Source organism: Schistocerca cancellata, chromosome 4 (genome assembly GCF_023864275.1).
Source record: "Schistocerca cancellata isolate TAMUIC-IGC-003103 chromosome 4, iqSchCanc2.1, whole genome shotgun sequence".
NCBI classification, from domain to species: Eukaryota; Metazoa; Arthropoda; class Insecta; order Orthoptera; family Acrididae; genus Schistocerca; species Schistocerca cancellata.
This window is the reverse complement of record NC_064629.1, coordinates 190,338,885-190,915,600: the sequence shown is the minus strand read 5'-3', so window position 1 is coordinate 190,915,600 and position 576,716 is coordinate 190,338,885. Positions and strand designations below refer to the sequence as shown.

General features: G+C 44.7%; 1 protein-coding gene, 1 non-coding gene and 1 pseudogene across 2 annotated transcripts; 2 read left to right on the top strand and 1 right to left on the bottom strand.

The window, feature by feature from the left end:
• The first annotated feature begins 174,593 nt into the window (after window positions 1–174,593).
• Window positions 174,594–174,711, top strand: LOC126185616 (5S ribosomal RNA; annotated as a pseudogene).
• An 18,227-nt stretch (window positions 174,712–192,938) lies between these two features.
• LOC126183988 (calcium/calmodulin-dependent protein kinase type 1-like) lies at window positions 192,939–569,494 on the bottom strand. The gene is made up of 3 exons (XM_049926340.1): window positions 569,202–569,494; window positions 193,074–193,208; window positions 192,939–192,969 (listed from the first exon to the last, which is right to left on the bottom strand). The coding sequence occupies exons 1-3, from the start codon at window positions 569,303–569,305 to the stop codon at window positions 192,939–192,941; spliced, it is 270 nt and encodes an 89-aa protein (XP_049782297.1). The 5' UTR covers window positions 569,306–569,494.
• Trnat-ugu (transfer RNA threonine (anticodon UGU)) lies at window positions 489,549–489,622 on the top strand. The gene has a single exon. It is a non-coding gene; the product is annotated as a tRNA-Thr (tRNA).
• Window positions 569,495–576,716: the final 7,222 nt, after the last annotated feature.

Genomic DNA, 576,716 nt, shown 5'->3' with positions numbered 1-576,716 from the left:
TATTTTTGAATATAGCAACTTTTCTTTATGTTCAACCCATGTGGGGTGTACTTTGTGAGACCAGTACCACGTGCTTATACAATTGTTTTATCCATCAGGTCAATAGTAAGACGACAGTAACCAGTTCGAGGTTTTTCTTTTGTAAATTGCGTTTCGATGTACTTTATTTTAATTATCAAAATTATTGTGGAGTTACATTCTTTGTGTAAACCAAGTTGACCACGTGAAGCATGTGGTGTAAGCATCAAAGTAGCCCTCAGCTATTCTTTTCGGGAAGATTTCACAGAGAGTTAGTATGAATTTAGTATACCAGTGTGTGGTAATTTAATGACGGACACGACTGCGCTACGAACGTAAATTCTTTGGGTGAAAATTTAATCGGTTGGTTGTGGTTAATTTTCTCTTGGATATGTTTCAACGTTCTTCGTGTGTTATTTTATGAATGCAGTGTTGTATGTAGTCTCCCAATCTTGGCTCCCTATTTGATGTGTTCCGTAAGAAAACAAACTCACATTTACACAATCCTAAATAAGGCACCAGTTTAATTATGAATCAAGTTTGATATGCTGAAATTTTAAGGGAACAATGATCAAGGTTAAAATAAATGTCCAAATATAAACTGATTTATTTCTTTTTATTTAAATTGTCTTTATATATATATATATATATCACCGGTTATCGTAAGATGAGTACTAAAAGATTATAATTAATGTTAGTCTGGTTGGGAATTTGCTAAGATAGACTGGATACCTGGTGAAACAGTTGCGCAGTAATGCAAGGTTAACTTCCTCAGAGCTCACAGCTTTTAACCCGCTTTTATTGTCTATCAGCACCACTTTCAGAACAAATTAAAGCAACAACATTACAAAGATGATAGATACGGAATCCACTGGAACGTTGCGAGGAGAGGACGAGGCCAATCGGCTGATAACCCGAGAAGATTTCATAGCTGAAATATGTACAGAAAGCCTATAATCAAACAGACCGAGAGTCCTGTTATGTATATTAACGATAGACTGGCTCTAGAAACTATTTTACTAATTTTGCGATTGGACAAATAAAACAAAATTAGTTGGCATCTTAACATTTTACGATTCTCATTATGTTTAAGCATTTATACCCACTTTTGCGTTAGAGCTCGGTAGAAACGGAGAAGAAACCAACATAGAAGTAGAGCCATTGCGACGGAAGGGGGCGGGAGGGGGAGGAGGGGGAGGGGGAGGGGAGGAGGAGGAGGAGATGGGAGGGGAAAGGGGAGGAGCAGGGAGAAGGGGGGACGAACAGGGGGAAGGGAGGACGAGCAGGGGGAGGGGGGACGAGCAGGGGGAGGGGGGACGAGCAGGGGGAGGGGGGACGAGCAGGGGGAGGGGGGACGAGCAGGGGGAGGGGGGACGAGCAGGGGAGGGGGGAGGAGCAGGGGGAGGGGGGGAAGTGTGGAAGTACTGCAGTTTCGTATGTAAACCGCATGCAGCATCATTGTGCGTCTTCATATACTGAGTGGTCCATTGATCATAACCGAGCCAAATATCTCACGAAATAAGCGTCAAACGAAAAAAGTACAAAGAACGAAACTTGTCTAGCTTGAAGGGGAAAACCAGATGGCGCTATGGTTGGCCCGCTAGATGGTGCTGCCATAGGTCACACGGATATCAACTGAGTTTTTTTTAAATAGGAACCCCCATTTTTATTACATGTTCGTGTGGTATGTAAAGAAATATGAATGTTTTAGTTAGATGGCGCTGTAATTTTCACAAACATATGGCTCACAACTACAGACGAACAGTTGGTAACAGGTAGGTTTTTTAAATTAAAATACGGAACGTATCCAATGTGATGCACGTACCTTTGTGAACTTACCATTTCTGAGAACGCATGCTGTTACAAAATGATTACTTGTAAATACCACATTAATGCAATACTCAACAGCGAGTAGTTCGCCTTCCGTAATGTTCGCACATGCATTGATAATGCGCTGACGCATGTTAACAGGCGTTGTCGGTGGATCACGATAGCAAATATCCTTCAACTTTCCCCACAGAAGGAAATCCGGGGACGTCAGATCCGGTGAACGTGCGGGCCATGGTATGCTGCTTCGGCGACCAATCCACCTGTCATGAAATATGCTATTCAATACCGCTTCAACTGGACGCGAGCTATGTGCCGGACATCGATCATGCTGGAAATACATCGCTATTCTGTCATGCAGTGAAACATCTTGTAGTAACATCGGTAGAACATTACGTAGGAAATCAGCATACATTGCATCATTTAGATTGCCATCGATAAAATGGGGGCCAATTATCCTTCCTCCCATAATGCCACACCATACATTAACTCACCAAGGTCGCTGATGTTCCACTTGTCGCAGCCATCGTGGATTTTCCGATGCCCAGTAGTGGATATTATGCCGGTTTACGTTACCGCTGTTGGTGAATGACGCTTCGTCGCTAAATAGAACGCGTGCAAATAATCTGTCATCGTCCCGTAATTTCTCTTGTGCCAAGTGGCAGAACTGTACACGGCGTTCAAAGTCGTCGCCATGCAATTCCTGGTGCACAGAAATATAGTACGGGTGCAATCGATGTTGATGTAGCATTCTCAACACCGACGTTTTTGAGATTCCCGATTCTCGCCCAATTTGTCTGCTTCTGATGTGCGGATTAGCCGCGACAGCAGGTAAAACACCTACTTGGGCATCATCATTTGTTGCAGGTCGTGGTTGACGTTTCACATGTGGCTGAACACTTCCTGTTTCCTTAAGTAACGTAACTATCCGGCGAACGGTCCGGACACTTGGATGATGTCGTCCAGGATACCGAGCAGCATACATAGCACACGCCCGTTGGGCATTTTGATCACAATAGCCATACATCAACACGATATCGACCTTTTCCGCAATTGGTAAACGGTCCATTTTAACACGGGTAATGTATCACGAAGCAAATACCGTCCGCACTGGCGGAATGTTACGTGATACCACGTACTTACACGTTTGTGACTATTACAGCGCCATCTATCACAAAGCGAAAAAAGTGGTCCAACTAAAATATTCATATTTCTTTACGTACTACACGAATTTGTGATAAAAAATGGGGGTTCCTATTTAAAAAAAAAACGCAGTTGATATCCGTTTGACCTATGGCAGCGCCATCTAGCGGGCCAACCATAGTGCCATCTGGTTTCCCCCTTCAAGCTAGACGAGTTTCTTTCTTGGTAGTTTTTTTGTTTGACGCTTATTTCGTGAGATATTTGGCCCGGTCACGATCAATGGACCACCCTGTATATATTGTGGCAGACGATATTTCGAACTTTCATTCCCCTGTTTGCTGTGACAGTGTTATAATTATTTATGTACTGTTACGTATTTAACCACTGGTATGAAGTTCTATACTGTCACATGCTGTTCCTCGTGATACAATGAAACAAAAACAACGATGTTAAACATGAATTTCATCCGTAACCACCTTGTTCTCTCAAAACTGAACGTATGCGCGTGATTTCAGCAGAAAATATTAGGGAGCGTACTAGTCTTTCGAGGTACAACCGTTGATACTGATGTCTGGTAATTAAGAAATTAACGGTGGATAGAAGAGAACTCACAATTATTTCCAGCTCCCAAAGTAGAGACAACGGATGTGACGACCGTATGTAACATTCTTTGCATCGGCCAAGTCACAAAGACGAGGGAGAATCTTACATGACTTTTTCTAATTTTTTAAATTGTTAGTAATGCTCACTGACTGTGGCATGAATTGTTTTCCTCTGGTCGCTGGCTGGTGATATCAAAGCGTTAGAGAGAGATGCATGTGTCCAAATATAAACTGATTTATTTCTTTTTATTTAAATTGTCTTTTTATATATATATATATATATATATATATATATATATATATATATATATATATATCACCGGTTATCGTAAGATGAGTACTAAAAGATTATAATTAATGTTAGTCTGGTTGGGAATTTGCTAAGATAGACTGGATACCTGGTGAAACAGTTGCGCAGTAATGCAAGGTTAACTTCCTCAGAGCTCACAGCTTTTAACCCGCTTTTATTGTCTATCAGCACCACTTTCAGAACAAATTAAAGCAACAACATTACAAAGATGATAGATACGGAATCCACTGGAACGTTGCGAGGAGAGGACGAGGCCAATCGGCTGATAACCCGAGAAGATTTCATAGCTGAAATATGTACAGAAAGCCTATAATCAAACAGACCGAGAGTCCTGTTATGTATATTAACGATAGACTGGCTCTAGAAACTATTTTACTAATTTTGCGATTGGACAAATAAAACAAAATTAGTTGGCATCTTAACATTTTACGATTCTCATTATGTTTAAGCATTTATACCCACTTTTGCGTTAGAGCTCGGTAGAAACGGAGAAGAAACCAACATAGAAGTAGAGCCATTGCGACGGAAGGGGGCGGGAGGGGGAGGAGGGGGAGGGGGAGGGGAGGAGGAGGAGGAGATGGGAGGGGAAAGGGGAGGAGCAGGGAGAAGGGGGGACGAACAGGGGGAAGGGAGGACGAGCAGGGGGAGGGGGGACGAGCAGGGGGAGGGGGGACGAGCAGGGGGAGGGGGGACGAGCAGGGGGAGGGGGGACGAGCAGGGGGAGGGGGGACGAGCAGGGGAGGGGGGAGGAGCAGGGGGAGGGGGGGAAGTGTGGAAGTACTGCAGTTTCGTATGTAAACCGCATGCAGCATCATTGTGCGTCTTCATATACTGAGTGGTCCATTGATCATAACCGAGCCAAATATCTCACGAAATAAGCGTCAAACGAAAAAAGTACAAAGAACGAAACTTGTCTAGCTTGAAGGGGAAAACCAGATGGCGCTATGGTTGGCCCGCTAGATGGTGCTGCCATAGGTCACACGGATATCAACTGAGTTTTTTTTAAATAGGAACCCCCATTTTTATTACATGTTCGTGTGGTATGTAAAGAAATATGAATGTTTTAGTTAGATGGCGCTGTAATTTTCACAAACATATGGCTCACAACTACAGACGAACAGTTGGTAACAGGTAGGTTTTTTAAATTAAAATACGGAACGTATCCAATGTGATGCACGTACCTTTGTGAACTTACCATTTCTGAGAACGCATGCTGTTACAAAATGATTACTTGTAAATACCACATTAATGCAATACTCAACAGCGAGTAGTTCGCCTTCCGTAATGTTCGCACATGCATTGATAATGCGCTGACGCATGTTAACAGGCGTTGTCGGTGGATCACGATAGCAAATATCCTTCAACTTTCCCCACAGAAGGAAATCCGGGGACGTCAGATCCGGTGAACGTGCGGGCCATGGTATGCTGCTTCGGCGACCAATCCACCTGTCATGAAATATGCTATTCAATACCGCTTCAACTGGACGCGAGCTATGTGCCGGACATCGATCATGCTGGAAATACATCGCTATTCTGTCATGCAGTGAAACATCTTGTAGTAACATCGGTAGAACATTACGTAGGAAATCAGCATACATTGCATCATTTAGATTGCCATCGATAAAATGGGGGCCAATTATCCTTCCTCCCATAATGCCACACCATACATTAACTCACCAAGGTCGCTGATGTTCCACTTGTCGCAGCCATCGTGGATTTTCCGATGCCCAGTAGTGGATATTATGCCGGTTTACGTTACCGCTGTTGGTGAATGACGCTTCGTCGCTAAATAGAACGCGTGCAAAAAATCTGTCATCGTCCCGTAATTTCTCTTGTGCCAAGTGGCAGAACTGTACACGGCGTTCAAAGTCGTCGCCATGCAATTCCTGGTGCACAGAAATATAGTACGGGTGCAATCGATGTTGATGTAGCATTCTCAACACCGACGTTTTTGAGATTCCCGATTCTCGCCCAATTTGTCTGCTTCTGATGTGCGGATTAGCCGCGACAGCAGGTAAAACACCTACTTGGGCATCATCATTTGTTGCAGGTCTTGGTTGACGTTTCACATGTGGCTGAACACTTCCTGTTTCCTTAAGTAACGTAACTATCCGGCGAACGGTCCGGACACTTGGATGATGTCGTCCAGGATACCGAGCAGCATACATAGCACACGCCCGTTGGGCATTTTGATCACAATAGCCATACATCAACACGATATCGACCTTTTCCGCAATTGGTAAACGGTCCATTTTAACACGGGTAATGTATCACGAAGCAAATACCGTCCGCACTGGCGGAATGTTACGTGATACCACGTACTTACACGTTTGTGACTATTACAGCGCCATCTATCACAAAGCGAAAAAAGTGGTCCAACTAAAATATTCATATTTCTTTACGTACTACACGAATTTGTGATAAAAAATGGGGGTTCCTATTTAAAAAAAAAACGCAGTTGATATCCGTTTGACCTATGGCAGCGCCATCTAGCGGGCCAACCATAGTGCCATCTGGTTTCCCCCTTCAAGCTAGACGAGTTTCTTTCTTGGTAGTTTTTTTGTTTGACGCTTATTTCGTGAGATATTTGGCCCGGTCACGATCAATGGACCACCCTGTATATATTGTGGCAGACGATATTTCGAACTTTCATTCCCCTGTTTGCTGTGACAGTGTTATAATTATTTATGTACTGTTACGTATTTAACCACTGGTATGAAGTTCTATACTGTCACATGCTGTTCCTCGTGATACAATGAAACAAAAACAACGATGTTAAACATGAATTTCATCCGTAACCACCTTGTTCTCTCAAAACTGAACGTATGCGCGTGATTTCAGCAGAAAATATTAGGGAGCGTACTAGTCTTTCGAGGTACAACCGTTGATACTGATGTCTGGTAATTAAGAAATTAACGGTGGATAGAAGAGAACTCACAATTATTTCCAGCTCCCAAAGTAGAGACAACGGATGTGACGACCGTATGTAACATTCTTTGCATCGGCCAAGTCACAAAGACGAGGGAGAATCTTACATGACTTTTTCTAATTTTTTAAATTGTTAGTAATGCTCACTGACTGTGGCATGAATTGTTTTCCTCTGGTCGCTGGCTGGTGATATCAAAGCGTTAGAGAGAGATGCATGTGTCGGCGGCGAGGCGGCCGCGGCTGCAGCACAGGAACGCCAGCACATAGCCGTGTTCATTATTGGAAATCGCTCGGCTGTAAGAATACTTGCTGCGTTACGAGTCTACCGGCAGCCGAGTGTGAAGCCCACGGCCAGCATATTGTGTGCAGTTCCAAACAACACGTCGCAGCGCTACCGCAAAAGCTTCGCTCCCTTGCTTTCAGAAATATGAGATTCTGGCCAGCTGAGTGACGCGGAAATAGTTTAAACGTTTTCAGAAATAATTGCATCCAGTGGCCTTTTCGGTGGTTCAATTTTTATTATACCATGACCGGTTGCAAAGATTGTTTGCAGCAGTTTACTTTCAAGCATTATATTCCACCGACTCGAGAAACTGCATTACACGCCCAATGCTAAAGCACATGCTGTAACAGGTTCATAGAATGCAGAGAGATACTAGTTTTCGCTACGTCTACTACCTTCGGAAATGAAGTTATTTCGTCAGCCTACTACACTACTGGCCATTAAAATTGCTACACCAAGAAGAAATGTAGAAGATAAACGGGTATTCACTGGACAAATATATTTTACTAGAACTGACATGTGATTACATTTTCACGCAATTTGGGTGCATAGATCCTGAGAAACCAGTACCCAGAAGAACCACCTCTGGCCGTAATAACGGCCTTGATACGCCTGGGCCTTAAGTCAAACAGAGCTTGGGTGGCGTGTACAGGTACAGGTGCCCATGCAGCTTCAACACGATACCACAGTTCATCAAGAGTAGTGACTGGAGTATTGTGACGGGCCAGTTGCTCGGCCACCATTGACCAGACGTTTTCAATTGGTGACAGATCTGGAGAATTTGCTGGCAAGAGCAGCAGTCGAACATTTTCTGTATCCAGAAAGGCCCGTACAGGACCTGCAATATGCGGTCGTGCATTATCCTGCTGAAATGTAGGGTTTCGCAGGGATCGAATGAAGGGTACAGCAACGAGTCGTAACACATCTGAAATGACGAATACACGCTTCCAATGTGCGTTCACCGCGTTGTCGGCAAACACGGATGCGACCATCATGATGCTGTAAACAGAACCTGGATTCATCCGAAAAAACGACGTTTTGCCATTCGCGCACCCAGGTTCGTCGTTGAGTACACCATCGCAGGTGCTCCTGTCTGTGATGCAGCGTCAAGGGTAACCGCAGCCATGCTATCCGAGCTGATAGTCCATGCTGCTGCAAACGTCGTCGAACTGTTCGTGCAGATGGTTGTTGTCATGCAAACGTCCCCATCTGTTGACTCAGGGATCGAGACGTGGCTGCACAATCCGTTACAGCCATGCGGATAAGATGCCTGTCATCTCGACTGCTAATGATACGAGGCCGTTGGGATCCAGCTCGGCGTTCCGTATTACCCTCCAGAACCTACCGATTCCATATTCTGCCAACAGTCATTGGATCTCGACCAACGCGAGCAGCAATGTCGCGATACGATAAACCGCAATCGCGATACGATAAACCACAATTGTGATGGTACGCATTACTCCTCCTTACACGAGGCATCACTACAACGTTTTATCAGGTAACGCCGGTCAACTGCTGTTTGTGTATTACAAATCGGTTGGAAACTTTCCTCATGTCAGCACGTTGTAGGTATCGCCACCGGCGCCAACCTCGTGTGATTGCTCTGCAAAGCTAATCATTTGCATATCACAGCATCTTCTTCCTGGTGTGTGTGTGGTTTGAGGTTTTCGGGCGCTAAACAGCGTGGTCATCAGCGCCCAATCTTCTTCCTGTCGGTTAAATTTCGTGTCTGTAGCACGTGATGTTCGTGGTGTAGCCATTTTAATGGCCTGTAGTGTAGTTCCCGGAGTAAAACTAAGGTACGGTAGATGTCAAAGTACCGGCAACATTGAAGTCCTAAGATACCTATAATGAGGGGACAAAAGTCATCGGACAACCATATGCACACATACAGATGGCGGTAGTATCGAGTACAGAAGGTATAAAAGGGCAGTGCATTGGTGGAGCTGTCATTTGTACTCAAGTGATTCATGTGAAGACGTTTTCGCACGCCAGGAATTAACTGACCTTGAATGCAGAACGGTAGTTGGAGCTAGAGGCATGGGACATCCATTTTGTAAATCATTAGGGAATGCAAAATTCCAAGATCTACAGTGACAAGAGCGTGGAGATGATACCAAATTTCATCACTACCTCTGACCACAGAAAACGCAGTGCCCGACGACCTTCACTTAACGACCGAGAGCAGCGGCGTTTGCGTAGAGTTGTACGTGCTAACATATAAGTAATAGTGCGTGGAGTAATCGCGCCGGCCGATGTCGCCGAGCGGTTCTAGGCGCTTCAGTCCGGAACTGCGCTGCTGCTACGGTCGCAGGTTCGAATCCTGCCTCGGGCATGGATGTGAGTGATGTCCTTAGGTTAGTTAGGTTTAAGTCGTTCAAAGTCTAGGGAATCTCAGTGTTAAGTCCCATAGTGCTTAGAGCCATTTGAACCATTTTTTGTAAAAATAATGGCAGAAATAAGTGAGGGGTGTCCATTAGGACAGTGCTGGCGTTAATGGACTATGGCAGCAGACGACCAACATGAGTTCCTCTGCTAACAGGACGACATCGCTTGCACCGCGTCTCCTGCACTCGTGACCACTTGGGTTGGAGCCTAGACGGCTGGGAAACAGTGGCCTGGTCAGATCATTCCCGATTTCAGTTGGCAAAAGCTGATGGTAGGGGCCGAGCGTGGTGCAGATCCCAGGAAGCCATCGACCCAAGTTGGCAACAACGCACTGTGCAAACTGGTGGTATCTGCTTAATAGTGTGGGCTGTGTTTACATGGATGGACTCGGTCCTCTGAACTAACTGAAGAGATCATTGACTGGAAATGGTTATGCCCGTCTACTTGGAGACCTCATGCGGCCATTCGTGAACTTCATGTTCCCGAACAATAATGTCTTGTTACTAGGCTAGAATTGCTCACGATTGGTTCGAAGAACATTCCGGACATTTCGAGTGAATTATTTAGGCACCCTGATCGCCCGACATGAATTATATCGAGCATTTGTGGCATATAATCGAGAGGTCAGTTCGTGCACAACATTCTGCACCAGCAACGCTTTCGTAATTATGGACGGCTGCAGATGCAGCATGACTCGTTACTACAAGGGACTTCCAACGATTTTTGAGCCAATGCCAAGTCAAGCTGCTGCATTACGCTGGGCAAGAGGATGTCCGACACTACATTAAGAGCTGTCTCATGACTTGTCGCCAACATGTATGGTACGAGAGCTTCCGACTGCAGAAGAATGTACAGAATTGTAGGAGGGTCACTCCAAAAGAAATGCACACTATTTTTTTAAAATCCATTTTTTATTCTACATATTTGAAAGTTTTACAGTGTGTAGATACATCCTTTAGGAACAATATTTTCATTTCTCCATATAATTTCCATCCCTCTCAACTGCCTTACGCCATCTTGGCACCAGCGCCTGTATACCTACACGGTAAAATTCTGGACCAACCTGTTGGAGCCACTGTTTGGCAACGTGCACAAGGGAGTCATCATCTTCAAACCTTGTTCCACGAAGAGAGTCTTTCAGTTTCCCAAAGAAATGATAGTCACATGGAGCCAGGTCAGGACTGTAAGGCTGGTGTTTCAGTGTTGTCCATCCGACTTTTGTGATCGCTTCCATGGTTTTTTGACTGACATGTGGCCGTGCATTGACGTGCAACAGCAAAACATCCTGCTTTTGCCGATGTGGTCAAACACGACTCACTCGAGCTTGAAGTTTCTTCAGTGTCGTCACATATGCATCCGAATTTATGGTGGTTCCACTTGGCATGATGTCCACAACCAAGAATCCTTCGGAATCGAAAAACATCGTAGCCATAACTTTTCCAGCAGAAGGTGTGGTTTTGAAATCTTTTTTCTTGGGTGAATTTGCATGACGCCACTCCATTGATTGCCTCTTCGTCTCTGGTGAAAAATGATGGAGCCATGTTTCATCACCTGTCACAATTCTTCCAAGAAATTCATCTCCACCATTGTCGTAATGTTCCAAAAGTTCGTTGCATACCGTTTTTCTTGTTTCTTTGTGAGCCACTGTTAACATCCTGGGAACCCACCTGGCACAAACCTTTTTTAACGCCAACACTTTCAGTATTCTGCAAACACTTCCTTCCCCTATTTCAACGTAGCGTGACAATTCGTTCACTGGTATGCGTCTGCCAGCAGTCACCAATTCGTTAACTCTCTGCACATTGTCTGGAGTGTGTGCAGTACGAGGCCTGTCGCTGTGAGAACAATCCTCAATATTGCCATGCCCGCTTTCATCATGTAACCTGCTTGCCTATCAACTAATTGTACTGCGATCGACAGCAGCATCTCCAAACACCTTTTTCAACCTCTTGTGGATGTTTTCCACTGTCTCGTTTTCACAGCACAGGAATTCGATGACGCACGTTGCTTCTGACGAACGACGAGTGTAGCAGCCATCTTGAAGACATGCTGTGACGGCGCCACTCACGGGAACAGGTTGAACTAAGTTTGAAAACAAGTGGGAAGGATGTATCTACACACTGTAAAACTTTCACACATGCAGAATGAAAATTGTATTTTTACAAAAATAGTGTGCAGTTCTTTTGGAGTGACCTTCGTACCACACGCACCATTAATACAAAAATGGCTGTGAAAATTACACATGCCAATTGACAGATTATTAGGATTTCGAAACTGAACACGATATCTAACTATGGAAATTTACTATCGTATGAAATCCGTATGCACTAGACTACACGCATTTGACAGTCGTGGCATAGGCAATCGCTATGTTCCTAGGGAATCCACCACCACGCAGTTTGTATGCGAGTTCACATTGGATTAACAGTAGCCGCATGAAGCATTAGTAGCCGCCGTCCTTCCAAGAGCATCGCATGAGGGCATGCATTATAGTGCCAAGGTATGGCACGAAGAGTAACCTGAATGAATGGCAGTGCATCAGACCTATCTGATGTAACGGTCGCAGATCAGACTACCCTGAACAGGAAAGGTGCCGATATCGCTCTTTGCGTAGAACGGCGCCGCAAACCGTCACAGTGTTTGCCGCACAGCAGAACAGGCTGTCCGATCGTGGCCAAGAAGGTAGTTACAAAAACGGATTGGACACAAGCATCGAAACATCATGAGAAACGCATGCTTGAATGCAGATGCTACCCAAGCCTGCGGATTGCGCTCTTTTATTTGATCACGAATTGCATCTGTACGATGTCCGCAATACGTTCTAAGTGTCCGGTGTATTCAGAACACTGCGTACTTTTGAGTTCATTATGTCGGAGCTAAGATGCCAGAAAGATAAGTCTATCGCAAGTTACCTAACAGGAAAATCGCAGTCAGTCTCAGAAGTCTTAGATCTCTCATAATCTGATAATCGATACTCTGATTTTGTCCATATTAGGTACTGCGGCTAATGCTATCTCTCTCTCTCTCTCTCTCTCCATGTTATATGGCAGTCCTATACAGGGTGTTACAAAAAGGTACGGCCAGACTTTCAGGAAACATTCCTCACACACAAATAAAGAAAAGATGTTATGTGGACATGTGTCCGGAAACGCTTAATTTCCATGTTAGAGCTCATTTTAGTTTCGTCAGTATGTACTGTACTTCGTCGATTCACCGCCAGTTGGCCCAATTGAAGGAAGGTAATGTTGACTTCGGTGCTTGTGTTGACATGCGACTCATTGCTCTACAGTACTAGCATCAAGCACATCAGTACGTAGCATCAACAGGTTAGTGTTCATCACGAACGTGGTTTTGCAGTCAGTGCAATGTTTACAAATGCGGAGTTGGCAGATGCCCATTTGATGTATGGATTAGCACGGGGCAATAGCCGTGGCGCGGTACGTTTGTATCGAGACAGATTTCCAGAAAGAAAGTGTCCCGACAGGAAGACGTTCGAAGCAATTGATCGGCGTCTTAGGGAGCACGGAACATTCCAGCCTATGACTCGCGACTGGGGAAGGCATCGAACGACGAGGACACCTGCAATGGACGAGGGCAATTGTTCGTGCAGCTGACGATAACCCTAATGTCAGCGTCAGAGAAGTTGCTGCTGTACAAGGTAACGTTGACCACGTCATTGTATGGAGAGTGCTACGGGAGAACCAGTTGTTTCCGTACCTTGTACAGCGTGTGCAGGCACTATCAGCAGCTGATTGGCCTCCACGGGTACACTTCTGCGAATGGTTCATCCAACAATGTGTCAATCCTAATTTCAGTGCAAATGTTTACGGACGACGCTTCATTCCAACGTGATCAAATTGTAAATTTTCATTATTAAAATGTGTGGGCTGACGAGAATCCGCACGCAATTGTGCAATCACGTCATCAACACAGATTTTCTAACAACGTTTGGGCAGGCATTGTTGGTGATGTCTTGATTGGGCCCCATGTTCTTCCACCTACGCTCAATGGAGCACGTTATCATGATTTCATACGGGATGCTCTACCTGTGCTGCTATAGCATGTGCCTTTACAATTACGACACAACATGTGGTTCATGCACGGTGGAGCTCCTGCACATTTCAGTCGAAGTGTTCGAACGCTTTTCAACAACAGATTCGGTGACCGATGGATTGGTAGAGGCGGACCAATTCCATGGCCTCCACGCTCTCCTGACCTCAACCCTCTTGACTTTCATTTATGGGGGCATTTGAAAGCTCTTGTCTACGCAACCCCGGTACCAAATGTAGAGACTCTTCGTGCTCGTATAGTGGACGGCTGTGATACAATACGCCATTCTCCAGGGCTGCATCAGCTCATCAGGGATTCCATGCGACGGAGGGTGGATGCATGTATCCTCGCTAACGGAGAACATTTTGAACATTTCCTGTAACAAAGTTTTTGAAGTCACGCTGATGCGTTCTTTTGCTGTGTGTTTCCATTCCATGATTAATGTGATTTGAAGAGAAGTAATAAAATGAGCTCTAACATGGAAAGTAAGCGTTTCCGGACACATGTCCACGTAACATATTTTCTTTCTTTGTGTGTGAGGAATGTTTCCTGAAAGTTTGGCCGTACCTTTCTGTAACACCCTGTATGTAGGTCGATACTCCCGTAGTGGCCTTTCATGATACAGAAATCGTGCATGCTGTAAGAATATGGCCCGGGTTCCCGGGTTCGATTCCCGGCGGGGTCAGGGATTTTCTCTGCCTCGTGATGATTGGGTGTTGTGTGCTGTCCTTAGGTTAGTTAGGTTTAAGTAGTTCTAAGTTCTAGAGGACTGATGACCATAGATGTTAAGTCCCATAGTGCTCAGAGCCATTTGAACCATTTTTTTGTAAGAATATGGACCGTCTAATCTGTACATTTTTTCAGTATTAGTTTACATCTATCCAGCTAGCCGACAGTATCTGGGATGCACACATGCGATTTTTACATTAGGCAACTCTTCATCCAGTCCAGATAATAACTGCCATTGGAGACTGAATTATCACTGTAAGAGCTAAAGGAAAAGAAAAACGTCAGTATGGTTCCATTGGAAGGGCACGGCCGATTTCTTTCCCCAAATTTCTATAATCTCAGCTTGTGTTCCATCTCTAATGACTATGTTGTCAACGGGGTGCTGAATCCTAATCTTTCTTCCTTTCATTCCAATCAAGTAGCAGTATGTTTCCATGCCTTAACTCTTTGCTTGCTATTCTTCTACATCTACATCTACATACATACTCCGAAATCCACCATACGGCGCGTGGCAGAGGGTACCTCGCACCACAACTAGCATCTTCTCTCCCTGTTCCACTTCCAAACTTAATCTCTCTTATCTTATCTTTGTGATCTTTCCGCGAAGTTGGCAGCAGTAAAATTGTATTGCAGTCAGCCTCAAATGCTGGTTCTCTAAATTTTCTCAGTAGCGATTCACGAAAAGAACGCCTCCTTTCCTCTAGAGACTCCCACCCGAGTTCCTGAAACATTTCCGTAACACTTCCGTGATGATCAAACCTACCAGTAACAAATCTAGCAGCCCGCCTCTGTATTTCTTCTATGTCTTCCCTGTATCCGACCTGATAGGGATCCCAAACGCTTCAGCAGTACTCAAGAATAGGTCGTATTAGTGTTTTATAAGCGGTCTCCTTCACAGATGAACCACATCTTCCCAAAATTCTACCAATGAACCGAAGACGACTATCCGTCTTCCCCACAACTGCCATTGCATGCTTGTCCCACTTCATATCGCTCTGCAATGTTACGCCCAAATATTTAATCGAAGTGACTGTGTCAAGCGCTACACTACTAATGGAGTATTCAAACATTACGGGATTCTTCTTTTTGCTATTCATTTGCATTAATTTACATTTATCTATATTTAGAGTTAGCTGCCATTCTTTACACCAATCACAAATCCTGTCCAAGTCATCTTGTATCCTCCTACAGTCACTCAACGATGACACCTTCTCGTCATCAGTCCCCTAGAACAAAGAACTACTTAAACCCAACTAACCTAAGGACACCACACACATCCATGCCCGAGGCAGCATTCGAACCTGCGACCGTAGCAGTCGCGCGGTTCCGGACTGAAGCGCCTAGAACCGCTCGGCCACCGCGGCTGGCTAATGTGAATACCTCGCTGTTCTTGTAATACGAGGTCGTGTTGGAATGTTATGCCTCCGAATTTGTGTGGAAATCGTAAAGCTTTTTGAGTAAAATAAGCGTTATTAACTTTCTACGTCTTTATTCTTCATGTCTTATATTTGCAGCCCTTTGCCACAATAGGGCTCCTAGTTGTATCGTGTAACACGGCTGTGTTTAATGTAGCTATGTCAACGCGGGAGAAACAGTGTGCTGTAATCGAGTTTCGAATTCGAGAAGCAGCACCTTTTCCTTCAACATGACAAAGCCGGATCACACACAAGCGCTGGGACACCTGCAACAATCCGTAGCCTTGGGTTTACTGTCATTGTTCGTCCTCCATACAGTCCCGACTTGGCCTCGTCCAGTTATCATCCGTTTCCAAACCTTAAAGAACACCTTCGAGGCTTTCACTTTGATAGTGATGAAGCAGAGTTAAGATTGTGGCTCCGTAAACGAAGTTAAACCTTCTATAGTGACGTTATCAACAAACTGCTCTGTCGTCGAGAAATAGGTATCTGTCGCCAGATTGACTGTTGCATAATAAATGCGTAGACGTAAAGAACAAAGCTGTAGAATGCATGTAAGTTTTGTTTATTTATAAAGCCTTAAGAGTTTTCGCATAAATGTGAAGCCATTATTTTGCAGCACGCTGTAGTATTATTAGAAATACTTACTCTGTTTCTTTATCATATTAAAAAAAAAGGTTCAAATTGCTCTGAGCACTATGGGACTTAACTTCTGAGGTCATCAGTCCCCTAGAACTTAGAACTACTTAAACCTAACTAACCTAAGGGCATCACATACATCAATGCCCGAGGCACGATTCGAACCTGCGACCGTAGCAGTCGCGCGGTTCCGGACTGAAGCACCTAGAACCGCTCGGCCACCGCGGCTGGCTTCTAATATTTCGCACAATGGCTTCGTAGAACACTGAAGTTCAATCCAGGCAGAAAGCTGTACACCAGTGTGGAGGCAAAGGATTAACAATTTCTATATTCTCCGTCTTAAGAAAGGAAAACGTTGCAATGAACATTTGAGGCAAGTTAAAATTCCTTGGCGAGCATGAAGGTGTGAACGGCAAGTCGAAGCTTTCTGCCTGCCTGTGAAGCTTGTTTGGATGGCACAGGGGTTAACGAATGTTCACAGGTAATATAGGAATGCAGAGTTAAGTCCTGGGTCGAAACACAGTTTCAATTTTTGCAAACTGTTTGCAGTTATCAATTTTAAGTTTCGCATATGTATTAATAGTTCCTAAGCCGGCCGAAGTGGCCGCGCGGTTCTGGCGTTGCAGTCTGGAACCGCGAGACCGCTACGGTCGCAGGTTCGAATCCTGCCTCGGGCATGGATGTGTGTGATGTCCTTAGGTTAGTTAGGTTTAACTAGTTCTAAGTTCTAGGGGACTAATGACCTCAGCAGTTGAGTCCCATAGTGCTCAGAGCCATTTGAACCATTTTTTAATAGTTCCTATACCGCGATGTAATAATCTGAAAAACTTTTTACAACAGCAACACTGAACTGCTACCACAGATGTCTGCGTAATACAGAGTGACTTACATATGAAGGGCTTATTTAAATAGTGGTACAAGTCCATTACCTCTACTTTTCTGTCTGTCATGCTTCTGAAATTAATGAGCCAAACAAACTGAAAGAACGATTCATCTCTAGCAAGAAGACATATGCTTGAATATTTCAGGTATCTCAACTACAGATTTTTCAGCGCTCATTTAACTGAAGGATTCTGTATTTCAATATGAACGAAAATGGACTCTTACCACTATTGAAACAAGCCTTTCATATAAGGAATAAGACTGTGATATAGCGGAAGGTAAGACAATACCTTCCATTGTGCTGACCCAGATCAAGGAAATGAGCTTACTGTTACAGCTTACTGTTAACTGCAAGACCTACAGATAATAATGGTTCCTTCTCCGAAGATGAACGGGTGCGGGTGGAAATTGTTTCAATTCATTCTGTTTCCAGGGTCTTGTCTGGTCGCTGCCTCGGTTGGGCGAGGTTAAGCTGATTACCGGTCGCCTCTGAAACGGGAACTAAGCCGCAAGCGTCGATAATGAAGGCCTCATTTGGGGAGATCTAGTCCGAATTGCGAATTTAACGCCAATTCGATAGGAGAGCAGCTCCAAATTCGGATCCCAGTGTAATGGATCTGTTTCGAAAGTTACGGAAACCTAATAAATATGGCACAAGCGGGACAGTGCGGACTCTAATGCGTTATTTGTAAAGACATAGCTTTAGCTCATACCTGAGGACGTATTAATGAACTGCTTGACAATGTGATTTAATTCCTGTTTATGTGTAGCGGTTTCTCAGTAATTCGAAAGCAACATACACGTGAATCAGAGAGCTTTGAAAGAATACACATTCTCATAAATATTAATTTTCGATCGAAGTGAAAACTAACATTATCCAGTGGAATGGCAAATTGTCACGTTCATTATCAGATGCAATTTGGAACATTATATAAATTAATGTTAATACACACTGACATGGGATAGCGATAACCACATATCCAGATGGCGGTAGTACCGCATACACAAGGTATAAAACGGGACTGCATTGGCGGTGCTGTTATGAATGCTCAGATGATTCATGTGACAAGGTTACCAACGGGATTATGGCCGCACGAAAGAAATTAAAAGACTTCGAACGCGAAATGATACACTACTGGCCATTAAAATTGCTACACCACGGAGATGACGTGCTACAGACGCGAAATTTAACCGACAGGAAGAAGACGCTGTGATATGCAAATGATTCGCTTTTCAGACCATTCACATAAGGTTAGCGCCAGTGGCGACACCTACAACGTGCTGACATGATGAAAGCTCCAACCGATTACTCATACAAAAACAGCAGTTGACCGGCGTTGCCTGGTGAAATGCTGTTGTGATGCCTCGTGTAAGGAGGAGAAATGCGTACCATCACGTTTCCGACTTTGATAAAGGTCGGATTGTAGCCTATCGCGATTGCGGTTTAACGGATCGCGACATTGCTGCTCGCGTTGGTCGAGATCCAATGACTGTTGGCAGAATATGGAATTGGTTGGTTCAGGAGGGTAATACGGAACGCCGAGGTGGATCCCAACGGCCTCGTATCACTAGCAGTCGAGATGACAGGCATCTTATCCGCATGGCTGAAACGGATCGTTCAGCGACGTCTCGATCCCTGAGTCAACAGATGGGGCCATTTGCAAGACAACAACCATCTGCACGAACAGTTGGACGACGTTTGCAACAGCATGGACTATCAGCTCTGACACCATGGCTGCGGTTACCCTTGACGCTGCATCACAGACAGGAGCGCCTGCGATGGTGTACTCAACGACGAACCTGGGTGCACGAATGGCAAAACGTCATTTTTTCGAATGAATCCAGGTTCTGTTTACAGCATCACGATGGTCACATCCGTGTTTGGCGACATAGCGGTGAACGCACATTGGAAGCGTGTATTCGTCATCGATTTCTGGCCTATCACCCGGCGTGATGATATGGTGTGCCATTGGTTACACGTCTCGGTCACCTCTTGTTCGCATTGACGGCACTTTGAACAATGGACGTTACCTTTCAGATGTGTTACGACCCGTGGCTCTACCATTCATTCGATCCCTGCGAAACCCTACATTTCAGCAGGATAATGCACGACCGCATGTTGCAGGTCCTGTACGGGCCTTTCTGGATACAGAAAATGTTCGACTGCTGCCCTGTCCAGCACATTCTCCAGATCTCTCACCAATTGAAAACGTCTGGTCAATGGTGGCCGAGCAACTGGCTCGTTACAATACACATCTTGATGAACTGTGGTATCGTGCATGGGCAGCTATACATGTACACGCCATTCAAGCTCCGTTTGACTCAATGCCCAGGCGTGTCAAGGGCGTTATTACGGCCAGAGGTGGTTGTTCTGCGTACTGATCTCTCAGGATCCATGCACCCAAATTGCGTGAAAATGTAATCAAATGTCAGTTCTAGTATAATATATTTGTCCAGTGAATACCCGTTTATCGTCTGCATTTCTTCTTGGTGTAGCAATTTTATTCGCCAGTAGTGTAGTTGGAACTAAACGTGTAGGACATTCCATTTCGGAATTCGTTACGGAACTCCTGATTTCAAGATCCAAAGTGTCAAGAGGTTGTGGAGAATACCAAATTTCAGGCATTATCTCTCGAAATGTACAAAGCAGTGGCCAACAGCTTGCAGTTAACGACCTAATGCAGCGCCGTTTTCGTAGAGTTGCCACTGCTAACAGACGAGCAACACTGCGTAAAATAACCATACAAATCAATATGGTTCGTGTGATGGACAGTGCGGCGGAATTTGGCGTTAACTGGCTATGGCAGCAGATGACCGATGCGAGTGCCTTTGCTAACAGCACGACATCGCCTGCAACGCCTCCCGTGTGGTCGTGACCGTATCGGTTGGACTCTAGATCACTGAAGAACCGTGGCCTTGTCAAATGAGTCCCGATTTCAATTGGTAAGAGCTGATGGTACGGTTCGAGTGTGGTGGAGATCCAACGAAGCCATGAACCCAAGCTGTTAACAAGGCACCGTGCAATCTGGTGGCGGCTCCATAATGGTGTGGGCTGTGTTCACATGGAATGGACTTGGTCTTCTGCACCAACTGGAGAGATCACTGACTGATAATGGTTAAATTCAGCTACTTGGAGACCATCTGCAGCCATTCAAGGACGCCATGTTCCCAAACATGATGAAATTCTAATGGATGACTCTGCGCCATTGGTTTATTCGCAACTGGTCTGAAGAACATTCTCAACATTTCGAGCGAATGATTTGGTCACCCAGGTCATCCGACACGAATCCCATCGAACATTTACAGGACTTAAACGAGAGGTCAGTCCGTGCACAAAATCCTGCACCAGCAACGCCTTCGCCATTATGGATAGCTATAGAAACAGCATGGCTCAGTATCTCTGTAGGTGACTTCTAACGACTTGATGAGTTCACTGGCACGTCGAGTTGCTGCTCTGCGCCGTGCAAAACGAGGTGCGACACGATATTAAGAGGTATTCCGTGATTTTTGTCCCCTCAGTGTATGAGGGCAAGGTGAAATGTTATCTGACTGGCAGTGGAAAGCTGATATCTACGTCTAAACTGTACGTATATTTTGACCTAGTCCTATTTAAGCCACTAAATGTCGTTTAAGTATGGGTAAATGTGGCAACAATATGGCACTAAGCATTCTGCGGTTAATTTTTCGAGTAATGTGTACCACCACCACCACCACCACCACCACCACCCTCTTTACTCTTATTTGCCTGTTGTTTCCGCCTGCTTAGCCGGGTGGTAACGCGCTCGCCTCCCATGCAAGCGGGCCCGTGTTCGATTCCCGGCCGTACTGGAGATTTTCTCCGCCCGTAGACTGGGTGTTGTGCTGTCATCATCATTTCATACTCATCACCTGTGCGCAAGTCGCCCAATGTGACGTCGACTGAAATAAGACTTGCACTTGGCGGCCGAACTTCCCCGAACGGGGCCTCCCGGCCAACGATGCCATACGCTCATTTCCATTTTTTTTTTTTTTTGCGTCTTGTGTCAGCTGTTTTACATACCTTTAAGGGGAGACGGAAGGCAATTTTTATCCCTATTCTGCCAATGCTATTTTACCCTTTGAATACGTACAGTTCTCAAAAGAACTGTAAGTGATGAAGCAATAAAATTTTTACGCCTCAGTTTACAGGTAATATGAACATAATACCTCTTATGGTTTTGAAGAAAAAATATTTATTCTTTCACTAGCATTAATTATTATAAAACATTTTCTGATTAGTGGTTTTCAATTTACTTGTTATAACTTATTACCATCTGCAGTACAAATTGACCAAATTTCATGTTTCTAACCCCATTACTTTATCAAATAATGGTGCCTGAAAGTAAAAAAAGAATGTAGTTTTGAGAAAAAGCCATTTGAAGTTTAATATTGCAATTGTAGTATACTTATTGATGAGAATTACTTACCACTAATATTTTCCTGCACCATACTGAGCATCACCTGAATCATACTGATCTTTTCTTCTCTTGGTCCCTCTTGTTTCCTGTCTGGCTTCTTTTGTGCATTTTAAATTAGCAGTATCTCATTTGCGGATTCTCTCTTTACCTATTTGCACCACGGATTTTGCAGTATTTCCACCAGATTTTATGCCCAATAATTCCAAAACATCCAGTTTTCTAATTAAACCATCATTCAAGCATAATATAGCATCATGAACACCAAATTTCAGGGTTGTAAGCTGAACAAATACAGTTTTCGGTGACTGGTTCCAAATGACACAATTCACACAGTCATTTAAATTTCCCATGAAGACATTTCTTCAAAAAGGTATCTTTGCAAAGGTCTCTAAATATGGGTTTAATTTCATTCATTACTGATGCAGGTAAAGAATGTTTGTGGTCATATCTGGCACTTGTCCTGTACCTGCACTAAGTGTCAGGATCATTCGGGCAAAGACCGTGCGTCAGTAAAACCATCATATCTCTTGTTTTACGCAGGAAAGACTAGGCACTTCAAATATGCTAAAATCTACAAATCGAATTTTTGATGCCCACTTGCCTTCCGTCTCCCCTTAATGATTTATCTTTTTTTACCATACTGCGCAATTTCTAAATATTTTATCGTGTGTTCACGCTTTTGGATTGTCCATCACGCTGATAATCTTCAGGGAAGCCTTAGGCTCACTTACTGATTGTACGTAGGACTAGAATTTTCTCAGGTTCTCAGCCAGAAATTTTGCAGAGGTGCCACAATGGCGGTAGTTGTAAGCCTCGAGCATACATCTGTCCACAGACGCACGAACCTCTACCAACCTTTCGTGTCATTCGTGAGTTCCCTTTTGAAACGAGAGTGCAACGGCCTCTGCTTTCTCAGCATCTTCTCAGTTTCGTTATTAAACCATGGTAAGTCTTTTCCATCCTTTATCCACGCCCTACAGACATCACACTCTTGGCGACGACTTACAATTTGCTTAAACTTTGCCCATAGGTCCTCTGCATCCATCTTACTGGAACTAAGAGATGTCAGTTCACTGTTTGCGTGAGATGCCAACCACTGATTATCTGCTCTATCTAGCAGAAACACTCTCTTAACCTTCTTGACTGATTTATTAACTTTTGTAAACATAGTTGCTATAATGACACGATCGCTAGTCCCCATTTCTATACCGACATAGTCGGCAATGTCCGGCCTATTTCTGGCCACACAATCTAAGACATTTCCACTGCTTGTGGGCTGCCGAGCTAGCTACTCAAGACAGTTTTCAGGAAACGTGTTCAAAAATACTATGTATGGCTGTGTGTCTGTACCCACACAATGAATCTGTCGACATGAACCTATACTCGGCAGGTTAAATTCGCCTCCAACTATCACTGCATGATCTAGGTATTTCAGAGCTACTGACCATGGACTTTCTTTGAATGACTCTAGAACTCTCACACCGGATTCGGTGTGCCGGTAAAAATGGAAATGTCGTGTGGCTAGTGCCTCTACCTCTACATCTACATCTACATTTATACTCCGCAAGCCACCCAACGGTTTGTGGCGGAGGGCACTTTACGTGCCACTGTCATTACCTCCCTTTCCTGTTCCAGTCGGGTACGGTTCACGGGAAGAACGACTGTCTGAAAGCCTCCGTGCGCGCTCTAATCTCTCTAATTTTACATTCGTGATCTCCTCGGGAGGTATAAGTAGGGGGAAGCAATATATTCGATACCTCATACAGAAACGAACCCTCTAGAAACCTGGCGAGCAAGCTACACCGCGATGCAGAGCGCCTCTCTTGCAGAGTCTGCCACTTGAGTTTGTTCAACATCTCCGTAACGCTATCACGGTTACCAACCGTCGGGTAGACCGTTCGCCTGGTGCAGGTCTTTCGATTTGACGCCACTTCGGCGACCTGCGGGTCGATGGGGATGAAATGATGATGATTAGGACAACACAACACCCAGTCCCTGAACAGAGAAAATCTACGACCCAGCCGGGAATCGAACCCGGGCCCTTAGGATTGACAGCCTGTCACGCTGACCACTCAGCTACCGGGGCGGACGGTGTGCCGGTAGAAACATCCAAAAACTGACTTGGCTTCACCAACACCCATTATATGCGACCAGACGACTTCACTGTCTCACTCAACTTCGACCTCAGTAGAGACAATTTTTTTGTCAACTGGAAACGATCTTGCCGCAGTGCCTACACTGGTTCTCGTGATATTGCCGAAGCTAAGCGCTGTCGGGCGTGGTCGGCACTTGGATGGGTGACCATCCAGGCCGCCATGCTCTGTTGCCATTTTTCGGGGTGCACTCAGCCTCGTGATGCCAATTGAGGAGCTACTCGACCGAATAGTTGCGGCATCGGTCAAGAATACCATCATAACGACCGGGAGAGCGGTGTGCTGACCCCACCCCTCCTATCCACATCCTCCACTGAGGACGACATGGCGGTAGGATGGTCCCTGTAGGCCACTCGTGGCCTGACGACGGAGTGCAATGAACACCACCTTCATATGGCGTATAATCTGTTCAAAAATGGTTCAAATGGCTCTGAGCACTATGGGACTTAACTGCTGAGGTCATCAGTCCCCTAGAACTTTGAACTACTTAAACCTAACTAACCTAAGGACATCACACACACCCATGCCCGAGGCAGGACTCGAACCTGCAACCGTAGCGGTCGCGCGCTTCCAGACTGAAACGCCTGGAATCGCTCGGCCACACCGGCCGGTACTACAATCTGTGTTTCTGATAACACGTACCACGATTCGCTAAATATCTCAGAGCTTTCCACTTCGGGTGTCGGCCAGCTCTCGGTCCCGAGAATAATCTGAGTGCGGAAGGCAGTAAATTCGGTAACTTTATAACGAATACTTCGACAGTTTACTGATAAAATTTTGACAGTCTAGGTGTCTTTACTCTGAACGCCGCCTGACTTACTGTGTATCGACTGGCGATGTTCGAGCATCTCAGATCACCATATAGCCTAAAAGACCCTCAAGTGCACTACACAGGTACTCTGCTACTCGAGTAGCTGCTTCCTTTGTGTAGTGCACCCCTGACCTATCAAGTGGAGTTCTACAAATTTTCATGCGACAATCGATGTCGAGAAATCTGCAGCCAAGACCGTCACAGAGTCTGCGAAGCCTTTGGTTGAGACCCTCGACTCAGCTTCAAACCAAAGGACCCCGTTCAACTCTGCAAACAAGGCTGCAAATTGCGAGCTTTGCTTGAATCCTGCACAGGAGGCCACCAGTCTTCAGGCGTCGTTGGTGCCGACGTAAGCCACAGCTTGCAGACGACTGCACCCCTGCACGGTCGATACCCACAGGCAAGGCTGCTTCCACATCTCGGATGAGGCCTCGCAGCAGACATACCGAGGGTATACTGGCTTTCTTTCCAGCTTGAACGCTATCTGCCTACAGGGCTCCATAAAGCGTCTAGCGTCGGAGATCTCGGTGACTACACTACTGGCCATTAAAATTGCTACACCAAGAAGAACTGCAGATGATAAACGGGTATTCATTGGACAAATATATTATACTAGAACTGACATGTGATTACATTTTCACACGATTTGGGTGCATAGATCCTGAGAAATCAGTACTCAGAACAACCACCTCTGGCCGTAATAATGGCCTTGATACGCCTGGGCATTGAGTCACAGAGAGCTTGGATGGCGTGTACAGGTATAGCTGCCCATGCACGATACCACAGTTCATCAAGATGTGTATTGTAGCGAGCCAATTGCTCGGCCACCATTGACCAGACGTTTTCAGTTGGTGAGAGATCTGGAGAATGTGATGGCCAGGGCAGCAGTCGAACATTTTATGTATCCAGAAAGGCCCGTACAGGACCTGCAACATGCGGTCGTGTATTATCCTGCTGAAATGTAGGATTTCGCACGGATCGAATGAAGGGTAGAGCCACGGGTCGTAACACATCTGAAATGTAATGTCCACTGTTCAAAGTGCCGTCAATGCGAACAAGAGGTGACCGAGACGTGTAACCATTGGCACCCCATACCATGACGGCGGGTGATTCGCCAGTATGGGGATGACGAATACACACTTCCAATGTGCGTTCACCGCGCTGTCACCAAACACGGATGCGACCATCATGATTCTGTAAACAGAACCTGGATTCATCCGAAAAAATGACGTTTTGCCATTCGTGCACCCAGGTTCGTCGTTGAGTACACCATCGCAGGCGCTCCTATCTGTGATGGAGCGTCAAGGGTAAACGCAGCCATGGTCTCTGAGTTGATAGTCGGTGCTGCTGCAAATGCCGTCGAACTGTTCGTGCAGACGGTTGTCGTCTTGCAAACGTCCCCATCTGTTGACTCAGGGAGCGAGACGTGGCTGCACGATCCGTTACAGCCATGCGGATAAGATGCCTGTCATTTCGACTGCAAGTGATACGAGGCCGTTGGGATCCATCACGGCGTTCCGTATTACCCTCCTGAACCCACCGATTCCATATTCTGGTAACAGTCATTGGATCTCGACCAACGCAAGCAGCAATGTTGCGATACGATAAACCGAAATCGCAATAGGCTACCATCCGACCTTTATCAAAGTCGGAAACGTGATGGTACGCATTTCTCCTCCTTACACGAGGCATCACAACAACGTTTCACCAGGCAACGCCGGCCAACTGCTGTTTGTGTATGAGAAATCGGTTGGAAACTTTCCTCATGTCAGCACGTCGTAGGTGTCGCCACCGGCGCCAACCTTATGTGAATGCTCTGAAAAGCTAATCTTTTACATATCACAGAATCTTCTTCCTGTCGGTTAAATTTCGCGTCTGTAGCACGTCATCTTCGTGGTGTAGCAATTTTAATGGCCAGTAGTGTAGTAAACCCCTCGCCACATATGCTTGTTGGACCTGCTGAAGCAGCGGCCACCTGTCCACTCTCAGAGTGAATCGGTGAGGCCAGCGGCCAGCCTCCACAGTGGCCCTCCGCCTCGATCGACGCGAACGTGTTACCAATCGCTATTCACCCTTATTTGAGGGCGGATCCATCGTGTCTGATGGTTTAGGTGTTGCCTCGGAAGCAGACACCATTGGCAAAACAAGCGACACCTGAGGTGTCCCATGTGACGCGCCAGAATCTCCGACACTGCTGTACTCGGAGGCAGCAGCCTGAAAGTGACCGACAGTAATCAAAAGCGCATTCAGCTGTTTACGAACTGCAGCCTACTCCTGCTGCATCCGCACACAGCATGCACACATTCTAATCATCCTAGGAAGACTAACTGCGAAAGTAAACCGTGGAAGCAGACGTAATCCTAGATGTGCAACTTGCTACCCTCCTGATGTGTCACGAACGGACGCTGATGCGTTTATGAGCTATGTAGCTGGCTGTTCAGTGACCAGCCATTGTGCTACAGATTGAATGAGGTCACGCTCGAAGAAACGCGATGCCTGTTGCGCTTGGTCGGTCAATACATGCTATTTGTGGATGTCGATAGAGTTGTAGTCCGGTGTTGTCCCATAAGTGTTCGATTGGAGACAGATCTGATAATAGAGCAGGTCAAGGCAACATGTTTACACTGTCTAGAGCAGGGGTTCCCAACAAAATTTTCTCGAGGACCCCCTCATCAAGCATGATTGGTACCTTGTCATATCACAGTATCAAATACCTAAATAAGCCAAATTAAGCGTCTTTTTATACGTTTTCTATTTTTGGTACTTAGAATAAACATTGACATATTTTTTATTGGATAACTATTGAGCGGACAAAACAAAAAATCTGTTATCATACGAAATATATTTAATAAATTTTTTATTCTAATAGCATCTTGCGGACGCCCCTGGCGTAGCTCGCGGACCCTTGGAGGTCCGCGGACCACCTAATGGGAACAACTGGTCTAGAGGATGTTGGGTTACAGCAGCGGTGATTGGGCGAGCGTTATCGTGTTGGAAAGTACGCCCTGGAATGCTGTTCATGAATAGGAGCGAAAAAGGTCTAGTCACCAGATTGGTGTACAAATTTGCAGTCAGGGTGTGTAGTGTAACCACGAGAGTGCTGCTGCTTCTGTCATACGAAATCGCGCCCCAGACCCTTACTTTAAGTGTAGGTCCAGTACGTCTAGAACACAGGCAGGTTGGCTGTAAATCATCAAGTAGCCTCCTCGCAACCAACACACGGTCATCACTGGCCTCAAGGCAGATCCAACTTTCATCAGAAAAGACAACAAAACATCCCGCCCTCCAGTGAACTCTCGCTTCACACCACTGAGGTCCCAAATGGCGGTGGTTTGGGGTCGGTGGAATGCACGCTACAAGGCGTCTGATTCGGAGCTGACCTTGAAATAACCGATTTTTAACAGTTTCTTGTGTCATTGTGGTGCCAACTGCTGTTCAAATTGCTGATAGAGAGTTAGTACGATACGCCATATCCATATGCCGAGGAGATGGCCTTCCTGCTCGGTGGCCTGCAAAGACTTTCTGCAGGATCGCAGAGATCCGCCCAGCTTTTCGTATTCATATTACACGACCTCATTCAAACTCAATGAGGTGCTGATTATGTCCCCTCTGTCACCTTAAAGGCATTCTTGACTAACATCTCAAAGGTACCTGGTGTCCACGACCATTGCAAGGTGTATTTAAAGCGAACCTCATTTGCATCCTCATAGAGACGCTGCTAGCGCCACTGGCGCGAGATCTCAATAGACGTATCTTTCAGATGTAGAAACACTCTTACCAACTTCCGGCCGGCCGTTGTGCCAAGTGGTTCTAAGTTCTAGCGAACTGATGACCTCAGATGTTAAGTCCCATAGTGCTCAGAGGCATTTGAGCCATTTGAGCGTATGTTAAATCAGGTGCTGGAAGCTTTCTTGGGGAATGGCAGCCCATTCTTCACGGAGTGCTGCACTGAGGAGAGGTAATGATGTCGGTCGGTGAGGACTGGCAAGAAGTCGGCGTTCCAAAATATCCCGAATGTGTTTTGTAGGATTCAGGTCAGGACTCTGTGCAGGATGACAGTCCATTACAGGGATGTTATTGTCGTGTAACCACTCCACCACAGGCCGTTCATTATGAACAGGTGCTCGATTGTGTTGAAAGATGCAATCGCCATCCCCGAATTGCCCGTCAACAGTGGGAAGCAAAGAGGTGCCTAAAGCATCAATGTAGGCATGTGCTGTGATAGTGCCACGGTAAGCAACAAGGAGTGCAAACCCCTCTCCACGAAAAACACGACCACACCAAAATACCACCGCCCCAGAATTTTACTGTTGGCACTACACGCTCTGGCAGGTGACGTTCACCGGGCATTCGCCATACCCACACCCTGCCATCGGTTCGCCACATTGTGTACCGTGATTCGTCACTCCACACAACGTTTTTCCACTGTTCAATCGTCCAATGTTTACGATACTTACACCAAGCGAGGCGTTGTTTGGTATTTTCCGGCGCGATGTGTGGATTAAGAGCAGCCGCTCGTCCATGAAATTCAACTTTTCTCACCTCCCGCCTAACTGTCATAGTACTTGCCGGGGATCCTGATGCAGTTTTGAATTCCTGAAAGGTGTGGATAGGTGTCTGCCTATTACACATTACGACCCTTGTCAACTGTCGGCGGTCTCTGTCAGTCAACAGACGAGGTTGGCCTGTACGCTTTTGTGCTGTACGTGTCCCTTCACGTTTCCACTTCACTATTACATGGGAAACAGTGGACCTAGGGAAGTTTGGGAGTGTGGACATACTACGAGTGACACCCAATCACTGACCACTTTCGAAGTCAGCGAGTTCCACGGAGCGCCCCATTCTGCTCTCTCACGATGTCTAATGGGTACTGAGGTCGTTGATATGGAGTACCTGGCAGTAGGTGTCAGCACAATGCACCTAATATGAAAAATGTATGTTTTTGTGGTGTCCAGATACTTTTGATCACGTAGTGTATCTACACCTTATATTTCACGAAGCGTTACGCCACCTTAGCAGTGTGTGAAATCAGCATAGAAAATAAAACCGTTGCTAACCAACCATATGGTGGCCAAGCTTGATAGGAGGAGTTTATATTAATACCAAACATCAACATACTGAAAATTTAGCTATGCTAGTAAGTGGAACTTTTAAGTTTTTTCTCTTACATACCGACTGAAGTATGGCTACTGCGTTGTACATACCTGCAAAAAGAAACAAAAGTCGTCATTAATCATCTTGAGGGACAGTACAATATTTGAGCCTTAAAGTAAGTTGCTGGCTCAAGGATATTTAAAAGAATATCGATTTTTACGTGGAACAGTTTGTCCAAAGATAATTTTCAATTATGGTCATTCATAAACTGGGGAGTGTTCACGGCTCAGTGTGAGTACGTGAGCACTAAATCCACTTGATGTGGTGGAAGTAGTGGCCTCTGCTTTACCTTGCTGGTTCAGAAAAAATATCAGCATTACAGCTCCTACTGCAAGGGATAGTAACCTGTAACAAAAAAAGAGCCACGGCGTTTATAGTTTCGACAAAATTCTTTTTGTTATTCGTTTTGTGTTAGCAGAAGACCGAACACCGTGTCACGAGTGGAGACCGAAATGCACGCGAGGAGGGAAGAACTATACTGACGTGAGGTCTGGAACATGACAAGGAATGAGAATTCAGAAAGTGGACGTAATTAAAAAATGGTTCAAATGGCTCTGAGCACTATGGGACTTAACATCTATGGTCATCGGTCCCCTAGAACTTAGAACTACTTAAACCTAACTAACCTAAGGACAGCACACAACACCCAGTCATCACGAGGCAGAGAAAGTCCCTGACCCCGCAGGGAATCGAACCCGGGAACCCGGGCGCGGGAAGGACGTAATTAGTTTGATACTTAACTTTAATCCATTAATGATGACCGAGCGAGGTGGCGCAGTGGTTAGACACTGGACTCGCATTCGGAAGGACGTCGGTTCAATCCCACGTCCGACCATCCTGATTTAGGTTTTCCGTGATTTCCCTAAATCACTCCAGGCAAATGCCGGGATGGTTCCTCTGAAAGGGCACGGCCGACTTCCTTCCCCATCCTTCCCTAATCCGATGAGACCGATGACCACGCTGTCTGGTCTCCTTCCCCAAACCAACCAACCAACCATTAATGATGAACGTAGCTCTTGACGGTACATGATTCACAATATTATCTGTTCAGAATAGATTCGTAGTAACTGAATATGACGCCTTGCTAGGTCGTAGCAAATGACGTAGCTGAAGGCTATGCTTAACTGTCGTCCCTGCAAATGAGAGCGTATGTAGACAGCGAACCATCGCTAGCAAAGTCGGTTGTGCAGCTGGGGCGAGTGCTAGGGAGTCTCTCTAGACTAGACCTGCCGTGTGGCGGCGCTCGGTCTGCAATCACTGATAGTGGCGACACGCGGGTCCGACGTATACTTACGGACCGCGGCCGATTTAAAGGCTACCAGATAGCAAGTGTGTTGTCTGGCGGTGACACCAAAATTCGTTTGTCCGCATAGGCGCAGTGTCGGTATGGTTATTAACGGATTTGGTATGGCTGTTTTAATGTGTGGCCAGATACCTTTCCTGCCAGCAATATCGTTACCCACCCGGGACATAATGTGTGTTCCCAAACTGACTGTGTGTAGGGTTACGTATTGTGAAAGTAACAGAATTTTCTAAATGTATGTGAATCGTTTAACTGAGGCAGGACTTTGGTACGAGACCAGTACTGATATAGTGGGATGTTGGGTATACCTAGAATCCAAATCCCAGCTTATTGCCGCACCGACCCTCGTCATTAAGCCATTGGGCAGATTCGATACAGAGCTGTCACATGTTGCCGTCCCGGAAGTGATGATTCAACAAGCACTGCTATCCTGGTGGATGACGCGCTTTCATTTAACAAAATACATATTTCCTACAGAAATCCTCCAAAAACTTCGGAAGGATGTTATGGTATCAGTGCAATCAGGCCGGGGAGGGGGGTGGGGGTTGGGTGAATAGAGGGAGGCCGTGGGGTGGGGGGTGGGGGTTGGATAGAGGGAGTGTCCAAGGTAAAAAAATTCGCTTTCTCCAGGTTTCAGTGACCAGTACAATGCATACGTAACTGTAGTGTAGTTATAGAAAATTTCCAATAACTAAATATGTTAATAGATGATGCCCAGGGAGTGCCAAATCTGGCGAATAAGATGGGATTCGACAAAAACCTATACTTAAAATGCCGCTATGTTGCCTTTCCAAATGTTCAAATGTGTGTGAAATCTTATGGGACTTAACTGCTAAGGTCATCAGTCCCTAAGCTTACACACTACTTAACCTTAATTATCCTAAGGACACACACACACACACACACACACACACACACACACACACACACACACACATATATATGCCCGAGGGAGATCTCGAACCTCCGCCGGGACCAGCCGTACAGTCCATGATGTTGCCTTTTCCAAAGACTCGTTGTGTGCCGGTATAGTATTGTCGTGATGCATTTTTCTCGTTGAATCCAGTACATAACGTAATTTTTTCATCCTGCTGGTCCAGCTGACTCGCGTTGTATTCGTAATCTGTTTTTAAACCATTTGCAAGTTACTCAGTAAGAGTAATTCCATTTATATCTGAGAAAGCACTGGACGCAAACTTACCTGCGGATAAAGTCGGCCACGTACGGTTTACCGCAAAAGGGAAATGTATTCAAACCTTCAAGTATTGAAGGAAGACTGCTTGTTCGTTTTCAGTTTTAAGGACTGTGCGTCTCAATTCAAAAGCGTTTGTCGAACTGTGAAGGAAAGAAAATGCAGTAACGAATGTCTGAACCATTTTTAAAAAGAAACGAACAGTTTTATTGACCCAATTTATTACTGTCGATAAGAAGGCTCGTTATATCCCACTAAAAACGAAACATCAGGGAAAGCAGGGCATGCATTCGAAACCAGCTATACAGTTTTCTTATGATGGAATGGTTAGAGCCAGTCTTCTTTTACCATCCGAGAGAGAGAGACTTCTTATTCATTGCACTGCAAATGGTCTTTCGGAAATCTGCATAAAAATATATCCGAGAAATTACCTCGACTGCAAATGAAGGAAAAAAATCAGCTTCTTCTAACGACACATAATGTACCTATAAACGAGATTACATAATTGAAAACTGAAGGACATGAAGTGAGATTAGTTTGATATCATCCATTGACAAATAAGGCATCCTCTGACTCCCACGTTTCCTACATATCTACAGATAAACACAGTTTTAGTTGAACAGCTAAAACTAAACTCCGTCCGAACAGGCCATGAAGGCGAAACGGCACTGACCGGCCGCCGTCTCACCCTTAGCCCACAGGTGCCTCTGCATGCGGATATGGAGGAACATGTGCTCAGCACACCGCTCTCCCGGCCTTATGTCATTGAACGGGACCGGATTAGTAGAATGACACGGTCCGTAAAAAGGTTAGGGAAGCAACAGCAGGGTTTTAAACTCCTACCAAAACGATCATGCCACATTTATTATCTTCTACTATTCCACACTATACTGTCCTTTAGAGAATGTGACGAAGTGTCTGTTTCGTTTTAATATCATTGTGAAATGGTTTTGTTCAGGATCTGGGATGACGTGCGAAATTAAAGTGATCACTCGCACTCTATTGGGAGTAAAAAAGCTGCTCTTTATTTTTTGACGCTTGTTACGCCAACAGCAAGAATGAAATCACATGATGTCTCACTATCGCCTGTCTGGAACCATTTCGAATAAACGTGTTCACAGTGAAACTTCATCTCGTCCCAATTTCCTGACTAATTAATCTGATACTGAATATGCCATATGAAACAATACTTAGTGGTATCATGTGATACAATTACGATACACATGTCGGCGCGCCTACATTTGAGCAGACTGCTAACTCGCTACTCAAACCTGCCAATTACGACTTTCCGCTGCTGCTGCTACTCCTCTCCCTCTCTCTCTCTCTCTCTCTCTCTCTCTCTCTAAAACACACACGCACGCAAGCACGCACGCGCACACACACACACACACACACACACACACACACCTTAACCAACAGTATTGTACGATTACTGATGCATCGAGGTACACGTAGCAAGAGGAAATAATAAAAATATTTCAAAACGTAACAGGTACGACGTGCGAGGATATATGAGCCTCAGAAGGCAGGCGTTTCATATTCGCACGTTCAGGGATGTTATCTACTCACAGGATCGTTGTTGATACAAAGACGAATGGTAATTTCATTTATTACTAAAAACAGTTTTTCACTGACTGCGAGAAAAATTCGCTTCATCCCTGTGTTTTTAAACATAGGTGGAATCGTAAAATTACCGTGGGCTACCGTAGACTATTATTTGTAAGTATAGACTACGGTAGTTTTCCTAGTAGCCCTGTTCAGTTAAGCCCATAACAGCATTACGTGTATGGTAGGTGTGTTGCATACTTTCCAGGCGTAACCTCATTCCGATCCATTTGTTTAGGTATGCGCTCAGTGTATTAACCGATTACCCTAGATAGCGCAAGCGGTGAACCATCTAGAAACTGGGGGCGACAAGCTAAGTACCGCTTAACCTACGGAACATTTTTTTTCCCAAATAGTGATCCTCCAGTCTGTTACTTAAAAATAAACAGCTTATACAAAACGTGTTCCTGTTACTCATAGCCGCGCGGGATTAGCCGAGCGGTCTGAGGCGCTGCAGTCGTTGACTGTGCGCCTGGTTCCGGCGGAGGTTCGAGTCCTCCCTCGGGCATGGGTGTGTGTGTGTTTTTCCTTAGGATAATTTAGGTTAAGTAATGTGTAAGCTTAGGGGCTGATGGCCTTAGCAGTTAAGTCCCATAAGATTTCACACACATTTGAACATTTGTTATTCATAGGCCGGCCGCGGTGGCCAGGCGGTTCTAGGCGCTTCAGTCCGGAACCGCGCGACTACTACGGTCGCAGGTTCGAATCCTACCTCGGGCATGGATGTGTGTGATGTCAGGTTAGTTAGGTTTAAGTAGTTCTAAGCTCCAGGGGACTGATGAGCTCAGATGTTAAGTCCCATAGTGCTCACAGCCATTTGAACCATTTGTTTTTGTTATTCGTAAACAACTTTCGTACTTATCAATAAAAACAGGGAACTCTTGCCTGTGATCATGTTGAAGAATGTTATACTGAGTACACAAAACGACAGGAATTATACAGATTTTTTGTTTTTGTGCATGTAAACTATACCTGCGTCAAAAGTAGCTACTTTGGTTTCATAAATGCGCAGAAGTGATGCGATAAACTAATTTTTATTGCCTGTAGAAGCCAATTTAAATTTTGTAAGGACAGAAAATAGATAATGGACTAACAGTGAACGATGTACGATTCTAATTAACTGCAAAACAAATAAAAAACAATGAAGTCGTCGGCTCCCAGTTTATCTCTAAGACACTCATTTATATTTCTTTCCCCACCAATGTGACTGGTAATTCTACCATTTACTATGCCACTTGTGTACGGTACCAGAACTACCGAACCGTAGTTTCGGTAGAGCGCAACTCTAACACAGGCGTTTGCTGTTTATTGATATTCATCGGAATGCCTGAATAACATTCGCTGATGAACTGTGTCCACTCAACCAATTAATTGGACGTTCCGGCCAGAATGGTTATTTCGCATTTAAGTCGTCAGTCGTCCCTCAGTCGGGCAAACGAGCAAATGTGGCCTTTGGCGGCGTGTTGCGTGCGCAGGCGACTCGAGAGAGACAAAGGTTATTGGACGTGTGCTCGTGAGCGGTGAAACTCGGACGCAATTAACAGTCCGGCACAGCAGCAGCATTCCAAGTGTTCCCATTTCAATGCGCCGGCCTTGTTGTTTGAACTGGCTGCCGCCATGTATGGTAGGACGCGGGAGCAACATTCTGCCCAATCGGGACCCACAGAGGCCAGGGACGCCTCCTTCCACAGCCCCGGTGGTGAGAGGAAATTGCCCCGTGTGCCGGCCAGGTGTTTTGTAGCGAAACTGCTTAAAATAGCCGTAAACACAAACACCAATGCTACAACATCGACTTGTGGATCGGCTGTCATTACGTCACGCAGGTAAAGCAGATCGCACAGTTTTCGTTCTTTTTCTCGCGAAAACATTTCTAAAATCGTTTCAATAGAAGTATCGACAAAGTTAGAAGTACGCCTATATTAAACGGGCTTCGTTTTCGTTGTAATTTATATAAATTCAACGTACTGGCCTATCTAGCAATAATATACCATCGGCAGCTTCTCTCCATGTGGATCTCGCCTTGTTATCTTACCCTCCCACACATCACTATTAAAATTCTCTGTCTTAGTGTCTTCATTAGTTTCGAAAGTCTCGAGAGGCGTAAGATATACAAAAGAAAACCTTTTTACTCGTCTTCATTATCTAACTACTGCCTCTCAGTATATTTACTCCTTCATGAAATTTGTCCTAAATAATATATCTTTTTTTTCCAACAAACAGCTCAGTTCATACATACAATACCAGGAACAAAAATGATGTGCAAAAGAACTTAAAAGCACTTTCTTTAGTTCAAAAAGGGGTCCACTACTCAGAAACACTCATCTTCAATAATTTGCCAGCAAACATAAAAAATATAGTTACAAATAAAGATCAGTTTAAAAGGAGCCTGAAAGACTTACTAGTGGCCAACTCCTTCTACTCCATTGACGAATTTTTTAATAGAAACAAATGATGTATTGTATATATTCATACTATTAGTATTGTTATTTCAGCTTTAAAAAAAAAAATCTCGACATGTTCTACATCCACGAGGATCTCCTCAGCACGGATCTATGGAACGAAAAACTAATCTAATCAAATCTAATCTAATCTATGGTTGTTGGCTCCACTTTTTGTGAGTAGGGGTACATTCTTGCTGCTAAAGTTCGATTTAATGTTGTGGGTTCTTGATGACTAAATAACTAATGAAGATTTGCCTGTACATTTCTTGAATTTTATTGTTTGTCACATTTTTCCATATCTCACCGTCTTTACAATTTCCGCTTAATATTCCAAATTACATTGTTATTGTCGATCCTTAAAAAAAAAAAAAAATGTATATCTCTCTCCATCAGAGGCGTGCCCACAACTCCTTACATTCTGCGATACAATATTCCAAAGAGTTTACAAAGCAAAAGAGTTTACAAAGCAAAAGAGTTTACAAAGCAAAAGAGTTTACAAAGCAAAAGAGTTTACAAAGCAAAAGAGTTTACAAAGCAAAAGAGTTTACAAAGCAAAAGAGTTTACAAAGCAAAAGAGTTTACAAAGCAAAAGAGTTTACAAAGCAAAAGAGTTTACAAAGCAAAAGAGTTTACAAAGCAAAAGAGTTTACAAAGCAAAAGAGTTTACAAAGCAAAAGAGTTTACAAAGCAAAAGAGTTTACAAAGCAAAAGAGTTTACAAAGCAAAAGAGTTTACAAAGCAAAAGAGTTTACAAAGCAAAAGAGTTTACAAAGCAAAAGAGTTTACAAAGCAAAAGAGTTTACAAAGCAAAAGAGTTTACAAAGCAAAAGAGTTTACAAAGCAAAAGAGTTTACAAAGCAAAAGAGTTTACAAAGCAAAAGAGCTTACAAAGCAAAAGAGCTTACAAAGCAAAAGAGCTTACAAAGCAAAAGAGCTTACAAAGCAAAAGAGCTTACAAAGCAAAAGAGCTTACAAAGCAAAAGAGCTTACAAAGCAAAAGAGCTTACAAAGCAAAAGAGCTTACAAAGCAAAAGAGCTTACAAAGCAAAAGAGCTTACAAAGCAAAAGAGTTTACAAAGCAAAAGAGTTTACAAAGCAAAAGAGTTTACAAAGCAAAAGAGCTTACAAAGCAAAAGAGCTTACAAAGCAAAAGAGTTTACAAAGCAAAAGAGTTTACAAAGCAAAAGAGTTTACAAAGCAAAAGAGCTTACAAAGCAAAAGAGCTTACAAAGCAAAAGAGCTTACAAAGCAAAAGAGCTTACAAACTTTTTTGTCAAAATAAGAATTATCACGAAGATATAACATTATTTTATAAATGAATCCAGAAATAAATTTGATAATTAGCGTTTGGTTGTGCAATTAATAATATGAATTTTAAGTATGCCAGATATTTCTAAAAGAAGAAGAATTTTAACACTACATACAGAGTGTAACAAAATTATATTAAATTCTTTTAGCGGAACAGCCGAGGTAATGTTCACCTATACGACATTCGAGATTAATCTTGGTATCGGCTACTTCTATATATAAAAAAGGTAATGCTAGAGGAGGGTGGCCCATTACAGCCTGCTACTGCGGTTACAAATGGCTAATGGCTCTGAGCACTATGGGACTTAACTTCTAAGGTCATCAGTCCCCTAGAACTTAGAACTACTTAAACCTAACTAACCTAAGGACATCACACACATCCATGCCCGAGGCAGGATTCGAACCTGCGACCGTAGCGGCCATGCGGTTCCAGACTGTAGCGCCTTTAACCGCTTGGCCACCACGGCCGGCTCTGAGGTTACACCGAGCTGACAAAGGCACTCCATAAAATCATGTCGGATCTCTTTTTACTACGCGTAGTGCAGCAACTCAACGTGGGAAATCCCCTGCAGAAATATTGTATCATGCTGCCTCTATAGCCGTTCAGAATTGCGAAAGGGATGTCGGTGCAGGATTTTATGCACTAACTGACCTCTCGATAATAAGCCCCATAAATGTTCGATGGGATTTATATCGGGCGATCTGGATAACTAAATCATTCGCTCTAATCGTCCAGAATGTTCTTCGAACCAACCGAGAATAGTTGTGGCCCGGTGACATTACGCATTGTCATCCGTAAAGATTCCAACGTTGTTTGGAACCTTAAGTCCATGAATGACTGCAAATTCTCAGTGATCGGTTCAGTTGGACCAGCGGACTCAGTCCATTCCATATAAACACAGTCCACACCACTATGATGCCAAATCAACTTGCACGGTGTCTTGTTGACAACTTGGATCCACGACTTCGTGGGGCTTGCGCCACACTGCAACTCCACCATAGGATCAACTGAAATCGGGACTCATTTGACCAGGCAACGGTTTTCCAGTCGTCTAGGGTCCAACCGAGGTAGTCACGATCCCCGGGGAGGCGCTGTAAGCGATGTCGAGCTGTTAGCAAAGGCGTCGTCGTCGTCTGCTTCCATAGGCCATTAACCCTCCAATGGATATATTCTCCGCACGTCCGATATTTATTTCTGCGGTTATTTCATGAGGTGCTGCTTATCTGTCAGCACTGACAACTCAACGCAAACGTCGCTGTCCTCGGTCGTTAAGCGAAGTACCGTCGGCCGCTGCTTTTTTTTCACCCTATGTAACTTAACATCTGAGGTCATCAGTCCCCAAGAACTTAGAACTATTTAAACCTAACTAACCTAAGAACACACGCCCATGCCCGAGGCAGGATTCGAACCTGCGACCGTAGCGGTCGTGCGGTTCCAGACTGAAGCGCCTAGAACCACTCGGCCACTCCGGCCGGCTGACAGGTAACGCCTAAAATTTGGTATTCTCGGCACAGTCTTGACATTGTGGATCTCGGAATATGGAATTACCCAACGATTGCCGAAATGAAAAGTCCGTTGCATCTAGATCCAACTATCAATCCATGTTTAAAGAGTTTCAGTTCCCGTCGTGAGGCGATGGTCACGTCGGAAAACTTTTTACGTAAATCACCTGAGTACAAATGACAACTCCGCCCATGCACTCCCCTTTTCTTCCTTCTGTACGCGATACTACCGCCATCTGTATATGTGCACAAGGTTACTCCATGACTTATGTCACATTAGTGCAGGTCATAGAGTAGGGACCTGCACGGTTGACCTCGGGGAATGATGGGAATTAGTATTCGCTGAAAGGTTTGGTTTAGCGACGAAGCCCACTTTCATATGGATGGGTTCGTCAATCAGCAAAATTGGAGCATCTGCGTCTGAAATCCGCATTTCGCGATCGAGAAGTCTCTTCACCCTCAAAGTGTGACTGTGTTTTGTGCAATGTCCAGTCATGGAATAACCGGTGCGATATTCCTTGATAGCACAGTGACTACCGAGCGGTAGTGTTAAAGTTCTGATGACTCCTACGTTCCTTGTAGTATCTGCTGTGTCAAAAAGTGGACTTTAATAACCAATATGTAATAAAGAAAATTATGAATTTCACAGTAGACTACATTTTCGCTCTCAAGTCTCAAATACTTCTTCCCATTCCTATGATTCACTAACGCGCCATATGATGCACTCTTCATCGCTACCTTCGTGGGAACAAGCTTCCTTGTCACTGCCATCGTATTCTGCAGCACTGCCTCAGGCAGTGAATTACTTCTGTTATCGGCTAAGTTTTAGGAAACGTAAAATTTAGAAAATCAAATACGTTCCGAAAAAACGAGAAACACAGAGAACCTAACATAATCGTTGGAGTACCATCCTTTCAAATAGTTTCCTCAGCATATTGGTGAAACTAATTGGTCGATATACTTCAGTCTATGTTAGGCGATTGCCTAGATTAAGAGTTGGTACGATGATACTATCTCGTAATTGTTAAGCTAAAACGCCTTCAGCCGGCCGGTGTGGCCGAGCGGTTCTAGGCGCTACAGTCTGGAACCGCGCGGCCGCTACGGTCGCAGGTTCGAATCCTGCCTGGGGCATGGGTGTGTGTGGTGTCCTTAGGTTAGTTAGGTTTAAGTAGTTCTAAGTTCTAGGGGACTGATGACCTCAGAAGGTAAGTCCCACAGTGCTCAGAGCCATTTAAACCAATCTAAAACGCCTTCTAGCCAAATACACACATCAAAAAAAGTTTTGCATCTCTCCAGTTCTCAGAATTCCTTAAGATAGACGTTGACTGTGGATACTCTATCACAGACACAGTCCCTTTGACTGTTCAGATATGTCACTAAAACCACCCAAAGATCTAAGCAACCATGCATATATATATATATATATATATATATATATATAGTCGTGTGACTAGGGCCTCTCGTCGGGTAGACCGTCCGCCGGATGCAAGTCTTTCGATTTGACGCCACTTCGGCGACTTGCGCGTCGATGAGGATGAAATAATGATGACTAGGCAACACAACACCCAGTCCCTGAGAGGAGAAAATCTCCGACGCAGCCGGGAATCGAACCCGGACCCTTACGATTGACATTCTGTCGCGCTGACCACTCAGCTACCGGAGGCGGACAACAAGCATGTATGAGCAGCGCCTATTAGACGGAGGGGGTCCGATAGCCGTTCAGTTCCGGTCATTCCATCAGGAAGGAGGTACGCGCCTCGTATTGTTCAACCATGCCTAGACGATAATACCACCGTTCGATCGCTTCCGGATTGTTACTTCGTGCCAGGAAGGGAAGTATCCAGGCGTCCCGGAGTCAACCAAATGCGTCATAAAAACGGGAAAGGACTAGAGAAAACAAACTAATCAAACAAGTTATGTAAACTGAAGGGGGATGGGAAGGAGAGGGTAGGAACTAATCATATGAGCTGCATCGGAATTTTGTGCAGCATCAGCGGCGACGAGTGAAAATGTGTGGCGGCTAGGGACTCGAACCCACGATCTCTTGCTTACTGGGCAGTTGCGTTAACGACTGCGCCACCGGGACAGTGTTTTTCAAAAATGCACGGACTATCTCGGCACTTTGACTCACGCTCCCACACAACGCCACCTATCCGCATTCCAAGTCCATGTCTTCCATGCTCGCTTATTTGAGAATCCCGCTGGAGGTGGAATGTAAATGTGCATCCCCACTGAAGATTGTGGATTCATTGTCCATCGAGGGTCTAACAATACCACCACTTGCAAAGTAGGTTAGAAATCAGATTAATAATGTTGCGCACGCAGCATATGTTCGCTTTATCGGCCAACAACAAAGTTATTGACTGTGGATGGTATCGTCGGAATGGAAATAATGAAGTCACTGTAAAAAAGTCATTAATTTTGGCACTTATCTTGAATGGATTCCCACGTAGATTTCGTCGAAGTTGTTATGGCTCATCTTGTTGATTCAAGGGTGATTCCACTTTGACTGTTAGAAGGTCCAGATCTGTATTTTAGCAACATTCGAAGACCTGACAAATGAGTTTTTCAGGAAATTCTTAATGATCAAACAATCCCAGATCAGAACAATGGTATGGTAGAAATAATTTCTGACTTGGTGTTCACGATTCACAATTTTATTAAACTTCTTGTAAATTCACATGTACTTCTTCTTAATTGTCACATCATCAAGAAAACAGTTTTGTATCAATTTTCATATATTTAATTTCCACTTTAACCAAACACAAGACTTGACTGTTCTTTTACAAAACGAAATAACAACTTAACTTCTCCAAAGTGAAACAAAGACTGCTCTGTGCGCATTCGCGCCAAAACGGTTACAAGTAAGTCAAAGCTTAAAACAGTCTGACAGAAATGAATACACACAAGAACCGTATCAAATGGTTCAAATGGCTCTGAGCACTATGGGACTTAACATCTATAGTCAGAGGCAGAGAAAATCCCTGACCCCGACGGGAATCGAACCCGGGAACAGAACCGTATAACTGTAATATATCGATACATCGGAGTATCTATACATTAATAAAACCAAATGTGAATATTGTCACAAAAATATGTCTGTTACTTCGCAGAAAAGTAGTTCGATATTACTGGTATCGAGAACTGGGGTGGAGTGCCGTAATAGTCACGTAAATGAAGAACCATTACAAGGGGAATCAGAAATATGAATGCATGGTGTCTGTTCTTCAGACGTGTCAGAAAGAACAGACACCACGCATTAATATAATAAAACAACGCTAAGATCACGACTGTGGAGGTAATGAGAAAGTTAGAGAGAGCAACGCAGCTGAGGCATCGATTGCGGCGAGCGTGTGAGCTGAGGTCGCGTCTGCTACACTTAGTAAGGCAGCGCAGCAGATGGATACCGACACGTGTAGCGAACAGTTCGGTAATGAGGAGTAGAGTTTAACGTCTCGTCGAAATGAGTTCATTAGAGTCCGAGCACAAGTTCAATGAGAAAAGTTGGGGAATACTATCGGCTGTGTCCTTTTCAATGGAACCACACGACATTTACCTTAGGCGATCCAGGGAAGCGACATAAAAGCAACGCCCGAATGACCGGACGGAGATCTGGGCCACGAACCTTGTGTTGTAACTGGACATCAGACGCTCAGATGAAAGCTATAGCGGCTGTGCGCGTATGCAAGATACACTCGAGATCTGTTTAATAAATTAATACTTTGCGCCACTGTGAGCGAATGCAAAGCTACCTACCTACTATTTAGAGTAATACCGTAGCTAATACGATCAGATGTAGTTATGATCACTTTGTAACGTTAAGTAAACTACTCAGGAATCAGGGATGGATATATTTTCTTCACGTAATTTTTTGTAATAATTCTGAAACCAAGCCAGATGATAGGTTAAAAGGAGGGAAAGAAAAGGAGGGCGGAGGAGGAGGGGGGAGGAGGGAGGGAGGGAGGGAGGGAGGGAGGGACAGAGAGAGAGAGAGAGAGAGAGAGAGACTAGGTGGCACTTAATTTTTGAGTTGGATACAGCTTACCCTGAGCGAAAAGCCACTAAGCTCTTTTCAAAATTTATTTCAACACCAAAGCAAACAGTACATACATTGGTCCTGGATCAATTCAGGAAAAGACATATAATTAAAAACATTTCCTTCCAATAAAACACAGAGCATATATTATTAATTCCAGAGAACAGTACAATTTGAGCTCTAGCATTAAAAAATGCGATTTCAGTTAAATCTATGCTTGTATTAAATTTCTTGACAACCGAATACTGGACAGTTACTCTGTTCTTAAAAGAATTTACGTCCACTAATTCCAGGGAGCAGTTTCAATTCTATCTCTCTGTAACCTTGCAAATTACTTTGTTAGAATTCTTTATCACAGACGACTGTGACTGAACCAGTGAAACAGTTCAGTTAAATTACAGATTAAGAGGAAAGAGCACATACTTTATTAAGCCTGAACGACCGGGACAAAAACAAAAAAGAAAGAAAACTGGATATTGAGGAATAATATCACAGCATAAAGCAAACGGCCGTGACTGACCAATAAAATAGATTAAATATTTAAAGCAAATAACACAGCACTAAGCAGGCGCCCCTTGTTAAACAACAGCTGAACTACTTACACAATACAAGGCGCACTTTTAACGAGACAACGCCCATGAGCAATCGGCAGTACGAGTATACGAACAAGCAAATATTCTTTAAGCAAGAACGGCCGTAACTGACCAGTTACAGACACAATTAGATTAAATATTCAAAAGCAAAATAACACAGCATCAAACAATCGGGCAATATCAATCAACAGTTAAACCACTTGGACAATACCAGGAGTAACTTTACTGCGAGAACGCTTGTGACCAGTTAGTAGTAGGTATATGTGAATATGCCAGTTTTCATAAACAAGGACGCTCGTAATTGACCAGTAAAAAAACAGTTACGTCCGAGCTCTATAACACATGTAACACAGTATTAACCAAGCGACCGTCTTTTAACCAACAGCTAAGCAGTCCAATTTTAAAACGTGAAACGGTTCTGATTGGGCAGTAGAACCACCAAGCTACTTAAGGGAATTGAGACTGCAGTATTCTTTACGCAACAAGAACGGCAGCAATAAGTCACGGGAATACATTAACATTTAAAAATTCACATTCTTTCAACAACACAGCTATGCATAATTAGTGGAAAACGGTAACCACACAGACGCAATTTTCTGAATTCTCATTAAACAAAGAACAACAGACTTCAAAACATAAGACAACCTCAAGAAAAGACATACGAGCTTTTCTAGCATTTACCCAAAGGGGCTCATACATCGCACACCAAACTTTTTATCGGCTTCCACAAAGAGAACGGTGCCGTTTTTAGTGACCTTTTCCAACTGCCAATGCCTCACCACACTGTGTAAAGTAATTTCAGGAGATGGCCATATCATACAAAACAATACAGTGACGTGACGAAGTCCGCAGCTCGTGGTCGTGCGGTAGCGTTCTCGCTTCCCACGCCCGGGTTCGATTCCCGGCGGGTTCAGGGATTTTCTCTGCCTCGTGATGACTGGGTGTTGTGTGCTGTCCTTAGGTTAGTTAGGTTTAAGCAGTTCTAAGTTCTAGGGGACTCATGATCATAGATGTTAAGTCCCATAGTGCTCAGAGCCATTTTGACGTGACGAAAGTCACAGGGTCGAGGTATACACACATACAGATGGCTGTGGTATCGCGTACATAAGGTACGAAACAGCAGTGCAATTGTCGGAGCTGTCATATATATGCTTAGGTGATACAGCCGGCCGATGTGGCCGAGCGGTTCTATGCGCTTCAGTCTGGAACCGCGCGACCGCTTCGGTCGCAGGTTCGAATCCTGCCTCGGGCATGGATGTGTGTGAAGTTCTAGGGGACTGATGACCTCAAATGTTAAGTCCCACAGTGCTCACAAGGGAACCTCCCCATCGCACCCCCCTCAGATTTAGTTATAAGTTGGCACAGTGGATAGACCTTAAAAAACTGAACACAGATCAATCGAGAAAACAGAAGAAGTTGTGTGCAACTATGAAAAAAATAAGTAAAATATACAAACTGAGTAGTCCATGCGCAAGATAGGCAACATCAAGGCTAATGTGAGCTCAGGAGTGCCGTGGTCTCGTGGTTAGCGTGAGCAGCTGCGGAACGAGAGGTACTGGGTACAAATCTTCCCTCGAGTTAAAGTTTACTTTTTTTATTTTCGCAAAGTTATGATCTGTCCGTTCGTTCAATGACGTCTCTGTTCACTGTAATTAGTTTAGTGTCTGGTTTTTGCGACCGCACCGCAAAACCGTGCGATTAGTAGACGAAAGGACGTGCCTCTCCAATGGGAACCGAAAACATTTGATCGCACGGTCATAGGTCAACCGAGCCCTCCACAGGAAAACACGTCTGATGTATTCTATTCGACACTGGTGACGGCATGTGCGTCACATGACAGGAATATGTTGTCGACCCACCTAACTTGTACACTTGGCAAATGGGTAAAAAAATTCTTCTACCTTGCCCGATTTAGGTTTTCTTGTGGACGTGATAATCAATCCCAAAAGAAGTGATCGCATCGTACGGACAGATAATGATTGTCTGAAAATAAAAAAATTAAATTTTTCACTCGAGGAAAGACTTGAACCAAGGACCTCTCGTTCGGCAGCTGCTCACGCTAAACACGGGACCACCGCGCTCATGAGCGAAAGTTGGCCTTGGTTTTGCCTGTCCAGTGCATGAACTACTCAGTTTCTATATTTTGCTTTTTTTTCATAGTTCCACTCAACTTCTTCCTGTTTTCTCGATTGGTCTGTATTTATTTTTTCAAGGCCTGTCCACTGTGCCAACTTATAACTAAATCTGGGGGGGGGGGGGGAGGGGGTGCGATGGGGAGGTTCCCTTGTCAGAACCATTTGAACCAGGTGATAGATGTGAAAAGGTTTCTGACGTGGTTATGGCCGCGCGAAGGAAATCAACAAACTTTGAACGCGGAATGGTAGTTGGAGCTAGACGCATGGGACAAATGGTTCAAATGGCTCTGAGCACTATGGGACTTAACATCTTTGGTCATCAGTCCCCTAGAACTTAGAACTACTTAAACCTAACTAACCTAAAGACATCACACATATCCATGCCCACGGCAGGATTCGAACCTGCGACCGTAGCGGTCGCGCGGTTCCGGACTGAGCGCCTAGAACCGCTAGACCACCGCGGCCGGCCACGCATGGGACATTCCATTCCGGTAATCGTTAGGGAATTCAATATTCTGACATCCACAGTGTCGAGAGTGAGACGAGAATAACAAATTTTAGGCATTATCTCTCACCACAGAGAACGCAGAGGCCGACTGTCTTCTCTTAACGACCATGAGCAGCTGCATTTGCACGCAGTTGTCAGTGTTGACAGACGATTAACACTGCGTGAAGTAGCCACAGACATCAATGTGGGACGTACGACTAACGTATCTGTTAGGACAGTGTGGCGAAATTTGGCGTTAATGGGCTATGGCAGTAGACGACTCACGCGAGTTCCTCTGCTAACAGCAGGAAATTGCTCGCAGGCGCCTCTCCTGGGCTCGTGACCATCTCGGGTGGACGCTAGACGAATGGAAAACCGATGCCTGGTCACACGAGTCCCTATTACAGTTGTCAAGAACTGACAGTAGGGTTGGAATGTGGCGCAGACCTCACGAAGCCATGCGCAGAAGTTGACAAGGTACTGGGCAGGTTGGTGATGGCTCCATAATGGTATGGACTGTGTTTAACATAGTATCGACTGGGCCCTCTCGTCAAAATGAACCGATCATTGACTAGAAATGTTTATGTTCGGCTACTTGGAGATCGTTTGCTTCCCAACAACGATGGATTTTTGTTATGGATGATAATGCGCCATGTCACGCGGCCACAATGGTTCGCAATTGGTTTGAAGAACATTGTGGACAAATGGAGTGAGTGATCCGGCCATCCAAATCGCCCGATATGAGTGACATCGAACATTTATGGGACATGGTCGTTTCGTGCACAAAATTCTGCACCAACAAGACTTCCTTCATTATGTTCGACTACACACGCTGGACGGCTCAGTAATAGTTTGTGGGGAAAAGTTTGTGGGGAAAAGTTTGTGGCGATAAGTTTGTGGCGATAAGTTTGTGGCGATAAGTTTGTGGCGATAAGTTTGTGGCGATAAGTTTGTGGCGATAAGTTTGTGGCGATAAGTTTGTGGCGATAAGTTTGTGGCGATAAGTTTGTTTTTTTAAATGAGAAGCTATAGTTTGGTACATATTTTCAGACGAATCCACTGGTGTGTAACAGTAAGGTCTTTGAAGGTCAACGAAGGTCACAAAGGTGGCATGAACGTCCATTTACAGAATGTGGTGTCACAGCCAGACACCACACTTGCTAGGTGGTAGCCTTTAAATCGGCCGCGGTCCGTTAGTATACGTCGGACCCGCGTGTCGCCACTATCAGTGATTGCAGACCGAGCGCCGCCACACGGCAGGTCTAGTCTTGAGAGACTTCCTAGCACTCAACCAGTGGTACAACCGACTTTGCTAGCGATGGTTCACTGACAAAATACGCTCTCATTTGCCGAGACGATAGTTAGCATAGCCTTCAGCTACGTCATTTGCTACGACCTAGCAAGGCGCCATTACCAGTTACTATTGATGCTGTTAAACATGTACCGTCAAGAGCGATGTTCACCATTTATGGGTTAAAGTTAAGTATTCCAGCAGCTACGTACGTTTTTTGCTAAAGTCTAGTTTCCTTGTCCTGTTCCAGACCTCACGCCAGCCTGCGTGAGCTAAAACGCGTGCCTTTCGGCTTCCTCTCAACACCGCTGTTGGCTCTCCTGCCAACCCACAACACAGAACGTGTTCGATGTGATGATCACTGGTATTAATGCAGTGCTGCAATCTTCTTATCATGGATTGAGTGGTATTCCATATCACTTCGGCACTTATGGAAGCACATGCTTTGACAATTCTCTGTCGCGTGTCTTCAGGTGTAGTTGAACGTCTTTATGAACAATGTCTTTTACGAATCCCCACAAGAAAAAATCCAGAGGCGTCTAGTCTGGCTACCAAGCTGGCCAGGACACATCTCCTCTGCGTCCAATCCAACGATTTGGGTATCATTTCTGCAACTCATTTCTAGTCATCAGCGAGAAATGTGCCGAACACCCATAGTGTTGATACCAAACTCTGTTCCATGTTCCTAAAGGTATTTCTTGCACTAACAGACCTTATGTAAATTGTAAATATGTGGTAAGATCTTATGAGACCAAACTGCTTAGGTCATCGATCCCTAAGCTTACACACTACTCAATCTAACTTACGTTATGGCCGTTTTCAAGAAGGGACGTCGATGTGCAGAACTATAGACCTATATCTCTAACCGATCAGTTGTAGAATTTTGGAACACGTATTATGTTCGAGTATAATGACTTTTCTGGAGACTAGAAATCTACTCTGTAGGAATCAGCATGGGTTCCGACAAAGACGATCGTGTGAAACCCAGCTCGCGGTATTCGTCCACGAGACTCAGTGAGCTATGGACACGAGTTCCCTGACAGATGCCGTGTTTCTTGACTTCCGCAAGGCGTTTGATACAGTTCCCCACAGTTGTTTAATGAAGAAAGTAAGAGCATATGGACTATAAGACAACTGTGTGATTGGATTGAAGGGTTCCTAGATAATAGAATGCAGCATGTCATTCTCAATGGAGAGAAGTCTTCCGAAGTAAGAGTGATTTCAGGTGTGCCGTAGCGGAGTGTCGTAGGACCGTTGCTATTCACAATATATATAAATGACCTTATGGATAACATCGGAAGTTCACTGAGGCCTTTTGCGGATGATGCTGTAGTTTATCGAGAGCTTGTAACAATGGAAAATTGCACAGAAATGCAGGAGCATCTGCAACGTATTGATGCATGGTGCAGGGCAACACTTGTTCGCCCATTGCTTGAATACTGCTCACCGGTGTGGGATCCGTACCAGATAGGGTTGACAGAAAAGATAGAGAAGATCCAAAGGAGAGCTGCGCGCTTCGTTACAGGATCATTTAGTAATTGCGAAAGCGTTACGGAGATGATAGATAAACTCCAGTGGAAGATTCTGCAAGAGAGACGCTCAGTAGCTCAGTACAAGCTTTAGTTGAAGTTTCGAGAAAATACCTTCACCGAGTAGTCAAGCAGTATATTGCTCCCTCCTACGTATATCTCGCGAAGATACCATGAGGATAAAATCAGAGAGATTAGAGCCCACACAGAGGCATACCGACAATCTTTCTTTCCACTAACAACTGAATAGAAGGGAGAACCTATAGAGGTACTCAAAGTACCCTCCGTCACACACACCCATGCCCGAGGGAGGACTCGGGCCTCGGACGGGGGGCGCCCAGACCTAATGTTTCTTGCAGGAATGTGGTGTACTTCCTACCATTAATATTTCCTTCGATGAAACAGGGGCCTATAATTCTGTCCTCCAGAATTCCACACCATACATTCACGGACCACGAGTTTTGGTATGCAACTTACCGCAGCCAACATGGATTTTCAGTTGCCCAGTAATGCATGTTATGCAAATTAGCATTTCCTCGGTTCGTGAACGTAGTCTCGTCAGTAACTAATATCAAATTAATAAATGTGTCATCCCTCTGAATCTGAAGTTGAGCTCATCGGCAGCATTCAATGCGACGCATACAATCCGTACCAGTTAATTCTGGGTGGAGACTGATATGGTAAGGATCACATTTATGGCGATGCAGAATACGAACAACACTGCTTTGGCTCATGCCAGGTTCTCTTGCGTTTTGACACGAGCTCACACAAGGATCTTGAACCACAGTGGCAAGAGTACCAATTTCCGTTTCCTCGTTAGTAACTTTCCTTTGCAGGATGTGTTTCCGATGCGTTAAAGATTCAGTAGTTCTCAATTTATCATACACATATTTAAATGTACGACGTATAGGGTGAGTACATTGAGGATATCTTTCAGCGTAGAAGTCTCTAGCTCTCACTGAATTTCGTCGGTATTTTCCGTAAATGAGAAGCATATAGACTTGTTCTTAAAAGGACTACATCATTCACATTCGCTTCATTCGACAATACTAGTTTTACCGTTCCTATTAGTGTCGTATTGCGAAACCGTTTGTAACAACAACGACGCTGTACTTTTGTACATATAAAAAATAATTTTTTTCTTCTGATTTTTCGATAAATTAGTGTAATCGATGTTCTGATTTCATTTCTTTTTTGTTTCATGTCATTGTGTTAAGAAAACTGTAAACAAATTTCAATGTGAATATTAATGTTTATGTCAAATGTCAAACAATATTGTAACAGAATTGAAGTGTAAGGAACGTTGAAACTATTGTAAGATGTTTAAAATTGTAACTGTGCGTCTGGTCCATACGTAGGCAATGTATTAGGATATGTAGAATGCAAAACTTCGGGTGAATACCCTGTCTGTAAGGGAGCGGTAAAAGGTGGATGGCAGGCGAGCGCGGGAAAATGCACACGGGCGCTGCACGGCATAACGGGCTCAGCAGTAGTAGTCGGAGTTGGGCATTGGTCTGAGCAACACGTTCTGGATCGAGGAGGCTCTCCTGGAAGACGCAGTTTCATTGAGCCTCGGATATGCCGTTCCAACGCCCATACAGCATTGCAAAATTCCATAGGCACTAAATGGAAAAGTATTGCGACGCTATGAAGAAATAAAGTGCCGATACATCAAGAGCCATAGCTGTGGTTGTATGTGTGCTCTGTGCCTCGCCATCTCGCCGCCTGCCAACCGCCACATCGATACAAACAGGTTGAAACTTTTAGTACTGTATTCGTATGGACTAGTGTTACTTTTGTTCCATACTGTTCAATAACAACTTAAATTTTACCAGAACTGTCCGATCATTTAATTATCCTCACAACTAACCTAGACAGGGTCCTTTCCAAATGCTGTGCAATCCGAGTGTCCCGAAATGAAAAATTAAAGTTTGTGTTAATAATAATTACCTGCAGACCTAGCTATGTTAGAATGGTGTTTAAAGAACTGTCTTGTTAATGAACTAGTTGATGAATAACGAAGGTCTGACAAAGTTGGAAGATAATTTTGATATTGATTTAGTAATAAAGTTTAATTACTTCGAGACAGATATAATGGTATTTAAATGAGCAGGAAATAAGATGAAAGGAGTAGTAACTCATATATAGGAAATCTTGAGCACATAATGATTTCAGTAATCAATTTTTTTTAGATAGTGATCATAACAGTTTCAGGGTCCCCCCCCTTTTTTTTATTCATTTGAATTCTGATGTGTTCTAAACTGATTTGACCAGCAAAGTTAAAGTCAATATAAAAAACCAAAATTTTTCAGTGTTTTATCTTTATCAAAATTGACATTGTGTGTGTGATTCGAAAGTGCTATTTCTAGGGTGACCTATGCCCGATTTTAATCAGATCAATAGACAGTACGAAGTTTTGTAGTAAACATTATAGTGTAGTGTTATGTACTTATGGTTTATCCATATCAGTACAGAAAGTGAAATTATCAGTTCAATAGATTTTCTGGTTCTAAAATTTACCATATTATGCAGTGTTACTACGTGTTGTTTTGCTTGAACGTACATCAACTTGTACAGGGAAGAAACTCAGTTAATGCCTAATTAGGCTGGCGACCGTATTATTAACAAATTGGTAGCATCTGCTGTGTTGCTTTTTGTCCGTCCTAACGTGTAGTTGCATTTCAGACATATTTGACGTATCATTGTTATTACAGAGTGGGTGTAAGTCTGATTTTGCCACCATTCAGGTACACGCGGTCAATATATATACGAAAATCCTTTCTCATAAGGTGAAGCCCGTCAACTTACCATAGTACAGGCTTTAATGAGTATCGTGTGCCCCACGCGCACGTTACACGTTGAATGATGTTTATATGTCAAAGGCACGTTAGTTGGATACGCCGTATTCGGCTAATATTTACTACAGTAATATCAGAAATTGAGTCCGCCTTGATGCAAAACACCTTGTTATTCGCTTATTTCCTTATTATCCCAAACTAGTTTCGGCGACAAATATCACCATCACCAGCGGGGTTTTTAAATCTAAAACATACAGAAAACAGCATGGTTACACAAACACAGTAAACATTATTACATTTTTGCTATTCGTCTAATTAAAGAAATAAACGAATAACAAGGTGTTTTGCATCAAGGCGGACTCAATTTCTGATATTATTGTTTTCTTATGCAAACACGGACCAAATGGAAGAGTTCCAAGCCAAAAGCATTGAATATTTACTATTTGCACGGTATACGAGAGATATTTGTCACAGCATGTACTTCGGTAAGTGCCGAAGTGATAAGGAATACGACTCAATACATTTTAAGAAGATTGCAGCACTGCATTGATACCAATGGTCATCACTTCGAACACCTGTAAATGGACGTTCATGCCACCTTTCTAACATTCGCTGACCTTCGGAGACCTTACTGTTACATAGCATTCGATTCACCTCGATAGCCGCTATCAGAAAATATGCACCAAACTATAGCATGTCATTAAAAAAAAAAAAAGTTGATCTTCATATCTCTGAAGCGTCCCCACCCACCAACAAAAAACCAACGTCGTATTGTATTGTACTGTATGTTAACTGGGGACCTAGACACGACGGAGAGGCTCCGTCCCCGCCGCAGCCGCAGTGGTCCACAACCCCACACGGCTACCGCAGTCCACTTCACCCCTCCGCCGCCCCACACCGAACCCAGGGTTATTGTGCGGTTCGGCCCCCGGTGGACCCCCCCAGGGAACGTCTCACACCAGACGAGTGTTCAAATGGTGCAAATGGCTCTGAGCACTATGGGATTTAACATCTGAGGTCATCAGTCCCCTAGAACTAAGGACAACTTAAACCTAACTAACCTAAGGACATCACACACATCCATGCCCAAGGCAGGATTCGAACCTGCGCCGTAGCGGTCGCGCGGTTCCAGACTGTAGCGCCTAGAACCGCTCGGCCACATCGGCCGGCCAGACGAGTGTAACCCCTAGTTTTGCGTGGTAGAGTAATGGTGGTGTACGCGTACGTGGAGAACTCGTTTGCGCAGCAATCGCCGACATAGTGTAACTGAGACGGAATGAGGGGAACCAGCCCGCATTCGCCGAGGCAGATGGAAAGCCGCCTAAAAATCATCCACAGACTGGCCAACCGGGCGGGTTAACGTCATATTACGGCCCCCGTTGTCCCATACAACTTTTTCCCACAAACTTTTCAGCTGCTGTCTTTGTTTTGGAGTTATTCTACATGGCAATAGTTAGTGACTTACCATTTATAGTAAATGCCTTTCAGAGTTTCAATGCTTACTTCAGTGTGGGGAAACAAAACTCGCACACGGCTGCGTGCTCCTCCTACTCTCCCTACCTCAGCCCCTCCCCTCAAGGAAACAGACCTTGAAATCTAAACACACAGCGAAGCTGCTGTGAGCAGGACGAAAGTCAAGCAACGCGTTTACAAAGCTGAGGAATGGTCACCGTAGTGCCACAGGCAAGGCGTACTCTAAGCCGGACGGCAGCCTCCATTACAACTCTGCTCCAAACCTGTGTGTCACGGCCACAAACCGAGCGCCAACAGACTCCTGCACTCTGCTTCAGTTGACTGCAGCGACCCGTCTCTGCTCACGCTGTACTGCCGCTACGGGCGTGTACACAACACCGATGCCAAAGCTGGCCCCCCCTTTGCAGCGTCCTCTCCGTTGACTCAGCCTGCTGCCTCTGTAGCTCTCACTTCAAACTCTCTACTCTCTGCTGTGGACCGCGCCCTCGCCCGGAGCCACACGTCAATATCTTTGCCTGTCTCAATCGACCGTGGAGCAAAATCGATGGGCACGCAGCAAATTCATCGTAACTATTACCGTGTGAGCGTTAATTTCGAGGTTATAAACGGTACCCTATTCTCTGTAAAGGAGAGAATGAATATAAATGTTTTGAGTTGATGTATCACGAGGAAGCGGGAACTTACATAGTACATTTTCACTGCTGGAGAATACACTACTGGCCATTAAAATTGCTACACCACGAAGATGACGTGCTACAGACGTGAAACTTAACCGATCGGAAGAAGATGCTGTGATATGCAAATGATTAGCTTTTCAGAGCATTCACACAAGGTTGGTGCCGGTGGCGACATCTACAACGCGCTGACATGAGGAAAGTTTACAACAGATTTCTCATACACAGCAGTTGACCGGCGTTGCCTGGTGAAACGTTGTTGTGATGCCTCGTGTAAGGACGAGAAATGCGGACCATCACGCTTCCGACTTTGATAAATGTCGTATGGTAGCCTATCGCGATTGTGGTTTATCGTATCGCGACATTGCTGCTCGCGTTGGTCGAGATCCAATGACTGTTAGCAGAACATGGAATCGGTGGGTTCAGGAGGGTAATACGGAACGCCGTGCTGGATCCCAACGGCCTCGTATCACTAGCAGTCGCCCGCATCTCGTGGTCGTTCGGTAGCGTTCTCGCTTCCCACGCCCGGGTTCCCGGGTTAGATTCCCGGCGGGGTCAGGGATTTTCTCTGCCTCGTGATGGCTGGGTGTTGTGTGCTGTCCTTAGGTTAGTTAGGTTTAAGTAGTTCTAAGTTCTAGGGGACTTATGACCACAGCAGTTGAGTCCCATAGTGCTCAGAGCCATTTGAACCATTTTGAACTAGCAGTCGAGATGACAGGCATCTTATCCGCATGGCTGTAACGGATCGTGCAGCCACGTCTCGGTCCCTGGGTCAACAGATGGGGACGTTTGCAAGACAACAACCATCTGCACGAACAGTTCGACGACGTTTGCAGCAGCATGGACTATCAGCTCGGAGAACATGGCTGCGGTTACCCTTGACGCTGCATCACAGACAGGAGCGCCTGCGATGGTGTACTCGACGGCCGGGGTGGCCAAGCGGTTCTAGGCACTACAGTCTGGAACGGCGCGACCGTTACGGTCGCAGGTTCGAATCCTGCCTCGGGCATGGATATGTGTGATGTCTGTAGGTTAGTTAGGTTTAAGTAGTTCTAAGTTCTAGGGGATTTATGACCTCAGAAATTAAGTCCCATAGTGCTCAGAGCCATTTGAACCAATTTTTTGATGGTGTAGTCAACGACGAACCTGGGTGCACGAATGGCAAAACGTAATTTTTTTCGGATGAACCCAGGTTCCGTTTACAGCATCACAATGGTCGCATACGTGTTTGGCGACATCGCGGTGAACGCACATTGGAAGCGTGTATTCGTCATCGCCAAACTGGCGTATCACCCGGCGTGATGGTATGGGGTGCCACTGGTTACACGTCTCGGTCACCTCTGTTCCCATTGACGGCACTTTGAACAGTGGACGTTACATTTCAGATGTGTTACGACCCGTGGCTCTACCCTTCATTCGATCCCTGCGAAACCCTACACTTCAGCAGGATAATGCACGACCGCATGTTGCAGGTCCTGTACGGGCCTTTCTGGATACAGAGAATGTTCAACTGCTGCCCTGGCCAGCACATTCTCCAGATCTATCACCAACTGAAAACGCCTGCTCAATGGTAGCCGAGCAACTGGCTCGTCACAATACGCCAGTCACTCGTCACAATACGCCAGTCACTACTCTTGATGAACTGTGGAATCGTGTTGAAGCTGCATGGGCAGCTGTACATGGACACGCCATCCGAGCTCTGTTTCACTCAATGCCCAGGCGTATCAAGGCCGTTCTGGGTACTGATTTCTCAGGATCTATGCACCCAAATTGCGTGAAAATGTAATCACATGTCAGTTCTAGTTTAATATATTTTTCCAATGAATACCCGTTTATCATCTGCATTTCTTCTCGGTGTAGCGATTTTAATGGCCAGTAGTGTAGAAAGATGTACTTTGGGAATTTTGGAGCGGACGAAATTTGTGTTTGTAATGAATTTACACGGTGTGAAGATATTTTCTACTTGCACAGCAAGGGTTGACATCTTAACTCTCAGTAGCCGTAGCGCTAGTAGCCCCTCTTATAGGTTAGAAATTTAATAGCTAAAACCCTTTTGTTATAACATCGGAGTATCATCGCAGGCGAAAGAATGCCGATATTTCCATACCTATTTGGTACATCTTTTGTGCTATCAATGCAACAGAGCCTATGTGCCGAGCATTGCTGATGTCGGACGGTAATCGGCAGAATTAAAACCTGTCTGTTTTCTTCGGCCACTTGGAATACCATCCCCATACTTCAGAAGATGGATTGCGAAACCCTTGAAAGGCTTAGAGAAAGATCGGAAAAATTTCTGGAGTCCTCTGGATGAGTAATATCTTAATAGAGGTATGTTGCGAAATCGATAACCTGAAGTCACTGAATGGAAATCACGAGTTGTGAAGTACTGAAAACTTCATGATCTGATGGAATTACAATTTCCTTGAGACACATGGGTCTCAATTTTATCTTCGATAAAGACAGAAGCTAAAGAAACGAATTAATATTTATGTCACAACTGATACTTGAAGTTTCTGTTAGGGAGGGCACTGGACTAGGGCAATCTTTGCAGCTGTGTAAGCCGTACTGCTACACTATGAGATCTAAAGTATCCGGACACCTGGCTGAAAATGACTTACAAGTTCGTAGCGCCCTCCATCGGCAATGCCGAAATTCAATATGGTGGTGGCCCACCCTTAGCCTTGATGACAGCTTCCACTCTCGCAGGCATACGTTCAATCAGATGCTGGAACTTTTCTTGCGGAATGGCAGCCCATTCTTCAGAGTGCTACACTGAGGAGAGGTATCGACTTCGGTCCATGAGGACTGGCACGAAGTCGGCTTTCCAAAACATCCCAGAGGTGTTCTGTAGGCTTCAGGTCAGGACTCTGTGCAGCCCAGTCCATTACATGATGTTATTATCGTGTAACCACTCCGCCACAGGCCGTGCATTGTGAACAGGTGCTCGATCGTGTTGAAAGATGCAATCGCCACCCCCGAATTGCTCGTCAACAGTGGAAAGCAAGAAGGTCCTTAAAACATCAATGTAGGCCTGTGCTGTGATAGCGCCAAGCAATACAAGAAGGGGTGCAAGCCCCCTCCATGGAAAACAAGACCACACCATAACACCACCACCCCAGAATTTTACTGTTGGTGGACCCGTGGGGGCTGTAATTCGTTAATGTTGGCTCGATTAACGCTGGAAAAAATTAGTTCAAATTTTGGCCACCATGTGCAAATCTGGCGCTATATAGCATGTCGTCGACTTCTTCAGTGCTCATACTGAACAAAATGTGTCAGCGTCGGCTAATAATAAAAGCAGCACTACGCCATTCACTACTGTTTGATCTGTTCTGCCCATGTCCCGTTCCGAAACCATCACGTATGGAAACATTTTTATACTTTTTTCGTGCACCTGATGGCCAAAACTGGAACTAAATATTTCACAGCATAAATCGGTTCCACATTAAGGCACGTTGTTTGAAGCTACAACCTGAGAATCTGGAGTTTCTGGGTGTAACTGATACGGCAGTCTTTTTGGAAAGTTTGGAAATTTGTGGTAGAGTCTTATGGGACCACAGCGCTGAGGTCGCCGGATCCTAAGCTTACGCACTACGTAACCTAACTTACACTAAATTACACTAATAACACCACACACACACACACACACACACACACACACACACACACACACACACACACACACATGCCAGAAGGAAGGATTCGAACCTCCGACGGAGGGGGGGGGGGGGGGGGGGGGCACGCGGACCGTGACAATGCGCCCCAGACCGCGCGGCAGTCAGTCTTTTTGTACAAGAGTTGTACTGGAATCAGTTAAATGGTTCAAATGGCTCTGAGCACTATGGGAGGTCATCAGTCCCCTACAAATCAGAACTACTTAAACCTAACTAACCTAAGGACATCGGACACATCCATGCCCGAGGCAGGATTCGAACCTGCGGCCGTAGAGGTCGCGAGGTTCCAGACTGAAGCGCCTAGGACCCCTCGGTCACAACGGCCGGCAACCAGTTACGTGAGTGGCAGCATTCAAAAATCTCCTTGTTTCTTCCTCATATCGTCTGCAGAGTTCTGTTTCACATGACAAGTGAGAAACATATCTATTAATTTGTTCTGTTATGGCAACTAACTGTAATTGCTAAATAACCTTTGGAATGAATTCGAGAAGTTCTCCCACACAAGGGGTACCTCTCGTTCAGCGAGCGAACGCCATACCACACTCGAACCCTGTGACATCTGCAACAATCCGTCGGCATGGGTTCACTGGCGTCGATCCATCCTCCATACAGTCCCAACTTGGTCCCATCCGATTATCATCTGTCTCCAAAAATTAAACAACGTCTTCGAGAAAGTAGTGAAAGAGGTTACCCTGTGGCTCCGTCAACAAAGTGGAACATCCTATAGTGACGGCATCAACGAACCTGTCTGTCGTTGGGAGCACTGTGTTCGTCGCCATGATGATTACCTTGAGAAATAAATAAGTAGACACGAAGAATAAACATATAGACTTTTAATAACGTCTGTTATACTTTAAAATCTTCAAGAGTTTGCGCATTAACATATCGGTGCATTACTTTTCAGCACGTCCTCGTTTTTGAAAAATATATAATTTTAATCAATGGATTCCTTCCCACTTCCCTGAAAACAACCGTCACTTATTTGACATCTGCAGACAATTTCCCAGCGATTAATATTTGACGAACTAATGTGAATAAACAAAAGATGTCTCTGAATACTACCTTATATACTTCTGTGTCATTCAATTACTTTTGTGAAACTGAAAAATCATGTTTCAGCGTATCATTACGAGTGAAAATACGAATAACCAAACTATAAAAAGGAAATTTCAGGTGTATATGACCTCCTGTTGCCGGTAACGAAGAAACTTTAAATATGCGAGTAATTCAAGTAATCCATCTGAACTGATTACACGTGAGTTGGTGAATCCGAGGATAGTTTTTCGGTATTCAGTGTCATTTGTGGGCAGCGGAAGCTTGCATGTAACCTTATCATCATACATCAAAATTCACTGTAAGAGACACTAGTGTAATGGTAAATCTGAACCCAAAAAGAATATGTCACCTTAATACTTATGTTGTCGCCTTGCACGTTTCGTGACTGACTCACAGAGTATGTTGCGCCGTATGGGCAGATATTATTTGAATTGTAATAAATGTATGTACAAAGTGATATATGCACCCGCCTGCAGTGTGTTTGGTATAAAAATTACTGTGGAGTAGATAGAAAGTAACCAACTTGACAGATAAGATAGTTAAAATTTTGTCTAGACCAAAAATTGTATGCTTGTGCTAAGCTATTTGCTCTCTACAGATACGAATCAGCGATATCGGGACGAAAGTATCGAAAAATAATAGCTAGTATGAACGACGTTATCCGTAACCACAAAATAGATCATCAGTGCTCTTACGGTGTTGCCCGTAAGCTCTACTACCACACAAATGGTGCTTTACCGTAAGTGGACAAGCAACATTCTCCACGAGAGTCAGAAACATATGGCGAAGGGAAGTTGCATCAGAATTTCTTTGTTTAACATCAGAATTTCTTTGTTTAAAATGGCTCTGAGCACTATGCGACTTAACATCTGTGGTCATCAGTCGCCTAGAACTTAGAACTAATTAAACCTAACTAACCTAAGGACATCACACACATCCATGCCCGAGGCAGGATTCGAACCTGCGACCGTAGCGGGCGCTCGGCTCCAAACTGTAGCGCCTAGAACCTCACGGCAGAATTTCTTTGTAATTACTACTAAACGCACTTCTGTTTATTGTCAAAGCGACGGAAAGCGCTCTCTATGTACTTTACGTTATCGAGGAAAACTGAAGCGGAATGCATCATTACTTGCCCGCCATGTAATTTGATCTGAAGCTAACGAGCAGGGAAGAGAACAATGACTTTCCTGAAGAGCTTTTCCAAGTATTTCTTGGGGATGTAACGGATAACCAAATTGACATCGTTAAGGAGATTAGCGTAATATAATATTTTTCTTTTTTGCACTTCGCTGAGCTAAAGTTTAGCAGTACACTAGCAAAGAATGGTATGGAAACGCTACCAGTCTTAACAACTTCTTCAGAAGGAATTACGTCTTCCAGGCGATAAAATGTAACTGCAAACTATATGATCTACACTTCCACATTATTCTGCTCACCATTTTCTATGACTTCCTTCACGTTTGCTTTAAGACATTTCCTTTACGTCGTGCTTTAAACGATACTTACGGCTTTCATTTTGTAAGTGATGAGGACGAAAACCACTTCATGGTTATAGAATCCCATGATTTGAAATCTTCCACTCCAATGTTCAAATTGCTTGTACATTCATGCTTAGCATTCTTTGCCTCACGTAATTATGGATAACGAAGTGTGTGAGTATACCGAATCACGAAAACATAATGTTTCGTATTTTCATGAAGTGCGGTATTCCAGGTTGTATCACAACTAATAGCGAAATCTGACAAAGATGTAAGTATACAACAATAGAAGCAGAAACGTTCCAGATATCACATGCCCCAAACAGGCCGTTTGTGAGATAACTTCGAATGTTTGGTTACGAGCTGCAATTGACTTCACAGTTTCACGCGTGATCTATGGTTGGCGCAATGTGCTACATTAATGATGAAGCAGCGCAACATTTTGCTGCTGATATTAGATGATATACAATGTGCCGTTAGGATCCAAGATGTACACTGAGGTAACGGAAGTTATGCGATACCTCCTAATATCAAATGGTTCAAATGGCTCTGAGCACTATGGGACATAACACCTGTGGTCATCAGTTGAAAAATGGTTCAAATGGCTCTGAGCACTATGGGACTCAACATCTTAGGTCATAAGTCCCCTAGAACTTAGAACTACTTAAACCTAACTAACCTAAGGACATCACACACATCCATGCCCGAGGCAGGATTCGAACCTGCGACCGAACCCTCCTAATACCGTGTCGGACCTCATTTTGCCCGACGTATCGCAGCAACTCCACGTGACACGCACTCAACTAGTCGTCCCCTGCAAAAATAATTAGCCACGCTGCCTCTACAGCCGTCCATAATTACGAAGGTGCTTCCGCTGCAGGATTTTTTGCACGAAATGACATCTCAATTATGTCCCATATATGTTCGATGGGATTCATGTCGGGCGATTTGGATGGTCAAACCATTCGCTCCAATTGCCAGAACATTCTTCGCCCTGTGAAATGGCGCATCGTCATCCATAAGAATTGCATCGTTGTCTGGCAACAGTAAGTCTATGAATGGCTGTAAGTGATCACCAAATCGCCAAAAATAACCATTTACACTCAATGTTTGGTTGAGTTAGACCAGAGCACCAAGGTCCTTTCATGTAAATACAGCCCACACCATTATGAAGATTCCACCAGCTTGCACAGTGCTTTGTTGATAGTTCTGATTGATGGCGTCGTGGGGTTGTGCCAGGCTCTAATCCTATAATCAGCCCTTACCAACTGAAATCGGGGCTCATCTGACCAGGCCACCCCACCGTTTTTCAGTCGTCTACGGTCCAACCGAAATGGTCACGAGCCCCAGAGAGGCGGTGCAGGCCATGTCGTCCTGTTGGAAAAGGCATTCGCGTCGGTTGTCTGCTGTCATAGCCCATTAACGTCAAATTTCGCCGCAATGTCCTAACGGATACGTTCGTCGTTCGTCCCACATTGATTTCTGCCGTTAATTCACGCAGTGCTGCTTGTCTTTTAGCATTGATAACTCTACACAAACGGTGCTGCTCTCGGTCGTTAAGTGAAAGCCTTCGGCCACAGCCTTGTCCGTGGTGAGGTGATGACTGAAATTTGTATAGTCGGCGTGATGGTATGGGGTGCCATTGCTTACACGTCTCGCGCACCTCTTGTTCGCATTGACGGCACTTTTGGACGTTACATTTCAGAGGTGTTATGACCCGTGGTTCTACTCTCCATTCGATCCCTGTGAAACCCTACATTTCAGCAGGATAATGCACGACCGCATGTTGCACGTTCTGTACGGGCCTTTCTGGATACAGAAAATGTTCGACTGCTGCCATGGCCTGCACATTCTCTAGATCCCTCTGTGGTGTCACCGCCAGACACCAGACTTGCTAGGTGGTAGCCTTTAAATCGGCCGCGGTCCGTTAGTATACGTATCACTATCAGTGATTGCAGACCGAGCGCCGCCACACGGCAGGTCTAGAGAGACTTCCTAGCACTCGCCCCAGTTGTACAACCGACTTTGCTAGCGATGGTTCACTGACAAAATACGCTCTCATTTGCCGAGACGATAGTTAGCATAGCCTTCAGCTACGTCATTTGCTACGACCTAGCAAGGTGCCATTACCAGTTACTATTGAGATTATGAATAATGTACCGTCAAGAGAGATGTTCACCATTTATGGATTAAAGTTAAGTATTCCACCAGCTACGTCCGTTTTTTCTAAAGTCTAATTTCCTTGTCCTGTTCCAGACCTCACGCCAGCCTGCGTGAGCTAAAACGCGTGCCTTTCGGCTTCCTCTAATATCACGGTGTTGGCTCTCCTGCCAACCCACAACACCCTCAGCAACTGAAAACGTCTGGTCAATGGTGGCCGAGCAGCTGGTTCGTCACAATACGCCAGTCACTACTCTTGATGAACTGTAGTACCGTGTTGAACCAAGTTCTGTTTGACTCAATGCCCAGGCGTATCAAGGGCGTTATTACGGCCAGAGTTGGTTATTCTGGGTACTGATTTCTCAGGATCTATGCACACAAATTGCGTGAAAATGTGATCACATGTCAGTTCTAGTATAATATATTTGTCCAATGAATACCCATTTATCATCTGCATTTCTTCTTGGTCTTTGCAATATTAATGGTCAGTAGTGTAGATATGTAAGATAAGGTACTTCGTCGTTAGTACTTCTACTTCCGTGTAACATTTTGAATTGTCCCATAACATCCTCAAATACCATCTGTCGAAAAATAGACAGTTTTCAACTCGACTTACATCAACTTATGTAAATTATATCACCCATCTCCAGTGGTAATCGGGGTTAATTCGAAGTGGGACTCATCACTGAAGACAATTCTGCTCCAGTCAATGAGATTCCATGCTTGAGACGTGTCTGGAGACGCTCCAGACAGCGGTGAGATACCAACCCGAATGTCGCCCGCTACACATTCCGACAACCTGGAGTAATGGTTTGGAACGCCATTTCATTTCATAGCAGGGCCGCTTTGCTTGTCATGCGCGGTACCCTTACACCGCAGCGATACGTCGACTATATTCTACGCCCCGTTTTGTTGCCCTTCATGGCAAGCCATCCCGGACTTTTATTTCAGCAAGATCATGCGCTTCCGCACACGGTGAGAGTTTTTCTGCTTGTCTCCGTGCTTGCCAAACCCTTCCTCGGCCAGCAAGGTCACCAACTCTCACCCCAATTGAGAACGTTTGGAGCATTATGGGCAGAGCCCGTCAACAAGCTCGGCATTTTGCCGATCTAACGTGCCACTTGGACAGAATTTGGCGCTATATCTCTCAGGACATACAACAAGTATCAACCAGCGCCAATCCGAGTAAGTGCTTGCGCGAAGGCCAGAGGTGGACGAACACGTTATTCACTTGCTCAGTTTGTGAGTCTCTTTCTCCTGAATGAAACGTCAATTTTTTCTGAAATTATAATCATTTGACTGTCTGCACAGGTATCACATCTACCGTTTTATGTCCTATTTGGATAATTCCTGCGTGGTGCTTCTCTTTTGTGTTTTGTCTTAGAGTGTACTCTTGCTATTGTGTTCTTAAGACCTGTTCACAGTCTTAAAGGTACTGCTCTAGCAAATGAAGACATGTAGCTAAACTGATATATCCTGGAAACCATAGGTAGTATATGTCTTGCGCATCCATGCGCAGAGAACCGGGATTAGACATTATTTTTATATATATATATACCCAGCATCTATCTCTGGTTCACTTCCTTATGAATATATTTGAAACTACTCACTAATGTATCTAACGCAAGCGGGTCATTTGCTGATATACACAATGTGATCATAATTATCCGGACACATCGCTGACAGTGACCTACAAGTTCGTGACACCCTCCATCGGTAATGCTGTAATTCAGTATGGTGTTGGCCCACCCTTAGCCTTGATGACAGCTTCCACTCTCGCAGGCATACGTTCAATCAGGTACTGTAAGGTTTCTTGGGGAATGGAAGTCCATTCTTCACGGAGTGCTACACTGAGGAGAGGTATCCATGTCGGTCGGTGAGGCCTGGCACGAAGTCGGCTTTCCAAAACATCCCAGAGGTGTTCTATAGGATTCAGGTCAGGACTCCGTGCAGGCTAGTCCATTACAGGGATGTTATTATCGTGTAACCACTCCGCCACAGGCCGTGCATTATGAACACGTGCCCGATCGTGTTGAAAGATGCAATCACCATTCCCGAATTGCTCTTCAACAGTGAAAAGCAAAAAGGTGCTTAAAACATCAATGTAGGCCTGTGCTGTGATAGTGACACGCAAAACAACAAAGCGTGCAAGCGCCCTTCATGAAAAACACGACCACACCATAACACCACCGCCTCCGAATTTTATTGTTGGTACTACATACGATGGCAAATGACGTTCACCAAGCATTCGCCATACCCATACACTGCCATCAGATCGCCACATTGTATACAGTGATTCGTCACTCCACACAGCGTTTTTCCTCTGTTCAATCGTCCAATGTTTACGCTCCTTACAGCAAGCGAAGCGTCGTTTGCTATTTACCAGCGTAATGTGTGGCTTATGAAATCCAAGTTTTCTCACCTCCCGCCTACCTGTCATAGTACTTGCAGTGGATCCTGATGCAGTTTGGAATTCCTGTGTGATTGTCTGGATAGATATCTGCCTATTACACATTACGATCGTCTTCCAATGTCGGCGGTCTCTGTCAGTCAACAGACGAGGTCGGCCTCAAAAATGTTCAAATGTGTGTGAAATCTTATGGGACTTAACTGCTACGGTCATCAGTCCCTAAGATTACACACTACGTAACCTAAATTATCCTAAGGACAAACACACACACCCATGGGAGGACTCGAACCTCCGCCGGGACCAACCGCACAGTCCATGACTGCAGCGCCTTAGGACGCTCGGCGGTCGCCCTGTACGCCTTTGTGCTGTACGTGTCCCTTCACGTTTCCACTTCACTATCACATCGGAAACAGTGGACCTAGGGATGTTTAGGAGTCTGGAAATTTCGCGTACGGAACTACGACACGTGACACCCAATCACTGACCACGCTCGAAGTCCGTGAGTTCCGCGGAGCGGCCCCTTCTGCTCTCTCACGATGTCTAACGACTACTGAGGTCGCTGATATGGAGTACCTAGCAGTAGGTGGCAGCACAATGCACCTAATATGAAAAACGTATGTTTTTGGGGGTGTCTGAATACTCTTGATCACATAGTGTATCTACACCTTATATTTTACGAAGCGTTACGGGGTTGTAGCCTCTCCCCCTATGTTATTCAATCTGTATATCGAGCAAGCAGTAAAGGAAACAAAAGAAAAATTCGGAGTAGGTATTAAAATCCATGGAGAAGAAATAAAAACTTTGAGGTTCGCCGATGACATTGTAATTCTGTCAGAGACAGCAAAGGACTTGGAAGAGCAGTTGAATGGAATGGATGGTGTCTTGAAGGGAGGATATAAGATGAACATCAACAAAAGCAAAACGAGGATAATGGAATGTAGTCGAATTAAGTCGGGTGATGTTGAGGGTGTTAGATTAGGAAATGAGACACTTAAAGCAGTAAAGGAGTTTTGCTATTTGGGGAGCAAAATAACTGATGATGGTCGAAGTAGAGAGGATATAAAATGTAGACTGGCAATGGCAAGGAAAGCGTTTCTGAAGAAGAGAAATTTGTTAACATCGAGTATAGATTTAAGTGTCAGGAAGTCATTTCTGAAAGTATTTGTATGGAGTGTAGCCTTGTATGGAAGTGAAACATGGACGGTAAATAGTTTGGACAAGAAGAGAATAGAATCTTTCGAAATGTGGTGCTACAGAAGAATGCTGAAGATTAGATGGGTAGATCACATAACTAATGAGGAAGTATTGAATAGGATTGGGGAGAAGAGAAGTTTGTGGCACAACTTGACCAGAAGAAGGGATCGGTTGGTAGGACATGTTCTGAGGCATCAAGGGATCACCAGTTTAGTATTGGAGGGCAGCGTGGAGGGTAAAAATCGTAGGGGGAGACCAATAGATGAATACACTAAGCAGATTCAGAAGGATGTAGGTTGCAGTAGGTACTGGGAGATGAAGCAGCTTGCACAGGATAGAGTAGCATGGAGAGCTGCATCAAACCAGTCTCAGGACTGAAGACCACAACAACAACATACGCCACCTTAGTAGTGTGTAAAATCAGCACAGTAAATAAAATCGTTGCTAAGCAACCACGTGGTGGCTGATGTCTAAGCTTGATAGGAAGAGTTGATATTAATACCAAACATCACCATACTGAAAATTTAGCTATGCTAGTAAGCGGAACTTATAAGTTTTTTCTCTTACATACCGACTGAAGTATGAGTACTGCATTGTACATACCTGCAAAAAGAAAGAAAATTGGTTAGTAATCATCTTGAGGGACAGTAAAATATTTCTGTCTTAAAGTAACGTGCTGGCTCAAGGATACTTGAAAGAATATCGAATGTTATGTGAAGCTGTTTTTCCAAAGGTAAGAAATAAAACAGAAAAAAATGACGCACCTTGGAAGGATTCTCGAAATTATGGACAGGAGGTGCGACTGAAGAATCTGTAGGGTGGTTATAATTATAATTTCGCTACTTGAGAGGGTAATCGTGTGATCATAGCGCAATGAAGCTTTGTGTAAACATTTGTAAAGAGATGCGGAAGACAAATAACGAATAAACCGTTGGAAGAGGCACATTTTAATATCTACATGGGGGAGGGGACATTTGTTAATCGCATACCATGTTTATGCTCACTGTAACAAACGCTGTTCAATGTGACGACCATCTGTGTTGATGAGTAATGTGAATTTGGTGCGGATTCATTTCACAGTTGTTTGCGCGACTTTTCGCCGTACCAGTACCGACACCTAACGGCAAGTCGTGACACAACACTACTAACAACGCAAATTCTGCACCGTACAGTCTGAACATCATTCCTGTAAAGTTGGGTACACAGACGGTGAATAGTTTCCCTCTACACTGGCTTAAGTAGCGAAAGTTTAATTATAACCACCCTATACATAACCCACCAGACAAATATCCTCCAGTTTTCTTTAAAATTTCAAGATTCCAGGTTAAAAACTGAACTTTTAAAATCGCCATAGGCACCGAAATTGCTATACATGGTTTCGTGCATAATTCAAAAACGCACCAAATGTTTCTGTAACCTCTTTGATTTTTACTGTTAGATAACTTATTTCATAAAACATTTGGCCGTTTTCTTTATTTTCATAATTTTTTTTCTGGCAATGAAGTATTACGCGCAAAATAGCTAGACATTGAAAAGATTAAAAATTCGGCACTTAATTTACATAGTTACCAACAGTTTTTAGTGAAATATTTCAAGGGAGAGGTGGACACAGAGACGGGAGTAGAGGAGATGCGTGCAATGTGTGTGTCGAACTCACGAGCACGCAAAGGCGCGAGGGAAAGGCTAGTTATTAATAATAAACAGTTAGTGAAATAGCTTTACTTAGGCCACCAAAGTAAGCTGCTTAGTTGAAAATGTTCAAATGTGTGTGAATTCGTAAGGGACCGAAATGCAGAGGTCATCGGTCCCTAGACTTAAACACAACTTAAACTAACTTATGCTAAGAACACACACACACACACACACACACACACACACACACACACACACACACACACACACACACACCCTTTCCCGAGGGAGGAATCGAACCTCCGGCGGAAGCGGCCGCGCTATCTGTTCATGGCGTCTCTAACAGCGCGGCCACTCCGTGCGACCTGTTTATTTCTCGGTGGGGTAAATAAAAAATTCGTAGATTTGACGTAATTTTTTTTCTTCTCGTCCTTGGCATGACTTTCGCCAGTGAGATTTGGTTTTTATTTGATACGTGTCAATTTCCACTATATGAAACAGTCCATGTGAATTTGTAAATCTGGTTGAGGCAATTCACACGTTAAGTAAAGATAAGGACATACCATCACCTTGCTTAGTACAATGCCGTGCAGCTCGAATCATTCTTCAGTTACACATTTCTACAAAGATCAATTTGGGAAATAGCAACAGCACTGGCGAAAGAAATATTTTTGGTAGCCTACACTTTTCGTAGTCTCCAACCGGACAGCAAGAGCAATAAAACTCAGAGCACAGCCTCTTAAGATTACCAGGGTTGCAGTCGTATGTACAGAGCGAGAAAAATTTAACCAGAAAGCTCAATAAATCTTTAAAGATCTACTCTGTTGTTTGTAAAATTGTTCATAGGGAGAAATGTAAAATGTTTGAATGTGGATAGGAGACCTCCGTGTTATGATTACAATATTTCACACACTACGTAAGCCGAACAAGTGAAGTCACTTTAAAATTCAAGAAGTTGATCGGCCGATAGCTGGAAGTATGCTATTGCTTTCCGATCTATAGTTCTGACGCAAGTGCTAGTTCTCTCTCTTGGAATGAGTTAATGTATGCATCGACCTATGAATTTAGAAGAGAGTTTTTCTACTGCTTGACGGTGGTCTGTTTCATATTTAATGTTCTCTAACAGTGAAATCGTTAGAAACGACCCGTTTTTTTCAGTTTTGATGAAAAGCTTTACGTAGAAAGCCAAACTACACTAGTGCGCGAAACTTAAGGACGAAAGTAACCGCCCGAAGATGTGTCAATGCCAAGTATCACAGCTCGAAGAAATCTGGGCCTCACACAGACTACTACAGTATAGTACAGAAGGCAACTGAAAGAAATACGCAGTGAGATGAAAGAGAAATAACGCTCTTATTCGGAAACAAAAATTATTATCAAGTCATCGCGATTTATAATGGTGCCACGGACATTACTAAAGGCGGGACATGGTTCTTGTCAGGGAGTGTGATCACAACGCACGTCACCAATGCTTTACTCTGCAGCATGCTTCCATGCCGACAACATGGTTGGTAAGGAGTTGCTGTGGTAGGGCGTTCCATTACCCCCCCCCCCCCCCCCGCTCAGTGTGCGATTGACAACTGCCACATGGCATGGTGCATGCGTACGGCTCGATGGATTTAAGTCGGGAGAGCGTGCAAGCCAGTGAATTCGCCGAATATCCTCTCATTTCAATACTTCTCTCACCTGCGTTGTTCGATGCGGTGGCCCACCGCCATCCACAAAAAAAATGAAGACAAGGGCTGAATGCACGCCTGAATAAACGAACATGGAGCAGGAGTACAATGCAACAACAACGTTGCTTGGTCAGTGTACCGTGATCAAAGATTTGGAGGTCAGTACACCCATGCAATATTATGCCTTCCCAACCGTAACACATGGCCCATCAAAACGTTCATGTTGAACAACATTCCTGGGTTTATTACGTGCTCCCACATCTCGCCGAATGAGGGTACGTCCAGAATCACTGCTTATACTGAATCTGCTCTCATCCGAAAAGGGCACGCGAAGCCGCTCTTTCATGGCCCAGTCTGTATGCTCTTGGCACCATCGCAAACACTACTGCCGATGTTCGGGTTTCAACGGACTATAACGGATAGGGCTTCGGGCATGAAGACCACCCCCATACAGTCGCCATGCTACTGTGGAGAGTGAGATTGCGTGCCTTGTAATCGTGTTTAATGTGGTTGCAACTGCACCCGCTGTTTAATATGGGTCCCTTCTTGCCTGTTGCACAATGTAGCAGTTATCTGCTGCTGTAGTTGATGATGGTTAATCACGTCCACTCCTTCAGACCGCAGTGCCTGTGGTTCGGAACGCTCTCCATGCACCTCAACCAATGCCGTGAGCAATTCCAAACTCCTGCGCTGATTCTTCAGCGTGTGAACTTGTAAGGTGGTCCCCTTATTTTGATTTTGGTATGTCATCGAAGTGCACGTCAGAGAGAGAGAGAGAGAGAGAGAGAGAGAGAGAGAGAGAGAGAGAGAGAGAGAGAGAGAGCAATTTACGTAGTAACTGTTAAACAATCTTTGGTCTTTTCGTGGCACAGTCATATCCTCTGCCCAGTCTGATTTATTCTTAGTCGAAGTGCGGTAGGTGATGGACGTATTCAGCAGTGCTGTGCTGACTTTTCATGGTATATGTTAGATTAAGAACGATTGATTGTAAAGGACCGCAAGGATGAGTAACATGAATACATTAGAAAGCGAAGAGAACATATATATTGAATAATATTATTTTTGAAGAGAAGAAGTTCGAGGTAAGACTACCGCACTGCGCAGCGAGGAATGCTTATTGTCAGCTAGTTAACTTGCTCAGAGTTGAGACAAAGACCACCCTTAGTTCCCTGAGAAATGCATTAACATACACTACTGGCCATTAAAATTGCTACACCACGAAGATGACGTGCTACAGACGCGAAATTTAACCGACAGGAAGAACATGCTGTGATATGCAAATGATTAGCTTTTCAGAGTATTCACACAAGGTTGGGCGCCGGTGGCGACACCTACAACGTGTTGACATGAGGAAAGTTTCCAACCGATTTCTCATTCACAAACAGTGGTTGACCAGCGTTGTCTGGTGAAACGTTGTTGTGATGCCTCGTGTAAGGAGGAGAAATGCGTACCATCACGTTTCCGACTTTGATGAAGGTCCGATTGTAGCCTATCGCGATTGCGATTTATCGTGTCGCGACGTTGCTGCTCGCGTTGGTCGATATACAATGACTGTTAGCATAATATGGAATCGGTGGGTTCAGGAGGGTAATACGGAACGCCGTGCTGGATCCCAACGGCATCGTATCGGCATGGCAGTAACGGATCGTGCAGCCACGTCTCGATCCCTGAGTCAACAGATGGGGCCGTTTGCAAGATAACAACCATCTGCACGACGTTTGCAGCAGCATGGACTATCAGCTCGGAGACCATGGCTGCGGTTACTCTTGACGCTGCACCACAGACATGAGCGCCTGCGATGGTGTATTCAACGACGAACCTGGGTGCACGAATGGCGAAACGTCATTTTTTCGGATGAATCCAGGTTCTGCCAGTCACTACTCTTCATGAACTGTGGTATCGTGTTGAAGCTACATGGGCAGCTGTACCTGTACTCGCCATCCAAGCTCTGTTTGACTCAATGCCCAGGCGTATCAAGGCCGTTATTACGGCCAGAGGTGGTTGTTGTGGGTACTGATTTCTCAGGATCTATGCACCCAAATTGCATGAAAATGTAATCACGTCTCAGTTCTAGTATAATATGTCCAATGAATACCCGTTTATCATCTGCATTTCTTCTTGGTGTAGCAATTTTAATGGCCAGTAGTGTACAACTGATTAAGCTGTTTCATTTTTACATAAATTCTCTGTTAACAGTCTACACTTTTTAAATCACTGTTCACTTTGTTAAGCATAGTATTGCTCAGACCATTGTTATTTGTGAATATCACACGAAGTTTTACTCTTTTCAATACATACTTCATCCTAAAATCGTTGTCATGGGATATCATTTCACAGGAATAGTTACTCTTCCCACCCCGCAGTTTATCATTACGCATTCGCACGTGCAACAGTTCGAATATGTATTTAGAAACAGAAATCTAGCTTAGCCACTGCCTGTTTGTTGTGCTTTCTAGAAATCTGCAACAATGTTGTCACGACACGTGGTAATTACAAATTCTGATTAGGGCCAGATAATTGTTTTACTTCAGTTACTCATTTAATATAAAGACATGCTGCATTCAGATTAGTTACAGTTCAGCTCAAATTATTTTCTGTTTAATCAAAGGTTAGCATACGAGTTTAAGTTGGATAACAGTTTGAGAGTACATAGTTTTGCTAGTGCGTAGACTCAAAGAGTGGGAAGTAAATTTGGGCTAAATTTCATACAGAAACAAATATAGTGGGGAGGTTACAAATTGTTCCGAATGTTGTGGCCGGGCCATTTTGTACTGAATAACATCACCATAGTGCATTGCAACAACTCGCCGACTGTCGCACAGTGTCGTTTCTCCATTTCTTCAGCGGCCTCGTGTTGCAGGGCAAGTCTCATTTGGTGATACAGTCACGCCATATGACGTCCAACATGTGATGTGCGACTGAGAGACCTGCTCTTTCATTTCCACTAAGTACTTAATATTTTATGTTGCGCTCACGAATGGCAAAATGTCATTTTTTTCGGGTGAATCCAGGTTCTGCTTACAGCATCACGATGGTCGCATCCGTGTTTGGCGACATCGCGGTGAACGCACATTAGAACCGTGTATTCGTCATCGCCATACTGGCGTATCACCCGACGTGATGGTATGGGGTGCCATTGGTTACACATCTCGGTCACCACTTGTTCGCATTGACGGCACTTTGAACAGTGGATGTTAAATTTCGGATGTGCTACGACTCGTGGCTCTACCCTTCATTCGATCCCTGCGAAACCCTACATTTCAGCAGGATAATGCACGACCGCATGTTGCAGGTCCTGTACGGGCCTTTCTGGATACAGAAAGTGTTCGACTGCTGCCCTGGCCAGCACATTCTCCAGATCTCTCAGCAATTGAAAACGTCTGGTCAATGGTTACCGTGCAACTGGCTCGTCACAATACGCCAGTCACTACTCTTGATGAACTGTGGTATCGTGTTGAAGCTGCATGGGCAGCTGTACCTGTACACGCCGTCCAAGCTCTGTTTGACTCAATGCCCAGGCGTATCAAGGCCGTCATTACGGCCAGAGGCGGTTGTTCTGGGTACTGATTTCTCAGGATCTATGCACACAAATTGCGTGAAAATGTAATGACATGTCAGTTCTAGTATAATATATTTGTCCAATAAATGCTCGTTTATCATCTGCATTTCTTCTTGGTGTAGCAATTTTAATGGCCAGTAGTGTAGTTCAAGTTAGATTAAGTAGTGTGTAAGCCTAGGTACCGATGACCGCAGCAGTTTGGTCCCATAGGAACTTACCATAAATTTCCAAATTTTCTTTGTAAGATGGTGGAACATATGGTGTGTCTGCGGTTGGGATGGATCCGGGAGTCACGTGGCCTACTGGCTCCATGTCAGGGTGGCTTCCGCCAGCGTCACTCTACCACTGACGCTGATGTTGAGCGCCCATAAGCCCCTCTACCACCGATAACCTTGTGTCCCTCGAGTCTGCGATCCGAACAGCCTTTTCCAGACACCAACATCTGGTTGCCGTCTTTTTTAACCTACGTAAAGCATATGACATGAACTGGTGAGCGGGCCGTTGGTGGCCGAGCGGTTCTAGGCGCTTCAGTCTGGAACCGCGCGACCGCTACGGTCGCAGGTTCGAATCCTGCCTCGGGCATGGGTGTGTGTGACGTCCTTAGGATAGATAGGTTTAAGTAGTTATAAGTTCTAGGGGACTGATGACCTCAGATGGTAAGTCCCATAGTGCTCAGAGCCATTTGAACCATTTTTTTGCTCTCTCTACCTCGTCCTTAAGTTTTGCAGAGCAGTGTAATATCTCATTTATGACTTTTGTGAATCATTTGTCATATTTGACTGTTACGAGGAATGATTTCTTCAGTGACTTGGACTTCAAGTTTGTTAACCTTCAAACATAAATTGTACACAAAAAATGGTTCAAATGGCTCTGAGCACTATGGGACTTAACTTCTACGATCATCAGTCCCCTATAACTTAGAACTACTTAAACCTAACTAACCTAAGGACATCACACACATCCATGCCCGAGGCAGGATTCGAACCTGCGACCGTAGCGGTCGCGCGGTTCCAGACTGTAGCGCCTAGAACCGCCCTGCCACCCCGGCCGGCAATTGTGCACAAATGCAAAGTTTTACACAAATGATTTTGGTGATTGTTGGAAGAGGAAACTCCGTTTTCAAAACCATTTTGATTCGATTTCAGCCGTTAGAGTTTCGGTACTTCGCTTCTCATATTCAGCTAGTAATAGTAGCCACGAACTCACAAATACAATACAGTAAAGAGACGTACATCACTAGGTTTGATGAGTGGCAGCTCTCCTTAAATGTGGATAAAAGTAAGATAATGCCTATAACAAGGAGAAGGAAAGGTTTAGTATCTGATTACAAGATCAGTGGTCAACTTCTTGAACACGTTGCATCGTCTAAGTTTCAAAATCCCACTTGTGTGACGGTAAAATTTAACTGAATCTGAACGACGAATCAGGTACACCCTTGAGATTCAATGTTGAATTTAGCGTACGCATCGGATTTCCTACCGTTATTTATTTAGGCCCTATTAGTGAATCTGAAATAGGGGAACTGACATAATATTTATCATTGAACGTGATTTAATGCCGTAATACACTCAAGATTTAAGTGTACCCCATAGTTTATTTAAAAAGACAATTTTCGTTACAGAGAATTAAAAACCAATTATGTTAATTCAAACTTTCCGATGAAAACTGCAAACTAAAATTATGAGTTGGCAAAGTTAGTAAGTGAGGTAGAGTTGCTCAATACTCTCGTACTTAACTCCCTGAACTCATTCGCAACCTATGATGAATATGGTGACTGACTGTCTGCAACAAGAACGTAAGAATCCCCAAGAGCTGAAGAAGCACTGACGAATAAGAGAAAATAAAACCTATCTTGAATCTGAGCTACAATACTCTCACGTGTACGTAGTGTCAGAGCTGTAACCGACACTCACCGTAGTTTTCAATGTAATGTGAGCAGAACTCACACCATGGCCCCCTGGCCCGATGTTCAGCGCTACGATCGGGCAGCTGATACCTCGAACATTGGACCCCTGGCAACACCGCAGCCGTAGCTCATGCCACTGCCTCCTGTCCGCGACTTGTGCGCATCTGATTTTTCGAAGTATCTTAAAAGTAGCTTGCTCCTTTCTTCCGGCCAACAAATTGCGTCCACCGATTCCCTCCGAAGTTACTACAGCCCACCAATAGGACAAATGTTTCCTTGACAAAATACCGCAAAAAGAAACTGAGGAACGACGACAAGCCAAGTAACTTAATTTCCTCCCTTATTTTCTAAAAAACTTCCTGCGAAGTGTTACACCCTCCTGATGTCACTTCCAACTCACCAGGCAGATTTCGTTCAGCCACCAGCTAGCCTCGCATTACAGGCCCTGTAAAAATGTGGAAAAACAGTCGAGGAGGCTAGTCGTCGAGTTCGCTGCAAATTCTGAACGTTGAGAACGTAATAGCCGTTTTACCATGTTTTTAGGAAAGCCAAGAAATACTTATCTACTGAAGTACCTCTCTTAACAAGCTCCTAGCATCTAAATCCACCACCGAGCGAGGTGGCGCAGTGGTTAGCACACTGGACTCGCATTCGGGAGGACGACGGTTCAATCCCGTCTCCGGCCATCCTGATTTAGGTTTTCCGTGATTTCCCTAAATCGTTTCAGGCAAATGCCGAGATGGTTCCTTTGAAAGGGCACGGCCGATTTCCTTCCACATCCTTCCATAACCCGAGCTTGCGCTCCGTCTCTAATGACCTCGTTGTCGACGGGACGTTAAACACTAATCACCACCACCTCTACATCCACCGACAAAGTTCTGTCTTCTGGAACGAAGGCTTTGTATTTCGGCTGCCCTGCAGACCTACAGACCGTGCTACAAAAGTAACAATGGCCTCTGCACCTGCTCACCATTCGGCAAAGATATTTTATCTCCCCTCCCCCCCCCCCCCTCCCTCATTCCCTATATAGCGAGGACGCTATACCTGCACTTGACCCTATGTTTCCGCGAAGGCCGGTATCTCCACAACACCACCTGGCGCGTTTCTCTGGGGCTTGATCCAAGTTACCTGTCACATTTTCACAGCATTTCTCACTTCCAAAGCTGGCTCATGAATCTTGCAATAGTTTTCATTGTTTGCAAATTATTATCATCATTTATTGCCCATAATTAATTAATTATTATAGATATGAAGATTTTGAGCAGCGAAATGTGTAGATCGCTATAGACTACGTCTAAAAACAGTGCTATATGCAGTTATATGTTAAAACTTTGCAGCACAGATGTCAACAAACAAATTTGCGCTAAGTGGCGAAATTTTGCAAAAACTAAAACTTGATTTACGGACGATCGAATAATCCTAGAAATTAATGTAAAATAGTAAATAGGACGTACTCTTTAGCGCGGTTCCGGTGGTGTACTTATTTCTGTTGAGGGATGTATGTATCAAAACTTATCTTACCTTAACTGGTGAGACTGGTACTTGCATAACGAGGGGGTTGATGTCCGAGCCTATATAAGCGAGCGGCCATCTTGGTCAGGGGTCAGCCGTTGGTCAGTCGTTATGGAGGGTGGGTACCGAGCAAGCCCCACTTGACGGTGGCCCATGTGGTCGTTTGAGAATTCTTTTTCGCGCCGATTTATTTCGACAAAGAGTATTGTTTAATAGTGGAAGTGTGCAAGCACATATTTTGTAAACTGGAAGTGCTACGATTATTTGTGTGAGTGCGATTTACGAGATATACATCGTCATAAATGAACATGTGGCGAACTGTGATTTCGCGCCAAAACTGTTAGAACAAAGACGACAGTGGGACTTGGGGTTCTGAACTGTAAACCGTCTCACCAGTGATAATTTCATTGTGTGAAAGAAAAGGACAACGTCAATAAATAGTGATTGAACTGTGTCGTGAAAAACTGATTTTAATACAATAATCGCCTAATTGTCGTTCCCTAGCATAAACTGTACTTAAGTCTGAGTGAATAATTAATTCAAAACTATAACAAATGCGCGGGTGTAGAAGTGTACTAATGCACCAAGTGTGGAAATCGTCCCCTGAGACTCACGTGAGAGCCAAAATTTGCAATACCACTTTTTTTACCAACATTTGTATATGCACATACGTGTGAACTCTCTGCAACCGTCCGCAGCTCGTGGTCGTGCGGTAGCGTTCTTGCTTCTCACGCCAGGGTGCCCGGGTTCGATTCCCAGCGGGGTCAGGGATTTTCCCTGCCTCGTGATGACTGGGTGTTGTGTGCTGTCCTTAGGTTAGTTAGGTTTAAGTAGTTCTAAGTTCTAGGGGACTGATGACCGTAGATGTTAAGCCCCATAGTGCTCAGAGCCATTTTTTTTTCTCTGCAACCGCACTTCTTTATATTTACCGCCCCGTCGCATTCATGAAGCAAAATGATACACAAAGCACAGAACGTTAAGAACAGCAAGTGAATTCAGCTCACACAATCATTGTGATATCATGACTCCCATTAAATTAATTTAACTCCCCTCCAGTTGCCCACTTAAAGGAGAATAAACGGAAGGAGGCGAGTGGAAGGGCTTTCCACCTTCCAAAGTATTTAAAGGTAATAGTAAGAAGCAGTAGCCCGTCCTCCTAGCCGTGCGTTCTAACGCACTGCTTCCCGATCGGGAAGGCGTGACTGTTCCCGGTACGATCCGCCCCCAGCCTGTGGATGGTTTTTAAGGCGGTTTCCTATCTGCCTTGGCGAATGCGGGTTGGTTCCCCTTATTCCGCCTCAATTACACTATGTTGGCGATTTCTGCGCAAACACTGTCTCCACGTCCGCGTACACCATAATTACTCTACCACGCAAACAACGGGGCTACACTTGTCTGAAATGAGAGGTTCCCGGGGAGGGGGTCCACTGGGGGCCGAACCGCACAATGACCCTGGGTTCGGTGTGGGGCGGCGGTGGGGTGAGTGGACTGCTGTAGCCTGTTGTGCGGTTGTGCACCACCGAGGGCTACGGCGGGGACGAAGCCTCTCCGTCGGTTTTAGGTCCCCAGTTCATAAATACATGTAAGAAGCAGTATGAAAAGGGGACCATCATGTAAAATCAGAATTAGGGAAGTGAATGGAAGATAAAGATTTGTTGCAGTGTTTCTGGGAAAGTACGACCCATCTGTAAAGGAAATCGCATACAAGACAGAAGTGCAACCAGTTCTCGAATACTGTTGCAGTGTTTGTAGTCTTTAGCAAGTATGCATGAAAACAGACGTCGAACGAATTCAAAGACGTGCTGCTGGATCGTGAAGGGTCGGTATAGCACATACGAACGCGTAGCAGAAATGTGCGGGGAACTTACACGGGAGTCTTGCAGGAAAGACGATATACATTTCTTGTGAAAACCTGTTGAGTAAATTTCGAGTGTCTGTAATCGAAGATCACTCTGTGACAGTTATGCTGCCACAGAAGTATACCTCATGTAGAAACCATGAGAAAATGGTTCAAATGGCTCTGAGCACTATGGGACTCAACATCTTAGGTCATAAGTCCCCTAGAACTTAGAACTACTTAAACCTAACTAACCTAAGGACATCACACACATCCATGCCCGAGGCAGGATTCGAACCTGCGACCGTAGCAGCACCGCGGTTCCGGACTGAAGCGCCTAGAACCGCTCGGCCACAGCGGCCGGCACTAATTTCTCAAGCAGATTTTGCGTCTCCCTTCATTATAAGCCAGATCATGAAAACAATGCCATGTTTCACTTTCCGTAGGCGCCATTGAGTTTGCTGATTCAGTAAATCTTGCACGTACAGTGTTATGAACAACAATATCGTAACAGACAACTAAGCCAAATCGTGGAAACAAGAGGATTCCAAGTTAACCAACTGCAAACGAACCATTGGCTAGGTTAGCAAAGACAGACGAACGTTTTCGTACACTATCGTTCACAGGACCCCCTCGTTTCAGTTGTTGGCTCGTTGATGCGCGCACGTTCAGTTCTTGGATCTAAGTCATGCAGTTAAAATTCTCAGGAAACAATAAAACTGTATGAAGTCATAACTACGATCATTCGATACGATACCTGCTATGAAGTACTGATATGAGTAAAAGTATCATTTGGAAAGTATTGAGTAAAATGTACCGGTATCGAGATGAATGCACTCGAGACCATCATGTATCGATACATTTTCCGTGTCCATGCTCAATAAGTGAATGGAATAGGGAAAATGCTAATATTAGTACTATGTACCCTCCGCCACGCACTGTACGGTAGTTTGCATAGTATTTCTTTTTTGCCGGCCGCTGTGGCCGAGCGGTTCTAGGCGTTTCAGTCCGGAACCGCGTTGCTGCTACGGTCACGGGTTCAAATCCTGCCTCGGGCATGGATGTGTGTGACGTCCTTGGGTTAGTTAGGTTTAAGTAGTTCTAAGTCTAGGGGACTGATGACCTCAGGTATTAAGTCCCATAGTGCTGGGAGCCATTTGAAGTATTTCTTTAGATGCCTATGTAAAGTTTCATACAGTCAATCTCTAAGTGCATCTCGTAATGCACAGCTATATTAACTGTTTTTATTATGGTATTTGACCGCGTTGCGTATACCTGTACATGGGGCATTAAGAAAGTGCGTAATATGTTTATGTATTGACATAGGTCCAGCTAGAGCAGGAAAGCTCTTTATGCCAGTCACTCATATCTCTACGTTACATAGGCTGTAACCGTACACCGTGTACACTGCAGCAGATCGTGTCCGAAAGTGGTAACGGTGTAGGTAGCAAGGCGAACTCCTAATAATATACTGCAAACTCGAAAATACCCTCTGGTATATTGTACTTTATATTTAATAACTGTTAGTTGTACGTTTGGCCAGAAATAATTATCGATCATTAATTACTGAATCAGTAAGTTCAGAATATTTTTTGCGAACAGTACTGAAGTAAAGTTTACGACTACTGGCGTCGTAATGTCGGTCAATATGTTGATAAACAAAAAGCACATTTCAGTTTAGTAATGATAATAAAGTTTCTCAGTGACGTAGTCACAAATATCTTGGTGATAATCCATGTTCGCGAGTACATGAAAATTGTGTGTGAACAACACTTTCCATTCCAGAATGAGATTTTCACTCTGCAGCGGAGTGTGCGCTGATATGAAACTTCCTGGCAGATTAAAACTTGCCGGACCAGCGCACACTCCGCTGCAGAGTGAAAATCTCATTCTGGAAACATCCCCCAGGCTGTGGCTAAGCAATGTCTCCGCAATATCTTTTATTTCAGGAGTGCTAGTTCTACAAGGTTCGCAGGAGAGCTTCTGTAAAGTTTGGAAGGTAGGAGACAAGGTACTGGCAGAAGTAAAGCTGTGAGGACGGGGCGTGAGTCGTTCTTGGGTAGCTCAGTTGGTAGAGCACTTGCCCGCGAAAGGCAAAGGTCCCGAGTTAGAGTCTCGGTCCGGCGCAGAGTTTTAATCTGCCAGGAAGTTTCATCACTTTCCATTTGCTACAAAATACATTGCCCTTCCATAAAAATACTTTCGTCCGTGTCTTCACAGCATTCAAACAACATAGCAGTGAAGTATCAGCAGAAATATTAACTTTCCGCACAACACGTATTACTTTACGATACGGCACTGTCCAGCTCAGGCATTTCCAAACAGCACTCCATGGACGCGGCCGCTTCGACCAGGATCCTGGGTAGTGCTTCCAACGCAGCGGTGACGTGGAAGAGGAGAGCGAAGGCTACAACCGGACGCCACTAGAGGAAAGCATTCGCCCTGTAACACGCTACGCTTTTTGGTAGCGATACCAGTTGCCTTAGATCAGATTTACGTTCTGCATTACGAATACTGTGACGTATACGCACTTGTATAAAAAAGGAAAAATGGAAACGCAACATCGTTCAATACCGAACGGAAATTTCCTTATCTCTCTTATCATTTGAAGGCTATGCAAACTACTAAATCGCACTGTTCAGAGCTGGAGAAAAGCTTACTGTAACGTCACTACAAGACCAGCAACAAAGACTACATGATGCTCCTGTCCTCTGACGAACGAAAGTGAATGGTGACGCCATTGAAGATAGCCATTAAAAAAAAAACTGAGTTAAAGAGAAGTAGAGTGGTGACGAAATCCTTTATTGTCGACATTATCAATTATTTGAATTCAGAAAGTGTCTTAATGCAAGGGGAGGGTCATTTGGTAACAGATGTGGCGGGAAAGATTGATGCTATCAAACAAAGTTATCCTATGGAAAAATAAACTTCGAGTTCGTGACACAGAAAATTTCCCGTAACGCAGGGTAATTATTTGTGGAGCTGACAGAGTGACTATGTTTCAGTAATTGACAAATTTCCTCACGATTTCTCGAAGATATTTCAAGACACTGCAGGACTGAAGACGGATTTCGGATTATTTGCCAGATCCTTCTCGCCTTTGGCTGCTGAAGTATCTCATTATTTCCAACCTGAGCTGACATTCATGACGTGTGGGAACCAGCTCAGCGACCTGTTTGTCAAATCTAGGGTATTTCAAATGGATCTAAGCACTATTGGACTTAACGTCTGAGGTCATCAGTCCCCTAGACTTAGAACTACTTAAACCTAACTAACCAAAGGACATCACACACATCCATGCCCGAGGCAGGATTCGAACCTACGACCGTAGCAGGCAGCGTGGTTTCGGACTGAAGCGCCTAGAACCGCTCGGCCTGTCATATCTAGGAATTTACTTGACTTTTATGAAATGCTACGCCAACAGCAATATCTTCGGCTGGACAGAAAAGCCATAAAAGTTATATCAATGTTTGGTTCAACAATTGTGTGCGAACGTTTTTTTCTGTAATGAAACTGACGAAGTCCCGCCAATAGGTACTGATCTACATTCTACATTTATACTCCGCAAGCTACCCAACGGTGTGTGGCGGAGGGTAGAGATGGGGGATCCGCTCTTGAACTAATTCATAGAGTTCAATCTTTCAAAGGAGTGAACAATCAGTGATTCAGAAAAAAAGAACGGTAGCTCCAAACGTTTCCCACGGCAGAGAGAGAGAGAGAGAGAGAGAGAGAGACGGAGCATATCAGCAGCGCCTCTGCTGGTCACAGCACAGTGCACGCCACACAACACAGCCAGCGCCGGCCTCTGCCCTGCTTCTACCTTGGCTGCCTGCATTGTGCAGTGCCCCATTGGATTTTGTGTTTCACATATGCCGTGGGGTCTCTGTGCGTCGTCTGCCGCGCAGTGTAACTTCGCATCGCACTCTGTCGGCGATCGTTTCAGTCGCACGTCCTGCCCTCTGGGCAGTTGATGCGAGCAACAGGACAGAGAGCCACCTAGCGGATAACATAGGAACTACTTGCAAAAACCCGCTCGCAAGGGAACGAACTATTTGTCTCGGAGCGGGTGAGTTCACCGCTACCCCCTCCCTCGGAACTCGCCCGCTCAACGCTCGCCCCACCGTCTCGACTCTAGCCAGAGCGTCGAGCAAAGCGACTCAGGTGTCACTGTGGTCTCTGCGGTCTCAGCTCACGCAGTAATACAGCCCGCGGCTCGACCTGCTCGACTCAGCGCCTCTGCATCGGAGTTCGTCCCCACTGGATATTGTTCTTCGTAGTAATGTCGCTATGTATATTACATTATTATGTTATGTATACATCAATTGTTTTTATTTTATTTTTATTTGTTTAAACTGATTAGATTAGGTTCCTGATGACTCCTCTTACTATAGGATTTTTATTATAGACACTCGAATTTACGCTTTAATTACGAGCGAACCGATAAACGTATCGCAAAATGTGATACACCAATATTTTCCTTGTTTTATTCTGCGTAAGGCTATATGCAGCACTTTCGTTTTACAGTCAAATTTATATTTTTTTTCTTATTCTGGTACGGATTTTGCGATTTTAGGCGTCTTCGAAAGGAAACGTTCACTTTAAAAATATATGGCTTGCGATGTATTTGTATAAGGTTAATGAAATTTTAATATGTTATAGCCAAATATATTGTTAATGTAAATCTCAAGTTACAACATTTTCCGATCACCCAAAAAACCACGATAGTGCAAAATAAATCAATAATCAAAAACTTTGTCATATCGTGGAAATTTCAATAAACAATACAAAATTCTTACTCATTATCTGTGTTACTTCAAAATAGGATCAAATAAGATCAAAATACAGGTATAGTACTGGAATAAACCAAGTTTAAAGGGCAATGTGCCTTCCATTTATTTTATATTGTAAATGAGTGGTGAGTCATGAAAAAGAGCTAATTCATTTCAGGGAGTGAACAGTTCTGATCCAATCTCTGAAAAGAACAGTTTTGCCCATCTCTAGCGGAGGGCCCTTTACGTGCCACTGTCATTACTTCCCGTTTCTGTTCCAGTCGCGTATGGTTCGCGGGAAGAACGACTGTCTGAAAGCCTCCGTGCGCGCTCAAATCTCTCTAATTTTACATTCGTGATCTCCTCGTGAGGTGTAAGTAGGGGTAAGCAATATATTCGATATCTCATCCAGAAACGCACCCTCTCGAAACCTGGCGAGCAAGCTACACCGCGATGCAGAGCGCCTCTCTTGCAGAGTCTGCCACTTGAGTTTGCTAAACATCTCCGTAACGCTATCACGGTTACCAAATAACCCTGTGACGAAATAAAGCGAGTTGGGTCTCTCACGATCGCTGTTTCCGGAATCCATGTTGATTCCTACAGAGTAGATTCTGGGTTTCCAAAAACGACATGATACTCGAGCAAAAATCATGTTCTAAAATTCTACAAGAGATCGACTTCAGAGATATAGGTCTATAGTTTTGCGCATCTGCTCGACGACCCTTCTTGAAGACTGGGACTACCTGTGCTCTTTTCCAATCATTTGGAACCTTCTGTTCCTCTAGACACTTGCAGTACAAGGCTGTTAGAAGGGGGGCAAGTTCTTTCGCGTACTCTGTGTAAAATCGAATTGGTATCCCGTCAGGTCCAGTGGACTTTCCTCTGTTGAGTGATTCCAGTTGCTTTTCTATTCCTTGGACACTTATTTCGATGTCAGCCATTTTTTCGTTTGTGCGAGGATTTAGAGAAGGAACTGCCGTGCGGTGTTCCTCTGTGAAACAGATTTGGAAAAAGGTGTTTAGTATTTCAGCTTTACGCTTGTCATCCTCTGTTTCAATGCCATCATCATCCCGGAGTGTCTGGATGTGCTGTTTCGAGCCACTTACTGATTTAACGTAAGACCAGAACTTCCTAGGATTTTCTGTCAAGTCGGTACATAGAATTTTACTTTCGAATTCACTGAACGCTTCACGCATAGCCCTCCTTACGCTAACTTTGACATCGTTTAGCTTCTGTTTGTCTGAGAGGTTTCGGCTGCGTTTAAACTTGGAGTGAAGCTCTCTTTGCTTTCGCAGTAGTTTCCTAACTTTCTTGTTGAACCACTGTGGGGTTTTCCCGTCCCTCACAGTTTTACTCGGCACGTACCTGTCTAAAACGCATTTTACGACTGCCTTGAACTTTTTCCATAAACACTCAACATTGTCAGTGTCGGAACAGAAATTTTCGTTTTGATCTGTTAGGTAGTCTGAACTCTGCCTTCTATTACTCTTGCTAAACAGATAAACCTAACTCCCTTTTTTATATTCGTATTAACTTCCATATTCAGGGATGCTGCAACGGCCTTATGATCACTGATTCGCTGTTCTGCACTTACAGAGTCGAAAAGTTAGGGTCTGTTTGTTATCAGTAGGTCAAGTATCTCCACGAGTCGGTTCTCTGTTTAATTGCTCGAGGTAATTTTCGGATAGTGCACTCAGAATAATGTCACTCGATCCCTGTCCCTACAACCCGTCCTAAACATCTGAGTGTCCCAGTCTATATCTGGTAAATTGAAATCTCCACCTAAGACTATAACATGCTGAGAAAATTTATGTGAAATGTATCCCAAATTTTCTCTCAGTTGTTCTGCCACTAATGGTGCTGAGTCGGGAGGTCGGTAAAAGGAGCCAACTATTAACCTAGCTCGGTTGTTGAGTGTAACCTCCACCCATAATAATTCGCAGGAACTATCCACTTCTACTTCAGTTCAGGATAAACTACTACTAACAGCGACAAACACGCCACCACCGGTTGCATGCAATCTGTCCTATCTAAACACCGTCTGTGCCTTTGTAAAAATTTCGGCAGAATTTATCTTTGGCTTCAGCCAGCTTTCTGTACCTATAACGATTTCAGCTTCAGTGCTTTCTATCAGTGCTTGAAGTTCCGGCACTTTACCAATGCAGCTTCGCCAGTTTACAATTACAATACCGATTGCTGCTTGGTCCCCGCATGTCCTGACTTTGCCCCGCACCCTTTGAGGCTTTGAGGCCTTTCTCTACTTGCCCGAGGCCATCTAACCTAAAAATCCGCCCAGTCCATGCCACACAACCCCTGCTACCCGTGTAGCCGCTTGCTGCGTGTAGTGGACTCCTGACCTATCCAGCGCAACCCGAAACCCCACCACCCTACGGCGCAAGTCGAGGAATCTGCAGCCCACACGGTCGCAGAACCGTCTCAGCCTCTGATTCAGAACCTCCACTCGGCTCTGTACCAAAGGTCCGCAGTCAGTCCTGTCGACGATGCTGCAGATGGTGAGCTCTGCTTTCATCCCGCTAGCGAGACTGGCAGTCTTCACCAAATCAGATAGCCGCCAGAAGCCAGAGAGGATTTCCTCAGATCCATAGCGACACACATCATCGGTGCCGACATGAACGACTACTTGCAGATGGGTGCACCCTGTACCCTTCATGGTATCCGGAAGGACCCTTTCCACATCTGGAATGACTCCCCCCGGTATGCACACGGAGTGCACATTGGTTTTCTTCCCCTCTCTTGCTGCCATATCCCTAAGGGGCCCCATTACGCGCCTGACGTTGGAGCTCCCAACTACCAGTAAACCCACCCTCTGCGACCGCCCGGACCTTGCAGACTGAGGGGCTACCTCTCGAACAGGACAAGCAGCCATGTCCGTCCGAAGATCAGTATCAGCCTGAGACAGAGCCTGAAACCGGTTCGTCAGACAAACTGGAGAGGCCTTCCGTTCAGCCCTCCAGAATGTCTTTCGCCCCCTGCCACACCTCGAGACGACATCCCACTCTACCACAGGTGAGGGATCAGCCTCAATGTGGGCAGTATCCCGGGCAGCCACAGTCGTAGTCCGATCGGGGGATGCGTGGGACGAGCTGGCCGTCCTCAACAAACCCCCATCCGGACCCCCTCAGTGATGCCCATTGGCAACAGCCTCAAGCTGTGTGACCGAAGCCAACACTGCCTGAAGCTGGGAGCGAAGGGATGCCAACTCAGCCTGCATCCGAACACAGCAGGTGCAGTTCTTATCCATGCGAAAAACTGTTGTGCAAAGAACGTCTGAACTAATCTACAGAGAGTACAAACAATTCGCCACAAAATTTAAACGGTTATTAAAATACAAGGTTGCCTAATAGATGCAGTAATGCTGCTACTTGCGCACTGCTGACACACTGCTCGGCGGCGGAAGGAGACTACGCGATTTTACACTACTCAGGTACTAAAACGCGATGCTACACTCTCAAATACTATAATACGCCCGAAATTTATTAAACAAATGACAAACGGATTTTCATTGGACAAATATATTATACTAGAACTGACATGTGATTACATTTTCACGCAATTTGGGTGCATAGATCATGAGAAATAAGTACCCAGAACAACCACCTATGGCCGTAATAACGGCCTTGATACGCCTGCGCATTGAGTCAAACAGAGCTTGGATGGCGTGTACAGGCATAGCTGCCCATGGAGCTTCAACACGATACCACAGTTCATCAAGAGTAATGACTGGCGTATTGTGACGAGCCAGTTGCTCGGCCACCATTGACCAGACGTTTTCAGTTGGTGAGAGATCTGGAGAATGTGCTGGCCAGGGCAGCAATCGAACATTTTCTGTATCCAGAAAGGCCCGTACAGGACCTGCAACATGCGCTCGTGCATTATCCTGCTGAAATGTAGGGTGTCGCAGGGATCGAATGAAGGGTAGAGCCACGGGTCGTAACACATCTGGAATGTAACGTGCACTGTTCAAAGTGCCATCAATGCGAACAAGAGGTGACCGAGACGTGTAACCAATGTCACCCCATACCATCACGCCGGGTGATACGCCAGTATGGGGATAACGAATACACGCTTCCAATGTGCGTTCACCGTGATGTCGCCAAACACGGATGCAACCATCATGATGCTGTAAATAGAACCTGGATTCATCCGAAAAAATGAAGTTTTGCCATTCGTGCACCCAGGTTCGTCGTTGAGTACACCATCGCAGGCGCTCCTGTCTCTGATGCAGCGTCAAGGGTAACCGCAGCCATGGTCTCCGAGCTGATAGTGCATGCTGCTGCAAACCTCGTAGAACTGTTGGTGCAGATGGTTGTTGTGTTGCAAACGTCCCCACCTGTTGACTCAGAGATCGAGACGTGGCTGCACGATCCGTTACAGCCATGCGGGGAAGATGCCTGTCATCTCGACTGCTAGTGATACGCGGCTGTTGGGATCCAGCACGGCGTTCCGTATTACCTTCCTGAAAGCACTGATTCCATATTCTGCTAACAGTCATTTGATCTCGACCAACGGGAGCAGTAATGTCGCGATACGATAAACCGCAATCGCGATAGGCTACCATCCGACCTTTATCAAAGTCGGAAACGTTATAGTACGCATTTCTCCACAACGTTTCACCAGGCAACGCCGGTCAACTGCTGTTTGTGTATGAGAAATCGGTTGGAAACGTTTCTCATATCAGCACGTTGTAGGTGTCGCCACAGGCGCCAACGTTGTGTGAATGCTCTGAAAAGCTAATGATTTGCCTATCACAGCATCTTGTTCCTGTCGGTTAAATTTCGCGTCTGTAGCACTTCATCTTCGTGGTGTAGCAATTTTAATGGCCAGTAGTGTATTTAATCAAGTAATAACAGTTACTGCTTTGGCAAAAAAATGGAAAGTTGAAATTAAACATATGTGATAAAATCCTGCTACAGCATTTGCCTCTTAGGAGTGCAGTAATCACGCTGTGTTGCGAACAGGTCTTCGTGAGTTCCCCGCGTGAGCAGTCGTCTCACGCACGCACCCGCCCGGAATAGCTCATTGGTGCAGCAAAGCCTCTCTGATTAATTGGTGTCCGTGCTGGCGACAAAGACAACCTCCGTCGACACTGCCTCAATCCTCATTACGAGGGCTGCCGCGCTACTCAAATGATCAAATATTGTGTAAGGTGGGATGACAGTACACTCGCATTGCTCATTTTCGTTGGCGCAGTCGGCACCCGAGCGAGACGGAAAGTGATAACGGACAGTGAGCGGTAGAATTCTTGCAGCAGGCGTCTTTGCGCCGGTGGACAGCGGGGCATTGATCGCTGCCGGGAAATAACGCGCTACCTCCGGTGGTCAGGCGACGCGCCCCTAGGGCTTAGCTGCGCTCCTGGTAAAAACATCCCGCCAGCCGGGCAGCCGCACTTCATTCATCATCTTCCCCGGCGGTCTGACGGCACGACACAGCTATCTTCCTTCCGCACGGCGCTGTTGACCTGCTGCGGACTGCGCGCGCCGCACATTATTCCTCGGCCACCACTGTGCCCTGCTTCCTTTAAATTAAAATGCGACGTCAGCGTATGAATACAGATGAGGCTGTCGCTCGCGCTGAAACTGTGCCAATAAAGTCGACGAACGGTTTTATATGACCAGCTGTCCACAGTTGCGTCGTCATGATTGAATACCGCAACAAGTGCGCAGAGTCCATATCGCTGGTTGAACAGCGAACGGCCGTATTATTAGGTTGGTTCGTTCAGTTTTCCCGTAACTTTAATAAACACAACAGATAAACAATAATATACAGAAGCACAAATAACTGCTACAGGCATACGTATTCACATACAGAGGGTATGTAAATAGGTAGAATACGGCGCTGCGGTCTGCAACACCTATATAAGACAAGTGTCTGACGCAGTTAGATCGGTTACGGCTGCTACAATGGCAGGTGTGGCGAAATATATAAAAAAAATTAAATTTATAGATTTTTGAAAAGAGAAATTAAGGATATGGAACTTTAGAATTTTTGAAAGGCTTCTTTACGGACTGTATTGACCCGCTTGAATGCGGACAAATTCTGTGCTGCGTCAAATTTGCCTGTAATATAATTTACAATTCCGATTAATAACATTTTTGAATTCTACGTCATTGTTGATTTAATCAGAGTTCTCACCTTAGCCGGCCGGGGTAGCCGAACGGTTCTAGGCGCTACAGTCTGGAACCGCGCGACCGCTACGGTCGCAGGTTCGAATCCTGCCTCGGGCATGGAAGTGTGTGATGTCCTTAGGTTAGCTAGGTTTAAGTAGTTCTAAGTTCTAGGGGACTGATGACTTCATAAGTTAAGTCCCGTAGTGCTCAGAGTCATTTGAACCATTTTCTCACCTTAGACGTAGAATTAGTCCTTCTGCCACAATATTAATTCATTAGTCGCCATCGATGTTCGTCTCTTTGTTGGCCGTGTGTACCTTCCTAAGTCGGCAACGCATTGCTTCACGAAGACGGTGGAAACAAAGGGATACAATGCTACGTCACTTTAAATAATTCTCGTAAAACTTAGATACATTTCACTATTTTTGATTCACAAGACAACAAGTCTTGCTCTGCTCGTCGCACAAACCATAAATACTAACAAGATGGCTGCCTTTCTGCACACACCAAAAATTACGTCCATCCCTTACATCTACATCCATACTCCGCAAGCCACCTGACGGTGTGTGGCGGAGGGTACCTTGAGTACCTCTATCGGTTCTCCCTTCTATTCCAGTCTTTTACTGTTCGTAGAAAGAAGGATTGTCGGTATGCCTCTGTGTCGGCTCTAATATCTCTGATTTTATCCTCATGGTCTCTTCGCGAGGTATACGTAGGAGGGAGCAATATACTGCTTGACTCCTCTGTGAAGGTATGTTCTCGAATCTTCAACAAAAGCCTGTACCGAGCTACTGAGCGTCTATCCTGCAGAGTCTTCCACTGGAGTTTATCATCTCCGTAACGCTTTCGCGATTACTATATGATCCTGTAACGAAGCGCGCTGCTCTCCGTTGGAACTTCTTTATCTCTTCTATCAACCCTGTCTGGTACGGATCCCACAATGCTGAGCAGTATTCAAGCAGTGGGCGAACAAGCGTACTGTAACCTACTTCCTTTGTTTTCGGATTGCATTTCTTTAGTATTCTTCCAATGAATCTCAGTCTGGCATCTGCTTTACCGACGATCATCTTTATATGATCATTCCATTTTAAATCACTCCTAATGCGTACTCCCAGATAATTTATGGAATTAACTGCTTCCAGTTGCTGACTTGCTATATTGTAGCTAAATGATAAGGGATCTTTCGTTCTATGTATTCGCAGCACGTTACACTTGTCTACATTGAGATTCAATTGCCATTCCCTGCACCATGCGTCGAGGTAACAATCTAAAGTGTAGCGTAACTCCTTATTGGAATATGAAACAAGAGAATCCAAAATCAACATTACAGAGATTATATTCTACATTCCTCTCAATTTCATCTTTGGCGCAGACTTTAAAGTATTTTATCTCTCTGCGTCGGAATGTGTCATTACACAGGCTATCAAGCGTTAAGTGAGTTTGATCGTGGTGTTAAAGCGGGCGCACAAGCGATGGGACACAACATCTCCGAGGTAGCGATGAAGTGGGGATTTTCCCGTGCGACCATTTCACGAGTGTACCGTGAATATCGAAAATCCGGTAAAACATCGACCCTCCGACATCGCTGCGGCCGGAATGAGATCCTGCAAGAACGGGACCAACGACGCTTGAAGAGACTCGTTCAGCGTGACGGAAGTGCAACGCTTCCACAAATTGCTGCAGATTTCAATGCTGGGCTATCAACAAGTGTCAGCGTGCGAACCATTCAACGAAACAACATCGATATGGACTTTCGTAGCCGAAAGCTTACTCGTGTACCCTTGATAATTGCACTACACAAAGCTTCACGCCTCGCCTGTGCCCGTCAACACCGACGATGGACTGTCGGTGACTGGAAACATGTCGCTTGGTCGGACGAGTCTCGTTTCAAATTGAATCGGGTGGATGGACGTGTACGGGTGTGGAGACAACCTCATGAATCCACGAACCCTTCATGTCAGCAGAGGACTGTTCAAACTGGTGGAGGCTCTGTAATGGTGTGGAGCGTGTGCTGTTGGAGTGATACGACTGACAGGTGACACGTACGTAAGCATCCCGTCTGATCACCTGCATCCGTTCATGTCCATTGTGTATTCCGACAGTATTGGGAAATTCTAGCAGGACAATGCGATACCCCACACGTCCTGAATTGCTACAGAGTGGCTCCGGGAACACTCTTCTGAGTTGTAACTCTTCTGCCGACCGCCAAACTACCCAGACAGGGACATTATTGACCATATCTGGGATGTAAGTCTGCAGGCTTTCGTGGCCATTGTCACTGAAGTTAAAATCTTCTGGGTTATTAGGCCGCGTCATGTTTCTTCTAAAACGATCGTTTCGACCCCTCTGCTGGGATCTTCCTCAGGATCTTCTGGTGTCCCCTACTGCTAGAACACTGTCAGAGACGAGTGTCGCGTCCTCTTATAAAGGGGGAGTTTTCACGCGTTCGTGTTGGAGAAGTGATAGTATTGGTTAAAATTCATATGGCTACCATTGGTGGGCCATAGTCATTGGCTAATATTCCCGCTCTGATGCAGAAAAAGGAGCGCTGGCAGCTCATCTCCTGTGGGTCCGCCCCCGGTAGCTGAGTGGGCAGCGTGACAGACTGTCAATCCAAAGGGCCCGGGTTCGATTCCCTGCTGGGTCGGAGATTTTCTCCGCTCAGGGACTGGGTGTTGTGTTGTCCTAATCATCATCATTTCATCCCCATCGACGCGCAGGTCGCCGAAGTGGCGTCAAATCAAAAGACCTGCACCAGGCGAACGGTCTACCCGACGGCAGGCCCTAGCCACACGACATTTCATTTCATCTCCTGTGGATACCATTGGCGGCCCATCGTCATTGGATAGACAGCCCTTGCAACGAGCTGTTCAGAAGCGATTTCCACCCCCTCGTACTCTTACGGATTTATGGACAGCCCCGCAGGATTCATGGTGCCCGTTCCCTCCAGCACTACTTCAGACATTAGTCGAGTCCATGCCACGTCGTGTTGCGGCACTTCTGCCTGCTCGCGGTGCCCTACACGATGTTAGGCAGCTGAACCAGTTTCTTTGGCTCTTCAATGTATTCCGCATCACTATTTACAACAATCTGCCAATGATAGTATAAATTTTTGATTCCGCGACTGCAGAAATCATGTGGTTTTGTGGAGATAAACTCGTCGAGCAATGTCCGCAGCGCATTTTCGGCCGGGAACGATGTTCTTTGAAGGTTGTTCGATAGACAGCGGAAAAGTTGAAATCTGAGGGCCTAAGATCAGGCGAATAAGATAGGTGCGGAATGAATTCCCAATCCAACTCCACTATAGTTTTTTTTTGTCAGTCGAACAGAATATCGCGGAATAACATTATTTCACACAGTCTTCCCGGTCGTTGTTGTTGGATTGCGTCTGGAAGGCGTTTCAGTCGTTGACAATAAATCCCAGCAGTCACGGTTACACCACAGGAAGCAATTCGTTGTACGAGGTGCATTAAAGTTCCAAGGCCTCCGATTTTTTTTTCTAATTAACTACTCACTCGAAATCGATGAAACTGGCGTTACTTCTCGAAGTAATCGCCCTGCAGACGTACACATTTTTCACAACGCTGACACCATGATTCCATCGCAGCGGCGAAGGCTTCTTTAGGAGTCTGTTTTGACCACTGGAAAATAGCTGAGGCAATAGCAGCACGGCTAGAGAATGTGCGGCCACGGAGAGTGTCTTTCATTGTTTGAAAAAGCCAAAAGTCACTAGGAGCCAGGTCAGGTGAGTAGGGAGCATGAGGAATCACTTCAAAGTTGTTATCACGAAGAAACTGTTGCGTAACGTTAGCTCGATGTGCGGGTGCGTTGTCTTGGTGAAACAGCACACGCGCAGCCCTTCCCGGACGTTTTTGTTGCAGTGCAGGAAGGAATTTGTTCTTCAAAACATTTTCGTAAGATGCAACTGTTACCGTAGTGCCCTTTGGAACGCAATGGGTAAGGATTACGCCCTCGCTGTCCCAGAACATGGACACCATCATTTTTTCAGCACTGGCGGTTACCCGAAATTTTTTTGGTGGCGGTGAATCTGTGTGCTTCCATTGAGTTGACTGGCGCTTTGTTTCTGGATTGAAAAATGGCATCCACGTCTCATCCATTGTCACAACAGACGAAAAGAAAGTCCCGTTCATGCTGTCGTTGCGCGTCAACATTGCTCGGCAACATGCCACACGGGCAGCCGTGTGGTCGTCCGTCAGCATTCGTGGCACCCACCTAGATGACACTTTTCGCATTTTCAGGTCATCATGCAGGATTGTGTGCACAGAACCCACAGAAATGCCAACTCTGGAGGCGATCTGTTCAACAATCATTCGGCGATCCCCCAAAACAATTCTCTCCACTTTCTCGATCATGTCGTCAGACCGGCTTGTGCAAGCCTGAGGTTGTTTCGGTTTGTTGTCACATGATGTTCTGCCTTCATTAAACTGTCGCACCCACGAACGCACTTTCGACACATCCATAACTCCATCACCACATGTCTCCTTCAACTGTCGATGCATTTCAATTGGTTTCACACCACGCAAATTCAGAAAACGAATGATTTAAAACAGTTCTCATTCTCGCCGCTGGCGGTAAAATTCCATCTGCCGTACGGTGCTGCCATTTCTGGGACGTATTGACAATGAACGAAGCCTCATTTTAAAACAATGCGCATGTTTCTATCTCTTTCCAGTCCGGAGAAAAAAAATCGGAGGCCTTAGAACTTGAATGCACCTCGTACACCACGCTGTCGCTGTTCCACAGATGCTTGACTGTATCTTCTGTGGATTGGCGGACTTCTTTGTACTGGAGTTCCTGCTTTTTTTGCGGTCAACCATTCCTTTCTTTTCCTTGTGTCAGCACACAGACGTCATTTCTCCCTGTCAGTAACGATGCACGATGGGAGTAGTCGGTGATGTTCAAGAGCCGACTGATTACAAGCACGCTGAGACGCACATATGGTCAACCGCTGATTTTTACTATTTTGGCTTAGAACATGCGGTACGCACAGACCCGATGTTTGACCTTTCCTCACTGTCATGTAAATGCCGCACGGTCATCACAGTTCATCAGATTTTCCAGTTCTAGAGTACACTAAAGTGGATCATTGTGGATTAACGTGTTCAAACCATCTTCTTCAAATCCTGAAGGTCTTCCTGAACTTTGGGGTTCACTTATGTCAGAACAATCCTCCTAAAAATGAGAAAACCAATTTCTTGTTGTGCTCTTTCCAATGGGATTATCCCCACACAGGGCGCTAATGTTTGTGGCTTCCTCCGCTGCTGTCAACCCCTTTAATGAACTCAAAACAGAAGAATAAGTCGGAAATGTCCCGAATTCTCAACTTGGCACTCCATTTTGTAGCGTCCACAGCTCCAGTCACTACTGCTAACTGAATTGGCCGTGCGGTGTAACGCACGGCTTTCCGGGCGGGAAGGAGCGCCTGGTCCCCGGCTCGAATCCGCCCGGAGGATTTGTGTCGAGGTACGGTGAACCGGTCAGCCTGTGGATGGTTTTTAGGCGGTTTTCCATCTGCCTCGGCGAATGCGGGCTGATTCCCCTTATTCTGCCTCAGTTACACTATGTCGGCGATTGCTGCGTAAACAATTTCTCCACGTACGCGTACCCCACCATTACTCTACCACGTAAACATAGGAGTTACACTCGTCTGGTGTGAAACGTCCCCTGGGGGGGTCCACCGGGGGCCGAACCGTACAATAACCCTGGGTTCGGTGTGGCGTGGCGGAGGGGTGAAGTGGACTGCGGAAGTCGTCGTGGGGTTGTGAACCACTGCGGTTGCGGCGGGGACGGAGCCTCTCCGTCGTTTCTAAGTCCCCGGTTCACATACAATACAATACAATACCCCTAACTGACAAAATGACTATGTGAACTCTAATAGCAACAGTGAACTACAAATAAAAAATGACAATCGATAAATAAACCCACAGCAACCGTGATACCAACACGCAAAACCAAAACGCTACGAACTACGCACCAGCCTAATATTACACAACCAACCTAAGTGTGGCCCCCGAGCCGTCGATTTTCCACCTACCATAAAGATATGTATAGTATCAAGGGACGCACTGATATTCTTGCAAACATAGTGTCAGAGATGTAAAACAACAACTGAACGCCGGCCGGGGTGACCGAACGGTTCTAGGCGCTTTAGTCCGGAATCGCGCGACTGCTACGGTCGCATGGATATGTGTGATGTCCTTAGGTTAGTTAGGTTTAAGTAGTTCTAAGTTCTAGGGGAGTGATGACCTCAGATGTTAATCCCCATAGTGCTCAGAGCCATTTGAACCATTTGAACAACTGAACAATAAAAAAATTTAATCATTTGAGACAATAGCATTTACTTCTGGGAAATGACTGGGTTCTACTGGCATCTGCCATCCTTGGATTATAAATAACAGGCTTGGTTAAATTCCATCACTGTGGGAAGTAAGTTATCATTGCTGGTCCTGCTGTCCTGCCCCACACAAATATCGCTCTATCCGAAATTATACATGGATCGAAACTTACGTTCTAAAATACTGCCTTCTCGTTATAAATTTGTCAGCATTTATTCACTGAGTAGTTAAATGGAATCAGTGTGTTTTCTAAACCTATGTAGATGGTGTCTCAGGAAAATAATGACAAGCTTCAGCGACAGGCCCCTTACACGAAAAAAGGGAAAGTCTAGCAAACGTCGGCTCTACAATGCATACGTTGTTTAGGAGAAGAGATGTGTTTCACACAAACGCTAGCGAAAAAACAAGTGTTCATAGCTCTTAAGGTGTGCATTTTAGAGCCTATGCTTACTAAACGTTTTTTCTTGTTTTGGTGTAAGGAACAAGTCCCTAAAGTTTTTTTAAGACCTTGTATCTATACTAATGATAATAAAACTGTAAAACCGTCGTATCTGAACACGGTGATCTCCAAAACTGCTATACGAATTTCGAGGGGGGTTTTCATAGGTCAGTTGAGCGTAGCGTGGGACAACAATAGGCCTTATTTCATGAAAATCAGATCATGAAAGAAAAATGATTGTCATTTAAAAGCAACTGAACAACCACTGTTTTTAGCCTTATTCCACAATTTATTATTAATGTTATTGCACAACCTAGGTTTCGGGTTATAAGCCCATTTTCGAGTACATTACTGATTCCCAAAGATGATAATTCACAGATTAACATGATGACAAGGCAAAGATAATCATCTAAACTTCTTGAAGTATCGATCCATAGCTTAATGTAACGTCAATGACCATTTCTTAACAAATTACATATATTATTACACATTCACCAATTATACGACAAAAATGGTTCAAATGGCTCTGAGCACTATGGGACTTAACACCTATGATCATCAGTCCCTAGAACTTAGAACTACTTAAACCTAACTAACCTAAGGACATCACACACACCCATGCCCGAGGCAGGATTCGAACCTGCGACCGTAGCAGTCCCGCGGTTCCGGACTGCAGCGCCAGAACCACTAGACCACCGCGGCCGGCACCTTAGTGACACGACGATATCGGGGTAGTTAAGTATTCCGTAAATCGTTTGAACGAGTCTTTTATCGAAATAATGAGGAACGTATCAGTTTACAAGATACGTATACATAATTAGTGTTAGCATTAATGAACACATTTACGTTTCTTCGTCTGTTTTTAGCAGCTTTTTGCGGATGTCCAATGCCCTCTCCCAAATTCCATGGATGGAAACTTGACTTTTTTTTAAAAGTATTATTACAGAGGGCGGGCAGTCCCCTGACCGAACACGTTGAGGTACTGTGCTGGCATAACTAAAAAACTCGCTGTTTCATTTGCGATGCTTCATGTCCTCTTAAGAATTAACTTGATGTGTTACTCGCCTTAAATGGTTCAAATGGGTCTAAGCACTACGGGACTTAACATCTGAGGTTCAAAAAATGGTTGAAATGGCTCTGAGCACTATGGGACTTAACATCTGAGGTTATCAGTCCCCTAGAACTTAGAACTACTTAAATCTACCTAACCTAAGGACATCACACACATCCATGCCCGAGGCGGGATTCGAACCTGCGACCGTAGAAGTCGCGCGGTTCCGGACTGAATAGCCTAGAACCGCTTGGCCACCGCGGCCGGCAACATCTGAGGTCATCAGTCCCCTGGACTTAGAACTACTTAAACCTAACGACATCACACACATCCATGCCAGAGGCAGGATTCGAACCTGCGACCGTTGCAGGAGCGCGGTTCCGGACTGAAGCGCCTAGAACCGCTTGGCCACAGCTGCCGGCGGTTTGTCATCAATTACATCTTCCGACAGCCTGCAAAGAACGCTATACGAAGAATGTGGAATGATTCCAATTAAAAACACTGTATTTGCAGTATCACCAAAGGGAGCAAATTGAACACTAATACAGATAGCCTTGACGTTATCTGTGAGACTGCAAAGCTCTGCAATATTTTTCCAACATAAAGCTACGATACATCACTTTCGAGAGAGATTTATGTAGCCAGCCATGTGTTTCACCGCCTTTCACAAATGAAGTACTGCGCTGCGAGATGAAACAGCTGGAAAGGAAACAGAGAGTGAACAGCGTGATGGAAACAACTGGCGCAGGGACACGTGCCGAGGGCCGAGTGGAGAACTTCCCCGTTCTGTAATTCCCCGGCGAATAGCTCTTCCGTAGAAATGTTATTGGAAAGCATCCCGTCGAGCTTCTCTCTCGGCAATATCGAACCTGAGGTGTTAATACTAACTCTAAAAAGTGCCAACCGGAACATCCATTGCGTGATACATTCTTGGCGTAATAACGATGGATCAGCTACTGCGCTCACCTCTCTGATCGAAACTGAATAACAAGCCATCCTGAAAGAAAAATGAAGAATGCGTGTCTCTGTTTCACTGCATGTTCCTATAAACAAATATAGTAATATGGGTGGCCAAAGAGTCAGGTCCGTAATACACCGCGAAGACTAATGTTGCGTAATTTTCCTCTCGGTTAACATTTTTTATTTATTGGCTTTCGGGACGTGCCCATACGGCCATCTCAACAGTGGAAGGTCAGTTACGACGAGACTAACATGACGCCGACACAACACCCAGTCCCCGAGCTTAGAAAATCTCCGACCCGGCCGGGCATCGAACCCGGGCCCCTTCGGTTAGCAACCCGGCGCGCTGACTGCGCAGTTACACGAGGCGGCCAAGCGGAAAACTTTACGAGTTACCGCTTATAATTTCGGTGTGTTGTTGTAACTGTTGTCTTCAGTCCGAAAACTGGTTTTTATGCAGCTCTCAATTTTCATCTGACCTGCACAAGCCTCTTCATCTATTCATAGTTACTTCAATCTCATTACAGCCTGGTTACTCGAGTCTTGCTTTGGTCTCCCTCTCCAATTTTAACCCTCCACACTTCCATTACGAAAGTGACTATTCGTTGGTATCTCAGGGTGTGCCCTGAGAAACAAGATCCGTTCTTCTAGTCAAGTTGTACCACATGCTTCATTTCTCCCAAATTTTGTTCAGTACCTCCTTATTAGTTATTCAGTTTGTTACACGTTTCATAATGATTTGAGCGATTCTTTTATCGAAATGGTGTGGAACGAGCCACTTTCTAGGATATATATAATTTCGTCAGATGTGACCCTCCCACGAATAAACCATCTTACTTACATGGGAACCTCTCCATCGCACCCCCCTCAGATTTAGTTATAAGTTGGCACAGTAGATAGGCCTTAAAAAACTGAACACAGATCAATCGAGAAAACAGGAAGAAGTTGTGTGGAACTACGAAAAAATAAGGAAAACATACAAACTGAGTAGTCCATGGACAAGATAGGCAACATCGAGGCTGAGGTGAGGTCAGGAGCGCCGTGGCCCCGTGGTTAGCGTGAGCAGGTGCGGAACGAGAGGTCCTTGGTTCAAATCTTCACTCCAGTGAAAAGTTTAATTTTATATTTTCAGTGTATGTGACAAACTCTTATCTTTTCATCACTTTTTTGGGAGTGATTATCACACCCACAAGAAAACCGAAATCGGGTAAGGTAGAAGAATCTTTTTACCTATTCGCCAAGTGTACAAGTTAGGTGGGTCGACAACATATTCCTGTCATGTGACGCAAATGCCGTCACCAGTGGCGTATAGAATATATCAGACGCGTCTTCCTGTGGAGGAATCGGTTGACCTATGACCTTGCGATCAAATGTTTTCGGTTCCCATTGGAGAGGCACGTCCTTTCGTCTACTAATCGCACGGTTTACCGGTGCGGTCGAAAAACACAGACACTAAACTTACTACAGTGAACAGAGACGTCAATGAACGAACGGAAATATCATAACTTTGCGAAAATAAAACAAGTAAACTTCTCACTCGAGGGAAGACTTGAACCAAGGACCTCTCGTTCAGCAGTTGCTCACGCTAACCACGGGACCACGGCGCACCTAAGCTTACTGTGTCCTTGATGTTGCATATGATGCGCATGGACTACTCAGTTTGTATATTTTGCTTATTTTTTTCATAGTTCCACACAACTTCTTCCTGTTTTCTCGATTGATCTGTGTTTAGTTTTTCAAGGCCTATCCAGTGTGCCAACTTATATCTAAATCTGAGGGGGGTGCGATGGGGAGGTTCCCTTGTTAGCATATGAGCCGCGCGGAGTAGCCGCGCGGTCTGGAGAGCCTTGCCTCGGTTTGCGCGGCTTCCAACGTCGGAGGTTCGAGTCCTCCCTCGTGTGTGTGTGTGTGTGTGTGTGTGTGTGTGTGTGTGTGTGTGTGTGTGTGTGTCCCACCACCACTTAGTATATGATTCTCCATGCAATAATATTATCCTCCTTGACGTGCCTCTGGTCACAGGCTGGTTAGACGTAAGCGACGCTATATGAACCCACGTTCGAAAATGTACGAATACCCCATTTCTTGCACACACATTTCTGTTTCGTCATCCCATAGACAGTTTTAAATTAGTATAAAATTCACTACTACCCACTGACAGCGATGCTACAGTCAACCGCTTTTAGCATTCGTGATCGCGAATTCAAACTTCTGGTGAAATCAGTGCCACACGTCACTATCAGTTTGCAAGTCTCCACGGCGACAGCTGATGTTTTAACAAGCGCAGCAGCTCCGTAAGTCGCACATCGGATAATAAAGCACACTAGTTCGTGTAACTAACAAGGGAACCTCCCCATCGCACCCCCCTCAGGTTTAGTTATAAGTTGGCACAGTGGATAGGCCTTGAAAAACTGAACACAGATCAATCGAGAAAACAGGAAGAAGTTGTGTCGAACTATGAAAAAAATAAGAAAAATATACAAATTAGGTAGTCCGTGCGTAAGATAGGCAACATCACAGGTAATTGCCAGTCTAGGAGCGCCGTGGTCTCATGGTTAGCGTGGGCAGCTGCGGAATAAAAGGTCCTTGGTTCAAGTTTTCCCTCAAGTAAAAAATTTTTCCTTCTTATTTTCGCAAAGCTATGATCTGTCCGTTCATTCATTGACGTCTCTGTTCACTGTAATAAGTTTAGTGTCTGTGTTTTGCGATTAGTAGACGAAAGGACGTGCCTCTCCAATGGGAACCGAAAACATTTGATCGCAGGTTCATAGGTCAACCGATTCCTCCACAGGAAAACACGTCAGATATATTCCATACGACACTGGTGACGGCATGTGCTTCACATGACAGGAATATGTTGTCAACCCACCTAACTTGTACACTTGGCGAATGGGTAAAAAGATTGTTCTACCTCACCCGATTTAGGTTTTCTTGTGGATGTGATGATCACTCCCAAAAAGTGATGAAAACATAAGAGTTTGCCACATAAACTGCAACAAATGAATGCAACAGTTTCACAGTCGCACAGTTTTCCCTGTGTTCTGTCAAAACATGTGTTTTTAACGTTTTCAAATTTTTCCGTGCGTAGACCGTCAAATCCTGCATATGTCCAAGCAAATCTGAACATGTCCTGGAATTTTGGAGAGCGAAGTTGATTATGTGTGGGTGCCTGAACTTTGATAATCGTCTGAAAATAAAAATTTAAACTTTTCACGCGAGGGAAGATTTGAACCAAGGACCTCTCGCTCCGCAGCTGCTCACGCTAACCATGAGACCACGGCGCTCCTGCACTCACAATTGCCTGTGATGTTGCATATCTTGCGCATGGACTACTCAGTTTGCATATTTTGCTTTCTTTTTCATAGTTCCACACAACTTCTTCCTGTTTTCTCGATTGATCCGTGTTCAGTTTTTCGAGGCCTATCCACTGTGCCAACTTATAACTAAATCTGAGGGGGGTGCGATGGGGAGGTTCCCTTGTAAGTTACGTGGAAAACAGTTCGGTTCTAACCAAGAAGATGACAACCCATTCGCTTAAGCACTGTCACTGCTGTTTATACATGGCGGGGGGAAATGAAAGTACCTGGAAGAGTGGATACGATTTGTGGCACAATTAACGGAGGAGGAAAAGAACTACCCTCCCGAACCTTGAAGCTCATTTACACAATCTGAGTTGCTAGCAGAGGTGAGTCTGGTCGCGTTCCTAGCTGGCCACGCAGGTCACCTGGTCTATCAGTGTACGATTACATTGTATAGTGAGCCCTCAGTTCCAAGGTGTAGCTGAACTACCCTCAGTCTTCAAGAACGGCAGCAGAACATTACAGATGAGGCCGCTGTAATTCCAGCAGTACAGCTTCGATTCGCCTTCAGAAACTTGCTTACCAGAACCGAAAAGTCCAAAGGGATGAACGGTGGTCACTTTTAACATCTGCCAGGTTAAGATTAGTACTATATTCCGTTTCCTCTGCTGTATCTTTGTACCCCAGAACTCTGTTCTCCAGGCCAATTACGAGGCGTGTTTTTTAATAAGTACCGTTTTGAAATTAAAAAAAGACGTGCTAACAAGGGAACCTCCCCATCGCACCCCCCTCAGATTTAGATATAAGTTGGCACAGTGGATAGGCCTTGAAAAACTGAACACAGATCAATCGAGAAAACAGGAAGAAGTTGTGTGGAACTATGAAAAAAATAAGCAAAATATACGAACTTAGTAGTCCATGCGCAAGATAAGCAACATGAAGGATACTGTGCTCTCAGGAGTGCCGTGGTCTCGTGGTTAGCGTGAGTAGCTGTGAAACAAGAAGTCCTTGGTTCAAGTCTTCCCTGGAGTGAAAAGTTTAATTTTTTATTTTCAGACAATTATTAGCTGTCCGTCCGTCTGTCCGATGCGAGGTAACTGCGCCGTAGTATTGGGCAAGGTAGAAGAATCTTTTTACCGATTCGCCAAGTGTAAAAGTTAGGTGGGTCGACAACACATTCCTGTCATGTGACGCACATGCCGTCACCAGTGTCGTATAGAATATATCAGACGTGTTTTCCCGTGGAGGAATCGGTTGACCTATGACCCTGCGATCAAATGTTTTCGGTTCCTGTTGGAGAGGCACGTCCTTTCGTCTACTAATCGCACGGTTTTGCGGTGCGGTCGCAAAACACAGACACTAAACTTATTACAGTGAACAGAGACGTCAATGAATGAACGGACAGATCATAAGTTTTAAAAAAACAGTAAACTTTTTCACTCGAGGGAAGACTTGAACCAAGGACCTCTCGTTCCGCAGCTGCTCACGCTAACCACGAGACCACGGCACTGCTAGGTTCACATAGTCCTTAATGTTGCCTGTCTTGCACATGGACTACTCAGTTTGAATATTTTGCTTATTTTTTCATAGTTCCACACAACTTCTTCATGTTTTCTCGATTGATCTGTGTTCAGTTTTTCAAGGCCTATCCACTCTGCCAACTTACATCTAAATCTGAGAGGGGTGCGATGGGGAGGTTCCCTTGTAAGATATCTCAATAATTTTATTTTTACATGAAAGACTGTACCTTAATCTACACACTGACGCCATTACAGTCTGATTCTTCCTTGTTTACGTTGTGTACTGAGTGTTTAAGACGCCTCCGATAATAGTGAGTCCCGCCGACTGTGAAGTACGGGCTGTTATAAGATTTCTTAGTGCTAAAGGCCAAGAAGCTATCGATACTCATGGTGAGATCTGTGCAGTTTACGGAGAAAACATTATGAGAGACGGAATGGTATGAAAGTGGGTGAGAGCATTTAAAGATGGCCGCACAATTGGGCATGATGAACAACGGGGTGGGCGTCCTTCTGTCGTTAATGAAACTTTGGTGCAGGAAGTGGACAATAAGGTGAGAGAAAACAGACGCTTTACGATTTCCTCCTTGCGGGATGACTTTCCTAATGTTTCTCGTAGCGTTTTGTATGGCACTGTGACCGAGCACTTGAATTATCGAAAATTGTGCGCACGTTGCGTACCGAAAATGTTGACGGATGTGCACAAAACCAAACTTTTAGACAGTGCATTGACTTCCCTTGAGCGGTACCACAACGACGGTGATGATTTCTTAAGCCAAATTGTTACGGGCGATGAAACATGGGTGGCCTACGTCACATCAGAATCAAAGCAACAGTCCATGGAAGTTGAGCAAGGGCATCGTTTTGCTGCAAGACAATACCCGTCCGCATGTAGCGAATCAGACCAAAGATCTTCATCACATCTTTTCGATGCGAAACTCTTGATCATCCTCCGTACAGCCCCGATCTCGCGCTCAGTGACTACCATCTGTTCCTGCTCTTGAAGAAACACCTCGGCGATCAGCGTCTTCAAAAAATGGTTCAAATGGCTCTGAGCACTATGGGACTTAACATCTGTGTCATCAGTCTCCTAGAACTTAGAACTACTTAAACCTAACTAACCTAAGGACATCACACACATCCATGCCCAAGGCAGGATTCGAACCTGCGACCGTAGCAGTCGCGCGGCTCCGGACTGAGCGCCTAGAACCGCGACACCACCGCGGCCGGCCAGCGTCTTTAAGACGATGACGAAGTCAAAACAGTGGTGATGCAGTGGTTAAGAAGTCAGGCGGCAGACTTCTATGAGGAGGGTATTCAAAAACTGGTACAACGTTACGACAAGTGCCTCAATATTGACGGAAATTATGTAGAAAAGTAGATTAAGGTACAGGCTTTCATGTAAAACTAAAATTATTGAGATATCTTAGCACGTCTTTTTTTTAATTTCAAAACGGTACTTACTTAAAAAACACGCCTCGTATTTGCTCCACCCTGTAGTACTCCAAGAAAGTATCAGTATACACAGTCCAACATTTGTTTCACGAAGTCGTCATCGAAATTTAATTTTTATCGCGACCGAAAAGTAAGAACGCAGCCATAAATTTCCGTGTGCTCCTGTCTAGCACGATCACAGAACATTAACACTCCACACCACCTCACTCAGTGCACTGTTCGACTGCCAACTATCGATATCGATATCGCTTTCGCATCACAGTTGATACAACAGTGCCTATTACATTTAGTTTTACACAGCGCATTACACATAAGCAATGGAAAGAAAATGTGGTCATGGTCGTCTAACATTTTTGCGTAAGTGCCAATACTGACGTTGTGAGGAGGTACCCCCCAATAGACAAGCTGTGGTAGAGCGCAATAACTTGGCCGCAGGACCCCAAGTACCGATCGTTAAAAAGCGGTGCCATTCGGAACACGTCATGTCGACTGTTCTCTTTCATATTGCTCCTACCCCGACTACCCACAGTTGAGACACTGTAATTGCCTGAAGTCTTGCTACCTGATCTGTCTACGCAGATGATTACCTGGTTAATAACAGTAATTTTACCCCTTTTTAAGGCAATTATGAGACACGAGCATAAATTTTTTGAATGTCAGTTCTCTTCTACTCATTGTGTTGTACAGCAGCAGCCTTAATTTAATTTCCTGTTCCTTGCTGCAGATAGGTACCGCATTTGAAGTTGATCGTCCGTGTAATGCATGTTCATGAATCCATGTCACTTCCGTGTCGAAATTTGTATCACAGTAGGCGACTGATAATACGAGTCGCGCCAAGGCCGTCAGTTGTCAGTAATGGAAGACAAACTAAGAAATATATTCTCTGTCTCTCTCTCTCTCTCTCTCTCTCTCTCTCTCTCTCTCTCTCTGTCTATCTATCTATCTCATCAAAAATGGTTCGAATAGCTCTGAGCACTATGGGACTTAACTTCTCAGGTCATCAGTCCCCTAGTACTTAGAACTACTTAAACCTAACTAACCTAAGGACATCACACACATCCATGCCCGAGGCAGGATTCGAACCTGCGACCGTATCGGTCGCGCGGTTCCAGACTGAAGCGCCTAGAACCGCTCGGCCACACTGGCCGGCTCTCTCATATCCTCTAACCCGGCAATGGCCACGATACTTACCTCTCTTCTCTGTGTAAGAGGCAAACTTTAATTTTCTCACGGGCGAATATGCCAACGTCAGTTAAAATTTAGCACATCTTTGTAATACAATAGTCGGCCGATGTGGCCGAGCGATTCTAGGCGCTTCAATCCGGAACTACGCTGCTGCTCCGGTTGCAAGTTCGAATCCTGTCTCGGTCATGGATGTGTGTGATGTCCTTAGGTTAGTTAGGTTTTAGTTGTTCTAAGTGTAGGGGACTGATGACCACAGATGTTAAGTCCCATAGTGCTTAGAGCGATTTTTTGTAATACAATAATCGATGCTACCTATAGTGTTTTTACTTAATGTGACTTTTGTGTAACTATGCTCTCTGATGTAACATCGATGTAGATGTTTAGTTCTTTATATATGGTAATTTGTGTGATTGTAATTAATCTACGATTATAATTTCAGATGTAACTTGTTCTTAAAAGAATGCAAAAGCTAAATTTTAACTGTAAATAAATGTCGTGTGACTTGGGCCTCCCGTCGGGTAGACCGTTCGCCTGTGCAAGTCTTTCGATTTGACGCCACTTCGGCGACTTGCGCGTCGATGGGGATGTATTGATGATGATTATGACAACACAACACCCAGTCCCTGAGCGGAGAAAATCTCCAACTCAGCCGAGAATCGAACCCAGGCCCATAGAATTGACATTCTGTCACGCTGCCCACTCAGCTACCAGGGGCGGACAATTTTAACTGTGATACTGGTTCATGTATAGGAAAAGTAGCTCTGTAATCGTGTAAAACTTGGAAGTACCTCCGCAACGGAAGTGGTTAGGTGGGACTAGAAAAGGTGGAGATGGCGGTCGAACTGCCGAGCACTTGTGTGGTCTGAGTCAGTCGCTGGCTAGCAGGCAACCGGTGCCCATCTTGTTAACTGAAAGAGGCGAGAAGAACTGCAAGAATAAATACGAGGGTTGGAACTTAAATAGTGGGAACTACGAGGTGCATTCCAGTTCTAAGGCCTCCGATTTTTTTTCTCTGGACTGAAAAGAGATAGAAACATGCGCATTGTTTTAAAATGAGGCCGCGTTCATTGTCAATATGTCCCAGAGATGGCAGCACCGTACGGCAGATGGAATTTTACTGCCAGCGGCGAGAATGAGAACTGTTTTAAATACTTAAAATGGCGACGTTTTCTTTACTTGAACAGCGTGCAATCATTCGTTTTCTGAATTTGCGTGGTGTGAAACCAATTGAAATTCATCGACTGTTGAAGGAGACATGTGGTGACGGAGTTATGGATGTGTCGAAAGTGCGTTCGTGGGTGCGACAGTTTAATGAAGGCAGAAAATCTTGTGAAAACAAACCGAAACAACCTCAGGCTCGCACAAGCCGGTCTGACGACATGATCGAGAAAGTGGAGGGAATTGTTTTGGGGGATCGCTGAATGACTGTTGAACAGATCGCCTCCAGAGTTGGCATTTCTGTGGGTTCTGTGCACACAATCCTGCATGACGACCTGAAAATGAGGAAAGTGTCATCTAGGTGGGTGCCATGAATGCTGACGGACGACCACACGGCTGCCCGTGTGGCATGTTGCCGAGCAATGTTTCTCGCGCAACGACAGCACGAATGGGACTTTCTTTTCGTCGGTTCTGACAATGGATACGACGTGGATGCCATTTTTCAATCCAGAAACAAAGCGCCAGTCAGCTCAATGGAAGCACACAGATTCACCGCCACCAAAAAAATTTCGGGTAACCGCCAGTGCTGAAAAAATGATGGTGTCCATGTTCTGGGACAGCGAGGGCGTAATTCTTACCCATAGCGTTCCAAAGGGCACTACGGTAACAGGTGCATCCTACGAAAATGGCTTGAAGAACAAATTCCTTCCTGCACTGCAACAAAAACGTCCGGGAAGCGCTGCGCGTGTGCTGTTTCACCAAGACAACGCACTCGCACATCGAGCTAACGTTACGCAACAGTTTCTTCGTGATAACAACTTTGAAGTGATTCTTCATGCCCCCTACTCACCTGACCTGGCTCCTAGTGACTTTTGGCTTTTTCCAACAATGAAAGACACTCTCCGTGGCCGCACATTCACCAGCCGTGCTGCTATTGCCTCAGCGATTTTTCAGTGGTCAAAACAGACTCCTAAAGAAGCCTTCGCCGCTGCCATGGAATCATGGCGTCAGCGTTGTGAAAAATGTGTTCGTCTGCTGGGGGATTACGTCGAGAAGTAACGCCAGTTTCATCGATTTCGAGTGAGTAGTTAATTAGAAAAAAAATCGGAGGCCTTAGAACTTGAATGCACCTCGTATTTATTATCAACCGATACAAAAGAATTACATGTTTGCACCTGTTACTGTCCTTCAGAGTTATCACCAGCGTTGTGTAGAGCCCGTTGCCAGTGATGTGTAAGGCGTAGTATACCGATAGCAGAGCCTGTTCTGTTGATGGTGTGAATGGAGCGGTCTCCTGCCTGTCGAATCTCTGGAACAGTTCTGAAGCGAATGCCTCGAAGTGGTTCCTTCATCTTCGGAATAAAAATCAGTCACAAGGACTTAGGTCCATGGAGTATGGTGGATAGTACAGTACTTTCCAGTCCCATCGACCGAACAAAGCAGCCACAGCTTGCGCTGTGTGCACCAGCCCATTGTCGTGCAAAATGATTGGTGGGTTGCGCAGAAAGTGTCGTCGCCGATTCTTTCGCAAAGATGGTCGCAGGTGATGCTCCAAAAACGAACAGTAACACTGTGCACTGACGGTATGCCGTGGAATAACGTAATTCGTTAGGATAACACCATCACAGTCGTACACGAGAACCACCATAACTTTCACCATACTAGGGGGTCATGGGTTGCATTGCAGAATGGCACCAACCCTAATCTGGAAATATTTTTAGGAAGTGACGTAACACTGAAATACAATGATTCATTTGATTTAAAAAATTAAAACGGACAAATCAATAGGAATAACGATTCTTCAACCTCAGTTTTCGCTCTTCAGCATTGACTAATACTATTGCCCAAACAGCTGTATGAGCCCCGTTTGCAGCACGATTTTTTAGCACAGTTTCAAAAAAACTGGAATTAATAGAAAAATACTAGTGATTTTTGGTAGTGTTCAACCACTTATAAAACACGGTGTTAGCCGGTTACGCGGATGACACAGCTATCCTTGCGCATGACTCGTAACTTTCGAACATAAATTGACGAGTACAGACGGCTCTCAAAACTGCCATGCCTTGGTTGGAACGATGTCGTATTGAAGTAAACGTCGACAAGTGCGAAGCAGTTCTGTCCACACGCAGACCGAAGTTATTGCGGTAACGTCAACACTGTAGACGAGTAACACTACATGCACGTTTCTGAGAGTAAGTCAGATACATCGGTGTCTGGCTGGACCGGAAACTTAAATGGGGGGATCACACAGAATACGTTGCAAACAGAGCGCACGTGAGGCTCAAACAACTCTACCCAATGCTCAACAGCGTAAGTACACTGAATAGGAGGGTGTGGATGTCCATATATATGGCACTGATTAGTCTCTGATGACGTACGCATTTCTCGTCTGGTGATACGCAGTTCCTACACGCCTGCGCCGCCTGCAGATCATACAGAACGAAGTGCTACGTATCATTAGCAACGCTCCAGGCTACATCCGCACCTTGGATCTTCAGAATCTATACCGCACAGTCCATACCGAACCCACGGTTATTGTGCGGTTTGGCCCAGCATGTTCAAAAGGCAGTCTGCCCCTTCGGTCACACATCCGCGAACAGGGATGCCGAATGTAACACTATCATGAGTGTCTAATGCATCCAATTAAAATTGACCGCTGTTTACAGGTATTTTTTCCTTACACAAGCGATGCCAAGTGAAACACTATCACAGCAGACAGGGTTATGAACGTTCGAAATATTGTCTGCAACAATATGTACACGAGGATGCACAATGATGTTACGTGCGATTTACGTATGAAAGTCCAGTGTATCTCTCTCTCTCTCTCTCTCTCTCTCTCTCTCTCTCTCTCTATCTCCCTACTTCTCGTAACTGAAATGGCAGCCAATTTACTTACCTCGCGTGTTGTAAACGTTGCCCCAATCGGTTTCTTCTCCGTCGGTATCAAGAACTAACGCTTGTGAAATAAACAGTGCATAATAATCTGGCGAGTGGGTAGGTTTAAATGCTTAAACAAAAAGAGTCGAAAAATGTTACAATGCCAACTAATTTTGTTTCATTTATTCAAGTGCAAAATTAATAAAACCATTTCTGCAGCCAGTCTATCGTTAATATTCGTAACAAAATTCACGGTCATTAATCGTTAGTTCTCGAGCAGCGCTGAAGTCACAAAATGCGTCACACGATCTTGGAATCAACATGAGATCCTACAAATATGGTTTCCGAGGCAATTTGAACATCTAATTCCGTCCATACGCGGAGCTGCAATTCACGCACTAGTTCGCGCGTTGCCACATTGAAAACCAATCGTAGACCGTCTTGGATTAACAGAACATCGCACAAATACGTCATCCGAAGCAATTTTTCAACGAACTGTTTCATTTTTACACGAGATCAGATTTCATAAACAGATTAAAGTATTACCTCCTACTGGACTCGCATTTGGGAAGACAACAGTTTAATCCTGCGTCCGGTCATCCTGATTTAGGTTTTCCGTGATTTCCCTACATCGCTCCAGGCAAATGCTGGGATGGTTCCTTTGAAAGGACACGGCCGACTTCCTTCCCCATCCTTCCCTAATCCGATGACACTGATGACTTCGCCGTCTGGTCTCCTCCCCCAAAAAACCCATCAGTATTACTTCCTCGGAAACTATCTTAGTCCAATAGTCAGCTAGTTTTGCAGTTTCGCGCCAGCCCTCTCAGGACTCACTTGTGGCTGGTCCATCCTTTCCACAAATAAGCCCTCTAACATAAATTAAAATTTGTCATTGTCACTTCTTGATGAGTTGAGTAAAGGTTCAAATGGCTCTGAGCACTATGGGACTTAACTGCTGAGGTCATCAGTCCCCTAGACTTAGAACTACTTAAACCTAACCAACCGAAGGACATCACACACATCCATGCCCGAGGCAGGATTCGAACCTGCGACCGTTGCGATCGCGCGGTTCCGGAATGTAGCGCCGAGTTGAGTAATACTGAAATAATGATTAACAAGCTCTTAGTGTAAGTAACGTCATCAGCAAGTTTGGAGCTGTATATTAATACTTAAAAGGCAAACATAAATACATAAATTATTATTTTATTAAGTTAGACTCTTAGAGCGACTAGCGTTGTAGGTGAATTCCCCCACTCTCTCTCTCTCTCTCTCTCTCTCTCTCTCTCTCTCTCTCTCTCTCTATGTTATATGGCAGTCCAATACAGGGTGTTACAAAAAGGTACGGCCAAACTTCCAGGAAACATTCCCCACACACAAATAAAGGAAAGATGTTATGTGGACATGTGTCCGGAAACGCTTAATTTCCATGTTAGAGCTCATTTTAGTTTCGTCAGTATGTACTGTACTTCCTCGATTCACCGCCAGCTGCCCCAATTGAAGGAAGGTAATGTTGACTTCGGTGCTTGTGTTGACATGCGACTCATTGCTCTACAGTACTAGCATCAAGCACATCAGTACGTAGCATCAACAGGTTAGTGTTCATCACGAACGTGGTTCTGCAGTCAGTGCAATGTTTACAAATGCGGAGTTGGCAGATGCCCATTTGATGTACGGATTAGCACGGGGCAATAGCCGTGGCGCGGTACGTTTGTATCGAGACAGATTTCCAGAACGAAGGTGTCCCGACAGGAAGACGTTCGAAGCAATTGATCGGCGTCTTAGGGAGCATGGAACATTCCAGAATATGACTCGCGACTGGGGAAGACCTAGAACGACGAGGACACCTGCAATTGACGAGGCAATTCATCGTGCAGTTGACGATAACCCTAATGTCAGCGTCAGAGAAGTTGCTGCTGTACAAGGTAACGTTGACCACGTCACTATATGGAGAGTGCTACGGGAGAACCAGTTGTTTCCGTATCATGTACAGCGTGAGCAGGTACTTTCAGCAGCTGATTGGCCTCCACGGGTACACTTCTGCGAATGGTTCATCCAACAATGTCTCAATTCTCATTTCAGTGCAAATGTTCTCTTTACGGATGAGGCTTCATTCCAACGTGATCAAATTGTAAATTTTCACAATCAACATGTGTGGGCTGACGAGAAACCGCACGCAATTCTGCAATCACGTCATCAACACAGATTTTCTGTGTACGTTTGGGCAGGCATTGTTGGTGGTGTCTTGATTGGGCCCCATGTTCTTCCACCTACGCTCAATGGAGCACGTTATCATGATTTCATACGGGATACCCCAACTGTGTTGCTAGAACATGTGCCTTTACAAGTACGACACAACATGTGGTTCATGCACGATGGAGCTCCTGCACATTTCAGTCTAAGTGTTCGTGCGCTTCTCAACAACAGATTCGGTGACCGATGGATTGGTAGAGGCTGAGCAATTCCATGGCCTCCACGCTCTCCTGACCCCAACCCTCTTGACTTTCATTTATGGGGACATTTGAAAGCTCTTGTCTACGCAACGCCGGTACCAAACGTAGAGACTCTTCGTGCTCGTATTGTGGACGGCTGTAATACAATACGCCATTCTCCAGGGCTGCATCAGCGCATCAGGGATTCCATGCGACGGAGGGTGGATGCATGTATCCTCGCTAACGGAGGACATTTTGAACATTTCCTGTAACAAAGTTTTTGAAGTCACGCTGGTACGTTCTGTTGCTGTGTGTTTCCATTCCATGATTAATGTGATTGGAAGAGAAGTAATAAAATGAGCTCTAACATGGAAAGTAAGCGTTTCCGGACGCATGTCCACATAACATATTTTCTTCCATAATTTGTCGGGATGCTGTATAGGTTTTATGGCACAAGAGCCAAATGTCTCTCCCTTCCTCCAGAAAAAGGCAGAATTTACTTTGCGTCGAGTAATTGATTGAAGCAGTATCTGACTTTCGTAAATTTTTAAAAAGCAGCTTCTCCGCATTTAGCATATGCGTTCCTATATACTCAAAGTCCTCTTGTTTCCAATGAGATGCTGAATGAATGCTATGCTTTTTATTTCCTAACAGCATGCGTCCCACAAACGAAGTCTGACGTGTTGACGGGTTTCTCTCTCGCTATTGTGAGTTGTAATAAAAGCAACCTATTTTTCACGACTTCAGAACTCAGATCGTGTTCGATAACAGTAGAGCGAAGCTCACGCCATGTGTTCACAAACGAACATAGGCTGCACCAGTAAATTCCGGATCTGATAGGTCTGAAAGGTATTGTAGCGAGGAATACGACACTTCGCCAACCGTACTGCCTTTGTACACAGCCGCACGCGAGTCTGCCGCCCGCACGGGGCTAGCACGTAACTCTAAACTTTGTACAGCTGCCTGACTGCTCTGGAGGATCCTCGCTATTCAAGCTATCTTTCTCAGTTAAATAACATCAGCGAAGTCATGTTTTCGTTTTTAGATCATAGAAAATGGTGGTGACTTCGTCAGGTACTTGCAGCGTACTACTATGATCGTGTGGTAAGGAAAACTGCTATGAGCGTGGTTCGTAAACCCAGACACTCATCTCTGACTTCGTCCTCATCTGCTTCATGACAACACCGAGAGATTCCCCTTGCGTTATTATATACGGCCAATGTGTAACTTGTCAGTAGCAACTTTGCCCAGCAAACATTTCCACAGATTAAAATTCTGCAATACTGAAGAAACGAAAGTTGTTGGTTGACGTCCAATCGACATCCAGATTATTAGAGATGGAGCTAAAGCTCTGATTGGGCAGGAAAGCGGATACGGCTTTGTTGAAGGAAAAATACTCATATTGGTTTTATGTGATTTAGGAAAACCATGGATCTGGAAATAAGGAGATGTGAACCAAGCTCCCTCCGAATGCGAATCCTCTGCCGCAACCCCCGCGTCATTTAAAAGGGTGACTGGAAAACGGAAAAACGCGACACGCTGCCTATATTTAGTAGCTGCATCTTGTATAAGTTAAAGCTGTGATGTCTTTATTGCTAGTATAAAAATCTCCCGGGTTCCCGGGTTCGATTCACGGCGGGGTCAGGGATTTTCTCTACCTCGTGATGACTGGGTGTTGTGTGCTGTCCTTAGGTTAGTTGGGTTTAAGTAGTTCTAAGTTCTAGGGGACTGATGACCATAGATGTTAAGTCCCATAGTGCTCAGAGCCATTTGAATTATAAAAAGCAGGTGGAAGTAAATCTGGAAGCTTTGTAAGAGAATCTCCTCTGCCTTCTAATGACGCGGGGGCTGCGGCAGAGGATTCGCATTCGGAGCGAGCTTGGTTCACATCTCCTTATTTCCAGATCCATGGTTTTCCTAAATCACTCTGACTCTAAGAGAAATTAGAAATCTCGTCATTGGCTGGGGATGGAAACATGGCACCTCTTAAACTGATATCATGATTCTCTATGTTAAAACTAAACTGAACTCCACCCGAACAGGCCATGAAGGCCCAACGGTACTGACCGACCGCCGTGTCATCCTCAGCCCACAGGCGTCACTGGATGCGGATATGGAGGGGCATAGTCAGCACACAGCGCTCCCGGCCGTATGTCAGTTTACGAGTCCGGAGCCGATACTTATCAACCAAGTACACTCCTGGAAATGGAAAAAAGAACACATTGACACCGGTGTGTCAGACCCACCATACTTGCTCCGGACACTGCGAGAGGGCTGTACAAGCAATGATCACACGCACGGCACAGCGGACACACCAGAAACCGCGGTGTTGGCCGTCGAATGGCGCTAGCTGCGCAGCATTTGTGCACCGCCGCCGTCAGTGTCAGCCAGTTTGCCGTGGCATACGGAGCTCCATCGCAGTCTTTAACACTGGTAGCATGCCGCGACAGCGTGGACGTGAACCGTATGTGCAGTTGACGGACTTTGAGCGAGGGCGTATAGTGGGCAGGCGGGAGGCCGGGTGGACGTACCGCCGAATTGCTCAACACGTGGGGCGTGAGGTCTCCACAGTACATCGATGTTGTCGCCAGTGGTCGGCGGAAGGTGCACGTGCCAGTCGACCTGGGACCGGACCGCAGCGACGCACGGATGCACGCCAAGACCGTAGGATCCTACGCAGTGCCGTAGGGGACCGCACCGCCACTTCCCAGCAAATTAGGGACATTGTTGCTCCTGGGGTATCGGCGAGGACCATTCGCAACCGTCTCCATGAAGCTGGGCTACGGTCCCGCACACCGTTAGGCCGTCTTCCCCTCACGCCCCAACATCGTGCAGCCCGCCTCCAGTGGTGTCGCGACAGGCGTGAATGGAGGGACGAATGGAGACGTGTCGTCTTCAGCGATGAGATTCGCTTCTGCCTTGGTGCCAATGATGGTCGTATGCGTGTTTGGCGCCGTGCAGGTGAGCGCCACAATCAGGACTGCATACAACCGAGGCACACAGGGCCAACACCCGGCATCATGGTGTGGGGAGCGATCTCCTACACTGGCCGTACACCACTGGTGATCGTCGAGGGGACACTGAATAGTGCACGGTACATCCAAACCGTCATCGAACCCATCGTTCTACCATTCCCAGACCGGCAAGGGAACTTGCTGTTCCAACAGGACAATGCACGTCCGCATGTATCCCGTGCCACCCAACGTGCTCTAGAAGGTGTAAGTCAACTACCCTGGCCAGCAAGATCTCCGGATCTGTCCCCCATTGAGCATGTTTGGGACTGGATGAAGCGTCGTCTCACGCGGTCTGCACGTCCAGCACGAACGCTGGTCCAACTGAGGCGCCAGGTGGAAATGGCATGGCAAGCCGTTCCACAGGACTACATCCAGCATCTCTACGATCGTCTCCATGGGAGAATAGCAGCCTGCATTGCTGCGAAAGGTGGATATACACTGTACTAGTGCCGACATTGTGCATGCTCTGTTGCCTGTGTCTATGTGCCTGTGGTTTTGTCAGTGTGATCATGTGATGTATCTGACCCCAGGAATGTGTCAATAAAGTTTCCCCTTCCTGGGACAATTAATTCACGGTGTTCTTATTTCAATTTCCAGGAGTGTAGCTCCGCAGTCTGCCTTACAGGGGCTGCGTGCACCCCGCTTGCCAACAGCGCTTAGCTTCGGTGATATCGAAATAGATGACAGAGGGATTGAAAAACAATTAAAATAGCTCAAAAGAGGAAAGGCCGCTGGACCTGATGGGATACCAGTTCGATTTTACACAGAGTATGCGAAGGAACTCGCCCCCCTTCTTGCAGCGGTCTACCGTAGGTACCTAAAAGAGCGTAGCGTTCCAAAGGATTGGAAAAGAAGGGACGTCGAACAGATGTGCAGAACTATAGACCTATATCTCTAACGTCGATCAGTTGTAGAATTTTGGAACACGTATTATGTTAGAGTATAATGACTTTTCTGGAGACTAGAAATCTACTCTCTAGGAGTCAGCAAGGGTTTTGAAAAAGACGATCATGTGAAACCCAGCTCGCGCTATTCGTCCACGAGACTCAGAGGGCCACAGACACGGGTTCCCAGGTAGATGCCGTGTTTCTTGACTTCCGCAAGGCGTTCGATACAGTTCCCCACAGTGGTTTAATGTACAGCGTAAGAGCATATGGACTATCAGACCCATTGTGTGATTGGATTGAAGAGTTCCTAGATAACAGAACGCAGCATGTCATTCTCAATGGAGAGAAGTCTTCCGAAGTAAGAGTGTTTCAGGTGTGCCGCAGGGGAGTGTCGTAGGGCCGTTGCTATTCACAATATACATAAATGACCTTGTGGATAGCATCGGGAGCTCACTGAGGCTTTTTTCAGATGATGCTGTAGTATATCGAGAGGTTGTAACAATGGAAAACTGTCCTGAAATGCAGGAGGATGTGCAACGAATTGACGCATGGTGCCAGGAATGGCAATTGAATCCCAATGAAGACAAGTGTAATGTGCTGCAAATACGTAGAAAGTAAGATCCTTTATCATTTAGCTACAATATAGCAGGTCAGCAACTGGAATCAGTTAATTCCATAAATTATCTGGGAGTAGGCATTGGGAGTGATTTAAAATGGAATGATCATATAAAGTTGATCGTCGGTAAAGCAGATGCCAGACTGAGATTCATTGGAAGAATCCTAAGGAAATGCAATCCGAAAACAAAGGAAGTAGGTTACAGTACATTTGTTCGCCCACTGCTTGAATATTGCTCACCGGTGCGGGATCCGTACCAGATATGGTTGATAGAAGAGATAGAGAAGATCCATCGGAGAGCAGCGCGCTTCGTTACAGGATCATTTAGTAATCGCGAAAGCGTTACGGAGATGGTAGATAAACTCCAGTGGAAGACTCTGCAACAGATACGCTCAGTAGCTCGGTACGGGCTTTTGTTAAAATTACGAGAACATACCTTCACTGAAGAGTCAAGCAGTATATTGCTCCCTCCTACGTATATCTCGCGAAGAGACCATGAGGATAAAATCAGAGAGATTCGAGCCCACACAGAGGCATACCGACAATCTTTCTTTCCACGAACAATACGAGACTGGAATAGAAGGGAGAACCGATAGAGGTACTCAGGGTACCCTCCGCCACACACCGTCAGGTGGCTTGCGGAGTATGGATGTAGATGTAGATGTAGATGTAGATCTGACGGGGACCGGTGTTACCACTGCGGCAAGCCCGTTGACATTATTCTCTTTGTTACAAACGATAAAATCTCAAATATACGGAAACTAGTTATTTTTCATGTATATTGCAATTTTGAAAACTGATAGTAGGTACCGAGCTGTTGCCTAGTGAAGAAGATGCGAGGATGTAAGTTATCGGACCACTTTGTAATTTGATTGAGACTTCGTAGTAGATGAAACTCAGCATGGTTTTCTCAAGGGGGAGTAATAACAACTGTGGAAGTATCTTCGGGCTTACACCAACGAAGAGCCGTAAGATCGTTACCGTCCACGATGTGAACGGATATGGCCAACAAGACGAGAGGCTTCGCGTGACTATTCGTGGAAGGTGCTGTCGTACAGGCCAGACAACTGCGGCAAATTTAGGGAATCATGCAGGAGACTCAAGTTGAGTGCAGTGATTATCAGGTGGCTCACATAAACAGATGAAACATATTGTACAAAATGGGGCGGAAAGACCGGTTATAATTCTAATACCCAACTGGTTTTAAGTCTAAGAAGACAATTATAAACCGCAAAGTATTTAACAGTATGCCTCCAGAGCAATTTAAATTGCAACATAAATGACAACACTAACTGTAGGAAAGGAAGATGCCAGAGAATCACTGAAAGAATTCTAAGGGAATTAAAGTCCTCCACGAAACAAGCAGCTTACGAAAACTATCGACCGATATTTTTTGTGCTCTTATCGGATAGGATTAACAGATGTCACAGAATATCTAAAAAAAACAGAGCATTACGACTCGCGTTCGCTTAGTATGCACGAGAGTGCTTTCCACAAATGGGAGGATAGACACACGAGTATCCTCTCTCACTTCATGAACTTTTAAAACACAATGATAAACCAAAACATTACGAACACTGCCCACCGCGACGAACCGAGCGAGGTGGCGCAGTGGTTAGACACTGGACTCGCATTCGGGAAGACGATGGTTCAATCCCGCGTCCGGCCATCCTGATTTAGGTTTTCCGTGATTTCCCTAAATCACTCCAGGCAAATGCCGGGATGGTTCCTTTGAAAGGGCACGGCCGACTTCCTTCCCCGTCCTTCCCTAATCCGATGAGACCGATGACCTCGCTGTCTGGTCTCCTTCCCCAAAACAACCAACCCACCGCGACGACGTCGGATGCCGCCTGGTGGCTTTGCGGGCACGTGACGCGGTATATACGTATGTAGGCGGATCAGACACTGACAGGGATCACCTTAGCGAGGATATGGGCTGCAAATGAGGGAATCCACTGAGATAAGGGACTTTTGTCAAAGGGCACATTATTATTACGCAGCGCCTGTGAACGTGTATCGCGAAAACGGCAAATGATGATGATGATGATCATGATGATGATGATTGGCTTGTGGGGCGCTCAGTTACGCGGTCATCAGCGCCCGTACAAATTCCCAGTTCGTACACAGTCCACTATAGTCACTTTCACGAATGATGATGGAACGATGAGGACAACACAAACGTCCAGTCCCCGGGAAGAGGTAATCCCAACCCAGCCGGGAATGGAACCCGCGAACCCGTTATCCAGCGGCAGCAACAATAGCAACTAGACCACGAGCTGCGGACGAAAACGGCAAAGCTGGTCGAATGTTCATGTGCTACTGTCGTGGACATGTACGGAAAGAGGTATACGGACAGTGAAACTCTTTACGGAACGTGGGGTTTGAAGACTTGTCTGCTCTGTGAAGCAGGATAGATGGTAATCTGCGGCATCTCTGTCTGAAGAGCACAATTCTGGTAAACGCGCAAGTATTTCGGAGTACACTGTTCGACGTACATGGCTGAACATGGCGTTCTACGGCAGTACATCCCTATGTGTTCACATGCTGACCCAACGACGTCGTGAATTACGACTGCAATTGGCACAGGATTCTGGATTCGACCGGTGATCAATAGAAAAGTGCCGACTCTTGGGGTGTATCACATTTTTATTACAATAGGTCGATGGTAGTCACCACGAACGTCGTCATCGGTGTGAACGGAGGCTCGAAATGTTCAGCGCACCACGGACGCACGCTGGTGGGAGCAGTAGTATGCTATGGGAGACATTATCCAGCGGTGGCATGGGACCTGTGGTATAACAAAGACATGCTGATAGCTATGAACCACCTGCATTCCTTCATGCTTATGTCTTCCCCGACGGCGATGCTACCTTTTAGCGGTATAATTGTCCGTGTCTCTGAGCCAGAACCGTACTACAGTGGTTTTAGAAGCATTATAGAGAACTCACAATGTCTCGGCAACCAAATTCGCCTGATGTAAATTCCCTGTAGCCCATCTACCGGGCGCCATCACAGCGTACACATATTAGCGGCAGTTATTTACGCGAATTACACGACCTATGCGTCGGCATATAATTCCAGAAACCTACCAACAAATTGGCGGATCCCTGATAGCCGGCCTGGTGGCCGAGCGGTTCTAGGCGCTTCAGTCTGGAACGGCACGACCGCTACGGTCGCAGGTTCGAATCCTGCCTCGGGCATAGATGTGTGTGTCGTCCTTCGGTTAGTTAGGTTTAAGTAGTGCTAAGTTCCAAGGGACTGATGACCTCAGATGTCAAGTCCCATAGTCCTCAGAGCCATTTGAACCATTTGATTTGATCCCTGATAGGCAGAACCAGTGATGTATTTCGTTCCAAACATGGACCAACAAGCTATTAAGCAGGTGGTCATTAGTATATGTCACGAGTTGAGTGAGTTAATTCCCTGATGTCTCTACATGTGAAGTAACCAGAAACAAAGACAAAGAGTGACTAAGTTCTAGTAGCAAACATCGTTTAATATAGTAGTTGTATCCAGAACGAAACTTCCCCTTTCAACTGAGGAAGGTATCAAAGAATTTGTAAAACTAAATGTTCCCCTCACTAGGACTCCAATAGGACACTCGTAAGCCCCGAGACGGTCCCACCTAATGAGCCTTTCAATTGGACATGCTCGCACGAACGCAATAAATCTACGTATTGGGTGGGGTAAGTAAAACTGGCCTGGAAAATACACTCTAAGACAGCAAAACAACGCACCACTAACGAATTATCCGAATGGAATGTACATGTACAGAGAAACCAATGATTACAATTTCATAAAAATTTTATCATTTATCCAGGAGAAAGAGCTTCACAAATTGAGCAAGTCAATAACAGAATGAGATTTTCACTCTGCAGCGGAGTGTGCGCAGATATGAAACTTTCTGGCAGATTAAAACTGTGTGCCCGACCGAGACTCGAACTCGGGACCTTTGCCTTTCGCGGGCAAGTGCTCTACCATCTGAACTACCGAAGCACGACTCACGCCCGGTCCTCACAGCTTTACTTCTGCCAGTATCTCGTCTTCTACCTTCCAAACTTTACAGAAGCTCTCCTGCGAACCTTGCAGAACTAGCACTCCTGAAAGAAGTTTGGAAGGTAGGAGACGAGATGCTGGCAGAAGTAAAGCTGTGAGGACCGGGCGTGAGTCGTGCTTCGGTAGCTCAGATGGTAGAGCGCTTGCCCGCGAAAGGCAAAGGTCCCGAGTTCGAGTCTCGGTCGGGCACACAGTTTTAATCTGCCAGGAAGTTTCAAGTCATTAACACGTTGGTCCACCTTTGACCCTTACGCAACTAATTATTCGATTCGGCATAGGTTAACAGAGTTGTTTGATGTCCTCCTGGGGAATATCGTGCCAATTTCTGTCCAATTGGAGCGCTGGATGGTCAAAATCCTGAGATGGTTGGAGGGTCCTGCTCATAATGCAGAGTTGTCAGCTGAGGAAAGATCCGACGATCTTACTGGCCAATAACATTTGGCAAGTACGAACACAAACCGTAGATACTCTCGCCGTGTGCGGGTGGGCAATATCTTGCTGACACGTAAGCACAGGATGGCTTGTCATCTGTGCTGAACTGGAAGCAGGACTCGTCAGTGAAAACAATTCCACTCGATTCAGTGAGATTCCAGGCCGCAGACGTTTGTGGAGACGTCACTGGACTGCGGTGGGATACCAACCTGTCGCCCTCCATACGGCGCCAAAACCAGGACTGATTGTTTGGGGTGCCATTTAGTTGTCATCCACGCACAGCGGTAACTCGACGATATTGTACTCCACTTGAAGTTGCCCTTCATGGCAAGCCATCTTGGGGTTACATTTCTGCAAGATAACGCCCGCCCGCATACGGCGAGTGTTCTACTGCTTGTATTAGAATTTAGTTTACCAGCTGGACAAGTATCATGCACAGCGGTCTGTTGTCCCCTCCTAATGTGTTACAGGTTCAAATGGCTCTGAGCACTATGGGACTCAACATCTTAGGTCATAAGTCCCCTAGAACTTAAAACTACTTAAACCCAACTAACCTAAGGACATCACACACACCCATGCCCGAGGCAGGATTCGAACCTGCGACCGTAGCAGTCCCGCGGTTCCGGACTGCAGCGCCAGAACCGCGAGACCACCGCGGCCGGCTAATGTGTTACAGGCACCGTTCTCCTGCGGGAAGTACTGATGGAGTTCTTTTAGGACGTGCCACTGAAAATTCATGTAGGAATTTGTTCAACAAGTTGGCGTCTCAATACATTTGTGTTGTTTCCGTCTGGGAACATTCATATGCACATTACAGTGAAGTGGGCAGGTCGGAGTGGACCAGCTAACTGCGTGGAAAGCTTTCTGAATTTGGAGTCCTTCTGATGTTTTCTGGTGGGTTTGCATGAGAAATATTAGTTACGAGATCGCTCTGCCGGCTGACGAATACGTGGCTGAAATGCCTATGAGGGTGATTCACGGCTCCCCAAATGCTGTTCATCAAGCTTTCTAGAACTTGCTATGCAGATACAATTTGTGCAACTAATATGGCTATCATCTCGAGAAACATTTTTTGTAGTTAACAACGTCAGAAGCATCGAGATCAGCGCAAGAGTGAAAAACTCAAGTCGATTCACTTTTCCGGGTAATATTTTAGGTGAAGCTACTGGGCACAGTGTTCTTAATATAAAGTTTATCTGCAAAGCCCCCCCCCCCCCCTAGAAACTCTAGAGGTAGAATCGTGTTGCTCCATGTATAGCGTTCTGAAGAGTCGGTTTCCCTGTGAAATACGACCTCTACCGCCAACGGGGCTTGATGTGAAAGAAGAAAGCTTGTTTAATCCCTGGTGTCGTCCTAATGTGCACGTTTCAAAGACCGGTAGGCAAGGCTATTGAGAGCGTACTGCAGCTCTCAGTAATTAACTGCGTAGCGGGTCAGCTTTGTCGAAAGGTCAACTTCTGTTAATGCTGGGAACAATTACCAGGCGGTCACACACTTCGATGGGTAATCTGGTATCTTCAGTATCCTCATTAGAGCTACAAATCCGAGCTCCAGACTTACAAATAGGAAAAGCAGAACTCTCACTGTTTTCCTTAGTTCTGCAGCTACCTACATTTACTGTTTAGTTCATATCCTAATACCTCTGTAGAGTAACTTTTTTTTATCGGTTCTTCGCCTTTTTTTCTTTCATCATTCTGATTATTATTCAAATTAATAACACAATGTAATTTGAATAGCATCAGCAATTCAGAATCGGTTCAAGGTATCACCACTAAGTTTATATTTGAAGCAGCACATAAAAGGGTGATTATTTTACTAAACATGCTCAATTTTTTTTTACATAGGTACTACAGCAACTACTTTTTTCTGGAACGATATACTTTTCAAACAAGCTTTTGAAAAAAGGAAAAGTTTGATAACTTGCACATCGAAGTGCGAAACATGACATTTTGCAGACTCGGAGATGTGTTTAAAGATAGGCTATAGACTTCACTCAAGTGTGTTTACTGCCATGTTACATTATTGTTTGTGTGGATATGAGCTGTGCCAGAAGGAGTAACAAAATATGCACCAAAACGAATACACTCATATTTTTTTTAAAAAACTGGAAACAGTTATCATCATTATATTTGAATAAAAGTGAATATATTGGTTAAAACGTTGAAAAAGTATTTATTCTACTTTAAGGAATCCCCAGTAACACAACATGTACGGCACTCTGTAAGCTTCCAATATGCAAAAGAACATCGTATCTTTTATAATGAGTTAGAACACACTTATTCCTGATGATGTCTGAATAGAGTTCTGTACGGTTTGTGTCTATACTACAATTTTGCGAAGTAAACGAGTCAGGTTCTTTTCTGGCAGACGTCGAAAACGTGAAAGAAGTACAAAAAGACGGAAATCCATTCATTTTACGAAGAAGTAAACATTAATAAAAATGGGTTCACAAGACTTTATGGTGGCTCTTTTCATTCATATGTAACAAGTGAAAACTCGATTGCGTGGTAAAAATTATGTTACTTGAATATTAAGCTTAAACCGGTTTCAGGGATGCGGAAAACAGTTAACGAACTCCATAGTCGATGAATCGTTGCTATTGAATATCAGACGGGCGAAAGCGAATATGCGGGGGAAAGGGGAGCGGGGGCAACAGAGAGGAGTGAGAGAAAGCAGAGGGGGGGGGGGGGAGAATCGAGGAAATGACGCAAATTGTATTTTGAACCGTCATTTGCATATATAAAGCAGAGAGCTGATAGGTGACTTGCGCATCTCTTAACAATAGCTTCAATTTATGCTCCAATCACTGTTTGAGCTGTGTCAAGTTACTTTAACACATCACGTAAAGATTTTATACAGAGAGGATTTTTCTGTCAAGGTTTAAAACTGATTCAATTTTAGGAACAAGTAAATAATCGTGAAAGTCGAATTTAAGTTCAAACGAACAGAAAAAGCCGTATAAAAAAGCGTATTAAAATACTACAATCTATGGCTCAATGCCACTGGGTACCGTTTTTACAATCATACCATTTGCTGGCATTAGTCACACATTCATTTTCTTAATTCTTCTTCAATAGGACGCGTATTAGGAAATATTTCCCACTGTAAAATTTATTTTTATTACACTATGACGCATTAAATTTGATGCTTGCTGCATGTGAGCTATAGTACCGTTGTGGCAAATTCGCTACAAATGCAAAATCTTGAGAACTGTTGTTTGTCCATAAAGTACTGGAAGAAGTGGAACTTAATTTCGGAATTTTTACTGGCGTGGAACTGACGTATATACACTGAGCACAATTAAGAATTAACAACACAATGCACAAAGAAGACTGGTGTTATAGGTCGAAAAGACAACATATTAACTATTCAACGAGGTAAAAAAATAATAATAACCAAAACAAAAGCATCAAAATCTGTTTCTGAGTAACTTTCAGCACTATGCTCATTTAACATACTTGGATGCTTGCGTCTTCCCTGGCACGGAGTCCATCAGCTGGTGATGTTGACCGCGAGCAGCCACTAAGACGATGATCTTCAAGGTTTCGTGTCTTTCGATAGCTTCTGAATGTGGCAGGACGTGGCCAGGGTGTACTCCGTTTCGTCGGAATACTTCCCCTAATGGCAGCCCTGTTCGTTTAAGTTACAACGCGCTTACGGTCAGAAGCATGAAATTACTCTTCGATACATCTTGACAGAATGATCTTTCAGGACAGCGCTTTCCACTGAACTGCTCCGAGAATTCAGATGTATCTTTACCTGCATTTACATGGTGAAGCGATTTCCTGCCGCTAAAGCTGTTTACAAGCATCTCCTTCGCATACAGCCCATTTTTAGCATAAAGAAACCAATATTTTGTTCTTCACTGATGAGTCAAATCATTATGACCACCTACTTAAGAGCGTGTTAATCAACCTCTGGAACGCAACTGAGCAGTGATTCCGTGTGCCAAGGATGAGACAAGTGCTAGACAGGTTTTCAGAGATTTGTGGCACCAGATGCCTCCGCACAGATAACACGCTTCCCGTAATTTACAGACGGTTGGTTTAGGGGCTCGAAACTGGCGCCCGATAACGTCCCAGTTGAGTTTCTTCGAATTCAGATAATCCAAATTTGACGGCCAATAAATCAACTCGACTTCACTATCATGCTCTTTAAACCGTTGTAGCACTATTCTGGCATCCCACTGTTGAGGCATAAGGAATTACAGGGCGTATTTGGACACGACCATCGACCTGGTTTAGCAGTAAACGGCATTCATCCGACCAGGCGACAGGATTCCATTGATCCGCGGTCCAATTTCGATAGTCCCGTTCCCACAGTAATAATAATCGACGATGTTGTTAGGTCAACATGGGAACACGCAGGGGTCCTCTGCTGCAGAACAACTTGTTCAGCTCTGTGCTCCTAAACATTCGTCGCTCCGCCAGCGTTGTATTCTCTAGTCAAATCTGCCACAGATCGCCGCCCATACCCCTTTAGAGAGGGGGCAAGCCACTGGTCCATATGTTCTGTTATGAGGTATGAACATTAAACTTCTTGTCGCCTACTCGTGGTTTCAGCATTCTTCAACTACTTGCCATAGATGTTCAAGACAGCAGCACGCCAGCGGCCGACTACCTTCGCCGTTCCCGAGATGCTCGCTCCCAGCCACTGGGCCACAACACACCGTCTGTTATGAACTAATGGAGTGAGAATAAACGTCTCGAAAGCGAAGAAAGCCGACAGTGGTTGAGAGAGCCGTTCGAATGGCGAGACATAGTGGTTAGAACACTGGACTCGCATTCAGGAGGGTGACCGTTCCAATCACCGCCGTATCATCCAGTCTTAGGTTTCCTGCCATTCCTCTAAATCGCTCCAGGAAAATGTCGGGATGGTTCCTTCGAAAATGGACATTCTTTCATAATCCGCCCTTGGGCCCCACCTCTGGTCACCTCGTTGCCGACGGGACGTTAAATTATTCTTCTCTTTCCTTCTTTCGAATGACACCATTGACATAACATGACACGGCTGTCAGCCCCGATTGGCCAATCTGGGCCAGAAAGCGGATCTACGATTCTTCTGTCACCAGCTAAGCATTTGTATCTTCTTCCTCCATCAACAGCTAATAGCCAGAAAAACATCCACAGTGGAAACTTAGGTTGCACGGGTCTGTAAATAACGTAGCGCGACTGCCTTGAGAGGGACAGCTTATTCAACGATGATTAATAATTTGCTGAATGACGAATGATCCTTTCTCCGACACAATAATGAACTTGACGACGTATTATATCCTCAGCAAGTAATTCCAAATGGCTCTGAGAACTATGGGACTAAACATCTGTCGTCATCAGTCCCCTAGAACATAGAACTACTTAAACCTAACTAACCTAAGGACATCACAAACATCCATGCTCGAGGCAGGATTCGAACCTGCGACCGTAGCAGTCGCGCTGTTCCGGACTGAGCGCCTAGAACCGCTAGACCACCGCGGCCGGCAAGTAATTCCAGTCTGGCAATCTGCTTACCCATACAGCGTTTAGGACCCCGAGTTTTCATCTTAAATGATTTTTCCAGCTCTACTAAGCCATCCCGATACAGTGATAACCAAAACCGCACAGACTAACTTAGCATGCCTGCCATCAGACCCCAGTTCTCAACTTACACCACACGCAACTGATGTAGTGCCCACGCTCGTTAGCCTCACTACGCGCAGCATATCGCCATTTCCCGTAAGAGTTCAAGCTTGGTATGTATTTGCATTGAAGGGGTCATTGGCCGCCATCGCAGTATATATAATCACATATACACAATAAGCTCCATAGATAGTGACCGGGCCAAATATCTCACGAAATAAACATCAAACGAAAAAACTACAAAGAACGAAAGGGGGAAACCAGATGGCGCTATGGTTGGCCCGCTAGATGGCGCTGCCATAGGTCAAACGGATATCAGCTGCGTTTTTAAAAATAGGAACCCCCATTTTAGTACATATTCGTGTAGTACGTAAAGAAATATGAACGTTTTAGTTGGACCACTTTTTTCGCTTTGTGATAGATGGCACTGTAATAGTCACAAACTACTTGGTATCACGTAACATTCCGCCAGTGCGGGCGGTATTTGCTTCGTGATACATTACCCGTCTTAAAATGGGCCGTTTGCCAATTGCGGAAAAGGTCGATATCGTGTTGATGTATGGCTATTGTGGCTATTGTGATCAAAATGCCCAACGGGCGTGTGCTATATATGCTGCTCGGTATCCTGGACATCATCATCCAAGTGTCCGGACCGTTCGCCGGATAATTAGGCCCTACGTTATTTAAGGAAACAGGAAGTGTTCAGCCACATGTGAAACGTCAACCACGACCTGCAACAAATGATGAAGCCCAAGTAGGTGTTTTAGCTGCTGTCGCGGCTAATCCGCACATCAGTAGCAGACAAATTGCGCGAGAATCGGCAGTCTCAAAAACGTCGGTATTGAGAATGCTACATCAACATCGGTTGCACCCCTACCATATTTCTTTGCACCAGGAATTGCATGAAGACGACTTTGAACGTCGTGTACAGTTCTGCCACTGGGCACAAGAGAAATTACGGGACGATCGTTCTATTTAGCGACGAAGCGTCATTCATCAACAGCGGTAACGTAAACCGGCATAATATGCACTATTGGGCAACGGAAAATCCGCGATGGCTGCGACAAGTGGAACATCAGTGACCTTGGCCGGTTAATGTATGGCGCGGCATTATGGGAGGATGCACAATTGGCCCCCATTTTATCGATGGCAATCTAAATGGTGCAGTGTATGCTGATTTCCTACTTAATGTTCTACCGATGTTACTACAAGATGTTTCACTGCATGACAGAATGGCGATGTACTTCCAACACGATGGATGTCCGGCACATAGCTCGCGTGCGGTTGAAGCAGTACTGAATAGCATATTTCATGACAGGTGGATTGGTCGTCGAAGCACCATACCGTGGCCCGCACGTTCACCGAATCTGACGTCCCTGGATTTTTTTTCTGTGGGGGAAGTTGAATGATATTAGCTATCGTGATCCACCGACAACGCCTGACAACATGCGTCAGCGCATTGTCAATGCATGTGCGAACATTACGGAAGGCGAACTACTCGCTGTTGAGAGGAATGTCGTTACACGTATTGCCAAATGCATTAAGGTTGACGGACATCATTTTGAGCATTTATTGCATTAATGTGGTATTTGCAGGTAATCACGCTGTAACAGCATGCGTTCTCAGAAATAATAAGTTCACAAAGGTACATGTATCACATTGGAACAACCGTAATAAAATGTTCAAACGTACCTACGTTCTGTATTTCAATTTAAAAAAACCTACCTGTTATCACATGTTCGTGTAAAATTGTGAGCCACATGTTTGTGACTATTACAGCACCATCTATCACAAAGCGAAAAAAGTGGTCCAACTAATACATTCATATTTATTTACGTACTAAACGAATATGTAATAAAAATGGGGGTTCCTAGTTTAAAAAAAAACGCCGTTAATATCCGTTTCACCTATGGCGCCGGCCGCGGTGGCCGTGCGGTCTAGGCGCTGCAGTCCGGAACCGCGGGACTGCTACGGTCGCAGGTTCGAATCCTGACTCGGGCATGGATGTGTGTGATGTCCTTAGGTTAGTTAGGTTTAAGTAGTTCTAAGTTCTAGGGGACTGATGACCTAAGATGTTAAGTCCCATAGTGCTCAGAGCCATTTTTTGACCTATGGCAGAGCCATCTAGCGGGCCAACCATAGCGCCATCTGGTTTCCCCCTTCAAGCGAGACAAGTTTCGTTCTTTGTAGTTTTTTCGTTTGACGCTTATTTCGTGAGATATTTGTCCCGGTAACGATCTATGGACCACCCTGTGTAATTACCATGATGACTGCCAGTGATCCCTTCAATGCAAATGTCCGAAAGAAAAGACACTATATATCAGTGATATTGTTACATTCAAAGAAGTTCTTTCGATCCACATGTGCACGGATAAACGGTGCTCCCATTAATTTTTTATTTCTTGAGTTAGACACGTAACACGTAAACCCTGATCTCTTACGACAGTCCCAGACCACAGAAAGCGACGTCAAACGTTTCCATTCATATCATTTACCGAACCACCTCTTAGAACTTTATTACATAACAGATGAAGCAGCTCTCACAATCATAAGGAATGAATGCGAACCAACGCACAACGAACTATCAGACCTGGACAACAACACGAACGGGAAGTGTTGTTGAACTAAGGGTGAAGGCTGGCAACTGCTGTTGAGTGCTATGGCTACATGTCTCGTTAGACTGGCTGGATCTATGCCGTGCCACAGTGGTAACCTCAACCCGGTACTCCCATCGAAGCTTTCCACACTACAGCAATTTTGACCAGAGTACAGGTAACTTCGGTTTAGAACAGAATCCTCTTCAAAACATAATAGATAGAGAAAATTCTTTACAGCTATTGAGACTTCAGTAGCAAACAATGCACTACGTAATTTGCGACTGTGTCCCATTTTTATACGCTAGAGTATAACAGAACATGTTAGGGCTGTTCTATAGCACACAAAATACCAGGATTTCCACACACTGTTTCCTAATACACAAGCGTTTTCGCTCGTAACACACAAGACCTGCAGTGGCCCTACACACACAGGAGAGCAATTTCCAGGTTTCGAGAGGGTGCGTTTCTGGATGAGGTATCGAATATATTGCTTCCCCCTACTTATACCTCCCGAGGAGATCACGAATGTAAAATTAGAGAGATTCGAGTGCGCACGGAGGCTTTCCGGCAGTCGTTCTTCCCGCGAACCATACGCGACTGGAACAGGAAAGGGAGGTAATGACAGTGGCACGTAAAGTGTCCTCCGACACAAACCGTTGGGTGGATTCCGGAGTATAAATGTAAATGAACAAAATGGTAAAGTACTCCACTATCTAAAATAATTAATTGGAATTCCTTAGATGTTTTGATAATTTCAGAAGTAAAATAAAACTAAAATAATTGAATTTAGAAATGATTAAGCACGTAGTTGTCATTTACGCATGCCACATTATTCCTATTAGTAAAAATATTCCCTTTGCTGAGAAAGTAACATGTATGCTCTCCTGCTACCCTCTAATAACTTATCTCTGTCTGGGTCGTTGGCTTATGATTCTATTTTGAATAATGTACGTGATGATTCAAGAATGTGAGTTTCTACAGGACGTTCGAAAATTCCTCATACGAACTTCTAGGTCTTGTAGAGGGGGTGACTACATACTACTTCGAATAGAAATCTATGTCCGGAAACTTACAGTTTGCGTTTTAAGACTGTTTCAGTTCATATGTGTAACGCGTCCACATCTACTGAGGGAAAGAGAAAAGTCTCGAGTTGCTTGTCCTGGTATGAAATAGTTTAGGTAGGATGACGTTTTCTACTACTTGTGGGATCGTATGCAACGTTTAATTTACGAGACTCCTGTAGAGGCAGAGGATGATCTGCTGGCACGAGTTCTGGCCGCTACACTAAAAACTGAAGAGACACCAGGTGGGATGGAGAGGTGTACCAGAACATGCTTCGTAGGCACAATATAACAACACTGGTGGTCGTCACATGGAGCCGCCCTCGTAATGCATCAGTACTATTCTCTCTATTCTGTGCGAACAGTATGCTGATTCCTTTTTTGCTTCGGAATAATGTAAACACGTAATTTTTAAATGACAACACAAACAAATGTGTTAAAGTGATAGATGTTTATGTTTTGTTTCGAACTGTTACCTAACGGCTGTACTGCGTCACATCTCATTCAATTCCTCAAGCAGAAGTGGAGGAATTAAACATCTGACGTTAAACCCTCGCAGAACGGAAATGGTACGTTTCCGAACATGGTTTCCTGTTCAAAATATTGTATACTCGCTCTACTCTACACGTCCTAGAAGTTTGTAACAGGAATTTCCGAACACTCTGTGTAAAGAATCATCCAGAATTTCTGAAGTACGTACATATGGCAAGAGCCTTAAGTAGTGAATTTCTTTTTTTCAGCGTTTTTCTAACTGTGAAGCTGTAAGAAAGATTCAGGAGGTTACATTTAAAACCTCATTTTTTAATACAACACGGAACACTATAAAGCATGCCCTGGAATGCTTTTGGCTAAATTTCATAAAAATTGCAACTGGCTGCAGAAAATATTTTGATGTTATCACACAGCCGTATGCTTACAGCGAGAATCTGTAGCGGCTAAAATAAAATTCCTTTGCAATTTAAAGAGACACGGAAGGAGAATTAAAGAGGATAATTCAACGCCACTATTGAACCTAACAACGGAAAAATACTACAGACAGAGGCGAGTTTGTGTTATTTCATCTTTCCTCCGTTCACTGGAAAAACGAACCATGGAATATCGAATTCGTAGTTGCAGATGCGGAATCTGCAAGCTGTTAAAAGGAACACTCGGCCCGCTCGCGCGGACGCTTCCTCTTTAAACTTTTGCGCAGCTGTCCTTGATTACAAGCACTTCATTAAGGCAGTTGTTACCTGCAGCGGATTATTAAAAGCGGCTGCCGACACCCTACGGCCAAAGCTCGCTGCCCGTCACGCCTTTCCGCTTCAACGATCGATGCCACAAGTCGGGATTTCACAGTCTGCTTAACGCGTTAAAAAGTCGCCATAATAAATACAGTCCGTTAACGCGAGATACGCTGGGTGTTACACTGATAATTTTTCCCCGACACAAATACCCGTAATGCGAACGAATGAAGAGTAATGGGAACATACATGCGTTCTCCAGGCACCGGCCACAATCATATGAGAATCTACCTCTGTGCAACTTCTACACAGACTTGTAGTACATTAATCAGGGACGCCTTCTTCTACTACAAGTTTAGTTACTTCTTGAACTTTTTGTTCGGCTACTCCACCCGTCGCTGTAGCCGAAGTCGGAAAGTTACGGTGTGCCGTGACTGAGTTAGCTGGTTCGAATCCTGATGCACAATGGCTCATAAAGTGAGGACGTATAAAACCTCGTCTCTCTCTCTCTCTCTCTCTCTCTCTCTCTCTCTCTCACACACACACACACACACACACACAACGTTTTACAGAAGTTCGGAAGAAGATAACGGCAAACCACATGCCCAAAAATACTGCCAAGGGTGACAATGCGAGGTTTCCGCATCTGACGGCCCCAACGTCTGTTGCCTGAGTTGAGACTCACATACTGATTTGTCTACCCGACCATATAGCCAGGCCGGCCGATGTGGCCGTGCGGTTCTAGGCGCTGTAGTCTGGAACCGCGAGCACGCTACGGTCGCAGGTTCGAATTCTGCCTCGGGCATGGATGTGTGTGATGTCCTTAGGTTAGTTAGGTTTAAGTAGTTCTAAGTTCTAGGGGACTGATGACCTCAGAAGTTGAGTCCCATTGTGCTCAGAGAGAGAGAGAGAGAGAGAGAGAGAGAAAAAAAAAAAAAAAAAAAAGAGAAGGTTCAAATGGCTCTGAGCACTACGGGACTTAACATCTATGGTCATCAGTCCCCCAGAACTTAGAACTACTTAAACCTAAGGACATCACACAACACCCAGTCATCACGAGGTAGAGAAAATCCCTGACCCCGCCGGGAATCGACCCCTGGCACCCGGGCGTGGGAAGCGAGAACGCTACCGCACGACCACGAGCTGCGGACGCTCAGAGCCATTTGAACCATTTAGCCATATAGCCAGCGTATTCGTTTGAAGTCTCAGTTACGGTATATACACTTACGCGACAGATGATGAGGTCCCATACTCCGAGGAGCGTAGGGGACGATGCGGGAGACCAGCACCGCCGTATTAGGTAAGGTCCTAGCGGAGGTGATTTGCCATTGCCTTCCTCCGACCGTAAATGGGGATGAATGATGATGATAAAGACGACAACAACAACACCCAGTCATCTCGAGGTAGGAAAAATCCCTGACCCCGCCGGGAATCGAACCCGGGACCCCGTGCGCGGGAAGCGAGAACGCTACCGCGAGACCACGAGCTGCGGACACAGAAGTCATCGGATAGCGATATGCACATGTACAGATGGCGGTAGTATCGCGTACACAAGCTACAAAAGCAGAGAACATACGAGGAGCTGTCATTTGTACTACGATGATTCATGTGAAAAAGTTTTCGATGGGATTATGAGCACACGTTGGGAATTAACTGATTTTGAACGCGGAATGGTAGTTGCGACTAGACGTCTAGGGCATTCCATTTCGGAAATCGTTAGGGGATTTAATCTTCCGAGATATCGGCACGTAATTGCATGCGACTGCTTTGAGGAACATTCTGGACCATTCGAGCGAATGATTTGGCCACCCGGATCGCCCGTCGTGAGTCCAATAGAACATTTATCGGATGTAATCGAAAGGCCTGTTCGTGCACAAAATCTTGCACCGACAACACACTCAAAATTATGGACGGCTATAGAGGCAGCATGGCTCATAAGGGGACGCCACGACGTTTGGAACGCGGATTTACTTCAAACTTCGTACACTCGTAGTACTCCATTAGGACAACAAAATGTGTAAGCAGTAGCGCGTACTTCTCAAGCGTTATTGAGAAAATCGCAAGATAATTTCGGTCGTCAAATATATATCTGTGCGTGGCAGACTTTGCCATGAAGCGGCGGCAGCCGAGTGGGTAGCGTTCAAGCCCCGTAATCGCTGGCTCGCTGGATCGAAACCCGTTCGTCAGTTTTTTTTCATTTCCGACACATTTTCTTCACTATTTATATTACAATTGATATAATGGGAAAAATACGTGTAATCGGATGAACTTTTATTACATTTACTATGTTATTTAACAGTCTACAAATTTTTATTATCACAAATAATATTCATAACTATGGACTAGTAAACGACCAAACGCATAAAGTGATACTGAAAATGTATGCTTGTCCGTGTTTTCAAACTTCTTCGAATTTAATCGATAAAGAACGAGAAACAGCTTCTCGTGAAGACGCTACTAAAATACACTGGATACTGCATGATCAACTATCAGCGCCGATACTTGAGGAAATGCTGCGTTATGCATGGTTTGCTTCCAAATTATCGGCTGAAAGAGAGGTTTTTGAAAATGTTAAAGAGGTTTGTTTCTCCACGGAAAACCTCAATAGACCTTGCGTATCCGGAAACAGAATTTATTCAATGCAGCTGGTGCCGTTTAACTTTATGTTTTCCATGTTCTTACGGAAAATACCATCCTGCCATTGTACTCGTAATGTCGAAAGCGACGATTAATTGTACATGTTTCGAAAGCCGTCTGTGCCGGTCAAAACTTGGAGGTAACAAGTAGTTTCGGGCTCCTTCCAGGTATAAGGGATTTCTCAAATCACGGACAAGCATACATTTTCAATATCACTTTATGCGTTTGTTCGTTTACAATCGATAGTTACGAATATTATATTATTTGTGATAATAAAAATCTGTAGACTGCCAAATAACATTGTAAATTTAATGAAAGTTCATCTGATTACACGTATTTTTCCCGTTATATCAATTGTAATATAAATAGTAAAGAAAATGACTGTGTTAAAAATAAAAAAAAACTGACTAACGGGTCTCGATCCAGCGATTACGGGGCTTGAACGCTACCCACTCGGCTGCCGCCGCTTCCTGGTAAAAACGGCCACGCACAGGTATATATCTGACGACCGAAATTATCTTGCGATTTTCTCAATAACGCTTGAGAAGTACGCGCTACTGCTTACATATTTTGTTGTCCTCATGGAGTACTACGAGTGTACGAAGTTTGAAGTAAATCCGCGTTCCAAACGTCGTGGTCTCCCCTTGTCAGTATTTCTGCAGAGGACTTTAATGTCTTATTGAAGTCATGTACTGTCGAGCTGCTGCACTACGCTGCGCAAAATGAAGTCCGACATGGTATTAGGAGGTATCGCACAACTTTTGTCATCTCAGTGTGTATACGTCCCGCATCATTACTAAAGCCCTTATTAATATCTATTTTTAAGCACCAGAAAATAGGTGCACACTACTATCACGGGATTCCAAAGATCTGCTGGTATAGCGTTAGACGTAGCGAAATATTTGGGAGGCAGAAAGTAAAATTTAAATTTGTGTAAAATCTTATGAGACCAAATTGCTTATGTCATCGGTCCCTAAGCTTACACACTACTTTATCTAACTAACTTACGCTATTGACAACAACGATGCCCGAGGGAGGACTCTATAATCTCCGACGGAGGGTGAGCGCGGACCGTGACAAGACGCCATAGACCACGCGGCTACCCAGCGCGGCCGAGGCAGAGAGGTAAGCCAAGCTCAGAATCTGCGCGGCTAACGACAGTAGGCTGGTACGCGAGCCAGCCTGACTGTGGCTTGCAGGCGGTTTTCCACGCTCGTTTAGGCAAATGCTGAGCTAGACCCCCAGTTATACCCCAGAAAATACGATACACAAATAGTTAAAATAAATGGAGCGTTCAATAAATAGTGCGAAGCTCGTGGTCTTTCTGTAGCGTTCTAGCTTCCCGCACGGGGACCCGGATTAGATTCCCGGCGGGATCAGGGATTTTCCCTGCCTCGAGATGACTGGGTGTTGTGTCGTCTTTGTCATCATCATTCATCCCCATTACGGCTCGCTACGACCTTGCCTAGTCGGCGGTACGGGTCTCCCGCATCGTTCCCTACGCTCCTCGGAGTATGGGACCTCATCATCATCATTATCAATAAATAATGGAATACAATTTATTTCTCAGCTAATTTTTGTTGAAAAAAAAGCGAAATTTGTTGTAGTCTTCAAAATGGAGTCTGCAACGGAGGCGCGTTGTAAGCAGAGAGCTGTCACTGAGTTTCTTTTGGTGGAAAACAGGAGCATCGCTGTTATTCATAGGCGCTTGCAGAATGTCTTCGAAGAGAATCGTTTGGCGAGGCGCTTGTCATGATAGCGACAAGGCCGCGCAAACCTGTCCGATCTCTCGCGTGCCGGTCGGCCGCATACAGTTGTGACCCCTGCGATGTTTTAACGTGCGGTCACTCTCATTCGAGCTGATCGACACATCACAAACAAACACCTCGCAGCTGAACGGGGCGTCTCTGTTGGTAGCGTTGACGCACTACGAGGTGCATTCAAGTTCTAAGGCCTCCAATTTTTTTTCTCCGGACTGGAAAGAGATAGAAACATGCGCATTGTTTTAAAATGAGGCCGCGTTCATTGTCAATACGTCCCAGAGATGGCAGCACCGTACCAGATGGAATTTTACCGCCAGCGGCGAGAATGAGAACTGTTTTAAATACTTAAAATGGCGACGTTTTCCTTACTTGAACAGCGTGCAATCATTCGTTTTCTGAATTTGCGTGGTGTGAAACCAATTGAAATTCATCGACAGTTGAAGGGGACATATGGTGATGGAGTTATGGATGTGTCAAAATTGCATTCGTGGGTGCGACAGTTTAATGAAGGCAGAACATCGTGTGACACCAAACCGAAACAACCTCGGGCTCGCACAAGCCGGTCTGACGACATGATCGAGAAAGTGGAGAGAATTATTTTGGGGGATCGCCGAATGACTGTTGAACAGATCGCCTCCAGAGTTGGCATTTCTGTGGGTTCTGTGCACACAATCCTGCATGCCGACCTGAAACTGCGAAAAGTGTCATCCAGATGGGTGCCACGAATGCTGACGGACGACCACACGGCTGCCTGTGTGGCATGTTGCCGAGCAATGTTGACGCGCAACGACAGCATGAATGGGACTTTCTTTTCGTCGGTTGTGACAATGGATGAGACGTGGATGCCATTTTTCAATCCAGAAACAAAGCGCCAGTCAGCTCAATGGAAGCACACAGATTCACCGCCACCAAAAAAATTTCGAGTAACCGCCAGTGCTGAAAAAATGATGGTGTCCATGTTCTGGGACAGCGAGGGCGTAATCCTTACCCATTGCGTTCCAAAGGGCACTACGGTAACAAGTGCATCCTACGAAAATATTTTGAAGAACAAATTCCTTCGTGCACTGCAACAAAAACGTCCGGGAAGCGCTGCGCGTGTGCTGTTTCACCAAGACAACGCACCTGCACATCGAGCTAACGTTACGCAACAGTTTCTTCGTGATAACAACTTTGAAGTGATTCCTCATGCTCCCTACTCACCTGCCTGGCTCCTAGTGACTTTTGGCTTTTTCCAACAATGAAAGACACTCTCCGTGGCCGCACATTCACCAGCCGTGCTGCTATTGCCTCAGCGATTTTCCAGTGGTCAAAACAGACTCCTAAAGAAGCCTTCGCCGCTGCCATGGAATCATGGCGTCAGCGTTGTGAAAAATGTGTACATCTGCAGGGCGATTACGTCGAGAAGTAACGCCAGTTTCATCAATTTCGGGTGAGTAGTTAATTAGAGAAATAATCGGAGGCCTTAGAACTTGAATGCACCTCGTATTCCACCAGTTGGGGGCTCTCAATGGAGTGTATCCTCTCGGGTCCTCGCCGCCTAACGGAAGACCGTAAACAGCAACGAAGAACCATCTGTAAGGAACTGCTTTTGTGTTACGAAGCTCATCGTGACAATTTTTTGTCGAACACCGTCACAGGCGGTGAAACATGGATTCACCACAACGAACCGGCAGTGCAGGTGTAACCTCCCCCTTCCTAATGGGCCTACTGGATAAAGACGTAACTGACCGTGGTCGCATATGCCTAATGAAATTTTACAGTTGGTAAGGCTATCTTACCGAAGGAAAATAACATCAGTTAGTTGGTGGAAAGTGTACAACAGCCGGCCGCTGTGGAAGAACGGTTCTACGCACTTCAGTCCGGAACCACGCGGCTGCTACGGTAGCAGGTTCGAATCCTGCCTCGGGCATGGATGTGTGTGATGTCCTTTGTTAGGATGAAAGTAACACATGCACCTTGTACTTTAAACAGTGCAATTGCATTAGCTCTGAAGTCTACATTGTATTGCTCCCTTACCTACGCGGTAGGAGCTCTGTCATATGGTGGGATTTAACGTTAGGTTTGTCAGCAAGTGAAGTTTCGAGCAGGAGTACCTCTACTGTTTATTCAGTAGTGCCTCTAGCTGAACAGCAGAGGTACAGAAGGTAAAAGAAAGCATTAGAAGATTAGATTTTCTATGTTGACTACACCTAGGAGGAAACTGGCTTTATAGCTATTACACGTTTTTAATATTTATTCGGCGGAGGATTTTCCTCTTTGTCTCGTACAGGTGCACTTCAGATCATCGTGTGTAACACCTCTGCAGACAGCTGCCTAGCGAGCGAAACCCAGCTATGAACTTCTACGTGACTGCTGGCATGCAAGCGCGCATGCTCTCTAGTAAAATTGATGTCGGTTGACAGTGGAAAAAAAATGGTTCAAATAGCTCTAAGCACTATGGGACTTAACAGCTGAGGTCATCAGTCCCCTAGACTAACAAACAGCTCGCAGCAGAACTGCTGGCATGCATCACACATATCCATGCCCGAGGCAGGATTCGAACCTGCGACCGTAGCGGTCGCGCGGTTCCAGACTGAAGCACCTAGAACCGCTCGGCCACCGCGGCCAGCGGTTGACAGTGGAAGCCAAGGGCCGGCCGGCGTGGCCGAGCGGTTCTAGGCGCTTCAGTCTGGAACCGCGCGACCGCTACGGTCGCAGGTTCGAATCCTGCCTCGGGAATGGATGTGTGTGATGTGCTTAGGTTAGTTAGGTTTAAGTAGTTCTAAGTTCTAGGGACTGATGACCTAAGATGTTAAGTCCCATAGTGCTCAGAGCCAATGATGGCATGTCGACTGTACGGGCCGATTTCCTTCCCAATCCTCGACACCATCCGAGCTTGCGCTCCGTCTCTAAAGACCTCGATGTCGACGGGACGTTAATCCAATCTTCCTTCCCTACTTCTTCCTTACGAGTAATACTACTTCTCTAAAACATTGGAAGAATGGGACGTCTCCCCATATCGCTGTCATAATCGCCAGCGATGATCATCAAGTATGGTGTAAAGACGCCATTCATTGCTGAACACTATGCCACGCTATTCATCAGCAGCCGCGCGCGATTAGCCGAGCGGTGTGGGGCGCTGCAGTCATGGACTGTGCGGCTGGTCCCGGCGGAGGTTTAGGCCTCCCTCGGGCATGGGTGTGTGTGTTCGCCCTTAGAATAATTTAGGTTAAGTAGTGTGTAAGCTTAGGGACTGATGACCTTAGCAATTAAGTCCCATAAGATTTTACACACACACACACACACACACACACACACACACACACACACACACGATTCAAAAAGAATACCACAACTTTAAAAATGTGTATTTAATGAAAGAAACATAATATAACCTTCTGTTATACATCATTACAAAGAGTATTTAAAAATGTTTTTTTCACTCAAAAACAAGTTCAGAGATGTTCAATATGGCCCCCTCCAGACACTCGAGCAATATCAACCCGATACTCCAACTCGTTCCACACTCTCTGTAGCATATCAGGCGTAACAGTTTGGATAGCTGCTGTTATTTCTCGTTTCAAATCATCAATGGTGGCTGGGAGAGGTGGCCGAAACACCATATCCTTAACATACCCCCATAAGAAAAAATCGCAGGGGGTAAGATCAGGGCTTCTTGGAGGCCAGTGATGAAGCGCTCTGCCGTCCAGAACTTTTCCCTTTGCACAAACACCCATTCTCTGTAAACTGTTTATACCAACGTTTAATACACCACCTATCAGGAGGTTTAACACCATACTTCGTTCGAAATGCACGCTGAACAACTATCGTCGATTCACTTCTGCCGTACTCAATAACACAAAAAGCTTTCTGTTGAGCGGTCGCCATCTTAGCATCAACTGACGCTGACGCCTAGTCAACAGCGCCTCAAGCGAACAAATGTACAACTAAATGAAACTTTATAGCTCCCTTAATTCGCCGACAGATAGTAGTTCTGCCTTTTGTCGTTGCAGAGTTTTATATTCCTAAAGTTGTGGTATTCTTTTTGAATCACCCTGTATATTCATCAGCAGTGCGTGATTCCTTGTCACGGTACTACTTTGTTTTGTGGTGTGGGCTATGAACGGCAGCCTGTCTGCATGGGTCGGTCAATCCCTAGCCCAGCCGCTTCAAGTCGCCCATCAGTGGTAAACACTAAGATGAACACTACAACGAGCACACGTAAAGCGTGCTTTCTTGAACAGCAGAAAAAGGGAACATTTTTGAAAAGAAACTGTCACTCTGCAGCGGAGTGTGTGCTGATATGAAACGTCCTGGCAGATCAAAGCTGTGTGCCGGACAGAGACTCGAACTCGGGACCTTTGCCTTTCGCGGGAATGTTTTCTATCGATAGAGCGTCCCAAGCACGGCTCTCGACCTGTCCTCGCTCCTCTACTTCCACCAGTATCTCACTTCCTACCTTCCTAACTTCAAAGAATTTCGCCTGCGAAACTTGCAGGAGAACTTCTGTAAAGTCTGGAAGGTTGGAGATGAGGTACTGGCGGAAGTAGAACTATGGGGAGCGATCTGGAGTCGTACTTGGTGAAGCATGGGACTTAGGGAAAGGCAGGATTCGGTATGGACGGGGGCTTACTCAGTTACAGTTGCTTGCTCAGTTTTTTTTAAAATCACGTACACTTTATTTGGAACCATTTGCAAATGATGTTGACAATAAGGAACAATTATCAAATTTGGCTATTCAGACCCAATGTCCAATAAAGAATTCTTAAGCAAATTGCACTCACAGCTGAAGGCCTTATTGACCAGAAATTCAAATTATTTATTGGCTGAAGGCCCCGATAGTAATAACTCAAAATTAAAATATTTAAAAAAAATCAATCATCACAATCTGATCAAACCAAGAGAGAAGTGGGCCTTAGACATTGCTCCAAGGATCGGCCCGAGACAGGCAGCCAAGAGTTAAATTCAGTTAACCGGATGGCAACTCAAACTAGTGACAGTTTAAACGCAGACCAACACTCTTGCAAAATCTACCTAACGTATGGTAACCCCCGGCCGCTGTGGCCGAGCGGTTCTAGGCACTTCAGTCCGGAACCGAGCTGCTGCTACGGTAGCAGGTTCGAATCCTGCCTCGGGCAGGGATGTGGGTGATGTCCTTAGGTTGGTTATGTTTAAGTAGTTCTAAGTTCTAGGGGACTGATGACCTCAGATGTTGAGTCCCATAGTGCTCAGAGCCATTTGAACAATTTCTGGTAACCAACACAATGATGGGATAACCCAGGCAAGGCAGAACCGGCGGACAGCACTGAGTCTTCAGAATCTGGTGTTTAGAACATCCAGAAGCAGAAGGTACCACTACGACCAAGATAGTCCAAAAGAACAAGATATCCGAACCACAATCAAGGAGTCTGTCTAACTACACGCCTTACCGGACAGCAACGGCAAGGCGAGGAAAGGTACACTGCCGCGAAAATACGCTAACCTCCAGGGCAGATAACTGGGGCATTAGCGGCCACTAGGCAGAAGAATACCGCTGGTTGTGCTTCATCAATAAACACAAGGCATTCAATGATTAATAATAAGAAGTGGAGGACGGCTAATTAATTTCGCCAACCCAAACACTCCATTCGTTGCTCTTCGTCTCAGCGACCTTGGGAGCAGCAATGCGCGATCATCGGCGTGATCTCAAAATAGTGGAGGTTAACACAGTAGTGAAATGTTCCTTCAACTCAAACGTCCTGGGTCCGGTGGACAACGAGGTTGTGGCCCTCGCAACTACAGCCCCTCGATCTAGCAGTAACTGCGTGCCGCCAGCGGTCCCGGCATATCTTCCCGCTGCTAGACCTCACTGCTGCTCCATCCCAACCGAACTCCCTGACACATCCGACCCGGAAAAACACTTTACGTCCTTCCAAACACAGTACCACGGTACTAGATATCGATAACCGCTGCTGCTGCCAATCACAGACAGACAACGCTTGCAAACGTATTTGCGCCAGTAAAGACAAGAAGAAAACGAGACGCCACTATCCCTATTACACGATGCCAATCTACTAACAGCACCAACGCGAGCCGCAACACGGTTCAACCACCCCTCCTCAAACACCAACCCTGGGGTAACCCAACAAGTGGCCTAGCCAAACTTAATTAGATTAAGACGGACCCGGTATTGCTTACCGGTGCGGTTGGCCTTAACCAGAAGATTAACTGGGTCTAAAATACGCGTAACAGTACAGGGACCCGCAACACAGCTCACTTGGGTAGATCAGTGGGTCCTCCATGCTACGTACGGACAACGACCGCATTAGTAGACAAAGGCGGTTGCGCCACAGCTCACTTCAGTGCATGATGGCGACCTTTCACAGAGAAGACAGAATTCAAGTATATCCAACTGCGACCATCAATGTCAACAACACGGCACTCTACCTAAGTTACGGTTGTTACAGGATGTGTTGTGGTTGGCAGGAGAGCCACACCGTGTTACTAGAGGAAGCCGAAAGGCACGCGTTTTAGCTCACGTAGGCTGCGTGAGGTCTGGAACAGGACAAGGAAATTAGACTTTAGAAAAAACGGACGTAGCTGGTGGAATACTTAACTTTAATCCATTAATGGTGAACGTCGCTCTTGACGGTACATGATTCAGTATCAATAGTAACTGCTAATGGCGCCTTGCTAGGTCGTAGCAAATGACGTAGCTGAAGGCTATGCTAACTATCGTCTCGGAAAATGACAGCGTAATTTGTCAGTGAACCATCTCTAGCAAAGTCGGCTGTACAACTGGGGCGAGTGCTAGGAAGTGTCTCTAGACCTGCCGTGTGGCGGCGCTCGGTCTGCAATCACTGATAGTGGCGACACGCGGGTCCGACGTATACTAACGGACCGCGGCCGATTTAAAGGCTACCACCTAGCAAGTGTGGTGTCTGGTGGTGACACCACAGGATGTATAAAACGCAGCTGACGTCGATATAACCTTCCTCCAAGATGTCAGCACAGCAGCCTTCCCCTACACATACTGTTATACAGCGTTTACATCCCGTGCTTTCGGCAGCGGCGTCACAATACTGCTCAAGGAGTGACTACAAGCGGATGACGTGTTCTACCTCCCAATGCCAGAAGGATGGCACTCACAGTGCCATGGGTGCGACTCATCAATGTCTATGCTCCGCCAGGTTCCACACGCCACCCGGCCGCGGTGGTCTAGCGGTTCTAGGCACTCAGTCCGGAACCGCGCGACTGCTACGGTCGCAGGTTCGAATCCTGCCTCGGGCATGGATGTGTGTGATGTCCTTAGGTTAGTTGGGTTTAGGTAGTTCTAAGTTCTAGGGGACTGCTGACCACAGATGTTAAGTCCCATAGTGCTCAGAGCCATTTTTTTCCAGACGCCACCGAGATCGCAAACGATTTTTTTTTACGGGAGAAGTAACTTCTCCTTTTCAGGGTCAGGCAGACATGATGACATCGTACTTGGCGGCGAGTTTAAAGGCACCCTGGAGCGAAAGGATTCTCCGTGTGTGTGTCTTTTGTTCGGGACTGTAAGTTGGTAGATACTTGGGACCATATAAAAGGAGATCGTCCTGGGTTCTCCCATTAAAAGAGGCACTCATCCAGCCACATTGACAGGATATATGTCTCTCGTCGCCTTACGCCCGCGTTGCGGGGTGCAAAGCTGTAGCCAGCCGCCTTAGGGACCATATCGCCTACATAAGCGCTATTGCCCTCCGCTGCCCAAGGGGTGGCGAAGCCGAAGCTTAACACTGCTCATCTGACTTCCGCCATTGCAAACTCGCCATCGAGGATGCCTGTCACTCGTGCGTCCGTCGTTTAGGAGTACGTGCCTCAACGCTAGAATGGCTGCTTGCGCCAAACCGATCATCCGGCGTACCTCGATTGCGTACAGTCGCGACGCCGCAGGTCACGCGACATCTATTACAACGTCATAACAGACTAAACTTCGATGCCGCCCTCACCAGAAAGGCAGGCAGTGGTAAACTGGACAAATGGACAGATTGTATGACAAGGGCGCTGACATTGTGTTCGGTCGTTCGCGCATGGACGTCTGATAGGCTTACGGTGGACAGTATATTCATGTATCACGTTAGTGGAGAACCCAGACGGAGCCAACGAGCACTGATCCGTGTCACTGATGCTGGCCAGCGCTTTTCTACACAGGTTGACATGAGCGCAGGCTTCTACGAAGACTACACCATGCTTTACTCGACTCAACACACCGACCGACCGAAGCGAGTCACAGAGCAGATCTATGGTCTGTTAAACCTTACTATGGGTCAAAATGGCTCTGAGCACTATGGGACTTAACATCTGAGGTCATCAGTCACCTAGAACTTAGAACTACTTAAACCTAACTAAACTAAAGACATCACACACATCCATGCCTGGGGCAGGATTCGAACCTGCGACCGTAGCCGTCGCGCGGTTCCAGACTGAAGCGCCTAGAACCGCTCGGCCACTGAGGCCGGCAAACCTTACTATGGCTGACGCCTTGATGACGGGCGTTACTGAGGAGAAAGTGCTTGACGCCAGCAGTAAAAGTGACATCTACAGATCACCGGGCTTGGACGGACTCCCTTTCGAGTTCTATCGAAAGTTCCGTTCTGGTCATCCATTTGTCAAGACCTGCTGTCCCAGGAGACGTCAGTTCCCGCTATCTTCGTAGACAGGATGATCATCCCTATCTACACCAAAAGGCGGAGCACGGATTGATTATTATCGCCATTTAACACTTCTTAATCGTGAAATGAAAATATTCACCCGCCGCTTGGCGGGTGGATCGAAGGACATGCTGTTCATTACCTACTTCGGAATGATACCGAAGACGTTCAAATGGTTCAAATGGCTGTGAGCACTATGGGACTTAACATCTATGGTCATCAGTCCCCTAGAACTTAGAACTACTTAAACCTAACTAACCTAAGGACATCACACAACACCCAGTCATCACGAGGCAAGGGGAAGTAATATATCTTTCCGAGAAGACGTACCTGATAGGTCCAGCGCAAGATGTGCGACGCGATAGGAACCGCTAAGCGCCGCAGCCTTTATCCCTCCCTCCCTCCCTCCCTCCCCCTCGCGTTATGAAGACGCAGCAGCACAACGGTGGTTTCCGACACTGCCTCATACACTTTCTTCATTCTCCGGCGGATGTTTACTGGCGTTTGTCCTTCGGCAGCACGTTGGCCCTTTTTTGGACGCATGTGAAGTAACTCCTTCACAGTTCACAGTTCAGCATTTACCGCACCCACGTCGGAAAGACACTAATCCCATGCCTGCATGTCGGTGCTTACACACCCGCATCTTTATCACGGTACGTTGCATATACGCTGCAGCAACGTCCACAAATGAAATATTTTTGATCGCCCATTATAATTGTCTTCTGAGATTTCAAAGTATCCCACTTCATACGAACCTCACTCAGAGTAAACACCTTGAAGAACATTTTAGTAATGTGGAGAATTGTTGATAATGAAACAAATTTAGGAAAGATGAAGAGGCAAGTGCTTCAGGCAGAAGTTAAGGAGGGATTGGAAACGCACTTCGTTGCATCTTCAGACGAGGTTGTCAACTCTCGTGACCACAGATCCAAACAAATCATATCAAACTGGTATCTGTTCTTTCGGACATGTCCGAAAGAGCAGATATCATCTTCATATCGTTTAAGGCTAACCGGCTGATGACCTCCTTCAGTGCGGATGCACAAGATTTGCCTGAACTCTTACGGGACTCGGTGTATTGTCTGCCGCGAGTAATGGGTATAATGGCAGGGGGACGTGGGTCTCACGGGGAGCGTGACGGCGATAAATCCCTGCAGTCGCACTGTCTTTTGCGCCTCGGTGGCTCATATGGATAGAGCGTCTGTCATGTAAGCAGGAGATCCCGGGTCCGAGTCCCGGTCCGGTCACACATTTTCAACTGCCCCTGTTGGTGTATTTCAACGCCCGTCAGCAGCTATTGGTATTGATTTAATTGTAATTCCAAACAAATCAGTCTTCAAAGCCTTGTGTTAATGTTTTAACCCAAAGAGAACACCGCGTGAACACCGTTAGTTTAGAAATGGGAAGGATCTTGCAGTCCCAACTTGGAATGACAGGTCTTGATACTCCAGGTATTCTCAAGGGGCACAGATCTCTTGAGAATGTTGTTGAAAAGTAAATGTTCATGCAGTCAGGAAATGTTTAGGTTCAAATGGTTCAAATGGGTCTGAGCACTATGGGACTTAACAGCTGTGGTCATCAGTCCCCTAGAACTTAGAACTACTTAAACCTAACAAACCTAAGGACATCACACACATCCATGCCCGAGGCAGGATTCGAACCTGCGACCGTAGCAGTCGCGCGGCTCCGGAAAATGTTTAGGTAGTCAAATGTCTACCGACAACGCAAGTTGATAATGAGCAGTTTGCAGTTGTGGCACTGAAGGCTATTTCGATTCCATGTCACAATATAGACAGTGAGATGCTATTTTTCTAACTATACTGAAGTGCTGACAGATCGGTGGCACAATATTTCTGAAGATAACCTAGAAATGATGACGATGCTTTCGTCTGAAAAATCTGCCCGCAATGTGTTGTGAAAACCTGATTGCCTTACTTTTTTTTCCCTTTAGTTGTCAAGTATAACATTATTGATTTTAGTACTTCCTTCTCAAGTCAGCAGAATGTAAATAGATGTGATGTGCGTGGTGTAATCACCATAATGGCAATGTTAATTACAGTTTCATTTTCAACATAACAGCGAAAAATTCTTAAATAGGACGAAAATAAAAAGAAGCCGGCAGTTAATACCACCAAAAAATAGCATCGAAGTCAACCACAGAATAAAACGGTTTCTTCCAGGCTATCTCTTAGTTGTTTTTTTTTTTTTTTTCAATTCGTACAAATCTGGATGTCTGTGCATTGTTCGATCGCAATACTACGTGTCTTCACACTCGCCATTTTTGAATGGGTACAATAAACGAATCTTATACACCATAATGGCTATGCGTGCGCGTGCAAGTATTTTTAGTGAAAGTTTCTGCCTAGACATCAGACTATTCATCACACTTCCCGGCCGGCAGCGGTGGTCTAGCGGTTCTAGGCGCTCAGTCCGGAACCGCGCGACTGCTATGGTCGCAGGTTCGAATCCTGCCTCGGGCATGGATGTGTGTGATGTCCTTAGGTTAGTTAGGTTTAAGTAGTTCTAAGTTCTAGGGGACTGATGACCACAGATGTTAAGTCCCATAGTGCTCAGAGCCATTTGAACCATCACACTTCCCAGCCCCGTGTTTTCCCATCAATAACAATACCGATTAGGACTGTTTGCCTTGCCGGACCGGAGCTTTAACTAGGAACCTAGCTGTTGGCGAACAGAGCTGTTACCGACTGTGCTATCAAGGCAGGAGTCACGATCAGTCGACACAACTTCACATCTACTAGTACCTCTCTCCTACTTTCCAAGAGGAACTTGTGTGTCCACGACAGCCGAGGTTTCGGTTTCGAGTAAGCGTCCGGCATACCATGAACGATTCGTTCTAGTAATTACACGGTCTGTACGTCATTAGCCGATCATTTAGTGTTTCGGCTGTAAGTGCAACGGGAATGTAATACTGGTACAGACGACGAAGCCGATCCGTATCTTAGGCTTTTCCTCTCTCCTTTCCCCCTCCTCCTGTCGTCTTCCTTTCCGTATTACAGTCTTCACAGTCTTAAGACACGAGCAGAATATTCAACCTTAGAAAGAGTTTCAGTGGTGTGTACCGCCTGGAGGGATTTATAAATGAGGGCTCCCATGAGGCTTTTCATTTCTTTATGCCTTTCCCACTGCGTCACTACAACGCTCCTGTTACTTCATTCTTAACATTCTTTACAGAACTCTCACAATTAGGACGCGGGCAAATTATAAAAATACGTACCACTGAGGAGATTTTCAGCTGACACTGTTTTTCATTAAGTCGAGCTACCACCTCTGTGACGAGGTAACTGCTGTTGGGCGAAGCGAGTTAACCTCAAAATATGCCCCACCATAAGCAGCAATACTTAACATCAACGCTTCGGTATTTTACAGAGAACGTATATATGCTTAATTGACGTGATAGGCGGAAGAAAGTGCTAACCCTTAATCTTGTAAAGATTAGTCCCATCACGTTATCTGTTGTGTTTTCGAGTGGAAAATTGTTCAAATGGCTCTAAGCACTAAGAGACATAACATCTGAGGTCATCAGTCCTCTAGACTTAGAACTACTTAAATCTAACTAACCTACGGACATCACACACATCCATGCCCGAGGCAGGATTCCAAACTGCGACCGTAGCAGCAGCGCGCTTCCGGACTGAAGCGCCAAGTAGTTCACCTTACACCGCTAACAACTGTCTAATATATAAATTGTTTAGTTCTGTTACATTGAACTTCTTGTCCTCGAATTTAACCAAGCATAAAAGATGCAGCAACTCAAAATACTCTCACATGGCTTAGCGCCTTTTTCCGCCGACCCCTTCAGTTGTATTGGAGTGAGTTTTATCCATATGAGTACACAGATGATACCGGTAGTTCAAGTAATACGATGGTCATTAATCTACACTAAGCATGTAGTGTGAATACATCGAGGACTACCGTTGTGCTTGGGTTTGTTACGGGTGAATTCACTTAATGCTCTTTTTGTTCCTCAGATGGGCCCAAATACACTCCTGGAAATGGAAAAAAGAACACATTGACACCGGTGTGTCAGACCCACCATTCTTGCTCCGGACACTGCGAGATGGCTGTACAAGCAATGATCACACGCACGGCACAGCGGACACACCAGGAACCGCGGTGTTGGCCGTCGAATGGCGCTAGCTGCGCAGCATTTGTGCACCGCCGCCGTCAGTGTCAGCCAGTTTGCCGTGGCATACGGAGCTCCATCGCAGTCTTTAACACTGGTAGCATGCCGCGACAGCGTGGACGTGAACCGTATGTGCAGTTGACGGACTTTGAGCGAGCGCGTATAGTGGGCATGCGGGAGGCCGGGTGGACGTACCGCCGAATTGCTCAACACGTGGGGCGTGAGGTCTCCACAGTACATCGATGTTGTCGCCAGTGGTCGGCGGAAGGTGCACGTGCCCGTCGATCTGGGACCGGACCGCAGCGACGCACGGATGCACGCCAAGACCGTAGGATCCTACGCAGTGCCGTAGGGGACCGCACCGCCACTTCCCAGCAAATTAGGGACACTGTTGCTCCTGGGGTATCGGCGAGGACCATTCGCAACCGTCTCCATGAAGCTGGGCTACGGTCCCGCACACCGTTAGGCCGTCTTCCGCTCACGCCCCAACATCGTGCAGCCCGCCTCCAGTGGTGTCGCGACAGGCGTGAATGGAGGGACGAATGGAGACGTGTCGTCTTCAGCGATGAGAGTCGCTTCTGCCTTGGTGCCAGTGATGGTCGTATGCGTGTTTGGCGCCGTGCAGGTGAGCGCCACAATCAGGACTGCATACGACCGAGGCACACAGGGCCAACACCCGGCATCGTGGTGTGGGGAGCGATCTCCTACACTGGCCGTACACCACTGGTGATTGTCGAGGGGACACTGAATAGTGCACGGTACATCCAAACCGTCATCGAACCCATCGTTCTACCATTCCTAGACCGGCAAGGGAACTTGCTGTTCCATCAGGTCAGTGCACGTCCGCATGTATCTCGTCCCACCCAACGTACTCTAGAAGGTGTAAGTCAACTACCCTGGCCAGCAAGATCTCCGGATCTGTCCCCCATTGAGCATGTTTGGGACTGGATGAAGCGTCGTCTCACACGGTCTGCACGTCCAGCACGAACGCTGGTCCAACTGAGGCGCCAGGTGGAAGTGGCATGGCAAGCTGTTCCACAGGACTACATCCAGCATCTCTACGATCGTCTCCATGGGAGAATAACAGCCTGCATTGCTGCGAAAGTTGGATATACACTGTACTAGTGCCGACATTGTGCATGCTCTGTTGCCTGTGTCTATGTGCCTGTGGTTCTGTCAGTGTGATCATGTGATGTATCTGACCCCAGGAATGTGTCAATAAAGTTTCCCCTTCCTGGGACAATGAATTCACGGTGTTCTTATTTCAATTTCCAGGAGTGTAGTTATTAGTAGCCGGCCGTTGTGGCCGAGCGGTTATAGGCGCTTCAGTCCGGAACCGCGCTGCCGCTACGGTCGCAGGTTCGAATCCTGCCTCGGGCATGAATGAGTGTGATGTCCTTAGGTTATTTAGGTTTAAGTAGTTCTAAGTTCTAGGGGACTTATGACCTAAGATGTTGATTCCCATAGTGCTCTGAGCCATTTGAACCATTTTTTTTAAAGCAAAAAGTGAAAACCAAATTGAGTAGGGTGTGGTTGTCTCTACAGAAAGGGCAACTCATAAGACAACATTATATTTGAGGCAAATACACACTGATTTTACTCGATTGTTCTGCCATTTTCATACGGATATTTAACATTAAATTCATATGTGGTTGGGGTGGATAAATAAAATTCTAGAAAGACGATTTGTATTTCAACAAGCAACAGCTCTCCCCGTCTCAGCAGACTCAGTATCATGTAGGCTAATAACGCTTAATGAATGTGTAAGAACCCAGCACGCGCACGCCTTTGAGTAACCCAACAGGTGGACGAGTGTCTCAGCACTACCAACAGAGACGTCCAGTTGAACAGCGAGGTGTTTGTGACCCGCGGTGGCCTCAAACGACAATGGCCGCACGTTCCAACATGGCAGGAACCACAGCTGTGTGCGGTTGGCCGGTGCATAGGAGGTCTGACAGGTTTGCGCGGCCTTGTTGCGATGATCACAGACGCCTCGCGCAACGTCTCACCGTGCTTTTGTTCAGTGCCAGGTCTCCGTAGACATTCTGCAAGCTCCTGTGTGTATCTGTGATGCTCTTCCGCCAGAAGAAACCCGATGGCAGCTCTGTTTGGAACGCAGCTCCGTTACAGACGCCATTTTGAAGGCTGCTTACAGCGCCGCCACCAATCGGAACTTCATGAAACTGTAGCTGCTGAAGCGCATCAACCTTCCACGTTTTTTAGCCGAAATTATCGAAGGAAAAAATATATTGCATTAGTTACTGAACGCCCCTCGTACGTTAAGTAACTCAGCCTCTGAGTTAGAATCTGTCCAACGAATTAAAACATAGTTCTAACATTTAAAAACATAGCCATGTTAAAGTGAAGAAACCAATATGTAGACGATTATTTTTTTTAACTGATCCTCCGATTTGGAAGGAAATTAAAAATAAAGATCAATAAACAGCGTTTACGTACATATTTGATTTACCTGTATTGACAATTTTTCAAACATAGTTACCATGGCGGTTCAGAAAGGTTTCCTGTCTCCTGTCCAAAAGGTTTGTCACTTATCTACCGAGTAATGTTACAGTTGCAGACGACAACCTGTGTAACTCCATGTTATGAGAAATTGCAAAGACTGCGCAGCGCCGCCGGCCGCGGTGGTCTCGCGGTTCTGGCGCTGCAGTCCGGAACCGCGGGACTGCTACGGTCGCAGGTTCGAATCCTGCCTCGGGCATGGGTGTGTGTGATGTCCTTAGGTTAGTTAGGTTTAAGTAGTTCTAAGTTCTAGGGGACTTATGACCTAAGATGTTGAGTCCCATAGTGCTCAGAGCCATTTTTTTTGCGCAGCGCCATTAAAAGTAACATTTACACACGATGTCACCTTGTGTCTGCAAATTCATGTTGCTGCAGCAACCCGAGAAATTAAGCGATTAGAGTGAGAGCTGGTGGATCATTCGCGCTTCAGTCCGAATGTGGTAGAGCGACTTCCACCAGTTTCCACAGATGAAGGGGTTGGCTGGAGGAAGATTCACCTCAGAATAGGAAGTGCAGAACACCGCAATATCAGGACTTAACGGTAAGTGGCAGTCTTTTTGCAAATCACAGAAAACCTGGTGCACCATCATATTCAATGTAACAATTTCCACAACGACAAAGCTGAATAACAGTGAACTCATTTTCTTAGGATCAGCGTACAAATTCTGTTTGATGTTCACACATGTTGGTGTTTCCTAAAATCTGGAGACATAAACGAAATAGACCTTTTATTTCTCAGACAGAGACAGAGACAGAGAGAGAGAGAGAGAGAGAGAGAGAGAGAGAGAGAGAGAGAGAGAGCAGAGAAGGGGGGAGAGAGAGGGGAGGAGAGAAGGGAGGAGAGAGAGGAGAGGAGAGCAGAGAAGGGGAGAGAGAGAGGAGAGAAGAGGAGAGAAGGGGGGAGAGAGGAAAGGAGAGCAGAGAAGGGTTGAGAGAGGGGAGGAGAGCAGAGAAGGGGAGAGAGAGGGGAGGAGAGCATAGAAAGGGAGGAGAGAGCGAGAGAGAGAGAGAGAGAGGGGGGAAGGAGAGAGAGGGGGGAAAGGAGGGGGAGAGAGAAGGGGGGGAAGGAGAAAGAGAGAGAGGGGGGGAAGGAGAGAGAGGGGGGAGGAGAGAGAGAGGGGGAAACGAGAGAGAGGGGGGAAGGAGAAAGAGAGAGAGAGGGGGGGAGGGAAGGAGAGAGAGAGGGGGGGAGGGAAGGAGAGAGAGAGAGAGAGAGAGAGAGAGAGAGAGAGAGAGAGAGAGGAAAGGAGAGAGAGAAGGGGGGGGGGACGGAGGGAGTGGATGTAAATGGTAGTAATGTGGCTACAACGTTACATTGTACTGCGAGTAATTCGCACACACGGCGTGCTGCTTAACTATTATGCGGATTCTCCTCTTCACTGGATACAGGCTATATAATGCGACAGGGTGTGGAGGCCGTGAACACGACTGCGTTCACTTCAACTGGAAATGTAGAATTACCGAATTACGATGTCATTGCCGGCGGCGTCCCAGCGGGCGCCATAACGGCCTATTGGACGAGGCCGGGGAATCTGACAAGCCACGCAAGTGTGTCGAGGGAGGGCGTCCACGTGACATCCCCAGTGTTCACGGCGCACGCATTGTCCTGTCGCCGAATGCCCACAGAAAGCCCTGCCACGGGCGGCAACAATGTGACTCAGGATGTCCTCGACAAGGCGCTGTTCCGCCAGCATGCAATGACCAGCCGGCACAGGGAGTATTCCGACATTACAAACGCACCATCGAAACGCTCACTCTAGCAGTGCTAAAACAAAGTAAGACAGCCGTCTGTTCCCAAATAAATCCTGGCTCTGTTAACTGTCTGTCACAGTGTTCTCTGCCATTATACTAAAGCACTGGTACAGTGCCACAGACATACGCCTTTGTCACGGACACGCAGAGGCCGCCAACGTACAAAATCTAAGCGATTATTACACATGAGAAACAACTACACTAACCTGCCCTAGTCCTGCACTTTTGTACAAAGTGAACGTTAATAAAACTGACAAGCTGCAGGGACAGATTCCTGATTGGAAATGGAGGAAGGAAGGTCCTATAATGAGATGTCTGGAAACGGACGGTATGCGTGCAACAACAGATCGTGCCGGAACACAATACAGAGCTGCATCGCATCCACGTCACAACAGATGTTCAAAGTGGCCTCCACGGGATCGAAGTCACGTATTTAGACGTCTTATCATGAATTGCCGCACTCTTTCGCACGTTCTGTCCTCTCTCCGAATAGCTGGAGCTTGTAGTAGGGTACGTCTAAATATTCTGTAGAACCCGGTCCTCCAGATCCGGCGTACGCAAAGTCCCCCGACTCCCTGCACGTTCGTGTCTCTGAAAGAACCCATGATCACACGAACGCTTAAAAAGGGCATGAACTGCTATGGGTGTGGTTGGTGTCTGTGAGGGTACAGCTTGTCTGTTTTATTAATGTTCACACCGTATAATACTGTAGCCGGTCATGCGTCGCTGTAACTCAGTCTGGTAAAATGGAAAACTGCTGAACACACTACTGGTCATTAAAATTGCTACACCAAGAAGAAATGCAGATGATACAGCGATATTCATTGGACAAAGATATTATACTAGAACTGACATGTGATTACATTTTCACGCAGTTTGGGTGCATAGATCCTCGTTTGTGACGAGCCAGTTGCTCTGCCACCATTGACCAGGGATTTTCAATTGGTGAGAGATCTGGAGAATGTGCTGGCCAGGGCAGCAATCGAACATTTTTTGTATTCAGAAAGGCCCGTACAGGACCTGCAACACGCGGTCGTGCATTATCCTGCTGAAATGTAGGGTTTCGCAGGGATCGAATGAAGGGTAGAGCCACGGGTCCTAACACATCTGAAATGTAACGTGCACTGTTCAAAGTGCCATCAATTCGAGCAAGAGGTGACCGAGACGTGTAACCAATGTCACCCCATACCATCACGCTGGGTGATACGCGAGTGTGGCGATGACGAATACACGCTTCCAACGTGCGTTCACCGTGATGTCGCCAAACACGGATGCAACCATCATGACGCGGTAAACAGAACCTGGATTGATCCGAAAAAAATGACGTTTTGCCATTCGTGCACCCAGGTTCGTCGTTGATTACACCATCCCAGGCGCTCCTATCTGTGATGCAGCGTCAAGGGTAACCCCAGCCATGGTCTCCGAGCTGATAGTCCATGCTGCTGCAAACGTCGTCGAACTGTTCGTGCAGATGGTTGTTTTCTTGCAGACGTCCCCATCTGTTGACTCAAGGATCGAGACTTTGCTGCACGATCCGTTATAGCCATGCGGATAAGATGCCTGTCATCTCGACTGCTAATGAGACGAGGCCGTTGGGATCCAGCACGGCGTTCCGTATTATCCTCCTGAACCCAACGATTCCATCTTCTGCTAACAGTCATCGGATCTCAACCAACGCGAGCAGCAATGTCGCAATACGATAAACGGCAATCGCGATAAGCTACAATCCGACCTTTATCAAAGTCGGAAACGTGATGGTAAGCATTTCTCCTCCTTACACGAAGCATCACAACAACACCAGAACGTTTCACCAGGCAACGCCGGTCAACTGCTGTTTGTGTACGAGAAATCGGTTGGAAACTTTCCTCATGTCAGCACGTTGTAGGTGTCGCCACCGGCGCCAACCTTGTGTGAATGCTCTGAAAAGCTAATCTTTTGCATATCACAGCATCTTTTTCCTGTCGGTTAAATTTAGCGTCTGTAGCAAGTCATCATCGTGGTGTAGCAATTTTAATGGCCGGTAGTGTATACATGGGAAGTGGATACACATACTAATCTCCTCTTGCTTCTGTGTCTCTCCTACTTTCCTTCCATCACCTCCTGCCACCTTTACCGAGCGAGACAGCGCAGTGGTTATCACATTGGACTCCCATTCAGGACGACGGCAACTCAAACCTGATTCCGGCCATCAAGGTTTAGGTTTTCCGTGATTTCCCTAAATCGCTTAAGGCAAATGCTGGGATGCTACCTTTGAAAGGGCACTACCGATTTCCATCTCCGTCCTTCCCTACTCCGAGCGTCCCCTCTCCGAACTTGAGTGCTACGTCTCTAATGACCTCGTTGTCGATGCGACATAAAAAACAACTCTCCTCCTCATGCATTTCTATGTCCATCTCTTCCTCCCTCCCTCTTACTCTCTCTCTCTCTCTCTCTCTCTCTCTCTCTCTCTGACCTTGAGCCTTGTTTATTGTTTTCCGAACTCAGATACTGTAGTCTCAATGTTTAAAATGGTTCAAATGGCTCTTAGTACTATGGGATTTAACGTCTGAGGTCATCAGTCCCCTAGACTTAGAACTATTTAAACCTAACTAACCTAAGGACATCACACACATCCATGTCCAATGCAGGATTCTAACCTGCGACCGTAGCAGCAGCGCGGTTCCGGACTGAAGCGCCTAGAACCGCTCGGCCACATCGGCTGGCCAATGTTTAAAAGAGTATCGTGTAAAATTTGAAGTAAATCGGTCAACAACTTTTCGAGGTTTCTGCTAACATATTTTACTCAGATATTTGTTATATGTATTTATATTATATAGCCAATATTCAACCAAACGTTTCTAGAATAAGGTGTAAAAAATTTGAAGTAGATCGATAAATTACTGCCGGTCTCTGTGGCCGAGAGGTTCAAGGCGCTTCAGTCCGGAACTGCGCTGCTGCTACGGTCGCAGGTTCGAATCCTGCCTCGGGCATGGATATGCGCGATGTCCTTAGGTTAGTTAGGTTTTAGTTGTTCTAAGTTCTAGGGGATTGATGACCTCAGATGTTAAGTCCCATAGAGCTTAGGGCGATTTGAACCATATGATGACTTACGTCTTGTGATTTTCGGTAATGGTGTTATATATAACATAGATATTAAAATATGTAGCCTGTATGTGTCCAAACGTTTGTTACACTAATGCTGAAAAATCTTGTAAATCCGTAGAGTTCTTTCAGAGAGACTTGACAATAATGTTTCCTCTTTATATAACGGCTTACGTCCGTCTAAATGTTCACTAGACTGTCGTGTAACATTTTAAGTAAATTTACCAAGATCGTTTCGAGATTTTTGATAACAACGTCTCCCCCTTATTTATTACACATATATTTACATATTACACATACTAAACATATAAAGCCTGTGTCCCTCCGAACGTTCGTTTGAGTATCGTGTAAAAATCTGAATTAAATCGTTCACGAACTTTTCGAGGTTTTCGTAAATAAAGTTTATCCTTTAAATACAACTTTGTTGCAAAATAGGCACATATAAACAGGCGCGTATGCGAGTGCAATATTGTGTCAATATTATTTCAGATCAGTCGAGCGACTACTATTCGAGTTCTAATAACGCTGACATATATAGGCCGAATTTTTTTCGCAGTCATACCCAGAAATTCGAAGTTTTCTTTGTTCTGTTGTTTCGACTTTCTTCCGCCAGAGCGCGGCAGGGGCAGTTAACAGGCCAGATGGCCGGTGCTGAGAAAGTTTACTCTGTGCATAGATTCAGTCCCATCAGTCTGTTACAGCAGGGCCAACACACTTGAAAATGAGCTTTCATAAAGGTGCGACGATTATCGCCTCCATTCGGCGGTGTTTTGACGTATGGTTTCTGTCTATGGATACAATAACTGAAGAAATGGCTCAGTACACGCTGGTGACTTCAGCAGACGACTGACTAGCGGACACAACAGAGTGCTGAAAATCCCACGACCAGAAGTTTCTAAAATGTTACGGTAGTGGGTATGTTTATAAACAACTTTCTGCCACAGTCTTTTATTTATATTTTACACTACACTTTTCGGGAAATGATTCCCATTTCCAAGTGTGTATTTCTTTGTGCTGGTTTTCGTAATGTTTTCGATGTATGAGGTTCTGCTTTGTTTTACTGACTTTACGTTTTCTTATGGTCCATTTGTGCAGTGTCTCACCCATGTTAAACAACACTCACAACTTTCAGTGCACGGTACGCATCGAGAATGACTTACATAAACAAACACCTACAAGAAAACCGTGACAGGCAGCAGAAAGTTGTTTACAAACAAACCCATTGTTTTCACAGTCGCAGGCTCTAAAAAAACATTTATAATGCACAAAATCAGTTACGGTAGTGATCGAGGAAGATATACTGCCAGAAACGACTACTAGCTGTGGCGTAGAGGGAGAAAATGAGTCGTTTGGGGGGTTTTCTACGTTGTTACATCATATTTTAGATTCCCAAAGGTGCCATTTACTCTGCAGTGGAGTGTGTACCGATTTCAAAACTCACTGTTGACAAACTGCAAAGGTCGCAGGTTCGAGTCGCAATCCAGCGCAAAGTTTTAATGTCCCAGAAAGTTTCCTTGTGACTGAACATTACGTGTCTATGTAAACTAAGGACAAAATTGTTATTAGTTTTCACAACGACGCCAATCAACCCACAGTTTCTCTAACCATATCGCAAGTGTGTGCTAGGGACAGAACAAAATTTGACAATACGTAAAAGTTACTGTTTGCGTTCTGAAGTCGCTAACAGACGGTCACTCCAAAATGGTTCAAATGGCTCTGAGCACTATGGGACTCAACTGCTGTGGTCATCAGTCCCCTAGAACTTAGAACTACTTAAACCTAACTAACCTAAGGACACCACTCACAGCCATGCCCGAGGCAGGATTCGAACCTGCGACCGTAGCGGTCACGCGGTTCCAGACTGTAGCGCCTAGAACCGCACGGCCACTCCGGCCGGCTGGTCATTCCAGTGGGCACTACAAAACTTGCAGTTGTACAACATGTGTTACCTCAAAGCAGTGACTCCAGCAGTTCTCCGACGCATTTAACGATGATTTGAAGTATTTTCTAAGAGATCTACTTGGACTACGAGCTCAAATTAAGACAAACGAACGTGTGCATAATGTGTAGTGATTTCAGTGAAAAAATAGGTACATGCAGAGTAAGAAAAGGCTGAATGAATCGAGTGCTTTTACAAAATATTTGACTTCACCTGCAAAGCTGCAACGTTATGCAATAGTGTGATTCTTTAACTTTTCCCGGCGTACTGAACATTCTATGAGGATTCGGGATTGCACCCGGATCATGGTGACTTGTTGTCGCAATGTTTCGGCTGGCAACCTTCCAGCGATCTTCAGGTGAGTGCCCGCCACTGGAGACTGGTAGTTCACGGTGTCGGCTTTATAGCAAGAATTGGCATGCGCATTGGGGGCCGTAACAGGACCGTCCTCCATCGAAGTCCGCGCCCTCTGCAAATACTGTTCCATCTGTGACGCGCAGTGTCTGAACGCGCGCTCGCGGCGATAAAAACAAGCGTCAGATGTCTCCACACGTGTCATTATTAATAAAAGGTTTTCCCTCAGAAGAAATTAAAGAGATCACCGCGTCGTCCAAAGCCTTTTCCAATTGAAAGTAAGTGTCACGATTTATAAGATCTTGTGATAGACGAATTTCAACAGATCCTTTAATTACTTAATCCCAAATAGATCGCCGCCGCGGTGGCCGTGCGATTATAGGCGCTCCAGTCCGGAGCCGCGCTGCTGCTACGGTCGCAGGTTCGAATCCTGCCTCGGGCATGGGTGTGTGTTATGTACTTAGGTTAGTTAGGTTTAAGTAGTTCTAAGTTCTAGGGGACTAATGACCACAGCAGTTGAGTCCCATAGTGCTCAGAGCCATTTGAACCATTTGAACCCAAAAAGATCTTGCCGGGGTTAAGATTTTTGTGGCTGAATAGTCCGTAGTGTCCTGTGGTAAAACAATTCTCAGCTACAGCCCACTTACTGGGCTGCTAATGGCGAGTGTGGCGCTCGTGTACAAAGCATCTTTCATGCACAGTGCGTATCGTCCGACCAATTTAAGCTTTGCCACGCTGGCAAGGAATCTTGTAAATTCCGGTCTTCCGCAGTCCCAGATCGCCTTTACCAAACCGAGAGGAGCAATGATCTTTGCCAATGGCCGGAAGATTACTTTAGCTTGATATTTCATCAAGATCTTGCCTGCTTTATACGAAAGTTTGCCAGTGTATGGAAAGAACGTATGGAACTTTAACAGTTCCTCTTCTTGATGTTGTGGGTGGTCACGTTTCTTCCTCCTTAGCACTGTACTAATCTGATGTGGGGCGTAACCATTATCTTTAAACACCGACTGTAGATGTTCTAGCTCCTTCATAAGGCTGCCTCCATCAGAAACAGCATGTGCCCGGTGCACCAACGTACGTTGTCCTCGATGGTGAGTGTTCATCGGAGGTGCGGATATCATCTGGAGTGCTCCAGGGAAGTGTGGTAGGTCCGCTATTGTTTTCTATCTACATAAATGATCTTTTGGATAGGGTGGATAGCAATGTGCGGCTGTTTGCTGATGATGCTGTGGTGTACGGGAAGGTGTCGTCGTTGAGTGACTGTAAGAGGATACAACATGACTTGGACAAGATTTGTGATTGGTATAAAGAATGGCAGCTAACTCTAAATATAGATAAATGTAAATTAATGCAGAGGAATAGGAAAAATAATCCCGTAATGTTTGAATACTCCATTAGTAGTGTAGCGCTTGACACAATCACGTCGATTAAATATTTGGGTGGAAAATTGCAGAGCGATATGAAGTGGGAGCCGGCCGGGGTGGCCGAGCGGTTCTAGGCGCTACAGTCTGGAACCGCGCGACCGCTACGGTCGCAGGTTCGAATCCTGCCTCGGGCATGGATGTGTGTGATGTCCTTAGGTTAGTTAGGTTTAAGTAGTTCTAAGTTCTAGGGGACTGATGACCTCAGAAGTTGAGTCCCATAGTGCTCAGAGCCATTTGAACCATTTTTTTATGAAGTGGGACAAGCATGTAATTGCAGTTGTGGGGAAGGCGGATAGTCGTCTTCGGTTCATTGGTAGAATTTTGGGAAGATGTGGTTCATCTGTGAAGGAGACCGCTTATAAAACACTAATACGACCTATTCTTGAGTACTGCTCGAGCGTTTGGGATCCCTATCAGGTCGGATTGAGGGAGGAAATAGAAGCAATTCAGAGGCGGGCTGCTAGATTTGTTACTGGTAGGTTTGATCATCACGCGAGTGTTACGGAAATGCTTCAGGAACTCGGGTGGGAGTCTCTAGAGGAAAGGAGGCGTTCTTTTCGTGAATCGCTACTGAGGAAATTTAGAGAACCGGCATTTGAGACTGACTGCAGTACAATTTTACTGCCGCCAACTTACATTTCGCGGAAAGACCACAAAGATAAGAGAGATTAGGGCTCGTACAGAGGCATATAGGCAGTCATTTTTCCCTCGTTCTGTTTGGGAGTGAAACAGGGAGAGAAGATGCTAGTTGTGGTACGAGGTACCCTCCACTACGCACCGTTTGGTGGATTGCGGAGTATGTATGTAGACGTAGATAAGGACGTCGGTAGTTTGTGAAAAGGGTTATGGCGGCTCGACGCTTGCAGATAGAGATCCGTATGTGTGAGCGTATGGTAGACGCAATGCCCTAATGACCCATCCATTTTTCTACTAACCAAAATGTCCAAAAACGGTAAGAAACCATCCTTCTCTACTTGAATCGTAAATTGGATATTCTTGTGGATTGAATTCAGATGTTGAAAGGTGGCTACACTGAGCCACAGCGCCAGAAATCGCGCCAGAGAGTATTGTTCCGCCGCCTCCACTGGCAGTGATTATTGAGACGTAGCGGCAAGCAGTGCTTGCCGAGAAGTTGTGGTGGACACTGCCTGTAGCTGAAGTCAGAGTGAGATGCGGTAGTGGAGAGTGTTGTTCCATGTTTTATGCAGTGATTATTGAGACGTAGCGGCAAGTAGTTCTTGCCGAGAAGTTGTGGTGGACACTGCTTGTAACTGAAGTTAGAGTGAGATGTGGTAGTGGAGAGTGTTGTTCCATGTTTTATGCAGTGGTTTGATGGGAGAGATAGCAGATGTTGTTCTAATGGAGATATTGTAATGGTCAGAGTGCATTTCGTCAATATATATGGAGGTATTTTCTTTTATTCTTTTATTATTTGTGTGTCCTGAATAATGTGCCATTACAGGTTCAGTCAACAAAGCATCTGGCTTGTGTTCTTGTATTAGAGTGTAATTCTGCTTTCCTTACGCAATTATAGTATTTCTAATTTTCTTTTATCACGTCAGTATAATTGGTATTTATAAATTCTTGTTTTGTTGAAGAAGAACCGTGCCAGATGTGCGTCGAGTCACACTACCACACACAGAACAGCTACACTTGTGCTTTGTTGGCTTCGTAGATTTTATAGTTGCTGGGGACTTAATTAATTAACTGTGTTAACGAAAATTTTCTTACATTCTTTGTTGTCATTCTAAGCAGTCAGATTGCGTACTAATACTAGTCAGGGCCAGCCGTTTACGAGACTTGCGTAATCGGACTTACAGCTACTAAAATTATTTGCATTTTAATTTTTTATTTAATTAGGCCCCCATGCAATGTTGCGAGAAACGTGTGAGTTGTTCTTCACCACTTGATCACACTACAAAAGTGTCATCTACATATCGCCAAAATACTCGTGGTTCATGTTCTACCAACTCAGGTGCACTTTCCTGAAAGTCTTCCATAAAAATGTTTGCTACCCGAGGGGACAGAGGACTGTCCATGGAAACTCCGTCAGTTTGCTAAAATATTCGTTATGTCATCTCACTTTTCACTAAGGTTCCGCTTATAGACACACTGTCACGTATCAGGAATAAGTTCACAACCGATACAACAGCACTTTTTCATCACGTCCTTTCCTCATCCTACTTTTTATTTAATAATGAATATTTTGAGCAAACTGACCGTGTTGCCATGGGCAGTCTTCCTCTGGTAGCAAACATTTTTATCTAAGACTTTGAGAAAAGGGCACCTGAGTCGGCAGAACTTAAGCGGCGAGTCTTCTGGCAATATGTAGGTAACACTTTTGTAGTGTGGCCGCCTGGTGAAGAACTGTTACGTTTCTTGCAACATCTGAATTCAATCCAGAAGAACATCCAATTTAGGATGCAAGTAGAGAAGAATGGTTTCTTACTGTTTTTGGACGTCTTGGTTAGTAGGTAAGTGGATGGGTTATTAGTTCATTCCGTCTACCATAAGCCCACACATACGGACCTCTATCTGCAGCCGTCGAACTGTCATCACCCTTCTCAATTACTTCCGGCGCCCTCAGAACTTTGGTGCACCGAGCCCATGTTTCTGATGGAGACATCCTTACAAAGGAGCTAGAACGTAGACAGTCGGTGTTCAAAGATAACGGTTACGCTCCAGATCAGATTAGTACAGCGTTAAGGAGGAAGAAGCGTGACCATCCACATCGGCAAGAAGATGAGGAACTGTTCAAGTCCATGGTGTTCTTTCCATACGTTGGCAACCTTTCGCCCAAAGTAGGCAGGATCCTAAGGAAACCAAATTAAAGTAATCTTCCAGCCACCGGCCAAGATTGGTGCTCTTCTCGGTTCGGTAAAGGACAATCTGAGACTGCGGAAGGCCCGTATTCAAAAACTGCCTTGCCAGTGTGGTAAAGCTCACATAGGTTAGACGATACACACAGCGCATGAAACGTACGTTGAACATGAGCTCCATACGCGCCTTTCGCAGCCCAGTATGTCGGCCCCAGCTCAGCATTGTTACCACAAGACCCTATGGACTATTCTGCCACAAAAATCTTAGCCCCGGAGAGATCATTTAGGGATTTAATAATTAAAGGATCTGTGGAAATATGTCTAGCTCAAGACCTTATAAACTGTGCCTGCAGCTTTCAACTAGACAAGGCTTTGGCCGATCCGTTGATGTCTAATTTTCTTAGGGAGAAAACATTTTATTCATAATGGCACGTCTGGCGACATCTGACGTTTCTTTTTAGCGCCTCGAGGGCGCGTTCCGACAGAGGGCGGACATGTATTTTAACTTTCACTCGTGCGCCTGCGCGCCACAGACGGAACAGTACTTGCAAAAAAATGGTTCAAATGGCTCTGAGCACTATGGGACTTAACATCTGTGGTCATCAGTCCCCTAGAACTTAGAACTATGTAAACCTAACTAACCTAAGGACATCACACATGATGTGTTGGCAAATGTGCCAACACCTTGTAGGTAGAGGAGGCCGAAATGCACGCTATCTAACGCAGACGGGTGTGAAGTCTGGAACAGGATAAGTAATGAATGCTAATAAGAAAAGTACGTATCTTTTTTTTTTTGTGGTTTTAGGGCGCAAAACTTCTATGGTCATTAGCGCCCAGCCAAGTACGTATCTAAGTTAATACTCAACTTTAATGCATCCTTGTGGTACATCGCTATTGACGATACAAATTAGACTCTCTCCAGATAGGGTTAATGGCGCCTTGCTAGGTCGTAGTCATGGACTTAGCTGAAGGCTATTCTGTCTCTCGGCAAATGAGAGAAAGGCTTCGTCAGTGTAGTCGCTAGCAAAGTCGTCGTACCACTGGGGCGAGTACTAGTCCGCCTCTCTAGACCTGCCATGTGGTGGCGCTAGGTCTGCAATTACTGACAGTGGCGACACGCGGGTCCGACATGTACTAATGGACCGCGGCCGATTTAAAACTACCACCTAGCAAGTGTGGTGTCTGGCGGTGACACCACAACACACATCCATGCCCGAGGCACGATTCGAACCTGCGACCGTAGCGATCACGCGGTTCCAGACTGAAGCGCCTAGAACCGCACGGCCACACCGGCCGGCCAGTATTTGCAGAGGGCGCGGATTTCGACAGAGGACGCTCCTGTGACGGTCGCCAATGCGGATGCATCTCCGCGCCAATTTTTGCTGTAAAGCCGACACCGTGAACTAGCAGTCTCCAGCAGTGGATACTCACCTGAAGATGGCTGGACGGTTGCCAGCCGCAATATTGTGGCAAGAAGTCAACATCATCCGGCTGCAACACCGAAACCTCATAGAATATTCTGCAGTAGTATGCCAAAAGAAAGCGAAGGTAGAAGGGTGATATTTTAATCATTTGTAACAACCTTTTTTTTCCAGATAGACAGAGAATGCTACATATACATTCATTCAGCAAACAGTACATGTCCCAAATAATTGTGTATCGGTAGTTGGTATTTTTGTGATCTCTCCAAAGCGTTTCATTGTATAGATTACGATTCACTCTTAGAAAAACTCAAGTGTTATGGGATTGATGGCTTCACGTACAGCTGGTCTGAATCATATTTAAGAAACACAATGCAAAAAGTTCTGCTCAGTAATTCAGACAATATTGGAAGGGTGGAGAATTTTAGTGACAGGAAAAAAAAATCACAAAGGGAGTTCCACAGAGTCCAATTTTGCGCCCGTTCCTATTCCCTATATATGCGAATGACTTTCCAGATAACATTTAACAAGCAAAATTGTAACTTTTTGTAGACGACACCAGTGTTATAATAAATCCCATTAGAGAGAAAGCAACAGAAGAGATGGTGAATTACATTTTCCAAAGAATTATAAAGCGGTTCTCAGAGTATAGACTCTCTCTTAATTTTGATAAAACCATGTTCAGTTCTGTTCAATAAATAGACATACCACCGATTTATGAAGCACATGATCAGGAGTCAGTAGACTCCAAATTTTTTAGTGTGCCTGTTGATGAAAACTTCAACTGAAAGAAGCATATTACTAAGCTTCTTTTAAGCTACTTTTTCTGTTCGTATACCTGCTAATCTTCGAAAGAAACGAATCACCCTCCTGACATATTTTGCACATTTCAACTCAATAATGTCTTACGGAATAATTTTTGGGGTAGCACATCACTTGGAAGGAAAGTATAGATAGCAAAAAAGCGTGCAGTAAGAATAATATGTAGTTTTCACCCACGGAAGTCATGCAGGTACCTCTTCGCTGAATTCGTCATAAATAATCCATCAAAATTTGAGAAGAACAGTGCTGCACATACCGACAACACTAGAGGAAAAAAATTACCTTTATTACCCACTATTAAAGCCGTCAATGGTTGAGAAAGGAGTTCAATATGCGGCAAAAATTTTTTTCATCATTTCCCCAGTAATTTAATATTTTTGACATGTTGCGCGGAAGTTTTAAATCAGGTTTAAAATAATTTCTCCTGGATCTCATGCCATTCCATTGATGAATTTTTGCTTAAGAATTGGTAGCGAGTAAGAAAAAAATTAAATAAATAAATTCTAAGTGTAGTTGCACGAGAAGGACTAAAAATAATGTGTTCATTAATGTTAACACTAATCTTGTATACATGTACTGTAAACTGACTTGTTATACTTCATTTCGATGAAAGAATCGTGCAAATGATCTATGGAACATTTAACTAACTATAGATGGACAGACACGTGTCATCTCTTTTCCAAATGAAGTACTCGGCTGCGAGAAGAAACAATGGGAAAGGAAAGAAGGAAGGAAGGAAGGACGTGGGCTGTGAGCGAACAGCGTGCCGGGAACATCTGGCGCAGGAACACGTGGCGAAAGCCACCAACTTGGTAGGTTGGCAAACTTCTCAGTTCTGTAATTCCCCAGAGAGTTGCCCAGTGGGCATCAGCTCTTCCGTGGAAATGTTATTAGGAAGCATCCCGTTGAATCTCCTCCCTCGGCAGTATCGAAGCTGAGGTCTTAATACCGACGCAGAAGCGCCAACCAGAACGACCAAACGTGATACAATTTTTGCAGTAATGATGATGGGGCAACCACTGCGCTCATTTCGCGCTACTGATAGAAACCGCATGGAGCGTGATAACCAAACCGCTCCACACCTCTGCAAACAGGGAGAAAAAAATCTGACGACGATGTAGAGTGTGACGTCAATACGGCAGGTGACTGTAATAGACATCTAGAATGCCATTAACGACCAGGGCTGAGCCATCGTGAAACACAAATGAAGTACGTGTGTGTCGCCTGTCTCGTTAGACGCCGTTATAAACAGCTACCGAAATATGGATGGCGAACAAACTAGAAGCTATAATACACCGCGTGACTGAAATAACCCTTCTTCCCTGGCGATTTTATAAAGCGTAGCATATAGCGTCGAGGAGTTGCCACTTTAATTACGGCAGTGGCTGGCTCTGAGCACTATGGGACTTAACATCCATGGTCATCAGTCCCCTAGAACTTAGTCCCCTAAACATTGTGCAGTCTGCATCCTAGCTAGTGTTAACTGAGGCAGAAAAGTGTATTAAGATGTAGCTAGCAACTTTGCTTAAGATGGGGAAGCCACGTTAGGTGGGCATCGAAGACCAGTACCAGAAAGTGATAAGTATCCACCGCATTGAGTAACAGGTCGTTGAGATGAAGTTCTGGTTGCGGATAAACAGTACGGTGGCGACAGATGTGCATAACATGAGATTTATTACCGGAAATCAAAGCTGCAGGTGAGGGCCCAATACTGGACTTTTCGAATGGCGCCCTACAGTCGGCATTCAGCAAAACCCACACTAGAGGAGCAATAGTAAAGGAAACGATCGCCGGCATACAAGAAGGGTGATAATGAAGACCCAACGGCAACCGCTAGAACGTTGATGACCATTAAAAAGAGAGGGACACTTAATAGGGTACATGTTCGCCGTACACGGAGTTCAGAACATATGTGCAAACTCCACCTGACACCCTGTCGTAACCGCTACGATTCTTGAAATATCCACGGTAGCGATGAAGGGCAGTGGTCCATGTTGCTGGAAACCAAGGGCAATTCAGAAAGATCCGAAACAACCTGACTTGATACACCAGTAATATTTCAAACATGTCCGTGATATGATGCCTTGATGTAAAGGTAACGCTCCACATCTTAGACTGTTGAATATAGGGTCTTTGGGACATATTCATTGCGTTTCGTAATACTGTGTCTTCTACTCTTACATGAAAGAAGACGGAAACCTGATGTGAATTTTATATTATGCATCGAAACTAATAACTGATATGGTGCCAGCTGTAAGGTGCCGGTACATGTGGTTATCAGTAAGGGTCTCCCTGCAGCAGCTAGCTCGCTCGTAAGTTCGTCCGTTACCTATTGTAAGTCAAGCTGAGATGCTGATAACACAGCAACGAAAGGTTTTTGCGTTGACCAGTTAAACAGGTGCATTTCAGTTACAGCTGTGTGGTATCCGCGTAAGGGGCGTACGTATCCCACATTGCATCTGTGGTCTCTGATATCACTTGATTTCACGATACGTGATTTTTTTGTGGAGGAGGAGGGGGGGGGGGTAGTTTGCGAAGGACTCCATGTATGTGTCTCCTTCCAAAAAATCTGGGTGAACTACTTCGTTGTATAAAAATAGCACTGAATTCAGTAGCTCTAGACATGCTTGCCAAAGTATAGAGCGAGTTGAAATATCGTTTGAATGTTTGCAGTGCATTATGTAGACAGCATACTGAACGTTCGTGAAAGGTAATCGAAACCTTTTATACTAAACGAAATCGTGAAAGGTACCAAAGTATACGTTCGCATGCATGTGAAAAATATAGCCTTGCAATATCGACAAATTCTTTTGGAAATAAAAACTTTTTCAGTCCCGCGCGTAAGTCGAAATTTACCCCAAGCATCTAACTACATTAGTGTTCGGTTGGTTGTGGAAATATTGTGCATAAAAATGGATTACAACTCGGCTGAACACCGAGATATCACACCATTAATCGGATCAGCGTTTATGTAGCATCGCTTACATTAATTGTTAATTTGCAGTATCGTATCTCAACGTGTGGCGTAAAGTATATGGTTTTCTACAACTTCTATTCTATGGTGCTTTTTCTTTTATTTTTCCAGAATCACGGTTTGGTTGGATCAACGAGCTGCAGGCGAGTTTGGTGACATCACCAAAATATCTGAAATATCTGCAATAAATATTGCGTGTTAACATGAAACGGAAACAGAAGGGAAGAGGAGGAAGTGAGAGTGAAGAAGAGAGTGGAGAACAGAGTGGGGAGGGAGATTATGATTGGAAGTACTGTCAACGATGACATCTTTGGCGACCAAGCCCATCTGTAAGTGGGGGAATCACCCCAGCATTCGCTCCTTAATTTAGGGAAATCACTTGAAACCTCAATCGTAATGTTAATAGCCGGAAGGCAGTTTAAACTCAGATCCCAACTGCGCGCCCAGCGCCTTAAATGGCTCACAAGGTGTATACGATTTGACGAAGATTACGAACAGGGATATAACTGAAAACTTAACTTTTCTCCAGCCATGATTCTAGGAAAAAACTGCATCTCTCTGCATGACTTCTAGAATGTCATTGTGGATCTACGTGTCGCTGCACAAGGAATAGTAGTCCATGTGGATAGGTTATTTGGCTCATTTACGTATGAAGTTATGTTAAAATAGGTGGTGTTCTTAGGATGCCCTGTTCTCATTGAACTGCTTCGATCACTGGAGTCTGCAACTCGTAGTCTCGCGGTCGCTTTCTCGCTTCCTGAGCACAGAGTTCCGGGTTCGATTCCCGGCAGGATCAGGGATTTTCACCTGCCTCGAGATGACTGGGTGTTTGTGTTGTCCTCATCATCATTCATGAAAGTGGCGAGACTCGACTGAGCGAAGGTTGGGAATTTGTACGGGCGCTGATAACCGAGCAGTTGCGAGCCCCACAAACCAAACATCATCATCATCATCATCATCGATCACTGGAGGAAAGTTCCACGGCAGAGAGGAGTACCTGCGCCCATTGTATGAATTACTTCACTGTTAGTTGGTTCAAATGGCTCTGAGCACTATAGGACTTAACTTCTGTGGTCATCAGTCCCCTAGAACTTAGAACTACTTAAACCTAACTAACCTAAGGACATCAAACACATCCATGCCCGTGGCAGGATTCGAACCTGCGACCGTAGCGGTCGCGCGGTTCCAGACTGTAGCGCCTAGAACCGCTTTTAGATTAAAGTGAGTGATGGTATGGCACTATCGGCTGGGAGAGCTCGCCCGTGGTTGATCGGCCGCCTAGCGCAAGTCTTTATTTGACGTCACCTCGATGACTTACGCTTCCATGAAGATGAAATGAAATGATCACAACAAACACCCAGTCCGCGAGCGAAAATCTCCGACCCGGCCGGCAATCTAACCCAGGACCCGTAATATAGAAGCAGCGACGGTAATCACTAGACGGATCTGGCTCGACAGCGCCCTTCGATCGGGTTCGTATCAGACGAATTTGGCGAACAACACTTCAACATGAGTTCACTACCATGCTCCTAAAGCCACTGTAGCACGTTTCTGGTCTCGTGACATGGACAGTTATCATGCTGGAAGATGTCATCGTCTAGAGGAAGAAAGTGAGCATGAATGGACGCAGGTCGTGGACAATCAATAATTTCCACAACGAAATTCTGTGTCGAAATCTGGCAGAAAACGCAAAGAGATTCTGGTCATACATAAAGCACACCAGTGGCAAGACGCAATCAATACCTTCACTGCACGATAACAACGGTGAAGTCATCGATGACAGTGCCACTAAAAGCAGAGTTATTGAACACGGTTTTCCGAAACTCCTTCACCAAAGAAGACGAAGTAAATATTCCTGAATCCCAATCAAGAACAACTGTCAAGATGAGTAACATAGAAGTAGATAGCCTCGGTGTAACGAAGCAGCTTAAATCAGTTAATAAAGGCAAGGCCTCCGGTCCAGATTGTATACCAGTCAAGTTCCTCTCAGAGTATGCTGATAAAGTAGCTCCATATTTAGCAATTATATACAACCACTCGCTCACAGAAAGATCCGTACCTAAAGACTGGAAAACTACTCAAGTCACACCAATACGCAAAAAAGCGAAGTAGGAGTAATTCGCTGAATTACAGGTCCATATCAAATGGTTCAAATGGCTCGGAGCACTATGGGACTTAACATCTTAGGTCATCAGTCCCCTAGAACTTAGAACTACTTAAACCTAAGGACATCATACACATCCATGCCTGTAGCAGGATTCGAACCTGCGACCGTAGCAGTCCCGCGGTTCCGGACTGAAGTGCCTAGAACCCAACGGCCACCGACGCCGGGCGGTCCATATCACTAACGTGGATTTGCAGTAGTGTTTTGGAACATTTACTGTATTCGAACATTATGAAGTACTTCGAAGAAAACGATTTATTGACACATAGTCAGCACGGTTTCAGAAAATATCGTTCTTGTGAAACACAACTAGTTCTTTATACTCATGAAGTAGTAAGTGCTATCAACAGGGGATGTCAAATTGATTCCATTATTTTATATTTCCAGAAGGCTTTCGACACCGTTCCTCACAAGCGTCTTCTAACCAAACTGCGTGCCTACGGAGTATCGCCTCAGTTGTGCGACTGGATTCATGATTTCCTGTCAGAATGGTCACAGTTCGTAGTAATAGAGGGAAAGTCATCGAGTAAAACAGAAGTAATATCCGTCGTTCCCAAGGAAGTGTTTTAGGCCCTCTATTGTTCCTGATCTATATTAATGACATAGGAGACAATCTGAGTAGCCGCCTTAGATTGTTTGCAGATGATGCTGTCATTTACCGTCTTGTAAAGTCATCAGATGATCAAAACTACTTGCAAAATGATTTAGATAAGATGTCTGTATGGTGTGAAAAGTGGCAATTGACCCTTAATAAGGAAAAGTGTGAAGTTATTCACATGAGTACTAAAAGCAATCAGCTAAATTTCGATTAGGCATAAGTCACACAAATCTGAAGACTGTAAATTCAACTAAATACTCAGGGATTACAATCACACAGATAATATTGTGGGTAGAGCAAACCAAAAACTGCGATTCATTGGCAGAACACTTAGAAAGTGCAACAGGTCTACTAAAGAGACTGCTTACACCACGCTTGTCCGCCCTATTCTGGAGTATTGCTGTGCGGTGTGTGATCCACATCAGGTGGGACTGACGGATGGCATCGAAAAAGTACAAAGAAGGGCAGCTCGTTTTGTATTATCGCAAAATAGGGGAGATAGTGCCACAGACATGATACGTGCATTGAAGTGGCAATCATTAAAAACAAAGGCGTTTTTCGTTTCGACGGGAACTTCTCATGAAATTTCAGTCACCAGTTTTCTCCTCCGATTTCGAAAACATTCTGTTGGCACCCACCTACATCGGGAGAAATGATCATCACGATAAAATAAGAGAAATCAGGGCTCGCACAGAAAATTTTAAGTGCTCGTTTTTCCCGCGTGCCGTTCGAAGGCTCTGAGCACTATGCGACTTAACATCTGTTATTAAGTCGTAATAAGTAAATGTATCAGAGGCAGTGAGCGCCTGCGCTGTTACGTCAGAATCCTAAGAGGACGAAAATGGTTTCTTTAATAAGAAATAATGCTTAGCTGAAACATCAACTAAAACTGCGTTGACTGTGGGCCTCAACTTTACTTAAAAGTCGATACATGGAAATTGAATAATTTTGTTGAGGGTTGAATAACACTTAGGCGGTTTTTTTGTTCTACCTATTTTTATTTGTATGAACCAGTTTTCGACTAATTAGGCCATCTTCAGATAACTACTGCTACGGTCGCAGGTTCGAATCCTGCCTCGGGCATGGGTGTGTGTGATGTCCTTAGGTTAGTTAGGTTTCAGTAGTTCTAAGTCCTAGGGGACTTATGACCTAAGATGTTGAGTCCCATAGTGCTCAGAGCCATTTGAACCATTTGATAACTACTGGCTATTGTTTACAAGGAGATTGCGTTCTTACGAACCAAACATTCTGGATTAAGATACAACGCACTTACATACGATCTTTACTTGTAATATTGCCTTTGGGATTGTCAAACGGGTCTTTTGACTTTTTGTCCTCTAAAACTGTTCTTTAACATAATAAATCACATTTTATGGTTTGTCAGTACCATGCATAACAATTAGTATTATTTGCAATACACATTATTACTAAATTACAATGTTTTTTGGCGTTTGTTGTGAACAGCTGGACTGGACACCAATTGTTAGTTGTAGAACAGGGATGTTTTCTTTGGGGGTTACATTTTGTTATTAGAAAAATTGTGCATTAATAAATACCAAATATTACATTGTTACAGTTAGGAATGTCAACACATACGGAATAATACACTATATTGGGGTGTGAATTTGTTTACTATTGGGACACTGTGGTCAGTAGCAGGTTTACTGTATTGTGTAAAGTTTAAGAGTGGTAATGTGCTCAGTTGAAATTGGTCATTTAGAACCAGCTGGGGTTTTAGGGCTAAGTGTATCTTAGTCCAGAATGTGTGGTTCATAACAACACAATCTCCTTGTAAATAGCCAGTAGTTATCTGAAGATGGCCTAATAAGCCGAAAACTAGTACATACAAATAAAAATCAGTAGAAAAAAAAACCGCCTAAGTGTTATTCAACCCTCAATATGGAATTGTTCTATCAAGAAGCGACGAAAGAATCCATAAATAAGAATAACTTTGTGATAGCAGATCACTTCAGAATTGCTATCGAGGCATCGTCACGCACTCTACTCACTAACCCAAATATGTTTACAAGAATGTTGCTCAGTTTATGCCAGCTGGCGTGCTGAAACAATGTGCGCTACGACTTCATCAGTAAACACTGGTGTAAGCGGGCAGTGGCCACACGTGTGGCAATGACGGTCCAGTGTCTGCCTGCGCGACGGCCAATCGCGTCTTTCAAATTACTGAAGATTTTCAGAGAAACAGGCATACTATCTCTCCGTACTTGCGGTGATACGCGGCAGTCAACATTTTTCATCAGATACTCCATCCCTGCACCTGCATTGCGATTGTTGGAACTCCGCAAAACGGCCACCTTAGGCTGCAATAATGATGACAAATCTGTTACAAAGGTCGTGTTTTCAAACATCGTCTATTTCAGCATTCCCACTAACAACATATTTCCATGGTTCAAATGGCTCTGAGCACTGTGGGACTTAACATCTATGGTCATCAGTCCTCTAGAACTTAGAACTACTTAAACCTAACTAACCTAAGGACATCACACAACACCCAGTCATCACGAGGCAGAGATAATCCCTGACCCCGCCGGGAGTCGAACCCGGGAACCCGGGCGTGGGAAGCGAGAACGCTACCGCACGACCACGAGCTGCGGACTCATATTTCCATGGGCAAGTGCGAACTCCTTACGATGACTTTTTCCCCGTCGTTATCAAGGCCTTCTTCCTCTCACTTGTTTCGTAAGACTTGCACAGAGTATGCAAATTACCGTTTCATCCATTGGGAAGTAATAATCTCTCTTGTGTTTCAGAAAGCACAGGACAGAACCTTGCTCTATTTCGTGTTGTGACACTCGATGCCATCGAGTATTTGGCAACTGTGCGGAAATGGACTTGGGCAGAGATGGAATGTATTAGCTTTCAGTTTCGTTGGCTTCGCCAACTCTCGACCGAACTGGATGCATTCGTAACTAGCGAAGACCTCGGGCAAAGCTACAGACGAGTCTGTCACCACAATCAAGATTTTTGCTTTCACATTCACTGGATTCTAGTCATAACCGCAGAGTCACATTCCAAACTAAGCTACACCTCGTCTAGAAATTGGCAAGCCAGCCTGAAACCGGTAGAGGCATGGGAGCAGATGAGGTGTGTTCCCAGTCTTAAGTTCCTCATCTGTTCTGACTCCCTGAGTGCCCTTCAGACCATGCAACACTTGTACCCAGCGGATACGGTCGTCCAGGACATCCATGATGCCCTCCTCCACCTGCAACGGCAAGGGAAAGAGGTTTCCTTCTGCTGGGTGCCGGGGCACGTGGGTATTAGGGGAAACAAACTGGCGGATGTAGCTGCCAATGATGCATGTTCCCTCCCTCACGTTGTTGAATGTGCCGCCCCCCTCCATGCTGTTACCTCCCTCCTGCGTTTTCGCGTTATGCGTCAGTGGGAAGAGGAGTGGCTGGCAGTCGGTGAAAATAATCTGCGTCTGGTCAAGGCTACCACGCGGCCATGGCGTACGTCCTACCAGTCATGCAGGCGGGATGAGGTTCTCCTCACTCGCCTCCGCATTGGGCACAGTCCCTTAACGCATGGTTTTTTACTCCGGCGGGAGGACCCCCCAATCTGCAGTTCTTGTGGCGTCCAGATTACTGTCCGCCACATTTTACTTGACTGTCTTTTATTCTCTGACCAGAGGGCGGTGGTTTCTTTGCCACCGGATTTACCCTCTATTTTACAAGATGACGCAACGACTGTAGTTAAGGTCTTACGGTTTTGTGTCCTGTCCAATTTGTTGCCTCGGATTTTAGGGAGAGGGTTTTAATGTGCTGCTGGGTGACTGGCTCACCCAGGTTTTAGGTAAGAGGTCAGCCGGTCACGATTACCTCCTTGTTTCCCTTCGGTTCCTGTTCTCTTTTCCTTGTGTTTCCTTTCCTTTTTAGTGTGTCCCTTCTCCTCTTGTTTTGCCTCTGTGTGTGAGGATTTGGAACTGCGTCAGGTCTGTGTCTTTCAGCCGTTCTCCTTGTTCGCTGTTTGTCTTAGTCCCTTCACTGCATGTGTTCCTGTTTTTATGCGTTTGGGCGCTGATGACCACGCTGTTTAGCGCCAGTAAACTTCAAACACACACACACACGAAACTAATTCTTAGTAAAACGTATCGTAGACTACAGAACGCTGTTCTATTATGCTAGAGTGGAAAGAAATTATTAATGTGGCTGTTTCTACCTGGCCAACGGCCTTGCCGCAGTAGTAACACCGGTTCCCGTCAGATCACCGAAGTTAAGCGCTGTCGGGCTGGGCTAGTACATGGATGGGTGACCATTCGGTCTGCCGAGCGCTGTTGGCAAGCGGGGTGCACTCGGCCCTTGTGAGGCAAACTGAGGAGCTACTTGAGTGGGAGGTAGCGTCTCCGGTCTCGGAAACTGACATACGGCCGGGAGAGCAGTGTGCTGACCACATGCACCTCCATATCCGCATCCAGAGACGCCTATGGGCTGAGGATGACACGGCTACCGGTCGGTACCGTTGAGCCTCATGACCTATTCGGAAGGAGTTTAGGTTTTTTTTTTTTTTTTTGTTTCTACCTCAGCTACGATCTACTCTCTTCTGCAAGAAGGAAGTCAGTACCAAGACTAAGTTATCTGTGCACCGTTCGATCTTTCGACCAACTTTGTTGTATGGGAGCGAAAGCTGGGTGGATTCAGGTTACCTTATCAACAAGGTTGAGGTTACGGATATGAAAGTAGCTAGGATGATTGCAGGTACTAGTAGATGGGAACAATGGCAGGAGGGTGTCCACAATGAGGAAATCAAAGAAAAACTGGGAATGAACTCTATAGATGTAGCAGTCAGGGCGAACAGGCTTAGATGGTGGGGTCATGTTACACGCATGGGAGAAGCAAGGTTACCCAAGAGACTCATGGATTCAGCAGTAGAGGGTAGGAAGAGTCGGGGCAGACCGAGGAGAAGGTACCTGGATTCGGTTAAGAATGATTTTGAAGTAATGGGTTTAACATCAGAAGAGGCACCAATGTTAGCACTGAATAGGGGATCATGGAGGAACTGTATAAGGGGGGTTATGCTCCAGACTGAACGCTGAAAGGCATAATCAGTCTTAAATGATGATGATGATGATGATGATGATGTTTCTACCTGCGGAAAGCCGCTTATCCCAGCAAGAGCTTCTGACTGCACAGAAATGTCTCTTAGGCAACAAAGGAAATCACAATACCATTTCTGTTCTAGTAGTGACATAATATGCAACGCTATTTTTTGTTGCTATTATTTCAGATCAGCCGCCGCGCGAGGTAGCTGCGCGGTCTCGGCTGTCTCGCCAAGGTTCGCGCGGCTCTCCCCGTCGGAAGTTCGAGCCCTCCCTCGGGCGTGGGTGTGTGTGCTGTTCTTAGCGTAAGTTACTTTAAAGTTAGATTAAGTAGTGTGTAAGCCTAGGGACGGATGACCTCAGCAGTTGCGTCCAACAGGAACTTATCACAAATTTCCACTTTCAGATTACTATCGTAAACCAAGTAAAAAAAAAAAAAAGGTTCAAATGGCTCTGGGCACTATGGGACTTAACATCTGAGGTCATCAGTACCCTAGAGTTAGAACTACTTAAACCTAAAGGACATAGATGGAAGGTCAGCGTTGGCCGTAATTTTGATGGTTTATTGACGGCAAAATGGATTTTCAATCGCATACTGACTATCTGCAGTGCTGTAGTGTACAAATTAAAACTCATAGGCACTGGTGTCAAGTTATTATCTGTAACCAAAGCTATAATGGAGTTATTGTGATCGTTTCATAGCTTTGGTTACTGATAACTTGACACCAGTGCCTATGAGTTTTAATTTGTACACTACAGCACTGAAGACGATCATTATGTGATTGAAAATCGATTTTGCTGTCAATAAAGCACAAAAATTATGGGAAACGCTGACCTTGCTTCTAATTTCACGTATATGGTCGTTGTGCACACAGCACAGTATGGAGTCCCCAATCAATAACCTAAGGACATCACACACATCCATGCCCGAGGCAGGATTCGAAGCTGGGACCGTAGAAACAAAGTAATTAGACACAAATAATCGTGAATGGGATGTCAAGGGAACGAAGCAAATCTGTGTTGGTAGGCAGTCCATAAATGATACAATAATTGCCGGTATCTGTTCGGTACTTTTTTCTGCTTCTTTAATGGAATTGTAACATATGAATAGTTGTTATGGCTATTCACACAAGGCAGTTCAAGGATACACTGCGTAAAATTAACTAAAAACACTATACAGAGGCGTCTTCACATCTCATATTAAAAATCCAGCTCTCAGGGAAACAGTACTTTAATTTCACTAACCAAATTGATAAATTTCTTACAGGTAATATATCCAGTATTTTCTTTGAGTCTAACAGCTACAGCTTACTTTCCAGGAACGCAAGTGTCACAGGGTCTTTATTTACAGCAAAATTATCTTGAGTACGACCGGGTCAAAGTTTCGAAACGGGACGCTCTCTACTCACTAGCAGAGAGATATGGAAGCGAAACAAAACATGGTGGAGCACTAAGAGGCGTAACTTACGTACGAGAGGTGTATGTGAAACTTAGTACACGTGGAAGTTTCAAATTGTGTTAAAATAAAAACTGCAGTGTCTCTAAGGATAGCAAATAATGACATTTTTAAATGTGTATATACAACAGAGTAGGGAGAATACATGACTAAATTTGTAGGTGTTTTAGAGGTATACCGGGTGCCAAATTCAGTACAACGAGCTGCCACGTCTGGCAGCACAAACGCCCCTTACCTGCCGGGCACCGTCGAACTGAGTTTGAATGACATATGCGGGTACGTCATTCCATGCTGCGCGAACTCTATGCCAGAGTTCATCAATCTTACTGGCTGTCAAGCGGCGGCGTACCAGTCTATCGGCATCCCATTACCAGATATTTACATTCAGAGACAGAGCCAGCTCAGGAGAACACGCTGTCTAGGTCAGTACACGAAGCACGAACACGCTCTGTATCGAGGTAGGTCAGGACAGAACGGGTACCGTGCTGTCTTGCATTATTTTGCTGAAATATGACGTCACGAAGATCTTTAAGATGCGGCTCTGCTGTAACACCTAAGAAATGTAGCGGCGGCTGCCTAAATTATCGGCTATGTGAACCAGAGAAAGGTAGATTACATTTTGTTAGCTGGCCACACTGACTCTAAAAATTACAGACATTCTTAGAACATCTGAATTCCATACAGGAAAACATCCAGTTTACGATGGAATTAGAAAAAGACGGCAAGCTACCCTTTCTCGGGGCAACGGTCTTGCTGCAGTGGATACACCGGTTCCCGTGAGATCACCGAAGTTAAGCGCTGTCGGGCGTGGCCGGCACTTGGATGGGTGACCATGCAGCCGCCATGCGCTGTTGCCATTTTTCGGGGTGCACTCAGCCTCGTGATGCCAAATGAAGAGCTACTCGACCGAATAGTAGCGGCTGCGGTCAAACAAAACCATCATCATAACGACTGGGAGACCGGTGTGATGACCACATGCCACTTCTATCCACATCCTCAGCTGAGGGTGGCCCCGATGGGCCACTTGTGGCCTCAAGACGGAGTGCTTTTTCCCTTTCTCGAAGTCCTAGTTCAGTGTACCCCGACGCGTCGCTTGCCCATCGTGTATGCAGGAAGATCTGCAGCGGATAGGCACTTGGTCCAGGGAGTGGCAACTGACCCTTAACATAGACAAATGTAATGTATTGCGAATACATAGAAACAAGGATCCTTTATTGTATGGTTATATGATAACGGAACAAACGCTGGTAGCAGTTACTTCTGTAAAATATCTGGGAGTATGCTTGCGGAACGATTTGAAGTGGAATAATCATATAAAATTAATTGTTGGTAAGGCGAGTACCAGGTTGAGATTCATTAGGAGAGTCCTTAGAAAATGTAGTCCATCAACAAAGGAGGTGGCTTACAAAATACTCGTTCGACCTATACTGGAGTATTGCTCATCAGTGTGGGATCCGTACCAGGTTGTTGGTTGGTTGTTTGGGAAGGAGACCAGACAGCGTGGTCATCGGTCTCATCGGATTAGGGAAGGATGGGGAAGGAAGTCGGCCGTGCCCTTTCAGAGGAACCATCCCGGCATTTGCCTGGAGTGATTTAGGGAAATCACGGAAAATCTAAATCAGGATGGTCGGACGCGGGATTGAACCGTCGTCCTTCCGAATGCGAGTCCAGTGTCTAACCACTGCGCCACCTCGCTCGGTGGATCCGTACCAGATCGGGTTGACAGAGGAGATAGAGAAGATCCAAAGAAGAGCGGCGCGTTTCGTCACAGGGTTATTTGGTTACCGTGATAGCGTTACGGAGATGTTTAGCAAACTCAAGTGGCAGACTCTGCAAGAGAGGCGCTCTGCATCGCGGTGTAACTTGCTGTCCAGGTTTCGAGAGGGTGCGTTTCTGGATGAGGTATCGAATATATTGCTTCCCCCTTTTATACCTCCCGAGGAGATCACGAATGTAAAATTAGAGAGATTAGAGCGCGCACCGCGAACCATACGCGACTGGAACAGGAAAGGGAAGTAATGACAGTGGCACGTAAAGTGCCGTCCGGCACACACCGTTGGGTGGCTTGCGGAGTATAAATGTAGATGTAGATGTAGATGTACCGTAAACCAACGCATAAGGATTTACATTTCCATGCCTCCAGCTGCCACCAATCCTTGCAGAAGAACAGCACTCTCTACACTCCAGTACACAGGACATACTCCGTTTCAGATGGATGAAGTCTGACGGCAGGGCTGCGGCACCTGTAATCCGTCTTCCACGAGAATGGATACAGCAGCCGACGATTCCGACGGCACTGCGACGCAAGAGCTGCAAGAACGGGCGGAAACCGAAAGCAAGGAAGACGACGATAGGAAGACCGCTTTCATCCTGTTTGCCGGCAGTGTCTCGTAAAAAATTGGCAGACTAAAGCAAAAACCCCGCATCACGCCAGCTTTCAGCCCGTCAAGGAAAATACGAGCTTGATTGGGGTCAGTGAGAGACGACCTGTGTCTCAAAAAAGTTCCGTGTGTTAGTTTGTTTGTTTATTGTTGCTTCAGGACGCAAAACAGCTGAGGTCATAAGCGCCCGTGGCACAACGAAAAATGATCGATTACCTAAAGAATTTGAAGTCGGTAATTCTTAGAGCCTGATCCACTGGAGTAGAGCGACCTCTTATCCACTGAATAGACTGCTCAAACGGTTGAAAATTAATTTACCTTTGCCATATTACTACGACGAATAAAAACTAAACCGTGATCTACAGCTTGTGCTCTATCTGCTAAATGTGAATCAGTTGACAAACACACATTACACGTGAACGGTTATAAAATCGACATTGATTCAGAAAATGGCGCACTGTCAATGGTTGGTTGTCGTACACTACTGACCATTAAAATTGCTACACCACGAAAAAAATGTTCAAATGTGTGTGAAATCTTATGGGACTTAACTGCTAAGGTCATCAGTCCCCAAGCTTACACACTACTTAACCTAAATTATCCTAAGGACAAACACACACACCCATGCCCGAGTGAAGACTCGAACCTCCACCTGGACGAGCCGCACAGTCCATGACTGCAGCGCCCCAGACCGCTCGGTTAATCCCGCGCAGCGCTACACCACCAAGATGATGTGCTACAGACGCGAAATTTAACCGACAGGAAGAAGACGCTATCATATGCAAAACATTAGCTTTTCAGAGCATTCACACAAGGTAGGCGCCGGTGGCGACACCTACAACGTGTTGACATGAGGGAAGTTTCCAACCGATTTCTCATACACAAACAGCAGTTGACCGGCGTTGCCTGGTGAAACGTTCTGGTGATGCGTCGTGTAACGAGGAGAAATGCTTACCATCACGTTTCCGACTTTGATAAAGGTCGGATTGTAGCCTATCGCGATTGCGGTTTATCGTATTGCGACATTGCTGCTCGCGTTGGTCGAGATACGATGACTGTTAGCAGAATATGGAATCGGTGGGTTCAGGAGGGTAATACGGAACGCCGTGCTGGATCCCAACGGCCTCGTCTCATTAGCAGTCGAGATGACAGGCATCTTATCCGCATGGCTATAACGGATCGTGCAGCAAAGTCTCGATCCTTGAGTCAACAGATGGGGACGTCTGCAAGAAAACAACCATCTGCAAGAACAGTTCGACGACGTTTGCAGCAGCATGGACTATCAGCTCGGAGACCGTGGCTGCGGTTACCCTTGACGCTGCGCCACAGACAGGAGCGCCTGCGATGGTGTACTCAACGACGAACCTGGGTGCACGAATGGCAAAACGTCATTTTTTCGGATGAATCCAGGTTCTGTTTACAGCGTCATGATGGTCGCATCCGTGTTTAGCGACATCGCGGTGAACGCACATTGGAAGCGTGTATTCGTCATCGCCATACTGGTGTATCACCCGGCGTGATGGTATGGGGTGCCATTGGTTACACGTCTCGGTCACCTCTTGTTCGCAATGACGGCACTTTGAACAGTGGACGCTACATTTCAGATGTGTTAGGACCCGTGGCTCTACCCTTCATTCGAACCCTGTGAAACCCTACATTTCAGCAGGATAATGCACGACCGCATGTTGCAGGTCCTGTACGAGCCTGTCTGGATGCAGAAAATGTTCGACTGCTGCCCTGACCAGCACATTCTCCAGAACTCTCACCAGTTGAAAACGTGTGGTCAATGGTGGCCGAGCAACTGGCTCGTCACAATACGCCAGTCACTACTCTTGATGAACTGTGGTTTCGTGTTGAAGCTGCATGGGTAGCTGTACCTGTACATGCCATCCAAGCTCTGTTTGACTCAATGCCCAGGAGTATCAAGGCCGTTATTACGGCCATAGGTGGTTGTTCTGGGTACCGATTTCTCAGGATCTATGCACCCAAATTGCGTGAAAATGTAATCACATGTCAGTTCTAGTATAATTTATGTGTCCAATGAATACCTGTTTATCATCTGCATTTCTTCTTGGTGTAGCAATTTTAATGGCCAGTAGTGTAATACATGCTTGTCCCATACCAACGCCAGCTTAGTTCAAATGGTTAAAATGGCTCTAAGCACTATGGGACTTAACATCTGAGGTCATCAGTCCCGTAGAACTTAGAACTACTTAAACCTAACTAATCTAAGGACATCACACACATCCATACCCGTGATAGGATTCGAACCTGCGACCGTAGCAGCAGCGCGGTTCCGGACTGAAGAACCTAGAACCACTAGGCCACAGCGGCCGGCTTCACCTTAGTTCTTCAACTCTGTTCAGCGGGTAGCCCAGTTTCTCTTCGTTTGGTGTTGAGTCCTCTATACGTCGATTCAAACCTTCGAGGTTAGGCATGTTTCTTGGGATACGTAGAGAGAGCTGCAGATTAACAGCAGAGAAGTAATAACGCTTTGTGCAAAGTGGAGATGAATGTTTTGTACAATAACGCAATCTGCCTTCAGTTGTCGAGCCATGAAGTTGAACATGATCGCTGTCTGGTCACCTTTTAGGCTGTTTCCCACTCACTTAAGCCATTTTCAGGGTGATTTTCACTTTGTACACAAATCTGAACGGCCTCGCCTAATTGGTAACACCGGTTCCCGTCTGAGCAAAGAAGTTAAGCGCTGTCGTGTCCGGCTAGTACTTGGATGGGTGACTGTCCCGTCTGCTGAGAGCTGTTAGCAAGGGAGGTGCACTCAGCCCTTGTCGGCAAATTGAGGAGGTACTTGGCTGAGAAATAGCGGCTCCGGTAGTGAAAACTGACAATGGCCGGGAGTGCGGTGTGCTGACCACTATCCCACCGCCCCCCCCCCCCCTACCTTCACCAAAACGTGCGCGCGCGCGCGCGCGCACACACACACACACACACACACACACACACACACACACCATATCCGCATCCAGTGGCGCCTACAGTCTGAGTATGAAACAGCGGTCGGTCACTACCGTTAGGGTCTTTCCCAAACTGTTCGGGTGGAGTTTCGATAAATCTGGTTGCCATTACCGTTCTTATACACTACGTGATCAAAAGTATCCGGACACCTCCAAAAACATACGTTTTTCGTATTAGGTGCATTGCATTGTGCTGCCATCTACTGCCAGGTACTCCATATCAGCGACCTCAGTAGTCATTAGACATCGTGAGAAAGCAGAATGGGACGCTCCGCAGAACTCACGGACTTCGAACGTGGTCAGGTGATCGGCTGTCACTCGTGTCATACGTCTGTACGCCAGATTTCCACAGTCCTGAACATCCCTAGATCCACTGTTTCCGATGTGATAGTGAAGTGGAAACGTGAAGGGACACGTGCAGTACAAAAGCGTGCAGGTCGACCTCGTCTGTTGAGTGACAGAGACCGCCAACAGTTGAAGAGGATCGTAATGTGTAAAAGGCAGACATTAATTAAGACCATCACACAGGAATTCCAAACTGCGTCAGGATCCAATTCAAGTAGTATGACAGACGGGAAGTGTGAGAACTTGGATTTCACGGTCGAGGTGCTGCTCGTAAGCCGGTGAATACCTTACGACGCCTCGCTTGGTGTAAGAAGCGTAACCATTGGACGACTTAACAGTGGAAAAACGTTGTGTGGAGTGACGAATCACGGTACATAATGTGGCGATCTGATGGCAGGGTGTGGATATGGGGATTGCTCGGTGAACGTCATCTGCCAGCGTCTGTAGTGCCAACAGTAAAATTAGGAGGCGGTAGTGTTCTGGTGTGGTGGTGTTTCTCATGGAGGGGGCATGCATCCCTTGTTGTTTTGCGTGGCACTATCACAGCACGGACCTACATTGATGTCTCCAGCACCTTCTTGCTTCCTACTGTTGAAGAGCAATTCGGGGATGGCGATTGCATATTTCTACACGATCGAGCACCTGTTCATAATGCACGGCATGTGACGGAGTGGTTATACGACAATAGCATCCTTGTAATGGACTGCCCTGCACAGAGTCCTGACCTGAATCCTATAGAGCACCTTTGGTACGTTTTGAAACGCCGACTTCGTGCCAGCCTCACCGACCGACATCGACACCTCTCCTCAGTGTAGCACTACGTGAAGAATGGGCTGCCATTCCCCAAGAAACCTTCCAGCACCTGATTGAACGTGTGCCTGCGAGAGTGGGAACTGTCATCAAGACTAAGGGTGGGCCAACACCATATTGAATTCCAGCATTACCGATGGAGGCCGCCACGAATTTTTAAGTCATTTTCAGCCAGGTGCCCGGATGCTTTTGATTACATAGTGTATATTTGTGCGTCAATACTACTGCATGTTGTAGCCACCTTAGGTGGACAAAACAGGTAAAGACGAATAAATATGCTGTAACTGACACCACTGAGTTTGACATGCTTGAAGAGAATTAAAATTTTTCTGACAAACGTAATAGCTTGTTTCACAGCCTTACGCTTAAGATGATTAGGTAGTTAAGCAAGTATAAGGGTCAGTGAACAGAAAACGAGACAAGAGAAAAAAGTACGTATACTTTATTATTTGAGACAAAATAGCCGTAACAGTTACTACATTTGTCCCACTGTGAGAAGAAGACCGTTAATACCTTAATTGAACATGTATGCCGTTGCCTACGTAACCACGCTAGTATAGAGGAGTGCACATCTCCGTCTGAAGCAAATCGACATCCACAAATGTCTTTATTCAGGGGTCCAAAAATATTCTTGCCAGCGAAACGTTTGCAACATTGTCAAAACAACGTTGGCAACACGTGGACGGGCAGGCCAACATGTTGCCAAGGTTGTTTAGAGTACGCTGCAGAATGTTCGCTGCGTAGTCCTTACGTATCAACTATACAGTCCCGATCTCTTTTTATGCGATTTTCAGTTCTGAAGAAAGATATACCGTCGATTTGCTTCGGACGAAGAGGTACACGCCTGGGTAAAATTGTGGATCCGCAGGCAACCGCAAACGTGTTTCACGAGAGCACTGATTGTCTTATCTCACAGTGGGATAAACGTGTTAGCAGTTATGGCGATTACGTTTGAAACAATAAACAGTTTACTTATTTTTTCCTTCTGTCTAGTTTTAATTTGGAGAGTCTAGAATACGTCATTTTCTAATATTCTGTCGTCCTTTAAAGCACTTCGAGTTGGCAGTAAAGATGCAGCATAAGATACAGTTGTTCATTCTGCAGTATTATAACGTATAAGGTGATGTGCTGACTACGCAAGTATTTCAGATTTTTACTGCTTATTCTTTCATTTTTCGCTTATTTCATAATGGCGATGTTTGAAACAGGAAAGGAAGCAAAGAAGAAAGTAGGATTTAGTGTACAACCTGCGACATTGTCACTAGAGACAGAAAATTATCTCGTCTGCAACGATCAGTCTCCAAGTGGGGAGTTGTTGCAGGAAGTAGCTACGGTAGTGAAAAAATTTTACGCATATACCGCCTATGAAGGACTGGTATTTGAAACCAGCTGCTTTTACAGTTGGCTGTATGTGCGAGAAGTTTTATTTAAATATTACTCCTCAAAGTTACGAATGAGGTTCATAACAATTAGACTGTTATTGATAATGGTAATGGTAATGATGGAAGAGCGCCAGACACTGCCAGTTCCGCGTTGATGAAACAAAATTTTAGGGTGCATCTCCTTGAATAAGTGGCTTCTGAATGAGTCATTCAAAGCGTTGTTTAAAGGAATCCAGGGCAATGGAGGGAAGTAGCTGTTTCATAATGTTCCTGAAGCTTATGTTTGTATGTACATTTTTCTTTTTAAATTCATATTTCAGGCAGCTTTTCTCCAGTAACAAGCAAATAATTTTAAACGGGATATTGGAGTGCTCTATATTTGTTGCTGGAAATTACGATGCATATTTAAGGAAGAGGCCTCTAACGTCTTACTCATCAAAGCAACACCAGTCGCCTGTAATTACAGTCCTCTTATAAAACCCTGCTTGTCGTTAGTTTACATTATCTATTGCCTATATTCTTTAGGTCTTAAGTGGGGAACAGCTTATATGGTTTGTTAAAATGCGATTGAGTTCGGCTTTGAACTTACGATCCAGACTATCCCCAAAGTTAACAAACTATGCGAACTATTTTCGAAATGAAACGCTAATTACCATACGCAGTACACTCACTAAAGTACTTCATACGATTGTTTGTAATTTCAGATGGCTGCTGATGTATTTATGAATCAAAACCGTATTGTGTGTTTACACCAGCTGTGTTCAGAAATGGTTCAAATGGCTCTGAGCACTATGGGACTTAACATCTGTGGTCATCAGTCACTTAGAACTAATTAAACCTAACTAACCTAAGGACATCACACACATCCATGCCCGAGGCAGGATTCGAACCTGCGACCGTAGCGGTCACGCGGTTCCAGACTGAAGCGCCTAGAACCGCACGGCCACACCGGCCGGCACGCCAGCTGTGTTCCACTTTTAATTGTACCAGTGACAGCACCAAAATTCCAATGAATCATGAACACGAAACTAAGAAATAAAGAAATACACGGATGTTTTAAACTGTTTACGGAACTACGGGCTGTTAACAAATACCACATTAGAGAGAAAGAAAGATCAACTGTAAAGTCCCGTCAGCCTCAAGCTCTGATTGTTACAAGGATGGGGAAATACGTATATCGGCTGTACCCTTCCATAGGAACCATCGCTGAATTTGCCTGGAGCGATTTAGTAAAGTGACATAAAACTTAATGCAGGGTGGTCGGACGCCGATGTGAACCACAGTCCTCCCGAATGAGGATCTTGTGCTAACCACTGCGCCACCTCATTCATTAGTTAGAGGCTATGGCATTAATAATGTAACGAATCTGTACAACAGTGCAAAACGAGGTTTCCTTATAAATATCAGGACAATCGAGAATCATCAATTATATGCACCTGACAATGACCAAGCGAAATTAAAGACACGTAACGCTTTCGATGTACCCTTCCACATCGACACGGAACTATTTTGTCGTTTTCAATCCCAATGACGTATGCTTTTCGGGAATAGGATACAAACGGCTAATACAATACACGATTCCCAAATGTGTCCTTCGTCTCGACACTAGACACTTCTTCATGGCTTGTATCGTTTGAATTTTAGCTATTTCGAATTTTTTCGTTATTTTTGTGTTCCTCGACCATCCTACAAAGTTTATCCCGTCACTGCGGACACACAGTGTATGCTGCAGCTGAGTGAAATTTATATTATAGTGTACTAGCGATTTGACGGAAACAATTCCCATAAGGCAACGGAGGAGGACAAGAAAGGTAATCTTGTTGACAGTATACTCCTGGCATTGAAAAACAGCTTTCTGACCCAGTTGCGAATATACTCTCGCGCTCATCCTAAACTTAATCATTCAGCAGCCAAACATAGCAACACTCAAACATTTCCTTCCTGCATATTTTAATCTTCTGAACATTCAACGATAACTGTGTCGCTTACGTAGGTGTGAATATAAGAGTGAAATTTGGTAAATTTTGGATCGATCTGTAATTCTTCAAATAAAAGGAAGCATTCGATAAAAAGCATAATGCGACCTCAAGATGGAAATTTTGCTAGTAGCGACGAAATAATTTGAACTTTCTTAATTTCATGTTCTCTCTAATCGTTTAGTGTGTAAACAGATTATATTTGAAATACGACTATGAGGAACTACTTGAAAATAAATTATTTTGCACTGAAACGACTGAGCATTCATCGCTCGTCGGGGAAGAATGTACTCTTACTCAGTTGATTTCATATAATACGATCAGAGCAGTGCAAGGTATGGTGGAATTTGCTAATAATACTGCTCTTTCATTTAGAAAGCAGCCGAGTGTCTGTCTAGCTAGATTATCGACGACTGCGAATTGTTTGCGTTTGCCTACTTCCACCTCGTGGCGATGGAATTTTTGCAAGTAATGCGGCGTTCCTGGACAACAGAAAAGCAACGATGTAATTTTCGTAATTAATGTGGCTTGGAAAGAATTTGAGATCAACATATTTCTTCGATATGCGATCTCCAGACGCATTATAGAAAAATGATTTAAAATAAAATCCTAAATACGATCTCTAATTCGGAATGTGATATCCTCTGCAAAAAATAGCCACAGCCTCTTTGTGCTCAGTAAGCGACGAACCTACCCCCCCATCTGCTATATTTTTTCGTAATCTATTGAGAGTCTTACAAGAGTATCATGTATGTAGAATGTGGTACATATGTTTTATGCATCTGATAATTTGGCTCTGTTCGAAACAAATGAGGTAGCTTGTACGACATACTTTCCTCAGAGTTAAAACGCCGTGTACACCAATCGGAATATGACATGGAACACCGATTTTTATGAAAAATATAATGGCAAGGTAACATATTTCTCAGTTTGCGACAGAGATGACGTTGATACTAATTAATTTTTACACTGTTCGACGGTGCACGTAAAACACAAGTATTATCGTGTGTGTGTGTGTGGGGGGGGGGGGGGGTGTGTGTCCGCGTGCACTCTGGACCATTGGATAAAATGGAATACATAATTCCATTGCTAATAAGCCGTCCAATACGAAGTTGGTGGTAAGTTCTCAAATGGTTCAAATGGATCTGAGCACTATGGGACTTAACATCTATGGTCATCAGTCCCCTAGAACTTAGAACTACTTAAACCTAACTAACCTAAGGACATCACACAACCCAGTCATCACGAGGCAGAGAAAATCCCTGACCCCGCCGGGAATCGAACCCGGGAACCCGGGCGTGGGAAGCGAGAACGCTACCGCACGACCACGAGCTGCGGACTGGAAGTTCTCAATTAAAACTTCGGAACTGAGATTCGTGATCGATGTACAGAACTATTCCCTCAGGTGTCATTTCCGGGAGATGTCGGAGAAGAACCAGCTATATGGAAACGTCACAGGATACACTCCTGGAAATGGAAAAAAGAACACATTGACACCGGTGTGTCAGACCCACCATACTTGCTCCGGACACTGCGAGAGGGCTGTACAAGCAATGATCACACGCACGGCACAGCGGACACACCAGGAACCGCGGTGTTGGCCGTCGAATGGCGCTAGCTGCGCAGCATTTGTGCACCGCCGCCGTCAGTGTCAGCCAGTTTGCCGTGGCGTACGGAGCTCCATCGCAGTCTTTAACACTGGTAGCATGCCGCGACAGCGTGGACGTGAACCGTATGTGCAGTTGACGGACTTTGAGCGAGGGCGTATAGTGGGCATGCGGGAGGCCGGGTGGACGTACCGCCGAATTGCTCAACACGTGGGGCGTGAGGTCTCCACAGTACATCGATGTTGTCGCCAGTGGTCGGCGGAAGGTGCACGTGCCCGTCGACCTGGGACCGGACCGCAGCGACGCACGGATGCACGCCAAGACCGTAGGATCCTACGCAGTGCCGTAGGGGACCGCACCGCCACTTCCCAGCAAATTAGGGACACTGTTGCTCCTGGGGTATCGGCGAGGACCATTCGCAACCGTCTCCATGAAGCTGGGCTACGGTCCCGCACACCGTTAGGCCGTCTTCCGCTCACGCCCCAACATCGTGCAGCCCGCCTCCAGTGGTGTCGCGACAGGCGTGAATGGAGGGACGAATGGAGACGTGTCGTCTTCAGCGATGAGAGTCGCTTCTGCCTTGGTGCCAATGATGGTCGTATGCGTGTTTGGCGCCGTGCAGGTGAGCGCCACAATCAGGACTGCATACGACCGAGGCACACAGGGCCAACACCCGGCATCATGGTGTGGGGAGCGATCTCCTACACTGGCCGTACACCACTGGTGATCGTCGAGGGGACACTGAATAGTGCACGGTACATCCAAACCGTCATCGAACCCATCGTTCTACCATTCCTAGACCGGCAAGGGAACTTGCTGTTCCAACAGGACAATGCACGTCCGCATGTATCCCGTGCCACCCAACGTGCTCTAGAAGGTGTAAGTCAACTACCCTGGCCAGCAAGATCTCCGGATCTGTCCCCCATTGAGCATGTTTGGGACTGGATGAAGCGTCGTCTCACGCGGTCTGCACGTCCAGCACGAACGCTGGTCCAACTGAGGCGCCAGGTGGAAATGGCATGGCAAGCCGTTCCACAGGACTACATCCAGCATCTCTACGATCGTCTCCATGGGAGAATAGCAGCCTGCATTGCTGCGAAAGGTGGATATACACTGTACTAGTGCCGAGATTGTGCATGCTCTGTTGCCTGTGTCTATGTGCCTGTGGTTCTGTCAGTGTGATCATGTGATGTATCTGACCCCAGGAATGTGTCAATAAAGTTTCCCCTTCCTGGGACAATGAATTCACGGTGTTCTTATTTCAATTTCCAGGAGTGTAGTTTCCTGTATCGACCACAACCTCTTAGCCAGGAATTTTTCATTGTAGTAAACACCAGCTAGAAAGCCATCATTGAACGAGGGTCATTTCAAATGTCCTGCACACTGCGCACGCGCGACCATTAGGTGGTGTCATCAGTTTGACATGAATGTCAGTTGCGAGCGAAACTTTAGGCGTTACAGTCTTAAGTGTGTTGATTGTTCGCGTGGCTGTGTCTTAGGTCAGTTTTAAAATGAAAGCTGAATCCGAGACAGGTAGTATTAAATGTGGTGACCAGTGTCGCTACATCAAAATCGAATCCCTACGTAAAAAGAACCCAACGGAAATATACCGCGCTTTGAGAGATGTGTGTAGGAGTAGTGTAGTGGATCGAAGCACAGTATCAAGGTCTGCTAGTTTCCTTCAAGGTCGGGTAAGCACTGAGGCCAACGCAAGAAGTGTAAGGCCACAACTGCAACAGACTACACCTTTCGAGTTATTGACATTGAGAGTGTATGGACGAAAAACAGTTAAGTAAATGGCCTATGAGGCCAAAATGTCTTACTTCAGCTTACAGAATCGTGTCTGTGAAGTTAAAGACGAGAAAACTTGCTGTCAGATGGGTTCCGCATGATCTGAGTGAAGAGCTGAAAGCAGGTCACAAAAGAATCGCGGAGGAATTGCCTCAAAGTTACCGAACAGAAGGAGAACAGATTCTAAAAACGATTGTAGCAGTTGATGAAACTGGGCATGTGCGCTCCTTGAACAGTTGCTACCTGTCCAAGGAACGCACATGCCCGAGGGAAAAAAAAATCTTCACAATACGAATTAACAGTGCTGCGTTGGTTTCTAACACGAGGGATACTTGATAGATGCAGGCCTGAAGATGGCGTAATGTAATGCCGAAACTGGTTGCCCTACAAATAAAACCAAAATAACGGCAGTTGACATTTTAGCATTGGCTTCCATAATTGAGTTTCATTGCAGAATCGACTCACGCAGAAATACTAAACAGAGAGGTCGCATCAGGCAGATTCTCCGAAGACAGATTAATGCACTATTGCCCTAAAAAAAAACAATGTTTGGAGATAATTTCATCATGTAGAAGTACACATTCACAGCGGAAACTACACCACTATCAGACTGGTACACCAGTGCATCCAATCGTAGCTCTGTTCTCTCAGCAATAATGGAGGTTAAATTCTTGGCGATGCGAGACCCACGGCGTGACGAAAACGCCAAGATAGGTGAAAAAGAAAAAAACCTAAAAAATCTTCAGCACAGAAACCCGAGAAGAATCATCTGGCAGCACTTCACGAAGAAGCCAGAACAATGTTAAGGATTTCACAGCTCTTACAGCCAATTCTTTATTCTTTTCGATGACTTTGCGGCAACATCATCGACTCTGAAGACATCTACGCATTCTTATCACGATACACTACTGACCATTAAAATTGCTACACCAAGAAGAAATGCAGATGATAAACGGGTATTCATTCGACAAATATATTATGCTAGAACTGACATGTGATTACAATTTCACGCAATTTGGGTGCATAGATCCTGAGAAATTAGTACCCAGAACAACCACCTCTGGGCGTAATAAGGGCCTTGGCGCCTGGGCATTGAGTCAAACAGAGCTTGGATGGCGTGTACAGGTACAGCTGCCCATGCAGCTTCAACACGATACCACAGTTCATCAAAAGTAGTGACTGGCGTATTGTGACGAGCCAGTTGCTCGGCCACCATTGACTAGACGTTTTCAATTGGTGAGAGATCTGGAGAAAGTGCTGGCCAGGGCAGCAGTCGAGCATATTCTGTATCCAGGACCTGCATTATCCTGCTGAATTGTATGGTATCGCAGGAATCGAATGAAGGGTAGAGCCACGGGTCGTAACACATCTGAAATGTAGCGTCCACTGTTCAAAGTGCCGTCAATGCGATCAAGAGGTGACCGAGACGTGTAACCAATGGCACCCCATACCATCACGCCGGGTGATATGCCAGTATGGCGATGACGAATACATGCTTCCAGTGTGCGTTCACCGCGATGTCGCCAAACACGGATGCGACCATCACGATGCTGTAAACAGAACCTGGATTCGTCCGCAAAATTGACGTTTTGCCATTCGTGCACCCAGGTTCGTCGTTGACTACACCATCAAAAATGGTTCAAATGGCCCTGAGCACTATGGGACTTAACTTCTAAGGTCATCAGTCCCCTAGAACTTAGAACTACTTAAACCTAACTAACCTAAGGACATCACACACATCCATGCCCGAGGCAGGATTCGAACCTGCGACCGAAGCGGCCGCGCGGTTCCAGACTGTAGCGCCTTTAACCGCTTGGCCCCCACGGCCGGTTGAGCACACCATCGCAGGCGCATGTCTGTGATGCAACTTCAAGGGTAGCCACAGCAATGGTCTCCGAGCTGATAGTCCATACTGCTGCAAACGTCGTCGAACTGTTCTTGCAGATGGTTGTTGTCTTCCAAACGTCCCCATCTGTTGACTCAGGGGTTGGGACGTGGCTGCACGATCCACTACAACCATGCGGATAAGATGCCTGTCATCTCGACTGCTAGTGATAACGAGGCCGTTGGGATCCAGCACGGCGTTCCGTATTACACTTCTGAACCCACCAATTCCATATTCTGCTATCAGTCATTGGATCTCGACCAGCGCGAGCAGCAATGTCGCGATACGATAAACCGCAATCGCGATAGGCTACAATCCGACCTTTATCAAAGTTGGAAACGTGATGGTACGCATTTCTCCTCCTTACACGAGGCATCACAACAACGTTTCACCAGGCAACGCCGGTCAACTGCTGTTTGTGTATGAGATATCGGTTGGAAACTTTCCTCATGTCAGCACGTTGTAGATGTCGCCACCGGCGCCAATCTTGTGTGAATGCTCTGAAAAGGTAATCATTTGCATATCACAGCATGTTGTTCCTGTCGGTTTGATTTCGCGTCTGTAGCGTGGTGTAGCAATTTTAATGGCCAGTAGTGTACTTGAATTCTTCCTGCTACATTTGTTTGCAGTTTGGTCTCCCTACTACGGGCTATCTTGCTAGTGGCTTCACTTGCACGGCGTCCTATCTGCAAGATCTGTAGTGATAAGACAATTTTAGAGTAGTATCCTGCATTTATTCCACGAATTCTGATTTTGCCGATGAATGTGATATTCTCGTAATCGTAATGTATTAACATCACTTTTCGTACAACATATCCTGAACGTCCGGTGATACATCGATGTACACGCGTTCGCTCTGTGGCTCACAATTTAATGTAAGGGACATAAGACAATCTACCGTGAAAAGTAAGGGAATAAAAAAATGTGCACAAAATAAGAAATGAAACACACACTCCGCAGTTATGGGAGAATGAAATATGCGATGCTGGTAGACTGACCTTCGCAGAACTTTTATTTCGTTCTCTAAGGAGTCTTCTTTGCCCTTGAGCGCCTTCTTGTCTATTATCTTGACGGCGAACATCTGGCCCGGTTTCTCCTTGCTCTCCGCCAGGCGAACCTCGGAGAAGGCTCCTCTGCAAAACACACACACAGTCAAGATTAAGTCTCATAAAATATGAAACACTTTAATTAAGAAGTGAAGTATTAACCTCGCTAACGGCAGCATATATTATGAGAAGCTCATGCTTTTAAGAACCATTACGTTTTAGAATGGCACTAACACAAGGAATATTGGAAAACGAAGAAATAAGGGACAGAACGAAAAGGTTCTTGGAGCATCAACGGAGAATGACGGCCACTATGTTTTTCATGGAACCAAGAACAAGCCGCTTTATCGGAAATGGATACTGTTTACTTACGTGTCAACGATCATTTAAATTACACATTATGTTTGGAAAATAATGTAAACGGAAACATTTGTAGAAGAAATCAGTGTTATACGTCGTAGCTACTGTTCGCTGTAGTACTAGGAAACTGTTATAATGAATACCCAGCAAGTAATTGATAAATTGACACTGAATATTATTAACATCTGGAGTTCTGCAGCCAGAAATATTCACCGCAGCAGCGTAACAAACTCAGATGTCTCGGGGAAAAAAAAGAAAATAAGCTGTGTTCTAATACCGCCTATCTAAAAATCTTGTTTTAGCAAAAATTAATTCTGAGATACGCTTCAAATACACTCCTGGAAATTGAAATAAGAACACCGTGAATTCATTGTCCCAGGAAGGGGAAACTTTATTGACACATTCCTGGGGTCAGATACATCACATGATCACACTGACAGAACCACAGGCACATAGACACAGGCAACAGAGCATGCACAATGTCGGCACTAGTACAGTGTATATCCACCTTTCGCAGCAATGCAGGCTGCTATTCTCCCATGGAGACGATTGTAGAGATGCTGGATGTAGTCCTGTGGAACGGCTTGCCATGCCATTTCCACCTGGCGCCTCAGTTGGACCAGCGTTCGTGCTGGACGTGCAGACCGCGTGAGACGACGCTTCATCCAGTCCCAAACATGCTCAATGGGGGACAGATCCGGAGATCTTGCTGGCCAGGGTAGTTGACTTACACCTTCTAGAGTACGTTGGGTGGCACGGGATACATGCGGACGTGCATTGTCCTGTTGGAACAGCAAGTTCCCTTGCCGGTCTAGGAATGGTAGAACGATGGGTTCGATGACCGTTTGGATGTACCGTGCACTATTCAGTGTCCCCTCGACGATCACCAGTGGTGTACGGCCAGTGTAGGAGATCGCTCCCCACACCATGATGCCGGGTGTTGGCCCTGTGTGCCTCGGTCGTATGCAGTCCTGATTGTGGCGCTCACCTGCATGGCGCCAAACACACATACGACCATCATTGGCACCAAGGCAGAAGCGACTCTCATCGCTGAAGACGACACGTCTCCATTCGTCCCTCCATTCACGCCTGTCGCGACACCACTGGAGGCGGGCTGCACGATGTTGGGGCGTGAGCGGAAGACGGCCTAACGGTGTGCAGGACCGTAGCCCAGCTTCATGGAGACGGTTGCGAATGGTCCTCGCCGATACCCCAGGAGCAACAGTGTCCCTAATTTGCTGGGAAGTGGCGGTGCGGCCCCTACGGCACTGCGCAGGATCCTACGGTCTAGGTGTGCATCGGTGCGTCGCTGCTGTCCGGTCCCAGGTCGACGGGCACGTGCACCTTCCGCCGACCACTGGCGACAACATCGATGTACTGTGGAGACCTCACGCCCCACGTGTTGAGCAATTCGGCGGTACGTCCACCCGGCCTCCCGCATGCCCACTATACGCCCTCGCTCAAAGTCCGTCAACTGCACATACGGTTCACGTCCACGCTGTCGCGGCATGCTACCAGTGTTAAAGACTGCGATGGAGCTCCGTATGCCACGGCAAACTGGCTGACACTGACGGCGGCGGTGCACAAATGCTGCGCAGCTAGCGCCATTCGACGGCCAACACCGCGGTTCCTGGTGTGTCTGCTGTGCCGTGCGTGTGATCATTGCTTGTACAACCCTCTCGCAGTGTCCGGAGCAAGTATGGTGGGTCTGACACACCGGTGTCAATGTGTTCTTTTTTCCATTTCCAGGAGTGTAATTGCAGATAAGTCGACGACGAGGCCGTGGAGGCTCCCTTCCTGTGAACCAGGGAGGGAGGGAGTCTTCTGCATCACCAGAGATCACTTGTGCCGCTCTCATATCCGTGGACTTCAGTTATCTCTCTGACAGTTGCTTCTCTGACGCGGACAGCGGAGAGTGAAGCTTCTTGGCACACAAAATGTGTGTCGGAGGGTCTCGAATCCGGAACCTTGCTATTCACGGGCAAATGCTCCACTGACTGAGCTGTCCAGGCCTATTATTATTATTATTATTTCTATTTTTCTCAGACCTTAGGTCTGGTTAAAAATGGAAAGTGACGCGGACCTTGATCAAGCGTGACTTCCTTTTAACTGTATAGTATATGTTATACTGCATTTAGGAACTTTCGGGTAATTGAACATGTCTCAATAATTACAGATTTCTGTAGTTGTATATATATGTTTGGATGTAGCTGTATTGTATTGATGTACTGGTGGATATTGTATGGTATGACTCCTGTAGTTGATAGTATAATTGGTATAATGTCAACTTTATCCTGATGCCACATGTCCTTGACTTCCTCAGCCAGTTAGATGTATTTTTCAATTTTTTCTCCTGTTTTCTTCTGTATATTTGTTGTATTTGGTATGGATATTTGGATTAGTTGTGTTAATTTCTTCTTTTTATTGGTGAGTATGATGTCAGGTTTGTTATGTGGTGTTGTTTTATCTGTTATAATGGTTCTATCCAGTATAATTTGTATTCATCATTCTCCAGTACATTTTGTGGTGTATACTTGTATGTGGGAACGTGTTGTTTTATTAGTTTATGTTTTATGGCAAGTTGTTGATGTATTATTTTTGCTACATTGTCATGTCTTCTGGGGTATTCTGGGTCTGCTAGTATTGTACATCCACTTGTGATGGGATCTACTGTTTCTATTTGTTGTTTGCAAAGTCTGCATTTATCTGTTATGGTATTGGGATCTTTAACAATATGCTTGCTGTAATATCTGGTGTTTATTGTTTGATCCTGTATTGCAATCGTGAATCCTTCCGTTCACTGTGTATATTGCCTTTTCTTAGCCAAGTGTTGGATACGTCTTGATCGATGTGTGGCTGTGTTAGATGATACGGGTGCTTGCCATGTAGTGTTTTCTTTTTCCAATTTACTTTCTTCGTATCTGTTGATGTTATGTGATCTAAAGGGTTGTAGAAGTGGTTATGAAATTGCAGTGGTGTAGCTGATGTATTTATATGAGTGATTGCTTTGTGTATTTTGCTACTTTCTGCACGTTCTAGAAAGAATTTTCTTAAATTGTCTACCTGTCCATAATGTAGGTTTTTTATGTCGATAAATCCCCTTCCTCCTTCCTTTCTGCTTAATGTGAATCTTTCTGTCGCTGAATGTATGTGATGTATTCTATATTTGTGGCATAGTGAACGTGTAAGTGTATTGAGTGCTTCTAGGTCTGTGTTACTCCATTTCACTATTCCAAATGAGCAGGTCAATATTGGTATAGCATAAGTATTTATAGCTTTTGTCTTGTTTCTTGCTGTCAGTTCTGTTTTCAGTATTTTTGTTAGTCTTTGTCTATATTTTTCTTTTAGTTCTTCTTTAATATTCGTATTATCTATTCCTATTTTTTGTCTGTATCCTAGATATTTATAGGCATCTCTTTTTTACATCGCTTCTATGGAGACACTGTGGTTATTCAATATGTAATCTTCTTGTTTAGTGTGTTTTCCCTTGACTATGCTATTTTTCTTACATTTGTCTGTTCCAAAAGCTATATTTATATCATTGCTGAATACTTCTGTTATCTTTAGTAATTGGTTGAGTTGTTGATTGGTTGCTGCCAGTAGTTTTAGATCATCCATGTATAGCAAATGTGTGATTTTGTGTGGGTATGTTCCAGTAATATTATATCCATAATTTGTATTATTTAGCATGTTGGATAGTGGGTTCAGAGCAAGACAGAACCAGAAAGGACTTAATGAGCCTCCTTGGTATATTCCACGCTTAATCTGTATTGGCTGTGATTTGATATTATCTGAATTTGTTTGGATATTAAGTGTGGTTTTCCAGTTTTTCATTACTATGTTTAGGAACTGTATCAATTTAGGATCTACTTTGTATATTTCCAATATCTGTAGTAACCATGAGTGGGGTACACTATCAAAAGCTTTTTGGTAATCAATGTATGCGTAGTGTAGCGACCTTTGTTTGGTTCTAGCTTGATATGTCACCTCTGTATCTATTATCAGTTGCTCTTTACATCCTCGTTCTCTTTTGCAGCAGCCTTTTTGTTCTTCATTTATAATTTTGTTCTGTGTTGTATATGTCATTAATTTCTGTGTAATGACTGAAGTTAATATTTTGTATATTGTTGGTAGGCATGTTATGGGGCGATATTAAGCTGGGTTTGCTGTGTCTGCTTGATCTTTAGGTTTCAGATAGGTTATTCCATGTGTAAGTGTATCAGGGAATGTGTATGGGTCTGCAATGTAACTGTTAAATAATTTAGTTAGATGTGAATGTGTTGATGTGAACTTCTTTAGCAAGAAATTTGCTATTTTATCATTTCCAGGGGCTTTCCAATTGTGCGTAGAATTAATTGCTCGGCTGACTTCATGTTGCAAAATTATCACTTCAGGCATTTGTGGTATCATCTTTTATGAGTCTGTTTCTGCTTGTATCCACCGTGCATGCCTGTTATGTTGTACCGGGTTTGCTCCAGAAGTGTTCCATGTCTGTTATGTTTGGTGGATTGTCTATTTTAATGTGTGTGTCATCTATTGTTTGGTAAAATCTCTTTTGGTTTGTGTTGAATGTTTGGTTTTGTTTCCTTCTATTTTCACTTTTTTTGTATCTTCTAAGTCGTTTGGCTAATGCTTGTAATTTCTGCTTCTTTTCATCTAATTGCTCTATTGCTTCTTGTTGTGAGATTTTACCTAACCTTTTTCGTTTTTTGTCTGATATTTCATTTCTTATAAATTGTGTAAGCTGTCTGATGTCTTTTCTCAGTTTTTCTATTCTGATCTGTAGCCTGTGTTGCCATGCTGGTTTTGTGGGTTTCTTCTGTGTGTTGGTTGGTTCTGATCTCTGGCTAGTGTGTATATTTAGTGTAGTGAGTGCTCCTACATAAACCAGTAGTTGTAACTCTTCCATAGTTGTATCTTCATTTATTTTGTTGTATATGATTGTGTTGATAGTTGCTATTGTTGTTTCGACTTGTGGGTTATTTGGTGGTCTATGCAAGAATGGTCTAATGTCTGTATTTGTGTCTTTGTATTCTATATAGGTCAGCTGAAATTTTTCTTCTATATCTAACATGTGTGTCACTTCGTGTTCTATTTGTGTTTGTTCTGGTGGCTGTCATAAGATTTCGTTTTCCTCTGATAGTTTAATTGACGCGTTTTGTTCTTTGTTTGTTTGCTCTGGGATGTTTGAGTCCATTACTGTATTTTCTTCTTCTTCTAATTGCACATTATTTTGTTCCAGTATTTGTTGTACTTGTTGTTTGATGTTTTCTAATTCTGACTGGGGAATCCTGTTATTTTTTATTATTACAGGGATCTGAACAGCTAGTCGTTGTTCTGTTAAAAAATTTTAATTCCTGGTATCTGGTAATAAATGTTGTGTATACTTGTGATCTGTATCCAGTTGTGTTGGTTCCTAGGTTTGTTGCTTGGTAATAACAGAACATGAGGTGTCGATTAACTTCATCTGACCATCTCATCCTCTGTCTTTGTTTTCCTTCTAGGGTGGTTGCAGGAAGCATATCCTGCAAAACACCTCTATTTGGATTTAAATCATTTTCCAGTTGGCTAGCAGTGTCGTTACCATTGTGGGCGGGCATAGAGTTCAAGCGTCGTCCCCGACCATGACGGCGCTTGTCCGAGGCTTCTTTAGTTCTGTCCTGAACCAAGTAATCACACTAAAAGGGGGGTTAGCCCTATTAGTGGTTTGTTCTTTTCGTCGCCTTTCACGACTGGCAGAACATACCGGAGGCCTATTCTTTTCCCGGGCCTCCACGGGGTTTATTATTATTATTATTCTTAATAGGCAGATGCATCACAATAGCTGCTTCTAATCCTTTATCTTTATTAACGAAGGACTCTGGGCATGTATCGCCATTGTTATGCACGGTCACACAACAATTGTATTCTCAGGTGCTTAAGTGTGAATGGCATTTATATTAAGGTGACTATATTTTACTCATATCTAGGATGTGGCGTCCATATTACGTCGCTAGGGAACTGTCTTCTAACATTTAATGTATTGATTAAATGGCATATGATATAAATATATTGAAAATAATACGTTAATTCTGGTTTGACAGTAGTCTGACAGTTCTACTCTTACGGCGTTTTATATTTACAAAGATAATACATATGAAGAGAGGTATTATTTTATTATCTTAAATAGTCTGGATTATCTTTGGTTGTTGCATATGTTATTTCCGATTTACACTTTTTTGTGTTCTAAGAGTTCAATGAAGTACTTGAGATAGTATTTGTGTCTAAATTCTGTATGTTTATGTTTAATATTTATCGTGGGAATTTTCTCGTGTGTATACGGAATTCACATTCTTCAAGAATGTTCATTGCAAGACCTTTTGGTATTCTCTGCAGTATTTGTAGTGTATTTTTGATTGTATCAGCGATGTGGTTTTGATTTTTCAAATACAAAAAGAAGCTCGACTGATTAATCTCGCCGCGCGGGATTAGCCGAGCGGTCTTAGACGCTGCAGTCATGAACTGTGCGATTGGTCTCGGCGGAGGTGCGAGTCCTCCCTCGGGCATGGGTGTGTGTGTTTGTTCTTAGGATAATTTAGGTTAAGTAGTGTGTAAGCTTAGGGACTGATGACCGCCGGCCGCGGTGGCCGAGTGGTTCTAGGCGCTTCAGTCTGGAACCGCGCGACTGCTACGGTCGCAGGTTCGAATCCTAACTCGGGCATAAATGTGTGTGATGTCCTTAGGTTAGTTACGTTTAAGTAGTTCTAAGTTCTAGGGGACTGATGACCATAGATGTTAAGTCCCATAGTGCTCAGAGCCATTTGAACCATTTTTAAGTCCCATAAGATTTCACACACATTTGAACATTTGATTAATCTCGATGTTTCTAATGTGCTAAAATTTTTTACTGGTAGGCCAATGTAAAAGTTATTACATTGGTTACGTGAGATTCATAATCATTGTGAACATATGATGTCGTGAGAGCAGAACTGTCAAACCATAAGTGACGTATTATTTTCAATATATTAACGTCATTTGTCATTTAATCAAAACATTTAAAGTTGTAAGACAGTTCACTAGCGGCGAAATATGGACGTCACATTATTCTAGAGGTGAGTACAATACAGTCACTTTAATATAAATGACATTCACATTTATACACGGCTTGACTACAATTTTATTCACGGATATTTGACAATGGCGATACATGCCGAGACAGTCTGTCGTCAATAAAGATTAGTTATTATAACCAGCTATTCTGGTGCTTCTTTTTAATGATCATGTCATTACGTGACATATTACGCTGCTGGCCTTAAAGAAGGAAAAAATGTAGGTTATTGTCTAAATTTCAGAATATTATGCAAATTTGAACTGACAAGTTCACCGAGAAAATTTTGCACAAGACTTCACAGCATATTTGACACACATTTACTAATTCTGTGAAGGAATTTACCACGTGTTTTAAGGTAGAATGACGCTAAAGTTGCGCCGAAATGAAACGTCTGCTCTGCACAATTCTGACGCAATGCATAGACATGCGAAGTCGCCTCTCTTTCGGAAATAATTTAGTGAAATTAACGCGAAAAGGAACGAAGCTTCTCGTACATTAGCACGGCTGTAAAAAAAAATTGGTTACGCGCGGCTGTGTCCAAACAGCTATTAGGCAGTGAATGGGCGCGCTCTGCCTTTGGTGTGTGATGGGTTGCCCGTTAATATACGACATTAGTGGGGAGTGCATCAGGGCGCAGTGTGGAGCAATTTGCAGGAAGCCAAGCGCGCGCAGGCTGGCTTAATTAGTTTTCTCGCGCTGAGCGGATGTGCGAAGAGCCGCGAAGCCGCTCCCAGCCGGAAGCCTCACCAGCCTGGCTTTTACGTAACTCATTTCCGCGACTCATTTCGCCAGTTCTGAGGCGAGCGCGCGTCCTCTGCCAGGTGCCACGCTGCAGTCAAATGCCCTCTCGGACTCTTCTCGCCGCACGTCCGAGTAAAACGCCTCGACTTAGCACTCTGGGTAATACATCACATTAAACACTCTATGCCTACCAATGCTACGGCCGCTGCCTCTTCCGTATATGACGTCAGCACTCAGACGTGGATCCGTGGACGGGAGGAGGCGGCATCGTGACGTCAGGGGACTCCCCCCTCCTCTCAAAGATCGCGTTACTGTAAGTGGTTATAATCTTTCGACCATAGATACTAGTAGACTGGCCTTGCTATGCAGAAGCTATAGGGCTGGTGTGGCTCCAACATAAACCACGTGACTGTTGGCAAAACGTGGCGGCATTTCAAACCAGCGGTCTGCCATCCTATGTTTATATCGTATTTTACCCACATTTCTGAATTGACTGCCAAACGCTTCCAACAAAAATTGCTTTTTCATTTGCGAAAAATTATGTCAGAACTACATTTGACCTGGATTTGTTCACAGTACCATTTATAAAATCTAACAAATACATTGAACGCCCCTCTGGTGGGCAGCGGGAAGAAATTACTATAAACTATCATTTAAAGTAAAATGTCGTTAAAATTCTTTTAAACAGTAAGAGTGTGCTCGTGTCAAAACTTTAAACATTGGATTCGCCGCGTTTTGAGCTCTAGTCACTTATAAAAGAAAATGAGATATGGGAATTATGTCAACTATAGGTGCCAAAATTGTCGACTTCAGGAGCACGTCCATTTTAGAGTATCAATTTTAGGTGCACTTCAAAGGTTGAGTTCCTACTATTTTTACAAAAGTTTAAACTATCAGTTTTGAAAAAAAAATGATATTTTAGATGAAAGGTGAGACTTTGATGTTTCAGAAAATAATTTTGGAGCCTACATTTATTTAATAGTATTAGAAGGTAGAAAAAAATTCTCTTCATGTGTCGACTATAGGTGCTCTACCTTATTATAATCTCACTTGTATATACAAAAAGGCGCGTATGGGCAGATGGCTTAAAGTTTCAGGGCCTGTATCCAAATGTGCCTTCGGTTTTCATCCTTAGGGAACTTATGAGTAGGAACGAGAAACAGTTATACTTACTTCTGTAACCGAATTATCACAAATACTTTCCAAAATGTAATATGAGTCTGACTTTACAGCCATCACTTTCAACACTTTGATTTACGTGATACTCTATTTCAAGTATAAAAAACATAAAAATCACTTCAGCAAATTTCAATAAACGCATCTGTACTATCATAGAAACACTTATACGTGAAATGTAATGCCATTTCCCCCGACAAAACGCTGAGTACAGCCATAAGTCCAACACGAAACAACCACGTTTTGCCAACAGTCATGTGACTTTAGCCCAGAGATGTTGGAGCCACGAAAATGACGTCAGGGCCAGTCTATTATATTTATGGTCGAAGTTATAATCACATCAGTTTCTCACAAAGACCTTGTAAAAAATAACTAGACTCACTGATGGCGCTGCAGTCGCGGTATAATTTGAACCTTCGGCTGGACGCCATTATAGTGGTTGTAGTCTGATGTGTTGTGTAGTATTATTGTTTATGAAGACCCTGATTCAACGTTGTATATTTTTTGGGGCGTACATACAGTATTTGTTACTCGTAATTCTACTGTCTGTACGTTCCAATCAAAAGAAGTACAATGGTGAAGAGTTGTGCAGCGATTAATTGTACAAATAAATTCGAGAAAGGAACGAATATTAAATTTCACAGGTATGTGGATATTTTAAGTTGTTTTGTATGTCAGTGCACTTGCTTAATAAATGTTTTTGTAACACGGTATTAGCATAATGTCTGTGCATCTATTTGCAGGTTTCCTTTCTGAAAACCACAGCTGTTACAAAAATGGTTACACGCTGTCAGGAGGCAAGATTTCCGACCGACACAATACCATTTTATATGTTCTGATCATTTTGAAGAAAGTTGGCTGATCGGTAGTGTTTTCATGGTCAAGGTTAGGTTGAAACTTTATAATTTGGTCATGGGTTGCCAAAGCGCTATGCCATATATAACGCACTTCTCGTCATAAAATCTAAAGCATGGTAGAGTCAGAAAATATCTATAAAGTGGGCAAATCTTCGAGTATTTTGATGCATTTTGCGTACATCTATCGTAAATGAACTACGAAAAATGCTAGGGGTCCAGTACATAACTTTTAGCTACGGCAGATCATGTAGTATGTAAGATAAATTCATAAACAGTGACTAGTTGCTGTTTGTTCGTAAATTAAAAAGTATATTGTAGTAACGTATTTAAATGAGGCATTATGTTTGTGACCTAATTCGAGGGAAGGCATTTTATAACCAAAAGCGATTTATAAACATTCGAACTCCGCGCGTCAATTTACCACTCTAATGGCCGCCGGCCATCTATTCAATTTGTCCGCTCTTCACAGTCGACCACTCATGCGGTTGTGGGGGCCTGGTTTCTCACATAACTTTCGTAGAATATAGTAGCACGCAAACTGAGTCTCGAAAACAGCAAGTTATTTTAGAAAACTGCAACCTATGTTTAGTGCGAGATGCTTTTCAGTTGCTCTTAAGAAGGGCTTGCCTACGACGATGTCCTTCGGCCTGACCGAGGGGCAGCAGAAAAAATTCCCGCCAGGGAAAGGAATTCTTTCATAGATTCTTCATACTAGCTAACAAAACGAATTCTTTTTATTTGTAAAGGTCCGTATTTTCCGCACTTTTCTTCACACGTACATATACTGATAGTTTTCTGCTACTGCCATCTTCAGATCTATTACAAACACAGGATGCTACAAAAAGGTACGGCCAAACTTTCAAGAAACATTCCTCACACACAAAGAAAGAAAGTATGTTATGTTGACATCTGTCCGGAAACGCTTACTTTCCATGTTAGAGCTCATTTTATTACTTCTCTTCAAATCACATTAATCATGGAATGGAAACACACAGCAACAGAACGTACCAGCGTGACTTCAAACACTTTGTTACAAGAAATGTTCAAAACGTCCTCCGTTAGCGAGGATACATGCATCCACCCTCCGTCGCATGGAACCCATGATGCGCTGATGCAGCCCTGGAGAATGGCGTATTGTATCACAGCCGTCCACAATACGAGCACGAAGAGTCTCTACACTTGGTACCGGGGTTGCGTAGACAAGAGCTTTCAAATGCCCCATAAATGAAAGTCAAGAGGGTTGAGGTCAGGAGAGCGTGGAGGCCATGGAATTGGTCCGCCTCTACCAATCCAGCGGTCACCGAATCTGTTGTTGAGAATCGTACGAACACTTCGACTGAAATGTGCAGGAGCTCCATCGTGCATGAACCACATGTTGTGTCGTACTTGTAAAGGCACATGTTCTAGCAGCACAGGTAGAGTATCCCGTATAAAATCATGATAACGTGCTCCATTGAGCGTAGGTGGAAGAACATGGGGCCCAATCAAGACATCACCAACAATGCCTGCCCAAACGTTCACAGAAAATCTGTGTTGATGACGTGATTGCACAATAGCGTGCGGATTCTCGTCAGCCCACACATGTTGATTTTGAAAATTTACAATTTGATCACGTTGGAGTGAAGCCTCATCCGTAATGAGAATATTTGCACTGAAATGAGGACTGACACATTGTTGGATGAACCATTCGCAGAAGTGTACCCACGGAGGTCAATCAGCTGCTGATAGTGCCTGCACACGCTGTACATGATACGGAAACAACTGGTTCTCCCGTAGCACTCTCCATACAGTGACGTGGTCAGCGTTACCTAGTACAGCAGCAACGTCTCTGACGCTGACATTAGGGTTATCGTCAACTGCCCGAAGAATTGCCACGTCCATTGCAGGTGTCCTCGTCGCTCTAGGTCTTCCCCAGTCTCGAGTCATAGTCTGGAATGTTCCGTGCTCCCTAAGACGCTGATAAATTGCTTCAAACGTCTTCCTGTCGGGACACCTTCGTTCTGGAAATCTGTCTCGATACAAACGTTCCGCGCCACGGCTATTGCCCCGTGCTAATCCATACATCAAATGGGCATCTGCCAAATCCGCATTTGTAAACATTGCACTGACTGCAAAACCACGTTCGTGATGAACACTAACCTGTTGATGCTACGTACTGATGTGCTTGATGCTAGTACTGTAGAGCAATGAGTCGCGTGTCAACACAAGCACCGAAGTCAACATTACCTTCCTTCAATTGGGCCAACTGGCGGTGAATCGAGGAAGTACAATACATACTGACGAAACTAAAATGAGCTCTAACATGGAAATTAAGTGTTTCCGGACACATGTCCACATAACATCTTTTCTTTATTTTTGTGTGAGGAATGTTACCTGAAAGTTTGGCCGTACCTTTTTTTTAACACTCTGTATAAAAACAGTGATGTAACCATCCAAGTTGGACTAGCTGAAGCAATATCTATAACTGGCCTAGTGATACGTAAGAAAAATTAAAAAAATATTTACATTATTAATATTTTTCTTATGCATCACTAGGCCTGTACCATATATTTTGCTTCAGCCAACTGAAGTCACTTAATTACACCATTTTTTTTTCTATTTGTAACAGATCTGAAGATGGCAGTAGCCGAAACCGCTACCTGAGAAAAGTGATCAAAGCGGACCTTTACCAATGACGTGCCATAAAATGATCGCAGACTCATTTAAGGACTTATGTCTTCATTCGACGAAACCTTATTCGTCACGGTTCGAGAATTCATAGTAAATCAGGTAAACAAGACAGAAAGGGAAAGATCAAATGGTTCAAATGGCTCTGAGCACTATGCGACTTAACTTCTGAGGTCATCAGTCGCCTAGAACTTAGAACTAATTAAATCTAACTAACCTAATGACATCACACACATCCATGCCCGAGGCAGGATTCGAACCTGCGACCGTAGCGGTCACGCGGTTCCAGACTGAAGTGCCTTTAACCGCACGGCCACACCGGCCGGCAGGGAAAGATCCTACGATAATTTAACGTTTTTAGAAAGGTACCTCGTTTTCCAAATTTATACTCTCGCACCCTCTTAGCACTAAAATTTTTAACACAAGGGTGGCTAGTAAGTGCCATACTGATATTAGTGAGTGTATATTTAGATTTTATATCGTGTAAATTATGACGTCGTCGAAGTTCTGAGAATTCGTTGCTATTACAGTTCTTGAACAGACTGTACCACATGAACTTAAATTTAAAATTACATTTTTTTCCTGAATTTCAATTTCGTTGAACTTAGCCAGGTCCTGAGCACTAATGAAAAAAATTCTAATACTAAATTTTTTATAAATTTTGTTGTAATTAAAATCCTCAGCATGTTTGGCACGTTAAAAATGAGGTTGGCGGTTATATTTGCGGGAAGGAAGAAAATATCGAACTATCTCCGCCACAGAATTGAATCCTAGGTCTCCACCTCTTCCCAAAATAGTATGCAGCAATCGTTTCTAATTGTTAGTCACTGTTACGTGGCGTATTGTGGTGTAATATCGGGGGGGCTGGATCGCGTGGAACTACACTATCACGTTTAGTTCACGAAATCAAAGTTTAACTAAAGGAAGAAGGAACGAAGGAAGGAAGATCAGAATTTCGCGTCCCGTCGAAGACTATGCCGCTTAAAACTGAGCACAAAATCGAATTGGACAAAGGAAACTGGCGAGAATCACCACTGTCAGCATTTCTTGCATTCGCTGCAGTTATTTATGTATACTGAAGAAAACTTTCACCTAGACGGCCAGAGAGATTGCTAAATTCAAACCATGGAATGCATGTCCAGTGTTTTAATTGCTGTATCATCTCGCACACTAGCACTTTTGTACATGACATTCTTGAAGGTAATTATTGAGTGGGAAACAAACCGAAAACTAAATCGGTATGGAACATTAGGAATTTAAACCCTACTCCTCCACATTATATGATTCTCCTTTATTAAATACTGTGTAATCCGAAACTGTGATAGTTATTTCTCCGTTTAACATTTTATTCGTATAGTAGCAGTTTGTCAACATTATTCTGATCCTGCGGTTGATTACCAGTCATCTCTTTCATATTCTGTCACTCTGGATAGTGCAATATTTCTGATGTTTGTACGGCCATTTTGGACGTATTTATTCTCCGCTCTGTGTCTGTTAAAAGTTTCTGCGCAGAGTAAACACCCTCTTATTCATTTCATGTATTTGAATGTCCGTTTTTTTAATCTGTTTGGATGCGGTTTTATGGTACCGAAGGTGCTGTGCAAACATTGGCTGATTTGTATCATATTTTCACGCTCTGCTGTATTCCTTGTAGCGCGTTTCTAGTTTACTGATCGTCTGTCTCATACAGATTACATTACGTCATTTACATTTGAGTTAGTAGCACTCTGCTTGTTTGTAGTAGTTTGAACATTTTCCGAGTTTTTAACCCAGACCCAGTCGTTTCTGTTGTGCTATTTATCCCGAACGCTTTGAGGTAATTATAATTCCGAGTGTTTATTAATAATCACAAAAACCGAAACCATTTCTATCAGATGCTAGTGTCACGAACACCACTATTGCTAGCGGTAACTCACGAGCGGCATCACACAGATATTTGTATAAAATCGAAACGTTAAAACGTTGCAGGATTACGTCCCACGCGTGGTCTGCGATCATAGTGAAAACACCGACAAGACTGCCATTCACGTCAGTTGCATTCCGAAAAACGCGTTTTCAGACTTCATATCCGCACAGGAATAAGGAACTGTCGACAGACCAAATGACTCGACAGACCAATCAAATTTCATAAAGGCCCTTCTGGTGCAAAATTACAAAAAAATCTGCTGTTAGAACGGGTTTCCTGATGTCTCCGCAGTAATATACAAATTGCAGCTGTGTATTATGCTATCCTGTAGGAAATAATTTAAAGAGTCAGTTGTCTCACCAATTTGACTACTCCGAAACGTATGTCTGAAGAACACGAGATCTGATAAGGTAAAAACTCGTTTCACCGCCTTAAACCAAATTACATTGCAGTTTTATAGGAAAGTCTACAATTTATACCATAAATGTTTTTATTGAATGTAGACTCAAAAATGTTCAAATCATCGTTTCGTAAAGCTTTTATGATAATATCCGAAGTAGATCGGGCGATTAAAATTAAGGCGTTTTTTGGCTCACACGTGTTCAAAAAAATGGTTCAAATGGCTCTGAGCACTATGGGACTTAACCCTCTGAGGTCATCAGTCCCCTAGAACTTAGAACTACTTAAACCTAACTAACCTCAGGACATCACACACATCCATGACCGAGGCAGGATTCGAAACTGCGACCGTAGCGGTCGCGCAGTTCCAGACTGTAGCGCCTAGAACCGCTCGGCCACTCCGGCCGGCTCACGCTTTGACGGCATGTATTATTCAGTTTTAAGAATAAAATAAGCGACTCAACGTAACAATGAACTATAAGCGTTCTGTTCCACAGGCAAAATTGAGTCTGGTTGGATTTTTAGCAAATACTAGGTGTTTAAAAGAATTACCGCATTTTCTCCACAGGAGGGCGTATTGGTCAAAACTTAAAGAAAAGTTTCTAGAACTAGAAGGAAAATTTCTAAAACTAGAAGGAAAATTTCTAGAACTAGAAGGAAAATTTCTAGAACTGTGTCCGGAAACGAATACCTGTTGATACGTGGGCCGTTTTACTTGTAATAATTAATGTAAAGTGTTTGCGATGTAAGCTGCCGTACTGTTGCAGTGCACTGCGCGTATCTGAATGGTTATAATTTGCGCTATTGGGGGGACGCTGTCTTTGCAGAAAGAGAACGGTTGTTTTATGCGCGACGGGGTACAATCCCGTTTCCTGCGAATCGTATGACATTATCCCACCGAAACGTTTCATGGTCGTTGCATTGGTTGAGGTGATCCGGTAGCATGGCCTCCCTGTTAACCGGACCTGCAACCATTGTCTTTCAGACAGAGGATTTAGAAGCATTCGTGTATGCCCAGTCCATCGACAATGTGCGGACGTTACAGGTGCGTATGAGCTATGCATGTCAGGCAATTACATTTGCTAGGTCCAGAAACGCAAATGCCGGGATCGGCACAATGCTCAGCCGGACTTCTGCCCTTAAAGTCTACCACTTATAATATGTGTAATAGAGTCAACTGGATACTTTCAAACGTTATTAACAATCAATTAAAGACAATTTTTAGGAGATCAGATGGTATTTACTCTTCAAGAACGGAAAACGAAAAGTTAAGTAATTCAACAACGTAAGTCATTCCACTCTGATATTCACTGATAAAACTAATGTTGTCACTTGCGAAAGCGCGCGGAACACGCTTCTCTAGCTAATGCGTAGCGCAGACAATTTTAACCCTCATTCTCACTTACGACTCAAAACGGGTACGAGCAACGTGCGAGCGCGGTTGGTTGGCACATTCTTCGCTCTGCGTGTAGCGCATTTTTACATTGTGTGTTGCGCTCGTTCGTCCTAGGAAGAGAAACACTGGACACTGACATAAGTTAAGTATTTTTGGTACACCTACATAAATCTAAAACAAGAAACTTGTCGCTCGTGCATTTTACATACGACCAGTTTCTCTTTGGGTTTTCCGTCATATTTCGAGACAGAGTTTCGCTTTGGAAACTATTCAAACCATCTCGCTTTTAAGTCAGCGTTAGTGTCAGGGGTCTGTGAAACTTCGTCCATCTTTCATATTAACTGTACTTAACACTTATGAATTCTGTACAAACTTTAATTTATATAAGGATTTTCACAATAAGCAGAGAGATAGACCAGTTACAAATGATGCGAAGTCACACCCAATCGTTAACAAAAGTTCACATACACTATGTCATCAGAAGTTTCCGGACACCTGGCTGAAAATGGCTTACAAGTTCGCGGCGCGCCCCACTTGTAATGCTGAAATTCAATACGGTGTTGGCCCACCCTTAGCCTTGATACAGCTTTCACTCTCGCTGGCATACGTTCAATCAGGTGCTGGAAGGTTTCTTGGGGAATGGCAGCCCATTCTTCACGGAGTGCTGCACTGAGGAGAAGTATCAATGCCGGCTGGTGAGGCATGGCACGAAGTCGGCGTTCCAAAACATCCCAAAGTTTTTCTCTAGGATTCAGGTCAGGACTCTGTGCAGGCCAGTCCATTACAGGGATGTTATTGTCGTGTAACCACTCCGCCACAGGCCGTGCATTATGAACAGGTGCTCGATCGTGTTGAAAGATGCAATCGCCATCCCCGAATTGCTTTTCAACAGTGGGAAGCAAGCAGGTGCTTAAAACATCAATGTAGCCCTGTGCTGTGATAATGCCACGCAAAACAACAAGGAGTACAAATTCCCCTCCATGAAAAACACGACCACACCAAAACACCACCGCGTCCTAATTTTACTATTGGCACTACACACTCTGGCAGGTGACATTCACTGGGCATTCGCCATACCCACACCCTGCCATCGGATCGCCACATTGTGTACCTTGATTCGTCACTCCACACAACGTTTTTCCAGTGTTCTATCGTCCAATGTTTACGCCCCTTACACCCAGCGAGGCGTCGTTTGGCATTTACCGGCGCGATGTGTGGTTTATGAGCAGCTGCTCGACCATGAAATCCAAGTTCTCACACTTCCCGTCTGTCATACTACTTGAATTGGATCCTGACGCAGTTTGGAATTCTTGTGTGGTGGTTTGGATAGATGTCTGCCTATTACAAATTACAACCCGTCCGCAGCTCGTGCTCGTGCGGTAGCGTTCTCGCTTCCCGCGCCCGGGTTCGATTCCCGGCGGGGTCAGGAATTTTCTCTGCCTCGTGATGACTGGGTGTTGTGTGATGTCCTTAGGTTAGTTAGGTTTAAGTAGTTCTACGTTCTAGGGGACTGATGACCATAGATGTTAAGTCCCATAGTGCACAGAGCCATTTGAACCATTTGATCCTACAACTGGAAGGACGACTCCGGCTGCTGCCTGTGGAGGTATGGCGAACACTTGCTACGAGCTACGACACCGAACACATTTAGCTTGGTTATGAGAACATGTGTAAGACCGTTTTATCAAAAAGGATCGCACTACAGCCGCGGCTCTGAGGTATGTCTTGTTTTGCGCAAGAGGTAAAAAGTGACGAAGGAATAAATGCCGCAATGCCACTCAGGAATACTAGGGAAGGGATCTTCGTTCGTCGAACGCTGTTTGTAAATGCAAGCTCTTTCGCAAGAGAATGCTCTGCGCTCTCTCTCTCTCTCTCTCTCTCTCTCTCTCTCTCTCTCTCTCTCTCTCAACACGCTATTTTCGGAAACACGGATACACACTGCCTCTTGAATTCAGGAAATGGATACTGAAATATGAAGCATTCAATTCCAATAGGGATTTACTAGTACTACAAAAACAACGCGATCGCGATAAAACTTCGATTGTCGATTGAAGCGCCCAACGAGTCTCTCTCGTTTTATTTACAAGAGGAAATCGTGGCCTCCTACATGTCTAGGTTTGCTATTAAAACGATTTTAAATCAAATGAACATTTTTGCGCTCTTAAAACATTTTAACGAACGAATGCGGATGGGCAAAGCGTGCATTCCGTAGAGAAATGGAGATGATTGCCAGACACGTAAACTGCGTACATTAATAGGTGCTTGATCATTTTTAGCATTCCGTACCTGAAACGGTAAAAACGAAACCCGTATGGTATCACTTCGTTGTCCGTATGTCTATTTACACGATATTGCAGCGCCTGTGTCATTCTGATTACGATGCGAAGTTCCTTTGGACATGCGTACACGTCCACAGGAACTTTCCATCGTAATCAGAACACAGGCGCTGCAGTATCGTATTTATCTGCCGATACCAGGCAAGAGAGTTTCAAGTACGCCGGCCGCGGTGGTCTAGCGGTTCTGGCGCTGCAGTCCGGAACCGCGGGACTCCTACGGTCGCAGGTTCGAATCCTGCCTCGGGCATGGGTGTGTGTGATGTCCTTAGGTTGGTTAGGTTTAAGTAGTTCTAAGTTCTAGGGCACTTATGACCTAAGATGTTGAGTCCCATAGAGCTCAGAGCCATTTGAACCATTTTTTAGTTTCAAGTACAATGTCTGACCTGCACGGGGATATACATCATTGGTGTACGAGTATGGGTCGTAGACGCATGGCTCAGACATATGGAAGTTTGGGTCTGGCAGTGAGTCGCCCACGGATAGCCAAATGGTAAGGCGACCGCTTGCGATAAGCGTGAAATCCGTGTTCCAGTCGCTGTGCTGCACAAATTCTCACTGTCGTCATTCCATTCTACAGCTGATGATTGCCCTTATTCGCAATTTCGAATTCTCATAATGTATGTCTGTATGGTTCTTAAACCCGCCAGGGTAGCCGAGAGCGCTAACGCGCTGCTTCCTGGACTCCGGTAGGCGCGCCGGCCCCAGATCGAATCCGCCCGGCGGATTAACGACGAGGGCAGGTGTGCCGGCCAGCCTGGATGTAGTTTTTAGGCGGTTTTCCACATCCCGCTAGGTGAACACCGGGCTGGTCCCCATGTTCCGCCTCAGTTACACGGCTCGCAGACATCTGAACACATTCGCACTATTCGATGGATTACACTCGACGCAGACAGTTGTGGTACACTAATTCCGTCCCGGAGGGTACGGGGTGGCGGCAGTAAGGACATCCGGCCACCCCTTAAACATTAACATGCCAAATCCGATTAACGATGGCTGACCCTGCGTAACTGCGGGACAAGGCTCAAGTGATAGATAGATAGATATGTCTGTATGGTTTTTAACAGTCTGATGGACAGACAGACATTTTTCTCAGGATTGGATGGACGTTCAGAGTTTAAATTTATGTCAAATACTAACATCAATGGTTCCTTGGCGGTGTACAAAACTTAAGCTTCTACGCCAATGCAGTCAACAGATACGGCAATTTATGTCACATATTTGGTACTCGCAAACTCACTCATCACAACCTTTATGGTATTTCCTGTTGACATAGAATCATGAAATTCACCAAAGGCTTGTGTGGTATGGCCAAAGAGGGCATTCCGTAGAGACAAGGAAATGATTGCCAGAAGCGTGAACAAGCCAAGGAATAAAAAAGTCAAAAAAATTTTAATTTGCCATTATATCATATGAAGAAAGTTTTTTTTTCATTTGTTATCCGACTTCAAACCGGTCAAAATATTCGAAGGAAGGAAGGAAGGAAGGAAGGAAGTGGATTAGGTTTAAACATCGCGTCAACGACTAGATCATTAGAGACGGGGCAAAATCTCTAATTGGGGACGGTTGGAGGAGGAAATCAACTGCGCTCTTTCACAGGAACCGTCCAGGGATTCACAATTTAAGGAAATCATGGAAAACCTCGATCATGACAACCGGACAGTAATCTGAACCCCCGCTTTCCCAAGTACCACACCGTCGCCTCGCTTAGACAAAATAAATTAAACACATTAGAAAACATGGATATTTCAGCTCATCTTAAGTATTTGTACAATGCATAACGTGCCAACTTCGATGCTCTAGTACCGCTCTCGAAGGATTTTTCAGGAGTTATGTTAATTTTCTACGGTTAGTTGGCTACAAGAAACTGCACTTTTTTATTTGTGCATAAATTTAATAATTCACTGAGTTTACAGCCAACAGAATATTAAGCCTTGAGTTTTTGTAAGATAATTAAGGAAACAAAGCGTCCGTATTCATCAGTGATGAATCGCTCGAACACTCGTATGCAGATTAAAAAATGTTCAAATGTATGTGAAATCTTATGGGACTTAACTGTTAAGGTCATCAGTCCATAAGCTTACACACTACTTAACCTAAATTATCCTAAGGACAAACACACACACACACACACACACACACACACATGCCCGAGGGAGGACTCGAACCACCGCCGGGATCAGCCGCATAGTCCATGACTGCAGCGCCTCAGACCGCTCAGCTAATCCCACACGGCTCATATGCAGATTAATGAACTTGTTACAGAATATCTCGACGACCAGCCATGATGTTACCAACTTGTTAACGTCTCATAACTGCACAAAAAAATCTGTTACGAGTAAAATTTGATCTGCTGTTCCCAGTAATTAAAGATATGGTTTGCGATCATTCGTCGTAAATTAAATTTTTATTGGTTGTTAGTAATAAAAATATAAATAAATAAGAAAAGACTACCTTCGCCTTCGAACTGTACTTCCTCTAACTGTATTGGCGGAACGAGAAGTTACTTTCAGTGCCACTTTTGCAACCACTGACCTATGAATAACCAGAGCGTGCCACTGTCTCACATACGCTTCCCGAAAAACTGGGAAAATTCGACCGGCTACGCTCGTACTTCTGGCGTTATTTATGCGTCATTACAGTTTCTTATCTTCGTTCACGCGTAATCGGTCTGATGTACGACGCTGGTGTTGCTTATCGGCCAGTTAGCGAAGTCCATCATGAAAAGAAAGCGAGGGGAACGGAAGATGCGTTACGAACCGAGAGTGACAAATCGACTGTCACTTACGCTATAGATTCTCGGGAGTATCTGCGTCACGGAATATTTGCGACCAAAATTAAGTATCAATAGCCTGTAATTAAGGTAAGGAAGGAACTACAGCTGCAACACTGCTACAAACGAAATCTTCCAGATAATTTATCATTGATCAGTGGTGACAGTGTGCTACTACACTAACTAGTTTACATTGTATTTTACTTCTTTCAGCCCGCATCTCGTGGTCGTGCGGTAGCGTTCTCGCTTCCCACGCCCGGGTTCCCGGGTTCGATTCCCGGCGGGGTCAGGGATTTTCTCTGCCTCGTGATGGCTGGGTGTTGTGTGCTGTCCTTAGGTTAGTTAGGTTTAAGTAGTTCTAGGGGACTGATGACCATAGCTGTTAAGTCCCATAGTGCTCAGAGCCATTTGAACCATTTTTTTTTACTTCTTTCCGTTACTCATATTCCCCGTACCCCGCAGAGAAGGGGTTCTGGGATGTGAAATGAAGTCAAAGATGTATATTTAAGCATATTTAATTAAATCTGTTGTGACTTGGCAAGACAGCCAAGCCACTATCACCGGTAGCCGAAAGGCACGCGTTTAAGCTCACGCAGGCTGGCGTGAGGTCTGGAACAGGACAATGTAATTAATATAGCCAATAAGATACGTAGCTGCTGGAATACTTAACTTTAATCCATAATTGGTGAACATCGCTCTTGACGGTACATGTTTTACAACATCAATAGTAACTGGTAATGGCGCCTTGCTAGGTCGTAGCAAATGACGTAGCTGAAGGCTATGCTAACTATCGTCTCGGCAAATGAGAGCGTATTTTGTCAGTGAACCATCGCTAGCAAAGTCGGCTGTACAACTGGGGCGAGTGCTAGGAAGTGTCTCTAGACCTGCCGTGTGGCGGCGCTCGGTCTGCAATCACTGACAGTGGCGACACGCGGGTCCGACGTATACTAACGGACCGCGGCCGATTTAAAGGCTATCACCTAGCAAGTGTGGTGTCTGGCGGTGACACCACAAAATCAATGTGCAAATGACTTAAAATCAAGAAAGACGATTGTAGTAGGGTGCTACTGATAATTAGAGAAAAAAGTAAAACATCATTTTAAGACTATACGAAGATATTCTTTAAACGTAGTAGACGGAACTATCAAACGATAAATTCTTTAGTGCAGTCATAAACTGCACCACGTAACCTACACGACACGAAATACGCCCCGGCGTTCGTTTGAATACATGTGTATCCACTTGTCTGCTACTTTCCGTATTAAATGCAACCCTTTGAAGTATTTGTTGAAGTTTTTTTATGCTAGAGTGAAATTCATATTTTTCAATATTTTTTTTATTAGAAAAGAAACATTTTTAAATGACAGAGGTAGTTCATGAATATACAGGGTGATTCAAAAAGAATACCACAACTTTAGGAATTTAAAACTCTGCAACGACAAAAGGCAGAGCTAAGCACTATCTGTCGGCGAATTAAGGGAGCTATAAAGTTTCATTTAGTTGTACATTTGTTCGCTTGAGGCGCTGTTGACTAGGCGTCAGCGTCAGTTGATGCTAAGATGGCGACCGCTCAACAGAAAGTACGGAAGAAGTGAATCGACGACAGTTGTTCAGCGTGCATTTCGAACGAAGTATGGTGTTAAACCTCCTGATAGGTGGTGTATTAAACGTTGGTATAAACGGTTTACAGAGAATGGGTGTTTGTGCAAAGGAAAAAGTTCTGGACGCCCGAGAACGAGTGATGAAAATGTAGCACGCATCCAGCAAGCATTTGTTCGCAGCCCAGGAAAATCGACTCGCAGAGCTAGCAGAGAGCTGCAATTTCCACAATCAACTCGCCTAAGGTGAACGTTTTCTGTGCCATTTCAGCCAATAAAGTTTTTGGTCCCTTTTTCTTCGAAGGTGCTACTGTAACTGGACTACAGTATCTGGAGATGTTAGAGAATTGGCTGTTCCCTCAGCTGGAACAAGAAGCACAACAAATCATATTTCAGCAGGATAGAGCGCCACCACATTGGCACTTATCTGTCCGTAACTACCTGAACGTCAACTACCCGAGGCGACGGATCGGCCGCCAGGCAGCCCGTGACAGAGCACTTCATCACTGGCCTCCAAGAAGCCCTGATCTTACCCCCTGCGATTTTTTCTTATGGGGGTATGTTAAGGATATGGTGTTTCGGCCACCTCTCCCAGCCACCATTGATGATTTGAAACGAGAAATAACAGCAGCTATCCAAACTGTTACGCCTGATATGCTACAGAGAGTGTGGAACGAGTTGGAGTATCGGATTGATATTGCTCGAGTGTCTGGAGGGGGCCATATTTAACATCTCTGAACTTGTTTTTGAGTGAAAAGAAACCTTTTTAAATACTCTTTGTAATGATGTATAACAGAAGGTTACATTATGTTTCTTTCATTAAATACACATTTTTAAAGTTGTGGTATTCTTTTTGAATCACACAGTATAATAATCGTAAGTACGCGGGCACCACTTTAAGGCGGAACTGACCACTAGATGCAACGAGAGGCGCATCCGCCGGTATAAAAGGAGCCGGGGAGAACTGTGTTGTTACTAGACAAACAGTAACGACGGAATGGGTTGGTCAGGTCAGCTCAGTGAACAGTCTCTGAATGTCTCCTGAGTAACAAATCCATCACGGGCATTTCAACCCGTGTAAAGCTGTGCATATCCACTGTTGGCCACGTGATTACGAAGTGAAAATGCAAAGGAACGACCACAGCAATAGCAAGACAACACAAACCCCATGTACCGACGAACAGGGATCACCGAGCGAGGTGGCGCAGTGGTTAGACACTGGACTCGCATTCGGGAGGACGACGGTTCAATCCCGCGTCCGGCCATCCTGATTTAGGTTTTCCGTGATTTCCCTAAATCACTCCAGGCAAATGCCGGGATGGTTCCTCTGAAAGGGCACGGCCGACTTCCTTCCCCATCCTTCCCTAATCCGATGAGACCGATGACCACGCTGTCTGGTCTCCTTCCCCAAACCAACCAACCAACCGAACAGGGATCACGGAGTATTGCAAAGGTGATTGTAAAGGAATCTCATGAACTCAGAGGAAAGAATCACCCATGAGTTCCAAAGTGCTGACAGCAATCCAGCTGGCACAAAGACTGTGTGGACGGAGTTAAAGAGAATAGGCTACAATGGTGGAGTAGCTCCTCGGAAGCCATGTACACTGAAGCGCCAAAGAAACTGGTATACGCATGCGTATTCAAATACCGAGATACGTAAACAGGCAGAATACGGCACTGGGGCCGGCAACGTCTACGTAACACAAGAAGTGTCTGGCGCAGTTGTTAGATCTGTTACTGCTGTTACAATGGTTGGTTGTCAAGATTTAAGTGAGTTTGAACATGGTGTTATAGTCTGCGCACAAGCGATGCGACACAGCATCTCCGGGGTAGCGACGAAGTGGGGATTTCCCCGTTCGACCATTTCAGGAGTGTACCATGAATATCAGGAATCCGGTAAAACATCAAATCGCCGACATCGCTGCCGCCGGAAAAAGATACTGCAGGGACGGGACCAAGGGACAACTAAAATCAACGTGACAGAAGTGCAACTCTTCCGCAAATTGCTAAATTGCTGCAGATTTCAAAGCTGGACCATCAACAAGTGTCAGCGTACGAACCATTCAAAGAGACATGATCTATATGGGTATGGACACAACCTCATGAATGCATGGACCCTACATGTCAGCAGGGGACTGTTCAAGCTGTGGAGGCTCTGTAATGATGGGGGGCGTGTGCCGTTGGAGTGAAATGGAACTCCTGATACGCGTAGATACGACTCTGACATGTGCGACGTACGGAAACATCCTGTGTGATCACCTGCATCCATTCATGTCCATTGTGCATTTCGACGGGTTGGGAAATACCAGCAGGACAATGCGACACCCGACACGTTCAGAATTGCCACAGAGTGGCTCCAGGACCACTCTCCTGTGTTTGAAGACTTCCTCTGGCAACCGAACTTCTCAGCAATTAACATTATTGAGCATATTTGGGATGCTTCGTAACGTGCTGTTCAGAAGAGATCTCCACCCCTCATACTCATACGGATTTACAGGCAGCCCTGCATGATTCATGGTTCAAAATGGTTCAAATGGCTCTGAGCACTATGGGACTTAACTTCTGAGGTCATCAGTCCCCTAGAACTTAGAACTACTTAAACCTAACTAATCTAAGGACATCACACACGTCCATGCCCGAGGCAGGATTCGAACCTGCGACCGTAGCGACGATTCATGGTGTCAATTCCCCCAGCACTACTTCAGACATTAGTAGAGTCCATGCCACGTCGGTTGCGGCACGTCGGCGGGCTCACTGACGTCCTACACGATACTAAGCAGGTGTACCAGTTACTTTAGCTCTTCAGAGTATTTCTGTGATCAGTGCTAAGCGACCTCTGAGGTGGCGTACAGAGCTACGGCACTGGACAGTGAATGACTCGAAACGAGTGATGTATCACGGTATACACTGTGGCAATCCGATAGAGGAGTTTGGGTTTGGCGAATGCCTGCAGAATTTCCATAGATCTGATGTCTCTTAATGCTAAGATTCTTATTCCCACCCTAGATCGTGATGAACCATATCAATTTGATGTTTAGAGCTAGTGGTATTGTAAAATCCAGAATTCCTTTATCTGAAGGACGATGTTTCATTTGCGTGTTGAGTAATTTGCTAACTAGTACAGCAAATGTATTTTCTGAGTCATTTCAAAATTACAGGGCAATTACGAATGATTGAAACGATTTCATAAATTCACTGTAGCTCCATTCATTAACATATGGTCACGACACACTACAGATACGTAGAAAAACTCAAAGTTTTGTTCGGCTGAAGCCGCACTTCAGGTTTCTGCCGCCAGAGCGCTCGAGAGCGCAGTGAGACAAAATGGCGACAGGAGCCGAGAAAGCGTATGTCGTGCTTGAAATGCACTCACATCAGTCAGTCATAACAGTGAAACGACACTTCAGAACGAAGTTCAACAAAGATCCACCAAATGATAACTCCATTCGGCGATGGTATGCGCAGTTTAAAGCTTCTGGATGCCTCTGTAAGGGGAAATCAACGGATCGGCCTGCAGTGAGCGAAGAAACGGTTGAACGCGTGCGGGCAAGTTTCACGCGTAGCCCGCGGAAGTCTGCGAATAAAGCAAGCAGTGAGCTAAACGTACCACAGCCGACGGTTTGGAAAATCTTACGGAAAAGGCTAAAGCAGAAGCCTTACCGTTTACAATTACTACAAGCCCTGACACCCTTTGACAAAGTCAAACGCTTTGAATTTTCGGCGCGGTTGCAACAGCTCATGGAAGAGGATGCGTTCAGTCCAAAACTTGTTTTCAGTGATGAAGGCACATTTTTTCTTAGTGGTGAAGTGAACAGACACAATCTGGGCGGTAGAGAATCCTCACGCATTCGTGCAGCAAATTCGCAATTCACCAAAAGTTAACGTGTTTTGTGCAATCTCACGATTTAAAGTTTACGGCCCCTTTTTCTTCTGCGAAGAAAACGTTACAGGACACGTGTATCTGGACATGCTGGAAAATTGGCTCATGTTACAACTGGAGACCGACAGCACCGACTTCATCTTTCAACAGGATGGTGCTCCACCGCACTTGCATCATGATCTTCGGCATTTCTTAAACAGGAGATTGGAAAACCGATGGATCGGTCGTGGTGGAGATCATGATCAGCAATTCATGTCATGGCCTCCACGCTCTCCCGACTTAAACCTATGCGATTTCTTTCTGTGGGGTTATGTGAAAGATTCAGTGTTTAAACCTCCTCTACCAAGAAACGTGCCAGAACTGCGATCTCGCACCAACGATGCTTTCGAACTCATTGATGGGGACATGCTGTGCCGAGTGTGGGAGGAACTTGATTATCGGCTTGATGTCTGCCGAATCACTAAAGGGGTACATATCGAACATTTGTGAATGCCTAAAAATTTTTTTTGAGTTTTTGTATGTGTGTGCAAAGCATTGTGAAAATATCTCAAATAATAAAGTTATTGTAGAGCTGTGAAATCGCTTCAATCATTTGTAATAACCCTGTATAGTAGTTGGGTGAAATACGATAGGACCAAGTGGTTTCTCAACTGTAGTGTGTGATTCAAGATCCAGTCAGGGTTGCTGTGAATGGTGTTTTATATTTGTACTTCTTCCAATGTTGAGAGAAAGATTGGCTTTGCAGACAACTAGAAAATACTGTAGTTCGATGAGAAAAAAGCACAAATGAATTTGTTGGAAAAAGAACTGTATTCGATGTTCACAACAACCTGTTCACAACATCTTGTATGGACAAACTGGGTTAATGCTGGGCATTCAACGCGACCGTGTGGCGCCTGCATATAATCGCCCGTTTCTTGTTCTTTCTTCAAGTATTTTTCCTTAAAGTAAGTCAAATCGATAACTACCTGCTGCGCACCTATTTTTTTATATATAATATTATTCAAAGCACATGCCTCACAGGTAACAGTCGATTGCGTGGCACCACAAATCGTAGATGAAATATATGTTGTTTTATATGAACGCCATTCTAGATGAAAATGAAGTACCTCCATGTATAAGGAAGCACGCAATAACCCAGTAGAAGTCGGCAGAAAGTATTATTGGTTACTAAGATAAATTGTCGTTAAAACTGGTGGTAGGCATTCTGAACACAAGTTTCTCAGAAAAAAAACATATATATATATGTGTGTGTGTGTGTGTGTGTGTGTGTGTGTGTGTGTATGTGTGTAATCCATGAATTAACAAGATGGGTGTCCTTGTCCCGGTTGATTAGATTGTCAGCAAGTAGTTTGTCCGTCAAATCATCTACAAATAGGTATACATCTACATACATACTCCGCAAGCTACCGTATGTTTCGTAGCGGCGTGTACCTTTTAACAGTATTAGTAATTTTCGTTCCTGTTTCACTCGCAAATGAAGCTAGGGAAAAACTATTGTCCGTATGCCTCCATACGAACCCATGAACCACCGAATTCCAAAACGCTGATTCTAATTTGAACTCTGAAGTAATTCATCGTGGTGAGCATTGAAAATTCGACGTTGAGCCGCAGCGGATTTGTTTGGCTTGAGATGACTGGTGTTCAGTGCACTGATCTTAAACAGAGTGCGTGGTTTGTCTCATACCCAATTTATCACACCACACCAAATTTTATAGACTGCAGATTTTCTGTCCGAACATCGAAGGACACATGCGGTTGAGAAGAAGGTTTCACACAATCCATAGTATGTGATACATGAAAGCACGTCGTGGAATGATGGATGCATATTTCCGAAAACATACACTGCGCAACACAAAGGGTCACTGTTCCGAAACCCCATAATTTTCTCTCATTGCGATGGAGAAACATAAGAATTGGTTCAAATGCGCGAGCAGCCTTCCTCAATAATGGTGCGAAAGCGTGGCACCCCGTTGACGTCACCCAAGAGCTCGGCGGCGCTTCAGACAGCAAAGTGTCAACACATGCGCAATAACGGCCAGAGTCCAGACGTTGATGTGAGGTGTAAGATGGCTTAATGGTATTACACTGGCACCAAATTTTACCACAATTTTGCATATAGCTACTTTGGTCGGGAAGTTTGTCATATCCCCTCTTAGTCATTTCACCCTTTCGTCTGAGGCCTCGGTAGTGGAGGTCAGAGAGGCGACGCCCAGCTTCGAAATCACAACTTTTATATTTCGCCGAGGGAAACATTTCAGACACACAGTGTTGACACGAAAAGGCCGCGGGGGGGGGGGGGGGGGGGGGGTATAAAGGCTGTCAATGAAAGCATCCCTTCCCTTGGGGTGTTGATTCCCACCCATTTCGTGGTCGATAACGGCAGTTCGCAGCGCGATGACCAACAGGACGACGTTCTAGACGACTTTTGCCACCTCTGACTCCACTCCGCCGCAAAAAGGTACTAATCTGACCGCTACGTAATGTCTTAGTCTCCTATGTGAACCGACCCCACTCTGAGTGAATGACAGATGCCAAACTGGAGTAGTGAGTCGAGTGAGGCCCACCGGTCAGCGGCGGCGACCTAAATAAATGTTGTGGAGAGGACGTTGGCGGCTTGTCGCTTGTTGGTGTGTCTCTGGCCCCTGTCGTGATAGACGCACTCGATCCAGCGCCTACTTCCGATCTTCGCACTACATCTTTGCCGACCGGTGGACTGGCGAAAGCTCACGCCAGTACAAACCGTGAAGTAAAAACGGCGACTTTCAGTGGGGTTCCCCATCGAGATGACTGGGTGTTGTTGTGTCGTCATCATCATCATTCATCCCCATTACGGTCGGAGGAAGGCAATGGCAAACCACCTCCACCAGGACCTTGTGTAGTACAGCAGTGCGAGTCTCCCACATCGTCCCCTACACTCCTCGGAGTATGGGACTTCATCATCATCACCGGACCAGGATATGCTTAGAGAAGAATCGTCTGCGGGAGAGGGTGGGCAGCAGTGTCTAAGGTTGTGGTCATCCTTTTGCTCATCACACTGCGAACTGTCATCGAGCCCGGGAGCGATGTCAGAGGGCGCGACACTTCTGCACCATGAAAGAGATAGGTTGTAGGGACATTTGAGTCAAATTTCAAACTTCTGCGTCGCAACAGATGATAACCATGGGGTTTCGAAAAAGCAGCCTTTCATTGTGTTGTGCAGTGTAAATTCAGTTTTAAAATACCGAACTTCCATAAGCCGGTAACGTTTTCCGTCATGTTTAGGTGGTCTCTGGTTTTCTTGTCCAACTATTGAGGTACTTTTTTCTCCTTGATGACACAGGGATACGTATAACGTGTACACACCCATAATTAGCTAGGAAATATGGCCAAAGACGAACTGCTTTAACACAAAATACCTTAAGACCCCAACAGAATACAATGGACGCAGTGTAATGCTACAGGGTATTAGTAGCATTTGCTGGAGTACGTGAACTTTAAAATATTCAGGAACTGTCTTCAAATCTAGTCACCAAGTGTGTTTTTAGATAAAAGTGCTAGAAACTGGACGGCTGCTCGACAATAAAAGTAAGCCAAGATAAAGCCCAGTAACAAAGCGTGCATAATACGCTTGTGGCTATTACACATTGTGTGATCGGAAGTATCTGGACACCCCCAAAAAACATATGTTTTTCATATTGTGCTGCTACCTACTGCCAGGTGCTCCGTATCAGCGACCTCAGTAGTCATTAGACATCGTAAGAGAGCAGAATTGGGCGCTCCGCGGAACTCACGAACTTTGAACGTGGTCAGATGATTGGGTGTCACTTGCGTCATACGTCAGTACGCGAGATTTCCACACTCCTAAACATCCCTAGGTCCAATGTTTCCGATGTGTTGGTGGAGTGAAAACGTGAAGGGCCACGTAAAGCACAAAATCGTACAGGCCGAGCTCGTCTGTTGATTGATAGAGACGGTTGTAATGTATAACAGGCAGACATATATCCAGATCATCACACAGGAATTTAAAACTGCTTCAGGATCCACTGCAAGTACTATGACAGGCGGGATATGAGAAAACTTGGATTTCATGGTTGAGCGGCTGATCATAACCCACACATCACGCCGGTAAATACTAAACGACGCCTCACTTGGTGTAAGGAGCGTAAACATTGGACGATTGAACAGTGGGAAAACGTTGTGTGGAATGACGAATCACGGTACACAATTTGGCGATCCGATGGCGAGCTGTGGGTATGGTGAATGCCCGGTGAACATCATCTGCCAGCGTGCATAGTGCCAACAGTAAAATTCGGTGGCGGTGGTGGTATGTTGTGTTCGTGTTTTTCATGGAGGGGGCTCGGTCCCCTTGTTGTTTTGCGTGGCACTATCACAGCACAGGCCTACATTGATGTTTTAAGCACCTCCTTGCTTCCCACTGCTGAAGAGCTATTCGGGGACTCGGGGATGGCGACTGCATCTTTCAACACGATCGAGCACTTGTTCATAATCCGCGGCCTGTGGCGGAGTGGTTGTAAGACAATAACATCCCTGTAATGGACTGCCCTGCACATAGTCCTGAGCTGAATCCTATAGAATACCTTTGGGATGTTTTCGAACACCGAGTTAGTGCCAGGTCTCATCGACCGACATCGATACCTCTCCCCAGAGCAGCACTCCGTGAAGGATGGGCTGCCATTCCGCAAGAAACCTTCCAGCTGATAGAACGAATGCCTGCTAGAGTGGAAGCTGTCATCAAGGCTACAGATGGGCCAACACCATACTGAATTTCAGCATTACCGATGGAGGGCGCCACGAACTTTTAAGTCATTTTCAGTCACGTGTCCGGATACTTTTGATCACAGTGTACGTAACCCGAATCTGTGGAACAGCTGCACTGTCTCCAGGACCTCAATCTTCTGCACAATTTACTGAGAATTTATGGAAGACTGAGGAAAATGAAAGAGAGCTTAATGAAAGGCAGAGTTTCCGTGTTAGCTTCTCGGTAGAGCACACAGTTTTGATCTGCCAGGAGGTTTCCTATCAGCCTACACCTCGCTGCGGATTGAAAATTCATTGTGGAACAATGTAGAAATTTGCCAGAGTACACCGCGAGGATCATGAGAACCGTGGGGTAACGTTTAAAAGTAGTTGTAATAAGAAAATGCTATCCGGGAAGGGATTATAAGGCCTCTCGATTGATGTAAGATAGAATTTTTTTTATTTGCTCTTTGCATGGTGGCTGAATATTAAAACGCTTTGTTTCGTTTGTTTTGCACGTTTCTGTAATTTTAACTTGTGCTTGAGAATTATATGTGGAGAAGAAGTAGAAAATATAGTAAAATCGTACGACTGGTGCGTTTTATTTGTGAGCCGAGAGAAATATCACCTTTGGGGTCACATACGTGGGCAGAGAGCTTCGGGAAGGCACTACGTTGCAAGGTCATCTGCGCTTTCTGGAATCGTTTACGGCAGCGATAGCAGTAACGAGAGGTGACTAGCATTGTAGCGACGGCAGGTGTTATGCAGACTTCGTTAAAAAATCGTCTAAGGGCCAGTAGAGCGCGAAGGCGACAGCACGGTAACGAGCACAGCGGAGCCGAGCTAGGTGGCGCCAGGGCACAATCCTTATCTACAGGAATAGGGCCCATGCAAACGTCTCGCGTCACCCCTTTCTACTTTCTTCACGACCTCTGCAAGCAGCGACAGGGCTGAAATTCGTTCACGTACACAGCATTCGCTGTTTCTACGAGACCCGGTGCCTAAATACAACTTCTTCCACACCCACAGTCTCGGATTAACAGCTAGGGAAAGACTTCAGCTCTTCCTGTGTAGTAACACCTTATATGGAACCGAATCTTGAACTCTACGAACAAGAAGAACGGCGTTTAGCGGCCACCGAGAAGTGCGTCTGGTGGCCCGGGTTCCCGGGTTCGATTCCCGGCGGGGTCAGGGATTTTCCCTGCCTCGTGATGAGTGGGTGTTGTGTGATGTCCTTAGGTTAGTTAGGTTTACGTAATTCTAAGTTCTAGGGGACTGATGACCATAGATGTTAAGTCCCATAGTGCTCAGAGCCATTTGAACCATTTTTTTGCGTCTGGTGGAAGATGAGAGCGAAATGGATATCCAGCGTAAGGAATAAAGATGTAATTGAAGAGTGAATGAGGAAAGAGTGCTAGTGAGACTCAGGAGTAGAGAAATACATGGTTGGGGCATTCGGTGGGATCAGTCTTCTTGTAAAGAGGTGCTTTAGAAGCAACTGAATAGACTTAAGGTCAAATGCTGGAAAACACCCGCCAATGAGGATAAATTCATTACACTGGGTAACTGAAACTGTGATGGAGCAAGTTGTTTGCTCCTGATAGTTCATTACGCTTTTTACGCATGTAGTTTCCTTCTGTTTTACTTATACCCAAGATGGGAAGAAAAGTTTGTCCACGAATTGTACAAACTTTGCTCGCGTTTTCCTGCAGTAACTCCGTGAGTACTTGGAATTAGAGGTATAAATCGGTAACTGGTGAAGCATTTGGTTAAACGTTTATCGAAAAATTAATACGAAAGACATGCAGAAAAGTCTGTAGCGTTTCGCCGTCTGTATCGAGGTCTAAGCTCTCTACCTCGTTTATTTTAACGATTTTTTAAATCTTTCCGATCGCTTCACAGTGGCACCAGATTCAATTCGTTTGTGTCCATCCACTGCAACTTCCGTGGAATTCGAAGAAGTATCTACTTTAAATGGCTATCATGTCAACCATACAGCACTCAGCTTCTTATGTAATTTTGTATTTGAAATTTTTTTTTGAAAACTGTTTTTTTTTTTCAGTACAGATGGGGCTTCATGAATGTAATGAAGTATTGGAATGTTTAAAACTTTAAGACATTTAGGACGTCACTAATTATCAATTAAGTCGTTCCATTCTCTAAGACAGAACTTAATTTTTATGTAAATTAATGTAAACATACCTACATGTTTTACAAAAGGTAACTATCAATGCCTGACTGACAGTGTAGCCTTATTCACGGTAAGACTAGGAAATAATCAGTTGCCCTTCCACAGCTTACACCTTCGTGCAGCATGCAATGTATGAGCTATCTGACGACAAAATACCGCACTAGAAAGTCAGATGCTGTCGCGAATTGTCAGTGGAAGACTTGGTAGCAAATTACGAGTTGGATTAATTATAGCCACGCGGCAGTGACAAGACATATCATATACGCGCAACATTCATTGATAACAGATTGCAACTCAAATGGTTCAAATGGCTTTAAGCACTATGGGACTTAACATCTGAGGTCATCATTCCCCTAGAACGTAGAACTACTTAAAACTAACTAACGTAAGGACATCACACACAACCACGCCCGAGGCAGGATTCAAACCTGCGACCGTAGCAGCAGCGCGGTTCCGGACTGAAGCGCCTAGAACCGCTCGTGTACAGCGGCCGGCTGATTGCAACTCTGAAATACTTTAAGCAACTAGATAATTCAGAATAATGAATATTATCAGCGAACTACAAATTCATGGTGTTTTACAACTGCAAATACAGGCTTCCAAGTGTTGTGGAGAGGACTTAGTAGATTGCAAGGAATTCATGTCCGGAAATGTAGGGTTTGGCTATAAAATTAGTTTGAAGATCGGAAAACTAAAATCTTCCACTTCACGGTACGTACACAAATAGAAGAGGGCACCTTCGTCAGTCCCTGTTTTAATTATGTCATCACATACTGTTTTCGTCAGACTACAAGAACGGCTGTGAGAAGTGTGTTCGCAACTAGGATGGTTGCCTATTGGGCTCCATGGACGTGCCGCGCACACTGTTCTTAGTAAGTCCTTCGTAATGTGAAAGGTAACCCGATGATGAATACCCCAAACATTTCCCACGCCTTGCTCTCCAGTAGCACACACAGATTGGAGCTCACTGTCTCCGCTGTGTGCATACCGTGAAGCGAGAGATTAGAAAATTATTCCATCTTCTAACTTATTTTACATCCAAACAGTACGTTCTCGGACAGGGGTTCCTCATCAGAACTTTATCGAGTAAGTGCAAACTACAACCGCTAAATGCCCTTAACAAAAATTTTGAAACATCCTGAATAGTCTACGAGAACACACGAGTAGCAACTCAAGATATATTTCCACTTTCACGTCACACCTAGTGTAAATGGATTTATGTAAATGATAAACATGGGCATATTCATACAGCGGCACAGTACGTAGTGTCATCGACAAATATATAACTTGGCAATTTAAACGGCATGTCCACAGAAGACTCAAGAAATTATTACCTCTGCCCACAGCGGGATTAAACACTGTCTGTGGGTGTTGCGACGACCTGACGTGGTAAGCAAAGTACTAACCGGAGCAGAAATGAACGGTAAATCATTCTCCTGGCTATACGAACCGCAAATGGGAAAATCAGCTGAGGTAAGCGACTTGGTATTTTTTTCCAGAAAAATTTTTTCTACGTTCTTTTGTTTCAATCAAGTCGGAAAAAGCGTCAAAGGGTCTTACTTTTCATTATGAGTCTAGGTGTGCGGCACAAACCTTGATTTCTGGGAAATTCCTTGAACACCTGATTTAAAGATGTTCCTCAGTTCCAATTTGTGATACATACCCTACGACTTCATGTCCACTGCTTAAATGTCTGCTCAAAATTGACTAGTACAATAAACATCTAAATGGTGGAATACACATCTGTTGTTTACAGTTATTTCAGTCTGGTACCGTCTTACTTAGCCGACGTGTCTCATCGCCAGTAATGGAATCAGTCAAGGAACTTTCTGGACGAACGGTGTATATTCATAAAAACTCATTTTATTCGGCATTCGACCATCTGGAACCAGATATTTATACGCACTTACAAACTCACTGTCGTATTGGGCCACCAAAAGCTAAGATCTATTCACATAGCTAAGTTCATCACATTATGCTAAAAAGAAAACACTATGGTTATAGCTGAAATAGGTTTGTTTAGTGCATCACATATGCACTCCTAACGACCGTCAGACAGCACAAGAACTTCAGCCACGAAACATATTCTTTCATTTCTGGGAAGTGTTGCATCCTATCGTAAAACAGGGAAATGACAAAAGATGACAGGGCTGGAGACAAAGAAAATATGAAATACAATATTGTTTTTTTCTACTTTCTTCATCCAAAATTAAGATTAACATTGACAGTTCCCTAACAAAAATTTATCTTATCATGCACACAGGTCAACAAGACTGCATTGTGAAAACCAGGAAGAAGACGTGATACCCATGTAACGAAGTACTGAATTCTTAATCGAATCCCCATCGCAAATAATACATTGCTACATGTAACCATAGTGAGAGGAAGCCACTTGAAGCGTGCCAACGACAAACTTAACGCGATTGTTATGGAAAGGTCATCCTGGAAAACTATACCACAGAAATTAAATGGCTAATGACACGATCGAAGCTGTCGCGTACGTCAAAACCTATCAAGGAAGCTCCCACCGACACTTAACAATGTGAGAATGTGTATCGTCCGTGTACCGAGACAGACCGCGCAGTTGCTATAACGTTGTGTCCGTGATGGCGCAATGGTTAACCCACCTGTCTAGTGAACAGGAGATCCCGCGTTCGAATCCCGGTCCGGTACACATTATCACTCGTCGCTCCTGATTCCACCCAATGTCCCGCTGCAGCTCACACCAGTTTTGCCCTTCAATTTACGTATAATGTTTCAGAGGTGCAGATTCTGTGTGGTGTCTGTTCTTTCGGACATTTCCGGAAGAACAGACACCACGCATTCATATAACTATACACTACTGGCCATTGAAATTGCTACACCACGAAGATGACGTGCTACAGACGCGAAATTTAACCGACAGGAAGAAGATGCTGTCATATGCAAATGATTAGCTTTTCAGAGCAATCACACGAGGTAGGCACCGGTGGCGACACGTACAACGTGCTGACATGGGGAACGTTTCCAACCGATTTCTCATACACAAACAGCAGTCGGCCGGCGTTGCCTGCTGAAACGTTGTTGTGATGCCTCGTGTAAAGGGGAGAAATACTAACCATCACGTTTCCGACGTTGATACAGGTCGGATTGTCACCTATTGCGATTGCGATTTATCGTATCGCGACATTGCTGCCCGTATTGGTCGAGATCCAATGACTGTTAGCAGAATATGGAATCGCTGGGTTCAGGAGGGTAATACGGAACGCCGTGCTGGATCCCAACGGCCTCGTATCACTAGCAGTCGAGATGACAGGCATCTTATCCGCATCGCTTTAACAGATCGCGCAGTCACGTCTCGAACCCTGAGTCAATAGATGGGGACGTTTGCAAGACAACGACCATCTGCACGAACTGTTTGACGACGTTTCCAGCAGCATGGAAGCGTGTATTCGTCATCGCCATACTGGCATATCACTCGGCGTGATAGTATGGTGTGCCATTGGTTACACGTCTCGGTCACCTCTTTTTAGCATTGACGGCACTTTGAACAGTGGGCGTTACATTTCAGATGTGTTACCACCCGTGGCTCTACCCTTCATTCGATCCCTGAGAAACCCTACATTTCTGCAGGATAATGCACGACCGCATGTTTCAGGTCCTGTACGGGCCTTTCTGGATACAGAAAATGTTCGACTGCTGTCCTGCCCAGCACATTCTCCAGATCTCTCACCAAATGAAAACGTCTGGTCAATGGTGCCCGACCAACTGGCTCGTCACAATACGCCAATCACTACTCTTGATGAACTGTGGTATCGTTTTGACGCTGCATGGGCTGCTGTACCTGTACACGCCATCCAAGCTCTGTTTGACTCAATGCCCAGCCGTATCAAGGCCGTTATTATGGTCAGTGGTGGTTGTTCTGGGTACTGATTTCTCCGGATCTATGCAACCAAATTACGTGAAAATGTAATCTCATGTCAGTTCTAGTATAATATATTTGTCCAATGAATACCCGTTTATCATCTGCATTTCTTCTTGGTGTAGCAATTTTAATGGCCAGTAGTGTAAATAGTATGGAATCTATACAATGTGTAGTGAGCCCTGTATGTGCCGCTGTTCTATTTTATCGGTGTCTGCTGTCTTTAAATGATATTTGGCTTTCGAGATCAAAATGGCTTGGTTCAAATGGCTCTGAGCACTATGGGACTTAACTTCTAAGGTCATCAGTCCCCTAGAACTTAGAACTACTTAAACCTAACTAACCTAAGGACATCACACACATCCATGCCCGAGGCAGGATTCGAACCTGCGACCGTAGCGGTCACGCGGTTCCAGACTGTAGCGCCTAGAAACGCACGGCCACTCCGGCCGGCTTTCGAGATCTGCTTCGGTAGTTTTTAACACCTGCACTAAAGGTAACAGCAACGGAAATACGAACCATCCGAGACTTAAGCTCGTGCATTCCCGTTATTGTTGACCATGACTGCGGTATAATGGCAGCGGAAATCGTTAATGCAGGGTACAATCGTTAAACAGATACGGAAAAGCGTTTTATACTGATAAGTCAGTGGCAAGTTACACCACCGTAGAAATTACTGCTGTGAAATGACCAATAAAAGAAGTTTTCAAAAACCGGAAATAAAATAGATGTAATTTTTAGCACATCAGAGGATAACCTATCGAGAACCTCGAAAGATTATTTGAAGTCATACTGCAGTTCAGTTACTTAGACAGTGTCCGGCATTCTTCGGATTACGCTTACTAAACACTGAACAAAACAGCGCCTGAAATCTTGAGTTTAAAAACACAAGTAATAATTCGACTGGGCACTGTACACTTGGATTCCATGTGCATATGAAAATGAAAGACAATTAGTCTTACCACATCATTAAATGTACTTTCTTCAGTGTGGTCTGAGTGTAAGGTGTGCAACGACTCTCTCGTTACTTGTATGGAAATTACGTGAAGTGGTATAGTTTTAGGCTATTAGGAACCACATGGAGCCATTTGTGCGACCTAAGACTAATGGTTGTTGGTTTCCGAAAGTTTCGCAAAGGTAGACGGGAAATGCTCGTAATATGTGACTCAACTACTGTCAGTAACCCGCAGTTGAACTTATAGTGACACAAAAGCATTACATAAAATTGCTCAAACTATGCCCTTGTCCCCATATTTAAAAAATTGCTATCCCTTTATTACACAAATTTTTGCTACACATATCAAACGAGAGTTTTATCAATCTACTCCTTGTTACGCAACCGAAAGCTAGTGAACTGCATGAAAGGGATGAATCAACATCAAAGTAATCCCAGCTTATTACAATTAACAAATGGGTCATAAACTTGCGTCGTTTCGTAATTTCGAAAAAAAAGAATGTTAGGTAATACTTTGAGGAGAAGGTAAATGAGAACTAAGCATTGCAAAATACGCTGTCTACTTTACACCGCGTGTGTATTAACCCAAAATCAACTATTGCCATGTTCAGTTCACTAGCATCTAACACATATACACTCCCCGAATCCCTTTTGCATATTATCTTCTAATAACAACCACCCAGCCAAAGTGATGAATACGCAGTCAACGATGAAGAATACACTCCTGGAAATGGAAAAAAGAACACATTGACACCGGTGTGTCAGACCCACCATACTTGCTCCGGACACTGCGAGAGGGCTGTACAAGCAATGATCACACGCACGGCACAGCGGACACACCAGGAACCGCGTTGTTGGCCGTCGAATGGCGCTAGCTGCGCAGCATTTGTGCACCGCCGCCGTCAGTGTCAGCCAGTTTGCCGTGGCATACGGAGCTCCATCGCAGTCTTTAACACTGGTAGCATGCCGCGACAGCGTGGACGTGAACCGTATGTGCAGTTGACGGACTTTGAGCGAGGGCGTATAGTGGGCATGCGGGAGGCCGGGTGGACGTATCGCCGAATTGCTCAACACGTGGGGCGTGAGGTCTCCACAGTACACCGATGTTGTCGCCAGTGGTCGGCGGAAGGTGCACGTGCCCGTCGACCTGGGACCGGACCGCAGCGACGCACGGATGCACGCCAAGACCGTAGGATCCTACGCAGTGCCGTAGGGGACCGCACCGCCACTTCCCAGCAAATTAGGGACACTGTTGCTCCTGGGGTATCGGCGAGGACCATTCGCAACCGTCTCCATGAAGCTGGGCTACGGTCCCGCACACCGTTAGGCCGTCTTCCGCTCACGCCCCAACATCGTGCAGCCCGCCTCCAGTGGTGTCGCGACAGGCGTGAATGGAGGGACGAATGGAGACGTGTCGTCTTCAGCAATGAGAGTCGCTTCTGCCTTGGTGCCAATGATGGTCGGCTGCGTGTTTGGCGCCGTGCAGGTGAGCGCCACAATCAGGACTGCATACGACCGAGGCACACAGGGCCAACACCCGGCATCATGGTGTGGGGAGCGATCTCCTACACTGGCCGTACACCACTGGTGATCGTCGAGGGGACACTGAATAGTGCACGGTACATCCAAACCGTCATCGAACCCATCGTTCTACCATTCCTAGACCGGCAAGGGAACTTGCTGTTCCAACAGGACAATGCACGTCCGCATGTATCCCGTGCCACCCAACGTGCTCTAGAAGGTGTAAGTCAACTACCCTGGCCAGCAAGATCTCCGGATCTGTCCCCCATTGAGCATGTTTGGGACTGGATGAAGCGTCGTCTCACGCGGTCTGCACGTCCAGCACGAACGCTGGTCCAACTGAGGCGCCAGGTGGAAATGGCATGGCAAGCCGTTCCACAGGACTACATCCAGCATCTCTACGATCGTCTCCATGGGAGAATAGCAGCCTGCATTGCTGCGAAAGGTGGATATACACTGTACTAGTTCCGACATTGTGCATGCTCTGTTGCCTGTGTCTATGTGCCTGTGGTTCTGTCAGTGTGATCATGTGATGTATCTAACCCCAGGAATGTGTCAATAAAGTTTCCCCTTCCTGGGACAATGAATTCACGGTGTTCTTATTTCAATTTCCAGGAGTGTATGATAGCCATGCAGAATTTAAGTGAGAAAATTCGACGTTTTCCATTTTAGTAATTTGAATAAATTTTACCACCTCTCAATAATAATAAAAAAGCAACGCCATCCCAACTGCTCTGAATAATTTGCAGAGGCCCATAAAATTTATTTGTCCGCGTCTTGGAAGAAATTTTACTGAGCAAGAAATAGTAAGCATCACACACTTTCTCCCTCCTCCCCCCCCCCCCTCCCTCATCTCCAAATACGTGCTTCTATCTTTAAGTCTTAGGACTAAATTTTTAAGTTTCTTTTTATTTTGAAAATAAAGATTAAGTAAGCGACCTAAGAGTATTCTGCTACACTGTACACAGCTTTGCTATAAAAAGAAAGATTAGAGTTTAGGATTCCATTGACAACGGGGTCGTTTGAGTTGGTGCACGAATTCAGATAAAATGAATACAGGGATGGTTGCTTGCATAATTTAAATAAGGTCTTCAGTGATGTAGAGAAAATGTGAATCAGGACCGCCAGATAAAAATACGAACACCGCACTTCCCGAACACCATTCCTTTATCCAAACCACTCCGTCACTGGACTTAGTTCTCACGCTCGAATTGAGAAAACAAGATGTCATTAACTGAAATGTGGTAGTTGGTTAGTGATCATCCACCGTGAGCTCAACAGCGAATAGTACGTACACACGTGAAACTATTCTGAAAGACAATCTACATGAGACGTGTTGGATATTTCTCGTAACGGAACTTACCCGGAGAATCAGTTACCGACACAGATGGTGCAGCGGTAAGACACCGGTCTCGTATCCGGGTGGACGGCGGGTTAAATTACCGAGAGAAGAACCCAGTCGATCCCTTTACCCCTCCCTAATTCAAGTTTGTGATCCGTCTATAACGACATCTTCGTCGACGGGACGTTCTACCGTGATCATCTTTTCCTTTTACAATCACAGTACGACTTTAGGAATGGCTTTTCAGTTGACTGTGCAGTACATTCTTTCTCGCTCAAATTAGTGTAGGTGGTAGGCAGCTAAGAAAAGAAAGTCATAAAATTTCTTCTGTGACATCAAGGCTTCTTACTGTGCAGACCACGGTACACTACTGAATAAATTAGCACATTACGGAAATGTCGGTAACGTGCTTCGTTCAGTCTTCGATTACAGCGTAAAGCAACCTCCTGCTTCCACTGCTCAGACAACGGGATGACAAGAAATGAGTCACCATCCGTCAGGAGTAGTATAACGATTGCTTTTTCTCAGAGTTTCAAGACTAGGACTTCTTTTCCTTATATCTACCACAGCTGAAAGTAAGTCATTGATGTAAAACTCTAAATCTGTTTTTATTTTCTCATCATACGGGCATATTTCAGAAATTGAATATCCTCGAAAAAAATTCTGAAGAGAAAAAATATTTGTTCGTAACTAATAGGTTATATCAAATGCAATAAAACATAAAAGACCAATTTGTTACTAACAATTCTGTCCGCAATAACAGTGGACGCATGGTTTCGGGTCTTTATTGCTATCGTTTTAGTGATATTTTAGTTATGGAATTCGATAGTCTCTTGTTTTGTTATCCATTTTTGATTATTTTCATTAAGTTATATACAGTTTAAGATGTGTTCTGTGGCGATATGGCACTGATACAGGTGCTCAACTGAATAAGAATAGAATTAAAAGGTAGATAAAAACAACCCCAATACTTCAATCGATTCTCGCGCATAATTTGTGGCTATAAAATGATACTAGTCACTTCGTATGCGGAGGGATGTCAATATCCCGTTCGCGAATGGTGGGCAAGACAAAGTGTAGCTTCAAGGCCTCTGTTACGCACAAAAAGATTTTTTAATAGTCATATCTACGCAGAGAAACTTTTAGTTGGGATTTGGAATAAATAACAAACACATGCAGAGAGAGAGAGAGAGAATGGCTCTAAGCACTATGGGACTTAACATCTGAGGTCATCAGTCCCCTAGACTTAGAACTACTTAAGCCTAACCAACCTAAGGACATCACACACATCCATGCCCGAGGCAGGATTCGAACCTGCGACCGTAGCAGCAGCGCGGTCCCAGACTGAAGCGCCTAGAACCGCTCGGTGTGTGTGTGTGTGTGTGAGAGAGAGAGAGAGAGAGAGAGAGAGAGAGAGAGAGAGAGAGAGAGAGAGACGACAAACGAATTTAAAGCTCTAAGCCGAAAAACACACGCTAACACGGACATATGTACAATCGTTTATTTGTTATTTAAATGGTTTTTAATTATTTAATTAATTAATGACACGGTTCACTAAGTTTTTAGCTTCTGCATACAAATTAGCTTAATACGTGCCATGAATATTTTTCTATCGATACGGTGTGAGTAACCGATTATACATTTGAAACCGGGTACATTTTTTAAAAACATTTTATTGGTTCAAATGGCTCTGAGCACTATGGGACTTAACATCTGTGGTCATCAGTCCCCTAGAACTTAGAACTACTTAAACCTAACTAACCTAAGGACAACACACACATCCATGCCCGAGGCAGGATTCGAACCTGCGACCGTAGCAGTCGCGCGGTTCCGGACTGAGCGCCTAGAACCGCTAGACCACCGCGGCCGGCAAACATTTTATTGTATCATTGTCAGTGTCTAAGTAGCGTCTTACTGCAGTACTTATTATTTCTTTACTTTGTGTTCAAAAACTTTATTTTATTCAGAATGAAACTATTTATGCGTAGGAACAGTGAAAATATTGTATATCTCCAGGAGCTGCATGTATCTTTATTGTCACGAATGATGATGTGTGGTAACATTACAGTATGTTCATCACATGATTTACTATCTCCCTACACCGCACATTATTCGTCTTCCACTGAACTACTCTGTTCGTCGAATAGACCGTCGAATAATCTCAGCTGACCGTTCGAAAAGACATCCGGAAACGGAAATCTATTTATAGGCAAAATTAATTAAGTTTGATATGAGTTTCATATCAGCGCACACTCCGCTGCACAGTGAAAATCTCATTCTTAATTAAGTATATTGCGTTGGAGGACAATCAAGACATTCAACGACGTAACACAATTGCGACACAATGGACGCTTCACACCTAGTTTTGTAGTAAATTCGTTGTGTGTTATATACGGTTACAACTTTTCTAAGCACAGATTCGGGGGAAATTTGAGACAGGGCTGGATGAGAACTAACGCAGAAGAATCAAAAGTGTGTTTTTTAAATAAAGCCGCCTTTTCTTGCTGCATTTCGCCTTTTTTTTTTATTCTAAGGCATTTTCAGTGAGATAGCTTCTTGGCATCTGCGTTTCCTCTCACCTGGTTTGGAGATCGCATTACCACTTCATTCCCGAAACATAAGCCTACTTTTGTATTTTCAGCTTTTTCTTTCACACTGTTCACCATGTTTATTTTTGTGGTGCACTATTACCCTTTTTGTCACTAGTTATGGATATTTGTTCGAAAACTGCTTTAAGGTCGTAAACCTAGTGAGATTGCTGCGGAGTATAGCCTCGCAAACAAACTTAATCACCTGACAAAAAGGTATAGCATCTGGATGACTTGACCTGATGCCAACCTGACTTTGTACACGTATTCGCAATCCGTGAGTATGTAAATGATCAGAGCTGCAATTGTGTGTGTCAGAACGGTCACTAGAGTGCATTAGTGTAGCGCGTGTTCCGTATTTTCACCAGGCCTGGTAGGTAATTTAAGTGGTGTGAACAGCCTCAGATGTTGAGTAGTCACTTCGAAGGAAACGGAGACACCGCATAATCGTCTGAGACAGTGACAAACACAACGACACAGAACGAGATTTTCACTCTGCAGCGGAGTGTGCGCTGATATGAAACTTCCTGGCAGATTAAAACTGTGTGCAGGACCGAGACTCGAACTCGGGACGTTTGCCTGTCGCGGGCAAGTGCTCTACCAACTGAGCTCAGTTGGTAGAGCACTTGCCCGCGACGGGCAAAGGTCCCGAGTTCGAGTCTCGGTCCGGCACACAGTTTTAATCTACCAGGAAGTTTCATATCAGCGCACACTCCGCTGCAGAGTGAAAATCTCATTCTGGAAACATCCCCTAGGCTGTGGCTAAGCCATGTCTCCGCAATATCCTTTCTTTCAGGAGAGCTAGTTCTGCAAGGTTCGCAGGAGAGCTTCTGTTAAGTTTGGAAGGTAGGAGACGAGGTACTGGCAGAAGTAAAGCTGTGAGGACGGGGCGTGAGTCGTGCTTGGATAGCTCAGTTGGTAGAGCACTTGACCGCGACAGGCAAAGGTCCCGAGTTCGAGTCTCGGTCCGGCACACAACAACACAGTTTGAAAGGGGCCTCATTGGGAGGTCTCCATTTTGACGACTGGTCGAATCGTTCAAAATCGACATTTTTGGAGCCTTTGGAGGTGCAAGGGGCCCCGTGTTGCAATGTTTGACAACATGAGGGCAGGCATGCACGTCGTCAGCGTTCCTATATGCCACATCTGACTACCACAAGTATTGTGCACCAAGAACGTCGTGCCTCGTTCACGTCTGCACCTGCTATCCGAGAACAAGTGAACGACTGCCTACAACATTCCGTATCATCCTAGATCATTTTTCCGATACTAGCAGCAGCCGGACTAATGAACCATCAACAGAAGGCTGCCGTGGCTGGGAAGCATGGGCTGCTGATGATTGGCGTCGCATTGTGTCCAGCGATCAATGGTGGGTTTTCACTACCCTGGAGGACTATCCAGACGGCGATAATAGAAGTGACCTGGGGAGAAGTCCCATTCTTACAACGTATCGGGGGAGGCACAGCGATGTTACTCGTGGGGTCACGGTGTGGAGAGCACGTCGGGTATGAATTCAGGTTTCCGCTGTTGTGATCGAAAGATTCCTGACGGCACAACGGTATGTCACGGACATCCTGCGTTCTCATGTGTTACCCAGCGAGCGACAGTATTGTGGTGCCATTTGTTATAGGACAATGCTGCTCTACACACGGCATTTGTCTCTATTAACTGTCTGAGTGTTGATGAGGCACACTCATGACCAGCATGTTCCCGACAGAACATGTTGGACCAGCTCGGACATCAACTCTGTCCCAGAGCCGATATCCAGGTTGGTTGGGGGAGGTGACCAAACATCCAGGTCATCGGTCCAATCGGATTAGTGAAGGATGGGGAAGGAAGTCGGCCGTGCTCTCTCAAAGGAACCATCTCGGCATTTGCCTGAAGCGATTTAGGGAAATCACGGGAAACCTAAATCAGGGCGACATTATAATGAAATACAGACCATTAGCTGCTTACAAGGGTTGATAAATGTCGACGGGGACAGTTGAAAATGTGTGCCCCGCCCGGGACTCGCACCCAAGTCTCCTGCTTACATCGCAGACGCTCTATCCGAGTGAGCCATCGAGGACACAGGATAGAGCGACTGCAGGGACTTATCTCTGGCACGCTCCCTGTGATACCCGCATTTCCAACGTACTGACCACACACTACGTTTGAAGTGTCCCTGCCCACTATACTCATTACTCGCGGCAGTCAGTCTACCGATTCCCGGAAGACTGTGAGCAAAAAATGGTTCAAATGGCTCTGATCACTATGGGACTTAACATCTGAGGTCATCAGTCCCCTAGAACTTAGAACTACTTAAACCTAACTAACCTAAGGACATCACACACACCCATGCCCGAGGCAGGATTCGAACCTGCCACCGTAGCGGTCGCGCGGTTCCAGACTGTAGCGCCTAGAACCGCTCGGCTACAGCGGCCGGCGACTGTGAGCAATTTGAGTGCATACGTACTGAAGAAGATCATTGGCCGGTAAGTCTTATCTATGAGAAGAAGGTATCTGTTCTTTCGGACATGTCCGCAAAGATTCAACCCCTTCATTGTTTAAGAATCAGGGTTGAAGGAGGAGGATGTGTCAAAATTTTCTTTAAAATTCACTAACCATCCGTCAGTATTCTGTTGCCTGCATTTTTCCAGTTCCCAGTACTTTCCAACTGCTCCATATCTGAAGCAACACGGAAAATCTATAATGTAATGGTTTCTTTCCTACGGAATAGTCCATAAGCTTTGTATACGTATATCTGAAGCAACACGGAAAATCTATAGTTTAATGGTTTTTTTCCTACAGAATAGTCCATAACCTTTCTATACGTATGACCATTCCGCACTGGAATACGCTGTACGTTGCTGAACTTGTACATGTTTATGTACGATGATAAAAATTCCTTGCACCCCGGTTATTTGCACTTTAGACACTTCTTCGCCTGGCATGGTTCAGAAATCTCGGCCGAAAGGGACGACTCCATGTTTCTTCTTATAGAGTATCATCCCGATCATGACCCGAAGCGAGCTGCTTTGCTTTGCTTTGCTTCTCCTGCGGTCACAAATTTACTTACGTTTACAATAGTCATCATCCATGAATAAGTTCTCCCTCCAATCTAAATACTAATATCGTTACGACGGGCTTTCTTCCCTTTCTCTCTCTCTCCAATCCACGGTTATGCGGTTTGTCTCTAGCGAATTAGTTGCTGGCGGAAGTCTTTTATCTCTTACTTCCTTCTGCTTCTTTACTACATAAGCTACCATACGGTGTGTGCCGGAGGGTGTATAGCGTCGTAGAAGAATTTCCTATCCGATCTTTCAATCCTCCCCTTCCCACCATTTGCGGTGGCAAGTCGAAATTCTCAAACACATCCTATGCTCTCTCTCTCTCTCTCTCTCTCTCTCTCTCTCTATCTCTCTATCTCTCAAAATTAAGCTACCTAAGTTGTTGGCGGTGGAGAGAGAGAGAGAGAGAGAGAGAGAGAGAGAGAGAGAGAGAGAGAGAGATAGAGAGATAGAGAGAGAGAGAGAGAGAGAGAGAGAGATAGAGAGAGGGGGGGGCGGGGGGGAGGGAGATGGCGAATGCCATGCGACGTCAGTCTTCAATTTTCCTGTGAATTTCGCAACGTTATTCCACCATGTCGGCTTTATTCATTACGCCCATGCACTTCTTATGTTTATCCACTAACGCTTAACACAAGGTGATTACGCGAGAGAGATCTCCCTTCTTTCGTAACACTACGACGTTATTAGCATTAGGAAAATTTCAAACAGACTACCTTTCCAGTCAGTCAAAGTGCTGACACTTTATCGACTTTGTAACGCCTGTATCTGAAATCCGACTTACTTTCCCTTTTTTTCTTTTTTATAAAATCTGTGGTAAATAATTTTTTGCATTGTCTCAGTATTCCATATGCACGACTCCAGTTTCTATCAAGCGCTTTAGACAGTTTCATCATGTGTAATCTCTTTAGGATTTGCAAATCCACTTTCATTGCTTCTGTCGAAGATTCCGAACCACTGATCATTTTGCATTTCGCCCAAGAACGGGACCAGAGCGTTGACAACCCGGTTGACAAGCACGTGTTTTCCGTGGTCATCATTGTGGTATGATACGAACCTGCATTTATGGGCGGTAAGTCTAAAATCACGCATTATCGTCCTGTTCATTCTAAAATTATATGAAGAGTTTCGTCAGTGTGGATCTGAAACAAAAACTCTAAAGTAATTTGAAGGATGCAGTTTTTTCATCCGTATAATGACAAATACGAAACATGAAGGCCTGGAAGAAACAGAAATAGCACAAAATGATATGTACGACACAAATATCTTCATTCGAAATATTTTGTGAATATTGGTTGAATATACCAAGAAGACCGAAATAACTGTCTGACGATAGGAAAAGTAACTACTTCGAGAGAGTGAAAGTAATATCGACACAAGGCAACGCTAAAACGAAACTCTGAAGGTTCCTTTGTTGCTCAATGGGTGGCCCAAAAACGAATACCATTGTAATAATAATAATAATAATAATAATAATAATAATAATAATAATAATAATAAACTACACGTTCCCACATACAAGTATGCACCACAAAATGTACTGGAGAATGATGAATACAAATTATACTGGAACAGAACCATTATAACACATAAAACAACACCACATAACAAACCTGACCTCATACTCACCAATAAAAAGAAGAAATTAACACAACTAATCCAAATATCCCTACCCAATACAACAAATATACAGAAGAAAACAGGAGAAAAAATTGAAAAATACATCCAACTGGTTGAAGAAGTCAAGGACATGTGGCATCAGGATAAAGTTGACATTATACCCATTATACTATCAACTACAGGAGTCATACCACACAATATCCACCAGTACATAAACGCTATACAGCTACATCCAAACGTGTATATACATCTACAGAAATCTGTAATTATTGATACATGTTCAATTACCCGAAAGTTCCTAAATGCAATGTAACACATACCGTACAGTTAAAAGGAAGTCACGCTTGATCAAGGTCCGCGTCACTTTCCATTTTTAACCAGACATAACGTCTGAGAAAGGAAAGAAATAATAATAATAGAGTCTCGCGAAAGGCAGAGCAAAGAGCGTAAAAGGGAGTCTCAACAGGTCTGCTGTGTCTAACAATAGTATGAAACCTCTGCTACGCAACAAGTACCTGAATTCGAACCTAGATTTCAACAAGTGCTAATTAACTACGTGGTTCTGCTATGAGACCAATAGTCGACTGGGCAATCGAATTAAAAAAAGAATCTGGTTTCGCTACGCATCCACTGGGACTGTTTCTATACAAGAGTTGCAGTAGTTTTGGCTCACTGATTGGTAGATGTAGCTGTTGCGATACGCTGCTACGTTGTTTCAGTCGTATTTCTCGTTTTTCAGATGGAGTGAATAGTGCTTCCTGTACACGCAGAATTGATGTATTCCGCCACCGCGATCATTTTAAAGAAACGGGTTGGTTCAATAGCAGTTCGTTACTGGCCGCCTGCACCGAAGTTGAAAGGCCCATTGAGCGCTCAGGGGCAGCATGTGGGACTGCGCCCGATACACGAGCTGGCAGGGCCCCTCTATAGCGCAACGATTCTGCCTCCCGCCACCAGATAACTGCCGGTTGTCCATTCTTTAAAGGGTGGACCGTAACAGTCAACTGCTCGATTACGTAGTTCTAATAATTGGTCACCAACCCGGTGGTCGGCTTTTTTCGAGAGCTCCTATTGCGCTGCTCAACACACAGAGGTTATGGAAATGGAATCTGCATGTTGATCTACATACATATCCCGCAAGCCACTGCAGTACGTGACGGAGTGTACATCGTACTAACATTGCTAGAGTCTGGATTTTCATCCGCTATCAAGTCGTTAAACATGCGTGCATTCGTGCAGTATCTTGTCACTAAACAGGCTCAGTGGGGCAGCAAAACAATAAAAATCATGTAGTATCTAAACTCAGTTCTATACTAATTTATATTTTCTTTCAAAACAGCACACAACAACCAGTTACTCCAAAATTTCTTCAGTCTTCACACGTCTATCAGACGCAACATGTTTTTTAGGTCACAAGGAGTTACACGTGCATACTTTGATGAATAAGTTTCGGACAAAGATCTAGTTAAGGAAGTACATTTTGGCCACAATTTTTTTTTCTCAACTTCATAAATCCAAACTCACGATTTGATCACATAACTGTTGCTACAACACCCACGTTAGACGATTGCGAAGATTTTTCAATTTCTTCAATAATTGTCAGATTCCACCTGTTACCTGTGGCTTAGAACTTCGTTATTGCCACAGGCAAATGCACAAAATTTTGTTTGATGTAAATGTACCGCTCTGTATGAAAATCACTGACTGTGCTGTGTGCAGTCTGTGGCTGGTTTGCATTGCTGGAATTTTTACTATTGTAGCGTTGCGCAGTTGGAGGTGAGCCGCCAGCAGTAGTGGATGTGGGGAGAGAGATGGCAGAATTTTGAGAGCTGACGATCTGGACGTGTGTCCATCAGAAAGAGTAAATTTGTATTATTGGATATCATGAACTGATATGAGATGATGACTTTTGAACATTATTGAGGTAAATACATTGTTTTTTCTCTATCAAAATCTTTCATTTCCTAACTATGCCTATCAGTAGTTAGTGCCTTCAGTACTTAGAATCTTTTATTTAGCTGGCAGTATTGGCGCTTGCTGTATTGTAGTAGTTCGAGTGACGCAAATTTTTGTGGGGTAAGTGATTCATGAAAGGTATAGGTTATTGTTAGTCAGTGCCATTCTTTTGTAAGGATTATTGAAAGTCAGACTGCGTTGCGCTAAAAAAATATTGTGTGTCAGTTTGGTGATGATCAGAATAAGTAAAGAGAGAAATGTCTGAGTACGTTCAGTTTTGCTCAGCTTTTTGAAAAACAAATAACGTAAGAGGTTTATCAACACAGTAATTTACTAATTTTTCTAAGGGGATGTTACAAAGTGTGCGAACCAAAAATGGTTCAAATGGCTCTGAGCACTATGGGACTTAACTTCTGTGGTCATCAGTCCCCTAGAACTGAGAACTACTTAAACCTAACTAACCTAAGGACATCACACACATCCATGCCCGAGGCAGGATTCGAACCTGCGACCGTAGCGGTCCCACGGTTCCGGACTGCGCGCCTAGAACCACTGGACCACCGCGGCCGGCCTGTGCGAACCAGAACCGGAAAACAAGAATTAGGTTGCAGTAACTTAAATTTCAATACAATGAAGCAAAGAGATGTTAACTTCAATACATCTGCGGGAATTTACGGTCTCATCAGAGTAAAAGATGATATCATTTATCCATGTACCCTATCTGGTTAAAATACGTAGGTTATGGCGGCAAGGCTAAATCTGGCAATGTATCTCTAAATGCGGCAACACGGACAGATCCTTTCAAGTATAACAGGAAGAAAGTGAGTGTGAAGTCCTGCCCACTCGTCTCATATAGGGTGCCTAAAGGCTGCTGCGTTCTAGGAATGCTATACAACAGTTCAAACAAAATCACATTAACAATTTTTATTACAAATAAGAAGCATGTCAATACTTAACTTGTACAGGGTGTTTCAAAAATAACCGGTATATTTGAAACGGCAATAAAAACTAAACGAGGGAAACTCTATAGTACGATATTTTCCACATATCCACCATGCGTAGCAATAATATGGCGTAGTCTCTGAATGAAATTACCCGAAACCTTTGACAACGTGTCTGGCGGAATGGCTTCACATGCAGATGAGATGTACTGCTTCAGCTGTTCAATTGTTTCTGGATTCTGGCGGTACACCTGGTCTTTCAAGTGTCCCCACAGAAAGAAGTCACAGGGGTTCATGTCTGGCGAATAGGGAGGCCAATCCACGCCGCCTCCTGTATGTTTCGGATAGCCCAAAGCAATCACACGATCATCGAAATATTCATTCAGGAAATTAAAGACGTCGGCTGTGCGATGTGGCCGGGCACCATCTTGCATAAACCACGAGGTGTTCGCAGTGTCGTCTAAGGCAGTTTGTACCGCCACAAATTCACGAAGAATGTCCAGATAGCGTGATGCAGTAATCGTTTCGGATCTGAAAAGTGGGCCAATGATTCCTTTGGAAGAAATGGCGGCCCAGACTAGTACTTTTTGTGGATGCAGGGACGATGGGACTGCAACATGGGGCTTTTCGGTTCCCCATATGCGCCAGTTCTGTTTATTGACGAAGCCGTCCAGGTAAAAATAAGCTTCGTCAGTAAACCAAATGCTGCCCACATGCATACTGCCGTCATCAATCCTGTGCACTATATCGTTAGCGAATGTCTCTCGTGCAGAAATGGTAGCGGCGCTGAGGGGTTGCCGCGTTTGAATTTTGTACGGATAGAGGTGTAAACTCTGGCGCATGAGACGATACGTGGACGTTGGCGTCATTTGGACCGCAGCTGCAACACGGCGAACGGAAACCCGAGGCCGCTGTCGGATCACCTGCTGCACTAGCTGCGCGTTGCCCTCTGTGGTTGCCGTACGCGGTCGCCCTACCTTTCCAGCACGTTCATCCGTCACGTTCCCAGTCCGTTGAAATTTTTCAAACAGATCCTTTATTGTATCGCTTTTCGGTCCTTTGGTTACATTAAACCTCCGTTGAAAACTTCGTCTTGTTGCAACAACACTGTGTCCTAGGCGGTGGAATTCCAACACCAGAAAAATCCTCTGTTCTAAGGAATAAACCATGTTGTCTACAGCACACTTGCACGTTGTGAACAGCACACGCGTACAGCAGAAAGACGACGTACAGAATGGCGCACCCACAGACTGCGTTGTCTTCTATATCTTTCACATCACTTGCAGCGCCATCTGTTGTTGAAAATTGTAACTACTGTAATTTCGAAAGTTTGTCCGCCTGAAAATGTACTGTTGTCCCAAGCATATTGCAACAAACGGTGTATTTCTATCGCTGCTCGTTTAGTTTTTATTACCGTTTCAATTGTACCGGTCATTTTTGAAACACCCTGTATTTACAACAAGTGTCGCAAGCGACAGGCGACATGCAAACAGAAATGTTCTTCGCTATAGACAATGTCCAAACAAGCAATGGATAAGGTTCACTAATAACGGTTCTCCGAGATCCGGTCTACAACCGAGCGAATACTCAGCGGTCGAGGCAGGCAGGATCGGCGCGAATCAGTGCACCATTGGCCGACGTCGTCTCACCGCCTTGTCTTCTCTTGCGTTCTTCATATTCGTTCCGGCGCTTGTGGTTATCCCCGAACAGCGAGCATATAACTTAATGCTGCCAGAATTATCAAATCTTCGTAATTTATATGTCTAACTTGTTTTTGGAGGATACCAGCGTATTCACATTGTCATTTTATGCGTACTGTTTCAGCTACACGATGTAGCGCATGTGTTGAGCACACGAGCTTTATGTTGGGATACAGTACTGTAAGTGTTTTAGTGGCCTCCATCACATGCGGGACAGCGTCGCTTAACAACAGCAGGACTCTTTATTTGAATTTACTGGCCCGAATTATACTAATACTGACACTTACCGAGCCGAACTAAAGCGCATGAGCTTACTATGAAGTTTACAGACTCTAATAACAAAGCTCGTGAAATTTCTCATGTTCTACATTTCTGGTCTAAATCATCCGACAAATACATCAAGAAAGGTGCTACCGTTTAAGTTACTGGAGACCAGAAAAATGAAATATTGTGCATTAAAAATGTGTAAATTCGTGCATTTATATCGATGAAATTTTCGAAATATGCATTTACCTGCCAAATGGCTAAAACATGTCGACATGCATTCATTATGGATTTGTATGGAATTCCGCGCTGTAAATATTAATATTTTCCATTCTATTCCACTCGCAAACTGAGAGACGGAAAAGTGACTGACTACAGGCCTCCGAACGCTCCTTAATCTCTCTCATATTATTCTCATGCTCTCTATGCAACATTACGCAAGTCGCATAGTCTTCTTCCAATGAGGATTCTCTGCACGTATCGCGAGAACTACGTCTTTCTTCCAAGGATTCCCATTTAACTTCCCTGAAGATTTCCGTTACACTTCAGTACAAACTATAGCGACCTCTGACAATGCTAAAAGCTTGTCTGCGAATTAGTTCAATGTCGGTACTGATGTCTACATGATCACGGCTCAAAATACTGGAACAGTAGCGTCTTGAATGCTGTTCCCTTTACTGATGCATCGCCTTTTCCCAGAACCCATCCAACAAATTCACAGCTTCCATTCTCTTCCCAGGCACGTCTTCGGCGTCATGAGCGGAATAGAACTGTTGTCACTGATGAGTCCCGCTCCCAACTGAGCGCCGATGGACATCGAGGATTTGTTTGGAGACGCCCCTGACAGTGGCTGGAATCCAAACTGACTCACCATACGGCCAACAGCCAGGAGTGATGGCAGGGTTAAGTTATATGCTGGCTGTTCTGGCATAACCACAAGCCATACTGGGCTTACATTTCAGAAGGATAATGCCCGTCCGCAAGTAGGGAGAGTTTTTCTGGTTGTTTTCATGCTTGCCGAGTCCTACTATGGAAATGAGCGTTTGACGTCGTTGAGCGGGAGTCCCCTTGCGGGGCAGATCCGGCCGCCTTGGTGCAGGTCTTCTTGCATTCGACGCCACATTGGGCGACCTGCGCACCGGATGGGGATAAAATGATGATGAAGACAACACAATACCCAGTCCCTGAGCGGAGAAAATCCCCGACCCAGCCGGGAATCGAACCCGGGCCCATAGGACGGCAATCCGTCACGCTGAACACTCAGCTGTCGGGGCGGACACTACTATGCGAAGTTACATCCAACTAGCTCGTGATTTTAACGATCTAATACGCCAACTGAACAAAATTTGGCATGCTATCTCTCAGGAGGAGATCTATCAACTATGTAAATCAATACCAAGCCGAATAACTGTTTCCATAGAGGCCAGGGGTGGACCAACGCGTTACTGACTTTCTCTGTTTGTGAAGCTCCTCCTTTCGAGTAAACCGTACAATTTGTCTGAAACTGCAATCATTTGTTTGTCTGTACATGTACATCACACCGATTTCCTCCCATACGAATAATTCCTTCGTGGTGCGTCGCATTATTTTCCCTTGGAGTGTACATTTATAAAAATGTTTCCAGCTGTGTATAGTAAACATTTTTGTACTCACAAATCACTTCCGAATTACAAATGGTTCAAATGGCTCTAAGCACTATCGGACTTAACATCTGAGGTCAGCAGTCCCATAGACTTAGAACTACTTAAACCTAACTAATCTAAGGACATCACACACATCCATGCCCGAGGCAGGATTCTAACCTGCGGCCGTAGCAGCTGCGCAGTTCCGGACTGAAACGTCTAGAACCGCTCGACCACAGCGGCCGTCTCCGAATTACAATAAGAAATATCCGTAATATACATTGGGACACTTTTCGAACTGCCACGATTAAACTGTGACTTCTAGCACTTAATCTGCCGTATTTTCTACTGTGCTCAGATACAAAGCCAATGCCCATCTGAAGAGGGTTGAGGTAGGGAAAGATGGGGAAGGAAGTCGGCCGTGCCCTTTCAAAGGAACCATCTCGGCATTTGCCTGAAACGATTTAAGGAAATCACGGAAAACCTAAATCGGGATGGCCGGACGCGGGACTGAACCGTCGTCCTCCCGAATACGAGTCCAGTGTGCAAACCACTGCGCCACCTCGCTCGGTCATCTGAAGAGGCTCCGCCTAAGTTACTTACTGGGAATTTTTCACGTAACTAACTAGTTTCTTCAGCTCTCGATTTAACGAACTTAAAGGAGAATACCAACAAAGCTGTGATGTTAAAGAGTTATATGATCAACAAATATCTACACATGTTTCAGCCTATGGTGCTGGATGTACACACAGATATGATTTAACGTCAATACTTTCATCATTTTTAAGCTTAAGCGGTAATACGATTACCTGTCACTTCTTGTAAACTTGATTTATACATCCTTATATTACATCTATACTCTTATTATGCAGGGGCCTGAAGGTGGCAAAATGGATTGGCGAAACTGGTTGCTTTCGAAATAAAAATCTTAAAGTGTACGGCTGTTGGTAAAATTTATTGAATTGAAAATTACGTATCAGCAATGTCCCCTGGACCAACAGAGACACTAAGTGGTTGTCCCAACTCCAAATGGCCATTCTTTAAGTACAGGGTTATTACGAATGATTGAAGCGATTTCACAGCTCTACAATAACTTTATTATTTGAGATATTTTCACAATGCTTTGCACACACATACAAAAACTCAAAAAGTTTTTTTAGGCATTCACAAACGTTCGATATGTGCCCCTTTAGTGATTCGGCAGACATCAAGCCGACAATCAATTCCTCCCACACTCGGCGCAGCATGTCCCCATCAATGAGTTCGAAAGCATCGTTGATGCGAGCTAGCAGTTATGGCACGTTTCTTGGTAGAGGAGGTTTAAACACTGAATCTTTCACATAAACCCACAGAAAGAAATCGCATGGGGTTAAGTCGGGAGAGCGTGGAGGCCATGACATGAATTGTTGATCATGATCTCCACCACGACCGATCCATCGGTTTTCCAATCTCCTGTTTAAGAAATGCCGAACATCATGATGGAAGTGCGGTGGAGCACCATACTTTTGAAAGATGAAGTCGGCGCTGTCGGTCTCCAGTTATGGCATGAGCCAATTTATTCGTCGACTTCCGCGGGCTACGCGTGAAACTTGCCCCCACGCGTTCAACCGTTTCTTCGCTCACTGCAGGCCGACCCGTTGATTTCCCCTTACAGAGGCATCCAGAAGCTTTAAACTGCGCATACCATCGCCGAATGGAGTTAGCAGTTGGTGGATCTTTGTTGAACTTCGTATTGGAGTGTCGTTGCACTGTTATGACTGACTGATGTGAGTGCATTTCAAGCACGACATACGCTTTCTCGGCTCCTGTCGCCATTTTGTCTCACTGCGCTCTCGAGCGCTCTGGCGGCAGAAACCTCAAGTGCGGCTTCAGCGGAACAAAACTTTATGAGTTTTTCTACGTATCTGTAGTGTGTCGTGACCATATGTCAATGAATGGAGCTACAGTGAATTTATGAAATCGCTTCAATCATTTGTAATAGCCCTGTATATGACGGTTGAGGCTAATCGCACTTACAGTTATGGTATCTTCGCCCAGCAGTTCTCTCTGTTACTCTTTGCATTTTTAAATCATCTGCGGTAAAAATCAGATCGCACTTTAAGACCTACCAAGACTAATTGTATGCAGCAGCGGACGAGAATTGAACTCAGGAATGTGCTGATTTCATGAACTGTGTAATTTCACAATGTTCCTTTATCAGTTAATTTACCGCTAGTACCTCTCTAACGAATGTCACGGACGACATTTCAGGTCAGTCTGTAAGTCGTCAACGCATCTTAGGTGAAACAAGCAATTCTCTGACACCGTTTGCTCGACAGCGGAGCAGCGGTGCGCGCACGAATATCATCACGACTTTGTCAGACAGCGGTTAACCTTGACCGGCAAGGATACACTGCAGCGCCGCCACGCTGTGGCTATGCTCGGCCACGGCGAATATTAAGACGCGCCCCCCACGTGTCGATAAGTGGAAGGTCAACGATGCAACAAAGCGCTCTCCGGTTATCGCCCTGCCTTACAACACGGAGCGTGAAACACCTAATTCGCCGGCACTAACTTTGGTGTCGTGAATAACTAGTTAGCCTCAAGCCTGTGCTTATGACGCACGAACGAGCGAACAATCGTTTGCAGTCCAAACTGCAATTGCATACCGCAGGTGTCGCCGAAAGTTGGCCTTCTGACGTTTATCGTCAGTACAAGTCAGAAAAATAGAAAAATAAATAAATAAATAGCCGGCCGGCGTGGCCGAGCGGTTCTAGACGCTACAGAACCATTTGAATAAATAAATAAAGTGATACTCACCAAATCAGCTGACTACTATAGAATCTTGGTTCAAATGGCTCTGAGCACTATGGGACTCAACTGCTATGGTCATCAGTCCCCTAGAACTTAGAACTACTTAAACCTAACTAACCTAAGGACAGCACACAACACCCAGTCATCACGAGGCAGAGAAAACCCTGACCCCGCCGGGAATCGAACCCGGGAACCCGGGCGTGGGAAGCGAGAACGCTACCACACGACCACGAGCTGCGGACTATAGAATCTTGTAGACACGGCTTTGATCCATGTTACTACGAAAGGAATGTGGGATATTTTTGATACCCGAGACGCTACGTTAGTTCGAAGCTACTGTTGTCGGCGTAGCGTTAACGAAGTCTAGCAGCCGGGAAATATCACCGTTATTGAGTGTGCGTGTAACTTTTTACTCGACTGTCCTATTCAGTTCTGTTTCTTGGAGGGTATTAAGGAAGGTATGTAGAATATTAGCGTACAAATTTCATCAATTTATGATGTTTTATAATTCAAAGTCAAAGATATCTCTACGTAATGATCTCCGATGTAAACATTTTTACCGAAAACTAGCAACAAGTTACTAGGCGCTCAGTTCGGAGCCGCGCGACTGCTATGGTCGCAGGTTCGAATCCTGCCTCGGGCATGGATGTGTGTGATGTGCTTAGGTTAATTAGGTTTAAGTAGTTCTAAGTTCTAGGGGACTGATGACCATAGATGTTAAGTCCCATAGTGCTCAGAGCCAAGCAACAAGTTACGTATTCAGCGTTATTCGGGAATTTCGGACATGGGACATACAGCTTACAATGTTTTGTAGTAGAATATTAAAGAAAATTCTGCCTGTCTCTGTCGCTGCACTTTTGAGATAAGAAATAACGACGCCGAGCCACGATGGACAGCCGTTTTGATAGACTAACGCCGACGGCTACGACCATTGCTACTTTTTTCCTACTTTTAATATGCATCTTTGCGATGCAACTTCTGTGGAGCGACGTAAAAACAATTTAACAATCTCGATTTTGTAAAAAGTATAGCGATTGTTTCCAATTTACGTTACGGATTGAGAACCTTACATGCATGGATTTGTTTCTTTGAGTATGTACTTCACTACTGCCATTTTTTACTTCAAATTTATATCGAAGTTGATGAACAGAAGACCAAAAGCGTTTTGAGTTTCGGAATGAATTTCAAATGCAGCTAAGCTTTCTTGTTGATCACCCAAAAGTTGGATACACGAACTCCAATGATAGCAATAATGATCAAATCCTGTGGCTGGACGAAGAGTTCATTCATCGATTTCACGTTATCTTGCACGTCATGTCATGTGAACATCGAAAAATTTGGAATATATTGTCGTGATACTGCAGAAATTTGGCTAGACAAGTTTCCCTGGTATTGCATGTCTACGACAGCTCAAAGTCTTGATGCACGGTGCTAAGGCAATAGAATAAAAAATATTACCAATTGGTCAATTATCTCAATATGCTCAGGAAGCCAGAAATAAAGATGTCAGAAATATCGTGAAGGGGTTTCTAGTAAAAGTTCACTCACAAATAGAGTGGAAGATGTATTTTATTGGCTCCTCCTACCTTTGGATCAACTTATTTCGAGCTTCAGAAAATTGAAACCAAGAGAAAGTGAAAATTTGTCGATAGACGGCCTAGAGCTTTTACTTTTTCTTGATGATGAGACTGAAAACTTTTTACATGTTTCTGATAAACATGAGACTTAATTTGATTTCGAACATTCCGAGAGTGAGAGCGACTGGTCTTTACGATGTTTTCTTTCTCAAATATGTTTAACTGTATTCCTTTTTCAAATATTTTTTAAACTGTACATAGCCGGTACACAGACGGCACCTCAACCAGTTTCACAACGAAAATAAAAGAAAAACGAACTGTTTTTTATTTCGCAGTTGTAATATTATAATTGTTATTTAGCACTTTGATTTTGAAATTGCAATATGGAATTCGTAATCTGCGACCTAAAAAACCGTCTGGTCCCTTCAATCCCACAAACCAAACCAAACCTAAAAAACCATTACATACTGGTTTACATCAAAGTCCAAGCAAATTTGAATGAAGTGGACGGCTATATTGGACCATCTCATAGTGCAAATGGCTCTGAGCACTACGGGACTTAACTGCTGAGGTCATCAGTCCCCTATAACTTAGAACTGCTTACACCTAACTAACCTAAGTACATCACACACATCCATGCCCGTGGCAGGATTCGAACCTGCGGCCGTAGCGGTCGCGTGGTTCCAGACTGTAGCGCCTACAACCGCTCGGCCACTCCGGCCGGCGGACCATCTATATTGAAGTTTGGAATTTTAATATCAAATTCGTATTCAGAGACCTCCATACGCCTTACATTCTAATTTGCGTTTAAATCTGAACGTCTTTCCATTTTTGCGAACTTTTCTGGGATCCGAACCATTTCAAGTCGTCCTCCCGAATTCAAGTCCAATGTGCTAACCATTCCGCCACGTCGCTTGGTTACTACCACTTAATTTTTTGTTATAACACGTAAATTATTCTACACTCCTGGAAATGGAAAAAAGAACACACTGACACCGGTGTGTCAGACCCACCATACTTGCTCCGGACACTGCGAGAGGGCTGTACAAGCAATGATCACACGCACTGCACAGCGGACACACCAGGAACCGCGGTGTTGGCCGTCGAATGGCGCTAGCTGCGCAGCATTTGTGCACCGCCGCCGTCAGTGTCAGCCAGTTTGCCGTGGCATACGGAGCTCCATCGCAGTCTTTAACACTGGTAGCATGCCGCGACAGCGTGGACGTGAACCGTATGTGCAGTTGACGGACTTTGAGCGAGGGCGTATAGTGGGCATGCGGGAGGCCGGGTGGACGTACCGCCGAATTGCTCAACACGTGGGGCGTGAGGTCTCCACAGTACATCGATGTTGTCGCCAGTGGTCGGCGGAAGGTGCACGTGCCCGTCGACCTGGGACCGGACCGCAGCGACGCACGGATGCACGCCAAGACCGTAGGATCATACGCAGTGCCGTAGGGGACCGCACCGCCACTTCCCAGCAAATTAGGGACACTGTTGCTCCTGGCGTATCGGCGAGGACCATTCGCAACCGTCTCCATGAAGCTGGGCTACGGTCCCGCACACCGTTAGGCAGTCTTCCGCTCACGCCCCAACATCGTGCAGCCCGCCTCCAGTGGTGTCGCGACAGGCGTGAATGGAGGGACGAATGGAGACGTGTCGTCTTCAGCGATGAGAGTCGCTTCTGCCTTGGTGCCAATGATGCTCGTATGCGTGTTTGGCGCCGTGCAGGTGAGCGCCACAATCAGGACTGCATACGACCGAGGCACACAGGGCCAACACCCGGCATCATGGTGTGGGGAGCGATCTCCTACACTGGCCGTACACCACTGGTGATCGTCGAGGGGACACAGGTACATCCAAACCGTCATCGAACCCATCGTTCTACCATTCCTAGACCGACAAGGGAACTTGCTGTTCCAACAGGACAATGCACGTCCGCATGTATCCCGTGCCACCCAACGTGCTCTAGAAGGTGTAAGTCAACTACCCTGGCCAGCAAGATCTCCGGATCTGTCCCCCATTGAGCATGTTTGGGACTGGATGAAGAGTCGTCTCACGCGGTCTGCACGTCCAGCACGAACGCTGGTCCAACTGAGGCGCCAGGTGGAAATGGCATGGCAAGCCGTTCCACAGGACTACATCCAGCATCTCTACGATCGTCTCCATGGGAGAATAGCAGCCTGCATTGCTGCGAAAGGTGGATATACACTGTACTAGTGCCGACATTGTGCATGCTCTGTTGCCTGTGTCTATGTGCCTGTGGTTCTGTCAGTGTGATCATGTGATGTATCTGACCCCAGGAATGTGTCAATAAAGTTTCCCCTTCCTGGGACAATGAATTCACGGTGTTCTTATTTCAATTTCCAGAAGTGTATTTCTGGTACATGTTTTCAAGGTATGACATTATCACGTAAGTATAGCCATGTTTATACAAAAAAATTACCTTTTATATTTATAGATTTTTCTATTGTACATTTCAGTCTCAGTGTGTGTTGTGGACCGCCTGCATTGAGGGAATCATTAGCACATTTGAGACAGCTTGTACTGTCCGCTGTTCAGCTGCGAAGCGTAAATAATCACTCATCGAAATTAGCTGACCTATTCTGGCATGTTCTCCCCTCCCACTACTGCTTGCCTCTGGATTCTGTTGTCCACTGACAGCAGTCTCGTTAAGTACACTAATAACACGCTGTTTTTTATACGAGTATACGACTTAACTGTACACTAGAACCAAGGTGGCAAGCAGGACAAAGCTTAGTTCGACTAAACTATGGCAGTGGCCGTGCGCTTCTAGGCACTACAGTCTGGAACCGAGCGACCGCTACGGTCGCAGGTTTGAATCCTGCTCCGGGCATGGATGTGTGTGACGTCCTTAGGTTAGTTAGGTTTAGTTAGTTCTAAGTTCTAGGCGACTGATGACCTGAGAAGTTAAGACGCATAGTGCTCAGAACCATTTGACTAAACTGTGGATGTGTCGACGTTTGTGGTGATTATCACTGTCACGCTTCACTAAGCATCAATAGTAGCAGACGAATTGTGACGATATTGTTAACATTAAACACAATAACAACGGACGAGCTATCAAAGTAAACGCTCTTTCAAACTTCTCACGTATCCCCTACCTTCGCGGACAGTCCACAGAACACGCCGAGGCTAGAAATTAGTACACTACAGTCAACTTAAATATTTTTGTATTGCCATATTTTCGTGACTGAGGTCACAACCCGAAATACGATGCAAAAATAAAGTAATTTAAGCAGATTAAAAAAAGTATTAATTGGTATTGGTCTCGTTAAAATCTATTTACAGAAATTTATCTGCCTCGCGTTAAATAACTTAATCAACTGAGAAACACATTTGCCGGCCGCGGTGGTCTAGCGGTTCTGGCGCTGCAGTGCGGAACCGCGGGACTGCTACGGTCGCAGGTTCGAATCCTGCCTCGGGCATGCGTGTGTGTGATGTCCTTAGGTTAGTTACGTTTAAGTAGTTCTTAGTTCTAGGGGACTTATGACCAAGATGTTGAGTCCCATAGTGCTCAGAGCCAGTTTTAGAAACACATTTATTTTTCCATGTAGTTCCATTTAATCCAGTGCATTGTGACCAACGTCTTTCCACCAAATAAACTCCATCCCGCCGGCCGGCGTGGCCGTGCGGTTCTAGGCGCTACAGTCTGGAGCCGAGCGACCGCTACGGTAGCAGGTTCGAATCCTGCCTCGGGCATGGATGTGTGTGATGTCCTTAGGTTAGTTAGGTTTAATTAGTTCTCAGTTCTAGGCGACTGATGATCTCAGACGTTAAGTCGCATAGTGGTTCAAATGGTTCAAATGGCTCTGAGCACTATGGGACTGAACTTCTGAGGTCATCAGTCGCCTAGAACTTAGAACTAATTAAACCTAACTAACCTAAGGACATCACACACATCCATGCCCGAGGCAGCATTCGAACCTGCGACCGTAGCGGTCTCGTGGTTCCAGACTGCAGCGCCTAGAGCCGCACGGCCACTTCGGCCGGCAAAAGCATATTTGTTTGGCCCTTTAGTGTTTACAACTTCTTAGCTTAACAGTTGGTACCCGTTTTAACATGTACGGATATCCTGAAACTGTGCCGGCCGGTGTGGCCGTGCGGTTAAAGGCGCTTCACTCTGGAACCGCGTGACCGCTACGGTCGCAGGTTCGAATCCTGCCTCGGGCATGGATGTGTGTGATGTCCTTAGGTTAGTTAGGTTTAATTAGTTCTAAGTTGAGTCGCATAGTGCTCAGAGCCATTTGAACCAACCTGAAACTGTGGCTTTTCATTATGACGATGCGTCGCTAGCGGAAGTCTGCATGTAGCACAGAACGTAGTTAAGGCCGTGGACCTCCAATACACAAGGCACCAGAAAACATCTACTCTCAGGTTCATTCACACCTCGTGGAATCAACAGCAGCTTACAGGGCATACAAAGTGCAGACCACTACTGAAAAAGTAGTGCTGGTGACAACACACGTTTAAATGAACCTGCTACTACATCAAGCAAGGACGAATTAGAACAGAATCGTTCATATTACTTTCGTACCACACAAACTTTCGGCCCGATAGCTCGCCGGCACGGTAAGTCAGCGTGTTAGGTCAGAGGGTTAGCTGCCCTCTGTAATAAAAAAAAATGAGTTAATGAATCAACGAAGAACTGAAAAGGGTGTCTTGCGACGTCCGCCCCGAGCAGATACGACGAAAGAAAACGAACAAAATGAGATTAAAAAAAATGAAAAAAAAAAAAGCTGATTGGTCAGTGCGAAGAACTGTCATGCCAAGGGACCCAGGTTCGATTCCCGGCTGGGTCGGAGATTTTGTCAACTCATGGACTGGGTGTTGTGTTTTCATCATCATCATCATCTTCATCATCATCCCCATCAGCGCAAGTTGCCGAAGTGGCAAGCTGCACCAGGCGACCGGTCTACCAGACGGGACGCCCTAGCTACACGACCACACAAACACACGCAGTCGAAACTTGATGACATACAATAGTTCGAAACTGTCAGCGGATACCTGAGTACTACTAAAACGCCGATTTATACGGCAAATGGTGATCATACTGCAAGCGAAGTGTAATGTTACATTTATCATGAATAATTTCAGTGTCGAAGTATATGGTTCACATGGCTCTAAACACTATGGGACATCTGAGGTCATCAGTCCCCTAGACGTAGAACTACTTAAACCTAACCAACCTAAGGACATCATTCACATCCATGCCCGAGGCAGGATTCGATCTTGCGACCGTAGCAGCAGCGCGGTCCCGGACTGAAGCGTCTAGAACCGCTCGGTCACAGCGGCCGGCCAAAGTACATGAATTACCGGAAGTGTCTTAAGACTTTCACAAAATTCGGTTTAATATTTTTCTAAACAATGGCAAATAATGCTGCTGTCCAAGTTGTCATGCAACAGTGATCCCACTACACAAATTTTAAGTATTTTTGAATGGGATATTTTGAGCTGAATTTAAGGGGCAATCTTCGTCTCGTGATTTCGAATAAAGAAAGAGGAGGAAAACGATCAGTCTGAAAAATCACTTCAGTGTCAGTTTCTAAGAATATTTAATCCTAAAAATGTTTCTTGTGAATTACTAATTAAATATCTTTTACTCTATGTAAATTAATAATTGAGCAGAATGTTAAGTGATTCATTTTTCCTACCCTTGCACATGTTCTATCGTCACGCTTAAATACTAAATACCTTACCCTTTTCGTACCTCTATGAATGCAGCACATCTATACAAGACTATACTCATTAATCCTTCTTTCGTATTCTTCTTCATGTAGCTGACAGTTCCGTGAAGTGGAGGGGGAAGAGGAGCTAGAAGAGACAAGTAAGTCGCCTGTTTTAAATAAATGCATTATCGTATCGAGTACACACAGCACGTGTATCTAGACTATAGTCGGCAGCCACTCTGCTCTTGCGTCGAGGCTGGCTTACGAAAGCCGGGTTGGGCAACACGACTCGCCTCGAGCTTGGGCGTTAATGAATGGCTGTCTAGCAGCACAAGACAACTGTTACAAGAAAAGAATCTAATTAGCCGCAATTATTCTACAACAAAAATATGTGAAATGTATTTTACGCCACGATACACGTTCAACGAATAAGCTTGCTCGGTTTTGACGACAGTGTGTACGACGGCTACGTGAAGGGTTGGGTTGTTTGGGGGAAGAGACCAAACAGCAAGGTCATCGGTCTCATCGGATTAGGGAAGGAAGTCGGACGTGCCCTTTCAAAGGAACCATCCCGGTATTTGCCTGGAGCGATTTAGGGAAATCACGGAAAACCTAAATCAGGATGGCCGGACGCGGGATTGAACCGTCGTCCTCCCGAATACGAGTCCAGTGTGCTAACCACTGTGCCACCTCGCTCGGTGCTACGTGAAGGAGCTGGATTAGATCCCAAGGGTGCAATTTTTTTTTTTTTTCCATGGTGGGAAGACTTAGAAAGGATCCACTCAGCCTGGCGAGAACAAGCGATGAAGCTTCTTGAGGGACAAGACTTCGCGCCGGTTTCAAAGGCTTTGTCAACAGCAGTGACGGTAAGGGAGGCAGGGAGGGACCGGCCGCTGTGGCCGAGCGGTTCTAGGCGCTTCAGTCCGGAACCGCGCTGCTGCTACGGTCGCAGGTTCGAATCCTGCCTCGGGCATGGATGCGTGTGATGTCCTCTGGTTAGATAGGTTTAAGTAGTTTATAAATCTAGGGAACTGACACCATCAGATGTTAAGTCCCATAGTGCTTACAAGGGAACCTCCCCATCGCACCCCCCTCAGATTTAGTTATAAGTTGGCACAGTGGATAGGACTTGAAAAACTGAACACAGTCCAATCGAGAAAACAGGAAGAAGTTGTGTGAAACTATGAAAAAGAAAGCAAATATACAAACTGAGTAGTCCATGTGTAAGATAAGCAACATAAAGGAGAGTGTGAGCTAAGGAGCGCCGTGGTCCTGTGGTTAGCGTGAGCAGCTGCGGACCTCTCGTCCTTGGTTCAAGTCTTCCCTCGAGTGAAAATTTTACTTCCTTTATTTTCGCATAGTTATGATCTATCCGTTCGTTCATTGAGGTCTCTGTTCACTGTAATAAGTTTAGTGTCTGTGTTTTTTGCCCGCATCTCGTGGTCGTGCGGTAGCGTTCTCGCTTCCCACGCCCGGGTTCCCGGGTTCGATTCCCGGCGGGGTCAGGGATTTTCTCTGCCTCGTGATGGCTGGGTGTTGTGTGCTGTCCTTAGGTTAGTTAGGTTTAAGTAGTTCTAAGTTCTAGGGGACTGATGACCATAGATGTTAAGTCCCATAGTGCTCAGAGCCATTTTTTTGTCTGTGTTTTGCGACCGCACCGCAAAACCGTGCGATTAGTAGACGAAAGGACGTGCCTCTCCAATGGGAACCGAGAACATTTGATCGCAAGGTCATAGGTCAACCGATTCCTCACAGGAAAACACGTCTGATATATTCTATACGCCACTGGTGACGGCATGTGCGTCACATGACAGGAATATGTTGTCGACCCACCTAACTTTTACACTTGGCGAATGGGTAACAGGATTCTTCTACCTTGCCCGATTTAGGTTTTCTTGTGGATGTGATGATCACTCCCAAAAAAGTGATGAAAACATAAGAGTTTGTCACGTAAACTGAAAATAAAAAATTAAACTTTTCACTCGAGGGAAGACTCTCATTCCGCAGCTGCTCACGCTAACCACGGGACCACGGCGCTCCTGAGTTCATACTCTCCTTGATGTTGCCTATATTGTGCAGGGACTACTCAGTTTGTATATTTTGCTTTTTTTTCATAGTTTCACACAACTTCTTCCTGTTTTCTCGATTGATCTGTGTTCAGTTAGCCGGCCGGAGTGGCCGAGCGGTTCTAGGCTCTACAGTCTGGAGCCGCGCGACTGCTACGGTCGAAGGTTCGAATCCTGCCTCGGGCATGGACGTGTGTGTTGTCCTTAAGTTAGTTAGGTTTAAGTAGTTCTAAGTTCTAGGGGACTGATGACCTCAGAAGTTAAGTCCCATAGTTCTCAGAGCCATTTTTGTGTTCAGTTTTTCAAGGCCTATCCACTGTGCCAACTTATAACTAAATCTGATGGGGGTGCGATGGGAGGTTCCCTTGTTAGAGCCATTTGAACCATTTTTTGTCGTCTTCATGCCATTCGCATTTCATCGTATGAAAGGGTTACTTGTTTTTTTTTTTTGTATGAAGAAAACGTTTCACATTTGTCTATAATGACATTAAAGCAAATTACGCTTTGCAGTGAAATTATCTACACGCTTAAATGGCATTTAAGCATTTTTAGAAACAGAAGTACAGTGATGTAACGTATGTCAATGATCGCAACGAAAGTTATCAACCTGCGATGGTGAAATGTGAGGAATGTGAGGCCAAAGTCTGTTGGTACAGCGCATACTTCTCGAGACAGACACGAATGAGGAAAATGTAGCCGCAAAAAAATTGAACGGCCATATTAACTTGGCAATGTTTGGGTTCGTTACGAAGTACAGCGCTGAGAGCGGCGGTGAGCAGCGTCCATCGGCAGGCTCTGTTGTTGTGTAAGCCGACACAAGTATCCGGGTGCGAAGCTGTGGGCAATCGCCTCTGCTGACACCGCGATAACACCGTCCGCTTTATCTGCTACATGCCTCCGAGACCACCACGAGTTCAAGGCACTACGAATGATGACAAGTGCTTGCAAGAGCACACAAGCATTCAATTTACGACGAGCACGAGTTTAGCTACGTCAACATTCGAAACGCTGATTTACAGTCTTCAGATTCACAACAACTTTGCCTGCTGCCAGTCACTAGCCAGAACCAATTTAATGCCTCGCAACCGATTTTCATGTTTGTACCTATCATCGGATGCAGTTACATACAGAAAAAATGCTTTATTTAAACAATGCCGAAGAATGTATTATTCAACTCAAACAAATCTAAATTTACTTCTTTACTCCGGAAGCCACCTTAAGGTTTGTGGCGGTGGACAACTCCGGTAGCACTATCATTATCCGCCATTCTAGCTTTCATTTGCGTATTGGGCGTGGGCAGAACGTATGAACTCTTAATATCCCTCGTTTTCTCATAGTGGTCATTCTGCGAGACACATATGAGAGGAAGTAATGTGTTTCCCAACTATACTGCCGGCCGGTGTGGCCGAGCGGTTCTAGGCGCTACAGTCTGTAACCGCGCGACCGCTACGGTCGCAGGTTCGAATCCTGCCTCGGGCATGGGTGTGTGTGATGTCCTTAGGTTAGTTAGGTTTAAGTAGTTCTAAGTTCTAGGGGACTGATGACCTTAGATGTCAAGACCCATAGTGCTCAAAGCCATTTGAACCATTTGAACCCAACTATACTTAGAAGGTGAACTCCCCAACGCAACCCCTCTCATATTTGGTGGCAAAATGGCCCGTCAAGTACAGAACACAGATCAAGCATGAAAAGCGGAAGGAGGTGTACTGAACTTTGAAAAAAGAAGCAAAACAGAAACAGTGAACGGTCGAAGCTCACGATGGGCAACCTCGAGCGAATTGGAAGAGCCACGCGTCGTGGTCACACTATCTGACTGCAAAACGGGATAATCTCTCTCTCGTGTCCAATCTTTTTTCACAAAATTATGAACAGCCCGTCCCGTCATTGCAGGGCCTATTCTCATTCTGTAGTCTTGGCAATTTTGATACTATATATTGGCTATAGAATATGATCCATATGGTAGGAATATGTTACCGTCGTACGTAAATGTGATGAGCACTGAGAGCAGAACCTCTCACAGAGGCGAATGCAACAAGTTAAAGGTTGTGAACTATGTTACAACAAAGAAATTCGAACGTCTTATCTTATAAAACGGATAGGAATAGTCATATCATGTGGTACTTGTGTAGAACAAGTAACAAAGAGGAGGTTCGTACGTATGGAAGTGTGCCTTCCTTAAACCTCGCTGTTTCAGATGGACGTTACACCACGAAACAGACGCAAAATTGAATACAGCGAGCAGACACGTCAATGACCGGGCGGACAGTTCTTAATATATATATATATATATATATATATATATATATATATATATATATATATATATATATATATATATATATATATATATATATAAAGGGTGAGTCACCTAACGTTACCGCTGGATATATTTCGTAAATCACATCAAATACTGACGAACCGATTCCACAGACCGAACGTGAGGAGAGGGGCTAGTGTAATTGTTTAATACAAACCATACAAAAATGCACGGAAGTATGTTTTTTAACACAAACCTATGTTTTTTTTTAAATGGAACCACGTTAGTTTTGTTAGCACATCTGAACATAAAAACAAATACGTAATCAGTGCCGTTTGTTGCATTGTAAAATGTTAATAACATCCGGAGATATTGTAACCTAAAGTTGACGCTTGACACCTCCGACGTTCAGTTGCGTGTTGTAACAAACAGCTGCAACATACATCGCGTTTATGCAGAATGATCTGCCAACTTTGCTCGGAAATGTCCCACTGGAAACGCGTCGACGTATGTGGTATCAGCATGGTGGTGCACCTGCACATTCCGCAATTAACACTAGGCTGACCCTTGACAGGATGTTCGACGGGCGTTTCATAGGACGTGGAGGACGCATAAATTGGCCAGCCCGTTCTCCTGATCTTACACCTCTGGACTTCTTTCTGTGGGGTACGTTAAAGGAGAATGTATACCGTGATGTGCCTACAACCCCAGAGGATATGAAACAACGTATTGTGGCAGCCTGCGGCGACATTACACCAGATGCACTGCGGCGTGTACGACATTCATTACGCCAGCGATTGCAATTGTGTGCAGCAAATGATGGCCACCACATTGAACATCTATTGGCCTGACATGTCGGGACACACTCTGTTTCACTCCGTAATTGAAAACGGAAACCACGTGTCTACGGGTACCTCACCCCTCATGGTAATGTACATGTGCGTCAGTGAAAAAGACCAATAAAAAGGTGTTAGCATGTGGACGTAATGTGCTGTTCCAGTCTCTTCTGTACCTAAGGTCCATCACCGTTCCCTTTGGACCCGTACGTAATTCGGTGCTCTCCGATACACACGATCGAACAGCAGAGGAGTGGTACTCAAGTGTCAACTTTAGGTTACAATATCTCCGGATGTAATTAACATTTTACAATGCAACAAACGGCACTGATTACGTATTTGTTTATATGTTCAGATGTGCTAATAAAACTAACGGGGTTCCATTTAAAAAAACGTAGGTTTGTGTTAAAAAACATACTTCCCTGCATTATTTTATGGTTTGTATTAACCAATTACACTAGCCCCTCTCCTCACGTTCGGTCTGTGGAATTGATTCGCCAGTATTTGATGTGGTTTACGAAATATATCCAGCGGTAATGTTAGGTGACTCACCCTGTATATATATGGGGCACGAGGGAGATTCGAACACACATCTCCCCCTTCGCAGTCCAACACAGCGACAACGCAACCACGAAACCGTCATTCTTGAAATTTGCTGGATGGTGCACATCTTGAGCTTGGACCGTTCGCTGTTTCTATTTTGCTTCTTTTTTTCACAGTTCAGTACACCTCCTTCCTGCTTTCATGCTTGATCTGTGTTCAGCTTTTGAAGGGCTATTCATTGGGCCTTCTTACCACTAAATTTGTGGGGTGTGTGATGGGGAGGTGCCTTTGTTACTGTGTTCGCTCTCTGGGAGAACCTATCGTTGGATGGGACCTAGTTACCCTCTCAGAAAGCTCGGTCGTTTAGGTGGATGCACGCGAAAATCAGGAGATGCAGATTTAAGTACACTGCTGGCACTAATTTTCCATTTGTGATTCCATATTCAATAAATCTGTTACAGTTAATTTTTGCTACTGATTCCAAAACTCCATAAAACATTTGTAATTCACATCCGAAGGGAGAGTAACAGAAGCACAGATGCAGTAAAGTTGAGGAGAACACAGCTATTTGTCTGGACCAACTACGTCCAGAAAAATTAGAGCATGCACGTATGTATCCCAAATTTATTTTCTCCTACCATCCGTGAAATAAAAGCGACAGCCTGTGGTATCTACGGAACATGTTTTGCCATATAACAGTGATCTCGTGAAAGCATGCCAAATGGTTCAAATGGCTCTGAGCACTATGGGACTTAACTTCTATGGTCATCAGTCCCCTAGAACTACTTAAACCTAACTAACCTAAGGACAACACACAACACCCAGCCATCACGAGGCAGAGAAAATCCCTGACCCCGCCGGGAATCGAACCCGGGAACCCGGGCGTGGGAAGCGAGAACGCTACCGCACGACCACGAGATGCGGGCGCATGCCACATCACACAAGAAAAATTACATGTTTACATCACAAGGTATTGAACAAACACGCTTAATTCATTGTTATTACAACAGCAAATAGCATTAAACGAGTGCAATCTGGGAAACAGGGAATATGCAGGTAGAGAAAACCTATTCCGAGAGAAGTGGCGAATTGTTAGGATGCCGAGTCTTAGAAACGGACCTATCTAACTTCCCGAATAGTCCTCTTGAATTGGGTTTCCCGTAAGAGCTTCAGCGATCACTTAATTCACTGTCCCTCTCGTGAAATGTAAACAAATTCTACTCCTACTTCGCTTTTACAGGAGGTTTGCTCCGCACAACTACACACCCTGCAGCTGTTAACAAAACTAGGTTTATTAAATCAATTCAGTGCCGTTAGTTAGAAATATATGCAATACAAGAAATGCCGTTCTGATTTTTAGCAACAACGAATTTTTCAGTCTCGCAAATGTGATGTTCCAGCCTTCTAGACTACGTAACGGAAACCAGCCATCGTGTATAAATGAAGGTTCGTATTGAGAGATGTCAGTGCCATAATTCAATTGGCTTCTGCGCTAGATGCCATGCTAATTTTGTATGAGGATGGATGGATACGTTATCTGACAACTATCCAGTTCACTCCAAACACATGTAATGTAGTCATTCCTTTATGTGCGAGAAGCGCTCACCGGCATGAAATGAGCGTTCTGCAACAATTTTCTATTTCCTATTATAGAAAGTAGGCTTCCTTGTCTTCTGCCAAGCCTAGGCCTTATTGAAAGCACCAGTCTGTTGACTCTTAGGAAACCGTAGTCTACTGAACATTCTGGCAGTACCTGTCTACGAAATAAAAAAATTTCTAGATTTTTAACCATTCCTGCCACCGCTGGATAAAATTTCATTGTAGTCTACTCAAAACCGGACATCATGCGACGTCTAAGAGGAAACAGTTACCTCAGCCGAGAATTTTCCCTGCATCCAACATTGAAGGACCCGCTAATTTCTTCATTCAGTATTTTTGTCCCCTCTCTTTTCCTTTGTTAACTAATCACACCACTTCCTTTTTTCGGCTCTTTGCATTGCTTTTATAGAGCGTTTATTAACGTCCACCCCCGCCCCCCCTCTCTCGCTCTCTCTCTCTCTACACACACACACACACACACACACACACACACACACACACACACACACAGAGAGAGAGAGAGAGAGAGAGAGAGAGAGAGAGAGAGAAACGAATTTAATTTGAGGAAGATTACCTCTTTGTTTGGCAAACAGTAAGAGACACATTTACATAACAGGTATGGTTCTAATCGCTCTGAACACTATGGGACTTAACATCTGAGGTCATCAGTCGCCTAGACTGATAACTACTTAAACCTAACTAACCTAAGGACATCACACACATCCATGCCCGAAGCAGGATTCGAACCTGCGACCGCAGCGGTCACGCGGTTCCAGACTGAAGCGCCTAGAACCGCACGGCCACACCGGCCGGCCTGCATAGCAGGTATGTCAAAAAAAGAAATTCAGCAATAACTCTCGCCCCAATTTTTCCATTTATCTACAAATAACCAAATTTATGTCACTGAAATACATGAACTATAAACAGCACCTCAGGTGGGGTATGACTAATAGTACTAATAAAGAGAAACACAGATACACACAATCACCATCACATACAGATATACAACGTTAATGCAATTAGGAATTGAAATCACGTTCCAGTTTTTCGTACGTGTCTTAACAGGGTACAAAACAAAAAAAAGAAGTATAAGTGCGAAGACAACTAGCGCTCTGAGGGTTCCGTATAAACGGAATTATGCATATAGGTAACTCATCTGCAGGTTTGGTGAGCGAGTTTGCCAGTACTAAAATATGTTACATGGATTTTGTTTGCACTGACTTACACTGCTGCTACGGTCCCAGGTTCGAATCCTGCCTCGGGCATGGATGTGTGTGATGTCCTTAGGTTAGTTAGGATTAAGTAGTTCTAAGTCTAGGCAACTGATGACCTCAGATGTTAAGTCCCATAGTTCTCAGAGCCATTTGAACCTTTTTTTTTGCACTGACTTAGAAACTTAAATTTTTTACACCGTTGAGTGGCAATAGACCTTAATAGTTCATAAATATCAACTTCATACATCTCCCTTTTCCTGAGACAAATTCGTCTCAATAGACGGAAAACCAAGGGATCTTATAAGGGTTTTGTGGTGTCACCGCCAGACACCACACTTGCTAGGTGGTAGCCTTGAAATCGGCCGCGGTCCGGTAGTATACGTCGGACCCGCGTGTCGCCACTGTCAGTGATTGCAGACCGCGCGCCGCCACACGGCAGGTCTAGAGAGACTTTCTAGCACTCGCCCCAGTTGTACAGCCGACTTTGCTAGAGATGGTTCACTGACATATTACGCTCTCATTTGCCGAGACGATAGTTAGCATAGCCTTCAGCTACGTCACTTGCTACGACCTAGCAAGGCGCCATTATCATTTGCTATTTATCTTGTGATGCATGTACCGTCAGACCGATGTTCACCAATTATGGATTAAAGTTAAGTATTCCAGCAGCAACGTATCTTATTGGCTATATTAATTACCTTGTCCTGTTCCAGACCTCACGCCAGCCTGCGTGAGCTTAAACGCGTGCCTTTCGGCTACCGGTCATAGTGGCTTGGCTGTCTTGCCAAGTCACAACAGGTTTCATTCTTACCGACTCAGACAAGGAACCCCAAAATAATAATAGTAGTATCAGTAGTAGTAGTAATAGTAATAATAATAAATAATAATAATAATAATAATAATAATAATAATAATAATAATAATAATGGCAGTTTTTAATGCTTCAGGTGTTGTGCATAGTTTCCCTCACTTGAGTACAGTGTACAGAACGTTCACACAGTCATATGAAACAGTAACAAACATCTTTCTTTGGGACTCTGTTCATCAGGCGCCTCGCATTCGCAGTCTATTCAGCCTAGGAGAACCATTAGACACCCTCTCTGCACTTTGTATTAGCAATACGAACTTATCACAAAACCACAAAGTCTCGTCACCAGCGATTTTTTTTTTCAGGAAAGAATTGCCCCCGTTTTACATTCCAATTAAGTCAAGTGGGCGCGCGTCATTGTTTTTGGCCAGAAGTCCAGGTGTGGTACAAACTCTGCATAAACATTCCTGTTCTTCAAGACATTCTTGAGAATGTCTTAAACACATGCTTTAAAGATGGCGCTCCATTGTAATTTTTGACAACGCTGAACCACTACGTACGCACGCCCACTAGTTAACACTGCCTGCTCGCAACTGACTGATCGAATGCACATCTGTTGTTTACGGTTGTTAGCGCAAGCTGCCACCACAGTCATCGCGCTGTCATAGCTTATACGCCAGGAATAAAAGCAGTCTCGGACCGGTATACAAACAGAAGATCGACTTTCGTAAGTTCACGTCCAAACAACTAACAGTAGAATTTCTGAACTTCACAAAAAAGCGTGGACAGAAGAACGAGACAGGCCCGTAGTGATTCGATAAACAATTATTGGTAAGATAAGAATAACGAAGACTCTAAAGGGTAAAGAAAACGCAGAACCAGTAATTAGATTTAAAGGGCCAAAAGAAATAATAATATAATATCAATAATAAACAAATGCATAAATAAATATAAATCAGGTTGATTTAATCGAGCTGTCAGCCGAAGTACGGGACCCGACTGACATTATGGTACTCCCTCTGAGTACTATGTGACTTGACTTCTGAGGTCATCAGTCCCCTAGAACTTAGAACTAATTAAACCTAACTAACCTAAGGACATCACACACATCCATGCCCGAGGCAGGATTCGAACCTGCGACCGTAGCGGTCGCTCGGTTCCAGACTGTAGCGCCTAGAACCGCACGGCCACTCCGGTCGGCCATTATGGTACTATTTAGGCTAGTGTTGGTCCGTAAATCGTTCGGTTCATTATTTTCCCCCAAACAGTTCAATCAATGCTAACCAATAGCATAGGCAATATGAAATATTCGCCATTTCATATGGATAATGTACAGTCGTGGACAAAACTAGCGAGACCCCTCGCCTTTTCGTTATGCTGTTCCGCACAGCTTTAAAGTCTGCTACACAGCATAACAGGCAAGGCGACGTAGTGCTACCAACATACTATGCACAGGCGTGAAATTGAAAAACCATCCGAACTTTGTCAGTCTGTTTTCAGTCATGGTTATGACTATATTAAGCTGATTAGTGTGCTAAACACCACACGTAAATGTAAGATATAAATGGAAGAAGAAACGCTGAGTAGTATGAACCGTACTAATAAAAATGAATTTCAGCTTATCCAGATAACATAGCTGTTTTAGTAAGACAAAGTACCCCAGATCGTTACGAAGTAGCAAAATAATATGCGCATTCGGCCACGAAACGGTCTGTGTCAACGTCCAGACCAGTCATACTGGATTACCGTTGCTGACCTACCATGAAAGTGTGCAAATTTAGGAATGGGTAAAGAATCATAACGAAATTCAGTTAAAAATCATTCAGTGCCACACTTAAGTCAATTCAATTATTGACAGAAGCGGAAAAAGTAGGCAGTAACAAGTATGAAATTCTACAAGATTTTCATTTTTACATCCACAGGGCGCCGGTACAGAATAAAGGTAGCAATAAAACGTATTGGTGGCAATAGAATTTCTTAAAATTGTTTTAATGATAGTTTATCTGTCTCCATCGACATTAGAACCGAAAACAATCCAGACCTCTCTTGCAGTAGTAAACACGTTTCGCTACGCTAGCAGGCAACCCAGGCAAACAGCCCTCTATTATTACCACAGACATGAATAAGCCAGCAATTTCGCAATCGAAATGGCAAAATGATCTCCAGTTTCTGTTGCATAGAGCTTTCTGGACTTCAAAAGAAGAATTTCCTACCTTTATGTCACCGCTTTCGTGACAGTCATTCGGGATGTTTATCGAAATAACAAAATATTATTGTTAGCGAGTGAATTTAGTAGGATAATTCTGCACCACCCCAGGAAATAAACGGCTACATAGCTGCCAAACGTATTCTACAATGTTTCGAATTCTCCATTAGACTCGTCACAGCCAGAAAACGTTCATTAGCCGAAGTGTTTCTTAAGCTAGCTAACAATGGGAATGCTCGCACTTCTAAAACGTGGTGGCATTAATACTGGGATCTGAATTACCACCCGTATAGGCAAATGGATTTTATTGGCATTCCTGTAAACGTGATTTGGACCGAAAGCGTAGCTACGAGTAATATGCTGATGTATCGACTGCAACTGGAACATTTCGAATAAGGAGTAGGGGGAATCCGGCCCTCATCTTCAGTAACTGTCGTAGCTATTTTCGTTGTTAGGATTTCGTCACCTAAATCGGTAAAAGTGGAACCCTAGTAGTCTCCCATTCTTGACCGTCTATCTGTCTGTGCATAGTACCGGGTGATCAAAAAGTCAGTATAAATTTGAAAACTTAGTAAACCACGGAATAATGTAGATAGAGAAGTAAAAATTGACACACACTCTTGGAGTGATATTTGTTAGAACCACAAAAAAAAAAAGTATTGTTAAACGCGTGAAAGATCTCTTGTGCACGTCGTTTGGTGATGATCGTGTGCTCAGCCGCAGCTTTCGTCATGCTTGGCCTTCCAGGTCCCCATATCTCAGTCCGTGCGATTACTGGCTTTGGGGTTACCTGAAGTCGCAAGTGTATCGTGATCGACAGACATCTCTAGGGATTCTGAAAGACAACATCCGACTCCAATGCCTCACCATAACTCCGGACATGCTTTACAGTGCTATTCACAACATTATTCCTCGACTACAGCTATTGTTGAGGAATGATGGTGGACATATTGAGCATTTCCTGTAAAGAGCATCATCTTTGCTTTGTCTTACTTTGTTATGCTAATTATTGCTATTCTGATCAGATGAGGCGCCATCTGTCGGACATTTTTTGAACGTTTGTATTTTTTTGGTTCTAATAAAATCCCATGTCATTCCAAGCATGTGTGTCAATTTGTACCTCTCTATCTACATTATTCCGTAATTTATTCAGTTTTCAAATTTATACTGACTTTTTGATACCCGGTATGTTGGTAGCACTTCGTCGCCTTGCCTGTTATGCTGTGTAGCAGACTTTAAAGCTGTGCGGATCAGCATAACGAAAAGGCGAGGGGTCTCGCTCGTTTTGTCCAAGACTGTACCCCGTCTGCTATTCAGTTCTCTCTGTGTTCAAACGCAAAAGCATGACCAAACTAAGTATTGTGTGGAGTACGAATGAACGATTTTGCCATCCATCACTATCTGATCACGAACTTTATAAACGGGACACAGTGACCGCAAAAATTCTCTCTGGAGATGGTCCGTCTGCTGATGTCTGGGGGCTGTGTAGTTATTGGAACAGCATGGCTCAGTGCTTTCATCCAGTTGTTGAGTCACGGTCACGCCTTATCGCTGCCTCCTGCTTTAGCGCGCTGCTATTCCAGGAGTGGGGGAGAGTTAGGGGGAGGGGGACAGCTGTGGCTGCGCGCCGGTGCAGCCGTGGAGCACAGCAGAGGTGCGGCGCGGCGCGGCTCGCGGTTGCGTCATGTCCCGTCATGCGACCGGATGCCCTTGCCGGCGGGCCCACAAAGTAAACACCACTACCCTAGTCCCCAGCGGAACCCCACTTCCACGAATTCTCCGGCGTCACAGGAGCCACGACACGAAAGTACAATTCGATTGGCTAAATCATTTGACTCTCTGCTGTCAACCTGTCGTGCCCGTGCGATGTTAAGAGCAGGTCCTCCGCCAGTAACCGAAGTTCCCCTCCTGCGGTTGTTGCCATCTCCTTACGTCACAGCGAGTTTGAAGTACCGCCGCGTAAGTATTGTCACACCTGAAGCGAGGGAGAATTTTTTTCTTGTATCGCGACTGTTTATGAAACAGTTTCTTCAAACTTCCTGGCAGATTAAAACTGTGTGCCGGACCGAGACTCGAACTGGGGACCTTTGCGTTTCGCGGGCAAGTTTCATATCAGCGCACACTCCGCTGCAGAGTGAAAATCTCGTTCTGCATTAGTTAACTTGGAGTTTAAACAGCAGTGCATGCAGTAGCATCATTCAGGTTCACCGAGTCGAATTTTCGGGGAGAAAAAAAAAAAAAAAGAAAAACAAAAAAACCACCACTGTGTGCCCGAAAGTCAAGATAAATTTGTTATTGACTACTTTATATTAAAAATATATTTCTTTCAGACTTGCACGCCAATTGTTACTGACACAACTCTGCTGATTGCTGTTCTCCTGGCGTACCGGTAGGCAACATCTCCGATAATTTTTATATTTGGTGAAGCCAAGTCTTCCTAGGATCAGGAATTCCGCGCCACGTAGTACATGTCGACGAGGCTTACTTGGGCTTCCTCACATCTACATCTACAAATCACATTTAAGTACCTGGCAGAGGGTTCATCGAACCACCTTCACAATTCTCTATTATTCCAATCTCGTATAGCGCGCGGAAAGAATGAACACCTATATCTTTCCGTACGAGCTCTGATATCCCTTATTTTATCTTGGTGATCGTTCCGCCCTATGTAGGTCGGTGTCAACAAAATATTTTCGCATTCGGAGGAGAACGTTGGTGACTGGAATTTCGTGAGAAGATTCCGTCGCAACGAAAAACGCCTTTGTTGTAATGATGTCCAGCCCAAATCCTGTATCATTTCTGTGACACTCTCTACCATATTTCGCGATAATACAAAACGTGCTGCCTTTCTTTGAACTTTTTCGATGTACTCCGTCAGTCCTATCTGGTAAGGATCCCACACCGCGCAGCAGTATTCTAAAAGAGGACGGACAAGCGTAGTGTAGGCAGTCTCCTTAGTAGACGTCTTACATTTCCCAAGTATCCTGCCAATAAAAAGCAGTTTTTGGTTAGCCTTCCCCACAACATTTTTTATGTTTTCCTTCCAATTTAAGTTGTTCGTAATTGTAATACCTAGGTATTTAGTTGAATTTACGGCTTTTAGATTAGACTGATTCATAGTGTAACCGAAGTTCGCCGGCCGAAGTGACCGTGCGGTTAAAGGCGCTGCAGTCTGGAACCGCAAGACCGCTACGGTCGCAGGTTCGAATCCTGCCTCGGGCATGGATGTTTGTGATGTCCTTAGGTTAGTTAGGTTTAACTAGTTCTAAGTTCTAGGGGACTAATGGCCTCAGCAGTTGAGTCCCATAGTGCTCAGAGCCATTTTTGTAACCGAAGTTTAACGAGTTCCTTTTAGCACTCATGTGAATGACCTCACACTTTTCGTTATTATATAACGACGCATCGTTTAATGATCTTCGGGTAACATGGAAACAGTAGAGTGTTGTGGTGGAAAGGTGAATCATTAGTTGCCGGTTCAGTTCTCGACATCGTCGGGTATGTAGTCATTCCAGCTTTCCCTTTTATGAGGTTCAGTTATCTGAAACGTTAGTGGGGCCGGCTAGAGTGGCCGAGCGGTTAAAGGCGCTACAGTCTGGAACCGCACGACCGCTACGGTCGCAGGTTCGAATCCTGCCTCGGGCATGGATGTGTGTGATGTCCTTAGGTTAGTTAGGTCTAAGTAGTTCTAAGTTGTAGGGGACTTATGACCACAGCAGTTGAGTCCCATAGTGCTCAGAGCCATTTGAACCATTTTTTTGAAACGTTAGTGTCCAATACTGTAAAAGGTTTCTACACTGCAAAAGAGAAAAAAGACGCACAAAGAAGGAATTATGCGAATGGTACGGACACCAGTAGATGACATGCACATGTACAGACAAACAAATGACTAAAATTTCAGGAAAACTGGATGATGGAATCGAGAGAAAGGGATTCACAAACTGAGCAAGTTAATGACGCGTCGGTCCACCTCTGTCCCCTCATGCAGGGTGTTAATCGGCTTGGCATCGACTGACAGATGTTGGATGTCCTCCAGAGGGATTGTCGTGCTATATTCTGTCCGAATGGCGTGACAGATGGCAAAACCCGAGATGGTTGGAGGGCCCTGTCCATAATGCACCACACGTTATCAATTGGGGACAGCTCTAGCGAGTTTGCTAGCGTAGTTACAGTTTTGCCAGCACTAAGAGAAGCAGTAGAGCCGGCTGGGGTGGCCTAGCGGTTCTAGGCGCTACAGTCTGGAACCGCGCGACTGCTACGGTCGCAGGTTCGAATCCTGCCTCGGGCATGGATGTGTGTGATGTCCTTAGGTTAGTTAGGTTTAAGTAGTTCTAAGCTGTAGGGGACTGATGACCGCAGAAGTGAAGTCCCATAGTGCTCAGAGCAATTTGAACCAGAAGCAGTAGAAACACTTTCCGTGTGCAATCGGGCATTACCTTGCTGAAATGTAAGCCCAGGATGGCTGGTAATCGGGCCTCGTATCAAAGCGCGACTCGTCACTTAAGACAGTTTCTAAGCGCAGAAAACATTCATCCACACATGGAGAACCGTCTCCTTCAGCACAACGCCAGACCACACGTGAGTGCTGCTACATCTGCAATAATCCTACACCTTGGGTTCACTGTCAGCGATTCTCCTTCATACAGTCCCAACTTTGCCCCATTCGATTTTCATCTGTTTACAAAACTGAACACCTTCGAGGACTTTGCTTGCACCGCTTCATCACGATCAAAGTGGGGGTGGTGCTGTAATCCCGTAAACGAAGCCAAACATTCTACAGTGACGGCATCAGTGAACTAGTCTCTCGCTGGAGGAAACGGCGCCTGGATAACCGTGTTGAAAAATACGTACACATGAAGAATAAAGGTGTAGGATGTTAATAACGTTTGTTTCACTTAAAGTTTTAAGAGGTTTGATAAAAAAATTCGGAGATATTATCTTTCAGCACGCCCTCGTAATTAACTCTTTCAGACGTGCATTTTTCCTGGCTTAACGAAAATTTATAATTTCAGATGCATGATTTTTAGAAATATACACTCCTGGAAATTGAAATAAGAACACCGTGAATTCATTGTCCCAGGAAGGGGAAACTTTATTGACACATTCCTGGGGTCAGATACATCACATGATCACACTGACAGAACCACAGGCACATAGACACAGCCAACAGAGCATGCACAATGTCGGCACTAGTACAGTGTATATCCACCTTTCGCAGCAATGCAGGCTGCTATTCTCCCATGGAGACGATCGTAGAGATGCTGGATGTAGTCCTGTGGAACGGCTTGCCATACCATTTCCACCTGGCGCCTCAGTTGGACCAGCGTTCGTGCTGGACGTGCAGACCGCGTGAGACGACGCTTCATCCAGTCCCAAACATGCTCAATGGGGGACAGATCGGGAGATCTTGCTAGCTAGGGTAGTTGACTTACACCTTCTAGAGCACGTTGGGTGGCACGGGATACATGCGGACGTGCATTGTCCTGTTGGAAAAGCAAGTTCCATTGCCGGTCTAGGAATGGTAGAACGATGGGTTCGATGACGGTTTGGATGTACCGTGCTCTATTCAGTGTCCCCTCGACGATCACCAGTGGTGTACGGCCAGTTTAGGAGATCGCTCCCCACACCATGATGCCGGGTGTTGGCCCTGTGTGCCTCGGTCGTATGCAGTCCTGATTGTGGCGCTCACCTGCACGGCGCCAAACACGCATACGACCATCATTGGCACCAAGGCAGAAACGACTCTCATCGCTGAAGACGACACGTCTCCATTCGCCCTCCATTGACGCCTGTCGCGACACCACTGGAGGCGGGCTGCACGATGTTGGGGCGTGAGCGGAAGACGGCCTAACGGTGTGCGGGACCGTAGCCCAGCTTCATGGAGACGGTTGCGAATGGTCCTCGCCGATACCCCAGGAGCAACAGTGTCCCTAATTTGCTGGGAAGTGGCGGTGCGGTCCCCTACGGCACTGCGTAGGATCCTACGGTCTTGGCGTGCATCCGTGCGTCGCTGCGGTCCGGTCCCAGGTCGACGGGCACGTGCACCTTCCGCCGACCACTGGCGACAACATCGATGTACTGTGGAGACCTCACGCCCCACGTGTTGAGCAATTCGGCGGTACGTCCACCCGGCCTCCCGCATGCCCACTATACGCCCTCGCTCAAAGTCCGTCAACTGCACATACGGTTCACGTCCACGCTGTCGCGGCATGCTACCAGTGTTAAAGACTGCGATGGAGCTCCGTATGCCACGGCAAACTGGCTGACACTGACGGCGGCGGTGCACAAATGCTGCGAAGCTAGCGCCATTCGACGGCCAACACCGCGGTTCCTGGTGTGTCCGCTGTGCCGTGCGTGTGATCATTGCTTGTACAGCCCTCTCGCAGTGTCCGGAGCAAGTATGGTGGGTCTGACACACCGGTGTCAATGAGCTCTTTTTTCCATTTCCAGGAGTGTATGTACCCGTTTTCAATATAAACTTTGAAATTTGGCTTCTCTTTATGTACTAAAATAATTTTGAAATATTCACTGTTGGAATTAATAAACTGATAATTCAATTACCATGCGAAATAACAATAATATTCAATTACACAGCGGAGTATAACTAATCAACAACTTCTGTGAATTCTGGCGGTCATAAGCTGCCGCATACTGCTGCATTCCCTCGATATTTTTACTGTGATGCCCAACAGGTGGGATCATTTGTGCATGACGACAGCATTGAATATTTACAGATGTCTGCATGAGGTGTACATTGAGGACAAATATTTTTGTTGCAGTTAATACGCAATGAATATTAATGTACATAATTGTAGCCAGAGGGTCTGAAATGGTTTAATTATGGCCAGTAGCTAAATATACAGTAAAGTAGCTCAATACGAGATAAATCAGACGACGTGACTGATATCAAGACACATGGAAGCTGCGTTCAGAGCGCACGTAAGTGACCGTGAAGTACACTACTGGCCATTAAAATTGCTACACCACGAAGATGACGAGCTACAGACGCGAAATTTAACCGACAGGAAGAAGATGCTGTGATATGCAAATGATTAGCTTTTCAGAGCATTCACACAAGGTTGGCGCCGGTGGCGACACCTACAACGTGCTGACATGAGGAATGTTTCCAACGGATTTCTCATACACCAGCAGCAGTTGACCGGCGTTGCCTGGTGAAACGTTGTTGTGATATCTCGTGTAAGGGGAAATGCATACCATCACGTTTCCGACTTTGATAATGGTCGGATTGTAGCCTATCGCGATTGTGGTTTATCGTATTGCGACACTGCTGCTCGCGTTGGTCGAGATCCAATGACTGATGGCAGAATATGGAATCGGTGGGTTCAGGAGGGTTATACGGAACGCCGTGCTGGATACCAACGGCCTCGTATCACTAGCGGTCGAGATGACAGGCATCTTAACCGCATGGCTGTAACGGATCGTGCAGCCACGTCTCGATCCCTGAGTCAACAGATGGGGACGTTTGCAAGACAACAACAATCTGCACGAACAGTTCGACGACGTTTGCAGCAGCATGGAAGCGTGTATTCGTCATCGCCATACTGGCGTATCATCCGGCATGATTGTATGGTGTGCCATTAGTTACACGTCTCTGCCACCTCTTGTTCGAATTGATGGCACTCTGAACAGTGGACGTTACATTTCAGATGTGTTACGCCGCGTGGCTCTACCCTTCATTCGATCCCTGCGAAACCCTACATTTCAGCAGGATAATGCACGACCGCCTTTCTGGATACAGAAAATGTTCTACTGCTGCCCAGGCCAGCACATTCTCCAGATCTCTCACCAATTGATAACGTCTTGTCAATGGTGGCCGAACAACTGGCTCGTCAAAATACGCCAGTCACTACGCTTGATGAACTGTGGTATCGTGTTGAAGCTGCATGGGCAGCTGTACCTGTACACGCCCTGTTTCACTCAATACCCAAGCGTATGAAGGCCGTTATTACGGCCAGAGGTGGTTGTTGTGGGTACTGTTTTCACAGGATCTTTGCACCCAAACTGCGTGAAAATATAATCACAGGTCAGTTCTAGTGTAATAAATTTGTCCAATGAATACCCGTTTATCATCTGCATTTCTTCTTGGTGTAGCAATTTTAATGGCCAGTAGTGTATGTTTAACGTGATGTTCTGTAACGGCGTCCTTCGACGACACTAAATCCACATCCGCCTGAATTTTGCTTAAAATGAGCAGTTCTTCGTTCTCAATAATCTAGCTGTCAGCCAGAAATAAATGTGTCATAAAATATACTAGTGGCACCACGAAGAAGACTTCGACTGATAATGAGTAGCAGAACGTGAACGAGGCGAAAGTTAGAAGATCAAGTTCCCGATTTAGCGGTTACAGAAATTACGTCATATAATTACTGTGTTGGACAGCCGTTGGATACGGTGGTGATTAGCACACGGCCGGTAAATTTTAGGATTGCTCAAACGTTAACTGGCGGCGTGGTCCAGCGTTGTGTGCGCGGACACGCCCTGCCGGGCAGCGGTTCTCATTCTACTTATCCCCTTTTAATCTGACTGCGCACCGGCGCCGACTCCACACGCAACGCACAAGGCGCCCGATAACGTCTATCATAAACGACAAAGAAAACGCACACAACAAGTGTCTACGTAATTAAATCAGTCTCTTAATGAATTAAAAGGTTCTCAGACGGTGGCAATTACTCGAAGCTGGAGGTGATCCATTTTAAAGGCACGCCAGACACAAAAGTAAATTAACTGCTTTTTTCTGTATTATTTAGAACGACGAATAATCGCGTTAAGTGTGTAATCACACACACACACACACACACACACACACACACACACACACACCTACTTCTATAATAACAAGGGGAACTCCCCATCGCACCGTCACATTTACTGGTAAGATGGGGCAGTAGAAAGCCCGTCAAAAACTGCACACAGATGGAGCATGAAAACAGGAAGGTGTACCGAACTGCGAAAAAAGAAAATACACTGAGGCGCCAAAGAAATTGGTATAGGCATGCATATTCAAATACAGAGATATGTGAACGGGCAGAATACGGCGCTGCGGTCGGCAACGCCTATGTAAGACAAGTATCTGGCGCAGCTGTTAGATCGGCTGATGCTGCTACCATGACAGGTGATCAAGATTTAAGGGGGGTAGGACGTCAAACGGGCCGACTTGGAGCAGGAGAGGCACCACAGGACACCTTATTTTTTACTGTCTATACTTTTACAAATAAATTTCCTAAAATTTTGTCAGCATGACCAGGAAGGATACAGGATTCACTCTCATAGCAGTGGAAGAGCAAAAACATAACAAAATATTTTTTTTAGATATGAAATTTCATCATTTTTTTCACTTACTTTTGTGTGCATTTGTTGCTATAGGTACATTTTTCTTCACAAGTAAGAGAGATTTTGTGATGAATTTTGCACAGCATACAAACCATACTTACAGGTGTATGAAACTTTAGAATTTTCCAAACCAATTAAAAACTGTCGTAAAAATTGAGATAATTAACTACAAAATTTGATTTTTTTCTAAATATAAAGATTAAAATGTAACAGCTCATTAATTTTTCATAAATTAAATAGATTCTAGAGTTTCAGACACCTGTATGCTATGCAAAATTCATCTAACAGTCTCTCTTACTTATGAAGAAAAGTGTACCTATAGCAACAAATACAGCCAATAGTAAGTGAAAAAATGATGAAATTTCACAAGTAAAAAAAATATTTTGTCATGTTTTTGAACTTTCGCTGCTATGAGTGTGAATCCTGAATCCTTCCTGGTCATGCTGACAAAGTTTTATGAATTTACTTGTAAAAGTATAGACAGTGGAAATTAAAATGTCCTGTGGTGCCTCTCTTGCTCCAAGTCGGCCCGTTTGACGTTCTACCCCACTTAAATGAGTTTGAACGTGATGAGACACAGCATTTCTGAGGTAGCGATGAAGTGTGAATTTTCCCGTACGACCATTTCACGAGTGCACTGTGAATATCAAAAATCCTGTAAAACATCAACCCCCCGACATCGCTGAGGCCGGAAAAAGATCCTGCAAGAATGGGACCAACGAAGACTGAAGAGAAACCCTCAACGTGACGGAAGTGCAACCCATGCTCAAATTACTGCAGATTTCAGTGTTGGGCCATCAACAACTGTCAGTGTGCGAACCATTCAACGACACGTCATCGATATGGGCTTTCAGATCCGAAGGCCCACTCGTGTACCCTTGATGACTTCACGTCACAAAGCTTTACGCCTGGCCTACGCCCGTCTACACCGACATTGGACTGTTCATGGCTGAAAGCATGTTATCTGGTTGGACGAGTCTCGTTCCAAACTGTATCGAGCAGATGGACGTTTACGGGTATGGAGATAACCTCATGAATCCATGGTTCCTGCATCTCAGCAAAGAGTGTTCAATCTGGTGGGGGCTCTAATGGTGTGAGGCGTGTGCAGTTGGTGTGATACTGGACCCCTGATACGTGTAGATAAGACTGACAGAAGACACACATGGAAGTATCATGTCTGATCACCCGCATCGTTCATGTCCACTCTGCTTTCCGACAGACTAGGACAGTTCCAGCAGGACAATGCGACACTCCACACGTTCAAAATTTCTACAGAGTGGCTCCAGGAACGCTCTTCTGAGTTTAAAAACCTCCACTGGCCACCATATTATCCAGAAATGAACATTATTTAGCATATCTGGGATGCCTTGCAACGTGCTGTTCAGAAGAGCTCTCCATCCCCTCGTACTCTTACGGATTTATGGACAGAACTGCAGGATTCATAATGTCAGTTCCGACTAGCACTACTTATTACAGCAGTGGAGCCGGCCGCGGTGGCCAAGCGGTTCTAGGCGCTTCAGTCCGGAACCGTGTGACTGCTACGGTCGCAGGTTCGAATCCTGTCTCGGGCATGGATGCGTGTGATGTCCTTAGGTTGGTTAAGTTTAAGTAGGTCTACGTTCTAGGGGACTGATGACCTCAGATGTTAAGTCCCATAGTGCTCAGAGCCATATGAACCATTTGAACAGCAGTGGAGTCCATGCCACGTCGTGTTGTAGCACTTCTGCGTTCTTGTGGGGAACTTACACAATATTAGGCAGGTGTACCAGATTCTTTGGCCTTTTTAATGTAGAAATAGTGAACGGTCCAATCTCACAATACGTGACTTCGAGCGAATTTGAATAGCCACGGCGTCGTGGTTATGTGGTCACCGTGTTGGTCTGCGAAAGGGAAGATCTGTGTTCAAATTTTCCTTGTGCCACACATCTTTTTTCACAAAATTATGAACTCCCCGTCCGGTCACTGAAGTATCTGTTCGCTGTACTCGTATGAAAAATTGTGTCTGTATCATGTTGTAACGTCCGTTTGCAACAGTGAGGTGTAAGGAAGGGACCTCCGCACGTACGTACATCGTATTTTTCGTACACAAGTACCGTATGTTATGATTCTTACGTTCCGTTTTGGAAGTACTTGAATTCCTTTGTTGTAATGTATTCCACACCAGTTTATTTGTTACTTTCATTTCTGTGGGAGGTCTGTAGAGCAACTCGCCTGCTCTCACTGTTCACTACATTTACTTGCGACGGTAATATATTCTTATTACATGACTCACACTCTATAGCCACTCTATGGTATGACAACTGCCAAGACTACAAAGGGAGAAGAGACACTTCAATGACCGGACAGACAGTTCATTTTGAGAAAAAAGAAAAGGGGGGGGGGGGGCTCGGGAAAGAGAGATTTGAACAGGGATCTTCCGCTTTGCAGTCGAATACTATGACCACACAACCACGACGCGTCGCTCTTCCAATTCGCTCGAGGTTGCACATCTGGAGTTTAGACCGCTCACTATTTCTGGTTTGCTTTTTTTTCTACAGTTCAGCACACTTTTCTATTCTCATGCTTGAGCTGTGTTCAGTTTTTGATGGGATATTCACTGGGCCGTCTTACCACTAAATCTGAGGAGCATGATAAGGGGCGTTTCCCTTGTAAGTGAACCGCCAACAGCGCATGGTGGGGGGTACTTCGGACGCCATTGCAAGTTCCCCTCTTCCCTGTGTCATTCAAGAATGGTTCGTGGGAGAAACTATTATTGGTAACACTCCCTATCAACAGGAATTTCTATGATGTTCCCTTCACGGTCATCTTGAGAGGTGTATGTTGGAGGATTTTACGAGTCTGATTCTGTTACTAGGCCGGCCGCGGTGGTCTAGCGGTTCAGGCGCTCAGTCCGGAACCGCGGGACTGCTACGGTCGCAGGTTCGAATCCTGCCTCGGGCATGGATGTGTGTGATGTCCTTAGGTTAGTTAGGTTTAAGTAGTTCTAAGTTCTAGGGGACTGATGACCACAGATGTTAAGTCCCATAGTGCTCAGAGCCATTTGAACCATTTTTTGTCTGTTACTGGTTTATGTCCTTGGGAGAGCCAGTCATAACGGAACTATTCTACCACGTGTGGAAGATGTAAGAGAGAGGTGACACATCCCCAGACTTCAGGAAGAATGTAATCATTCTAATTCCAAGGGAAGTAGGTGCTGAGCACCGCTGCCTTAGAGTATACTTCAACGTAACTTTCGCATCTAACGGTTTCACCCCTTGATCACTACGTGTTGAGAAATCTTTGCTTGAAAGTAATGAATCCGAATCACAAAGCCGGTCTGATCATTGCCCTGATGGGAAAGCGTCAAGGGGAAAGCACTGCATGGTACCGCAGTCAGACACTCAGCTGATAACTTACAGTGGAGACTTTCGGTCGATAAAAAGAGTACGTTTGCTGCTGAGGTGCTATTCCAGAACATGGACCGTCTCGGCAATTATGTTCGTGTGTAAGGGTTAATTCAACGTAGTCTGGGGCGGCAGTGAGAATTTGAATCGAGGAGGGAGGAGTGGCAGGATAATACGTGCCGTCTGGCGAACTGCTGTACCAAGGTGGCTTAGTCGCTAGCGCAGCTGTGTAGTAGGCAGGAGACCCTGGTTCGACTCCCGGCCTTGGTACAAATATTCACTCGCCACTTCAGTCCGTGTATATAGAATCATATCTGTATGACAGCAGCAGAGTCTCTGAAATTGTGTCATTTCACTTGAAAAAGAGTAAAGTTTGTTCCAATATTCTACAACTGATTCACCTAAGCGATATGTCCGCCCCGATAGCTGAGTGGTCAGCGTGGTTGATTGCCGTCCTACGGGCCCGGGTTCGATTCCGGGCTGGGTCGGGGATTTTCTCCGCTCAGGAAGTGGGTGTTGTGCTGTCTTCATCATCATTTCATCCCCATACGGCGCGCAGGTCGCCCAATGTGGCGTCGAACGTAATAAGACCTGCACCAAGGCAGCCGGACCTGCCCCGCAAGGGGCCTTACGGCCAATGACGACAAACGCTCATTTCCATTACCTAAGCGATATAGGCTTCTAATTGTGTGTATCTATCTGACGACCCTTGCTGAAAACGAGAATTATTTATCTTTTTGCCATCTCTTACAATGCTTTGTAGCTGCAACGACCTACGGTATCACCGATACACGGTGCCCCACTGCAGAACCAAGGTACGAGAGTGCGTAATAGGTTTTCAGATACGCGAGAGGCGCAAACACTTCTGAAGTAACAGAACCCACTATGTTGTCCTCGACGGCGAGTGTTCATCAGAGACACGGGGAACTGTGACAGGACCGCTACTATTTTCTGGACGTACAAATGACAAGCAGCAACCTGCAGCTATTTGCTGATGTGTACAGTAAGGTGTCTAAGTTGAGTGACTGCTGCAGGAGGATATAAGATGATTTAGACAAAATTTCTAGTCGGCGCGGTGAGCGGCAGCTAACTCTAAATGTAGAATGATGTAAGTTAATGCCGATGAGTAGGAAAAGCAAACGAGTAACTTTCGAATACAGCATTAGTAGTGTTCTGCTAGACAGTCACGTCTTTTAAATGCCTGGACGTAACGTCGCAGAGCGATACAAATTGGAACAAGCATGTGAGGAATGTACACTCCTGGAAATGGAAAAAAGAACACATTGACACCGGTGTGTCAGACCCACCATACTTGCTCCTGACACTGCGAGAGGGCTGTACAAGCAATGATCACACGCACGGCACAGCGGACACACCAGGAACCGCGGTGTTGGCCGTCGAATGGCGCTAGCTGCGCAGCATTTGTGCACCGCCGCCGTCAGTGTCAGCCAGTTTTCCGTGGCATACGGAGCTCCATCGCAGTCTTTAACACTGGTAGCATGCCGCGACAGCGTGGACGTGAACCGTATGTGCAGTTGACGGACTTTGAGCGAGGGCGTATAGTGGGCATGCGGGAGGCCGGGTGGACGTACCGCCGAATTGCTCAACACGTGGGGCGTGAGGTCTCCACAGTACATCGATGTTGTCGCCAGTGGTCGGCGGAAGGTGCACGTACCCGTCGACCTGGGACGGGACCGCAGCGACGCACGGATGCACGCCAAGACCGTAGGATCCTACGCAGTGCCGTAGGGTACCGCACCGCCACTTCCCAGCAAATTAGGGACACTGTTGCTCCTGGGGTATCGGCGAGGACCATTCGCAACCGTCTCCATGAAGCTGGGCTACGGTCCCGCACACCGTTAGGCCGTCTTCCGCTCACGCCCCAACATCGTGCAGCCCGCCTCCAGTGGTGTCGCGACAGGCGTGAATGGAGGGACGAATGGAGACGTGTCGTCTTCAGCGATGAGAGTCGCTTCTGCCTTGGTGCCAATGATGGTCGTATGCGTGTTTGGCGCCGTGCAGGTGAGCGCCACAATCAGTACTGCATACGACCGAGGCACACAGGGCCAACACCCGGCATCATGGTGTGGGGAGCGATCTCCTACACTGGCCGTACACCACTGGTGATCGTCGAGGGGACACTGAATAGTGCACGGTACATCCAAACCGTCATCGAACCCATCGTTCTACCATTCCTAGACCGGCAAGGGAACTTGCTGTTCCAACAGGACAATGCATGTCCGCATGTATCCCGTGCCACCCAACGTGCTCTAGAAGGTGTAAGTCAACTACCCTGGCCAGCAAGATCTCCGGATCTGTCCCCCATTGAGCATGTTTGGGACTGGATGAAGCGTCGTCTCACGCGGTCTGCACGTCCAGCACGAACGCTGGTCCAACTGAGGCGCCAGGTGGAAATGGCATGGCAAGCCGTTCCACAGGACTACAACCAGCATCTCTACGATCGTCTCCATGGGAGAATAGCAGCCTGCATTGCTGCGAAAGGTGGATATACACTGTACTAGTGCCGACATTGTGCATGCTCTGTTGCCTGTGTCTATGTGCCTGTGGTTCTGTCAGTGTGATCATGTGATGTATCTGACCCGAGGAATGTGTCAATAAAGTTTCCCCTTCCTGGGACAATGAATTCACGGTGTTCTTATTTCAATTTCCAGGAGTGTAGTATGGAAGGCGAACGGTTTATTGGGAGTTTCTAGAAAAGCGTGGTTGATCTGTAAAGGAGACAGAATATAGGATGCAAGTGCAACCTGCTCTTTACTATTGCTGGAGCGTTTGGGATCCGCACTAGGTCAAATTAAAGGAAGAAATCGAAGTAATTCAGAGGCGGGCTGCTAGATTTGCTAAACGTAGGTTCGAACAACACCTAAGTGAGGCAGAGATGCTTCGGGGCTCAAAATAGGAATCTCTGGAAGTAAGGCGACGTTCGTTTCGAGGAACCCAATTGAGAAAATTTAGAGAACCGGAATTCGAAGCTGACTCAAGTCGATTCTACTGCTGCCAACGTGTATTTCGCGTAAGGACAGCGAAGATTAGATACGAGAAATTATTGCTCATATGGAGGGATATTGGTAGTAATTTTTCCTCGCTTCGTCTGCGAGTGGAAGAGCAAAGGAGACGATTAGTAGTGGTAAAGTGTACCGTTCGATGGCTTGTGGATTATGTAAGTAGATGTACCTATAGACAGACTGATGGTAAAAAGCGGCAAGCTCCTTTATGTTGTCTGGTAGAACCTTAGAAATATCCCATTGGTTTTCATACCCTTTTATCTGCAGAGGAATTTTAGTTCATTTTCTTCCGCGATAATTTATTTCACTGTCCCGCTTTGATGTTCGTACAATGAGACAACTTAGAAATGCAGAATTTGTAATACCTCTCTATCACCCTCCACATCAGTGCGTTTTATCACTGAAAGATTGTATACACAATTATCACTGGTTTAACGACATCACGTAAGACCTATTAAAAGATTTAGAATAATCCACGATACGGGCAGGCAAAATTTTACTTCGAATTCAATGAACGCTTTCCGCTTTGCTCTGCTAGCGTTCACTTTGGCTTCGTTTAGCTTTTGTGACGTACAGTAAATTAATATTCATAACTATAAGGTTCAGTAGACAGAATCTCTTTGAGATGGGTTCATTGACCATTACGCGCGTAACTCCTCCCCCCCCCCCCCGGTTTTCTCTCTCTCTCTCTCTCTCTCTCTCTCTCTCTCTCTCTCTCTCTCTCTCTCTCTCTCACACACACACACACACACACACACACACACACTCTCTCTCTCTCTCTCTCTCTCTCTCTCTCTCTCTCTCTCTCTCTCTCTCTCTGGGACTAATCAAATTATGCAATCTACTGTAAACTTCATGGCAGAGTACACATTATAAGGTATTAAGGTTTCCCTTCGTTTCACTCACGAGTGGAACGGGAGAGGCAGCTTCGGTGTGTCTAATTTTATCGTCGCAGCCCCAAAGGGAGAGATGGGCAGGGGAGCTGAAGAATATTCTTAGACTTCGCCCCGAAAATCTGTTCTCCGAGTTTTGTACGTGGCTATCTGAGCCATTACACTTTATTTTTCGAATATCTATCCTTTTACGATTTAAGTGCAACTCCCCCACCAAAACCACGCCTGCAGTCAGTATACATAAGCTCGTTGTTTCCCACTAGTCCTACGTTATTCGAATCACGCGGTATATAAGCAGTATTCCAATGAAGGTTGCACAGGCGTTTTAAGCTCTTTTTCATAACGTCACACCATAAAAGCGGTTTTGACAAAGGTCACATTGTTGTGGCGCTGTGGCTGAAACGAGAATTTCGAACGAGGATGTTGGTCGCCCGTTGGCGTACTGCTGTCGTGCGCTGTGTCCGAGCGGTTCCAGGCGCTTCAGTCCAGAACCGCGCTGCTGCTACGGTCGCAGGTTCGAATCCTGCCTCGGGCATGGATGTGTGTGATGTCCTTAGGTTAGTTAGGTTTAAGTAGTTCTAAGTTCTAGGGAACTGATCACCACAGATGTTAAGTCCCATAGTGCTCAGAGCCGTTTGAACCATTTTTTACTGTAGTGCCCTTTGGAACGCAATGGGTAAGGATTACGCCCTCGCTGTCCCAGAACATGGACACCATCATTTTTTCAGCACTGGCGGTTACCCGAAATTTTTTTGGTGGCGATGAATCTGTGTGCTTCCATTGAGCTGACTGGCGCTTTGTTTCTGGATTCAAAAACGGCATCCACGTCTCATCCATTGTCACAACCGACGAAAAGAAAGTCCCATTCGTGCTGTCGTTGCGCGTCAACATTGCTTGGCAACATGCCACACGGGCAGCCTTGTGGTCGTCCGTCAGCATTCGTGGCACCCACCTGGATCACACTTTTCGCATTTTCAGGTCGTCATGCAGGATTGTGTGCACAGAACCCACAGCAATGCCAACTCTGGAGGCGATCTGTTCAACAGTCATTCGGCGATCCCCCAAAACAATTCTCTCCACTTTCTCGATCATGTCGTCAGACCGGCTTGTGCGAGCCCGAGGTTGTTTAGGTTTGTTGTCACACGATTTTCTGCCTTCATTAAACTGTTGCACCCACGAACACACTTTCGACATATCCATAACTCCATCACCATATGTCTCCTTCAACTGTCGATGAATTTCAATTGGTTTCACACCACGCAAATTCAGAAAACGAATGATTGCACGCTGTTCAAGTAAGGAAAACGTCGCCATTTTAAGTATTTAAAACAGTTCCCATTCTCGCCGCTGGCGGTAAAATTCCATCTGCCGTACGGTGCTGCCATCTCTGGGACGTATTGACAATGAACGCGGCCTCATTTTAAAACAATGCGCATGTTTCTATCTCTTTCCAATCCGGAGAAAAAAAATCGGAGGCCTTAGAACTTGAATACACCTCGTAAATGTGTCGCCTGTCGTATGACTTGCATTTCTTGTTACACCAGGTCGATGGCTGGGCTTTTGCACGTCGTCTTCCAGGCGAATGGCTGCAAGGAACACACACCGCGCTACAGATACAGGCCGGTGAGGGCACAGTTATGCTATGGGGTAAATTGAGTGGGGCTTCCATGGGGTATGTGGCTGTAATGGAAGGAACAATCACAGAAGTGAACTGCGTGAACGTTACTGAACAACACCTGCATTGCTTCATGCTTGACGTCTCCACTAACGGGGACGACATCTTCAAGCACGGTAACTATCCGTGTTGCAAGGTCAGAATCGTGCTGCAGTGGTTTGAGGGGCATTTAGTGAACTGTCACTGATATCTTGGCCAGCATGTGTGCCTGAGCTGTAACCACTGCAGCACACATCGGGCGTCAGCTACGTGCCATGATCCACCATTCCGCAAGTTGCGGGAATTGCATGACCTATTCATAGACATCTGGTGCCACGTATTTCTGGAATCCTGTCAAGGACTTGTAGACTCCATGCCAAGCAGAATCTCTGTTGTAATGTGTTTTGAAAAGTAGAACAATACGCTGCTAAAGAGGTGGCCATAATGTTTTGGCTCATCGGTGTAAGATCATGGTGGACGATTCTTCAGCACCTCTTTAAACACAACTCCAGTTAGTCATTCATAACCGTCTGTGTCACTGAAGCTAACTGCAATAGGATTCCATGGCATGGTATTTCATAAAAAGTTATAATTTTAGTGCCCGAAAGAACAGACACCATATCCATATAAGTATATAGTTCTGGCAACACCGGCCATGACCTCCTTGTATGCGGAAGCACACACATTCCCCGAACTCTTACGGGACTTGGTAAGGGTGTCTTCCACGAGTAATGAGTGTGATGGTGTGGGACACTACGAATGTAGTGTGTGGACATACAAGGTGAGAATGTGGGTCTCGCGGGAGGCGTGTGCGAGATAGTCCCTGCAGTCGCGGTATACTCTGTGCCCTCGGTGTTTCAGATGGATAGAGCGTCTGCCATGTAAGCAGGAGATCCCGGTTTCGAGTCCAGGTCGGGGTACAGATTTTCACCTGTCCCCCGTTGATGTATGTCAACGCCCATTAGCAGCTGAAGGTATTAATATAATTCTATATATCAGGAGGTATCTCATGACTTGGCACGTCAATGTTTAATATCTTTGTATGATATATTTTCTCTTTGGTGAAAATAAACGTTCTTGTTGCTGTGAAAGGAAGCGTCGCGTCTTACTTGTTTAAGATGTAGTTGCTAGTATTTGCACCCGCTGATATTTCGTCCAGGCTGAAGTAGATATTCGCTACGGTCGCAGGTTCGAATCCTGCCTCGGGCATGGATGTGCGTGATGTCCTTAGGTTAGTTAGGTTTAAGTAGTTCTAAGTTCTAGGGGACAGATGATCTCAGATGTTAAGTCCCATAGTGCTCAGAGCCATTTTTTTAAGTAGATATTACTGAAATTTTTATGAAATAGAAAATCGTCGCAGAAAAATGGGTCATCTGCGAAAAGTGGTAGGGTGTAACTTATCCGCTATGTCATTTTCATAAAACGTAAACAGCAAGTGTCCTATTCGGTGTGACTGGCTCTGAGCACTATGGGACTTAACAACTGAGGTCATCAGTCCCCTAGAACTTAGAACTATTTTAAACTAACTAACATAAGGACATCACACACACTCATGCCCGTGGCAGGATTCGAACCTGCGATCGCAGCGGCCGCGCGGTTTCAGACTGAAGCGCCTAGAACCGCTCGGCCACAACGGCCGGCTATTCGGTGTGATTGCAAGTTAATACAGAGAAACAAAAAGTGGTGCATGGAGTCTTTGACTACTAGATTAGTCACAGTTGGAGAAATGTTATACAATAGGCCTCGGCAAGCTGAATTTTACATGTACGATATTGGGAAATTGCAATTTGTCGACGAAAGAGACAACATAAAACCAATTGTACGGTCCGTATAGAGACCTGCTGAAGTAAATTGGATCCATGCAGTCTGGTACTAACAACTTGAGTGAGAATGTACTCACAATTTTGAGACGTCCTAACTGGCTGACACACTAAGGCAGACGCCGTAGATTTAACGGAACTGCTGAGAAAATGCCGTGATTCAACTGTTGGGGAATCAACTATTAATATTTTCAACTCCCTACTTACCTGTCTCGTACAAGTCGTGCAGATGAAATTAACCAGGTGTAAGTTCGCACAGAGGCGTTTAAACAATCACTTTCACCACGTTCCACCCATGAATGGAATAATAAGAAAACTTAACGTGAGGCTGTAACCTACGCAGAAGCTGAGGGAGGACGACCCAGTCATCCTCGTGGGAAGTCTAAAGCGCTATCCCGACGGTAGATAAACACAGCACCAGAACTATTTTAGATATTTCAGCAGCTCCAGACACATCCTGAAACGGCCGCGCGGGGTAGCCACGTGGCTTTAGGCTCCCCCTGTCGGAGATTCGAGTCGTCCCTCGGGCACGGATGTGTGTTTGTTGTCTACATCTACATACATACTCTGCAATCCACCATACGGTGCGTGGCGGAGGGTACCTCGTACCACAACTAGCATCTTCTCTCCCTGTTCCACTCCCAAACAGAACGAGGGAAAAATGACTGCCTATATGCCTCTGTACGAGCCCTAATCTCTCTTATCTTTGTGGTCTTTCCGCGAAATGTAAGTTGGCGGCAGTAAACTTGTACTGCAGTCAGCCTCAAATGTTTGTTCTCTAAATTTCCTCAGTAGCGATTCACGAAAAGAACACCTCCTTTCCTCTAGAGACTCCCACCCGAGTTCCTGAAGCACTTCCGTAACACTCGCGTGATGATCAAACCTACCAGGAACAAATCTAGCAGCCCGCCTCTGAATTGCTTCTATGTCCTCACTCAATCCGACCTGATAGGCATCCCAAACTCTCGAGCAGTACTCAAGAATAGGTCGTATTAGTGTTTTATAAGCGGTCTCCTTCACAGATGAACCACATCTTCCCCAAATTCTACCAATGAACCGAAGACGACTATCCGCCTTCCCCACAACTGTCATTACATGCTTTTCCCACTTCATATCGCTCTGCAATGTTACGCCCAGCCGGCCGGTGTGGCCGTGCGGTTAAAGGCGCTTCAGTCTGGAGCCGCGTGACCGCTCCGGTCGCAGGTTCGAATCCTGCCTCGGGCATGGATGTGTGTGATGTCCTTAAGTTAGTTAGGTTTAATTAGTTCTAAGTTCTAGGCGACTAATGACCTCAGAAGTTAAGTCGCATAGTGCTCAGAGCCCTTTGAACCATTTGTTACGCCCAAATATTTAATCGACGTGACTGTGTCAAGCGCTACACTACTAATGGAGTATTCAAACATTACAGGATTCTTTTTCCTATTCATCTGCATTAATTTACATTTATCTACATTTAGAGTTAGCTGCCATTTTTACACCTTAGCGTATGCTAGTTTCAAGCTAGATTTAGTAGTTTGTAAACTTAGGGACCGATGCCCTCAGCAGTTGGGTACAATAGGAACTTGCCACAAATTTCCAAAAACATCCTGAAACGTTTTAAAAGAACGTCACTGCATAACAGAAAACTAGCTTCGGAAATGAGGTGTTTATATATGTGGGTGATCACATTTTTTGTCCTATTTCCGCAATTTTCTTGGTCTTTTTAGACACACTTGCAATTGCCAGACTAGAAGAAAACTGTCACACTGTGATACCTCCCTTAGTTATTTGACATAAATCGTTTGGCCATCCAATTGTTTGCTCGAAAACTTAAATTATCCAGTCAGTAGATGTCACCATGTACAAAGATGCGGCCTATACATTGGACATTGCATTTCCAATCAAGCTTCATCCGTAAAAATATAAGTTGAACTAGCTTCGTAGACTCCATGACCCGCATGTCAATCTCCAACACATTTCCGTCCTTTTGAGAGAGACTACGAGCTTCTGAAATGCGGACTGGCGCTGCAGTTGAGTTATCACAGTTGGTGCGCCACGCTGGAAACTTCGGGTCCATCAAGTCGTCCAAGGCAGAGCTGCAGCAGTCGTACTTGCGAACTGACAGCGTAATTTCAGTGTATGTGACACATGAAGAGCGCCGTGCCGGCTGACAGGTGACAATTTCCTGCCGCACAAATCGATATGCGGCTTTTCGTCCTTCCCGTCGGCGGAAATTGAATTCTTTCTCTTCGAGACTTATCTGTGAACTCCACGGGTTGACGTACATTTCGCAAAACAAAAAAAAGTATTTATATACTTTTCATTTGGTTTGCTTTCAGCCTTGGATAGAATAAAGGTAAAATCTAGACTAAAAGTGGTTTCTTCTCCAATAAGTTAGAACTATTACTACTACTACTATATTACTGTTATTACACTACAGGCCATTAAAATTGCTACACCACGAAGAGGACGTGCTACAGACGCGAAATTTAACTGACAGGAAGAAGATTCTGTGATATGCAAATGATTAGCTTTTCAGAGCATTCACACGAGGTTGGCGCCGGTGGCGACACCTACAACGTGCTGACATGAGCAAAGTTTCAAACCGATTTCTCATACACAAACACCAGTTGACCGGCGTTGCCTGGTCAAACGTTGTTGTGATGCCTCGTATAAGGAGGAGAAATGCGTACCATCACGTTTCCGACTTTGACAAAGGTCGGATTGTAGCCTATCGCGATTGCGGTTTATCGTATCGCGACATTGCTGCTCGCGTTGGTCGAGATCCAATGACTGTTAGCAGGATATAGAATCGGTGGGTTCAGGAGGGTAATACGGAACGCCATGCTGGATCCCAACGGCCTCTTATCACTAGCAGTCGAGATGACAGGCATCTTATCCTCATGGCTGCAACGGATCGTGCAGCCACGTCTCGATACCTGAGTCAACAGATAGGGACGTTTGCAAGACAACAACCATCTGCACGAACAGTTCGACGACGTTTGCAGCAGCATGGACTATCAGCTCGGAGACCATGGCTGCGGTTACCCTTGACGCTACTTCACCGACCGGAGCGCCTGCGGTGGTGTACTCAACGACGTACCTGAGTGCACAAATGGCAAAACGTCACTTTTTCTGATGAATCCAGGTTCTGTTTACAGCATCATGATGGTCGCATCCGTGTTTGGCGACATCGCGGTGAACGCACATTGGAAGCGTGTATTCGTCATCGCCATACTGGCGTTTCACCCGGCGTGATGGTATGGTGTGCCATTGATTACACGTCTCTGTCACCTCTTGTACGCATTGACGTCACTTTGAACAGTGGATGTTACATTTCAGATGTGTTACGACCCGTGGCTCTACCCTTCATTCGGTCCCTGCGGAACCCTACATTTCAGCAGGATAATGCACGACCGAATGACACTGCTGTCGGGAAACATGATCGCCATGAAGGGGTGAACGTGGTATGCGACCAGTGTACGATACTGCTTGGCCGTTATGGTGCCTTGCACGAGCTCCAATGGACCCATGGATGCCCGTGTGAAAGCATAATGAACCTGCTGACAGCTTGTCTGTATCACATCATACAGGCGTCAAGGAGTTGTTCCCCTAGAAGACGATGGATTCCCAGCGGCATGACGAAGAAGTTATCGGGATTCATATCAGACAATGCAACGCTCTGCCACTGCGCCAACGTCCAGTGCCTATGGTCACAGTCTTAGTTGCCGATGTCATGGTAACATTGGCACATGCACAGGTCGTCGGCTGCGGAGGCCCATAGTTAGGAGTAATAATAATAATAATAATAATAATAATAATAATAATAATAATGACGTGTGATGAGGGCCTCCCGTCGGGTAGACAGCCCGCCTGGTGCAAGTCTTTCGATTTGACGCCACTTCGGCGACTTGCGCGTCGATGGGGATGAAATGATGATGATTAGGACAACACAGCACCCAGTCCCTGAGCGGAGAAATCTCCGACCCAGCCGGGAATCGAACCTGGGCCCTTAGGATTGACAGTGTCGCGCTGACCACTCAGCTACCGGGGGCGGACATCGTTCGGTGCACTGTGTGTTCAGACACCCTCGTACTCTGCCCAGCATTCAAGTCTGATGTTAGTTCCGTCACAGTTCGCTGCCTTGTCCTGTTTTACCATTCTGTCCAGCCTAAGACATCAGAAATCTGTAATGAGAGGTGGCCGCCTAACCTCACGACAAAAATGTTCAGATGTGTGTGAAATCTTATGGTATTTAACTGCTAAAGTCATCGGTCCCTAAGCTTACACACTACTTAACCTAAATTATCCTAAGGACAAAAACACACACACACACACACACACACACACACACACACACACACACACACACACACACGCCCGAGGGAGGACTCGAACCTCCGCCGGGACCAGCCACACAGTCTATGACTGCAGCGCCACAGACCTCTCGGCTATTCCCGCGCGGCTAACCTCACGACATCCGGACGTGGTTTCACCTTGGTTTCGCCTCGTGTTGAAGACACTCGCCACAGCACTCTTCGTGCAATTTGCTCTCGGTCAAATTGCGATAGACCGCGCGCCTTCCCCATTCTATACACGGACTGCACGGTCACTGATTCTACAAGCACCGTACATGTCTGGCTAGCAGTCATTTCCCCACGTGACGCTGCTGTCTCCTGGATGGGTTTATATCTACAGTAGAACGGTGGTTATAATGTTCTGGCTGTTCAGTGTGTGTCGTAGACATCGCTATGAAGCTTTGTTGCGAGTGTGCACGCACGTAATAACGTCTTGCAGTCACTGCAGCAGAAATGTTTGTCACCGGGAAATACGTATACGTAATACGTGCTGTGCGTCGGGGAGTGGGAATATTGATGGCCATCAGTATTTGTGGTGTCACCGCCAGACACCACTAGGTGGTAGCCTTTAAATCGGCCGCGGTCCGTTAGTATACGTCGGACCCGCGTGTCGCCACTATCAGTGATTGCAGACCGAGCGCCGCCACACGGCAGGTCTAGAGAGACTTCCTAGCACTCGCCCCAGCTGTACAGCCGACTTTGCTAGCGATGGTTCACTGACAAAATACGCTCTCATTTGCCGAGACGATAGTTAGCATAGCCTTCAGCTACGTCATTTGCTACGACCTAGCAAGGCGCCATTACCAGTTACTATTGATGCTGTAAAACATGTACCGTCAAGAGCGATGTTCACCATTTATGGATTAAAGTTAAGTATTCCACCAGCTACGTCCGTTTTTTGCTAAAGTCTAATTTCCTTGTCCTGTTCCAGACCTCACGCCAGCCTGCGTGAGCTAAAACGCGTGCCTGTCGGCTTCCTCTAGTAAACCGGTGTTGGCTCTCCTGCCAGCCCACAACAGTATTCAGGGTGAGACATTATGCACAATTCGTTTATATATTGTAACATTTAATTATTTTTGTGTAACAATAACAGAACATGCAACGGTTCCTGCTGTTGCCCGAGAGGTACCGTGAACGCTATGGTCATGTTGTGCTAATGATGCATAGTTACCAGCAGAAGAGAACACGATGTAGCACTTAACGACGACCTACGTAAAACCCACTCCAATGTGCACAGCCCCTTCGGGGAACCTAATCAGCGAATTTTTTATTGCCGCCATTTCGCCACAGTTAGCAAGTCTTAAGGCGGCGCCCGTTTTATTGGTTCCTCTGATGAAATATTCCTTAGCAGTGAGGTCACCAGTGTGTTGTCCACTACTGCACTAGAGTAAGTGGACAGCCAGGAGAAACGATACAAACAGAAAAATGTAAACGCAAGACACCTGAAATGGGGACATTTATCCGAGTTCTGGAAGTCAAACATTCACTCTTACTTCCCAGTAATTTAATTTTTAACTTGAGAAGGGAGAAACAGCGAATTATTTATCTGAACAGTACGATGGAGTGGGTGGTAACTGTAAACCGTTTGCCAATTTATGGGCCATTTTTTCCATTCACAAACAGCTCTGTCAAAGTACGTATCTAGAGAACCAAATAAATACTGGGTTAACTGGGTATTATAGTGACTAGAAATTCAGAGGGTACCATACCCTACTTTTCGAATGAAGTTCAAACGAATGAACGTATCTGCTGCTGCTGCTTAATTTATCATCAGATCCTTGTATCTTTCTGGACAAAATTTCCAAAGGCGAATCAAAATGAGCTGTTGTTAGTAATTAATGGGTTTGTATTCTGCAGTTTTCCAGCAGTAATTTATGTTATGTTATGTTAACCGGGGACCTAGAAACGACGGAGAGTCTCCGTCCCCGCCGCAGCCGCAGTGGTCCGCAACCCCACGACGACTACCGCAGTGCACTTCACTGCTTCGCCGCCCCACACCGAACCTATGGTTATTGTATGGTTCGGCCCCCTAGTGGATCCCCCCAGGGAACATCTCACCCCAGACTAATGTAACCCTTATGTTTGCGTGGTAGAGTAATGGTGGTGTACGCGTACGTGGAGAACTTGTTTGCGCAGCAATCGCTGACATAGTGTAGCTGAGGCGAAATAAGGGGAACCAGCCCGCATTTGCCGAGGCAGATGGAAAACCGCCTAAAAACCCACCCACAGACTGGCCGGCTCACCGGCCCTCGACACAAATCCGCCGGGCAGATTCGTGCCGGGGACCGGCGCTCCTTCCCGCAGGAGTCATTTACTGACTATGTTAATGGGCATACAGCCAATTTGATGGCTACATTTTAACACATTTTTATTACGTCACATACATGTCTGTCTGTCTGGTACAAATCTTACACCGAATTTTGAACTGAAGTGCCAGTGAGCCAGAGACTAGAAATTGTAGACACATGTCAGAACTGATTGATAATAGCACATTCAGTCGCTTTCTGGTCAGTCTGTTCGGTAGGCGTGAGGATGGGGGTGAAAAATGTGTTAACGTCTGACATCTTCGCTGCCTTGCACGACGAACCTGTTGTGCGGTTATCTGCAACTGCATGATTACACTGCTATTCACACGTAGGTACGTGTCAGAGGTTTCACAGAACCATCTTCAGACTCACTTTCTATCGTTCCACTAACACCGTGTGGGAAACAGGAACACTGAAATTTTTCTATGCGAGTTCTGGTTTATTTTATTACGATGTTTATTTCTCCCCATGTAAGTGGGTGTCAACAAAGTATTTTTGCACTCGAAGCAAAAAGTTACTGATTGAGAGTTCGTGAAAAGATCTCATCGCAACGAGAAACTCCGCTGTTTAAATGACAGCCACGAAACTCTCTTATATCCATCAGGCTCTTTCCCCTACTTCCCGGTAGTGCAGAACGAGCTGCCATTCTCTGAACTTTTCCGGCGCCCTCCGTCAATCATATCTGATGTGTATCCCACACCACACAGCAATACTCCAGAAGAGGATGAACAAGCGTAGTTTAGGCTGCCTCTTTAGTATATTTGTTGCACCACCTAAGTAGTCTGCCAATAAAACGCTATCTTTAGTTCGCCTTCCCCACAACATTCACCATGCGACTGTTCAAATTTCTGTTGTTCGTAACTGTAATCCCTTGGTATTCAGTTGAATTGACAGCCTTTAGATGTATATAATTTATCGTGTAACTCAGATTTAACGGATTTTTAGTACTCGTATGGATGACCTAAAACGTTTCATTACTAAAGGTCCATTACCGAGCGAGGTGGCGCAGTGGTTAGCACACTGGACTCGCATTCGGGAGGACGACTGTTCAATCCGGTCTCCGGCCATCCTGATTTAGGTTTTCCGCGATTTCCCTAAATCGTTTCAGGCAAATGCCGGGATGGTTCCTTTGAAAGGGCACGGCCGATTTCCTTCCCAATCCTTCCCTAACCCGAGCTTGCGCTCCGTCTCTAATGACCTCGTTGTCGACGGGACGTTAAACACTAACCACCACCACCACCACCACCACCACCACTAAAGGTCCATTACCACTTTTCGCACCATACAGATGTCTTGTCTAGATTATTTTGCAATTGCTTTGTATCTTCTGACGACTTTAGTGAACTACACTGAAGAGCCAAAGAAACTGGTACACCTGTCTAATATCGTGTAGGCCCCCGCCAGCGCCGGCCGGTGTGGCCGAGCAGTTCTAGGCGCTTCAGTCTGGAACCACGCGACCGCTACGGTCGCAGGTTCGAATACTGCCTCGGGCACTGATTTTTGTGATGTCCTTAGGTTAGTTAGGTTTGGGTAGTTCTAAGTTGTAGGGGACTGATGACCTCAGATGTTAAGTCCCATAATGCTCAGAGCCATTTGAACCAATCTTAACCCCCGCCAGCACTCAGAACTGTAGCAACATGACATGGCATGAACTCGACTAATGTCCGAAGTAGTGCTGGAGGGAACTGACACCACGAATCCTGCACGGCTGTCCATAAATCGTGAGAGTAAGACGAGGTGGAGATCTCTTCCGAAGAGTACGTTGCATCCCAGATATGCTCAATAATGTTCATGTCTCGGGAGTTTGATGGCCAGCGGAAGTGTATAAACTCAGAAGAGTGTTTCTGGAGCCACTCTGTAGCAATTCTGGACGTATGGGGTGTCGCATTGCTGAAATTGCACCTGTCAGAGTTTTATCTAGACGTATCAGGAGTCCCCTATCACTCGAACTGCACACACTCCACATCATCACAGAGCCTACACCAGCTTGAACAGTCCCCTGCTGACGTGCAGGGTCCATGGAATCATCAGGTTGTCTCCATGCCGTTGTACGTCCACGTCCATCCACTTCGAACACCACACGCATGGTAACATTCTATCGCTCGCTATGTGCCAACTATTAGGCCTGCAATAAAAACGAAGAGGACGTTTTTGGGGGAAATTTTATGTGGCTTAATTTTGCAGTAGTCCGCCTGGGTAGCTGCGCGGTCCTTGCGTCGGATTGCTAGCCGAAGGGGCCACAGTTCGACACTCGGCCAGGATAGAGATTTTCTCCCACTCGCGGACTGGGTGTTGTGTTGTCCCTGCGTTCGTATCGTCGTAACTGACATTCATCCAGCTGTTGAGATGTCTGTATGGGTACGTCCCAAAAGGCAATAAATTATTTAAAAAAAATGTACTGGGATAAGGTTCCATTCGAGGCCACAGTTCAACAGTAATTAAAGAAAAACGCGTTTGAAGGTCACTTTTATAAGTCTATCTTTAATAATTCGTGGACTACAGCTTCTAGGCAAAATGCAACATAGTACAAAATTTAACTGCATTAAATTTCCTACCAAAGATCCTGTTCATTTTTTTTTCTGTAGGACTAATAGTTTGCATGTAGCGAGCTAGAGAAGATGAAAATCTTGTGCATAGTATTTGAGGCTGTTGCAGGTTGCATAAAACCCAGTAGTAGGGATAGCTGAATCACGCTGTATATTCTTTTGGTTTTATGCAGATTAGAGAATTCCATGCAGTAACGATGAAAAATCGCATCTCTTTTTAATTATTATTTCGCGTGGCTCAGTGTACAGGAGCAAGTCGTTCAATTGGACGCTACTTTGGTGACTTATGTTTCCTCGACTTACCCGAGTTATCTAGCAAGAGGGAAATGACCTACAGTTCTATGTGGAATCCGAACCACCTGTCGTTCCTGACAACTCCTCGTATCGGTGAAACAGGAAGGTTAGAGAAACGTCTGATTTTAAATTTCCAGGTACGCCCTTTACCACTTGTTTTCATTTTGTTCGTCATTGTTCTTGGCAGCTGGTCTGGGTGGACTTCGTACCCCTTCAAGCACAACGTTTACTATTTCCCTAACCGATCGAGGTGGCGCAGTGGTTAGCACACTGGACTCGCATTCGGGAGGACGACAGTTCAAACCCGCGTCCGGCCATCCTGATTTACGTTTTCCGTAATTTTCCTTAATCGTTTCAGGCAAATGCCGGGAGGGTTCCTTTTAAAGAGCACGGCGGACTTCTTTCACCATCCTCCTTTAACTCGATGGGACCGATGACCTCGCTGTTTGGTCCCCTCCCCCCTACAACCATTCCGCAGTTTTTTTTTTAATTTTTTTACAACAGAGGGCAGACAGTCCTCTGACCCAACACGCTGAGCTACCGTGCCGGATTACCACCAGACCAACGAGTCCGAATTTCGTTATACCAGGCAGGCAAGACTATGGCAGAAGCGCCTTATTGTCTCTGGCCTTTGATAGAAGTCTATTTGCGCATACATTAATCGGGTAAACAGTGCGGTCTGTCGGGCACGTGACACGATGATAGGTAATTGTGGACTTTAAACGCTGTGACGCTGCGGCAGGCGAGGGCGCGTATTTCCAGCAGCGGCCGTGTAATACAATAAACACCCGATTGCTAGCGCGCGCCGACGTCAGCTGCGCAGACACTCCTAGCTGCTGCCCGACTGGTGCTATTTGTCTTGCCATTACAATCCGCCCACATCCAAAGCAAGCTAATAAGTTAAACTGATTATTAATTCCACTCTCCTTGGTAACGCAATTTTATTCTCATTAACATTACCGGTGTCAGCCTGAAGGGAACATCTTAAGATATACGAAGATTATGGAAAAATAAAATGTAACCCACTGTTTATATTCTTGGTCAGCCACTGGAATTAGAATCAATATTTTTACACCCGCTTGGGTGGGATACAATGCAAAACCTCAAGTGAAAGGCTTTTTGCGGTGTAAGGCTTCCTCGTCATCTAAATACGAAGGGCATTCAATAAGTAATCGAACTCATTTTTTTCTGACAGCAGGTTGGTTTCCATTCAGGATTCTAATACATAATACATTGCTGGCGATTAAAATTGCTACACCACGAAGATGACGTGCTACAGACGCGAAATTTAACCGACATGAAGACGATGCCGTGATACGCAAATGATTAGCTTTTCAGAGCATTCACACAAGGTTGGCGCCGGTGGCGACACCTATAACCTGCTGACATGAGGGAAGTTTCCAACCGATTTCTCATACACAAACAGCAGTTGACCTGCGTCGCCTGGTGAAACGTTGTTGTGATGCCTCGTGTAAGAAGGAGAAATGCGTACCATCACGTTTCCGACTTTGATAAAGGTCGCATTGTAGTCTATCGCGATTGCGGTTTATCGTATCGCGACATTGCTGCTCGCGTTGGTCGAGATCCAATGACTGTTAGCAGAATATGGAATCGGTGGGTTCAGGAGGGTAATACGGAACGCCGTGCTGGATCCCAACGGCCTCGTTTCAGTAGCAGTCGAGATGACAGGCATCTTATCCGCATGGCTGTAACGGATCGTGCAGCCACGTCTCGGTCCCTGAGATGGGGACGCTTGCAAGACAACAGCCATCTGCACGAACAGTTCGACGACGTTAGCAGCAGCATGGACTATCAGCTCGGAGACCATGGCTGCGGTTACCCTTGACGCTGCATCACAGACAGGAGCGCCTGCGATGGTGTACTCAACGACGAACCTGGGTGCACGAATGCCAAAACGTCATTTTTTCGGATGAATCCAGGTTCTGTTTATAGCATCATAATGGTCGCATCCGTGTTCGGCGACATCGCGGTGAACGCACATTGGAAGCGTGTATTCGTTATCGCCATACTGGCGTATCACGTGGCGTGATAGTATGGGGTGCCATTGGTTACACGTCTCGGACACCTCTTGTTCGCATTGACCGTACTTTGAACAGTGGACGTTACATTTCAGATGTGTTACGACCCGTGGCTCTACCCTTCATTCGATCCCTGTGAAACCCTACATTTCAGCAGGACTATGCACGACCGCATGTTGCAGGTCCTGTACGGGCCTTTCTGGATACATAAAATGTTCGACTAATGCCCCGGCCAGCACATTCTCCAGATCTCTCAACAATTGAAAACGTCTGGTGAATGGTGGCCGACCAACTGGCTCGTCACAATACGCCAGTCACTACTCTTGATGAACTGTGGTATCGTGTTGAAGCAGCATTGGCAGCTGTACCTGTACACGCCATCCAAGCTCTGACTCAATGCCCAGGAGTATCAAGGAGTATCAAGGCCGCACAGATGGTCGTTCGTTGTTCTTTATGGTCCTCTGTTAGGTGGCTAGGGACGTAGCGGGCACACACCTTCGAGTACCCCAAACTGGTGCACGAGTGGGTCAGCTCGAACAACAGAGACGTCCAAATGGGAAGCAATGTGCGTTATTGTTATCCGTCGATCACCTCGAATGAGAGTGTCCGTACGTCCCAACATTGCGGAAGTCACTGCTGTGTGTCGCCGGCCGGCACGTGGGAGATGGGGCAGGTTTGCGATTATCACAGACGCCTCGCCAGATGACCCACCGTGCTTTTGTTCACTGTCAGGTCTCCGTGGACATTCTGCAAGCGCCTGCGAGCATTTGCGATGCTCTGGTTTTCCATCAAAAGAAGCTCAAGGACAGCTCTCTGCTTGGAACGCACCTCATTTAAGGACGCTTTTTTGAAGGCCATGTATAGCACCGCCACCTACGGGAACTTTATGAACGACAAGGGCTGAAGGAGAAATATTTCACTATGTCCCACAACAAATACTGCATTTCTTAAACGGTAACTGGCCAAGAAAAAAATGTGTTGCATTCCTTATTTAACACCCCTTGTTTAAGGGCAGTCAAATGGAAATGATACAAACAGAAAAAAGTAAATAAACAGTTTATAACTTCAAAAGTAATTGTGATAACCGTTAATAAATTTATTCCTCTGTGAGAGAAAACGACCACTGCCTTCATGCAAAAATGTTTCCGGTTGTCTGCGGAACCATAACTGTACCCAGACGTGCACACCTTCGTCCGAAGCAAATCGATGGCCTCAAATGTATTTCTCCAGCGTTCCAAAAATCTGTAAATCATGTGGGGAGAGATCGGGACTTAATGGAGGATGTGTATGGGCTTCCCAGCAAAAATTCTGTAGCGTAGCCAAAACCTGTAGGCTCGCTAACATGATGCCAAAATTGTTTCGAGTAAGTTGCAGAAGTTTTGCTGGGACGCCCTTGTACATCCTCCGTACAGTACCAATCTTTCCCAACGCTGTTGCCATATTTTTAGAGCCCTGAAGGAAGACACTCGTGGCTGTCTATTTGCTTCGGAAGAAGCGGTGCACGACTGGGTGGCAACCGCAAACATTTGTCCATGAAGGCAATGGCCGCCTTATCTCACAGTGGGATCAATTTATTATTAGTCATCACGATTACTTTTAAAGTTACGAACAATTTACTTACTTTTTTCTATCTGTCTCGTTTTCGTTTGACTGCCCCTTGTAGTAGACGGAAAAAAGGTTCAGGCTTCGACCTTACATGGTGCTACTATAAAATCTCGCTGACAAACAGAGAAATGATACGTTAAATAAAACTGAATTTGTGTATTTGTTCAGGAACATAATCTTTTCGACAAGTCGTTTGTATGTTGTGGCCTACGCAACGTGACCGGAAGGTTTTGAGAATGAACAACAGTAATTCAAATATTACATTCTGCTGAAGGCATGTACGAAAAAGTTTACAAAACCTATTTAAACGTTATGACAAGAGGCCCGTCACATTTTCGATATTTTAACAGAAATGGCAGTATCGCTGGATGGTGGCAATTTGCATAATGTACGCCATATTCTTGACACGTTTCACTGTTTTTCAATTTTAAATTAGGCAAACACACGTCCAGTGTTCAAACATCCATATTTAACTGCGTACCATCACTGAAAATACAGGATGCTATTCCATCTAGCTGGTCCCAGATGTTACAGTGTTCCCTAGTTTTGCAAATATGGTATGAAGAAGCTGATGATACTCTGATGTAGTGAAGCATGTTGACGGACGTACAAAAAAATGGTTCAAATGGCTCTGAGCACTATGGGACTTAACATCTATGGTCATCAGTCCCCTAGAACTTAGAACTACTTAAACCTAACTAACCTAATGGCAGCACACAACACCCAGCCATCACGAGGCAGAGAAAATCCCTGACCCCGCCGGGAATCGAACCCGGGAACCCGGGCGTGGGAAGCGAGAACGCTACCGCACGACCACGAGATGCGGGCACCAGACGGACGTACACCGATGAGTGTCGCGTATGCCTTCAACCAGACAATCGTCGGAGACGTGTTTGGAGGCAACCTGGTCAGGTTGAAAGCCTTAGACACACTGTACAGCGAGTGCAGCAAGGTGGAGGTTCCCCACTGTTTTGGAGTGGCATTATGTGGGGCCGACGTACGCCGCTGGTGGTCATGGAAGGCGCCGTAACGGCTAAACGATACGTGAATGCCATCCTCCAACCCACAGTGCAACCATGTCGGCAGCATATTGACGAGGCATTCGTCTTCATGGAGGACAGTTCGCACCCCCATCGTGCACATCTTGTGAATGACTTCCTTCAGGGTAACGACATCGCTCGACTAGAGTGGTCAGCATGTTCTCCACACATGAACCATATCGAACATGCCTGGGATTGAATGAAAAGGTCTGTTGATGGACGACGTGACACACCAACCACTCTGAGGGATCTACGCCGAATTGCCCTTGAGGAGTTAGACAATCTGGACCAACAGTGCCGTGATGAAATTGTGCATATTATGCCACCACGAATACAGGCATGCATCAATGCAAGAGGACGTGCTGCTGGGTATTAGAGGTACCGGTGTTGGCAGCAAATTTGACCACCACCCCTGAAGGTTTCGCTGTATGGTGGTACAACATGCAATGTGTGGTTTTCATGAGCAATAAAAGGGCGGAAATTATGTTTATGTTGATCTCTATTCCAGTTTTCTGTACAGCTTCTGGAACTTTCGGAACCGAGGAGACGCAAACCTCTTTTTGATTTGTGTATAAACATGACCGCTCTAGCCCAGAGACAGGTCCGACGGAGTGCATTACGTACAATTCTTCCGAAAGAACGGTGCAAACAAATCGTTTATAGATTTTTGTGTTCTCAAGAAATAACTATGTCTCACAGTGGTAATTGTGTTCTTTAAGCAGCACTAACCTAGTAGCGAACTTTAAGGTCATAAGGTCCTGCAGCGTTATTTCATTATAATGGAAAATAAACAGTGCTCCAATTATGCACAGCTGCAGCAGATAGCACGGGCGGTCGCAGTGAGAACGAATATTCAGTGATCGTCACGAACGTAATGTAAAGTCCACAGCGCGTCCAGATGTTGCTCGTAATAAAACAGTCGAACTAGGGTTCAAAAATGGTTCAAATGGCTCTGAGCACTATGCGACTTAACTTCTGAGGTCATCAGTCGCCTATAACTTAGAACTAATTAAACCTAACTAACCTAAAGACACCACACACATCCACGCCCGAGGCAGGATTCGAACCTGCGACCGTAGCGGTCACTCGGTTCCAGACTGTAGCGCCTAGAACCGCACGGCCACTCCGGCCGGCCGAACTAGGGTGACAAGACTCTGCAGCGTGCCACATAAATCGACGGAAGAATTACTAGTGTGTCTTCTCAGCAAGGCTAACGTTCGCTTGAAAATCTTAAACACCAAATTCAGCACAAGCATATGGAGAACGTCAATTGATCCCTGTCAAACAGAAGTTTCATCTACGGAAACGTAGCATGGGTCTTCGTTCCTCGCAAGTTCTAACACACTCTCCAAATGGGAATACGACACACACTCCAGCTTGCTTACTACATCCGACTACCTTTTCCCATCCACATTCTGTGAAGCCTCACTTTCTCAAACACGCAGAACACCTTCGCCTTCCGCATGTCTCCAGTAAATTGGAATCTCTGCACCCCATTATTGAGAACCCTGGCTTGCCGCCGTGGCTATGACAGCACATCCGCACTCCCTTTCATCTACAAACGGCTAATATTTCAACCACCTTTCCCTCGCAGACCATGAGTAAATTTTTTAATTCCATCCATCCTACCAAACTAAAACTTTCAATCCAAAACAGAGGCTATAGCCCCCCCCATCCATCATTCCTACGTAAATGACAATTTACGATTCCCTAATTCCTAAACCCAACTATCAGTCTTTTCCCCCACATACATCTCTCGTACTTTTTCCAGTAATATCCTCTCCAGTACCTTTCAATCCAATTTCATTACCGACAGTTACCAGGCGCCCCCTACTATCATCATCTTCAAAAAGCAGACCTGAGATGTCCTGAATTCATCGCTGTTTATCCTGTTCAAAGAAATGTTCAAATGTGTGTCAATTCCTAAGGGACCAAACTGCTGAGGTCATCGTTCCCTATACTTACACATTACTTATTCTATCTTAAATTAACTTATGCTAAGAACAAGACACACACACCCATGGCCGAGGGAGGACTCGAACCTCTGGCTGGAGGGGCCGCGCAATCCGTGACATGGCGCCTCAAACCGCGCGGCCACTCCGCGCGACTTTATCCTGTTGAAAGCAAAGGCTGCCCTGCCAGTACACCTCCTATACAGTAATGTAAGTCACGGATAAGTAACAAAAATACATTTACATATGTTTAATTTTCTTCGGCCTACGAATAGAGCTTGTTGAGGACCATGGCTATTGACCAAAGGGAACTCCTCAGTATTTCCATCCTAACAATACGTATGTTACGGACTGTGATATACAGTCTGATCGAAGTGTCCCTCTCAGCTGCCTGTTTTTAATTTGATGTTGTGGCAGTCCTTTATTCCAAAGACACAAAATATGGAAAAAAACAAAAACTGAAGACCGTGAACAACACTGAATTTTGATTAGACTTTTCACGCCTGCCTGGAGGAAATGGTTACAGGTAAATGAAGCGAGTGGTATTTTAGAATTTCTTCAAGATGAGGAATTGAGTTATTTGGAGAATGATTTGATGGAAAGGATCGATTATTTTCTGCACGTGTGCCACGATTTTTACACCTACCGAGACTTAGACGCAGCTAACAGTATTTTGGTTCAGTATGTGGTTTTTCCTTTATTGTAATAGCATTCGACGCTCGTGAAAAGACGAGTCCATTTAAATAGTGTATGTCAACGTTCATAGTGTTTGCTGTACATTTTTGGCCTTTGTTTTGCGAAAGTGTACAGAAGCCTATCAGAACAGTACTGCTTCAGTTCACTTTCTTGAAACCGTACCGAGCATGGTGGAGACGTCGGTTTCACTGTTACCACGTTTCTCTGGATTTGTCAGAAAGTAGTCTCACTGCGAACATTGCTATGTTTTATATCAATTTACTCATTCTACCCGCTGTCTGACGCCACTGAAAAAGCGCCTCTGAAGTTAATTATCACCTGTATGTCAACCGATAAATTGATCTTGAAGAAAACCATTCGTCTCTAAGCATTCTCTAGTTTTCCAAAACCCTCATGTTGAAAAATTGAACTGATAACGAAATGGTTCAAATGGCTCTGAGCACTATGGGACTTAACATCTGTGGTCCGCAGTCCCCTAGAACTTAGAACTACTTTAACTTAACTAAACTAAGGACATCACACACATCCAAGCCCGAGGCAGGACTCGAACCTGCGACCGTAGCAGTCACGCGGTTCCGGACTGAGCGCCTAGAACCGCACGGCCACCGCGGCCGGCTGATAACGAAATATTAGGGATGTTTTGAGCTACGTGATTCCCACTGCATAGCATAGTGTTTAAAGAGAAATGGAAGAAAAATACATAGTAAAATTAAACGGATGAGTGAAAAAAATTTGAACAAAGGATAATTACTACAACATGTCACTGTAAATGCCTCAAAGTAGTTTACAGTTCCGAAACTATGAAGTTAAGCTCTATTTCACGATAATTATAAAATAAATTGACATTCCTAATAGAACAATTAATTTGTTACAATCTTTGTTCTAAAAATTCACCTCTTTACATCTGCTAACTGGAAAACCATCGAATCATAATATAACCGCTATTTCCTGGTGATGAAGGATCCAATTAGACACTTCTTTGACGACTGTATGCCAATTAAGAGTATTTCACAGTCGCAAACCGACGTCGCACTGGCTCCAAATGTACTAGGTTTGAAAATGTCACAAATATTGCGAGAGACGCTCCAGGATATTCAAAAGATTGATAATTCCGTGACTGTGTATGAGCTGTTAATAAATTTTGTTTTGTGCTGACGTGCGTAATTCAGCGTTTCACGGGCGCCAATGGCTGGCAGGGTCAGAAGACAGAGAGCTACAGCTGTACCAGCAGTTTGACGAGGCCGCAAATTGATGATTATGACGATGATGGATTTGTGCGGCGCTCAACTGCGCCGTCATCAGCGCCCGCGGCAGATTGAGATTATATTGATACGTAGACGGACTACTACTCTTCACTTTGTCGAAGACGCCATAAAATGATACTGACATCTAAATTTACCGTTTACTTTAGGACCTCCGTATTTACTGTGTAAGTTATTTAAATGTTCACGGATTTCGATAGCAAGCAAGTGTTTTAACTAAAGCCTTTGCCTAAAGTGTACTAAATCCACAACCATGCCGTTATGTCAATCCCCTCTCCCCACCCCTTCTCTCTCTCTCTCTCTCTCTCTCTCTCTCTCTCTCTCTCTCTCTCTCTCTCTGTGTGTGTGTGTGTGTGTGTGTGTGTGTGTGTGTGTGTGTGTGTGTGTGTGTGTTTGTTTGTTTTACCTCTTCACGCTGAAACGGTTGCAAGCATTTGGATGGAACTTGTAATAGACAGTTTATACCATGAAAAAAACAAAACAAAACAAAACAAAAAACACGTAGGTAGGTATATACAGGGTGTTACAAAAATGTACGGCCAAACTTTCAGGAAACATTCCTCACACACAAATAAAGAAAAGATGTTATGTGGACATGTGTCCGGAAACGCTTAATTTCCATGTTACAGCTCATTTTAGTTTCGTCAGTTGGCCCAGTTGAAGGAAGGTATCTGGCATGGATGTGTGTGATGTCTTTAGGTTAGTTAAGTTTAAGTAGTTCTAAGTTCTAGGGGACTGATGACCTAAGATGTTAAGTCCCATAGTGCTCAGAGCCATTTGAAGGAAGGTAATGTTGACTTCGGTGCTTGTGTTGACATACGACTCATTGTTCTACAGTACTAGCAACAAGCACATCAGTACGTAGCATCAACAGGTTAGTGTTCATCACGAAAGTGGTTTTGCAGTCAGTGCAATGTTTACAAATGCGGAGTTGGCAGATGCCCATTTGATGTATGGATTAGCACGGGGCAATAGCCGTGGCGCGATACGTTTGTATCGAGACAGATTTCCAGAACGAAGGTGTCCCGACAGGAAGACGTATGAAGCAATTGATCAGCGTCTTAGGGAGCACGGAACATTCCAGCCTATGACTCGCGACTGGGGAAGACCTAGAACGACGAAGACACCTGCAATGGACGAGGTAACTCTTCGTGCAGTTGACGATAACCCTAATGTCAGCGTCAGAGGCGTTGCTGCTGTACAAGGTAACGTTGACCACGTCACGGTATGGAGAGTGCTACGGGAGAACCAGTTCTTTCCGTACCATGTACAGCGTGTGCAGGCACTATCAGCAGCTGATTGGCCTCCACGGGTACACTTCTGCGAATGGTTCATCCAACAATGTGTCAATCCTCATTTCAGTGCAAATGCTCTCTTTAGGGATGAGGCTTCATTCCAACGTGATCAAGTTGTAAATTTTCACAATCAACATGTGTGGGCTGACGAGAATCCGCACGCAATTGTGCAATCACGTCATCAACACAGATTTTCTGTGAACGTTTCGGCAGGCATTGTTGGTTATGTCTTGATTGGGCCCATGTTCTTGCACCTAAGCTCAATGGAGCACGTTATCATGATTTCATACGGAATACTCTACCTGTGCTGCTAGAACATGTGCCTTTACAAGTACGACACAACATGTGGTTCATGCACGATGGAGCTCCTGCACATTTCAGTCGAAGTGTTCGTACGCTTCTCAACAACAGATTCGGTGACCGATGGATTGGTAGAGGCGGACCAATTCCATGGCCTCCACGCTCTCCTGACCTCAACCCTCTTGACTTTCATTTATGTGGGAATTTGAAAGCTCTTGTCTACGCAACCCCGGTACCAAATGTAGACACTCTTTGTGCTCGTATTGTGGACGGCTGTGATACAAAACGCCATTCTCCAGGGCTGCATCAGCGCATCAGGGATTCCATGCGACGGAGGGTGGATGCATGTATCCTCGCTAACGGAGGACATTTTGAACATTTCCTGTAACCAAGTGTTTGAAGTCACGCTGGTACGTTCTGTGCTATGTGTTTCCATTCCATGATTAATGTGATTTGAAGAGAAGTAGTAAAATGAGCCCTAACATGGAAAGTAAGCGTTTCCGGACACATGTCCACATAACATATTTTCTTTCTTCGTGTGTGAGGAAAGTTTCCTGAAAGTTTGACCGTACCTTTTTGTGACACCCTGTATAAGGTAGCCTATCAATCGTGGTGGAGATGAAAAAGTGTAGCCCACGACGCTCGAAAACCCATACTTTATTGATCCATTATTTGAGAACGAACGGTCTTAGTCATTTACAAAAACCATTACACTTACTGTCAAAGCTTTATGAAACTTTATCGCTGACAAGCCTCACAAAATGGTGAAAGGACGGTGTGGCCGTGCGGTTAAAGGCGCTTCAGTCTGGAACCGCGTGACCGCTACGGTCGCAGGTTCGAATCCTGCCTCGGGCATGGATGTGTGTGATGTCCTTAGGTTAGTTAGGTTTAAGTAATTCTAAGTTCTAGGGGACTGATGACCACAGATGTTAAGTCCCATAGTGCTCAGAGCCACAACGGTTATTTATTACTCCTCTACTACTAACTGTATTCACGAGACCTTTTGTAGACAGTATTCACATAAGTTAAGAAAGTCTGACGTCAAATACTGAAATGCGTCAGAAAGTGCCGCATTGCGCTGTACTTCTATTCACAACACATTTCGCAGACTGTGGCCATATACAGGGTGAGTCACCTAACATTACCGCTGGATATATTTCGTAAACCACATCAAATACTGACGAATCGATTCCACAGACCGAACGTGAGGAGAGGGGCTAGTGTAATTGGTTAATACAAACCATAAAAAATGCACGGAAGTATGTTTTTTAACACAAACCTACGTTTTTAAAATGGAACCCCGTTAGTTTTGTTAGCACATCTGAACATATAAACAAATACGTAATCAGTGCCGTTTGTTGCATTGTAAAATGTTAATTACATCCGGAGATATTGTAACCTAAAGTTGACGGTTGAGTACCACTCCTCCGCTGTTCGATCGTGAGTATCGGAGAGCAACGAATTACGTATGGATCCAAAGGGAACGGTGATGGACCTTAGGTACAGAAGAGACTGGAACAGCACATTACGTCCACATGATAACACCTTTTTATTGGTGCCATTGGTCACCTCTTGTTCGCATTGACGGCACTTTGAACAGTGGACGTTACATTTCAGATGTGTTACGACCTATGGCTCTACCCTTCATTCGATCCGTGCGAAACCCTACATTTCAGCAGGATAATGCACGACCGGATGTTGCAGGTCCTGTACGGGCCTTTCTGGATACAGAAAATGTTCCACTGCTGCCCTGGCCAGCACATTCTCCAGAACTCTCACCAATTGAAAACGTCTGGTCAATGGTGGCCGACCAACTGGCTCGTCACAATACGCCAGTCACTACTCTTGACCTGTGGTGTCATGTTGAAGCTGCACGGGGGCTGCTGTACCTGTACACGCCATCCAAGCTCTGTTTGACTTAATGCCCAGGCGTATCAAGGCCGTTATTACGGCCAGAGGTGGTTGTTCTGGGTACTGATATCTCAGGTTCTATGTCCCCAAATTGCGTGAAAATGTAATCACATGTCAGTTCTAGTATAATAAATTTGTCCAATGAATACCCGTTTATCATCTGCATTTCTTCTTGGTGTAGCAATTTTAATGGCCTGTAGTGTATATAACGTTTAACCACGGGCAGTACTGCAGGTAAATTAGTACAATAACAATTTTTAAATCTAGGTTAGGCCAACGACTATCACGTACAGACCCCGAAAATTAGAGCAACAGGAAATCCAGTGTAAGAATTGTGAGTTATTCCTGTTAGTTAATTGTATAAGAAAACAATTTTTATCCCTCAGATGTTCCTGGCATAATTCCTTAGGCATTTTACTACGCATTGATAAGATCGCTAGTAATTTCAGTCAGTTTGTTGTGAGCTTATTTGGCAGAAGCTCAGGCTCCTGCAGACTGGCAGCAGGGGTTGGTTAGGGAATCTTCTGCAGCAGAGCAGGTGGCGCCACTCGAGGCTCGACGTCCACCCCGGCAAAGCGCGCTTTGTCTGTGTAAAGCGGCCAGTACAGCGCGGTTTGCTGTCCACAGCGCCCGCCGGCTCCCTCGGCACTCTACAGCCTGATTAGACTAGATCGCGCTGAAGGACGGCCGTGTGGTCTCGCCCTAGTGGACGCTCGAGTGCCGCCAGACGGGCTAGCGCACGGTAATTACTGCCGTCCAAAGCGACGCCTTGCACTACATCAATTTACCATGGAACTAGATATCTACGTCACTTTACACCATCCTTCGACTGTGTTCACAGTTATAACGATTTTTGTCTCCGTTAATTATCGAAGCAGAATAAATGTATTAAAATTTGTGCTGCGGCTGGGTCTCGAACCCGGGTCTTCTTGTCTGCTAAAGGGCGCGTCATTTATGACGGCGGCCGAGTTTAGGTTCGTTCTGCGCATCTGACGTCAGAAAACACAGTCAGCCAATGAACAGAGAACGACGTTGCCATAGCTCGACCGCAGTGCAGAGCACGGACGAGTGTCTTCAGTTTTAGAAACGTTCAGTCATAAATAAAGTAACTGAATAAAAGCAGTGTCTTGATAGCAGACTTTCTTTTATAGAAAGTTTGGAAAAAGCATTCTTTATACCAATTGCTTCATATTCTATTAATTAATTAAACCAAACAAGCAATAAGCCTCCTAATTCAGGCGATAGCAAGGAAAGGTGTTTGTATCATTCTCACTAACCGCTTTTTCGCAATAAAGAACAGCGGTAATTCTTTATTTCCTATCGTACTTCGACGAAACGTGAGTAATTCATAGTCATACCAACAGTGTTTGTCGGTATTTTGCATGATATTTTAAAGTCTTCTGGGAAGCATATAAAATTACAATCTGCGTTAGTGTAATGGTTAACGTGTATGGCTGCTAAGCGAAAGGTTTTGAGTTAAAACCTTGTTCGGTGCTTAATATTTTCTTTATTTAAAAACAATATCGAAGTGTCTTACTTCATGAATTTTATTCGTTTGAATGTAATTTTCATGAAATTTCTAGTGGCAACTAAAATCAACCATACGGAAAGTATGGACTTTTACCTCTGCAAACTCTTCAAAATTTCGTGCAATGGTTTATTACATCTAATGCTGCACAATAACTGCGTTGAACTTCGAAACAAAATTAAGTCATTCATGGGGGGAAGGTATCAGTCAAGAAGATGTGTAAAAATCGAATTTTTGGGCCAAATACTTTTTGTGAAATCGAATGATAAAGTGTGTCAAAACAGTCGAAACAGCATGTGTCTGCACAGGCGAGCAGTGCAATTATGACAAAATCGCGCACATCGCGGAATGCGGAGAGCACGTCTCTGTAGCAGCGAAAGGGTTAATGCAGCCGTGGTGGCTTTACTTCATAAACTGCGCGCTCCCCCCTAAACGTAAGTCTGCGAACTATACTATGGCGCTGCTTCTCTTTGCGGGTACAACTGGCAACGCAGCAATCTGCCGCGTCTGAACGGGCATGCGCGAACCGCCAAGATAAAAGAATTGAACTATAGGCAGAAATGCTAACCGTTACACCACCACAGCACAATGGTCAACATTGCTAGACGAACTACCGAAACTGAGTGCCCTCCCTCTCGTTCGAAAGAGAGCACGAAGAAAGTATTTCTACCAGGTGTACCGGTATGAAATGAGCGTTAAGATACTAATATGTCGATAGGAAACATTTGTTGTGAACGAGCCTTAATTTTGTTTGTTTGTTTGGTATGACATCTGTCAAAGATATTTAGTATACATCAAGTCATGGAACAAACATCATATGTTTTCATCGTGTTAACAATGTCGAATTTTGTACCAGAAAGTGATGATTTGCGGAAAGCATTAATTTTTTGTTTTCGTTTGAAAAAAAGTGTTGCAGAGTCGCAGCGAATCCTTGTCGAGGCATATGGTGATCATGCTCTATCAGACGTAACATGCAAAAGATGGTTCCAACGGTTCAGAAATAATGATTTCGATGTAAGAAATGAAGAACGTGGAAGACCACCAAAACAGTTCGAAGACGCCGAATTGCAAGCAATATTGGATGAAGATGATACTTTGAGTCAGAAGAAAATGGCATCAGTGCTAAATGTTGCACAGCAAACAATTTCTGACCGTTTGAAAGCTATGGAAAAGATCCAAAAGTGTGGAAAATGGGTGCCATATGAATTGAATGAAAGACAGATGGAAAACCGAAAAACCATTTGTCAAATTTTCCTTCAAAGACATGAAAGAAAATCAATTTGAATCGAATTGTTACTGGCGATGAAAAATGGATTTATTTTAAGAATCTTAAATGGGAAAAATCATGGGTTAATCCGGGACAATGATCAACATCGGCTACAAAACCAGATCGATTCGGCAAGGAGACAATGCTCTGTGTTTGGTGGGATCAGAAAGGTCTGGTGTATCATGAGCTTCTAAAACCCGGTGAAACTGTGAATACTTATCGCTACAGACAACAAATTATCAATTTTAACTAAGCATTGATCGAAAAAAGACCAGAATGGGCCAGGAGACATGGCAAAGTAATTTTTTTACACGACAATGCACGTGTACACAAAACTAAAACTGGTTCAGGATACAATCAAAACACTTGGCTGGGAGCTGCTACCCCACCCGCCGTATTCACCAGACCTGGTCCCTTCCGACTACCACTTGTTTTCATCAATGGGACATGCATTGGCTGAGGAACACTTCGATTCCTTCGAAGAAGTCGAAAATTGGATGTCTGACTGGTTTGCTTCAAAATAGGAACATTTCTATTGGCGTGGTGTCCACAAATTGCCAGGAAGGTGGTCAAAATGTATAGAAAGCAATGGTCAGTACTTTGAATAAAATGTTTTTACTTTCCAATTCAAAATTAGTGTTTTATTTACACAAAGAAACGCTTATTTCATACCGGTACACCTGGTATTTGGTGCTCAGATACTGATGTATTCGGTCGGGAACGTGTATATTTATTGTTGTAATTCCTTATTAGTCAAAGCCCAAAGTTTTCCAGGCCATGTGCTCTATCCATACGGCATGCAAAATCTGCGTCTCTTCTCTCGTAAGCTCTTCACTAGACTCAAAACTGTCACTCCACAAAGCTTGTAACTGTGGAATGAAGTAAAAAATTACAGGGTGGCGAATACTGTGGATGTTAAAGTAACTGTTACATAAAACCCTTACTCTTTCTATTGGCTAAGTACCTTCGTAGGCAGGATTGCTGGCCTGTTATTCAGGCCACTGCAAGTGTTTTTCAAGCAGTTCGTCCTGAAAACAACAGTCTTAGTCTTTCAGACATAGAAATACGACTTGCCTTGACATATCATAGGATTCCATATACTGCCCTATGTTCGTTTCCGGCGTGAAGTGGTGAAACACTATCATCCACAACAACCAATCGGCACTCAGAATCAGATTTTCTTAAAATATCTGAAGCAATACTTTGACATTACTCCTCACATTTTTAAAATTAGGAATAAGCAAATTCAGCACCCATTTAGCACAAAGATTTCTCATAACTGATTCTTCGCGTTTATTCCCCATACTCATTTTTCTGATACTCCTACGACATCATCTGTTCCGCACGCCTTTATCGTCGGTCGCCCAATACATTTTGTACACTCTTTTAAAGTTTTCATCCGTGGTTACAAGTTTTGTTATGTCCCACATTTCGACCATCTTCGAGAAGAGTACCGTGAAGCTTGGATTCCGTCTTCATTTCAAACAGTTTCATGTAAGCCTACAGAAAGTTTTCTTGTTTATTGCCAAACTACCAGTTTTGTGAGAGCATTGCATTCCAGCTTATCTGTCACTACGAAATACACACACAAACACACACACACACACACACACACACACACACACACACACAAAATAAACAGAACTATTCCGCAGTTAAGGTGACACTTCTCTCATTTTTTGGTGCATTATACAGGGTGGTTAGAAATAGTTTAGAGAGTTTGTGACGATGTCGCAGGGTCGGTTCTGCTGACAAGGGAACCTCCCCATCGCACCCCCCTCAGATTTGGTTATAAGTTGGCACAGTGGACAGGCCTTGAAAAACTGAACACAGATCAATCGAGAAAACAGGAAGAAATTGTGTGGAACTATGAAAAAAATAAACAAAATATACAAACTCAGTAGTCCATGCGTAAGACATGCAACATCACGGATTCTACGAGCTCAGGAACGCAGTGGTCTCGTGGTTAGCGTGGTTAGCTGCGGATCGCGAAGTCCTTGGTTCAAGTCTTCCTCCGAGTGAAAAGTTTAAATATTTTATTTTCCCTAAGTTATGATCTGTCCGTTCGTTCATTGACGTCTCTGTTCACTGTAATAAGTTTAGTGTCTGTGTTTTGCGACCGCACCGCAAAACCGTGCGATTAGTAGACGAAAGGACGTGCCTCTCCAATGGCAACCGAAAACATTTGATCGCAAGGTCATAGGCCAACCGATTCCTCCACAGGAAAACACGCCTGATATATTCTATACCAGACTGGTGACGGAATGTGCGTCACATCACAGGAATATGTTGTCGACCCACCTAACGTGTACACTTGGCGAATGGGTAAATAGATTCTTCTACCTTGCCCGATTTAGGTATTCTTGTGGATGTGATAATCACTCCCAAAAAAGTGATGAAAACATAAATGTTTGTCACATAAACTGCAACAAATGAATGCAACAGTTACACAGTCGCACAGTTTTCCCTGTGCTCTGTCAAAACATATGTTTTTAACGTTTTCGAATTTTTCCTTGTATAGGCCGTCAAATCCTGCGTATGTCCAAGCAAATCTGAACATGTTCTGGAATTTTGGAGATCGAAGTTGATTATGTGTGAGTGCCTGAACTTTGATAATTGTCTGAAAATAAAAAAAATTAATATTTTCACTCGAGGGACGACTTCAACCAAGAACCTCTCGTTCCACAGCTGCTCACGCTAACCACGGGACCACGGCGCTCCTGCGCTCACATTATCCTCGATGTTGCATATCTTGTGCATCGACAACTCAGTTTGTATATTTTGTTTATTTTTTTCGTAGTTCCACACAACTTCTTCCTGTTTTCTCGATTGATCTGTGTTCAGTTTTTCAAGGCCTATCCACTGTGCCAACTTATATCTAAATCTGAAGGGGGTGCGATGGGGAGGTTCCCTTGTGAGAAGTAACTGTCAAGTAAACAATTCGATATGTTCCGCCGTTTCCAGGTTAATTAGCAGTGAAGTTAGCCAATCAAGCTGCTGCGTCCGCGAACTCAAGCGACCCGCCAGATACAGTTAGTGTCTATTGTTCTCACAGCGTAGATGATGATGCACGAGAGATCTCAGCCTTCCGCTCGGGTCCGATCCTTACTACCGTACAACGTACAGTTTTTCTTTCGCTCTGTTGTTCGGTTTTAGGAAACCAAACTAAGAACACGTGTGGCGACACTGCCTTTGGCGGGCCGCTTCAATCTGAGTGCGCTAAGGCCTGATTGGTTAACTTCAATGTTAATTAACTCAAAACGGCTAAACGTCTCTAATTTTTTCCTATACAATTATTTCTCAACAAAACCTACCCTGCAAAACCCTTGCAAGATTTTCAGTGTGTTTCTGACCACCTTGTATTTGAACATAAAGGCAAAATTAGTCGGCTGGAGTGGCCGTGCGGTTCTAGGCGCTACATTCGGGAGGGGAGCGACCGCTACGGTCGCAGGTTCGAATCCTGCCTCGGGCATGGATGTGTGTGACGTCCTTAGGTTAGTTAGGTTTAATTAGTTCTAAGTTGTAGGCGCCTGATGACCTCAGAAGTTAAGTCGCATAGTGCTCAGAGCCATTTTGAGCCAAACAAAATTGCTTTGGTATCAAAGTCATATCAGTGGCATGTGAACAACATTTTACTTGACCTCACAGTTCGTTAATTTCAATTAGTTACAAGCGATTTACCTCAAAATAATTGTATGCAGCAAAATTTTAGGCCAATGTAACTTTTCTATTAGAGCTTTTATGTCACATTCTATTTTGAGGAACGATTTTTCTGTACAGAATTTTTGGCGTTTCTTTTCCGTGTTGATATCATCCCTCTCATAACAGTGGATTTCCATATTACCGTCTCATCCGCTTTTCGAAAAACCTTGAGTTGTTAACTCTTTAGTCCATTTTACCTTTCTCCTGGGCCTGTAATATTTCTCAAACGGAATTCGCTTACCTTCAGAACCCTAGTTTCAAGTTCCACAAGCTTACGAAAGGGAACTTCATACTTACACTGCTGGTAACTATTTCCTAACTGTTACAACGCAATACTAAAAAATTCTACTCGTTGAAAGAGTTATAGCTTCAGAAATTACACTTCGTAATTCTCATTTTCTTGGTGTAACCAAGGCGACCTTACTCCTAAATTAAGTAAATAACAGCAGTTATTCTGAAAAACTATTTTCAATATTAATTCCCATTTCAATTTAATTGTTAAACTAAAGGTAATTACTTCCGTTTTCGACATATTTGTTTCGAAATTGTATATTTTTCCCATAATTCTAGCATATTTTAAATGTAGCCTCTAGTTGTCTTTGTGTCTGTCAGAACAGTAGTGTCATCAACATGTCTCAATGTACTTTCCCCTTTATCAAGAAATTTATTACCATTCTCGTTTCTTCCACATTACTTCCTTTAGAGCTCCCTCTCAGTAAAATTTTGGAAATTTGTGGTAAGTTCATATGGGACCAAACTGCTGAGGTCATCAGTTCCTAAGCCTACACACTACTTAATCTAACGTTAACTTACGCTACGGACGACACACACACCCCTGCCCTAGGGAGGACTCGAACCGCCGGCGTGAAGACCCTGTGAGTAGAAAATAGTTTTCATACTGAGTGTCCCAGGAGGCATGGCCAATATTCGATGATATGACAAACGATCATTCGAAGCAAAACATCTAGTAAACATTGGCTCTTGACCGTTCCTGTCATATCCGTGAATATCATCAATTCCTTCTGGGACATCCTGTATGTGACAGTCCACAGCCTGATCCACACTTTCACGAATTTCTACATTTTTTTGTATTTCAGTTAATAGTACCTGACTTGTTTCTTGTAATTCCATGTTTCTACACAGAACCTGACGTTTAAAATTCTACACGCATGAAGTACAGTTTATCCGTTTTCGAAGTTAACTGATTGATGTTAAGTAACTTCCTCTCCATTTTTCCCCCCACAATCAAGTTTACAGCAAATGTTGCTTACCCATTCCTAGATTCTCACTGAACAACTCTGATTCGAACAACTCTGATTCGAACAACTCTGATTCGAACAACTCTGATTCGAACAACTCTGATTCGAACAACTCTGATTCGAACAACTCTGATTCGAACAACTCTGATTCGAACAACTCTGATTCGAACAACTCTGATTCGAACAACTCTGATTCGAACAACTCTGATTCGAACAACTCTGATTCGAACAACTCTGATTCGAACAACTCTGATTCGAACAACTCTGATTCGAACAACTCTGATTCGAACAACTCTGATTCGAACAACTCTGATTCGAACAACTCTGATTCGAACAACTCTGATTCGAACAACTCTGATTCGAACAACTCTGATTCGAACAACTCTGATTCGAACAACTCTGATTCGAACAACTCTGATTCGAACAACTCTGATTCGAACAACTCTGATTCGAACAACTCTGATTCGAACAACTCTGATTCGAACAACTCTGATTCGAACAACTCTGATTCTATGTTCTGTTCTACTCGACGTGGAACAATATTGATCATTATGGTTAACAGATATGTAACTACAGGGGTTTCTGTAATATTTAAATTTATAAGCACTTCCCTTCTGAAGAATGGGAAAAAAATGCTTTTTCTCAACATCTGGAGAGAGCTTTCCTTGCTCATATGTTGCACACTAGAATAACTTCTTTTTGTTCATCCATCTTTAAAGAGTTCGTTTCCAATATTATTGAGACCAGAAGAACTGCTAAGATTCAGCTTCTGAAATGTCAATACAACAACAAAACTTACAAGCAAGTAACCATATTTCAACATCAATACAGTCCGAAATTACTCAGGTTGCTCCGAAGAGCCATGTGCCAGTTCTATGGATTAGACTTTTTTTTTATTTACTGCTGGAATATATGGAAGTCCGGGCTCTGTAGCGTACGTATTTCTACCAGATAATTAAAGATCAGTACTGAATGTTGTTTTTCAGGCGTTATAAACTGGAATGGAGTGTGCCAGTTGAGCGAAAGCCGTTTGATACCAGAGGAAGCACGTCACGGCTGGCTCCAGACAGTAACAAGCTAAGCTTCGCGTCCGCCGGTAAACTTCCGTTCTGCGTGTAACTTTGGCTATAGCTAAACAATCTCGCAAACACCAGCAATGCTGTTAGAGCGCTTGACATCGACTTGCAACTACCTTCCTAGCTAGATGCTGGTGAGCCGAAGATGGCTCAAGGAGGTAAAACATGTTATTCACAACACTGCCGTCAGTAAAGTTTCTTTCCACTACTGACGTCAATAATATTTTTACCAGACATGATATAATGAAGAGAAATGTTACTTCATTTCGTATCAACTTACAATCACAAAAAAATTCCAACTCCTTCCTTGGCCGTTACCATTATACACGCATAGACACACATCCCGGCCTCCCGTTCGTGAAACGTAAGTAAAAACTGTGAAAACAACGGTATACTCGTACACTAACGTCAGAAGACTAAGATAAGGAGTTCGCAGTTCACTGCCATATACATGACTGTCGTATGTAGGACTGAACTGACAGTTCCATTAAGGCAGGCTACTCTAATTGTGACATATGATCTGAGGATGGGAGCCACTGTTCTAAATCGGCCATTCTGAAATAAGATAGCGATCGAACTGCAGAAAATACACTGAAGCGCCAAAGAAACTGGTATTGGCATAAGTATTCAAATACACGCCTATACAAGCGAAGTGTCTGGTGCAGTTGCTAGGTCGGTTACTGCTGCTTCAATGGCACGTTATCAATATTTAAGTGAGTTTGAACGTCGTGTTATAGTCGCCGCACGAGCGATGGAATACAACATCTCCGACGTAGCGATGAAGTGGGGATTTTACCGCACGACCATTTCACGAGTGTACCGTGAATATCAGGAATCCGGTACAACATCAAATCTCGTACATCGCTGCGGCCGGAAAAGGATCCTGCAAGAACGGTACCAACGACGACTGAAGAGAATCGTTCAATGTCACAGAAGTGGAACCCTTTCGCAGATTTCATTGCTGGGCCATCAAGTGTTAGCGTGCGAACCATTTAGAGAAATATCATCGATATGAGCTTTCGGAGCCGAAGGCCCACTCGTGTACGCTTGCTGACTGCAGGGCGTAAAGCTTTACGCCTCGCCTGGGCCCTTCAACACCAACATTAGACTGTTGATGACTGGAAATGTGTTGCCTGGTCGGACGAGTCTCGTTTCAGATTCTATCGAGGAGATGGACGTGTACGGGTATGAAGACAACCTGATGAATCCACGGACCCTGCATGTCAGCAGGGGGCTTATCAAGCTAGTGGAGGCTCTGTGATGGTGTGGGGCGTGTGTAGCTCGAGTGATATAGGAGCCCTGCTACGTTTAGATACGACTCTGATAGGTGACACGTACGTAAGCGTCCTGTCTGCTCGTCTGTATCCGTTCGTGTTCATCGTGCATTCCGACGGACTTTGGCAATACCAGCAGGGCAGTGCGACACCCCACACATCCAGAATTGCTACAGAGTGGCTCCAGGAACACTCTTCCGCTGGCCACCAAACTCCCCAGACATGAACTTTATTGAGGATATCTGGGATGCTTAGCAACGTGCCATTCAGAAAGTATCTCCACAATCCCGTACTCTTGCGGATTTAAGGACAGCCCTGCAGGATTCATGTGTCAATTTCCTCCAGCACTACTTCAGACATTAGCAGAATCCGTCCCACATCTACATCTACATTTATACTCCGCAAGTCACCCACGGGGTGTGGCGGAAGGCACTTTACGTGCCACTGTCATTACCTCCCTTTCCTGTTCCAGTCGCATAAGGTTCGCGGGAAGAACGACTGCCGGAAAGCCTCCATGCGCGCTCGAATCTCTCTAATTTTACATTCGTGATCTCCTCGGCAAGTATAAGTAGGGGGAAGCAATATATTCGATACCTCACTCAGAAACGCACCCTCTCGAAACCTGGACAGCAAGCTACACCGCGATGTAGAGCCCCTCTCTTGCAGAGTCTGCCACTTGAGTTTGCTAAACATCTCCGTAACGCTATCACGCTTACCAAATAACCCTGTGACGAAACGCGCCGCTCTTCTTTGGATCTTCTCTATCTCCTGTCAATCCGACCTGGTACGGATCCCACATTGATGAGCAATACTCAAGTATGGGTCAAACGAGTGTTTGGTAAGCCACTTACTTTGTCGATGGACTACATTTTCTAAGGACTCTCCCAATGAATCTCAACCTGGGACCCGCCTTACCAAGAATTAATTTTATATGATCATTCCACTTCAAATCGTTCCGTACGCATACTCCCAGATATTTTACAGAAGTAACTGCTACCAGTGTTTGTTCCGCTATCATATAATCAACGTCGTGTTGCGGCACTTCTGCGTGCTGCTGGGGGCCGTACACAATATTAGGCAGGCGTTACAGTTTCTTTGGCTCTTCAGTGTAAGTCTATTTTGTATAAATAAAAATCGCTGATAACTCACTGCGACTAGGGTCAAGCAAAGGTTCAATAATCCCTCTAACCAAATTTTCCACCTTCTTTTCAGGTAGAGAAGGCCATTGCGAGTAGGATTCGCGTTCTGCTGGTTCGGTACAAACTTAACAGGATGGTCAGGAACAGCCAGAAAAGCTGTTACTGATGTTGGATGGTACGTGGTGCTGAGAAATAATTCAGAAACAAATTCGATACGTCGCGCCATTTTCGAGCTGGTTAGTACTGAAGTTAGCCAATCAGGCCGCTGCGCGCACAAATTCAAGTCACCAGTTACTTTTTCGCCAAACGCGTTTTTCGTTTGTTTTCCCGAAACCTAACAAGTGAGCGATACAAAAAATTGGACACGGGACGGTAGTAATAATCGAACCCGAGCGTAAGGCTGAGCAGTATCGTGAGCTGTCACCTACGCTATGAGAACAACTGACAGTAATTGTATCTGGTTGGCCACTTGAATGTGCGCGCACAACGGCCTGATCGGCGAACTTCAATGCTAATTAACTCGGGATTGCGGCAGCGGATCGAATTTTTTTTCTTAAAAACTCTTCCTCCCTGCAACACCCTTACAAGCTTTTCAGCTTGTTTTTAACCACCCCATAAAGGTACTTCAACTACACCTTCTGATGAGCGAGTTTGCGAGCCTCAAACTATGTGACATAAATGGCCCCATCTTCTGATTTCATTGATTTACATCTACATCCATACTCCGCAAGCCACCTGACGGTGTGTGGCGGAGGTACCTTGAGTACCTCTACCGGTTCTCCCTTCTATTCCAGTATCGTATTGTCCGTGGAAAGAAGGATTGTCGGTATGCCTCTGTGTGGGCTCTAATCTCTCTGATTTTATCCTCACGGTCTCTTCGCGAGATATACGTAGGAGGGAGCAATATACTGCTTGACTCCTCGGTGAAGGTATGTTCTCGAAACTTTGACAAAAGCCCATACCGAGCTACTGAGCGTCTCTCCTGCAGAGTCTTCCACTGGAGTTTATCTATCATCTCCGTGACGCTTTCGCGATTACTAAATGATCCTGTAACGAAGCGCGCTGCTCTCCGTTGGATCTTCTCTATATCTTCTATCAACCCTATCTGGTACGGTCCCACACTAGAAGCTTAAATATTTTTTTGTCGCCTACGGACCGTAGACCTTAGTACTTGACAAATGTTTTAAGTTTATACATCTACCCGTTCCTGAGAGAAGGGGATTTGACAGACAGAAACAAGGTCATCTTTTAATTGTTCCGTTTTTACACATTAAGATACAGAATCTGGAAACGACCAGAAAATCAAATAATGACAAATATTCTTCCACAATAAAATTGAGCAACGGCAAATTGATGAACAGATTGCACTTATTGAAGAATGTGTCGTAAAATAGATTTAATGTTGTCGCCAGATAAAACGAAAAAATTACCCTACTGGCCATTAAAATTGCTACACCACGAAGATGACGTGCTACAGACGCGAAATTTAACGGACAGGAAGAAGATGCTGTGATATGCAAATGATTAGCTTTCCAGAGCATTTAAACAAGGTTGGTGCCGGTGGCGACACCTACAACGTGCTTACATGAGGAAAGTTTCCAACCGATTTCTCATACACAAACAGCAGTTGACCGGCGTTAGCTGGTAAAACGTTGCTGTGATGCCTCGTCTAAGGAGGACAAATGCGTAACATCACGTTTCCGACTTTGATAAATGTCGGATTGTAGCCTATCGCGGTTGCGGTTTATCGTATCGCGACATTGCTGCTCGCGTTGGTCGAGATCCAATGACTGTTAGCAGAATATGGAATCGGTGGGTTCAGGAGGATAATACGGAACGCCGTCCTGGATCCCAACGGCCTCGTATCACTAGCAGTCGAGATGGCAGGCATCTTATCCGCATGGCTGTAACAGATCGTGTAGCCACGTCTCGATCCCCGAGTCAGCAGATGGGGACTTTTGCAAGACAACAACCATCTGCACGAACAGTTCGACGACGTTTGCAGCAGCATGGACTATCAGCTCGGAGACGGTGGCTGCGGTTACCCTAGACGCTGCATCACAGACAGGAGTGCCTGCGATGGTGTACTCAACGACGAAACTGGGTGCACGGATGGCAAAATGTCATTTTTCCAGATGTTCCAAGTTCTGTTCACAGCATCATGACGGTCGCATCCGCGATTGGCGACATCGCGGTGATCGCACATTGGAAGCGTGTATTCGTCATCGCCATAATGGCGTTTCACGCGGCGTGATGGTATGGGGTGCCATTGGTTACACGTCTCGGTCACCTCTTGTTCACATCGACGACACTTTGAACAGTGGACGTTACATTTCAGATGTGTTACGACCCGTGGCTCTACCCTTCGTTCGATCCCTGCGAAACCCTACATTTCAGCAGGATAATGCGCGACCGCATGTTGCAGGTCCTGTACGGGCCTTTCCGGATACAGAAAATGTTCGACTGCTGCCCTGGCCAGCACATTCTCCAGATCTCCCACCAATTGAAGACGTCTGGTCAATGGTGCCTGAGCAACTGGCTCGTAACAATACGCCAGTCACTACTGTTGATGAACTGTGGTATCGTGTTGAAGCTGCATGGGCAGCTGTACCTGTACACGCCATCCAAGCTGTGTTTGACTCAATGCCCAGGCGTATCAAAGTCGTTATTACGGCCAGAGGTGGTGGTTATGAGTACTGATTTCTCAGGATCTATGCACCAAAATTGCGTGAAAATGTAATCACATGTCAATTATAGTATAATATATTTGTCCAATGAATACCTGTTTATCATCTTCATTTCTTCTTGGTGTAGCAATTTTAATGGCCAGTAGTGTAGTCGAAATAAGACTACTTACAAAGGAAGCTCGTTATTATGCACGTTTTCTTTAAACACTTTTGTTGTCCTTCTGTCTGAGTATCTTCTGTCTTGAAATTTCGTAATAAAATGTCGTAATAATCTTTAGCTAAACATTGCCATGCTACTACAACACGGCTTACTGATGTGTTGCAGGGACTAACCAAGCGAAAATTGCAGTTCTGCTGCTAGTTGCAGGGATAGGTTACTGGCGGGAAGTGAAATAGAGGGGACGTTGCGGAACCCGAGTGCTGAGCTGGTAAACTTTGCTGAGTTCGTGTGAGCCGGTCACCACTGCTTGGCAGCAAATAAGCAGAAAACAGGCGCTCAGGTGTGAACTTGGCTCGAACAAGCGAAGCGTACGGCTAGCAGTTAATGCAGCACTGTCGCATTGTGTAAATCCATGTAAGTGAAGGAGCTGCTCTGCGTTGCTGCCGTAGTTCTCCGTAGCGAAGTAACAACGCTGAAGTTCCTAGAATGAAGCTACCTTCAGTTTATTGGAAGTAATGAATTAAATAATTTACTGAAACTACGTAATATTTATACACAAGAAACAGTTTTGTTCTTGTTTCACGCCTTTGTTCCGTTGCCTACACACAAGTTGTAGAAGTACAGTCTGTTGGACAATAGACTGCACTATCCTTACGGGTAGGTCTTGGGGCTCTTAGTTCGATGATGTGCCGCTGTCAGTGGAAGCCCGCACATCGCTGCATCCAGGTGTTGCACTATTTTAGAATGTAAACAACGAAATATGTGGTGAAGTGCTACGAAAAGCTTGAGAATTTTATTTCCAACTCACACTCGTAACCATCAGGGTGTACATGGGGCGATGGTTGTGAGTAAAGTAACTGTAATATTTCTGGCTTATTCAGCCATCGTATTAGGCTCCAGGAAGCTATCCCCAGGGCAGTGGAGATGCAAGAAGAATAGAGATGACGCAATGTGGGATGAGGTACCTGTGACAGATGTTAGATTCGGTACCATTCCCGTGAGGAAGACCGCCTGCATGATGCTGCTGCTCTGTGATTGGCTGCTGTGTTCGGCGGTAGGGCGCCAAAACGTTAAACTTTAGTTGCTATTATTAATAAAACCTGTCATCCAAATTACTTCATTTTTTAAATAAACATCTCTCAAAAGCCAGCTATCAATCAGTCATTTCAAAATTATTAAAATCAAAGTATTACTAAAACAAAGGACTGACGATTTTACTGCCGATGCACTTCGGTGGCGTTCGGGTCACGCCTTGCTGGCTTGGCGCGTGAAGTGTCTCGGGCAGTCCGGCTGTCCGGTTCTGACCGTTCCAGTAGACAGACATGTTGTCTGTTATAGCAGTATTTGTTTCATGCAATTTTATTTACTACAGTTCCGACCGTCGCTAGGTACAGACATGTTGTCTGTAATAGTAGTATTTGATTCATGTAATTTTATTCTCCAGTTCTGACGGTTCCAGTAGACAGACATGTTGTCTGTGGCAGGATGTATTTCATGTTATTTTAGCCACATATAATGACTGTGGAAAGATATCTTCAATACGTTGTGATCAAGAATAGTTTCTCGTGTCTATATCAATAAAAACGCGAGTGGCATCCCAAATGAGTTATAGTTTATTCGTAGCAGCAGTTCCTTGCGAAGTTAATTTCAGCCTCAAGAAAAAGAATCCACGACCTGAGTGCTGTTTTCTGCGCTGGGGACATCATCAGCATGAAGACAGCAGGTTAGTAAAGTGTACAAGAACTTACGTATTCCACACAGGGCAGTGGAAACAACTAGGCACCTCACGTGTACTGCATGCACAGTACAAATGTGCTTAATGACACGTCATCTGCAGTAATGCAGAGGTGGTAAAGAAGGATGAAAGTATTAACACTATCTCACTTTTATTCCTTTTTCTTGCCGTATAACGAAGTAAGATTTCAAACATCGCCGAAACAGGAACATCAAAATTTGTTTACAACCGAAATGCCCAAATTAATACCAAAACCAAAGAAGGAAAAATTTGTTTCTAACGTGCCTTTAACGTCATTAGTGGCGGAGCCTAAGCTTAGCTTAAACTAGGACCGAAAAAGAAATCGGCCGTGTTTTTTCCAAAGAAACCACCTCGCTGAAAATTTGAGAAATACTTCAACATTAATTTCCATTCACCTATTGCATAAATTTATTCCAGCCACGAATCCATGACGATTCGTAAAAAACGAATGAAGCGAAAAGATGTGATTAATGCTTCACAGTATTTTATCCGGTCGTAAAGGTAGCTGCCTGAAACAAATATCAGCATATAGCATATCAAATAGTATATCAAGAGAGAGAGGAGAGAGAGAGAGAGAGAGAGAGAGAGAGAGAGAGAGAGAGATTGTTGAGATGACCATTCCTAAATTCTTATTCGATTCGAAGGATGTCGCAGCAAGTGTGGTTGTCGACTAAGATGTTCGACTCAGGCCACCGACTCGTGCAAGAAACAGAGATACTAGGAAGGGGCTACATAGTTCAGTGTTGCTGGAGAGCTTACCAGCAAAAGCATTCACAACTAAGGCCTCTGTCCGTTGTCATTCCGAGTTCTAAGCTATAAAAGCTAGTGCTGTTCTTTCGCAGTCGTAAAAGAAGTTAAACCGAATGCCAGATGTTACATCTGATAAAAGGTAACAGACGTGATGTAACGTTTGAATAAGAGAAGCTGTTACCCAGAAGCAAGGTTTTTGTTCTTCAGCGTACGTCCTTTCTTGAGATGTAGCAAGCAGAGAACAGTTCACCTCGCACAAATAACGGCTTGCTATCCTCTTGTCAGCGAAAACCGGTGACAGTCACAATAGGCAACTAGATACAAAGGAATAACACCTGAGTTCCAAGTACTGATTTCGAAAGCTGTGGCTACACAAAATCAGCTCTTCCTGTCTTTTCATTTAGCATATGGTAGGAAAAACACTATGTGTAGTCAGCTGTGTAACAGTAACTATAAACAGAACTCAACACAACGACTTGTGGGCACCAGCTTAAATTTATCAATATGAAGCTGGCATGTCTTGCTCTCATTTGTCTGTGTCCCTGACAGTTCAATAAACTTCAGGTTTCAGTTCGCGTTGACCCGATAATAATCTTCCGAAGATTTAATTTTCATCATCGATAATTCGCTTACGAGATATGAGATGTGGCAGAGCACAGTCTTTAGCAAACCCGAAATGTGTCACTGTCTTGCACTGTTCTCTAAATCTTCTAGTTGAATCTTAGGAAAGAAGAATACTATACGGTGTTGACGAATATTTAGCTTTCGAGTGAAGGAGCTAAGATCTGCGACCTTGTCCGTGCATTTCGGCGTGAGAACTTACCTGCTGCAGCGCTGTGTGCCGAGCTTAAAGCTTCAGAAAAATTCCCACGCCAGACTGGAACATCCAGGAATATTAACGTTTTCCTTCAGAGCGTCAGGTTGCATATTTTCCTTGCTTCGTTCTCTACATGACGTTTGCCTCCGTAACACTGAAATTCGTACAATTTCCCTCATTTAGAGAATTTAATTTTAATTACCATCTTCTTATCTGACACTCATTTCCTCATCACGAGTGCGGCAGCTGCACTTGTGATTCAGTTCCCTTATTTAAGCAGAGGAATTTCGTATACGCCACTTGTCTGAGCTCTCGTTTGGGAGTTTTAGTGTTTCATCCGTTTGAGCACAGTATTTTTGGGGCCGAATTGGAGAAGTAGCCATGCATTCCGTTACGAAGGGAAGGAGCCGTAGCCCTGCGACCAGGCTGGCTACGACAGAGTCACTGTGGATCCTCTCAGATACTCCAGCTTTAGTTTTATAGTTAACATTCTTCATTTATCGAATCCACTATTCCTTCTTATCTCTCTTCTGTTTATCCGGCACTTCATATTACAATGGTTACTAGAATGTCCCACATTTATTTGGTCTAGCGGTTCTGGCGCTGCAGTCCGGAACCGCGGGACTGCTACGGTCGCAGGTTCGAATCCTGCCTCGGGCATGGGTGTGTGTGATGTCCTTAGGTTAGTTAGGTTTAAGTAGTTCTAAGTTCTAGGGGACTGATGACCTAAGATGTTGAGTCCCATAGTGCTCAGAGCCCACATTTATTTTTCCTTTAGTTCTTTCATTTTCTTTGAAAACCTAGTATTTCATAATTATTCTTGCTTCTATGTACATTTAATACACTACCGGCCATTAAAATTGCTACACCAAGAAGAAATGCAGATGATAAACGAATATTCATTGGACAAGTATATTATACTAGAACTGACATGTGATACTTTCACGCAAATTGTGTGCTTAGATCGTGAGAAATCAGTACCCAGAACAACAATCTCTGACCGTAATAACGGCCTTCATACGCCTGGGCATTGAGTCAAACAGAGCCTGCATGGCGTGTACAGGTACAGCTGCCCATGCAGCTTCAACACGATACCACAGTTCATCAGGAGTAGTGACTGGCGTATTGTGACGAGCCAGTTGCTCGGCCACCCTTAACCAGACTTTTTCAATTGGTGAGAGATCTGGAGAATGTGCTAGCCAGAGCAGCAGTCTAACATTTTGTGTATCCAGAAAGGCCCGAACAGAACCTGCAACGTGCGGTCGTGCATTATCCTGCTGAAATGTAGGGTTTCTCAGGGATCGAACGAAGGGTAGAGCCACGGGTCGTAACGCATCTGAAATGTAACGTCCACTGTTCAAATGCCCGTCAGTGCGAACAAGAGGTGACCGAGACGAATAACCAATGGCACCCCATACAGTCACGCCGGGTGATATGCCAGTATGGGGATGAGGAATACACGCTTCCAATGTGCGTTCACCGCGATGTCGCCAAACACGGATGCGACCATCATGATGCTGTTAACAGAACCTGGTTTCATCCGAACAAATGACGTTTTGCCATTCGTGCACCCAGGTTCGTCGTTGAGTGCACCACCGCAGGCGCTCCAGGCTGTGATGCAGCGTCAAGCGTAACCGCAGCCCTGGTCTCCGGGCTGATAGTCCATGCTGCTGCAAACGTCGTCTAACTGTTCGTACAGATGGTTATTGTCTTGCAAACGTCCCCATCTGTTGACTCGGGGATCGAGACGTGGCTGCACGATCCGTTACAGCCATGCAGATAAGATGCCTGTCATCTCGACCGCTAGTGATACGAGGCCGTTGGGATCCTGCACGGCGTTCCGTATTACCCTCCTGAACCCACCGATTCCATATTCTGCTAACAGTCATTGGATCTCGACCACCGCGAGCAGCAATGTCGTGATACGATAAACCGCAATGGCGATAATCTACAATCTGACCTTTATCAAAGTCGGAAACGTGATGTACGCATTTCTCCTCCTTACACGAGGCATCACAACAACGTTTCACCAGGCAACGCCGGTCAACTGCTGTTTGTGTATGAGAAATCGGTTGGAAACTTTCCTCATGTCATCACGTTGTAGGTGTGGCCTGCGGCGCTAACCTTGTGTGTATGCTCTGAAAACCTAATCATTTGTATATCGCAGCATCTTCTTCCTGTCGGTTAAATTTCGCGTCTGTAGCACGTCATCTTCGTGGTGTAGCAATTTTTAATGGCAAGTAGTGTATTATAGCATCCCAGCGCAACAACAAGGAGCAAACATAACGTGCAATTCAACTTTGATCCAGGTAATGAAATCTGGAGTGCGTGCGCGTGTGCCACTAAATTAGTGGCTGATTTACAAGGGGAGGCCACGACGTTGGAATGAAGGATTTAGTTAAAACTTTGTATATCTTTAGTAGGCCATTAAAACAACATAATTTGCTAGTACTATTCTGGCAATTCCGAGAGAATCACAAGAGAAGTCTTGCGCATCTATTATGTAAATAATGTATCTGTTGGAAGGCACCCACTGTACGAAGCCATTATGGTCAAGCGTTATGACGTCATGCTGCGCCCTCCTCCTAGCGTGACGCTCGTTTCCTGATATTCTCAGCGGTATTAATGACAAAAATAAATAAATAACAATAAAAACAAAAGAAGGAAAGGAAAAACAAACAATGTTGATTGTACCTCTACTCCACGTTCCCCACTCTTTCCTTGGTTCCCTGCCCGCATCTCGTGGTCGTGCGGTGGCGTTCTCGCTTCCCACGCCCGGGTTCCCGGGTTCGATTCCCGGCGGGGTCAGGGATTTTCTCTGCCTCGTGATGGCTGGGTGTTGTGTGCTGTCCTTAGGTTAGTTAGGTTTAAGTAGTTCTAAGTTCTAGGGGACTGATGACCATAGATGTTAAGTCCCATAGTGCTCAGAGCCATTTGAACCATTTTTTTTCCCTTGGTTCCTGGAGGGTGGCTAGGCCTAGGGTTGCGACCCCTGCCACTTTGCCTCCTCCCCCCTTCAGGGTGCAGGGAAAGTTCCTTTCAAAAATCGATTTCCGTTAGCGCTGTGCGAGAAGGTCGTGGTGGACGAGGCAACAGTCCGAATCCCACCGACACTTTTAATCTATATCTTTTTCTCCACTGCTCACATTTTTTTGTTAAAATTACATTTGAGAGGTAATATAATGAAAAAGAAACCGGTGCATTTTCACGAAGTAGTTGTGAATTTCATATATTATTTGACTAATTACCATTTGTGATTGATTTCAAGGACGAGGGGTAAGCTTGGAAAGCGAATGTCAAACCTCGCTAAATAATGATGCGAATTATAGGGGCATATCCCTCCTGGATATTACTTATGAAATTTTTTTCTAGCTTCTGTATTTCAGATTTCATTAACAGTTTGATGGTGAACTAGGCGAACATCAAGGAGGCTTTCGTCCAGAACGAAGCTGTCCTGATCTAATTATTAGTCTCAAATGGATAATGAAACATCAAAGGCTCAGGAACATAAAGCTAGTGATCACGATGTCCATTTTAAAAAAGCCTACTATAGTATCCATCGTGAATCTTTATTGTCAATTCTTAAAGAATTTGACTTACATCAGAAAGTTGTCAATCTCGTTGCAGTCACCCTTCGAAATACCAAAGCTAGAGAAAGGTTCACAAATGAATTCTCTGAACGTTTTGAGATTCATACTGGCCTTCGACAAGGTGATGGATTGTCTCCATTATTTTTCAATCGTGTGTTGGAGAAAAGCATGCGTGAATGGAACAAGATATGCCCACCATCTGTTAAGATTGGAAGAGAGATTTGCAGTTGATTTGGCGCGGTCAGCAAACAATATTGATGAAGCAAACGTTCAGATAGAACAACTAGAACGATTAGCGGCAAAGGTTGGACTGCGAATTTCGTTTTACAAAACAGAAATGATGCCCAGCTACCTAGTTGAGACATCCCATATCATACTCCATAATTATCAAAAAATTTAAGTAGTAAAGAAGTTAAAATATCTTGAGATAATTACCTGGAATGCTAATGAAAGAGCATCAATAGATAGAACAACATTAAAACTACAGCGAGCGCGGAGAACCAAATGGCCAACCTAAAAAACTCAATAAATGCTAAATTTCGAAATTATTCCTCTGTCGTTAAACCGGAAGCAACATATGCAAGTGAAACACTAATCAAACTGAATTCTCAAGCAACAACTGACAAATTTCCGAAAGTTAATAGAAGAATTCTCCGAACAACTATCAGTAAAAAACTCCAAGTTACTGGGCAGTGGAGACTTCTGCCCAATTCAGTAGTGTATAAAGAAAGTGAATCCATTATTGATACAATGCGGAAAAGGATCGCATTTTTCGGCCACATATCTCGCCTGCCAAATCTTGAAGCAACTTTGTGACTACTTCTGGAACAGTGAAGTCAAAAATATATGGTTTAAAGAAGTAGAAAGTGATCTGGATGAATTGAACATCACCACACACCAAATTCAACACAGAGAAGAGAAACTGCTTCTGAAGAACAAATACACACGGCTGACATTCGAAACATCAGAACGAAAGAAGTCTGTCATATCTGCAGAAGAACAAGCAGCCATATCACAGCGAATGGAGAAATTTTGGGAAGCGAATAAATTGCGGACTGCCAAGACCTAAACTTAATCATTGTAGACTCTGTTGTGTTATGTTTGATTTTCGTGTTCCAGTGTGGGCATAAACTATGTAAATAAATAAATGATGCGAATGACGTTATTCACAGTCAGTTATATAGTACATAACCGTGTGTCATTCGTCCGATGTGCTGCCGATGTCAAAGTATGCAGGATGGTACTTATCACACTGCCATGGGAAACACAAATTGAAACTACACTCCTGGAAATGGAAAAAAGAACACATTGACACCGGTGTGTCAGACCCACCATACTTGCTCCGGACACTGCGAGAGGGCTGTGCAAGCAATGATCACACGCACGGCACAGCGGACACACCAGGAACCGCGGTGTTGGCCGTCGAATGGTGCTAGCTGCGCAGCATTTGTGCACCGCCGCCGTCAGTGTCAGCCAGTTTGCCGTGGCATACGGAGCTCCATCGCAGTCTTTAACACTGGTAGCATGCCGCGACAGCGTGGACGTGAACCGTATGTGCAGTTGACGGACTTTGAGCGAGGGCGTATAGTGGGCATGCGGGAGGCCGGGTGGACGTACCGCCGAATTGCTCAACACGTGGGGCGTGAGGTCTCCACAGTACATCGATGTTGTCGCCAGTGGTCGGCGGAAGGTGCACGTGCCCGTCGACCTGGGACCGGACCGCAGCGACGCACGGATGCACGCCAAGACCGTAGGATCCTACGCAGTGCCGTAGGGGACCGCACCGCCACTTCCCAGCAAATTAGGGACACTGTTGCTCCTGGGGTATCGGCGAGGACCATTCGCAACCGTCTCCATGAAGCTGGGCTACGGTCCCGCACACCGTTAGGCCGTCTTCCGCTCACGCCCCAACATCGTGCAGCCCGCCTCCAGTGGTGTCGCGACAGGGGTGAATGGAGGGACGAATGGAGACGTGTCGTCTTCAGCGATGAGAGTCGCTTCTGCCTTGGTGCCAATGATGGTCGTATGCGTGTTTGGCGCCGTGCAGGTGAGCGCCACAATCAGGACTGCATACGACCGAGGCACACAGGGCCAACACCCGGCATCATGGTGTGGGGAGCGATCTCCTACACTGGCCGTACACCACTGGTGATTGTCGAGGGGACACTGAATAGTGCACGGTACATCCAAACCGTCATCGAACCCATCGTTCTACCATTCCTAGACCGGCAAGTGAACTTGCTGTTCCAACAGGACAATGCACGTCCGCATGTATCCCGTGCCACCCAACGTGCTCTAGAAGGTGTAAGTCAACTACCCTGGCCAGCAAGATCTCCGGATCTGACCCTCATTGAGCATGTTTGGGACTGGATGAAGCGTCGTCTCACGCGGTCTGCACGTCCAGCACGAACGCTGGTCCAACTGAGGCGCCAGGTGGAAATGGCATGGCAAGCCGTTCCACAGGACTACATCCAGCATCTCTACGATCGTCTCCATGGGAGAATAGCAGCCTGCATTGCTGCGAAAGGTGGATATACACTGTACTAGTGCCGACATTGTGCATGCTCTGTTGCCTGTGTCTATATGCCTGTGGTTCTGTCAGTGTGATCATGTGATGTATCTGACCACAGGAATGTGTCAATAAAGTTTCTCCTTCCTGGGACAATGAATTCACGGTGTTCTTATTTCAATTTCCAGGAGTGTACATGCAAATACACGTGGCTTCTTTTTCATTATATTACCTCTCAAATGTCATAAATTAAATAATACGAACAGTGATGAAAAAAGTTAATAATTCAATTTGAGCATGAATCGAACCGTCGCTTCATACACGTTCGTCTTACAAAGCTCGAACGCTAACTTTTTTTTTCATTCTGTTCGTCATTGTTCGTTGTATTTGCTCGTAGCGGACTTCACATGAAATCCATCGAATTCTTTTATTCAGAGACCAGCCAGCGCTCTGACCGAATACGATGAGCTACCGTACCGGCTCCACTTGTCAATAATGAAACTCTGACATCCGGCACCTTCGCAGATACCTATTATACTACTGGCCATTAAAATTGCTACACCACAAAGATGACGTGCTTCAGACACGAAATTTAACCGACAGGAAGAAGATGCTGTGATATGCAAATGACTAGCTTTTAAGAGCATTCACCTACAACGTGCTGACATGAGTAAAGTTTCCAACCGATTTCTCATACACAAACAGCAGTTGACCGGCGTTGCCTGGTGAAACGTTGCTGTGATGCCTCTTGTAAGGAGGAGAAATGCGTACCATCACGTTACCGACTTTGATAAAGGTCGGATTGTAGCCTATCGCTATTGCTGTTTATCGTATCGAGACATTGCTGCTCGCGTTGGTCGAGATCCAATGACTGTTAGCAGAATATGGAATCGGTGGCTTCAGGAGGGTAAAACGGAACGCCGTCCTGGATCCCAACGGCCTCGTATCACTAGCAGTCGAGATGACAGGCATCTTATCCGCAATGCTGTAACAGATCGTACAGCCACGTCTCGATCCTTCAGTTAACAGAAGGGGACGTTTGCAAGAAACAATCATCTGCACGAACAGTTCGACGACGTTTGCAGCAGCGTGGACTATCAGCTCGGAGACCGTGGCTGCGTATACCCTTGACGCTGTATCACAGACAGGAGCGCCTGCGATGGTGTACTCAACGACGAATCTGGGTGCACGAATGGCAAAACGTCATTTTTTCGCATGAATCCAGGTTCTGTTTACAGCATCATGATGGTCGCATCCGTGTTTGGCGACATCGCGGTGAACGCACATTGGAAGCGTGTATTCGTTATCGCCATACTGGCGTATCACACGGCGTGATGGTACGGAGTGCCATTGGTTACACGTCTCGGTCATCTCTTGTTCGCATTGACGGCACTTTGAACAGTGGACGTTACATTTCAGATGTGTCACGACCCGTGGCTCTACCCTTCATTCGACCCTTGCGAAACCCTACATTTCAGCAGGATAATGCACGACCGCATGTTGCAGGTCCTGTATGGGCCTTCCTAGATACAGAAAATGTTCGATTGCTGCCCTGGCCAGCACATTCTCCAGATCTCCCACCAATTGAAGACGTCTGGTCAATCGTGCACGAATGACAAAACGTCATTTTTTCGGATGAATCCAGGTTCTCTTTACAGCATCATGATGGTCGCATCCGTGTTTGGCGACATCACGGTGAACGCACATTGGAAGCGTGTATTTGTCATCGCCATACTGGCGTATCACACGGCATGATGGTATAGGGTGCCATTGATTACACGTCTCGGCCACCTCTTGTTCGCATTGACGGCACTTTGAACATTGGACGTTACATTTCAGATGTGTCACGACCCGTGGCTCTACCCTTCATTCGACTCTTGTGAAACCCTACATTTCAGCAGGATAATGCACGACCGCATGTTGCAGGTCCTGTACGGGCCTTCCTAGATACAGAAAATGTTCGATTGCTGCCCTGGACAGCACATTCTCCAGATCTCTCACCAACTGAAAACGTCGGGTCAATGGTGGCGAGCAACTGGCTCGTCACAATACGTCAGTCACTACTCTTGATGAACTGTGGTATCGAGTTGAAGCTGCATGGGCAGCTGTACCTGTACACGCCATCCAAGCTCTGTTTGACTCAATACCCTGGCGTATCGAGGCCGTTATTACGGCCAGAGGTGGTGGTTCTGGGTACTGATTTCTCAGTATCTATGCACCCAAATTGAGTGAAAATACAATCACATGTCAGTTCTAGTATAATATATTTATGTAATGAATACCCATTTATCATCTGCATTTTTTCTTGGTGTTGCAATTTTAATGACCAGTAGTGTAGTTACATAACAAACGCGTAGAACTTCTCTTGTGATTTTCTCGGAACTGCCAAAGTTGTGCATCTTGCACATTATATTGTTTTAAGTTTGAAGTAAATCTGTGATCCCAACGTCGTGGCCTCCCCTTTTTAAGAAAACCCAACAGCAACACGTCTGCTACATTTTGGTCAAGCAAATAGCAAATATGAAGGGATTAACTAAATTCCGTTTAAAGTTTCCGAGGACATATTCGTTACACAAAATTATAAAAAAAAATCTTAGTAAACGTGGGCTCTAAAATGCATATCTTAAGAGCTATGAACACTTGCTCAATAGATAGTAGATATTTCACGGTATCGAAGATGATCAACTCTTAAGATACACCTCATGTTTATCGGACATTGTTTTCTTGTTTTGATGTAAGGAAACTGTCCTCATAATCTATGAAGGGAATTTAGTTACACCCTGTAGGTACTTCTTGCTGTGTGGCGGGGATTGCACAATGTTGGAACTTGCAGCAACTTTGAACAGTTACCTCTTGTTCCGCAGTAATTAGGGGAGGTGCAATATATTGAGTTTCGTTTTCTGGCGTTCCTACGCTGCGGGGCCTTGGCCAGTAATTAGCAGTCCCGTGGTAAACAAAACTTATTTGGAGGGGTCGGCAACAGAGTGACAGTAATTGTGTGAGGCAATCCCGCAGTTGTCACGATGCAGCGACGTAATTAATTCCAAGGATGGCTCAGCCGCTCGTCGACGTTCCACTAACAATTAACACACACTGGCTTTCCTCTGTTAGAGGATCAATCTAGATCTCGCCAGTAGATTACACAGGGTTGTATGCTCAATAACAGTACGTGGAACTGAATGATCATTAGCTATTAACCACACGAACCGCCCGCATAGTCAGGAGCGATAGCACACAGTTTCCGGGATTCTGGGAGGCGCGCCTGCCCCAGATCCAATTCGCCGGCGGATGAGCAGCAAAGGCTCTTATACCCGTATGCCTGGATACTAGGACTGTTATTTTTACGAATGTCAGGAATCCGATATATCGACATTTAAAAATATTGTTATCGGCCCTGGACATAACGAAATAATGATCGATACATCGACAGAAAAATATCGACGTATCGGCAAAGAAAAAAGAAAATCGGCTACACATTGTAAATGTACTGCCAGTTTTAGAGCTGTACATTTAAGCATTGATTTATTATTAGATATTCTGTACATCAACACGTTAGCAGCCCGCTCATCCCACTAAGAGCAAGAATTGAAAGAAAAACGATGCACGTTCACGCTTGGCGATAGCCACTTTGGTTCAAATGGCTCTGAGCACTATGGGACTTAACATCTGAGTTCATCACTCCCCTACACTTAGAACTACTTAAACCTAACTAACCTAAGGACATCACACACATCCATGCCCGAGGCAGGATTCGAACCTGCGACCGTAAGGGTCGCTCGGTTCCAGACTGAAGCGCCTAGAACCACTCGGCCACACCGGCCGGCGAGAAACTATGAATTATTACGAAGATAGTGCAGATGGATATATCAGTGTTTGGTAGACAGAATCAGTAAAAGCATATCACTGGCTTTTTAACTCTGCGGACTTTGAAAATCAGTGGTCAAGAGTGGAAGGGAAGCAGGTTATGGTAATAAAATTAGAAACTAGAGTACTGCCCAGTCTGGAAAAGGATGTTGGAAGGGAAAGAAAGTGTTTTGTACTCGCCTCACGTTATTTAACGTTATCACATAAACTACGTCCGGACGGTTGTTCAGTAAGAAGTCGTGGCAGTAAGTACTGCGATATATCGCTCGGTGATTTTGTCCAATGCAAGCACGAGTATGACAGCAATAGCTCTTTGAATTCTCCACGACCCATCTTTCTTCAGCCACGTACTGGATGTGCCGCAGACAAAAATGGTTCAAATGGCTCTGAGCACTATGGGACTTAACATCTATGGTCATCAGTACCCTAGAACTTAGAACTACTTAAACCTAACTAACCTAAGGTCATCACACAACACCCAGTCATCACGAGGCAGAGAATATCCCTGACCCTGCTGGGAATCGAACCCGGGAAACCGCGCGTGGGAAGCGAGAACGCTACCGCACGACCACGAGCTGCGGACGTGTCGCAGACAACCTAACTGCATACACATGTGATGAACAATCATTAAATCAATGAGTTTCATTAACCCCACTTGCGCACTGCTCAAGTGTTGCACACGGCAATTACCCTGGATGTCAGCTACGTGATCGCAATCTGTATTTACTGCAAATCGCTGCGGAAGGAGTCATCTCCCAGGGACTGGAGCAAGAAATGTGAGAAGTGTGCATTACTTTTAGTCTAGTAAGAACGAGACAAATGATACTTTCGCAGACACGATTCGTTTCATTCTGCCGTTCGATACAGGTGATTTGGGAAACCGCGGAAAATTTAACAATGGGTTAGCGGACAGGGAACGCGAAACTGCAACTTCCATATACGAGTTCATTTTCCTAAGCATTGCGCGAATTTTCTGTATAAAATGCTTAATGGGTATCATCCCGTGTACATCGATAAAGTGTAACTCTAATTTAAACTGAAAGACTGTAGTGAAATCCAACACAGGTTACAATAGCGCAGCATCGTTTTGAAATTTTTTGAAGAAACTGATCGGAATTAAAGTTAAAAATTTAAAATTGTTGTGACAGAAATAGGAGGCACTAATTTCTTATATAAACATTACGTTTACTTTTGACTGTGGATATTGTTTTTGTAGACATTGCTTCGAAATTTAACAACAAACTTTAACAGTTTTTGTGCTGCTGAACCAGGAGAGAACTGCCATCTGCGACCGTAATGTCTTGTGAGAAGTGGGGCTTTATGGTCGTATTATCAGGATTCCGTTTAAAGAGACATTTTCGACCACGAAATTCCTGCTTTGGTTGAATACTTTCTGCTCTAACTTATTATCAACGTCGATTTGTTCGTATGTTTGACGATGAAGTGTACTACCGCACTATGGAAACAAATGTAACAATGCGCTACAAAATAAGATGAACACAGACACTGAAGTATTATTGGAAAACACTCCACATTCCAAAGCTGAATAACGTCGTCTGTATCGATTAGGACTAGCATACAGACCTCGAGATACTGCATGTAAAGCTCCCTCATTAAAGCGGTCTACGGTTCAGGTAAGTTATATTTCTGGGAAATGGCTCTGCAAATAACATGCCCGACGCTGACATATTAAAGGCAGTAACGTCTACAAGCACATTTTGTAGCGAGGAAGCTGGGAATTACCTTTACTGTTTCTGCAACAACACTTAACGAAACTAATAAAAGCAGTACAGTAATAACCATTCCGCAGTAATACCCATTCTTACTGCGGTAAAGCCGCTGCACAAGAATTAATAACTTTGCTGCTGCAGCTGCCTTACAGTAAAACATCGAAACACGTGCTTGTTATAAACGAGTTTGTGGGCCCCACACGATCCGTATATTTACAGATTAATTCGATTTTGTATTATACAGTCATCACTACGCAGAAATTAGCGTGTTAAGTGTGTTTCGTGTCTGCATCTCCATTGAACACATCACGTTATGACTTAAGGATACTAAGATATAACCCGAATTACTTCGTATTAAATTTAACACAAACACACACACACACACACACACACACACACACACACACACACACACACACTTGCCCGGTTATTAATATTGCCCATTTTCTGTCAGAAACGTAAACAAAAACAAACTGTGATTGTAGCGTAATATCGAAAAAATTTCATTTCCGTATTCGTGAAACAATCTTACAAATAAATACAGTTGTACATTATGCATATATGTACAGTATTCTGGACGGTTTCTGGGAACTGGACGCAGCTTCTTCGCATATCTACAACGCGATTTTGTGAAAGTCTCTATGGCAACGCCTCTTTATATTGTTCTCGTCTGCAGCAGTTTACGCTTCGCAGTTGAAAGCTGTCAGGGTTTCCTGAAGTCGACAAATATAGTAGTCTGTTAACAAAGGAATGGTCGAATCCGACACGTCGAAATGTGCCCTGAAACTTTTCGTACAGGAAGACTACGCCTTAAGATAGTGTCGGAAGTTCCATGCGGCTTTTCACGGATGATGCTGTAGTAATCAGAGAAGTTGCAGCATTAGAAAATTGCAGCGAAATGCAGGAAGATCTGCAGCGGATAGGCACTTGGTGCAGGGAGTGGTAGCTGACCCTTAACATAGACAAATGTAATGTATTGCGAATACATAGAAACAAGGATCCTTTATTGTATGATTATACGATAGCGGAACAAACACTAGTAGCAGTTACTTCTGTAAAATATCTGGGAGGATGCGTGTGGAACAATTGGAAGTGGAATGATCATATAAAATTAATTGTTGGTAAGGCGGGTACCAGGTTGAGATTCACTGGGAGAGTCCTTAGAAAATGTAGTCCATCAACGAAGGAGGTGGCTTATAAAACACTCGTTCGACCCATACTTGAGTATTGCTCATCAGTGTGGGATCCGTACCAGGTCGGATTGACAGGAGATAGAGAAGATCCAAAGAAGAGCGGCGCGTTTCGTCACAGGCTTATTTGGTAAGCGTTACGGAGATGTTTAGCAAACTCAAGTGGCAGACTGTGCAAGAGAGGCGTTCTGCATCGCGGTGTAGCTTGCTGTCCAGGTTTCGAGAGGGTGCGTTTATGGATGAGGTATCGAATATATTGCTTCCCCCTACTTATACCTCCCGAGGAGATCACGAATGCAAAATTAGAGAGATTCGAGCGCGCACGGAGGCTTTCCGTTCTTCCCGCGAACCATACGCGAGTGGAACAGGAAAGGGAGGTAATGACAGTGGCACGTAAAGTGCCCTCCGCCACACACCGTTGAGTGGCTTGCGGAGTGTAAATGTACATGTAGAACAAAGACCCTGCCAAAAATGTAGCTGCTAAGAAGCATTGCGAGTATTTTTACTATTGAAAATTGCCGAATTCGTACCTCGCCATGCGGCTGTAGAGCTGAACAATGCGATTCTGCGCCGAGACTCCGGAGCGTTAACATCCTTGTAGTCGCGGAGCGTCGTTTACTTTGATTTGAGTATGTTGTGTCACTCAGTCATTTGCGTTCGAGCTATGTACGTGAGGAAGACCTAAGTTGTTGTTCTTGTGACACGCTAGTAGGGTGCAATAGTTAGCACAGGAGCCACGCAAAGTTATTTTAAGCATGGACGGCGGGCCCTAAGGGGGAGGCCCCTTTGCCTGTGGCCGTGCGCCTTTCGACGGCAGACCAGCAGCCTCCTAACGCCCACCGGTCGCGGAGGCCATGAAAGTTCTCAGGGATTATTACAGCAATGACACCATCGCGTCATCCGGTACCGGTGCTTCGGGCGCCGTGGAAAAGCGGACGTTAGAGTATGACGAAGAACAGAAGAGTGAAGAAGCTGTCACTAGAGACCCCCGCAGCAATTGACCCATCTCTGAATCTGCACTTGACAAGCTCGTCTAGTCTGCTGTAAACTTATGCAATGAATAAAAATAACCGTTTTCGAACAGTGACATCGGCCATTTCAGTACGTATGTGGAAGGTCATGCAGGAAACACGTTGGTAGGCTGCATCCGATGGCAGTTGGAAATCTTTATTTTACACAACGAATTCATAGTGCAGGCAAGACATTACAAATATCCCATCAATCGGACGGAAAAGAATCAAAATTGAGCAGCTAACTTACTGTCGGAGTCCCCAGCATTTTCAGCTCACCAACTGGAGGCCTACATACTAAGTAACATCATTACGCGCTAGGGTGTAATCAGGAAGCTGATACCAGCTTAAATGAGGAAGAACTTCTACACGCAATGTTCCACCCTACACTCTCTTGCGTGTTAGTCGAATGTCAAAAAAAGTGACGAAGGATGGAATTACCAATACCGTACCATTTGGCACGAGTCGGATTCAGTTTGCTTTGCAAGTACTGCCGTACTTTCAGTTTACGGGATGCGTTGGCTGGTGGATATATATGTTACATGAATTACGTGAATGTGGAGTCTGTTCAAATGGCTCTGAGCACTATGGGACTTAACATCTAAGGTCATCAGTCCCCTAGAACTTAAAACTACTTAAACCTAACTAACCTAAGGACATTACACACATCCATGCCCGAGGCAGGATTCGAACCTGCGACCGTAGTGGTCGCGCGGTTCCAGACTGAAGCGCCTAGAACCGCTAGGCCATCACGGCCGGCTTGGAGTCTGTTCTTTCATTTAATGTCCATAATGATTACCAGTTGCTTTTGTGGCAGCGTAAGTGTTGACAATGGAAATTAAACTGAGTTAAATTCATTTATTTAACGCTTAATGTTAAGCAGTGTGAAAACCCGTCAGGTTAGTCGAGAGCGCTACTGCGCTGCTTCATGGACTCTGGTAGGCTGGTTGGCGCGCCGGCAACGGATCGAATGCGCCCGGCGGTTTAACGACGAGGGCCTGCCTGGATGTGGTTTTTAGGAGGTTTTCCACATCCCACTAGGTGAATACCAGGCTGATCCCCACGTCCCGCCTCAATTAAACCACTCGCAGTGTCGGGTGGTGGTGGTGGGGGGTGGTACGGGGTGGCGGCAGGAAGGGCATCCGGCCACGCCTTCAAATTAACCTTGCCAAATCCGATTTTGACCACGCTGACCATGCGAAAACTGCGGAATAAAGGCGCAAGTAAAAGAAGAAGAAGAAAAGCAGCGTGAAACCCGGTTTTGCTATGTGACAGCTGACTGTGAGCTGTACAAATGGAAGAAAGACTTACACATAGTAAGAAACATGCGACAAAATGAAACCTACAGAACTGTGAAAAAGATTGTCCGAAAAATTTACTATACAGGGTGGCCGCAAACTACTGTTACTCTCCGAAGTTCAGGCAGTAAATCTCACAACGGACAATGCAGTGGCTGACGGCCTTCACTTACCGACGATGAGCACCGGCATTTGCTTAGCGGTATCAGTGCTAACAGACAAGCAACACTGTGTGAAATAATCGCAGTAATCAATGTAGGGCATATGACGAACGTATCCGTTAGGACAGTGCGACGAAATTTGGCATTAATGGCATATGGAAGCAGACGACAGATTGTAGTACCTTCACCAACAGCACATCGCCTGCAGAGCCTCTCCTGGGCTCGTGACCATATCGGTTGGACCCTAGACGACTGGAAAACCGTGACCTCGTCAAACGAGTCACGATTTCACTTGGTAAGAGCTGATGCTAGAGTCTGGAATGGCGTAGACCCACGAAGCCCAATTGTCAACAAGTCACCGTGTAGCCTGGTGTTGGCTCCATAATGATGTGGGCTATGTTTAGATGGAATGTGTGGTGTCACCGCCAGACACCACACTTGCTAGGTGGTAGCCTTTAAATCGGCCGCGGTCCGTTAGTATACGTCGGACCCGCGTGTCGCCACTATCAGTGATCGCAGACCGAGCGCCGCCACACGGCAGGTCTAGAGAGACTTCCTAGCACTCGCCCCAGTGGTACAAGCGACTTTGCTAGCGATGGTTCACTGACAAAATACGCTCTCATTTGCCGAGACGATAGTTAGCATAGCCTTCAGCTACGTCATTTGCTACGACCTAGCAAGGCGCCATTACCAGTTACTATTGATGCTGTAAAACATGTACAGTCAAGAGCGATGTTCACCAATTATGGATTAAAGTTAAGTATTCCAGCAGCTACGTACGTTTTTTGCTAGTCTAATTTCCTTGACCTGTTCCAGACCTCACGCCAGCCTACGTGAGCTAAAACGCGTGCCTTTTGGCTTCCTCTCATAGTGGGTTGGCTGTCTTGCCAATCCACAACAGAATGGACTTGGTCCTCCGGTCCAACCGAAGCCAGCATCGACTGGTTACGTTCGGCTACTTTGAGACCATTTGTGATCATTCATAAATTTCATTGTCATGGATGACAACGCACGCGTCACCGGGCCACAGTTTTACGTGATTGGTTCGAGGAACATTCTGGACAGTTCGACCGAGTGATTTGGTCGCGCAGATCGCAGACATGAATCTCAGCGAAGGTTTACGGGACGTTATCGAGAAGTCAGTTCGTGCACAAAATCCTGCCCTAGCAATACTTTCACTTGTGTTGGCTACAGAGGCATCATGGGCCAATATTTCTGCAGCTGACTTCCAACGACTTGTTGAATCCATGACACGTCGAGTTGCTGCAGTACGCCGAGCAAAAGAAGGTCCGATCCGATGTTAGGAGGTATCCCCCTGACTATTGCCACCTCACTATACAGGGTGATGAAGAGTTGGTCGATATGCAGCTCAGAATGCAACGGAAGAGCGGCACAACGACTCTAAGCTGACCTGTTCCCGCACTGACGGCAACCACACCAAACACTTCTGCATCTGAGGTTTGTCGCATTACCTCCCCACCTCCCCTCTCTTTGCCCCCTTCTCTCCCCCGAGTCCTTTTACATTTCCCTCCTCTGCCTCCTCTCATCTCCTCTCGCGTCTGCCCTTCTCCCCCTTTATTAGTCCTCTCCCTCCTTGGTTCCCCCCCCCCTTTTACGTTTTTTTCCTTCGTCCTTGTTCTTCGCCCTCCTCCAGGTCCCCCCCCCCCCCCCCCAATCTGCCTCTGGCTCGGGAGTGTCATCTTTGTGCCGCCACTTTCGTGCAGTATTCTACAGTGAGTGTTTTACAGTGAGTGTTCCGTGTTGTGTTTTTTGGGAAGTGTTGCGAACGGCCATCATACTGTCGCTGGGTGTGCCTTTTATCTCTTGCGAACAGAAAACAGACTGTCGCCGTATTTTTTTAATTGTGTGTGTACTATGTTACTTGTCTGATTCCTGTGTCGTTTATTAACGTTGCCAACCCCTTATGCTTTCTGTTTTAACTTTCCGCATTTTTCCGCTATTTTACACTTGACGTCATCGTTTTATCGCCTGTTTTTCTTGTTTCTTTTCTCCTTCCGTTTTTTAAAATAAAAGTCTGTAGGCTGTAGAGCAGCGTAATAAGCTGCTGCCAGCCCGCCCCCTTCGAGGGGAATTGAAAATCAATAAAGGAAAAAAAAAAATCGCATTACCCTGTGTTCCGTGTTGTACGCTTTGGTGATTGTTACAGGCGTTTTCACTACTGTAAACGTATTTTCACAGAAAGAAGGATGACTGTGGTAACAAACCGAAGAGACCATAATTACATTATTACTGTGTAACGAGCCGCCGGAGGCCGTATAGCCTTTAAGTCAGATAGTGTTCCTAAACAACCTTTGGAAGTTTTTCTTTTTGGATCCGCCTCGTCTTTTATCCAGACCTGTTTCGCTGTTGTTAGAGCATCACCTGTTTTTAAAGTTTTCTTTCTATTAAAAAACAAGAAAAATGGCCTTTTCTATCTACAGGGTCATTCATGTTAACGTTTCAAAGCCCCCGAAGCGACGCAGATGACGCTGAGGCATGCAATTTAATTTAAGACACATGGGATCGCTTATGTCTGCAATTACCCCAAAAGTGAATGACGAATGTTGAACATGTGACGTCACCAGATGACTTATACCGCCGCACGTGTAGCGGTTGGGCTCGCCGATCCTACTTTAGATGGGAGGGGCACCGCTAGGCTATTCTGTTTTCGTAAATGATGATGATGATGATATTTGTCTTGTGGGGCGCTCAACAGCGTGGTTATCAGCGCCCGTACTAATGCCCAATCGTTGCACTGTCCAGTCTCGCCACTTTCCCGAATGATGATGAATTGATGAGGATAGCACAAACACACAGTCCCGGGCGGAGAAAGTCCCCGACCTGTGTTCTTTCGTAAATGTACACCGATTCATTGTAGTCTTGTATTACCACTAGCGCAGGCACTACTGTATCACACAGGATAATGCAAGAAGGGAAACAGTTCACCCCAGTGGAGCAATGTGTAGACCTACCCCCTACCGGAAATATAGGATCTATAAGCTCAACAGCTGTTCGTGTGATGAGGTACGTCATCTGGTTACGTCACATGTTCAACATTTGTCGCCTTCTTTTTGGGTATTCCCCTACATTTGCGGCCCCTTTCGTCTTATATGAAATTACTTGTCTCAGCGTCATCTACGCCGCTTCGAAGGTTTTTTTTAAACTTTGATATGAATCACCCTGTGTACATAAATAAATTTGAGTAACAAAATTTTTTATTTATACTTTGTTACCATAAGATGGGGTTTTCCATATTTTGCATTACAGCTGTTATTCTTTCATTTTGTCACCTGAAACCACGGAGAACTTAATGTACAAAATTATTTGCCTCGAAAATTTACGACTGGAAACGTTAACTTTCGGTTCTAGGCGCTACGGTCTGGAGCCGCGCGACTGCTACGGTCGCAGGTTCGAATCCTGCATCGGGCATGGATGTGTGTGATGTTTTTCGGTTAGTTAGGTTTAAGTAGTTCTTAGTTCTAGGGGACTGATGACCTCAGAAGTTAAGTCCCAAGTGCTCAGTGCCATTTGAACCTTTTGTTTTCCGGCGGAGAAGAATACGTTCTAAATACGCTTGAATGCTGCTTCAATGGGGCCTCGCGAACTGACAGGTAAAGTTTGTCACAAAATGTCGGGATGCCACAGACACTTAATACTACGTTGAACGTGCTTCTATCGTACATTATCGGTTCAGTGCCGAGCACTTTACAAAATGTGTTGCCCGCCGTTATTTCACAATATAAAACCATAACAAACAGTAACTTGGACTGAATTCAAAAACTACATACCAAAGATGTGCATTACCACGGGAACTGGTCTAACTGGCCGACTATTTTGCGTGCATTCTTCTATAGTTATCAGACTATCGGAAATCGTCGATATCATTCGAGTATTTTCGGAAAACATATCGCTCTTCAGTTATTTAACAAATTCGGTACACAAATAAATGAAAGATTTAGCAGTTTATACGCAGGGCATTCATGGGCGTTCCATAAATTCCCGCTGTGGGCCGTTTCCGATTATTAAGAAATATTTATTGAAAGTGGGAAGTATTTATGGCGCTAGTTTGTGGTATCTCGCTCGTGATCTATGTAAATACACGACTAAAATTTCACTTACGGGTAATTCCATGGAAAGTGAAGGTTTTGGTAGGTCTTTAAAACTTCCTGTACTTTTGTTTAGTAGCGAATAAACTCAGCTCGCGTCATAAAACCTTCGCTTTGTGTTGTTCATGTTTAGGGCAACCTGTTCTTTTTTGATTTTCATGTTAACATTTCAATGTCAATTGCACAAACGTTACGTCCTTAAGCATGGAATGATCCTCAAGTGCATTAAACTTCAGTCATTAATTCAAATTTTATGATCGCTACAAGCACTCATAACTCTTCCAGTGAGTTTACACGTTTTGTGATTTTTCTCTAAGGCTATGCTTAAGTAAGGAAGAAAAGAATAACTGCCATTTAAGGCTGCAGGGTAGTTTTATTTTCGAAATTTGCATTTTAGATCATCACTGCGGGAAATAAGATACAGAACAACACAGGTCATTAGGAATAAATAAAGCTATACTGTAATAATCTTTAACGAACTGTCATACTTTTGAATAGAACCACAGGAAATCTAGTATTATCGCGTAGCGGCGTGTCTTTACACTGAACACGTCAAATGAAAGGAGAATAAAGCTCTCTTATTGATGAACGTAGTTAGTATGCACAGTACTCGCTAACTATTTCCCGAGTTCTCCGTACCTTTTTCTACCTCTCGTCTCTCTGCAACCCTCCGCCCCCCCCCCCCCCCCCACAATCTTCCTTCCAATTATGATCCTCAGTTGCCTCCCTATCCGCAGCTTCTCTCTTTCCAACACTTGTCAGGTGCAGAATACTTTTACTGCTTCAAGACTCTCGAGTGATACACGTCAGTAAAACAAGAAGTTGTCTGAAGATTAAGTACTTGGAACAGGCTTCAAAGGAACGCCCACTCAAAATGCACCTGTGGTTAATTGGGGCTGTTCCTTCTCCACCAGTTACGCCTTGGATCTCGCACAGCAAAGGGATGGAGGAAGTCAAACACAGACACCCCACCCCCCCCCACCCCCTCTTTTCCCTCCACATGCACGGAGCCTACCGCAAATTGGGGCGCGGTTGTTACACTATGACGTACTTGTGACGGTCTTCACACACTACCGCCTTTTAATATTTTTCTGCCATTCCCAAATTTACACCCAAACCACATAACAAATAGCTGAAAGGCTGTTGGAGAAAGCAACCTTGGGCGTTAGCGGAAATTCATTTCATTAATAGCGTTATCAAAAACGGAAGTAATATTTAATTTACAGAGTGTTACTTACACAAATTCACAGTTTTACTAATAATTTAGATGCTATTGTGTACTGAAGCTATTGCTAGTGATACACGAACTCATGGTGATTCGTTCGTAGCAGTTTCCCCAAAAGAAAATCACTAGATACTGATATAAAATGAAAATATTACAGTGGAATTAATTCCGTTCAGGACGCAATAACCCTTTCGTAAATACAACAGACAGCGTATCTAAAACTCTTACAAAGATTCAGATATTCCCCCACACCTGCCATACACTATTGTTCATAGTAACTGTAAAAACATGAAAGAACTGTGAAAAGATACTAAATGTGGGGGAGATCCAAGTCATATAAACTATTAACGTTCAAGAGCGATAGTACATACGCGTGTTGAATGGGCAAGTTAGCAGTCGACAAGGATTTCCAGATATAATGCGTTTGAGGCGAACTGCTTCAGACGAATTTAATTTCGAATATTATACTGCATGGAATCTACTGGAAACTAAAGGAGACGATGCTAACAGCCTGATTTCAAACGGGAAGATTATAGAAACCTACTTTTTTCCAATAGTGCACTGAAGACTTATCTTTTTTGGTTGGATTTTTTTGGCATACAGCACCGATTCGATAATTTCAAAACTACCTTCCTGGTACTCGAGGACAGAACGACACTTAACCAAGGAAACAGAAGTTACTACGCCTAACGTAATGTATGTGCTTAACTTCTTTTCTCGTGTTATTGCGAGGAATACAAAACAATGGTTCAAATGGCTCTGAGCACTTTGGGACTTAACATCTGTGGTCATCAGTCCCCTACAACTTAGAACTACTTAAACCTAACTAACCTAAGGACATCACACACATCCATACCCGAGGCAGGATTCGAACCTGCGACCGTAGCGAGGAATACACATTTGTTACACTTTATATAAGCATTAAAATTGTGTTTCTATATTGTAATTAATTCTTTTGATCGCAAATTATTGCAAACGAGCACTTTCGCCGCTTTAGGTTTATTTAAGTTCATAAACAATCCTTTTGTTTTCATAATGGAAAAAAAAATAATTTAGTAGGTGTAAGAAATAATTGTTTCCTCATTGCAGCTTTAGAATTTTTTAAGCATGTTCATTACGTGATATAACTAATGCTTCTGACCTAAAGCATTTTACGACTGTTTTGGTAGTATCACCATAACATATCAAGAAAATTCTAGACAGCAGACATCAAGTTTTGACAGTTTATACCGGTCCATTTTTCTGGACAGAAACTGTTAGCCGACCTCGTTATTTCTGCTTCCAGGAGAATCTAAGCCGTGTGGGATACAACAATTAATTCGTCCTACAATCATTTTCTTCAGAATCATTTTACCTGCCGAAGTGTCTCAATGTTTTTGAGAATCTGTCAGTTGTAATTTTCACACGAAAGATTTCTGCCTTTTGAAGACGCGAGAATGGCCAATTGTCGTGTCTTTAAATGTTTCTGAATGCTATTCCAAAGCAACAGGGAATTATTTTTTGGTTTTTACAGCACTGAGAAGTTAAGATCCGTATCGCGAGTCAAAGCGAGACTGGCGAAAGTTATTAAAACATTTTTGGAAGTGTAGCAGTGTACTGAATAAATCATACTCAGTCAGTAAACCTTTCCTTTTATCATCGGAGCAATACGTCACATAGTTTGCCTCTCGCCTCACGAGCGCCTGCATTCCAGCCGCAGCGGCGATTGAGACAGCACGTGTTGTGGATTGGCAAGAGAGCCAACCCACTATGAAAGGAAGCCGAAAGGCACGCGTTTTAGCTCACGCAGGCTGGCGTGAGGTCTGGAACAGGTCAAGGAAATTAGACTAGCAAAAAAAGTACGTAGCTGCCGGAATACTTAACTTTAATCCATAATTGGTGAACATCGCTCTTGACGGTACGTGTTTTACAACATCAATAGTAACTGGTAATGGCGCCTTGCTAGGTCGTAGCAAATGACGTAGCTGAAGGCTATGCTAACTATCGTCTCGGCAAATGAGAGCGTATTTTGTCAGTGAACCATCGCTAGCAAAGTCGGCTGTACAACTGGGGCGAGTGCTAGGAAGTCTCTCTAGACCTGCCGTGTGGCGGCGCTCGGTCTGCAATCACTGATAGTGGCGACACGCGGGTCCGACGTATACTAACGGACCGCGGCCGATTTAAAGGCTACCACCTAGCAAGTGTGGTGTCTGGCGGTGGCACCACAGCACGATGCCAGGCAAGCCGCGTGTAAGGGATGTAAAGGCCCGCCCGATTAGTCGAGCGGTCTAACGCCAGCCGGCACGGTAGGTCAGCGTGTTCGGTCAGAGAGCCGGTTGGCCTCTGTAATAAAAAACTGAGTGGAAGGATCAACCACCGAACTTGAACAGGATGTCTTGCGACGTCCGCAACGACCAAAACACAACGATCAATAACGAACAAAGTGAAAAAAAAAGTACGGCTTTCCGGAGGGGGAAGGAGTTCCTGGTCCCCGGCACGAACTTGTGTCGGGGTCCGGTGAGCCGGCAAGTCTGTGGATGGTTTTTAGCCGGTTTTCCATCTGCCTCGGCGAATGCTCTCTGGTTCCCCTTATTTCGCCTCAGCTACACTATGTCGGCGATTGCTGCGCAAACAAGTTTTCCACCTACGCGTCCACCACTATTACTCTGCCACTCAAACATAGGGGCTGCACTCGTCTAGTGTGAGAAGTTCCCTGGGGGGCTCCACCGGGGGCCGAACCGCACAATAACCCTGGGTTCGGTGTGGGGCGGCGGAGGGGTGAAGTGGACTGCGGTAGTCGTCGTGGGTTTGTGGTCCACTGCGGCTGCGGCGGGGACGGAGCCTCTCCGTCGTTTCTAGGCCCCCGGTTCACATACAAAACAAGAGATGTAAGGAAAGTTTCAGTGTGTAATTGATGCAAACTCCCGCCGGAGGTTCGAGTCCTCCCTCGGGCATGTGTGTGTGTGTGTGTGTGTGTGTGTGTGTGTGTGTGTGTTCTTAACATACGTCAGTTTAAGTTAGACTAAGTAGTGTGTAAGTTTAGGGATCAATGACGCAAGCAGTTTGGTCCAGTAGGAATTGCCCGCATCTCGTGGTCGTGCGGTAGCGTTCTCGCTTCCCACGCCTGGGTTCCCGGGTTCGATTCCCGGCGGGGTCAGGGATTTTCTCTGCCTCGTGATGGCTGGGTGTTGTGTGATGTCCTTAGGTTAGTTAGGTTTAAGTAGTTCTAAGTTCTAGGGGACTGATGACCTAAGATGTTAAGTCCCATAGTGCTCAGAGCCATTTGAACCATTAGGAATTCAGACACACACAATTGATGCAAGAGATTGGCACGTCGGAAGTGATGCTAGTTTCTGAAGTAAACGCCAGTATCGCTGTTAACGCAGTGCTGATTGTCTGAAAGGCTAAATGCTGAACGATTTTTGGGAGTTTTTCCGAATCGGTGATTTAGAGAGTCGAGCGCATGTTGCACAGATTGCGGTCTATAGCGCCCGCCCCCTGCGCGCCGAATAACGATGGTATTTTGGCAGTCCAGTTCCTTTGTTGTTCTAAAATTGTAGTAGTTGACTTACACTTAAGCAGAACTCTTTTACTATTAGTACCTCTTTTCCTAATCAGACTCCCTAAGCATAGCCGTAATTACTTCGACTACACGCAGTTATGGTAGCCTTGTTTTGTGCTATAATCGCTTTTTCAGGACTTTACCATGCGCTTCAACTGTTCCCACCTCTGACAGAATTACGTCACCGGCAAAGCTCCTCCCGCTGCATCTGAATTCCCTTCCCATGTTCATTTGGTTTCTGTACTACTCGCGCACAATACGTAAAATTTCGTAATTTGCCATCCCTCCTGCTGTTATAATATTAATGGCCAGCAGTGTAATACGTACTGATCGTCCTCCAATTATATGTGGTGGAAAAGATAAAGAGGTTAATCAGGACGATTCAAAAAGAAAGAACAGATTTCAACTGTTTATTACAAACTATGAATGCTAGAAACACATTGTGCATGTCAATGGGTAGACGAAGTTTCAAAGTTCTATGTTCGCACAGGGACTATACCATACACTCAAGTTGAGCACCATGTGGTTCTCGAGAAACATAGAAATTATCGTCCAATTCGTTCCACATACGAATCAACAGGTCGCCGATTACTGAATCGACAGCTTCAACAATTCGATTTCTCTGCTCTTGTAGCTCTCTCCAATAGCTGAGAAATCGAACTGTTGAAGCTGTCGATTCAGTAAACAGAAGGAGACTGTCGTACGTACCCCAAAGAGAAAAAACTCCAAAGTGGGACGTTTGGTGACGTAGCAGACAAAAGCAATTAACAACATCTTTTTGTCCACCTCATCCAATCCAACAATATAAAAATGGAATCACTGAAATCTTCGTGAAGTTAAGGAAGCATCAAATTTTGCAGCACGTTCAGGCATCACATTCCTTTCGTTGTTTTTTTGTGCGAAAAATAAAGATCCATAAACTTTGTGAACAAGAAAGGCACAAAACATATTCAGCTTCGGTGAGTCTCCGTGTTCGTCAAGGATGCGAGGCTTTTGTGACCCCAGATTCTTACATTATGGCGGCTTACTTAACCACATGGATCAAACGAAGATTCGTCCGAGAAGCTGAGGGAGTGTCCTCTGCCATATCAGAGAGAAAAGAAATGCAGAAATCTTACCTTCTGTTGTAGTCGTCGGGGCACAGCTTGTAAGGCTTGAGATGCGTGCGTACTTTCAGAACACGCCACATCGTTGTTTGAGGAAGGGGAAGTTCCTGGCCGGCTCGTCTTGTGGATTTCCGAGGGCTCCCGTGTGAACGGATCTCTGATACGTTCGACATATTCGTCAGACGTCTTGCGAGACCACCAGTGCATACGCAACCAACTTGCAAGAATTTTGTATGTCAGTCATAGATCTGCTTTTGCAGAGGTGGCTTCTTGCTGGATCAACGACGGAATGCATGTTGCACTTGAACAATGGCTTGACTTCACGTAAATTCCAACACACAAAATGATTTCTTTTATGACGTAGTCGCCGTGTTGCTGAACACAACAGTGCAGCTGCGTCAAAACTTTGAACCTTCCTCTGGCCAGTGACACGCACAATGCATTTCTATCCTTTACAGGGCCGGCCGCGGTGGCCGTGCGGTTCTGGCGCTGCAGTCCGGAACCGCGAGGCTGCTACGGCCGCAGGTTCGAATCCTGCCTCAGGCATGGGTGTGATGATGATGTTTGGTTTGTGGGGCGCTCAACTGCGTGGTTATCAGCGCCCGTACAATTGTCCAACCTTTGCTCAGTCCAATTTCGCCACTTTCCTGGATGATGATGAAATGATGAGGACTACACAAACACCCAGTCATCTCGAGGCAGGTGAAAATCCCTGACCCCGCCGGGAATCGAACCCGGGACCCCGTGCTCGGGAAGCGAGAACGCTACCGCACGACCACGAGTTGCGGACTAAGGGTGGGCCAACACCATATTGAATTCCAGCATTACCAATGGAGGGCGCCACGAACTCGTAAGTCATTTTCAGGCAGGTGTCCGGAAACTTTTGATCACATAGTGTTGCTTAATGTCTACAGAGGTGAATATTTTGTTCATTAGGGACGACATTATGAGTGTTGCGTCTCTTGATTAATACAAACACCAGTTTCTGCGTCAGTCAGTTGTTTATTTTGGCACTACGTGTTTAGGTGGGTCACACCATTATCTTCAGGTGTAGAACTTTTTTGTTTCTTCTTCTTCTTCCATGGCTTGTGTCGGTGAAGTGCACGGACGTCTTTCTACAGTCTCAGACCAAGGGCACTGTAGGTTATTTAGCGTCTTCTGCTAATCATAATTGTTTATTTAGAAAAGGCACTTTAGAGCTTAAGAAACATGAATTTATGACAGTGAATTGCACTTAAAAGGGCGGCAGAACTGTTAAGTCTGCATACTGTTGCTGCACATTACGTTTACACTGTCGATTCAGTGATGTAAATGTCCAGATATGTTTGTTTACATTGAATACAGAGATACAAGATTAAATGGTTTCTGCAAAAAGAAGTAAAGAAAACAATAGATCATTCACATTTATATGCATTTCATTCAAAAATATGAAGATATTCTACCAAGCAGCGACGGAAAAATCAGTTCGCGTATCACCCAACGCTCAGCTTGATCCTACCAGCCGGCCGCAGTGGCCGAGCGGTTCTGGGCGCTTCAGTGTGGATCTGCGCGACCGCTACGGTCGCAGGTTCGAATCCTGCCTCGGGCATGGATGTGTTTGATGTCCTTAGGTTAGTTAGGTTTAAGTAGTTCTAAGTTCTAAGGGACTGATGACCATAGATGTTAAGTCCCATAGTGCCCAGAGCAATTTGAACCATTTGGCCCACACTTAGCCTTGATGACAGCTTCCACTCTCGCAGGCATACTTTCAGTCAGGTGCTGGGAGGAATCTTGGGGAATGGCAGCACATTCTTCACAGAGTGCTGCACTGAGGAGAGGTATCGAAGTCGGTCGCGAGGCCTGGTGCGAAGTCGGCGTTCCAAAACATCCCTAAAGCGTTCTGTAGGTTTCAGGTCAGGACTCGGGGCAGGGCAGCCCATTACAGGGATGTTATTGTCGTGTAATCGCTCTGCCACAGGCCGTGCATTTTGAACTGGCGCTCTATCTTGTTAGATGATGCAGTCACCATCCCCGAATTGCTCTTCAACAGTGGGAAAGAGGAAGATGCTCTAAACATCAATGTAGGCCTGTGCTGTGATAGTGCCGCGCAAAACAAGGCGTGCAAGCCTCACCCATAATAAACACGACCACAACATAACACCACCGCCTCCGAATTTTACTGTTGGCACTACACACGTTGGCAGACGACGTTCACCGGGCATTCACCATACCCACACCCGGCCATCGGATTGCCACATTGTGTACCGTGATTCAATAGTCCAATGTTCACGCTCCTTACACCAAGCGAGGCGTCGTCTAGCATTTACCGGGGTGATGTGTGGCTTACAGCAGCCGCTCGACCATGAAATCCATGTTTTCTCATCTCCCACCCAACTGTCATAGTGTAAATAGGCTGTTTAGGTTTTTATATTGGTAACGCCACGTAGCGCTCTGTATGAATATCACTGGCTGTGCTGTGTGCAGTCTTGGGCATTGTTGGAATATTTCCTATTGTAGTGTTGGGCAGTTGGCTGATAACAGCGCGTAGCATTGCGCAGTTGGAGGTGAGCCGCCAGCAGTGGTGGATGTGGGGAGTGAGATGGCAGAGTTTTGAGAGCGGATGATCTGGACGTGTGTCCATCAGAGAGAATAAATTTGTAAGACTGGATGTCATGAACTGATATATATATATATATATATATATATATATATATATGATGACTTTTGAACACTATTAAGGTAAATACATTGTTTGTTCTCTCTCAAAATCTTTCATTTGCTAACTATGCCTATCAGTAGTTAGTGACTTCAGTAGTTAGAATCTTTTATTTAGCTGGCAGTATTGGCGCTCGCTGTATTGCAGTAGTTCGAGTAACGAAGATTTTTGTGAGTGATTCATGAAAGGTATAGGTTATTGTTAGTCAGGACCTTTCTTTTGTAGGGATTATTGAAAGTCAGATTGCGTTGCGCTAAAAATATTGTGTGTCAGTTTAATGTTGATCAGAATAAGTAAACAGAGAAATGTCTGAGTACGTTAAGTTCTGCTCAGCTGTTTGAAAATGAAATAATGTAAGAGGTTTATCAGCACAGTCATTCATAAATTTTTCAAAGGGGACGTTTCAATAGTACTTGTAGTGGATCCTGATGCAGTTTGGAATTCCTCTGTTATGGTCTGGATAGATGTCTGGCTATTACACATGACTCTCTTCAACTGTTGGCGATCGCTGTCAGTCAACAGACGAGGTCGGTCTGTACGCTTTTATACTGTACGTGTCCCTTCACGTTTCCACTTCACTATCACATCGGAAACAGTGGACCTAGGAATGTTTAGGAGTGTTGAAATCTCGCGTACACACGTATGACGCAAGTGACACCCAATCACCTGACCACGTTCGAAGTCGGTGAGTTCCGCGGAGCGCCCCATTCTGCTCTCTTACGATGTCTAATGACTACTGACAAGGGAACCTCCCCATCGCGCCCCCCTTCAGATTTAGTTATAAGTTTGCACAGTGGATCGACCTTGAAAAATTGAACACAGATCAATCGAGAAAACAGGAAGAAGTTGTGTGGAACTATCAAAAAAATAAGCACAATATGCAAACTGAGTAGTCCATGCCTAAGATAAGCAGGGGAAGTGTGAGCTCAGGAACGGCGTGGTTCCATGGTTAGCGTGAGCAGCTGCTGAACGAGAGGTCCTTGGTTCAAGTCGTCCCTCGAGTGAAAAGTTTAATTTTTTATTTTCAGTTTATGTGACAAACACTTATGTTTTCATCACTTTTTGGGAGTAATTATCACATCCTCAAGAAACCCTAAATCGGGCAAGATAGAAGAATCTTTTTACCCATTCGCCAAGTGTACAAGTTAGGTGGATCGACAACATATTCCTGTCATGTGACGCACATGCCGCCACCAGTGTCGTATAGAATATATCAGACGTGTTTTCCTGTGGAGGAATCGGTTGACCTATGACCTTGCGACCAAATGTTTTCGATTCCCATTGGAGAGGCACGTCCTTTCGTCTACTAATCGCACGGTTTTGCGGTGCGGTCACAAAACACAGACGCTAAACTTATTACAGTGAACAGAGACGTCAGTGAACGAACGGACAGATCGTAACTTTGCGAAAATAAAGAAAGTAAACTTTTCATTCGAGGGAAGACTTGAACCAAGGATCTCTCGTTCCGCAGCTGCTAACGCTGACCACGGGACCACGGCGCTTCTGAGCTCACATTATCCTTGATGTTGCCTATCTTGCACATGGACTACTCAGTTTGTATATTTTGCTTATTTTTTTCATAGTTCCACACAACTTCTTCCTGTTTTCTCGATTGATCTGTGTTCAGTTTTTCAAGGTCTATCTACTGTGCCATCTTATAACTAAATCCGAAGGGGGGTGCGATGGGGAGGTTCCTCGTGAGGTCGCTGACACGGAGCACCTGGCAGCAGGTGGCAGCACAATGCACCTAATACGAAAAACTTATGTTTTTGGGGGTGTCGGGATACTTTTGATCACATAGTGTATGTGTAAGGTTTAAGTGAATTTCGGCTCAGCACGGAAGACCACAAGGTTTCCGCGGCGTCTTTGCATTTCTTTGCATCGAGCGAATAGCGCTGGCTGTAATACTCTTTCCGCCGCAGTGAAGAGGAGACACGGAAGACTGGGCAAAGGAAGCCGCACAGTGCCGGCGTGTGGCTCCCGGAAGCGGCTGACAGCCACAGCGGCCGCCTTGTGCTGTAGCTGACACCCGTCCAAACTCTTATGCACACAAAGCCCATTACGGGCTGGTCAACAAAGCTCGTACCCGAAGAACGATCCTCGTGTTACTCGACAAGGCTAACAGTAATCCCGAGCTAGTCGGGAACTAATTTTGTCGGATGATTAATTACAGCAACGATCCAATTCGGACGACGTCTTCTTGCAAGCGCGTAATGCGAATTGCTGACAGGCATTCCATCAGGAAGTGGCGGACAGTTAAAAACTTGGGCGCAATGTGTAAAACGTGGGGGGTAGCGCCACTTATCAAACGACGACGGCTATTATAGTAGTCCCCAATACGCAGCCTAGTTACACTCCTGGAAATTGAAATAAGAACACCGTGAATTCATTGTCTCAGGAAGGGGAAACTTTATTGACACATTCCTGGGGTCAGATACATCACATGATCACACTAACAGAACCACAGGCACATGGACACAGGCAACAGAGCATGCACAATGTCGGCACTATAACAGTGTATATCCACCTTTCGCAGCAATGCAGGCTGCTACTCTCCCATGGAGACGATCGTAGAGATGCTGGATGTAGTCCTGTGGAACGGCTTGCCATGCCATTTCCACCTGGCGCCTCAGTTGGACCAGCGTTCGTGCTGGACGTGCAGACCGCGTGAGACGACGCTTCATCCAGTCCCAAACAGATCCGGGGACAGATCCGGAGATCTTGCTGGCCAGGGTAGTTGACTTACACCTTCTAGAGCACGTTGGGTGGCACGGGATACATGCGGACGTGCATTGTCCTGTTGGAACAGCAAGTTCCCTTGCCGGTCTAGGAATGGTAGAACGATGGGTTCGATGACGGTTTGGATGTACCGTGCACTATTCAGTGTCCCCTCGACGATCACCAGTGGTGTACGGCCAGTGTAGGAGATCGCTCCCCACACCATGATGCCGGGTGTTGGCCCTGTGTGCCTCGGTCGTATGCAGTCCTGATTGTGGCGCTCACCTGCACGGCGCCAAACACGCATACGACCATCATTGGCACCAAGGCAGAAGCGACTCTCATCGCTGAAGACGACACGTCTCCATTCGTCCCTCCATTCACGCCTGTCGCGACACCACTGGAGGCGGGCTGCACGATGTTGGGGCGTGAGCGGAAGACGGCCTAACGGTGTGCGGGACCGTAGCCCAGCTTCATGGAGACGGTTGCGAATGGTCCTCGCCGATACCCCAGGAGCAACAGTGCTGGGAAGTGGCGGTGCGGTCCCCTACGGCACTGCGTAGGATCCTACGGTCTTGGCGTGCATCCGTGCGTCGCTGCGGTCCGGTCCCAGATCGACGGGCACGTGCACCTTCCGCCGACCACTGGCGACAACATCGATGTACTGTGGAGACCTCACACCCCACGTGTTGAGCAATTCGGCGGTACGTCCACCCGGCCTCCCGCATGCCCACTATACGCCCTCGCTCAAAGTCCGTCAACTGAACATACGGTTCACGTCCACGCTGTCGCGGCATGCTACCAGTGTTAAAGACTGCGATGGAGCTCCGTATGCCACGGCAAACTGGCTGACACTGACGGCGGCGGTGCACAAATGCTGCGCAGCTAGCGCCATTCGACGGCCAACACCGCGGTTCCTGGTGTGTCCGCTGTGCCGTGCGTGTGATCATTGCTTGTACAGCCCTCTCGCAGTGTCCGGAGCAAGTATGGTGGGTCTGACACACCGGTGTCAATGTGTTCTTTTTTCCATTTCCAGGAGTGTAGAATGACCTCCACCCGGCGGGAGGGCCGAGAGGAGGGAGTAGTGGGCTGAGGTACGAGGACTGCAGCCTTGGCAGCAACGTCAGCAACCTCGTTTCCTGCCGGACCGACATGACCAGGAACCCACATAAAAATCACACTGGCTCCACCAAGACTGAGCAAGTGACAGTTATCCTGGACCCGCTGCATTAAGGGATGGGCGGTGTACAGAGCACAGACTTTGAAGGGCGCTGCGAGTGTCTCAGCAGTAGAGATGGGTAGTTCGCGAACGAACGGGTGCAAAGGAACGGTTCACCAAGATGAACGAAAGGACCGAGGAACGAATTCCAAGGAACGATCGGTTCATAGTTCACTTGGGTCGCGGCGGTCTACTTATAGTTCCCGTGAACGAGGAACGATCGGTTCATAGTTCACTTCGGTCGCGGCGGTCACTTCGACAGTTCTCGTTCCAGCCTCGGTCCCGTGCTCGTCTCAGTCTCGGTCTCCCTCGGCCGCACTCGTCGTTCTTCGCATAACCACCCGTCTCATTTCCACTGCCGACTGCTCCTAGTTAGTTCAGTATCCAGTTGTTCGTTTCGTTCACTGCCCTCGCCTATTTTACATGTGTTCCAAACTGTTCTTGCATTTGGTTCTGGCTATTCAGCGTCCACGACCGGAAATCAAAAAGTATTTTATAGTTACGTAAATTACATAAAAACTACGTTGTTTGTAATAGGTACATCTTTTCAGTTAACAAAAGGGCATATCAGCTCACTTCATTATATCGATGAAGAGCAGAAGACATACTTATAACAAGGCAAGTTTTTTTGTTATTCATATTTTTTGGTTTCATCGACTTGATTTAGCAGCTAACTTTCAACAATTTGCTTATTTTTTAGTTTAAGAAAATTCATATAAAACTATTTTCGTGTATCTTTCATATACAAAACATTACGTTTTGGAACGCTCTAATTATTTTTAAGTTTCGTTGTTTCCAATTTGCATTACCTGCTAGCTTGGTTTCTTCGAAGAAAAAAAAAAATTGGGTTGTGGGTCATTTTGGCTCAGTAGGAAAAGCGGTGCCTCTCCATTTGAAAAGACATAGATTTCCATAAAATCGTAATTACTTATTATCTCAAAAACATTAGATCAGAAGGATCTTTCAAACCAAAAACTTTATTACTGCGAGCTTAATTATTATTATTATTATTATTATTATTATTATTATTATTGCTGCATTAACTTTAATAATGCAACATAAAAACCTAATTTTTACTAAGCGTGTGACGCAAGTATGAGAAAACCATACTTCATTTTATGCTTCCATAAAGTCTATACTTCGTCTACGAACACAGAGACAACGTGAAGTATATACAGGGTGTAAACGATTATTGTTTACAATGTAGCATAGCTCTGTAGTGGAAGTCGAAACGAAGAATTTAATACAAGACACTTGTGGTCTATTAAGTTCGGAAACAGCCACCAACAGGTTTACAAGACTACATGAGCTATAACCCATGCGCGTCGCGTGAGATTTTCATGTTCTCTTCTCCAGCTCTCTACACATCGTCACCGATTGTTTCGCAATTGTTGCTTGCATTAGCTTGGTATTTCTTCACTGCCTAATTGTTAGATGTTTGTCTGTGTGTTGTATCTGCTCGTAACGGGCAACACATCGTCCGTAATTGGTTAGCAGTCTGTACTCGGGGCCGGTTTCCGTGCACCATCCTATATTATTTCCCTGCGATCAGCCACACAAGGCTACAGTTGGCTAAACGAGAGGTTCTGCAGAATCACAGAAATTACTTCTAAAAGTGTGTAAGAATTCTGTAATGAATAAAAACTCTGTACTCCACGGGGGAGGCAAGTGCCCCCTCTTGGTGCCCTCCATCCTTCAGTCACCTACACTACTAGTTTTCAGTTTTTCATAAGAACCATGTACCAAGCACAAATGAACGGTAAACGAGTAAAAATGAACGGTTCCCAAAAAAGAACGATCAGCAGTGAACTAGTTCCCAATGATGAACGAGTTTGCCCATCTCTACTCAGCAGAGGACACAATTGAAACGTCTGTGTCGCCGGATGAACTCTGTGACCTAATACAGGGCGAACAGCTCGGCTGTAAATACTGACAAGGGAACCTCCACATCGCACCCCATCAGATTTAGTTATAAGTTGGCACAGTGGATAGGCCTTGAAAAACTGAACACAGATCAATCGAGAAAACAGGAAGAAGTTGTGTGGAACTATGAAAAAAATAAGTAAAATACACAAACTGAGTAGTCCATGCGAACATAGGCAACATCAAGGATGGTGGGAGTTGAGGAGCGCTGTGGTCCTGTGGTTAGCGAGAGCAGCTGCGGAACGAGAGGCTCCCGGTTCAAGACTTACCTCGAGTGAAAAGTTTAATTTTTTATTTTCAGTTTATATGACAAACTCTTATGTTTTCATCACTTTTCTGGGAGCGATTATCACATCCACAAGAAAACCTAAATCGGGGAAGGTAGAAGAATCTTTCTACCCATTCGCCAAGTGTGCAAGTTAGGTGGGTCGACAACATATTCCTGTCATGTGACGCACATGCCGTCACCAGTGTCGTATAGAATATATCAGACGTGTTTTCCTGTGGAGGAATCGGTTGACCTATGACATGGCGATCAAATGTTTTCGGTTCCCATTGGAGAGGCACGTCCTTTCGTCTACTAATCGCACGGTTTTGCGGTGCGGTCGCAAAACACAGACACTAAACTTATTACAGTGAATAGAGACGTCAATGAACGAACGGACAGATCAAAACTTTGCGAAAATAAAGAAAGTAAAATTTTCACTCGAGGGAAGACTTGAACCACGGACCTCTCGTTCCGCAGCTCCTCACGCTAACCACGGGACCACGGCGCTCCTGAGTTCACATTCTCCTTGATGTTGCTTATGTTGCACATGGGCTAGTCAGTTTGTATATTTTGCTTATTTTTTTCATAGTTCCACACAACTTCCTCCTGTTTTCTCGATTGATCTGTGTTCAGTTTTTCAAGGCCTATCCACTGTGACAACTTATAACTAAATCTGAGGGGGATGCGATGGGGAGGTTCCCTTGTGAGCAGTGTGCCGGAAGCCGATATCGAAAGATAGGGGCACCAATGACGAAGGCACACCCGACCCCACGGTCAGTCCGAGAGCTACCAGTGTATACAAAGGTACTATCGCGAAGTTCCATGCGAAGGTCGTGAAACTAAAGGCAACACACCGAGTCTGGAGGAGTGTTCTTATGAAGCGAATGAATGCCAAAATTAACACGGGCCGCTTCATGAAACCAGGATAGTGAAGGGTTCACACCCACCGGGAAAGGTGCAGGTAGTGTGAACTTAAGCAGCCGAAACAAGCGCCGAAAGCGGACTCCAGGAGGTAACAGAGAAGAGGGACGCGCCACACTGGCGATCAAAGGAATCATCGAAGAAGGAGGCATAGGACTGGTGGCCACTCATGGCAGAAACGGCATGCATACTAGAGATGGGGGATCCGCTCTTGAACTGATTCATAGAGTTGAATCTTTCAAAGGAGTGAACAATCAGTGATTCAGAAAAAAAGAACGGTAGCTCCAAACGTTTCCCACGGCAGAGAGAGAGAGAGAGAGAGAGAGAGAGACGGAGCATATCAGCAGCGCCTCTGCTGGTCACAGCACAGTGCACGCCACACAACACGGCCAGCGCCGGCCTCTGCCCTGCTTCTACCTTGGCTGCCTGCATTGTGCAGTGCCCCACTGGATTTTGTGTTTCACATATGCCGTGCCGTCTCTGTGCGTCGTCTGCCGCGTGCAGTGTCTGGCGCAGCTTAACTTCGCATCGCACTCTGTCGGCGATCGTTTCAGTCGCACGTCCTGCCCTCTGGGCAGTTGATGCGAGCAACAGGACAGAGAGCCACCTAGCGGATAACATAGGAACTACTTGCAACAACCTGCTCGCAAGGGAACGGACGATTTGTCTCGGAGGGGGTGAGTTCACCGCGCCCCCCACCCTCGGAACTCGCCTGCTCAACGCTCACCCCACCGTTCTCGACTCTAGCCAGAGCGTTGAGCAAAGCAACTCAGGTGTCACTCTGGTCTCTGCGGTCTTAACTCATGCAGTAATACAGCTCGCGGCTCGACCTGCTCGACTCAGTGCTTCTACATCGGAGTTCGTCTCTACTGGACATTGTTCTTCGTAGTAATACCGCTATGTATATTACATTATTATGTTATGTATACATCATTTGTTTTTATTTTATTTTTATTTGTTTAAACTGATCAGATTAGGTTCCTGACGACTCCTCTTACTATAGGATTTTTATTATGGACACTCGAATTTACGCTTTAATTACGAGCGAACCGATAAACGTATCGCAAAATGTGATACACCATTATTTTCCATGTTTTATTCTGCGTAAGGCTATATGCACCACTTTCGTTTTACAGTCAAATTTATATTTTTTTTTCTTATTCTGGTACGGATTTTGCGATTTTAGGCGTCTTCGGAAGGAAACGTTCACTTTAAAAATATATGGCTTGCGATGTATTTGTATGAGGTTAATGAAATTTTAATACATTATAGCCAAATATATTGTTAATGTAAATCTCAAGTTACAACATTTTCCGATCACCCAAAAAACCACGATAGTGCAAAATAAATCAATAATCAAAAACTTTGTCATATCGTGGAAATTTCAATAAACAATACAAAATTCTTACTCATTATCTGTGTTACTTCAAAATAGGATCAAATAAGATCAAAATACAGGTATAGTACTGGAATAAACCAAGTTTAAAGGGCAATGTGCCTTCCATTTATTTTCTATTGTAAATGAGTGGTGAGTCATGAAAAAGAGCTAATTCATTTCAGGGAGTGGACAGTTCTGATCCGATCTCTGAAAAGAACAGTTTTGCCCATCTCTAATGCGTACCCGCTGAGGAGAAAGTCACGGCGGGAGGACAATGGTAGTTCAGCAGCTTCAGCATACAGACTGAACCGGGCTAATGTAAAAAGCGCCAGTGGCCAAACAATTGCCACGATGGTGGATAGTGTTGAGATGGCGTAAGATGGATGGATGTGCAGATGAATAAACAAATTTCGAAAGGACAAGGGAAGAGTGTGGTTCAGTATGGAGGTCGTGAAATGAACTGAGAACTGGAAAAGAGTGGCAGTGTCGTCGGCGGAAATGACATGACGTTCTCTCAAGGTATTAAAAAACTGAGTCTACACAGTGCAAATTATCGGAAGGAAAGAAACAATGTTGAAATGGGTGGAACTGGAAGGAAGGCAGAGTACAGTCTAACGTCTTTTCGACAACGCGGTCGTAAGACATTGGAGTTAGGTGAGAGTCTCTACCCCAAAGAAAAACTAAAATCCCCTGACTAAGCATTATACAGTGAAGCGCCTAAGAAAATTGTATAAGCATGCGTGTTCGAATACAGAGGTATGTGAACATGCAGAATACGGCGCTGCGATCGGCAACGCCTATATAAAACAAAAAGTGTCTGACGCAGTTGTTAGGTCGGTTACTGCTGCTACAATGGCAGGTGCGTCGGATCGCAGAACCCAGACCACCCTCCGAGAAGATCGACACTCATCCGAATGGCATTGTACGAGGTGCATTCAAGTTCTAAGGCCTCCGATTTTTTTCTCTGGACTGAAAAGAGATAGAAACATGCTCATTGTTTTAAAATGAGGCCGCGTTCATTGTCAATACGTCCCAGAGATGGCAGCACCGTACGGCAGATGGAATTTTACTGCCAGTGGCGAGAATGAGAACTGTTTTAAATACTTAAAATGGCGACGTTTTCCTTACGTGAACAGCGTGCAATCATTCGTTTTCTGAATTTGCGTGGTGTGAAACCAATTCAAATTCATCGACAGTTGAAGGAGACATGTGGTGATGGAGTTATGGATGTGTCGAAAGTGCGTTCGTGGGTGCGACACTTTAATGAAGGCAGAACATCGTGTGACAACAAACCGAAACAACCTCGGGCTCGCACAAGCCGGTCTGACGACATGATCGAGAAAGTGGAGAGAATTGTTTTGGGGGATCGCTGAATGACAGTCGAACAGATCGCCTCCAGAGTTGGCATTTCTGTTAACACAATCCTGCATGACGACCTGAAAATGTGGAAAGTGTCATCCAGGTGGGTGCCACGAATGCTGACGGACGACCACACGGCTGCCCGTGTAGCATGTTGCCGAGCAATGTTGACGCGCAACGACAGCAGGAATGGGACTTTCTTTTCGTCGGTTGTGACAATGGATGAGACGTGGATGCCATTTTTCAATCCAGAAGCAAAGCGCCAGTCAGCTCAATGGAAGCACACAGATTCACCACCACCAAAAAAATTTCGGGTAACCGCCAGTGCTGAAAAAATGATGGTGTCCATGTTCTGGGACAGCGAGGGCGTAATCCTTACCCATTGCGTTCCAAAGGGCACTACGGTAACAGGTGCAGCCTACGAAAATGTTTTGAAGAACAAATTCCTTCCTGCACTGCAACAAAAACGTCCGGGAAGGGCTGTGCGTGTGCTGTTTCACCAAGACAACGCACCCGCACATGGAACTAACGTTACGCAACAGTTTCTTCGTGATAACAACTTTGAAGTGATTCCTCGTGCTCCCTACTCACCTGACCTGGCTCCTAGTGACTTTTGGCTTTTTCGAACAATGAAAGACACTCTCCGTGGCCGCACATTCACCAGCCGTGCTGCTATTGCCTCAGCGATTTTCCAGTGGTCAAAACAGACTCCTAAAGATGCCTTCACCGCTGCCATGGAATCATGGCGTCAGCGTTGTGAAATATGTGTACGTCTGCAGGGCGATTACGTCGAGAAGTAACGCCAGTTTCATCGATTTCGGGTGAGTAGTTAATTAGAAAAAAAATCGGAGGCCTTAGAACTTGAATGCACCTCGTAGGACGGATCTAAATCATGACAGTCCGTCGCATGGGTTACGTGCGCGTCATCCACTTCTCCGACTACCTTTGACGAATGTGCGGAAACATGCTAGACAGCAATGGTGTACAGAACGACGTCACTGGTAACACGAGTGACGTCAGATAGTGTTTTCGGGCGAATCCAGGTTCTTTTTGTTTGAAAATGGTGCCCACATTTTGGTTCCTCTGCAGAGAATGAGAGCGGCATCACATTGAACGCATTCGCACAAGATATACAGTGCCAACTCGAGATATTATGGTGTGGATTGCTATTGGGCACAACCACAAATCACAGTTGGTGGGTGTCCAGGACCGGTGTGACCTACGCATATGACATCCTGCGATCCGTAGCCATATTTTTTTTGCCCAACAGCCCAGACGCCATTTTTCAGCAAGACAATGCACTGCAACACGTTGCTGCACGAACTCGTGCCTTCTTGGTGTCACAATGTGTTAGTCTTTTGCCCTGGCTCGCCAGATCACCAGACTTGTCACCAATCGAAAATGTGTGGGATATGGTGAAACGACAGGTGCAGTGCTATGCTAGCAACCATATATGTATCAGGGTCCTATTTCGACCTAGGCAACCATGTATGAAATTTGGAACCAGGTGAATGCATACGGATGGCTGTATCAGAGGACGCCATTCGCGCCATATACGCGTCGATGCTATCACGCATGGAACAATTTATCAGGGCCCCATGGCGGACCCTCTGCCTCCTAGGCAACAGGACACATGCTGAACCGGAGTGACTGAAATGCTAATCGTTTCTGCAGAACATACTGATGTACATGTCGTTTTAATATAAACGTCGTATCTCTAGTCCTTTAAGGTGTTCAGATTTTCTGAACATTAGTGTATGTAGGGACGAAGACTTAACGGAGTAGGGCCGCGCGGGATTAGCCGAGCGGTCAAGGGCGCTGCAGTCATGAACTGTGAGGCTCGTCCTGGCGGAGGCTCGAGTCCTCCCTCGGGCATGGGTATGTGTGTGTTTGTACTTAGGATAATTTAGGTTAAGTAGTGCGTAAGCTGAGGGACTGATGACCTTAGCAGTCAAGTCCCATAAGGTTTCACACACATTTGACATTTTTGACTTAACGGAGTAACAGAATAGTGACGCAAGTTATATAGGTGTGGCAGCGTGCAGTAGGGAGGCTAGAAAGAACAAGAAGTGTGGGAAGAGAATCGGCGAGCACCATGTCCGTGTCGTATTTTTCAAACCATTCTGACGATGCAGGCTCGATGGGATGTTGCATGGACTTGCAGTTGATACAGGTTTCCTGCAATGTTATTGAGACGTACAAACGAATGTAGAGTATGGTCATTAGGCGTCTTCCTCATCCACCAGTGTAAGAGATGATATAAGGGTATCAAATTATCAGGGTCCTATTTCGACTGATGAGAACATCTGCAAGACGAGAAGACCTTCATGAATGGTGCCCAGGTGGCAAGTGGGATGCAACGCTTAATGTTGCTTATTAAGGGTACAGTACCTCGCCTCTTCGTGTACAAACGAGGTTCGCCACTTCGCTGTCCATGCGACATTTTTCGATGATCTAGCGTCAGTGGCGGTGTTTCTGCACCCATGATGATCTCTGGAACGTGTGACGTGCAGTGATCGGAGGTGTACATGCTAGGGGCTATGGTTCAAATGGCTCTGAGCACAATGGGACTAAACATCTGAGGTTATCAGTCCCCGTGCCGGCCGCGGTGGTCTAGCGGTTCTGGCTCTGCAGTCCGGAACCGCGGGACTGCTACGGTCGCAGGTTCGAATCCTGCCTCGGGCATGGGCGTGTGTGATGTCCTTAGGTTAGTTAGGTTTAAGTAGTTCTAAGTTCTAGGGGACTTATGACCTAAGATGTTGAGTCCCATAGTGCTCAGAGCCATTTTTTTTTTTTTTGTTATCAGTCCCCTAGAACTTAGAACTACTTAAACCTAAGGACATCACACACATCCATGCTCGAGGCAGCATTCGAACCTGCGACCGTAGCGGTCGCGCGGTTCCAGACTGAAGCACCTAGAACCGCTCGGCCACACCGGCCGGCGAGGGCCTATGCCTTGCCCTCCCCACAACGAAGTGGTCGTCGTGATAAAATAATGGCTCACCAGTTGTTATCCAGCATTTTAATCACGACTGCTTTGTTATACTATGGCTCATTTATCCGTTGTCACAATCCAAGGTAATCGACGATGATTCCTGTAACATGTTAACATCGACGGAGAAATTTCTTCCCCTTGGGGTACAAGCTATAGATCCTCGAGAGGGTGGCAAGCGAAGAGTCTAGTGCCTTGAAGGCCTTGGAGCATCTTCTGGACGCGATCGAACGGCGGTGTTGACCGTCTGGGCACTGTTGAACTACAGACAACACGAGGCGTGTACCTCCTTCCTGGTGGAATGACTGGAACTGATAGGCTGTCGGACCCCCTCCGTCTAATAGGCGCTGCTCATGCATTGTTGTTTGCATCTTTGGGCGGGTTTACTGACATCTCTGAACAGTCAAAGGGACTGGATCTGTGATACAATATCCACAGTTAACGTCCATCTTCAGAAGTTGTGGGAACAGGGGTCATGTAAAACCTGTTTTTTATGTGTGTATTTTATTGACACCGACCTACATAGGGAGAAACGATCGCCACGATCAAATAAAGGAAATCAGAGCTCGTACGGAAAGATACAGATGTTCGTTCTTTCAGTGCGCTATACTGAACTGGAATAATAGATAATTGTGAAAGTGGTTCGATGAACCCTCTGCCAGGCACTTAAATGTGATCTGCAGAGTATCGATGTATATGTATATGTTTAATACGGATGCAGATTTACGTTCGACCTCCAGCGGGAATCTAAAATTCGTGAGCATGGATGTCACGGACGGGGACTATGGATAGGTGGGTGTGGGAGTCGACCGGGGAGCATATTTGCGATAAACACTGCATCTGGGTTGAGCACTGACTAACGCAACTCAATAGGAGATCCCAGGTTCGAGTCCCAAGCAGCACAGTTTTTCACTTGCCGCACATTCAGCCCAAGTCCCGATGCACGATGCAGCTAACATCAGTAGTTCCTTCCCGTTCCTTTCTCCCCTCTATCCCTTCATTCTACGCAATATGTATCACAGGTACGGACCCCTCGAGGCGTCTATTCTTCCCGACATGTCCGAAAGAACGGACACCATGCATTCATGAAACTTGTACCATCATTCACTGAATTTTCTGTGCAATAATGCTGAGCACTGGTTAACGTTTTCTACCATCCAACACCAATAGCATCGTGCTGGTCTGCAGTTTTGTCTGACTTCAAGTTCTCCAAGATCTGTGTGAGTTGTCTTCAAAAGTTGCCCTGATGAATACATTTCCACGCACTGCGTAGAATGGAAGACAGCGTCATCTGGTGCCTACCGTAGCGCAACCAACAGGACGACGATGAGCCCTGGAGGCAGAGAGAGAGAGAGAGAGAGAGAGAGAGAGAGAGAGAGAGTTGTTTGCAGTGGCCATCTATTCAAATGTGCATGCTTTCGCGGAGATGCGAGTGACAAAAAAAATGGTTCAAACGGCTCTGAGCACTATGGGACTCAACATCTTAGGTCATAAGTCCCCTAGAACTTAGAACTACTTAAACCTAACTAACCTAAGGACATCACACACACCCATGCCCGAGGCAGGATTCGAACCTGCGACCGTAGCAGTCCCGCGGTTCCGGACTGCAGCGCCAGAACCGCACGTTCACCGCGGCCGGCGAAAAATTCATCCTCGATACTGAAAGAGTCAGTATTGCTGAACACTAATTTCAAACTACTTCAGAATAGTAGTCCAACAGGACCTCTCTTTCATTCTTTGTCAGAAAAAGAATGAAATGATAGTATGGCATTGATAGCCGGGAGGCCCCATCCGGGGAAGTTCGGCCGCCGAGTGCAAGTCTAATTTCAGTCTAGGCCACACTGGGCGACTTAAGTGCCGGTGATGAGGCTGAAATGATGACGAAGGGAACAACACCCAGTCCACGAGCGGAGAAAATCTCCAACCCGGCCGGGAATCGAACCCAGGCCCGCTGCATGGGAGGCAAGCATATTACCACTCAGCTAAGCAGGCGGACTTCTTTGCGAAGACCAGAAGAGACATCTCTTGAAATCCCACCTTTAATGAACTAACGATCCGACTCATAAGGTAAGGAAAACTAATGTGAGAACCAGAAAATAAATCCACTAATAAGCTGATCATTTCGAATTACAGTAATTGTTTTACTAGCAACTAGAAACCACAGACTTTAGAATGAACTCTATCTCAACAGTAATTAATAAGAATATTAAATGGCTTTTCTTAGAATCGACTGGAATTAATTAATACAAGGCATCAACTCGATTTACACTACAAACAGAATCTCAGAAAATAACCGGAGAGAAACCTCGTTAATAGGGCGCACGATGCTGATTCCAGCTTCCACGCAACTACCTGTAGTTTCTTCTCGTCCCGAAACGGTGCATTCTGATGTCCACCGTCACTAATCGGCCCCCGTTCCCTTCCATTCTGCGTCCATGTGGTACAAAACGGATAATACCCAAAGGGAAAATACGAGGTACCGCATGCTTGTTCACCATTGCCAAGTCTTCAGAATAGTACTTTCTCTTTCTCTCTCTCTCTCTCTCTCTCTCTCACACACACACACACACACACACACTATATATATATATATATATATATATATATATATATATATATATATATATATATATATATATATATATATATATATATATATGGTGAAAAGTATTTAAACCGACAAACTCTGGGAGGTTGTAGGAGACATCAAAATAAATATTTTTCCCTAAAGTCATTTTTTCCTATGAGGAGTATTTAAACCGGTATAGGGAGATTTCTCTGGAGGCAAATTAATTAAACCAACAAACACTTTTCCATTTTTTTATGACCAAGAGACAACAACTAGGTAGCAGATACGGCCCAGTTAAACAGTCCCGCACTTTATGAGCGCTAGTAACTGCGGCCTGTGGCTTATCCTCACTACAAACATGCGAATTGCATGTTGAAGACTCCATCACCCCCGAACGTTGCTTCATCGATAAACAACACAGAGGATGGAAATCTAAGATGCATTTCACACTGTTCCAGGTACCACTGCTAAAACTGTGCTCTGGGTGGATAATCAACTGGTTCCAGGTTGTGGACACGCTGTAAGTGAAATGAACGTAACAGTCGCTCTCGAAGGACAGTTCTTACATTCGTTTGGTTCGTCCCCATGTTACGTGCAATTGCACGAGTGCTGATTGAACGATCCCGCTCCACATGCTGCAAGACAGCTTCCTCAACTTGCAGCGTTCTTACCGTGAGACGGCGTCCCTGTCCAGGTAATCTGCAAAATGACCCGGCCTCATGCAGACGTTGGTACACAGCAGCGAAGGTCGTATGATGCGGGATACGGTGATTAGCATATTGTTGTTGATAAACCTGCTGTGCAGCTCGTCCGTTGTGGTGCGCTACGTAGTACGCACCAACCATATCACTGTACCCATTCCAGGTGTATCGCTACATTAGTAAACAGAGACAATGCACTACTACACTGGTGGACAGCAGTCGCCTACAACTGAAGGGCGTAATACGCCCTCTAACTGAAGATCGTGATACCGCCTCTAACAACTGAAGAGCGTAATACGGCCTCAAACGGTTTAAATAATCCTCATAGGAAAATATGACATTAGGGAAAAATATTTGTTTTGATGTCCCCTACAACCTCTCAGAGTTTGTCGGTTTAAATACTTTTCACTCTGTATATATTTCTCCATTTAAAGGAATCAAACATTTTTTTGGCGAGTCTTGTTCATTCGAAACTATGATAAGCATGTAATTCAGAACAGCTTACACAGTATTTCCATTTGGTATATGAAGGCGCATAAATGCAAGACAATGCGAATAAACATGAGACGGATCGAATAGGCGAAATCAGTAGTGGGCAGCGTGAATGGGAGGCAGAGGATTTGAGAGAATGTAGGAAAGGCACTGCAGTTATGAAGGAAACTATGTGCAACACGTTAGCACGACCTGTTCAACAGCACTGCTCCAGCGTTTGGAACCGAGCCAGGTGGAACATTAAGAGACTGGACTCTTATTTGGCAGAAATTGTTTTCTGTGTTTAATGACCTCGTTGTCATCTGGACGTTAGAGCTTTGTGTTTCTTCCATCCTTCTACCGTTTGGAGTCGTTATCAAGAAAGACGTGTCGGGAGACATTACACATAATCAGACTAGTTGACTGGATTCTAACAGATCGGTACTGTCCAGACGAAAGTGAAATAGAAATGTGCAGGAAACTAAATTGATGAGTGTTGAAAGAACGGCACCGGCCGAAGTGGCCGAGCGGTTCTAGGCGCTACAGTCTGGAACCGCGCGGCTGTTCCGGACGCAGGTTCGAATCATGCCTCGGGCATGGATGTGTGTGATGTCCTTAGGTTGGTTAGGTTTAAGTAGTTCTACGTTCTAGGGGACTGATGAAGTTAAGTCCCATAGTGCTCAAAGCCGTTTGAACCATTTTGAAAGAACGGCGACAGTCTCACATAACTTTGTTGGGTATTTAGACAGAATCAGTATTCGAAGTTGACTGTGCGTTAGGTCTATTACCATCAGAATATTAGCACATCTCGTTCAGGAATCGTCGGACTAAAAGAGATGATCGCTTTAGTTGTAAAACAGTTATCCTTCGTGTGTTTCACGATGAGTAACACGTGAAGGCTGAATTACGACAGAGAAATCTGCATCCCATTGTACCATATTATGACGATTCGCCCTTGCCATTTCCCAGGATAGCTGAGTCCAGGGGTTCGGCTGGGCGCCTTTGTAGTTCTAAAGTCCATTCCTCAGAATTCCTTATTTCCAGGTAACACACTTATTAAAACTGTTAGGCAATGAACTCAAACTCAGAATTCCAAACTAATAAATGCACAGTCCTTTTAGGACGAATTAAATTATTACTCAGAATCCTTTTTATACTCCTTCCTCTCGTTCACCATGAAGGTGATATTATTTAAGATTTATAGCAATCAACAACGTTTTCGTGAGCGACCCTCAAAAATGAGGTACCAAATTACTGAAACATTAAACTCCTGAACAATTCATGTATATACTATTTAACTGTATAGATGTTTGAGTTAGGATACTGCAACAGGAAAAACAGTGTACCATATTACCAAAGTAAGAGTATAAAAATGGATGTCTCAATCCGAAGGTAAAATTTTACTACTACTACTACTTCTTCAGTTTCGTTCGCAGCAAGCGTTTTCTCAATATGCTGCTCAAGCAAATCTCTTTCTTTTGATTTGTGATCCGTAAAGTTTACAGTAACTACATCTCTGAAGTTCGAAATGCACTTCCAGATGACTTAACTCACAGTGATAGGTCTTTTTAAGTCTTGTAAAATCACACAAAGGAGATACGTAACTTTTTCCTTTGCCTGTTTCTAACCGGGAGTTTCTTTTGTGGACAACTGTAACACTATTTTCTGCGAAATGTAAGGTAGAAGACTGAATATGAATGAAGTTCGAGGCAGAAATCGCAAAGAGCATTTCTTACGAAACTTCTGTCGCTGATGCACTGTCTGCAGAGCGACGTAGTTTTGAGGCAAGAGACGAATCCAGTCTCTCTCTCTCTCTCTCTCTCTCTCTCTCTCTCTCGCTGTGTGTGTGTGTGTGTGTGTGTGTGTGTGTGTGTGTGTGTCCCAACGTCGCGACCTGCTGGCGGAGTATTGGAAACGTCTGGTGGAGTATGTCGGTAGAAGCTTCACCCCGGCAGCAACCGGCGAAGTCCTACAGGTGCTTCCACACAGCCAGCCGCTGGTGGCACTTCTGCACGAGCGCACAACTTACTCGCCACCATAGGGAAAGTTGTTAGACACATGACGGATTATAGTTCCCAGGTTATGCTGGTGCGCAATATTTTGCGGCAGAATGACGTAACTAGATATCCTTCACTTCGTAACTAAAACAGTTTCGCGAAATAGGACTCATAGTTATTTATCATTAGCGTGTAATGTAACTATTTCATAAAAATTCGAAACCTCAACAATTCAAAACCTCGATAATCCACAGATCGAAACGTCGATAGTCGACAGATCGAAACATCGATAGTCGACAGATCGAAACATCGATAGTCGACAGATCGAAACGTCTATAATCGACAACCCGAAACGTCTATAATCGACAACCTGAAACGTCTATAATCGACAAACCGAAACGTCTATAATCGACAACCCGAAACGTGTATAACCGATAACTCGAAACGTCTACAATCGTCAACACGAAACGTGTGTAATCGACAACACGAAACGATTATAATCGACAGTTCGAAATCTCGATAATCGACAATTCGAAACCTTGATAATCGACAATTCGAAACCTCGATAATCGACAATTGGAAACCTCGATAATTTTTTGCCGTTGCCGGTCCCTTGTAAAATATTTGATAGTTTCGAAAAAATGAATGTGTTTTGCTTCCCTCAGTAATTTTAGTTGTAGAGTGTGAGGACAACTCGCCAACAGTTTATAATTCGAAGTCAACGCTCCCGCACACACTATAATTTGAAATTTCTTAATTCTGAGATTCCCACTGAAGTTCCTACACTTCCTGTGATTCTCAGTACAGGTTCAGTCCATCTGTTGTTCCTTTCTCCGATCTATATACCATTCAGCCTACAATCTGCTTCCATGCTGTGTTATAGGCAATCCGTGTTTCCTGACACGCAGTGCAAATTGAAATTAATGGGTAAGCTTGTTATAGAAGCTGCGGGGAGTGGAATTTAGAAAGATGATGTAGCAAAACAGTTCGCTGTTTCACCGTCTACATTGCAGATGATTTAAAAAACAAGGATCGTGTTACTGGAAGTGTCTCACGCACAGTGAGAAAAATGGTCATGTCATGGAGAATTTCCCCTGAGCCGTGACGCTCGTTACTGGCGCGCCAGTCTCTTGGATGTCCATTATCGATCCTTCGATGTTTCTTATCTTTGCTTGCCTTGTTTTGCGCATTCGCGGGGCGAGTGGCAGTTGACGGTTTGCCCGGGCTACCTGCTGAGACGCCGCGAGGTACGAGGTGGGAAGCAACAACGTATATGTCGAGTTGGTTGTACTCGGTCTGCCGATTCAGGATGGAGGATATGTGTTGGCTGCCTGCCTGTCTGCTCTCCTGATTTTGCTCGCCGTGCCTTGCGACCGCCTAGCTTGGGTTGCTGCCTGGTGTATCCTACACGAGCCATACCGGACGTCCAGCGGAAGTTAAGCAGCCTTGTGTTTCTTTTAAAGAAAAGGAGCAAATGTATAAGACCTTTTGTAACCAATTTTGGTGGCCTCTTAAGTGAGGCCTTAGCGTTTATACTGCCTTTTGGGAGAGCTAATTCTTTTAAATTTAAATAGTTGGGGTTCCCTGTCCTTTATAATCTTTTGGGGGTTTTATTTGAATTTTCTCTTTGGGGTTCCTTCCTTGTGCTTGGTTAAATGTTTACTTGTATAGCGGGAAGTGACTCCTGGTTAAAACTCGGAGGTGTGTGATGTTACTGCCGCTTCCGGCATTTGTCTTTTCAATTAAGTGTTGTCATCCCTTCGAGCGACCTGGTGTCACTCCTCGTTAATTAATGCTGGTTTATGTATACTTAATTTTGAATTGGCCATTTGAATTAATATTTTGGAGCGCAGTATAGCACTAAGGCAACCTCATTGGTATACTACCTTGTGCTCCGGTCTAGTACCTTAATTTTCAGTGGCTCGAGTTAGCTCCACTACCGGTTTTACTGATGTGCTCCCTTCAAAATCTTGTCTTGTATAAGTTTGACCCATGTGTGTGTGGGAACACAGAGATGAGCTTTAGTGTGACTTCAGTGCTAGGCAGTTAGAGTCTTCATTTTGGCTTGGCTACCACTGAAGAGTTTGAGTGGAGCGTAGTATGTTTGATTTCTTATTCATTTAATTACTGTAAGTTTGTTTATTTAATGGGGAGCAAGACATTTAAAGACTGTTGGAATTAACTCCCCTAGTTGCTGGGTGTTGCGAATTCGTTCCAAATGGCCTACTACTTATCCAATGGCAAGGCTGTTGATTAGTTGGTTACTGTGAGTACAAATTCACGTTATTTATTTGCTGCCGAAATTGTTAAAGTGTCTGTGTCGTGATTCAATCACTAGCTACGTGTTTGAGCTGCATTGATATAAACCTTACATAGCCTCCTTAAAATTTGTTGCCAGTAGAAACCCTTAGGAGAACTAAGTTTTGTCACTGCTTATGTTAACCTTTACTGGGAGCAATATTTCATGTAGTTAAATTTAGTCTTAAAATGTGTATTTCTCTGATGTAATAAACGAGTGATAAAAGAAAAAAAGCAAAGCTGCCTGGTCCTTCCTATTCTTCCTGTCCGGTTTGTAACACTTGAGGAGTGCTTGCACAAGTGCGTAAATCTGTGTAGTGAACAAAAGTTTCCCGTGAGTAGTTTGATGTTGAAGGAAAAAGCCAAGTCTTTTTGCTCCGTGTATTTCGGCATTTAAGGACTTACTGCAAGTCAAGGGCTGCTCTCTAATTTTAAAAAACGTCACGTCACCACGTTAAAAAATCTGCCGGGAGAGTGGCAACATGGACAATTCCCCGCGTACTGAATGAACTGATAAAAGTGAAACAACGTTTGAATGGCTACGGCCCACGCAACTCTGACGAAACCACCGAGCGAGGTGGCGCAGTGGTTAGCACACTGGACTCGCATTCGGGAGGACGACGGTTCAATCCCGTCTCCGGCCATCCTGCTGTAGGTTTTCCGTGATTTCCCTAAATCGCTTCAGGCAAATGCCGAGATGGTTCCTTTGAAAGGGCACGGCCGATTTCCTTCCCCATCCTTCCCTCACCCGAGCTTGCGCTCCGTCTCTAATGACCTCGTTGTGGACGGGACGTTAAACACTAATATCCTCCTCCCTCTGACGAAACCGGGCTTTTTTTTTTAATAAATGTGTTCCTGATCACACCCTATCATTCGAAGACCAATTAGCAAGGACGGAACAGCTGGCCGTCTACCCTGTAACGTTGACGGATCTCAGAAGTTGGAAAGAATCATAGTAGGAAAAATCTGCGAACCACGCCGTTTCAAAGGAATAACATATCGCTCGAACGAAAAGTCATGGATGGCGACATAGTTGTTCAATGAATGGCTGAGCTCGGTTAATGGCGATAAGAAAAATGAGAAACGTGACATTTTACTGTTTTTGGATCACTGCACCGTAAGTAACAACCCACCACTATTAGATCACGTTAAACTGATGTTTTCCCCACCCATTGCATCAATATTTCGACCATTGGACCAGGGCATAACACAAAATTTTAGAAAACTCAATCGCAGCAAAATGTTTTCACTTTTGCTGCATAGCACTGAAAGTAGGTGAGAAGGCGAACAACAGTTTTGACCGTTGTAACCATTACTGATAAGGTCTGCAGAACTGTCAGCCCTACCACTTTTTAGCACTGCTTCAAAAAACAGTTTGTAATGCAAAGAGAATACGCGGAACAGCCATCAGAGTCGCCTGAATTATCGATTTCAGTCCCGCCACATTCAAGTGAGGGAACTTCTGTGGTGAGTTAATTTTTGAGAATTTAATTCGTGTTGCCTGTGATATCCATGTTCATGGTGCTCTAAGCGGTGCTAAACTGCTGGCCTATCGGGATGAGGACGAGCAAGATAGCGAAGAACAACCTCCAAACGTAATCACATTGAGTGACGCAAGGTTTCTGTCCACACCCTACGCTCCTACGCACTCAAAATGGAAACCAGTGATAAAATCATTCTCAGCTCTCATCACCATCGGAAAATCGCTGAACAATGCTAGAGGGAAGTCACTCCGTCAAAAGAAAATCACCAGCTATATTTCCACATGACTTTACATATGATAGATACATACAGTAGCCTATCCGAAAAACATAACAGTGAAAATGTTTGTATCATTTTGTATACTATTAAACTGAAGATGAATGTCTGTAAGTAATATGCGCGTACTGTACCTTACTTTCAATGAAACTCGTTTGTTTGAATTTTTTACTGCGATCTCATCGATTATTTTAACTCGCGATAATTTGAACTATTTCCCTGATCCCTTGAATTTCTGATCATCGACAGTCTACTGTACCTTCTTGGAATGCTGGGCAAAATATACCTTGATTGCAGCTGTAAGAAAGAAGTGTCCTATCAATGAAGACGTATTTACGAAGGAAGGTTAACATCTGCCGTCAAGAAAGGCAGCTGAGACGGAGTACAATCTCGGCTTTGGAAAGTGCCGGGAAGAAAACGGGCGAGGTCCTTTTTCAAGAAACCATCCCGGTATTTGCCTGTAGCGATTTAAGGAAAACACGAAAAACCTAAATGTGAATGAACCGACAGGAGTTTCAACCGCCTTTTTTCGGTTGCTAGTCAAGTGTCTTACCACCTCGTTCGGTTACGAGCTCCTGAACGGAGCACGGATTGTGATTGAACATACGGAAGGCGGAAAAGGGGCCGTGGCCTTTTCAGTGTGATCATATTGGCATTCATACTGGGGATGCACGGAAGCCGTAGGAAACTAGTCTCCGTAATCAAGAGAGGGCGTGAAAGGGACTCCACTGCCTTCATTGCCGCGCCACCTGCCTAGTCGCTTTCAGTGCTGACGTTTGGACGAGAAATCCCGTCACACCGACGTGACATTAAACCCTAATCTTCATTCGTTCCTTCGTTCCTTCCCGGAATGACACATTTCGATAGCCAGAGATTTGTCTCTGCTGTACGTGAAAACAGCATACATGTAATAGAAACAAACTTAAAAACGAATACACAATGGAGCGCCAAAGAAAGTGGAAAAGTCATGCGTGTTCAAATGCAGAGATATGTAAACAGGCAGAATACGGCACTGCGGTCGGCAACGCCTGCATAAGGCAAGTGTGTAACCCAGTTGTTACATCGGTTACTGCTGCTACAATGGTAGGCTATAAAGATTTAAATGAGTTTGAACTTGGTGTTCTAGTCGGTGCACGAGCGATGGGGCACAGCATCTCCGAGGTAGCGGAGGTACGACAGTTTCACGAGTGTACCGTGAATACCAGGAATCTGGCAAAACATCAAATCTCCGACATCGCTGTAGCCGGAAAAAATTCCTGCAAGAACGGGACCAACGACGACTGAACAGAATCGTTGAACGTGACAGAAGGGCAACCCTCCCGCAAATTGCTGCAAATTTCAATGCTGGGCCATCAACAAGTGTCAGCGTGTGAACCATTGAACGAGACATCATCGATGTGGGCTTTCGGAGCCGAAGGCCCACTCGTGTATTCTTGATGACTGCACGACACAAAGTTTACGTCTCGCCTGGACACTTAACTCCGACAATTAAATTAAATGTGTGTGAAATCTTATGGGACTTAACTGCTAAGGTCATCAGTCCCTAAGCTTACACACTACTTAACCTAACTTATCCTAAGGTCAAACACACACACCCATGCCCGAGGGAGGACTCGAACCTCCGCCGGGACCAGCCGCACAGTCCATGACCGCAGCGCCTTAGACCGCTCGGCTAATCCCTTTTTAATATCTTTGACTGCCAGTATAATTGAAGAGCAGTATTAAGAATTCGGTATCATCCAAGTAGCCGCTAGACACCTTGTCTATTCATCGAACAAGGTGGTGGAGTGAAGAGACTGGATTTTGGATAAGTGGATATCAATTCTCCTCCCTACAGACCTTACATAAATGTTCCGAGATTTCTCTCCACAATTTCGGGCAAATGTGTAGATTGAAGGAACTATCAGGCCACTGTTTATTTCTTTCCGTATCCTTTCCCAATTGAGATTAAGCCCGATCAATAATGAATTTTACGTAGACGGCTCCGTCATAAGGCACACTAGTTCTATTCTTGTAAGGACAAGTAGAGGCATCGGTAGATACCTCCGTGAAGGAATCATCCAGGCGCTTCTCTAGCCAGAAAAACCACAGAGATTAAAATTACAAAGTCTAACGCCGAACCTGGAGATTAAGCACGATTGATGGTAGTGAAAGATAGCCCAGGTTTCAATCCACTTGCGGTGTCGCTTCTCCAAAATTAGCTACCGCCGTGGGGAAGTGTAGCACTAGACGTCTTTCCCCGTTCTTCGACTTTCACTAGCAGCACAAATACCACAAACGGAAAAATAAGAAACCTTTCCAATTACCCGCAACGGGCAATCTTCTGTCTCTTCTCGTTTTCTCGGACGCTAAGAACAGTGCTACGTTCAGAAGCAGAACATTGATCGGAACTGTAGGAAATTATCACACTGATGTGTTGGTTTATGACCTAATTGCGGGCCGCTCTTGATGTGTTTCATACACGCAAAGCAATTTTCGTCAAAAGTCAGAGCTCTGTCGCAGTTTTTGTAGATCCTGCAACGTACATTTACGCATGTTATGTATATAAGAAGTCCTTCGTTTTCCATGTCGCCAAGCAATATTCTTTCAAGCATGTGCGAACAAACTGCACTGGCGGTAGCAAGTCGACGTGGCATAGCATTGCCAGGTTTGTCACCTCTCACGCATTTTCTGTTCATTCTTTCCGTGTGTAGACGTCATAGATATCACTTCAGTTGAGCATTTTATCTTATCTAATAGGGGCGAAGGGAAGAGGGGGGGGGCTACTATTTCATACGGTCCCATGCATGATTTAATAATCCACACATCAGCCTGAGCAGAATAGAGACACCACATGAAACAAAAAGAGTTACAGTTCGATCGATATTTATACCGTGGTCCCCGAATGTAATTCCTGCCATAAACAAGTTGATATGCGTCTGATCAGCGTACTCCATCATTCAGCTCGACTGCAACCGTCCATTATACCTGTTCAACATCTACTACATCTACGTTTATACTCCGCAAGCCACCCAACGGTGTGCGGCGGAAGGAACTTTACGTGGCACTGTCATTACCTCCCTTTTCTGTTGCAGTCGCGTATGGTTCGCGGGAAGAACGACTGCCGGAAAGCCTCCGTGCGCGCTCGAATCTCTCTAATTTTACATTCGTGATCTCCTCGGGAGGTATAAGTAGGGGTAAGCAATATATACGATACCTCATCCATAAACGCACCCTCTCGAAACCTGGACAGCAAGCTACACCGCGATGCAGAGCGCCTCTCTTGCAGAGTCCTGCCATTTGAGTTTGCTAAGCCGGCCGAAGTGGCCGTGCGGTTAAAGGCGCTGCAGTCTGGAACCGCAAGACCGCTACGGTCGCAGGTTCGAATCCTGCCTCGGGCATGGATGTTTGTGATGTCCTTAGGTTCGTTAGGTTTAACTAGTTCTAAGTTCTAGGGGACTAATGACCTCAACAGTTGAGTCCCATAGTGCTCAGAGCCATTTTTTGAGTTTGCTAAACATCTCCGTAACGCTATCACGGTTACCAAATAACCCAGTGACGAAACGCGCCGCTCTTCTTTGGATCTTGTCTATCTTCTCTGTCAACCAGACCTGGTATGGATCCCACACTGATGAGCAATACTCAAGTAAAGGTCGAGCGAGTGTTTTGCAAGCCACCTCCTTTGTTGATGGACTACATTTTCTAAGGACTCTCCCAATGAATCTCAAACTGGCACCCGTCTTACCAACAATTAATTTTATATGATCATTCCACTTCAAATCGTTCCGCACGCATACTCCCAGATATTTTACAGAAGTAAATGCTACCAGTGTTTGTTCCGCTATCATATAATCATACAATAAAGGATCCTTCTTTCTATGTATTCGCAATACATTACATGTGTCTATGTTAAGGGTCAGTTGCTACTCCCTGCACCAAGTGCCTATCCGCTGCAGATCTTCCTGCATTTTGCTGCAATTTTCTAATGCTGCAACTTCTCCGTATACTACAGCATCATCCGCGAAAAGCGGCATGGAACTTCCGACACTATCTACTAGGTCATTTATATATATTGTGAAAAGCAATGGTCCCATAACACTCCCCTGTGGCACGCCAGAGGTTACTTAAACGTCTGTAGACGTCTCTCCATTGAGAACAACATGCTGTGTTCTGTTTGTTAAAAACTTTTCAATCCAGCCACACAGCTGGTCTGATATTCCGGAGGCTCTTACTTTGTTTATCAGGCGACAGTACGGAACTGTATCGAACGCCTTCCGGAGGTCAAAGAAAATGGCATCTACCTGGGAGCCTGTATCTGATATTTTCGGAGTCTCATGAACAAATAAAGCGAGTTGGGTCTCACACGATCGCTGTTTACAGTTAGCTTCTCATTATCGTCTTGAAGTAACTCCTCGCCAATAGTAATTTTATCGGAGATGGTGTAACAACAATTTAATCTCAGAGAAGGAAGTATCCGTTGGTGTATTAACAGCAAGGAAGTAAAATAAGTTGACTTATCTCTAAGCAAATCGATAAAGCACTAACTGGTTTGAGTAGAGTCGTTTTGTTTCCAAAAGGTTAAAGAAAATATCAAACACTGTGCCAAGACGGTTTCTGAATTTCGAAACACTCTGCAGAAACTATTCGTCGCAGCCAAAAGTTACTTCGAGTCCCCTGTCATCGACACACTGGCGGATGACTAACAGCTGTTCCGCACAAGAGGAACTTTGCGTTACCGCTTAAGTTAACAGTTTGGCAGTTCGCCCAGCAGCACTTTCCTCGGATTAACAGCGTTCTCGTTCTCTCTCTCTCTCTCTCTCTCTCTCTCTCTCTCAGATGCTACGTAAACGCTTCATTATTTTGTCCTCTCCACAGCATGCGAGCTAACGTACACTCATCTATCTAAGTTGGTTACTGCCGTACCGGCTTAACGCCTTGTCGCCCCCACAGCGTTTATTAAAAATCTGGTGATTTTCTTCACGGCAGATGAAATTGCCCGAAACTCTTCGTTCAACTTCATTTGTTCGTGAGTGTTTAAAGGATCACAATTTTCATCTCAGACAGCAGCAGGTAAGACTAAAACCAACTTTCGCGAAGTGAAGCCAACGGGCTTCGCCTGACTCATATACCACCGTAGTAAGATAATACACTCCTGGAAATGGAAAAAAGAACACATTGACACCGGTGTGTCAGACCCACCATACTTACTCCGGACACTGCGAGAGGTCTGTACAATCAATGATCACACGCACGGCACAGCGGACACACCAGGAACCGCGGTGTTGGCCGTCGAATGGCGCTAGCTGCGCAGCATTTGTGCACCGCCGCCGTCAGTGTCAGCCAGTTTGCCGTGGCATACGGAGCTCCATCGCAGTCTTTAACACTGGTAGCATGCCGCGACAGCGTGGACGTGAACCGTATGTGCAGTTGACGGACTTTGAGCGAGGGCGTATAGTGGGCATGCGGGAGGCCGGGTGGACGTACCGCCGAATTGCTCAACACGTGGGGCGTGAGGTCTCCACAGTACATCGATGTTGTCGCCAGTGGTCGGCGGAAGGTGCACGTGCCCGTCGACCTGGGACCGGACCGCAGCGACGCACGGATGCACGCCAAGACCGTAGGATCCTACGCAGTGCCGTAGGGGACCGCACCGCCACTTCCCAGCAAATTAGGGACACTGTTGCTCCTGGGGTATCGGCGAGGACCATTCGCAACCGTCTCCATGAAGCTGGGCTACGGTCCCGCACACCGTTAGGCCGTCTTCAGCTCACGCCCCAACATCGTGCAGCCCGCCTCCAGTGGTGTCGCGACAGGCGTGAATGGAGGGACGAATGGAGACGTGTCGTCTTCAGCGATGAGAGTCGCTTCTGCCTTGGTGCCAATGATGGTCGTATGCGTGTTTGGCGCCGTGCAGGTGAGCGCCACAATCAGGACTGCATACGACCGAGGCACACAGGGCCAACACCCGGCATCATGGTGTGGGGAGCGATCTCCTACACTGGCCGTACACCACTGGTGATCGTCGAGGGGACACTGAATAGTGCACGGTACATCCAAACCGTCATCGAACCCATCGTTCTACCATTCCTAGACCGGCAAGGGAACTTGCTGTTCCAACAGGACAATGCACGTCCGCATGTATCCCGTGCCACCCAACGTGCTCTAGAAGGTGTAAGTGAACTACCCTGGCCAGCAAGATCTCCGGATCTTGTCCCCCATTGAGCATGTTTGGGACTGGATGAAGCGTCGTCTCACGCGGTCTGCACGTCCAGCACGAACGCTGGTCCAACTGAGGCGCCAGGTGGAAATGGCATGGCAAGCCGTTCCACAGGACTACATCCAGCATCTCTACGATCGTCTCCATGGGAGAATAGCAGCCTGCATTGCTGCGAAAGGTGGATATACACTGTACTAGTGCCGACATTGTGCATGCTCTGTTGCCTGTGTCTATGTGCCTGTGGTTCTGTCAGTGTGATCATGTGATGTATCTGACCCCAGGAATGTGTCAATAAAGTTTCCCCTTCCTGGGACAATGAATTCATGGTGTTCTTATTTCAATTTCCAGGAGTGTATATACCGCCCGTCAGTCACCAAGAAGAAAAAAACTGAGTGCGAGTATCTTACAAATGGCTATTATTCGTCGTGTTCCCCTTACTGATTTCTGTGAGGGACGATCACTTTATTAACTCTGTTACGTTTATGCTGTAGAAGCCCGCAAGAAATTTGGTGGACAGTTTCCGTAGAGAGTAACAAATTCTGGTACACAGTGACCGACATACTGGCATTTTATTCTGGAGAAGTATGGTTCAAATCACCGACGAGCCATCTCTCATTTGGTTGTCCGTTGTCTACCTATACGAACGACAGGATTGTCCTTCAGCAAGGCCACAGTCTATCTATATCCTTTGAAAAAATTCTCCAGCACTACTTTTGTAATGACCTCGATATCAGCGGCACATTGAAATATGCCTTTGCCTTCAGATGATTTACTCACCAAGCCTTGATGAGTATACTAACAGTGTGCCACAAGAGAAATTGTAACAAACACGTCCAGATCCTTCATCTTTCGGTGACTATACGGTTCGGATGTTGGGGATCATGATGGATATTCTTTTGTTGGTAGCAACACGGAATAGTTCTTTTGAAGACGTACTGAACCAGCATCTAAGGTTGTCAGACCAAGATATTCGTCGTCTTCCAGGACCTCTTTTGCTGCTGATTTTCCCTTCAAGTATTTTTTGTAGCAAATCATATCTATTCGTATTCCGCATGATACGTCTTAGATATTGCAACTTTCGGCATTTCACAGTCTTGATTAATTTAGATATAGTGTTCATTCTTCTCAAGATTTCTATGTTTGTCACTCTCTGGGACCAAGGTATTCGCAGGATACGCCTATAAAGCCACAATACAAAGGCCTCCAGTACTTTCTCCATGTTTTTATTTAAGGTCCATGTGGTCCCATGTAAGATGACAGAATATACATAGCAGTGCAAAAGTCTGATTTCTGTTCTTGAAATTAGGTTACGGCTTTTGAAGATGGCGGACATTTTCTGAAACACACTTCTTGCTTTCCCGATGAGAATCTTGATTGTCCCGGCTGAGGTTCGAGTCCTCCCTCGGGCATGGGTGTGTGTGTGTGTTTGTCCTTAGGATAATTTATGTTAAGTAGTGTGTAAGCTTAGGGACTGATGACCTTAGCAGTTAAGTCCCATAAGATTTTACACACATTTGAACATTTTGAATCTTGATTTCTTGCACGATAATCCAATTTTCATTTATTATGGTTCCAAGTATATTGTTTTACCCTTTCGATAGTTCTTTGGTTTATGACTAAATTCACCTCTGCAATATTTGTCTTACGACCATGAGTTTTGTCTTCGTGTTGTTTATTTGAAGCCAATACTGACTGCTAACTCTTACAATTCTATTTATTAATAATTGTAACGCTTGGATAGTGCTACTAATACGATAGTGTCATCAGCACATCGAATGTTGTTAAATTTTATTTCATTTATCACAGTCCCTCCTGCTTCTTCTAGGGATTCTCTGAATATGGATTCTGAGTACATGTTAAATAGTATGGGAGTCAAGATACATCCCTTTCTTACGCCCCTGAGAGTTTTGAATGCTTTGTTGTATTCACAATCAGTACGCAACGCTACTGTATGATGGATTGAAGTACAGGTTATTGATGATTCGCAGGTCTCTTTCCTCCATTCCAATATTTCTAAAAATCTCCATCAATTTGTCCTATTTTACTCTATAAAAGGCCTTTTGCTAATCTATTAGGCAAGAAAATATAATTTTATTTACATCTCTACATTTCTGGAACAATACTTGTACACTGAACAAGTCTTCTCTCGTACCCACTGCATTAACGAACGCAATCTGATTAGTGACTATCTGTTCCTCACATAGTCTACATATATTCTTCTGCGTATCTCCCTCAAAAACAATTTAAACACAAGGCTCATTAAGCTTACCTTACGATAATCTCCACATTGTTTTGCATTTGTCTTTTTGGGCAGAGTAATGAACTCTGATTTTAGCCACTCCAGACTCTAATGTAGAATATTTTACAAGTTACGAGCACGAGTTTCTACTGAACCAACCTATGATAATTACAGCTTAATACACAGCAGAGCGAAGTTTTTCCATCTATACCCATGAATATAAATGGCTGTAAATAAGTGTAGATACAAAAACAGCTGTACGTAATAATTGTAGTTAGATCTACATCTAACAATTGGCAGACCTGATGAATATGAATTACTGATAATTGCGAAAATCATCTAGTATTTTCATAAGAAGTAACTCCGTTGTATAAAGATACTACCGTCTTTGTACTAAGCGTCTTACCAGATTTTGTCACTTGTGGGCGATATATTTTCACGGAATTTTAATCACCAACTTCCTCCTCAGAATGTGACAGTATTTTGTTGACTCAAACTTACATAGGGAGAAATGTCCATCGTAATAAAATAGAGAGATATCAGAGCTCCCAGGAAACGTTTTAAGCGTTCGTTTTTCCCATGTGCTATACGAAGTAAGAGCAGTGAATAAATTACCTGAAAGTGGTTCGATGAAGCCTCTGAGAAGTACGTAAGTGTCAATTGTGAAGTCATGACGATGCGGACGTAAAAGTACAGCATGAACTACATCAGTTCTTTTCGAAGCGGTGCACGCCTTCAATTTCTTATCGTTAGTTTTGTCGGAGTGTCATTTCCCACTGATGAGGAGAGTGTCGTTTTTCACAGACTTAAATTTCCTTCCAGTATTAGCAGTAAATTTTTTGATAGAAAAAGTAATGGCGGACATTGCCACGATGAGCGCGAAGGTCGAAAACGGATAAGACTACGATCTCCGGGAACTTGTGCTAAATTAATGACATCTTTTCCTTTAAATTTCGACTAATATCATTAATATATTTTGCACTGACAATATTGGATCAGTTTAAGAGAGACAATAATGTAAGATTTCACACAGTGATTTATAATGACATTTTGTGTGGGAGTTGCCAATCTCAGAGTTTGACACTCATTTCAAGCAAGAATACTTTACGATTGGGAATATAGTGAAATATGCCGTACGGAAATACTTTTAAATTTCGAAGGGAAATATAAAAATACAATTTTGTGACTAGTAAGTAACAACGGAAACTAATCCAGGGCAATAAATAAAGTCATTACATACACGTCAGAGAATCGCACTGATCTGCAATACAGAGTTTGAGGGAAAAAATAAATACAAGAAAATAATGGGCGCCAGTAATTTAGATAGAAATTTTTCAGAATTTAACCGCCAGTCCACCGCCAAATCAGCCGGAGCGCTCTCCAGTTCGTTAAACATCGTGGGTAAAGTCGCTCATTGTCCCCTTCGACGATCGTCTCGTTAGGCACGTGGAACAATTTAGCGTTGACACGACAACCGAGAACTAAATCCAAGTCGCCGGATGGGTATGAGAGCCCTACAGGTAGATAATTAGACACAGATAAAAATCATACAAGCTTCCTAATTTCTTATAAATCGGAAAGGCCTACGAATTGCTTGCTTGTTTGTTTGTCCCTATTTTAGAAATGAAATGATCATATGGCATTTATTGAGCGGGATAAACCCTTCGGGATTTGGCCACCGCACTGCAAGTCTTTTTAGTTAACGCCACTTCGGCGACTTGCCTGTCAATGATGACGGACACACAACACCCAGTCCCATGCCGGGAATCGAACCCGGGCCCCCTCGCGTGGCAGGCGGTAACGCTACCGCTGCGCTACGGAGGCGGACTTTGTTTTAGAAGACCGGATCGTTATCCCCTATCATTACGGAAGATTAATACGCAATAAAACACAAAAAATTGTAAGTGATACAGTGTTAGTGTAATAATTACGGAGTCAGAGGAGTCAAGAATACGAAAGACAAGAATAAAAAGTTGATATATCCTTCAAATTGGGCCCCTTGGCAATAGTGCACATGCCACCACAGATCTCTTAGCGCCTGAACCTGATCAGGAGCAGTGGGGAGTCTTCGTCTTTGGCAATATCTTACGGGTGTTATCAGCCGCTGCTTTCCTGAGCTGTACCTAACTTTAGAAACTGTGGGGCAAGCAGGAGCCGATATTCAGATCAGTGCAGAATTCGAACTACTTCGACGTTAGCGTACTCCTCCAAAGTAAAAATAGCACCGTGTTACTGTCTTGACAGTCCTCATTTCTGTCACCGTTATTGGAATGATTCAATAAAATACTTCATCCAGATTAAGAAATTCTGTGGCGAAACAACGAATCTGATTTTCCTGGTAACGATTCTGATTTAACCTCTTGTACTGGATTTTGATGAGCACGGTATGTGTTCTCTCTATCATTATGCAAACTTGGGTTGAATCTAGCTGCTGTTCTTTGAATAATTAACCCCTTCTGTCAACCCTTCGGTACGGATTACTGAAACATATACAATATTACTGTCTAAGGAGACTTTCGTAAACAGCCTCCTCAACAGCTCGATTACACCTTTTACACTTATTTCAGTGATTTCTATCGGCTTTTCGGATTATTCTAACATTCTTCCATCTTAAGTGTTTTGGGTTGTAAGTAGTATGTGCCGCATACTATCGACTACTCAAGTCTTAACTCACACAGTAGAACAAACCAGCGCTCGCATTAGAACGTTGCAAAAAAATGGCTCTGAGCACTATGGGACTCAACATCTTAGGTCATAAGTCCCCTAGAAGTTAGAACTACTTAAACCTAACTAACCTAAGGACATCACACACACCCATGCCCGAGGCAGGATTCGAACCTGCAACCGTAGCAGTCCCGCGGTTCCGGACTGCAGCGCCAGAACCGCACGGCCACCACGGCCGGTTAGAACGTTGCATTACATTTGCTTACGCTGTACTTGGATGCCAGCTTTTACAAAAGTTTTCTAGAATTTCGCAGCAACTCGCAACCAATATCATCCATGTGCATATAACAATGGACTCCGCGAACTGTGAGAGAGCAACACTGGACTTCTGCACAATGTATTTACATTACGTGATCGAAGTATTCGGGTACCACTACACTATGTGATCAAAACTATCCGGACACCTGGCTGAAAATCACTTACAAGTTCGTAGCGCCCTCTATCGATAATGAGGGAATTCAATATAGTGATGGGCCACCCTTAGCCTTGATGACAGCTTCCACTTTCGCAGGCATACCTTCAGTCATGCGCTGGAAGGTTTCTTGGAGAATGGCAGCCCATTCTTCACGGAGTGCTGCACTGAGTAGAGCTATCGATGTCGGCCGGTGAGGACTGGCACGACGTCGGCGTTCCAAAACATTCCAAAGGTATTCCATAGGATTCAGGTCAGGACTGTGCAGGCCAGTCCATTACAGTGATGTTATTGTCCTGTAACCACTCCACCACTCCGCCACAGGCCGTGCATCATGACTGTTCAGACATGTCACTAAACCCGCCCAAAGATGTAAACCACTATGCATGAGCAGCGCATATTAGACGAAGGTGATCCTACAGCCGATCATTTCCAATCATTCCACCAGGAAGAAGGTAAATGACTCCGTAGTTCAACCATGCCTAGACGGTCAATACCGCGGTGCGATCGCGTCCGCATTGTTACTTTGTGCCAGAAAAGGCTCTCAACAAGGGCAGTGTCCGGGCATCTCTGAGTGAACCAAAGCGATGTTGTTCAGGCATGGAGGAGATAGAGACAGGAACTGTCGATGACATGCCTCGTTCAGGCAACCCAAGGGCTACTACAGCAGTGGATAACCGATACCTACGGATTATGACTCGAAGGAACCCTGACAGCAAAGCCACCATGTTGAATAATCCTTTTCGTGCAGCCACAGGACGTCTAAATGGCTCCGTGCAGTATGGGACTTAACTTCTAAGGTCATCAGTCCCCTAGAACATAGAACTACTTAAACCTAACTAACCTAAGGACATCACACACATCCATGCCCGAGGCAGGATTCGAACCTGCGACCGTAGCAGTCGCGCGGTTCTAGACTGTAGCGCCTAGAACCGCTCGGCCACCCCGGCCGGCACCACAGGACGTAGTGTTACAACTCAAACTGTGCGCAATAGGCTGCATGATGCGCAACTTCACTCCCGGCGTCTATGGCGGGGTCCATCTTTGCAACCACGACACCATGCAGTGCAGTACAAATGGGCCCAACAAAATGCCGAATGGACCGCTCAGGATTGGCATCACGTTCCCTTCACCGATGAGTGTCGCATATGCCTTCAACCAGACAATCGTCGGAGACGTGTTTGGAGGCAACCCGGTCAGGCTTAACGCCTTAGACACAATGTCCAGCGAGTGCAGCAAGGTGGAGGTTCCCTGCTGTTTTGGGGTGGCATTATGTGGGGCCGACGTACGCCGCTGGTGGTCATGGAAGGCGCCGTAACGGCTGTACGATACATGAATGCGATCCTCCGATAGATAGTGCAACCATATCGGCAGCATACTGGCGAGTCATTCGTCTTCAGGGACGACAATTCGCGTCTCCATCGTGCACGTCTTACGAATGACTTCCTTCAGGGTAACGACATCGCTCGACTTGAGTGGCCAGCATGTTCTCCAGGCATGAACCCTATCGAACATGCCTGGGATAGATTGACAACGGGTGTTTATGGACAACGTGACCCACCAACCACTCTGAGGGATCTAAGCCGGATTGCCGTTGAGGAGTGGACAATCTGGACCAACAGTGCCTTGATGAACTTGTGGATAGTATGCCACGACGAGTACAGGCATGCATCAACGCATGAGGACGTGTTAATGGATATTAGAGGTACCGGCGTGTACAGCAATCTGGACCACCACCTGTGAAGGTGTCGCTGTATGGTGGTACATCATGGAATGTATGAGCAATAAAAAGGGCGGAAATGATGTTTATGTTGATCTCTATCCTAATTTTCTGTACGGTTTACGGAACTCTCGGAACGGAGGTGATGAATAACTTTACAACTAAATACTAGAAAATGCTAATTGAACAGGAAAGAAGATATTTTATGTACAATGACAGACAGCGCATATATGAATCAACATACATCACGGAGAACCAGACGATTGAGAACCTGCTTTAGTAAAACGAAGACATTGCGGGCTGATACCCGGATCGAAATATAGTTATCATTTAGAATAAAATTTATTTCATGCTATAACAAGGCAATCAATTTTTTATTGCTAGAATTTATTTCGTTATGTAATACTTTTTCAGTCTCTTACTCTCACTTATATGGTTGTACAACAGCAGCAGCAGTAGAGTTCACTGTTGTTTCTCACTATAAAACCACATACATGACAGCAAATAAGCACATGGTAATAGCAGTACTACACTGTAACAGAAAGAGCGCTAGCGTGTGCCACGGGGCTGTGTCGGGACGTCCTTCGGAGACAATACAAATACTCGCAACTGTTGTGCCAATTCGTGCCGTTGCTCTGTGCTCGCTGCCATTTCTTCCTGAAATGTTTTTCTGCATCAGTTTTATTCTGTTGGCAATTCTGACTATGCAGTACACTATTCATACTAACTGTGGTGTCACCGCCAGACACCACACTTGCTAGGTGGTAGCCTTTAAATCGGCCGCGGTCCGCTAGTATACGACGGACCCGCGTGTCGCCACTGTCAGTGATTGCAGACCGAGCGCCGCCACACGGCAGGTCTAGAGACACTTCCTAGCAATCGTCCCAGTTGTACAGCCGACGTTGCTAGAGATGGTTCACTGACAAATTACGCTCTCATTTGCCGAGACTATAGTTAGCATAGCCTTCAGCTACGTCATTTGCTACGACCTAGCAAGGCGCCTTTATCAATTGCTATTTATCTTGTGATGCATGTACCGTCAAGAGCGATGTTCACCAATTATGAATTAAAGTTAAGTACTCCAGCAGCAACGTACCTTATTGCCTATATTAATTACATTGTCCTGTTCCAGACCTCACGCCAGCCTGCGTGAGCTTAAACGCGTGCTTTTCGGCTACCAATCATAATGGCTTGGCTATCTTGCCAAGTCACAACACAAACCACAAAACCATCCGCTACTCACTATGCAGCTCAACCTTGGTGCTTGAAATCTACTGGTATAAAACCGTAATCCAGCTATCGTCAACTAGAACACCAGGTAACATGTGCACAGAAGGTATCATAGCTACTATTTTATCACTGAGGGCTGAGTAAAATTTGGTTCCCCATATTCACAGGGGTTTTGGCAGTGATAATATAACGTTTCACATTATGGTTAAACAACAGAATGTCGTACTCCATTGCTTAAACGTAAAGCATGAGCTGAACGGGACATACATACTTCGTGGCATGTAACGGAGGAATAGAGTTTTTGTCCACACTGTTTTAGGATGCTCACCACACGAAGATCCCGTCCTTCTGTGAAGTGACACCTATTATCTAGATAGCTATCCGCTGGACTATAGTTACGTACAGAACGGAAGATTGCGTACGTCTAGTAGCTGGAGCAGTCAGTCATCGGTGAATCAGGGAGACAGTATCTTAAAAAATCAATCATCTTGGGGTTGAAGCTCTTTTTTCTGTGTTTGCTTTAACAATACGTATGTTTTTGGATAGTGTCCGCCTTTAGAAAACAGATTTGTTTTATAACCCAAACATGTTTCCCTGCAGTTGCAGGATCTTCAGTGGTCTTTTATTTTTCATTTGTTAAAGATGAACATTGTTCTATACTATTTGTATAAATGTAGCTATTAGTTTTTAAATCGTAATTACAGATATTTGAAAAAACACATATATTATGAATTCATACCTTTTATCACATGGTGTGGTTTTTCTGATGAGTTGGTTTTTCTACAGTGAATGTTTTGCTCCACAGTTTGTAATCTGCAACCACTTATACCTCAAAGTAGATAAAAGATAAAGAGATAAATTGTTTAAACCAAAAATTACGATTTCAAAAACTTTTAGTTCTAGGCCTGAGATTATATATATATATATATATATATATATATATATATATATATATTGTGTGTGTGTGTGTGTGTGTGTGTGTGTGTGTGTGTGTAGAGAGAGAGAGGTTGCAGATGACAAACTGTGGAGCATAACAGTCACTGTAGAAAAACCAACACATCAGAAAAACCACACTATGTGGTAAAAGGTATGAATTCATAATTTATGTGTTTTTTCAAATATCTGTAATTACGATTTAAAAACTAATAGTTACATTTGTACAAACAGTATAGAACAATGTTTATCTTTAACAGATGAAAAATAAAAGTCCACTGAAGATGCTGCAACTGCAGTGAAAAATGTTTAGGTTAAAAAACAAAATCGTGTTTTGCTAAACGCGGACCCTATCCAAAAACATACGCATTATAAAAAATTAAGTATTCATAGCGATCCAAATCGCTGGACAGTAACACACCTGCTGTTACAGAGTAAGTATTAATGAAACACTATTCTTGTCGGTATGCTGCTGTAATTGTAAAGAGCGCTGCTAGATTTTTCCGTGCATTCAGTCGCGTCATTGGACCCTTTTCTGCAAAAATACTTCGACAACGCATTTGTCGCGGAAAGCAGTATTGGATGTAATCGGTTGCTGGAGTGAGGTCCAACATTACTGCTCGCCGCACCTGAAGAATACACCTTAGACACTTGCCGAGGTATTAGAAGAATGAACCGCCAGGATGCACGAATGTGTTATCTATAAAACCACGAAAGCTTGAGAAGTTCAAATAACGAGTGGTTTCCACCAGATGTCAATGAATTACCTTTCAAAGATTAGTCAGTTCCTCTCGCGGCTACAGTTAATCGATCCAAAGACAACTTCAAAACGAGGAAGACGATTAATAGAGCTCATTACATTTAGATTGAGTGTGCCAGAGAATTCAGACTACAACAGTTTGTCAGGGAGGCAGCTGGTCACGGAGCTCAGTTCGAAGCGGGACTCATCACTCAAGACAAATCCACTCCAGGCAATGAAATTCCAGGCCGAATACGTGTTTGCAGGCGCTCCGGACAGCGGTTGGATACCAACTTGACTGTCGTCCGTCATTAACAACCAGGCGTCATGGTTTTGGATGTCATTTTATTTCATAGGAAACCTTTGGTTGTCATCCGCGGTCCCTTAGATTACAGTGTACGTTGACGGCGTTCTACTGCCCGTTTTGTTGCTCTTTATGGCAAGTCATCCTGGGCTTATGTTTCAAGAAGGCGATGCCCGCTGCAGTCATGGACTGTGCTGCTGCGGCGGGGTCAGGGATTTTATCAGCCTCGTGATGACTGGGTGTTGTGTGATGCCCTTAGGTTCGTTAGGTTTAAGTAGTTCTAAGTTCTAGGGGACTGATGACCATAGATGTTAAGTCCCATAGTGCTCAGAGCCATTTGAACCATTTTATGAACTGTGCGGCTGATCCCGGCGGAGGTTAGAGTCCTCCCTCGAGCATGGGTGTGTGTGTGTGTGTTTGTCATTAGGATAATTTAGGTTAAGTAGTGTGTAAGCTTAGGGACTGATGACCTTAGCAGTTAAGTCCCATAAGACTTCACACACATTTGAACATTGACGATGCCCGCCCGCAGGCGGGAAAAGTTTCTGATGTTTCCTGAATGAGATATTTTCACTCTGCAGCGGAGTGTGCGCTGATATGAAACTTCCTGGCAGATTAAAACTGTGTGCCCGACCGAGACTCGAACTCGGGACCTTTGCCTTTCTCGGGCAAGTGCTCTACTATCTGAGCTACCGAAGCACGACTCACGCCCGGTACTCACAGCTTTACTTCTGCCAGTATCTCGTCTCCTACCTTTCAAACTTTACAGAAGCTCTCCTGCGAACCTTGCAGAACTAGCACTCCCGAAAGAAAGGATATAGCGGAGACATGGCTTAGCCACAGCCTGGGGGATGTTTCCAGAATGAAATTTTCACTCTGCAGCGGAGTGAGCGCTGATATGAAACTTCCTGGCAGATTAAAACTGTGTGCCCGACCGAGACTCGAAGTCGGGACCTTTGTCTTTCGCGGGCATTTCCTCTACCAACTGAGCTACCCAAGCACGACTCACGCCCGCTACTCACAGCTTTACTTCTGCCAGTATCTCGTCTCCTACCTTCATATCAGCGCACACTCCGCTGCAGAGTGAAAATCTCATTCTGGAAACATCCCCCAGCCTGTGGCTAAGCCATGTCTCCGCTATGTCCTTTCTTTCGGGAGTGCTAGTTCTGCAAGGTTCGCAGGAGAGCTTCTGTAAAGTTTGGAAGGTAGGAGACGAGATACTGGCAGAAGTAAAGCTGTGAGTACCGGGCGTGAGTCGTGCTTCGGTAGCTCAGATAGTAGAGCACTTGCCCGCGAAAGGCAAAGGTCCCGACTTCGAGTCTCGGTCGGGCACACAGTTTTAATCTGCCAGGAAGTTTCTGATGCTTGTCTTCACGCTTGCAGAATCCTACCTTGGCCAGCATGATCGCCGAATCTCTCCCCAATTGAGAACGTTTGGATCATTATGGGAAGGGCTATCGTCTCGGGATTTCGACGATCTAACGCGGCAATTGGACATAATTTGGCACGATATCTCTCAGGAGGGCAGCCTGCAACTATAAAAAAAAATGGTTCTAATGGCTCTGAGCACTATGGGACTTAACATCTGAGGTTATCAGTTCCCTAGACATAGAACTAATTATGCCTAACTAACCTAAGGACAGCACACACATCCATGCCCGAGGCAGGATTCGAACCTGCGACCGTAGCAGCAGCACGGTTCCGGACTGAAGCGCCTAGAACCGCTCGGCCACAGCGGCCGGCCAACAAGTATCAATTAATGTCAATCCGAGTAAATGCTTGCGTAAGGGCCGGATGTGGACCAACAAGTTACCGACTTGCTTAATTTGTGAAGCTCTTTCTCCTGAATAAATCAACTATTTTTTTCTGAAATTGTAATCATTTGTTTTTCTGTACGTGTACATCACATCTACCGATTCGGATAATTCATTCCTGGTACGTAGTCCTTTTTTGTCTTAATGTATCGTAATGTACAGCCAAATATATATGCAGATACTTGCGCACGATCTGGTAATAGTATGGCAAAGGAGGTTATTTTGTATGTTTCACAGCGTATGTTTTGGCGGCTGCGTCGGAATATTACGAAGGTAGTTACGATCAAAACAAGAACAAGATCAACAGTAGAAACTGTGGAAGTAAATCTTGAAGTTATCTGCAATGCTCTTTGTCTAACTACAATCTCTATGTCCATCGTTTAAAATGGAGCGTGGTTGACCTGTGCAGAAACACACATGCGCGTGCGCGCCTGTTTTTCCATATTATGAAGAACTACTATTCATACACGAAGGAGGATTGAATTCAAGTCTAATTATCTTAGAACAATACAGGAACTTTCATCTACACAATGGGTTGCAACATATTAAACAGAATCTGGAAGGATGTATCTTACACAATAGGCGGCTACGTTTCAGTAACTAGCCTCTAAAATTAATTTCTTCGAAGAAACATCCTGCTGCTTTTACAGCAGAACATAGAAACAATGGCTTACACAATTCGTGTGGAGTCTGAAGCTTATTAAAGGAACAGAACATGCGCTGTTTCGGAACTCTCCTTCGTGTATTCATGGCTTCCAGAGATAAAGCATTTCGACATCACTGTTAAATAACGTGGCACATAGCGAGAGATTATGATTAACTCTGTTGGAGTTCGCTACCGGTTTTTTGTCCACTCTGTTGTTCTTACTCTTAAGGTATTCAAACTTTGTTTATCGAGGACATATTCTCAAGTAAGCAAGCGTCTTTAATATATGGTTTTCACTGTTACGAAACGGCCTTGCAGAGTTCGTGGTATCAGCGATAGAAGCAAGAAATGTCATATCAAAGTACAGCGTAATGTTAAAACAGGCGAAAGTGGCTAAGTGTTTCTCAGACGTTACGTGATTACAGGTACTCACGCACCGGGTGCAAATCGAAAGTGATCAGGACAATCTTAGACGTTCTAGTAGCGAAACTAGTTATCTTATTGAATTATTTGTTTCAACAGAGCTCACATCTTTTGAAGGAAGGAAGATTATGGTTCATCCAACTAGACTAGTACTTCGTGTCTACTGACCGAGCCTTTAACAAGGCTAGAGAAGAGTATAGATCTTTTTTTTATGAAGTAAATATTCCAGAATTCGGATCAAGAACAGCCGCTGAAATGAGTAACTTAGAAGTAGATAATTTCTGAGTAGCGAAGCAGCTTAAATAATTTAATACAGGAATGTCTTCCGGGCTAGAGAGCATGTCGATAATGTTCCTTCCGGTGTATGTTGATAAAATTGCCCCATACTTAGCAGACATATACAACCGCTCGCTTGACAAAAGATAGGCACCAAAAGACTGGAAAGCTATATAGTTCACACCAATACTGAAGGAAGGGAAAAAGGAGTCATCATCTGATTTACAGAATCATATCACTAACGTCGACTTGCATTATGATTTTGGAACATATATTGTGTTCGAACATTATGAATTACCTCCAAGGCAACGATATATTGACACAAAATGGTTCAAATGGCTCTGAGCACTATGGGACTTAACATCTGAGGTCATCAGTCCCCTAGAACTTAGAACTACTTAAACCCAACTAACCTAAGGACATCACACACATCACCGCCCGAAGCAGGATTCGAACCTGCGACCGTAACGGTCGCGCGGTTCCAGACTGTAGCGCCTAGAAACGCTCGGCCACAGCGGCCGGCATATTGACACACAGTGAGAACGGATTCAGAAAATTTCGTTCTTGTGGAACACAACTAGCTCTTTATTCGCAGCAAGTAGTAAGTGCTGTCGATAGGCGATCTCAAACTGATTTCATATTTTCACATTTCCAGTAGTCTGACACCTTTCCTCAGAAGCGCCTTCTTCTCGAATCGAATGCCTATGGAGTGTCGTCCGAGCTGTGCGACTGGATCGTGACCAAACTCTGTAGTAATTGGCAGAAAGAGAGCGAGTAAAACCTACATAATAGCTTGCTTTCCCCTAGGAAATGTTACAGCCCCTCTGCTATTTCTAATGTATGCGCCCGATTTAGGAGACAATCTGAGCAGGCATCGTGGATAGTTTGCAGCTGTGTAAGTAACTTGTTCAGGTTTTTATGTTGGTAACGCCACGTAGCGCTCTATATGAAAATCACTGACTGTGCTGTGTGCAGTCTGTGGCTAATTTGCATTGTTGGAATATTTGCTATCGTAGAGTTGGGCAGTTAGATGTGAACAGCGCGTAGCGTTGCGCAGTTGGAGGTTAGCCGCCAGCAGTGGTGGATGTGAGGAGAGAGATGCCAGAATTTTGGGAGCGGATGATCTGGACGTGTGTCCATCAGAAAGAGCAAATTTGTAATACTGGATATCATGAATATATAATGACTACACTATTAAGGTAAATACATTGTTTGTTCTCTATCAAAATCTTTCATTTGCTGACTATGCCTATCGGTAGATAGTGCCTTCAGTAGTTAGAATCTCTTATTTAGCTGGCAGTATTGGCGCTCGCTGTATTGCAGTAGTTCGAGTAACGAAGATTTTTGTGAGGTAAGTGATTCATGAAAGGTATAGGTTATTGTTAGTCAGGGCCATTCTTTTGTAGGTATTATTGAAAGTCAGATTGCGGTGCACTAAAAATATTGTGTGTCCGTTTCGTGTTGATCAGAATAAGTAAAGAGAGAAATATCTTGAGTACGTTCAGTTCTGCTCTGCTGTTTGAAAAACAAATAACGTAAGAGGGTTATCAGCACAGTCATTTATAATTTTCTGAAGGGGATGTTTCAGATGCTGTCATTTAACGTCTAGTAAAGTCATCAGAAGATCAAAACCAGTTGCAAAATGATTTACACAGGATACCTGTATTGTGCGAGAAGCGGTAATTAACCATAAATAATGTGATCTTTTTCCGAAATTTGAATCGTCAACTTTCTCCTCATAATGTGAAAATAGTCCGCAGCTCGTGGTCGTGCGGTAGCGATCTCGCTTCCCACGTCCGAGTTCCCGGCTTCGATTCCCGGCGGGGTCAGGGATTTTCTCTGCCTCGTGATGAGTGGGTGTTGTGTGACGTCCTTAGGTTAGTTAGGTTTAAGTAGTTCTAAGTTCGAGGGAACTGGTGACCATAGATGTTAAGTCCCATAGTGCTCAGAGCCATTTGAACCAATGTGAAAATATTTTATTCTAGCCTACCTACATAGGGAGAAATGATCATACTAAAATAAGAGGAAACAGAGCTCTTACAGAAAGATTTAAGTGTACATTCTTCCCACGCTGTGTTAGAGAATGGAAAGGCAGACGCTCTGGCAGGTACTTAATTGTGAACTGCTGAGTAGTCATGTAGATATACATTTTTTTTTTTTTTCCTTGTGAGAGGCAGGAAAGTACTGATACATCGAATTTGCCATCGCTACAAAGCATTACGCCATTAAGTGTGACTATTACTCTGGATGACGGTGTATACAACGGGATGCAATATGTTTTTGATGTGGGGATGTAAATGGCTCATAAAGAGATGTAGAGCCGACAAAGGAGATTATTTCCATCACGCTAGAGGTTTTTTTCCATAGTTCCCGGTAGCCTGTAATCCGCCATACAAAGCAACTCTGGTGCGAAAGACCAAATTGAAACGCAGTAATTAAAACGAGACTTACGGCTTTGCAAGTAGTCGACAGGTAGGTCAATTGAGACGGTGCTTTAACCTGCAGAATTAATCGGCAGTTGTGTCTGACGGGCGATCGTGCAAACCGCCCGGGACACGGGGACCGTTCTGAATCCCAATACCCCGTCCACCAGTTCTTTGTCGCGCCGGTATTTGATCGGCAGGAGGGCCCGCCTTTAAAAAAGCGGAGCTTATTTGCGTCCGCTGCCGGACGTGCGCAGTATTCCAACGATACGAATCAATCGGTCACAGACGAAATGGGAGAACGTCACCGACATTCGAGGTTATAAGAATCAGGGCGCCCTTGAACGGAATCTTCAAAATTGTACGTTTAGAAATTGAGTTACGTGAAAAGCGTAATGAATATTTGAGGAAATAAAATAGATGCTACGTCTAAATTTTTTTAAAACAAGAACTTTAGTATAATTATGTACTTTTCTAAAGATACAACGTACTTCACTACTGGCCATTAAAATTGCTGCACCACGAAGATGACGTGCTACAGACGCGAAATTTAACCGACAGGAAGAAAATGCTGTGATAAGCAAATGATTAGCTTTTCAGAGCATTCACACAAGGTTAGTGCCGGTGGCGACACCTACAACCTGCTGACATGAGGAAAGTTTCCAACCGATTTCTCATACACAAACACCAGTTCACCGGCGTTGCCTGGTCAAACGTTTTTGTGATACCTCGTGTAAGGTGGAGAAATGCGTACCATCACGTTTCCGACTTTGATAAAGGTCGGATTGTAGCCTATCGCGATTGCGGTTTATCGTATCGCGACATTGCTGCCGCGTTAGTCGAGATCCAATGACTGTTAGCAGAATATGGAATCGGTGGGTTCAGGAGGGTAATACGGAACGTCGTGCTGGATCCCAACGGCCTCGTATCACTAGCAGTCGAGATGACAGGCATCTTATCCGCATGGCTGTAACAGGTCGTGCAGCCACGTCTCGATCCCTGAGTCAACAGATGTGGACGTTTGTAAGACAACAACCATCTGCACGAACAGTACGACGACGTTTGCAGCAGTATGGACTATCAGCTCGGAGACCATGGCTGCGACTACCCTTGACGCTACATCACAGACAGGAGCGCCTGCGATGGTGTACCCAACGACGAACCTGGGTGCATGAATGGCACAACGTCGTTTTTTCGGATGAATCCACGGCCTGTTTACAGCTTCATGATGGTCGCACCCGTGTTTGGCGACATCGCGGTGAACGCACATTGGAAGTGTGTATTCGTCATCGCCATACTGGCTTATCACCCGGCGTGATGGTATGGGGTGCCATTGGTTACACGTCTCGGTCACCTGTTGTGCGCATTGACGGCACTTTGAACAGTGGACGTTACATTTCAGATGTGTTACAACGTGGCTCTACCCTTCATTCGATCCCTGCGAAACCCTATATTTCAGCAGGATAATGCACGACCTTATGTTGCAGGTCTTGTACGGGCCTTTCTGGATACAGAAAATGTTCGATTGCTGCCCTGGCCAGCACATTCTCCAGATCTCTCACCAACTGAAAACGTCTGGTCAATGGTGGCCGAGCAACTGGCTCGTCACAATACGACAGTCACTACTCTTGATGAACTGTGATATCGTGTTGAAGCTGCATGGGCAGCTGTACCTGTACACGCCATCCTAGCTCTGTTTTACTCAATGCCCAGGCGTATCAAGGCCGTTATTACGGCCAGAGGCGGTTGTTGTGGGTACCGATTTCTCAGGATCTATGCACCCAAATTGCGTGAAAATGTAATCACATGGCAGTTCTAGTATAATATATTTGTCCAACGAATACCCGTTTATCATCTGCATTTCTTATTGGTGTAGCAATTTTAATGGACAATAGTGTACACGATTTTTTCTTTCTTACCTCTCTGATATTGCTTTGTTCCTTCACGCCATTTTGCTTCTTCTAATTTCTGATAGTTCTCTAACGCGTATTTTCACGGCTTACCACAGTCGAACCGTGCCCTGTAATAACATTTTAAACTACGTCTACATAGTCGATTTACAAGGAAATTGAATCATGACTCGAAATGTGCCAACTGTCTGTTACGAGGAACGCTCTTGGCTCGCGATAAACTGAAGTCTAAGTACAGCAAACAGGCTGTGTCAACATGAAAAATGTGACATGTAATTAACGGCAACGAACCTTGGAGACTAGCTGGCGAAAATGGTGCTGTACCTACTTCCTCCGACATACCCCTAACCGCCGGTGATTTTCACAGGACACTCGTCTACTAATTAAAACCGGAATGAACAGTTTTAGCGGAAATGGACCGTAACATCAAAGGCGGCTGATACTGGACGATTCTGCAACGGATTCCACTCCATCCTTGGTATCCCAAGACGGCGTTCACGAGAAAAGAGTTTGTTGAAGTGACTAAGAGTGGGGCACGCAATACTAACGTAATGAAATATGTTAAAATTCATACTCTCTTTAAATTGTAATTCCTGCATTCCTGATGAGGACATAGTATTTATCGCATTTTATTAACATTGCATGATCATCCGATAGAAATTACGTTAAACTGACGACGTTTTCTACTTGTATATATTACTTTGATGTTATGTAATGCATTTTTAATACTTTCTAGTGAAATGGAAAGGATGTTCTGTTTGTATCAATTGTTTCTGGTGAATTAGACCTTGCCTGAAACGATAACAATAGTAATATAAAAGCAACAGCAGCAGCAACAGCAGCAGCAGCAGCAGCATCAACGAAACTACATCTACTGCTATATGGAGTTTGTTTTAAAATACATGCGTAGGTAATAATAGGATGCTAACATCAAGGCAACAAAGAAACACTATACAAAGCTTTTTATAAAAATTTCTAATTTATTGGTTAAACGCAAAGCCTTTTACCCAATTAAAACAGCAGTGGTATGTGGCCTAAGGAGTTTCTTCCATTTTTTTCCTTCAGCTGAAAGAGTACTCCAGGATTTCGGTTCATGTTACGACCAGTGACGTATTGACCTAAGTAACTGTGCGATACAGGCTCGTTACGACAAACTTACCCACCATTACCATTTAATACATCGAATTTCAATCGCGCTTAGTTGTTCAAATGGCACTATGGGACTTAACATCTGAGGTCATCAGTCCCCTAGAACTTAGAACTACTTTAATCTAGCTAACCTAAGGACATCACATACATCCATACCCGAGGCAGGATTCGAACCTGCGACCGTAGCGGTCGCGCGGTTCCAGACTGAAGCGCCTAGAACCGCTCGGCCACAACGGCCGGCGTAGAGGGAGACCAAGAGATGAATACACTAAGCAGATTCAGTAGGATGTAGGCTGCAGTACGTACTGGGAGATGAAGAAGCTTGCACAGGATAGTGTAGTATGGAGGGCTGCATCAAACCAATCTCTGGACTGAAGACCAGAACAACAACAACAACAACAAGAAGCAATAACCTCACCTACGCTTCCACTGCATAATCCTAATCAAATTGAAGCCCCCATAGGTGTTCCTTAAGTTTTGGAAAATCTGATCGGGCGAAGTCAGGACCGTATGGAGGATGATCGATTATGGTGACGGGTTGTTGCAGATGTCGCAGCGCTCGTGCGTGGTCTGACATTGTCATGCTGAAATACGGGATGCTCCAGGTGTGGACGCACACTTCGAATTCAAAATTCCATTATGGAACGCAGTTTCTCACGCACCGACATAGGCTTACGCTACATAAAGTCATGTTACACCATACAATGCAGAGGCCCCTAGAGGCAGAGGGCTGCAAGTAAGTAGATATTAAGAATAAATATGTATAGTGTTAATAATGTTTGTTTTTTAAAAAAGTTTTAAGAGTTTTTTTTTTTAAAAAAGCCTTAAAGGTTTTCATTTATAAAATTTGGAGTTATTACTTTTCAGGCCGCCCCCATATTGATCTGCCGGTGTCCGTGTTGCCTACAATTGCGTGTTAGCTAAAGAGAGGAAAAAACAGGGAAAGCACGAAACATTGATCTGCAAACAGCTGACGGCAGCAGGACATTAAATGAAAAGCGCATGCTTAAAGCGGCCCGCAAGGGGCAGAGGCGCGCAGGCGGACGCAGCCATATATAGGAGAGCGGACGCCACCACAAAGCGAGCCAAATTAATTAAGCAGCAGTCGGCGTGAACCTTTGAGGGCTCTGCGACGACTCGCCAAAGCAGCGCCCAGCCGCCTGCCGCCTGCCGCCTGCTTTGTGACCGGGGACGTCCCTTCTCTCATCAATCAGCTCGTTACCTGCACGGCTTTAAATGTTCCTCACCACGCGCACGGCTGGACGAACATCTGCGGTGTTCCCTTCCTGGTGATATTAACAGACTCGCGTGTAAACAACACTGAGTACACGTTTCTTTTAAAGTTTTTTCTTCCGACATTTCTTTCTAATACATCAATAAAGTTACCCTGTAGCTTACAGCGCACAGTACTGTCTGCTACCAGTGCACACGACGACTAATCTTAATACCTGCATCAAATATACAGTAGCAGGTTGTTTATCTACATCTACGTCCATACTCCGCAAGCCACCCGACGGTGTGTGGCGGAGGGTACCTTGAGTACCTCTATCGGTTCTCCCTTCTATTCCAGTCTCGTATTGTTCGTGGAAACAAAGATTGTCAGTATCCCTCTGTGTGGGCTCTAATCTCTCTGATTTTATCCTCGTGGTCTCTTCGCGAGCTATACGTAGGAGGGAACAATATACTGTTTGACTCCTCGGTGAAGGTATGTTCTCGAAACTTCAACAAAAGCCCGTACCGAGCTACTGAGCGTCTCTCCTGCAGAGTGTTCCACTGGTGCTTATCTATCATCTCCGTAACGCTTTCGCCATTACTAAATGATCCTGTAACGAAGCGCGCTGCTCTCCGTTGGATCTTCTCTATCTCTTCTATCAACCCTATCTGGTACGGATCCCACACCGGTGAGCAGTATTCAAGCAACTTCCTGGCAGATTAAAACCGTGTGCCCGACCGAGACTCGAACTCGAGACCTTTGCCTTTCGCGGGCAAGCGCTCTACCATCTGAGCTACCGAAGCACGACTCACGCCCGGTCTCACGGCTTTACTTCTGCCAGTATCTCGTCTCCTACCTTCCAAACTTTACAGAAGCTCTCCTGCGAACCTTGCAAAACTAGCACTCCTGAAAGAAAGGCTTTGGCTAAGCCATGTCTCCGCAATATCATTTAACGCCGTGGCGAACCGTGCGTTCTTGGCTAGCTCTGTCGATAGAGCACTTGCTCGCGAAAGGCAAAGGTCTTGAGTTTATGTCGCAGTCCGGCACACAGTTTTAATCTGCCAGGAAGTTTCATACCACTGCACAGTCTGCTGCCGAGTGAAAAATTCACTCCGGGAATAATAAACTTACTATTTCATTCCAAACAGTATCTTCGTAATTATTTTTATCAGAAAGGAAAACCACAAATTACTAGCTTCGTTATTTTTATTACAAAGGGAAACACAAATTATCCGCAAATACAGGGCAAATTCTCCGGAAATATCAAGAGCTAACATTCTCTGCCTCGTGATGACTGGGTGTTGTGTGATGTCCTTACGTTAGTTAGGTTTAAGTAGTTCTATGTTCTAGGGGACTGATGACGATAGATGTTAAGTCCCATATTGCTCAGAGCCATTTGAACCATTTTTGAACCATTTGACAGTGTCGAAGACTATCTCGGAATACGGAAATCCGGATCCTATCAGAACCCCCCTATGTGGCAAGACCTATCTAGTTCTGATGATGTGCATTGTCTAAGTTCAATGCCGAGAACACCAACGGCAGACTCCATTAAGCAGTGTAACAAGTTGGCAGTTGCAGAATACCGCCAATCAAAATTACACGGAATGGATTATAAAACTGAGAGTGTGACTGTCTCTAGCTTTAGCGACTGTGTCATTAAGGAATTTATAGAAATTCGAAAAAAAAAGGTTCAAATGGCTCTGAGCACTATGGGACTTAACATCTGAGGTCATCAGTCCCCTAGAACTTACAAGGGAACCTCCCCATCGCCCACCCCTCAGATTTAGTTGGCACAGTGGATAGGCCTTGAAAAACTGAACACACATCAATCGAGAAAACAGGAAGAAGTTGTGTGGAACTATGGAAAAAATAAGCAAAATATACTAACTGAGTACTCCGTGTGCAAGATTGTTAACATCAAGGATACTGTGAGCTCAGGAGTGCCGTGGTCCCGTGGTTAGCGTGAGCAGCTGTAGAACGAGAGATCCTTATTTCGTCTTCCCTCGAGTGAAAAGTTTAATTTTTTTATTTTCAGACAATTATTAAAGTTCAGGCACTCACACACAATCAACTTCGCTCTCCAAAATTCCAGGACATGTTCAGATTTGCTTGGACATATGCAGGATTTGACGGTCTACACACGGAAAAATTTGAAAATGTTAAAAACAGATGTTTAGACAGGGCACAAGGAAAACTGTGAGACTGTGAAACTGTTGCATTCATTTGTTGCAGTTTATGTGACAAACTCTTATGTTTTCATAACTTTTTTGAGAGTGATTATCACATCCACAAGAAAACCTAAATCGGGCAAGGTAGAAGAATCTTTTTTCCCATTCCCCAAGTGTACAAGTTAGGTGGTTCGACAACATATTCCTGTCATGTGACGCACATGCCGTTACCAGTGTCGTATAGAATATATCAGACGTGTTTTCCTGTGGAGGAATCGGTTGACCTATGACATGGCGATCAAATGTTTTCGGTTCCCATTGGAGAGGCACGCCCTTTCGTCTACTAATCGCACGGTTTTGCGGTGCGGTCGCAAAACACAGACACTAAACTTATTACAGTGAACAGAGACGTCAATGAACGAACGGACGGATCATAACTTTGTGAAAATAAAAAAAGTAAAGTTTTCAAACGAGAGAAGACTTGAACCAAGGACCTCTCGTTCCACAGTTGCTCACGCTAACCACGGGACCACGGCTCTCCTAAGCTCACAGTATCCTTGATGTTGCTTATCTTGCGCATGGACTACTCAATTTGTATATTTTGCTTATTTTTTTCATATTTCCACACAACTTCTTCCTGTTTTCTCGATTGATGTGTGTTCAGTTTTTCAAGACCTATCCACTGAGGCAACTTATAACTAAATCTGAGGGGGGTGCGATGGGGAGGTTCCCTTGTTAGAACTACTTAAACCTAACTAACCTAAGGACATCACACACAGCCATGCCCGAGGCAGTAATCTAACCTGCGACCGTAGCGGTCGCACGGTTCCAGACTGAAGCGCCTAGAACCGCTCGGCCACATCGGCCGACTCGAAATTCGAGTACGGGAACCGCCGATCAGCCGTGGTAGCGGCTACATCCTTAGTGAAGCCCGGGAACCTGCAATTAGTCTAATTATGATGAGGAAGGAGATACCCCACTTCGGGGATAGGCGGAGGAACAATACAGCAGACTGCAGCACGCATACCTGAGCGCAAGCCGTAGCCAGGTATAGCGTGAGAGGTGGCGACGGGGTTGGAGATGCTGGGCGCGGATGGGGCATAGAGCGCTATATCGGAGGAGACAGGGGAAGGGGTGGATGGAGCGAGCGAGAGTGAGAGAGAGTGGGGGAGGGGGAGGGAAGGAAGGAGGGGGGAGAGAAGCGCCGTGCCAGCCCCCAAACGGTCAGTTCATCAGTGCACCCTATGAGGGCAACGTGATCCCCAGCTGAAATATTGAGCCTGTCAGACACTGACATCTGACCGTTCAACCGTGAGTTATTGCGCCACAAATTTAATTGGAAGTAACTGTAGATCTATGCGTTATGTAACCTACGTGACATGTCGAATGTGTATTTCACATTTCATTGATCACACTTTTGACATTTCCCTTATATGTCGTATAGCAAAAGCCTTCAAGCACTTTTCGTGTGTCACTGCAAACATCAGAAACTATCTGATACATCTACATCTACATCTACATCCATACTCCGCAAGCCACCTGACGGTGTGTGGCGGAGGGTACCTTCAGTATCTCTATCGGTTCTCCCTTCTATTCCAGTCTCGTATTGTTCGTGGAAAGAAGGATTGTCGGTATGCCTCTGTGTGGGCTCAAATCTCTCTGATTTTATCCTCATGGTCTCTTCGCGAGATATACGTAGGAGGGAGCAATATACTGCTTGACTCTTCGGTGAAGGTATGTTCTCGAAACTTTGACAAAAGCCCGTACCGAGCTACTGAGCGTCTCTCCTGCAGAGTCTTCCACTGGAGTTTATCTATCATCTCCGTAACGCTTTCGCGATTACTAAATGACCCTGTAAGGAAGCGCGCTGCTCTCCGTTGGATCTTCTCTATGTCTTGTATCAACCCTATCTGGCACGGATCCCACACCGCTGAGCAGTATTCAAGCAGTGGGCGAACAAGCATACTGTAACCTACTTCCTTTGTTTTCGGATTGCATTTCCTTAGGATTCTTCCAATGAATCTCAGTCTGGCATCTGCCTTACCGACAATCAACATTATATGGTCATTCCATTTTAAATCACTCCTAATGCGTACTCCCAGATAATTTATGGTATTAACTGCTTCCAGTTGCTGACCTGCTATTTTGTAGCTAAATGATAAAGGATCTATCTTTCTGTGTATTCGCAGCACATTACACTTGTCTACATTGAGATTCAGTTGCCATTCCCTGCACCATGCGTCAATTCGCTGCAGATCCTCCTGCATTTCAGTACATTTTTCCATTGTTACAACCTCTCGATACACCACAGCATCATCTGCAAAAAGCCTCAGTGAACTTCCGATGTCATCCACCAGGTCATTTATGTATATTGTGAATAGCAACGGTCCTATGACACTCCCCTGCGGCACACCTGAAATTACTCTTACTTCGGAAGACTTCTCTCCATTGAGAATAACATGCTGCGTCCTGTTATCTAGGAACTCCTCAATCCAATCACACAATTGGTCTGATAGTCCATATGCTCTTACTTTGTTCAATAAACGACTGTGGGGAACTGTATCGAACGCCTTGCGGAAGTCAAGAAACACGGCATCTACCTGTGAACCCGTGTCTATGGCCCTCTGAGTCTCGTGGACGAATAGAACCTGCTGAAATGCGGAACGATCACTAATGTACAACGTCTCCAGTTGGTAATAATGTTATGTTGGTCATCGATGATTTAGTCTTCCGTTTTTAAATTCCGTCCTTAGCGAAATGCGTCAACCGACATAGTTGCAAAATTTTGGACCACCGCTAAGGAAAGTTATTGGGAGAATTTTACGAAACTGTGTCTCATTTATAAAGAATACCGCTTCTAGGGAACTAGTGCGACCCATTATTGAGCGCTGTTCGAGTGGCTGGATTCCGTCCCACGTCCGATTAACGGAAGACATCGAAGCAATATAGAGGCTGGCGGCTAGATTTGTTACCGGTAGGCTCCAACAACACGTAAGTATTACGCAGATGCTTTGGGAACTCAAATGGGGATCACTGAGGGAAGGCGATGTTCTTTTCGAGGAGCCAGTTTGCTTACTTCGTCAAAAACGAATGCGCTCTCCAGGCAAAATAATCGTCTCCGAGCCGGCCGGTGTGGCCGAGCGGTTGTAAGCGCTTCAGTTTGGAACCGCGCGACCGCTACGGTCGCAGGTTCGAATCCTACCTCGGGCATGGATGTGTGTGATGTCCTTAGGTTAGTTAGATTTAAGTAGTTCTAAGTTCTAGGGAACTGATGACCTCAGAAGTTAAATCCCATAGTGCTCAGAGCCATTTGAACTATTTGAATCGTCTCCGAATATGAAAGTTCTCCATCTTGGCTGTAATTATAAAGTGCTGTGTCGCGTTCATAGGCTGTTACAGCCAAAAAACATCGCATCGATCACAGACTGTGATTATCTGGTCTGCTTTCCAGTCACCTGTAGCGTAAACGCTTGTAGACAGATACACGCGAATGATAGTGAACACTGGCGAATTGTTTGCGAATGCGCATTCACTCGTGTTCGCTTCCATTCGCTGTAATGGAAACGACGCTCAAGTTTGCTGGAATTTGTACGTCGAGTACGTTCGGTACGCAGAAACAGAACACGCGGTAAACTGTAAATTTTGCCTTCAGTGGCTTCAGTATTTGGTTATACTGTGCAGTTGTTATAGCACATTTTTAAACCTAAAAAGCCTTCGGCCTGCCGACCACCGCCCCCCCCCCCCCTACCCCATTTATCTTTACCACACTACGTATACAGAAGAAAAACAAATATATCAAGCAAATTGTGTTTAACTACCGGAGGGGGGGGGGGGGGGGAGGGAGACTTCAACCAGTGTTACTGCCTTTCTCGTAATTGTTCTTTGTGACGATGTGAACAGCAATACCTCTTTCGTAAATATCACTCAGTAGTTTTAATTCTAATTGTTCTTTGTGACGATGTGAATAGCAATACCTCTTTCGTAAATATCACTCAGTAGTTTTAATTCAGCATTCTATTTCCTCTCAAGACCTATTCAAAAACTATCACAGAGTACCATTCATGTGAACATGGCAGCGTTAAAAACGTGACACAAAACTTGACTGAATCACCTGCATTAGCACTGACTTCAGGTATCAGGGGTAAGTAAGTCTTCAACTTGAAGGAGCTGATGACAAACAAATGGAAACACAAAGTAAATTCACAGCAGTTATTCTGTCAGTCTCCTTCAGTTGTAGGTTTGTGTAAGTAAAATAAGGGTCAATGACAGCAGAAACGCTATTAATCTCTGAAGAAGGGAAGTTAGCAGAACAGTGGCGAATGAAATAAAACCACTGAAGAGGGGAACATGTCTGGGTGAAAAGAAAACCATAAATCGGAGTCTTTAATAAAGTAGAATTCCTCTCCTGTTTCTCTTAACAAGCAATGAAATAATAACTTCAATATTCACTACATAATTAGAGCAGAACAGTCTTTGTAGTAATATTTTTTTTATTTATAATGCATGTACAGGGCTGTAGTACTTTTGAACATGCTGTGTACAATAAAGGCAGTCCTTGATTAAAAACTATATCATCAGCACTTTTCGTCTGTTGTGGTATAGTGCACGCAAAATACCGTGAACGGTAGATGCAGGGCACGGTGTTGGTGGGGGTTGAGGGCAGGCGCTGTAAAGGGAATGTCGAGCGTTGGAGGGGGAGGCGCCATTCTAAATGAAGCCTATGCTGACTTTTGTGTATATTACACTTCAATGGAGAGCATTCAAAAAGCTCTTCTGTCGCCATTGCTTTGGTTAGCATTTCGAAATAATTCCGCTGAAAATGCAACAAAAATTGCGATTTATTTTCGCCTGGCTTGTTAACCACTTTTAATTTAACAGAGAAACGTCATGAGTGACAATTCTGTGTAAAACCTGCATTTCTCTTTTAGCCGTAATAAAATTTGCCTCTTTTGATGAAACACAGCTGAGGTTACACGATGTCACCCCATTAAAATTTTGTGCAGACACAATCGCAAGAGAATTCTGAAACGGTGGTTCAAATGGCTCTGAGCACTATGGGACTTAACATCTATGGTCATCAGTCCCCTAGAACTACTTAAACCTAATGAACCTAAGGACATCACACAACACCCAGTCATCACGAGGCAAGGAAAATCCCTGACCCGCCGGGAATCGAACCAGAGAACCCGGGCGTGGGAAGCGAGAACGCTACCACACGACCACGAGCTGCGGACAAGTATCACAATAACTATAACCATTAGCGACATGATGGGCTCGTCATTATGAAGCTGACACATGAAGCCGTAAATAACGCACAATTTTTTTTACCGAATTGTTTCCGTAAAATCGTTTGAGAAAGACAGCAGGGAGTGCACCTCAACTTTGTCATCGCAGCGAGTCGCTGACCGGCCGAAGCGGGGAAGCGGGTGTTTGCTTCCCCTTCCGAACAAACGAGTGAAGTCTACCAGCGCTTTGGACGTAAATTGGTCGCTGCCCATCGGCCAACGTATTCTGCGCGGACTACTAGAAGGTAGGCGTAATGCTGCTCATGCAGAGGAATCCTACAGAGAGTCATATCCCGACAAAAACCACCTTTCTTCTCGTACTGTGACACTTCAGGAAATGTGAAATTTCTTCTCTGGTGAGCTTGGTACTCACACAAAACTTGACTGAGGGCGGTTGACTGAATGACTGATGTGGTTTTCCTTGTGTTTCCATTTGTTTACCGTCAATTGTAGCAAGTAGCCGAGTTACATTATCCATAGTACCGGCATTGTGTTAGCACAAAAGGAAGTGGATTGCGGAATAAGAAGTATATACAGGGTGAAAAGTACTTGAACCGACAAATTGTGGGAGGTTGTAGGGGACACCACAACAAATATTTTTCCCTAATGTCATTTTTTCCTATGAGGATTACAGGGCTATTACAAATGATTGAAGCGATTTCATAAATTCACTGTAGCTCCATTCATTGACATATGGTCACGACACACAACAGATACGTAGAAAAACTCATAAAGTTTTGTTCGGCTGAAGCCGCACTTCAGGTTTCTGTCGCCAGAGCGCTCGAGAGCGCAGTGAGACAAAATGGCGACAGGAGCCGAGAAAGCGTATGTCGTGCTCGAAATGCACTCACATCAGTCAGTCATAACAGCGCAACGACACTTCAGGACGAAGTTCAACAAAGATCCACCAACTGTTAACTCCATTCGGCGATGGTATGCGCAGTTTAAAGCTTCTGGATGCCTCTGTAAGGGGAAATCAACGGGTCGGCCTGCAGTGAGCGAAGAAACGGTTGAACGCGTGCGGGCAAGTTTCACGCGTAGCCCGCGGAAGTCGATGAATAAAGCAAGCAGGGAGCTAAACGTACCACAGCCGACGGTTTGGAAAATCTTACGGAAAAGGCTAAAGCAGAAGCCTTACCGTTTACAATTGCTACAAGCCCTAACACCCGATGACAAAGTCAAACGCTTTGAATTTTCGGCGCTGTTGCAACAGCTCATGGAAGAGGATGCGTTCAGTGCGAAACTTGTTTTCAGTGATGAAGCAACATTTTTTCTTAATGGTGAAATGAACAGACACATTGCGCGAATCTGGGCGGTAGAGAATCCTCACGCATTCGTGCAGCAAATTCGCAGTTCACCAAAAGTTAACGTGTTTTGTGCAATCTCATGGTTTAAAGTTTACGGCCCCTTTTTCTTCTGCGAAAAACAAAGTTATAGGACACTTGTATCTGGACATGCTGGAAAATTGGCTCATGCCACAACTGGAAACCGACAGCGCCGACTTCATCTTTCAACAGGATGTTGCTCCACCGCACTTCCATCACGATGTTCGGCATTTCTTAAACAGGAGATTGGAAAACCGATGGATCGGTCGTGGTGGAGATCATGATCAGCAATTCATGTCATCGCCTCCACGCTCTCCCGACTTAACCCCAAGCGATTTCTTTCTGTGGGGTTATGTGAAAGATTCAGTGTTTAAACCTCCTCTACCAAGAAACGTGCCAGAACTGCGAGCTGGCATCAACGATGCTTTCGAACTCATTGATGGGGACATGCTGCGCCGAGTGTGGGAGGAACTTTATTATCGGCTTGATGTCTGCCGAATCACTAAAGGGGCACATATCGAAGATTTGGGAATGAACTTTTTGAATGTGTGTGCAAAGCATTGTGAAAGTATCTCAAATAATAAAGTTATTGTAGAGCTGTGAAATCGCTTCAATCATTTGTAATAACCCTGTATTTAAACCGGCGGAGGCCGTATTACGCTCTTCAGTTGTTAGAGGCCGTATTACGATCTTCAGTTATCGGCAACTGCCGTCCACCAGTGTTTTAGAGCGTTGTCTCTGTTTACTAATGAAGCGATGCACCTGGATTGAGTACACTGATATGGTTGGTGCGTACTACGTAGCGAACCACATCGGACGAGCTGCACAGCGGGTTTATCAACAACAATATCCTAATCGCCGTATCCCGCATCATACGACCTTTGTTGCTGTGTACCAACGTCTGCATGAGGCCGGGTCATTTTGCAGATTACCTGGACAAGGACGCCGTCTCACGGTAAGAACGCTGCAAGTTGAGGAAGCTGTCTTGCAGCATGTGGAGCGGGATCCTTCAATCAGCACTCGTGCAATTGCACTTAACATGGGGACGAATCAGACGAATGTAAGAACAGTAGATCGAGAGCAGTTGTTACGTCCATTTCATTTCACTTAAAGCGTGTCCACAACCTGGAACCAGTTGATTATCCACCCAGAGCACATTTTTCGCAGTGGTACCTGGAACAGTGTGAAATGCATCCTACATTTCCGACCTCTGCGTTGTTTACCGATGAAGCAACGTTCGGGCGTGATGGAGTCTTCAACATGCAGAATTCACATGTCTGGAGTGATAATAACCCACATGCCACAGTTACTAGCGATTATCAGGTGCGGTTCTTCGTTAATGTGTGGGTCGGTGTTGTTGGGGACTGTTTAATTGGGCCGTATCTGCTACCCGGGCCATTAAATGGCAGGCACTATTACAATTTTGTCGCCAGAACATTGCCAGAATTGCTGGAAGACGTCCCGCTCCCTACAAGACAACGCATGTGGTTCCAACATGACGGGGCGCCGGCACATTTCAGTCGTCGTGTGCGTCGATTCCTGGACCGACGGTTCCCAGAAACTTGGATTGGCATAGGTGGTCCTGTACCATCGCCTGCTCGATCCCCAGATATGTCCCCTCTGGACTTTTTTTGTGTGGGGAGAGAAGCGCAACGTTGTTTACGCAACTCCTGTTGCATCAGAAGAGGATCTGGTTGCCCAGATAGTAGCAGCAGCAGGAACAATTCAGGATCCTCCTGGCGTTTTTGCCCGTGTCAGAAAGAACATTATCCAGCGCTGTAGCCTTTGTTTACGTGTCAAAAGAGGCATTTTTGAAAATCTACTGTAATTGAAATTGGGTTGTGTTAATGTGTTGTCTCTTGGTCATAAAAAAATGGAAAAGTGTTTGTTGTTTTAATTAATTTGCCGCCAGAGAAATCTTCCTCTACCAGTTTAAATACTCCTCATAGGAAAAAATGACATTAGGGAAAATATTTGTTTTGATGTCCCCTACAACCTCTCAGAGTTTGTCGGTTTAAATACTTTTCACGCTGTAGTACCATTAAAAAAAGGCATGCTGGTCTTCTTATCTTTGTAACGAAGTTACGAGAGACCAATAATGCTGGTTAATGTGTTCCTTGTTTCTAAACATTTGTTTCAAACATTTTTTTTTTATTTTGCTACTAACAAAAGTTATTTGGGGTGGTCAAGAGAAAGAAGCCATACTGTATACCTCACGCATATGAAATGTCCTATGTCTGCGACAGTTTTTGTACCTAATTGTTTCTTCCTAGTCTCTTGTGATAGCTACTGCTAGAGTTTTACAGTGTATCGCCCTCTCCTTTCCACAGACTGCACAAAGGTGACGGAAATCTTATTGTCACATCCTCATCAACATACTCTGAAAGCCACCATATGGTACCATGCACAAGTATTAGTCATTTCCTTTACTATTCCACTCGAAAATGAAGCAAGGGAAAACAGATGTCTATATGCATCCGTACGAGTCCCGATTTTTCTTGTTTTATCTCCGCGGTTCTTACGTGAAATGTACATTTGCGCCAGTAGAGTTCGTCTCCAGTCAGCTGCAAATGACAATTCTCTGAACATTCTCAACACTGTTTTGCACGGCGTTTCGTCGTTTTTACGGAATAAACAGGAAATTAGACGTTTTATTGTTTGGGCGTTACTGTATGTTGATGTTACAGCCTAATCCCTCCTGACGCGATTCCCTGCATGCGATGCGGAATACAACGAAAATGCTCTGACCACCGGGGCTACAACAGAATCGTACGCAACTGTACTTGATACGGCATCGCTTGCGTAATAACCGCGGAGAAAGACATAGCACAATTGTGTTATGCCTAAGACGAACAGATTACAATTGTCTTGAAGTAGTTCACGGGCGTGCAGTCGGACGGTAGTGTTCAATGCCCGTGTGCGCTGTCTGTGGCGCCGCTTTTATCTCCCCCTCCCCCCTCCCCCCCTTCACCGCGCCGATCGGCCCGTGTATCAGCCGCGTCCATGACCAGCATGTCCCCCCGTCCTCACGCCGTCACGTTGTTCTCTCCTAGGTTCGCGCACAGGTACTCTTACTGGCGGCACCTCTACTGTCCCTCAGCCTTCCATCTGAAGTCAGTTCGTCGTGGGACACCCCCTACCTCTTCTTAATAAGACTAATTGCGGGTTCCCACTCTTAGATTTAGTTGTAAGTTGGCGCGGTGGACGGGCCTTGAAAAACTGAACACAGATCAATCGAGAAAACAGGAAAAAGTTGTGTGGAACTATGAAAAAAATAAGCAAAATATACAAACTGAGTAGTCCATGCGCAACATAGGCAACATCAAGGGTAGTGTGAGCTCAGGAGCGCCGTGGTCCCGTGGATAGCGTGAGCAGCTGCGGAACGAGAGGTCCTTGGTTCAAGTCTTCCCTCGAGTGAAGAGTTAACTTTGTTTATTTTCGCAAAGTTATGATCTGTCCGTTCGTTCATTGACGTCTCACACATAATCAACTTCGCTCTCCAAAATTCCAAGACATGATCAGATTTGCTTGGACATATGCAGGATTTGACGGTCTACACACGGAAAAATTTGAAAACATTAAAAACATATGTTTTGACAGAGCACAGGGACAACTGTGCGACTGTGAAACTGTTGCAGTCATTTGTTGCAGTTTATGTGACAAACTTTTATGTTTTCATCACTTTTTTGGGAGTGATTATCACATTCACAAGAAAACCTAAATCGGGCAAGGTAGAAGAATCTTTTTACCCATTCGCCAAGTGTACAGGTTAGGAGGGTCGACAACATATTCCTGTCATGTGACGCACATGCCGTCACCAATGTCGTATAGAATATATCAGACGTGTTTTCCGGTGGAGGAATCGGTTGACCTATGACCTTGCGATCAAATGTTTTCGGTTCTCATTGGAGAGGCACGTCTTTTCGTCTACTAATCGCACGGTTTTGCGGCGCGGTCGCAAAACACAGACACTAAACTTATTACAGTGAACCGACACGTCAATGAACGAACGGACAGATCATAACTTTGCGAAAATAAAGAAAGTAAACTTTTCACTCGAGGGAAGACTTGAACCTAGGACCTGTCGTTCCGCAGCTGCTCACGCTAACCACGGGACCACGGCGCTCCTCAGCTCACACTGTCCTTGACGTTGCATATCTTGCACATGGACTACTCAGTTTGTATATTTTGCTTATTTTTTTCATAGTTCCACACAACTTCTTCCTGTTTTCTCGATTGATCTGTGTTCAGTTTTTCAAGGCCTATCCACTGTGCCAACTTATAACTAAATTTGAAGGGGGTGCGATGGGGAGGTTCCCTTGTCAGAAAGAGTGCGAGGCCCATCCATATGTACTAGTGTTTTGAGTACCCATTCCTCGGCGTGGGGGGAGACGGGGTGACAGCTGTCCGCATAAACGGGGTATAGGTCGGTTTAAGTTTTCTTCCAGTATACGCTGTGGCTCTAAGTGCTGTCCGCTCTTCCTTTTACCAGGACGTCTAGGAGGGGCATCCACTTTGACTTTCGTGGTAAAACTGATGTTCAGGTCAATGGATTTGAGCTGTATGAAGAACAGATTCTTCATACATCGCAATTTCATACACAAGAACATCAGTTTTACCAAGTCCCTCACACAGGTAAATGCTTCAGCCTTGGTACTGTCTTGGCCCTATGTAGAAGACGGTTCGACTTCCGACGCCAGATAATTCATTTATACAGATGTGTTTGTTTGGGCCCTTCCCGTTACCGCGTGAAACGCACACTTCTGTGTATTTACTGCCTCTTATGGGTGAGATGGTTGGAGATATGTTATTAAATGAGAAAGGGAGAACAAATATTGTTTCAGTTAAAACACCTATCAGTACTTATAGTTTTCCGTCATATTCATTGACTCCTCAATTACGCTGTTCTAGAAAATTTGGTCCTGTGCTCCTGTACTCATCTTAACTGGTTCACAACCATATTTCAGAAAGTTCGCGGTGATGGCTTATGTTTGGCTGTGAGTTGGAAATGTCGTTATTCCTAGTACACTTTAACTGTTTTAGTAGGCTACCTCGCACATCCAGTATAAAATTGGTATAGAATGAACCATACCTTCGATTTTAGGAGGCCTAGATCGCCTTGAAGAACACGCATCCCATCTTTTTCTTCGTTGGGATTAAAATGCACTGAAAGCCGTATTTCAGTAGGTGTCTATCGATTTATTTCAAAGATGAACCCATATAAAGCACAAAAGCAACTATTTGTAATTTCTTTTATTTAATTGTTTTCGCTTGGTTTCAATCTCTTCCGCTGGGGTGGTTGTTTCGTGACGGAACACTCGCTCGATTTTTCTACCCAAGTACATATTCCTTCGGAAAATTATTCCTAAGTGTTTTAATTGTTCTCATTATCTGAATGCATATTAACTCTTACTCTTCTCCGTTGACGGATAATCCAGTCATATTCATAAAATTTCAACCTTGCGCGTAGACTGCACACGTGGCCGCAGATGTAGATAAATTTACACATTCAAGAATCTGAAGGAAAGACAATGGTTGGTCAAATAATATGAAACTAAATCACATTCAACAGCTGTGTCCACAAGTGACAGGCTTCCATTCACAGATAGGGCACTAGAAAACTGTTGTCTTTCTACGGGACAGATTGACGTGACCTTTACACGGCCTACACTGGACTACTGCTTTATTAAGTAGGTTCGATGAACTAAGAAAGGAAATCGAGCGCATACATAAAAGGATGTCTCCATCGGTCGCTCGCCGCGCGGTCTAAGGCGCTGCAGTCATGGACTGAGCGGCTGGTCCCGGCGGAGGTTCGAGTCCTCCCTCGGGCATGGGTGTGTGTGTGTTTGTCCTTAGGATAATTTAGGTTAAGTAGTGTGTAAGCTTAGGGACTGATGACCTTAGCAGTTAAGTCCCATAAGATTTCACACACATTTGAACATCGGTCGCTCCTCACTTGCCTAGCAGTGACTAATCGCAAAATTACCGAAATCACAGCCACTCTTTTGCATAGGATCTATCGGCTAAGAAGAATTCCGTAACTAGCTTCCGGTGAAGATTAGGAATATGCTGCAACCACATTCAAAAGAGATCCTGAAGGTACAACTCATTTAGTTACAGTTTACAGAAACATGTATAAACTCTTTTTACTAGTATTCCCATTTGGTAGACAGAACGGAATGAAACCTTAACATATGGAACAATGTAAAGCTACTCTGTGTCACGTACCTTATTGGGATTTGAAGATTTAAGTATGAACTTAGTTCAAAAATGGTTCAAATGGCTCTGAGCACTATGCGGCTTAACTTCTGAGGACATCGGTCGCCTAGAACTTAGAACTAATTAAACCTAACTAACCTAAGGACAACACACATCCATGCCCGAGGCAGGATTCGAACCTGCGACCGTAGCGGTCACGCAGTTCCAGACTGAAGCGCCTAGAACCGCACGGCCACACCGGCCGCCATGAACTTAGTTCCATACCAAGTTTACGTTAACCTAAACTCCACGATGAAGCCCGGAAGCCACGAAGTATCAACTGTACCTGTAAACAACTATCTACAGCGTTATTGTGGAAGGGCACATAATTAACCTAACACTCTTTGCCACTGAACTCTATTTTTCTTATTCAGCGCGTCTAAATTTACTGCAGGTAGCTTCACAACTATAGTAACGAAGTTGAGCATACTTTTTTCCTATCTTTCCAGCCAGGAAAGCTCCATGGCATTACAGGGAAACGAAACTGGTTCTCTTGCGTTGCAGTCAGATGTTTATCTCCCAGCAATGAAGCGGGGACATTATCTACTATGATACTGGTGATAGAACCTTTGAGGGGGCCCCTTGCCAGGGTGACAGCAGAGACATGAACGGTAAGCAAAGAGAATGGACCTCGCTATGGCGAAAGAGACATCGCACAACTATAGCCGGCCAGGGTGGCCGAGCGGTTCTAGGCGCTACAGTCTGGAACCGCGCGACGGCTGCGTTCGCAGGTTCGAATCCTTCCTCGGGAATGGATGTGTGTGATGTTCTTAGGTTAGTTAGGTTCAAGTGGTTCTAAATTCTAGCGGACTGATGACCTCAGCAGTTAAGTCCCATAGTGCTCAAAGCCATTTGAACCATTTGAACTTAACTATATCTACTTCGCGTATGACTTTGATGGAGTGGCAGTGTGGTCGTTGCCAGGAAACCCTCCAGTCTTGACAACTGAGTTTTTTTACAAGCTGAATCCTGCAATTCCAAGTACATCAATGAAGCGTTTCAATAATAACCACAAATTTCCCCCACGAGGTAATAAATCCTCCATCAGTGGTACAGCAAATAGATGGGATTCTTGGGGGGCTAGGATGACAATATACCCCAGGAATAAATCTGAGCCCCAAATCCAGCTCAAACCCAAAATAAAAACATTTTTGGTACAATGAACATTAATTCAGTCCTGAAGACAAGGAAGCTCTACAAATAAGGAGAAACGCTTAAACAACAAAAAATTCAAGTTTTAGTCGTCCTAGAAACAAGAGGGTCAGGTGAAAACCACATGGATTTTGGAAATCACAGACTGTTCAAAAGTAAAACAGACAAGAGAATTCTGAAATGTTACCTTACATCTGGTGCTTTACTCCCAGTTTCGTAAGACATTCTTAGTTGTGTAATCGAAGTAAAGTCTGAACAATCGGTTAATGACCGTTTCCTTGAAATGTACAAATAAAATAGTTAATGCACATACACCGATCAACCAAGAAATGAAAAACCCAGAAAAAGCAAGTAAGTCGTGGGAGATGGTAGAAAATATAATCCTTAAAATTACACGAAAAATCATATGAAATGTCTAATGAGCGATTTTAATGGACAGGCATGAAAAGAAACAAATTTTGGTGAACGATTAGTTACTTCTCTGAATAGAAATGGACCAATCAATATGGGAAGAGGTTGTGGAACTGCGTAAAAATTTCTATCTCCAACGTATGCGAACCCATTTTAACAAAAAGACCCTAAAAATCCCGAAGAGAAAAATGAAAGACATGGCGATCATCCAACAAGAACATAAATGAGTGCCAAATTTATCATATCGCAATCTCGTATCCACATCAAAATGATATTTTTAATATTCAGCTACGCAAAGGAAGAACTATTTACACAGATCATTATCTAACCCGAGTAAAACTCAATTTAATGCGCCAAAAATTCGGAGAAAGAGTGTCAGAAATTCCTGAACTCGATACTACTAAAATCCAACAACTGCTCGACAAAATGCAAGCACAAAATTGGGACAACTGTAACACAAGATGATCAGAACCGCTCAAAACCAAATTTCTTTACAACGGCGGAAAAATCTTGTTGGAAATCATATTGTGAATAGGCAGTAAAATAGCGATACAAGGTATTCAAAGTATGGAACAGTAATAAATCATAAGATGCGCATGAGGTTCCCCTGGTAACTAGGAAAGAATCTTCAAAATCAGACAAATAAAAAGACAGTAAGAGAGCTGTCAACTCCATGAAACTCAGGAGACTAGCCGCGCGGGGTTAGCCGAGCGGTCTGAGGCGCTGCAGTCATAGACTGTGTGGCTGATCCCGGCGGAGGTTCGAGTCCTCCCTCGGGCATGGGTGTGTGTGTTTGTTCTTAGGATAATTTAGGTTAAGTAGTGTGTAAGCTGGGGGCTGACGACCTTAGCAGTTAAGTCCCATAATGTTTCACACACATTTGAACATTTTTTTCAAGAGACTAAGAACAAGGACTTATAAAAGAACTAAAACAGAGATACATGGATACCAATCTCAAACACTCGACTTGAAGAAGGGAAACTGACATACAAAGCTCTGAACAATCAGGAAAACTCCAGAAGATGTTGCAAACATTTTAAAAAATTCTAAATTGCCCTGAACCCAAAGAAAGATTTCTGCCAGAAATCCCTGTAAAAACCAATCTAGCTTCTCAAGGACCATATGAAGAGTAAATTCCTAGAAAAATTAAAAGGTTAAAAACATAACAAGCCATACAGTGAACTGTTGCAGAACTCTGGAAATAAACTGTCCCAAAAATTGTAAAATAAATTACATTTATCACAAAAAACATCTGGCAAACTGCCAAAATTCTGGATGACTGAAAAGGCTGCACTGATACATCCGCTACATACAAACGGAGACGGAACGGATTGCAGTATTTGTATTGGGTTTCTCTTCTGCTTGCCCCATACAAAATTCTATCCCAAAGTCTCCTGGGACGAACACAACAGCAAATTGAATGTAAAATTGGGGAATATCAAACATGTTTTACACCAAACAGATCTTTTAGTTCTGCAACTCACTCTGCGCCATCAAGAAATTTATAGTACTACGTTTGTACCTTCGTAAATTTCTGAAAAACTTCTAACTCAATGGCTTAAAAGATAGCCCTTTAAATTCTGAAAGAAAAAGCTCTCGACCTCAAAACCATTGCAATTAGTCGTGAAACGCAGAATGGTACAAAATTTAAGGTAAAATTTAGAGGAGAAATTTCAGAAAATTCTGAAATCATAACAAGAATGATACAAGGTGAAAGACTCTTCGTAACTTTTCAACCGAGTCATAGAAAAAGTGATAAAAGAGTGGAGAAAACTGGAATCAGAGTTCGACACTGGCGATCTCATCACATTAGGTAAACTCAGTATTACGATAGACTGTTTAGTTTTTGCAGACAGTCTTACGATTTTATGCCAGGACACTGAAACAGCTCAAATCAAACATTTCTAAAGAAGCAGCATGAAAAAATATGGCTCCAAATATCATTAGAAAAAAAAATTCCAGCAATTTCCTGGCACCCAAAACTCTAAAAACTAAATACGGGTAAATCGAGAGGGATTCTCAGATCTAATATTTCAGTGAAACCATTCACGAAACAGGTCTCGACAGAACTGCTTACGAAGTTAGTTGTCACAAAATAGGAACAGCTTTCAGGATTACAAAGAACATCTATGATAAATGCGTCTCAGAATACACCAAACTGTGACACTGTAACTATCATAAACCAGAGAACCCTTTATGGGGCTGAAACACTCATTGCCTGTCCTGAGGGACAACGAAATCCAAAAGGAGAGAACGAAAGGCAATCAGCGAAATTTTCGTCCAAATTGTACTGAAGCGCAGGAACATAGAGACTGTAAGTAAAAGATGATGTTTGGTTTGTGGGGCGCTCAACTGCGTGGTTATCAGCGCCCGTACAATTACCCAATCTTTGCTCAGTCCAATTTTGCCACTTTCCTGGATGATGATGAAATGATGAGGATAACACAAACACCCAGTCACCTCGAGGCAGGTGAAAATCCCTAACCCCGCCGAGAATCGAACCCGGGACCCCGTGCTCGGGAAGCGAGAACGCTACCGCGAGACCACGAGCGGCGGACTGTAAGTAAAAGAGATGGAGAAGTATATTCACACGTATTCGAGTATGAAGAGGCTGAAGAGGCTGAAGTTCCTATGGGCGAATTAAAAAGGATGTTACCAGCCAGATTAACTATACAGGTTGTGTAATTCTAAGAAATCAGCACTAAAACCAACAGCGAAACAATAAAAAGGTTTAGAGCACTCACAGAAGACCTCAATGAAGCAGCAACACAACAATATTCCGGACAGAAAATTTTCTAGGGAGAAAATTTGCGAAAAAACCGTTTAATTGGCAGAAAAACCCAAGAAGACCGGTATAGCTGGACTTTACGAGCCGAAAAGAGCTTATTCTGAGAGAATCAAAGTAAGATGGGCACAAAGAAATGCTGACAACAAAACCCTGAAAATTCCCCTGGTCCAGGGACCAAAACCTGAATAATAATAATGTATGATAACTACGGTACAGGTAATAGTACAAGAAAGTATTAGAAACGGTACGAACTACACATTTAAGCCGGCTGGTCCAGGCAGAGGTTCGAGTGTGTGTGTGGGTGTGTGGGCATGGGTGTGTGTGTGTTTGTTCTTAGGATAATTTAGGATAAGTAGTGTGTAAGCTTAGGGACTGATGACCTTAGCAGTTAAGTCCCATAAGATTTCACACACATTTGAACATTTTTACACATTTAAGCACAGGGAACGGAAATTATCAGAAATACTACTTTGTGACATTTGAAGCGCTTTAATTTACTAAATAAGTCGAAACAAGGCCGCAGTAGTAGACGATATTACGCCAGAACTGTTGATAGCCTTTGGAGAGCCAGCCATGACAGAACTCTTCCACCTCGTGTGCAAGAAGTATGAGACAGGCTAAATACCCACTGACTTAAAGAAGAGTGCAGTGAGCAAATTCCAAAGAAAGCAGTTTTGCTGAGAGGTATGAAAATTACCGAACTATCTGTTTAGTGAATCATGGTTGTGAAATACTAAAAAGAATTCTTTACTGAAGAACAGAAAAACTAGTAGAGGCCGACGTCGGGGAAGATCAGTTTGGATTTCGGAGAAATGTAGGAACACGGGAGGAAATGTTGACCCTACGACTGATCTTAGAAAATAACTTAAGGAAAGGCAAACCTACATTTATAGCATTTGTGTAGACTTGGAGAAAGTTTTTGACAATATTTACTGGAACACGATCCTTGAAATTGTGTAGGAAGAATAGTAAAATACAGGGATCGAAAGACTGTTTACAAATTGTATAGAAACCAGACGGCAGTTTTAAGAGCCTAAGGCCATGAAAGGGAAGCAGTGGTTGAGAAGCGAGCGAGACGGGATTGTAGCCTATCCTCGATGTTATTCGATATGTACATTGAAGACGCAGTAAAGGAAACCAAGGAAAAGTATGGAGTAGGAATTAAAGTCCAGGGAGAAGAAATAAAGACGTTGAGGTTTGCAGAAGGCATTTTAATTCTGCCAGTGACGGCAAAAGACTTTAAAAAGCAGTTGAACGGAATGGACAATGTCTTGAAAGGAGGATAGAAGATGATATTCAACCAAAGCAAAATAAGGATAATGGAAGGTAGTCGTACTAAATCAGATGATCCTGAGAAATTAGACTAGGAAACGAGACTTTGGAGGTAGACGAGTTTTGCTGTTTGGGCAGAAAAATGACTGATCATGGCCGTAGGAGAGAGGATATAAAATGTAGACTGACAATGGAAAGAAAAGCACTTCTGAAGAACATAAATTTGTTAACGTCGAATAGAGACTTAATTGTTCGAAGCTGAAACGTCCCCTTAGAAAAATTAATGAATTACTGTGCTGATAAACCTCTTACGTTATTTGATTTTCAAACAGCTGAGCAGAACTGAACGTACTGACATTTCTCTCTTTACTTATTATGATCAACACTAAACTGACACACAATATTTTTAGTGCAACGCAATCTGACTTTCAATAATACCTACAAAAGAATGGCCCTGACTAACAATAACCTATAGCTTTCATTAATCACTTACCTCACAAAAATCTTCGTTACTCGAACTACTGCAATACAGCGAGCGCCAATACTGCCAGCTAAATAAAAGATTCTAACTACTGAAGGCACTAACTACTGATAGGCATACTTAGCAAATGAAATATTTTGATAGAGAACAAAATGGTTCAAATGGCTCTGAGCACTATGGGACTTAACATCTGAGGTCATCAGTCCCCTAGAACTTAGAACGACTTAAACCTAAACAACCTAAGGACATCACACACATCCACGGCAGAGGCAGGATTCGAACTTGCGACCTTAGCAGCAGCGCGGTTCCGGACTGAAGCGCCTAGAACCGCTCGGCCACAGCGGCCGGCGCGGCTCAGTGGGTAGCTAGACTTGTCACTGAAGACAACTCTACTCCAGTCAATGAGATTCCAGGCCGAAGACGTGTCTGGAGACGCCCCGGAGAGCTGTGAGATGCCGACCTAACTGTCGGCCGACATACTAGCCTACAACTACGATTTAGGCTCTGGGATACCATTGCATTTCACAACAGGATTCCATTTAGTCGTCATCCGCGTCACCCTTTTAACTCAATAGTGCGTCGACGATATTCTACGGCCAATGTTGTTGCCCTCCATAGGAAGCGGTCCTGGGCCTACATTTCAACAAGATAATGCCTGCCCGACACGACGGGAGTTTCTACTGCTTGTCTTCGTGCTTGCCAAGCGAGGTCACCAGATCTCTTCTCAACTGCGAACTGTTTAAGCATTATGGACACGAACCTCCAACCATCTCTTAATTATGACGATCAAACGCGCCAGTTGGACAGAATTTGGCACGATATCCCTAAGAAGGAAATCCATTTACTATCAATGCACACACCGACTGACTGCTTTCATAACGGCCAGTAATGGACCAACGCGTTTTAAATTGCTCAATTCGTGATGATCTCTCTCTTCAATAACTCATCCATTTTTTTTAAAATTGTGATTTATTCTCTTGAACGAATTATCCGCTTTTTGTGAAATTGTAATAATTTTTTTGTCTGTACATCACAGCCACCGATTTCTATATGATTCGGATAATTCCTTCGTGGTGCGTCGTTCTTTTTGTCTTACAGTATATTACGAGGGAGAGGGAGTAGCGCGCGCGCGCGAGAGAGAGAGAGAGAGAGAGAGAGAGAGAGAGAGAGAGAGAGAGAAAGAGAGAGAGAGAGAGAGAGAGAGAGAGAAAGGTGGGGGGAGAGAGAGAGAAAGGTGGGGGGAGAGAGAGAGAGAAAGAGAGAGAGAGAGAGAGAGAGAGAGAGAGAGAGAAAGGTGGGGGGAGAGAGAGAGAGAAAGAGAGAGAGAGAGAGAGAGAGAGAGAGAGAGAAAGGTGGAGAGAGAGAGGGGGGGGGAGAGAGAGAGAGAGACTTTTTACAATTACCCATTTGTAGCCCTTTCGCTCACTTCAGGAATAACTTCGTATGGAAGTAACTGCTGGACATCGGTATGTTCGACCGTTGGCGACAAAAGTACAGGATATTTTGTGAGTTGTATAACTTGCTGCGAAGGTGACAGAGCAAGCTATTTGCTGGGTAACCACAAATGTCTTGCGTCAACACTCCGACAGCGCGCTATGCACATGGGCAGGCGCGACACGCGCTAACTGGCTGTTCGTGCCTCCGACACTGGTGTAGTATCTCACGCACGGTCTGCTCGGTGCAACACTTCACGGATCCGAGCGAACCTCGATAGCGTCGCCACTCTACAAGTCTGTAAACAAGCCGCAAATTAAGCAAATCATAGCTGCACACGCGAGTTGCATGTGTTAGCAGTCACGCTGAATTACTTTGCTTTCGCGCTTGCGACTCACTCTCGTGAGACTGACCAACAGCTGAGGTTCAGCGTTCCTACTGTAAAGATATGGTTGCAGTTTGTTACTTGTTATCCAGCGAAGGCATTGCACGCTGGATCGTAACAGTATGGCATCTCTGTGAGGTGGTATAATATAGAATTACTGGCCTTTTATGCACTTGGATCGTGGCTCCTATTTTCTTCACGTTTTCCGTGGTCTCCTCCAACACTACACCAAAAAGAGGACAGTGTGAGTTTTTTTTCAAACGTTCTGACGGCTTAAGTCCACTCCGCCTTATTAAAACTGCGCTTAGTGTATTTCAAACCTTTCCTCTAGAAATAAAAACCAGATAAATATAGGCGCAGATTGAGTCCTGAATGAAAGAAGAGCGTACAATACTCCCTATAGTTTGAGTCCTGACCGAACTGCAGCCGCTCTGTCCTCCTCAGTTTGATACAGTACACGAAATTTACATATGTTTAAATATGGTTTCAAAGGAGCTTGGATAGTAATGGTGCAGTCCTTACATTATTTGACTGCAAGATGTTGGATGCTTGTCCTTTTGCGCTGTGAGTTTTCCCTGTGATAATCTCATCTTCATATTTTTATTCAGTTCATGGTATCCCTAGTTACGGAAATTTGTGGTAACCAAACTGCTGAGGTCATTTGTCCCTAGGCTTACACACCACTTAATCTAACGTAAACTAACTAACGCTAAGGATCTCGCTCTCTCTTACTCACTCTCTCTCTCTCTCTCTCTCTCTCTCTCTCTCTCTCTGCCGGCCGGAGTGGCCCTGCGGTTCTAGGCGCTACAGTCTGGAGCCGAGCGACCGCTACGGTCGCAGGTTCGAATCCTGCCTCGGGCATGGATGTGTGTAATGTCCTTAGGTTAGTTAGGTTTAATTAGTTCTAAGTTCTAGGCGACTGACGACCTCAGAAGTTAAGTCGCATAGTGCTCAGAGCCATTTTGAACCATTTTTTGAGCCATCTCTTTCTGTCTCTCGCTCTCTCTCTCTCTCTCTCTCTCTCTCTCTCTTTCTCTCACACACACACATGCACGCACGCACGCACGAGGACTCGAACCTCCAACGAGGTGAGCGGTCTAGTTATGCTAATAAATGTTAGCTGCGTATTGCAAGCCACAGTATGTGTTTTTTTAACACTGAAAAAAACTGAAAAAAACCCTACATTTAAAAAAAATTTATCTGAAATTGTGGGATGAACAGGTAAATACATCAAAGTGCATTAAATGATGCAGTTCGTAACACACAATACTACTTTCTCTCCAGATAGAGAATGAGCTCAATTTGAAGAACACAGTGATTTCGAAGCCGTTCTGATTAGCGAAGAATCACAGTAACAATGTATAGTCACCTGAAGTAAAAATTAGCGCAAAACAACCTGCTTGTTCAGAACGTTATATGAAGTCCGACTCCTCAATCTGGGAATCCTACCTCGGGCTAGGATGTGTGTAATGTCCTTAGGTTAGTTAAGTTTAAGTAGTTCTAAGTTCTAGGGGACTGATGACCATAGAAGTTAAGTCCCATAGTGCTCAGAGCCATTTGAACTATTTTGAACCTATTCCCCACTCGCTTCATTGTTACTGAAAGCAGAGGACAAATTGTTGTCAAGAAAAATTACTGCCCTCTCGTCAGATTACAAAATGCAATCAAGTAAAATGTGGCACACCGACACTGGTAAACTACAAGCTTGTCGGTCCTCTCACCAGAAGTGGTGCCTGTGTATCAGGAGACAGTGCTCTATCTCAGTAGTGTTACTGTCACTTCTTTCCATCTGCGTGACTGGCAATACAGGGCTATTACGAATGATTGAAGCGATTTCATAAATTCACTGTAGCTCCATTCATTGACATATGGTCACGACACACTACAGATACGTAGAAAAACTCATAAAGTTTTGTTCGGCTGAAGCCGCACTTCAGGTCTCTGCCGTCAGAGCGCTCGAGAGCGCAGTGAGACAAAATGGCGACAGGAGCGGAGAAAGGGTATGTCGTGCTTGAAATGCACTCACATCAGTCAGTCATAACAGTGCAACGACACTTCAGGACGAAGTTCAACAAAGATCCACCAACTGCTAACTCCATTCGGCGATGGTATGCGCAGTTTAAAGCTTCTGGATGCCTCTGTAAGGGGAAATCAACGGGTCGGCCTGCAGTGAGCGAAGAAACGGTTGAACGCATGCGGGCAAGTTTCACGCGTAGCCCGCGGAAAATTGGCTCATGCCACAACTGGAGACCGACAGCGCCGACTTCATCTTTCAACAGGATGGTGCTCCACCGCACTTCCATCACGATGTTCGGCATTTCTTAAACAGGAAATTGGAAAACCGATGGATCGGTCGTGGTGGAGATCATGATCAGCAATTCATGTCATGGCCTCCACGCTCTCCCGACTTAACCCCATGCGATTTCTTTCTGTGGGGTTATGTGAAAGATTCAGTGTTTAAACCTCCTCTACCAAGAAACGTGCCAGAACTGCGAGCTCGCATCAACGATGCTTTCGAAGTCATTGATGGGGACATGCTGCGACGAGTGTGGGAGGAACTTTATTATCGGCTTGATGTCTGCCGAATCACTAAAGGGGCACATATCGAACATTTGTGAATGCCTAAAAAAACTTTTTGAGTTTTTGTATGTGTGTGCAAAGCATTTTGAAAATATCTCAAATAATAAAGTTATTGTAGAGCTGTGAAATCGCTTCAATCATTTGTAATAACCCTGTATGTTCACCGGCCTAGCCCTGAAGTTTCGGGGCACACTGTACGGAAGCAGGAGAGGCCGCTTGCATGGTGTCCCGTGCAGGGCTACGCGTTGCTCTCCGGGCGTGAGCTGCACTTTCGGCTGGGAAGGTGTCGAGTGTTTACCGGCGAGACCACTGCAGTAATGCGGTCGATGGCGGGCTCCATGTGGCCAGCTCCGCCGCAGTAGCCGCCGCCGCCGCTGCCTGCGCAATTGCGGCCCGTTCCACATTAGGGACTCACGCCACGGTATCTATCCATTATTTTAGCGGACGGGGAAAACCACAGCTGTTTGCCGCGGAAGCCAAGTCTCCTCAGTGACTCCGTATACAGGGTGTTCGGAAATTCCTATTACGAACTTCTAGGACTCTTAGAGGGGAGTGAACACACATTTTGAATAGAAAACCACGTCCGGGAACGACATCCAACGGCGTTACAGAGCGTCAAAGTTATAGGCGCCGGCACCTGTAAATACAGGGTGATTCCGTGATGATGTTACTAACTTTATAGGATAATGGGGAAGGATAAATGTATCAATTTGAGTTAAGAGTTCCTGTACGGGAAACGAACAAGTCAACAGTTCTAAGCGAAACCGTTCTAACACGTCTGACAGCTGAATAAATGTGCTGGTACTTTTTTTCCTAAGACTGTATGGTAGGCAACTTTCAGAGATGGTAGTATGGACCAAAACAAGGAAAAAATGTCTAATAAACATGGGCTCTTGAATGCATACCTGTGGAGCTATAAGAACATGTTCATCTTCGCTCCTGTGAAACATGTCTGCTGAGCAAAAGCTCTTAGTTCTAAAGATATGCATTGTAGAGCAATGTTTAGCGTACATTTTCTTTTGTCTTTGACCTTACTACCATCTAATAAAGTTGCCTCCTCTACAACCTTAGCAACAACAGTACTGATACATATATTCCACTGTCAGAGGTGTCAGAACGGTTTTCTCTTATAGCTTTCGACTCGTTCGTTTCCGTTACAGGGACCCTTACCTCAAACTGATACATTTATCCTTCTACAGCATCGTATAGAAAGTCTGTATCATCACGGAATCACCCTATACGGCCGGCCGGTGTGGCCGAGCTGTTCTAGGCGCTACAGTCTGGAAACGCTCGACCGCTACGGTCGCAGGTTCGAATCCTGCCTCGGGCATGGATGTGTGTGATGTCCTTAGGTTAGTTAGGTTTAAGTAGTTCTAAGTTTTAGGGGACTGATGACCTCAGATGTTAAGTCCCATAGTGTTCAGAACCATTTGAACCATTTCACCCGATACATACATACGGTTACAGGCGCCGGTGCGTATCACTTAGACACTCTGTAGCGGCGTTGGACGAAGTTTCCGGACATGGGTTTCAATTGAAAATATTGTGTACTCATTCCCCTCTACGAGTCCAAAAAGTTTGTAACGGGAATATTCGAATACCCTGTGTACGAGTAGAGTTCTTTTCCGATTTTTAATCCTCCTTTTCTGTTGAAGCTGTTTCAGTGCTTCTGAATTTCTATGACCTCCTTCTACATTCTAGGACAGAAATGTTTGCATCTCGATAAAAATCATTGTATCGAATGATTCAAATGGCTCTGAGCACTATGGGACTTAACTTCTAAGGTCATCAGTCCCCTAGAACTTAGAACTACTTAAACCTAACTAATTGAAGGACATCACACACATCCATGCCCGAGGCAGGTTTCGAACCTGCGACTGTAGCAGTCGTGCGGTTCCAGACTGTAGCGCCTAGAACCGCTCGGCCACCCCGGACGGCCATCATTGTATCGGAAAACCGTAGGGTGGAGGCGTATAAAGAGACAGGCTTACTGCACTTGTTTGAGATTGGTTGGTTGATTTGGCGGATGGGACCGAACAACGAGGTCATCGGTCCCATCGGATTAGGGAAGGAAATCGGCTGTGCCCTTTCAAAGGAACCATCCTGGCATTTGCCTGAAGCGATCTAGGGAAATCACGGAAAACCTAAATCGGGATGGCCGGACACGGGTTTGAACCGTCGTCCTCCCGAATGCGAGTCCAATGTGTTAACCACTGCACCACCTCGCTCGGTACTTATTTGAGGGTAACTCCTTCCCGAGTCATTTTAGCCTCCGATCTCTCCTGCACTGGAAGACGTAACATTTGGCACAGAATTAAGCCTTGAACCACGACCTAATGCCCAGAACATAATAATCGCCGAATACGCAAATACCAGGCATGAAGTCGGCACTGTACTATTAGTCAGAAGACATGTGTGCCTATTAACCACAGATAAACATACCAAAAATGTCATGACACCTTACAATTGCAGAATAGAAGTTATCGACGAGACAAAACAGCAAATTCTTAGGTCAGGTACGAAATAACTATGAAGAAATGTATATAAAACTGTGTTCTTTTTGCTATTGGTTCTGTGGCGGGTTGAATGATGAAGTGAACTGATGTTCGGAGCAGTTCCTCAGTAAACACAAAGTCTTAAATCAGTCTGTCATTTACTTAAATACGAACATATCAGCACACAGAATGGATTACATAATTTTCTGCATCCAATCTTTTGTTTCCTGTATTTGATGTTAAGAATTTTGGAGATATGTAGGTGAGAGCACACACAAAATGCAAAAAATAAATCCTCTTGTTGTAACATAAAGCAATGAAGTGTACTTAATCACATCAATAATGTCATGGATGATGATGATGATGATGATGATGATTGGTTTGTGGGGTGATCAACTGCGCGGTCATCAGCGCCCGTGTGAAGTCCCAATTTTTGCACAATCCAATCTAGCCACTGTCACAAATGATGGGGATGATGATGATGAAATAATGAGGACAACACAAACACGCAGTCCCCGGGCAGAGAAAATCCCTATCCCGGCAGGGAATCGAACCCAGGACCCCGTGATCTAGAGGTAGCAACGTGAACCACTAGACCAAGAGCTGCGGACAGTCTTCGTACGGGTACGTTAATCTCAGTGGCCCGATAGCTATTATCCTAGAGTAATAGGTTATGTGCTTCATTTGATTTTCAGGGTTATCTACAGCAACATGAACATAGCATTACGCATTCTTCGAAGTCGCCAAAACGATGAGAAACACACCTGAAATGTGTTCGCAATTGCGAATACGAACAATCATCAGCAGTAATGGGAAAGACAAGAATGAAAATTTGTGCCGAACCTGGACTGGAACCCGGATTTCTCGCTTTACGCGTTAACCGGTTTGGCAATTCGTGTTCGACTGACAGCCTGACAGACTTCCACATGTTGTCGTTCCTGGGTCACAACCTGTACTCTTACACACATTACGTAATACCGGTACTGGGGAGCACATTTTAATTAAAGTCTCTGACCGCTATTGGCAAATAAACACGATGCATCTATGTCCGAAGAAGCATGGCATCGTCGTTCTGAACAAAACAGACACTGTAATTGAAGTGTCGGCAGACGTGCCAACACTGTTTTGTTGGAGGAGACCGAAATGCACGCTATAAGCTCACGCAGGCTGGCGTGAGGTCTGAAACAGGATACGTAATGAATGCTATAAAGAAAAGTACGGAGCTTCTGAAATACTTAACTTTAATCCACATTTGTAGAACATCTCTCGTTACTGTACAGGCTTTATCATCACAATATCAGTTGCTAATGGCGCCTTGCTAGGTCGTAGCAAAAGTAGCTGAAGGCTATGCTAACTATCGTCTCGGCAAATGAGAGCGTAATTCTCAGTGAACCATGGCTAGCAACGTCGGCTGTACAACTGGGACGAGTGCTAGTACGTCTCTCTAGACCTGCCGTGTGGTGGCGCTCGGTCTGCAATTACTGACAGTGGCGACACGCGGGTCCGTCGTATAGTAGCGGACCGCGGCCGATTTAAAAGCTACCACCTAGCAAGTGTGGTGTCTGGCGGTGACACCACAGTAATATCGTACAGAAACGTTCTTAGTGGGATCCCACCTCAGCACAACCGCATATTCCACCAACAGCAGTAAGTCCACTATGCCACATGCAGACTTACGCGGTGAGGAACAAAATTTCTGGAAATAGCAATGGATAACTGGCTATTTGGTAAAATGTGCAGTTTTGCGCAGTAGTCTTCTTTTAGATCTTACACGTTGTCCGAGTTTTCCATTACGTACATTCGACTCCTGAAGCGCTATTTTTCTCTGTCTGCAGATTACACATGAATAGTAGTCGTCGTAATCTTTAAAGTAGAATCAGAACTCCGAACTGTGTAAGGGCTTTTCCTTATCGACTACTGTTCAAAAGGCAAAACAGTAACTGCCGAATACTATGCTAGTCCGGATGTAAAAGGTCTGAAGGGACCGGACTGCAAATAAGTAATAATAAAAAATATATCAATTCAAAGCACCATACCAAGGAAGTGTTTTGATAAAATACGGATACTGATTTAAAGGACGAGCTGTTGGAACAGTCACTGATAGTGCTCACTAGACCCGGTACCTTCCGACTTTACACCATTCGTTCATCTGTAAAAAATTGTGGGTGAATGTCCAATAAATATATTACGGCAGCTACAGACCAGTATTTTGCAATACATTCAGGGGATACTGGTATGCCTCGTGGTGCTGTGCGCACACACGCGGCCACCATGACCGCAACGTTCGTATTTGGCGAGCCCGCGATGGCAGCGAGACAGGCGGAGGAAAGCCGCCAGAGCGGCTTCGCTGTCTTCTGCGTCAGCCGTGCTGGATGAAGGCTCACCTCACAGACTGACAGTTACGTATCATCATACGGTGAGTAACGTTAATATTCGTAAACTATGAGGTATTTACTTTGTAGCATCACAACACCGTTTTTAACAAAATAAAAATTAAAAAATGCGAAGTACAGTCGAAACCGGCTATAACGGCGAAGGGACCGACGATTTACGGTCGTAGCCGACAATCGCACAAACCAGGTCTTCGCTGCAGAATGAAAAATTCATTCCGAAGCAGAGTGTGGACCGATATGAAACTTCCTGGAGGATTAGAACTGTGTGTCAGACGGAGACTCGAACTCGGGACCTTTGCCTTTCGCCGCCAAGTGTTGCAACCAACTAAGCTACCCAAGCACGATTCACGACGCATCCTCACAGCTTTACTTCAGCCATTACCTCGTCTCTTACCTTTCGACCTTCATCCGGTCAATAGATCAAAAAATTGCTCTGAGCACTATGGGACTTAACATCTGAGGTCATCAGTCCCCTAGACTTAGAACTACTTAAACCTAAATAACCTAAGGGCGTCAGACACATCCATGTCCGAGGCAGGATTCGAACCTTCGCCCGTAGCGGTCGCGCGGTTCCAGACTGAAGCGCCTAGAACCGCTCGGCCACATCGGCCGGGGTCAGTAGATCACTTGCCCGCAAAAGGCAAAGGTCCAGAGTTCGAGTCTCGGTCCGCCACACAGTTTTAATCTGTCAGGAAGTTTCATAGGAGCGCACGCTCCACTGCAGAGTGAAAATTTCATTCTGCAAACATCCTACAGGCTGTGGCGTAGCCAAGTCTCCGCAGTATCTTTTCTTCCAGGAATGCTAGTCTTGCAAGTTTCGCAGGAGAATCGTGAGTCGTGCTAGGGCAGCTCAATCGGTAGAGTACAGGTTCCGAGTTAGAGTTCCGTTGAGGTTTTTGCTTTGTTCGATAAAAAATGCGCATCTGGAAATTTTAGGCTGAAGAAGAGTTAACACTTCAAAAAGTAGCAAAAATTCAATAGACCTACAGTTTTTACAACACAGTATTTGTGGAGAGGGACTGAAGAAGAATTTTTCTTATGAATATGCAGTACGTACTGCAACAAAATGCCAGCAAAATGAAAAACCTTTAGTATGTGTAGAAAGAAGTAGCAACAATGTAAATTGTTCAATAATGTGGAACACGGTGCGAATGAGATAAAATGATGAACATATTTAAAACCCATTGTAAGTGCTGTAAAGTACAATTGTCATGAATGACACTACTTCGTGCCAGTTATTGTATTACAAAAATATATTAAGAGCACCAAAAATGAAAAGACAACATTCTACACATAACATACACGAAAGCATACACTTTCTCCGATGCTTGCCTTTAAAATGGTGTACAAATGTGATGTACTATACCTAACATATTGACAACGTTTCACACACACCCACAACCACACAATATCTATAACGTAAACACTATTGTTCCACTTTTGTGCTTTGAAAAGTAACACATATCGGAATTTAATTTTCTAGTTTCAACAATCACAGCAAAAACAGTGTTGTTTATTTTTTTAACCAGTTCCTTTCATTTTGAAATACAATACACTGACACATACTACAGTAAGCTGTCCTACTTAAGGTAATGAGTTTTCGTTGTTTGTTTTTCGCATTTAACATGTGAGTAAGCATTTTGCATTTGACGATGCAATAGTTTTAATGCCTTATTTGAAACCAACAATCTGCAGAAAACAAGAGTGTGAAAATCTGCAGAAAACAAGAGTGTGAAAACAAGCTTTAAATTGTTGTCAATAAGCCCCAAGATTGTAACAAACAAAAATGAATGTTGAACGTTATAGCCCATATATTTCTCCGAAATTGTAGTATAAAATGACGCATTTTATTGGAAGTCTCAAGAAGTGATGTTGTACTAAGTGATTTTTTTAGATACAGCGTTTACATAGGATTTGCATGGGATAGTTAGATTTAGATGTCATGGCCAACACGTCGTTAAAAGCAATGTCGCTATAAACGGTTTTCACTATGTTATATTAAGGTAGATGTCCAGTAATTAACAGAATGAACTCTTCTTTTACAAAATGTATAGCAGTTGTTAAATAATACAACCTGAATAACACACTGTTCGATTTTCACATTGGTTTTATATTGGGACAGTTGGAAATGTAATACTTGTTTTAATCATTCACGCCAAGTTGTACAGTCTGAGTCAGAAAGCGGTGTTTGTTTATAAGCGCAGTCGACTGTCCAGACGGAAAACTAATACTAGTTTTGATATACGACAATTTGTGATTTTTCTTAATGCGAATGGTATATCATAAAGACAAATTGCTGCCGTGCTTAGCACTAGTTACTGTGCTGTGAGATATTGTCAGACAATTCAAAAAATGAAGGCCTTATAGAATATGCTTCAAAAGAGCCAACCAAAAATGTTTGATACACGTGACAAGAGGAATCTAATACGAAAAATAAAGAAAGATCTTATACTCAATGCACCCAAATTCTCAAGTCAGCTTCTAAGTGAGGATGGAAAGAAGGGACATCCTCAAACTATTCACAGGCATTGCAAGATAGTCGCTACAATGGAACAGTGGCTAGGAAGAAACCGTATATAAATGAACAGAATCTAAACAAGTGACTGGAGTGTACTGAACACGTTATACGAAGGAAGAAACGTTGTGGAACGAAGTCATCATCGTCGATGGAAGTAAATTTAAATTTTTTTGGTTCAGTCAGAGCAAGTGTGGTGTGGCGGAAGAACGAAGAATTTGAAGTTTCAAATGTTAAGCCGACTGTAAAGCGAGGAGGTGGCGATGTTCTCGTTTGGGCCTCTATCTCCACATTTGGACCGAGCGAGTTAATGCTCATCGACAGTATTATGGACGAATGTCTATTTGAACGTATTATAAAACAATTTACGAAGAAGTGCTGGAAAAATTGGGGATAGGGCTCGAAAAAACAACGCTCGCATTGTGCAGGAATATTCGTAGTGAAATTCTCCGGAGGTCTTTCAACCACGACCTCTATCACCAGAACTCAACTCTGTCGAGAATGTGGAGAGCTACAGGGACCTATTAGAAAAATACCAGTATGTTTCAAAGAAAATTTGAGGGGTCAGTTAAGTAAGTATTGGACGGTCTGTGTACCGACTATTTGAGGAAGGTCACTAGTAGAATACCGCAGCGTTTGGAAGAAGTGACACAACAAAATGGCTACCAGATGAGATTGAAACACATTTTTCACAAAAATTTGAATTTAAGTAATTAGTTCTGAAAAGCGTCCGTATATTAAAGTGACATGAAAATATGGACGAGTTTGATTTAAATTGTATTACTAATGAACTTTATGTATTAAATTTACTTACTGTAGAACAACAGAGCCTGTGATCCGACTCTACCTGAACACCCAATCCTCAGCCTGTGTTCTCTCATGCTTCTGTAACTGCGATGCTCGCCTCGACGACGTTGTATGCAACTATGTTGTTGTTGCCGTCGTCGTCATTGTCATCGTCAATGGAGAATTGCAGATACTACATGTCTGGTAATGCCACAGTCAGTTTGATTCGTGTGTCTCAGCAAGGTGGGCCAATGGTCGACACATTTGTGTGGACATTCTTCGGATGGCAGTAACTTTACATTCTCATCCATCCATTCTGATAAAAGATTTCCGCAGCTACTTGAAAATGGCCATTTCTTGTTTATGGTAATTCAGGTTTCACGACATAGTTGTATCGATTAACTGTGTTATTTACTATTATAAAATAGTTTCATGAAATGCCAGTACAATAAAATTTAAGGAACAATATGAAAAGTTAAAAGAAATTTGTGAACAGCACGGACGACGTATTTAAAAGATTAAGCTACATCGCAAGACGTTTACTGTCATGAATATAAACAAATTTGACAATGATTTGTAGTTCAAAAGTTAGGCACAAAGCAGGCACAAGAATCATAAAAATCTGTAAAAAGCAAAAAAGTAATTTGAAGCAGTTTACTTCTACGAAGTCTAATAGTTCACAGGTATAGTGAAAAATTCCAATGTCTAACAAAACTGGAATTCACCGGAGCCAGAGACAAGCAATTTTTGAAACTTCTTGGGAATTCGTCATTTGTGTGCCTGGAATTTAGCTAGGGCTCAAAGTACCTCAATTTCCTGAAATGTTCAGTGACAGTTGTTTGGATTACTCGAAGTGTGAAACGTATCGTAATTTCTTGGGCATTTTAATGTACCAGAATCTTTATGCAGCTTTTCTTATTACATCTTATCCAATCCATAGTACTTACTGAACCATACCCTGGTATCAGTTTATAAACCACAAAATAAGATACACGTTAACGAACCGTGTGCAGAAACCAGTAGAAGTCATCACAGTTCTAGCGTGCAGGAAAATTCACGGTTCCAATCATCTTTTGGCTATTATGATTTCATCCAGTGTCATCCAGTGTCGTCGAGGTTCTCTTAATGCCCTCACAACTTATTCCTTCCTGTTCGTCGTTCTCCAATCAGCGACGGCGCTCAGTTGGTAAATAGTTTGATGCCAACCGACCTTTGAACTGTCATTCTCTTCTTTCCCTTCAGTAGCTACAAATACAGTTTAAGACTGTTACTCTAACGTTATTAAATTTTTTCCATGTTTCCTGAACTGCACTGAATATTATCTTCATTTGTATCTTAAGCAAAATGCAATACGCAATACTTGTGGAATCTGCGATAACTGTCATTATTTCTTTGTCTTCCGCCACCAAGGAATGGCACTACTCTTGCTACTAACGCCAATATAAGCGGCACTGACTTTGTTCACAACAGGATAGGACATGTAATTACTGAGTGCGTGACGATGTTTGGATTTAAATTATGGCTCCGTTTGACAAGGGGAAAGGAAAATAATCAATTGGAAGACAAAGAAGAGAGAACGAATGGAAGGTCTCTCGATTAGATTAATATGTACACGACCGTTATGTAACAGACTAAAAACTTTGTAACTGAATCATAAAATTTTGCAAATTTAGAGTATTAGCAGTTAGTGGCTTACCACACAATTTTTTTTGCCAGTAAGCAGAAAGCTCTACAAAATACATAATAAATTTGCTACTGACCTCAGAAAAAACAGCGGATCTTTCGTGTTATATGTTGGATAAGGCGTGTATGTATGTGTAGAATATTACACCACGTAGATAAGAATGATAAGACAAGGACACGATCCCTCAGTCTTTTCCATGGGACACACCAAGATTCATCACTACTCGGAACGTTTGGCGACGTACTGGTGACTTCTGTGAGGGAATGTCCACTCATGCTGCTAGAAATGTGATCATCAAGTGGTGACATCTCAGACATGATAGTCACGAAAATAATTTGAAGTAATTGCAAAAATCTGTAGCTTAAGAGTACTGAAAACGGGAGACACTATACCACAACGGAAAATTAAGATTGTGTTATTGTAGGAAGTTAAAAATTGGTCAGCTGGTAATGGATGGCTGCTATACCAAATAAACTTAACGAAGAATGGCAACGAGCAACACAAAGTCTGGTATCAAGCCGTCACTCTTAGGCCCGGCTGAGTATACTAACTATATCTGGTGCAAGGTTACGTCCTGAACTATAGTCAACGTGGGCTGTAAACTTTGGTGCCTGGGGAAAGTACACACATTTAAATGTTTCTGATGCAGTGCACTGGTCAGATATGAAAAGATGTTAAGAAGAATAGTCCAGGTCATCCCTGTACAAGAAAGAAAGTAAGCAGGGTTTGCCAATGTGTGCTGTCTCGAGGTAGCATCTCGATATGTTGAAATGAGAGTCGCGGGTTCGAGTCCCGCTTTGGGAATGAGTGTAGGTTATTAATTCAGAAAATTGGTTGGAATCAAACTTCATCTTCATGTTGTGCGCGTTCAAAATAAGAGTGGCCCTAACAAAGTACTAATGGCTATATATTTAAGGTGCCAGATAGTACTTTATTTTCGAAAAAAGCACGGTGCATCGGAAGCCTGGAAATACTGCATCAATGTTGTGGTTTAATTTTTAAATAAAGAAAGAGAAATTACTACGGAAGATAGTTGAGATGATGGTGAGGCCCCATACTCCGAGGAGCGTAGGAGGAGACCCGCATCGCCGTATTAGGCAAGGTCCTAGCGCAAGCCGTTTGCCATTGCCTTCCCCCGGCCATTATGAGGATGGATGGATGATGATGATGCTGATGATGATGATGATGATGATGATACTCAGTCATCACGAGGCAAGGAAAATCACCCAGGACCCTGTGCGCGGGAAGCGAGAACGCTACCGCAAGGCTACGAGCTGCGGACTGTAGTTGAGAAGAAGGATAAATTAAGAGTGAAATTCACGACCCAAGCGCGCTTCTTCATTTTGACGTTTTCTGAGGCAACTCGTATAGGAACCGGACGGCAGAAGAGTCGAGGGCCATGAAAGGACAGCAGTGGTTGAGAATAGAGTGAGACAGGGTTGTAGATTGTAGACTGTAGCCTGTCACCGACGTTATTCAATCTGTACACTGAGGAAGCAGTAAAGGAAACGAAAGAAATCTGGGGAAGGAACTGAAGTTCAGCGAGAAGAAATTATGACGATGTTTGCCGAAAAAAAAAAATGGTTCAAATGGTTCTGAGCACTATGCGACTTAACTTCTGAGGTCATCAGTCGCCTAGAACTTAGAACTAATTAAACCTAACTAACCTAAGGACATGACACACATCCATGCCCGAGGCAGGATTCGAACCTGCGACCGTAGCGGTCGCTCGGCTCCAGACTGCAGCGCCCAGAACCGCACGGCCACTCCGGCCGGCGATGTTTGCCGATCATATTTTTAATCTGTCAGACACGGTAAAGTACTCCGAAGATCCGTTGAATGGAGTGGACAGCGTTTGAGGACTAGGAAACGAGGCATTTGAGGTAATAGACAAGTTTTGCTGTTTGGACAGCAAAATAACTGACGATGGCCGAAATAGAGAGGATATAAAATGTATACTGGCAATGGCAAGAAAAGCGTTTCTGAAGAAGAGAAATTAGTTAAAATCGAATACAGAATTACGTCTTGGGAAGCCTTTTCGGAAGGGAGAGTAGGCATGTATGGATGTGAGCAATGGCCGATAAACAGTTCGTACAAGAAGAGAGTATAGCTTTTTGGAATGTAGTGCTACAGAAGAATGCTGAGGATTATATGGATAGAGATGTAGGTAGCGAGGAGATACTGAATAGAACTGGAGAACTGGGGAGAAAAGAAATTTGTGGCATTACCTGACTAGACGAAGCGATCGGTTGATAAGACACATTCTGAGACATCAAGAGATCACCAATTTAGTATTGCGGGGGGGGGGGGGGGGAGGGGAGTGTGAGATGTCAGAAATGTCAGAATCGTAGAGGGAGACCAGGAGATGAACATAGTAAGCAAATTCAGGAGGTAGGTTGCAGTAGTTATTGGGAGATGATGAGGCTAGCACAGGATAGAGTAGCATGGAGATCTCCATCAAACCAGTCTTTGGACTGAACACCACCACTGCAAAACAACAATATTAATAACAAAATCATACTGACAAGGTATTGAAATAGCATTCAATAACGTATTATTCAAGTTCGCAATTATTAATTTCGACGTTTCTTTATCCCACCGAAAATTAATATCTCTACAAAGGTTACATCCCTTGGGTATTATCCTTTTAATGGTTCTCAAAATTGCATGCCCAGGTTCAAAGAGGAAGGAAGGCATGGTATCTGAGTATGACGTAATTAATAGGTAACCCACATTATACATGCAATGATAATGGGATAGACAAAAAAAGACGAAGTTGCTGTGCTCTGGTTTCTTGTACAGCAAACCACTCGTTGGTGACCAGGGCTCTACGATGTTTCACTGGTCGTCAAAATATACTCTATGTTTTCTCCACATTGATACGGTTAAAGTTTTGGTGAAAATCTCACTACTGCGGAAAACAAAATAAAAATAGAAACCATTTGCACAGAAACCTATAACCGGATGAGTCTGCGTGTTTTTTGCGAGGATGACTGATACCGATGTTCACTGGGAAATAATTCTAAGAATACAAGTTCATCTGAAGAGTCTTTTTGCAGTGAAAAGGACATGATTAAGCACAAGAATGAATTAATGATCCAGGAACTTCGTTGCTTACGCCTATTATTAACCAAATCATTGCAGTGGTCGGTAACTAAGGCGACTGGAACTAATTCCTGTACCTGTTGTCACTGTTATGCACTCCGTAATTACGTATTTTATTCTGTTGTTCTGAACAAAGTTACTGCGGCTTCCATTGGTGCTAGTACGGAGAGTGCTACAATTCTTGGTGCCGAAAGAGAAAGAAACCGTTAGTGATTGACAATTCTGTCAGATTTCACAAGCATTTTGCTCAGATTACGAACCGAGCCAACATCCAGTGCAATTCAAAAAACCAGAGAAAAACGCAATAAGTTAAGGTTATAAGACAATTGCATTTATACCTACTGAATGGAAAGGAGAGGGGTGATAGTTTAAAGACCGACTGACATCAAAATCTTTAGCAATTGACCACCACCGCTGACTGGAAAGCAATGAGAATTTATTAGTTGTGAGTCTCTTAAGGGAATTTCCCCGACATACGATGAAAGAAATTTAGGGAAGATGCGAAAAATCGAAGTCAGAACGGCCAGAACATGATCTGAATCCCGATTATCCGACACGTTAATACAATATTGTGATGCCTCCCACTAGTTTCTGCACACAGTTCGTTAATATGTATCTTGTTTTGTGATTTATAAATCGACACCAGTGTATTGTTAAGTAAGTATTCAGGGCTGGATAAGATGCAGTGCAAGACAAGCTGCATGGAGATTCAGGTACATGAAGATGCCCAGGAAATTACGATACGCTTAATACGTGGGCGAATTCAAGCAACTGTCAGTGAACATGATCGTAGGTTAGGGTACATTGAGCCCTGGCTACATTTCAGGCACACAAATGAAGATTCAAAAGAAGCTTTCAAAATTGCTTGTTTCTCAATGGTGAATTCCAGCATCGAAATGTTTCACTATATGTACCGGTTAAGTATGAGACTTTGTAATAGGTGATTGCTTTAATTTCATTTTTTTGCCTTTTACAGATTTTTATCCTTCATGTATCTGATCTATGGCTTACTGTTTAACTTAGATCCATGTTGAATTTGTTCGTATTCGTGACAAGACTGTCTTGCTATGTAGCTTAATCTTTCAAGTAAGTCATACGTCTTGTAAATTAATTTTAAGTTTTCAAATGTAAACTTTATCCTAATGGCATTTCCTGAAAATATTATATAATAAAAGTAACAGAATTGATCATTACATCCCTCTCGTAAAACCAGTATGTCTACATGCATACGTGTGTCTTCCCCTTTCTGAATGATGATTACTTGCGGAATTAGTACGAAGTAAGAAAGATTTTACAGACTACACTAGGTCCAGGTAATAAAAGCAGGACCTACATAAAAACATCGAAACAAGAAATGTATTCTGAAGCAGAGAAATTTACCGACACGTTACACAAACGCAGAATTCGGTTTTATGGGCACACAAGAAAAATTCATTATTCGGAAAGCATTTTGAATATCTCTGACTTCCAACTGGAAACAAGAAAGCGGTGATACGTGGAAGTCAAAAAGCATCTAGAGAAGAGTACAACCGAAGACACACAAAACAGTAATCTTCAGGATAGTTTTAGTGACGCTTGGGACTTTCCGAGATGATAACTGAAGAGTTGATGCCAAATGGCCAGAGGAAGGGTGTGCTCGACACAGTGCATTGGCTTAAACGATAAGGAAGAGAAATTGAAAACAACTGTCATAACGGCTGCAGGCTTATCGCTGTCATAAAATTAATAACGGAATAAACAATAACAGTAGCGAACAATCCTGCTATACGCACAATACGACTTGACACTTTTGTGGGTGCGGAGGAATCGACAGAAGTCAGATGACTTCCGGGCGGTATGATTTGTTTCCACCGTTGCCGTAATACAGCGCACCGTGTGACTACAGTATTTTAACTTGTGATGAAACTTGGGTTCACTATTATGAGCCAGAATCAAAAACACAAAGCATGGAGTGGAAGCACAACCAACTCACCTATCAAGAAAAAATTCAAAACCCAAGCATCAGCAGGAAAAGTTGACGGTGTTTTGGGATGCTGAAGGTCCAGTTTTTTGTGATTATCTCGAAGAGCGGAATACAATGAACAGCAAATACTACGCGGATTTGCTTTTAAACAAGGTGAGGGAGAGACGTCATGGATCTCAGAAGAGAGGTGTGGTTCTCCAGCAAGACAACGCAAGTCCTCATACTGCTGAACTAACTCTTCAAACCATCGACAAAATGGACTGGGAAGTACTGCCTCAGCCCCTTACAGTGCTTATTTAGCACTAGTGGTTTCCATTTGTTAGGTGCACTGAAGGAGGCATTACGTGGGAAGAGGTTCCAGGACAACGAGGATAAGAAAAAGTTTGTGGGAAGTTGGTTCAAACATCGAGATAAATAGGTCTTTCCAGCGGGAATAAAAAAGCTTGTAGCCCGTTGGAGCTAGGGGTTTATGTTGAAAAATAGAAAAAAAGTATTGTTTTGTAAAAATAAACGCTTTTTACCTTCAGATCAATGTGTCTGTGTGACTATTGAATGACCCTCGTATATAGAGGGACAGTAGGATATCAGCTGAACATTCTAAATGAGGATGGAAGTACTGTAAGACAATTACAATCTACCCTGGCCCCCTATCCTGCTCTTGACCCTTGCCTACTGGAGAGTAAATTTCGAAAATCTGAGTTTTCCTTCGCACCCATGACAATAACTTGTGATAATATACTTTAAGTGTTTCAGAAGTACATTTGTTACAGGCATATATTCACGTACTGTGTACTTTAATAGTGTGTTGAGTGCACCACACCATCATAGTATGAAGGCTTTCACGACCGGATGACATATCTTCTGGTAAACCTTCCGGGATGTAAGGTCGTGGTCCATGAAACTCTTCAGCTCCTAACGTTTCGTCCAGAGCTGCGCTGGACATCTTCAGAAGGGTGTTTCTCCTCCGGTGAGTCGGCAACGTTAGGAGCTGAAGAGTTTCATGGACCTCGACCTTACATCCCGGAAGGTTTACCAGAAGATATGCACCACACCATGTTCGAACATTTTGTATTCTAGCTCCAACGGTCTTCCACTTCTGACAATGCTTTGTATTTGTGAAAGAAAGTTTGTTACAACTTACTGAATGAGCAGAATTAACAGTGTTTTCATGCAACAGTCGTGGTGCAAGTAAGTCTTAACTGTTGTAAACTAATGCAAATGGATATAATCTCTATTAAATGTAGGTCTGGCACAGATCTTTCTTCCATTTTCTTTTGTTTCCATTGTACAACGATTACGAAGTACTGTACTTATACGATGAACGCTGTATCGTACAATCTTAATTCTGCGTAATGTCACATAACTGTTCAGTACTCTAGTTGTGTTTTTTAACTCTGCTGTAATGTATTAAGACCGGTTTTCGTGAATTTTTTCCGATCAATGGCAGGTCTGACTTGATAATGGGTTTACCCCGAAACGTAGCAGGATTTTCACAAGTAGAATAATGGTACAATTATACGGTGTTTGTGGAAACAACGTCATTTGAGAGTTATTTGTTGCCTGAAATGCATGGTGCTCAGAAAATGTCTGATTACCGACAGTGCCACTTGCCTTCACTTCATCGAGACACTGATGAAGTTGGAGACAAATCCTGGACACTGGCATACACAGTCTTTACACCAGCAACCGTTCTCTCGTGGTCAGACGCTTTCTGGAGACTGAGGCTTCTTTCTCAGGAGAATTGAAATCAGTTGCCACCTGCCTAAGCGGCGCAGCACGAACGTGTTACCTAAGCGACTGGCCACAAGCTATTTGTCTTAAATTTCCACACAAATTTCAGACAGTAGAAATATTTTAAGTAATGCGTATTGAATTACACATTTTCTCTTTCGTCAGTGTATTAAAATAAAAACAAAATTAGAGTAAAATACACAGTTTTCCACCAGTGGCACATATCGACGCGCATTCCTGTAATTAATGCATGCAGATCTGTCCGGAAATTATGACTAAATAAAACTATGCGATAGGAATTTGAGTTAACGTTAGAAACACACTTTCGAAATCAGTTAATATTTCATTGGTAGAAACACTGGATATTTGCTTTCATTAGAGATTAATATCGCGCCAGCAGCGAGGTCACTGAAGGTAAGGGCTATTCGTGTTCTGGCAAAGATCACACAAGTAGCTAGGGTGTACTTCTGCAAGGAATTCATTTGACCATTTACTGGAGAACTCCTATAGCCCACCATGCATTTGAGCACGGTTTTTACCGAATAAAGTATTGTTATTTATGGCTGAGTCTTCTTGATTTATGTTGCAATGGGATTGTCTATGAAGAAAATTTGAAATATACTACTCACTGTGTAAGTAGGCTGTTTAGGTTTTTATATTGGTAACGCCACGTAGCGCTCTGTATGAAAATCATTGGCTGTGCTGTGTGCAGTCTGTGTCTGGTTTGCATTGTTGTTGGCTATTGTAGTGTTGGGCAGCTGGATGTTAACAGCGCGTAGCGTTGCGCAGTTGGAGGTGAGCCGCCAGCAGTGGTGGATGTGGGGAGAGAAATGACGGAGTTTTGAAATTTGTAAAACTGGATGTCATGAACTGCTATATATTTATGACTTTTGAACACTATTAAGGTAAATACATTGTTTGTTCTCTATCAAAATCTTTCATTTGCTAACTATGCCTATCAGTAGTTAGCGCCTTCAGTAGTTTGAATCTTTTATTTAGCTGGCAGTAGTAGCGCTCGCTGTATTGCAGTAGTTCGAGTAACGAAGATTTTTGTGAGGTAAGTGATTTGTGAAACGTATAGGTTAATTTAGTCAGGGCCATTCTCTTGTAGGGATTACTGAAAGTCAGATTGCGTTGCCCTAAAAAAATATTGTGTGTCAGTTTAAGCACAGTGATGTATAATTTTTCTAAGGGGACGTTTCAACTGGTTGACTCATAGATGCCTTCTTCTCCCCTGCACTCAGACGCAGAACCAAGGACGTTGTTCTTAGACGAATGAAACGTAATGAAGAATGTTGGTGCGGTCGAGTGGCTGTATATCTACAGTTGCAACATATGATGATTATTTAAATGTCACATCTTGTAAGCTTCGTGCTTTAAAGGCGGCGACTTTGTTAACAAGTTTAGTAAAAGAAGGGTGTACTATCACTCAAGTGGGCAACTCCAGCCAGCAAACAAAGTACCGAAACAGTTTTCAAATTTATAGTTACATAGCGCTCGCTGTTTCACCTTCCACACTCCTTGCCTGGTCGCGGCTTTGCGAATACAGTGTGTTTATAAATGAATATCGGGGTTTTAACGCTTTATAATATTTATTACATTAAACTTACAGTTATAAATGATATGTCAAATGAAAGAGCAACTCAGTTTTACCAAGAACCTTATAAATTTTTAATGTGAGCACAATTTACAAAGCGTTAAGACCCCGATATTCATTTATAAACACCCTGTATATTGCTGCCGAACGGAGAAGCCACAACACACTGCAAAAACCGTCTCAGTTCTGCAACGAGCAAGAATTTATGTGAGATTAAACACGCTTTACGACTACCACCCCTATTAGACTAATGAGCTGCGGGGTTCTCTCTCTCTCTGTATACAGTACCAGTTCACAAACTCATTAAAAGTACTTAGTGATATTTTATTTCTTTGGTAAATAACAGCATGAAAAGAGGACGGGATTCGTGGCGCGTGCTGTGGTTTCTTGGTGAAAGGTAATGCGTTCCTTCCTGTGCTGTGAAACATGTGGCCGAAACTACCACTGTGGAATAAATACAACTGTATGAACCTGGTTCAAATGGCTCTGAGCACTATGGGACTTAACTTCTGAGGTCATCAGTCCCCCTAGAACTTAGAACTACTTAAACCTAACTAACCTAAGGACATCACATACATCCATGCCCGAGGCAGGATTCGAACCTGCGACCGTAGCAGTCACGCGGTTCCGGACTGAAGTGCCTAGAACCGCACGGCCACTGCGGCCGGCTGTATGAACCTCCCCTGAAGCTGGTCTCTTCTGCTTTCGGATAAGAAGCCATCATCATATTTCTTCTGTGATATGATCTGTTGTGAATCTATAGTACGCAAAGCAGCTTGGAGAAAAATCGTAAGCAAACATTCATTTTCAAACGTGTTTTCTAATGTGTTAAGAAGTGTCGATTGATTAGAACAGTCTCTAGCTCCTTTCTCCACCTGTTTTAATTGCAGTTCAGTATTTATATATTTACTACTTTTTGCTTCCTACCGAGCGAATTGACGCAGTGGTTAACATATTGGACTCGCATTCGGGAGGACGACGGTTCAAACCCGCGTCCAGTCACCCACATTTAGGTTTTCCGTGATTTCCCTATATCGCTACAGGAAAATGCCGGGATGGTTCCTTTGAAAGGACGCGGCCGATTTCCTTCCCCATCTTTGACACAGTTCGAGCTTTTGCTCCGTCTCTAATGACCTTTATGTCGACGGGACGTTAAACCCAATCTTCCTTCCTTCTTTGTTGCCTAGTAGGGTGTCATCTTGCACCTTCCGGAATACTGATGTGCTTTTCTTTCATTCTTAATTACTGAATGACAAAGACGATTTGCTGCTTAGCAACGTAAAAGTAAGAACAATCAATAAAATCTGTTTTATCCAGCTTGGTGCAAGCCTTCGGATTTTTTACACCTTCGACAGGTTTTGCGTCAATTTCGAACATATTTATTCAAGCAGTTTCGCATCTGACATCACTGCTTAGATCTTCGCACTTTATAGGAAAACAGAGCTGTTCGCGGGAATCGAACAAAGAACCTCCGAGTCAGTAGTTACCATCATCATCATCATCATCAGTTATCTGCTATATTAGCAGGTCCTTTGCCTCTCCATTTTCTGCGATCCATTGCTTCCTTCTTAAGGCTGCTGTATGTTGTACCGTCCATCATGTCATCCAGTATCTGGAATCTCTTCCTTCCTCGCTTCCTTTTCCCTTCTACATAACCTTCTAAAACCGTTTTTATCAGTCCGTCATTCTTTCTTAATATATGCCCAATCCAATTTCTTTTTCTTTTCTTTATTACATCTAGTAACTGTCTTTTCTCTCCCACTCTTCTCAGTACCTCTTCATTTTTTACTCTGTCCATCCAACTTATTCTTTCCATCTTCCGCCATGTCCAGATCTCAAAAGCCTCCAGCCTTTCTCTGTCTTTTTTCCTCATAGTCCATGTTTCAGCGCCATATAGAAGAACACTCCATACAAGACATTTTATGAGTCTCTTTCTGAGTTCTCTGTCCAGACCGCTGCAGAAGATTCTCCTTTTCTTATAAAACGCCTCTTTTGCCATTGCTATCCTTGTTTTAATTTCTGTGGTGCACTTCCAGTTGGTGTCTATCCTGCTTCCAACCATAGGTAGTCGCAAAACCTCGAGGGCTGTTTGGTGCGAATATCTGAGTTTGCATATGAAAGGTACCAACGCACGTTAGAGAAAAAAAAAGTCTTTCCAGATAGTTGCTACATATGCTAATAGTGACGCTGACTTCACCTTTTTAACTTTAGAGAAAAAAAGATACCGAGAAGGACGATAATTCTGTTAAAGTGACAGGAACATCTGTTAAATTATAGGCCACAACGATTTCACTTTCGACGTATAAATCAGGTTATCACGTTACTTGGGGACGATAGTAAAAAATGCTGCAGCACCCATTGGTGACGGGAGTTGAGACATCGACCAGCGAGATGCCCCAAATAAAGAAACAGAAACGAGAATTAGATGCAAATTAATAGGTCGTTGAAACACGACCATGTTCGGCACAAAGGAAAATGCTGCTGCCACGAGTGAAAAAGACGTAGTTGGCGCTGGATGGGGACATTCGTGCACTGATACGCACAGTCGTTTCGGCATGGTTGACTGGGTTAACTTCCCCATTTGGTTACAGTCCAAATTGAATTTCCCTAAGATGCGCTTGGCACATCGTAAATCAATGTCCAGCGCCCTCGTGTTGCCTCCCATGCGTTTTTCGGCCTCCCAGAAATAAGGAAGCAGCCAGTTAGCAGAAATGGGGGCTCGTCCACAGATTCAGACCACCTGATCGCCAGAATCACGTACCACAGCCGCTCACGCCTACGGCGCGAGAAGAACAAGACTGTTGCGGGCATCTAATCCTGGTGTAGGCAGGATCACCTGTTACATTTCCTCGACGTCCGTGCGTGGGCAAGAAAGGAAACATTTTCTCCGGAACGCGCTGAACGATTTACATCCTCTGGTTTCTTCTTATTTCATGTATTTTAAGAGGAGACAAAATTCAATGTATTGTAGCAGAAAGCAAGATTCCTTCTGCGAACATAATGCACTTCCCTACAGCATCCAGAGTGGTATGAAAATTCCTCTTTAACCTACGTGGATGAGACTCAAAATACGTGAATATTCTGCACAGCAGGAAAGATGCAAAAGAAAAGGAATCTTATCTTTTTTACGACACAAAAGGCTTCACAAACACCTGAGCCTTCCTTTCGATGTGCTGATAGTAAATGACATTCACAGTTTGGCGCACACCTTTGTAGTAACTACTCTTTTTTTATGTTTTTGTCCATCACCACGAGCAATTCTTAGATTTTCTGCAAGACAAGCAAAAACAGCGCAGTTATTACCGACGCGAATACATAAACTTGAATTTACTAGTACGGAACTAGCTTAAAAATTGAATAAGATATAGCAATATACAATATAATTGCCTTACAAACGTAACCTTAGTCAGTTGGTCGAAAGAATGAAATACGAATTTGGATACAAGAATGAAGTGTTGACACTGGCTGGAGAACCAGCGTATATATCGCACACTTGTAATTTTTAGATATCAATGCATTACCTAACGATCTTCCAACTAAAGTGTAGATTCTGAAATTATGCAGTAAATACCAATTATGTAGAAAATAATAGGTATTTCTGTAGTCCCGTACATAGTGAATGTACTGCACCGTCCGTCACCACGTTTCCCGTCTGGACATCCACATTTACGTCTTCCGTGGTTCACCTATACGGCTTAAGCAAAATACACGGGATGCTTCTTTTGTAAAGGACACCTGTGATTTCCTTTCTCATTCTTCGACAAGCCGATTTTTTTTCGGTCTATAATGACCTCTTCAGTGATGAGATGTTAAACCCCATTCTTCCTTTGCTTTCAAACCTGGATTCAACATTTTCAAATAGGAGAATGGCAAAATATTATGATCCTTTAATATAGCTAATAAAACTAAACTTCACTCTTTTCGTTGGGGAAGCTGTATAGTGCGTTGCATTATTGTGGTGATACCAAAGAACCTTCCTGGCGCTGTCTGGATTAACAATACTTCAGGAAGGAAAAAGAACTACTGCAGCGTATTGACTATGTCAATTTTAATAGGAGTGAGCTTTACCTTAATTTACTGTTTTAATTATATGGTTATATGGTGAACTGCACTCTGAATTTATATGTTCGATCTTTCATTCTCCATTCATGTACGTAAGGCAGGCTGTTATTGAATTCCATTCTCTTCAGCCAAACCATCTATGGAGCTTGGAGAGGGATTCTCATCTAGGGATACTGGAGAGAGATTCTTTAGTTCTGCCGTGAATCTGGAAACCAAGGAAAACTTTCCGAAAACCTCAGTCAGAACAGCTGCATTCGAAAAATTTTAGATTTTTTCTGGTACAGTTTTGTCCATAGTTCTCTCCAGACAGAATTGAACCGCACTTAGAAAAAGGAATAAAGCAGTTTAACACCATTATAACCAGGGATGAACACTGCAGTCAGTCGTGTATTATCCTTCATTTTATTTAAGATCTAGCTAGATTTCAGCTGCAATGTAGCCATCATCAGAGAGTTTATTAGCCCACAGAGCTTGTATGAGCACATGTTAAAACGACCTTAAGCTGTCTATAGCTGTGAGTGTGAACTGACCTATTGACAGATGAAGGTCATTTCAACAAAATCAGCAAATGTGTGTGAAATCTTATGGGACTTAACTGCTATGGTCATCAGTCCCTAAGCTTACACACTACTTAACCTAAATTATCCTAAGGACAAACACACACACCCATGCCCGAGGGAGGACTCGAACCTCCGCCGGGATCAGCCGCACAGTCCATGACTGCAGCGCCCGAGACCGCTCGGCTAATCCCGCGCGGCTCATTTTAACACGCTGTGCTGATACAAGGTCTCTGGGTCTGTATGACTCGCTACGAAACGCACTGATGATGGCTATAGTGTAGCTGAAGTCTAGCTAGAGCTGCAATAACATACAGATTGATACGTGACTGCTGTGCTTATCCCTGATTACAATCATTTCACAGTCGCTGAGCGCAACAGTTCTTAATGGAATCCAATCTGCATTTTTTTACACTATGAAAGCGAAATGTGTTCCTTACAAGGGAACCTCCCCATCGCACCCCCCTCAGATTTAGTTATAAGATAGCACAGTGGATAGGCCTTGAAAAACTGAACACAGATCAATCGAGAAAACAGGAAGAAGTTGTGTGGAACTATGAAAAAAATAAGCAAAATATACAAACTGAGTAGTCCATGTTGTAGATAGTCAACATCAAGGAGAGTGTAAGCTTAGGAGCACCGTGGTCCCGTGGTTAGCGTGAGAAGCTGCGGAACGAGAAGTCCTTGGTTCAAGTCTTCCATCGAGCGAAAAGTATAATTTTTTATTTTCAGACAATTATTATCTGTCTGTCATCACTGTTTTGAGAGTGATTATCACATCCACAAGAAAACCTAAATCGAGCAAGGTAGAAGAATCTTTTTCTACCATTCGCCAAGTGTACAAGTTACGTGGGTGGACAACATATTCCTGTCATGTGACGCACATGCCGTCACCAGTGTCGTATAGAATATATCAGACGTGTTTTCCTGTGGAGGAATCGGTTGACCTAAGACCTGGCGATCAAATGTTTTCGGTTCCCATTGGAGAGGCACGTCCTTTCGTCTACTAATCGCACGGTTTTGCGGTGCGGTCGCAAAACACAGACACTAAACTTACTATAGTGAACAGAGACGTCAATGAACAAACGGACAGATCATAACTTTGCGAAAATAAAGAAAGTATACTTTTCACTCGAGGGAAGACTTGAACCAAGGACCGCTCGGTCCGCAGTTGCCCACGCTAACCACGGGACCACGGCGCTCCTGAGCCTACACTGTCCTTGATGTTGCCTATCTTGTGCATGGAATACTCAGTTTGTATATTTTGCTTATTTTTTTCATAGTACCACACAACTTCTTCCTGTTTTCTCGATTGATCTGTGTTCAGTTTTTCAAGGCCTATCCACTGTGCCAACTTACAACTAAATCTGAGGGGGGTGCGATGGGGAGGTTCCCTTGTTAGTATCAGTTTAGGAGAATAAATTAATTTCTATACTCTGAAAATTGTAAAAGTAAGAGGTAATCATAATTCGATGCGCAAGGAAAATTTTTTTTAATGACTTCTTCGCTGTATACTCTCTACGGAAAGTGAGAGTGGAAGTACGTTTTCTGAATTTTCGTGTAACAAGGAGACGGGACGGGGCATAACTTCTAACAGAGCATCTCACGCAAGGTCCGAAGACAGCGGTCTTATGTGGCGGACAGTGGGAGAGGCGTTTACCAGGCTCAGCGAGAACGTAAAGCCGTCTGTTTACGAGGCCGTGGTTCCTGGGATGACAGTTCTGGCGCAGATGCGGACGCACGCTCCGGCGGGCTTTCTGCTTCACACCAGCGTGTTTGCTCTGGACTCCAGGGACGCAAAGGTCTTGCTGCCAGCTCTCCACGCTGCATCCACTCAACCTCGCTCACCTAACACTTCCTCTGCGACTATTCACTGCGTTCTGTTTGAAGGCTTTCCTTTTCTTTTTTTTTTCTTTTTTTTTTTTTGCGCGAAAACCGTTCACGACAGGAGGTAGTTGGCTATTTCCCGCGTCAACAGAAAGAGTAAACTGCCAACTTCAGCCATTTGACGGCGACAGAATAAACAGCTTAATTACGTGCCACACAAAGAAAGACTGCTGAGCAAACTACACACGAGGGGAAAATAATTGCTCTCTAGGAGGAAGACAAACTGCTCACTTCATGCAAGACTAACAGCCACTTTATTCACTATCTTGTCAAAGGTTAGGTGTGAACATAGCGGACAATAATGCAGGACACAGTTCGTGTTGATAGCAGACGCTTCAGATTTTTCGAATCGCGAAGTCGGCTAAGGGGTCCACTGAGCTTCACACGACCAGCTGGGACGTTATTTGCGCAAAACCTTTTCGACAGGCTGTAAAGCCGAAGCAAGCACATGTGCCGGATGTGCTCCGAGAATGAAATAGTAAAGCAACCCATCTCTTCGCGTAACTGCAAGAAAACAAGACTGTGGCAGTTGCAGCTACTCAGTACTTTCTTTTCGTTAGCGGTGAATACTTTATGACGGTCAGTGAGGGTTGAGAATGAAACTCTGCTTAAAGACTTATACGAGGTCAAGGCGACATGTTCTTCGCTGAGCTACAAGATAGCGTTGATACGAATGAAATTCAGTTTGCGTTGAGTCTGTACACGTTACCCAAAGTGTCTAGTTTCAATTGTATCTGCGAAACAAGGTTTTTTTTATAAGGCTTTTAAATACAGTCGTCTAGCGTGTGTTCCCATCAAAAACATGGACTAGATTATTATGCAGTCACCAAATGCTCGGTTTTGAACGGTTCACGTACAACGAATCTTCGTTAAATTTTAGGAAAAGTTCATCTTTCATTTCAAACAGCTAAAAATTGCGTGGCTGACGTGAGAAGTGTTTATACTTCTCCTGGAAATGAACCACTTTTAGCACATTAATCGCACACTTAAAATATCGGCTAAGTTTACAATATGATATTCAACGTAAATCATGCTTGTATGAAATAGCTGAAACCAAATGCGTATTAGAAAAAATATTATACACATTTTGCATGTGAAATTAGCTATGACAAAGCTTTAAGCAAGAGTAAATGCGAAAACTAATTTTTTCTGCAATGTTTGGGTCGGTATTCAAATACAGGGATATGTAAACATGCAGAATACGGCGCTGCGGTCGGCAACGCCTATATAAGACAACATGTCTCTGGCGCAGTTGTTAGATCGGTTACTGCTGCTACAATGGCAAGTTATCAAGGTGTGCTTCAGTCTGAACGTGGTGTTACGGTATCTCCGAGGTAACGATGACATGGGAATTTTCTCGTACGACCATTTCAGGAGTGTACCGTGATTACCAGGAATTCGGTAAAAGATCATATCTCGAACATCGCTGCAGCCGGAAAAAAATCCTCCAAGAGCGGGACCAACGACGATTAAGGAGAATCGTTCAACGTAACAGAAGTACGACCCTTCCGCAAATTACTGCAGATTTCAACGCTGGGCCGTCAACAAGTGTCAGCGTGCCAACCATTCAAGGAGACATAATCGATATGGGCTTTCAGAGTGGAAGTCCAACTCGTGTACCCTTTATGATTGCACAACACAAAGCTGTACGCCTCATCTGGGCCTGTCAACACCGACATGGACTGTTGATGACTGGAAACATGATGCCTGGTCGAACGAGTCTCGCAAATTGTATCGAGCGGGTGGACGTGTACGGGTATGGAGACAACCTCATGAATCCATGGACCCTACATGTCAGCAGGGGGCTGGTCAAGTTGGTGGAGGCTCTGTAATGGTGTGGGGCGCGTGCAGTTGGAGTTATATGGGAGCCCTGATACGTTTAGATACGAGTGTCAGGTGGCACGTACGTAAGTATCTTGTCTGATCACCTACATCCATTCATGTCCATTGTGTGTTCCCACACTTCCAGAATTGCTACAGAGTGGCTCCAGGAACACTCTTCCGCTGGCCACCAAACTCCCCACACATGAACATTATTGAGCATATCTGCGATGCCTTGCAATGCGCTGTGCAGATGAGATCTCCACCCCCTCGTTCTCTTACGGATTTATGGACAGCCCTGCAGGATTCATGGTGTCAATTCCCTCCAACACTACTTCAGATATCAGTCGAGACCATGCCACGTCGTATTGCGGCACTTCTGCATGCTCGTGGGGCGCCTACACGATATTAAGCAGGTTTACCAGTTTCTTTGGCTCTTCAGTGTATATTGTAAACAGTAACAGTTGTATCGCATTGTCATGGGATACTGAGATCTTTGGTGGTACGAGGAATGGCGTACCCATTTCCGACAGAAACGACTGTCCTTCCACGTTTATGGCTATTGCATATCTCATTGCATGCCCTGTTGTGGTCTTCAGTCCTGAGACTGGTTTGATGCAGCTCTCCATGCTACTCTATCCTGTGCAAGCTTCTTCATCTCCCAGTATCTACTGCAACCTACATCCTTCTGAATCTGCTTAGTGTATTCATCTCTTGGTCTCCCTCTACGATTTTTACCCTCCACACTGCCCTCCAATGCTAAATTTGTGATCCCTTGAGGCCTCAAAACATGTCCTACCAAACGATCCCTTCTTCATGCATGCCCTATCTTGAATAAATTCCGTAAGTAACCGTTGACTGTTAATACGACCTGCCGACAAACTGATGCTGATTTTGCTTGAAGGTGTCACCTGACACTGAGGCAAGTCTTCTATAAAATTTCGCTCAGTCGCCTAGTAAACGAAATACGTGCTTACGCAATGTTAGAATGGTTCAAATGGCTCTGAGCACTATGCGACTGAACTTTCTGAGGTCATCAGTCGCCTAGAACTTAGAACTAATTAAACCTAACTAACCTAAGGACATCCACACACATCCATGCCCGAGGCAGGATTCGAACCTGCGACCGTAGCGGCCGCTCGGCTCCAGACTGTAGCGCCCAGAACCGCTCGGCCACTCCGGCCGGCACAATGTTAGAACCAGCATGCCATTGTTCTGAAGACATCCTAGCAAACACAACCCAGTCCCTAGATCCTAATAGCGAGACTTCATCACAAGCGAAAGTAGGGTCGTATGTACGGACGTGACAGTTAATGTGCACCATAAACAACGCATGTACGCAACTTGGCACAGAATGTTTTTAGCTCTGTGAGACGAAGCAGCTGCATGCACGAGGCCCTGTGATTTAACAATGCAGCCACTCTTGCAGATAGTCAGCATTTGGAGCTAAGACTGGCACCTTCACTGAACACAGATGTAAGTTAAGGCAGTGTGCACAAATAAATTAAGAGTACAAATGTCTTTGGACTACATGACTGGCGAAGGGTTACTGAAATCAGAGGAGACCGTTAAGCTATTGCGAGCGTCTGTCTGGAGGAATTTAAGTTGGCACGCCCACATAAAACTTAACGTGGTGAGTCTAGGCAGACAGATTTGTCGATAGACTCCCAAGAAAGTGTAATTCACGTATGAAGGAGGCGGTTTATAGAACTCTCATTTAACTCATTTTTAATTATTTTTCCTTCTTCATCGGTCTCTTAACTTAGATTATAGTGACGAAAAGGACTGACGAAAATCAAATACCAAGTGTTCGTTTCCTCACGGGTCAGTTTGGTCAACAGAGGAGGCTTACTATCAATATCCCGGAGTTAACACTACAGGGCGAGTCCATCAGCACATCAGCTACATATACACTGTAAGTCTAAGAAATTTTGACAATTATTTTATTCTCGGCTTATAAGCTTCGTCAGCGCAGTAACTACGGTAGCAGCTGTAACTAAGAAGTGTGAGTAACATAGTTTCATTGCATGAGTCAGTTGTACGCAGGAGGTGTTAAGTAATGGACATGCGACCGTAATGTATCCAACCTATTTGTGTCACAAATCGCAATGGAGCAACATTTCTGTATCAACTGTTCAAACATTCGCCATAATCTGTTTTACTAAGCCGCGATTCCGGAACTCATTACTGGTTGCAGGTTGCATATATAACGGCTTGTATGGGCAGCGAAAATTTGATTTTCAGTATTTCGCGTAACTATTGGCCGAATTGTGAAATTTTGAATGTTGTCATAATCTGATCGTCAAAAGGTATAATTTATATTAAAAGTAGTAACACAATATTACAGCTAGAAAGAGTGCAAATGACTTGATGCAGTGTAACGGATGGCGCGCAAGTACCAGAGCTATATACTCTATTCATCGAGTATTGGAGATGATGACCAGTTTAAAGTATAATTTCAAACCTCTCATAAACTAACTCATTTCTAATTAGACATTTTATGCTGTTTCAGGCATGGGATAAAGAATAAAGAATCAATGGTTTACCAGTGTTTTGTAGGAAAGAGGTGTATGAAAAGTTTGTTCTGCACACTTTGTAACCCGAAAATCACGGATCGAGATATTGCGTGATCAGTATGAACCTATCAAAAAACGAGGAAGTGCAGGAATTCACACGAAGTGTCAATGCTATGATGACGTAGCTGACATTCAAGATAGTGTGACGCGCAAGTCTAACAACATATCAAAGAAGGACTTATCCGCCAGGTTCACATCGCGGGCAGATTCACATCGGGACGTATGCGACAGCACGCGCTAGCAATATGTTCCAAAATGACGGTCAAGTGGGTTGGACACCCCTTGGCTTAGAGGCCATTTGCGTATCTAACGGATGGACCATATTACTTTAACTATCCTCCAGTATCGGGTATATTTTTGAGTATTTCAAACCACCTCCAGCGTACCCAAATGGAGCAAATCGGTTGTTTCTTTTTACATTCTCCTTGGCTTTTCCAAAAATCTTTGTCCATAATAGAAACATCCCAAAACATGGTTTTAGGTTCCAAACCAGAGATGCGCATTCTAAGACGGCTCAAATGGCTCTGAGCACTACGGGACTTAACTTCGGAGGTCATCAATCCCCTAGACTTAGAACTACTTAAACCTAACTAACCTAAGGACATCACACACGTCCATGCCCGAGGCAGGATTCGAACCTGCGACCGTAGCGGTCGAGCGGTTCCAGACTGAAACGCCTAGAACCGCTCCCCACAGCGGCCGGCGCAGAAGCATTGAAACCGAGCCACCAGGGACGGCTCATCAGACGCCAGCAGATGGCGCTACTCATGCCACCTGAGGACGGCGAATTCCCATAACCACACTGCCTGCCACTGTCTGTTTGGTTCGGGTTGTGGGGCGTTCAACTGCGCGGTCATCAGCGTTCGTACAAAGTCCCAATTGTTACACTGTCCAATATTTTACGTTCCAATCTAGCCACCGTCACGAATGATGACGATGAAATGATGAGGACAACACTAACATCCAGCTCCCGAGCGGAGAATATCCCCAAACCGGCCGGGAATCGAACCTGGGACCCACCTGCCATTGTGATTGGTCTTCTTACGTTGTTGCACTCCGATGTGTGTGTGTGTGTGTGTGTGTGTGTTTTTCCAGAGTAGTACCATCGGTGTGACTGTACTTCTGGAATGGAGGTCAATGGGTCAAGTTCTTAAGCACCGTCTTGGGCTCTGGGTCCGCAGTCCCTACTGAGGTGGTGGTTCCTGACTTCTTTATTTTAACTGAATATTTTATTTTCTTTGTCTTCACGTGCCGTGAAGTCTATGTCATTATGGTAGATCTTCCACGATGACTTGGGGTAACTTGACCCTGTGCCACTGTGCACGTGCCGCAGAGACTCATCATGTCAGACGTAATGCTTCAACCTTTTGAGGAGTTTCACAGTGGATATCCGAATCTGTTCCCTGAGAAGCGGCATGCCCAGTTCACAGTGGAGGTTCTGGATATGGTCCCACAGAGGTGGACGAAGTATGGCCTGAAAGCACAGATTCTGGACTGTCTGGAGAAGGTTTAAGAATGTGGGACAAACTGTCTAGTAGCCGTGAAGCAACGCCGGAAGGATAGTTGCAGAACAAAGGGCGGAGCTTGGTCCTGGTCCGTACTTCCATGCAGGCCAGTACAGGATCGATCTGGTGGAAAAGGGTTAGCAGCTTGATTGTTTCTCTCGTAAATGTGTGTTAAAAAAAAGCTTGTTTTCCAGGGTAATATGAGGATATTTAACTCTGCCCATCCGGTTGATTGGTCGACTGGTTCAAATGGCTGTGAGAACTATGGGACTTAACATCTGAGGTCGTCAGTCCCCTAAAACTTAGAACTACTTGAACCTAATTAACCTAAGGATATCACACACATCCATGCCCGAGGCAGGATTCGTACCTGCGACTGTAGCGGTCGCTCGGTTCCAGACTGAAGCGCCTAGAACCGCACGGCCACAACGGCCGGCTGAGTGGTCGACACTGCAGAACCGGGCGATCACGGAGATTGGGGCGTCGTCGTGTAAAACATCACGGCCTTCGTCTTTTCTGCCTTGAGTTTAATGTAACACTGAGCCGTCCCTTGTTCAGTTAACGACAGTTGTCGCTGGAGGTGGTTGATGACCGCATTGACGTCAGCTACTCGCCAACAAAGCGAATTGGGCAACCACCACTCGCGACAGAACTGAAGGTCTTTAACGTAGATGACCAAGAGAATTGGTGACAAAACCGATCCCTGTGGAAAGCCTTTCGAGAGCTTCTAGAGATTGGAGCGTTGTTTATGTGTCGCAGCCAGACCGCCGCCGCCTCCCCGATCACAGAAAGAGTACGGAAGACAGTGCAGCGAAATCTTGCAAGCGTAGCATGACGCCAGTGAGATCTTCTTCACGAACCTAGCAAGACGCTAGTGCTACTACGACAGCTAGTGAATAGTGTAAGTCCGACAGTGAGGGGCAGAGAGAGAGAGAGAGAGAGAGAGAGAGAGAGAGAGAGAGAGAGAGAGAGAGAGAGAATACAAAGTTATGTATGTTTTATATCCAATATATTGTAAATAATGTGTGTTGTAATCATTCAATAGTGTCTGACGTGTTCTTTTGTGTTCATCCACCTCGTTACACCGACGCATACAACACTCAATACATCGCCTAATTACCGCGAAGTTGAAATTACAGAAATTTGGCCGTACAGAGAAGTTACCAACAATATATCCTAGAGCACCATTCACGGACGAAAGCGGGTGACTGAAGTGAACTACGTACCCTTCAAGCACAGCCGCCGTTCGGAATACAAACGCTGCTGATCAACGTAACTGGGAATGCTGGAATTCCAGGTGTGGGTCAAGGAAAATCGGGACCCGCTATTCGTCTAATCGTAACACCACCTGTAGTACATTAGGCATAACGCGTGTGGTGGGCATTACGAGTAATTTCATCGTTTGCGTCGCCACTTCGTGCTAGATATGTAGCGCAGGGACGCCCTGTGTGAGCAGCAATTCGGGACATTTCGTTGTTTCGCTCAGTTGTACCTCGTGGGCGAATGTGCGAATTTTTGCATTGCTGGGGAGGGTAGCTTTCTCGTAGAACTGTCGCGCCGCGTTCTTTAAGCGCTGCATCCCAGACATTCCATGAATCGTTTTAGCGGAATACCAAGAAACTACTTTCGGTGTACGTTTTAAAGGTCTGTTTTGTACTGTCTGCAACATCCACTAGTTCCGCTCGGCTGTGTTGCACCGTAAAAAAGTAGCATATTTCAGTACTGACAACACCCTACCGAGCGAGATGGCGCAGTGGTTAGCACACTGAACTCGATTCGGGAGGACGACGGTTCAAACCCGCGTCCGGCCATCCTGATTTAGGTGTCCCGTGATTTCCCTAAATCGCTTCAGGCAAATGCAGGGATGGTTCCTTTTGAAGGGCACGGCCAACTTGCTTCGCCATTGTTCCCTAATCCGATGAGACCGATGACCTCGCTGTCTGGTCCCCTCCCTCGAATCAACCAACCAACAACACCATAGTTTTGTATAGGGTGACATGGAGAAGACACGAGATTAAAGAAAGGTAAAGTCTGACAGACTTCCGAATGATCTGGAGAACATGTTGGCTCCACGTCTGCCTCTTGTCTAACGTGACGCCAACATCCTTGACTAAGGGACCGAGAGAACAGATTCAGATCTTTACGTGGCTGTTGCATATTCTGAGCAGTCAGGTCTCAGGCTATTCAGTACGGCTTCCGGTACCCTCTAGCATGAAAGTAGTGACAACGCAAGAGACGTTCTAAGAGAACGTGATGAATATAATAATCCGAATATAGCTCGGAATCTATGTACTGAAATCACAGCTTAATCTGAAACGAAAAGTAGGCACGGTATTTATCGGAAATTTTCGGCGTGAAAAATAATTAGTTTAAAAAATGGTTCAAATGGCTCTGAGCACTATGGGACTTAACATCTGGAGTCATCAGTCCCCAAGAACTTAGAACTACATAAACCAAACTAACCTAAGGATATCACACACATCCATGCCCGAAGCAGGATTCCAACCTGCGACCGTAGCGGTTGCGCGGTTCCAGACTGAAGCGCCTAGAACCGCTCGGCCACCCCGGCCGGCTAATTTGTTGAAGGGGGGTAGGACGTCAAACGGGCCGACTTGGAGCAGGAGAGGCATCTCAGGACATTTTAATTTCCAGTGCCTATACTTTTACAAATAAATTCATAAAACCTTGTCAGCATCACCAGGAAGGATTCAGGATTCACACTCATTGCAGTGGAAGTTCGAAAACATAAGAAAATAATTTTTTTTACGTGCGAAATTTCATGATTTTCACTTATTAATGGCTGTATTTGTTGCTATAGGTACACTTTTCTTCATAAGTTAGAAAGATTCTTCGATGAATTTTGCACACCATACATACCATACTCACAGGTGTATGAAACTCTAGAATTTATTTAATTTATGAAAAAACGAATGAACTGTTATATTTTAAACTTCATGTTTAGAAAAAAAACACAATTTTATAGTTAATTACCGCAATTTTTACCTCAGTTTTTAATAGTTTTGGAAAATTCTTGAGTTTCATACACCTTTAAGTATGGTTTGTATGCTGTGCAAAATTCATGGAAGCATCTCTCTTACTTATGAAGAAATGTGTACCTATAGCAACAAATGCTGCCATTAGTAAGTGAAAAAAATGATGAAATTTCACACGTAAAAAAATTACATCGTTGTTATGTTTTAGACCTTCCACTGCTATGAGTGTAAATTCTGAATCCTTCCTGGTCATGCTAACGAAGTTTTATGAATTTATTTGTAAAAGTATAGGCAGTGGAAATTGAAATGTCCTGTGGTGCCTCTCCTGCTCCAAGTCTGCCCGTTTGACGTCCTAACCCCCTCAAACAAATTAGCCGGCCGAGTTGGCCGAGCGGTTCTAGGCGCTTCAGTCTGGAACCGCGCGACCGCTACGGTCGCAGGTTCGAATCCTGCTTCGGGCATGGATGTGTGTGATGTCCTTAGGTTAGTTTGGTTTATGTAGTTCTAAGTTCTAGGGGACTGATGACTCCAGATGTTAAGTTAGAAGGGTGGCGAATCTTATGCCCGCAGTTACTTGAGTGGATGTTTCTTTCCATTGTGGTATGTGGGCATCAGCTGCCTACATATTATTATTACTGCTACTGTCGTTTTTAGAACAATAAGGTTCTGATGCCGTCGCATGAGGTCGTTTGCAAATGTGAACAGGGACGAGGAAGGAAGACTAACATTAACCTCCCGTCGACATGGAAGTCATTAGAGACGGAGCAGAAGCTCGGATTGTGTAAAGGAAGGGGAAAGAAATTCGCCGTGCTCTTTGAAAGAAACCATCTAGGCATTTTCCTGGCGCGATTAAGGTGAATCACGGAGAAACTAAATCTGGACGGCTGGACACGGGTTTGAACCGCTGTCCTCCCGAATGCGATTTTGGATATGTGGTGTGCGTGTTTCACTTTTCAGTGTTATAGGTTTTCAGAGTAACTTGTACTAAAATTTATGTTTGTCTTTCACACGTACGCTGAATGACAGTCGTTGAATTCTAATTGACGTATGTCCATTATACTGAATTTAGCTTAACTTGGGCGGAGCGTTTGTAATGTTGCTGTTCAATGTTACTACGAATCGTCTCGAATACATAACGGTACCTTTTATCTTTTCGTTTCATATCCGTAGAACTTGTATGGTTATTTCAGTGACCAAGGAATGAGTGTACGGTACGTGCCGGGTTCTTTGCGAGAAATAGCTCATTCACATGCATTCGGCGTCTTTTTAATAGCTAAACTCTTCTCCAAACACAGAGCTATCGTGGGATCCAGCCTGTCCACGGAGGTGAAAATAGTCGCTAACCTACTTGACAAATATATTATAACCCAACCTAACTTAACAACTTTTATCCCGCCAAACGCTGACGAAGGATATATGACGCACTGTGACAAAGCTGTCAACGACTCGCCACGAGGATTGTAACAGTCGACGTGCGTGGTTGTGTGACGCAGAGGTGTGTCCCACGGCAGCGGCGGCAGTAGCAGCAGCAGCAGCCAAGGTTAACTGCAATCAGCGCTCTGCGCTGGCCGCTGTCCCAGATAACCCGTCGGCCAGCCTTTGAGAGCACCGGCCTGGTTCAGACTACCTGGCGCTCAAACGCCACCGCTGCGCTTCATAATATCTTCACAGTTCTCCTCTAGACTTCACAATTACATTTACACTCCTCTCATTATTTGGCGGCAAAATTCGTTGGTTAAAGAAATTCAACGCAATTTCTTCATGCACAAATAATAAACTACTGGCTATTAAAATTGCTACACCACGAAGATGACGTGCTACAGACGCGAAATTTAACCGACAGGAAGAAGATGCTGTGATACGCAAATGATTAGCCTTTCAGAGCATTCACACAAGGTTGGCGCCGGTGGTTACACCTACAACGTGGCGACATGACGAAAGTTTCCAACCGATTTCTCATACACAAACAGCACTTGACCGGCGTTTCATGGCGAAAAGTTGTTGTGATGCCTAGTGTAGGGAGGAGAATGCGTACCATCACGTTTCCGACTTTGAGAAAGGTCGGATTGTAGCCTGTCGCGGTTGCGGTTTATCCTATCGCGACATTGCTGCTCGCGTTGGTCGAGATCCAATGACTGTTAGCAGAATATGGAATCGGTGGCTTCAGGAGGGTAATACGGAACGCCGTGCTGGATCCCAACGGCCTCGTATCACTAGCGGTCGAGATGACAGGCATCTTATCCGCATGGCTGTAACGGATCGTGCAGCCACGTCTCGATCCCTGAGTCAACAGATGGGGACGTTTGCAAGACAATAATCATCTGTACGAACAGTTCGACGACGTTTGCAGCAGCATGGACTATCAGCTCGGAGACCATGGCTGCGGTTACCCTTGACGCTGTATCACAGACAGGAGCGCCTGCGATGGTGTACTCAACGACGAACCTGGGTGCACGAATGGCAAAACGTCATTTGTTCGGATGAAACGAGGTTCTGTTAACAGCATCATGATGGTCGCATCCGTGTTTGGCGACATCGCGGTGAACGCACATTGGAAACGTGTATTCGTCATCGCCATACTGGCGTATCACGTGGCGTGATGGTATGGGGTGCCATTGATTATTCGTCTCGGTCACCTCTTGTTCGCTCTGACGGGCATTTGAACAGTGGACGTTACATTTCAGATGTGTTACGACCCGTGGCTCTACCCTTCATTCGATCCCTGCGAAACCCTACATTTCAGCAGGATAATGCATGACCGAATGTTGCAGGTCCTGTACGGGCCTTTCTGGATACAGAAAATGTTCGACTGCTGCCCCGACCAGCACATTCTCCAGATCTCTCACCAACTGAAAACGTCTTATCAATGATGGCCGAGCAACTGGCTCGTCACAATACGCCAGTCGCTACTCTTGATGAACTGTGGTATCGTGTTGAAGCTACATGGGCAGCTGTACCTGTACAAGCCATCCAAGCTCTGTTTGACTCAATGCCTATGTGTATCAAGGCCGTTATTATGGCCAGAGGTGGTTGTTCTGGGTACTGATTTCTCAGGATTTATGTACCCAAATTGCGTGAAAATGTAATCACATGTAAGTTCTAGTATAATATATTTTTCCAATGAATACCCGTTTATCATCTGCATTTCTTCTTGGTGTAGCAATTTTAGTGGCCAGTAGTGTAGCTTCGCGACTGCTACAATGTTAACTGCCGGGTAGTCACTGCGCAAGCGCAGAGAGGTACTGTTCGCGCTAATGCGTTTGCCTGCCTTCAGTTTGCCATGTGAGGCCGTTGTGTGTTTTTTCTGCGTTTGTGTTACTAGCGCACAGTGACTCCAGACTGAAACAGTGATGCCTATTAGTACTTAAAAAACTGAAAGGCAGAAAACTTAACTGTCAGTCTCGGGAGACTGTACATGAAGTTTTAATGTTTATGGAAGGTGAGTTCACTCGGGAAGGAACATTCCAGTGCTAAAGTTCTACAGAAAGCCGAAGTGGCCACAGGCGTTTCGCGTAGCACTATCCAGAAAATTAAAAGGGAAGGCAGGCTATCGAAACCTGGCGGAGGATGGAAATTTGCAACTTCAGATAAAAAACGTAAACGCAAAACAATTATAGATATTGATAGTATAGATAAGGTGGTTGCTAGGAGAATTGTTTACAACTTTTATTTGGCCGAAAAACGAGTGCCTACAGTGGAAGGAATTAAACGGAAGTTTGAAGAGGCTATAGACTTTCAAGGCAGCAACGCTAATGTAAGACGGTTTCTAAAGAAATTAGGTTTCCGCTGGAGAAAAAAAAGGAAAACAAAATCATACAGGCTCGTATTTTTGGAGATAATCCACATCAAAGAAAATAATTGCATATTTGAAGCAATTAAAGAATCCATTGCTATATTTTTGGCTCTGTTAACTAGTGCTCTGTGTGGTGTCACCGCTAGGTGGTAGCCTTTAAATCGGCCGCGGTCCGTTAGTATACGACCCGCGTGTCGCCACTGTCAGTGATGGAGGACCGAGCGCCGCCACACGGCAGGTCTAGAGAGACGTACTAGCACTCGCCCCAGTTGTACAGCCGACTTAGCCAGAGATGGATCACTGACAACTACGCTCTCATTTGCCGAGACGATAGTTAGCATAGCCTTCAGCTAAGTCATTTGCTACGACCTAGCAAGGCGCCATAGCATTTGATATTGATAACATGTACCGTCAAGAGCGATGTACACCAATTGTGGATTAAAGTTAAGTATTATATCAACTACGTACTTTATTTGCTACTATTAATTCCCTTAACTGTTCCAGACCTCACGCCAGTCAGCGTGTAATTAAACGCGTGCATTTCGGCCTCCTCTAGCAACACAGTGTTGGCTCTTCTGCCAACACTTCACTCTGTATGCAGCAAGTTTGTATGTTGTGGGGAGACAGGATGAGCTGGGTATGGTGGTATCTGTTGCTGCTCCCTTTCTGTAAACTTTGAAGATGTGCGAGTTGTTTTCTTTACTGATGTTTAGATCAAGGAAATTGATGCTACCATTGTTCTCATATTCCACTGTGAATTTTATATTTCCATCTTGTTTATTGAGTGTGCAGAGTATGTTGTTAATATCATTTGTGTCGCCATCTACCAGGAGTAATGTGTCAACAACATAACGTTTATAGTAAATGATTTTATCCGTAGAGCTTGAATTTTTAGCAAGAGTTTTCTGCTCAAGGTGGCTAATAAAATATTAGTAAAAAGTGACTGCAGCAGTATAAATTATTCCACATAATCTTATAATACATTCTCAGTTCTCAAACAACATCCATATAACATGGATAAATTTAAATTTAATTGGTGTTGTATTTGAGTACCATTCAGCTCAAGTCGAAATAACGAGTTAGTGGACTGCCGTATGAGCATCTCTGCTTGCTCGCCATAGTTTGGCTCGTGTGAAATCTATTTTTACCTACTTTCGTCACCGGATACGCCACCCAGCGCCTTTTGTTAACATCACAAAAAGACAGGAATCATTTAGCCCTTAACAAAAGTGCCCATCTGCTTACGAAAGCCAGTCTGCCTTCGCAAAAACAAATTTTATGAATATGGAGGGACAAAGAGGGCATTGCTTATTGCGATTTGTCCTCTTTGAGTGTAATCACCATTGTTCACATTTACTGAAACGAACCGAGACGTCTGGCGGTTGCAATGAAAATAAGGTCCCGGAAATAAAGCTCAAGAAAACTGGGCTATATGAAGCTAATTACACGATAGGGCTATCGGCACACTGCTAACCTTACCGAAAGAAGCTGATCTGAAGTTTTGCCGGGAGATCATGCCACATTGCGCATATTATTCTGATCTTGTATCTTCATATTTTCACCTTTTCCACTCTCTACAGAATAAACTTCTAGGCCCGGCCGCTGTAGCCGAGCTGTTCTAGGTGCTTCAGTCTGGAACCGCGCTGCTGCTACGGTCGCAGGTTCGAATCCTGCCTCGGGCATGGATGTGTGTGATGTCCTTAGGTTAAGTTAGGTTTAAGTAGTTCTAAGTTCTAGGGGACTGATGACCTCAGATGTTAAGTCTCATAGTGCTTAGAGCCATTTGAACCATTTTTGAACTTCAAGGAAATTTGTTTTCGGGTGAAAATGAGTTCCGAGCTTGGCTTGTCAAACCCTTTTACCCCAAAGTAGCGTATTACTTGAAGCATGGGAAAGGACATCTACCTAAGAGATGCCATTCTCTTGTAGGTAACAGAGGTGAATGTATTATTGATTAATAATTTCTCTTATATTCAGTACATGAATGACTACGATCCTACCTAGCGAGGTGGCGCAGTGGTAGCACACTGGACTCGCATTCGGGAGGACGACTGTTCAACCCCGCGTCCGGCCATCCTGATTTAGGTTTTCCGTGATTTCCCTAAATCGCTCCAGGAAAATGCTGGGATGGTTCCTTTGAAAGGGCACGGCCGACTTCCTTCCCCATCCTTTCCAAAAATCCGATGAGACCGATGACCTCGCTGTTTGGTCTCTTCCCCCAAACAACCCACCAGCCAACCAACTACGATCCTATGCAGCTATCTGATACATTTGGAATTGCCTTTGTGGTAAGAAGATGCAACATTGTTTTGGCAACCGGCACTGTGTCCAGGAAGGTAAGTGTCGCTTCGTGTCAGTGGTGGTACACAGGAGATGATAGGTATTATCTAAATTTCTGCACTCATGCAGATTATCTTTTTACAGTGAATGAGAAATATAACAATATGTATTGTGCAATTGCACTATGTCGTATGCGAATGCCACAAATGCTGTTTAAAATGTTCAATACAACGAAACTACCTTAGAAACGCATTGTGAATTTAATTACGTAGAAAATTGCTGTGTGCATTAATAATTTATCGCAGTTTTCTGCGAATGTCATTATAACGACGGCTTGCCGAGCGAGGTGGATCAGTAGTTAACGCGTTGGACTCGCATTCGGGAGGACGACGGTTCAAATCCGCGTCGGCCGTAAAGATTTAGTTTTTCCGTAGTTTCCCTAAATCACTCCAGGCAAATACCAGGGGGGTTCCTTTGAAAGGACACGGCCGATTTCCTACCGCATCCTTGACAAAATCCGAACCTGTGCTAATGACCTGAATGTCGACGGGACTTTAAGCCCCAGTTTTCTTTTCTTTGTGAAGGCTTCGAATTATTTTTGTAATACCAAGATGTTTCAGACTTTAGGGCTGATCACACTAGGCCAATATTTCCGTCGTCTGTCTAATATCAGGATGAATATTAAACAGGAAAGCAGCAAGTGGGGGAGTGTGCACACAAACACGGTTTCACTGGATTGTCAGGTGTTGGCGACCATGGAAAATATATGCCCGCGCGGTTGGCCGTGCTGTCTAACGCACGGCTTTACGGGCGGGAAGGAGCGCCTGGTCCACGGCACGAATCCGCCCGGCGGATTTGTGTCGGAGTTCGGTGAACCGGCCAGTCTGTGGATGGATTTTAGGCGGTTTTCCATCTGCCTCGGCGAATGCGTGCTGGTTCCCCTTATTCCGCCTCAGTTACACTAAGTCGGCGATTGCTGCGCAAACAAGTTCTCCACGTACGCGTACACCACCATTACTCTACCACGCAAACATAGGGGTTACACTAGTCTGGTGTGAGACGTTCCCTGGGGGGTCCACCGGGGGCCGAGCCGCATAATAACCATGAGTTCGGTGTGGGGCGGAGGAGGGGTGAAGTGGACACGACTAGGTGAACCACAAATCTTGCTCCGACGCCTATCCTGGAATAGATAGAAGAAGAGATCAAACATGAAAAGGAGAGGAAACTAGTACGATAATGGTTACGCTGAGAGATGTTAATGGAGTACTTCTTTGAGAACTGATTTAAAGAACCAAAAGAATATTTCTGTACACTGAGAATATCAAAATCTGTATCAGCTATCGACAATATAATGTACTGGCTTAAATACTACACAAAAATATTTATCTAAAGGAAGCCGTATCTGCAAAAATCGAAACCGGAGGAAGTTTTATTTCTTCTTGCTAGTCAAAGGTCCGTGAAGACAATCTTGTTCATCTGACCTACGATAGCAGTTAAAAAATTAGACTACCGTGTCATCAGTATCAGGAGCCATGATGTCGATCCTCAAGAAACCAATGACGGATAAGAGAGAGGAACAAATACGTTATCCTAGTGAACTAGTATGCAGGCTTATCTTACGTGACAAACCGTCGCTGGTAGTGAGATAGGAGTGGGAGAGCTTACACGACACTTAAGTGGACAGTATCCTGTAAATCATTTTCCTATATTTTCCTATCAGTCTGGCCGGCCGGGGTGGCCGAGCGGTTCTAGGCGCTATAGTCTGGAACAGCGCGATCGCTACGGTCGCAGTTTGGAATCCTGCCTCGCGGATGGATGTGTGTGGTGTCCTTAGGATAGTTAGATTTAAGTAGTTCCAAGTTCTAGGGGACTGATGACCTCAAGCCGGCCGAAGTGGCCGTGCCGTTAAAGGCGCTGCAGTCTTGAACCGCAAGACCGCTACGGTCGCAGGTTCGACTCCTGCCTCGGGCAACGATGTTTGTGATGTCCTTAGGTTAGTTAGTTTTAACTAGTTGTAAGTTCTAGGGGACTAATGACCTCAGAAGTTGAGTCCCATAGTACTCAGAGCCATTTGAACCATTTTTTGATGACCTCAGCAGTTAAGTCCCATAGTGCTCAGAGCCATTTTTGATCCTAATAGTCTCAGTTTTTGTTAACTTGATTCAGTTATTTCATGATGCAACGTGTTCCGACTTATGACATCAGACAAAAAAACGGTAAAACAGTTTGACGAATTAGAAATTTTCAAATGTCTCAAAGATGTATTTTTTCTTAAGGAACAGGTGCAGTTTGGAAACAAAAATTTTTGGATAGTTTCAAACCCCTTCTCACTCTAACGTAAAATAGTCTGGCTGACTAGAGGCTAGTTTTCTTGTCTGTTGATGCTGGTGAGATGCTCCTTTCCTGTCTTGTTGGGAATTTACGTATTTTTGATGATTTTTGTTGAGGTTCAAAAATGGTTCAAATGGCTCTGAGCACTATGGGACTTAACCTATATGGTCATCAGTTCCCTAGAACTTAGAACTACTTAAACCTAACTAACCTAAGGACAGCACACAACACCCAGTTGTCACGAGGCAGAGAAAATCCCTGACCCCGTCGGGAATCGAACCCGGGAACCCGGGCGTGGGATGTTGTTGCGGTTTTTGATGTGTATGTGTGGTGTAAATGATTCTGTTATGTTTTTTATTCATGACGACAGATGGTTTCGATTTACAATACTTTGTTCGTTTTCGCTACTATGTATTCTAGCCTTTAATTTGCACGAGATTCTCGCGCATAACGCTAGTGCCCCCTCTCGTGGCTTGACACTAGGACACAGACAAATTGGTTTTCATGTTTTCTATGTATGCGAGTGCTTTAAATGGTTCTGATATGTTTTATTTATTAAGACACGGGGTTTAAATTAGCACAACCTTTAAAATTTTGATTTGCATGATTATGTATTCCGGAGTCTTAATGTGCGCGGGTGTCTCGCGCATACCCCTAGTCCCCTCTCTCGGTAAAATTGTCTGCCCTACGCCTTCCACACACTCTTCACGCTAGTTCACAGGCTAAGTACTGATAATATGCCATGTTCGCATCGACCATCTCTTTATAATTATGCTGTAGAGAGGGAGGTGATATTTTAATTTCAACTACTGACGACGCCTTTGGCACGATTGTTTTATGCATCTCCACTGCAGGATGTGATTTTAGTAAGTGACAAAGTTTTTGTGCTTGCAATACTTTGGTAATTTTCATGGTTACTTGAGCTATAACAGCAACAGTTATGTTGCTATGTTTTTTTCTAATGAAGGTGTCTTCCTGTCAAGTGTATTTTTGCTACTGATGAAGTTATATTTAGATACAGTATACCGAAATCTTCATTCTGCAACTGGATGGCTGTTATTATTTACCGGGAATACAGAAACAGCTAATACGAATATAGATAGACCTGAATATAGTAGTTTTCTGTTTCAGCATTGATTTTAGCTTACTTTTTTTCATCAGAAGTGGTTATTTTACTTTCTGACACTGATGCTACTCTCTGGATTTTGTTGTCCACTGTTTACGAACTTGTGAAGAATTCTTTTAAGGTGTTGTTTATTACAAGCTGCACCACTGTGCAGTAGAAATAACCCATGCCCGAACCAACATACCATGACAGAAAACTAATACATCGAACTCTATCTGTAATCCACGTTAATTGCTTTTGTAACTAATTTTTTTTGTGGGATGACATATCTCGGAACATGTTGCAACATTAAGGAATGTTAGCAAGTGAGCAAATAATTGTGACTGAAAAAACCTGTTCATAAATTTTAAAAAACCGTGGCGGTCTAATAACAACCAATATGATTTTAAGTTTACTGAAGACTGTTACAGTTACAAACATAAGATTTCTCATCATCGATCATCTGATTTCCATAATCATGTCTACTTTCCACAAATCTTCAGGTCTAGCTAATGGTTCGAGTCGCTAGTGATCGAAAATGTATTAGATATTGTACGAAATCGTGCAACATTTAATCTCTATATCGATTCTGTTCGCTCGCGGTATTTATTTGCCTGCGTAGATTAAATGTACGTTATTGGGAACTGTGACGTCAGTGAGCCATGTTTTCTGACTGGATATATTAGTGAGCATTAAACCAGGCCACGTGTTCGGCGATGCGCGTTATATCATCGTACAGTTCCCACTGAATTGCAGCTATCCATTTGCTGGAGTTTAATTGAGGATTATATTGAAATTCGGAAAATTTGACCACGAGATTTCAATTTATATAGATTGATAGCGTCTGGTGTAGTGATTCCGTAACGGGGTCAAGCACGACATAAGAACATTTTGACCTTTGCAGCACGATTTGTGGTGAGTTCTTTCAGGAACACCGTAATTGTGGCCAAAGTTGTCCCTAACCGAGTATATTTATTAACGTGATTTAATCCCTCAAACAGTAACTACTTATTTATTTCTTAATTATTATTATTATTATTATTATTATTATTTCTTTCCTTTCTCAAACGTAATGTCTGGTTAAAAATGGAAAGTGACGCGGACTTTGATCAAGCGTGACTTCCTTTTAACTGTACGGTATATGTTACATTGCATTTAGGAACTTTCGGGTAATTGAACATGTATCAATAGTTACAGATTGCTGTAGTTGTATATATACGTTTGGATGTATCTGTATTGCGTTGATGTACTGGTGGATATTGCGTGGTATGACTCCTGTAGTTGATAGTACAATTGGTATAATGTCAACTTTATCCTGATTCCACATGTCCTTGACTTCCTCAGCAGTTGGATGTATTTTTCAATTTTTCTCCTGTTTTCTTCTGTATTTTGTTGTATTGGGTATGGATATTTCGATTAGTTGTGTTAATTTCTTTTTATTGGTGAGTATGATGTCAGGTTTGTTATGTGGTGTTGTTTTATCTGTTATAATGGTTCTCTTCCAGTATAATTTGTATTCATCATTCTCCAGTATATTTTGCGGTGCATACTTGTATGTGGGAACGTGTTGTTTTATTAGTTTATGTTGTATGGCAAGTTGTTGGTGTATTATTTTTGCTACATTGTCATGTCTTCTGGGGTATTATTATTATTATTATTTATTTAAATTGTTTAGACCCATAGAAGATCACACAAAGCGAACTACGATCTGTGATTGCTGTTTTTCTCGTCCTTCCAGAATTGTTTCATCCTCTCGCTATCTTTAGCTCGACGTTCTTCTGTCCATTTTCCCGCAGATCTTTTGGGATTTTCTTCTGGTGCAACTTCGCAGCAGTGGATCTTCTGTCTGAAGATTTTTCAATCTGCCTTGTCTGTGGATGTGATATTGGCACTTTTGAGATCAGTTTTAACTTGTTTGATCCAGACTGTTGTTTTTAGTTTCTGGGAGTACATTAGAATATATTTGTTAGTCTGTTGTCATCCAGTCTCATGACATGTCCATAGAACTTCAGTCGTCGTTTGCGGAAGTCTGTTTCAATGTTGGAGTATTTTTCTGTTGTGTATGAATGTAGCCGATATCCTTCGTCTGTGACCTTTGGATCCAGCATTTTGCGAATGATTTTCCTTTCAACTTTTTTGATGTTGTCGAGATCCCCTTTGTAATTGAGGCTTAGGGTCTTGCATGCATACAGTATTTCGGATCGGATGACAGTCGCATAATGTTTAAGTTCTGTTTTGATATTCATGCACCTTTTGTTGCAGATGTTCGCAATTTTCCCGTATGCTTTTCGCAGTTTGACTTCACGTGCTTTTTGGGCTAATCTTTCTGTTCCTGTGGGTTCGATGATTTCACCCAAGTATTTTAAGTGATCGACTCTGCTTATTTTGCCGTATTCTGTGAAGAAATTTTCTGTTTTGACGTGTTATGTGGCCATAAATTCAGTTTTTATGATAGAGGTTTGGAGCCCGACCTTTTCGGCACATTCTTTCAGAACTTCGATCTGACGAATTGCTGTTTGTTCATGCTCCGAGAGGGTCGCGAGATCGTCAGCGAAGGCTAAACATGTGACATTGATAGTATCCCTTGATTTTTCCTAGCATGATGGGTCTCCAACTGCTTTGTTTTTTCAATTCCTTTTCCTTTCCCATTCTTCGATGACCTTATCGAGAACGATGTTCAAGAATAGTGGGGAGAGGTCGTCACCCTGTCGGACGTCGGTTTTGATGAGGAAAGGGTGGGAGATTTCTCTGCTGATCATGACTTTGAGGTTCTGTCGGTTAGGGTTTGTCGATCGATGAAGTCGTCGTGTTTGCGGGTCAAGATTGCTTTCTCGGAAGATATTAAAGAGGGACTGTCGATCGATGGAGTCGTAGGCTTTCTTGAAGTCGACGAATATGCAGATGGTTATTTATTATTATTAATACTGATGTGGTTCACTCTCGATGGAAGATCTTTCAGTGGGTGCAGCACCCAAATACCATGGTTTAAAAGGAAGATTAAGGGTTTCTGGTCCCGTCGACGACGATATCATTAGAGATGGATTTCTAATTAGGGAAGGAAATTGTGCGTACCCACTCCAAAGGAAACATCCGTACAATTGCTTTATTCTTTTTAAGGAAACCACGCGAAAGGTTGGTTGGTTGGATTAAAAGAGGGGGGGGAGGGGAGAAGGGAGCAGTCACCGGACTCGTGCCGGCCGGTGTGGCCGTGCGGTTCTAGGCGCTTCAGTCTGGAGCCGCGTGACCGCTACGGTCGCAGGTTCGAATCCTGCCTCGGGTATGGATGTGTGTGATGTCCTTATGTTAGTTAGGTTTAAGTAGTTCTAAGTTCTAGGAGAGCTGCATCAAACCAGTCTCAAGACTGAAGACCACAACAACAACAAGTTCTAGGGGACTGATGACCACAGATGTTAAGTCGCATAGTGCTCAGAGCCATTTGAACCATTTTTTGAACCGGACTCGTTCTGAAAGAACCTGGCGCTAGGCGAACGCCACAGTGGTGCACTGGGTCGAGTAAACGCAACGCCGAGGGCGCCGCCACACCATAAACCAGACTCCCATAGTCAGTGCAGGACTGAACAAGTGCTCTGTAGAGCTGCAGCAGCGGAGGGCATTGAGGTGCTGCCAGCATTTCCCGTTAAGCTGACGACGGTGAGGTAGCCAAGTCAATCTGGCATCGAAAACCAGTCCTACGAATCGATATGCCTCAACTGCAGTGAGTGGATCGCCATTAAGGTGAAGTTCTGGTTCTGGATGAGCGGTGCGACGTGGACAGAAATGCATGACACAAGACTTGGCGGTTGGAAACTGGAAGCCGTGGGCTACAGCCCATGACTGCGCCTTGTGAATGGCTCCCTGTAAGCTCCGCTCAGCGACACCAGTACTGGAGGAGCAGTAAGAAATGAAGTCATGCGCATACAGAGAAGGCGAGACAGATGGCCCTATAGCTGCTGCTAGACCGTTAATGGTCTCTGAAAATAGAGAAACACTCGATACGGAGCCCAGATGGACTCCATTCTCCTGAATATGGATGGAAATATGCGAGACACCAACTTAGGCACGGAAAGTACGAAGCGACAGGAAATTCTGGATGAAAATCGAGAATGGTCCTATGAGACTCCACTCGTATAATGTGGCAAGGATATGATGTCGCCAAGTCGTGTCATATGCCTTCTCTAGAAGAGCGTAGCGTTCCAAAGGATTGGAAAAGGGCACAGGTCATCCCCGTTTTCAAGAAGGGACGTCGAACAGATGTGCAGAACTATAGACCTATATCTCTAACGTCGATCAGTTGCAGAATTTTGGAACACGTCTTGTGTTCGAGTATAATGACTTTTCTGGAGACTAGAAATCTACTCTGTAGGAATCAGAATGGGTTTCGAAAAAGACGGTCATGTGAAACCCAGCTCGCGCTATTCGTCCACGACACTCAGAGGGCCATAGACACGGGTTCGCAGGTAGATGCCGTGTTTCTTGACTTCCGCAAGGCGTTCGATACAGTTCCCCACAGTCGTTTAATGAACAAAGTAAGAGCATATGGACTATCAGACCAATTGTGTGATTGGATTGAGGAGTTCCTAGATAACAGGACGCAGCATGTCATTCTCAATGGAGAGAAGTCTTCCGAAGTAAGAGTGATTTCAGGTGTGCCGCAGGGGAGTGTCGTAGGACCGTTGCTATTCACAATATACATAAATGACCTGGTGGATGACATCGGAAGTTCACTGAGGCTTTTTGCAGATGATGCTGTGGTGTATCGAGAGGTTGTAACAATGGAAAATTGTACTGAAATGCAGGAGGATCTGCAGCGAATTGACGCATGGTGCAGGGAATGGCAATTGAATCTCAATGTAGACAAGTGTAATGTGCTGCGAATACACAGAAAGATAGAACCTTTATCATTTAGCTACAAAATAGCAGGTCAGCAACTGGAAGCAGTTAATACCATAAATTATCTGGGAGTACGCATTAGGAGTGATTTAAAATGGAATGATCATATAATGTTGATCGTCGGTAAAGCAGATGCCAGACTGAGATTCATTGGAAGAATCCTAAGAAAATGCAATCGGAAAACAAAGGAAGTAGGTTACAGTACGCTTGTTCGCCCACTGCTTGAATACTGCTCAGCAGTGTGGGATCCGTACCAGACAGGGTTGATAGAAGATATAGAGAAGATCCAACGTTACAGGATCATTTAGTAATCGCGAAAGCGTTACGGAGATGATAGATAAACTCCAGTGGAAGACTCTGCAGGAGAGACGCTCAGTAGCTCGGTACAGGCTTTTGTCAAAGTTTCGAGAACATGCCTTCACCGAAGAGTCAAGCAGTATATTGCTCCCTCCTACGTATATCTCGCGAAGAGACCATGAGGATAAAATCAGAGAGATTAGAGCCCACACAGAGGCATACCGACAATCCTTCTTTCCACGAACAATACGAGACTGGAATAGAAGGGAGAACCGATAGAGGTACTCAAGGTACCCTCCGCCACACACCGTCATGTGGCTTGCGGAGTATGGATGTAGATGTAGATGTAGATGCCTTTCGAAAATCAAAACAGACGGCGACCAGGTGTTTGCGTCGGGGAAAAGGCTGTGCAGATGGCAGACTCGCGAGACACAAGATTATCAGTAGTAGGGCGACCCTGGCGCAGGATGCCCTGACATGGAGCCAGTAGGCTACGTGACTCCAGGACCCAACACTGCCGACACACCATACATTCCAGCAGCTTACAAAGAACGTTGGAGAGTCTGATGGGCTGATAGCTATTCACATCAAGCGGGTTTTTACCGGGTTTGAGCACCGAAATGATGGTGCTCTCCCGCCATTGCGATAGAAACATGCCATCGCACCAGATCCGGTTGAAGATGACGAGGAGGTGTCGCTTGTAGTCAGAGGAGAGATGTTTAAATCATCTGACTGTGGATCCGATCTGTCCCAGAGCTGTGTCGGCGCAATGTGTCAGGGCACTGAGGAGCTCCCACTCTGTAAATATGGCATTATAGGATTCACTGTGGCGTGTAGTGAATGAAATCACTTTCTCTTCGAGCCGCCGTTTGAGAGTGCGAAAGGCTGGGGGGTAGTTCTCCGACGCAGAGGCTCGAGAATAGTGCTCAGCCAAGTGCTCGCCAATCGCGTTTCCGTCTGCAGATAAAACGCCATTGATATTAAGACTGGTAACACCTGTTGGGGTCTGATACCCGAAAACACGTTTGATTTTTGCCCAGACTTGGGAAGGTGACGTATGTCACCGAATGATCGAGATGGATCTCTCTCAACACTCCTGCTTCCGTCGTCGGATGAGGTGCTCCAGGGAGAGGTGCCTCTTACGCCGCTGTAGAGCTCGCCGACGCTCCTTAATTGCTTCAGCGACTTCCGGCGACCACCGAGGCACTTCCTTTCGCCGCGCGCACCCTAAAGAGCGACGGATCGCTTTTTCAGCCGCACAAACGATAGTTGTAGTCACCTGCTCAACCTCCACATCACTGTTATCTAGTGGGGGAGACCGAGCGAGGTGGCCCAGTGGTTAGCACACTGGACTCGCATTCGGGAGGACGACGGTTCAATCCCGTCTCCGGCCATCCTGATTTAGGTTTTCCGTGATTTCCCTAAATCGTTTCAGGCAAATGCCGGGATGGTTCCTTTCAAAGGGCACGGCCGATTTCCTTCCCCATCCATCCCTAACCCGAGCTAGCGCTCCGTCTCTAATGACCTCGTTGTCGACGGGACGTTAAACAACACTAACCTAACCTAACCTAGTGGGGGAGATTCAACGGTGACAGCAGAGGTGAAAGTTTCCCAGTCCACGCTGTTTAAAGCCCATCTGGGCAGACGTCCGTGGGCCTGACGCCGGAGCAGTGACAGGAAGTTGGGGAAGTGGTCACTAGCTCACAGGTTGTCACGTGCTCTCCAGTGGGTAGATGGGAGAAATCCATGGCTGGAAACCGAGAGATCAATGGCCGAATGTGTGCCATGTGCCACACTGAAATGTGTGGGGGCACCTATACAGGGTGTTACAAAAAGGTACGGCCAAACTTTCAGGAAACATTCCTCACACACAAATAAAGAAAAGATGTTATGTGGACATGTGTCCGGAAACGCTTAATTTCCATGTTAGAGCTCATTTTAGTTTCGTCAGTATGTACTGTACTTCCTCGATTCACCGCCATGATTTCATACGGGATACTCTACCTGTGCTGCTAGAACATGTGCCTTTATAAGTACGACACAACATGTGGTTTATGCACGATGGAGCTCCTGCACATTTCAGTCGAAGTGTTCGTACGCCTCTCAACATAGATTCGATGACCGATGGATTGGTAGAGGCGGACCAATTCCGTGGCCTCCACGCTCTCCTGACCTCAATCCTCTTGACTTTCATTTATGGGGGCATTTGAAAGCTCTTGTCTACGCAACCCCGGTCCCAAATGTAGAGAGTCTTCGTGCTCGTATTGTGTACGGCTGTGATACAATACACCATTCTCCAGGGCTGCATCAGCGCATCAGGGATTCCATGCGACGGAGGGTGGATGCATGTATCCTCGCTAACGGAGGACATTTTGAACATTTCCTGTAATAAAGTGTTTGAAGTCACGCTGGTACGTTCTATTGCTGTGTGTTTCCATTCCATGATTAATGTGATTTGAAGAGATGTAATAAAATGAGCTCTAACATGGAAAGTAAGCGTTTCCGGACACATGTCCACATAACATCTTTTCTTTCTTTGTGTGTGAGGAATGTTTCCTGAAAGTTTGGCCGTACCTTTTTGTAACACCCTGTATAGTTATGAAAAGGTATCGTGAAGTGGTTCGGATAGCCCTTGGGCTAGGGACAAACAGAAGGATCGTCTTAGTGTCACTATTCTACAGTACAGGGCCAAAGTATGAGTATTACACACTTCTTCCTGCTTATATGGATATGGTATCTCTTCTTTCGGACATGTCCGAAAGAACAGACAACATATCCACGTAAGTACCGGGTGATCAGTAAGTCAGTATAAATTTGGAAACTGAATAAATCACGGGATAATGTAGATAGAGAGGTACAAATTGACACACATGCTTGGAATGACATGGGGTTTTTATTAGAAACAAAAAAAATACAAACGTTCAAAAAATGTCCGACAGATGGCGCTTCATCTGATCAGAATAGCAATAATTAGCATAACAAAGTAAGACAAAGCAAAGATGATGTTCTTTATAGGAAATGTCCGATATGTCCACCATCATTCCTCAACAATAGCTGTAGTCGAGGAATAATGTTGTGAATAGCACTGTAAAGCATTTCCGGAGTTATGGTGAGGCATTGGAGTCGGATGTTGTCTTTCAGTATCCCTAGAGATGTCGGTCGATCAAGATACACTTGCGACTTCAGGTAACCCCAAAGCCAATAATCGCACGGACTGAGGTTTGGGGACCTGGGAGGCCAAGCATGATGAAAGTGGCGGCTGAGCACACGATCATCACCAAACGACGCAACGACGCACGCAAGAGATCTTTCATGCGTCTAGCAATAGTTCGTTTTTTTTTGTTTTTTTTTTGTTCTAATAAAACCCCATGTCATTCCAAGCATGTGTGTCAATTTTTACCTCTCTATCTACATTATTCCATGGTTTATTAAGTTTTCAAATTTATACTGACTTTTTGATCACCCGGTATATATTTCTGGCAACACTGGCCATGACCTTCCTCTCTGTGCGGATGCACACATTTTCCCCGAGCTATTACGGAACTTGGTAAGAATGTCTTCCACGAGTAATGAGTGTGTTGGGATGGGCCACTACGAATGTAGTGGAAACATGGAAAGTAAGCGTTTCCGGACACATGTCCACATAACACATTTTCTTTCTTTGTGTGTGAGGAATGTTTCCTGAAAGTTTGGCCGTACCTTTTTGTAACACCCTGTATTTAAGAGGCAGAGGTTGAATTTTGACAGTAAATTTTCGACATCTCTGCCTCCGAGTGTACGTACGGTGCCACTCCACAAGGGGTTATGAGCGTTAAAATATCCCGAAAGTAGGAAAGGTTTAGGGAGTTGATCAATCAGTGCTGCCAATGCGTTCAGGGGAACTGCGCCATCTGGAGGAAGATATACATTGCAGACAGTTATTTCCTGCTCCGTCCTTATCCTGACAGCCACAGCTTCAAAAGGGGTTTGAAAGGGCACAGGTTCACTGCATACTGAGTTCAGGACATAGACGCAAACACCACCTGACTCTCGATTATAGTCGCTACGGTTCCTGTAATATCAGTTACAGCCGCTGAGGGAGGGTTCCGCATTTCCAGGAACCAGGTTTCCTCGAGGGTAATGCACAAAGCAGGTGTAAAGATTAACAGTTGCCGTAGCTCAGCCAGTCGGTAGAAAAAACCGCCGCAATTCCACTGGAGGATGATGTGATCGTGAGGCTGGGAAGGCATGGAACATTCAATGAGGCAGTTTACGCCTCAGGGTCACCTGCTGCCACCGATTTACTTCCTGAGCAGTCTGTATCCATGGTATCTGAGGGTCCAGCGAGATCTATGTCCTCAGAGAACGCCCGAATCTCCATATCATACTCAGAGGCAAAGCTTGTAGGTAGCAGTAGTGTGGGTGCCACCGCAAGACCCTTGGTCTTGGGGGTCTTCTCTTTGGATTTTTCTCGTTGCTCCTTGGGTTTCTCTGGCTGGGAAGGCTTGCCTAATTCAGTCTCCGGGACAGAGGAGGATCGTGAATTCCTACAACCAGCTATTTTTGGGCACTTCAGTCACTGTTTGGAGTCATATTTCCCACTAGCAGAAACCTGGGAAGGGAGCGACCCAAGGGACCCCTTCCTAGCGAGAAGTGCCGAAGAAGACTTACGCTTCTCCGGCTGAAAAGTGGGGACTGGTGTCCACTATGGTTTGGGGGCGGGGGCGGGGGAGGGGGGGGAGGCAGTGCTCCAGAGGTAGGAGGTGTGGGAGTAACAATGAGGGAAGTGCCCCCCCCCCCACCATCAAGGGGGCAGGTGTAGTCTTCTGGCTCGGTGAGCCGACCAGAATTCACAGAACGGATGGGGCTACAACTGTTGTAGCGGCGGGATAAAAGGTCACAGCCACAGGATGTAGACGCTCAAATTTCCTCTTATCCTCAGTGTATGTCAGTCAGTCCTGGGTCTTGTATTCTACATCTACATCCATACTCCGCAAGCCACCTGACGGTGTGTGGCGGAGGGTACCCTGAGTACCTCTATCGGTTCTCCCTTCTATTCCAGTCTCATATTGTTCGCGGAAAGAAGGATTGTTGGCATGCTTCTGTGTGGGCTCTAATCTCTCTGATTTTATCCTCATGGTCTCTTCGCGAGATATACGTAGGAGGGAGCAATATACTGCTTGACTCCTCGGTGAAGGTATGTTCTCGAAACTTTGACAAAAGCCCGTACCGAGCTACTGAGCGTCCCTCCTGCAGCGTCTGCCATCGGAGTTTATCTATCATCTCCGTAACGCTTTCGCGATTACTAAATGCTCCTGTAACGAAGCGCGCTGCTCTCCGTTGGATCGTCTCTATCTCTTCTATCAACCCTACGTGGTACGGATCCCACACTGCTGAGCAGTATTCAAGCAGTGGGCGAACAAGCGTACTGTAACCTACTTCCTTTGTTTTCGGATTGCATTTCCTTAGGATTCTTCCAATGAATCTCAGTCTGGCATATTCTTTACCGACGATCAACTTTATATGATCATTCCATTTTAAATCACTCCTAATGCCTGCTCCCAGATAATGGAATTAACTGCTTCCAGTTGCTGACCTGCTATTTTGTAGCTAAATGATAAGGGATCTATCTTTCTATGTATTAGCAGCACATTACACTTGTCTACATTGAGATTCAACTGCCATTCCCTGCACCATGCGTCAATTCGCTGCAGATCCTCCTGCATTTCAGTACAATTTTCCATTGTTACAACCTCTCGATACACCACAGCATCTGCAAAAAGCCTCAGTGAACTTCCGATGTCATCCACAAGGTCATTTATGTATATTGTGAATAGCAACGGTCCTACCGCGCGCATCTCGTGGTCGTGCGGTAGCGTTCTCGCTTCCCACGCCCGGGTTCCCGGGTTCGATTCCCGGCGGGGTCAGGGATTTTCTCTGCCTTGTGATGGCTGGGTGTTGTGTGCTGTCCTTAGGTTAGTTAGGTTTAAGTAGTTCTAAGTTCTTGGGGACTGATGACCATAGATGCTAAGTCCTATGGTGCTCAGAGCCATTTGAACCATTTTTGAACGGTCCTACGACACTCCCCTGCGGCACACCTGAAATCACTCTTACTTCGGAAGACTTCTCTCCATTGAGAATGACATGCTGCGTTCTGTTATCTAGGAACTCTTCAATCCAATCACACAATTGGTCTGATAGTCGATATGCTCTTACTTTGTTGTCCGCGATGGTTTGCGCGGGGGGGCGGCGGAGGGGGGGGGGCAGTGTTCCCGAGGTAGGTGGTGTGGGAGCAACAAGGAGGGAAGTGCCACCCACCATCAAGGGGGTAGGTGTAGTCTTCTGGCTGGGTGAGCCGACCAGAATTCACAGAACGGAATGGTTTTCGTTTTGCGCTGTAAAACCCTGCAGTCTGGCGAGCAAGATGAATGTTGCTCTCCGCAGTTGACAGGTGGGGCACATACAGTATTGAGATGTGATCGACTTCCACAATCGCGACATGTGACGCTGGAAGTACAGTGGCAAGACATATGGCCGAACTTCCACCACTTAAAGCACCGCATAGGAGGAGGGATGTATGGCTTTAGATCTCAGCGATAGACCACCTTGACCTTCACTGGAAATGTGTCACCCTCGAAAGCCAAGATGAAGGCACCGGTGGCAACCTGACTATCCCTCGGACCCCGGTGGAAGCGCCAGGCAAAATGAACGCCTCGTCGCTCTAAGTTGGCGCGCAGCTCGTCGCCCGACAGCAAAAGAAGGTCTCTGTGGAATTTAATATCCTGGACCATATTTAAGCTCTTATGTAGGCGTGATGGTAATGGGAACATTCCCCAGCTTGTCACAAGCGAGTAATGCCCGTGACTGGGCAAAGGATGCTGTTTTTATCAAGACTGACCCTGACCTCCACCTCCCAAATTTGTCCTATAAATGGCCTACAAAAACCTGTGGCTTCATCGGAACAAAGGAGTCCCCATCAGTTCTCGTATATACGAGGTACCGCAGTGAATAAGGTACGCTGCCATCCTTAGCCTGGCGTTCCTCCCATGGTGTGCCCAGGGAGGGGAACGATTTGGGGTCGTACTTCCTTGCATTGTACTGAGACTTAGAACGCTTAGAGACTGTTGGTGTTTGATCACCAGCAAGTGATGACGTGGTACGCATCATGGCGTGTCATCCGCGCTGATGCCACCCAGTCCGACCAGTGGCCCTCCCCACGGGCGCCACCCAGCCGCAGCAAAGGCTACCTGGCAGGATGGCCATTGCCGGGAGCCATATACTGCTTGGCATACGTGGGGAGTTAACGGCGCAGGCATCAGCAGAACGATCCCTGTGTTGTTGGGAGGGCTACAACCGACAGGGTACGTGGCGTCCCACCACAAGGGACTGGCTGCCGTGCTGGATATCAGGTGCAAACAAGTCCACGGACATCGTCGGTGCAGAAAGCGACACTGCATAGTGCATGGTAGAAAACGCACTGCTCGCTCAAGAGATGGAAACTGAGCGGGACTGCAATGCGGCGACGAGAAAGCGGGCCACAGACCTCAAGGCACGGTGCACCATATGAGGTGTCCTTCCCCAATTGGCTAGCTCTTCGAAAAAATTTGGAAGACTGGACGTCAAACCCTACAGGGGACCATCACATAAAGGCCGAAACGTGTGAAACTCCTCTAACAAGAGAACCTCCCCATCGCACCCCCCTAAGATTTGGTTATACGTTGGCACAGTGGATAGTCCTTGAAAAACTGAACACAGATCAATCGAGAAAACAGGAAGAAGTTGTGTGGAACTATGAAAAAAGTAAGCAAAATATACAAACTGAGTAGTCCATGTCAAAGATATGCTCCATGAAAGACAATGTAAGCGTAGGAGCGCCGTGGTCCCGTGGTTAGCGTGAGCCGCTATGGAACTAGAGGTCCTTTGTTCAAGTCTTCCCTCAAGTGAAAATTTTACTTTCTTTATTTTCGCAAAGTTATGATCTGTCCGTTCGTTCACTGACGTCTCTGTTCACTGTAATAAGTTTAGCGCCAGTGTTTTGCGACCGCACTGCAAAACCGTGCGATTGTTATTGAAGTCGCGAGCTATATTTGCTGGATTCATATTGCCCACGGAATATATCTCACGTATTTAATGCACTCTCGTCCGAAGTGGTGAACAGTCAACTGCTAGCCAGGGAGCCTCGTTAGCAGGAATACTCTCTCTTCCGTGAGCTGTAGTCGACTGACGTCGTGTGTTTCGATGTTTGTTTAGGTGTGGCGTCCCCGTACTACGGCGCAGTTACCTCGCATCGGACGGATGGACAGATAATAACTGTCTGAAAATAAAAAAATTATACTTTTCAGTCGATGGACGACTTGAACCAAGGACCTCGCGTTCCGCAGCCGCTCACGCTAACCACGGGACCACGGCGCTCTAGAGCTCACATTGTCCTTGATGTTGGCTATGTTGCGCATTGACTACTCAGTTTGTATATTTTGCTTATTTTTTCATAGTTCCACACAACTTCTTCCTGTTTTCTCGATTGATTTTGATTCAGTTTTTCAAGGCCTATCCACTGTTCCAACTTATAACTAAATCTGAGGGGCGTGCGATGGGGAGGTTCCCTTGTAAGTAGCCTCTTACGACGGGCAGCAGTACCTCGGGCCTATCTGTCATCTGGTTGGCAAGGCGGGAAATTGGACCCTAGTCCCCCCGAATGATAGGCCAGTGCCTTAAATACAGCGCCATGCCGCTTAGAGCTCTAGTTCGTTCTTCGTGCAGCAGGGGGGTTTACTCTAGCGGGAGGGCCCCATTCTGCTTCGTCACGGGACCGCAAGAGCTGGTGTATGATGTAAAGCTGACGGAAGTGACCAGTAGTACAGTGTGCTCAGATACAACCGTCGTGGCAGAGCAGGAGTCATAGGTTCGTCGTTAGGCGAATGTGGTGCAGCAAGACCGAGCTATCCAATTTAGATCAGCAGCAACGTCGGCATCATTTCACAGAGCTCTAGTGACCAAGACTTCAATCGACAGCCAATTATCTTTATATATACTAAGATGGTATCTGTTCTTTCGGACATCTCCGAAAGAACAGATATCATCGGTGACCATGCAGCTTGTTAGAATGAAATTACAGTGAAATAAAAATCCTTAGCTGCTTACAGACGTTGACATACGTCAACGGGGACAGATGAAAATGTGTGCCCCGACCGGGACTGGAACCCGGGATCTCCTGCTTACATGGCGGGGGCACTATGAATGTAGTGCGGGACAATACGTTGAGAATGTGAGTTTCGCGGGAGGCGTGCCAGAAATAAATCCCCGTAGTCGCGCTATCCTCTGTGTCCTCGGTGGTTCAGATGGATAGAATGTCTGCCATGTAAGCAGGAGATCCCGGGTTCGAATCCCGGTTGGGGCACACATTTTCATCTGTCCCCGTTGACGTATGTCAACGCCTGTAAGCAGCTAAGGGTGTTCATTTCATTGTAATTATCTTTATGTCAAAAAGAGAAAAATACTGAGCATTAAATAAAAAAACAGTAAATTATTTTTAATTCTTTCGAAACCGGCCCCAAGAAAAATGTGCACTATAGAAATATTACTGCCATAATTGGCTTTCGTAATTCATCTTTCGGCCCCTACAGTACCTATCTCCGTAAGTGATACTAGCTGGCCTTACTGTTTTGTAATTGAAGTTGCAGTCAATTCGAATCCCCGAAGTAGGAAATTTGATCAGCAACATTTCAGTGAGAGCATTACGTAACTCGATCCTTTGTTACCTGGATGCGGTAGTTGTTGCCAGGCGGTGCCTCATGAATATTTTGCTACACAAACTACCTGTAAAGCATCCTGATCCTCTTTAAAGTGTTTTTTGAAATGAGAACACGCCACGCTATAGACGATCGTGCGCCGCTTCTAGTGATATATTAAAATTTGCAGATTTGCAGTACATTTCGTTATTTCGGGCAAAATTTGTGCCAAAGTTGGCTTTCACACTGCTCATTTAGATTATCTGCCTGTAACTACACTGATTCAGCAGTCCTCTGCGTACTTCATCGTTATACAGTTTAAAAAACTAATTTCGTAACAGAAATAGATTGTACTGATTGTGCGATGAATGGGAATTTAATGGTCGTCTGAAATTCGAGGGTGGTATCTTTCAGTAATGTGTTAAAATTTGTTTCTAAATCCTTACTTCGTCTGAATACTCAGATAGCAGCTGAACTTTGAACTTTCATGTATTAGTGTAACAGTATTAAGTTTCTCCGTGGTTCACATCAACTTCTGATGGCGAATGTCGAGGCGATTGATTACGATGAGCCACAGCCAGTTCTAAGAACTCGCATGCCTCTCCCTTTGATACCGTTACACAGATGAAATACCTTTTATTAAAGTTTGTGCCGCTGTCGGTGGCATTTAATTTACATTAAATATCACAGGAGTAGCCCTGCGAAGTCTAAAGAACTTAAAAGGTAGCTAACCTTTCGTTAGGAAATCCTTCAATGAGAAAGAGGAGCAACTGCCAACGGGTAAGTAATTCTGAAATTAAATTCCCTTTATCTCATTTTCTCGTCGGCAGTCTACGTAATTTACTGTCCACTTTCAGAACGGTTCTAAAAGGAATAAATTACTATCTGATACATCGGAACTTGCTTTCTCTTTGTGGGAGAGATTTTTGTGAATTAAGATATTTCTGCTGCTCAGTTGCGTAGATAGCTGAGTAGTCCCAGTGCAGATCTAACTAAAATTCACCAAACAAGTTTTCAGTTACGAGAAACTTTATCACGTAGTCGCGAAGTATAGTCTTAAAGAGCCACAGTCCGAATATGCATTTCCCTGTATGAACGCGAGCTGTTCAGAAGACTGACCAGATAAAGGAATGGTTAACAAAATATACAAAGCAGTAACTTCTCATACTTGATCATTCTTATATTTATGGCATAGCTGCACTAATTCAATTCGAATGGCACAGCTCTGATCGAGCGTGGTAATGTTAAGACTACTCACACTAAGGAGGTCAGCAGTTTAAAGCCGCCTCCGAGACCTACATTTTCCGTCACTTCCCTACATCGCTCAAGGTAACTGCGAGAATGGTTTCTTAGAAAATGAAACGACCGATTTCCTTCTCTATGCTTTCCTAATCTGAGAGTACGCTCCGTCTCTAATGATCTCGATGTCGACGGCACGCTAAAACCCAAATCTTCCTTCTCTTATTCTTATAGCTGTGCCGCTTTCGTTCTAATTAGAATAGTACTGCACCTCCTCGCTCAGACGCAAAGAAACAGCCAGGTTTCAGAACAGAAACCTCTAGTAACGACGTAAAGGTTATCGTTGTAATATCCGTAGCCACAGGGTGGACAGAAACCGTCTGAAAAGCTTGTAAGGGTGTCGCAGGGTAAGTAGTGCTGAGAAATAACTTAACAGTTTGATACGTTACGCCGTTTCAGAGTTAATTAGCTTTGAAGTTAGCTAATCAGGCTTCTGCGCACACCAATTCAAGCGGCCCGGTGGAGGTGTTGTCACCAAACGTGTTCTTCGTTTCGCTTCCTAACAATGTTCGCCCCTGGTAGCTGAGTGGTCAGCGCGACGGAATGTCATAACTAACGACCCGGGTTCGATTCCCGGCTGGGTCGGAGATTTTCTCCGCTGAAGGACTGGGTGTTGTGTTGCCCTTATAGTAATTTCATCCCAATCGACACGCAATTCACCGAAGTTGCGTTAACTTGAGAGACTTGCACCAGGCGAACGGTCTACGCGACGGGAGGCCCTAGCCACACGGCATTCAAATGGTTCTAAAAAAGGAACCTCCCCATCTCACCCCCCTCAGAATTAGTTATAAGTTGGCACAGTGGATAGGCCTTGAAAAAGTGAACACAGATCAATCGAGAAAACAGGAAGAAGTTGTGTGGCACTATGAAAAAAATAAGCAAAATATACAAACTTAGTCCATGTGCAAGGTAGGCAACATCGAGGATATTGTGAGCTCAGCAGTGCCGTGGTCCCGTGGTTAGCGTGAGCAGCTGTGGAACGAGATGTCCTTGGTTTAAGTCTTCCCTCGAGTGAAATGTTTAATTTTTTATTTTCAGACAATTATTATCTGTCCGTCCGTCCGTCCAATGCGAGGTAACTGCCCTACAGTACGGGGACGCTACACCTAAACAAGCATCGAAACACACGACGTCAAACCGAGCGAGGTAGCGCAGTGTCTAACACACTGGACTCGGATTCGGGAGGACGACGGTTCAATCCCGCGTCCGGCCATCCTGATTTAGGTTTTCCGTGATTTCCCTAGATCACTCCAGGCAAATGCCGGGATGGTTCCTTTCAAAGGGCACGGCCGACTTCCTCCCCCATCCTTCCCTAATTCGAGCTTGTGCTCCGTCTCTAATGACCTCGTTGTCAATGGGACGTTAAACACCAATATCCTCCTCCTCCTCCTCCTCCTAAATCGCTCCGGGCAAATGCCCTTTGAAAGGGCACGGCCGACTTCCTTCCCCGTCCTTCGATCGCATCTCGTGGTCGTGCGGTAGCGTTCTCTCTTCCCGCGCCCGGGTTCCCGGGTTCGATTCCCGGCGGGGTCAGGGATTTTCTCTGCCTCGTGATGGCTGGGTGTTGTGTGATGTCCTTAGGTTAGTTAGGTTTAAGTAGTTCTAAGTTCTAGGGGACTGATGACCATAGCTGTTAAGTCCCATAGTGCTCAGAGCCATTTGAACCATTTTTTTCCCCGTCCTTCCCTAATTCGATGAGACCGATGACCTTGCTGTCTGGTCTCCTTCCCCAAAACAACCCAACCCAAACACGACGTCAGTCGACTACAGCGCACGGAAGAGAGAGTATTCCTGCTAACGATGCTCCCTGGCTGGCAGTTGACTGTTAGCTACTTTGGAAGAGAGTGCATTAAATACTTGGGATGCATTCCGTGGGCAATATGAATCCAGCATATGTTTTCGGTTCCCATTGGAGAGGCACGTCCTTTCGTCTACTAATCGCACGGTTTTGCGGTGCGGTCGCAAAACACAGACACTAAACTTATTACAGTGAACAGAGACGTCAATGAACGAACGGACAGATCATAACTTTGCAAAAATAAAGAAAGTAAACTTTTCAATCGCGAGAAGGCTTGAACCAAGGACCTCTCATTCCGCAGCTGCTCACGCTAACCACGAGACCAAGGCGCTCCTGAGCTCACAATATCCTTGCATATCTTGCGCATGGACTACTCAGTTTGTATATTTTGCTTTTTTTTTTTCATAGTTCCACACAACTTCTTCCTGTTTTCTCGATTGATCTGTGTTCAGTTTTTCAAGGCCTATGCACTGTGCCAACTTATAACTAAATATGAAGGTGGGGGGGGGTGCGATGGGGAGGTTCCGTTGTAAGCACTATGGGACTTACCATCTGAGGTCATCAGTCCCCTAGATTTAGAAGTACTTAAACCTAAATAACCTAAGGACATCACACACATCCATGCCCGAGGCCGGATTAGAACCTGCGACCGTAGCAGCAGCTTGTTTCCGGACTGAAGCGCCTAGAACCGCTCGGCCACAGCGGCCGGCCACACGGCATTTCCATTTCCTAAAACTGTAGAAGAGATCGGTAATGAAGTTGGATATGGGGCGGTAGTAAGGATCGAACCCGAACCAAAAGCTATGAGAATAGCTGACACTAATTTTATATCTGGCGGGTCGCTTGAATTGGCGAGCGCTACGGCCTTACTGGCTAAATTGAACGATAATGAACTCAGAAACAGCAGAAAGTATCGAATTTTTTTCTTAACACAGCCTACCCAGCAACAGTCTTACAAGTTCTTCTGACTCTTTCTGATCACTTTCTGTACAACTAGGTATTTGTACCACAAATAATATGTGCTCTGGACAGCACAGTGTTGTGCAGTGAGCGGCGTAGTAGAACCGGCCTTATCATCGACACCAAGTTTTGGTACATCGCACGGACAGAAGTGGTGATAATATCGTCATTAAGGAACGCCTGTCCTCAAATTCGCGATTACACTCTGCAAAGTGAATTTGCAGACTGTCTCTAAAATTCTCTGGCTCAATGGTAACCGCCAGGAAATCCATACTGAATAAAAGCTAAGTTCTGAACTGCGAGCACAACAATAATCATCGTAACGTGCAAAGAAAGCTGAACAACGGCTTTCTTTCATCCGAAATTACCCCATAAACGGTATCCGTTAGCATAACCATGCTTGGAAGTTTCCCGTTGCGCCGTAATGCTGTTTCGCCGGCACAGCTGTCTTATCTGCTTCACTTGGAACGCAGTATCGTGGCTTCTCAGGAGCCGTCCTCTTTCCGCCTGTTTAACGCCTCGCCGCAAACGAGGTGATTATGGACCGATTAACCTAATTAGGCAGGAAGATATCTGGATTTACATCCATACTCAGTAATTCACGAAAATTATCTCCAGATTGTAGTTTAATTGCACAAGTAGCCTCCGAAATTCTTCACCTCCACTATTCTTACGCCAGCAGTACACAATCTGCTCCATTGTTAATGTGAGCGTACTTTTCTTTCCCTCCCAGACGCAAAGACCAGTTATCAATGGAAAATGCAGGCCCCCATTCACCGTCGCTCTCCTTCCTTCAGCTAGCTAACAAGAACGAATCGTGCACTCCCGTGGGACTGTCTGAAAAAATTTTGACTCTCTACTTAGGGAATTAGATTAGGAAATGAGACACTTAAAGTACTAAAGGAGTTTTGCTATTTGGGGAGCAAAATAACTGATGACGGTCGAAGTAGAGAGGATATAAAATGTAGACTGGCAATGGCAAGGAAAGCGTTTCTGAAGAAGAGAAATTTGTTAACATCGAGTTTAGATTTAAGTGTCAGGAAGTAGTTTCTGAAAGTATTTGTATGCAGTGTAGCCATGTATGGAAGTGAAACATGGACGGTAAATAGTTTAGACAAGAAGAGAATAGAAGCTTTTGAAACGTGGTGCTACAGAAGAATGCTGAAGATTAGATGGGTAGATCACATAACTAATGAGGAGGTATTGAATAGAACTGGGGAGAAGAGGAGTTTGTGGCACAACTTGACTAAAAGAAGGGATCGTTTGGTAGGACATGTTCTGAGGCATCGAGGGATCACCAATTTAGTACTGGAGGGCAGCGTGGAGGGTAAAAATCGTAGAGGGAGACCACGAGATGTATACACTAGGCAGATTCAGAAGGATGTAGGCTGCAGTAGGTACTGAGAGATTAAGAGGCTTGCACAGGATAGAGTAGCATGGAGAGCTGCATCAAACCAGTCTTAGGACTGAAGACCACAACAACAACAACTTGTGTAGATTTTCTAAAAACATTCGACCCGCACATTAGTTTTGTCGTGTAATGATACCCAATATTTGTTGCAGACGCTGCTCGTTCGCGTGTCGCTATTCTTTCAAGCAATCTTAACAGCTTTTTAGGAGAGGTTAGACTTTTTCGTCGTCGTCGAAATAATTAGAGACAGCATCAGCTTAGCGGAAGAACGGTGTAAATCAGCAGTGCCGTTGTTAAGGGAAAGAGCCGCGCGGGATTAGCCGAGCGGTCTCAGACGCTTCAGTCATGGACTGTGCGGCTGGTCCCGGCAGAGGTTCGAGTTCTCCCTCGGGCATGGGTGTGTGTGTTTGTCCTTAGGATAATTTAGGTTAAGTAGTGTGTAAGCTTTGGGACTGATGACCTTAGCAGTTAAGTCCCATAAGATTTCATACACATTTGAACATTTTTGTTAAGGGAAACATTTCCGAATCCCCTGCGGTCATTCAGCGAACCCACTTAAAGCTTCAAACTTATTGCCCAAACTGGTTGTAGTGACCTCTCCTAGCCCATCATTTGTCTTTACATTTAGGAGATAGTCCTCTGTCAGCCATTAACGGTCGAAAGTTGCAGGTTACTGTTACGTACGAGGGGTGCACAGTAAGTAATGCTACACTATTCGGCCAATTTCGCTTGAAAAAAATACGTAATTTGTTACGTGGCATTGTGGAATATTTCCGCTTCAGTCCTTATAATATTTTCATAAAGCTCTTATAGATGGCGTCGCAACAACCTTAAAAAAGTAACTGAGGTGCGCTCCAAGCAGAGTGCTGTCATTGAGTTTCTTTTGGCGGAAAAACGGAGCATCGTAGAAAGTCCCAGGCCTTTGCAGAATGTCTGCAAAGTTCTGACAGTGAACAAAAACACGTTAAATCGTTGAGCAAGGCGTCTGTCATCATCGCAATTAGGTTGAACAAATCTGTCGGATGTCACGCGTGCCAGCCGGCCGAACACAGCTGTGACTCCTGCAATATTGGAACGTGTGGACACACTCATTCGAGGTGATCAGCGGGAGACAAACACATTGCTGCACAACTGGATGTCTTTACTGGCCGTGCTGACACACTCGTCCACCGCGCGGAGTGGCCGTGCGGTTTGATACGCCATGTCACGGATTGCGCGGCCCCACCCGCCGGAGGTTAGAGTTCTCCCTCAGGCATGTGTGTGTTATTGTGTGTGTGTGTGTGTCTCCTTAGGATAATTTAGGTTAAGTAGTGTGTAAGCTTAGGGACTTAGCAGTTAAGTCCCATAAGATTTCATACACATTTGAACATTTTTGATGATGATGATTGGATTGTGGGGCGCTGAACTGCGCGGTCATCAGCACCCGCAGAAATTCCCAACCTTTTCTCAGTCCAATCTTCCACTTGCATGAGTGATGATGAAATGATGAGGACAACGTAAACACCCAGTCATCTCGAGACAGGTGAAAATCCCTGATCCTGCCGGGAATCGAACCCGGGACCCCGTGTTCGGGAAGCGAGAACGCGACCGCGAGACCACGAGCTGCGGACTCTACCAGTAGAGTGCTACCATGCAGACATACAGACCTTGCCAGTAACGTGGTGAAAGATCGTCGCAGTGAACGGAGATTATATTGATAAATGGGGTTTCGTAGCCAAAAGCATAGGGAATAATGTGGTGTATTGGAATCGTGAATAAAACCAACATGCCTCCAGAAGAGAAGTGTTGCATTGCTTACTGAACGCCACTTGTATGGAAGGAGCAACGGCTCATAGGGAACTACATTCACTTAAATGCATTATTAGTTTATAATTTTAAGTTTATCAAAGAGACTACGCTTTGTTTCGGTAGATCGCGGAGTGCCTGGCTTGGTTGAGCGTTTAACTTCAGATTAATTGCAATATTTTCAACATTTCGCGGCCCTGTCAACAACTGCATAAATATTAATTTTAAATTAACAACAGCCTCAGTTGCAAGGTTTACCTAGGTTTCAGTTGGGATAACCCAACCTTTTTCACAATAAAAGGAACTACGATTTGTCCATAATGGACAACGTCAAAAACTAAAAACTATAATGTAGCAATACATCGTCATATTGTAATAACTTATCTGGGAAACAGCTTCGGACCCACTTCGCGACCGCAGTATGGCAGCAACGGATGTTGTACTGGAACTGGCTATAGCATAGAGAGCGCATGCGCGATAGTGTCATGCGTACTTGTTAACACTGGTACGAACATGTAATCCTAAACTTAAAATGTCATTAATAACCCGATGCGGCTAACGAAATTGACGTATACGTTATCCTGTAAGGATAAAGATATGTTTGTTCTTTACAGGATACCGTATACAATTTCGTTAGCCGCACCTGGTTATTCATAAAATTTTAAGTTTAGGATTACATGTTGGTACCAGTGTTAACAAGTACGCATGACACTATCGCGCATGCGCTCTCGAGGCTATAACCAGTTCCAAGACAACATCCGTTGCTGCCGTACTGCGGTCACGAAATGGGGCCGAGGCTGTTTCCCAGATAAGTTATTGCAATATGACGATGTATTATTATATTATAGTTTTTAGTTTTTGACGTTGCCCATTATGGACAAGTCGTAGTTCGTTTTATTGTCAAGAAGGTTGGGTTATCCCAACTGGAACCTAGGTAAATCTAGGTAAACATTGCAACTGAGGCTGTTGTTAATTTAAAATTCAGATTAATTGCTCTATATGAATAAGCAGCTGCGTGTGGCGAAGCCTATACCATTGCTGACCGCCTTTGTTGTCGTGCTGTGGCCAGTGAAAAAGAAAACGCCGTACCGGGGCGTGACTCACTAGATGAGCTCATTGTCTACCTGGGGAGGTGGGACAGCAAAATCATGGTCCATCTGGACGCGAACGCACCAGGCGAGGGATGAGTGACAGGGTCACGGAGGGTTCGAGGAGGAGGGAGGATATTAGTGTTTAACGTCCCGTCGACAACGAGGTCATTAGAGACGGAGCGCAAGCTCGGGTGAGGGAAGGATAGGGAAGGAAATCGGCCGTGCCCTTTCAAAGGAACCATCCCGGCATTTGCCTCAAGCGATTTAGGGAAATCACGGAAAACCTAAATCAGGATGGCCGGAGACGGGATTGAACCGTCGTCCTCCCGAATGCGACGGAGGGTTCGAGAACATATTTCGAGGAAAGTAATGTATCATTTGGTTCTCCCCCACCCACCGTCCCCTCTCGCCCCCTCCTGCCTCATCACTGTCAAACGGCCCCCCATATATTCCTCTCTTGTGCCAATTTATCTCGCGGTAGCACTAACACTCAGCGTTCTATACAGTGACCAGTCAGAACGTTATGCCTACCTACCCAATTAGCCGGTATGTCCACTTTTGGCATGGAGAACAGCAGCGATAGGCGTCATGGTATGGAAGCAATGAGGCCTTGGTAGGCCACTGGAGGGAGTTTGCACCACATCTGCCCACACAGTCACCTAATTCCCGTAAATTCCGGGGAGGGGGAGGGGGCGATTTGGTCTGACGCCATGTTCAATCACATCCCAGATGAGTACGATCGGGTTCGGATCTGGCGAGTCGAAGGGCCAGCCCATCAACTGGAACTCGCAACTGTGTTCCCCGAACCACTCCATCATGCTCCTGGCCTTGTGACGTGGCGCATTATCTTGCTGGGATTCATCAGACCATGCAACACTCTGCCACTGCACCAAAGTCCAGTGCCGATGGTCACTTGCCCATTTCAGCCGTAGCTGCCGATGTCGTGGTGTTAACACTGGCACTTCCGATGAGAGATTATCTATGTTACCTCTTGGTAAGACCTTAAAATTTTTTGTACTTTTGCGTCTCTGGCGCGTCTCTCATCTTGGCGCACCAAGCGACCGCTTGTGTCGATTGGGCCTTGAACCGACCCGGGGCACGGTTTAGTACGCTAATTGCTGGCGTGTTCCGACAGAAGTCTGGTGAATGTCAGGATGACAAGTCATTTGTAGTCGTATTGTTAGGCGACTCCCGCATCAACTTAGCCTTTGGAGGTTTCCTTGACTAGAATCTCCTGGATTATGCGAGAATAGGCGAAAATCAGTAGGAAAAGACGATCCATGGACAAACATGAATTCAGATAAAGTAATAGCGTAGGAGTATGTATGTATGTATGTATGTACGTATGTTTGTAGTGAGCATAGCATACTCAGCAGGTGGCCAACATCAAACCGAAATGGTCACGTGACGCACTATGACTTCTTTACATTTACGCTAAGACTGTTGTTTCTGTTTTCACACGTCTGTTGATCAGTAATAGCAACGGCGATGACTTGTTATCCACCTGTAGAGCCGCGAGTGTTGAAAGCACCGCTTCCAGGACGGAGAGTTGCGCCGGCCCCCGATCGAATCAATCCAATGGATTAACGTCGAGGACCAGGGTACAAAAGGTAGTTTCTCAGGTCCTACTAGGCGAACACCCGTACCGAAGTTCAAAATGGTTCAAATGGCTCTGAGCACTATGCGACTTACCGAGCGGGGTGGCGCAGTGGTTAGACACTGGACTCGCATTCGGGAGGACGACGGTTCAATCCCGCGTCCGGCCATCCTGATTTAGGTTTTCCGTGATTTCCCTAAATCGCTGCAGGCAAATGCCGGGATGGTTCCTCTGAAAGGGCACGGCCGACTTCCTTCCCAATCCTTCCGTAATCCGATGAGACCGATGACCTGGTCTCCTTCCCCAAACCAACCAACCAACTACTATGCGACTTAACTTCTGAGGTCATCAGTCGCCTAGAACTTAGAACTAATTAAACCTAACCAACCTAAGGACATCACACACATCCATGCCCGAGGCAGGAATCGAACATGCGACCGTACCGAAGTCCCGCCTCAGTTACACGATTAGCGAACATATAGAAAAACCTTAACTTCCACATACAAGTAATGCAACACCACTTCTGAAAAAAGGTTACTTTTATTCAGGATTCCAACACACAATATTTTGGCTACAAAACCCTATTTTCAACATAATCTTCGTACTATGCGACGGCCTTTCACCAGCTTACTGTGAGGGCCTGTATACACACATGGTATAGCTCTACTGGTCGGAGTAGGAGCCAACGTCCTGCTTCATCAATAACCTCCCTATCATCCGCGTACTGCTTCCTGCGGAGGGCATGTTTCATTGGGCCAAACAGATGGATGTCGGAAGGTGCGAGATCCGGGCAGCAGTGTGAGTGAGGTAGAAGAACAGTCTAATGAGGTTTTGAGACCTCCTCTCTGGTGTGCCGACTTGGGCGTGAGACCTTGCATAGTCATGCAGAATGAGAATTTCGTTTGCATTTTTGTGACGACGAACACGCTGAAGTCGGTTCTTCAATTTCCTGAGGGTAGCACAATACAGTTCAGAGTTGATCGCTGCACACTGGAGGAGGGCAAACAGAATAGCCCTTTCAGAACCCTCGAAGACTGCCGACATGGCTTTGCCAGCTTCGAAATTATTTTTTTCCGAGGAGAGGTGGTGTGGCGTTACTCCACGGATTGTCATTTTGTTTCCCATTCGAAGTGGTAAACCCATTTTTCATCGCCGGTAACTATGTTAGACAAAATATTGTCTCGCCCAGCCTCTTACCGCGCAAGAAATTCCGCACAGATGTTCCTTCGTTGCTCTTCTGTTAAGCAGCGAGGAACTCACAAGGGAACCTCCCCATCGCACCCCCCTCAGATTTAGTTATAAGTCGGCACAGTGGATAGGCCTTGAAAAACTGAACACAGATCAATCGAGAAAACAGGAAGAAGTCGTATGGAACTATGAAAAAAAAAATAAGCAAAATATACAAACTGAGTAGTCCATGAGAAGATAGGCAACATCAAGGGTAATGTGAGCTCAGGAGCACCGTGGTCCCGTGGTTAGCGTGATCAGCTGCGGAACGAGAGGTCCTTGGTTCAAGTCTTCCCTCGAGTGAATAGTTTTAATTTTTTATTTTCAGACAATTATTATCTGTCCGTCCCATGCGATCACTTTTTTGGGAGTGATTATCACATCGACAAGAAAACCTAAATCGGGCAAGGTAGAAGAATCTTTTTTCCCATTCGCCAAGCGTACAAGTTAGGTGGGTCGACAACATATTCCTGTCATGTGACGCACATGCCGTCACCAGTGTCGTGTAGAATATATCAGACGTGTTTTCCTGTGGAGGAATCGGTTGACCTATGACCTTGCGATCAAATGTTTTCGGTTCCCATTGGAGAGGCACGTCCTTTCGCCTACTAATCGCACGGTTTTGCGGTGCGGTCGCAAAACACAGACACTAAACTTATTACAGTGAACAGAGACGTCAATGAACGAACGGACAGATCATAACTTTGCGAAAATAAAGAAAGTAAACTTTTCACTCGAGGGAAGACTTGAACCAAGGACCGCTCGGTCCGCAGTTGCCCACGCTAACCACGGGACCATGGCACTCCTGGTCTAACATTATCCTTGTATTGCTTATGTCACATGGACTACTCAGTTTGCATATTTTGCTTTTTCTTCATAGTTCCACACAACTTCTTCCTGTTTTCTCGATTGATCTGTGTTCAGTTTTTCAAGGCCTATACACTGTGCCAACATATAACTAAATCTGAGGGGGGTGCGATGGGGAGGTTCCTTTGTCAGAGGACACATACTTTTGAGTACTCCAACTAGTGGCAGAGAGTATCAGCACTACCAATAGAGACGTCTTGTTTAGCAGCGAGTGTGTGTGTGTGTGGTCCTTCTGTCACCTCCAATGAGAGGGTCACCATGTTCCAACAGTACGAGTCACAGCTGTGTGTGACAGGCTAGCACACGGGAGATCGCTCAGGTTTGCGCGATGTAGTTGGGATGATGACAGACGCCTAGTCGAATGACACATCGTGCTTTTGTTCGCTGCCATTGTGCGAGTGCCTGTGAATATCTGCAATCCTTTTGTTTTCCGCATAAAAAAAAACTCAGTGACAGCTCTCTGCCTTAGAACACACCTACGTTACAGGCGCCATTTTGAGGGCTACGTAGAGCGCTGCCATCTATCGGAACTTAATGAAGCTACAGAGACTGAAATGGGAATATTCCATAATGCCCCACACAAATTCCACATTTTTTCGAACGGGAACTGGGCGAGATAAAAAAGTGTTGCATTACTTATTAAACGCCCCTCGTAAATAACAATACGCGTAGTGGAAGAGATTTTTGTTTCCCAGTAGCGATGTGACGATGCGCTCCTAGGTAAGCAATTTGGAGTCCATGATTACTACACTTTTTCTTCGAATGATCGTTCCTGTAATATCGCTGAATATTGACCATTCCTCCTGGGACATTCTCTATACATGCTTTAAGTAATTTTCTTCTGAAGATACGATTTATATATGGAAACATGTGTTATTACCTACAGCTTATACAGATCTCGAAACCATTGTGCTTATTTAAATTCATAATAGGGAACTGTAATACTAATACGTACGACAAAGAATGAGTATTTATACTTCCGTTTCCGTAAGGTCAGACGAATATTAAACATATGACACCAGAAAGTATAAAATGGAAGAATTTCGAACCTAAAGGTATTTCATTGTGTGATAAATTGCTTGCTAACTTGCTGCAACTCCTACAGCAAAATTCGATGTTTCTCGGAACATTTCCACTTTTGCGCGTAAGGAACCTTTTTCGCAATGCCACCATAGCAATATTTATTAATACAGAGACTCGACAATACTATCGCCGATTCTGAACCCCCCCCCACCCCCACCCCCAATAAAAACAACTTTATTTATCCATTCTTTTTCGACAAAATAGGAACAAGTGACATCAAAGCTGACCCGCTTGTCGCAAAGAACTTGAGTGCCCTTGTATTTCTCTCTTAAGATATTGTTATTCCAAGTATCAAATGAAAATTATTAAAACGCCTATGAAACGAGTGCATAAAATCCAAGGTCGTTTTGAGCGGGGTATCTCTGTACTAGGGATTAATGGCATTCAAAATCTGCAGAGCGCTTACGAATAAACCGAACACCGCAGCAAAATCGCATGCCTTTTGGAATGCTTGTTTGTTGGCAACAAAAATTCCGTTCTGCGGATATGAATGCTCACTCCGTAGTTATTCCTCCTGCATGGACAAAATTGGCGAGTAGGCAACGAATAACTGATCCGGAAATAATCAACTAATGCCACTTTGTCCTTTTTTTAACCCTTTGTCTCCTTTATGCACCTTATCAGATACCAGGCATTCATCACTTTTGTATCTTTGGTCGAAAGCCGTCTCCATTTCAGACAGTTTTTTGGTGTTTCTCTCCTATTATTAGTTTTCATCCGCTCGTCCAAAAACATCCAAAGCGGCTCATGTCAAGTTCCCAGGGGTCATCTATCTTCATGTCTTCTGATGAAATCGAATTTCCTTCTCGCTGTCAGATGATGGGTACCATTGTCGTGAAAAGAAAAAGTTTTTTCTCTCTGTAACACAGGAGTAAGGAGAAGCATGTTTTATTCTTACAGGATGTTTGAAGTATTAATTACTGTAAGCGTACAGAATCACCAATGAGTGTGCTTTGTCATTTTAAGCGACACGCGTCTTGTGAATGGGCGTTTCAGTTCGTAACAGTGTGAAAGTTACGTGCAACGTACACAAAACTGACAGGAAATTCAAAGCTGCACATAGCAGGTTAAGACGAACACTAATACGATACCAGTTACACCCTAAGATTTGTATTTGGGCACTGCTTGTATGCTTTAGGTATCGTCTCTCTCCATTAAGGAATATTTACTTAGGCTAATGTATCGCCAGAGCTGTGGTAATGAGAAAACAAATGTAAGGTAACAAATTAACTAACTGTAGTAACGATATGACAACGTGAAGTGTGTTGCGTGATATCTCTAAACGGCAGAGAAATTGTAGGCGCCCTGCCACAGAGCTGTGTGGGTCATTAGTCACGATCAGCAGCCGACACACACACACACACACACACACACACACACTGCAACGTAACGACGACCGGAAGTGGCGCAGCGCTACTCCAAACTACAATAGACTGGGCCAAGTACATTCAGTTGCCAGAGCCAGAGGTTGCAACTGCGCGAGACACACTTCTTGCCTTACCGCGTCACGAATCGGCGGCAATCGGAGGGGGTGCTCCAGGGCTTAGCGTTGTCTGTGCCAAATCTCTGCTGTGATAGGTGCGTGGCGCAACTCGTTGTAGCAGACAGGGTCACACCGCTCCCCTCCCCCTCTGCGGCTGCGCAACACACACACACACACACACACACACACACACACACGAGAGAGAGAGAGAGAGAGAGAGAGAGAGAGCGCTGCGCTGCGGTGTGTGTTCTCTACTGCCGCCAGCGCTCCTAGCGGACGTTGCGTTCCGGCTCTTCGCTTTGTTGTCTGTTGCTATGTTTCGTTGCCTTGTACACGTAGGTACGGCCGCGAGACTGTACATATACTTTCACTAAGCTGTGTTTTGTGTTTCCAATATACTGCTCTATACTGGAGCAAGCGGAAAATTTCTCGTCCTGACAGTGAGATGGCGTTTGACATTTATGGAACTATGTTTCAGTTATGTTTGTACATGTGTAGTTCAATCGTCAACTTCGCCTGCTGTAAAACTTCGTTTGTTCGTTTTTTGACTTATCAGTCTTCTGACTTGACGCGGCACGCCACGCAAATATGAAATAACTTTGAATTTATTTTGACTATTATTAGCGTTTTAACTGTATTTGTTTAATCCACGTTTATATTCTTTATACAGGAAATGCCATAATATAGTTCATTTTTAAGTAATCCTATGATGAACATCTAAGCTGGTAACGGTGCTCTTCAGAATATGTAGCTCTCTTCTCAACCCCTTCCCACACACGTGCACACTTTAATGGAGGCTATAAGTAATAGTAGGATCTGTTTAGGAGAGATTAACTATCCGCAGTTACCGGACTCGCTTTTTGCACTAGCTATTCCACTGGGCTTTTTGCCAACGGCTTTGCCGCAGTGGTAACACAGGTTCCCGTCAGATCACCTAAGTTAAGCGCTTTCGGGCTGGGCTAGTACTTGGACGGGTGACCATCCGGTCTGCAGAGCTGTTGGCAAACGGGGTAGCCTCAGCCCTTCTCAGGCAAGCTGAGGAGCTGCTTGATTGAGAAGTAGCGGCTCCAGTTTCGGAAACTGAGATACGGCCGGGAGGGCGTTGTGCTGACCACATAAGCCCCTCCACATCCGCGTTGAAGATGGCACGGCGGTCGGTCGGTGCCGTTGGGCCTTCAGGCTTGTCCGGGCGGAGTTTTTAATTTTTTTAGTCCACTGGGTTTGGCCGATGTTAGTTACGGATCCTCCAGGAATACTTCCCCGTACTCCCATTCAAGGGAGCCACGGTTAGCCTTAAGCAGAACCTTTATCTGCTTGGGAAAGAAAGCGACCGTGACGTGAAACGCGTAGACAGAGAGTCCATTTATTCAGAGAAACAGCGATGCCAAGGCAGCGGTTTGCAAAAGCGCGCTCCTCATTTGAACTCGGCAGGAATATAAAGCAGCGAATGAAAATTGGCAACAGGCCGACGGCACACTTTGGTGCCCGGTCGAGGTCAGCAATGCACGCGTCCAGTCTTACTCACAAGGACGCGCGGAAGCGCTGACGAGTACTGCGCGCTCTTTCCGTCTACACTGTTCTTACGTAACACAGACGGCTACCCCGAGTAACTAGAAAAGCAAATTCAGTGTTAGTACCATTGCGAGATAGTAGCGCAGAAGTATCAGACGTAAGACAAATTTTACACGTCTCCGTCTGTAAAGAGACGCTGTCGCGTCGATTTACAAGGCACTGAAGTGAAAACTGCATCCGCTCCGAAAACCAGCTATACGGGCGGTGTAGATGACGGTAAATTAATAGATCGTTGATTATTGTGTTCCGTTGGCAACTTCTCATTACAACCCGTGTCCGAAAGTGCCACCGGTGACTACAACGCATTTCGCAACTCGTGAAAACGGGTTTTAAGAACCTTGGAAGATTAAGGTATTATGTTGCAGTATACACTGATAAGCCAAAACATTACGACTACTACCCATCACGACGTTAGGTGCCGCCTAGTAGCTTTGCGCGCATGTGACGCAGTAAGAATGTATGTAAGCGGAGCAGACACGAACGGGGGATACCCTAGCGAAGACATGAGCAGCGAAATGGGAAATCCATCGAGATACGCGACTTTCGCAAAGGGGAGATTATTACTATGCAGTGGCTGTGAACGAGTACATTGAAAACGGTGAAGCTGGTCGAATGTTCACGTGCTACTGTCGTGAGCATCTACGGGAAGAGGTAGGAGGACAGCGAAACTACCCAATGTTTGGACGTCCACTGCTCATCACATAACGTGGAGTTCGGAGGCTTGTCTGCTCTGTGAAGTAGGATAGGTTCAAATGGCTCTGAGCACTATGGGACTTAACATCTAAGGTCATCAGTCCCCTAGAACTTAGAACTACTTAAACCTAACTAACCTAAGGACATCACACACATCCATGCCAGCGACAGGATTCGAACCTGCGACCGTAGCGGTCACGCGGTTCCAGACTGAAGCGCCTAGAACAGCTCGGCCACATCGGCCGGCAGATCCTGATCTGTGGCATCTCTTCCGAAATAGCACAGTGCTAAAGCACGCACAAGTGTTTACGAGCAGACCGTTCGTTGTGGATGGTTGAACATGGAGCATCGCAGCAGGCCACCCCCGTATGTTCACATGTTGCCTCAACGACATTGTCCATTAAGGTTGCAGTGGGCAGGGGACCATCGGGATTCGACCGTCGATCAACGCAAACGAGTCGGCTCTTTGGGTGAATCTTATTTTTTGCTACACTAGGTCGCTGGTCGTCTGCAGAGGTTCCCGGTGGGGTCAGGGATTTTTTCTGCCTCGTGATGACTGGGTCTTGTGTGATGTCCTTAGGTTAGTTAGGTTTAAGTAGTTCTAAGTTCTAGGGGACTGATGACCATAGATGTTAAGTCCCATAGTGCTCAGAGCCATTTGAACCATACTATTGGTGATATGACTGAGATGGAAACGCGAAGGAACCCCTGCAAAACCAAGACCAGCGAGACCTCATGTAATGACAGTAACTTTCGGGCATCGCAGAGGGTGGTTATGAACAGTCGCATGAAATTGGTGGAATAAATCATTCTTGAGTTCCAAAGGGCTAGCAGCGGCCCACGTAGCGTAATTTCTGCATATAGTGAGTTAATGGGATACAATGTTCCAGCAAAGTTTCGTGAGCCCCATGTCTGTAATCAATGCTGCAACGCTTGTGTTTGTATATTGTGCAACGCCATTGGGCAGTAGATGACTGCAAACGAGTGGTTTGCATTTATGAATCACGCTATGCCTTGTGGGAATCAGACAGAAGGGTCTGGATTTGGTGAATGCCTGGAGAAAGTTACATGCCAACTGTGAAGTACAGTGGACTAGGAGGTGATGATGGGTTACCTTATGGGGGTATTCTTTGGGTTGGGATGCGGTCCCCTTACTGTGCTTAAGAAAACACTAAATGTGATGAATAAATTTTGTAGTATTGTCTACTGTGTACAGTGGAGGAAAGTTTCCAAGATGATGATTGATTGAACTAGCATGACAATGCTTCGTGTCATATAGCAGCATCTGTGAGACAATGGTTTGTGACCTACCCAGAATCCTGATCTGAATCCAATGGAACATTTTTTGGCTGAGTTAGAACATCGACATCGCTCCAGAAAACAGCGTCCAACATCATTACCTTCTATGGCTTTGGATCTTGAGCAAGAGTGGACTGCCATTCCTCCTGAGAGATTCAGATATCCTACTGAAAGCGTCCCCAGCACAGTTGAAGCCATCATTAAGGTGAAGGGTGGAAACACGTCATATTAATGTCCAGTAATACCGTGTCTGGGTACTTTGGACCAGGTAGGATGTCTCTACAAAGGCATTTAGAGGTCGAAGGCATAAGCACCCAGAGGCTGATATGATGCCAATGGGAACGGTGTGAACATTATTCATTAGCGTGTGCAATAGCATTTAAAAGTGTAGAAACAATTCCTCCCTGGAATGAAACTTTCACTCTGCAGCGGAGTGTGCGCTGATATAAAACTTCCTGCTACATTAAAACTGTGTGCCGGACCGAGACTCGAACTCGGGACCTTTGCCTTTCGCGGGCAACTGAGCTACCCAAGCCCGACTCACGACTAGTCCTCAAGGCTTCAATTCCGCTAGTACCTCGTCTCTAACTTTCCAAAGTTCACAGAAGCTCTTCTGCGAACCTTGCAGAACTAGCACGCCTGAAAGAAAGGATATAGCGTAGACATGGCTTAGCCACGTGGTAGAGAACTTGCCCGCGAAAGGCGAAGGTCCCAAGTTCGAGTCTCGGTCCGGCACACAGTTTTAATCTGCCAGGAAGTTTCAATTCCTCCCTGGTTTGTAATTTGTGGTGTTGGTTCACATGGCTCTAAGCACTATGGGACTTAACATCTGAGGTCATCAGTCCCCTAGACTTAGAACTACTTAAACCTAACTAACCTAAGGACATCATACACACCCATGCCCGAGGCAGGATTCGAACCTGCGACCGTAGCGGTTGCGCGGTGCCAGACTGTAGCGCCTAGAACCGCTCGGCCACTACGCCCGGCTTGTGGTGTTGGTTTTGGTCCACAACATTTCTCAAAAATAATTACCTAGAAGAGGATATTTTCCATTCAACAGCACAGGCATCGATACAACTGGTTTCACTGTGTTACTATTTCGCTAGCCGTGAGGAATATACACCGGGGACATAGTGTCGCAAGTAAATTCCAGTCCTTATGGTCGACGGAAAGTCCTGTGTTTTCTGACAACCGATTCAGCAGAGACTGCATGTGCTCAGATAAGACTAATTTTTGGAATATATGGTCCATTGAGATGTTTACCAGTGGGAACGCACAACACTAACTTCGAAAGTACGCTGAATATTGCTCTCTGCCATTCTGTTAGGATTTCCACCTGCCCATGTTCGGGAATTAAAAAAAGCAGTTGCCAGAAGCCCACAACTAAATCTGCATACATACTCCGCAATCAACTGTACGGCGCGTGGCAGTGGGTACCACGTACCAATACTAGTCATTTCCTTTCCTGTTCCATTCGCAAGTAGAGCGGGGGAAAAACGACTGTCTGTATGCCTCCGTATGAGCCCTATTTTCTCCTATCTTATCGTCGTGATCCTTACGTGCAGTGTATGTTGGAGGCGGTAGAATAGTTCTGCAGTCAGCTTCAAATGCTGGTTCCATGAATTTTCTCAATAGTGTTCGTCGGAAAGAACTTCTTCCCTCTAGGAGTTCCATTTGAGTTCCCGAAGCATCTCCGTAACACCAGGGTGGTGTTCGAACCTACCAGTAACAAATCTAGTAGCCCGTCTCTGAACTACTTCGATGTCTTCCTTTAATCAGACCTGATATGGATCTGAAACGCTCGAGCAGTACTCAACGGTAGGTCGCACCAGCGTCCTATAGGCTGTTTCCTTTACAGATAAACCAGACTTCCCTAGAATTCTTTCAATAAACCAAAGTCAACCATTCGCCTATCCTACCACAACGCTCGTTCCATTTTATATTGCAGTGCGACGTTACACCCAGATATTTTAACGACGTCAGAGTGTCAATCAGGGTGCTAATAATGCTATATCAGAACATTACGTTTCTTTTTCCCCACTCATCCACATTAACTTACATTTTTCGACATTTGGCGCTAGCTGCCGCTCACGATAAACTAGACATTTTTTCTAAGTCATCTTGTATCTTCCTACAGTCACTCAACTTCGGCACCTTCCCGTACACTACATCATCATCATCATCATCATCATCATCCACAGACTACTGCCCACCCTGTCCGCCAAATCATTTATGTATATAGGGAATTATAGCGGTCCTATTACACTTCGCCCGCATCTCGTGGTCGTGCGGTAGCGTTCTCGCTTCCCACGCCCGGGTTCCCGGGTTCGATTCCCGGCGGGGTCAGGGATTTTCTCTGCCTCGTGATGGCTGGGTGTTGTGTGCTGTCCTTAGGTTAGTTAGGTTTCAGTAGTTCTAAGTTCTAGGGGACTGATGACCATAGATGTTAAGTCCCATAGTGCTCAGAGCCATTTGAACCATTTATTACACTTCCCTGTGAACCTATCCCATATGCTCGTACCTTCATTAACAGCCTGCAATGGGACACAGTGTCAAACTCTTTCCGAAAGTCTGGAAATATGGAATCTGACTGTTGCCCTTTAGCCATAGTTCGCGGTATATCATGTGAGAAAAGGGCAAGCGGACTTTCGCACGAGCTATGCTTTCCCAATCCAAGCTGATTCGTGGTCGTAAGGTTCTCGGTCTCTAGGAGATTTATTATGCTGGAACTCAGAATATGTTCAAGAATACTGCAGAAAACGAATGTTAAGGATATTGATGTGTCATTTTGCGGGCCTGTAATTTTGCCCTCCTTTTATGCATTGCTCACCTGCGCTTGGATCTTTGTGCTGGGCGAGAGATTCGCAATAAAATCAAGTTAAGAGGCCAGTGCCGTAGAATACCCTATGTTAAACCGAAATGGCATTCAATCCGGACCTGGTGATTTATTTGTTTTCAACTCTTTCAGCTGTTTCTCTACGCCAGGGACGCTTATTACTATGTCGTCCACACGGGAGTCTGTTCGATGGTCAAGCGACGGCATGTTTGCACGACACGCTGCGTGAACGATTTCTTGAACGTGAAATTTAAAACTTCAGCTTTTGTTTTGCCGTCTTCCACTGCAACACCACAATGATGAAGTGACTGGATGGAAGCCAAAGACTCACTTAGCGGTTTTTACACAGGACCATAATTTTCTCGGTTTCTGAGCCAAATTTTTGCTAAGGTATAACGGTGGTAATAGTTGTATGCTTCGCGCATGTATCGTTTCACAGACGCGGGGATCTGTACTAACTTTTGCTTGTAGTCATTAGTGCGTTCTCTTTTCAACTCCGAGTACAATAGTCCCTGCTTCCTGAGCATTTTCCGAATCTCGGAAAAAAAACAGTTGGTCTCTTCTTTCCTTAATCCACTTACTAAAGAATTTACAATCTGGTTTAACTATCCCGGATCCAAAATATTGTGATTTGGAAACACCGAGAATTAAAGGTGTGTCCTTGCGGTGTTTTCTTGGTACGGTCCAGTCTATCACATCTTCGTGAACTTCATTTCCTGTTTAAACAATGTGCTTGTGTCGTCAAATTGTATGTACAAATGCACCTAAGATATGAAAATTAAAAAAAGTAGCCATGACTGGCTCTACGTGCCGTGTTATTAATTTGTTTTAAAATGAAGTGTGTTTAGTTTATAACACAATGTAAACAAACAAATCATTAAAGATTCACAAGCTTGGGAAGGAATGTGTGGTGATAGTTTGAATGAAAATATCTACGGTATTGTCTAAAGCAATTTAGTGAAGCACCGTAAGAATTAAAAGTTACTGAACGGGTTTCGAACCTGGATCTCGTATGTATAGAGATCAGTCTGATACCACTCAGCCCTGAAACTTCCTTGGCATTATTTCAGATTTAACAGGTATCACCAACATTTAATACGTCATCTTCGATTCAGATACTGTAACGGCCATGAAATCTGTATTTGTACTTATGTAAGAGAATGCTAACTGCAGAATTTCTCCAGTTTTCAGTCTTCCAAATCGAAGGAAACTAGAATCAGCGCACAACTTTCCATGACTGCCTAATTAGATCTATTTTTCTTCAAGCAACTGTGGTGCTAGAAGTTTAAAACTACCAGCAAGGAGCCTTTAATGGTCGTGCGCGCTGCAGTAAAGGAAGAGCAGTTAAAAAGTTACTGCAGTAAAATAAAGAGCAAACAGAGAATTTGGTCGTCGCATCAAGGGGCGGAAATTACGCATAAACATTCAGCTCGTCAAGAATGAACGGTTGTTTAACCATTAGTTTACCTTCAGTTTCTTTTCTACGCACATCACTTTGCCAGGGCTTCATCTTCAGAGTCGCGAACCACCTGGGTAATTAATTGCCCCCTTCCATCTCTCCTTCGTCCTTATCATTTGTGCCGTTTGCCGGTCGGTACTTAGTATTGCTAAGCGTGCTTCTCATCAACTTCACTAACTATACTTAGACACGAAAAAAGGCCATTATTTGTGGAGTGGAAATTATTGCGTGTATCGCGAACACGAGGTTAATCGTCATCGCAAAGTACTCTTCCTTAACACGAAAAAAGGGGAAAAAACGCGTGCATGGCAATGCATGCTTTTGTTATCGAAATAAAAATTTTCTTTCGTTTACCGATAAAAGTGCCTAAGATCCCTTCGGGACGTTGCACAGAACATTCCCCTAAACGTAAGACGACTCGCATGATTTGTACATTGCAGGGCTCTATAACATTTTAGTCACGTTGTCTGTACTGCCATTGTCTTCTGTTGCTGGTCACTGAACTTATAATACCATGAAGACAGCATTCAACAAACGTCAAATTGGCATGAAGCATACGACAGGCCTGGATATTCAGATGCTTAGCTTATTAACGAAATTAAGTAGAAGATACGCTATCCATACCCTGCATACGAAGAGACAGTGCGGAGTAAGATTCTCATTCAGAAATCGAATTTGAATGTTGGTTGGTCGTGAGAAGACAGTCAGCCAATGCGGTTGATACGTTTTGGCAGAGAATTCAAACCGCACGGAATGATTTAACCATTCAGTTCGATTCCATGTCCAACCGGGTTACAGTGATTGTTGCTACCAGAGACCTGTGTATAAATACCTCACACTCTATACCAGCGAATCACCTCCAAATTTAGTCATGTTTTCTTCCTTTTATACTGTATGTGCACAATAAGTAGTTCGTAAAAAAAAAAAAAATATGGCTCTGAGCATTATGGGACTTAACATCTGAGGTCATTAGTCCCTTAGAACATAGAGCTACTTAAACCTAACTAACGTAAGGACATCAAAAACATCCATGCCCGAGGCAGGATTCGAACCTGCGACCGTAGCGGTCACGCGGTTCCAGGCTGAAGCGCCTAGAACCGCTCGGCGACTTAGGCCGGCGTAGTTCGTCATTTGCTATGCTCTTCGATGTTGCAATGTTAATGACATGGCGGATAGGCAAGAACGCATTGCATGAACTGCACGTTCGCATGACGTCGCTGTGTTTTCTGCTGGACAATCAGAATAATTAGTTAATGCGTGGAACATCCCAACTGCAGACACACTTCGTCAGCGTGTCAGAGAAACCCGCCGAACTTCCTGGACCGTTTGGGGATCTCGGCTTGTATATTAAAAAAGTAACTGAGTTTATGAGTCGATGAGATTGTCATCTACAAAATGACTATCTTCAATCGCTGAATGTTCTTGAAAGACACCACAGCAACGATGCATTTGCAGATTTACAAACTTCATTTTTCCCCTGCCGTAACAGTAACACTATCTCCATAAAGTGCTCGACTCTCGCGTTGAATTCCTGTATAGCCCACAGAAAACTAATCACTGTGTGCACTCCAGTGGTAGCGAATTACTCTTACTTTTATACTATTTTCCGTCATGGCGCGTAAGGAAGATACAGAGATCGCCTCGGTGGGTGTGAAAACTGCCTGGAACCCAGAGAGCCTAATTCATTTACCCGATTCGCGGTGTGACACAGTAATATGCAGATGAAAAACATGTTTCCATTACTTCATATTCTAACAGAGCCACTGAACTCAGCCGGCCACGGTGGCCGAGCGGTTCTCGGCGCTTCAGTCTGGAACCGCGCGATTGCTACGGTCGCAGGTTCGAATCCTGCCTCGGGCATGGATGTGTGGGATGTCCTTATGTAAGTTAGGTTTAAGTAGTTCTAAGTTCTAGGGGCCTGATGACCTCAGATGTTAATCCCATAGTGTTCAGAGCCATTTGAACTGAACTCAAATGGCTCTGAGCACTATGGGACTTAACATCTGAGGTCATCAGTTCCCTATAACTTAGAACTACTTAAACCTAACTAACCTAAGTACAACACACACATCCATGCCCGAGGCAGGATTCGAACCTGCGATCGTAGCGGTCGCGCGGTTCCAGACTGAAGCGCAGAACCGCTCGGCCACATCGGCCGGCGCCATTGAACTGACCAAAGACATGCTTTGTTAGTTTGCTGTCTCCTTCTAGAAAATAATCAAGACGAATACAATTATGACACAAATTTTATAACAAAATGCGTAGAATTCAGTATCGTGTCAGCGGAGACTCTACACTAGCGTAAGTACTAGTTTTTGTTCCAACGTGGCATACATACAGAGACATACTGCCTCAGTGACTTATTAAAAGGAGGGTTTTTAACGACTAGTCCAGTCCATAAAAGTAGGGACGTCGTTTACAGTGGCTCAGCTAATCAACGTCAAGTGTGAATTGGGAAGGAGAGGGACGGCTCTACAGTAAGTGTGTAACTTTTAAGAACTATTCCAGCATTTGTCAGAAGTGATTTAAGGGACCGAAAGATAAACTAGGCAACGTTGGGTGAACGATAGACTTGAGGCCCCGACCTTGCTGCATTCCCCTACAGTACCTTACTGTATGTACTGCAGTCATCGTTTTGATATAGGAGTGTTTCACTTCACTTTGCTGGCTCCGAAAGTTATTACTCAGTAATCGGGAAGGAGACTTTCGTTCCTAAAGATGTAAGCGAAAGGATTCGGAAGCAAGTAAAGCGAAAGAAAATAAAAGATACAATCGGGACTGTGTGTTGATGCCAACGATTATTGTATTCGCTTGGTAAGACAACGCAATTCTGGGATACCTACGTGAGTAGCTGAGGAGCAGTGAAATGCGTATTACTGGAGCGAACTACCTAGCGTGTTTCCCTTACGTAATAGCCAGCCGGCCTCTGTGGTCTCGCGATAGGGTCGCTGCCACGTCACGTGGAGCTCGAACGTTCTTGTTTTGCAGCGGTAATCTGTGTGGACGTGAGCTTGAAATGCGATATTACTGAATCAGACTTTTTTTAATTTATTTTTTTTCGGAACGTGCAAATGCAGCAGTCTCAACAGTGGAATGTCAATTATGACGATACAGACAACGCAACACCCAGTCCACGAACGGAGGAAATCTCCGACCCCGCTGGGAATCGAACCCTGGCCCCTGCGTTTTGCAATCTGCTGCACTGACTGCGCAGCTACCGAGGCGAGGCAATGTTTGGCTCTTACAATGAGAGATGAACCTGTGCGTATGAGAAATCCATTTGAGCCTATGACGCATTACAGTCCTAGCTATTTTACGCGGGTAATCAACAAATACACTCCTGGAAATGGAAAAAAGAACACATTGACACCGGTGTGTCAGACCCACCATACTTGCTCCGGACACTGCGAGAGGGCTGTACAAGCAATGATCACACGCACGGCACAGCGGACACACCAGGAACCACGGTGTTGGCCGTCGAATGGCGCTAGCTGCGCAGCATTTGTGCACCGCCGCCGTCAGTGTCAGCCAGTTTGCCGTGGCATACGGAGCTCCATCGCAGTCTTTAACACTGGTAGCATGCCGCGACAGCGTGGACGTGAACCGTATGTGCAGTTGACGGACTTTGAGCGAGGGCGTATAGTGGGCATGCGGGAGGCCGGGTGGACGTACCGCCGAATTGCTCAACACGTGGGGCGTGAGGTCTCCACAGTACATCGATGTTGTCGCCAGTGGTCGGCGGAAGGTGCACGTGCCCGTCGACCTGGGACCGGACCGCAGCGACGCACGGATGCACGCCAAGACCGTAGGATCCTACGCAGTGCCGTAGGGGACCGCACCGCCACTTCCCAGCAAATTAGGGACACTGTTGCTCCTGGGGTATCGGCGAGGACCATTCGCAACCGTCTCCATGAAGCTGGGCTACGGTCCCGCACACCGTTAGGCCGTCTTCCGCTCACGCCCCAACATCGTGCAGCCCGCCTCCAGTGGTGTCGCGACAGGCGTGAATGGAGGGACGAATGGAGACGTGTCGTCTTCAGCGATGAGAGTCGCTTCTGCCTTGGTGCCAATGATGGTCGTATGCGTGTTTGGCGCCGTGCAGGTGAGCGCCACAATCAGGACTGCATACGACCGAGGCACACAGGGCCAACACCCGGCATCATGGTGTGGGGAGCGATCTCCTACACTGGCCGTACACCACTGGTGATCGTCGAGGGGACACTGAATAGTGCACGGTACATCCAAACCGTCATCGAACCCATCGTTCTACCATTCCTAGACCGGCAAGGGAACTTGCTGTTCCAACAGGACAATGCACGTCCGCATGTATCCCGTGCCACCCAACGTGCTCTAGAAGGTGTAAGTCAACTACCCTGGCCAGCAAGATCTCCGGATCTGTCCCCCATTGAGCATGTTTGGGACTGGATGAAGCGTCGTCTCACGCGGTATGCACGCCCAGCACGAACGCTGGTCCAACTGAGGCGCCAGGTGGAAATGGCATGGCAAGCCGTTCCACAGGACTACATCCAGCATCTCTACGATCGTGTCCATGGGAGAATAGCAGCCTGCATTGCTGCGAAAGGTGGATATACACTGTACTAGTGCCGACATTGTGCATGCTCTGTTGCCTGTGTCTATGTGCCTGTGGTTCTGTCAGTGTGATCATGTGATGTATCTGACCCCAGGAATGTGTCAATAAAGTTTCCCCTTCCTGGGACAAAGAATTCACGGTGTTCTTATTTCAATTTCCAGGAGTGTAACTTCATTTCACATGCTACTTGGGTACCAGAATAGGCAGTGAAATCTAATGTAGGTCAAAATGCATCTGTGGTCCGAGAGGAAAGATGGCTGGCCGGCCGCGGTGGTCTAGCGGTTCTGGCGCTGCAGTCCGGAACCGCGCGACTGCTACGGTCGCAGGTTCGAATCCTGCCTCGGGCATGGGTGTGTGTGATGTCCTTAGGTTAGTTAGGTTTAAGTAGTTCTAAGTTCTAGGGGACTTATGACCTAAGATGTTGAGTCCCATAGTGCTCAGAGCCATTTGAAAGATGTCTGGGATATTTTGGCTCTAAGAAATGTTTAGATTGGCCGCTACAATATTAAAACGCAGAGATTGGAGTGTGTACTCTGAGTAGTTTTCTGTAGGTTTCTCTGAAATTCAACGTGAACTTTGAGCAATTTATAGATAAAGCGTACTGCTATGAGACATTGGCGCCACATGTTTCGGGAGGGACGAAGTAATTTGAACCATTAGGCCATCTTTGAACTTGCGCAAAAACTGTCAAGCGTTAAAAGAAGAATGCTCACATGAACAGCTGAACAGTTTTCTTCTTGTTTTTACTACTTGTTAATGTAATATTTAGGCTACTGTAAGTTGGGTATTCGTTGGATCAACCAAAAATCTTTCTGACGACAATAACACCCACATAATTGAATCTGTAGTCACTTTACCGCTACGCTGTGTAGATGAGTGTGTCTCTGTGACGTAGTTACAGGTTATGTAAACTGAAGGTGAATGAGGGAGAACCGGAATGTGTGTGACGGACCGGGATACGAACCCATGATCTCTTGTTTACTACGCAGCTGCGTTAACCACTTCGCCACCCGGACAAAATGTTTATCGCAATTGTGTGGACTATCCCGGCCGACCCACCACAGTCCTCGTCCATGTCCTCTGTGTTCGCTACTTTCATATTCCCGCAGGAGGTCGAACGTAAATGTGTCCGCAGCTCGTGTTCGTGCGGTAGCGTTCTCGCTTCGCGCGCCCGGGTTCGATTCCCGGCGGGGTCAGGGATTTTCTCTGCCTCGTGATGACTGGGTGTTGTGTGGTGTCCTTAGGTTAGTTAGGTTTAAGTACTTCTAAGTTCTAGGGGACTGATGACCATAGATGTTAAGTCCCGTAGTGCTCAGAGCCATTTGAACGTAAATGTGCACCTGCACTGAAGGTTGTTGTTCATCCCCCATTGAGACTAATCAATTACGTAAGAACATGTCCGAAAGGTCAGACACCACTCATTCATAGCTAATAGTTACAGCCGTTGAACATGTATTCCATACTAAAACGTAGAGAGACAACAGCTTTCCACCAAGTTGCCCCGCAGCAGGTGACTACGGTTGGTTGGTTGGTGGTTAATAGACTGAAACTCGGTCAAAAGATACTTCATGTGAAGATAGTGACGTTCCCCAGAAGTATTACCAAATTAAGGAAAAATGTATGAGCGTTAAAAATCAATGCCTTGAAGGCAATATTGACGTCACAGCTGAGAAATAATTTAAAGAGTAGCAAAAGTATACGTGTCGGGCCGGTACGTAGTTCAGAGCAGACGAGGGGTTTCCCAGGCTTCGTCCATAGCGACAGAACCCCACCCGCATCCGAACCATCGCCAACGCTATTACGGGAGAAGACAGTTACAAATAAAAGAATTCCTTCAATGCGGGAGGCCGGTGAAAGTGGAAAGACTGAAAACCTAATAGATACCAGCTGGACCGACAAAAATAAAATGAGGTGAGGAAATAATGAGGTCCGTGAACGAGTGTCCCTGGGCTGTGGAGGCGACGGGGCCCGTCGATGTGACAGCCGCCCCACGCCCGGTCCATTATAAAGTTTACTACACAATCCCGTCAAAAGCCGCCCTAAGTTTCCTTCGCTGAAACTTACAGTCACCGTCTTTTGAAGCTGAAACACGTAATGTCCGTCTAGTTTACGGAACTAGGTGCATCGATCACTTCGACAGTCCAAAGCGAAGCGTTAAAAAGCTGCAAATATCACAACGGAACATTCCCAAGTGTCATTAAAGAATCTTAATCAAACTGGGCGGGTGTATAGAGGGGGAGAATATAGTGCAATACGTATTTTTTGTTTGTGCTCAGTTTCACTTTCAAGGGGTAAAACACACCCTGAAACGTAATTCAGCATTTTAGGTTTAGAGGGAGTTTCTTCGAAATCATGATATATATAGAATATTTTCCATATAAAATGATGTGTAATTATTGTTCTTGAATTTGTTTACTCAATTTTTGTAATAATTTGAAACTTATTACGATCACTCGAAACTTTTCTTAGAACATAAATTAAAGTGGCTTTCAAACTACTTGTAGTCGCATGTAATAAAGCTGGTATCTGAAATATTTTTGCAAACCAATCTGTACGGAATGCGCTGTCTGATTATTTTCAAAATACCTAACCATTCATAGCTATACTGATTATTTATTTTACTTATATTTCTTCTATGTTCTAAATTGTTATTTTACGTTTTGCTTTCACGGTCTTTCTTTTTCACTTTAAGCCGGCCGTGGTGGCCGTGCGGTTCTAGGCGCTGCAGCCCGGAACCGCGTGACCGCTACGGTCGCAGGTTCGAATCCTGCCTCGGGCATGGATGTGTGTGATGTCCTTAGGTTAGTTAGGTTTAAGTAGTTCTAAGTTCTAGGGGACTGATGACCTAAGATGTTAAGTCCCATAGTGCTCAGAGGCATTTGAACCATTTTTTTTTCCACTTTACCGTTTCACAAACGTGCATTTTGTTATTTGAAACTGGTAAGTAACTCATTATTAGGATACAGAATCATTACTATAACGATTACCTGTAAATAAATGCTTGAAACATGACGTTTTCTTACACGAAGCACATAAAATTAACGATGTTTCTTCACGTAATATACACGACAGACAACACAATATAAAACAAAATTAAGCAGGATTTCGAACTGTCGCGGGTGACCATATAAATATCCTGTTTTATATCAAGCATTGGTAAGCCTTGGCGAAGAGAACTTGTTATGTACTAGTGACTGTAGCTTTATTACCTTCTTTATCAAGTGGCGATTGACCTAATTATCATTAAACAGAACTAGATCTGAGAATTTAGTCAAAAAGTTCTTCCAACATCGGAAGCCGTATGCGTTACACGGCTGTATCCGTGTCATCGAGCCCTTTGGGATAATCAGATGTTCCTCGTTCTCGGGTACGACGCTGAAAACTTTTTTTCTGTCTCTGGTCTCACACTGACCACCCACCTTTTCATTGGTTTAAAAGAAACTAATGAATGGCGAGTTTAGATCGAGAATTCGAGAATTTCTTTTTGGAGCCCCGTGTGTCCTCGACATCATCGAAATCTGGTAAACATCTGACCAGGTCAAACGTTATTTGAATGAGGTTTTATTTCTTAATGAGAGAAAAAACTATATTATTGTTGGAGTATTCAGGCTGTCAGTGTGAAAGAACGATATAGAAAATCGTGGCTCAGGACTAGGAACTTTTTCCTCTTGTGATCCTGAAGGGCTCGACGGAACAATTATAACCGTGGGACATATACGGCTTTCAATGTTGGAAGAACTTTTGAGAAGGCCACGATCTACTTCTGTTGTATATCCACTTGATAAACAGCACAATGAAGCTGTAGTCACTAGTACATAATCAATTCTCTTCACAGTGACTTCCTAATGTACGGAAACATAGGGTATTCAGACGATCATCCGTTATAATTTGAAACACTGCTGACTTCTACTTATTTTGGCTTCTCCGTCGTGTATATTACGTCAAGATATTTTGTTCATTTTATGATTATGGTGTAAAAGCATGTTTTAAGCATTTCCTTCAAGATTATTATAATTGTAATTAACTTCTATGATAGTAATGAGTTACTTATTTTCTATTAATAAAATACACGTATGTGAATCGGCAAACTAAAAAACAAAGAAGCCATAAATGTAAAATTTAAAATAATTTGAAACGTAAAACAAATGTAAGTAAAATATATTATTAGAATAGCTATGAATCTTTAGATATTATAATTATGTTTGTTGAAAATACTGCGACAGTACATTGTGTAGAATTTATATTCCAAAAACACTATTTCAGAAACCGGCTTTATGACACAGATGTACAGGGTTATTAGAAATGATTGAAGCGATTTCACAGCTCTACAATAACTTTATTATTTGAGATATTTTCACAATGCTTTGCACACACATACAAAAACTCAAAAAGTTTTTTTAGGCATTCACAAATGTTCGATATGTGCCCCTTTAGTGATTCGGCAGACATCAAGCCGATAATCAAGTTCCTCCCACACTTGGCGCAGCATGCCCCATCAATGAGTTCGAAAGCATCGTTGATGCGAGCTCGCAGTTCTGGCACGTTTCTTGGTAGAGGAGGTTTAAACACTGAATCTTTCACATAACCCCACAGAAAGAAATCGCACGGGGTTAAGTCGGGAGAGCGTGGAGGCCATGACATGAATTGCTGATCATGATCTCCACCACGACCGATCCATCGGTTTTCCAACCTCCTGTTTAAGAAATGCCTTTTCCGTAAGATTTTCCAAACAGTCGGCTGAGGTACGTTTAGCTCCCTGCTTGCTTTATTCGTCGAATTCCGCGGGCTACGCGTGAAACTTGCCCGCACGCGTTCAACCGTTTCTTCGCTCACTGCAGGCCGACCCGTTGATTTCCCCTTACAGAGGCATCCAGAAGCTTTAAACTGCGCATACCATCGCCGAATGGAGTTAGCAGTTGGTGGATCTTTGTTGAACTTCGTCCTGAAGTGTCGTTGCACTGTTATGACTGACTGATGTGAGTGCATTTCAAGCACGACATACGCTTTCTCGGCTCCTGTCGCCATTTTGTCTCACTGCGCTCTCGAGCGCTCTGGCGGCAGAAACCTGAAGTGCGGCTTCAGCCGAACAAAACTTTATGAGCTTTTCTACGTATCTGTAGTGCGTCGTGACCATATGTCAATGAATGGAGCTACAGTGAATTTATGAAATCGCTTCAATCATTTGTAATAGCCCTGTATGTGGCCTGGAAGCTTCTTTATGTTTTAACGGAAGTTTTCATTGTTGAACATTAATGGTGATGGAGTGTTTTGCAAAATTTAAAATTATTATAGATGTTGATTATACATTTATCAATGCTATTAATTACGTACCAGCTTTTATATTAAAACATTTTTATATATCATCGTTTCGAAGTTATTCACTGTAAACCTAAAATGCCAAATTACTTTACGGGGTGTGTTAAACCCCTTAGAAGTGAAATTTAACACTAACAAAAATATACGTATTGCAGTATTTTGCCACCTCTTTACACCTGCCAAGTTTCATGAAAATCGTTTATTAATACTTGCGAATGTGCCCTTGTTAGCTACAAACAACTGCTTCCCGATAAGGATTTTTCCTTCTTCGACACAATGTTACAAAAATTAGATATCTGTTGGTAAGTTTCAAATGGGAGTTGTTTGGCTATCCGCCGCAACGTTCTGACTTTGCTCCAAGTGAGACCCACGTACCCCTGCCGTAGAAAAAAAATTGTCACAGCGTTTCGCAAACGATTGATGAGCTCCCGAGCGCTATCTACTCCGGGATAAGGCACTAGTGGCAGTGTTATTCAGCGGGAATATGCAGACGCGCGCCCTCCTCTCGGCAAATACCTTCTTATTATAGAAAATGATACTGAGTAAGGTTACGTGTGTGTTCCGGCTTGTTTAGTCGCGGTCGCTCAAATCGACCGCACAGCAATAGCAGACTTCATGACAGCCTCACTGGTAGCAGGAGGTCCTGCTTACCCGGCTGTGCATCGGATATAGCTCTTTAACACATGGCTTCCTCCTCTGGAGGGAGGATCCATCACTCTGTGAAGCTTGTGGTGTGCCACTTTCAGTTCAGCATATTTTGGCAACGTGTGTCCTATACATTGATATTAAGGCAGCCCTCAGTCTCGATGGAGATCTGCCTACCACCCTCGCCAATACTGATTCCAGTGCTAAGAGTGGTGAAATTTTGTGAACTGTCAGGCCTCATCCCTAAACTGGTGGGGAAGAGAAGCAGACTTTAATGCATTATCAACTGCTGCACATGTGGGGACAGAATTCGTCCCCACCCAGGAGATTGGCAAGCTCACTTCTCGTCAGTGAGCTGATGACCGTGATGTGGTCAGGAAGACGTTCTAGTGTGGTTGAAACGATGACACTGGTAGCAGCGCATCGGGTTCGGAATGTATGGCCGGCTATGATAATTTCATAGCCTGCTTTGATCTTTGACGGAAGCACCACTATCAAAGGTGAGAAAAAGAGTGCGGGTGGGCACTAAGGAGGAGTCTGCGTTTTTCATCACCCGATGACGGCAATGACACCCTGAACAGAGAGGTAAGACTGGATTTTGGCCTCGGTCACACCGTCAAGCAGCCTAGTGTAAATACGTGGTGCATTCAAGTTCTAAGGCCTCCGATTTTTTTTTCTCCCGACTGGGAAGAGATAGAAACATGCGCATTGTTTTAAAATGAGGCAGCGTTCATTACCAATACGTCCCAGAGATGGCAGCACCGTACGGCAGATGGAATTTTACCGCCAGCGGCGAGAATGAGAACTGTTTTAAATACTTAAAATGGCGACGTTTTCCTTACTTGAACAGCGTGCAATCATTCGTTTTCTGAATATGCGTGGTGTGAAACCAACTGAAATTCATCGACAGTTGAAGGAGACATGTAGTGGCGGAGTTATGGATGTGTCGAAAGTGCGTTCGTGGGTGCGACAGTTTAATGAAGGCAGAGCATCGTGTGACAACAAACCGAAACAACCTCGGGCTCGCACAAGCCGGTCTCACGACATGATCGAGAAAGTTGAGAGAATTGTTTTGGGGGATCGCCGAATGACTGTTGAACAGATCGCCTCCAGAGTTGGCATTTCTGTGGGTTCTGTGCACACAATCCTGCATGACGACCTGAAAATGCGAAGAGTGTCATCCAGGTGGGTGCCACGAATGCTGACGGACGACCACACGGCTGCACGTATGGCATGTTGCCGAGGAATGTTGACGCGCAACGACAGCGTGAATGGGACTTTCTTTTCGTCGGTTGTGACAATGGATGAGACGTGGATGCCATTTTTCAATCCAGAAACAAAGCGCCAGTCAGCTCAATGGAAGCACACAGATTCACCGCCACAAAAAAAATTTCGGGTAACCGCCAGTGCTGAAAAAATGATGGTGTCCATGTTCTGGGACAGCGAGGGTGTAATCCTTACCCATGGCGTTCCAAAGGGCACTACGGTAACAGGTGCATCCTACGAAAATGTTTTGAAGAACAAATTCCTTCCTGCACTGCAACAAAAACGTCCGGGAAGGGCTGCGCGTGTGCTGTTTCACCAAGACAACGCACCCGCACATCGAGCTAACGTTACGCAACAGTTTCTTCGTGATAACAACTTTGAAGTGATTCCTCATGCTCCCTACTCACCTGACCTGGCTCCTAGTGACTTTTGGCTTTTTCCAACAATGAAAGACACTCTCCGTGGCCGCACATTCACCAGCCGTGTTGCTATTGCCTCAGCGATTTTCCAGTGGTCAAAACAGACTCCTAAAGAAGCCTTCGCCGCTGCCATGGAATCATGGCGTCAGCGTTGTGAAAAATGCGTACGTCTGCAGGGCGATGACGTCGAGAAGTAACGCCAGTTTCATCGATTTCGGGTGAGTAGTTAATTAGAAAAAAAATCGGAGGCCTTAGAACTTGAATGCACCTCGTAACACTACGGGACGAATTCAGAGTTTGGTGGGCCTCAACACGGACAGGGTAGCCGTGGAGACGCGAGGCGGCAAGCAGTTGTGCTCAAGAATCAGAAGTAGTCTCCAAAAGCTAAGTGCTATTCTGTAAACGAGAGCAGAATTTCACAGAGTCAGCAATTGCACCAACACTCTTCGGAATAATGAACTGATGGCGAAGGACTGACCGTCTTCAGTACGTGAGACCACGAGGAACCGTGGTGCCGCGGAAGGGGCCTCTGAATCGTTAGCCTTATTCCGTTTCGTAGACGTCGATTGAGAAGATGATTGGCCCATTGCGTGAAAATCCTCTAAGATTGTCAGCGTCTCCGATGGCGCGCTCCTTCCAAGTGGGGGCCCCTTGACGTGGGAGCGCACCCGCCTTAGGTGATTGGTCACATCTCAGGTCACACCTCCCGTTCAATTGACGGAGGGACCAATCGGCAATTTGGGAAGGTTGCAGCTCAGGCAATTACCTCTCCCTGGGGTACGTGCGAACCCTACCTGTCGACCCGGGGCTGGGAATTACGCGGTGCCAGGTCTCCTGTTAGGCGTCAGAGGCGTGGGCCGGCCTTCGGGAGCGCACAGGGAGGAAGAAGAAAAAGAGGAACCTCAAACGCCGAAGCGGAGGAAAGACAGGGGAAAGGAAACGAAGAAAGGAAAAGGAAACGAAAAACAGTTGTAGGACCGTAAATCTGCAGGCTTTCGTGGCCGTTGTCACTGAAGTTAAAATCTGGGTTATTAGGCGGCGTCATGTTTGTTCTAAAATGTTCGACGTTCGACCACTCTGCTGGGATCTTCCTCAGGATATTTTGGTGTCCACTACTGCTAGAACGTCGCGTGGGATTAGCCGAGCGGTCTACGGCGCTGCAGTCATGGACTGTGCGGCTGGTCCCGGCGGAGGTTCGAGTCCTCCCTCGGGCATGGGTGTGTGTGTTTGTCCTTATGATAATTTAGCTTAAGTAGTGTGTAAGCTTAGGGACTGATGACCTTAGCAGTTAAGTCCCAGCCGGCCGCGGTGGCCGAGCGGTTCTAGGCGCTTCAGTCCGGAACCGCGCGACTGCTACGGTCGCAGGTTCGAATCCTGCCTCGGGCATGGATGTGTGTGATGTCCTTAGGTTAGTTAGGTTTAAGTAGTTCTAAGTTCTAGGGGGCTGATGACCTCAGATGTTAAGTCCCATAGTGCTCAGAGCCATTTAAAAAAAAAAGTTCCATAAGATTTCACACACATTTGAACATTTTTTTTACTGCTAGAACACTGTCAGAGACGAGTGTTGCGTCCCCTTATAAAGGAGGAATTTTCCGGCGATCGTGCTGGAGAAGTGATAGTATTGGTTAAAATTCATATGGCTACCATTGATGGGCCTTAGTCATAGGCTAATACAGAAAAAGGGGTGTTTTAGCTCATCTCCTGTGGATACCATTGTCGGTCATCGTCATTGGATAGAACGGCACTATTCCACACTATGCTGGAGAAGGGTTATTGGTTGAAATGCCTGCTATCGCTATTGGTTGGTCGTCATCAGTGGCTAGATTCGAAACGGACAGAGCGACTGCTACGGTCGCAGGTTCGAATCCTGCCTCGGGCATGGATGTGTGTGATGTCCTTAGGTTAGTTAGGTTTAAGTAGTTCTAAGTTCTAGGGGACTGATGACCTCAGATGTTAAGTCCCATAGTGCTCAGAGCCATTTAAAAAAAAAAGTTCCATAAGATTTCACACACATTTGAACATTTTTTTTACTGCTAGAACACTGTCAGAGACGAGTGTTGCGTCCCCTTATAAAGGAGGAATTTTCCGGCGATCGTGCTGGAGAAGTGATAGTATTGGTTAAAATTCATATGGCTACCATTGATGGGCCTTAGTCATAGGCTAATACAGAAAAAGGGGTGTTTTAGCTCATCTCCTGTGGATACCATTGTCGGTCATCGTCATTGGATAGAACGGCACTATTCCACACTATGCTGGAGAAGGGTTATTGGTTGAAATGCCTGCTATCGCTATTGGTTGGTCGTCATCAGTGGCTAGATTCGAAACGGACAGAGCAAGAGAAGGGGGATGTTTACCCAAAATATTATTATCCGCCGAGGTGACTTGCAGCGCGTTGCTTATGCCGCTAATAAGAATGACGAGAAACCGCCAATCTCACTCCGTCAGATTACCGTTCGTTTCTGGGGTCCCTGACCGCATAACAAGAATTTTAAAGAAAAATGGTATTCAGACATTTTTCTTTAGTCAAAACAAAAGACTTTTTCCGACGGAAAACGGATGCACCTGATTACCTCCACGATGCAGGCGTCTATCAAGTGTCATATGGCTGCGGGTAAGTGTATATAGGCGAAACGGGAACACGAACGTATTAAGGAACACGAACGGGACATGCGGCTAAAGCAAAGTGCATAATCGGCAGTAGCGGAACATCACGAGAACTGTGGCTCAGACATTGATTTTAATAACGTACGTGTACTGGCTAAAGAAACAAACGTTTATAGAAGAAAGGTGAGAGAAGCGGTTGAAATTTCTAAGAATGCATCTAATTTCAATAGAGAGGACGGCTATAGGCTTCCGGCATCGTGGCTCGCCGCCATCAAGGAAGTAAATACGCGGCCGCGGTGTGGTAACGGCATAAACAACGCGCTGCAAGTCACCTTGGCGGACAATAATATTTTGGGTAAACATTCCCCCTCGCTTGCTCTGTCCGTTTCGAATCTAGCCTATGATGACGACCAACCAGTAGCAGGCATTTCAACCAATAACCCTTCTCCAGCATAGTGTGGAATAGTGCCTTTCTATCCAATGACGATGACCGACAATGGTATTCACAGGAGATGAGCTAAAACGCCCCTTCTGCATTAGCCTATGACTATGGCCCACCAATGGTAGCCATATGAATTTTAAGCAATACTATCAACTTCTCCAGCACGAACGCCAGAAAATAACTGCTTTATAAGGGGACGCGACACTCGTCTCTGACAGTGTTCTAGCAGTAGTGGACACCAAAAGATCTTGAGGAAGATCCCAGCAGAGGGGTCGAAACGTCGAAAATTTTAGAAGAAACATGACGCGGCCTAATAACCCAGAATATTTTAACTTCAGTTGTAGGATTGTCCTTATGTCAGCGACAGTCAATGCGGAACATTCCCACCAATAACACCCCAGACATGATCCCCTGGGGGGAAGGATGTGGGGGGGGGGGGGCGGGGGAGTTCATTTGGGTATGAAAATTCGGACAATAATTTATTATTCCAGACAAGGGAAACACCAGCATTGGTCATATCAATTTGAAAACGTTTTTATTATTGTATATCGGTTTCAGAGTGATCATCTTCAGTGCAAGAATACGTCCACGTGAATCTCACATCTACATCTACGTGATTACTCTGCTATTCACAATAAAGTGCCTGGCAGAGGGTTCAATGAACCACCTTCAAGCTGTCTCTCTACCGTTCCACTCTCGAACGGCACGCGGGAAAAACGAGCACTTAAATTTTTCCGTGGGAGCCCTGATTTCTCTTATTTTATCGTGATAATCATTTCTCCCTATGTAGGTGGGTGCCAACAGAATGTTTTCGCAATCGGAGGAGAAAACTGATGATTGAAATTTCATGAGAAGATCCCGTCGCAACGAAAAACTCCTTTGTTTTAATGATTGCCACTCCAATTCACGTGTCATGTCTGTGAAACTATCTCCCCCGTTTCGCGATAATACAAAACGAGCTGCTAGTGGGCATGTTCTTCATTATAAACAATTTGAAATTACATTTTGTGCACGATTATAGGAGTACACTGGACTTCTCTTGCGCTGATCACTCTGTGATCGCTCTCGATGTGCAGTAATAATAATAAATGGTTGCAAATTCATACGACAAATGCCGATGTTTCCCTTGTTTGCATTACTACTTCTGTGGTCGTGGTGCACTAACTTCCTAATGGAATCCAATCTCAAAAAATCCATTGTGTGATTTCTGAGTAAAAAAGAAAAATTACAGAAAACGTACGTAAGAATAAGGAAGGCAACGTATAGCCGCTGTAGGTTGAGAGTAATCTTTCAAAGTATGGTGGCGTGTGCAGGTGCCGTCGGCGTTCGGTGGGGAGACGTCTTCCCGCAGACGAGTGTGTGCCGCCGGTGTTCACTTGTGAGCGGTTCGCTATTTGCCGAGCCAGCGCCGGCGCGCACACCTGTGGCACAATATAACCCCGCCACCCCGCATTCCCTCGCTTCAGCCGCAGAGAAGCCTCCGCCTGCTTGCTGGTTCTATGTAAGAGCTTTGACGGCAACCGTGCAGACTTTGACAATGGCTTCTATGCAATAATGAAAGCTATCTTCTAATTGATTTGGTTTTATTTTTATCGTATTACCATCCACTCAATGCTACGAGACAGAGCTGAACGTTCTCGACTTGGCAGTTAACAAATAATTTCCTAACTGGACCGCGCATTTTTTTTCACTCTAGACACCCCTTTAGTACTCTTTGTGAAATATTTTACCAGTGAGTGGATTTGAGTATTACACACTTACAACTGTTATAACCTCATCACTGCACTGAAAACTTTTTCCAGTAAAAAATCTTTAAACGTGCAAATAGATGGATATCAGAAGGTGCTAAATTTGGCAAATAGACTCGATATCTCAACAGTATTTAATTCGTATCCATCTTTTACTCATCCTCAAAGCACTTCGTAGGCAGCTGCGGGACAATGACTGTCTTCTTTGAAATCTGAACTACTTCTCGTGTAATTTTTCCCCATACATACAAACACGAACACTTGCTTAGTAGCCTGCCAGAGTGGTCGAGCGGTTCTACGCGTTCCAGTCTGGAACCGCACGACCGCTACGGTCGCAGATTCGAATCCTGCCTCGTGCATGTATGTGTGTGATGTCCTTAGGTTATTTAGGTTTAAGTAGTTCTAAGGACTGATGACCTCAGATGTTAAGTTCAAAAATGGCTCTGAGCACTATGGGACTTAACATCCATGGTCATCAGTCCCCTAGAACTCAGAACTACTTAAACCTAACTAACCTAAGGACATCACACAACACCCAGTCATCACGAGGCAGAGAAAATCCCTGACACCGCCGGAAATCGAACCCGGGAACCTCAGATGTTAAGTCCCATAGTGCTCAGAGCCATTTGAACCATTTGAACTTGCTTAGTAGTTCACATATGCTCGTAGTACACAGTAACAGGAAATTCTTTCGCCGCACCGAAAACACTGGCTTTAACCTTCTGACACATTAAATCAATTTCACCTTTTTTAGGTGCAGGTCTACTGCATTCCGTTCACTACCTCGATTGGTGGTTCGTTTCTGGCGTGAACTGCTGAACACCACGTCTCATCCATAGTAACTAACCTGTGCGCAAAACAAAGTGAAGTCTATGTAAAACGTTCTAAATGTTACGAAGTTATTCTTTCTCACATTTACTTTTGGTTAGCAGTGGGCAACGCAGCACATATCTTGCACAAAACGTCCTCATAGTTACCCTTTCTTACAGGCACGACGTCACAAAAAAATGTTCAAATGTGTGTGAAATGCTATGGGACTTAACACTAAGATCATCAGTCCCTAAGCTTACACACTACTTAACCTAAATTATCCTAAGAACAAACACACACACCCACGCCCGAGGGAGGACTCGAACCTCCGCCGGGACCAGCCGCACAGTCCATGACTACAGCTCTTAAGACCGCTCGGTTAATCCCGCGCGGCGCACGACGTTACATATTTTATGCATTTTTTATCGCAGATCGTGAAATACAATATTGTAGAGTTTCTGGATGATTTCGGACGTTCTTTAAGCGAATCAAATGCAAGAAAAGTTATAACATGAGTAGATTCGGCCGTATATTTTTCAATAATGGATTAAACTGAAAGGGAAGACTCGTTATAAACTTTCACCATCTTTGGCTGAATTTTCATCGGAGGCAAAAAAGAAAAAAAAAGAACCTGCACAATATTGCGGTTTAGGCACTTGAGCTGCACGCACAATGGTTTACAAATCCGTAAAGACGAAACTAATCCACACTTAAATTTGCACCTGACACTACTGTGTAACATGTACCAACATAATATAAAAAATCTTTACTTCTTTATCAGTGCCACAATTTTTCCGATTGAATCTTTTTCTCAATGTTAACATATTAAAGTTGTTATGTGCCCCGAAGAGAGATTTATTTGGCAACTATCACAGTATCTTTCCATGGTGGACGATGCAATTTCATGTCGCAACACCGTTTTGGTGATGAAGTTACCCACCAGTCGGATATATGAAGTATCTTGTGAAGTGTATGCTCCTAGTCTAACGGTAATGGGATAATGAAAACAAGGTCTTCGACAAACGACACTTCACTGATGAGAGAGTATTATACAGTATTCCTAATGCAGATTAGAGTTCAACGTCCCGTCGACAACGTGGTCATTACAGACCGAACATAAACTCGGATTAAGGAACAATGGAGAAGGAAATCGGCCGTGCCTTTTCGAAGGAATCATCATGGTATTTGCTGAAGCGATTTAGAGAATCACGGAAAACCTGAATTGGGGTGGTTGGCCGCGGGTTTGAACCGCCGTCCTGCCGAATGCGAATCCAGTGTGTTAACCACTGCGCCACCTCTCTCGGCTGTATGTATTCCTTATTCAGGTAATATTTCATCATTGAACGGAATAGAGCAACCTTAGCTATTACTGGAACTCTGTACTCCAGGGATCTTTAAGAGAAGTAGGGTGATAAGACAGAAATAAAATAATGAAGAATGTGGTCAATACGAAAGTCAGGACTGGAAGCGTTTCATTTTCGCTGACATCCATCCGAAGACTGGATAACGCTTCTGACAGAGGTCTGTTACATCACCCTTTATTTTCAAATTTAGCACATTTACTCCATTTTCGCGAAGTTTACGTAATAGTCATGTCATTATGTACAACTTTTCATGTGGCGATGTGACGCTATTGTTTTCTGCTATTGTTACTGCCACGCTATCAGTATGAAGGCGACAGAGGGGAAGGTGCTGCAGTACATAATAGTCATGCAGGCGGAATTAACTAAACTGTTACCTAACGTCTTCTGATAGCAATATTAATTACCACGCCGGCCTAAGGCGCTGTCATGGACTGTGCGGCTGATCCCGGCGGAGGTTCGAGTCCTCCCTCAGGCATGGGCGTGTGTGTGTGTGTGTGTGTGTGTGTGTGTGTGTGTGTGTGTGTGTGTGTGTGTGTGTGTGTGGGTCTCCTTACGATAATTTAGGTTAAGTGGTGTGTAAGCTTAGGGACTGATGATCTTAGCAGTTAAGTCCCATAAGATTTCACACACATTTGAACATTTTTTTGAACCACGCGGGCTGAGGCGTGAATGGGAATTTAGATTGAGGCGAGATGCGCGCTAGAGGTATCGGTACAGGTGTGAAAGCCACTGTGCCGGCGTAGTGGTTAGCAGAACAGCCTACTGAGCACGTGACACAGGTTTGAATCCTGGGCTTGGTACAGCTCTTCATTCGTCGCCTCATTCAGCATATATACAATTACAGAAACCTCAATATTAACTTCGTTTCTCTATTCTTTTTCAAATTAACAGGTAAAGCTGCCCTCAACCATAAAGTTGGTTTGAATACGATTGTGTTTTCTAGACATCCTGTTTGACGTGGTGTGCTCTTGGCTTACACCGACCTTTGAACTGATTTCCGAACCAGTTATTAGGAGCCCATAGCTTAATGTAGACAACATTCCATTAGAACTACTGACGGCCTTGGGAGAGCCAGTCCTGACAAAACTCTACCATCTGCTGAGCAAGATGTAGGAGACAGGCGAAATACGCTCACACTTCAAGAGGAATATAATGATTGCAATGCCAAAGAAAACAGGTGTTGACAGATGTGAAAGTTACCGAACTATCAGTTTAATAAGTCACAGCTGCTGAATACTAACGCCAATTCTTTACAGACGAATGGAAAAACTGGTAGAAGCCGACCTCGGGGAAGATCAGTTTGGATTCCGTAGAAATGTTGGAACACGTGCGGCAATACTGACCGTAAGACTTGTCTTAGAAGAAAGATTAAGGAAAGGCAAACCTACGTTTCTAGCATTTGTAGACTTAGAGAAAGCTTTTGACAATGTTGACTGGAATACTCTCTTTCAAATTCTGAAGGTGGCAGGGGTAAAATACAGGGAGCGAAAGGCTATTTACAATTTGTACAGAAAGCAGATATAAGAGTTGAGGGGCATGAAAGGGAAGCAGTGGTTGGGAAGGGAGTGAGACAGGGTTGTAGCCTCTCCCCGATGTTATTCAATCTGTATATTGAGCAAGCAGTAAAGGAAACAAAAGAAAAATTCGGAGTAGGTATTAAAATCCATGGAGAAGAAATAAAAACTTTAAGGTTCGCCGATGACATTGTAATTGTCAGAGACAGCAAAGGACTTGGAAGAGCAGTTGAACGGAATGGGCAGTGTCTTGAAAGGAGGATATAAGATGAACACCAACAAAAGCAAAACGAGGATAATCGAATGTAGTCGAATTAAGTCGGGTAATGCTGAGGGAATTAGATTAGGAAATGAGACACTTAGAGTAGTAGATGTGTTTTGCAATTTGGGGAGCAAAATAACTGATGACAGTCGAAGTAGAGATGATATAAAATGTAGACTGGCAATGGCAAGGAAAGCGTTTCTGAAGAAAATAAATTTGTTAATATCGAGTATTGCTTTAAGTGTCAGGAAGTCGTTTCTGAAAGTATTTGTATGGAGTGTAGCCATGTATGGAAGTGAAACATGGACGATAAATAGTTCAGAAAAGAAGAGAATAGAAGCTTTCGAAATGTGGTGCTACAGAAGAATGCTGAAGATTAGATGGGTAGATCACATAACTAATGAGGAGGTATTGAATAGAATTGGGGAGAAGAGGAGTTCGTGGCACAACTTGACAAGAAGAAGGGACCGGTTGGTAGGACATGTTCTGAGGCATCAAAGGATCACAAATTTAGCATTGGAGGGCAGCGTGGAGGGTAAAAATCGTAGAGGGAGACCAAGAGATGAATACACTAAGCAGATTTAGAAGGATGTAGGTTGCAGTAAGTACTGGGAGCTGAAGAAATTTGCACAGGGTACTGTAGCATGGAGAGCTGTATCAAACCAGTCTCAGGACTGAAGACCACAACAAAAACATAGCTTAATGTAGACTCCGCGCCACAGTGCAGCTAGATTCTTTTAAAATTTTACATATACGAATCATTTTCAGAGTCGAAAGATGTTTTAAATGACAAAAGGTCTAGAAACGACCGAGGATTGGACTCCTGATGCTTTGGGCTTGAAATGTGGCACTTATCTACCAAGTAGCATTTCCAACAAAACTAATTTCTACTGACAGTATTGTGTTTCTGAAATGGCACTTCACTCTGCGAAATCAGGTAACTACTCTGTGAGAAATTATACTGTTTACAACGCTGGATTTGTCAAGCTTGTGTATTAATCAAATAAACCGGCATACTCAAGTTCGTCACTTCACACTCAAATAAGGGAAAATATATTGTCGTATAAGGACGACATGGGATGATCCCCGTCGCTATACCGGCATGGAAGAGGGGAGAGGAAATGCACCTGAGTTCACGTCTTTCCAGTGCTGACTGATTAGGGAAAAAATGTCTTTCTGATACAAAGAGAGATTAGATTCATTGTCGCTCTGTGGAGAGTGAAAAATGAACGCAAATCAAGTAGCTGAGTTATACACACAAAGTTTTATTGAAACTGTGTACAAAAATCACGCATGTTTTGGAGACGTGCAAACAGCTGTTGTAAGGGCACTGGAATGTTATGCAGACGGCAAGGGCTACATCTAGAAACGTGTGGGCGAAATAAACAGGTAGCGTGGCATTTATCCCTTAAAATCTACATGTTAGCTTCAGAGATGCAGTGAGTGCCTCAAGAATATCCAAGTCACGCGCTATTCTAACTTTGCACGCAAACATCCCCCATTCTTATGATGGATCATTCAACCAGGCGATTGGCCAGCATGATTACACACTGAATTAAAGTGTTTGGCTCTGATACGACGTCGGGGCAATGTTTTGTTCCCAGAAGGAATCTTTCACTCTGTACAATACTGTGTGCCGTTTCGAAACTGACATGCAAGATTAAAACTTGTGCCGGACTAAGACTCGAACTTGTAACCTATTTCTGCGCAATATCCTTTCTTCGAGGAGTGCTAGTTTCCTAAGGGAAGCAAGAGAACTTTATTCAAGTTTCGAAAGCAGGAGGGAGTTGCTGGCAGAAGTAAAACGGTGAGGGTGGGTCATACACAGATAGCCCAGTCGGTACGAACATTCCCCGTAAAAGACAAGGTCCTGGGTTCGATTCCTGAAGAGCGCACGGTTTTAACCTGCCACGAAGTTTTAATGAATTTTTTCTTCAAATAACTCGCTTCAATGACGAAGCAACGCTAACAGTACACAGAAATCTAAATATCAGAAATATGCATTAGTTGCACTGTCACCGTTAAGTAGTGGCTGAGGCAGCTGAACGTCAGAGGCAATGAGTGTGGACGTGACGTGCGGAATTATTGGAGAGTACGTAATTGGCCCCTACTTCACAAAGGCACGGCTCGCCCAGCTCTTTGCTGGTCGCTTGATTGCACCTGTAGGCGCTATCACGTTTAACTTATTTGCCGCCATTAGGCTTTTATCTCTGTACAGAGCCTGAAGAAGGAAGCTATGCATAATTTCACATGGATCCTGACGATTAAAAAAATAAAATTGTTGCAACGCGTTTAACGGTATATTAGAAATATATTTCCAGGTATCTTTACACAGCCGACTGTATGCACACATACACACACACACACACACACACACACACACACACACACACACACACACACCTCACTTTCTTGTTTTTGCTCTGGTTCCACTTGAGAAAAAAAAAAAAAAACAGGATGTCTCGGATGTACCGTTAATAAATATTACTATAAGAAGAACCTATCGTCTTATTTTGTGAGAATGGACTTACCAAATCTTAAACGGAACCGAAACATTTGAGGGTAGCAGTTTAGGTCACCTATCCTGCATTCAGTGTACCAACACGTTACAGGTGACAAACTCAATATCAGGCGTCATGGCGTACACATTATTTTAGTCTTTTACATATTTAAATGAGACGAAGATTTTTTTTTACTCTAAAAATGTAACACCAAACACAAGAACCGGTTGTATTTCCATAGCAGTCAGGTAGATTTCACACTTAGTAAAATACGTACATAAAATAATTCTAATATTCAAATAGTCATCACAGTTTAATCCAACGTAAAGAAACAGTTACTTGGCACAGGCGCTGAAAGGAAGCTTTTCAGGCGATGGACTCTAACATTTACCTGTGGTATTATGATTAACATGATTAACCCCGATCCTAAATATTCTACACTAGCTGAAGGAAATCATTTTATGAAAAATCTCGAACGAATTTCTGCTTATGTACGATCATTTAGTTATTTAGGTACTAACTCCCCATGTCTCTCCTAAGATACCAATTTCAGTAAAATGAAGAAACTGTGGCAACACGCAAACTCTGAAAATGTTACACAAAAGACAGTTTAGTCTTCCAAAACAATCTGGAGGTGAAGCTCGACCTAAAACTGTATTTTTAAGAAGTTTTTGCTGGTTGCTACTATCATGAAAATTAAAATCCATTTTCTATCCCTCTTCTGACTGCTAGGATGAGAGTGGATTTCTTTTAGAGGTTTTCTGGTGGAGTTTTACAAAGTAATACGTCCGTTTATGTTCGCTATATTAGCTGCAAGTTGTTCCCTCATGATAATTCTGCATAATTACAAACAATAAGCCGGCCGGTGTGGCCGAGCGGTTCTAGGTGCTTCAGTCTGGAACCGCGCGACCGCTACGGTCGCAGGTTCGAATCCTGCCTCGGGCATGGATGTGTGTGATGTCCTTAGTTTAGTTAGGTTTAACTAGTTCTAAGTTCTAGGGGACTGATGACCTCAGCTGTTAAGTCCCATAGTGCTCAGAACCATATGAACCTCCTTGCTTCCCACTGTTGAAGAGCAATTCGGGGATGGCGACTGCATCTTTCAACACACTACTGACCTGAATCCTACAGAACACCTTCGGAATGATTTGGAACACCGACTTCGTCCCAGGCCTCACCGACCGACATCGATACATCTCCTCAATGCAGCACTCCATGAAGAATGGGCTGCCATTCCCAAGAAACTTTCCAGCACCTGATTGAACGTATGCCTGCGAGAGTGGAAGATGTCATCAAGGCTAAGAGTGGGCCAACACCATACTGAGCTGGCCGAGGTGGTCTCGCGGTTCAAGGCGCTCAGTCCGGAACCGCGCGACTGATACGGTCGCAGGTTCGAATACTGCCTCGGGCATGGACGTGTGTGATGTCCTTAGGTTAGGGTTAGTTAGGTTTAAGTAGTTCTAAGTTCTAGGGAACTGATGATCACAGATGTTAAGTCCCATAGTGCTCAGAGCCATTTGAACCATTTGAACACCATACTGAATCCCAGCATTGCCGACGGAAGGCGCCACGAGCTTGTTAGTCATTTTCAGCCAGGTGACCGGATACATTTGATCACGTAATGCGTATAATCAACACAAATCAAAAACTGTTTTGCATTACCTCGGTGCCGAGAGTTCGGGAACCTGTACAGAAAATTGTAATTGACAACAAACATCATTTCTGCCCTTTTTATTGCTCATGGAAATCACACATTGCATGTTGTACCACCATACAGCGAGACGTTCGGAGATGGTGGTCCAGACGACTATACACACCGGTACCTGTAATACCAAGTAGCACGTCTTCTTGCATTGATGCATGCCTGTATTCGTCGTCGCATACAGTCCACAAGTTCATCAAAGCACTGTTGGTCCACATTGTCCCACTCCTCAATGGTGATTCGGTGTAGATCCCTCAGAGTGGTTGGTGGGTCACGTTGTCCATAAACAGCCCTTTTCAATCTATCCCAGGCACGTTCGATAGGGTACAAAAAATGCTTCAAATGGCTCTGAGCACTATGGGACTCAACATCTTAGGTCATAAGTCCCCTAGAACTTAGAACTACTTAAACCTAACTAACCTAAGGACATCACACACACCCATGCCCGAGGCAGGATTCGAACCTGCGACCGTAGCAGTCCCGCGGTTCCGGACTGCAGCGCCAGAACCGCTAGACCACCGCGGCCGGCCATTCGATAGGGTATGTGTGTGGAGAACATGCTGGCCACTCTAGTCGAGCGATGTCATTATCCTGAAGGAAGTCATTCACAAGATGTGTACGATGGGGGAGCGAATTGTCGTCCATCAGGACAAATGTCTCGCCAGTATGCTGCCGATGTGGCTGTAATATCGGTGGAGGATGGCATTCACGTATTGTACAGCTCTTACGGCGCCTTCCATGACCACCAGCCGCGTGCGTTGGCCCCACGTAATGCCACCCCAAAACGGCAGGGAACCTCCACCTTGCTGCACTCGATGGACAGAGTGTCTAAGGCGTTCAGCCTGACCGGGTTGCCTCCAAACACGTCTGCGATGATTGCCTGATTGAATGAATATATGACACTCATCGGTGAAGAGAACGTGATGCTAATCCTGAGCGGTCCATTCGGCATGTTGTTGGGCCCATCTATACCGCGCTGCATGGTGTCATCGTTACAAAATTGGACCTCGACATGGATGTCGGGAGTGAAGTTGCGCATCATGCAGCCTATTGCGCACAGTTTGAGTCGTAACACGACGTCCTGTGGCTTCACGAAAAGCATTATTCAACATGGTGTTGATCGGTAGGTAGCGATCATCCACTGCAGTAGTAGCCCTTGGATGGCCTGAGCGAGGCCTGTCATCTACATTTCCTGTCTGTATATCCTCTATGTCCTAACAACATCCCTTTGGTTCACTCCTAGACGCCTGGACGCTTCCCTTGTTGAGAGCCCTTCCTGGCACAAAGTAACAATGAGGGCGCGATCGAACCGCGGTACTGACCCTGTAGGCATGGTTGAACTGCAGACAACACGAGCCGTGTACCTCCTTCCTGGTGGAATGACTGGAAGAGATCGGCTGTTGGACTCCCTCCGTCTAATATACTCTGCTCATGCATGGTTATCTGTATTTTTGGGCGGGTTTAGTGACATCTCTGAACAGTCAAAGGGACAGTGTGTGATATAACATCCACAGACAACGTCTATCTTCAGGAGCTCTGGGAACCGGAATGATGCAGAACTTTTTCTGATGTGTGTATAATTTATAATTTGCTAGTAAATCTGAAGGCGACATTGTACCAATTTTCGAATGCAGTCCTATGCACATATTATGACTGGGAGTATCCCATTTCTGATTTGCTCCGAACTTTATTCTTTTCTATCATTTATTGATGAAAAAATTAGCAATTACCAGAATAGTTTGCAAGTTTTCTTTATTTAACGAATTTACGCCTTCCTTATATTAACGTTGAGCTTACGTTAAGTTGCGTCCTATTTCTCCATATCCTGCCCTCACGTATTTGATTCATGCGTATCTCTCTTTCAATGCGTCCCTGACGAATAACTGGTCTGAACTTGTCCCACTCTAACACTTACTTTACTTCAAACATCTACAGTGTTTTTTGTTCACGTACCCAGATTAAAATATGCGAAATGAGATTCAGTAGAAGCGGGACAAAAATGATATTTACAAGACTAGGTAAACTATGTGCTGTTGTGCCAGCATTAGATCAGGATACACAGGTATCAGTGCTAGAGTATCTCGGAAACTACATCAAAGCGGATGGAAGTGTTACAGCGGATGAGAAACCAAGGATTACCCGGGCAATAGTACAATTTATCACGAAAAAAACTACTGACATCGAACGATCTCCATAGGCAGTAGGAAATAATACTTAAAAAGCTATATGCGGAGTGCATACATCGTCAGTGCAGAAAGTTCCGAGACCTTTTATTTCTGGCATATAAGCTACTTTAGCGGAGTAATTACGGTTGTAGCTTTAACAACAACGTAATAGATGTGCTTTCGAGCAGTTAGTTGTGAGAAGACAGTGTTTAGAAGCGGACGTGCGGCCGCAATGTGACAACCTTGTTGCGTCACAAATCGCAAGGGCGCAACAAACTTATCTCTGAATCAAGTGGACAAGACATTCTCCAGAAAGCAGTGTGCGAGGTTTGCCCTACATAAAAACAACGGCGCGTGGCTTTCTGCCGGGACTTTATAAAAATGCAAAATTTGAGTAATTCTTTTCTGGAGAAAACCATTACTGTTTGGAAAGTAGGAGACGAGGTACTGGCAGTATTGCAGCTGTGAGGAGGGGTCGTGAGTCGTGCTTGGGTAGCTCAGAGGGTAGAGCACTTTCCCGCGATAGGCAAAGGTCCCGAGTTCGAGTCTCGGTCCGGCACACAGTTTTAATCTGCCAGGAAGTTTCATTACTGGTGTTATCAATACGAACCTACTACAAAACGACGAAGTTCAGAAAGAGTCTCTGATGGTTCACGAAGACCGAAGAAGGTGCGAATGTGAAGCGCGAGTCTGGCAACAACCCGAAGAAAGATTTTCTGACAGTTTGACATCGCTGTATAACGCTATGTGCTTGGTACTCAGTTGGGAAGAGACTATACGGGACAGTAAGCACTGAAATCACCATCTTAACTTTTCTCTTTTTTTATTAGTCGCTTCTCGAAACTATTTGGACTAAGGCACCTAGACCCTGAGGAAGACAGAAAAGTCGGCTCACCTTTGAAATGTGCTGCTAGACGAGAATGTAGTAGATTCAACGTGCAGGCAGAGCGTTAAATGAAGAAGTGTTGAGAAGAGCAGGAGTGACAAGTCTACTTGGAACAATCACAGCCTGAACGACACGATGTGTGAATTTTAAAACTTTTCCCATCTTACAGGTTGTTCCATGCAATTGTGGGTGAACTGTCAGACATCCGCAACTTGTTGTCAGGATATTTCGGCTATCTTCAGGTGTACCAGGTGATCAAAAAGTCAGTATAAATTTGGAAACTGAATGAATTACGGAATAATGTAGATAGAGAGGTACAAATTGACACACATGCTTGGAATGACATGGGGTTTTATTAGAACCAAAAAATACAAAAGTTCAAAAATGTCCGACGGATGGCGCTTCATATGACACAGAATAGCAATAATTAGCATAACAAAGTAAGACAAAGCAAAGATGATGTTCTTTACAGGAAATGCTCAATATGTCCACCATCATTCCTCAACAATAGCTGTAGTCTAGGAATAATGTTGTGAACAGCACTGTAAAGCATGTCCGGAGTTCTGGTAAGGCATTGGCGTCGGATGTTGTCTTTCAGCATCCCTAGAGATGTCGGTAGATCACGATACACTTGCGACTTCAGGTAACCCCAAAGCCACTAATCGCACGGACTGAGGGCTGCGGGCCTGGGAGGCCAAGCATGACGAAAGTGGCGGCTGAGCACACGATCATCACCAAACGACGCGCGCAAGATATCCTTCACGCGTCTAGCAATATGGGGTGGAGCACCATCCTGCATAAACATCGTACGATCCAGCAGGCGTTTATCAGACAGGCTGGGGATGATGCGATTCTGTAACATCGGCGTACCTCTCACCCGTCACGGTAGCAGTTAGAAAACCAGAATCACGCATTTTGTCGAAGAAAAAAGGCCCGATAACGGTAGATGTGGTAAATCCAACATATGCCGTGACTTTCTGGTCGTGCAATGGTGTTTCCACGACAGTTCTAGGATTTTCGGTTGCCCAAATTCTGCAGTTGTGGGCGTTGACAGACCCTCGGAGCGTGAAATGGCCATCGTCGGTCCACAACACATTACTGAACCAATCGTCATCTTCCGCCATCTTTTGAAACGCCCACACCGCAAATGCCCTCCGCTTCACTAAATCGCCAGGTAACAGTTCATGATGCCGATGGATTTTGTACGGATAGTATCGGAGGCTACGCGTCAGTGTCAACCAAACAGTTGTGTATGGAATGCAGGTGCGACGTGCGACTGCACGAGCGCTGACTTCCCCGTGCATAGACGAACGCGCTACAGTCTCCATTTCTTCCTGAACTGTCTCAGCAGCATTACGCCTTGTGCTCGGTCGGCCACTACGGGGTCTATCGTCTAAACAACTCGTGGCTTCGAACTTCGAAATCATTCTCGCCACAGCTGAATTTGTCAACGGACCTTTACCCGTTCGAATCCCCTTCCTATGGTGATAGGATCGTAACGCTGAACTAGGACATTCCCCATTCTGATAATACAGCTTCACTAAAAGCGCTTTTTCAGGTAACGTCAACATGCTGCTACTGCTGGGGCATCTGATTCTCTCTCTCATTACAGCTCCTTTTATACACGATTGTCATGCGCAGTCACTGACGTTTTGCTGTCCAGCGCCATCTGTCGGACATTTTGTGAACTTTGCTTTTTTTGGTTCTAATAAAACCCAATGTCATTCCAAGCCTGTGTGTCAATTTTTACCTCTCTATCTACATTATTCCGTGATTTATTAAGTTTTCAAATTTATACTGACTTTTTGATCACCCGGTATATCCCGGAACTTCATGGAACAGAAACCTGGTTAGTCATCCTCTCAGCTGGTCCACCAGCATGGTGGCAGTAATGGTATAGGGCCGAAGAGTGACTACGGACACGACATGAATTCACGAATGATACTGAAGCTGGCAGATAACACTAGACTAGAGAGAAAGTGAGCGAGCCCACCATCCTTCAGGTTGAGGAGCGAAGAAAGCTTGATTCGTCCAACATGTGAGTGCGTTTTGCAGGCAGCGCGCACACCGTTTGGGGCCTGCTGGCGGTTGGCACTGCGTGACCCACATTCCTGCGTCCTGCGCCTGCAAGCCTTCCACAACACTTTCTCCAAGTTTTTCATTCGCCACCATCGAACGCTCTTAACAAGCGAAGCTGTACGGCAGCCTCCGAAACTCTTGTCATTTTACAACAGTAGCGGCGTTTCATTTTCCCTTAAGCACTATTTACTTCTACAGCAACAGTGTCAATTTCGTTGTCTCCTTAAGGACTAGTCATCTGAACGAGTTTTATCCATAGAACAATGTGCGTTTAGCTATCTGAAACGATTTTCGTAAAAGAAAGTCTTAACTATTCTTAACCTGCTTCCCAAAGTTCTCCCAAATGTACTGTAACGCTTGTAAAAATTGCAACACCAAGACAACTACGTGTGACAAATGAACTTGCACCACATGTTAGGTTCACAACAATATTTAGGTGATAAGGAATGCCGAACTGTACACGGTCTCTCAGAATTTACACTGAAGAGCCAAAGAAACAGGTACACCTGCCTAATATCGTGTAGGGCTCCCGCAAGCACGCCGAAGTGTCACATCACGACGTGGCATGGACTCCACTAATGTCTGAAGTAGTGCTGCAGCGAATTGATACCACGAATCCTGCAGGGCTGTCCATAAATCCGTCTGAGTACGAGGGTGTGGAGATCTCTTCTGAACAGCACGTTGCAAGGCATGCAAGATATGCTCAATAATGTTCATTTCTAAGGAGTTAGGTGACCAGTGGAAGTGTTTGAACTAACAAGGGAACCTCCCCATCGCACCCCCTTCAGATTTAGTTATAAATTGGCACAGTGGATAGGCCTTGAAAAACTGAACACAGATCAATCGAGAAAACAGGAAGAAGTTGTGTGGAACTATGAAAAAAATGATCAAAATATACAAACTGAGTAGTCCATGAGCAAGATAAGTAACATCTAGGATGACCTGAGCTCAGGAGCGCCGTGGTCCCGTGGGTAGCGCGAGTAGCTGCGGAGCGAGAGGTCCTTGGTTCAAGTCTTCCCTCCAGTGAACAACTTAATTTTTTATTTTCAGACAATTATCTTAGTTCAGGCACTCACACATAATCAACTTCGCTCTCCAAAATTCCAGGACATGTTCAGATTTGCTTGGACATAAACAGGATTTCACGGTCTACGCACGGAAAAATTTGAAAACGTTAAAAACATATGTTTTGACAGAGCACAGGGAAAACTGTGCGACTGTGAGACTGTTGCATTCATTTGTTGCAGTTTATGTGACAAACTCTTATGTTTTCATCACTTTTTTGGGAGTAATTATCACATCCACAAGAAAACCTAAATCGGGCAAGGTAGAAGAATCTTTTTTCCCATTCGCCAAGCGTACAAGTTAGGTGGGTCGACAACATATTCCTGTCATGTGACGCACATGCCGCCACCAGTGTCGTATAGAATATATCAGACGTGTTTTCCCGTGGAGGAATCGGTTGACCTATGACCTTGCGATCAAATGTTTTCGGTTCCCATTGGAGAGGCACGTCCTTTCGTCTACTAATCGCACGGTTTTGCGGGACAGTCGCAAAACACAGACACTACACTTATTACAGTGAACAGAGACGTCAATGAACGAACGGACAGATCATAACTTTGCGAAAATAAAGTACGTAAAAATTTTCACTCGAGGGAAGACTTGACCCAAGGTCCTCTGACTTCGCAGCTGCTCACTCTAACCACGAGACCACGGCGCTCCTGCGCCTCCAGGCTCCTTGATGTTGCCTATCTAACAAATGGACTACTCAGTTTGTATATTTTGCTTATTTTTTTCATAGTTCCACACTTCTTCCTGTTTTATCAATTGATCTGTGTTCAGTTTTTCAAGGCCTATCCACTGTGCCAACTTATAACTAAATCCGACGGGGGGGGGGGGGGGGGGGGGTGCGATGGGGAGGTTCCCTTGTAAGAAGAGTGTTCCTGGAGCCACTCTGTAGCAATTTTGCAAGTGTAGAGTGTCGCATTGTCCAGCTGGAATTGAAAAAGTCCGTCGGAATGCACAATAGACATGAACGGATGCAGGTGATCAGATAGGATGCTTACGTACGTGTCACCTGTCAGAGTCGTATATAGACGTATTAGATATCTCACACCACTCCAACTGAACACGCCCCACACCATTACAGAGCCTCTACTATCTTGAATGCAGGAGGTTGTCTTCATACACGTACACTTCCATCCGCTCGATACAATGTGAAACGAGATCGTCCGCACAGGCAAAGTGTTTCCAATGATCAACAGTCCAATGTCACTGTTGACGGGCCCAGGTGAGGTGTAAAGTTTTGTGACGTACAGTCATCAAGGGTACACGAGTGGGCCTTCGGCTCCGAAAGCTCATATCGATGATGTTTCGTTGAATGGTTCTCACGCTAACACTTCTTGATGGCCCAGCATTGACATTTGCAGCAATTTGCGGAAGGGTTGCACTTCTGTCACGTTGAACGATTCTCTTCGGTCGTCCTTGGTCCCATTCTTGCACTATCTTGTTCCGGCCGCAGCGATGTCGGAGATTTGATGTTTTACCGAATTCCTGATATTCACTGTACACTCTTGAAATGATCATACGGGAAAATCCCCACTTCACCGCAAGCGCGGAGATGCTGTCCCACATCGCTCGTGCGCCGACTGTAACACCACGTTCGTCCAATCATATCCCCGACATTTTCGTCAAGCGATGTGTAACAATGGAAGCAGTAGTACCCATCGCTATTGTGACAATGCCCAACATATCAGAACTATCATCACCCTTTCCTTCTCGGCTAGTTAAACAAACTCGATTGGCCAGCCGTATCAGTTCGTCGAAACGGCGCGACGTTTTGATAAGTGGCATTCCGATCATCTTCGGCAGAACACGCTCGGCTTGATACCCGAGAACTTCGTACTAGACCAAAGATAATTGACGTGCTATCAACTCATAGCTTTTGAGTAATTTATCCTCGGTATGTTGTGCTTCTATTTTTCTACATCTAAATTTTCATTAATGTGTCAGATGCTCACGTTGTTTCATGCAATAATTGTGTGTATGTGCAATGTGTGTATGTGCCTCAACGCAGTAGTATCCATGCATGAAGAGAACGTATGGCGTGAATAAACTAATTCTTCCGTTATGTGTCCAACGGTTTCGACTTACAAGGGGAGGGCACGACGTTCGGATCACGGATTTACTTCAAACTTTGCACACATTTATTAGTCCATTAGGACTAGGTACTAAGGAGTGCCACATAGGCGATTTCGAGAAAAACCCAAATAGTTTTGTGGTCAGTGATGTATCGGTGCGTTGCGTCTCTGTTCATATGGTAAGCGTTCAGGCTCCATAATCGGCGGAACGCTATATCGAGTCCCGCTGATGTTATTTTTAATTTTTATTTTTTCAACACTAGTCATTATTTCATGCATTTTACATTTGAAAGGTAATATGATAAAAAGACCTGTATTTGTATGAACTTTTGTTGTATTTCAAATGTTCTTTGCCTGTTTGCTAATTTTTATTATGGCAGTAGACATTAAATTTATAATTACCGACAAGTAAACGTCTGAACGCACAAAATTTTCCTGAAAATTTATGCCTCTCGTCTTTTCTGAAATGCTTTACACCTGTAATAGGATAAGGTACAGACACTGTTTTGCACCTGGATGCTTCTATCTGCTGACATGTCTCAAGAACGAGAAACAGTCCTGGAAAGCTCAAGTGAAACATCGGTAATTACAGGTGTAAGTAACTTTATTCACTAATACGGTGAGTTACAATATGCTAGAATATACGGATAATGTACGATTAACCGTCAGATGTGCTTTCGACAATGCAAATTACACGACGATATTTTTCTTAAAAACACAGAAAACATAAAACGGCAGCTACTACATCGAATGAGTGCAATTTTCCTGTATGCACAAGTAATCTTCCGAGTTTCTAAGGAAAAGTAAAGCTCCCTGACATTTTGTAAAAATTCTTACTTCCGACAAGAATCTAACATTTTCGTATGGCAATGTACGATTGAATGTATTTTAACAGTATCTGCACGTGCAACAATTTCTTGTTCGTTGTCAAATATGAACAAGTGCGAAGGCGCTTGATAAACTTTAACTTGCCTCTAGTAATAAAATTTTTATAATATTTATTGTAAAAAAATACTAAACAGCGAAACAATGTTGGTAATTGCATGAAAGTTCGTGCAAATCGTGGTCGTGCGGTAGCGTTCTCGCTTCCCGCGCCCGGGTTCGATTCCCGGCGGGGTCAGGGATTTTCTCTGCCTCGTGATGACTGGGTGTTGTGTGATGTCCTTAGGTTAGTTAGGTTTAAGTAGTTCTACGTTCAAGGGGACTGATGACCATGGATGTTAAGTCCCATAGTGCTCAGAGCCATTTGAACCATTTTTTTTTTTCGTGCAAATACACAGTCTTAGGTTTCAAAAGTAATACGATTGAAATGGTAAGATTAGTGTTGAAAAATATGAATTAAACACGAGCGGAACTCGATCCAGAGTTGAACGCTAATAACGTGACAGCTGCCATCTCGTGGTCAGGGTCGCGAGGCACCGGTACATCACTGACGCGTAATGGTTCTCTCGCGGTTTTTTCGAAATCGCGAAAGTAGGGCGCCTTAATATTTGCTCATTATGTTGTTAATGGACTATTAGAGCTGTACGAAGTTTGTAGTAAATACGTGATCAGAACGTCGTGGCCTACCCTTGTTGCCTGTTCTAACAGAAAGGGTTCGTCTCATGGCTCTGCACGGCCAGAAATGGTACATGGCTAAAACACGAGGAGACGGTTCGTACATATAATTCTTCATTAATTTAAAAAAAAACATTAAAAACTTCTTTTAACGTAATCGTGGCGCATACTGACGATTTCATCGTAAGTTCATACACGTCTCAAAACCAACAGAGCACTTGTTCTAGATAATAAAGAAAATATTCACCAACACGATGTGGAAAGTCGATTATCACACATGTGGCACATTTTGTAGTTTTCGTCGGGAACGGAACCTGCAATTATTGGGTCTGCAGACTGGCAATAGCCCATGTAACCACTATGCCACTCGAAATATTTACCTGGTTTTTCTAGCTTTTTTTCCTTAACGTCGTGCGCTCTCAGGGCTAACAAACATTCCTACAAAACTGAAGAAGCGGAGTTGTTTTCGATTACGCGCAGGGTAATGGTTCAAATGGCTCTGAGCACTATGGGACTTAACTAGAACTTAGAAATTCTTAAACCTAACTAACCTATGGACATCACACACATCCATGCCCGAGGCAGGATTCGAACCTGCGACCGTAGCGATCGCACGGTCCAGAGTGTAGCGCCTAGAACCGCTCGGCCACCCCGGCCGGCTTAGGGTAATGCAGAGGACGACGAAGTCAACAAATCTCCAAGTGATGCCGGGTCAGAAGATTACCAACCTAACTTCAATACGGTAAGATTGCCGTCTATCAAGCGCCTGTAACAGCAGTGACACACAGATGTAACGACTGTACAGATTTACGAGAAGCTATAGGAAAATTTCGTGGTCTAAATAGTATGGCAGACGTCCACTCACCTTGCATACACTTAAAATGACTAGCATGATGAAAATAGTTGTTTCAAAATTTGAAGGTCCATTGTGCTGTAGGTTCTACAGCACGAAAGGCTAAGCGACATCTCCGAAAGGCGACGTTATTAACAATCTAAATTTACAAGAGAGGCGTTTGCAGTAGGCTGCTTTATATTCATTAACACATAATTTTTAACACTGACAGTTTGGGTCCAAACTCGACAAGCCACGTTACGATGTGTGGCGCATGGTAAATCGTGTACCACTGTCACTCCACCAACGAGTTTTTCATTCGGAAATCGTTCGTGGAAGGAACGACTGGCGGTGTGTTTCGCGGTGCGCTCTAATTTCTGACTTCTACAGTTACAATCATTTTGTGTGATATATGACTTAATATGCTGCTTGAAACTTCTGGGAATTTTCCGATATTGCAGTGTCTTGTTGTTCCGAAGTACAATGCAAGGTTCCTTCGAACATGCACGCATGATCGAAGCAAAAGGTACTGCGGCGACTACAGCCATTATGAAATACGTGAAATGTATTTGCAGTTGCGAATATGGACAACCGTCAGCTGAATAATGAAATGACGACAGTGAAAATTTGTGCCGGCCCGAAACTAGAACCCGGACTTCCCGTTTTTCGCGAGCGGTCGCTTTTTGCATCGCCTTCGGAATAAAGGCACTGCAATATCGTATTTATACGCCGACAAGGGGCAACTGGCTTTCAATTAAAATGTCTCCCCTGTACGGGAATATACATAATGAGTGTAAGAGTACATGTTGTCGAAACGTGGTTGGGTCCGTAGCGTAGCGTTTCCGCCTACCACGCAGGGGGCCCGGGTTCGATTCCCGGGATGGGACTGGGTGTTGTGTGTTCTTCATACGCCAGCACGGTAGCTCAGCGTGTAATAAAAAACTGAGTCAACGGCTCAACACTGAACTCGAATTTGTGTCATGGGACATCCGCACCGAACAAATTCAACGAATAATATCGAACAAAATGAGAAAAAAAAGGTAAGGCGGTCGGTCACAGTAAGTGGGGAAACTAGGTTCGAGTCCCGGCAGGCACAAATTTTCATTGTCATTCCATAATACAGCTGATGGTTGTCCATAGTCGCAACTGCGAATACAGTTAATGGATCTTTGAATTTTGTCACTAAGCTACTTCGTGATGTACAACGCGTGTCTTGTAATGCATACCAGAGGCGTTGAACGAACATCTCGCTTACACTCACGTTATAATTAACGAACGTCTACCAGTAGAGCAGCTCTTCCATGTCTTATCTCTCCTATTAACATTGCCTTATAATAGTTGCTGACTGAAAATATTTATCTTCACGAGCGGTCTCAGAATACAATTGGTCTTTGCACTATCTTCACGAGCGGTCTCAGAATCCGATTGGTCTTTGCACGTTGCCCCTCTCTTCAGTGACTTCAGCCCTGGCTTGTAACAGAAGATGACTGTTACATTGGTGACTCATGTTACGTGCATTCATAAAAAACGGCAGTGATAACGTTTAAAAAGCCAATTTTACGTAGCCACAAACCGTGTGCGGTATCTGTTCTGTGTAAGCGGAGAGCGGCCGCCGTCGACACTATGCTTGCGGGATCTTTGGACTCGGCTCGATGCTACGGGTTATGGCAGATCTGCGACCGTCCGGGACTGACCTCTTGATAAGGCAGCGTGTTGCCCTTGGTCTGCAGGCGCGCACGTGGTGAAGAAATCGCATGTCGTAACACTGCGCGAACTGCGACGTGGGCCATCACGAATGGCCAGACACTCACTCCTTTTCTGCTAACACTCTGAGGAGATAGCTACGACAGCATTACTGCGTTCACTCGCGCATCAGTTTCTACGTAACATTTGTTGCACTTTTTACCGATGATAATATTTTGCATAAGGACAGTTATCTTTCTTTTTTGACAATAACTGCGAGGTGTGCCTCAGCAACAACGTAGGGGCACCTATCACACACTGAAATGAAAGGACTAAAACGTATTTAAATAACTTCAACATTTCGCGGCCCTGTCAGTAACTGTGTAAATATTAATTTTAATAATTAACAGCCTCAGTTGCACCGTTTACCTAGAATTTATCTAGGTTTCAGTCGGGATAACCCAACCTTCTTCAGAATAACAGTATAGCACTAGTGGCTGCCGCATCGCGGTCACGAAGTGGGGCCGAGGCAGTTCCAGATAAGTTTTATAGTCTGACGATGATTTATGGATTTGTAGTTTTAGCTTGACGATATCCACTATGGACAAACGCTAGTTACTGTTATTCCGAAGAAGGTTGGGTTGTCCCGACTGAAACCTAGGTAAATTCTAGGTAAACGGTGCAACTGAGGCTGTTAATTATTAAAAATACTAAAAAGTATACTCAGGTCCCACGTACTCCTGACGGACGAATGTAGAGCCGCTTTGTTCGTGTAATGTTTTATAAAATAAAACAGCTCTCTTTAGTTTTGGCTGTTGCAAAGCGTCCAGTTAGAAACAACGGCTCAACAGGTAATTTTACCGTCAGTGTTATTACCTTTTCATGAACTGCATCATTTACATTGTCACGTAAATATGAAATAGCTCATGGATATTCCATGAGCTATTTCATATTTACGTGACAAACCCTAATTCTAGGGCTGTATTTTATTTTTGACACATGGATCTATGCCGACAATTGTAAAAACGGCGATGGTACATTAGTCCTTACTAATGTAAAATTGCTACCTTCTGAAGAAGACAAATTTATATTTGTCGAAACCTAGGTAAATAATTTCTTTATCCATTGCAACTGGTCGGCTGTTTATAATTTTAATACGTGAAACCGTTGCTGTTGTGCAGCAATGTTTAAAATATAGAATTAAAGCAATAATCGGGTTTCCAACACGGGACACAAAACTGCAATCGCAATGCCACGCACCGTGCCGCCGCTTCGGTTGAATTACGAAATTGCCAAATGGCATCAAGTACCTCTGAAACTTTGACCGTCGTTTTCTCCGAAAGCGGCGAGTATCTGCGGATAAGCCGAGACAAGTGTTCGCTTTTTTTGAGCGCTCTTCCACTGGGTAAAGTTTCTTGGAAGTCAAGTTATGGCAAACCCGTGTTCTCGTCGTTAGCTTACTCGGTAAAAGCTTGTGGTAAACAGTGCGACTCTCTTACTTTTTGGCACATAAAGTCAGTCCCCAACAGCTAGCGCTATCTGAATTGTTCAGTTTCTCGTCTGGTCTTCAGTTATACCAACCGTCAGCTCCTGAATTACCCTTATTTATTGGCCTGTGCCGTAGTACCTCCGCCTCTCTTGTAGACAGAGCACCAGGAACACCGTCACGAGAGCAGCGAGAACTTCTATTGGTTGTTTTAGCGTCTGACGCCTCTCCACAGCGAGGTCCTTAGGAACGGACCACTCGCTCAAGGACACAAGAAAACAGAATGAGATTCGAAGTACACCTTTCGAAGACGAAACCACGAGGCTCTGTGGCAGCAGTATGCATGATGAAATTTCCCTAATGATGAGCTACATACGAAATCCTGTACGTGGAGAATGCTTGCAGATGGCAAAGAAACAGCTATAGTCCGTACCCTTTGGATATGTTACAGGAAGAAGCTGTTTTATAAAATATTACACGAACAACGCGGCTCTACATTCGTCCGTCAGGAGTACGTGTGACCCGATTATACATGGCTATTACAAATGATTGAAGCGATTTCATAAATTCGCTGTAGCTCCATTCATTGACATATGGTCACGACACACTACAGATACGTAGAAAAACTCATAAAGTTTTGTTCGGCTGAAGCCGCACTTCAGGTTTCTGCCGCCAGAGCGCTCGAGAGCGCAGTGAGACAAAATGGCGACAGGAGCCGAGAAAGCGTATGTCGTGCTTGAAATGCACTCACATCAGTCAGTCGTAACAGTGCAACGACACTTCAGGACGAAGTTCAACAAAGATCCACCAACTGCTAACTCCATTCGGCGATGGTATGCGCAGTTTAAAGCTTCTGGATGCCTCTGTAAGGGGAAATCAACGGGTCGGCCTGCAGTGAGCGAAGAAACGGTTGAACGCTTGCGGGCTAGTTTCACGCGTAGCCCGCGGAAGTCGACGAATAAAGCAAGCAGGGAGCTAAACGTACCACAGCCGACGGTTTGGAAAATCTTACGGAAAAGGCTAAAGCAAAAGCCTTACCGTTTACAATTGCTACAAGCCCTGACACCCGATGACAAAGTCAAACGCTTTGAATGTTCGGAGCGGTTGCAACAGCTCATGGAAGAGGATGCGTTCAGTGCGAAACTTGTTTTCAGTGAGGAAGCAACATTTTTTCTTAATGGTGAAGTGAACAGACACAGTGTGCGAATCTGGGCGGTAGAGAATCCTCACACATTCGTGCAGCAAATTCGCAATTCACCAAAAGTTAACGTGTTTTGTGCAATCTCACGGTTTGAAGATTACGGCCCCATTTTCTTCTGCGAAAAAACGTTACAGGACACGTGTATCTGGACATGCTGGAAAATTGGCTCATGCCGCAACTGGAGACCGACAGCGGCGACTTCATCTTTCAACAGGATGGTGCTCCACCGCACTTCCATCATGATGTTCGGCATTTCTTAAACAGGAGATTGGAAAACCGATGGATCGGTCGTGGTGGAGATCATGATCAGCAATTCATGTCACGGTCTCCACGCTCTCCCGACTTAACCCCATGCGATTTCTTTCTGTGGGGTTATGTGAAAGATTCAGTGCTTAAACCTCCTCTACCAAGAAACGTGCCAGAACTGCGAGCTCGCATCAACGACGCTTTCGAACTCATTGATGGGGACATGCTGCGCCGAGTGTGGGAGGAACTTGATTATCGGCTTGATGTCTGCCGAATCACTAGAGGGGCACATACCGAACATTTGTGAATCACTAAAAAAACTTTTTGAGTTTTTGTATGTGTGCGCAACGCATTGTGAAAAAAATCTCAAATAATAAAGTTATTGTAGAGCTGTGAAATCGCTTCAATCATTTGTAATAACCCTGTACTTTTTAGTCCTTTCGTTTCAGTGCGCGATAGGTGCTCAGTACGTTGTTGCTGAGGCGCACCTCGCAGTTATTGTCAAAAAAGAAAGATACCTTTCCTTATGCAAAATATTATCGTCGATGAAAAGTGCAACAAATGATCTGTATAACCTGATGCCCGGGTGAACGCAGTAATGCTGTCGTAACTATCTCCTCAGAGTGTTAGCAGAAAAGGAGTCAGTGTGAGACAAAAACAGCAATCTAGAGAACAAGCGAAATCTCTTCAGTTTTCCGCTCCTCAGTGAGGAAACGCCAGAATTACCCAGGGGGAGCTGAAAGATACACCGTAACAGCTGAAATTAGTTCAGTTTAAACGGTGTTCGAAATTCATTGTTCAAACATAACAGTATTATATAACTGCGTAGGCTTCCGCGGCCAGAGTCACTCGACATAAAAGTTTTCTGGGTATGGTACCGCGTCATTAGACCCAGAAGAAAACCGCTGCAAACGTGGCCGAAACGTTGGTTTTTCTCCAGCAGCAGTAGTTTTTACATTATGACGCGGTACTATACTCAGAAAACTTATGTTGATAACTGTATTAATTTTTTAATTTAATAGTATGGCTAGGGCACCCCGTCGGGCAAACCGGTCACCGGTTGCCCGTCTTTCAATTTGACACCACTCCGGCGATCTGCAGTCGATGAGGGTGATAGGATGATGACAGCACAACACCCAGTCCCTAGGCGGAGAAAATTCCCCGACCCAGCCGGGAATCGATCCCGGGCCCAAAGGACTGACAATCCGTCACGTCGACCATTCAGCTACCGGGGGCGGACGACTGTATTAACATCTACGTACAAGAAACGCGACGGTCGATGTGGCCGAGCGGTTCTAGGCGCTTCAGTCTGGAACCACGCAACAGCTGCAGTCCCAGGTTCGAATCCTGCCTCGGGCATGGATGTGTGTGATGTCCTTAGGTTAGTTAGGTTTAAGTAGTTCTAAGTTCCAGGGGACTGATGACCTCAGATGGTTCAAATGGCTCTGAGCACTATGGGACTCAACTGCTGTGGTCATCAGTCCCCTAGAACTTAGAACTACTTAAACCGAACTAACCTAAGAACATCACACACATCCATGCCCGAGGCAGGATTCGAACCTGCGACCGTAGCAGTCCCGCGGTTCCGGACTGCGCGCCTAGAGCCACTAGACCATCGCGGCCGGCGATGACCTCAGATGTTAAGTCCCATAGTGCTCAGAGCCATTTGAACAAGAAACGCTAATCGTTGTCATTTATGTGAAACACAAAAATTCTTCATACGAAATATTTAATAGTATGTAGAAACTGTTGTTCCACAAAACTAACTACTCAATCATGAAGCAAACTGCGTAATTTTTGCAGCTGAAAAAGATCCAGTGCTCGCTATCAACAGTTGCTGATCTAGTACTACCCCTAAAACGAGATATTTAACAAAAATGGCTCAAATGGCTCTGAGCACTATCGGACTCAACTTCTGAGGTCATTAGTCCCCTAGAACTTAGAACTAGTTAAACCTAACTAACCTAAGGACATCACATACATCCATGCCCGAGGCAGGTTTCGAACCTGCGACCGTATCGGTCTCGTGGTTCCAGACTGGAGCGCCTAGAACCGCACGGCCACTTCGGCCGGCAGATATTTAACAACAAAGTTTTAAATCCTTTTGTCGCCAAGTGTAACGCCCGCACGTGAGGAAAAGCACATGCTTTATTACTGTTAGAGCTTTATCAATTAATTTATTCACTCGAAAGAAGGTTGGTCACTTTTCGATCCTGGTAACCACACGAAACTTTTGCCGCCTATGTAAACCTCCGTCCAGTATCGGAACGATATACAATCCATTTGAATATCATGGAAGACTTCGGAAGTCCAAACAAAACCCCAGAAAATGCTAAAGAATTAGAAAATATGGAACACAATCTGTGGAGCTGCGTAGGACTATATTTAGTAAAAAAACTACCATCATAACACGGCCAGTATAATGGATACAAGAGTCTCCTGTAAGAAGTATCTTTAAAAATGCTGGAAAGGCAAATAAATAAATAATAAAATATAAATAATATGAGTATATACACAGTGATGAATCGTTAACGCAACAACTTTCGCAGCGTGCGACTGGCCGGCGAAGCCGGCTGATTTGTCCGCGGCTCGGCTCACGAGAGGCCCGCAGTAAATATAGTATGATTTGCCGTATAAGTTATTTCTTACATAAAATCAACACTTAACAACGAAAGTAAATTACTCACGTATATTAAGCAAAGGACATGCTGAAACTGCCTCCCGTCATTGCTCAAGCATCTCTGATTGCTGCTTAGGAAATGGTTCAAATGGCTCTGAGCACTACGGGACTTAACATCTTAGGTCATAAGTCCCCTAGAACTTAGAACTACTTAAACCTAACTAACCTAAGGACATCACACACACCCATGCCCGAGGCAGGATTCGAACCTGCGACCGTAGCAGTCCCGCGGTTCCGGACTGCTGCTTAGGAAACTGCTCATTGAACTCTGAAGTTCCCTCTGAGAAATGGTAGCAATCTCGTGACGAATGTTAGTTTTAAGCTCATCTAAAATGCTTTGAATTAATTTCTACACTTTAACTTTTAATGCCCCTCCCCCTCGGGATAAAAATTGCTTGGTGGGGGGGAGTGATAATTGTCTTTTACCACGTCACGAATTTCCTGTAATGGTAAGTTGGCTGCATTGGGCAAAGAAAGTCGGCAAAATATTTTCCACATACCTCTCGCTGTTAATCGTTTCCTGAAAAAAGGAGATGGGGCCAGTTTTTCTCCCACCACTGATAGCGCACCACAGTCCTATTTTACGATCATGCATCAATTACGTTAGGTTCCTCAGAACTCAAATAACGGTTATTTTGTGAATTAACGTGTCCATTAAGGTGGAACCGTGATTCATCGATTCGTCTACATATATAATCTTCCAATCATCTAAGAATATCGCACTATGTCGCTCATTTCATTATTTACTTGATAAAACTGGGCTGCTTTGTAGCAACTATTTCAATAACGTGTTAGGCAACGTTTAAGAATGTATCTGAAACTAACGTGGAAGTCACTTGTGATCCGCGTCATTTGACAAAACATGTCCTTGGTTGTAAACCTTTTCTTACTAATGCCATTGTGTTTCGAGAAGACGTGAAAATGATGTTTAAATTCGTAATTCGTCTGATAAAAAGTAAACGCCACTTAACAATAAGCCCTGAACGACTATGCAACAATATACTGGCTATGTACACCTTTCTCTACACAAATTATACCACTGACAATTTGAAGATCATACACACTAAGTTTTGGGTTGTTTGTGGGAAGAGACTAAACTACGAGGTCATCGGTCTCATCGGATTATGGAAGGACGGGGAAGGAAGTCGGTAGTGCCCTTTCAAAGGAACCATCCCTGCATTTGCCTGGAGCAATTTAGGGAAATCACAGAAAACCTAGAGCAGGATGGCTGGACGTGGGATTGAACCGTCGTCCTCCCGAATGCGAGTCCAGTTTTGGATTGTAATAGAGGTAATATGTACTCTATGTCGACAAGACATTATAACTTATTTCTCAGCTGGTTTTCGGCGGTTTTTACGCTGAAGTAGTTCCGCAATTTTATTACATTTTCTTTCTCAGTTCTCATCTGAGCCACAGATATGCTATGGAATGAAGCGCGACACGCGCAATTCACAAAATGCTAACTAAAGTGGAAAAAACGAAAACAAGATTTATAAATCATTCATACAAAAAACGATATAGCGAAATGCTAAGCTACCGGCCTGAACTCGTGTAATGGAAGGCAAGAGTGAACCACAAGGAAGTCTTAGGTTTGAAAAATCTAGTCTTCATTAAATTTTTCGTTTCTACTGAGCGCCCACTGAAAATTGTCCTTTTAGTATAGTGCACATTCTTCTTTGTATTAAGGAAGGGTTTTGCAACTGCAAATCACTTCAGTTAATGCAGCAGTTCCTTTCGAATGAGTCCTTATTGTAAATCACATACAGTCTGGAACCGCGCGACCGCTACGGTCGCAGGTTCGAATCCTGCCTCGGGCATGGATGTGTGTGATGTCCTTAGGTTAGTTAGGTTTAAGTAGTTCTACGTTCTAGGGGACTGATGACCATAGATGTTAAGTCCCATAGTGCTCAGAGCCATTTGCACCATTTGTTAATCACAAATCTCACGAAGTAGATGGAAATGCATGGCAAAGATTTAATTCCAGGACGCTTGAACAACAGCCTACTCTAAGTTGGAGACATACATCGCAAATCGTTGCGATTATTCTTTTCTGGAAGGTCATAATATTTTATCTTTGGGACTGCGCAGTCCGGTCCCAAAACATACTTGTAATGGAGCTAACATAAGCATAGTGAATATGCTTAAGCATTCCACTTCCAATTTCTATGGAGATTATTCTTGTAGCAAAGACGGCAGTACGCCCCTTTGCACAAAATTCTGAACATCCGAAGAATCTAAGATGTTTCTGGTCAATGGTTCTTTCTTCATTTTGCGATAACGGGACATCACGTAGATTTTGGTTCTCATTTTGAAAATAAAATAAAAGTTGACACACAGTTGAGTACCTTAGTACTTATCGTTATGCTCCTACACATTATCGTTTTGATAAACTTAAGCGCTTAAAATTTTTACTATTTAAAAAAATACCCAAAAATGAACATAGTGATTTCTTTAAGTAAGCTTCTTTCGTAGTATTTCTTGATCTGCTACTGTAACTCTTTGCCGTGTTTTTTTTGCCTTTCTATTTGTTGGAGCTCGTATTTCTCACGCTTTACACTTCTGATACTAGTCTGGTTTATCAATTTCTCATTATGGCTGTTTAATGTACACCAGCGACAGCAAGATACTAACTTGTTACTCGGGATTCGCGACCCTGGCGGACCGGTTTCCTCTTTCGAAAACGTTTGGCTCTCAACCAATTTTATGTTGTCAATATTTTAAGTACTACATTTGGTATTTAAGAGTATGCAATCTGTTACTATTAGGTAACAGACTATAGCCTTCAGTTACAACAGCCTTAGCGCAGACGTGTCTACATGGTGGACGCCTGTCCAGGTGTGTTGAGTTACTATACAGCGTGTTCAAGTACGAATAGAAGTTAGTTTGATTTGTAATTTAGTTTCTCAACATTTTACCATAAGCCCTTCTGTGTGTGTGTTTTTTTTTTTTTTTTAACTAATCGTCAGATGACGGCTTGGCAATAAATCGAAACCGGTTATGGGAGAGCGGTGTCTGAAATATATGATTAAAAAATCTTAAGTATTTCAGTGTGTTTCCCAACGGTAGAATGCTTAGTATGTGTAACTTGCAAAATGCTTATGCGTCGTTTTACAAGGGAGGACACGAAGTTCGTATCAGATTTATTTCAAACTTGGTATACTTTTTATAGTCCGTTACGACGACATGATGTGCAAGTAATAAGACGCATTACTTACGCGTTTGCGAGAAAATCGCGAGAGAAGTTTTACTTGTCAATGACGTGCCGGTGCGTTGCAGCACTTCGCACGAGCTGGCGTCGGTCATGCAGTTAGCGTTCAAGCTCTGCAATCGGTGGTTCGCTGGCTAGAGCTTTTTGTGATTTATATTTTTTTGAACACAAATCATTTTATTTCGTACATATTATATTTGAAAGGTAATATGATGAGAACACACGGGTGTCTACACGAACTTTTATTTAATTTCCGCCGGACAGAGTGGCCGAGCGGTTCTAAGCTCTTCAGTATGGAACCGCGCGACAGCTACGGTCGCAGGTTCGAATCCTGCCTCGGTCCTCGATGTGTGTAATGTCCTTAGGCTAGTTAGGTTTAAGTAGTTCCAAGTTCTAGGGAAATGATGACCTCAGATGTTAAGTCCCATAGTGCTCAGAGCCATTTGAACTATTTAATTTCCAATGTTATTTGGCTGTTTACTAATTTCTATTATTACAACGAATATTATGCGTCTTTTATTTTCATACACGTGTTACACAATATCAAGCGCCTTCGAACATGTTCATATTTGAACAACAGTGAACGAGACGTTGTTTCTCGTGAAGATGCTTTTAAAATACAGTCTTACATCACCAATTTTCAGTTGCGATACATACGAAAATGTTGCGTTACGCCTGGTCTGCATCCATATTGTCGGAAAAAAGAAAATTTTCAAAATGTCAACGAGCTTTATTTTTCCCTCAGAAATTCTAAAGATTCCTTGTGTACGGGAAAACTGTTCATTCAATGTAGTATATGGCGTTGTAATTTTCTTTTCCATGTCTGTATGAAGAATATCATCCTGCAACTTACAACGTCAGAAAGACAGCCAACGCTAAATTGCTCATTATCCTCATATTCTGACATATTGTAACTCACTGTATTATCGAATAAAGTGATTTTCATCTTTATTTACTGATGTTTGGCTTGGGCTTTCCAAGCCTGTCCCTCGTCCTTTAAACCTTAACATGTAGATCGAAGCGTCCAGGGATAAAGCAGTTCTCTGCGCCTTACCAGACTGCAGGTGTATGGGATTTCGGAAATGACGACAAGCATGCGCTTTCAGGGAAACCTTATGCGTCTGGTCGTTTACTTGTCGCTAGTTATAAACATAATACTTATTGTGATGATAAAAATAAGGAAATACTCAAATAACTTTGGAAATTCGATGAAAATTCGTGCAAATACGCGTAACTTTTCGTCATATTACCTTTCGAAAGTGGTATGTGGGGAGTAATATGACTAGTGTTGAAATTTAACAAATTAAAAAAAGCATGAGCGGGACTCGATACAACGATCCACCGATTACGAAGCTAGAACGTTAACCACAATACGGCGACCATCTCGAGCTTCGAGCCACGACACCTGTACGCCAGTGAATCGTATATTTCTGTTGCAGTTTTCTCTAAACCGCAAACGTAGTACGCCTTACTATTTGCACATTATGTTGTCGTAATGGACTATTAAAAGTGTAAAAAGTTTGAACTAAACTCGCGATCCGAACGTCGTGGCCTCCCCTAGTCAGAACAGCACTTGCAACCTTCAGGATGACAGTTATTGAACTATATGAAATTAAATCGTCGTGACTTCTTAACGGTTTGCGTTAGGACGTTCGAACTGCGTAGTTGGCCACGGGGCATGATGGAAATTAATATGTTGTGTGCGGTTTGGTTTAGCAACGAAGCCTGTTGTGACTTGGCAAGACAGCCAAGTCACTATGCGAGGATGCCGAAAGGCACGCGTTAAGCTCACGCAGACTGGCGTGAGGTCTGGAACATTACAATGTTATTAATATAGCAAATAAAGTACGTAGTTGAAGTAATACTTAAATTTAATCCATAATTGGTATACATCGCTCTTGACGGTACCGGTTTTAATATCCAATATAAACTGGTAATGGCGCCTTGCTAGGTCGTAGCAAATGACGTAGCTGAAGGCTATGTTAACTATCGTCTCGGCAAATGAGAGCGTATTGGTCAGTGTAGCTTCGCTAGCAAAGTCGGCTGTACAACTGGGGCGAGTGCTAGGAAGTGTCTCTAGACCTGCCGTGTGGCGGCGCTCGGTCTGCAATCACTGACAGTGGCGACACGCGGGTCCGACGTATACTAACGGACCGCGGCCGATTTAAAGGCTACCACCTAGCAAGTGTGGTGTCTGGCGGTGACACCACAAAGCCCACTTTAATTTCGATGGGTTCGTCAATAAGCAAAACTGACGCATTTGGGGGACTGCGAATCCGCTTTTCGCGATGGTGAAGTCTCTTCACCCTCAACGGGTGACTGTGTGGTGTGCAATGTCCAGTCAGTCACGGAATAATCGGTGCGATATTCCTCGATGGCACGGTGACTACCGAACGGTACGTGAAGGGTCTGGAAGTGATTTCATTCCCACTTCATCGGGTCATGCACAATTTCGCTATTCGTCTGCGCCACATCATCGCTATGATGGCAGTCATATCGATCATGTCACTACTTAAATCCGGATATCTGTAGTGACGTTTAAATGTTGAATAAAGTGTGTGCACGCCGTAGTTTGTAACTAGTTTACGTTTCTGTTTTCATATATCTCAATTTTCATCCCGTACGTCCTCAATTCTTTTTTGAACGTATTCAAATTTCAGTCTTCCCCTATAGATTTTCGCCTCTAGTACTATGGAGGTTATTCCCTGATGCCGTAGCGCAAGTCGTATTATCCTTTCCTTGGAACTTGTCAGTGTTCTCCATGTATTCCTTCTTTCGCCGATTCTGTCGAAAACCTCATTCCTTATCACACCACCTGATTTTCGATATCCTTCTGTAGCTCCACATCTCAAACGTTTAGATTCTCTTCTTCTCCATAAGCTACGCGCTGATTTTACGATACCCTAGTTACTATATCATTGGTTCAAATGGTTCAAATGGCTCTGAGCACTATCGGACTTAACATCTATGGTCATCAGTCCCCTAGAACTTAGAACTACTTAAACCTAACTAACCTAAGGACATCACACAACACCCAGTCATCACGAGGCAGAGAAAATCCCTGACGACGCCGGGAATCGAAACCGGGAACCCGGGCGTGGGACGCTACCGCATACTATATCATTCACATTACATTCCAAGCCATCACTATCACACGTCTTATCTGCTAATGGAAATTTCGTGCATCATCAGCCAGATCATTGCTATGTAGGGGGTGCCACCCCAGCTGTGTAAGCCCTTTTTCTCGCACGGTACAGCCGGCCGCTGTGCCCGAGCGGCTCTAGGCGCTTCAGTCCGGAACCCCGCGACTGCTACGGTCGCAGGTTCGAATCCCGCCTCGGACATGGATGTGTGTGATGTCCTTAGGTTAGTTAGGTTTACGTAGTTTTAAGTCTAGAGAACTGATGACCTCAGATTTTAAGTCTCATAGTGAAAGAGTACGGCACGGTTCTAGTGAAATGGAAACAAAATATTACTTAAAATGACTGTCACTTTCTAATGAGATGAACTAAGTTGACATTGTGATATTCTACATGAATTACACCTTGCATATATGAACAACATTAACGCAAGGATTATTTTTTAGCCACTAGTCACGGTAACGATAGATGTACAGGGTGTCCCAGACGTACGTTACTACTTTTTCTTTCCTTCTTTGTTCACTAGGGATCGTCTCGCAAAAATATGCCATCATAGTACTATGAAAATAAATAACTGTAATACAGGGCCTACGAACGCAGAATACACAAGGATGTCTTTACGGAAATATAACAGGCGGTCGGCGGTGGCTTTGCTGAAGGAACCATCCCCGCATTTGTCTCACACGATTTAGGAAAACGACGGAAAACGCAAGTCTCGATTATAATGCCTGTTGAAAAGCACTTTGGCTAGTGATAGTTATTTAGTACCCTCCTCACATTCTCCTCTGAATTTTTAATAGCGTATGTGTGACGTATGTGCGTATAATATGCATCTACATACACTCCTGAGATTTTTGTATTACGTAACGCAGGTTTCTTCTGAATTTACCATGCAGTTTTAGTTACTTATACTAGAAGTGAGTTAAATATGGAGTGAACGTAGACCTTGGGCTGATATACTACAGATCAGTCTGTTACCCCAAATTTTAATTCGTAAAATAGTCGTTGGATTCAACAACTGAAGAGCGGAAATGTCAAACGAACTGCCATTTTTTCACAAAACGCGTTTGCAGTGCCGCTGTGTTCTCAGTGCTCTGTTGCATATATCTAGACTTGATCGAAGTACCAAATCATGGGAAAACTTTTAAAACACTCATTACTAGACGGCGACTGGTCCTTGCGCCAAACAGTGCTCCCCTCTGGTGCTCCTAATGCCATGCGTCAACGTTTCCATTTAGTTGGAGGGCAGTTTGTACGGTAAGCGGAGTGTATATAAGCTGAAGTTTATATCAATAAAATATCTTTGTAAAGGAAGAAAGCCGGCCGCAGTGGCCGAGTGGTTCTAGGCGCTTCAGTCTGGAACCGCGACACCGCTACGGTTCAAATGGCTCTGAGCACTATGGGACTTAACATCTGAGGTCATCAGTCCCCTAGAACTTAAACCTAACTAACCCAAGGACATCACACACATCCATGCCCAAAGCAGGATTTCAACCTGCGACCGTAGCAGTCGCGCGGTTCCAGACTGAAGCGCCTAGAACCGCTCGGCCACCATGGCCGGCGATACCGCTAAGGTCGCAGGTTCGAATCCTGCCTCGGGCATGCATGGGTGTGATGTCCTTAGGTTAGTTAGGTTTAAGTGGTTCTAAGTTCTAGGAAAGTGTTACGAGTGGATCAGGGAATTGTATCTATGCTTTATAAATCTAGAAAAGGCATATGACCGGGTTCCTAGAAGGAAGTTATTGTCTGTTCTACGAGATTATGAAATAGGAGGCAAACTTTTGCAAGCAATTAAAGGTCTTTACATAGATAGTCAGGCAGCAGTTAGAGTTGACGGTGAATTGAGTTCATGGTTCAGAGTAGTTTCAGGGGTAAGACAAGGCTGCAACCTGTCTCCACTGTTGTTCATATTATTTATGGATTATATGGTGAAAACAATGAACTGGCTTGGTGAGATTAAGATATGTGAACACAAAATAAGCAGTCTCGCATATGCAGATGACTTAGTTGTGATGGCAGATTCGATTGAAAGATTGTAAAGTAATATTTCAGAGCTAGATCAGATATGTAAGGACTATGGTATGAAGATTAACATCCCCAAAACGAAAGTAATGGCAGTGGGAAAGAGATATAAACGGACTGAGTGCCAAATGGGAGGAACAAAGTTAGAACAGGTGGACGGTTTCAAGTACTTAGGATGCATATTCTCACAGGATGGCAACATAGTGAAAGAACTGGAAGCGAGGTGTAGCAAAGCTAATGCAGTGAGCGCTCAGCTACGATCTACTCTCTTCTGCAAGAAGGAAGTCAGTACCAAGACTAAGTTATCTGTGCACTGTTCAATCTTTCGACCAACTTTGTTGTATGGGAGCGAAAGCTGGGTGGATTCAGGTTACCTTATCAATAAGCTTGAGGTTACGGATATGAAAGTAGCTAGGATGATTGCAGGTACTAGTAGATGGGAACAATGGCAGGAGGGTGTCCACAATGAGGAAATCAAAGAAAAACTGGGAATGGACTCTATAGATGTAGCAGTCAGGGCGAACAGGCTTAGATGGTGGGGTCATGTTACACGCATGGGAGAAGCAAGGTTAAACAAGAGACTCATGGGTTTAGCAGTAGAGGGTAGGAGGAGTCGGGGTAGACCACGGAAAAGGTACCTGGATTCGGTTAAGAATGAATTTGAAGTAATAGGCTTAACATCAGAAGAGGCATCAATGTTAGCACTGAATAGCGTATCATGGGGGAATTTTATAAGGGGGACTATGCTCCAGACTGAACGCTGAAAGGCATAATCAGTCTTAAATGATGATGATGATAAGTTCTAGGGGACTGATGACCTCAGATGTTAAGTCCCATAGTGCTCAGAGCCATTTGAACCATTTGAAAGGAAGGAAACACACTAAGACGAAATAAGATGCACAACGTTGGAATTATCCGATGGACGGAACTCTGTAGACGTGATGTACGTGTACGGACGAACAAATGACTACAGTTTCAGAAAAAAATCTGATGATTCATTCAAGAGGCAGAGCTTCACAAATTGAGAAAGCCAATAACACGTTGATCCACCTCTGGCCCTTCTACAACCAGTTATTCGACTTGGCATGGTTTGGAAGTGTTTTTGGGTGTCCTGAGGTATATCGTGTCAAATTCTGTCCAACTGGCATGTCAGATCGTCAAAATCACGAACTGGTTGGAGGGCTCTGTCTACAATGCTCCACACATTCTCAACTGTAGAGAGATACAGCGACCTTGCTGGTCAAGACAAGGTTTGGCAAGCACGAACACAGCAATAGAAACTCTCGCAGTGTGCAGGCGGGCATTATCTTGCTGAAATTTAAGCCCAGGATGGCTTGCCATGAAGGGCAGCAAAATGGGGCGTGGAATATGCGCTGTAAAGGTGTTGTGGATGACAACCAAATGCTATGGAAAGTAATTGCATCCCAGACCACCATTCCTGGTTGTCCGGCCGTACGTCAGGCGAGTCAGGATGGTACTCCACCACTGTCAGCCTGTCACTGTCTCGAGCCGCGTGTTCGTTCGTCAGTGGGCTCAGTTCGAAACGGGAATCTTCACTAAAGACAGTTCTACTCCAGTCAATGAGATTCCAGGCCAAAGACGTGCCTAGAGACGCTATCGACAGCGGTGGGATACCAACCTGAGTGTCGTCTACCATACGAGCTAGCGACCAAGAGCCATGGTCTGGGGTGCCATTTCTTTTCATAGAAGAACTCTTTGGTTGTCATCCACAGAACCCTTGCAGCACGGCGGTACGTATTCTGCGCCCCGTTTTGTTGCTCTTCATGGCAAACCATCAATCCATCCTAGGCTTCAGTTTCAGCCACCGCACACGGTGAGTTTCTACTGTTTGTCTTCGTGCCTACCAAATTCTGCCTTGGCCAGCATGGTAGCCGGATCTCTTACAAATTGGGAACATGTGAGGAATTATTGGCAGGGCCGTCTACCAGTTCGTTTATTTTGACAATCTAAAGCGCCAATTGGACACGGTTTGGCACGATATCCCTTAGGACATCCAACAACTCTGTCAATGCCAAACCCAGTAACTGCTCGCGTAAGAGCCAGATGTGGACAAACGCATTACTGACTCGCTCAATTTGCGGAGCTCTTTCTTTTGAGTAGGTCACCCAGTTTTTCTGAAACTGTAATCATTTGTCCGTACATATACCTCGCGCCCGCCCGGGTGGCAGTGCGGTCTAACACACGGCTTTCCGGGCGGGAAGGAGCGCCTGGTCCCCGGCACGAATCCGCCCGGTGGTTTTGTGTCGAGGTCCGGTGAACTGGCCAGTATGTGGATGGTTTTTAGGCGGTTTTCCATCTGCCTCGATGAATGCGGGCTGGTTCCCCTAATTCCGCCTCAGTTACACTATGTCGGCGATTGCTGCGCAAACAAGTTCTCCACGTACGCGTACAGCACCATTGTTCTATCACGCAAACATAGGGGTTACACTCGTCTGGTGTGAGACGTTCCCTGGGGGGTCCACCGGGTGCCGAACCGCACAATAACCCTGGGTTCGGTGTGGGGCGGCGGAGGGGTGAAGTGGATTGCGGTAGTCGTCGTGGGGTTGTGGACCACTGCGGCTGCGGCGGGGACGGAGCCTCTCCGTTGTTTCTAGGTCCCCGGTTAATATACAATACAATACATTTACCTCACATACATCGGTTTCCATTCCACTCTGGTAATTCCTTCCTCGTGCGCCTTTTTTTGTTTTCGAGTATAATACGGGTTTTAAAAAATAGTAAAAATGAATTGAAAAAGTGAATAGACGAAACAATGCGTGTATGGTAAATGTAATGAAAAGCCGTTTCTTCAATAGCGCTGGCAGTGCAACAGCAGGCTTTGCCAAATCTGACCGCAAGAAGTTCTGTAGGAAACAAAAGTCAATACAGCAAAAGTTTCTCTTGAATTTAATTATGCTACTCTGTTGTAAAAATGTAAAGGATATGATTTTTTTGTAGTCTATAGTTATACTAGGTAAATTATTACTGCTGTACTTCTGTAGTTGCATTATCACATAATTTAGTACTTAAGTATTAACAGCACTTTCAACAGATACTTTATTTGTAGATAAGAGTCAGTTGCATGGTATGGCACCTGGAAAGTTCTTAATAAATTATTTATTTCCTAATTTGTCTAATATTTCGCAGTAATGAGGTGAGTACCACCACTGGGTATTTTTTTGGATACAAATAAGTTATGTACAAAAATATACATTGTTTCTTGATTCTCCTGACAAACGTCAGATTTGGCAGTTACAATGTTCGACAGTTCAACTCTTCAATTGTCAAATTAGAAGCCTCCAACTTAAACTAATATCTTTGTCACGAAAACTAACATTTCGAGAGGGGACCGCGTTTCAGGCTAACCATTTCAGACGAATTCAGTGGTGAACGTTACACGGCCCGATATTCTCTGATGCTGAAGGAAACGCGACCGTGTGGAATCCGGCGAGCAGCAGACGCGAATTAGATCTGGAGCCCTAATGATCCCGCTGTAGACGGTAAGTGAGCCGGCAGAAAGGAAATTCTGCAGGAGGCGAAGGAATGCGGGGCCCGCCGGAGACGCGTCTTCGGCGTCGGCGCGACCGAGGGCGCCTCGAAACCCGCGCAAATTGATGAGGCGCCTCTGCACTCCCCCAAACCAACTTCCCTCGCCCGCCGCTGCAATACATTAGCGAAACGCCACACTTACCCAAATTGTGCTGCAACTATCTGCGCGTGCAGCGCTCGCGAACGACTACTCCAAGTTCGCAGTTACCTACGATTAGGGCACTGTTAGAACATACCGGTAATAGAAACTAAAAATGCCTCAACGACCGTCTATTTGCCCTAAATATAAACTACGGTGCCGTCGAATCATCGGCACAATCCGGAACAGTGCCAGAAAATTAATGCTGCTCTTGGTAGATCTAACAAGTGCAAAAAAAAAAAAAAAAAAAAAAAAAAAAAAAAAAAAAAAAATGGAAGTGGGCCGAAAATTTCTGAACCACGCATTAATCTACGTAACTATCTCCGTAAAGCGGATCAACACAGTTCGCTCCCAGAGAACTTCTAGCAACGGAAAACTGATTAAAAGCTCAGGTTAGTAACAGCTTTTTAAGATCTGCAATCCGAATTAGTGAGTCACGTAAATGAAAACAAAGGGGCAAGTTTAAAGAGAATAGCAATTCAGAAAATTAGGTTGACATCTCACAAAATACTACAACGACACACTGCGTGCGTTTTCGTATCAAACGTGACGTAAAGACGCAACTCCATCGAGAGGGCACCAATTTTTTTTTGTACATCTATACCGATTTGGGGGAAAAACTGATGTTTGACATTAGGCAAGACAGCCGTATTTACACAGAATAGCATGCCCTACACAGTTCTGACATTGGCTAAAAGCAGGAACTAAGGAAAGCCGCAGTTGCGAAGAACTGTCATCCAGTAATTTTGTGTCAGTAACGTTTACAAAGATTCGGACGCAACATCATAGCACAAGACGGAAGTCTCAGTTTTTGCACAGTCACGTAAGGGTTGCATAACTTATAGTCAGTTTACGACATGTGTGGAGCTTCATACGAGCGTACAAACCTTACGCAAAGAATTTATCGCTGGTATAGATGTCACGAATAACTAGTGCGGCCGTACCCGAAATTAGGGAACGAAATCGTAATGGCGCCTAGTTTGAAGTATGATAGCGATGTGCTGTCAGGTGTTACCTCATCGAAACCTAGTTTCGGTACATCGCAGTACAGTATATCGACCCCAATGCGTAGCGAAACGTACATCATAGCGAAATACATTTGTGGTCCGCTAAAAACGATCCCGTAAAGCTACAATTTGTGAAAATAATATAGTTTTAGCGGCAGAACGGATATTCATTACTTAAACTGCATCGCGCGTTATTTATATACGTGGCGAGGATGAATGACCTACTCTTGCACGCTGGCTACGACAAAATAACCGGACAGAAGAAAGAGTCTTTAGTGTGTAAGATAAAAGGTTTTCCGTACGCGAATGCTCCTGCGACAGCACAAAATGACAGATCTCCGAGCCGCGCGGTGTTTACAAACAATGTTACGGGACCCGCACAAGACACACAAAACGCTTCTTCCGTGCGCACAGCTATTCTTCTCTTATCGAGCCCCGTAGTAATTGTAATTTCACGGAACACTTTGACATTTGTGTAGAATGTTACATGCTCTAGTCACAATACGAGAAAGACGACAAGCATTACGCAGCGGGCATGGGAGCGAAGCAATGCGTGCTACCAAAAATATATGTGTACTTACGTTCCCAGCAGCTCTTTCAGGACGTACTTGTCTTCCACCGACGGCTGCTTCTCGGCTTCCTTCTTTGCTTTCTTAGCGGAATCCTTCTTCCCGAAGAGCGGCATTTTTGCCGAAGTCTCAGCAGTCGCGAGTCAGAAAGCCAAATGACAAGAGAGCGGCGAAGACGCGCGAGCCCTCAAGCGTGCAGATCTGGCCTGACAATGAACTCGACCAGCACCTAGCGGGCCGAGCGCATCGCAGAAGAGCGTAGACAGCAAGACAGCGGCCGCAAGCAGACGCTTTCGACAGCAGGCCACGTTTAACACTGTCCTATCCGCACCGCCAGCGATACCCTACCAAGCAGGCCGCCCGTGTGACGTCAATAACCTGCGCGCGCACATCGGCGCGACATCTTGTAGTGAGCGCCGACACTACTTGGTTTTTCCCGCGCAAGGGGGTTTCCGGTGCGGCACTGGAAGAGAAGTGTTCGGCATCGGGACGTTCTAACAGCACGTGTCCCAATCACGGCATGCATTGTGGACTGTCGGAAGGCGTCCCTGACAATTATCGGTGCGCTTTCCAGATACATTTCCCCTCTACGCGTACCGTGACGCGGCGGTGTTGTGTACTGGATCCTTTGTAGTTTCGGGACCGTCAGCATACTTCACAACAACAACAAGGAATTCCGTGCAATTAAAAAAGCGAACAAGTTGCAGATTACGCAGTCAAAACGGAAGATTACTTTAGATGTGTGGTCGTCAAATAAGCCCGCGGGCCGGCCGGAGTGGCCGAGCGGTTCTAGGCGCTTCAGTCCGGAACGCGCTGCTGCTACGGTCGCAGGTTCGAATCCTGCCTCGGGCGTGGATGTGTGTGATGTCCTTAGGTTAGTTAGGTTTAAGTAGTTCTAAATTCTCGGGGACTGATGACCTCAGAAGTTAAGTCCCGTAGTGCTCAGAGCCATTTGAACAATTTTTTAAACCCGCGGGCTGTATGCGGCCCGCTGTTCTCAGCATCTTTTATAATGGTGTGCAACAGCCGAATCCAGAAACGTAAACTATCGTTAAAAGCTTCTCCAGAGTAGGGTGACCAAATTATTTTCGGTGAAAACCGGGACACATTCACCCGGATGCCAATGGACACCTCATTCCACATGTACCCTGGTTTCTTAATTTTAAATATTATTGTTTTGTTGATACATTTTGTTAACCCGATTATTATAACTAATACGAGGATACAAAAGATTGATATAATCTAGATTATCTGTATAATTAATGACATTTAATATACGTATACAGTAATAAAGAAATTTATTACGATTTTACAAAATTTTACAGCCATTCAACTTTTAATCAATTAATATTAACATGAGCTTTAATATTACTGAGCACTTGTAGATGGAATTGACTGTCCTTGGAGAAAAGGGTATTTTTCACTGCCTCCAGCCTTCTTGATCATGTCTTTGTTCTTTGAGACACAGTGATAAAACTCGGCACAATCGATTTTGTAGTTGTACAGGATCTGCAGGATTGCTTGAAGAGAGTCCACCTCCATTCTGTTTCTTTCATCAGTCCACTGGATATTCATGAACGAAAATATTCTTTCCACATTGGCATTATGGGCTGGGATTGCAAATAAATACCTTGCAATTATTACCAACTCAGAGTAATGCTAAAGACAGTCACAGCTTTTAAAAAAACTCACCCACTTCTCATGACATTCCAATGGTGTTTTTGTTTTTTCACCATTCCACTTGTGAAGATTTTCTTCAACAAAATTTGTCAGTATGCCGAACTGATCAAAGAGAATGGAATCATCGATTTCAGTCTCTTTACTCTTCAAATAAGAAACTGTCTCTTCAACACTTTCCCATTTTGGCACTCTCTTCAGTACCATCCAATCAAACACAGGCGATGAGGGTAAATATGAGGCGCTCCACTTACTGAGATGTTCTACACAAGTGTCATAAAACTTGTTAACTTCTTCTCTAAAACTCCTTTCCGCTGCTTCTGATACTTCTGCTCTTTTAAGGACAAATTTAACATTAAAAGAAATGAACTGCTGTTCTCTCCTCTTAGTAACAGTATCCAAGAGTATTTTTCAAAACATCATTTACCTCCATTACACTTTTCGTGCTTCCCTCAATTTCCTTTATCCCATGATGCAAAGTGCTAAGCTGACTGTGAATGAACCATAAGTAGGCTTCACTTAAAGGATTACTGAAAAACTGAACCAATATTTTGGGGGCTTTGCCTTCATTTAGGAAAAAAATCTTATAACGGTTCAAACAGGCGGATTACTCTTTCAACTGCTGGAAACAGTGATAACCAGCGAGTTTTCGAGTGACACATTACATTCATATATTCAGTTCCCACATAATCACAGAACTCCTTAAGCCTCTCTGTTCTAACAGTATATATGTAAAAGTGTGATTATACCTTCATGACGATAGTTTCAACATCACAGCTTAAACTGTCAGCAGATGTCTGCACGCTATTGTGTAAAACATGTGCAGGGCACCCTCTGTCTTCAATGTTTTCATGCAATGTTGCCTTTAATTTGGTAAATACGTAGCATTTGCCTTGTCTTTTTTAAACCACCAAAGTTGGTGTTGGTGTTGTCTCCACAAAATGCCACACATTTATTTTTCTCAAGATCAAACATTTCGATAGTATTCATGCAAAATCTTGAAATTTCGTCAGATGTTTCATTAGGTAGGGAACTCACCTTCAAAAGTTTGGTCTGAATTCCCTGATTAATATCGAAAAACTGAACAGCAAACGGAAATATTTTAGTGGCCTTATGATTGCTGGCATCAGTGGATATCCCGTAGAAAGAAGACTTTTTGAGGTATTCAAGGCTTCCCTTTACACTCTGGGGAGCAATAACTCCTTTCACTAAGGCTGACACTTTAGTTCTTGCTGAAGTAAAATTTTTTGCAATGGAAGAATCATCAAACATAATGCTGTTAAGCTTATTAGTACAATCACTGGATCTATGTTTGGTGATGTTTTACCGTGTGATAGGCTAGTGTAAGCTCGGCTGCTGGAACTTTTGTCTCTTCAGTTGACTGATGTTTCACAAAATAATTTTGTAGAGTTTTACTGCAGCTCGGTGCACTGTATCTGTTAATGTGTTTCTTTGACCTGATGTGATACACTATGTCGGAACGTCCACCATGACTTATACTAATAAAACAGTTACGTACGGAACACTCTGCTTCGTAATCAAAACGACCTTTCTTAACGAATTTCCATTCCTTGGAATAACAGTCACTGAACTTGCAGGCACGTTTCGGCATTGCGTTTCACAGTACTGCAGCAATAATACCACTAATATGAGAAAAAACTATTGCAGTTTGTCTGACAAAACAACTACTACACTGTTCTGACAATGAGTGTGTGAGTAAGTGGCGTGACAACCGAACGGTTTCATAGCTCTGTTACAATAATACAACTAATTGCTTGTTGGCCAAAGTACCGCTCAAAGTAAATTATTGCCTGTGTGCATAAACACTGATACTGTGATTACTAGTATGGGACAATGGAGGTTTTAGACAAATAAGCTAAAATATATCAATATCTTGTGTTGTATTTCCTTTAATATAGCGAAATCCCAAAGATTTGAGAAAGTTCCACGAAATGTATTTAAAAACTGAATTCCGGGACCTTTGAGCGTCCCGAAACCAATTTTCGGGACACCGGAACACAGGGATGAAAACCGGGACAATCCCGGTTTTCCGGGACGTTTGGTCACCCTACTCCAGAGTGTAGTTTTCCTGCTCAATAACGAACAAAAATGCTTACAGTGACAGTAATATTTTAAGCCTTAATTACACTCGCTGTTTAGACTGACGTTAATGACTTCGTGGACTAGTTTTCGACTCGAAAAAGAAAAACCATCAAAAACATATTTACTACTATGTTTCTCTAAAGTGTTGTGAAAAAGTAAATAAAAGATAGGTTTCCTTTTATGAAAAATCAAAGAAAAAAAGAAACAGGAAACATGATATTACCAATAACTAACCCTTCTACCTTAACAATGGCCTCTTAAACAGAGTTTTTCGAATTAATACAGAAAAAAAGAAAATGTGCTTCAAAAATGTCCAGAAAAGTGTTTTCGGATCAGGTAGTGATCAATTATGTAAACAATAAAGAAAAAATAGACAATGACTATAATAAAATGACAGTAGGTACATGAACGAATCAACTAAGCACTTATTTTCGTCCATCACAGACAAGACATAACTTTATGTTCAAATGGTTCAAATGGCTCTGAGCACTATGCGAATTAACTTCTGAGGTCATCAGTCCCCTAGAACGTAGAACTACTTAAACCTAACTAACCTAAAGCCATCACACACATCCATGCCCGAGGCAGGATTCGAACCTGCGACCGCAGCGATCGCGCGGTTCCAGATTGTAGCGCCTAGAACCGCTCGGCTACCCCGGCCGGCATACCTTTATGTCTATGGATTACTATTTACATACGTATCTTCGACTTTATGATTTGGTAGTTTTTGTGTCTAAAACGCATGGACATGTGTGACATCTTTGACATTTTTGCCTGACGCGCTCCGGCGTGGACTTGCACTCTAGAGTCGTCGACCCTACTATCATTTTCAAAATTTTTGCAAAAAACTTTGTCTGTAGCCTGCAAATCCATAGAAAAATTCTGGAATTCATTTTCTTTTCTTCGATATTTGGTTACATCAATGCCATGCCGAGTTACTTTAAAAAACTCGCTGCGTCATCTTGCTATTATTATTTACAACGGTTTTACCTGGAATTAGTCAAATTGTCTTATAGTTTCTTGGCTTTCTTCACGAACATTCTCTTCTTTATGCGTCTTCATCCTCCTCTACTTCGCCGTCAGTTTCATGATCACATTTTTCTGTTTCATTGTTGCTCAACTCGGCTGCATGTTGAAAAGGATCTTGTTTATCAAGTGAGTCAGCGGTCTTCACTTACTAACAATAACTGCAAAATTTGACCATTGTTCAAACGTCGTTCCATTGTGTCTAACATATTTAATAACTATTTGTGATGTCAAATAACAAAAGTAACGTTTATAACTTCCTGGGGTAGATTTCGACTCCAATTGGCACGTACGTACGGAAACAATGGACACTGTTCAGTACGCGCCTGCACAATGTAGAAGCACAGCCAGTACTAAGATTACAAAGAAGCAGAGTGGGAATGTTGCAATAGGAACGGAATTGTGAACAAAGAGCTACGCATGGGGTAATAAATTACACCACGAATGTTGTTAAAGGTCAACATGTGCTTAATTTTAATTGGCTTTGGTGAATTCGGTCGTGAGATAAGTACATTCGGCCGCTTACCTCAGTAGCAGAGAGGTAAGCAGCTTGGTTGTGAGAGGGGGAATGTTTTCTTGTGTCTCTTCCAATGCTGACAACTCAGGGGCGTGCGCGAGTCGTGCCAATCAGCTGCTATGGTATCAATTTTGACACGGAAGTAAGATGGATTCGTGAAGGCACGTTACAGAGACGTTCGTCTTCAAATGCTATATTTATTTATAGCAAAGAACATTAAATTAATTGAGAGCATTGTAATACAACGCAATGAGTAGAAGCAAACTGGCATTTAAATCATTTATCAAACTTTTGTGATTGTATCTCACATTCAGTAGTGGATTTAAATATACGTGCAATTACTGTTATTAACCAATTAATCATCTGCTCACACAGACAACACGAAAAAATACTTCGTCAGTCAGTTGAAGTGTCATAATTCTGAGGTCGTTGAGGGTGTCAGCAATCTGAAACAGAGAACAGTCGACCCGAACTGTTCCGACTTTCGGCGATGAGAAGTACACAGGGGCCAGCGACAGCTTATCGACCCCTACTATAGCTCGTCTAATGGGGCCTCGTAACATATTAATTTATGGATCGCACAAATTAATAATAAGGTCCGTATATATGCAGCTCGAGGTGCGTCCCCACAATATCAGTGTTGGCTCCTGGTTCAAATGGCTCTGAGCACTATGGGACTCAACATCTTAGGTCGTAAGTCCCCTAGAACTTAGAACTACTTAAACCTAACTAACCTAAGGACATCACACACACCCATGCCCGAGGCAGGATTCGAACCTGCGACCGTAGCAGTCCCGCGGTTCCGGACTGCAGCGCCAGAACCGCACGGCCACCGCGGCCGGCGTTGGCTCCTGAGCAAAAAAGTTTGACGACCAGTATAACAGGTTAGTATGGGATATCTAACCAGGTTTCCCTTTGCATTAAAAAAACTGGCAGGCTGTACGCAACACGCTATCCTCAGACAGAGGAGTAAAGTCTGGAACGCTCCAGGCTTCACGTATTACCTCAACGACTTAGTTGCAATTGCAGTTGGAGATTTCTCACAGATGAGGTGGTTCTCTATGTGGAAGTTTTATCCTGTGACCTTCTCGTAATATCTATACATATCTCAACAAAATATCTGCCTAGTGCATAGACTAGATACTAGTTCTTAATGCAGAGAAATGTAAAAGGGCTAAGCTCATGAGCCGTAAATATTTAGTAGCGCTTAACTACATGGGTAGTAAGTCACACTGGGAAAAAACTGAAGGAAGGAAAAGCAGATTCTTTGTTTTAAAACTGACTAAAATTTCAGCGATAAGTCATTTGATTCAGTAACATTACTCATGTGCCTTGGACTGGCAGACTGAGGTGAAGAAAAATGGCTCTGAGCACTATGGGACGTAAATTCTGAGGTCATCAGTCCCATAGAACTTAGAACTACTTAAACCTAACTAACCTAAGGATATAACACACATCCATGCCCGAGGCAGGATTCGAACCTGCGACCATAGCAGTCCCGCGGTTCCGGACTGCAGCGCCTAGAACCGCACGGCCACCACGGCCGACCGACTGAGGTGATATAGGATAAAATGGACCCCTGAAGCAATTATTGGGAACAGTAGTTGGCGCATGAGATTCACTGGAAGAATTCTGGAAGAATGTAGGTCGTATGCTCAGTGCATTACTGCTATAACTCTCTTTTGGCTCGATACTGAGCACAGTTGATGTGTGGGATCAACATTTTGTCTGAAGAGTCAGAAGAAAGTATGATTAGAATCTGATGTCTTATTAACAAGATGATAAAAGTCGTAGCACAAATTCGGGCTGGACAAGAACGGGGAAAGAAGTCGGCTGTGTCCTCTTCAAAGGAACCTTCCAGAATAAAAGTTATGCGAGAGGCGGAATGGATTGCAAAACTTAATTTTCTTCCTTCAAGACAATGCGTCTGCCTTTAAAGGTGTTCTGGCAATGGGAACACTGTGGACTCTGAAACTCTAACAGATGCAATATCCAACTACTTCTACTTCTTCCACCAATTAAAGAAATTAGTGGTTGGAATCCGTTTCGATTCGAATGAAGAGATTGCCGCAGCAATATGTGGATATTTGACAGACCTTCCAGAACCGGATTTGGAATCGTTGGACAATTTTCAATAACTCGAAGAAGGTCCGCCTCAGAAGTTGTGCTTTAGCGCTGTGAATTGCTAACTGAAGGGGCTCGGG

Excerpts from the sequence above, each read along its gene's own strand:
- LOC126183988 (XM_049926340.1), bottom strand. The coding sequence starts at position 569,305 with ATGCCGCTCTTCGGGAAGAAGGATTCCGCTAAGAAAGCAAAGAAGGAA. Across the intron at positions 193,209-569,201 it reads CTGAAAGAGCTGCTGGGAAC|AGGAGCCTTCTCCGAGGTTC; the intron begins GTAAGTACACAT and ends TGTGTTTTGCAG. Across the intron at positions 192,970-193,073 it reads GAAATAAAAGTTCTGCGAAG|ATTGTCTTATGTCCCTTACA; the intron begins GTCAGTCTACCA and ends TTTTCACGGTAG.